We start from the raw sequence: 432500 nt of genomic DNA, 5'->3' as shown, positions 1-432500 counted from the left end.
GATAAATGTTGAATCTTTTTATTTACCACAAATCATACAACTACAATACAAAACAATAAAACTATTTATTTTGTCCTCAGTAAACATGAATTAATCCATTCAAATGAATTAGCTCGGTTAACAGACAGACAGGAATTAGCCAATCACAAAAAAGTAGCTTAGTTTCTGCCCAGCAACAGGTTGCTAGGGCAGCTATGGCCGTACGGTTGCTAAGGGGAAGCTAAGGCCCAACGGTTGCTACTGCTTGGAAATACTCAAAATCCCCCCAGAATTTGGCTTCTGACAAGGTCCCGAACAATTGCAAACTGTGAGAAAACCGTAAGTCCTGTCCAAAAACTGAAAACACCGTGAGAGACACAGAAGCCAGCAGATTCTGACAGTGTTTATTTTATTCAGATATTCCTTAAAATGAGCGAGTAAGCTCAGTGCGAACACAGAGTGAGATTCTTTTGAAAAAAAGGACGATTACATTAGGGTCAATGCGGAGTTAGACAGGTATGCTGCCGGTCTCAGCCCCCCGTTTAAATTTAGTGCAGACCCCGCCTGTCAAAGTCACATTTTATGAATCCCAACACCTATGTCTACATTTTGACAACACATTATTTGTCTCCTTTTTACGGTTTGGCCGTGAGCTCGAGTTAAAAATAAAAATTGAGATTATTTTTTACTGCTTCTCGCACTCAAGCTAACTGCCGCTTCTACTCTAACTTTGAAGAAAAAGTGATTTCCACTCCTCGTTTGACCGCTCATAGTTTGAAAAGTTTACATTTTATGGAAAAACAGTTGGTAGTTTACCAGAGAGCACACGTTTTCCTCCGTTTTAAAGTTTGAATCACGCAGTGGTGGACGAAGTACACAGACCACGTACTTGAGTAGAAGTTGAGATACCTAGTGTAAAATATTACTCCAGTAAAAGTGAAAGTGCTCCCTTTAAATGTCGACTTGAGTAAAAGTATAAAAGTACTTGGCTTCAAATGTACTTAAGTATCAAAAGTAAAAGTAATTTGGTGTAATGTAGTTCCAATGTCTTGGTATGTCCTTTATACACTCAATCAAGTCATTTAAGGTTAAAAAGCCCACTAACACCACCCTGAAAACAAAATGTTTTCCATTTGTGATATCTGGTATTGATATCTTTTGAAATTATCATAAGCACATCATACTAAATGGAAATCACCTGATTAGGAATTAATAGGGAGGGGGAAAACCACACTAGACACATATTTCTTTAACTTCCATGTGTTGGCAGGGCAGGCTACTGGACAGCGAAACTTTGTCAAATGAATGCTATGATATAGAGATATGATATAGAGATATGGATGGAGGAGAAGGCAAGTTGGGACAAGTAGCCAGGTAGGGGGCCGGGCCAAAACTGCTCGACACACGATGTGTTCTGATTGGTACACTTGCGGTGCACGTTCATTTGGACCTGTCACAGCAGCTGGTCATGCATGCATGTTGTGGAAAGGAACATTGAAAGGAACGACAGGTTTTTGGAAAGTAGTTGAGTAAAAAGTAAGATTTTCCTCTTCCAAATGTAGTTGAGTCAAAGTATAAAGTCTCACAAAACAATGATACTCAAGTAAAGTACAGATCCGCTAAAAAGTTACTTAAGTACAGTAACGAATTACTTGTACTTCGTTACTGTCCACCACTGGAATCACGTTTCTACATGCACATATGAGAGAGCTAGGTGACTCTGAAAAAGGTGAATTTTGGGGGGGTTTTCAAAAAATTCCCATTCATTTCCAATGGAGAAATCTCCCGGGTTTTTTTTGGGAATAACGTTGGGAAAAATTGGAATATCAACACCAAAAGTAAGAAGAATAATAAGTATGGAGAAGAATAATAGATGCCTCCCCTCCCAAGCTTGACTGCTGGAGGGGAGTGCCTCGGAGCTGCGCACCGTGCCCTAATAATAAAGCATATGTGTCGTTAGTAAATCTATGTGTTACTAAACAGCTGTGGATTGAAAACAGTCTGTCACATGAGCTGAAGGTTCTGACTTAATATAATCTTTGATCGAGAGAATAAATCCAGTGTTCTGGCCTGTTAGCAATTTAAAGACAGAAGAGAAACAATGAGCCATTTATATTATCTTTCTCTTTTTAAGTGTGGATGTAGTTCAGTGTCTAAAGAATAAAATAAAAGGTGATGGATGTGTGACAGTTGGTTTCATGCATCTTGAGCCACTGAACACACCACCATGAGTTCAAAGAGATGCACTGCATCAGTATGGGAAGTAAGAAGTCGCATACTGAAGCTCAGTACAAAACAGAATTTAAAAAATCAGTGATAAAAAAATCTATGTGTGAATCCGATCATTAAATGTATTACGTCTTCATTTTGACGTAATTCACAATCTAACATTCGGATTTACTGCAATCACAGTCACAATAAATGACTAATCACTACAATTACAATTGCGAACATTTTTATTTAATAAAAAATTAAAATGAATAAGGACAAATGTAATTACATGGTACTGAAATTGTGATATAGAACAAAAATGGACTGTAATATGTATAAAGAATGCAAAAAAAGAGACAATTGTAATGTTACAGTAGAAATAGTTAATGAGGTAAATGTTAGAATACTTGCAAAAGATACTAGACTGACAATACAACTGGTTGTGATAATGAACCTGGAAGATATACTGTAAATACATCAAATACACCTCCTGTCATCAATGAAATATAACTCTTTACTGACGTCTAGTGGCAGCAGTAGGAAATAATATCTTACAAAATACAAGCTTACCACGTGTTAGTGATACTCTATTTCTTTTATATGTCCAAAGCTGCAAGTAATAATAATCTTTAGTATATTTCTTCTAACCCAATGTTAGTAACAACTGCATGTATCGACAGTTCCTCCACTAAAGGACAGAGGTGAGGTGGTACCACATGTTAGCAGGTTTTACCATCAAGGTTTTGTGGAAGTCCCTAGGATCATCAGCTCGAGCAAAAAGTAGAAAAAACACTAAGAAATCAAGTGTATATACTGAGTTTATGTGAGTGAGAGTATATACATGACTAAAAATAAGGATAAACATAATAGGCCCCTTTTAATTAATATTCCACCAGTAAGTGAGACAGTGTGTGAGAGTATTTTCTCATTGTTTTCCAAAACAAAACCAAAAAAACATGAGACTGCTGATGTGTTCATGAAGTTTTGTTGACCGTGCTGTACAGTTCAGCCGGATCTTCCCCAGTTTTCCGACCTCTGGTTCTGAGAGGGGAAATTAAAAATAATTTTTAAAAAACGAATCAGGTGAATCTGAATAATAAAAATGTAACAAATAAAATAATAATATAAAACTGTTGCTATTGTGTCACTGAGTGTAGAGCTGCTCACCTCGGGGCATTACCAGGGCTCTTAAATTTGACAGCAGCGTACTCGATAACCTCTTGTCCCTCCATTTGACTGTGGAGCTGAGCTGATCTGGTGTTGGAGTAGAGAGACTCTGCCTGGATGTTTAAGAACTGCACGCTGGCGTACAGAATGTTATCTTGCTCTGCTGGCTGTGTCTGGAGGGTGATAGAAATGAGGAAAGTGTTGGTTTCTGTGAAGAATGATTGTTAAGAAACAACATGAGAGCTTCACAGTCAGATGAGTTTTCTGGTGTCACTTTAAGATAGTGAGTGTGGAAGTGTGAAACCAGGATAGAATAGTATAACTCTCACTCCTCACCCTCTCTCTGTCGTCTGGTCTCTCCTCAGCCTCAGACGGTTGATTGGAGACTCTCTTTTTCCTGGTGAGGAGAATTAATTAAAAACACAAATAACTGAATTTTGAACAATGATTCAATGAAACAGAACTACTTACCTCGTCCATAGGTAGACAGAGAGGATTATGATAAGCAGGAGAATAGCAGCTGTTATTCCAGCAGTGATTGTTATTCCTGTTCCTGTTGAATTGAGAGCTACAAGAAAACACTGACAGTTAATCAGGGTATTACAGTATGTTTATATCCAGTGTTTTGGTCACTATATGTTAATGTATATTCCACTGTTCACTTTAAACTCTTTTCAGTTTAAAATATTTTATATGTTTTACTGTATATTTCTATTTCATAAGGTTACTTGTGATACTTGAATTCTCTCTTAAGTGGATTAAGACTTCCTGACCGATCGCCCCCAGACAGTGAAACTTGGCCCTCACCTCTCTTCCTCCCGAACACTCAGCATCGGCTCTCCCGAGGGCTATGTGCTGAGCCCCCTGCTCTACTCCCTCGATACCTCTCTATACCCACGACTGTACCCCGCCCACCCTAGTATCATCACTCATCAGTTAAATTTGCTGATGACACCACAGTGGTCGGGCTGATTACAGGAGGAGATTAGTCCAGCTACAGGAACGAGGTCCTGGATTTGACAATAACAGTGAATTTGTGGAGAGGACCTACACCTTCTAATATCTTGGCACCCTCATCTCTGCTGATCTCTCCTGGTCTGCAAACACCTCGGCTAGAAGGCCACATATTGGGAACCTACGCAGTTACTTCAATAATATAAATCTTAATAAAGTGATTTAATTATTGATAGTCCTGCTGCGAACATTGCAATAGAGGCCAACCATGCAGCAGCGTACTTGGATGATGTTATATCTCTACATTGGAGCAAAATTTCAATTATGCTCTATCTTGATAAATCGACCACAGAATTTAAGTTAAAACTACTAACTTCTCATCTAAAAGCTTCTTAAAACTATAATTATTGCGTCTAATGTGTTTGTAAAATTAGTCTATGTCAAAACACTAGAGTAGAGAAGGATCAGCCAATGAGCGTGCAGGTCCAACCCACTGGCCAAAAGTCATTCTATTATGCAATGAACTACGTTAACGTGAAAATGAGGAAGATTAAATTATGATAAGATTTCATAATACTGAACTTATTTATTAAATTAAAATGTAGGGCAGTAAGTGTCTCCAAAGTTCATTGCTGTGAGCGCACACTAACAACTACAATAAAGTTAATCACATGAATTATGAATTCTGCAAGTAAATGTAAAAACATAGTGTAAGCAGCTGCAGTGAGCAAACTCTCCTCTCTTCCTGCAGCTTCCTCAGTACAGATGGTGGTGTGTGATGAACCATAAATGTCAGATAGCCCAGTAGAGGGTGCTGTTGTAAAATATATTAAATTCCTCACATCGCTCTTGAAATTTCCTTCATTTGAGACAAGAGTTATACCTTTCTAGATAAAAAATACATAGAAAAACAGTCTTTCAGCAGAAACTCCAACTTCTCCAACAACAACTGGAGGTTTAACTCATCCAGTGCGTCCACAGTTTTACTCACATGTGGGATAAGTCAGAGTCACTGAACTGCCCTCCCCTATCTCACCAGAGGGACTCACAGACACAGAGGGAAGCTTTGTAGCATCTGGAAGACATTCACTGATTGATTATTACAGGTTGTATATAAAACATTAATAATTATGTGCAGCAGCATCTGAAAATTGATTTGTCATAGTTATGATCTCTGACAGTGTCGAAAAATCTTATTTTCAATAAATAATTGAAAATGAATGAAACTGCCTCTCTAACATCTACATTAGCTGCTATTGATTTTTACAAGCTGAATAAATTCTGTATTTCAGTTTTTTTGCTTTACACAAAATACGTTTCTGGTCTTCTCTTCAGCTAAGATTGCAGCAGGCAAATATTGAAGTCTTTTACTTTTATTTTAGAACTGTGTTAGCCTGCTAATAACAATAATAATAATGACAATACATTTTATTTGAAGGCACCTCTGTGGGCACTCAAGGACACCGTACAATTAATAAACAAAACAGTAAATAATAAACAAAACAATAATAAAACAAAACAAATAAAAGACAGTATAGTACAGACAAGTTAATCGTATGGTTACAAAATTCTAGTGGTATTTACATCAAATTGTGTAAAAGATTGTTAGCAAAAACTTTTCTGTGGCTTCCATCGTTCAAAGAATTATTTATTACATTAAGAAAAGGCAATTTCACTTACTCTTTACATCAATAGAGATGTATTCAGATTTCCTCTTCCCCATCCTGGTCTCTTCTGTACAGTAATACTCTCCAGAGTCAGAGGACTGGATGGAGCTGAAGACAAGCTGTGGTTCTTTACTGAGAGGTTGAAGGTCTGGATTTCCATTCTTCTTGTACCAGGTGTATTTAACTGATGTGTTATCACTGCTACAGGTCAGAGTCACTGAACTGCCATTAATGATTTCACCAGAGGGACTCACTGACACTGAAGGCATCTTATGTGCATCTGAAGGAGAAAATATCACATTTAAACCTTACGATCCAATCATATTCATGCAGCTGTACAGTGCTGACATCATAACCTGACACTTATCACTGTTACTCTGCTGATTATGCTTGTGAAATAAACTCACACAGTGAAGGAGAGGAGAACATCTCATGTCCTTTCAAAGCACAGGAATATCTGTCTGCAGGATGAAAATAACCTAAATAAAAAGGAGATGGTTGATCCATTATCATCTGTCCATTCTTGTACCAGACGTAGGAGGGATGATCATCTAGATGACAACTGCTGTTACACTTCAGCCCACATGTACGGGCTTTACAGGCTGTTGCTCCGATCACCTGCACCTGGAGATCTGGATATGTGAATAAAAAATAGAAATGCTGTAAAATATAAACACGAACATTCACAATAGTGTTTCAAAGATATTTAAAGTTTGGAATTGAATAAGTCTTCTGATGAAAATGTTACCTGTGACAGTCAAAGTGACTCCAGGTGAAGCAGTATAACTCTCTCCTGGTTGGTTTGTTGTGAACCTGAACTTGTACTCAGCTGAGTCTCTTTCTCTCAGGTTTGTGATTCTCAGAGTGCAGTCGTTCTTATCACAGCGATTCTGCACACGACCTGCGTACTCTGAGTCTGTTCTCAGATCCACAGGTTCATTATTACTCAATTTAGTAAACCAGATTGTTTCCAGTACTGTGGTAGTAGTGGCCTTTGTCCAGGGTGGGTGTCTGTAGGTGCAGTTTATGTCCACTGTTGATCCCTTTAAGGCACAGATCTGAGTAGAAGTGTAAGTCACTCCCCAGTCATTCTGACCCTGTACCGCTGTAACACAGAGCACATCAGAAACCACAATCAGATTTATAACATCAGTTCATAATGAGTTAATCAGACAATAAGACAAAATGTATATCATAGTGCTAACATGCTTTTGGTGCCAAGATAACCTGGACCAGTTTCAACATACAATTATCTGCTGTAATGTGTCACAGAAGTTACGTATCATGCATCAGTCTAAGTATAACTGAGCTGAAGTAATAGTGCTTCATCAGGACTCATATTCTATCATTTTATGTTGGGACATTGAAATATTTGTTATTACATGTTTGATTTGGTTCATTAACTCTGGAGGTTTTTATTGTTGTTCTCTTTGACAATGGACTTTAACCCTCCTGTCGTCCTCCCGGGTCAAATTGACCCTCCTCTCTTTTGACTGTTCCTTCCTTCCTCCCTCCCTCTTTTTTTGCTCCCTCCTCCTTCCATATTTCTTTCCTCACTTCCTTCCATCCTTCATTGCTTCCTCCCTCCCACCTTACTCCTTTCCTTCCTTCCTCTTTTCCTCCTTACTCCTTTCCTTCCTTCCTCTCATCCTCCTTCCCTCCCTCCCTCCCTCCTTACTTCTTTCCTACTTTCCTTCCTTCCCTCCTTCCTCCCTTCTATTCTTCCTTCTTTTCTTAATTCCTTCCTCCTTTCCTTCCTCCCTTTTTTTCTTCCTTCTTTCCTTCCTTCCTTCCTTCCTCTTTTCCTCCTTGCTCCTTTCCTTCCTTTCTCCCGTCCTCCCTCCCTACTCCTTTCCTTTTTTCCTTCTTTCCTTCCTTCCTTCATGTCTTCCTTCCTTCCTTCCTTCCTTCCTCCTTTCCTTCCTCTCTCCCTCCTTTTCTTCCTTCTTTTCTTCGTTCCTTCCTCTTTTTTTCCTTGCGCCTTTCCTTCCTCCCTCCCACCTTACTCCTTTCCTTCTTTCTTTCCTTCCTTCCTTCCTCATCCCTTCCTCCTGTCCTTCCTTGACCTGAGCACAACAGGAGGGTTAAGAAAAATGGACGAAGCTGAAGTATAGTGCTTCATCAGGACTCATATTCTATCATTTTATGTTGGGACATTGGAATAGTACATGTTTGATTTGGTTCATTAACTCTGGAGGTATTTATTGTTGTTCTCTTTGACAAAGGACTTTAAGAAAAATGGACGAAGAGCATATTTACATTTTAAGAAGGAAACAGATTTGAGAGTCTGTTCATTTAAAATCAATGAAGAAAGATTATGCCAGCTAGACATCCTCATATCTATAATACAGGAGGACAAACAACACTGGGTGTGTAACGGCTTGCTAGTAGCAACTTCCATGTCTGTTGAGGTGAAGTTTTGACACTGATTTCACAAATACATTTCTAAATTTGTTCTCTCCTATTAATACATCTAAAACAATCTGTACAATAGCTGTAGTATCATAATGATTTATGCTTCCTTATATATTTTATGAAGTTTAAATTTCAGTCCATTTCTAATTTTATAGCTGAAGACGGGACTAATAAATTATAACAAACATGTTTACAATCTTACTGACTGTATGACTGTTAATGTGAAGGACTAAGAGAGCTCAGCATCAGCAAATCACCAAAACATTACTTAATGAAGCCTGAAAAAAGTTATTATCAGCAATGTGATACTTCTTTAACTGTGTTTCACTCACGTTTCACATTTATGGAGGTGTTTCCAGATGTCCTCTTCCCCAGCTGGTTCTCAGCTGTACAGTAATACCCTCCAGAGTCAGAGGACTGGATGGACTTGAAGACGAGCTGTCGACCTTCTGAGATAACTTTAGGATCTCCATTCTTGTACCAGGTGTAATTAGCTTCTGGGTTAGCATCACTGCTACAGGTCAGAGTCACTGAAGTGCCCTTAATGATTTCACTAGAGCTTTTCACTGACACAGAGGAGGATTTTGGTGCATCTGTAGGAGAAAACAACATTTCTCACATTTAATCTCCAGATGAAGTTAAGTTTTTGCAGTGAGACATATTTAAATTATTTATATTTCATCAAACACATTATAATCTACATTTCCTGTTATGTTATATGAGACTAATGTGTGTGTGTGTGTGTGTGTGTGTGCTTGTGCTTGTGCGTGTTTGTGACAGGGCAGCTGTGGCTCAGGAGGCAGAGTAGTGTCCACCAATTAAACGATTGGCGGTTTGATTCCTGGCTCCTCTAGTCCACATGTCGATGTGTCCTTAGGCAAGATACTTAATGTGTATGAATGTTAAATTTTCTCCTGATCAGCAGGTTGACAGCCTGTGTGGTAGCCCCTACCATTAGTGTGTGAATGGGTGAACGTAACATTTAGTGTTTAAGTGCTTTGAGAGTCTTAACCACTAGAAAAGTGCTATAGAAGTCCATTTAACATGGCTCTGGTTGACTGTTACGTCTGTCTCTGCAGTAACACAAAGCAGGTTGTATTGTATTGATACTGACAACAGTAGAGCTCAAAGAGAAAAACATGGAGCCAATAACAAGTGAGGCAGTGGGGTCACTCATACTAGAAATACATGAAGTCATTGTACAGTACTTTAGATAAAAGGCTCCACAAGATGCTGTTATGTTAGTGGAAGACTGTAAAGAAAACTCACAAACTGGAAGAGAGGGGAAATCCTCATATCCTGTAACAGCACAGGAATAGCTGTCTGCATGATTGACATTGGTTGAATAAGGTAAAGATTTCCCTTTATAAATCTCCTTTCCATTGTTGTACCAGACGAAGGAAGAATGATCAGATAGATTACAGCTGCTGTTACACTCCAGCCTTTCCCAGGCATTTGAGGAGTGTGTTGATTGGATCACCTGCACATGGAAATCTGTACATGTGAAGAAAGAACAGAAATATAATTTATGTTAATACACAAAGAAACGTTTATAGTGACAATTTATAGAAATCAACCATACATCAAGTCTTCCAGTGAAAATATTACCTGTGACAGTCAAAGTGACTCCAGGTGAACCAGTATATCTCTTTCCTGGTTGGTTTGTTGTGAACCTGAACTTGTACTCAGCTGAGTCTCTCTCTCTCAGGTCTGTGATATTCAGAATGCAGTCGTTCTCATCACAGTGATACTGCACACGACCTGAGTACTCTGAGTCTGTTTTCAGATCCACAGGTTCATTATTACTCTCTTTTGTAAACCAGAATGTTTTATCAACTGCAGTATCAACATCATTTATCCTGGGTGGGTATCTGTAGGTGCAGTGTATGACCACTGTTGATCCTTTTAAGGCACAGATGTGAGTAGAAGTGTAAGTCACTCCCCAGTCATTCTGACCCTGTACCACTGTAACACAGAGCACATCAGAAACCACAATCAGATTTATAACAAGTTAAGAATCAGTAAATAAGACAAAGTGGATCATGGCACCAATACGATCTTAAGTTGTTGTCATTCAAATCTCCTCATTGTGCATCAATCTAACTAGAACTGAGCTAGAGTACAGTATTTTATCATCTGAGTATTATATGTTAGCATTTGTTACTGCTAAGTGTTGCAGTTTACTCCATTCATTCTGCAAGTTTTTACTTTACAAACATAAAATTACATAAAAACACATTTAAATATGTTGGGGGGGGGGGGGGGGGTGAAGCAGTAGATCAGTGATACATTAGTGTTTTTTTCACCTCATTAAAACTCAGTAAGTAAAAAGGTAAATGAAAAAGGGGCAAAAGAATGATACAGAAAAAGTCTAACTATATTTCATGACTGTCATTATGTTACTTATGAATTATGCCTGGATGAACACAGGCATAGAAAAGTACAAAGATATATTTTTTACACACTTTGTATTTACAGTACAAAGAACTGTTTTAGATGCTGTTTACAGTGAATCTCTCTGCACTGAGACAGAACATCAGACAGACTGAAGGCGCAGTGACAGAACAAGAATGTATTGAAGTTGTGAACATTAATGTGGTTTTGCTGAACAGGATGAAAAGAAGACACTGAATCATCAGCGAGTCTGTGTTTGTCTCGTTTCCTCTTTGTTTGTTCTTTGGTCAAATTGCTGCTCAGCTAAGTGTGAAAACCAGCAAGAAATGCAACACTTGACGTGAAAAAAAAAACTGTAAGCTGCTAAAATAAAATAGGTGTCAATAAGTTTTCACATGGAGGGAAACCGTTATAGTTGTAACAGCTAAAACAGTTGTCCAACTCTACAGTGCAGAGTGCAGAAATAAACAGATTTAAAACATCAGGAGGGGATTAAAGTCTAAGTGCATTGCAGTACAATCACAGAACACAATAGAAGAAGAAGAATATGCATGCATGTATAAAATAGCCTACTGTATATAAATAGCCTAGATAACTGACGGAGGAAAAGGTCACAACAATATAAAGAGCTGTCACATGAAAACCACCGTGCATGCATGCACCATAATACATTCATTTGTTTGATGAAGTTACTAGAAATGTCCTGTGTTCCGTGCTACTTTGTTTTTCTGCGTCAGTTTTTATTTAATATGCGCATTGGTTTCTTTACAGCCGCTGCACGTCTCCTGGTCAAACGGATCAATTTGCCTCACAATGCTAAAATACAAAAAGCCAACTCTAAAATAAAACGTTTAACTTATCCCAGGCTACATTATATGTCCTATTTCAATAAGCACATTGCAGGATGAAAAGAGAAAAAGGAAATACTGTTTGATTGATGCTGCTCAAATCCGCCTGTGGTACGTGGAATGATGATAGCAATAATTAAAATGGTAATAATAATAACAACAACAATAATAATGTCCTAACAACAACACTTATAATAATAATAACCTCTTTAACAGATCAAGGTCACACATCAACATAAAATGGCATAATTTATTCGTCACAAAGCAACCGCCGTGCTAATAATATAGATAATTATTTTGTAGAGATATTTTGGGTCAACACATGTTTGTGTACTACTACTATTTGTATTTTTGTGTAGTTTGGCAGTGCTTTGCTATAATCAACCTGTCTGGTGAGGTGGTGAGGCTCTCTTAGGTCAGTAGCTGCCGGTGCTCGTACTGTTGGAAAGCAATTGACACGGAACAGAGGCCTCCATCCCCACATAATAATGTAGACCTAATGCCTCCGCCTCGTGCCAAATGAAAAACAAGAACAACACCAACAAACAAACAAAACTTTACTGGGTTACTGGGCTTACGTTGCGTGTGTCATGAACCAAACCAACCGAACAAGTGCCTCGAAACGTGACAAGTTTACCGAACGGGACGGATTTTCTCCACCCTACAGACAATTCACACTCATATTCATACCTACGGGCAATTTAGAGTCTCCAATTAACCTAACCTGTATATGTTTGGTCTTTGGGAGGAAGCCGCAGAGAACACACGCAAGCAGGAGGAGAACATGCAAACTCCACATAAAAGGCCCAAACCGTCTGAGACAAGGCCCAAACCGGCCGGAGGGTTCAAACCTAAATCCCTCTTGCTGTGAGGCCACAATGCTATAACCACTGCACAACTGTGACGCCCAGAAAAAAAGATAATCTAGGATATTTTTATTTACCTTTTTAAAAAATCCCTTCATCCTTTTTTGAATAAGTGTGCTAAATGTCCTACAGTGTAAATGTAAATATACAATAGCCTACCTGACACAGAGAGAAGGAAGACAATAAATCCACTCGCTGCTGCTGCTGCTGTCAAACTCATAGCTGCTCCTCTCATCTCTCTGTGAGGCTTCAGAGACAATAAAATACATCAAATAATGTAAACAACATGTAATAGTCATATCAGTAAACTGTTCTACTTACAACAGAGAAGGACGTTGTCTGTTAAGATGCTCGCTGTCTGTGATCTGTGAGCAGAAGTGAGATATCAGGATGTTAAATGACAGTTCCGCGTGTAAAGAAATGCGTGACATATGTCACAGATGTGTGACAGTTGGTTTGATGCAGCTCCTCACACTTCTAGTGTATGCTGAGACACTGAATACACCACTATGAGTTCAAAGAGATGTAGTGCATCAGTAGGCTATGGGAAGTAAGAAGTCACATGCTGAGCACAGTGTTTAAGTATTAAGAAACAAGTATGAGGCAAAGTATATCCGAAAAATTATACAGAGATCGATGTGTGAATCAGATCATAACATGTTTTACATCAATAGTTGTGAACTCACTCATTCACAATCATTCTGACTGTAACAGCGTACATCAGAAATCAGTTCTTCTGCTGTGTAAAGATGCACCGATGCAATCTACAGTTCATCTCTTTGACCTCTGAACCATGACACAGTTTAAATGAACAAGGAAAAAGGCTGAATACTAAGGACTCATAAGAGAAAAAAAAGCTTTAAAATGACATACCTAACTTTTGAGCTAAATGAATCCAAAACTATCTGCAGGCCGGGACACCACAGGACTAAAGTGAGAAAATATGTTTTGTTTTGTTTTTTATTCAGGTGAACTGAGCCTTTAAAGCAGACAGTGGAGGGAGACCTCAGTGATGAAGACTGAATCTGCAACACTGAAGCTTCACCACTAGAGGACAGTAAAACATCAGAGATACTGAATCACTCAATGAAATCTGAAACTTTCTGCACACTGTCGCCCTCTGCAGCAGTGAGAGGGAACTGAAATCATGTTTCCAACTACAGAGATGTTGTGGAAGCTGTATGGAGCAATTACTGTTGCAATATTATTTGCAAATGCGTATCTCAATCTGTGTGTGTGTAATATGATCTGTGTGTGTGTAATATGATCTGTGTGTGCGTATTCAGGTCTGTGTGTGTGTAATATGATCTGTGTGTGTGTAATATGATCTGTGTGTGTGTAATATGATCTGTGTGTGTGTAATATGATCTGTGTGTGTGTGTAAAAAAATTCTGTGTCTGTATTCAGATTTGCAAGTGAAGACAAATCTGCAAGTGCATGCAAAGATCTGTGAATGTGGACACAGATCTGTAAGTGTACATAGATCTGTAAATGTGTAAACCGATCTGTAAATGCGTACATAGATCTGTAAATGTCTGTCATCACTTACAACTCAGGCAGGAGCTCTCGATTGGCTGTGTTTTTACACGTGAATTTCGCAACACTTCTGCCGCGGCAGATCTGTGATCTGCAAATGTGTAGAAATGAGATTTGTCTGTAACCTCGGTGTTCCTTTGCCCTGAGTTCAGGCTCACAGGCTCACGCTGCCTGGCTGCAGTAGCAGTACTGCCTTACTGTTGAAACATGAACTTGTACTTACAGCGAACACTCTTGAATCCATGTGTATTGCCTCCCGACCATACACTCGACACAACGCCAACCGTGAGCGCAATGAAATGACCCCAAATGACACGCTTATCATCACTGGGTGCTACGCGCCGACTGGTGGTGTGTAGGCGGTACTGCTACTGCAGCCAGGCAGCGTGAGCCTGTGAGCCTGAACTCAGGGCAAAGGAACACTCAGGTCACAGACAAATCTCATTTCTACACATTTGCAGATCACAGATCTGCCGCGGCAGAAGTGTTGCAAAATTCACGTGTAAAAACACAGCCAATCGAGAGCTCCTGCCTGAGTTGTAAGTGATGACAGACATTTACAAATCTATGTACACTTACAGATCTGTGTCCACATTCACAGATCTTTGCATGCACTTGCAGATTTGTCTTTACTTGCAAATCTGAATACAGACACAGAATTTTTTTACACACACACACAGATCATATTACACACAAACAGATCATATTACACACACACAGATCTGAATACGCACACACAGATCATATTACACACACACAGATTGAGATACGCATTTGCAAATAATATTGCAACAGTAATAGCTCCATAATTTGGGGGCCCCAAGCAAAATGGACTTGGAGGCCCCCCCACCACCACCACCGCCCGCCGACGCCGACACCCCTGGACCACAGCAAAAAAACCTACGCCTCACCATCCCACCCTGCCCGCCGAAAGCCTACAGGAACCACAGCATAGACACACTGTTGAAGTTCAACCACACATTATATCAATAAAATATTTCTTAGCAGTGCAAATACTGCTTACAAATGTTGCATATAGGCTACTGCACACATAGTATGTTTACTTATTTTATTTGAACATTTGCAATCAACATATAAACAAAGTGCAAATTCGGAATTAAATATAAAATCCAACATAGATAAAAGTACACACACACATATAAGATTAACCTTTAAAAAATATGCAAAATATCTACATCTGCTGTTTGCGAGCCTTGGCTTCAGCAAAGGCAACCACAATGTCCTCCATGTCCAAAGACCGGCGAACATCACGCTCAATTGACATAACGGCCAGTCCTGTGAGCCTCTCTTGGCTCATGGTGGACCTCATATATGTCTTTATCAGCTTCAAAGCTGAAAAGCTCCTCTCACCTGAGGCCACAGTCACAGGGACAGTCAGTAGGTAGCTAACATAAACAGGGATCATCCCTATGTTCCCCCGGGTCCTATGTTCTCCGCTTTGTATGTGACCGGGGAACATAGGGATGATCCCGTCTACAGTTAGCCTGTTAGCTCAGTTAGCCGCCGAGCTAGCAGCCGAGTTAGCAGATGAGTTAGCCGCCGAGCTAGCAGCCAAGTTAGCCGCCGAGCTAACAGCGGAGTTAGCCGCTGAGCTAGCAACTAGGAACTAGGAACATAGGTACAGTGTGGGGGGCCCCCTTGAGGGGGATTCTGATAACAGTGTCGCTGCACTTTCCTGCATTGACCATCACAGCATTGACCATCACAGCATTAAAGGGACGCGCACACAGTTTGTCGTTGCATTCAATTCAAAACCAGTCGTTGTCTGGGGGCCCCCGACCAGCTCGGGGCCCCAGGCAATTGCTTGGTTTGCCTGTCCTGTTGCGACGGGCCTGGACACGTGGACATGATTCAGTTCAAGCTGCCATCAGCACATCTTCTCAAAGCTTCTGCTACATGCTGTTACTGACTGTCTGTGCTGCTCACTTCTACCTGCTGCTGCTGCTGCTGCTGAAAACTGAACATGAAAACGTCCACATGGTCCTCTACAGCCTATCTCTCTCTCTCTCTCCATTGTCATATTTCACTGTTGTACTACTTTCTGTTTCCATCAGGTGAGTCCAGCCTCTGGTTCAACTGCATCAGAACAAACTCACATGACTGGATTTTACTCCAGGTCTTCCTGCTCCTCTGTGTCTTCTGTCTGTGCTGCAGTGACGACTTACAAGTTTGAGATGTCCTCATATACAGGACAAGAGTCCAGCTGATGGGGAGAGATGTCAGTACGAGACTCAATTAGCCTCATTCATGCAATTTGCATACTGTTACAGTTTTTAAAAATATTTTAATTATAATGCTTAAAGTATTACTGGATTCTAATCGGAAAGCTTTTGTTGAAATTGAGTCGTCAGTTGAGTTTCATGTTGACATTATAAACGTGTTTGCTTGCATTCATGAGCCAAGTGATAATAACTGTATTTTAGGATAAGTTCTGTCAATAAGGTTTCTCTCTCTCACCTCTATAGTCTCTACAGGTTCATTCAGGTCAGTGGTGGAGCTCAGAGTTTTCTTCTTCCTGGATTGAATCAAACAAATTTAAGAAATATTTCACTAAAAGAAATTCATACTTTCAAAGCTATGCAAGTGTTTTCATGAGAAAAAACAAAAACAAATGTTTTCTTAATTGTTTTACCTCGTCCACAGAATCAAGAGAAGCAGAGGAATCAGCATCAGGACCGCCAGAATCAACCTGATGATGTTCATTATAAATACTGATTCCCCTAAAAATTGAGACCAACAAAAAGAAGATAAACCTCTTCAATTAGTTCTGACCTCGTGCAGTATACTGTCTTCGTAGTCATTGTCTGAGTGTGTGTGTGTGTGTGTGTGTGTGTCCGTGTGTCCGTGTGTGTGTGTGTGTGTGTGTGTGTGTGTGTGTGTGTGTCCGTGTGTCCGTGTGTGTGTGTGTGTGTTTGAAGTTCGATGAGTATAACTTACCTTTCACAACAATCAGATGTAAGGTGGAGTTATGACGTCCTTTTCTGTTCTGGGCTTCACAGGAATAATTCCCACTGTGTTCAGGTCTGACATCAGTGATGGTGAAGATCTGTCCTGATGCTTTTGGTGAGTCTTCATTCTCCTTGTACCAGGTGTAATTAGCTGCTGGGTTAGCATCACTGCTACAGGTCAGAGTCACTGAACTGCCCTCCACTATCTCAGCAGAGGGACTCACTGACACAGAGGGAAGCTTTGGAGCATCTGGAAGAGATTCACTGATTGATTATTACAGGTTGTATATAAAACATTAATAATTATGTGTAGTAGCATCTGAAAATTGATTTGTCATAGTTATGATCTTTGACAGTGGAGTAAAATCAGTTTTTTTTGCTTTACACAAAAAAACTTTTCTGCTCTTCTCTTCAGCTAAGATTGCAGCAAGCATATACTGAAGTCTTTTACTTTTATTGTTAGAACTGTGTTAGCCTGCTAATAAAAAATAAATAAATGAATAAATAAAAAATAAAATAAAAATAATAATAATACATTTTATTTGAAGGCACCTCTCTGGGCACTCAAGACAAAACAGTAAATAATAAACACAAACAATATGAAACAAAACAGATAAAAGACAGTATAGAACAGACTAAATAGAATAAAGTGAGGTAGTGGTTCAAGTTAAGTTAATCGTATGGGTAAAAGATTGTTAGCAAAAACTTTTCTGTGGCTTACATCGTTCAAAGAATTATTTATTACATTAAGACAAGGCAATTTCACTCACACTTTACATCAATAAAGATGTATTCAGATGTACTCTTCCCCATCCTGATCTCAGCTGTACAGTAATACTCTCCAGAGTCAGAGGACTGGATGGAGCTGAAGACAAGCTGTGGTTCTTTACTGAGAGGTTGAAGGTCTGGCTTTACATTCTTCTTGTACCAGGTGTATTTAGATGCTGGGTTAGCATCACTGCTACAGGTCAGAGTCACTGAACTGCCCTCAATGATTTCATCAGAGGGACTCACTGACACTGAAGGCATCTTATATGCATCTGAAGGAGAAAAAAATCATGTTTTAACCTCATGATCCAATCATATTCATGCAGCTGTACAGTACTGACATCATAACCTGACACTTATCACTGTTACTCTGCTGATTATGCTTGTAGAATAAACTCACACAGTGAAGGAGAGGAGAACATCTCATGTCCTTTCAAAGCACAGGAATAGCTGTCTGCAGGATAAAAATAGCCTGAATAAAAAGGAGATGTTTGTTCCATTATCATCTGTCCATTCTTGTACCAGACGTAGGAGGGACGATCATCTAGATGACAACTGCTGTTACACTTCAGCTCACATGTACCAGTTTTACAGGCTGTTGCTCCGATCACCTGCACCTGGAGATCTGGATATGTGAATAAAGAATAGAAATGCTGTAAAACATAAACACAAACATTCACAGTAGTGTTTCCAAGATATTTAAAGTTTGGAATTAAATGAGTCCTCCAAGGAAAATGTTACCTGTGACAGTCAAAGTGACTCCAGCTGAACCAGTATATCTCTCTCCTGGTTGGTTTGTTGTGAACATGAACTTGTACTCAGCTGAGTCTCTCTCTCTCAGGTTTGTGATTCTCAGAGTGCAGTCGTTCTTATCACAGTGATACTGCACACGACCTGCGTACTCTGAGTCTGTTTTCAGATCCACAGGTTCATTATTACTCAGTTTAGTAAACCAGATTGTTTGTAGTACTGTGGTAGTAGTGCCCTTTATCCAGGGTGGGTATCTGTAGGTGCAGTTTATGTCCACTGTTGATCCTTTTAAGGCACAGATCTTAGTAGAAGTGTAAGTCACTCCCCAGTCATTCTGACCCTGTACCACTGTAACACAGAGCACATCAGAAACCACAATCAGATTTATAACAAGTTAAGAATCAGTGAATAAGACAAAGTGGATCATGGCACCAATATGACTTTATCTTCAGTTGTTTTTATTCAAATCTCCTCATTATGCATCAATCTAACTAGAACTGAACTAGAATACAGTATTTTGTGTTGCAGTTTACTCCATTCACTCTCCGTTTTTACTTTACAAACATGAAATTACATAAAAGCACATTTAACTGATTTTGGGGGTGAAGCAGCAGATAAAACATCAGTGTTTTTTTCACCTCATTAAAACTCAGGAAGTAAAAAGGTAAATGGGGGGGGGGGGTGTGATACAGAAAAAGTCTAACTATATTTTATGACTGTCATTATGTCACTTCTGAATTATGCCTGGATTAAATATATGTTTTACATAATTTGTATTTACAGTACAAAAAACTGTTTTAGATGCTGTTTACAGTGAATCTCTCTGCACTGAGACAGAACATCAGACAGACTGAAGGTGCAGTGAAGGAACAAGAATGTATTGAAGCTGTGAACATTAATGTGGTTTTACTGAACAGGATGAGAAGAAGAAACTTAATCATCTCTTTGTTTGTTCTTTGGTCAAATTGCTGCTCAGCTAAGTGTGAAAACCAGCAAGAAATGCAACACTTGACGTGAAAGAAAAAACTGTAAGTTGCTAAAATAAAATAGGTGTCAATACGTTTTCACATGAAGGTGAAACTGTCATAGGTGTAACAGCTAAAACAGTTGTCCAGCTCTACAGTACAGAGTGCAGAAATTAACAAACAGATTAAAAACATCAGGACAAGATAAAATTATCAGTGCATTGCTGTACCATCATATAACTATGAATATATTCATATGCATGAATAAAAATATATGAATCTTACAGTCTATGGAGGGAGGGAGGACAAACCATATCAGCCAGGCCCCACCCCCACCACTCATGACACAGACACAGTTAAACATCTTAATATAATATTATTATAGTTTTCTGCAGTGAACACTGATATGTTTTGGGGCGATTTGCCTTCATTCAACAACTATAGTTTACACAAGAATAAACAGAAGTGAATATTTGATGTTTAAAAGTTATTCATCATACTCCATCACACACACACATCAAACCTAAATGTCCTACAATGTAAATGTAGATATACAGTACCTGACACAGAGAGAAGGAAGACAACAAATCCACTCGCTACTGCTGTTAAACTCATAGCTGCTCCTCTCATCTCTGTGAGACTTCAGAGACAATAAAATACATCAAATAATGTAAACAACATGTAATAATCATATCAGTAAACTGTTCTACTTACAACAGAGAAGGACGCTGTCTGTTAAGATGCTCGTCTTCTGTGATCTGTGAGCAGAAGTCAGATATCAGGATGTTAAATGACTTGATATCGTGGGAACAGTTCAGCGTCTATAGAAATGTGTGACATATGTGAAGGATGTGTGACATTTGGTTTGATGCAGCTCCTCACACTTCTAGTGCATGTTGAGACACTGAATACACCACCATGAGTTCAAAGAGATGTAGTGCATCAGTATGGAAAGCAAGAAGTCACATGCTGAGCACAGTGGTTATTGTAAGCATTAAGAAACAAATAAAAATTAAGGTACATCAAAAATAATAGAGAGATCGATGTGTAAATCTACAGATGTAAACTCACTCATTCACAATCACTCTGACTGTAACACAGAGCACATCAGAAATCACCTATGCTCTCTACGGTTCATCTGTTTGACCTGTGAAGCATGATACAGTTTAAATTAACAGGAAAAAAGGCTGAATCTTGAAGACAAAGAGAAAAAAATAGTTCCTTACTTCTGATAGATTGAGTACTAAAAAAAAAACTTTTGAGGAAAACACCCCAAAATTACAATTTAACAGCAAAATGAATCCAAGACTATCCCCAGGCCTAGACACCACAGGAGGTAAGTGAGAAAATATGTTTCTTCTTTTATTCAGGTGATCTGAGCCTTTAGAGCAGACAGTGGAGGGAGACCTCAGTGATGAAGCCTGAAGCTGCAACACTGAAGCTTCACCGCTAGAGGGCAGTGAAATATCAGAGATACTGAGTCCTTAAATTGAAGCTGACACTTTCTGCTCACTGTCGCCCTCTGCAGCAGTGAGAGAGGGAACTGAAATCATGTTTCCAACTACAGAGATGTTGTGGAAGCTGGCTGTTTATTGTATATCAGCCACCGCAATGACAGTGGGTGAAGCGTACTGATGTTTTAAAGAAGCGTTTATTATTTATGTTCACCGTAATCCTTTGATTTGAACACAAATTATTATCCTTTCCTTCCAACAACACCGTAAGAGCTAAAACAAATAGATAACAAATAAATTAGCGTATATAACACAAACTTCAATCAAACTCCATAAAAAAGTACAGATAGGTATCAATAAAAGGATTTACTGACATATTTACCGGGCCGTTGCCTTCAAACGTTACAAATTAGTCTAATAAAGAACAAATACGAGAACTTGATCACAGATGTAACACTCATTCATCATAAATAATAACTTAACCTTTCCTTAACACCGTTAAATGTCAAGGCAACGGCCAAGTCAACCGTTGCGCACACTTCCTGTTTTGCTCATGAAGCCTTCAAAATAAAATATCATAGTCAAATGGGCACAGGAAGTGGATGAGGGAAATCAAAGAATAATAAACCATGCATAAAATTACCCTCAACCGATCATTCACAGAGTCATTTACACTAAGGGCACAGAGGAAAAAAATATTTTCTTGGTTCTGTCAGATAGATAGTGAGTGTATTGACTGAGATGTCCTTTATTTATTAAAAGCTTAAAAAATGATACACCTAACTTTTGAGGAAAAACACCCAAATATCACGATTTGACAGCAAAACAAATCCAAAACTATCTGCAGGGCATCACGGGAGCCAAATGAGAACATATTTATTCAGCTGAACTGATTCTTTAAAGCAGACAGTGGAGGGAGACCTCAGTGATGAAGCCTGAATCTGCAACACTGAAGCTTCACCACTAGATGGCAGTGAAACATCAGAGATACTGAATCACAACCCTGAGACAACATTTTACCATCCATCACTGACTGGTAAGACACATTTAAAGTTACTTTTAGTACTTTTCACTTGTTAAGATTGAGTGGCTTTTTATTTTCACCCTTAACATTAAATTCATTCAGCATTACAGTTAGAGGTTCATTTTCAGAAGCATTGACTGTTCAAATTAGTGACCTTGTTGTACAGTAATTCAATAAACTCTCAAAATGGAGGTGTCCAAGAATGAAAATTATTCAGTCAGTGATCTACAGCTGTCACTAACAAATATGGACTGTTATACTTAAAAGGCGTCATACTCCGTAAACTGCCACATATTCTGCTTCACTGAGTGACCCCAAATAATTTAAATGCACTGAAAAGATAAACAGCTAACATAACAATTAAGGTTGTCTCATTGGAAACTGTGTCTGTGCATCTTCATTTTAACAGCATCCCAAATCATAATAAACTATTACACTGTGATAAGTTTCATACTAAAATACAGAGAATGCAAGAAATAAGTCTGCAGAAAAGGGCTAAGGTTAGATTTAAATTTTATTTGTCTTCATAGCTAGTAAATACATTCAGATCCTGAAAAATAAACATAAGAACTATTTCAAGCTGAAACTTTCTGCACACTGTCGCCCTCTGCAGCAGTGAGAGGGAACTACAATCATGTTTCCAACTACAGAGATGTTGTGGAAGCTGGCTGTTTTTTTTATTGTATATCAGCCACTGCAATACCTGGATAATGTGACATTCAGCAAAGTGTGATAGAACTGAGATTATGTTTGATGTGTGAAAATATACAGTAAACTGCACAAGAAGCCAATCAGGATTCCTCAAAAGCGATTAATTACAGTATGTACACATTTAAAATAACAGTTTGCATTGCAGCTCTAATCCTAAATATCTGTAATATAAATAAAAATAAGCTTGCATTAGTTTAGACAGAACACTCAGTAAATTATAAATCAGTTGAGTCACATACACCACCTGATATTCAACTGATCTAAACAATCAATCATGTTTGACACGTCGACATGATTCAGTTCAAGCTACCATCAGCACATTCTTCTCAAATCCAACACAGGCCGGAGGCTCCAACCTGTGTTGGATTTTACTCCAGGTCTTTCTGCTCCTCTGTGGCTTCTGTCTGTGCAGCAAGACGAGAGTCCAGCTGATTGGGACAGATGACTTAATGAGACTTAATGAGCCTCATTCATGTAATTTGCATACTGTTAGAATTTGTAAAAAAATATTTAATAATTATGCTTCAGACTAAAATATTACAAAATTCCGATCAAAAGGATGTGCTTTACTATTTCATTTGACAATATAAATGGGTTTCCTTTTATTCATGAGCCAAGTGATCATATCTGTATTTTAGGATAAGTTCTGTAAATGAGGTTTCTCTCTCTCACCTCTATAGTCTCTACAGGTTCATTCAGGTAGGTGGTGGAGCTCAGAGTTTTCTTCTTCCTGGATTGAATCAAACAAAATGAAGAAATATTTAACTAAAAGAAATTCATGGTTTAAAAGCTTTGCAAGTGTTTTCATGAATAAAAAAAAGAACAAATGTTTTCTTTTTACTTCGTCCACAGAATCAATAGAAGCAGAGCAATCAGCATCAGGACCGCCAGAATCAACCTGATGAGGTTGATTATAAATACTGATTTCCCTAAAAATTGAGACCAACAAAAAGAAGATAAACCTCTCCAGCAAGTTTGTGTGTTTGTGTGCTTGTGCGTGTGCGCCTGCGTGTGTAACTTACCTTTCAAAACAGTCAGATGTAAAGTGGAGCTATAAAGTTTTCTTCCGTTCTCGGCTTCACAGTAATAATTCCCACTGTGTTCAGGTCTGACATCAGTGATGGTGAAGATCTGTCCTGATGCTTTTGGTGAGTCTTCATTCTCCTTGTACCAGGTGTAATTAGCTGCTGGGTTAGCATCACTGCTACAGGTCAGAGTCACTGAACTGCCCTCCACTATCTCAGCAGAGGGACTCACTGACACAGAGGGAAGCTTTGGAGCATCTGGAGGAGATTAATTGACTGATTATCTAACGTTTTGTATAAAAAGTTAGCGGTTATGTGTGGCAGCATCTGAAAATGTTTGTTTCATGATTTGGAACCCAGACAACAAAATATTGTTTCCATTATGCAGGTGAAAGTAAACATCTACTGTTATTGCTGTACTACTGTATTTCATCTTCTCTTTGTTTTGATCAAAAACTCTTCTGCTCTTCTCTTCAGCTTAGATTGGAACAGGAATCACTACTATTGTTATAATGTATTATTATCATTGACAGATTGTTAGCCTGCTCCCAAATTTTACACAATTCAAGGAAAATCTACATCAAATTATGTTAAATAATATTCAGAAAAACCTTTCTGTGGCCAACCTTGTTCAAATAAGTTATTTATTGCTTTTAGAAAACACAGTTTCACTCACACTTTACATCAATAAAGATGTATTCAGATGTCCTCTTCCCCATCCTGCTCTCAGCTGTACAGTAATACTCTCCAGAGTCAGAGGACTGGATGGAGCTGAAGACAAGCTGTGGTTCTTTACTGAGAGGTTGAAGGTCTGGATTTACATTCTTCTTGTACCAGGTGTATTTAGCTGCTGGTTTATCATCACTGCTACAGGTCAGAGTCACTGAACTGCCCTCAATGATTTCACCAGAGGGACTCACTGACACTGAAGGAGTCAGACGTGCATCTGAAGGAGAAAATATCACGTTTAAACCTTACAATCCAATCATATTCATGCAGCTGTACAGTGCTGACATCATAACCTGACACTTATCACTGTTACTCTGCTGATTATGCTCATGATCGTGAAATAAACTCACACAGTGAAGGAGAAGAAAACATCTCATGTCCTTTCAAAGCACAGGAATAGCTGTCTGCAGGATGAAAATAACCTAAATAAAAAGGAGATGGTTGATCCATTATCATCTGTCCATTCTTGTACCAGACGTAGGAGGGAAGATCATCTAGATGACAACTGCTGTTACACTTTAGGCCACATGTACGGGATTTACAGGCTGTTGCTCCGATCACCTGCACCTGGAGATCTGGATATGTGAAGAAATAATAGAAATGCTGTAAAATATAAACACGAACATTCACAGTAGTGTTTTCAAGATATTTAAAGTTTGGAATTGAATAAGTCTTCTGATGAAAATATTACCCGTGACAATCAAAGTGACTCCGGGTGAACCAGTATATCTCCCTCCTGGATGGTTTGTTGTGAACCTGAACTTGTACTCAGCTGAGTCTCTCTCTCTCAGGTCTGTGATTCTCAGAATGCAGTCGTTCTTATCACAGCGATACTGCACACGACCTGCGTAATCTGAGACTGTTTTCAGATCCACATGTTCATTAATGCTCTCTTTAGTAAACCAGAATGTTTCCATAACTGTGGTAGTAGTGCTCTTTATCCAGGGTGGGTATCTGTAGGTGCAGTTTATGTCCACTGTTGATCCTTTTAAGGCACAGATGTGAGTAGAAGTGTAAGTCACTCCCCAGTCATTCTGACCCTGTACCGCTGTAACACAGAGCACATCAGAAACCACAATCAGATTTAAAATATCAGTTCATAATGAGTTAATCAGACAGTAAGACAAAATGTATATCATAGTGCTAACATGCTTTTGGTGGCAAGATAATCTGGACCAGTTTCAACATACAATTATCTGCTGCAATGTGTCACAGAAGTTACTTCTCATGCATTAGTCTAAGTATAACTGAGCTGAAGTATAGTGCTTCATCAGGACTCATATTCTATCATTTTATGTTGGGACATTGAAATATTTGTTATTACATGTTTGATGTGGTTCATTAACTCTGGAGGTTTTTATTGTTGTTCTCTTTGACAAAGGACTTTAACCCTCCTCTCTTTTGACTGTTCCTTCCTTCCTCCCTCCCTCTTTTTTTGCTCCCTCTTCCTTCCATATTTCTTTCCTCACTTCCTTCCATCCTTCATTGCTTCCTCCCTCCCTCCTTACTCCTTTCCTTCCTTCGTCTTTTCCTCCTTACTCCTTTCCTTCCTTCCTCCCATCCTCCCTCCCTCCTTACTCCTTTCCTTCTTTCCTTCCTTCCCTCCTTCCTCCCTTCTTTCCTTCATTCCTTCCTCCTTTCCTTCCTCCCTCCCTCCTCCCTCCCTTCTTTTCTTCCTTCCTTCCTTTCTTCCTCTTTTCCTCCTTACTCCTTTCCTTCCTTCCTCCCGTCCTCCCTCCCTACTCCTTTCGTTCTTTCCTTCCTTCCTTCCTTGCCTTCTTCCTTTCCTTCCTCCTTTCCTTCCTCCTTTCCTTCCTCCCTCCCTCCTTTTCTTCCTTCTTTTCTTCCTTCTTTCCTTACTTCCTCTTTTCCTCCTTACTCCTTTCCTTCCTTCCTCCCGTCCTCCCTCCCTCCCTCCCACCTTACTGCTTTTCTTCTTTCCTTCCTTCCTTCCTTCGTTCTTCCTTCATTCCTTCCTCCTGTCCTTCCTTGACCTGAGCACAACAGGAGGGTTAAGAAAAATGGACGAAGATCATATTTAAATTTTAAGAAGGAAACAGATTTGAGAGTCTGTTCATTTAAAATCAATGAAGAAAGATGATGCCAGCTAGACATCCTCATTTCTATAATACAGGAGGACAAACAACACTGGGTGTGTAACGACTTGCCAGTAGCAACTTCCATGTCTGTTGAGGTGAAGTTTTGACACTGATTTCACAAATATATCCTAAATTTGTTCTGTCCCATTAATAAATCTAAAACAATCTGTACAATAGCTGTAGTATCATAATAATTTATGCTTCCTTACACAAAAAGTGAAGTTTAAATTTCAGTCCATTTCTAATTTTGTAGCTGATGATGGGACTAATAAATTATAACAAACATGTTTACAATCTTACTGACTGTATGACTGTAAATGTGAAGGACTAAGACAGCTCAGCATCAGCAAAACATTACTTAATGAAGCCTGAAAAAAGTAATTATCAGCAATGTGATACTTTTTTAATTTAGACTGTGTTTCACTCACATTTCACAATTATGGAGGTGTTTCCAGATGTCCTCTTCCCCAGCTGGTTCTCAGCTGTACAGAAATACTCTCCAGAGTCAGAGGACTGGATGGAGCTGAAGACAAGCTGTGGTTCTTTACTGAGAGGTTGAAGGTCTGGATTTAAATTTTTCTTGTACCAGGTGTATTTAGCTTCTGGGTTAGCATCACTGCTACAGGTCAGAGTCACTGAACTGCCCTCCTTAATTTCACCAGAGGTACTCACTGACACAGAGGATGATTTTGGTGCATCTGTAGGAGAAAACAACATTTCTCACATTTAATCTCCAGATGAAGTTAAGTTTTTGCAGTGAAACATATTTAAATTATCTATATTATAACAAACACATTATAATCTACAATTCCTGTTCTGTTGTATGAGACAACTAATGTGTTTGTGTGTGTGTGTGTGTGTGTGTGTGTGTGTATGTGTGTGTGTGTGAGTGAATATGTGAGTGAGTGGGTGAGTGAGTGTGTGCATGTGTGTGTGTGTGTGTGTGTGTGTGAGTGAATATGTGAGTGAGCGAGTATGTTCATGCGTGTGTGTGACGGGCGGCTGTGGCTCAGGAGGTTGAGCGATCATCCACCAATTATATTTCATCAAACACATTATAATCTACATTTCCTGTTATGTTGTGTAACAGACTCGCACGTGCGTGTGTGTATGTTTGTGAGTGTGTGTGTCTGTGTGTGTGTGTGTGTGTGTGTGTGTGTGCTTGTGCATGTGTGTGAAGAAAAAAGATTGGCAATTACGTCTGTCTCTGCAGTAACACAGAGCAGGTTGTACTATATTGACAACAGTAGAGCTCAAAGAGAAAAACATGGTGCTAATAACAAGTGAGGCAGTGGAATCACTCATCCCAGAAATACATGAAGTCATTGTACAGTACTTTAGATAAAAGGCTCCACAAGATGCTGTTATGTTAGTGGAAGACTGTGAAGAAAACTCACAAACTGGAAAAGAGGGGAAATCCTCATATCCTGTAACAGCGCAGGAATAACTGTCTGCATGATTGACATTGGATGAATAAGAAGATGATTTTCCTCTATAAATCTCATGTCCATTCTTGTACCAGATGAAGGAAGAATGATCAGATAGACGACAGCTGCTGTGGCACTTCAGCTCTGCCTGGGTATAATGTGAGTAGTGTGTTGATTGGATCACCTGCACCTGGAAATCTGTACATGTGAAGAAAGAACAGAAATATATATATTCATACATGCACAAACATTCATGGTGACATTTTAAAGAAATGAACCATACATCAAGTCTTCCAGTGAAAACATTACCTGTGACAGTCAAAGTAACTCCAGGTGAACCAGTATATTTCCCTCCTGTTTGATTTGTTGTGAACATGAACTTGTACTCAGCTGAGTCTCTCTCTCTCAGGTCTGTGATTCTCAGAGTGCAGTCGTTCTTATCACAGTGATACTGCACACGACCTGCGTACTCTGAGTCTGTTCTCAGATCGACAGGTTCATTATTACTCCCTTTAGTAAACCAGAGTGTTTCATTAACTGCAATATCACTGTTGTTTACTCTGGATGGGTATCTGTAGGTGCATTTTATGTCCACTGTTGATCCTTTTAAGGCACAGATGTGAGTAGAAGTGTAAGTCACTCCCCAGTCATTCTGACCCTGTACCACTGTAACACAGAGCACATCAGAAACCACAATCAGATTTATAACAAGTTAAGAATCAGTGAATAAGACAAAGTGAATCATGTCACCAATATGATTTTATCTTTAGTTGTCATTTAAAGCTCCTCATTGTGCATCAATCTAACCAGAACTGAACTACAATACAGTATTTTATCATCTGAGTATTATATGTTATCATTTGTTACTGCTAAGTGTTGCAGTTTACTCCATTCATTCTGCAAGTTTTTACTTTACAAACATAAAATTACATAAAAACACATTTAACTAATTTTGGGGGGTGATGCAGCAGATAAGTGATACATCAGTTTTTTTCACCTCATTAAAACTCAGGAAGTAAAAAGGTAAATGAAAAAGGGGGAAAAGAATGATACAGAAAAAGTCTAACTATATTTCATGACTGTCATTATGTTACTTCTGAATTATGCCTGGATGAACACAGGCATAGAGAGGTACAAAGATATATTTTTACACACTTTATATTTTACAGTACAAAGAACTGTTTTAGATGCTGTTTACAGTGAATCTCTCTGCACTGAGACAGAACATCGGACAGATTGAAGGCGCAGTGACGGAACAAGAATGTATTGAAGTTGTGAACATTAATGTGGTTTTGCTGAACAGGATGAAAAGAAGACACTGAATCATCAGAGAGTCTGTGCTTGTCTAGTTTCCTCTTTGTTAGTTCTTTGGTCAAATTGCTGCTCAGCTAAGTGTGAAAACCAGTAAGAAATGCAACACTTGACGTGAAAAAAAAACTGTAAGCTGCTAAAATAAAATAGGTGTCAATAAGTTTTCTCATGGAGGGAAACCATTATAGTTGTATCAGTTAAAACAGTTGTCCAACTCTACAGTGCAGAGTGCAGAAATTAACAGATTTAAAACATCAGGAGGAGATTAAAGTCGAAGTGCATTGCAGTACAATCATAGAACAGAAGAATAGAAGAAGAGTATGCATGCATATATTAAATAGCCTATATATAAATAGATAACTGACGGAGGAAAAGGTCACAACAATATAAAGAGCTGTCACGTGAAGACCACCGTGCATGCATGGACCATAATACATTCATTTGTTTGATGAAGTTACTAGAAATGTCCTGTGTCCCGTGCTACTTTGTTTTTATGCGTCAGTTATTTGTTTTAATATGCGCATTAGTTTATTTACAGCCGCTGCACGTCTCCTGTTCAAACGGATCAATTTGCCTCACAATGCTAAAATACAAAAAGCCAACTCTAAAATAAAACTTTAACTTATCCCAGGCTACATCATATGGCCTATTTCAATAAACACATTGCAGGATGAGAAGAGAAAAAGGAAATATACTGTTTTATTGATGCTGCTCAAATCCGCCTGTGGTACGTGGAATGATGATGATAGCAAAAATTAAAATTGTAAAAATAATAATAATAACAACAACAACACTTATAATAATAATAACCTCTTTAAGAGATTAAGGTTACACGTCAACATAAAATGGCATAATTTAGCCTATTCGTCACAAAGCAACCGGCGTGCTAATAATATAGATAATTATTTTGTAGAGATATTTTGGGTCCACACATGTTTGTGTAGCCTACTATTTGTGTTTTTGTGTAGTTTGGCAGTGCTTTGCTATAATCAACCTGTCTGGAGATGGTAAGGCTCTCTTAGGTCAGTAGCTACCGGTGCTCGTACTGTTGGAAAGCAATTGACACGGAACAGAGGCCTCCATCCCCACATAATAATGTAGGCCTAATGCCTCCGCCTCGTGCCAAATGAAAAACAACAACAACACCAACAAACAAACAAAACTTTACTGGGTTATTGGCGGCTTACGTTGCGCGTATCATGAACCAAACCAACTGAACAATACACAAGTGCCTCGAAACGTGACAAGTTTACCGAACGGGACGGGTTTATCTCCACACTACAGACAATTCACACTCATATTTATACCTACGGGCAATTTAGAGTCTCCAATTAACCTAACCTGTATATGTTTGGTCTTTGGGAGGAAGCCGGAGAGAATCCACGCAAGCACGAGGAGAACATATAAACTCTGCACAAAAGGCCCAAACCGGCCGGAGGGTTCAAACCTAAATCCCTCTTGCTGCGAGGCCACAATGCTATAACCACTGCACAACTCTTTAACCCAGAACAAAGATAATCTGGGATATTTTTTATTTACCTTTTAAAAAGAAAATCCCTTCACCCTTTTTTGAATAAGTGTGCTAAATGTCCTACAGTGTAAATGTAAATATACAATAGCCTACCTGACACAGAGAGAAGGAAGACAACAAATCCACTCGCTGCTGCTGCTGTTGTTAAACTCATAGCTGCTCCTCTCATCTATCTGTGAGGCTTCAGAGACAATAAAATACATCAAATAATGTAAACAACATGTAATAGTCATATCAGTAAACTGTTCTACTTACAACAGAGAAGGATGATGTCTGTTAAGATGCTCGTCCTCTGTGATCTGTGAGCAGAAGTCAGATATCAGGATGTTAAATGACAGTTCCGCCTGTAAAAAAATGCGTGACATATGTCACAGATGTGTGACAGTTGGTTTGATGCAGCTCCTCACACTTCTAGTGTATGCTGAGACACTATCTACACCACTATGAGTTCAAAGGGATGTAGTGCATCAGTATGGGAAGTAAGAAGTCACATGTGCACAGTGTTTAATTTTAAGTATTAAGAAACAAATATGAAACAAAGTATATCCGAAAAATTATACAGAGATCGACGTGTGAATCAGATCATGACATGTTTTACATCAATAGTTGTGAACTCACGCATTCACAATCATTCTGACTGTAACACAGAGCTCATCAGAAATCAGTTCTTCTGCTGTGTAAAGATGCACCGATGCTATCTACAGTTAATCTCTTTGACCTATGAACCATGATACAGTATAAATAAACAAGGAAAAGGCTGAATACTGAGGACACAGAAGAGAAAAAAAAGCTTTAAAAATGACATACCTAACTTTTGAGCTAAATGAATCCAAACCTGTCTGTAGGCCGGGACACCACAGGATGAAAGTGAGAAAATATGTTTCTTTTTGTATTCAGGTGAACTGATCCTTTAAAGCAGCCAGTGGAGGGAGACCTCAGTGATGAAGCCTTAATCTGCAACACTGAAGCTTCACCACTAGAGATACTGGGTCAATGAATGAAAGCTGAAACTTTCTGCACACTGTCGCCCTCTGCAGCAGAGAGAGGGAACTGAAATCACGTGACCAACTACAGAGATGATGTGGAAGCTGGCTGTGTATTGTATATCAGCCACTGCAACACCTGGATAATGTGACATTCAGCAAAGTGTGATGGAAGAGATTATTTAAGGCCTTTGGTCACAAGGTTTGGGTAGTACAAGTTGTACTACCCAAACCTTGTGACCAAAGGTGAGGATTTGAACGTAGACTGGCAAACTAAGAGCTTCACCTTCAGGATCAGCTCTTTCTTCACCATTAATGTCTAATAGTAACACCCGCATTACTAAAAACTCAAAAAAATGAGAAAGTGTATATAATTAGTATTTTGAGTCATTCAATGTGCAATTCGTGTGGCTGATGTGTTTACTGTGTTTATTCTTGTGTTGTGTTTTGAAGCTTCTGTTCTGTTCACATACTTTGTTGACACTCTACCACTCACAGACTATAGATCATCCTGAGAGTGGACCTGTAGGATTTACTTCATCTCTGTCCTCTCCACCCTCGAAGAAAGAAAAGTGCCAGAAAAGAGAAAAGAGATGGACAAATTGCTGGAATAGATTTGCGATCAGTAAAACACAGCTCGTCACCACCATCTAGTGGCCGCACTCCCACACTACAACTAAATTTAGATTAGAAAATAGAAAACGTTTTCCAATGTCTTTTTTTAAAGCTCTATATTGATAATTCACTTTCACAAATTGCACCACCTGTTGGTAACTCACACAGTATTCCAAATAGTAAACATTTGGTGCCACATTTGATACCTGACCACAAATTAATGAATATTAAACTGACAAAAAAAAGACATATTGCTAGCAGGCTTTTGAAGTGCTGTCATACTGCTCCTCACAGACCAAACAGATGATTGCAATTAAATCTGAGAGTATGGATGATGGATGATAAGATTTGGCATTCTTCTTCTGTGTAGATTGTATGCAATGAAGTGCTTGTTGTATGAGTTGGCTACAGAGGTCTGGTAATGTGAAAAAGGCCCCCTGGTGGGCACATTCCCTCTCCTACTTCCCTCACCCGACACGGACTCAGAGCCAATCCACTTCTGCAGTATGCAGCAGTTGATCCACACACTCATAGTAAGACTACTGATAATAAGAAGATCATCTAAGACCATTGGACTCACCTTTCTCTTTCCATTGCAGTCATCTGATGTACAGTGCGTCTAACGCAAGTGAGTTCTTGGCGGATCATATTATATAGAAACTGTGTTACTATTATTATTATTATTGCGGTGTTAGCCGACTGAAAGTTGTATGTCCGGTGTATACATTGCTACATATCAGCATTCGTTCTGCCATAATTCATGAGCATCTTGTTAGTTTGGGAAGTGATGTTACATGTACTGATAATGTGTAGTAATGTATCCGCGGTGTGTTAACCCGCTTGTTAAAGCGCTCGTTGACGCGCTCGTTAAGTAGTAGCTCCCGTCAAGGCACGGAGCTAAGGGCTAACTTAGCTATGTGACTCTTAGCATGACATGCGTGTCTGCCACCTATAGATGGCACTGTTTGATCACATATTTCCTTTTGATGTACTGTTGTAGCAGCAGACATTACGGTTTGGATTGTTATATATTAATCACTGTTGCTATATTGCCTCCATATAAGTCTTTACTGCATTTTGTGATTATACGATATTACTAGAGAAGGGGGTAAATGCATACCTATTAATTCTCAATATTCTTATGTTCATTATGCAGAACCACTTAACCATCAGACTGTGGAGGATTGTGGATGTTTGCAAATAAACCTCTGAAACAAGACATCGTTGTGATTCTTATCGATCACCTGCAGCGGGTTCTTCAGCTATATCCATCCAGCCTATAGTTAAGCAGGGAACCTGCATCTCCCTCACAAAGTGGTCCTTCGAGCCGGATAACTTAGAGCCTACTGCAGTCCAGGATGTCCGATTCAGCAGAGAAGGAGTCTGGTAACCGTGTCAGGAGGCAGATATCCCTCCCCGGCTACCTCAAGGATTATGTCTTATCTGACGAGTCAAGACCAGTATCATCACATCCTGCCCCACATCATCCCCAACCTGAGGAAGAGGAGGAGGAGGAAGAAGAGGTTAGGAGTCTGACTGCAGTACGCACTGCATCACCAGTCAGTCAGGAGGGTTACCAGCCTGTACCATGGTTGCCACCTGATAACTGGAAGGAAGAGTGTGAGAGACTTCAACAAGCACAGGAGAGTTTACTTGCATCCATGCAGGAACTACAACTGCAGAATGCAGAGTTGAAAGCTCAAAAACAGCGCAGTGATGCCGATCAGGAGCAGTGTCAGCGAGCGAGTGCGGATGATGTAGAGAATCATCGGAGGGTCCAGCCCAGCGGAGGCAACATGCCCAGGTGCGAGCCATCCAACCCCGCTACAGTAGAGGCGGTGCAGCCACATCCGCATTCACTCTCCTCATCTGCCAGGTATCCCGGGCAAGAGCCAGTACCTCGCCTGGTGCACTACCATCATCGCCTTACAGACCGGGATGCCTACTCAGACCAATACACCCTTCAAGCAAGAAGGTACGAACCAACCCCTGATAGAGCACCCCATAGAGACACTTACCTTGAGCCAGCACGCAGCATGCCCCGTGCACAGCCCACTGCTCGTGAGTACACAGTTGAACCACGCTATGCACCCGAGTACAGATACACATCAGAGCATTGTCGCTCCAGAGGGCGCCATTATTCCCCAGAATGGAGCCAGAGCCGACCGACATCTCAACACCCTTACTACACCGCCGCGGGTGCCTATGCATCAGAGAGGGAGAGAGGCCCTCCTGCGTGGCACACCCCCAGCCATGACACTTGGACGCCTGCAGGTGGCCAGGAGAGGACATATCGGGGACCTGCTCCTACTATCCCAGAGTTCACCCATCCTAACCCCAGAGACTTTGCCCGACTGAGGGTTGCCCTCGATAATATACTGCCACAGGATGCCACCGAACGGTTTAAGTTTCAAATACTGACGGATCATCTGAAACTTGAAGAAGCTTTACTTATTGCTGACTCTTATAGCAACTCTCATTACCCCTTCACAGATACCATGGCAGCTTTGAACCAGCAGTATGGACAACCACATCAGCTGGCTCTTCAGCGCATCGCAGAGCTAATGGACGGCCCCAATATAAACAGTGGTGACATCAAAGCGTTCAGAATGTTTGCCCTGCGGGTCCGATCACTGGTTAGCATGCTGGATCAACTCGGGGATAAAGGAAGAGTGGAACTGGATTGTGGCTCTCATGTTTCCCGCCTGCTAGGTAAACTGCCTCACGATCTGCGATCCAGTTTCAGACGTTTCATCCACCCTCTACGAATCCCCATTCCCACCTTACTGGATTTGGCGGATTGGTTGGAATACGAACTCCAGGTTCAGGAAGACATGTCACAGTATAGCGGCTCCAGGAGAGACACCAACTCGAAAGGCAGAGACATGAGGAGGGGAGGTAAGACACCAGCTAAAACATCCATCCTCATGATTGGCGCAGCCCCCAAACCACAAGCTGAGAGATCACCAGAAGTAGCACCACAGCAAGCCCCCAAGAAGTTCTGCCCATTCTGTGAGAACAACAGGCACTCACTCAATAACTGTGCTAACTTCAAGCTTCTCAATACCACTCAGAAACGTACCTGGGTGCAAGATAACAACCGCTGTTGGCGCTGCGGCAGAAACCACCGTGCAGCGGAGTGTGATTTGAAGATGTGTTGCAAAACCTGTAATAATCGTCACCTCCTTGCCCTACATGAGCTCAACGAAAGACACCCAGGACCGGTGGATAGAGATAACAAGAAGGCTGAGCAAACAAAACCACAATCGAGCAAGCCAACAATCACGAGCGGAGCAGAAGAGGTGCTATACATAGGAAAACCACCCATGGGACCCCGTGTCCTGCTCAAGGTGTGCAAAGTAGTGCTCAGGAACGGAGATAAGAACCTAGAGACTTATGCCATATTAGACGACGGCTCCGAGCGCACCCTGCTTCTCCACTCAGCGGCCCAGCAGTTGGGTCTTGAAGGTCAAACAGAAGATCTACCTCTGCGTACAGTGAGGCAGGAGCTTCAAGTGCTTCACGGGGCGGCTGTCTCCTTCAGTGTCTCGCCATCCAGCTCTCCAAGACAGGTATTCAACATACATGGAGCCTTCACCGCACCAAGCCTAGGCCTGGGAGAACATGCCTACCCAATCAAAGCCCTGCGGCGGAAATTCAGTCATCTGAGAAATCTTCCCCTACAGCAGTTTGGGAGCACTCACCCTGTTCTGCTCATAGGCTCTGACCATCCCCACTTGATAACCCCTCTTGAACCTGTGCGCTCCGGTCCACCTGGAGCTCCAGTTGCTATCAGAACCCGCCTGGGATGGACCCTCCAGGGTCCGACCCGCGGACTTAAGCAGTACCTCTCGGAGCAATACTGTCTTCTCACAACTTATGGAGATCCACCAGCAGACCTCTATCAACAAGTTGAAAGGTTGTGGCAGATGGATGTGCTCCCCTGGCGGAGTGAGAAGGCCAGCATGAGATCACGACAGGATCAGGAGGCCATCAAATGCTTAGATGGCAAAACTCAGCGAATAGAAGTGGATGGCATCTACCGCTATGCCACCCCCCTCCTCCGCGTCCACAACTTCCCACGGCTAAGTGCACCAAAGGAAGCTGTTCTCCCCCTGCTTAGAAGCACAGAAAGGAGGCTCACCAAAGATCCAGAGCTAGCCGCAGCCTTCATAACAGAGATACAGAGGTTAGAGCAAGCAGGTTACGTTGTGAAGTTGGAGCCTGGGGCAGAGGACACACCCACCAGCTGGTACATCCCCCACCACATGGTGGTACATAATGGGAAGCCTCGTGTGGTCTTCAACTGCTCTTTTCAGTTCCAGGGGATGGACCTCAACAAACTCCTCCTCCCGGGACCAACACTGGGATCCCCTCTGCTTGCTGTTCTCCTACGCTTCAGGGAACATGCTGTGGCCTTCAGCAGTGACATACGTGGCATGTTCCATCAAGTCAGACTCCTTCCAGAAGACCAGCCTCTCCTCCGCTTTCTCTGGAGAGGGGTCAAACGGGAGGAACCCCCTGCCATATACGAATGGAGAGTACTCCCCTTCGGTACGACCTGCAGCCCCTGCTGCGCCACGTATGCCTTGCAGAAACACACCATTGATCACACCCTGCCCGGAGATGCTGTACGGGATTCAGTGTTGAAGTATTTCTATGTAGACAATTGTCTACAGAGCGTGGCTTCAGAAGCAGAGGCTAAAGCTCTGATAGACCAACTACAAGTGCTGCTGGCAGATGGAGGCTTCGAGCTAAGGCAATGGGCTACTAACCGCCCTGACATCATCCAGCATCTCCCCTCAGAGATAAGGTCAGTCAGCGCAGAAAAGTGGATTTCCCAGGGACAGCTGGACCAGCAGGAATCTGCTCTAGGTCTCCAATGGCACTGTCATTCAGATACACTCTCCTACAAGTCACGGGCCGTGAGAGCTGATAAAACCACCATGCGCTCTATCTACAAAATCCTAGCCAGTCAGTACGACCCCCTGGGCCTTCTGGTACCCTATACTACGAGAGCCAAGGTCCTTATCCAACATCTGTGGGACAAGAAAAGGGATTGGGATGACCCAGACTTACCAGAGCACCTCCTACACGCATGGAAGGAATGGGAAGCTGAGCTATCTCACTTGCAGGACATCACCCTGCCCAGGTGCTACACCACCCCTGCGTTGGACTCTGCCACCAGTCAGCGTGAAGTCCACGTTTTCTGTGATGCATCAGAGCAGGCATATGGCTCTGTAGCCTACATCAGGACGGAAGGCACAGGTGGGGAGGTCGAGGTGGCATTCCTCACTGCGCGGTCAAGGGTGGCTCCAAAGAAGCAGCAGTCTATCCCACGTCTGGAGTTGTGTGCTGCTCTGACAGGAGCTCAAGTCGCTAAACTCCTCAAAACAGAATCAACACTGCCCATACAACATGTTGTATTATGGACTGACTCCACCACCGTACTCACCTGGCTGACGTCCGACTCATGTCGCTATAAAGTGTTCGTGGGAACCAGGGTGGCGGAAATCCAGGACCTCACAGCTGGTGACACTTGGCGTTACGTGGAGTCAGCCATGAACCCTGCAGATGACATCACACGGGGAAAGCCCCTCTCTGCATTAACCACAAACAGCCGATGGAGGTGCGGACCCCCCTTTCTACTGCTAAGCCCATGTCAGTGGCCTGAAACCCCGCAGCTACAGACAACTTCAGACTACAGTGAGGAAATGAGGAAACCAGTCCTCTGTGGACTTACCTTTACACCACCGGTACCTGACGCCACTCAGTACACCACCTTTAGAGACCTCCTAACCGCCACCACACAATCCTTACACGGGGCGGCTCAAGACCCGCTAACAGCTGAGGAATACTGTAAGGCTGAGACCTCCCTCCTTCAAGAGGTGCAGAAAGACTGTTTCCCTACAGACCTAGTTCAGCTGAAGTCTAAAAAGCCAGTCCTAAGCAGCAGCCGTCTCCTCACTCTGGCCCCTGAACTCGATGCAGCTAATGGCCTTATCCGTGTAGGAGGCCGCCTACGTCACAGCGACCAGCTCGACCCAGAGGCTATCCATCCAGTTGTGCTTGACGCCAAACACCCAGTCACACAGCTGATCATAAAAGACTTTGATGAGAAGCTTAACCATCCCGGTGCAGAAAGAGTTTTCGCAGAGATCCGGCGGAAGTATTGGATTCCACGTGGCAGAGAGGCCGTTAGACGACTTCAGCGAGGCTGCATTGAGTGTCAGAGATGGCGCTGCAAACCTGTAATCCCCAAGATGGCCGACCTACCCCCAGGAAGGCTACGCCTGCATAAGCCTGCCTTCTATTCTACAGGAGTTGATTGTTTCGGCCCATACCCCATAAAAATAGGCAGAAGAAGTGAAAAACGATGGGGGATACTATTCAAGTGCCTGACCACTAGGGCGGTGCATATAGATGTCCTGGCCAGTCTGGACACAGACTCATTCCTTATGGCCCTGAGAAGGTTCATGGCACGAAGGGGCAAGCCATTCGAACTGCTCTCGGATCAGGGCACTAACTTTCGAGGAGGTGAGCGGGAAATGAGAGAGGCTTTCGGAGCCCTTCAACCAGAACTACAAGCGAAGCTTGCCCCCCAGCAGATCCAATGGAGGTTCAACCCACCAAACGCCCCACACTTTGGTGGCATATGGGAGCGAGAGATACGCTCAGTGAAACAAGCCCTGCAGGTCATCCTTGGAACACAGCCAGTGACAGAAGAAGTGCTGAGGACACTCTTCATTGAGGTCGAAGGAATCCTCAACTCGAAGCCCTTAGGCTACATATCCTCAGACATTGCTGACGCTGACCCAGTTACACCTAACTCCCTACTCATTGGGAGGCCAGATGCGTCGCTCCCACAGGTTGTGTATTCTGAATCGGAGCTTCTGGGCAGAAAACGCTGGCGACATAGCCAGCTCCTGGCAGACCATTTTTGGAAGAATTTCAAAAAATTCTACCTCCCCAGCCTTCAGGCGCGCCAAAAATGGCATACCGACAAGCCAGACCTGCACCTTGGCAAGGCAGTCATGATTATGGACCCTCAGTCACCTCGCTCACTGTGGCCGATTGGAACAGTTACCAGCCTCACCCCTGGACGTGACAACAAGGTGAGGTCGGCTGAGGTCAAGGTGGGCGATCGTATTTATACACGTCCAGTTGCAAGACTTATCCAACTCCCTTTATTGCCGGACTAACCATGACAATTGAATCAATCATAGCCCTGGACTTTTGATTTGAAGAACTGGGCCTTTTGTGATTGCTTCAGATCTCCGCTGGATATCTGGGGGCGGCTGTGAAAAAGGCCCCCTGGTGGGCACATTCCCTCTCCTACTTCCCTCACCCGACACGGACTCAGAGCCAATCCACTTCTGCAGTATGCAGCAGTTGATCCACACACTCATAGTAAGACTACTGATAATAAGAAGATCATCTAAGACCATTGGACTCACCTTTCTCTTTCCATTGCAGTCATCTGATGTACAGTGCGTCTAACGCAAGTGAGTTCTTGGCGGATCATATTATATAGAAACTGTGTTACTATTATTATTATTATTGCGGTGTTAGCCGACTGAAAGTTGTATGTCCGGTGTATACATTGCTACATATCAGCATTCGTTCTGCCATAATTCATGAGCATCTTGTTAGTTTGGGAAGTGATGTTACATGTACTGATAATGTGTAGTAATGTATCCGCGGTGTGTTAACCCGCTTGTTAAAGCGCTCGTTGACGCGCTCGTTAAGTAGTAGCTCCCGTCAAGGCACGGAGCTAAGGGCTAACTTAGCTATGTGACTCTTAGCATGACATGCGTGTCTGCCACCTATAGATGGCACTGTTTGATCACATATTTCCTTTTGATGTACTGTTGTAGCAGCAGACATTACGGTTTGGATTGTTATATATTAATCACTGTTGCTATATTGCCTCCATATAAGTCTTTACTGCATTTTGTGATTATACGATATTACTAGAGAAGGGGGTAAATGCATACCTATTAATTCTCAATATTCTTATGTTCATTATGCAGAACCACTTAACCATCAGACTGTGGAGGATTGTGGATGTTTGCAAATAAACCTCTGAAACAAGACATCGTTGTGATTCTTATCGATCACCTGCAGCGGGTTCTTCAGCTATATCCATCCAGCCTATAGTTAAGCAGGGAACCTGCATCTCCCTCACAGGTAATGTACTTTTTTTTAACTCTTCACTCACATAGCCCCCCCCCCCCCCCCCCATTTTTAACAAATAAAACGAAAATAAATGAAAAACAAACAACAAATATGTCACAATTTGACAGAAAAATTGGTCCAAAACTGTCTGTAGGGCTAGACACTACAGGAACTAAGTTAGAAAATGTGTTTTTTTTTTCTTTTGTTATCCAGGTGAACTGAGCCTTTATAGCAGACAGTGTAGGGAGACCTCAGTGATGAAGCCTGAATCTGTAACACTGAAGCTTCACCACTGGAGGGCAGTAAAACATCAGAGATACTGAATCACAACCCTGAGACAACATTTTACCATCCATCACTGATTGTTTACACACATTTAAATTTACTTTTAGTACTTTTCACTTTTTATGATTGAGTTGCATCTTAATATGTTTACACTTGACATTAAATTCATTAATCATTACAGTTAGAGGTTCAGTTTCAGAAGCATTGATTGTTCACATTGGTGACCTTGTTGTACAGTAGTTGAACAAACTCACACAGTCGAGGTGTCGAAGTATGAAAATGATTCAGTCAGTGATCTACAGCTGTCACTAACAAATATGGACTGTTATACTGAAAACGCTTCATACTCAGTAAACTGCCACATATTCTGCTTCACTGAGTGACCCCAAAGAGTTTAAATGCACTGAAAAGAAGATAAACAGCTGAAATGGCAATTGAGGTCTTCTTCAATACAAACTGTGTCTGTGCATCTTCATTTTAGCAACATCACAAAATCATAATAAAGTATGTTACTGTGACAAGTTTCCTCCTTAACTCGAGGGAAAGTAAGAAATAAATCAGCACAAAAGAACAGATTTAAATTTTATTTGTCTTAATAAGGGAAATACATTCGGATCCTGAAAAATAATTAAAAATATTCATTTAAAGCTGAGACTTTCTGTCAGCCACTGCAATACCTGGATAATGTGACATTCAGCAAAGTGTGATAGAACTGAGATTATGTTTGATGTGTGAAAAAACTGCACAGTGCAATGAGCTAATTGATATTCCTCAAAATGATATGTTACAGCATGTACACATTTAACAGTTTGCATTACAGCTCTAATCCTAAATATCTGTAATATAACTAAAAATAAGCTTGCATTAGTTCAGACAGAACACTCAGTAAATTATAAATCAGTTGAGTCACACACACCACCTGATATTCAACTGATTTAAACAATCAATCATGTTTGACACGTCGACATGATTCAGTTCAAGCTGCCATCAGCACATTCTTCTCAAAGCTTCTGCTACATGCTGTTACTGACTGTCTGTGCTGCTCACTTCTACCTGCTGCTGCTGCTGCTGAAAACTGAACATGAAAATGTCCACATGGTCCTCTACAGCCTCTCTCTCTCTCCACTCTCATATTTCACTGTTTTACTACTTTCTGTTTCCATCAGGTGAGTCCAGCCTCTGGTTCAACTGCATCAGAACAAAATCACATGACATTTAGATGAGGTACATCTCATAACTGTAACTATGAATCTGAGGTCAGCCTGTTTTTTACCTTTCATGAGGCTCCAACATGACTGGATTTTATTCCAGGTCTTCCTGCTCCTCTGTGTCTTCTGTCTGTGCTCCAGTGACGACCTACAAGTCTGAGACGTCCTCATACACAGGACAAGAGTCCAACTGATGGGGGGAGATGTCAGTACAATTAGCCTCATTCATGCAATTTGCATACTGTTACAGTTAAAATATTTTAATTATAATGCTTAAAGTATTACTGGATTCTAATCAGAAAGCTTTTGTTGAAATTGAGTCTCTTTAGAATTTCATGTTGACATTATAAACGTGTTTGCTTGCATTCATGAGCCAAATGATCATAACTGTATTTTAGGGTAAATTCTGTCAATAAGGTTTCTCTCTCTCACCTCTATAGTCTCTACAGGTTCATTCAGGTCAGTGGTGGAGCTCAGAGTTTTCTTCTTCCTGGATTGAATCCAACAAAATCAAGAAATATTTAACTAAAAGAAATTCATATTTTAAAAGCTTTGCAAGTGTTTTCATGAGAAAAAACAAAAACAAATGTTTTCTTAATTGTTTTACCTCGTCCACAGAATCAATAGAAGAAGAGGAATCAGCATCAGGACCACCAGAATCAACCTGATGATGTTCATTATAAATACTGAATTCCCTAAAAATTGAGACCAACAGAAAGAAGATAAACCTCTTCAATGAGTTTTGACCTCTTGTGCAGTATACGGTCTTCGTAGTCGTTGTCTGTCTGTGTGTGTGCCTGTGTGCGTGTGTGTGTGAAATTCAATGAGTATAACTTACATTTCACAGAGGGAAGGTTTGAACCATCTGGAGGACATACTAAAAAATGTAACAAAATTTCAATTAGGCTCTATCTTGATAAATCGACCACAGATTCTACGGTAAAAATTATCACCTAAAAACATCTTAAAACTATAATCCTTGACAGAACAACAGTATTTTGAAAGAGTTTTTCTCCTCTTCCATTGCGTCTAATGTGTTTGTAAAATTAGTCAATGTCAGAGCCCTACAGCAGAGAAGGATCAGCCAATGAGCATGCCGGTCCAACACACTGGCCAAAAGTCATTCTGCTGAAAAACACTATTATAAAATAAAAGTCAGTTCTGTAAAACACCATTATGAAAGAAACTATTATGCAATGAACTATGTTATCGTGAAAATAATGAAGATTAAATTATGATAAGATTTCATAATAATGAACTTATTTATTAATTAAAAATGTAGGATATTAATTGTCTCCAAAGTTCTGTTGTTCATTGCTGTGAGTGCACACTAACAACTACAATAAGGTTAATCATATGAATTCTGCAAGTAAAAGTAAAGACACGATGTAAGCAGCTGCAGTGAGCAAACTCTCCTCTCTTCCTGCAGCTTCCTGAGCACAGATGGTGGTGTGTGATGAACCATAAATGTCAAATAGGCCAGTAGAGGGCGCTGTTTTAAAATACATTAAATTCCTCACATCACTCTTGGAATTTACCTCATTTAAGACAAGAGTTATACCTTTCTAGATACAAAATACATAGAAAAACAGTCTCCAACAAGCTGGAGGTTTAACTCATCCAGTGTGTCCACAGTTTTACTCACATGTGCTATAAGTCAGAGTCACTGAACTGCCCTCCTCTATCTCACCAGAGGGACTCACAGACACAGAGGGAAGCTTTGGAGCATCTGGAAGACATTCACTGATTGATTATTACCAGTTGTATATAAAACATTAATAATTATGTGTAGTAGCATCTGAAAATTGATTTGTCATAGTAACGATCTCTGACAGTGTCGTAAATCTTGTTTTCAATAAATAATTGAAAATGAATGAAACTGCCTCTCTAACATTTAGATTAGCTGCTATTGATTTTTACAAGCTGAATAAATACTGCATTTCATCCGTTTTTTTGCTCGACACAAAAAACTTTTCTGCTCTTCTCTTCAGCTAAGATTGGAGCAGGCAAATATTGAAGTGAAAACAATAAGAAACAAAACAGATAAAAGACAAAACAGAGTAAAGTGAGGTAGTGGTTCAAGTTAAGTTAATCGTATGGTTACAAAATTCTGGTGGTATTTACATCAAATTATGTAAAAGATTGTTAGCAAAAACTTTTCTGTGGCTTACATCGTTCAAATAATTATTTATTATATTAAGAAAAGGCAATTTCACTCACTCTTTACATCAATAAAGATGTATTCAGATGGCCTCTTCCCCATCCTGCTCTCAGCTGTACAGTAATACTCTCCAGAGTCAGAGGACTGGATGGAGCTGAAGACAAGCTGTGGTTCTTTACTGAGAGGTTGAAGGTCTGGATTTACATTCTTCTTGTACCAGGTGTATTTAGCTGCTGGTTTATCAGTGCTACAGGTCAGAGTCACTGAACTGCCCTCAATGATTTCACCAGAGGGACTCACTGACACTGAAGGCATCTTATATGCATCTGAAGGAGAAAAAAAATCATGTTTAAACCTTACGATCGAATAATATTCATGCAGCTGTACAGTGCTGACATCATAACCTGACACTGATCACTGTTACTCTGCTGATTATGCTCATGTTTGTGGAATAAACTCACACAGTGACGGAGAGGAGAACATCTCATGTCCTTTCAAAGCACAGGAATAGCTGTCTGCAGGATAAAAATAGCCTGAATAAAAAGGAGATGGTTGTTCCTTTAGCATCTGTCCATTCTTGTACCAGACGTAGGAGGGACGATCATCTAGATGACAACTGCTGTTACACTTCAGCTCACATGTACCGGTTTTACAGGCTGTTGCTCCGATCACCTGCACCTGGAGATCTGGATATGTGAATAGAAATAGAAATGCTGTAAAACATAAACACAAACATTCACAGTAGTGTTTCCAAGGTATTTAAAGTTTGGAATTAAATGAGTCCTCCAAGGAAAATGTTACCTGTGACAGTCAAAGTGACTCCAGGTGAACCAGCATATTTCCCTTCTGGTTGGTTTGTTGTGAACATGAACTTGTACTCAGCTGAGTCTCTCTCTCTCAGGTCTGTGATTCTCAGAGTGCAGTCGTTCTTATCACAGTGATACTGCACACGACCTGCGTACTCTGAGTCTGTTCTCAGATCCACAGGTTCATAATTACTCAATTTAGTAAACCAGATTGTTTCCATAACTGTGGTAGTAGTGCTCTTTATCCAGCGTGGGTATCTGTATGTGCAGTGTATGTCCACTGTTGATCCTTTTAAGGCACAGATGTGAGTAGAAGTGTAAGTCACTCCCCAGTCATTCTGACCCTGAACCACTGTAACACAGAGCACATCAGAAACAACAATCAGACTTATAACGGATGGTTACGGATGTAACCGTGGTTCTATGAATAAAGGTCAACACGCCACCGTATGGGTCACTCTCTCCGAGGGTGAGCTGTTTTAGGAGACAATGTAGCAAATTAACACCTCCGCCCAGCGGGCGCAATCAGAGCCTATTAATACAGCTGTGCGATCACCTGCTCACTCTCTTTTTCTCGACTGAGGCCGAACTAGCCTTCTGAATGACAGAGCAAGCTGGCGTGTTGACCTTTATTCATAGAACCACGGTTACATCCGTAACCATCCGTTCTATTTCATATCCGGTCAACACGCCACCGTATGGGTCAACAGTATAGCAAATAAGGTCAGGCAGGAGGTGTAGTGAGGCAAAAACACTCAGGACAACCAGTTCACAGATCAGAACACATTTTTATTGAGAATGAATAATCTCCAGGTTTGTGGTTCCAGGTTTGTGGCACAATAGCCAAAGGCCGACGAAGGCCACCTGCTGTGAACGAAAACACTTTCCATTGAAAAGGAAAAAGGTCCCCAAACAGAACATCCTTAATAAATGAACACAACCACCGGGTGAATATCAACCCTGAAGCCATGGTCCAGCATGGCAGGGACCACAAATCTCACAGGCCTGCTTGCAGAACAGCAGAGGCCATGGATGAAGCAACATTTAGCCTGTAGAACCTTGCAAAGGTCCCAGAAGAGGCCCAACCAGCCGCTGCACAAATGTCTTCCAAGGGAGCCCCCTTGAAGAGCGCCCAAGAGGTAGCCATCCCTCTGGTGGAGTGGGCCACCACCCCTCTAGGTGGAGGGACCCCAGCACTATCATAGGCCAGAGCTACGGCCTGGACAACCCAGCGGGCCAAACGCTGCTTGGATAGAGCTTGGCCCACCTTAGCACCCCCATAACAGACAAAGAGCTGATCAGTCTGTCTAACGGGGCTTGTACGGGCGATGTACAGCCTCAGGGCCCGGACTGGACAGACCAAGTGTAACCAGGCCTCCTCCATAGATGCCTGGGGAGGAGGATGGAAGGGCTCCAGAACCAAGGGCCTTAAAACAAAAGACCGAGGGAGCACCTTAGGTAAGAAGGCTGGATTTGGCAGGAGAGAGATGGCAGAGCCCTCTTCTCCCAACCTCAAAGAAGACAGATGCACAGACAGGGCATGTAGTTCAGAGACCCGCTTTGCTGAGGCCAGGGCAAGAAGAGAAACCGTCTTGAGGGAAAGAAGCTCCAGCCCCAAACTGGTCAAAGGCTCAAAAGGAGACTCCGACAGAGCCTGCAACACCACCTGCAAATCCCATGATGGGACCATGTGGGACCGTGGTGGCCGGATACGCCTAGCCCCCCTCAAAACAGGCTAATAAGGGGCTGCGAGCCCATTGTCCTACCCTCAATAGGGATGTGACGGTCAGATACAGCCGCCACATAGCCCCGTAAGGTGGACTCTGTCAATCCTTTCTCCAACAGGGACTGCAAAAATAAGAGGACTGCCCATGTCCCACAAGAGACTGGGTCCCAGCCCTTCTCCGCACACCACTGGCAAAACCGTTTCCATTTGCCAGCATAAAGCACCCTGGTAGAGGGAGCTCTGGCTGCCTGCAGGGTAGCCATAACCGCAGGACTCAAACTGCTGAGCGGCTCCCCTCTAGAGGCCAGACATGCAGCCTGTAAATCCCCGGATTCTGGTGCCAGAGCTGTCCTTGAGCCTGTGACAGCATGTCCGGTCTGACTGGGAGGCACCATGGGGTTCCCGCCAGCAGCCTCTGCAAAGTTGCCATCCATGGTTGATGTGGCCAATCTGGGGCCACAAGCAGAACCCTGGCCTCCATCATCCCCACCCTAGCCAGAACGGCTGGTACGAGGGGAAAGGGAGGAAATGCATACAGCAGGCCCTGGGGCCACTGGCCCACAAGGGCGTCAACCCCCAATGTTCCCGGTGGACCTGCTATGGAGTACCATAGTGGGCAATGGGTGGTCTCCCGTGAGGCAAAGAGGTCCACCTGGGCCTCTCTGAAGCGAGACCAAATGGCTTCCACAATCTGCGGATGAAGCCGCCATTCCCCTGGCCTGGGGCCGCCCCTGGACAGGAGGTCTGCTGCCACGTTCACTGCCCCTGGCAAGTAGATGGCCTTCAGGGACACACCCTGTGCATGAGCCCAGAGGAGGAGCTTGTGTGCCAAGTCGTGCAGGGACCCCGACCGCAGTCCGTCCTGCCGGTTAATGTAAGCGACCACAGTTGAATTGTCGGTCCGAACCAACACATGCTTCCCCCGAATTGCAGGAAGGAAATACACCAAGGCTCGATACACTGCCTCCAGTTCGAGCAGGTTGATGTGAGCCCCTCTCCAAAAGGGACCCCACAGGCCCCGGACCGGGTGGGTCTCCCATAGGGCCCCCCAGCCTTCTTTTGAGGCGTCGGTAGTTATGGTCACCCTTGAGCGCACCGGCCCCAGCGGAACTCCCTCCCTGAGGCCTAGGGCTGTGGTCCACCATGCAAGTGCTGGAAGGCAAATTGCAGACACCAGGATAGCCCTCAGGCCATCCTCGTGGGGGCACACTCTGTGCCTGGCAAGCCAACGCTGCAGTGGCCGCATGTGAAGCAACCCCAGGGGCACCACCTGGGACGCCGCTGCCATGAGGCCCAACAGCCTCCGGCCACACTTTACTAAGATGTGCTTGCCCACAGTCAACTGTGACAAGCTGTCCATCAGCACCGCTGTCCTCTTCAAGGTGAGGACAGCTCTCATTAAGGTCGAATCCAGAACCAAACCCAGATACTCCACCCTCCTTGACGGAACAAGGCAACTCTTCTCCCTGTTCAAGGCCAGCCCCAGGTTCTTGAGGTGGTTCAACACTGTCAAGGTGTCGAGCCGGGCCTGACGCTCTGACGGGGAGCACACCAGCCAATCGTCCAGGTAATTCAAAATAGGAATGCCCTGGAGAGGTGCCAGCGCTGCCTCCATGCACTTTGTGAAGGTGCGAGGAGACAAGGACAGGCCGAACGGGAGGACGGCGTCCTCGTATGCGGTGCCTCGAAAGAAGAAACGGAGGTACTTCCTGTGACCTCTGTGAATAGGAATGTGGAAGTACGCATCGCGCAGATCCACCGCAGTGAACCAGTCTCCATGCCTTATAGCTGACAGAAGGCGTGACAGATGAAGCATATGGAAGGGCAGGCGTTTTTAGAAAACAATTGAACCCCTTCAGGTTCAAGATAGGACGGAGGCCACCGTCCTTTTTCTGAACCAAGAAGTAGGTTGAACAAAACCGTTGGTGCATCTCGCCACTGGGGACGGGTGTTATTGCCCCCTTCTTCAGAAGGGCCAAAACCTCTGTCACAAGGGACTGACAATCTGCCCTGTCGCTGAGGAGGGTAGGAACAATGCCGGGAACCGGCGGTGATCTGGTTCCGAACTGGAGTCTATATCCTGACTCCAGTGTATTCAGTACCCAAGGACACCGAGTACACTGGCGCCAGTGAGCAAGGTGCTGAGGAGTGAAGCGTAAAGCCGGAGGCTGACAACAGTCAGCGCCGGCCACCAGCTGACCCCGGTCTGGCACCCCTACAACCAGCGTTTCCACTGCGGTTATAGCGAAAGGAACGCTGGCGAGCCGGGCCGCCCCGGACTGGGAACCCCTGGGCAGCAGACTGCGGCGCCCTGGAGGCTGCAGAGCTGACTTGAAAGGATCCACGACCCCAACGCAAGCGTGAGGCCGGCACATCCCTCACAGAGCGCGTCAGCTCCCTCGCCCTACGAGACTGCTCCAAGGCCGTCTCACAGGGTGGACCAAAGACCTCTCCTGGCCCCACTGGAGCTGCCAGCACAGCAATACAATCCTGGTCGGACAGATTGGATTGTGACAGCCAGACTTGGCGGCGTGCCTGGACCATGGAGGCCATTGATTGGCCAAGGGCTTGGGCATACGCACTGGTGCCCCACAGCAACATGTCTGCCAGACGGAGCATCTCCGTCATCTCATCACTCAGGGCTGCTGAAGCCAAATCCTGCAGCAGACCCTCCAAATAAAGCAGCAACAAAGAATTGGTGCACGCCAGCCTGGCCGCCAACACTGAGGCATCATAAGCTCTGTGGAGCTGGTTATCAGTGGCCCTGCAGCGCCTGTTAGGGTGATTGGCATCCCGGCCAGCCCTTGCCATAGCTCCTGCCAACATAGCAAAGGTGGCCCCAACTCGGGGGGACGTGGCCACCCCATGTGTTTCAGCCCCTGCAATGTTAGCCAGCTGGGTCCTCGGAAGGGCTGCAGAACTAGGAGCCCCCCAAGAGGACCGAAGCTCAGACATAAAATCAGGAAGGACAGGGAGCCCGACTGACCTGCGTCGCCGTGAGCCCCTGTCAAACACTGAAGCAGCTGGAGGCGGAGCTTGGCAGACCAGCTGTGCATGTGCTGCAGCCCTTGTAATCACAGCCTTATCAGAAGGGTCCATCGGCTCAGGCTCCGAAGCCTGTGAAGAGCCATCCCCAAAATCTAAGAGCGACTGGACATCCTCCTCGAACTGGGGGTCGTGCAGACCCTCCAAACTGTCAGAGGCTGCGATAGAAAGCACATCTGGATCTTTATCCCAGACATCAGGAGGTGGCCTGCCCATGCCAGGCCGCCCTGCAGGACGCTGAGCATGAACAAGCCCCTGCAGGGTATTCTGCATAGCCTCCACCTGCAGCTGCAGCTGTTCAATCTCCGCCTCCGAACGCTTCCTCTTCCGCGTGCGCCGCTGACCGGCGAGCGGCCGATCACGCGCCTCTGTGTCCGGCTCATTCTCCGCCCGCAGACCAGCCTGGCCCAGGGCAATGGCTGGAGAGGGAAAAACCTCGCAGTCGCCTTCCTGTGACATGGTCTGGCAAGCCAAGACTGCCACTCGGACGTAGCGGAAAGACACAGGCGACAGGTGTGGATAAAAGCCTCAGGTAGCGTACAACCTCCCGGCCGCAGCGGCTCCTCCCAGCTCCAAAAACAATCAGTACTCAGTCAGTACAGGTAGTACTCACCTGGCCGAAGACCACAACAGTAACCCAGCCACGTGAGGTAGCGTTTTCCCTCACGGGAAAAGAGGCTCCCCGCAGCGCCACACTATTCCAGACAAAAACTCCAAAGATCCGCACACTCTTCCTTACTGCGAGCAACAAGCTGTTCCTGCAGGAAGAAGGCAGATAAGTACGGATATTGATAAGCCACATAAAATGTCTCAGTGTGAACAAATACTCACGCACTCCAGGAGGAGAAAAAGAGAGTGAGCAGGTGATCGCACAGCTGTATTAATAGGCTCTGATTGCGCCCGCTGGGCGGAGGTGTTAATTTGCTACATTGTCTCCTAAAACAGCTCACCCTCGGAGAGAGTGACCCATACGGTGGCGTGTTGACCGGATATGAAATAGAACATCAGTTCATAATGAGTTAATCAGACACTAAGATAAAATGTATATCATAGTGCTAACATGCTTTTGGTGGCAAGATAATCTGGACCAGTTTCAACATCTGCTGTAATGTGTCACAGAAGTTACTTATCATGCATCAGTCTAAGTATAACTGAGCTGAAGTGTAGTGCTTCATCAGGACTCATATTCTATCACTTTATGTTGGGACATTGAAATATTTGTTATTACATGTTTGATTTGGTTCATTAACTCTGGAGGATTTTATTGTTGTTCTCTTTGACAAAGGACTTCAAGAAAAATGGACGAAGAGCATATTTAAATTTTAAGAAGGAAACAGATTTGAGAGTCTTTTCATTTAAAATCAATAAAGAAAGATTATGCCAGCTAGACACCCTCATATCTATAATACAGGAGAACAAACAACACTGGGTGTGTAACGGCTTGCCAGTAGCAACTTCCATGTCTGTTGAGGTGAAGTTTTGACAATGATTTCACAAATATATCCTAAATTTGTTCTGTCCTATTAATAAATCAGAAACAATCTGTATAATAGCTGTAGTATCATGATGATTTATGCTTCCTTACACAAAAAGTTTATATTTCAGTCCATCTTTAATTTTGTAGCTGAAGACGGGATTAAGAAATTATATTAACATGTTTACAATCATGACCGTCATAATTACAGTCATACAGTCATACAGACTGTATGAGTGTAAATGTGAAGCAGGCAGGACTAAGAGAGCCTGATCAGCAAAACATTACACTGGTTAATGAAGCCTGAAAAAAGTTATCAGCTATGTGATATTTTTTTTACTTAGACTGTGTTTCACTCACATTTCACATTTATGGAGGTGTAATCAGATGTCCTCTTCCCCAGCCCGTTCTCAGCTATACAGTAATACCATCCAGAGTCAGAGGACTTTATGGACTTGAAGACAAGCTGTCGACCTCCTGAGATAAATTTAGGACCTCTACTCTTGTACCAGGTGTATTTAGCTGCTGGGTTAGCATCACTGCTACAGGTCAGAGTCACTGAACTGCCCTCCTTAATTTCACCAGAGGTACTCACTGACACAGAGGATGATTTTGGTGCATCTGTAGGAGAAAACAACATTTCTCACATTTAATCTCCAGATGAAGTTCAGTTTTTGCAGTGAAACATATTTAAATGGTTTATATTATTACAAACATATTATAATCTACATCTCCTGTTATGTTGTATGAGACTAACACGTGTGTGTGCATGTGTTTGTGTGTGTGTGTGTGTGAGAGAGAGAGAGAGAGAGAGAGAGAGAGAGAGAGAGAGAGAGAGAGAGAGTGAATATGTGAGTGTGCGAGAGGGTATGTGCATGCGTGTGTGTTACCGGGTGGCTGTGGCTCAGGAGGTGGAGCGATCGTCCACCAATTATATTTCATCAAACACATTATAATCTACATTTCCTGTTATGTTGTGTAACAGACTCGCACGTGTGTGTATGTTTGTCAGTGTGTGTGTGTGTGTGTGTGCGTGCTTGTGCATGTGTGTGACAGGGTGGCTGTGGGTCAGGAGGCACGAATTAAAAGATTGGCGGTTAACATTAAGTGTTAAAGTGCTTTGAGTGGTCATAACGAGTAGAAAAGCACTATATACTCATATTTACCATGGCTCTGATTGACAATTACGACTGTCTCTGCAGTAACACAGAGCAGGTTGTACTATATTGACAACAGTAGAGCTCAAAGAGAAAAACATGGTGCTAATAACAAGTGAGGCAGTGAGGTCACTCATACTAGAAATACATGAAGTCATTGTACAGTACTTTAGATAAAAGGCTTCACAAGATGCTGTTATGTTAGTGGAAGACTGTGAAGAAAACTCACAAACTGTAAGAGAGGGAAAATCCTCATATCCTGTAACAGCACATGAATAGCTGTCTCCATAATTGAAGTTCGATGAATAAGAATTAGAGTTTCCTCTATAAATCTCTTGTCCATTCTTGTACCAGATGAAGGAAGAACTATCAGATAGACGACAGCTGCTGTGACACTTCAGCTCTGCCTGGGTATAATATGAGGAGTGTGTTGATTGGATCACCTGCACCTGGATATCTGGATCTGTGAAGAAAGAACAGCAATATAACTTATGTTCATACACGCACAAACATTCATAATGACTTTTCAAAGAAATTAAACATACACTAAGTCTTCCAGTGAAAATGTTACCTGTGACAGTCAAAGTGACTCCAGGTGAACCAGTATATCTCTCTCCTGGTTGGTTTGTTGTGAACCTGAACTTGTACTCAGCTGAGTCTCTCTCTCTCAGGTTTGTGATTCTCAGAGTGCAGTCGTTCTTATCACAGTGATACTGCACACGACCTGCGTACTCTGAGTCTGTTCTCAGATCCACAGGTTTATTATTACTCCCTTTAAACCAGAATGTTTTACCAACTGCAGTATCAACATTATTTACTCTGGATGGGTATCTGTAGCTGCAGTTTATGTCCACTGTTGATCCTTTTAAGGCACAGATGTGAGTAGAAGTGTAAGTCACTCCCCAGTCATTCTGACCCTGTACCACTGTAACACAGAGCACATCAGAAACCACAATCAGATTTATAACAAGTTAAGAATCAGTGAATAAGACAAAGTGGATCATGGCACCAATATGATTTTATCTTCAGTTGTTATCATTCAAAGCTCCTCATTGTGCATCAATCTAACTAGAACTGAACTAGAATACAGTATTTTATCATTTGAGTATTATATGTTATCATTTGTTACTGCTAAGTGTTGCAGTTTACTCCATTCATTCTGCAAGTTTTTACTTTACAAACATAAAATTACATAAAAACACATTTAACTAATTTTGGGGGGTGATGCAGCAGATAAGTGATACATCAATGTTTTTTTCACCTCATTAAAACTCAGGAAGTAAAAAGGTAAATGAAAAAGGGGGAAAAGAATCATACAGAAAAAGTCTAACTATATTTCATGACTGTCATTATGTCAATTCTGAATTATGCCTGGATGAACACAGGCATAGAAAAGTACAAAGACATAGTTTTACACACTTTGTAGTTACAGTACAAAGAACTGTTTTAGATGCTGTTTACAGTGAATCTCTCTGCACTGAGACAGAACATCAGACAGACTGAAGGCGCAGTGACTGAACAAGAATGTATTGAAGCTGTGAACATTAATGTGGTTTTGCTGAACAGGATGAAAAGAAGACACTGAATCATCAGAGAGTCTGTGCTTGTCTAGTTTCCTCTTTGTTTGTTCTTTGGTCAAATTGCTGCTCAGCTAAGTGTGAAAACCAGTAAGAAATGCAACACTTGACGTGAAAAAAAAACTGTAAGCTGCTAAAATAAAATAGGTGTCAATAAGTTTTCTCATGGAGGGAAACCGTTATAGTTGTATCAGTTAAAACAGTTGTCCAACTCTACAGTGCAGAGTGCAGAAATTAACAGATTTAAAACATCAGGAGGAGATTAAAGTCGAAGTGCATTGCAGTACAATCATAGAACAGAAGAATAGAAGAAGAATATGCATGCATGTATAAAATAAAAGGTCACAACAATATAAAGAGCTGTCACGTGAAGACCACCGTGCATGCATGGACCATAATACATTCATTTGTTTGATGAAGTTACTAGAAATGTCCTGTGTCCCGTGCTACTTTGTTTTTATGCGTCAGTTATTTGTTTTAATATGCGCATTAGTTTATTTACAGCCGCTGCACGTCTCCTGTTCAAATGGATCAATTTGCCTCACTATGCTAAAATACAAAAAGCCAACTCTAAAATAAAACTTTAACTTATCCCAGGCTACATCATATGGCCTATTTCAATAAACACATTGCAGGATGAGAAGAGAAAAAGGAAATATACTGTTTTATTGATGCTGCTCAAATCCGCCTGTGGTACGTGGAATGATGATGATAGCAAAAATTAAAATTGTAAAAATAATAATAATAACAACAACAACACTTATAATAATAATAACCTCTTTAAGAGATTAAGGTTACACGTCAACATAAAATGGCATAATTTAGCCTATTCGTCACAAAGCAACCGGCGTGCTAATAATATAGATAATTATTTTGTAGAGATATTTTGGGTCCACACATGTTTGTGTAGCCTACTGTTTGTGTTTTTGTGTAGTTTGGCAGTGCTTTGCTATAATCAACCTGTCTGGAGATGGTGAGGCTCTCTTCGGTCAGTAGCTACCGGTGCTCGTACTGTTGGAAAGCAATTGACACGGAACAGAGGCCTCCATCCCCACATAATAATGTAGGCCTAATGCCTCCACCTCGTCCTAAATGAAAAACAACAACAACACCAACAAACAAACAAAACTTTACTGGGTTACTGGGCTTACGTTGCGCGTATCATGAACCAAACCAACCGAACAAGTGCCTCGAAACGTGACAAGCTTACCGAACGGGACGGATTTATCTCCACCCTACAGACAATTCACACTCATATTCATACCTACGGGCAATTTAGAGTCTCCAATTAACCTGACAAGTATATTTTTGGTCTTTGGGAGGAAGCCGGAGAGAACCCACGCAAGCAGGAGGAGAACATGCAAACTCCGCACAAAAGGCCCAAACCGGCAGGAGGGTTCAAACCTAAATCCCTCTTGCTGTGAGGCCACAATGCTATAACCACTGCACAACTGTGACGCCCAGAAAAAAAAGATAATCTAGGATATTTTTATTTACCTTTTTAAAAAAATCCCTTCATCCTTTTTTGAATATGTGTGCTAAATGTCCTACAGTGTAAATGTAAATATACAATAGCCTACCTGACACAGAGAGAAGGAAGACAACAAATCCACTCGCTGCTGCTGCTGCTGTCAAACTCATAGCTGCTCCTCTCATCGCTCTGTGAGGCTTCAGAGACAATAAAATACATCAAATAATGTAAACAACATGTAATAATCATATCAGTAAACTGTTCTACTTACAACAGAGAAGGATGTTGTCTGTTAAGATGCTAGTCCTCTGTGGTATGTGAGCAGAAGTCAGATATCAGGATGTTAAATGACAGTTCCGCGTGTAAAGAAATGCGTGACATATGTCACAGATGTGTGACAGTTGGTTTGATGCAGCTCCTCACACTTCTACTACATGCTGAGACACTGAATACACCACTATGAGTTCAAAGAGATGTAGTGCATCAGTATGGGAAGTAAGAAGTCACATGCTGAGCACAGTGTTTAATTTTAAGTATTAAGAAACAAGTATGAAGCAAAGTATATCCGAAAAATTATACAGAGATCGATGTGTGAATCAGATCATAACATGTTTTACATCAATAGTTGTGAACTCACGCATTCACAATCATTCTGACTGTAATACAGAGTACATCAGAAATCAGTTCTTCTGCTGTGTAAAGATGCACCGATGCAATCCACAGTTAATCTCTTTGACCTGTGAAACATGATACAGTTTAAATAAACAAGGAAAAGGCTGAATACTGAGGACACAAGAGAAAAAAAAGCTTTAAAAATGACATACCTAACTTTTGAGCTAAATGAATCCAAACCTGTCTGTAGGCCGGGACACCACAGGATGAAAGTGAGAAAATATGTTTCTTTTTGTATTCAGGTGAACTGATCCTTTAAAGCAGACAGTGGAGGAAGACCTCAGTGATGAAGCCTTAATCTGCAACACTGAAGCTTCACCACTAGAGATACTGGGTCAATGAATGAAAGCTGAAACTTTCTGCACACTGTCGCCCTCTGCAGCAGTGAGAGGGAACTGAAATCACGTGACCAACTACAGAGATGATGTGGAAGCTGGCTGTGTATTGTATATCAGCCACTGCAATACCTGGATAATGTGACATTCAGCAAAGTGTGATGGAAGAGATTATTTAAGGCCTTTGGTCACAAGGTTTGGGTAGTACAAGTTGTGCAGAAGATCACTCGGCCCGCTGGCGATCAGCATGTGGTGTTCACGTGATGCAGTGTTCTGCACCTATCAGGTCTCTGATCACCTGGCTGATCAATTGTTATTGCTGCTCACAGAGAGAGGACAGTGAGTATCGGAGCAGTGGAGCCGCCGCAGTTTGGAGTGCGCTATCGTAGTTGGGACTTTTTGTATTCACCTTGTTCATATTCCTTGTGTGCGTCCATGAGAGAGTAAGTAAACAGTTGTTTATTTGTTGTTGATGACGTGTGTTGATGTAGCGGTTTATTTATATCAATACTTTTAAGAGCACGTCTGGTTTATTAATGGTTGACAGCGGTGTCATAGTTAATTGTTTATTTCCTGTTGTCCAATCGGGATGATAAATAACTCACGGTGATTAAGGGACCGTCACTCAATTGTTTTCAGTGGTGTGCGTTTAATAATTGCATTATTTACTGTATCAATATTATCTTTATTGATATTATATATTGTGTGTTTTATGCCACATTTTATGTTTAATAATCATGCATATAATTCATTTCTGTTTATGTTTCTTTTAATTCTCTGTGTAGAAACCACGCAAAATACATCCAAGCACAAGATAAATAAATGAGTGGCATGGGCATAAGTGTGTGAGTCCTTGATTGACATTATCAGACAGCATCACAACTGTTCTGGCAGGACAGCCTGTGGAGATTGTGGACATAGAGAATCATTCCCTTCATTCAGATATCTTTATTCATCACCTCCTTTACATGGTCCTTCGAGCCGGATGTGCAGTTTCCACAGTTCAATCATGGCTTTTCCTGATAATGTCCGTGCACGCCGTGAAGTTCGTCAACCTCGTTATCTGGACGACTTCCTGGTGGATCTTCCAAGACGTCAATTACCTCAGTCACACACACTCCATGACCACTCCCACGAGGGAGAAATCAACCTTCACGAATCACCTAAGCTGCCTCATGATGGACTAACACCACGGAGCGCTGTTCCAGAGGTGGTTTTGTCAGCACTAAAAGAGATGAAAGAGGAGAATAACCAACTCAGGCAAGAGATGCAGAACCTCATCAGGGTCCTCACACCACGACCATCAGCTGCATCTCAGCCTCAAGCCTCAAGGTCCAATGCATTCACCTATAAGCACCGTCATCAGGCAGAGGACTATGGCTCCTTCTTAAAGGCTCCAGGTCTAGGTTGTACATCCACCTCCACTCTACCACATTATAGTGTCCAACCTATCAGCTATCCAGAGGATGACCTGCAGGATGTGCCCTGGCCAGAGCCATCTTCCTCAGCTCAATCCCATCCAAGCGATGATCCATTCCCTCCACCGCCACCGCCAGTGTCGTATCCTCCCGATGGCTGGGTGTCCACACCTGAGTATGTAGAGCCATATACCAGTCCTCGTAAACCACCTGCTCACCCTTATCATAAAACAGAGGATCAATATCAGTGGCCACCTGCAGACCAGAAGGAATGGAGGGGCTACAGTCAACCACGTTCTCCATCCCATCAGGAGACCATATATCGTGGACCAAAGCCTCAGATTCCATGCTTCACAGCAGAAGACCCTCGTCAGTTTGCACGCTTAAAGATATCGCTTGAGAATATCCTACCTGAAGATGCTACTGAGAGGTTCAAATATCAGATACTCGTTGATCACCTCAAGCTGGAAGACGCCCTCCTGATTGCGGACTCTTACAGCAATAGCAACCAACCTTATAGCAAGACCATGGCCTCTCTGACGGAGCTTTATGGCCAGCCTCACAAATTGGCTTTACAGCGCATCACTGAGGTCTTAGCTGAGCCTGCCATCAAGAGTGGTGACAGTAAAGGATTCCGTCTGTTTGCACTGAAGGTGAGGGCGCTAGTTGGGATGCTTGACCAGCTCGGTAGAGAGGGAAGAACAGAACTGGAGTGTGGGTCTCACATCTCCCGCTTGCTGTCCAAGCTGCCACACGACCTAAGAGCACAATTCAAGCGTTTCATTAACCCCCTTCGTACACCTATTCCTACATTGCTGGATTTCTCAGAGTGGTTAGAGTATGAAGTCCGTGTTCAAGATGATGACATACTGACTCATCAGCCCCAGTCGATGTCAGAGGGGCGGCCAGACCGGCCGAGAGGGTTTAAGCCCAAGCAGAAACCAGTAGCCAGCTCTACCACCGTTCTCTATGAACCTGCAAGAAAGGAACCAGAGCCTCCTTCACTGTTCAGAGCTCAAGTGAACAAACCAGATAAGCCCAAGAAGTATTGCCCCTTTTGTGATGATGTTCAGCACTATTTCAATCAGTGCACAGAATTCAAGAAACTCACGAAGGAGCAGAAAGTAACTTGGATCAAAACAGGCAAGCGGTGTTGGAGATGTGGAAGAGATCACCAAGCAGCACAGTGCTATCTCAAGGCCAAATGTCAACAATGTAACAAGACTCACCTGGAAGTATTACATGAGGTCAATTCATCTTCAACCGTCAGACCAGAGAGGCCAAGTCCAGAGTCGATTCAGCCAGTAACATACTACTTAGATCCAGCCTGGAGAAGTAGTTGCGTGCTGCTGAAGATGGTCAAAGTGTGCCTCTATAACGGCAAAAGGAGGATCGAAACATATGCTATCCTGGACGACGGGTCGGAAAGGACAATTCTCCTCCACAATGCTGCCAAAGAACTAGGACTCCAGGGACGGACTGAGAGTCTGGTACTGAGAACCATCCGTCAAGACACCAGAACTGTGCCAGGCAGGTCAGTGTCATTTTCAGTATCTGCTGCCTCTCATCCTCTGAAGCATTTCCGGATCCATAAAGCTTTCACAGCAACTGAGCTTGGCCTTTCAAGACATTCTCATCCCGTTGAAGCTCTCCAGAATACCTACCGTCACCTCAGAGGTCTCCCCCTCCACTCATTCAATCATGAACAGCCATTGTTGCTCATCGGATCAGACTATCCTCACCTTATCACCCCAGTTGAACCTGTGCATCTAGGACCACCAGGCGGACCAGCTGCACTGAAGACACGCCTTGGCTGGACACTTCAGGGGCCTGCTAAAGTTCTCATGCACCAGCCCTCCACTCCTCAGTGCCTGTTGACTAACATCTTATCTCCATCTGTAGAACTCCTGAGTCATGTGACTAAACTCTGGCAGATGGACGTTCTACCGTACCAGAACGATAAGCTCATCACACGATCAAAACAGGACACAGCAGCAATCAAAGCACTGGAAGATAAGATCACTAGAGTGGAGGTGGACGGTGTGCAAAGGTATGCAACCCCCCTGCTGTGGAAGGAAGATGCACCTCCTCTCCATTCACCTAAGGAGGCCGTGCTAGGTCATTTGCGCGGGACTGAGAAACGCCTTTCTCAGGATCCTGTCAAAGCAGATACCTACAACAGGGAGATTAAGAAGTTGCTGGATGCGGGTTACGTCGTCAAGCTAACCGCTGATGGAGCACAAGCCAAGGTCAACTCGTGGTACATTCCTCATCATATGGTCCATCATAATGGGAAGGATCGTATTGTGTTCAATTGTTCTTTCTCATATCAAGGTGCAAGCCTCAATGAACACCTACTTCCCGGTCCCATATTAGGATCCACTCTGCTGGGGGTGTTACTCCGGTTCAGGGAGTATCCGGTGGCAGTGTGTAGCGACATAAAAGGGATGTTCCATCAAGTGCGTCTCTTGCCTGAGGACAAGCCCTTCCTCCGGTTTCTCTGGAGAGAGATGGATCGCAGCGCAGCACCGGATGTCTACGAGTGGCAAGTATTGCCCTTCGGGACAACGTGCAGTCCATGCTGCGCCACTTTTGCGCTTCAGAGACATGTCCTAGATCACAGTAGTCCAAGTGAGGACATCCGTCACTCTGTTGAGAACTGCTTCTATGTAGACAATCTTCTCCAGAGCTTCATCTCTGAGCAAGAGGCTAAGCAGCTCATCACAAAGCTACACCCACTCCTCCTTTCAGGAGGGTTTGAACTACGCCAGTGGGCTACCAATGTTCCTGACATCATCAGTCACCTGCCATCAGAATCAAGAGCAGAGAGCAGTGAACTGTGGCTATCACTGGATGGAGCCGACCCACCAGAGCGAGCTTTGGGGCTGTTGTGGCACTGCACGTCTGATACCATCGCTTACCAGACTCGTCAAATGGAGCATCACCAACCAACAATGCGCAGCATCTATCGGGTCTTAGCCAGACAATATGACCCTCTTGGCCTGCTTATCCCTTTCACCACCCGAGCCAAGATATTGGTGCAGCGTCTCTGGAGTAAGAAAAGAGACTGGGACGATCCAAAGTTGCCAGATGATCTGCTCCAGCAATGGCATTCCTGGGAGAGTGAACTTCAGCAGCTCCCTACTATCTCTCTGCCTAGATGTTATGTTGACCTTGTGACAGACATCTCAGCTTGCACTCAGACCATTCACGTCTTCTCAGATGCATCGGAGAAAGCTTATGGGGCTGTAGCCTATCTTCGCACAGTGGATCATGCAGGTAATATTCAAGTGGCGTTCCTAGCTGCCAGATCCCGTGTTGCCCCAGTTCGTCAGCAGTCCATCCCAAGGTTGGAACTCTGCGGTGCTCACACTGGAGCACAGCTCGCTGCAGTCCTAAGGAAGGAGCTCAGCCTCCAGATCTCCAGCATCACCTATTGGACGGACTCCACCACAGTCCTGAAGTGGCTGCAGTCACAATCTTGCCGCTACAAGGTATTTGTTGGATCCAGAGTTGCTGACATTCAAGAGCTGACTGAGGATAGTCCTTGGAGATATGTCAGTTCTGGAGACAACCCTGCTGATGATATAACTAGAGGGCTGGCTTTGTCACAGCTCCTAGGTCACAACCGGTGGAGCCATGGACCTCTATTCTTAATGCAAGATGAATCATCCTGGCCAACCTCTCCAGACATCTCCCTGTCAGAGGACCCAGTTGAACTGCGTAAGGCTAACTTCTGTGGACATTTATCAGTGATTGCTGATAAACCTCTGCCTGATCCTAGCACCTTCAACAACTTCAAGGAGCTGCTTGAAGCCTCAGTCCAGGCAGGTGATGGGGCGGCCACCTCCTCAAGCCCGACCGCAGAGGACTACAGACAGGCTGAACTGGCACTCTTCAGGAAAGTGCAGGAAGACTGTTTTCCGGAAGAGTTCGCTCTCCTGGTCTCCCAGAAACCAGTCCCTAACAGCAGCCGATTGCTTACATTGGCACCTGAGTATGACAAGGAGGCTCAGTTGATCCGCGTCGGGGGTCGTCTTCGCAGATGCGATGAACTTAATCGAGACACTCGACATCCAGTCGTACTTGATCCCCATCATCACATCACCAAATTGGTCATTCAAGATTTCGATGGTCACCTCGCTCACCCAGGACCAGAAAGAGTCTTTGCTGAGCTGCGCAGACGGTTCTGGATCCTTCGCGGAAGAGAGGCTGTCAGGAAACATCAATACAACTGCCCTGAATGTCGGCGATGGCGCAGCAGTCCAATCATCCCCAAAATGGCTGACCTTCCACCATCCAACTTGCGACTCCACCGTCCAGCGTTCTACTCCACAGGTGTGGACTGCTTCGGACCATACCTTGTCAAGATGGGGCGACGCACAGAGAAGAGATGGGGGATAGTATTCAAGTGTCTAACAACTCATGCTGTGCATCTTGATCTACTAGCCAATATGGACACTGACTCATATCTGATGGCCCTTCGACGCTTCATTGCAAGGCGAGGGAAGCCCTTCGAGCTATTATCGGACCAGGGTACGAATTTCAAAGGAGGCAGCTCCGAGCTCAAAGATGCTTTCACCTCACTCTCACCAGCTCTGCAGGAACAGCTTGCTAGTCAGCAAATTCATTTTCGGTTCAACCCCCCATATGCACCACACTTCGGTGGTTCTTGGGAGCGAGAAATCCGCTCTATCAAGTCTGCTCTACACACCACACTGGGGTCTCAGAGTGTCACAGAAGAAGTCCTGAGGACAATACTGATTGAGGTGGAAAACATTGTTAACTCCAAACCTCTGGGTTACACCTCATCGGATGTTGCAGACTCAGATCCAATCACGCCCAATATGCTCCTTATGGGGCGGCCTGACCCTTCCACACCACAGGTCATCTACCCACACACAGAGCTCCTCAGCCGTCGAAGATGGAGGCATTGCCAAGCCTTGGCTGAGCAATTTTGGATCCACTTCATCAGGGACTATCTGCCTTCCCTCCAGACTCGTTCTAAGTGGCAACAAGACACGGATGACCTAACAGTTGGGACGATTGTTCTCATAGTGGACCAGCAACTACCACGTGCTCTGTGGCCAGTAGGGAAAGTTTCAGCAGTCATCTCTGGTTCTGATGGTAGGGTGCGAACCGCACAGGTCCAAGTTAAGGACAAAATGTACACACGTCCAGTTGCTCGGCTCATCAGACTCCCTGCACTTCCTCAAGATGTTCCTGGCTGACTTTGGACTGGTTCAATTTTGCTTTGCAAAATTGGGGGCGGCTGTGCAGAAGATCACTCGGCCCGCTGGCGATCAGCATGTGGTGTTCACGTGATGCAGTGTTCTGCACCTATCAGGTCTCTGATCACCTGGCTGATCAATTGTTATTGCTGCTCACAGAGAGAGGACAGTGAGTATCGGAGCAGTGGAGCCGCCGCAGTTTGGAGTGCGCTATCGTAGTTGGGACTTTTTGTATTCACCTTGTTCATATTCCTTGTGTGCGTCCATGAGAGAGTAAGTAAACAGTTGTTTATTTGTTGTTGATGACGTGTGTTGATGTAGCGGTTTATTTATATCAATACTTTTAAGAGCACGTCTGGTTTATTAATGGTTGACAGCGGTGTCATAGTTAATTGTTTATTTCCTGTTGTCCAATCGGGATGATAAATAACTCACGGTGATTAAGGGACCGTCACTCAATTGTTTTCAGTGGTGTGCGTTTAATAATTGCATTATTTACTGTATCAATATTATCTTTATTGATATTATATATTGTGTGTTTTATGCCACATTTTATGTTTAATAATCATGCATATAATTCATTTCTGTTTATGTTTCTTTTAATTCTCTGTGTAGAAACCACGCAAAATACATCCAAGCACAAGATAAATAAATGAGTGGCATGGGCATAAGTGTGTGAGTCCTTGATTGACATTATCAGACAGCATCACAACTGTTCTGGCAGGACAGCCTGTGGAGATTGTGGACATAGAGAATCATTCCCTTCATTCAGATATCTTTATTCATCACCTCCTTTACACAAGTTGTACTACCCTAACCTTGTGACCAAAGGTGAGGATTTGAACATAGACTGGAAAACTAAGAGCTTCACCTTCAGGATCAGCTCTTTCTTCACCATTAATGTCTAATAGTAACACCTGCATTACTAAAAACTCAAAAAAATGAGAAAGTGTATATAATTAGTATTTTGAGTCATTCAATGTGCAATTTGTGTGGCTGATGTGTTTACTGTGTTTATTCTTGTGTTGTGTTTTGACGCTGCTGTTCTGTTGCATGCTTTATTGACATCCTACCAGAGTGGGCCTGTAGGATTTACTTCATCCCGGAGTCTCTGTCCTCTCCACCCTCGAAGAAAGAAAAATGCCACACAAAAAAAGAGAAGAGATGGACACATTGCTGGAATAGACTTGCTATCAGTAAAACACAGCTCGTCACCACCATCTAGTGGCAGCACTCCCACACTACAACCAAATTTAGATTAGAAAATAGAAAACGTTTTCCAATGTCTTTTTTCTAAAGCTCTATATTGATAATTCACTTTCACAAATTGCACCACCTGTTGGTAACTCATACAGTATTCCAAATAGTAAACATTTGGTACCACATTTGGTACCTGACCACAAATTAATGAATATTAAACTGACAAAAAAAAGACCAATTTAGACCAATATTGCTAGCAGGCTTGTGAAGTGCTGTCATACTGCTCCTCACAGACCAAAACAGATGATTGCAATTAAATCTGAGAGTATGGATTAGAGTCACGTGGGTTAGATGGTGTGAGAAAAATGGCTGGATAATGCATATGTTGTCATTGCCCCTGATTAAGATATCAGATATTTGGCATTCTTCTTCTGTGTAGATTGTATGCAATAAAGTGTTTGTTGTATGAGTTGGTAATGTATTTTTTTTCTAACTCTTCTAACTCACAGACCCCCCATTTTTAATAAAAAAAAGAAAATAAATGAAAAATAGAAAATCCATGTGTCACAATTTGACAGCAAAATGAGTCCAAAATTATCTGTAGGGCTAGACACTACAGGAACTAAGTTAGAAAATGTGTTGGTTTTTTTTGTTTTTCTTTTGTTATTCATGTGAACTGAGCCTTTAAAGCAGGCAGTGGAGGGAGACCTCAGTGATGAAGCCTGAATCTGCAACACTGAAGCTTCACCACTAGATGGCAGTGAAACATCAGAGATACTGAATCACAACCCTGAGACAACATTTTACCATCCATCACTGATTGTTTACACACATTCAAAGTTACTTTAAGTATTTTTTACTTTTTATGATTGAGTTGCATCTTAATATGTTTAAACTTGTAGTTAGAGATTCAGTGTCAGAAGCATTGATTGTTCACATTGGTGACCTTGTTGTACAGTAGTTGAACAAACTCTCACAGTCGAGGTGTCTAAGTATGAAAATGATTCAGTCAGTGATCTACAGCTGTCACTAACAAATATGGACTGTTATACTGAAAATGCTTCATACTCAGTAAACTGCCACATATTCTGCTTCTCTGAGTGACCTCAAAGAGTTTAAATGCACTGAAAAGAAGATAAACAACTAACAGGACAATTAAGGTCTTCTTCAATACAGACTGTGTCTGTGCATCTTCATTTTAGCAACATCCCAAAATCATAATAAAGTATGTTACTGTGACAAGTTTCCTCCTTAACTCGAGGGAAAGTAAGAAATAAATCAGCACAAAAGAACAGATTTAAATTTTATTTGTCTTAATGAGGGAAATACATTCAGATCTTGAAAAATAATTAAAAATATTAATTTAAAGCTCAACCTTTTCCGCGCACTGTTGCCCTCTGCAGCAGTGAGAGGGAACTGAAATCATATTTACAACAACAGAGATGTTGTGGAAGCTGGCTGTTTATTGTATATCAGCCACTACAATACCTGGATAATGTGACATTCAGCAAAGTGTGATAGAACTGAGATTTGTCTGAAAATATATAGTAAACTGCACAATGAGCCAATTGATATTCCTCAAAATGATGTAATCCAGTATGTACACATTTAAAATAACAGTTTGCATTGCAGCTCTAATCCTAAATATCTGTAATATAACTAAAAATAAGCTTGCATTAGTTCAGACAGAACACTCAGTAAATTATAAATCAGTTGAGTCACACACACCACCTGATATTCAACTGATCTAAACAATCAATCATGTTTGACACGTGCAGGGCTGTTTCAAGGAATTTGGGGGCCCCAAGCAAAATGGACTTGGAGGCCCCCCCACCACCACCGCCCGCCGACGCCGACACCCCTGGACCACAGCAAAAAAACCTACGCCTCACCATCCCACCCCGCCCGCCCAAAGCCTACAGGAACCACAGCATAGACACACTGTTGAAGTTCAACCACACATTATATCAATAAAATATTTCTTAGCAGTGCAAATACTGCTTACAAATGTTGCATATAGGCTACTGCACACATAGTATGTTTACTTATTTTATTTGAACATTTGCAATCAACATATAAACAAAGTGCAAATTCGGTATTAAATATAAAATCCAACATAGATAAAAGTACACACGCACATATAAGATTAACCTTTAAAAAATATGCAAAATATCTACATCTGCTGTTTGCGAGCCTTGGCTTCAGCAAAGGCAACCACAATGTCCTCCATGTCCAAAGACCGGCGAACATCACGCTCAATTGACATAACGGTCAGTCCTGTGAGCCTCTCTTGGCTCATGGTGGACCTCATATATGTCTTTATCAGCTTCAAATCTGAAAAGCTCCTCTCACCTGAGGCCACAGTCACAGGGAGAGTCAGTAGGTAGCTAACATAAACAGGGATCATCCCTATGTTCCCCCGGGTCCTATGTTCTCCGCTTTGTATGTGACCGGGGAACATAGGGATGATCCCGTCTACAGTTAGCCTGTTAGCTCAGTTAGCCGCCGAGCTAGCAGCCGAGTTAGCAGATGAGCTAGCCGCCGAGCTAGCAGCCAAGTTAGCCGCCGAGCTAACAGCGGAGTTAGCCGCTGAGCTAGCAACTAGGAACTAGGAACATAGGTACAGTGTGGGGGGCCCCCTTGAGGGGGATTCCGATAACAGTGTCGCTGCACTTTCCTGCATTGACCATCACAGCATTAAAGGGACGCGCACACAGTTTGTCGTTGCATTCAATTCAAAACCAGTCGTTGTCTGGGGGTCCCCGACCAGCTCGGGGCCCCAGGCAATTGCTTGGTTTGCCTGTCCTGTTGCGACGGGCCTGGACACGTGGACATGATTCAGTTCAAGCTGCCATCAGCACATCTTCTCAAAGCTTCTGCTACATGCTGTTACTGACTGTCTGTGCTGCTCACTTCTACCTGCTGCTGCTGCTGCCGAAAACTGAACATGAAAACGTCCACATGGTCCTCTACAGCCTCTCTCTCTCTCCACTCTCATATTTCACTGTTGTACTACTTTCTGTTTCCATCAGGTGAGTCCAGCCTCTGGTTCAACTGCATCAGAACAAACTCACATGACTGGATTTTACTCCAGGTCTTCCTGCTCCTCTGTGTCTTCTGTCTGTGCTGCAGTGACGACTTACAAGTCAGAGACGTCCTCATATACAGGACAAGAGTCCAGCTGATGGGGAGAGATGTCAGTACGAGACTCAATTAGCCTCATTCATGCAATTTGCATACTGTTACAGTTTTTAAAAATATTTTAATTATAATGCTTAAAGTATTACTGGATTCTAATCGGAAAGCTTTTGTTGAAATTGAGTCGTCAGTTGAGTTTCATGTTGACATTATAAACGTGTTTGCTTGCATTTATGAGCCAAGTGACCATAACTGTATTTTAGGATAAGTTCTGTCAATAAGGTTTCTCTCTCTCACCTCGAACCTGTAGAGACTATATCTCTACAGGTTCGTTCAGGTCAGTGGTGGAGCTCAGAGTTTTCTTCTTCCTGGATTGAATCCAACAAATTTAAGAAATATTTCACTAAAAGAAATTCATACTTTCAAAGCTATGCAAGTGTTTTCATGAGAAAAAACAAAAACAAATGTTTTCTTAATCGTTTTACCTCGTCCACAGAATCAATAGAAGCAGAGGAATCAGCATCAGGACCACCAGAATCAACCTGATGATGTTGATTATAAATACTGATTCCCCTAAAAATTGAGACCAACAAAAAGAAGATAAACCTCTTCAATTAGTTCTGACCTCGTGTAGTATACTGTCTTCGTAGTCATTGTCTGAGTGTGTGTGTGTGTGTGTGTGTGTGTGTGTGTGTGCACGTACGTGTGTGTGTGTGTGTGTGCACGTACGTGTGTGTGTGTGTGTGTGTGTGTGTGTGTGTGTGTTTGAAGTTCGATGAGTATAACTTACCTTTCACAACAATCAGATGTAAGGTGGAGTTATGACGTCCTCTTCTGTTCTGGGCTTCACAGTAATAATTCCCACTGTGTTCAGGTCTGACATCAGTGATGGTGAAGATCTGTCCTGATGCTTTTGGTGAGTCTTCATTCTCCTTGTACCAGGTGTAATTAGCTGCTGGGTTAGCATCACTACTACAGGTCAGATTCACTGAAGTGCCCTCCACTATCTCAACAGAGGGACTCACTGACATAGAGGGAAGCTTTGGGGCATCTGGAAGAGATTCACTGATTGATTATTACAAGTTGTATATAAAACATTAATAATTATGTGTAGTAGCATCTGAAAATTGATTTGTCATAGTTATGATCTTTGACAGTGGAGTAAAATCAGTTTTTTTTGCTTTACACAAAAAAACTTTTCTGCTCTTCTCTTCAGCTAAGATTGCAGCAAGCATATACTGAAGTCTTTTACTTTTATTGTTAGAACTGTGTTAGCCTGCTAATAAAAAATAAATAAATAAAAAAAAAATAAAATAAAAATAATAATAATACATTTTATTTGAAGGCACCTCTCTGGGCACTCAAGACAAAACAGTAAATAATAAACAAAAACAATATGAAACAAAACAGATAAAAGACAGTATAGAACAGACTAAATAGAATAAAGTGAGGTAGTGGTTCAAGTGAAGTTAATCGTATGGGTAAAAGATTGTTAGCAAAAACTTTTCTGTGGCTTACATCGCTCAAAGAATTATTTATTACATTAAGACAAGGCAGTTTCACTCACACTTTACATCAATAAAGATGTATTCAGATGGCCTCTTCCCCATCCTGTTCTCAGCTGTACAGTAATACTCTCCAGAGTCAGAGGACTGGATGGAGCTGAAGACAAGCTGTGGTTCTTTACTGAGAGGTTGAAGGTCTGGATTTACATTCTTCTTGTACCAGGTGTAATTAGCTGCTGGTTTATCATCACTGCTACAGGTCAGAGTCACTGAACTGCCCTCAATGATTTCACCAGAGGGACTCACTGACACTGAAGGCATCTTACGTGCATCTAAAGGAGAAAATATTGAGATGTTTTAACCTTACAATCCAATCATATTCATGCAGCTGTACAGTGCTGACATCATAACCTGACACTTATCACTGTTACTCTGCTGATTATGCTCATGCTTGTGAAATAAACTCACACAGTGAAGGAGAGGAAAACATCTCATGTCCTTTCAAAGCACAGGAATAGCTGTCTGCAGGATGAAAATAACCTAAATAAAAAGGAGATGATTGTTCCATTATCATCTGTCCATTCTTGTACCAGATGTAGGAGGGACGATCATCTAGATGACAACTGCTGTGACACTTCAGCCCAAATGTACAGGCTCTGCAGGCTCTTGTTCCAATCACCTGCACCTGGAGATCTGGATATGTGAATAAAAAATAGAAGTGCCATAAAATATAAACACGAACACTCACAGTAATCTTTCCAAGATATTTAAAGTTTGGAATTGAATAAGTCTTCTGATGAAAATGTTACCTGTGACTGTCAGAGTGACTCCAGCTGAACCAGTATATCTCTCTCCTGGTTGGTTTGTTGTGAACATGAACTTGTACTCAGCTGAGTCTCTCTCTCTCAGGTCTGTGATTCTCAGAGTACAGTCGTTCTTACCACAGTGATACTGCACACGACCTGAGTACTCTGAGTCTGTTCTCAGATCCACAGGTTCATTACTACTCAGTTTAATATACCATAATGTTTCATTAACTGCAGTATCAACATTATTTACTCTGGATGGGTATCTATAGGTGCAGTTTATGTCCACTGTTGATCCTTTTAAGGCACAGATGTGAGTAGAAGTGTAAGTCACTCCCCAGTCATTCTGACCCTGTACCGCTGTAACACAGAGCACATCAGAAACCACAATCAGATTTATAACATCAGTTCATAATGAGTTAATCAGACACTAAGATAAAATGTATATCATAGTGCTAACATGCTTTTGGTGGCAAGATAATCTGGACCAGTTTCAACATACAATTATCTGCTGCAATGTGTCACAGAAGTTACTTATCATGCATCAGTCTAAGTATAACTGAGCTGAAGTATAGTGCTTCATCAGGACTCATATTCTATCATTTTATGTTGGGACATTGAAATATTTGTTATTACATGTTTGATTTGGTTCATTAACTCTGGAGGTTTTTATTGTTGTTCTCTTTGACAAAGGACTTTAACCCTCCTGTCGTCCTCCCGGGTCAAATTGACCCTCCTCTCTTTTGACTGTTCCTTCCTTCCTCCCTCCCTCTTTTTTTGCTCCCTCCTCCTTCCATATTTCTTTCCTCACTTCCTTCCATCCTTCATTGCTTCCTCCCTCCCTCCTTACTCCTTTCCTTCCCTTCTTTCCTTCCTTCCCTCCTTCCTCCCTTCTTTTCTTCCTTCTTTCCTTCATTCCTTCCTCCTTTCCTTCCTCCCTCCCTCCTTCCTCCCTTCTTTTCTTCTTTCTTTCCTTCCTTCCTTCCTCTTTTCCTCCTTACTCCTTTCCACCCTTTCTCCCTTCCTCCCTCCCTACTCCTTTCCTTCTTTCCTTCATGCCTTCATTCCTTCCTCCTTTCCTTCCTTCTTATCTTCCTTCTTTCCTTCCTTCCTCTTTTCCTCCTTACTCCTTTCCTTCCTTCCTCCCGTCCTCCCTCCCTCCCTCCCACCTTACTCCTTTCCTTCTTTCCTTCCTTCCTTCCTCATCCCTTCCTCCTGTCCTACCTTGACCTGAGCACAACAGGAGGGTTAAGAAAAATGACGAAGAGCATATTTAAATTTTAAGAAGGAAACAGATTTGAGAGTCTTTTCATTTAAAATCAATAAAGAAAGATTATACCAGCTAGACACCCTCATTTCTATAATACAGGAGGAGAAACAACACTGGGTGTGTAACGGCTTGCCAGTAGCAACTTCCATGTCTGTTGAGGTGAAGTTTTGACACTGATTTCACCAATATATCCTAAATTTGTTCTCTCCTATTAATACATCTAAAATAATCTGTACAATAGCTGTAGTATCATAATAATTTATGCTTCCTTACACAAAAAGTGAAGTTTAAATTTCAGTCCATCTCTAATTTTGTAGCTGATGACGGGACTAATAAATTATAACAAACATGTTTACAGTCTTACTGACTGTATGACTGTAAATGTGAAGGACTAAGATCAGCATCAGCAAATCAGCAAAACATTACTTAATGAAGCCTGAAAAAAAGTTATTATCAGCAATGTGATACTTTTTTAACTTCGACTGTGTTTCACTCACGTTTCACATTTATGGAGGTGTTTCCAGATGTCTTCTTCCCCAGTCCATTCTCAGCTGTACAGTAATACTCTCCAGAGTCAGAGGACTGGATGGAGCTGAAGACGAGCTGTCGAACTCCTGAGATAAATTTAGGACCTCCACTCTTGTACCAGGTGTATTTAGCTTCTGGGTTAGCATCACTGCTACAGGTCAGAGTCACTGAACTGCCCTGCTTAATTTCACCAGAGGTACTCACTGACACAGAGGATGATTTTGGTGCATCTGTAGGAAAACAACATTTCTCACATTTAATCTCCAGATGAAGTTAAGTTTTTGCAGTGAAACATATTTAAATGGTTTATATTATAACAAACACATTATAATCTACATTTCCTGTTATGTTGTATGAGACTAAACGTATGTGTGTGCATGTGTTTGTGTGAGAGTGAGTGAGTGAGTGTGTGCATGTGCGTGTGTGTGTGTGCATGTGTGTGTGTGTGCATGCGTGTGTGTGATGGGGCGGCTGTGGCTGAGGATGTTGAGCGATCGTCCACCAATTATATTTCATCAAACACATTATAATCTACATTTCCTGTTATGTTGTGTAACAGACTCGCACGTGTGTGTGTGTGGGTGGGTGTGTGTGTGCGTGCATGCGTGCGTGTGCTTGTGCATGTGTGTGACAGGGCAGCTGTGGCTCAGGAGGCAGAGCAGTTGTTCACCAATTAAAGGATTGGCGGTTTGATTTCCAGCTCCTCTAGTCCACATGTCGATGTGTCCTTAGGCAAGATACTTAATGTGTATGAATGTTAAGTTTCCTCCTGATCAGCAGGTTGACAGCTTGTGTGGTAGCCCCTACCATCAGTGCGTGAAAGGGTGAATGTGACATGTAGTGTAAAAGTGCTTTGAGAGTCTTAACCACTAGAAAAGTGTCATATAAGTCCTTTTGCCATGGCTTTTTATTGACTATTACATCCGTCTCTGCAGTAACACACAGCAGGTTGTATTGTATTGATACTGACAACAGTAGAGCTCAAAGAGAAAAACATGTCATACTAGTAATACATGAAGTAATTGTACATAACTTTAGATAAAAGACTTCACAAGATGCTGTTATGTTAGTGGAAGACTGTGAAGAAAACTCACAAACTGGAAGAGAGGGGAAATCCTCATATCCTGTAACAGCACAGGAATAGCGGTCTGCATGGTTGATATTGGCTGAATTAGTAGAAGATTTTCCTCCATAAATATATCCATTTTTGTACCAGATGAAGGAAGAATGATCAGATAGATTACAGCTGCTGTGACACTTCAGCTCTGCCTGGGTATAATGTGAGGAGTGTGTTGATTGGTTCACCATCACCTGGATATCTGTATGAAGAAAGAACAGAAATATAATTTATGTTAATACACACAGAAACATTTATAGTGACAATTTATAGAAATCAACCATACATCAAGTCTTCCAGTGAAAATGTTACCTATGACATTCAAAGTGACTCCAGGTGAACCAGTATATCTCCCTCCTGGTTGGTTTGTTGTGAACATGAACTTGTACTCAGCTGAGTCTCTCTCTCTCAGGTCTGTGATGTTCAGAGTGCAGTCGTTCTTATCACAGTGATACTGCACACGACCTGCGTACTCTGAGTCTGTTCTCAGATCCACAGGTTCATCATTACTCAGTTTAGTAAACCACAGTGTTTCATCAACTGCAGTATCAACATTATTTACTCTGGATGGGTATCTGTAGGTGCAGTTTATCTCCACTGTTGATCCTTTTAAGGCACAGATGTGAGTAGAAGTGTAAGTCACTCCCCAGTCATTCTGACCCTGTACCACTGTAACACAGAGCACATCAGAAACCACAATCAGAAGTTAAGAAAAAGTGAATAAGACAAAGTGGATCATGGCACCAATATGATTGTATCTTCAGTTGTTGTCATTCAAATCTCCTCATTATGCATCAATCTAACTTGAACTGAACTAGAATTTAGTGCTAAGTATGGCAGTTTACTCCATTCATTCTGCACGTTTTTACTTTACAAACATAAAATTACATAAAAACACATTTAAATATGTTGGGGGGGGGGGTGGGGGGGGGAAGCAGCAGATCAGTGATACATCAGTGTATTTTTCACCTCATTAAAACTCAGGAAGTAAAAAGGTAAATGAAAAAGGGGGAAAAGAATGATACAGAAAAAGTCTAACTATATTTCATGACTGTCATTATGTTACTTCTGAATTATGCCTGGATGAACACAGGCATAGAAAAGTACAAAGACATAGTTTTACACACTTTATATTTTAGAGTACAAAGAACAGTTTTAGATGCTGTTTACAGTTAATCTCTCTGCACTGAGACAGAACATCGGACAGATTGAAGGCGCAGTGACAGAACAAGAATGTATTGAAGTTGTGAACATTAATGTGGTTTTGCTGAACAGGATGAAAAGAAGACACTGAATCATCAGAGAGTCTGTGCTTGTCTAGTTTCCTCTTTGTTTGTTCTTTGGTCAAATTGCTGCTCAGCTAAGTGTGAAAACCAGCAAGAAATGCAACACTTGACGTGAAAAAAAACTGTAAGCTGCTAAAATAAAATAGGTGTCAATAAGTTTTCACATGGAGGGGAAACCGTTATAGTTGTAACAGCTAAAACAGTTGTCCAACTCTACAGTGCAGAGTGCAGAAATTAACAGATTTAAAACATCAGGAGGGGATTAAAGTCTGAGTGCATTGCAGTACAATCACAGAACAGAAGAATAGAAGAAGAAGAATATGCATGCATGTATAAAATAGCCTATATATAAATAGATAACTGACGGAGGAAAAGGTCACAACAATATAAAAAGCTGTTACATGAAGACCACCGTGCATGCATGCACCATAATACATTAATTTGTTTGATGAAGTTACTAGAAATGTCCTGTGCCTCGTGCTACTTTGTTTTTTCATTTTAACATGTGCATTAGTTTATTTACAGCCGCTGCACGTCTCTTGTTGAAACGGATCAATTTGCCTCACAATGCTAAAAACAAAGCCATTTAGACAAGGCAATTTAGAGTCTCCAATTAACCTGACCAGTATATTTTTAGTCTTTGGGAGGAAGCTGGAGAGAACCCACACAAGCACGAGGAGAACATATAAACTCTGCACAAAAGGCCCAAACCGGCCGGAGGGTTCAAACCTAAATCCCTCTTGCTTTGAGGCCACAGTGCTATAACCACTGCACAACTGTGACGCCCCACACATAGTCCTACATTTAACCCAGAACAAAGATAATCTGGGATATTTTTAATTTACCTTTTTAAAAAATCCCTTCATCCTTTTTTGAATAAGTGTGCTAAATGTCCTACAGTGTAAATGTAAATATACAATAGCCTACCTGACACAGAGAGAAGGAAGACAATAAATCCACTCGCTGCTGCTGCTGCTGTTAAACTCATAGCTGCTCCTCTCATCTCTCTGTGAGGCTTCAGAGACAATAAAATACATCAAATAATGTAAACAACATGTAATAATCACATCAGTAAACTGTTCTACTTACAGCAGAGAAGGATGTTGTCTGTTAAGATGCTCGTCTTGTGTGATCTGTGAGCAGAAGTCAGATATCAGGGTGTTAAATGACTTGATATCGTGGGAACAGTTCAGTGTCTATAGAAATGTGTGACATATGTGAAGGATGTGTGACAGTCGATTTGATGCATCTCCTCACACTTCTAGTGCATGTTGAGACACTGAATACACCACCATGAGTTCAAAGAGATGTAGTGCATCAGTATGGAAAGTAAGAAGTCACATGCTGAGCACAGTGGTTATTGTAAGCATTAAGAAACAAATAAAAATTAAGGTACATCAAAAATGATAGAGAGATCGATGTGTAAATCTACAGATGTAAACTCACTCATTCACAATCACTCTGATTGTAACACAGACCACATCAGAAATCACCTATGCTCTCTACAGTTCATCTGTTTGACCTGTGAAGCATGATACAGTTTAAATTAACAGGAAAAAAGGCTGAATCTTGAAGACAAAGAAAAAAATAGTTCCTTACTTCTGATAGATTGTGTACTAAAAAAAAAAAACTTTTGAGGAAAACACCCCAAAATTACAATTTAACAGCAAAATGAATCCAAGACTATCCCCAGGCCTAGACACCACAGGAGGTAAGTGAGAAAATATGTTTCTTCTTTTATTCAGGTGATCTGAGCCTTTAAAACAGACAGTGGAGGGAGACCTCAGTGATGAAGCCTGAATCTGCAACACTGAAGCTTCACCGCTAGAGGGCAGTGAAACATCAGATATACTGAATCACACTTTCTGCTCACTGTCGCCCTCTGCAGCAGTGAGAGGGAACTGAAATCATGTTTCCAACTACAGAGATGTTGTGGAAGCTGGCTGTTTATTGTATATCAGCCACCGCAATGATAGTGGGTGAAGCGTACTGATGTTTTAAAGAAGCTTTTATTATTTATGTTCACCGTAATCTTTTGATTTGAACACAAATTATTATCCTTTCCTTCCAACAACACCGTAAAAGCTAAAACAAATAGATAACAAATAAATTAGCGTATATAACACAAACGTCAATCAAACTCCATAAAAAAGTACAGATAGGTATCAATAAAAGGATTTACTGACACATTTACCGGGCCGTTGCCTTCAACCGTTACAAATTAGTCTAATAAAGAACAAATACGAAAACTTGATCACAGATGTAACACTCATTAATCATAAATAATAACTTAACCTTTCCTTAACACCGTTAAATGTCAAGGCACCCGTCTCCAAGTCAACCGTTGCGCACACTTCCTGTTTTGCTCATGAAGCCTTCAAAATAAAAGATCCAAGCCAAACGGGCACAGGAAGTGGATAAGGGAAATCAATGAATAATAAGCCATGCATAAAATTACCCTCAACCGATCATTCTCAGTCATTTAGAGGAAAAAAAATATTTTCTTGGTTCTGTCAGATAGATAGTGAGTGTATTGACTGAGATGTCATTTATTTATTAAAAGCTTTAAAAAATGATGTACCTAACTTTTGAGGAAAAACACCCAAATATCACGTTTTGACAGCAAAACAAATCCAAAACTATCTGCAGGGCATCACAGAAGGCAAGTGGGAACATATTTATTCAGCTGAACTGAAGCACTGAAGCTTCACCACTAGATGGCAGTGAAACATCAGAGATACTGAATCACACCCCTGAGACAACATTTTACCGTCCATCACTGACTGGTTACACACATTTAAAGTTACTTTTAGTACTTTTCACTTCTTAAGATTGAGTGTTTCACCCTTAACATTAAATTAATTAATCATTACAGTTAGAGGTTCAGTTTCAGAAGCATTGATTGTTCACATTGGTGACCTTGTTGTACAGTAGTTGAACAAACTCTCACAGTCGAGGTGTCTAAGTATGAAAATGATTCAGTCAGTGATCTACAACTGTCACTAACAAATATGGACTGTTATACTGAAAAGGCTTCATACTCAGTTAACTGCCACATATTCTGCTTCACTGAGTGACCCCAAAGAGTTTATATGCACTGAAAAGAGGATAAACAGCTAACACGACAATTAAGGTCGTCTTCATTGCAAACTGTGTCTGTGCATCTTCATTTTAACAGCATCCCAAATCATAATGAACTATTACATTGTGATAAGTTTCATACTAAAATATAGAGAATATGAGAAATAAATCAGCAGAAAAGGGCTAAGGTTAGATTTAAATTTTATTTGACTTCAAAGCTGGTAAATACATTCAGATCCTGAAAAATAATAAAGAAAACTCTATTTATTTAAAGCTGAAACTTTCTGCACACTGTCGCCCTCTGCAGCAGTGAGAGGGAACTGCAATCATGTTTCCAACTACAGAGATGTTGTGGAAGCTGGCTGTTTATTGTATATCAGCCACTGCAATACCTGGATAATGTGACATTCAGCAAAGTGTGATAGACCTGAGATTATGTTTGATGTGTGAAAATATACAGTAAACTGTACAAGAAGCCAATCAGGGTTCCTCAAAAGTGATTAATTACAGTATGTACACATTTAAAATAAAAGTTTGCATTGCAGCTCTAATCCTAAATATCTGTAATATAAATAAAAATAAGCTTGCATTAGTTTAGACAGAACACTCAGTAAATTATAAATCAGTTGAGTCACACACACCACCTGATATTCAACTGATCTAAACAATCAATCATGTTTGACACGTCGACATGATTCAGTTCAAGCTGCCATCAGCACATTCTTCTCAAATCCAACACAGGCCGGAGGCTCCAACCTGTGTTGGATTTTACTCCAGGTCTTTCTGCTCCTCTGTGGCTTCTGTCTGTGCAGCAAGACGAGAGTCCAGCTGATTGGGACAGATGACTTAATGAGACTTAATGAGCCTCATTCATGTAATTTGCATACTGTTAGAATTTGTAAAAAAATATTTAATAATTATGCTTCAGACTAAAATATTACAACATTCCGATCAAAAGGATGTGCTTTACTATTTCATTTGACAATATAAATGTGTTTCCTTTTATTCATGAGCCAAGTGATCATATCTGTATTTTTGGATAAGTTCTGTAAATGAGGTTTCTCTCTCTCACCTCTATAGTCTCTACAGGTTCATTCATGTAGGTGGTGGAGCTCAGAGTTTTCTTCTTCCTGGATTGAATCAAACAAAATGAAGAAATATTTAACTAAAAGAAATTCATGGTTTAAAAGCTTTGCAAGTGTTTTCATGAATAAAAAAAAGAACAAATGTTTTCTTTTTACTTCGTCCACAGAATCAATAGAAGCAGAGCAATCAGCATCAGGACCGCCAGAATCAACCTGATGAGGTTGATTATAAATACTGATTTCCCTAAAAATTGAGACCAACAAAAAGAAGATAAACCTCTCCAGCAAGTTTGTGTGTTTGTGTGCTTGTGCGTGTGCGCCTGCGTGTGTAACTTACCTTTCAAAACAGTCAGATGTAAGGTGGAGCTATAAAGTTTTCTTCCGTTCTGGGCTTCACAGTAATAATTCCCACTGTGTTCAGGTCTGACATCAGTGATGGTGAAGATCTGTCCTGATGCTTTTGGTGAGTCTTCATTCTCCTTGTACCAGGTGTAATTAGCTGCTGGGTTAGCATCACTGCTACAGGTCAGATTCACTGAACTGCCCTCAATGATTTCACCAGAGGGACTCACTGACACAGAGGGAAGCTTTGGAGCATCTGGAGGAGATTAATTGACTGATTATCTAACGTTTTGTATAAAAAGTTAGCGGTTATGTGTGGCAGCATCTGAAAATGTTTGTTTCATGATTTGGAACCCAGACAACAAAATATTGTTTCCATTATGCAGGTGAAAGTAAACATCTACTGTTATTGCTGTAATACTGTATTTCATCTTCTCTTTGTTTTGATCAAAAATTCTTCTGCTCTTCTCTTCAGCTTAGATTGGAACAGGAATCACTACCATTGTTATAATGTATTATTATCATTGACAGATTGTTAGCCTGCTCCCAAATTTTACACAATTCAAGGAAAATCTACATCAAATTATGTTAAATAATATTCAGAAAAACCTTTCTGTGGCCAACCTTGTTCAAATAAGTTATTTATTGCTTTTAGAAAACACAGTTTCACTCACACTTTACATCAATAAAGATGTATTCAGATGTCCTCTTCCCCATCCTGCTCTCAGCTGTACAGTAATACTCTCCAGAGTCAGAGGACTGGATGGAGCTGAAGACAAACTGTGGTTCTTTACTGAGAGGTTGAAGGTCTGGATTTACATTCTCCTTGTACCAGGTGTATTTAGCTGCTGGTTTATCATCACTGCTACAGGTCAGAGTCACTGAACTGCCCTCAATGATTTCACCAGAGGGACTCACTGACACTGAAGGAGTCAGACGTGCATCTGAAGGAGAAAATATCACGTTTAAACCTTACAATCCAATCATATTCATGCAGCTGTACAGTACTGACATCATAACCTGACACTTATCACTGTTACTCTGCAGATTATGCTCATGATCGTGAAATAAACTCACACAGTGAAGGAGAAGAAAACATCTCATGTCCTTTCAAAGCACAGGAATAGCTGTCTGCAGGATGAAAATAGCCTAAATAAAAAGGAGATGGTTGTTCCATTATCATCTGTCCATTCTTATACCAGACGTAGGAGGGACGATCATCTAGATGACAACTGCTGTTACACTTTAGGCCACATGTACGGGATTTACAGGCTGTTGCTCCGATCACCTGCACCTGGAGATCTGGATATGTGAAGAAATAATAGAAATGCTGTAAAATATAAACACGAACATTCACAGTAGTGTTTTCAAGATATTTAAAGTTTGGAATTGAATAAGTCTTCTGATGAAAATATTACCCGTGACAATCAAAGTGACTCCAGGTGAACCAGTATATCTCCCTCCTGGATGGTTTGTTATGAACCTGAACTTGTACTCAGCTGAGTCTCTCTCTCTCAGGTCTGTGATTCTCAGAGTGCAGTCGTTCTTATCACAGTGATACTGCACACGACCTGCGTAATCTGAGACTGTTTTCAGATCCACATGTTCATTAATGCTCTCTTTAGTAAACCAGAATGTTTCCATAACTGTGGTAGTAGTGCTCTTTATCCAGGATGGGTATCTGTAGGTGCAGTGTATCTCCACTGTTGATCCTTTTAAGGCACAGATGTGAGTAGAAGTGTAAGTCACTCCCCAGTCATTCTGACCCTGTACCGCTGTAACACAGAGCACATCAGAAACCACAATCAGATTTAAAATATCAGTTCATAATGAGTTAATCACACACTAAGACAAAATGTATATCATAGTGCTAACATGCTTTTGGTGGCAAGATAATCTGGACCAGTTTCAACATACAATTATCTGCTGTAATGTGTCATAGAAGTTACTTATCATGCATCAGTCTAAGTATAACTGAGCTGAAGTGTAGTGCTTCATCAGGACTCATATTCTATCATTTTATGTTGGACATTGAAATATTTGTTATTACATGTTTGATGTGGTTCATTAACTCTGGAGGTTTTTATTGTTGTTCTCTTTGACAAAGGACTTTAACCCTCCTCTCTTTTGACTGTTCCTTCCTTCCTCCCTCCCTCTTTTTTTGCTCCCTCTTCCTTCCATATTTCTTTCCTCACTTCCTTCCATCCTTCATTGCTTCCTCCCTCCCTCCTTACTCCTTTCCTTCCTTCGTCTTTTCCTCCTTACTCCTTTCCTTCCTTCCTCCCATCCTCCCTCCCTCCTTACTCCTTTCCTTCTTTCCTTCCTTCCCTCCTTCCTCCCTTCTTTCCTTCATTCCTTCCTCCTTTCCTTCCTCCCTCCCTCCTCCTCTTCCTTCTTTCCTTCCTTCCTTCCTTTCTTCCTCTTTTCCTCCTTACTCATTTCCTTCCTTCCTCCCGTCCTCCCTCCCTACTCCTTTCGTTCTTTCCTTCCTTCCTTCCTTGCCTTCTTCCTTTCCTTCCTCCTTTCCTTCCTCCCTCCCTCCTTTTCTTCCTTCTTTTCTTCCTTCTTTCCTTCCTTCCTCTTTTCCTCCTTACTCCTTTCCTTCCTTCCTCCCGTCCTCCCTCCCTCCCTCCCACCTTACTGCTTTTCTTCTTTCCTTCCTTCCTTCCTTCGTTCTTCCTTCATTCCTTCCTCCTGTCCTTCCTTGACCTGAGCACAACAGGAGGGCTAAGAAAAATGGACAAAGAGCATATTTAAATTTTAAGAAGGAAACAGATTTGAGAGTCTTTTCATTTAAAATCAATAAAGAAAGATTATACCAGCTTGATACCCTCATTTCTATAATACAGGAGGAGAAACAACACTGGGTGTGTAACGGCTTGCCAGTAGCAACTTCCATGTCTGTCGAGGTGAAGTTTTGACACTGATTTCACAAATATATCCTAAATTTGTTCTCTCCTATTAATAAATCTAAAACAATCTGTACAATAGCTGTAGTATCATAATAATTTATGCTTCCTTAAACAAAAAGTGAAGTTTAAATTTCAGTCCATTTCTAATTTTGTAGCTGAAGACGGGACTAATAAATTATAACAAACATGTTTACAATCTTACTGACTGGATGACTGTAAATGTGAAGGACTAAGAGAACTCAGCATCAGCAAAATATTACTTAATGAAGCCTGAAAAAAGTTATTATCAGCAATGTGATACTTTTTTAATTTAGACTGTGTTTCACTCACATTTCACAATTATGGAGGTGTTTCCAGATGTCTTCTTCCCTTGTCCATTCTCAGCTGTACAGAAATACTCTCCAGAGTCAGAGGACTGGATGGAGCTGAAGACAAGCTGTGGTTCTTTACTGAGAGGTTGAAGGTCTGGATTTACATTTTTCTTGTACCAGGTGTATTTAGCTGCTGGGTTAGCATCACTGCTACAGGTCAGAGTCACTGAACTGCCCTCCTTAATTTCACCAGAGGTACTCACTGACACAGAGGATGATTTTGGTGCATCTGTAGGAGAAAACAACATTTCTCACATTTAATCTCCAGATGAAGTTAAGTTTTTGCCGTGAAACATATTTAAATTATTTATATTATAACAAACACATTATAATCTACATTTCCTGTTATGTTGTGTAACAGACTCGCACGTGCGTGTGTGTATGTTTGTGAGTGTGAGTGTGTGTGTGTGTGTGTGTGTGTGTGTGTGCTTGTGCATGTGTGTGAAGAAAAAAGATTGGCAGTTAACATTAAGTGTTAAAGTGCTTTGAGTGGTCATAACGATCTCTCTGATTGACAATTACGTCTGTCTCTGCAGTAACACAGAGCAGGTTGTATTATATTGACAACAGTAGAGCTCAATGAGAAAAACATGGAGCTAATAACAAGTGAGGCAGTGGAATCACTCATCCCAGAAATACATGAAGTCATTGTACAGTACTTTAGATAAAAGGCTTCACAAGATGCTGTTATGTTAGTGGAAGACTGAGAAGAAAACTCACAAACTGGAAAAGAGGGGAAATCCTCATATCCTGTAACAGCACAGGAATAGCTGTCTGCATGATTGACATTGGATGAATAAGAAGATGATTTTCCTCTATAAATCTCATGTCCATTCTTGTACCAGATGAAGGAAGAATGATCAGATAGACGACAGCTGCTGTGACACTTCAGCTCTGCCTGGGTATAATGTGAGTAGTGTGTTGATTGGATCACCTGCACCTGGAAATCTGTATATGTGAAGAAAGAACAAAAATATATATATTCATACATGCACAAACATTCATGGTGACATTTTAAAGAAATGAACCATACATCAAGTCTTCCAGTGAAAACATTACCTGTGACAGTCAAAGTGACTCCAGGTGAACCAGTATATTTCCCTCCTGGTTGGTTTGTTATGAAGATGAACTTGTACTCAGCTGAGTCTCTCTCTCTCAGGTCTGTGATCTTCAGAGTGCAGTCGTTCTTATCACAGTGATACTGCACACGACCTGCGTAATCTGAGTCTGTTCTCAGATCCACAGGTTCATTATTACTCCCTTTAGTAAACCAGAGTGTTTCATTAACTGCAATATCACTGTTGTTTACTCTGGATGGGTATCTGTAGGTGCATTTTATGTCCACTGTTGATCCTTTTAAGGCACAGATGTGAGTAGAAGTGTAAGTCACTCCCCAGTCATTCTGACCCTGTACCACTGTAACACAGAGCACATCAGAAACCACAATCAGATTTATAACAAGTTAAGAATCAGTGAATAAGACAAAGTGAATCATGGCACCAATATGATTTTATCTTTAGTTGTAATTTAAAGCTCCTCATTGTGCATCAATCTAACCAGAACTGAACTACAATACAGTATTTTATCATCTGAGTATTATATGTTATCATTTGTTACTGCTAAGTGTTGTGGTTTACTCCATTCATTCTGCAAGTTTTTACTTTACAAACATAAAATTACATAAAAACACATTTAACTAATTTTGGGGGGTGATGCAGCAGATAAGTGATACATCAGTTTTTTTTCACCTCATTAAAACTCAGGAAGTAAAAAGGTAAATGAAAAAGGGGGAAAAGAATGATACAGAAAAAGTCTAACTATATTTCATGACTGTCATTATGTTACTTCTGAATTAAGCCTGGATGAACACAGGCATAGAGAGGTACAAAGATATATTTTTACACATTTTGTATTTATAGTACAAAGAACTGTTTTAGATGTTTACAGTGAGTCTCTCTGCACTGAGACAGAACATCGGACAGATTGAAGGCGCAGTGACGGAACAAGAATGTATTGAAGTTGTGAACATTAATGTGGTTTTGCTGAACAGGATGAAAAGAAGACACTGAATCATCAGAGAGTCTGTGCTTGTCTAGTTTCCTCTTTGTTTGTTCTTTGGTCAAATTGCTGCTCAGCTAAGTGTGAAAACCAGTAAGAAATGCAACACTTCAGTGAAAGAAAAAACTGTAAGCTGCTAAAATAAAATAGGTGTCAATAAGTTTTCACATGGAGGGAAACCATTATAGTTGTAACAGTTAAAACAGTTGTCCAACTCTACAGTGCAGAGTGCAGAAATAAACAGATTTAAAACATCAGGAGGGGATTAAAGTCTAAGTGCATTGCAATACAATCATAGAACAGAAGAATAGAAGAAGAGTATGCATGCATATATAAAATAGCCTATATATAAATAGATAACTGACGGAGGAAAAGGTCACAACAATATAAAGAGCTGTCACGTGAAGACCACCGTGCATGCATGGACCATAATACATTCATTTGTTTGATGAAGTTACTAGAAATGTCCTGTGTCCCGTGCTACTTTGTTTTTATGCGTCAGTTATTTGTTTTAATATGCGCATTAGTTTATTTACAGCCGCTGCACGTCTCCTGTTCAAACGGATCAATTTGCCTCACAATGCTAAAATACAAAAAGCCAACTCTAAAATAAAACTTTAACTTATCCCAGGCTACATCATATGGCCTATTTCAATAAACACATTGCAGGGAGAAGAGAAAAAGGAAATATACTGTTTTATTGATGCTGCTCAAATCCGCCTGTGGTACGTGGAATGATGATGATAGCAAAAATTAAAATTGTAAAAATAATAATAATAACAACAACAACACTTATAATAATAATAACCTCTTTAAGAGATTAAGGTTACACGTCAACATAAAATGGCATAATTTAGCCTATTCGTCACAAAGCAACCGGCGTGCTAATAATATAGATAATTATTTTGTAGAGATATTTTGGGTCCACACATGTTTGTGTAGCCTACTATTTGTGTTTTTGTGTAGTTTGGCAGTGCTTTGCTATAATCAACCTGTCTGGAGATGGTGAGGCTCTCTTCGGTCAGTAGCTACCGGTGCTCGTACTGTTGGAAAGCAATTGACACGGAACAGAGGCCTCCATCCCCACATAATAATGTAGGCCTAATGCCTCCGCCTCGTGCCAAATGAAAAACAACAACACCAACAAACAAACAAAACTTTACTGGGTTACTGGCAAGGCTTACGTTGCGCGTATCATGAACCAAACCAACCGAACAAGTGCCTCGAAACGTGACAAGCTTACCGAACGGGACGGATTTATCTCCACCCTACAGACAATTCACACTCATATTCATACCTACGGGCAATTTAGAGTCTCCAATTAACCTGACAAGTATATTTTTGGTCTTTGGGAGGAAGCCGGAGAGAACCCACGCAAGCAGGAGGAGAACATGCAAAGTCCACACAAAAGGCCCAAACCGGCCGGAGGGTTCAAACCTAAATCCCTCTTGCTGTGAGGCCACAATGCTATAACCACTGCACAACTGTGACGCCCAGAAAAAAAGATAATCTAGGATATTTTTATTTACCTTTTTAAAAAATCCCTTCATCCTTTTTTGGATAAGTGTGCTAAATGTCCTACAGTGTAAATGTAAATATACAATAGCCTACCTGACACAGAGAGAAGGAAGACAATAAATCCACTCGCTGCTGCTGCTGTTAAACTCATAGCTGCTCCTCTCATCTCTCTGTGAGGCTTCAGAGACAATAAAATACATCAAATAATGTAAACAACATGTAATAGTCATATCAGTAAACTGTTCTACTTACAACAGAGAAGGACGTTGTCTGTTAAGATGCTCGTCCTCTGTGATCTGTGAGCAGAAGTCAGATATCAGGATGTTAAATGACAGTTCCGCGTGTAAAGAAATGCGTGACATATGTCACAGATGTGTGACAGTTGGTTTGATGCAGCTCCTCACACTTCTAGTACATGCTGAGACACTGAATACACCACTATGAGTTCAAAGAGATGTAGTGCATCAGTATGGGAAGTAAGAAGTCACATGCTGAGCACAGTGTTTATTGTGAGTATTAAGAAACAAATATGAAGCAAAGTATATCCGAAAAATTATACAGAGATCGATGTGTGAATCAGATCATAACATGTTTTACAACAATAGTTGTGAACTCACTCATTCACAATCGTTCTGACTGTAATACAGAGTAAATCAGAAATCTTCTATTCTGCTGTGTAAAGATGCACCGATGCTCTCTACAGTTCATCTCTTTGACCTCTGAACCACGATGACACAGTTTAAATGAACAAGGAAAAAGGCTGAATACTGAGGACACAGAAGGAAAAAAAAAGCTTTAAAAATGACATACCTAACTTTTGAGCTAAATGAATCCAAACCTGTATGTAGGCCGGGACACCACAGGATGAAAGTGAGAAAATATGTTTCTTTTTGTATTCAGGTGAACTGATCCTTTAAAGCAGGCAGTGGAGGGAGACCTCAGTGATGAAGCCTGAATCTGCAACACTGAAGCTTCACCACTAGAGGGCAGTGAAACATCAGAGATACTGAATCACAACCCTGAGACAACATTTTACCATCCATCACTGACTGTTTACACATTTAAAGTTACTTTTAGTACTTTTCACTTGTTAAGATTGAGTGGCTTTTTATTTTCACCCTTAACATTAAATTCATTCAGCATTACAGTTAGAGGTTCAGTTTCAAAAGCATTGAATGTTCAAATTGGTGACCTTGTTGTACAGTAATTCAATAAACTCTCAAAATGGAGGGAGTATGAAAATGATTCAGTCAGTGATCTACAGCCGTCACTAACAAATATGGACTGTTATACTGAAAAAGCTTCATACTCAGTAAACTGCCACATATTCTGCTTCACTGAGTGACCCCAAATAATTTAAATGCACTGAAAAGAGGATAAACAGCTAACACAACAATTAAGGTCGTCTTCATTGCAAACTGTGTCTGTGCATCTTCATTTTAACAACATCCCAAATCATAATAAACTATTACACTGTGACAAGTTTCATACTAAAATATAGAGAATGTGAGAAATAAGTCAGCAGAAAAGGGCTAAGGTTAGATTTAAATTTTATTTGACTTCATAGCTGGTAAATACATTCAGACCCTGAAAAATAATAAAGAAAACTCTATTTATTTAAAGCTGAAACGTTCTGCTCACTGTCGCCCTCTGCAGCAGTGAAAGGGAACTGAAATCATGTTTCCAACTACAGAGATGTTGCGGAAGCTGGCTGTTTATTGTATATCAGCCACTGCAACACCTGGATAATGTGACATTCAGCAAAGTGATAAAACTGAGATTATGTTTGATGTGTGAAAATATACAATAAACTGCACAAGAAGCCAATCAGGATTCCTCAAAAGTGATTAATTACAGTATATACACATTTAAAATAACAGTTTGCATTGCAGCTCTAATCCTAAATATCTGTAATATAACTAAAAATAAGCTTGCATTAGTTCAGACAGAACACTCAGTAAATTATAAATCAGTTGAGTCACACACACCACCTGATATTCAACTGATCGAAACAATCAATCATGTTTGACACGTCGACATGATTCAGTTCAAGCTGCCATCAGCACATTCTTCTCAAATCCAACACAGGCCGGAGGCTCCAACCTGTGTTGGATTTTACTCCAGGTCTTCCTGCTCCTCTGTGTCTTCTGTCTGTGCCGCAAGACGAGAGTCCAGCTGATTGGGACAGATGACTTAATGAGACTTAATGAGCCTCATTCATGTAATTTGCATACTGTTAGAATTTGTAAAAAAATATTTAATAATTATGCTTCAGACTAAAATATTACAAGATTCCAATCAAAAAGATGTCCTTTACTATTTCATTTGACAATATAAATGTGTTTCCTTTTATTCATGAGCCAAGTGATCATAACTGTATTGTAGGGTAAGTTCTGTCAATAAGGTTTTTCTCTCTCACCTCTATAGTCTCTACAGGTTCATTCAGGTCAGTGGTGGAGCTCAGAGTTTTCTTCTTCCTGGATTGAATCAAACAAAAACAAGAAATATTTAACTAAAAGAAATTCATGGTTTAAAAACTATGCAAGTGTGTAATGAGAAAAAAAAAGAACAAATGTTTTCTTAATTGTTTTACCTCATCCACAGAATCAAGAGAAACAGAGGAATCAGCATCAGGACCGCCAGAATAAACCTCATGATGTTGATTATAAATACTGATTTCCCTGAAAAATGAGACCAACAGAAAGAAGACAAACCTCTCCAATCACTGCTGAGCTCTTAGAATAGAATAAAATATACTTTGTCCCCTAGGGGAAATTTGTCATGGACTCAAAGTGCGTAGTGCATAGTAGTAGCTGCCCTTACAGACAATAATACACATAAAATACATATGACAGCTAAAGACGTACACGTAGGCTACATAAACACTCATGACACATCCAATGAAAGATTAAAGCAAAATTTAAAAAAACCCAAAAACAAACAGTGTTAAACAGAGTTATTGCACACTTCCCAGGCCTCAGTCTACAGATCTCTTGTGCTCTATACAGGTGTGTGTGTGTGTGTGTGTGTGTGTGTGTGTGTGTGTGTGTGTGTGTGTGTGTTACTTACCTTTCACAACAATCAGATGTAAGGTGGAGTCATGACGTCCTCTTCTGTTCTGGGCTTCACAGTAATAATTCCCACTGTGTTCAGGTCTGACATCAGTGATGGTGAAGATCTGTCCTGATGCTTTTGGTGAGTCTTCATTCTCCTTGTACCAGGTGTAATTAGCTGCTGGGTTAGCATCACTGCTACAGGTCAGATTCACTGAACTGCCCTCCACTATCTCAGCAGAGGGACTCACTGACACAGAGGGAAGCTTTGGAGCATCTGGAAGAGATTAATTGATTGATTATTACAAGTTGTACATAAAACATTAAAAAATAATGTTTGGCAGCATCTGATTGAGCAATTTTTACTTTTTGCCTTTAATGGACAGGTAATTGGAGAGAGAAAGCAAATTGGAGGCAGAGAGGGGGGAATGACATGCAGAATAGGACTGCTCAGGGATTTGAACCAGGGTCGCCTGCAGCGAGGCCTCAACACATGGGGCGGGTGCTCTACCCACTGAGCTATGCTCAACCCCATCTGATTGAGCAATTGATTTTTCATACTTACCATCTCTGACAGTGGCGTAAATCTTGTTCTCAATAAATAAATTCAAATGAATGAAACTACCACTTTAACATCCACTGTAGCTGCTATTGATTGTACAAGCTGAATTAACTGGTAACAAAATTCTGGGGTGTTTACATCAAATTATGTAAAAGATTGTTAGCAAAAACTTTTCTGTGGCTGACATCGTTCAAATAATTATTTATTACATTAAGAAAAGGCAGTTTCACTCACACTTCACATCAATAAAGATGTATTCAGATGTCTTCTTCCCCAGCTGGTTCTCAGCTGCACAGTAATACTCTCCAGAGTCAGAGGACTGGATGGAGCTGAAGACAAGCTGTGGTTCTTTACTGAGAGGTTGAAGGTCTGGATTTCCATTCTTCTTGTACCAGGTGTATTTAGCTGCTGGGTTAGCATCATTACAGGTCAGATTCACTGAACTGCCTTCAATGATTTCACCAAAGGGACTCACTGACACAGAGAGAAGCTTTGGAGCATCTGGAAGAGATGTGGTAATGTAAATTAAGCATAAAACAAGGATGTATGGCTTTATGCCACATATTATTTTGAATATATGACACCAGTTAATATTAATGACTGTGTGACAGCAGTGAGCATCAGGGAAAATGTGAATGCCAACTGCAAATAAAATTCCCTTCTCAAAAATAATGGTGCCTTTCGGTGACCTGCCATATAAACAGTAACAAGTATGTCCTTGTTCAATGTTTCACGCACATTTTACATCAATTAAGATGTATTCAGATGTCCTCTTCCCCATCCTGGTCTCAGCTGTACAGTAATACTCTCCAGAGTCAGAGGACTGGATGGAGCTGAAGATAAGCTGTGGTTCTTTACTGAGAGGTTGAAGATCTGGATTTACATTCTTCTTGTACCAGGTGTATTTAGCTGCTGGGTTAGCATCACTGCTACAGGTCAGAGTCACTGAACTGCCATTAATGATTTCACCAGAGGGAATCACTGACACTGAAGGAGTCAGACGTGCATCTGAAGGAGAAAATATCACGTTTAAACCTTACAATCCAATCATATTCATGCAGCTGTACAGTGCTGACATCATAACCTGACACTTATCACTGTTACTCTGCTGATTATGCTTGTGGAATAAACTCACACAGTGAAGGAGAGGAGAACATCTCATGTCCTTTCAAAGCACAGGAATAGCTGTCTGCAGGATAAAAATAGCCTAAATAAAAAGGAGATGGTTGTTCCATTATCATCTGTCCATTCTTGTACCAGACGTAGGAGGGACGATCATCTAGATGACAACTGCTGTGACACTTCAGCCCACATGTACGGGTTTTACAGGCTGTTGCTCCGATCACCTGCACCTGGAGATCTGGATATGTGAAGAAATAATAGAAATGCTGTAAAATATAAACACGAACATTCACAGTAGTGTTTTCAAGATATTTAAAGTTTGGAATTGAATAAGTCTTCTGATGAAAATATTACCTGTGACAGTCAAAGTGACTCCTGCTGAACCAGTATATCTCCCTCCTGGTTGGTTTGTTGTGAACATGAACTTATACTCAGCTGAGTCTCTCTCTCTCAGGTCTGTGATTCTCAGAGTGCAGTCGTTCTTATCACAGTGATACTGCACACGACCTGCGTACTCTGAGTCTGTTCTCAGATCCACAGGTTCATTATTACTCTCTTTAATATACCAGAGTGTTTCATCAACTGCAGTATCAACATTATTTATCCTGGCTGGGTATCTGTAGCTGCAGTGTATGTCCACTGTTGATCCTTTTAAAGCACAGATGTAAGTAGAAGTGTAAGTCACTCCCCAGTCATCCTGACCCTGTGCTGTTGTAAGATCATCAGATCGTAATGAGTTAGTCAGCTACTAAGACAGTATGTGTATCATGGTGCTTACATGTTTTTGGGATAAAAATCATCTGGACTATTTTCAAAATATGGTATGTCTGCAGTCACGTGTCACAGAAGTTACTTATCATGGATCAGTCTAAATATAATTGAGATGAAGTATAGGCAAGGCAAGGCAAGGCAAGTTTGTTTGTATAGCACATTTCAACACCAAGGCAATTCAAAGTGCTTTACATAAAACATAAAATACATCAAGATAAGATATAACACAAGGCAATACAAAACTATCATTTAAATACAATTAAGTGTTAAATTAGAAATAAAATGAAGCCAAAATAGAATAGGACAGATAAAACAGAAGAATAAAAAGTTGGAAAAAGAAAAAGCAACAGTAACATCCACATATGTTGAGGAAAAGTGCTAAGGTAAGCAGAACTGCTCAATAGTCAAAAACACAAAATGTGCACATGCTGATTGCTGGAAAAGGGAAACTCAGACTGACTTGCTAAGAGTGAAATGAATCAATATATTATTATAACACACATGTTTACAATCTTACTGACTGTATGACTGTAAATGTGAAGCAGGCAGGACTAAGAGCCTGATAAGCAAAACATTACATTTCATTGGTTAATGAAGCCTGAAAAAAGTTGTTATTACTATGTGATTTTTTTTACTTAGAATGTGTTTCACTCACATTTCACATTTATGGAGGTGTTTCCAGATTTCTTCTTCCCCAGCTGGTTCTCTGCTGTACAGTAATACTCTCCAGAGTCAGAGGACTGGATGGAGCTGAAGACAAGCTGTCGACCTCCTGAGATAACGTCAGTACCATTATACCAGGTGTATTTAGCTTCCGGGTTAGCATCACTGCTACAGGTCAGGGTCACTGAACTGCCCTCCTTAATTTCACCAAAGGTACTCACTGACACAGAGGAGGATTTTGGTGCATCTGTTAAAGAAAAAAAAACATGTTTAACATTTAATATCCCATTGAAAGCATTTTGCACAGCACTTTGAAAAAGCTTCAACAGCAACAACCCCTCCTCCCTCCTATGTCCCACCCCCCACACTCCCTTCCCCTCCGCGAACGTGCACTACAATAGTTTTCTGATAGTTTTCTTTTTCCCTGTGGGAGCGGCTGGAGGTGGAAGCCATGACCTGCTTTTGTTGGTCGTTGTCAGTCACTACTGTCTGTTTACTGCCATCACCGTGTATCCACAACAGACTCTCTTCCGGGTGGGGGTGTGCGCACGATTATGTAATGCGGAAAGGGAAAACAGGCAGGTCACTCAACCAATCATATTATTCGGACCGAATGATATGATTGGTCAGAGTTTTCACAGAATATTATGAGAATGGAATAATGATGAGTTTCTATGCCTGGTGGATCTCTAACATTTTAGAGTGCCATCACCTTATTAATAGCAACCTAAACAAGTGTGTGTAAAAATGTAACAAAGGTAAGGGTAGCTTGAAGTTAAATTGCAGTGAAACATATTTAAATGGTTTATATTATAACAAACATATTATACTACATTTCCTGTTGCCTTGTACGCTATATGAGTTTAAAATCTCTTCAAATGACACAGTAAACACACAAGGAGAGCATTAATCCTCATCGACTTTCCTTCATAACTGCTGTTGCTGTGTGTGTGTGTGTGTGTGTGTTGTAATCACTAACATTTGTCAAATACGTAGGGAGGACTCAATTATAGGCTAGAAGTAAGACTATTGTAAAGCCATAGACCGTATAAAAGAAATGGACGTAACATCCGTCACGTCACCCATTGGTTTGTGGACTGCTGCTCGGAAGCCAATAGTTTCTGATCTGGGCAGCGCCATCTTGAAAATTTCAGGTGCATGCTGTGAAAAATAAAAACACGGAGTCTACTTATATGGGCATGAGGTCAATCAACCTGTCAATCAGGACGTAGCCACGCCCTAATGCATACCCTGCTTTATCGTCACATATAAAATCAGGGAGGCCAAAATTTCACAAATGAACATCATACTGCATTGAAGAAGGCTTTAAACTAGCGATTGAGACCATAAACACATTTTGAAAATGTTTACTGAGGTTAGAAATCAAGTGAGAAGTTGGTGAATTCTCCATTGACTTGTATAGAGACGGTCGCCCCCTGGTGGCCTTTTGATAGAATGCAGTTCTAAGGCGGATGGAATGAAGATATGAATAAAGATGAATGAAGATAAGATAAATGTATGAAATGTATTTCAAAGACTGGAGTGGCTCTGATTAACGATTGATGGCAGAAGTGGGTCAATATAGATGTCAAAACCTTCAATCAAGGCATTTTGTCAGTTACCCAGGATAAAATGTTATAATAGATAAACTGTTAAAACTACATATTTCTCTGTAGTAACACAGAGCTGGTTGTATTATATTGATACTGACAACAGTAGAGCTCAATGAGAAAAACATGGTGCCAATAACAAGTGAGGCAGTGGGGTCACTCATACTAGAAATACATGAAGTCATTGTTAAGTACTTTAGATAAAAGGCTTCACAAGATGCTGTTATGTTAGTGGAAGACTGTGAAGAAAACTCACAAACTGGAAGAGAGGGGAAATCCTCATATCCTGTAACAGCACAGGAATAGCTGTCTGCATGATTGAAGTTCGATGAATAAGAAGAAGATTTTCCTGTATAAATCTCATGTCCATTCTTGTACCAGATGAAGGAAGAATGATCAGGTAGACGACAGCTGCTGTGACACTTCAGCTCTGCCCGGGTATAATATGAGTAGTGTGTTGATTGGATCACCTGCACCTGGAAATCTGTACATGTGAAGAATGAACAGAACAAATTATGGTCTTACACACAGAAACATTCACTGTGACTTTTCAAAGAAATTAAACATACATTGAGTCTTTCAGTGAAAATGTTACCTGTGACAGTCAAAGTGACTCCAGGTAAAGCAGTATATCTCCCTCCTGGTTGGTTTGTTGTGAACCTGAACTTGTACTCAGCTGAGTCTCTCTCTCTCAGGTCTGTGATGTTCAGAGTGCAGTCGTTCTTATCACAGTGATACTGCACACGACCTGCGTACTCTGAGTCTGTTCTCAGATCCACAGGTGCATCATTACTCAATTTAGTGAACCATAGTGTTTCATCAACTGCAGTATCAACATTATTTTCTCTGGATGGGTATCTGTAGGTGCAGTTTATGTCCACTGTTGATCCTTTTAAGGCACAGATCTTAGTAGAAGTGTAAGTCACTCCCCAGTCATTCTGACCCTGTACCACTGTAACACAGAGCACATCAGAAACCACAATCAGATTTATAACAAGTTAAGAATCAGTGAATAAGACAAAGTGGATCATGGCACCAATATGATTTTATCTTCAGTCACTGTCATTCACAGCCCCTCATTGTAGATCAATCTAACTAGAACTGAACTGGAATACAGTATTTTATCAGTTGATTATACTTTACAAACATAAAATGAGTAAAACTTTTGTCGTGGCAGATCAGTGATAATTAGGGCCCGAGCGCTGACCAGCGCGAAGCCCTATTGTATCTGTCCGGATTATTCTTCTACCTTTTTCTCCCACAACAACGGGCTTTTTGCCCCCCTGAACGTGCATGAAAAGTCACCAAAGTTTGCACGCAAGCCAGACCTGGCGAAAAATTTTATATTTTATGGTTTGCATAAATGGGCGTGCCAAAATGGCTCTCTAGCGCCACCTGCAAAATCAAGAACATCGATCCCCTCGCCCCAGATTGACATAGAGAAACGAAACTTGGTACACATGTTCATCATGTCAAGACGCACAAAAAAGTCTGTGGGTACCATGACGTCACTCCAACAGGAAGTCGGCCATTTTGAATCAAAGTATTGATTTTAATGCCGATTTTGGCATCATATTTGAGCGAACTAGTCCTACAGTTTTCTTCCCATCCACTTCAAATTCACACAGAGTCATTTTGAGACATTGGAGATGAAAAGTTATCAAAAGCTTTTTCGTCCGTCATTCCTGGTTGCCGTGGTGACGCGGCGAATTTCGATGCTTCGCCATGAAATTTCAAACCCTCATAACTTGACTCCACATGGTCTCAGCTTTTCCAAATTTAATATGCTTGTTCAGCGTCCTGGTCTGAACACATGTACAGTCTCATATTTACTGACAGTCATAGCGCCACCTACTGGCAACAGGAAGTCACTTGCGTCATTTGTTCATTAATTACTCCCATAATCTTAAGTATTTCCACCTGAAATTAACTCAGCTGAGACATAAGACCTTGGTGATGCTACATTCTGCAACTCATGACCCATCATCAAATACCGTTGCCATGACAACACATTCAACGCCATGAAAATACGATTACAGTTTTCAGGGGCAAAGGATGCCTCCACGGTAACGAAACTCAACACACACGTCTGGAGTGGGTTCATTAAACATCCTATATACTTCAAAGGGATGGGCTAGGCTAAATCGCTCAATAGCGCCCCCTTGAATATTTCAAAATTGAACCTCAGCCTTCCTGATTGACATAGAAGAATGAAACTCGGTGGGTTTATGTATCATCTCCAGACGCACAAAAACGCCATTTGGACCCATACCCAAAGTCCAACAGGAAGTCAGCCATCTTGGGAAAAATGCTCAATTTTGGTGCATTTTTTGGTCATTTCCAGGCATCATATTTGAACAAACTAGTCCTAGGGATTTCATCCCATCCTCTTCAAATTCACACACAATCATCTTGAGACATTGCAGATGAAAAGTTATCAAAATCTTTTTCTTCCGTCATTCCTGGTTGCCATGGTGACGCGGCGAATTTCGATGCTTCGCCATGAAATTTCAAACCCTCATAACTTGACTCCACATGGTCTGAGCTTTTCCAAATTTAATATGCTTGTTCAGGGTCCTGCTCTGAACACATGTACAGTGTCATATTTAGTGACAGTCATAGCGCCACCTACTGGCAACAGGAAGTCACTTGCTTCATTCTTTCACTAATTACTCCCATAATCTTAAGTATTTACACCTGAAATTGAATCAGCTAAGACATAACGCCAGTTATCAAAATCTTTTTTATGACTTCTTCCTGTTGGGCGTGGCTGTGCGGACAATTTCGATGCTTCGCCATGAGGCAGGAAGTCCTTATAACTCCTACAGACATTGTCCTGTCTACACCAAATTCATCATGCATGGAGAGGGTCCCGCCCTGAACACATCTATGCATCAATACTGTGTCAAATACACAGCGCCACCTACTGGACACAGGAAGTAAGCCTCATATGACAAACATTATCCGATTTACATGAAATTTACAGGATGTGTTCTCCACATCATACACTGCAACATGACATATAATTGGTGGGCGATCTCTAGCGCCACCTAGTGGACACATGCAATGTGACTTAGCCCCATCACGCAACATTCATTACGAGACCAGGTGCCAAGACGTCTACGTGCCCGCTGTGTCTGCCGTGTGACTGCAGCACGCACCGACATGCGAGTCAGGGCGGTGCATGGGGGCGCGAGGGCCCGTTCATCACTGCTTGCAGTTTTAATTAATATTGTTATCATCTCATTCAATCTTAAACTTTTTCTATATCATTATTTTCCCCCATTTACTTTTTACAGACTTTATAACTATTGTATGAATTTCATGACTTTTTTTTTTTTTTTAATTATGCCTCCATGAAGACAGGCATAGAAAAGGCCATTGCTATTTTTACACACTTTGAATTCACAGTACAAAAAACTGTTTTTGATGTTTAAAGTTAATCTCTTTGTACTGAGACAGAACATTGTACAGTCTGAAGATGCAGTGAAGGAACAAGAATGTATTGAAGCTGTGAACATTAATGTGGTTTTACTGAACAGGATGAGAAGAAGAAATAGAATCATTAGAGAGTGTGCTTGTCTTGTCACGTTTCCTCTCGGTTAATTCTTTGGTCAAGTTGCTGCTCAGCTAAGTGTGAAAACCACAAAGAAATGCAGAGCATGACGTGTGGGAAACTACTGAGAGCTGTAAATAAGGTGTCAAGTTTTCACAGGGAGGAGCAACTGTTGTGGTTTTTTACCAGCTAAAACAGTTGTCCAGCTCTACAGTACAGAGTGCAGAAATTAACAAACAGATTAAAAACATCAGGACAAGATCAAATTCTCAGTGCATTGGTGTACCATCACATAACTATGAATATATTCATATGCATGAATAAAAATATATGATTCTTACAATCTATGGAGGGAGGGAGGACAAACCATATCAGCCAGGCCCCACCCCCACCACTCATGACGCAGACACAATGGAGCATCTTAATATAGTAAAAAGTGTTCAGCAGTGAATACTGATATTATTTTTTACCATTTTTAAAAGTTATTCATCATACTGCATCAAACATACATCAAACCTAAATGTGCTACAATGTAAATGTAGATATACAGTACCTGACACAGAAAGAAGGAAGACAACAAATCCACTCGTTGCTGCTGTTAAACTCATAGCCGCTCCTCTCATCTCTCTGTGAGGCTTCAGAGACAATAAAATACATCAAATAATGTAAACAACATGTAATAGTCATATCAGTAAACTGTTCTACTCACAGCAGAGAAGGACGTTGTCTGTTAAGACGCTCGTTGTCTGATCTGTGAGCAGACGTCAGATATCAGGATGTTAAATGAGTACATTTACTTCCTCTTTCTTATCATTATGAATATGCATGAGGGGCCAAGTGGCAGTATAGGCGTATGTGACAACCAAGTGTTCCTGTTCCGTAGAGACTTAATGTGATCTTTGAGACCAGTGTTTGTGTCACATCCTGTTGTTGTTGCGTTTCATTTTGAAAGTTATTCTCTCTTTGTTAGTTTTCCTTCCTGTGTTTCATCTGTCTTGTTATACTCACCTGTGTCCTGTTGTATATCACCCCTTGTCTATATAGGTTTGGTTTTCAGTTTAGTCTTTGTCCGAATGTCTGTGAGTTAGTTCCTGTTTTCCCTGTGTCAGTGTCTGTGAGTTAGTTCCTACTGTGTGTTCTTTGCTGCCCATGTGGTTATTTTGTTGGTTTCTCCTGAGTTGGCCAATAAAGTGCCCTTTTTCCAAGACTGTCTGCTTTTTGGGTCCACCTGCTACACCGTGACAGACGATTCTGACCAATATGGACCCAGTGTACAGGAGCCCATTCTGGGGAACCCGGCTGGCTCTGGGGGGACCTCGGAGCTTTATGAGGGGGACCAGAGTCAGGCCCCAGACGCCTCGCTGCCTGTATGGGCAGCCAGTGCCGCAAGCCCAGCCACCTCTTTTCCCAACAGATGTGCAACCATCTCCAGTTCCTGCAGCCGTGTGGCAACTTCCAGTCACTGCTGGCGTGCGGCTACCCCCCTGTTCCTGCTGGCGAGCAGCAATCCCCTGTTCGTGCTGGCGAGCAGCAATCCCCTGTTCCTGCTGGCGAGCAGCCTTGCTGGTCTAAGCTGGTTTGGTTAGCTGGTCTAGAGGGGTTTTGGACACTTTGGCTGGTCAGACCAGCCTGGCCAGCCTTGTTGACCAGTCTGTTCAAGCTGGTTTGGTTAGCTGGTCTAGAGGGGTTTTGGACACTTTGGCTGGTCAGACCAGCAAGCCAGCTGGCTATTCAGCTTGACCAGCTGGGCTTTGCTGGTCAGACCAGCTACACCAAGCTGGCCAACTATACTGACAAACCAGCAAGACCAGCTTGACCAGCCTAAGACCAGCTACGACCATCTTAAGCTGGTTTAAGCTGTTTTTTTCACCAGGGAGACAGACAGACACGTTTTTAACAAATCAAACCGTTTGGAACTTTGAAGCTTTGAAACTGTGGAGTACCTCTTACCTCTGTAGATATACATGCACACTGCCTCTGCTAGCCCTGTACCAAGATGGCGGCGCTTTAGGCACGCCTCTCCACAGTCAATGCGGCGTCTATGTATAGGCATACACCCTGAAAAAGGGGAAATATCAATTAACCACTCGGACACAAGGCTTCCTCTCTTGCAGCTCCATCAGGAGTGTATTCATCCAAAAAAGTACATACACATCATCCACAGAGATTTTTGTTAATTCAGTCAATTTTCCACTCTAATTTTTCCCTCCTTTTACAACATTCAGCAGGTAAGTACAATGTATAATATTTCTATTTTAGCAATTTTATTTTCACAGGTACACTCAAAAATAACATAAGGTAAGTTAAATCAATCTTTAAATTAATAAAAATTAAATGCATTTTTAATTAAAATTTAAATGATTTTCCCATTGAATTTGTCCTGCTTTAAGTGTCTTTCTACTACTACATATCAACATACATGCTGAACATGGGTTTTAATAAACAAACTAATATTTAATTAATATGCACGCTATCATTATGCACATGCTTATGAAATAATTGCTTCGTGCCGCCCGCCATGAGGACGGAGGTAAGCTGCTCCAATAGTATCACATTGAGGGATTTTAACATAACGTTAGCTGCTCAGAAACATACAAAATACAGTTAATGTGTACATAAAACATGTACAACTATTTTCTTGAGTTTAAGAACAAAACATGTTCATAACATACCTGAAAAAGGGGAATCAATTAACTACTCGGATACAAGGCTTCATCTCTGGCAGCTTCATCAGGCGTGAAGCATAATGGCCGAGAGCTCGCCCTTCCGACCTCGGCAGGCAAAACTAATCAACCTTGATTAAGAGTTCAACAGGTCGATCACAGATCAACTCATCTGGTATATTCATAACCCTTTAACCCTCTTTCACATAACTTAAGAAATATGAAAAGTTGCCTATATTTACATTTATAGCTTATCTGTTTATAAATGGATTCTCTTTTAACTTTTTCTGATGACTGATTTTTACTGTTTTTAATGACTGTTTTCACTGAATGTGTTACAAACACTTTTTTATAAAATCAACCTATCACGCAGCCACCCCTGGCACCTGAGCTCCCGTGACAGTTTGGACCTTTTAGCGACCTTAAAGAGAGATAATGACACTTTCAAAAAAAAAAAAAAGCATCTTCATGTTTTTAAGTGTGTGGACGGTTCAGTGTCTACAGAAAAACATGACATGTCTGACATTTGATGCATCTCCTCACACTTCTAGTGCATGTTGAGACACTGAATACACCACCATGAGTTCAAAGAGATTTAGTGCAAACTCACTCATTCACAATCACTCTGGACTGTAACACAGGGCATATCAGAAATCAGTTCTTCTGCTTTGTAAAGATGCACCGATGCTCTCTACAGTTCATCTCTTTGACCTCTGAACCATGATACAGTTTAAATGAACAGGAAAAAAGGCTGAATCTTGAAGACAAAGAGAAAAAAATATTTCCTTACACCCCAAAATTACGATTTGACAGCAAAATGAATCCAACCCTATCTGCAGGCCTAGACACCCAGGATGAAAGTGAGAAAATATGTTTCTTCTTTTATTCAGGTGAACTGAGCCTTTAAAGCAGACAGTGGAGTGAGACCTCAGGGATGAAGCCTGAATCTGCAACACTGAAGCTTCACCACTAGAGGACAGTGAAATATCAGAGATACTGAATCACTTAATGAAGTCTGAAACTTTTTCTGCACACTGTCGCCCTCTGCAGCAGTGAGAAGGAACTGAAATCATGTTTCCAGCTACAGAGATGTGGAAGCTGGTTGTTTATTGTATATCAGCCACTGCAACACCTGGATAATGTGACATTCAGCAAAGTGTGATAGAACTGAGATTATCTTCGATTTATGAAAATACATGTATAATATATATATAATATAAACCCCTATGGTGGCCGAGAAGTGCAAAACAATACACAATGTGCTAAGTTTGAGACACATTTACATTAACAAGATGCAAAACACTGAAAAAAACAGGTTAAATAAAGGTAGAAAACAGAAGAGGTATAAGGGAGAGGAAGAGCTGTGACAAAGAAAGCTTATTTGGCTGTGATAGTTATGTTTGATTTCAATAATTTAAAAAAAATGTTACATGTATTTTTTTTTAGAATTATAGTATATTAAAATCTGTGACTTTTTAAATGTCACAGAACAATCATCTAAGTTTGTATTTTTGAGTGAGTAATATTGTTAATTTAATGGATACATTTGCATTTCAGTTGGTTCATTCATGAGTTAGGCGTTGAGTTAATTCCGCCACCAGGTGGTGCTGTAGAGTCAGTAGGGCACGAGTTGTGAGAACGTCTTCTCTCATTCAGTGTTGTATACAGCATGATAGCATGAGTTAGTTTATATATGTATATATGACATAGCCTATATGTATATACGTCTATGGTTTATTTAACAACTGAGTAAACCTACTGGTAGACTGGTAGAGACTGTTGCCGCTCACCCCACACTTCCATGTCCTGTCGGATATTTGGTACTTTCCCTTTCCGGAGGATTGCTATTTGTAAAAGTGTTTCGCGTATTGTTAATTTGTTTTCTGTAATGTACATTTGTTTTGGGACTGGTAAAAGTGTTTTTGTAATGTAATTTAGTTTTATGAATTTTAAAATTGTTTTCCAAAATGTAAATTTGTCTCAAACTTTGCAAAAGTACAGTTTGCAAATAAAGCACCAATCCTTAATATATGTAATATGTATATATACTCATCATCAATTTATCTGCAAATTATTTTATTGATTAATGATTTCATTGTATTATTTCTAAGAGTCAAGGTTTTGTGCAATAAACAGTCCAAAAGCAAAGATTATAATAATAATAATAATAATAATAATAATAATAATAATAATAATAATAATAATAATAATAATGATAATAATAATACATTTTATTTATAGCATAATTCAAATGCATAAATGCAACACAGTGCTTAACATTATAATCATAGCATATATGATAAAACAATAAAAACAAGGTAAATAAAAACAGATATAATTAAATTGCAATTACAAGATAAAACCACCATCAGGTAAAATAAAAACATTTCAGAAGAAAGATGATGAGGGGAAAAAAAGCATTTTAAGATTACATTTCAAAGTGTCATCAGATTCAGAGCATAATAAATCTCGATGCTTTTCTTTTTATGATAAAAAGAGCATTAAATTGAAACTGAAAGCATTACATTTTGAGCAGGTCTATTATTTATCTGTCAATTAACTAATAAATTCATCTAATAATCATTGCAGCTAAGACATGATGACTGAACAGACAGGAAAACTGAACACTTCTAAATCTAAATGTACTATTCACATACAGCGTCTATCTTGGACAAGTCTGCTCTGAGACACAAAAACTGGTTTAATGAAAATAAAGGAAAAAACTCTCCATGTTATTTGGGCGTTTTGTTGACTGTGCTATACAATGCAGCTGGATCCTCCTCAGGTTCCTGACTTCCATTTCTGTGGGGGGGGGGGGGGGGGGGGGGGGGGTTAGGGACAAATGAGATAATTCCAAAGATATGTTACTAAAATGAAAAAATTGATGCAGTGGTGAATATAAAACTCAACTCATACCCTTCAACCAAACATGCAATTGGAAATTTAAATAGACCAAAAAAATGTAACTTCTCTTATTACAACCCTCTCTAATGTTCATACAGGGAGTTAGTGATCACTATGGTCATTCCTCTTCTACACATTGGCTGTGAAATGATACTTCCTTAAAACAACTTCAACGTAAAAGATGGGAAACAAAACCAACAGTTTACCATGTGAATATAGAGTTACAAGAAAAAATGTATGTACGGCTTGATTTGACTTATTTCCTCTGTGTGGAAAAAAAAACATTCACTGTCGCTCAGCAAATACACACTGCCTGACTAAACAGTGTCTTAAGACAGATGTTAGATCAGGGATGTCAAACATGCGGCCCGTGGGCCAGAACCGGCCCGCTGGGGGGTCCATTCCGGCCCACCTTTCTTCCTTCCCTCCTTTTATCCCTCCTTCCTTCCTTCCTTTCATCCCTCCTTCCTTCCTTCCTTCCTTCTGTCCTTCCTTCCATCTGTCCTTCCTTCCTTCTGTCTGTCCGTCCTTCACTATCTCTCTTTCCTACCTTTCTTTCCTCCTTCCTTTTGCCTGTCTCTCCTTCATTCCCTTCTTATTTCCTTCCTTCCTTCCTTATTTCCTTCCATCTTTTCAATTGTCCGGCCCACATGAGATCAAATTGGTCTGTGTGTTGAATGAAAATGACTTTGACACCCCTGTTCTAGATGATACCCCCTTCATTCGGTATACTCTGACTGATATTAGCTTCAGCTGAAGTTTGAAATGTATTTTTTTTATCCACAAGGAATGTAGGTTTTCAGTCCATGGCCATTGCAGGATTGGTGGATTTCTCATTATCCAATCACCTTATATCCATTTTATCTATAATCCAGATAGTCAGTAACCTTAACTGATAACGTGAAGATGTTTTGCTGGCAAAAATGGGTGAATTTGAAATAGTTGCCAAACCAACACATTCAACATTTTATGTAATAATGTAAGAGGCAGCACAGCCCATCTATTGAATTTAACAGATATGATAAATTGAGCAAGACTACACCTTTAATCTCAGGTGTGATACTGTATGTGCATATAAAGGCTTCTGTTAAAGTGTGGCCATTAGTTGCAGAAATTTAAAAAAAAGTTTAAGTATATACTAAAATATCATCAACATATAAGGGAGTGTTAATATTGCTATGTACTAACTATGTATTTGATGGTTATATCATCATGTTTCACTTGTGGCAGTCATTTGATGATTAACATTAAGTTGATACAAAACACAGGTTTCTTTTGAAAGGGCAAAAAAAAAGACATACAAAAGAAACAGTTAACCCAAATCATCCTCTGTGGCACACAATACAGCAACTGAATCCATCTGACAAAATTCTAGCCAATTATTTAATCACAGTTTTAAACAGAAAAGGTCAAGACAGTTAATCAAAGACCACCAATTGTGGATACTGTTCCTGTGTAAAAAGAAACTCACCTTGGGGCTTCACTGCCACTGTTTATTTTGACAGTAGCATACACGACACTATTCGTCTCTTCCTCCTCCTTGTGTTTTTGGGGCTGAGCTGGTGTGATATTGGAGTAGAGAGGGTCCGCCTCTTTCTTGGCGAAGTGAAGAGTGGCATAGTTGAGGCCATCCTGCTGCTCTTTTGGTTGTGTCTATAGACATTGGACAAATAAGATTACCTGTTGTGAGTGCCAGTTACTAGTTTTTAATTTTCACTATAAGCAACATTGAATTTTGGGTTATTTAGCATCTTGATATTAGTCCAATTATTGTCAGTCATCTGTCTTAGTTGCATCTGTGCCAAGTGCTTTTTTCCCTGTATTGACTCTCACTTCAAGAGAAAACAAAATTAAAGTTTTTAGCTCTCAAAAGAACCGTATGAATCAGATTCTGGTCACCTATTAAAAAACAAATACTTACTTTGAATTGTTCACTTCTGAACTGAATACTATACTGTGTACAGTTTAATACTATACTGTAAGTCAAACTCCAAAATTAGCTCTCCTAGTGCTGAGACAGGCTTTACAGTAAGAACTGAATTGTGGAGCCATATTTTCTACTGGGACTGATCTTCCTCACCGGCGCACTGTTGTCCATCGTCTCTACAGTTTTAGGTTTCCTAGAGGCTCTGGATTGGAAAAAATAAATACATGGGCAAATAAATCTGTTGTTAAATTGACTGCTTGATATGACTTGAAATGCTTTTCAAAGATTATTCAATCAAGAATGATGCACTGCTCACCTAATCCATACTGCAACTGAGATGAATATGACAACAAGTAAAATAGCAGTGATTGCTCCAGCAACTATTAATTTCCATGATCCTGGGAAATGAGAATGAAATGATGACACTGACATTTAATGTGGGTGTTACAGGATATTTGGACCCACTGGCCCCATAGATTGACAAAAAGTATTTTACTGGAAGTCATAAGAGAGAACTCCAAGCTTCAAGGTTACTAAAATCTAACATCAGTGAAATGGGGAAGTAGAGATTAGTATGCAAATGGGGCAGTTAGAGCAGTGTAAAAGCCTGGCCTTTGACCTAAATTTGAACAATTCTTAACATAGACATCTGGCATTATAAAAGTATATCACCAAAAGCATGTTATAGCCCCTTATTTAAGAGAAACACAAGTTGATGAAGGGGGTGTAGCTGAGAACATTTGATGAATAAAGCATGGAAAAGAATTGAGCAATGTATGTTCATTTTAGAATATCACAACAACAGTGTGTATGCAAAACCACGGGTCAACGTGAAGCCCCCAAACAATTCAGATGCAGAGGAAAAACACACCTGCTACTGTCAGATGTATGGTGATACGATTACATCCTATTCTGTTCTGTGTGTGTGTGTGTGTGTGTGTGTGTGTGTGTGTGTGTAACTTACCTTTCACAACAGTCAGATGTAAGGTGGAGTTATGACGTCCTCTTCTGTTCTGGGCTTCACAGGAATAATTCCCACTGTGTTCAGGTCTGACATCAGTGATGGTGAAGATCTGTCCTGATGCTTTTGGTGAGTCTTCATTCTCCTTGTACCAGGTGTAATTAGCTGCTGGGTTAGCATCACTGCTACAGGTCAGATTCACTGAACTGCCCTCAATGATTTCACCAGAGGGACTCACTGACACAGAGGGAAGCTTTGGAGCATCTGGTGAATAAGACGAATAATAAAATGTTTTAAAAAGATCATCAATATCAAGATGCAGGATAGGATCATGTATTATACATTGAGTCAATGTATTTGCTCTTAGCTTGGCTTTTTGTGTTTTCACTGTAAAAGCTCTCACTGACTGTTGTGTCACCAAAGAAATCTGCAGCCAAAAGAAAGTCCACACTGTGTGTCTGAGAACTAAAATATCTTGAACACCACTTATTTAAAAAAAGTCTAAGTAAGCATATTGAACTGCATATAGTTTCTTATGACTTAGCTCAGTCAGAGCTCAGGAAAGTGTCTAGGAGATTTTGGATTGGGGAGCCCTAAAGTGTTGGATTTACACTTTACTACTTACACAGCACATCTATGAAGAGAGATGATGAGTTGATCTGTCCATATTGATTCTCAGATATGCAGTAGTACATCGCTCTGTCCTCAGAGCTAATGGAGGTGAAATTATATATTCCTTCTGATCCGTGAAACAGTGTTTGGTTGTCCTTGTACCAGGTGTAATTAGCTGCTGGGTTAGCATCACTGCTACAGTTCAGAGTCACTGAAGTGCCCTCCACTATCTCAGCAGAGGGATTCACTGACACAGAGGAAAGCTTTGGAGCATCTGGTGAACAAGATGTATCAAAAAATTATATTTAATTTGAATTACATTAACATTAGCATGCAGGATAGGATGATGCATTGTCCTTAATCAGTGTATTGGCGTAAAGCATGGCTTTGTATGAAGTTATTATAAAAAGGCATGTTAGAGTATGTATGTCTGTATTGGTGGTGCCCTCCTCTATCTGAGCAGAGGCACTCACTGACACAGAGGGAAGCATTGGAGCATCAAGAGGGGATGTGGTCATATAAATTAACTATAAAATAAGGATGTGTTGCTCGAGTGTCACATATTACATTACGATATCAGTTAATATTAATGACTGTGTGACAGCAGTGGACATCAGAAAGGTTTGGATGCTAACTTCGAACAAAACTCCCAAAAAATAATGGAGTATATCCTTGTTTAATTTGAAATATTTTTTTTACTCACATTTCACATCAATAAAGATGTATTCAGATGTGCTCTTCCCAAGCTGGTTCTCAGCTGTACAGTAATACTCTCCAGAGTCATTGGACTGCAAGGAGCTGAGGACAAGCTGTGGTTCTTTACTGAGAGGTTGAAGGTTTGGATTTACATTCTTCTTGTACCAGGTGTAATTAGCTGATATGTTAGCATTACCACTACAGGTCAGATTCACTGAACTGCCCTCCATGATGTCACCAGGCGGAGTCACCAACACTGAAGGAACTATTGGAGCATCTGGTGGAAAAACATTGATTTTGAAAAAAATTAGAACAAGTTTTCAAACTGGAAATGGATTGGAATACACAGATAAAAAAAATGTAGAAACCAATACATCTGTGAAAAACAACATGGTATCTTGTTATTTTTGATTCAAATTTGGCATTTTTTAGAGACAGTGAGTTAAACTTACACAATGTAGGAGAGGGGTAATCCTCATGTCCTTTCAAAGCACAAGATACGTTGTCACCAGGATTAAACTGCCCTGAATAAACAGAAGTTTCCTCCTCCATGATTTTCTCTCCATTCTTGAACCAGACGTAAGAAATATCATCTGAACTGCAGCTGCTGAGACATTTCAGCTCTGCCTCTGAATGAGACTGATTGACTGTTATTCTGGTCACCTGCACCTGAAGAGCTGCAAATGTGAGGAAGAATACAAAATGTCATTGCTTCTAGAAACAGTCACAACCTAAATAACTGATCATCATCAGTCATGATCATATAATGACAATAATGTGTTTTCCTACTATAATGTGTTAATTACCATCAGTAAGAGTTTTAGCCATGCTACATTTGCAAGACAGATCAATTTTGGTTAGTCCACCATTTTGATAAAGAAAGTATGGATTGTCGTGAAATTTTCAACAAAGATTGGACAACCTGCTCTTTCTAGGATGAAGCCTACTGATTTATGTTCAGACATGTTATCTGCCATCATGAGATTAGAATTTGTGGTTTTAAGTGAAGTGTCTCAAATGTATTCCTATCAGCTTTAGCTGAGTAATTGCTAGCATGGTAACATACTAGTTAACATGATAAAAATTATACATGTTAAAACATATGGCTGATGATTTTCTATATATTTTTCTTACTGTGAACAGATCTCATGTGCATAGTCAAACCAACAATTAACTGATCAGGTATTTTGAGTGTATCCAAAACTTGATATATCTTAATCTTCTTTGCTGTAGACGTCAGTTGGTTTCAAAAACATATTAAAAACACCTAAGAGAGCCACACTGCTACAGTAGGCGACATGTTCCTTTGCCCTAAAATTGTTTTGGCATGGTTTGTTTAGAAATAGCTCCAAAGACAAATAACAGTAGTGATGCTGTCTGAGGAGAGAAGTTCTCTGTACGGAAGATGCCACTGAGCATGTGCAGAAACACAATTACATCAACAGGGGAATTTCTTACGCTTTGAACACTTAAAAACAGTATAAAACAATATTAAATTGTCATACGAAAAAGTTACCTGTGACAGTCAAAGGGACTCCACCTGGACCATTAAATTTTCCTTTTGGGTGGTTTGTTATGAACCTGAACAAGTACACAGTTGAGTCACTGAGTCTCAGGTCTGTTACTGTCAGAGTACATTCATCATTGCTATCACAGTCATACCGCACACGATCTGTGTAATCTGAGTCTTTTTTCAGATCCACCTCTATTCCATTTCTCAGCTTAGTATACCAGAATGTTTTCTCAACTTTAAGAACTACGCCACGCCACTGTTCTGGGTATCTGTAGGTGCAGTGCATGTCCACTGTTGATCCTTTTGTGGCACAGATCTTAGTAGAATTGTAAGTCACTCCCCAGCCTTTCTGACCCTGTACCACTGTAACACAGAGCACATCAGAAACCACAATCAGATTCATAACAACAAAGGACAGAGCTGAACATTTGTGAAAGAGCATCATTAAGTAAACCTGCTCAAGAACTGATCTACATTTCTCAAAAAAGCATGTTTCATCCCATTTTCACAATTCAAGACACATTTTAACACAAAAGTCACATGTTGAAACAATTATGTTTATATTACATCTTTTAGTACAAACCCACAGCTGTATGTTTGTATCTGAAAATAGAACCACTTTTTAGTTATCTGCGCATGTCCAGTATAGTAGGTTTAACGTCTGGTTGCTTGTTTAGAGTATATACTGGATATGAGTTGGTTTACTAGAAAAGGTAAGACATAATTAACAAACCACTTTGGGACATCTACAGAAATATGGATGTCCAGACAGTTGGACATTTTTCTGGATTTAGTTTTAAACATGCCCAAAATAATGTTTAGATGTAAGGATAGGAATCAAATGAATTCATATCTCAGTCTTCTGAGGTGCAAGTCAGGTTCATCTTTTGATAGTTTCAGTTTCTAGACATCTGAATTAGACGATTATATGTAAATGTATACATTAAGCTGCTGCAAGATTTTCTGTTTCTATTGCTGCTTTAAATAAAGAGGGGCTTCCTTTCTTTAGACAGCTTTGATATATAGAGTGTTTTACATTTGCAGACTTGGAACCATTGAGTAATTCATTCACTGTATTAATATGAGGAAGTGACAAGTAGTCGCTGTTTTTTGTGTTTGTAATTGATAAAGCATTTTTTCAAATGATAAAAATGCCATTCTTGTTCCTCAGTTGGTGTCTGCTAAAGAAAGACATTAAATCAACATATTTTGGCTGCAGTTTTTGAGTAGGACAGGCCGTCAATATTCATGCCATAAAGACAGGTTTGTTCTCCATCATGTTTGTTTTGTGGGTTTTTTTTTTGGATGTCTACTTCCTTTTTCAAGTGTGAACATGACTAGTGTTTTCGATGATTAATGTCTCTCTGCTTTGAGGAATGATGTTATACAATCTGAAGATGTGATGAAAGAACAGAAATGTATTGCTCCTGTGAATCTCTATGAAACGTTACTCAACAGTTTGTTTGAGAGTTTGTTCCTTTACACAGTTTATTTCCTCTGTGCTCACTCTGTGGTCATGTTACTGCCAAGTATAAGAGGAAACTGCAGAGAAATGCAGAACACTGAGGTGTGTGAACAAAATGCTAATTACTGTTGAAATATCACACTGACACACTGAACTTTGGCTATTGTAGGTGTATGATAATGAGATAAAAACTGAGAAACACTCACCTTTAAAAAGGAAAGTCCTGAAAATCATTCTCTCATACTTTTTGTATTTTTTTCTGCAGGGCAATCATTTGTTTTTGGAAAACCACATTAGATGCATATTAAACAAAATGTCTTTCTTTTTTGAGGAAAATCAGGGTTTTTTTGTCTTTATATAACATATCCTGTGAGCCTCTCAGTTAAATAACAAGAGATGGTGATCCAAGACTGTGATACATACAGTAGTTTGACAGTCAAGGCTGGTTGACTGCAGAATTATGATGATACTATCTGAAGTCAGACACATCTACACAGAAACAAACTCTACAGGCTTTCAAATGGAAACTGAAATGTGTACACCAGTATACTCTTTATCAACAAAATGTACTGCCTGTTTAATAAAAAATATCTGTGTGAAATGAAGTAAACAGGTGTGATGAAATTTACATTTTCAATACTCAGGTAAAATAATACAATGAATATTGGGTGCAAGGTTTTTAAAAGTAAATGATGATACAGGATTTGTTCTTTGTTAAACCCACTTTATGCTTCTCTTAATACATTTGATAAACACTGTACATGTATGTAAAAGGTAGATACATTACCTGGCAAAGTGAGAAGGAAGACAACAAATCCACCAGCTGCTGCTGATAAACTCATAGCTGCTCTTCTTGTCTCTCTATCTTGCTTCAGAGATGATAACAACAGCAGGGAATATTGAGCACAAGAAACAGCCCACTCCTAGCAATAAACTATTGTGCATAAACTATAGAAAGAGAAGTCTTGTAAGGTAGCTTTCTTCATGTGGTGAGTAAGCAGATGACAGAGATAAAACTGGTAACATCCAGCACGCATGTCCAACTTTGTTCCTCTTTACATCATTAATATTTATGATGCCTGCAAGTTAGATTAAGGAAATGATGAGTTTGTTGTTTTGCAAATTATATATGGACTTCATACTATAATCTATTAGTTAAGGAGTCAGACTAGTTATATGAGGGGCCCTTAGGGACATAATTCAGAATTACCATTTGCATACACATACTTTTCCTCTCACATATGAAACAAAAAATACTCACGTACTATACTGAAATTCAATTGCAATTTCCTTCCAACTTGTGGTGTCAGTGTGAAACACAACAGTGTGTGTTGTCTTTGTACCTTCTCTTATGATTGCAATGCCGGTGCCTGCCGACCTGCATGTCATTGGGTGTAGAGCATCTATTTAGAAGGCATTCTTACTTTATGACTACTCCCTCTGAGTTGGTGTTTAAAGTGGCTGGTTTCTCCTCCATACAGTTAGAAAAACAGTACAGTACAGATAAAATTATTACAACACAAACACTAAAACATACTGTGGAGCAGGATTCAACACATAGTTTTTTCAGTTTAAAATGCTGATTGCACCTTTAATAAATTAAAGGAGGGAAGCTGCAGTCTTCATCTTCAATCTATCAGTGGAGATTTTCACCCTTTGGTTGGCAAAAAGCTGCAGTTCTTTTTTGATTTGATAGACAAAATACTATGTGATGCATCATACTCGGGCAAACATTTACATAAAGAATATTTATAATTCATTCATGAGAAGTGTGTTAAGAAAACAAAAGAACACAGATATGCTTCATTGTTCATTTTGAATGGTGCACATCCATTTTGTTCCTTCTTAACTTTATGGACAATAAGAGGAAGTCATTATAACTTGTTCAGTGGACCATAATGACGTTTAGTGTGGGCATGACCAGCACTGACATTATACAATGAACTGGTGTCCTGAACTTTAGGCAGGAATTCACCACTTTAATTGCACCACTGCAATTATCATGTTTTGTTACTTCTCCCTGTTGTTTTTGTGTGTAACAGAAAATAAACTGTTAGAAAGAGAAACGTGTCATCCAGTATTTCTTCTTAACTTTGTGGTGAAGTAAAAATCAGTCAGAGAATTTCAGTGCAAAGTCAAGAGGTTGTGATATGCATCATAGAAAGCTAGTAAAGCTCTGTCAAGACAAACACATTGCTATGTCTTCAGAGGCTGCCAGTTCAATGGCGTGGCTCATTGAAATATAGAAAATCACCATCTCTATCCTTTATAGCAGACAGTGGAGGGAGACCTCAGTGATGTTGTACAGTAGTTGAACAAACTCTCACAGTTGAAGTGTCTAAGTATGAAAATGATTCAGTCAGTGATCTACAGCTGTCACTAACAAATATGGACTGATACTGAAAAGGCTTCATACTCAGTAAACTGCAACATATTCTGCTTCACTGAGTGACCCCAAAGAGTTTAAATGCACTGAAAAGAAGATAAACATATTTAAATGTTATTTGTTTTCATAGCCATTAAATGCATTGATATTTTGAAAGATACACATCAGAACTGTTTCTGCTCACTGTCGCCCTCTGCAGCAGTGAGAGGGAACTGAAATCATGTTTCCAACTACAGAGATGTTGTGGAAGCTGGCTGTTTATTGTATATCAGCCACTGCAATACCTGGATAATGTGACATTCAGGAAAGTTTGATAGAACTGAGATTATGTTTGATGTGTGAAAATATACAGTAAACTGCACAAGAAGCCAATCAGGATTCCTCAAAAGTGATTAATTACAGTATGTACACATTTAAAATAAGAGTTTGCATTGCAGCTCTAATCCTAAATATCTGTATTATAACTAAAAATAAGCTTGCATTAGTTCAGACAGAACAGTAAATTATAAATCAGTTGAGTCACACACACCACCTGATATTCAACTGATCTAAACAATCAATCATGTTTGACACGTGGACATGATTCAGTTCAAGCTGCCATCAGCACATTCTTCTCAAAGCTTCTGCTACATGCTGTTACTGACTGTCTGTGCTGCTCACTTCTACCTGCTGCTGCTGCTGCTGAAAACTGAACATGAAAACGTCCACATGGTCCTCTACAGCCTCTCTCTCTCTCTCTCCACTCTCATATTTCACTGTTGGACTACTTTCTGTTTCCATCAGGTGAGTCCAGCCTCTGGTTCAACTGCATCAGAACAAAATCACATGACTGGATTTTACTCCAGGTCTTCCTGCTCCTGTGTCTTCTGTCTGTACTGCAGTGACGACCTGCAAGATGTATTAAATCATGTTTAAGGCATAAGGCTAGATTATTTGCTCAGATTACATTCAGGTAAAATACATTACAAGATTTTACTCTACAAGTCATATTTTAAAGTCGGTGTAAAGTAAGAATAAATATTTGTTCTGAGTTTGACATACCACAGAAAAGTGTGCCAAATTTGAATGATTAAAAAAATCGGCGGCTAACTCAGCTGCTAGCTCGGCGGCTAGCTCATAGCTACTGCATTGAAGAAGTCTTTAAACTAGCGATTGTGACCATAACCACATTTTGAAAACGTTTACTGAGGTTAGAAATCAAGTGAGAAGTTGGTGAATTCTCCATTGACTTGTATTGAGACGGAAGTCCTTTTGACACCAAAACGGTCGCCCCCTGGTGGCTTTTTGATGCAGTTCTAAGTTACTTCCACGTTGGCCTCATATCAGAGGACCTGAACTCCCCACCTGGTGAAGCCTAGCTCTACAATTCAAATCTAAATGGTTGAAAATGCTTTTTACACATTTTTTAGAAATACATTTATGACCTATTTAATGTGTAGGCCATAGAAGAAAATGTCTGAATTCACTTTACACAGTCTTTAAATATAACCTTATGGATTCATGTTGACAATATAAACGTATTTGCTTGCATTCATGAGCCAAGTTATAATAACTGTATTTTAGGATAAATTCTGTCAATAAGGTTTCTCTCTCTCACCTCTATAGTCTCTACAGGTTCATTCAGGTCAGTGGTGGAGCTCAGAGTTTTCTTCTTCCTGGATTGAATCCAACAAAATCAAGAAATATTTCATGAAAAGAAATTCAGAATTTAAAATCTATGAAAGTGTTTTGATGAGGAAAAAAAGAGTTATTGTCTCTAATATTGTTTTACCTCATCCACAGAATCATGAGAAGCAGAGGAATCGGCATCAGGACCACCAGAATCAACCTGATGACGTACATAAACACTGATTTCCCTAAAAGTTGAGACCAACAGAAATTAGTTCCACTTCAATTAGTTCTGACCTCTTGTGCTGTGCTGTGCTGTGCTGTGCTGTGCTGTGCTGTGTGTGTGTGTGTGTGTGTGTGTGTGTGTGTGTGTGTGTGTGTGTGTGTGTGTGTGTGTGTGTGTGTGTGTGTGTGTGTGTGTGTGTGTGTGTGTGTGTGTGTGTGTAACTTACCTTTCCCAACAGTCAGATGTAAGGTGGAGTTATGATGTCCTCTTCTGTTCTGGGCTTCACAGTAATAATTCCCACTGTGTTCAGGTCTGACATCAGTGATGGTGAAGATCTGTCCTGATGCTTTTGGTGAGTCTTCATTCTCCTTGTACCAGGTGTATTTAGCTGTTGGGTTAGCATCACTGCTACAGGTCAGAGTCACTGAACTGCCCTCAATGATTTCACCAGAGGGACTCACTGACACAGTGGGAAGCTTTGGAGCATCTGGAAGAGATGTGGTAATGTAAATTAAGCATAAAATAAGGATGTATGGCTTTATGCCACATATTATTTTGAATATATGACACCAGTTAATATTAATGACTGTGTGACAGCAGTGGACATCAGGGAAAATGTGAATGCCAACTGCAAATAAAATTCCCTTCTCAAATATAATGGTGCCTTTCAGTAACCTGTCATATAAACAGTAACAAGAATGTCCTTGTTCAATGTTTCACGTACATTTCACATCAATAAAGATGTGTTTAGATGTCCTCTTCCCCAGCTGGTTCTCAGCTGTACAGTAATACTCTCCAGAGTCAGAGGACTGGATGGAGCTGAAGACAAGCTGTGGTTCTTTACTGAGAGGTTGAAGGTCTGGATTTACATTCTTCTTGTACCAGGTGTATTTAGCTGCTGGGTTAGCATCACTGCTACAGGTCAGAGTCACTGAACTGCCCTCAATGATTTCACCAGAGGGACTCACTGACACAGAGGGAAGCTTTGGAGCATCTGGAGGAGAAAACATAGTTGGTCAACAGTGGAATAACTGACACAATGTAAGAAGCAAATGTTTGACACAAAATGTCAAACATGACACTGTCATCAATCAACTCACACACTGAAGGAGAGCGGTAATCCTCATGTCCTTTCAAAGCACAGGAGATATTGTCACCAGGATTAAACTGCCCTGAATAAGTTTCCTCCTCCATTATTTTCTGTCCGTTCTTGAACCAGACGTAAGAAATATTGTCGTCTGAACTGCAGCTGCTGAGACATTTCAGCTCTGCCTCGATGTGAGACTGATGGACTGTTATTCTGGTCACATGCACCTGGAGAGCTGCACATGTGAACAAGTACACAAAATGTCATAGCTTGTATAAACATAAACATGTATCATATTGTGATAATCATTTCATGGGTGGAAACACAATTACATCAACAGGAGTTTCTTACACTTTGAACACTTGGGGGAAAAATATTAAATCGTTATACTAAAATAGTCATACTAACCTGTGACAGTCAAAGTGACTCCAGGTGAACCAGTATATATTGTAATGAACTTGAACTTGTACTCAGCTGAGTCAATGAGTCTCAGGTCTGTTACTGTCAGAGTACATTCATTGCTATCACAGTCATACTGAACACGACCTGTGTAATCAGAGTCTTTTTCCAGATCCACAGGTTCTTTATTACTCAGTTTAGCAAACCAGAATGTTTTCTCAACTGAATTTACTGAGGATGGGTATCTGTAGCTGCAGTGTATGTCCACTGTTGATCCTTTTAAGGCACAGATGTGAGTAGAAGTGTAAGTCACTCCCCAGCCATTCTGACCCTGTACCACTGTAACACAGAGCACATCAGAAACCACAATCAGATTCATAACAGCAAAGGATAGAGTTGAATATTTTGTGAAAGAGCATCATTATGTAAACCTGCTCAAGAACTGATCTACGTTTCACCCCATTTTCACAAATTCAAGACATATATTAACACAAAACTCACATGTTGGTACATTATGTTTATATTACATCTTTTAGTACAAACCCACAGCTGTATGTTTGTATCTGCAAGTAGAACCACTTTTTAGTTATCTGCGCATGTCCAGTATAGTAGGTTCAACATCTGGTTGCTTGTTTAGAGTATATACTGGATATAAGTTGGTTTACTAGAAAATATTTTGTATTTTTGTATGTGATGTTTTGTGTGGGAGCTTTTTCATATATGAAAAAGTTAAGTGAAATGCAATTCTTGTTCCTCAGATGCTGTCTGCTGTTGTTATTTTGGAACAGTAGAGTATAAAAAACGTTTCTATAATTAATGTCTCTCTGCATTGAGGAAGGATGTTAAACAGTCTGGAGATGCAATCAAAGAACAGAAATGTATTGCTCCTCTGACTCTTTTAAAATGTTACTCAACAGATAACAGTTTGTTTGAGAATTTGCATTTTTTTTTCAAAGTATATTTCCTCTCTTCTCACTCTGTGGTCAGTTTACTGCTGAGTAAAAGAGGAAACTGCAGAGAAATGAATACCACTGAGTTGTTTGAAAAAAATGCAAATTACTATTGATCCTGCACAACTGACACACTGAACTTTGCTATTGCAGCTGTATAATAATGGGAGAAAAACTGAGAAACACTCACTTTTGAATATTAATGAAGGAAAGTCATTGAAAAACATTCTTTCAAATACTTTTTGTACTTTTTTCCCTTTTTTTCTTCATATAACAAATTCTGAGTCCCTCAGTTAAATTAAGATGGTGATCCAGGACTATGAAACATATAGTAGTTTGACAGTCCTGGGTCATGGCTGGTTGGCTGCAGTATTGTGATGATACTATCTGGAGTCAGACACATCTACACAGAAACAAACTCTACATGCTTCCAAACACCAGCATACACTTGATCAACAAAATGCATTGTCTGTTTAATAAAAAATATCCTTGTGAAATTAAGTAAACATGTGTAATTACAGCCCTGATCCAGTGCTATCATATCATCATCCAGGATAGACCATTAAGACAATAACATGCTGTTTTATACACTTTACAAGATTGATTACTTCTGGACATTCAACTTAAGATGCTTCAGAATTGATTGTCTTTCACCTCCACTACACTTACTGTCTTAAACTGTACAAAGATTACATTCCCAATACTCAGGTAAGAGAATACAGAGTGATGCATGTGTGGATTAAAACACTGTTAAACATATAACACAGAAAACTAAGATTCAAATACAAGATGTCTGCGAATGAATATTTGGTGCAATGTTTTAAAAAGTCAATGATGGTATGGGATTTGGTTATTGTTAAAAATCACTTTAGGCTTCTCTGAATATGTTTAATAAATGTAGATATATACAGTACCTGGCAAAGTGAGAAGGAAGACAACAAATCCACCGGCTGCTGCTGTTAAACTCATGGCTGCTCCTCTTGTCTCTCTCTCTGGCTTCAGAGATGATAACAACAACAGGTGGACATCCGGCACAAGAAACAGACCACTCCTATCAATAAAATGTACACAGAACATAAAAAGAGAGTACAGACATGTCCAACTTACTTCCTCTTTGCATCAATACTACTTATGATGCCTCTAAATACACAAGTTAGATAAAGAACAGCATCAGTGTGTTGTTTTGCAAATTATGAACTAATCTATAAATTCAAGACTCAAACTAGTTATGTGGTCTGTCTGGCCAAAAGAAATACCCACTCACATAAGAGATCAAATTTTAAAGAAACAAGGGAAAATTTAACATTTTTAATCTCTCCCTTTTTCACAAGTGTCTCAACCGTCTGTCCAGGTCTGTTAGAAGTGCACAAGTTAACAAAACTTCAACATGCTACAGATATCTCCTAGTGTCTGTGGTGGCAATGAAAATTACTTTGATTATGATTTTGAAATGATGCACTGCATTTGTAAGATGTGGAAAAAGTCACATACTGTATTTTGTTGATCTTGTTCTTTTACCTCCACTTCTGACTTCTGGCCTGCTTGTCGTTGGGTGTAGGGGATCTGTTAGGGAAAGTATTCTTAGTACATGGCTGCTCCTTCTGAATTGGTGTTTAGCATGGCTGGTTTCTGCTCCATACAGTAGAGTCGGAAAAACAATACAGTACAGATAAAATAATTACAACATCAACACTAAAGCATGCTGTCAAGAAAAAACATTTCAGTTAGTTAGTTTTTGTAGCTATGATACATTTTGATGTGAGGCTGGGTTGGTGATGGATTTTGGTTTGATGCATCTCCTCACACTTAGACACTAAATACACCACCATGAGTTCAAATAAATGTACTGCATCAGTATGTGAAGTAAGACGTCACATGCTGAACAGTGTTTATTGAAAATATTGAGAAAGTAAAAAGTGCAGTACAAAAATAAAATAATATAAGATAGCAAAGATCCAAGTGTAAATCAGATCATAAAATGTATTATCTCTGCAGTTGGACGTTGTTCACAATCTAAACTTCTGATTTACTCCAATTAGAAGTGAGAACATTTTTATTGAATACAAAACAACAATGAGCAAAGACAAATGTAATTCCATGGTACTTAAATCTTGATATAGAACAAAAAATAGCTCCAATAATACGTATAAAGAAGGTATAAAAATAGACAATTGTAATGTTACAGTAAGACAGTATAAATAATTAGCAAGATAAATGTTAGAATACTGACAACAGACACTTGACTGACAACATAATTGGTTGTGATAATGAAACTGGGAGATACACTGGAAATACAGAGAAAAAATACAGAGTGGAGATGGTCTGTCTGCAATGAAATATAACTTACTGCTGACATCTAGTGCCACCAGTAGGAAATTACAGGTTGATCAATAAAATCTCTCTAATGCTCCAGTGTGTTTTTTAAACATGTAATTCCTTACAAGCTTACTATTTTGTTAGTTAAGTGAGAAAAAGGAAGTATTGAGTGACAGAGCTCAGTTTATTTTTATAGGTTGCTACCACGAAGGTTTTACCTGTTTAGGGTGAAACTTATAATACCATATTAATAAACAAAGAAACTGTCAAACATGGCAGTAGATATATGAAATGTAATCATGCTGATGACACTTTAGAAGGACTGACTGCTTTTTGAACGTACAACCATTTTGAACGTACAACCACTATTAACTATTTTAGGTTAAATTAAACAAAACACAAATATATACAAATATCATAATATTAAACATTACCTTAACCAAAATTAGCAAATCAATTAATTACCTCAGAAAATATGCAACACTTAATTGGTTTATAACAAAATATTTTACAAAAAACAACACAAAGCTTAAATCCTCTCATATTCCTAAGTCAAAATCTCTATTTCTCACCCCATTTCCACTATTTCACTTAAGTAGGCAGGGTTTTTGGTCTAACCCTGACTTCCATTCTCTTCCTTACCTTTTTACATCGATTAACACAGGTTGCACTGACTCATATCAGGCAGGTAGTTCCAGTTCCTAAAACCTGCAATCTCTACAATGGCCAGCAGAGGGCGACTCCATTCCAAAAACATTTTCACAGTGAGTTTATGGTCTGAATCGCTACCTTCAAGCCTTCCTCAATATAGGATAATGATAATTTTGTAAATTATGGTCCCATTAAATCTTAATTTGGCAACAAAGACCATTCATCAGCTCTGGCTAAAAGTAGAAAAAAATGTTTAGGAACTGAAGCTAGTGGTTTTTTCTAGCAGGGATGACTTCTACATACGTTTGGCTCATTATATGTCAGACACTTTAAACCTGAACAGCCGACATTGTGACATTATGTACTTGCCTGAAAATAAGGAAAAGCATAATAACTCTTTAATCATTATTCCAAGTAAGCAGGGGAGCTTTTCTTATAGTTTTCAATTGCTGATGTGATCATGAGGTTTTGTTGACTGTGCTGTACAGTGCAGCTGGATCTTCACAGGTTTGCTGACCTCTGGTTCTGAGAGGGGAAATAACACAATAAATTAGGTCAATCTGAAGGTATTGATGTAACAGGCGGATGTAACAACTGAAAAAGACTGTTGCTACTGTGTTCTTGTGTAAAGAGCTGCTCACCTCGGGGGACTACCAGCTCCGTTAAATTTGACAGCAGCGTACTCTGTAACCTCTTGTTCCTCCATGTGTCTGTGGAGCTGATCTGATCTGATGTTGGAGTTGAGAGGATCTGCCTGGTTGTTGGAGAACTGCACGCTGGCATACAGAGGCTTATCATGCGCATCCTGTTGTGGATTATTGAGAAACAATAAGAGTCACAGTCAGATGAGTTTTCTAGTGTCACTTTAAGATAGTGAGTGTGGAAGTGTGAAACCAGGATAGAATAGTATAACTCCCCCTTCTCACCCTCTCTCTGTCGTCTGGTCTCTCCTCAGCCTCAGACGATTGATTGGAGGCTCTCTTTTTCCTGGTGAGGAGAATTAATTAAAACACAAATGACTGAATTTTGAACAATGACTTAGTGAAACAGAACTGCTTACCTCATCCATAGAAAGACAGAGAGGATTATGATAAGCAGAAGAACAGCAGTTATTATTCCAGCAGCGACTGATTTTCCTGTTCCTGGGGAAAGCACTGACAGTTAATCAGGGTGTTACAGCATGTTTGTGTCCAATGTTTCAGTTAATGTATGCATATTCAGTTCTCTTCATTTTAAACTCTAACACCTCTTTTCAGTTTAGTATATACAGTATATATATACATTTTCATTGTAAATTTGTATTTTATATGGGTTAGGGTCAGGGTTAGGTTATGTGCAAATACATTTGGAAATAATAATAAGCAAAAAACACATCCAGGCCTGCAGCTCATGTGTAAAGAAATTATCCATCTAGCTCTATTGTGAGACCTGAGAGACAAAATTTAGGGCATTAGGTGTCCCCAAAGCTCTGTTGTTCTGCTCTCATCATTATTTTCATGATTTAAGGTACTTGAAATGATTTAATGAACGTACACGAAGTACATAACACGCAGGGAGAACAGTACATCTGTTGTTCATTGCTGTCAGTGTACTCTAATAAGTACAATAAGTGTAATCATCTGGATTATGAATTCTGCAAGTAAAGCACAGCTGATAGTGTGTGATGCATTGCTGAGTGAGCAGCAGACAATTAATGTCAGTTGGCCCAGTAGAGGGTGCTGTTGTAAAATATATTACATTCCTCTATCATTCTTACAAGTTCCTGCATCTGGGACAATAATTATAGCTCTCTAAAGGAGACAAAATACACTGAAAAACAGTCATTCAGCAGAAACACTAACTTCTTCCACACCGTCTGGAGATTTAACTCCTTCAGTGTGTCCAAGAAGAAAATTCAGAATTGAGCCATTTTCTGCAGTCACCGGTGAATCAAACAAACATGTTTTACTGTCTCATGAATACTATCCTTAGGTTTGAAGTAATCCACTTGGGGCTGCAGACACTGGCAACTGGAGGTTAATGAAATCTCCCCTGCATCACATCACATGGTGTATAATGAGTCTGAGTGCAGTGTGTGTGTAGATGGAAACTTACCTTTCACAACAATTAGATGTAAGGTGGAGTTATGACTTCCTATTCTGTTCTGGGCTTCACAGTAATAATTCCCACTGTGTTCAGGTCTGACATCAGTGATGGTGAAGATCTGTCCTGATGCTTTTGGTGAGTCTTCATTCTTCTTGTACCAGGTGTAATTAGCTGCTGGGTTAGCATCACTGCTACAGTTCAGAGTCACTGAATTGCCCTCCACTATCTCAGCAGAGGGACTCACTGACACAGAGGGAAGCCTTGGAGCGTCTGGAGGAGAAAACATTGTTGGTCAACAGTGGAATAACAGACACAATGTAAGAAGCAAATGTTTGACTCAAAGTGAGGAGTGAAAGTTTATTCCTTCATTGCTGCTCATATTAAAATCAACTGTCTGTTACATTGGAAACATTTTGACATTGTGTTAGTGACATAGTTAGGTAAACTCACACACTGAAGGAGAGTGGTAATCCTCATGTCCTTTCAAAGCACAGGAGATGTTGTCACCAGGATTAAACTGCCCTGAATAAACAGAAGTTTCCTCTTTCATCATTTTCTGTCCGTTCTTGAACCAGACGTAAGAAATACGACCTGCTGGACTGCAGCTGCTGAGACATTTCAGCTCTGGCTCCATATGAGACTGATGGACTGTTATTGTGGTCACCTGCACCTGGAGAGCTGCATATATGAGGAAAGACTCAAAATATTTTTTGTGACCAGTAAAATACACAAACATACAATAGAGTGCAATAATTTGGGACAGTCCAATCAAAAATGTAAATGAGAGAAAAGTACAATCAAATTTATTCCATGTGAAAGTCTTCAAAAATAATAGTTTGTGTTCATCAGTACCTGTGACAGTCAGAGTTGTTCCAGGTAAACTACTCCCCCATTCAAAGCTTCTTGTTTTGAATGTGAAGTGATACTGGGCTGAATCGCTCTCTCTCAGGTCAGAGATTCTCAGAGTGGAGCGTCCCCTCTCTGTTTCAAGGAGCTGAACACGACCTGCATACTGGGAGTCTTTACTAAGGTCCTCAGGCTGTGAGGGATTCTGCCACTGATGACTACGATCAGGACTGAACCAGAATGATGATGTGATATATCCATAACTGCTGTATGTGCAGGAAATGTCCACTGATGAGCCTCTGGAGACACAGATGCTTCTGTCAGTGTAAATCACTCTGTTGCAGGATTGACCATGGATACCTGAAAGATAACATGAATTTTAAACTAGACAGTTATGATGATGATAATAATCATAATCATAACTTTTATTTACAAATAATCCTTTTCAGTATACATTGATTCTGAACAGAAGTTAAAGGATCTTAAGAAACAAGACATTAAAAGCACAAGTTAACACATGACATTCATTTCACATTAAAAGCAGGTCTGAAAAGGTGAATTTTGATCAGTGATTTGAACAGACAGGTCAGTGCAGTCAGAGTTCAGAGGGAGGGGGCAGCTATGAAGAAGGCTCTGTTACCACAGGTCTGGTGTGTGACCTGAATCTTTAATAGCTTTTCTAATACTTAATGCTGGTTCACCTAAATCACATAAAACACATTGTCTCTCTTATTTGTTTTATCTATCAATGTGTGGTTAATTCGTTAGGTCAGTTTCAGTGTAGGTGAACAAAATGTAGTTTATGAATAAAAATCATGTTTGAAAATTGTTTCAGTTACTCTGAATAATTTACAGACATATATTTTCCATTGGATCAACTTTCTACTCAACATTTATTCCCTGTAAAAACTATCCACAACATCTGTGGTTTAACAAGTAACAGAGACACTGTTTTCCTGTGGGACACAGAGATCAATAGTTTTTTTCAAATGTAAGGTTGAAATGATTTAAGTAGAATAAACAATATTCCATTCACTTTCATTGTATTGAAATAACAGCACACAACGTTCAAAATCAGGGCATATGAAACTGTAACTATTGTATTATTAACAAAAGAGAAAGTCACAAAATGTTTTTTGTATTTTGAGAAGAAAATACTTTTTAATGTATGGTCTTATTTTACATTAATTTTGCAATCAGCACAGACAGTTGTAAGATATCAGAATGCAACATGTAAAGTTTTTATGGGGCTGTGGTTTGGTTCTGATCCACTTTTATTTCTGAATTAAATGTACATACAATATATAGTACAATAGGTTAAAGGTTGTGTTAGTGGGAGACTGTGATTCATACTCACACACTGAAGGAGCAGGACAATGCTCAAATCCTTGTACAGCACAGGAAGAGCTGTCTGCAGGTTGAAAGTAATCTCCATAAGTAGAAGATGTTTTATCCTGAATTTTCTGTCCATTCTTGTACCAGATGAAGGAAGAATGATCAGGTAGACGACAGCTGCTGTGACACTTCAGCTCTGCCCAGGAAGAGAATAATGATGTGCTGCTTACCTGCACTTGTAGATTTGGCTCTGTGAGGAAAAAAAGAGACATCATTTGTACATCACAAATAACGAAAACAAAGCGAGACAGTTCAAATGACAATTCATATGAGTGACCAACTAAACTGGTGGATCATTTAACAACAAATTAAATTAATCTCCATTAGTTCAGCCAATCACTCCATTCATTTGTAATCGACTTGTTTAAATGTACTGTGTCAGTGTTTGTGTTCATCAGTACCTGTGACAGTCAGAGTTGTTCCAGGTAAACTACTCCTCCATTCAAAGCTTCTTGTTTTGAATGTGAAGTGATACTGGGCTGAATCGCTCTCTCTCAGGTCAGAGATTCTCAGAGTGGAGCGTCCACTCTCTGTTTCAAGGAGCTGAACACGACCTGCATACTGGGAGTCTTTACTAAGGTCCTCAGGCTGTAAGGGATTCTGCCACTGATGACTACGATCAGGACTGAACCAGAATGATGATGTGATAGATTCAGAACTGCTGTATGTGCAGGAAATGTCTACTGATGAGCCTCTGAAGGCACAGATGCTTCCGTCAGTGTAAATCACTCTGTTGCAGGATTGACCACGGACACCTGAAAGATAAAATTAATTTAAAATAAGACAGTTATGATGATGATAATCATGATCATAATTTTTATTTACAAATAATCCTTTTCAGAATACATTGATTCTGAACAGAAGTTAAAGGATCTTAAGAAACAACACATTAAAAGCACAAGTTAACACATGACATTCATTTCACATTAAAAGCAGGTCTGAAAAGGTGAATTTTGATCAGTGATTTGAACAGACAGGTTAGTACAGGGGCAGCTATGAAGAAGGCTCTGTTACCACAGGTCTGGTGCGTGACCTGAATCTTTAATAGCTTTTCTAATACTTAATGCTGGTTCACCTAAATCAAAAAAACACATTGTCTCTCTTATTTGTTTTATCTATCAATGTGTGGTTAATTCGTTAGGTCAGTTTCAGTGTAGGTGAACAAAATGTAGTTTATGAATAAAAATCATGTTTGAAAATTGTTTCAGTTACTCTGAATAATTTACAGACATATATTTTCCATTGGATCAACTTTCTACTCAACATTTATTCGCTGTAAAAACTATCCACAACATCTGTGGATTAACAAGTAACAGAGACACTGTCTTCCTGTGGGACACAGAGATCAATAGTTTTTTTCAAATGTAAACTTGAAATAATTTAAGTAGAATAAACAATATTCCATTCACGTTCATTGTATTGAAATAGCAGCACACAAGGTTCAAAATCAGGGCTTATGAAACTGTAACTATTGTATTATTAACAAAAGAGAAAGTCACAAAATGTTTTTTGTATTTTGAGTAAACAGACTTTTTAAATGTACATACAATATATAGTACAATAGGTTAAAGGTTATGTTAGTGGGAGACTGTGATTTATACTCACACACTGAAGGAGAAGGATGATGCTCAAATCCTTCTACAGCACAGGAAGAGCTGTCTGCAGGTTGAAAGTACCCTTCATAAGTATAAGATGTTTGATCCTGAATTTTCTGTCCATTCTTGTACCAGATGAAGGAAGAACGATCAGGTAGACGACAGCTGCTGTGACACTTCAGCTCTGCCCAGGAAGGATAGAAAAATGATCCGCCGCTCACCTGCACTTGTAAATTTGGCTCTGTGAGGAAAAAAAGAGACACATCATTTGTACATCACAAATAACGAAAACAAAGCGAGACAGTTCAAATGACAATTCATATGAGTGAACAACTAAACTGGATCATTTAACAGAATAAATTAGTACACAAAATGATGAAAATCATTAATTTGCCATAATTTCTAATCAGCTTGTTTAAATGTACTGTGTCAGTGTTTGTGTTCATCAGTACCTGTGACAGTCAGAGTTGTTCCAGGTAAACTACTCCCCCATTCAAAGCTTCTTGTTTTGAATGTGAAGTGATACTGGGCTGAATCGCTCTCTCTCAGGTCAGAGATTCTCAGAGTGGAGCGTCCGCTCTCTGTTTTAAGGAGCTGAACACGACCTGCATACTGGGAGTCTTTACTAAGGTCCTCAGGCTGTGAGGGATCCTGCCACTGATGACTACGATCAGGACTGAACCAGAATGATGATGTGATAGATTCATAACTGCTGTATGTGCAGGAAATGTCCACTGATGAGCCTCTGGAGGCACAGATGCTTCTGTCAGTGTAAATCACTCTGTTGCAGGATTGACCATGGACACCTGAAAGATAAAATTTATTTAAAGACAGCAAAGTTTTAATTACTTGTACTGTGTGTGAGTGTGTGTTTCACATGAGTTTCTCTAATAGGCAGGATAAAATATTACTAAACTTTTAAAACTACATATTTCTGTTTAGTAACACGGAGCAGGTTGTATTGTATTGATACTGATAACAGTAGAGCTCAATGAGAAAAACATGGTGTCAATAACAAGTGAGGCAGTGGGGTCACTCATACTAGAAATACAAGAAGTCATTGTACAGTACTTTAGATTAAAGGCTTCATAAGATGCTGTTATGTTAGTGAAAGACTGTAAAGAAAACTCACAAACTGAAGGAGAGGGGAAATCCTCATATCCTGTAACAGCACAGGAATAGCTGTCTGCATTATTGAACTTGGCTGAATAAGTAGAAGATGTTTCTCCACTAATATTCTGTCCATTCTTGTACCAGATGAAGGACGAACCGTCAGGTAGACGACAACTGCTGTGACACTTCAGCTCTGCTGAGGAAGAATTGATTGTTGATGGGATCACCTTCACCTGGAGATCTGGATATGTGAAGAAAGAACGGACGATTCATATTCATACCCAATGAAACATTCAAAGTGACATTTCAAATATAGTAACCATTTGAAACAAAGATCTTCCAAATGTTACCTGTGACAGTCAAAGTGACTCCAGGTACACCAGTATATTTCCCTCCTGGTTGGTTTGTTATGAACCTGAACTTGTACACAGCTGAGTCTGTCTCTCTCAGGTCTGTGATTCTCAGAGTGCAGTCATTCTTATCACAGTGATACTGCACACGACCTGCGTACTCTGAGTCTGTTCTCAGATCCACAGGTTCATTATTACTCCCTTTAAACCAGAATGTTTCATCAACTGCAGTATCACGGTTATTTATCCTGGATGGGTATCTGTAGGTGCAGTTTATGTCCACTGTTGATCCTTTTAAGGCACAGATGTGAGTAGAAGTGTAAGTCACTCCCCAGTCATCCTGACCCTGTACCACTGTAACACAGAGCACATCAGAAACCACAATCAGATTTATAACAAGTTAAGAATCAGTGAATAAGACAAAGTGGATCATGGCACCAATATGATCTTCAGTTGTTGTCATTCAGAGCTTCTCATCGTGCATCAATCTAACTAGAACTGAACTAGAATAAAGTATTTTATCTGTTGATTATTATATTTTATCATTTGTTACTGCTGAGTGTTTCAGCTTTAGACCATTCATTCTGAAAGCTTTTACTTTACAAACATAAAATGAGTAAAAATGTCACTTTTGGGCGGTTAAAGCAGCAGATCAGTAATGCATCAGTGTTATTTTCACCTTATTAACAACGAGACCTTTTCTGTGTCATTGTTTTTTTCATGTTAATTTAATTTGTCCACACTTTGTAACTGTTGTATGACTTTCATTATGTTATTTTTGTATTATGCCTCCATGCACAGGCATAGAAATGTCCAAAGATATTTTTAACATACAAACAAACTGGTTATATGCTGTTTACAGTTAATCTCTCTGCACTGAGACAGAACATCAGACAGTCTGAAGGTGCAGTGAAGGAACAAGAATATATTGAAGCTGTGAACATTAATGTTGTTTTACTGAACAGGATGAGAAGAAGAAACTGAATCATTAGAGAGTCTGTACTTGTCTTGTTTAGCTTCCTCTTTGTAAGTTCTTTGGTCAAGTTGCTGCTCAATTAAGTGTGAAAACCACAAAGAACATGACGTGTTGGAAACTACTGATAGCAACTAAAATAAAATAGGTGTCAAGACGTTTTCACAGAAAGGGGAAACTGTTGTGGTTGTAACAGCTACAACAGTTGTCCAGCTCTACAGTACAGAGTGCAGAAATTAACAAACATCATTAAAAACATCAGGACAAGATACAATTCTCAGTGCATTGCTGTACCGTCACATAACTATGAATATATTCATATGCATGAATAAAAATATATGATTCTTACAATCTATGGAAAGAGGGAGGACAGACCATATTAGCCAGGCCCCACCCCCACCACTCATGACACAGACACAGCTCAACATCTTAATATATTATTAAAGTGTTCAGCAGTGAATAGCAATATTATATTATATATACTGACACTTTTAAAAGTTACTCTCATCATACTGCATCAAACTTACATCAAACCTAAACGTCCTACAATGTAAATGTAGATATACAGTACCTGACACAGAGAGAAGGAAGACAACAAATCCACTCGCTGCTGCTGTTAAACTCATAGCTGCTCCTCTCATCTCTCTGTGAGGCTTCAGAGACAATAAAATACATCAAATAATGTAAACAACATGTAATAATCATATCAGTAAACTTTTCTACTTACAACAGAGAAGGACGCTGTCTGTTAAGATGCTCGTCGTCTGTGATCTGTGAGCAGAAGTCAGATATCAGGATGTTAAATTACTTGATATCGTGGGAACAGTTCAGCGTGTAAAGAAATACGTGACATATGTGACCGATGTGTGACATTTGGTTTGATGCATCTACTCACACTTCTAGTGCATGTTGAGACACTGAATACACCACCATGAGTTCAAAGAGATGTAGTGCATCAGTATGGGAAGTAAGATGTCAAATGCTGAGCACAGTATTTAATGTATGTATAAAGAAACAAACACAAATTAAAGTTCATCAAAAAGTGATACAGAGATTAAAAACTATTCTACTTACAACAGAGAAGGACGTTGTCTGTTAAGATGCTCATCCTCTGTGATCTGTGAACAGAAGTCAGATATCAGGATGTTAAATGAGTACATTTCCTTCCTCTTTCTTATTATTATGAATATGTATGAGGGGCCAAGTGACACTATAGGCGTATGTGACACCCAAGTGTTCCTGTTTTCTAGAGACCTAATGTGATCTTTGTAGAGATTAAAAAAAAGACACCAGTGTTCTGGCCTTTTAGCAATTTAAAGAGATAAGAGAAATAATAACACTTTTTTAACATCTTCATGTTTTTAAGTGTGTGGACAGTTCACTGTCTAAAGAAAACACCTTACATATGTGTGACATTTGGTTTGATGCATCTACTCACATTTCTGGTGCATGTTGAGACACTGAATACACCACCATGAGTTCAAAGAGATGTAGTGCATCAGTATGGGAAGTAAGAAGTAACATGCTGAGCACAGTGTTTATTGTATGTATAGAACAAATACAAATATGAGATATGTGTTCAAATTAGATCATAACATGTTTTATATCTACAGATGTAAACTCACTCATTCACAATCACTCTGACTGTAACACAGAGCTCATCAGAAATCAGTCCTTCTGCTGTGTAAAGATGCACAGATGCTCTCTACAGTTCATTTGTTTGACCTGTGAACCATGACACAGTTTAAATGAACAATACAATAAAAATTGTTTTATCTGGTAGATTGTGTATTTAGGAGGAAAGTGAGAAAATATGTTTGTTATTCAGGTGAACTGAGCCTTTAAAGCAGACAGTGGAGGGAGACCTCAGTGATAAAGCCTGAATCTGCAACACTGAAGTTTCACCACTAGAGGACAGTGAAACATCAGAGATACTGGATAATTTAATAAAATCTGAAACTTTCTGCACACTGTCGCCCTCTGCAGCAGTGAGAAGGAACTGAAATCATGTTGACAACTACAGAGACGTTGTGGAAGCTGGCTGTTTATTGTATATCAGCCACTGCAATACATGGATAATGTGACATTCAGCAAAGTGTGATAGAACTGAGATTCTTTAAGGCTGAACTTGCACACTCTTTGGAGAAAACTCATTTTGTCTGCTTGTATCCGTGATCAAATTTTTTCGGTCACTACCCAAACCTTGTGACCATAGTTGAGGGTTTGAATGTAGACTGGCAAACAGAGCTTCACCTTCAGGATCAGCTCTTTCTTCACCATTAATGTCTAACAGGAACACCTGCGTTACCGGTCATGCTGCAACAATCCACCCGTCATTCTCACATAGAAAAATGAGAAAGTGTATAGAATTGGCATTTGAGTCATTCAGTCTGCAGTTCGTATGGATCTACAAGATGGCTGATGTGTTTACTATATTTATAATAAGAGTTCTGTTTACATGCTTTTTGGACACTTTACCATTCACAGACTATAGATCATCCTGAGAGTGGGCCTGTAGGATTTACTTCATGTAGGAGTCTCCGCCCTCTCCACCCTTCTGGAAAGAAAAGTGCTAAAGAGGAAAAGAGCTGTACAAAATGCTAGAATAGATTTGCTGTCAGTAAAACACAACTCGTTCCCACCATCTAGTGGTAGACCTATCAAACTACGACTGGATTAGAAAATATGTTTTCCAATGTCTTATTTATTTTAATTTTAGGCTCTATATTGATATTTAAATTTTCACAAACTGCACCACCTGTTTGATAACGCATACCAGAAATAATAAGCCCGAGGCTATAAATTGTTTCAAACTTTCGTATGTTTCACCTGACCACAATTTAATAGATATTAAACTGTCAAAAGTCCACACCTCAATCTAGTGCGAACTGTGTCTAGTGAAGTGCTGGTGTCACGAGTGTGTGTGAGGACTGATTAGCTGCAGACCAAACAATAGGCAGTAGAGGTTTTTACACTATTTATTAACTAAAAACAGAGTCAGCTAAAGTTGATAAAACAATGGCAATTAAATGCTTTAAAAAAGGATGATTATAAAAAGTGTCAATAAATAAAAGTTCACTAATTTGCATGGAGTAGGCTGAAGCTGGTGCGGGAGATGCAGGTCAGTCGCAATGCAGCTCCTTCCGTCCAACAACAGTCTTCTGGGTTAGCTCTCCTTCTTAGCTCTCTTAGCCACGCCATTGCTCCCAGACACCTCTGACTAACACATAAAAAGGATAAAATCAATACACGTGTTCTAGACTAAGAGACCCCTCGGAACACAATACAACTTAAACCAAGGGAAACACACACATGCAATTAAACCACAGCAACAAACCAAGTAAAAACAATATATAAAAAGCAAAGCATGCAAATAAAATCCAAACAAATAAACAAAACTAAGGGGCGTCTCTTGTCCTTCCTCTATATTGGTACGTTTGGGATAAATGAGAAGGGAGTGAATAAAAAGCGGTACTTAGCTCGGAGGAGGGGTGAAGCCTGCCTCAACCCCTCCACACTTCCCGCGATACGTCTCCCTTTCTTTTCCTCTGGTCAGCTAGTGGACTCTTGCTGTTACTTCCGGTCGGCGCAGAGGAGCCAGATCGATGCGGTGATTGTTGTCATGCCGTAGGCTGAACTTCTCTTCCTTTGCGTCCTCTTCGCACCCGTACCGTGGCGTCTCTTCCTCCTCTTTACCTGTTGAAAACCCCGCCTTGCCAGTTGCCACCCCAACCACATGGTTACTACCCTGTCTCCTGTGTAGGCAATTAAGAAAACAGTGTCACCACTAATCCCACCACCAGAATTATTGTTACCCCGTGACACTGGCATACTGCCCTTCACATACCTAACAGATTATTACATATTTGGGATAAATCTGAGGTTATGGATTAGAGTCATCTGGGTTACATGGTGTGACCAAAATGCCATTGCCATAAGGATTAGCTCATGCATCAAAACCAAAAAGATGGATATTGCATATATTGTCATTGCCCCTGATAAATATATCAGATATTTAGCATTTTTCTTCTGTGTAGAATGTATTTAATTAAGTGTGTGTTGTATTATACAAGTGCCTACATTACCCACAAAGCAACTACATCATCAACACTTCAGTTGGAGATTTTGGTCTGTTATGTTAGTAGCAGCTAATGAAATGCTGGACTCTAGCAGAGATGAGGAGTTGGCTACAGAGGTCTGGTAATTAACTTCTTCCTAACTCTTCACTCTCAGATTTTGTTTTTTTAATAAAAAAAGAGAAAAAATTAAATGAAAAATAGAACCACACCCATATCTCACAGTTTGACAGCAAAATGAATCCAAAACTACTTGCAGGGCTAGACACTGCAGGAACTAAGGGAAAAAATATGTTTGTTGTTTGTTGTTAGTCAGGTGAACTGAGACTTTAAAGCAGACAGTGGAGGAAGACCTCAGTGATGAAGCCTGAATCTGCAACACCGAAGCTTCACCACTAGATGGCAGTGAAACATCAGAGATACTGAATCACAACCCTGAGACAACAATTTACCATCCATCACTGATTGTTTACACACATTTAGATTTAATTTTAGTACTTTTCATTTTATATGATTGAGTGGCATTTCATTTTTACCCTTAACATTAAATTCATTAATCATTACAGTTAGAGGTTCAGTTTCAGAAGCATTGATTGTTCACATTGGTGACCTTAATGTACAGTAGTTGAACAAACTCTCACAGTCGAGGTGTCTAAGTATGAAAATGATTCAGTCAGTGATCTAAAGCTGTCACCAAGAAATATGGACTGTTATACTGAAAAGGCTTCATACTCAGTAAACTTCCACACATTCTGCTTCACTGAGTGACCCCAAAGAGTTTAAATGCACTGAAAAGAGGATAAACAGCTAACACGACAATTAATGTCTTGTGTTAAATACAAACTCTTTCTATGCATCTTCATTTTACCAACATCCCAAATTATATTAAACAATTACAATGCAGGAAAGTGAGAATTAAATCAGCACAAAAGAAACAGATTTAAAGATAGGGTTTACATTTTATTTGCCTTCATAGCTGGTAAATACATTCAGATCCTTGAAAATACACAAAAACTATATTTAAAGCAGAAACTTTCTGCACGCTGTCGCCCTCTGCAGCAGTGAGAAATAAATCAGCACAAAAGAACAGATATAAGATATTATTACAATATTAACTAAAACCAAAATCAATTAATTACCAGAGAAAATATACAACACTTAATTCGTTATACCAAAATATTTCACAAAATAAAACAGCACAAAACTTAACTAACTCAGATTAATTCATCAATATCAATTCTTTCTCACCCATTTCCACTATAACGATTGTAACTTCAGTAGACAGGTTTTCTGGTCCAATCCCGATTTCCATTCTCTTCCTAATTTACAGTCATTTAACACAGGTGACACTGATTAACATGAAGTGGGTAGTTCCAGGTAAAAAAAAACTGCAATCTCTGCAATGGCCAGCAGGGGGCGACTCCACTGGCTCCAAAAAAGCATTGACAATGAGTTTATGGTCTCAATTGCTCCCTTCAAGTCTTCTTCAATACAGCGTGATGTTCATTTGGTAAATTATGGTCTCAGTAAATATAATTTTGACACTAAAGCCATTTGTCAGCTTGGGCTGAAAGATATTTATAAACTCACAGGGATTACTTCTATATATGTTTGACTCATTATTTGACATGTCAGCCACTTTTAACATGAACATCTGACACTGTGACATTAGATACATGACTGAGAGTAAGCAAAAGCACAATTGTTCCCTTTAAATGAATATTAAAACAGTAAATTACAAATGTATTGGAGCTTTTCTTTTTTCCTTACTTCAGATTGCTGAGGTAATAAAAAATAAAAAACAAACAAAGGTGAGATTGCTGATATGTTCATATTTTGTTGACTGTGCTGTACAGTGCAGCTGGATCTTCCCCAGTTTGCTGACCTCTGGTTCTGAGAGGGGAAATTAAAACAATAAATCAGGTCAATCTGAAGATAATACATTAAATTATACATTTGTAATAATAAAGACGTAACAGGCAGATGTAACAACTGAAAACGACTGTTGCTACTGTGTTCTTGTGTGAAGAGCTGCTCACCTTGGAGCATTACCAGCTCTGTTAAAGTTAACAGCAGCGTACTCGGGAACTTCTTGTTCCTCCATGTGTCTGTGGAGCTGATCTGATCTGAGGTCGGAGTAGAGAGAATCTTCCTGGTTGTTGGACAAGTCCAGGCTAGCGTACAGAGTGTTATCTTGCTCCGGCTGTGGATTATTAAATAACAACATGAAGAGCTTCACAGTCAGATGAGTTTTCTAGTGTCACTTTAAGATAGTGAGTGTGGAAGTGTGAAACCAGGATAGAATAGTATAACTCTCCCTCCTCACCCTCTCTCTGTCGTCTGGTTTCTCCTCAGCTTCAGATGATTGATTGGAGGCTCTCTTTTTCCTGGTGAGGAGAATTAATTAAACACACAAATGACTGAATTTTGAACAATGATTCAATGAAACAGAACTGCTTACCTCATCCATAGGAAGACAGAGAGGATTATGATAAGCAGGAGAACAGCAGCTGTTCCTCCAGCAATGATTGGTTTTCCTGTTCCTGGGGAATTGAGAGCTATAAGAAAACACTGACAGTTAATCATGGTGTTACAGCATGTTTAGCATGTTATATTCAGTTGTATTATTTTTTTTAACTCTAACAGCTCTTTTCAGTTTAGAATATATTTTAACAGTTTTATTGTAACTTTCTATTTTATATTATTTATCATTATGTTACATGTGGTACTTTCTCTTAACTTGCATATTTTGATTGTTACACACTACAACACCAAGGCAAATAAGTTGTATGTGCAAATAAATTTGGAAATAATAATAATAATAATAAACAGAAAACACATCCAGGCCTGCAGCTCATGTGTGTATACTGTATTATGACCTTTTTGTTTTTTTTTACAGCTCAATACAGCTGGATTATCTAGCAGCCTGTCGGCCTGCAGTATGTTTAATAGTTCAGCTGAAACTCTTTAGACTGACACTGACGTCATTCTGATGTATCAGTATGGATATATTTGCAATGAGCTATTATAAACCAGAAATCAGACTTGCAGATTTATCCATCTAGCTCGACTGTGATGCCTGAGATAAATTAGGGCATTAACTAGAATAAGTGTAAAAATCTGGATTTACGAATCCTGCAAGTAAAAGTAAAAACACAGTGTAAGCAGCTACAGTGAGCTCTCCTCTCTTCCTGCAGCTTCCTCACTCAGCACAGCTGGTGGTGTGTGATGCATTGCTGAGTGACAGATAACAAATGTCAATTGTCCCAGTAGAGGGTGCTGTTGTGAAATATGTTAAATTCCTGACATCATTCTTACAAGTTCCTGCATTTGAGACAAGAATTATAAATTATAAAAGAGACAAATTACATTGAAAAACAGTCTTTCAGCAGAAACTCCAATTTCTCCACCACCAGCTGGAGATTTAACTCCTCCAGTGTGTCCAAAGTTTGTCCCAAAACCTTTTCTTGATCTGATGTGTCTGAATACTCAACTTCCTCCACCAAATGAAACAATGCAGCAGCTCAATATTTGTACTATTTAGCTCATAGAGTGAAGCAAAGCAGTGAAGGAATCTCACCTTGGCTGCTTATATTCATGAGCACATTCCTCTCTCCAATAGTTAAATATTACAAGTCTGCATCACTTCAGCCTAATCAGAGGTCACATAATCCTTTGAAATATAACTTGTGAATAAGAAACACACTAAAAGTAAATTCAGTTTTTTCTTGCTCAGATATTTCTTCACCAGGATTTGCAATCAGCTGATTTCTTCTGTCAGCACTGAATCACACAAACACAAACTCCCCCTGCATCACATCACATGGTGTGTAATGAGTCTGAGTGCAGTGTGCATGTAGCTGAATGGAAAAACTTACCTTTCAGAACCATTAGATGTAAGGTGGAGTTATGATGTCCTCTTCTGTTCTGGGCTTCACAGGAATAATTCCCACTGTGTTCAGGTCTGACATCAGTGATGGTGAAGATCTGTCCTGATGCTTGTGGTGAGTCTTCATTCTCCTTGTACCAGGTGTAATTAGCTGCTGGGTTAGCATCACTGCTACAGGTCAGATTCACTGAACTGCCCTCCACTATTTCACCAGAAGGACTCACTGACACAGAGGGAAGCTTTGGAGCATCTGGAGGAGATATATTAATATGAATTAACAATAAAATGAGGAAGGGCTGTATTAGTAAGGAAGCAGAAACAGTCAGACAAATCTCTCCCAGTTTTCTTTTAACAAGGCTGATAATTTGTTGAACTCACATTTCACATCAATAATGATGTATTCAGATGTCCTCTTCTCCAGCTGGTTCTCAGCTGTACAGTAATACTCTCCAGAGTCAGAAGACTGGATGGAGCTGAAGACAAGCTGTGGTTCTTTACTGAGAGGTTGAAGGTCTGGATTTACATTCTTCTTGTACCAGGTGTAATTAGCTGCTGGGTTAGCATCACTGCTACAGGTCAGAGTCACTGAACTGCCCTCATTGATTTCATCAGAGGGACTCACTGACACAGAGAGAAGCTTTGGACCACCTGGAGGAGATGTGTTAACAGAGTTTACTCTAGGTCAAGTATGTGTTACTGCAGTTACACATATAGTGCATAGGGTATTTAAATCATAAGCAATTAATAGCTGTGTGTAGCAGCTTCGAAGGGGGTCTGGCAGACAGGTGGTGATAGTTTGAATCTGGGTGCCAAAATTCAAAATCTGGTGCTGCTCAGTGAACTACAGCTACAGACTGTGAAGCAGGTATGACCAGAAACTCTCACTGTGGTTAATACCATTTTGGACAAATTTAGTCTGTTTGTTTAATTGAATCTGTTTTACTCACATTTCACATCAACTAAAATGTATTCAGACGTCCTCTTCCCGAGCAGGTTCTCAGCTGTACAGTAATACTCTCCAGAGTCAGAGGACTGGATGGAGCTGAAGACAAGCTGTGGTTCTTTACTGAGAGGTTGAAGGTCTGGATTTACATTCTTCTTGTACCAGGTGTAATTAGCTGCTGGATTAGCATCAATGCTACAGGTCAGAGTCACTGAACTGCCCTCATTGATTTCACCAGAGGGACTCACTGACACAGAGGGAAGCTTTAGAGCATCTGGAGGACAAACATTGTTGGTCAACAGTGGAATAACTGAGACAATCTAAGAAGCAAATGTTTGACTCAAAGTGAGGAGTGAAAGTTTATTCCCTCGTTGCTGTTCATATTAAAATCAACTGCCTGTTACCTTGGAAACATCTTTACATTGTGTTAGTGACATAGTTAGGTAAACTCACACACTGAAGGAGAACGGTAATCCTCATGTCCTTTCAAAGCACAGGAGATGTTGTCAACAGGATTAAACTGCCCTGAATAAACAGAAGTTTCCTCCTTCATCATTTTCTGTCCGTTCTTGAACCAGACGTAAGAAATACGACCTTCTGGACTGCAGCTGCTGAGACATTTCAGCTCTGCCTCCATATGAGACTGATGGACTGTTATTGTGACCACCTGCACCTGGAGAGCTGCATATGTGAAGAAAGACCCAATCAAAAATGTAAATGAGAGAAAGTACTCAGTATAATAAAATTAATTTTATGTGAAAGTCTTCAAAAATAATAGTTTGTGTTCATCAGTACCTGTGACAGTCAGAGTTGTTCCAGGTAAACTACTCCTCCATTCAAAGCTTGTTGTTTTGAATGTGAAGTGATACTGGGCTGAATCGCTCTCTCTCAGGTCAGAGATTCTCAGAGTGGAGCGTCCGCTCTCTGTTTCAAGGACCTGAACACGACCTGCATACTGGGAGTCTTTACTAAGGTCCTCAGGCTGTGAGGGATTCTGCCACTGATGACTACGATCAGGACTGAACCAGAATGATGATGTGATAGATTCAGAACTGCTGTATGTGCAGGAAATGTCCACTGATGAGCCTCTGAAGGCACAGATGCTTCCGTCAGTGTAAATCACTGTGTTGCAGGATTGACCAAGGACACCTGAAAGATGAAATTAATTTTAAACTAGACAGTTATATGATGATAATAATAATATTAATACATTTTATTTACAAATAATCCTTTTCAGAATACATTGATTGTGAACAGAAGTTGAAGGATCTTAAGAAACAACACATTAAAAGCACAAGTCAACACATGACATTCATTTCACATTAAAAGCAGGTGTGAAAAGGTGAATTTTGATCAGTGATTTGAACAGACAGGTCAGTGCAGTCAGAGTTCAGAGGGAGGGGGCAGCTATGAAGAGGGCTCTGTTACCACAGGTCTGGTGCATGACCTGAATCTTTAATAGCTTTTCTAATACTTAATGCTGGTTTACCTAAATCACATGAAACACATTGTCTCTCTTATTTGTTTTATCCATCAATGTGTGGTTAATTCTTTCGGTCAGTTTCAGTGTAGGTGAACAGAATGTAGTTTATGAATAAAAATCATGTTTGAAAATTGTTTCAGTTACTCTGAATAATTTACAGACATATCTGTTAATAATTTCCATTGGATCAACTTTCTACTCAACATTTATTCGCTGTAAAAACTATCCACAACATCTGTGGATTAACAAGTAACAGAGACACTGTCTTCCTGTAGGACACAGAGATCAATAGTTTTTTCAAATGTAAACTTGAAATAATTTAAGTAGAATAAACAATATTCCATTCACGTTCATTGTATTGAAATAACAGCACACAAGGTTCAAAATCAGTGCTTATGAAACTGTAACTATTGTATTATTACAAAAAGAGAAAGTCAGAAAATGTTTTTTGTATTTTGAGTAAACAGACTTTTTAAATGTACAAACAATCTATAGTACAATAGGTTAAAGGTTATGTTAGTGGGAGACTGTGATTGATACTCACACACTGAAGGAGCAGGATGACGCTCTAATCCTTGTACAGCACAGGAAGAGCTGTCTGCAGGTTGAAAGTAATCTCCATAAGTAGAAGATGTTTTATCCTGAATTTTCTGTCCATTCTTGTACCAGATGAAGGAAGAACGATCAGGACTACAGCTGCTGTGACACTTCAGCTCTGCCCAGGTAGGATAGAAAAATGATCCGCTGCTCACCTGCACTTGTAAATTTGGCTCTGCGAGGAAAAAAAGAGATCTGTCATTTGTATATCACATATAACGAAAACAAAGTGAGATAGTTCAAATGACAATTCATATGAGTGAACAACTAAACTGGTGGATCATTTAACAAAAACCTAGAATTAATTAGTACACAAAATGCTGAAAATCATTAATTCGCCATAATTTGTAATCGACTTGTTTAAATGTACTGTGTCAGTGTTTGTGTTCATCAGTACCCGTTACAGTCAAAGTGACTCCAGGTGAACCAGTATATTTCCCTCCTGGTTGGTTTGTTGTGAACCTGAACTTGTACTCAGCTGAGTCTCTCTCCCTCAGGTCTGTGATTCTCAGAGTGCAGTCGTTCTTATCACAGTGATACTGCACACGACCTGAGTACTCTGAGTCCGTTCTCAGATCCACATGTTCATTAATGCTCTCTTTAGTAAACCAGAATGTTTCATCAACTGTAGTATAAGTACTCTTTATCCAGGGTGGGTATCTGTAGATGCAGTTTATGACCACTGTTGATCCTTTTAAGGCACAGATGTGAGTAGAAGTGTAAGTCACTCCCCAGTCATTCTGACCCTGTACCACTGTAACACAGAGCACATCAGAAACCACAATCAGATTTATAACAAGTTAAGAATCAGTGAATAAGACAAAGTGGATCATGGCACATATATGATCTTCAGTTGTTGTCATTCAAAGCTCCTCATTGTGGATCAATCTAACTTGAACTGAACTACAAGAAAATATTTTGTCTGTTGATTATCATATTTTATCATTTGTTACTGCTGAGTGTTTCAGCTTTAGTCCATTCATTCTGCGAGCTTTTACTTTACAAACATAAAATTAGTAAAATTTTCACTTTTGGGCGGTTAAAGCAGCAGATCAGTGATGCATCAGTGTTGTTTTCACCTTATTAACACTGAGACTTTTTCTGTGTCATTGTTTTTGCTCATGTTAATTTAATTTGTCCACACTTTATAACTGTTGTACTCAACTCAACTCAACTCAACTTTATTTGTATAGCACTTTAAAACCACAACCACAGCTGAAACAGAGTGCTGTACATAATAGATAAAACAGCACAGGAACGTAATACAATTAACAGGAAATAAATACTAAAATAATTGTTTATTGTTTTTAAAACAAATTAAAAACAATAAAACAATAATTAAGACAAACAAACAAACAAACCATAAAAGACTAAAACAGGAGCAGAGTCTCATGCTGGGTTGAAAGCCAAGGAATAAAAATGGGTTTTAAGACGAGTTTTAAAAATGGACAGTGAGGAGGCTTGTCTAATAGTTAAAAGGAAGCTCGTTCCATAATTTAGGAGCAGCTACAGAAAAGGCTCTATCCCCTCTAAGCTTCCGCTTTGACCTCGGTACCTCTAGGAGCAGCAGATCAGCTGACCTGAGGCACCGAGCAGGAGCGTAGGGGTGAAGGAGCTCAGAGAGGTAGAGCGGGGCCAGACCATTAAAAGATTTAAAAACAAATAAAAGAATCTTAAAATAGACTCTAAAGTGCACAGGTAGCCAGTGGAGGGATGTCAGGATGGGCGTTATGTGCTTCCTCTCACGTACTCCAGTTAAGAGGCGAGCGGCTGCATTTTGCACCAACTGGAGACGTGCAAGGGAGGACTGACTGACTCCAAAATAAAGTGCATTGCAGTAATCCAGCCGGGATGTGATGAAGGCATGGATTACTGTTTCAAAGTAATGTAGTGTGAGGAAGGGCTTTACTTTTGCCAGCTGTCTAAAGTGAAAAAAGCTGGACTTCACCACAGCACTAATTTGCCGATCCAATTTAAAATCACTGTCCATCTTAAAACCCAAGTTTGAGACTGTTGGCTTAAAATAATCTGCCAAAGGACCCAAGTCAAATGGAGGGGGTTCACAAGGGCCACTGGGACCAAACACCATCAATTCTGTTTTTTTCTCGTTGAAGTTAAGGAAGTTCAAGGCCATCCAGGCTTTGATGTCTTCAAGACATGCCAGAAGTGGTGTTAGGGAGAAAGCGTTTTTTTTTTTCAGCGGCACATATATCTGACTGTTGTCAGCATAAAAGTGAAAAGAGATGCCATGCTTTCTGTACGACTTTCATTATGTTATTTCTGTATTATGTCTCCATGCACAGGCAAAGATATTTTTAACATACAAACAAACTGGTTAGATGCTGTTTACAGTTAATCTCTCTGCACTGAGACAGAACATCAGATAGTCTGAAGGTGGAGTGAAGAAACAAGAATATATTGAAGCTGTGAACATTAAAGTTGTTTTACTGAACAGGATGAGAAGAAGAAACTGAATCATTAGAGAGTCTGTGCTTGTCTTGTTTAGTTTCCTCTTTGTAAGTTCTTTGGTCAAGTTGCTGCTCAATTAGGTGTGAAAACCACAAAGAAATGCAGAACATGACGTGTTGGAAACTACTGATAACGGCTAAAGTGAAATAGGTGTCAAGAAGTTTTCACAGAAAGGGGAAACTTATAGTTGGAACAGCTAAAACAGTTGTCCAGCTCTGCAGTGCAGAGTGCAGAAATTAACAAACAGATTAAAAACATCAGGACAAGATAAAATTCTCAGTGCATTGCTGTACCATCACATAACTATGAATACATTCATATGCATGAATAAAAATATATGATTCTTACAATCTATGGAGGGAGGGAGGACAAACCATATCAGCCAGGCCCCACCCCCATTACTCATGACGCAGACACAGCTGAACATCTTAATATATTATTATTACAGCGTTCAGCAGTGACTACTGATATTATTTTTACCATTTCTAAAAGTTATTCATCATACTGCATCAAACATACATGAAACCTAAATGTCCTACAATGTAAATGTAGATATACAGTACCTGACACAGAGAGAAGGAAGACAACAAATCCACTCGCTGCTGCTGTTAAACTCATAGCTGCTCCTCTCATCTCTCTGTGAGGCTTCAGAGACAATAAAGTACATCAAATAATGTACAAAACATGTAATAGTCATATCAGTAAACTGTTCTACTTACAACAGAGAAGGGCGTTGTCTGTTAAGATGCTCGTCTTCTGTGATCTGTGAGCAGAAGTCAGATATCAGGGTGTTAACTTAAATGGGTACATTTCCTTCCTCTTTCTTATCATTATGAATATGCATGAGGGGCCAAGTGGCAGTATAGGCGCATGTGACACCCAAGTGTTCCTGTTTTCTAGAGACCTAATGTGATCTTTATTATAGAGGATAACAGATGAGTGTTTTGGCCTTTTAGCAATTTAAAGAAAGAAGAGTAATAATGACACATTTTTATCATGTTCATCTTTTTAAGTTTATGCACAGTTCTAAAGAAAACGCATATTTGTGACATTTGGTTTGATGCATCTCCTCACACTTCTGGTGCATGTTGAGACACTGGATACACCACCATGAGTTCAAAGAGATATAGTGCATCAGTATGGGAAGTAAGAAGTCCCATGTTCAGCACAGTGTTTATTGTAAATATCAAGAAAGTAAAAATTGCAGTACAGAAATAAAGTTAAAAAACCCCCAATATCAGTCATACAGAAATCTATTTGTAATTGAGATCATATGATAAAAAGCTGGTTTTATTTTACCCAATGAACAAGGACAAATTGCCATACCATAATTGTATGGCACTGAACTTGTGATACCTGAAAAAAATTTGCTGTAATATGTATAAAGAAGGTATAAAACAGACAATTGTAATGTTAGAGTAAGGAAGTAAAAACAATTTACAAGATAAATGTTAGAATACTGACAACAGATACGTGACTGAACTCACTACTGACATCTCGTGGCAGCAGTGGGAAATTACAAGTAATTCAATAAAAGCTCTTTAATACTCCATTGTGTTTTCAAAATATCTTACACATTATAAGCTTACTACTTGTTATCTAAGTGATAGACTCCTCCTCAGATATCTCCAAAGCTACGATTACAGAAAAATATTTGTATATTTCTTCTAACCCAGCATTAACAAATATGACACTATATCCACAGCTCCTCCACAAAATGATCCTGGTGAGGAGGTACCACATGTTCACAGGTTTTACTATCAAGGTTTTATGATGTACCCAGGATCATCTTCACTACTTGCATCTTTATAGGTCCTGTAAGTTTAGCAAAAATCAAAATAAAGAAAATATGGTGAGAAGGATGTCGAGCACTGGTGACATCCCACTGGTGAATCAATTATGTGGTAAATGCAATTTACTGCTTTCTTCCAATGTTATGAAGGATCCTGAATGAAATTAATAAGTACAGGAGATAGATCTGAATGGGATTTTCCTTCAGAGGTAAAATAACAGTCTCAGCTGCTAAATTGCTCTAAAATACATACTCTTTTTTTATGATGCATTCTTGGAAAGTTTGCTCAGATAAAATCCAATGGTTACCTGCTTGGATAATTAGAAACATAAAATCAAAAGAACATTGGAAAAAGATTTCTGCACACCTGAATATGAGGAATGTGAAAACTGAAAACAATGACTCGCACTGTCTCGCTTATTGCTTAAATATTTTTTACTTTTTAACATTTCAGCAGATGTAGCACCCCAACACTATATTATATCCAAGATAGTGTGAGTGACTTTAGACTGTAATGATGGGTGTCTGGGTTTTTAAAAAAAAATCTAGTTACCACGAAGGTTTACCTGTTTAGGGTGAAACTTATAATACCATACTAACAAAGAAACTGTCAAACGTGGAAGTGCTGCGCCCTTAAAATAGGCAGAATAGTTATAAAAGAGGAATGAAAATACAGCACACTGCTCCTGTCTTCACTCGTGTGTATTAAGTCTTAAATGACATACAGTACAACATCTCAGTGATAGTCTCAAATACAAACAAAGGCGTAACAACAGTCTGATGCTCCAGCGGGAAGATAACAGTAGGTCAAGTACACAGTGATGAAGTTAGCTTGAAACTCTTTAGCAACATAAACGTATAAAACTCACCGTCTTTCTCTCATAATGACAACCAATGACAGAAAAACAATTATCTACAACACCTCGCTATGTTTATAATGATTTCTGTATGGTAATTACTGTAAAATAGGTAGAATAGCGAGGGAAGAGGGATGAAAATAAAGTATCGTCTTCCCTTATGTGTATTAAGCATATTAAGTGAAGTAGAGAAGCGCGACTCCCCCTACTGGAGCCTTGGGGCATTACTATCAAATCGACACAATCAACCTGGAATCTGTCAACAATCTGTCACTTACTTATATAACCTGAGCTAATAACTTCATCAGCATAACAAAGCTGAAAATGAAATTAGATGCTATGAAAATGCAAAACACAATGTATATCTTCTGTCACTGTCAACTGAATTAAATCGTTTCTAGAAAATCAAATAGTTTTTAAGTACCACAGAAGTAGATATACATTTTTACCATGCTGTATTTTAAATAGCTGATGGCAGACAAGACTTTACTTTTTGCTTTTTGTAAAACAATATTTACCCTTTTAAGTGAAATTAAGCAAAAATACAAATATATACAAGTATCATAATATAAAACAATATTACCTTAACCAAAATTATAGCAAATCAATGAATTACCTCAGAAAATATAACACTTAGTTGGTTTATAACAAAATATTTCACACAGTGTAACAACACAAAACTTAAATCTACTCAGATTTCTTACTCAAAATCCCTATTTCTCACCCCTTTTCCACTATTTAACTTAAATAAGCAGGTTTTTTAGTCTAATCCTGACATCCACTCTCTTCCTAACCTACAGCCAATTACTACAGGTTGCACTGACTGATATGCAGGTAGTTCCATTTCCTAAAACCTGCAATCTCTGCAATGGCCAGCAGAAGGCGACTCCACTAGCTCCCAAAACACTTTCACAGTGAGTTGATGGTTTCACTTGCTACCTTCAAGTATTTCTCAAGTCAGCCTTCAGACACTTTTAACATGAACAGCCAACATTGTGACATACATGACTGAAAATAAAGAAAAGCATAATAGTTCCCCTTAAATCAATATTCCAGCAGTAAGCAAGACAGTGCACGGGAACTTTTCTCATAGTTGCTGATGTGATCATGAGGTTTTCTTGACTGTGCTGTACAGTGCAGCTGGATCTTCCCAGGTGTGCTGACCTCTGGTTCTGAGAGGGGAAATTAAAACAATAAATCAGGTGAATCTAATGGTATTACATTTAATTATACAGTCATAACAATAAAGATGTAACAGGCAGATGTAACAAATAAAAAACTGAAATAAAACTGTTACTGTGTTTCTGTGTGAAGAGCTGCTCACCTCGGGGCATTACCAGGTCTGTTAAAGTTAACAGCAGCGTACTCGATAACCTCTTGTTCCTCCATGTGTCTGTGGAGCCGATCTGATCTGATGTTGGAGTTGAGAGGATCTGCCTGGTTGTTGGAGAACTGCACGCTGGCATAATGAACGTTATCTTGCTCTGGCTGTGTCTGGAGGGAGATAGAAATGAGGAAAGTGTTGGTTTCTGTGAAGAATTATTGTTAAGAAACAACATGAAGAGTTTCACAGTCAGATGAGTTTTCTAGTGTCACTTTAAGATAGTGAGTGTGGAAGTGTGAAACCAGGATAGAATAGTATAACTCTCCCTCCTCACCCTCTCTCTGTCGTCTGGTCTCTCCTCAGTTTCAGACGATTGATTGGAGGCTCTCTTTTTCCTGATGAGGAGAATTAATTAAAACACAAATGGCTGAATTTTGAAAAATGATACAGTGAAACAGAACTGCTTACCTCATCCATAGGAAGACAGAGAGGATCATGATAGGCAGAAGAACAGCAGCTGTTACTCCAGCAGCGACTGATTTTCCTGTTCCTAGGGAAAACACTGACAGTTAATCATCAAATTTTCAGTTTAGTATATATTGCATACATTTTTATTGTAAATTTCTATTTTATATTATTTATGATTAGGTTACTTGTAGTACTTATGGGTAAGGGTTAGGTTATGTGCCTTTGAGGTATCTTTTAATTGGTTGACTCTTGATGTGTTGATGAAGAAAGAAACCACCGCTGACACATCTCACTTTTTTATTACAAAAGAAAACAGTGTCAAACATCCAATCTTGAGAGAGCTCCTGGTGCCGATCTGAGTCTATCTTCCTGCTCCAGGTTCGGCACCACCATATAGTATCCTATCTCTAAAAAACCCACCTTCTGAACTTTTGGTCAGTCAGGAAACGCAGACCCTGACCCTTCATCCATGGCTAGCTTTAATCTTTAACCTAAGTAAAACCCTCTGTTCCATGACCTATAACTTTTAACCTTTAACTGAAGTAAACATCTAAAAGGTAATATAGACACTACACCTTTGTATTTTTCCACCTCAATACAGTTGGATTATCTGTCAGCCTGTAGGCCTGCTTTATGTATACTATTTAATTGACACTGACATAATTATGATGTATCAGCTGTGCACATTTAAAGTAGCCATGAGCTAATATCAACCACAAATTATCCATCTAGCTCTATTGTGAGACCTGAGAGACAAAAGGGCATTAGGTCATTAAGTGTCCCCAAAGCTCTGTTGTTCATTGCTGTCAGCGTACTCTAATAACTACAATAAGTGTAATCATCTGGATTATGAATTCAGCTGAATAGCTGATAGCGTGTGATGCATTGCTGAGTGAGCAGCAGACAATAAATGTCAATTGGCCCAGTAGAGGGTGCTGTTGTAAAATATATTACATTCCTCATATCATTCTTACAAGTTCCTGCATTTGGGACAATAATTATAGCTCTCTAAAGGAGTCAACATACGTTGGAAAATAGTCATTCAGTAGAAACACCAACTTCTTCCACACCAGCTGGAGATTTAACTCCTCCAGTGTGTCCAAGAAGAAAATTCAGAATTTTCCATGCCATACCATGCTCAGATCTATCTTTACTATTATTTGAATTGAGCTGATTTCTGCAGTCACTGCCTCAGTTTACTGTGTCTTATGAATACTATCCTTAGGTCTGAAATAATCCACTTGGGGCTGCAGATACTGGCAACTGGAGGTTAATGAAACCCCCTGCATCACATCACATGGTGTGTAATGAGTCTGAGTGCAGTGTGTGTGTGTGTGTAGCTGGAAAAACTTACCTTTCACAACCATCAGATGTAAGTTGGAGTTATGATTTCCTCTTCTGTTCTGGGCTTCACAGGAATAATTCCCACTGTATTCAGGTCTGACATAGGTGATGGTGAAGATCTGTCCTGATGCTTTTGGTGAGTCTTCATTGTCCTTGTACCAGGTGTAATTAGCTGCTGGGTTAGCATCACTGCTACAGTTCAGAGTCACTGAACTGCCCTCAATGATTTCACCAGAGGGACTCACTGACACAGAGGGAAGCTTTGGAGCATCTGGTGTGCAAAAAAACATTCATTGATATTAACATGCAGGATACAATGATGTATTATACGTTGAGTCAATTAATTTGCTTTTAGCAATGCTTTGTATTGTCTCTGTAATATACTAAAACAAGGCAGTCAAACTCATTTTCAATCAAGGGCCACATACAGCCCAATTTGATCTCATGTGGGCCAGACCATTAAAAGATGGAAGGAAGGAGGAAAGAAAAAAAAGTAAGGACGGACGGATAAAAGGAAGGGGTTACAGGTACTGTGTCGACTTAAAGTTTTGGACTTACACTTTACTACTTACACAGGACATCTATGAAGAGAGACAATGAGTTGATCCATCCATGCTGATTCTCAGACTTGCAGTAGTACATCCCTCTGTCCTCAGAGCTGATGGAAGTGAATTTATAATTTCCTTCTTTTGCAGGAAACAGTGGTTGGTTCTTCTTGTACCAGGTGTAATTAGCTGCTGGGTTAGCATCACTGTTACAGGTCAGAGTCACTGAACTGCCCTCAATGATTTCACCAGAGGGACTCACTGACACAGAGGGAAGCTTTGGACCATCTGGGTGTCAATATGTATAGGGATGAAAATAAATAAATAATAAGGAAGTAGAAATGATCATACAAATCTCTCCCAGTGTTTTTTAACAAGGTTGAGGAGATTAACAGCTGCATGCTGCATTATAAATAAACTGTTTCACTCACATTTCACATCAATAAAGATATATTCAGATGTCCTCTTCCCCTGCTGGTTTTCAGCTCTACAGTAATACTTTCCAGAGTCAGAGGACTGGATGGAGCTGAAGACAAACTGTGGTTCTTTACTGAGAGGTTGAAGGTCTCGATTTCCATTCTTCTTGTACCAGGTGTAATTAGCTGCTGGGTTAGCATCACTGCTACAGTTCAGGGTCACTGAACTGCCCTCAATGATTTCACCAGAGGAACTCACTGACACAGAGGGAAGCTTTGGACCATCTGGAGGAGATATACCAATATGAATTAATGTTAAAATGAGGAAGGGATGCATTAGTTCAACATGTTGTATCAAAGCTGCTCAGTGAACTACATCAGGAGACTGAATGTGAAACAAGAAGAACTGAAAAAAGCAGACACGATCATGTTCGTGTTTTTTAAAAAGATTGAAAATATTGCTTTGTAAATAAACTGTTTCACTCACATTTCACATTCATGAAGATGTATTCAGATGTCTTCTTCCCCAGCTGGTTCTCAGCTGTACAGTAATACTCTCCAGAGTCAGAGGACTGGATGGAGCTGAAGACAAGCTGTGGTTCTTTACTGAGAGGTTGAAGGTCTGGATTTACATTCTTCTTGTACCAGGTGTATTTAGGTGCTGGGTTAGCATCACTGCTACAGGTCAGAGTCACTGAACTGCCCTCAATGATTTCACCAGAGGGACTCACTGACACAGTGGGAAGCTTTGGACCATCTAGAGGAGAAAACATAGTTGGTCAACAGTGGAATAACTGAGACAATCTAAGAAGCAAATGTTTGACACAAAGTGAGGAGTGAAAGTTTATTCCCTTGTTGCTGCTCATATTAAAATCAACTGTCTATTACCTTCGATACATTTTGACATTGTGTTAGTGACATAGTTAGGTAAACTCACACACTGAAGGAGAAGGATGATGCTCAAATCCTTGTACAGCACAGTAATAGCTCTGTGTTGAATAAAAGTACCCTTTGAAAGTACAAGATGTTTTATCCTGAATTTCCCCTCCATTATCGTACCAGATGAAGGAAGAATTATCAGGTAGACGACAGCTGCTATGACACTTCAGCTCTGCGCGGGTAAAATCCTGAAAGATGGTCGATGTGCCCACCTGCACTTGTAGATCTGTGAGAAAAAAAAGAGACATCATTTGTACACAAACTACAAAAACAAAGGCAGGCAGTTAAATTGACATTTCATATGTGACCAACTAAACTAGTGGATCATTTAACAAAAACCTTGAATACATTAGTAGACAAAATGCTGAAAATCATTCATTCGCCATCATTTCTAATCAGCTTGTTTAAATGTACTGTGTCAGTGTTTGTGTTCATCAGTACCTGTGACAGTCAAAGTGACTCCAGGTGAACCAGTATATTTCTCTCCTGGTTGGTTTGTTGTGAACTTGAACTTGTATTCAGCTGAGTCTCTCTCTCTCAGGTCTGTGATTCTCAGAGTGCAGTTGTTCTCATCAAAGTGATACTGCACACGACCTGCATAATCTGAGTCTGTTCTCAGATCCACAGGTTCCTCATTACTCCCTTTAGTAAACCACAGTGTTTCATTAACTGCAGTATCAACATTATTTATCCTGGATGGGTATCTATAGGTGCAGTTTATGTCCACTGTTGATCCTTTTAAGGCACAGATGTGAGTAGAAGTGTAAGTCACTCCCCAGTCATTCTGACCCTGTACCACTGTAACACAGAGCACATCAGAAACCACAATCAGATTTATAACAAGTTAAAAATAAGACAAAGTGGATCATGGCACCAATATGATTTTATCTGCAGTTGTCATTCAGAGCTCCTCATTGTGGAAAAAGGGAACTAGAATACAGTATTTTACCAGTTAATTATTCATATTTTATCATTTGTTACTGATGAGTGTTTCAGTTTTAGTAAATTCATTCTACAAGTTTCCACAAAGTTTATACTTTTCAAACATAAAATGAGTAAAACTTTTGTCGTGGCAGATCAGTGATAATTAATATTGTTATCATCTCATTAAATCTTAAACTTTTTCTATATCATTCTTTTCCCCCATGTTCATTTACTTTTTACAGACTTTATAACTATTGTATGAATTTCATGATGTTTTTTTCTGAATTATGCCTCCATGAAGACAGGCATAGAAAAGGCCAATGATATTTTTACATACTTTGAATTCACAGTACAAAAAACTATTTTTTTATGTTGTTTAAAGTTAATCTCTCTGTACTGAGACAGAACATTGTGCAGTCTGAAGGTGCAATAAAGGAACAAGAATGTATTGAAGCTGTGAACATTAATGTGGTTTTACTGAACAGGATGAAAAGAAGATACTGAATCATCAGAGAGTCTGTGCTTATCTTGTTTAGTTTCCTCCTTTTAGTTATTTGGTCAAGTTGCTGCTCAGCTAAGTGTGACAACCAGAAAGAAATGCAGAACATGAAGTGTGGGAAACTACTGAGAGACGCTAAAATAAAATAGGTGTCAAGAAGTTTTCACAGGGAGGAGCAACTGTTAAAGTTGTAGCATCTAAAACAGTTGTCCAGCTCAACAGTGCAGAGTGCAGCAATTAACAAAATAGATTTTAAATATGCTGACGAGATGAAATTCTCTGTGCATTGCTGTACCATCACATAACTATGAATATATTCATATGCATGAATAAAAATATATGATTCTTACAATCTATGGAGGGAGGGAGGACACCATATCTGCCAGGCCCCACCCCCACCACTCATGACGCAGACACAGCTCTACATCTTCATATAATATTATTACAGGGTTAATCAGTGAATACTGTTATTATTTTTACCATCTTTAAAAATTATTCATCAAACTGCATCAAACATACATCAAACCTAAATGTCCTACAATGTAAATGTAGATATGCAGTACCTGACACAGAGAGAAGGAAGACAACAAATCCACTCGCTGCTGCTGTTAAACTCATAGCTGCTCCTCTCATCTCTCTGTGAGACTTCAGAGACAATAAAATACATCAAATAATGTAAACAACATGTAATAATCATATCAGTAAACTGTTCTACTTACAGCAGAGAAGGGCATTGTCTGTTAAGATGCTCGTCTTCTGTGATCTGTGAGCAGAAGTCAGATATCAGGATATTAAATTAGTACATTTACTTCCTCTTTCTTATTATTATGAATATGCATGAGGACCCAAGTGACACTATAGGCGTATGTGACACCCATGTGTTCCTGTTTTGTAGAGACCTAATGTGATCTTTGTAGAGATAATAAGACACCAGTGTTCTGGCCTTTTAGCAATGAAAAGAAAGAAGAGAAATAATGACACTTTTTTAACCATCTTTATCTTTTAAAGTGTGTGGACAGTTCAGTGTCTGAAGAAAACATGTGACATATGTCTGACATTAAATTTGATGCATCTCCGCACACTTCTGGTCAATGTAGAAACACTGAATACACCTCCATGAGTTCAAAGATATGTAGTGCATCAGAATGGGAAGTAAGATGTGTTTATTGTATGTATAAAGAAACAAATAAAAATTAAAGTACTCAGACTTGTGTAACACAGAGCTCATCAGAAATCAATTATTCTGCTGTGTAAAGATGCACCGATGCTTTCTACAGTTCATCTCTTTGACCTCTGAACAACAACGTAGTTTAAATGAACAGGAAAAAAACACTGATTATTGAGAGCATATTTTCCTGATTCTATCAGGTAGATTGTGTACTGAGATGTCTTTTATATAAACAGGGGGAAATATTAAAAACAACATACCTACCTTTGGAAATAAACACCCAAAATCTCACAATTTAGGAGGAAAGTGAGAACATATTGTTTTTTCTTGATCAGGTGAACTGAGCCTTTAAAGCAGACAGTGGAGGGAGACCTCAGTGATGAGGCCTGAATCTGCAACACTGAAGCTTCACCACTAGAGGAAAGTGATATCAGAGATATTGAATCACTTAATGACATCTGAAACTTTCTGCACACTGTCGCCCTCTACAGCAGTGAGAGGGAACTGAAATCATGTTTCCAACTACAGAGATGTTGTGGAAGCTGGCTGTTTATTGTATATCAGCCACTGCAACACCTGGATAATGTGACATTCAGCAAATTGTGATGGAACTGAGATTCTATAAGGCTGAACTTGCACACTCTTTGGAGAAAACTCATTTCATCTGCTTGTATCTGTGATCAAATTTCCCTTTCACCCTTCTAGAAAGAAAAGTGCCAAAAAAAAAGCTGGTAAAAAATGCTGGAATAGATTTCCTATAAAACACAACTCCTTACCACCATCTAGTGGTAGACCTATCGAACTACGACTGGATTAGAAAAATATGTTTTCAATGTTTTATTTTAATTTTAGGCTCTATATTGGCATTTTACTTTTCACAAACTGCACCACCTGTTTGATAACTCATACAGTATTCCAGAGACAAGTCCAAGGCTGTAAATTGTTTCAAACTTTCGTATGTTTCACCTGACCACAATTTAATAGATATTAAACTGTCAGTAGTGTGAACTGTGTCTAGTGAAGTGCTGGTGTCACGGGTGTGTGTGACGACTGATTAGCTGCTGACCAACAGGCAGTAGAGGTTTTTACACTATTTATTAACTAAAAAACAGAGTCAGCTAAAGTTGATCAAACAATGGTAATTAAATGCTTTAAAAGGGATGATTATAAAAATAAATAAATAAAAGTTCACTAAGTGGCATGGAGTAGGCTGAAGCTGGTGGGGGAGATGCAGGTCAGTCGCAATGCAGCTCGTTCCGTCCAACAACAGTCTTTTGGGTTAGCTCTCCTTCTTGTCCACTGTCTTTGTTTCGTCTCCGTCGAACATGAGTCGAGGCTGCTTCCTTGTAGATCCATGATGCTATCTGTTAGCCGTTAGCACGCTTTCCGTTGCCACCTTCTACCGGCGATAAAACATCGAAAATATACTTCTTCCTGAGTTGCTCCTGGGCCCATAACCTGTTGAGTTTTGCAGCTTCACCAGCGCTGAACTCTGGGAATAATTCTCCGGAGACAATGTACACTTTTAGCCTTTAGGCATATTTATTGTGGACTGGCTAAACCACACATCCTCCTCCCGTCATGGAGTTAACTTGACTTCTAACTCACAGAGCGTGACTTACAGCAAACGTGATGACGCAGCACGAATCTTGGTCCATACATTTATGCCCCCTCGTGGCAGAAACAGAACATTGCATGTCATAAAACTAGAACAATCACACATCACATCACATCACAACCGAGTACACATAAAATAATGTCTCTTAACAGTCTGTCTATCTGTACAATAAATAACACCAACCATTTTCACTCTGCTGGCATACTTTGACCTCAGCTACATATGTGTAAAGTTATTTGTAACTAGTGGTAACAGAGAGGGAAAAAGGAGGGGAGTCTGATTTGTTCAGGTTATATTTCACATCTGTCACAATCTGACTCTCCTCTTATATTAAAAATGCAAGATGTAACACCAACCATTTTCACTCTGCTGTAAATACAGGGGAACCTACCTTTGGAAATAAACACACACATCTCCCAATTTAGGAGGAAAGTGAGAAAATATGTTTGTTGTTAGTCAGGTGAACTGAGCCTTTAAAGCAGACAATGGAGGGAAACCTCAGTGATGAAGCCTGAATCTGCAACACTGAAGGTTCACCACAAGAGGACAGTGACACATCAGAGACACTGAATCACAACATTTTACGATCCATCACTGATTGTTCAGATACTTTTACATTTACTTTTAGTACTTTTCACTTTATATGATTGAGTGGCATTTCATTTTCACCCTTTTCACCCTTAACATTAAATTCATTAATCATTACAGTTAGAGATTCAGTTTCAGAAGCATTGATTGTTCACATTGGTGACCTTGTTGTACAGTAGTTGAACAAACTCTCACAGTCGAGGTGTCTAAGTATGAAAATGATTCAGTCAGTGATCTACAGCTGTCACTAACAAATATGGACTAATACTGAAAATGCTTCATACTCAGTAAATTGCCACATATTCTGCTTCTCTGAGTGACCCCAAAGAAACTGAAAAGAGGATAAACGGATTTAGATTTTATTTGTCTTCATAGCCAGTAAATGCATTCATATTTAGAAAATACACATAAGAACTGTTTATTTAAAGCTGACACTTTCTGCACACTGTCGCCCTCTGCAGCAGTGAGAGGGAACTAAAATCATGTTTCCAACTACAGAGATGTTGTGGAAGCTGGCTGTTTATTGTATATCAGCCACTGCAACACCTGGATAATGTGACATTCAGCAAAGTGTGATAGACCTGAGATTATGTTTGATGTGTGAAAATATACAGTAGACTGCACAAGAAGCCAATCAGGATTCCTCAAAAGTGATTAATTACAGTATGTACACATTTAAAATAGCACTTTGCATTGCAGCTCTAATCCTAAATATCTGTTATATGAATTAATCTGATATCAGCCTGTTTTTCTTTTCATGAGGCTCCAACCTGACTGGATTTTACTCCAGGTCTTCCTGCTCCTCTGTGTCTTCTGTCTGTGCTGCAGTGACGACCTGCAAGTCTGAGACGTTCTCATATTCAAGACGAGAGTCCAACTGATGGGGAGAGATGTCAAAATGAGGATTGATTTACCTACTTCATGACAATTGCATGTAATCAGATTTTATTAGAAATGTATTAAATCAGTTTATTCAGGTGAAATACATTACAAGATTTTACTGTACAAGTCATATTTTAAATATAAATTAACTTCACAGCTTCATGTTGACAATATAAATGTGTTGGCATGCATTCATGAGCCAAGTGATCATAACTGTATTTTAGGATAAGTTCTGTCAATAAGGTTTCTCTCTCTCACCTCTATAGTCTCTACAGGTTCGTTCAGGTCAGTGGTGGAGCTCAGAGTTTTCTTCTTCCTGGATTGAAACAATAAAAGAAAAAGAAAAATGATTAACTAATAGAAAATCATGATGTAAAAAACTTTCAAAATATTTGAAGAAAATAAATGGAGGGATGTTTTCTTAATCGTTTTACCTCATCCACAGAATCAAGAGAAGAGGAATCAGCATCAGGACCACCAGAATAAACCTGATGATGTTCATTATAAACACTGATTTACCTAAAAAATGACACCAACAGAAAGCAGATAAACCTCGTGTTGTATACAGATGTGTTTGTGTGAGTGTGTGTGTGTGTGTGTGTGTGTGTGTGTGTGTGTGTGTGTGTGTGTGTGTTACCTTTCCCAACAGTCAGATGTAAGGTGGAGCTATGACGTCCTATTTTGTTCTGGGCTTCACAGTAATAATTCTCACTGTGTTCAGGTCTGACATAGGTGATGGTGAAGATCTGTCCTGATGCTTTTGGTGAGTCTTCATTCTCCTTGTACCAGGTGTAATTAGCTGCTGGGTTAGCATCACTGCTACAGGTCAGATTCACTGAACTGCCCTCCACTATCTCAGCAGAGGGACTCACTGACACTGAGGGAAGCTTTGGAGCATCTAGTGTGCAAAAAAACATTAATTATTAATATGATCATGCAGGATACAATGATGTATTACACTTTGTCTCTGTAATATACTAAAAAAAGGGGGTCAAACTCATTTTCAGTCAAGGGCCACATACAGCCCAATTTGATCTCATGTGGGCCAGACCATTAAAAAGATGGAAGGAAGGAGGGAAGAAAAAAAGGACGGACGGATAAAAGGAAGGGGTTACAGGTACTGTGTCGACTTAAAGTTTTGGACTTAAACTTTACTACTTACACAGGACATCTATGAAGAGAGACGACGAGTTGATCCATCCATACTGATTCTCAGACTTGCAGTAGTACATCCCTTTGTCCTCAGAGCTGATGGAAGTGAATTTATAATTTCCTTCTTGTGCAGGAAACAGTGGTTGGTTCTTCTTGTACCAGGTGTATTTAGCTGCTGGGTTAGCATCACTGCTACAGTTTAGGGTCACTGAACTGCCCTCAATGATTTCACCAGAGGGACTCACTGACACAGAGGGAAGCTTTGGAGCATCTGGAGGAGATACATCAATAGGAATTAACGTTAAAATGAGGAAGAGATGTATTAGTTCAGCATGTTTTATTGAAGCTGATTAGATAACTACAGCAGCAGACTGAATATAAAGCAGGCAGAACTGAAGAAAGCAGATATGATCAGACAAATCTTTCAAATATTTTTTAACAAGACTGAGGAGATTAACAGGTGTATGTTGATTTTTTAATAAATGGTTTCACTCACATTTCACATCAATAAAAATGTACTCAGATATCCTCCTCCACGACTGGTTGTCAACTGTACAGAAATATTCTCCAGAGTCAGAGGACTGGATGGAGCTGAAGACAAGCTGTGGTTCTTTACTGAGAGGTTGAAGGTCTGGATTTACATTTTTCTTGTACCAGGTGTATTTAGCTGCTGGGTTAGCATCACTGCTACAGGTCAGAGTCACTGAACTGCCCTCAATGATTTCATCAGAGGGACTCACTGACACAGAGGGAGGCTTTGGAGCATCTGGAGGAGAAAACATAGTTGGTCAACAGTGGAGTAACAGACACAATGTAAGACGCAAATGTGTGACACAAAGTGAGGAGTGGTAGTTGATTCCTTCGTTACTTCTCATATTAAAATCAACTGTCTGTTACCTTGGAAACATTTTGACATTGTGTTAGTGACATAGTTAGGTAAACTCACACACTGAAGGAGAACGGTAATCCTCATGTCCTTTCAAAGCACAGGAGATGTTGTCACCAGGATTAAACTGCCCTGAATAAACAGAAGTTTCCTCCTTCATCATTTTCTGTCCGTTCTTGAACCAGACGTAAGAAATACGACCTGCTGGACTGCAGCTGCTGAGACATTTCAGCTCTGGCTCGATATGAGACTGCTGGATTGTTATTGTGGTCACCTGCACCTGGAGAGCTGCATATGTGAGGAAAGACCCAAAATATTTTTTGTTACCAGTAAAATACACAAACATACAGCAGAGTGCAGAGTGAAATAATTTGGGATCATCCAATCAAAAATGTAAATAGGAGAAAGTACTCAATATAATCAAATTTGTTTCATTTGAAAGTCTTCACCGATAATAATTTGTGTTCATCAGTACCTGTGACAGTCAGAGTTGTTCCAGGTAAACTACTCCTCCATTCAAAGCTTTGTGTTTTGAATGTGAAGTGATACTGGGCTGAATCGCTCTCTCTCAGGTCAGAGATTCTCAGAGTGGAGCGTCCTCTCTCTGTTTCAAGGACCTGAACACGACCTGCATACAGGGAGTCTTTACTAAGGTCCTCAGGCTGTGAGGGATTCTGCCACTGATGACTACGATCAGGACTGAACCAGAATGATGATCTTATAGATTCATAACTGCTGTATGTGCAGGAAATAACCACTGATGAGCCTCTGAAGGCACAGATGCTTCCGTCAGTGTAAATCACTCTGTTGCAGGATTGACCATGGACACCTGAAAGATAAAATTAATTTTAAACTAGACAGTTATGATGATGATAATAATATTAATACATTTTATTTACAAATAATCATTTTCAGAATACATTGATTGTGAACAGAAGTTATAGGATCTTAAGAAACAACACACAAGCACAAGTTAACACATGACATTCATTTCACATTAAAAGCAGGTCTGAAAAGGTGAATTTTGATCAGTGATTTGAACAGACAGGTCAGTGCAGTCAGAGTTCAGAGGGAGGGGGCAGCTATGAAGAAGGCTCTGTTACCTCAGGTCTGGTGTGTGACCTGAATCTTTAATAGCTTTTCTAATACTTAATGCTGGTTCAACTAAATCACATGAAACACATTGTCTCTTTTATTTGTTTTATCTATCAATGTGTGGTAAATGTGTTAGGTCAGTTTCAGTGTAGGTGAACAGAATGTAGTTTATGAATAAAAATCATGTTTCAGTTACTCTGAATAATTTACAGACATATATGTTAATAATTTCCATTGGCTCTACTTTCTACTCAACATTTATGTGCTGTAAAAACTATCCACAACATCTGTGGATTTTACAAGTAACAGAGACACTGTTTTCCTGTGGGACACAGAGATCAATAGTTTTTTCAAATGTAAGCTTGAAATAATTTAAGTAGAATAAACAATATTCCATTCACTTTCATTGTATTGAAATAACAGCACACAAGGTTCAAAATCAGGGCATATGAAACTGTAACTATTGTATTATTACAAAAAGTGAAAGTCAGAAAATATGTTTTTTGTATTTTGAGTAAAAAGACTTTTTAATGTAAGGTCTTATTTTACATTAATTTTGCAATCAGCACAGACAGTTGTAAGATATCAGAATGCAACATGTAAAGTTTTAATGGGGCTGTGGTTTGGTTCTGATCCACTTTTATTTCTGAATTAAATGTACATACAATATATAGTACAATAGGTTAAAGGTTATGTTAGTGGGAGACTGTGATTTATACTCACACACTGAAGGAGCAGGATGACGCTCAAATCCTTGTACAGCACAGGAAGAGCTGTCTGCAGGTTGAAAGTAATCTCCATAAGTAGAAGATGTTTTATCCTGAATTTTGTGTCCATTCTTGTACCAGATGAAGGAAGAATGATCAGGTAGACGACAGCTGCTGTGACACTTCAGCTTTGCCCAGGAAGGATAGAGAGCTGTTCTGCCGCTCACCAGCACTTGTAGATTTGGCTCTGTGAGGAAAAAAAGAGACACATCAATTGTACATGAAAAAAACAAAGCGAGACAGTTCAAATGACAATTCATATGAGTGAACAACTAAACTGGTGGATCATTTAACAGAATAAATTTGTACACAAAATGATGAAAATCATATTGGCCATCTTCTAATCCGCTTGTTTAAATGTACTGTGTCAGTGTTTGTGTTCATCAGTACCTGTGACAGTCAGAGTTGTTCCAGGTGAACCAGCATATTTCCCTCCTAGTTGGTTTGTTGTGAACATGAACTTGTACTCAGCTGAGTCTCTCTCTCTCAGGTCTGTGATTCTCAGAGTGCAGTCGTTCTTATCACAGTGATACTGCACACGACCTGCGTACTCTGAGTCTGTTCTCAGATCCACAGGTTCATAATTACTCAGTTTAGTAAACCAGAATCTTTCATCAACAGCAGTATCACGGTTATTTATTCTGGATGGGTAACTGTAGGTGCAGTTTATGTCCACTGTTGATCCTTTTAAGGCACAGATGTAAGTAGAAGTGTAAGTCACTCCCCAGTCATTCTGACCCTGTACCACTGTAACACAGAGCACATCAGAAACCACAATCAGATTTATAACAAGTTAAGAATCAGTGAATAAGACAAAGTGGATCATGGCACCAATATGATCTTCAGTTGTTGTCATTTAAAGCTCCTCATTATGCATCAATCTAACTAGAACTGAACTAGAATAAAGTATTTTATCTGTTGATTATTATATTTTATCATTTGTTACTGCTGAGTGTTTCAGCTTTAGTCCATTCATTCTGCAAGCTTTTACTTTACAAACATAAAATGAGTAAAAATTTCACTTTTGGACGGTTAAAGCAGCAGATCAGTAATGCATCAGTGTTGTTTTCACCTTATTAACACTGAGACCTTTTCTGTGTCATTGTTTTTGCTCATGTTAATTTAATTTGTCCACACTTTATAACTGTTGTATGGCTTTCATTATGTTATTTCTGTATTATGCCTCCATGCACAGGCATAGAAATGTCCAAAGATATTTTTAATATACAAACAAACTGGTTAGATGCTGTTTACAGTGAATCTCTGCACTGAGACAGGACATCAGACAGTCTAAACGTGCAGTGAAGAAACAAGAATATATTGAAGCTGTGAACATTAAAGTTGTTTTACTGAACAGGATGAGAAGAAGAAACTGAATCATCAGAGAGTCAGTGCTTGTCTTGTTTAGCTTCCTCTTTGTAAGTTCTTTGCTCAAGTTGCTGCTCAATTAAGTGTGAAAACCACAAAGAAATGTAGAGCATGACGTATTGGAAACTTCTGAGAGCCACTAAAATAAAATAGGTGTCAACAAGTTTTCACAGAAAGAGGAAACTGTCATAGGTGTAACAGCTGAAACAGTCCAGCTCATCAGTACAGAGTGCAGAAATTAACAAACAGATTAAAAACATCAGGACAAGATGAAATTATCTGTGCATTGGTGTACCATCGTATAACTATGAATATATTCATATGCATGAAAAAAATATATGATTCTTACAATCTATGGAGGGAGGGAGGACAAACCATATCAGTCAGGCCCCACCCCCACCACTCAGGACGCAGACACATCTAAAAATCTTATAATATTATTATTACAGGGTTAATCAGTGAATACTAATATTATTTTTACCATTTCTAAAAGTTATTCATCATACTGCATCAAACATACATCAAACCTAAATGTCCTACAATGTGAATGTAGATATACAGTACCTGACACAGAGAGAAGGAAGACAACAAATCCACTCGCTGCTGCTGTTAAACTCATAGCTGCTCCTCTCATCTCTCTGTGAGGCTTCAGAGACATTAAAATACATCAAATAATGTAAACAACATGTAATAGTCATATCAGTAAACTGTTCTACTCACAGCAGAGAAGGACGTTGTCTGTTAAGGTGCTCGACCGCTGTGGTCTGTGAGCAGAAGTCAGATATCAGGCTTAACTTAAATGAGTACATTTCCTTCCTCTTTCTTATTATTATGAATATGCATGAGTGACAGTATAGGCGCATGTGACACCCAAGTGTTCCTGTTTTCTAAGACTTAATATAATCTATGGGAGAATTCAGAAACAGTTGAGTGTTTGGGCTTTAAGCAAGTTATAGAGAGAAGAGAAATAATGAAACTTTTTTTCATCTAAAGAAAACACATGTTTGATGCATCTCTTCACACTTCTGGTACATGTTGAGACTCTGAATACACCACCATGAGTTCAAAGAGATGTAGTGCATCAGTATGGGAAGTAAGAAGTTACATACTGAGCACAGTGTTCATTGCAAGTATTAAGAAATAAAAAAAATAAAGTACATCAGAAAAGTGATAGAGATCCATGTGTAAATCAGATTACACAATGTTTTACAACTACTGTCTGTAACACAGAGCACATCAGAAATCAGTTCTTCTGCTGTGTACCTGCTTTTGAAATAAACACCCAGATCTCACAATTTAGGAAGAAAGTGGACAGACAGCGGAGGGAGACCTCAGTGATGAAGCCTGAATCTGCAACACTGAAGCTTCACCACTAGAGGGCAGTGAAACATCAGAGATACTGAATCACAACCCTGAGACAACATTTTCTTATCAATCTCTAATTGTTTACACACACACACACACACACACACACACACACACACACACACACACACACACACACACACACACACACACACACACACACACACACACACACACACACACACACACACACACACACAGATTTATTTCAGGACTTTTCACTTTTTATGATTGAATTAAGTCATTAAGAATTAAAAGATAGAGGTATATGTACAATAGGAGATCTATACAAAAATGGACAATTCATGTCTTATGGTGAATTAATTAATCATTTTAAACTTGAAGGGAAACAACATTTTTGGAAATATTTACAAATCAGGGATTGTGTAAAACCTAAAATTAGTAACTCCTTAGAGAATCCTATTATGGACTATATGAATATGCCACTTGAACGCTGTACAGCTTCACAATTTTATAAATTAACAAATTTGTCAGTAAGTGAGGAGTGCACTAATGTGAAATTATTATGGCAGAGGGACCTGGAACCAAATATTGCTCAGGAGAAATGGCTGGAAATGTTAGCAGGCTCTGGGAAATATGTAAAAGAGGCGCGAGGAAAGTTCACACAATACAAGATTATACACAGATATTACCATACCCCTGTGAGATTGCATAGAATGAAACTATTGAATGACAACAAGTGTTGGAAATGTAAAACAGGACTGGGAACTTTTTTGCACTGTATATGGGAGTGTACATTAGTGGCTCCATTCTGGGTAGAGGTTGTGGACTTCCTAAGTGAATGGTGTGGTTCAGCAGTCCCCCTGACTCCTGTCATGTGTCTTTTAGGGGACAGGTCTCAGTTACCAAATATACCTAAAGGAACATTTTCTGTTATCATGGTGGGCCTGATTACAGCTTCCAGAGTGATTCTAAGACATTGGAAAACGGCTGTGTCTCCAAATATGAGGGAGTGGTTGGGTGCAATGGTGGAGACAGCATCCTATGAAGCTATGCTCAGTCGATTGAAAGGCAAAGAGGAAGACGGGATGAGCTCTTGGGAACTCTTTTGGAGCTACACAAAGCAGACCAGAGACTAAACACCTTATATCATCTATCTGGAGTACTCCGTTTCCTTCGATGTGGATTTCCTATGGGCCATGTTTGTCTGGATTTGATAATATTTCCTTTCTGTATGTGAAAAGATGTCAACACCAAAACGCACAAAAGAAAACATGTGTATCTTGAACCTGTACCTATTTGTGTATTCCTTAAAAGTTCAATAAAAATTTGAATGACAAAGAATTAAAAGATAAGCACTTAATTTATCCCTTTGAGGAGAAATTGGATGTCACCTTATCACAAAGACAGCCAACATACAGCAAGGAAACATACAGACTCAGGCAGTACAAGATAAATGCAAGGCACCACATCAACATCAATCAAACAATCCACAACATTCAGCAGTCAAGAACAATGTTCATTAAAAAATCTCACTTCACCAGGTATAAAGGCCTTCTAAATCGTTCTGAAGAGCACCTTTGTGTCACTAGTCTGGCACTAAAGGAGCTCTTCAGTTCACTAAAAACACCAAACAATGGGTGATCCTTATACTGCAGGGGGTGCTCCAGAGTTTCCTGCCTACTCTCTTCTGCATGACCACCTCTAAAGAGTCAGGAGGAAACCAATGATGGATCCTGCCTTTTTTATTAGCTTGTTGATCCTATTTCCGTCCTCTGACTTCGACCCCCACCCGCAACAGACAACAGCATAAAAATGCACAATAGCTAAAATGCTTTGGCAAAACACATGCAAGAGTGACCTGCTGACATCAAACGGCCCTAGCACCCTGAGGGAAAACAGTCTGAACTGGACCTTTGTAAAAATATCTCTTTCCAATCCAGTCGTTATCCACAAGGACACCAAGGTACCTGTAGAAGGGGATCACCTCAATAGCCACATTTTCGATGAGAACAGGAGTCAAAAGTTGCAGTCCAAATTATATTAAACAATTACAATGCGGGAAAGTGGGAATTAAATCAGCACAAAAGAAACAGATTCAAAGATAGGGTTTACATTTTATTTGCCTTCATAGCTGGTAAATACATTCAGATCCTTGAAAATACACATAAAAACTGTATTTAAAGCAGAAACTTTCTGCCCGCTGCTGCCCTCTGCAGCAGTGAGAAATAAATTAGCACAAAAGAACAGATATGAAACAATATTAACTAAAACCAAAATTAGCAAATCAATTAATTAACAGAGAAAATATAAAACACTTAATTTGTTATACCAAAATACTTCAAAAAATAAAACAGCACAAAACTTAACTAACTCAGATTAATTCATCAATATCAATTCTCTCTCACCCATTTCCACTATAACTACTGTAACTTGAGTAGACAGGTTTTCTGGTCCAATCCCGATTTCCATTCGTTTCCTAATTTACAGTCATTTAACACAGGTGACACTGATTAACATCAAGTGGGTAGTTCCAGGTCAAAAACCCCTGCAATCTCTGCAATGGCCAGCAGAGGGCAACTCCCCATGCTCCAAAAAAGCATTGACAATGAGTTTATGGTCTCAATTGCTCCCTTCAAGTCTTCTTCAATACAGCGTGATGTTCATTTGGTAAATTATGGTCTCATTAAATATAATTTTGACACTAAAGCCATTTGTCAGCTTGGGCTGAAAGATATTTATAAACTCACAGGGATTACTTCTATATATGTTTGACTCATTATTTGACATGTCAGACATTTTTAACATGAATATTAAAGCAGTAAATTACAAAATGTATTGGAGCTTTTCTTTTTTCCTAACTTCAGATTGCTGAGGTAATAAAAAATAAAAAACAAAAAAAGGCGAGATTGCTGATATGTTCATATTTTGTTGACTGTGCTGTACAGTGCAGCTGGATCTTCCCCAGTTTGCTGACCTCTGGTTCTGAGAGGGGAAATTAAAACAATAAATCAGGTCAATCTGAAGATATTACATTAAATTATATATTCATAATAATAAAGATGTAACAGGCAGATGTAACAACTGAAAAAGACTCTTGCTACTGTGTTCTTGTGTGAAGAGCTGCTCACCTCGGAGCATTACCAGCTCTGTTAAAGTTAACAGCAGCGTACTCTGGAACCTCTTGTTCCTCCATGTGTCTGTGGAGCTGATCTGATCTGATGTCGGAGTAGAGAGGATCTGCCTGGTTGTTGGAGAAGTCCACGCTGTCATACAGAGGGTTATCTTGCACCTCCTGCAGTGGATTATTGAGAAACAACATGAAGAGCTTCACAGTCAGATGAGTTTTCTAGTGTCACTTTAAGATAGTGAGTGTAGAAGTGTGAAACCAGGATAGAATAGTATAACTCCCCCTCCTCACCCTCTCTCTGTCGTCTGGTCTCTCCTCAGCCTCAGACGATTGATTGGAGACTCTCTTTTTCCTGGTGAGGAGAATTAATTAAAAACACAAATGACTGAATTTTGAACAATGATGCAGTGAAACAGAACTGCTTACCTCATCCATAGGAAGACAGAGAGGATTATGATAAGCAGGAGAACAGCAGCTGTTACTCCAGCAGTGATTGGTTTTCCTGTTCCTGGGGAATTGAGAGCTATAAGAAAACACTGACAGTTAATCTGGGTGTTATAGCATGTTTGTGTCCAGTATTTCAGTCAATATATGTATATTCAGTTGTATTAATTTTTAACTCTAACAGCTCTTTTCAGTTTAGAATATATTTTAAACAGTTTTATTGTAACTTTATATTTTATATTATTTATCATTATGTTACATGTGGTTCTTGTATTTTCTCTTAATTTGCATATTTTGATTGTTACACACTACAACACCAAGGCAAATAAGTTTTATGTGCAAATAAATTTGGAAATAATAATGATAATGATTAACAGAAAACACATCCTGGCCTGCATGACCTTTTTGTTTTTTTACAGCTCAACACAGCTGGATTATCTAGCAGCCTGTCGGCCTGCAGTATGTTTAATAGTTCAGCTGAAACTCTTTAGACTGACACTGACGTCATTCTGATGTATCAGCATGGATATATTTGCAATGAGCTATTATAAACCTCAAACTTGCAGATTTATCCATCTAGCTTGACTGTGATGCCTGAGATAAATTAGGGCATTAACTAGAATAAGTGTAAACATCTGGATTACGAATTCTGCAAGTAAAAATAAAAACACAGTGTAAGCAGCTACAGTGAGCAAACTCTCCTCTCTTCCTGCAGCTTCCTCACTCAGCACAGCTGGTGGTGTGAGATGAGTGAGTGATGGACCAACATGTCAATTGTCCCAGTAGAGGGTGCTGTTGTGAAATATGTTAAATTCCTGACATCATTCTTACAAGTTCCTGCATTTGAGACAAGAATTATAGCTCCCTAAAAGAGACAAATTACATTGAAATTCAGTAGAAACTCCAACTTCTCCAACACCAGCTGGAGATTTAACTCCTCCAGTGTGTCCACAGTCTGTCCCAAAACCTTTTCTTGGTCTGTTGTGTCTGAATACTCGTTGTCACATCTCAACTTCCTCCACTAAATGAAAAAAGGCAGCAGTTCAATATTTAGACCCTTGATCTAACTTTGACTCACCTTGGCTGCCTATATTCATGAGCACAACTCTCTCTCTTCTTGTTAAATATAAAACGTCTGCATCATTTCAGCCTAATCAGAGGTCACATAATCCTTTGAAAATAGGGCTGTCAAACGATTAATTTTTTAATCGCGATTAATCGCTGAATTTCCATAGTTAATCGTGATTAATCGCGTTTTGAATTGCATGTTTAAAATCCTGTTATTTTACATTTCAAGGCAGTTTTAAGCCCATAATGGAAAGCATTTCTTACCAGTGTGTCTTAACTGGGAATCAATCACGGCTCTGCTGCGACTCCCACACTCCAAAATGGTCCTTTGGTGGAGCTGAGGCTCGCTTGGCTGCACCTGGGTGTTTAGCGTAGAGGTGCTAACTCAAACTCGACGTACTCCTGTGGTAGTTAAACTCCGTTTGACACAGGTTGCATTTTACTTTTGACTTGTCAACTGAACTGTCTGGAAGTGTTTTAAAGTTAAACAAGCCGTTCAAAAGTCCAGTAGCTCTCTTACTTTCCATCAGCGCGGTAGGTTTACTGCAGGAGGCCACTTCAAAGCATAGCATACAGCTAGAGGAGCCGTCTACGGGTGAGTAGGAGGGACAAAAAGGCTTGCAAAATTAAAATGCGATTTTTTTAAAATAACGCGTTATGGATTGCATTAATTTAATCGCGATTGACGCGTTAACGCTGACAGCCCTATTTGAAATGTAACTTGTGAATAAGAAACACATTGCCAAGTAAATTCTGAGTTTTCTCTTGCAGTAAATCATACAAACCTGTTTTACTGTCTCTTATGAATGTGATCCTTAAGTCTGAAGTAATCGACTTGGGGCTGTAGACACTGGAGTTTTACCAGAAAGATTTCGTACAGATAGGGGTTAATCAAATACCACCTGCATGACATCACATGGTACTGAATGGAAAAACTTACCTTTCACAACAGTCAGATGTAAGGTGGAGTTATGACATCCTCTTCTGTTCTGGGCTTCACAGGAATAATTCCCACTGTGTTCAGGTCTGACATCAGTGATGGTGAAGATCTGTCCTGATGCTTTTGGTGAGTCTTCATTCTCCTTGTACCAGGTGTAATTAGCTGCTGGGTTAGCATCACTGCTACAGTTCAGAGTCACTGAACTGCCCTCAATGATTTCACCAGAGGGACTCACTGACACAGAGGGAAGCTTTGGAGCATCTGGAAGAGACACATCAATATGAATTAACAATAAAATGAGGAAGGGTTGCATAAGTTCAACATGTTGTATTGCAGCTGCTCAGTGAACAACAGCAGCAGACTGAATATAAAACAGGCAGAGCTGAAGAAAGCAAACATGATCAGACAAATCATGTTTTTTAAAAAGGTTGCCATGTCCAAGAGCTATATGTTGTTTTTTTAATTAACTGTTTCACTCACATGTCACATCAATAAAGATGTATTCAGATGTCCTCTTCTCCAGCTGGTTCTCAGCTGTACAGTAATACTCTCCAGAGTCAGAGGACTGGATGGAGCTGAAGACAAGCTGTGGTTCTTTACTGAGAGGTTGAAGGTCTGGATTTACATTCTCCTTGTACCAGGTGTATTTAGCTGCTGGGTTAGCATCACTGCTACAGGTCAGAGTCACTGAACTGCCCTCAATGATTTCACTAGAGGGACTCACTGACACAGAGGGAAGCTTTGGAGCATCTGGTGTGGAAAAAAACAGTCATTATGATAGATGGATACAATGATGTATTATACGTTGAGTCAATTAACTTGTTTTTAGCATTGCTTTGTATTGTCTGTGTAATATACTAAAACAGGAGGGTCAAACTCATTTTCAGTCAAGGGCCACATACAGCCCAATTTGGTCTCATGTGGACCGGACCATTAAAAAGATGGAAGGAAAGAAAAAGTAAGGACGGATAAAAGGATGGGGTTACAGGTACTGTGTTGACTTAAAGTTTTGGATTTAAACTTTATTACTTACACAGGACATCTATGAAGAGAGACGATGAGTTGATCCAACCATGCTGATTCTCAGACTTGCAGTAGTACATCCCTCTGTCCTCAGAGCTGATGGAAGTGAATTTATAATTTCCTTCTTGTGCAGGAAACAGTGGTTGGTTCTTCTTGTACCAGGTGTATTTAGCTGCTGGGTTAGCATCACTGCTACAGTTCAGGGTCACTGAACTGCCCTCAATGATTTCACCAGAGGGACTCACTGACACAGAGGGAAGCTTTGGAGCATCTGGAGGAGATACATCAATAGGAATTAACGTTAAAATGAGGAAGAGATGTATTAGTTCAGCATGTTTTATTGATGTTGATTAGATAACTACAGCAGCACACTGTATATAAAGCAGGCAGAACTGAAGAAAGCAAACATGATCAGACAAATCTTTTGAATATTTTTTAACAAGGTTGAGGAGATTAACAGGTGTATGTTGATTTTTTAATGAATGGTTTCACTCACATTTGACATTTATAAAGATGCATTCAGATGTCCTCTTCCCCAGCTGGTTCTCAGCTGTACAGAAATACTCTCCAGAGTCAGAGGACTGGATGGAGCTGAAGACAAGCTGTGGTTCTTCACTGAGAGGTTGAAGGTCTGGATTTACATTCTTCTTGTACCAGGTGTAATTAGCTGCTGGGTTAGCATCACTGTTACAGTTCAGAGTCACTGAACTGCCCTCAATGATTTCACCAGAGGGACTCGCTGATGTAGAGGGAAGCTTTGGAGCATCTGGAGGAGAAAACATAGTTGGTCAACAGTGGAATAACTGAGACAATCTAAGAAGCAAATGTTTGACACAAAATGAGGAGTGAAAGTTGATTAATTTGTTGATGCTCATATTAAATTGAACCGTCTGTCACTTTTGACTTTTGACATTGTGTTAGTGACATAGTTAGGTAAACTCACACACTGAAGGAGAGCGGTAATCCTCATGTCCTTTCAAAGCACAGGAGATATTGTCACTAGGATTAAACTGCCCTGAATAAATAGAAGTTTCCTCCTTCATCATTTTCTGTCCGTTCTTGAACCAGGCGTAAGAAATACGACCTGCTGGACTGCAGCTGCTGAGACATTTCAGCTCTGCCTCCATATGAGACTGATGGACTGTTATTGTGGTCACCTGCACCTGGAGAGCTGCATATGTGAGGAAAGACCCAAAATATTATTTGTTAACAGTAAAATACACAAACATACAGCAGAGTGCAGAGTGCAATCATTTGGGATCATCCAATCAAAAATGTAAATGGGAGAAAGTACTCAGTATAATGAAATTAATTTTATGAACAATAATAGTTTGTGTTCATCAGTACCTGAGACAGTCAGAGTTGTTCCAGGTAAACTACTCCTCCATTCAAAGCTTTGTGTTTTGAATGTGAAGTGATACTGGGCTGAATCGCTCTCTCTCAGGTCAGAGATTCTCAGAGTGGAGCGTCCTCTCTCTGTTTTAAGGACCTGAACACGACCTGCATACTGGGAGTCTTTACTAAGGTCCTCAGGCTGTGAGGGATTCTGCCACTGATGACTACGATCAGGACTGAACCAGAATGATGATGTGATAGATTCAGAACTGCTGTATGTGCAGGAAATGTCCACTGATGAGCCTCTGGAGGCACAGATGCTTCTGTCAGTGTAAATCACTCTGTTGCAGGATTGACCATGGACACCTGAAAGATAAAATTAATTTAAAACAAGACAGTTAAGATAATATAATAATAGTAATAATAATATTTTATTTACAAATAATCCTTTTCAGAATACATTGATTGTGAACAGAAGTTAAAGGATCTTAAGAAACAACACATTAAAAGCACAAGTTAACACATGACATTCATTTCACATTAAAAGCAGGTCTGAAAAGGTGAGTTTTGATCAGTGATTTGAACAGACAGGTTAGTGCAGTCAGAGTTCAGAGGGAGGGGGCAGCTATGAAAAAGGCTCTGTTACCACAGGTCTGGTGCGTGACCTGAATCTTTAATAGCTTTTCTAATACTTAATGCTGGTTCACCTAAATCACAAAAAACACATTGTCTCTCTTATTTGTTTTATCTATCAATGTGTGGTTAATTCTTTAGGTCAATTTCAGTGTAGGTGAGGAGAATGTAGTTTATCAATAAAAATCATGTTTGTCTGAATAATTTACAGACATATCTGTTAATAATTTCCATTGGATCAACTTTCTACTCAACATTTATTCAGTGTAAAAACTATTCACAACATCTGTGGATTAAACAAGTAACAGAGACACTGTTTTCCTGTAGGACACAGAGATCAATAGTTTTTTCAAATGTAAGCTTGAAATAATTTAAGTAGAATAAACAATATTCCATTCACGTTCATTGTATTGAAATAGCAGCACACAAGGTTCAAAATCAGGGCTTATGAAACTGTAACTATTGTATTATTAACAAAAGAGAAAGTCACAAAATGTTTTTTGTATTTTGAGTAAACAGACTTTTTAAATGTACATACAATATATAGTACAATAGGTTAAAGGTTATGTTAGTGGGAGACTGTGATTTATACTCACACACTGAAGGAGCAGGATGATGCTCAAATCCTTGTACAGCACAGGAAGAGCTGTCTGCAGGTTGAAAGTAATCTCCATAAGTAGAAGATGTTTTACCCTGGATTTTCTGTCCATTCTTGTACCAGATGAAGGAAGAACGATCAGGACTACAGCTGCTGTGACACTTCAGCTCTGCCCAGGAAGGATATAAAAATGATCCGCCGCTCACCTGCACTTGTAGATTTGGCTCTGTGAGGAAAAAAAGAGATCCGTCATTTGTACATCACAAATAATGAAAACAAAGCGAGACAGTTCAAATGACAATTCATATGAGTGAACAACTAAACTGGTGGATCATTTAACAGAATAAATTAGTACACAAAATGATGAAAATCATTAATTTGCCATAATTTCTAATCAACTTGTTTAAATGCACTGTGTCAGTGTTTGTGTTCATCAGTACCTGTGACAGTCAGAGTTGTTCCAGGTAAACTACTCCCCCATTCAAAGCTTCTTGTTTTGAATGTGAAGTGATACTGGGCTGAATCGCTCTCTCTCAGGTCAGAGATTCTCAGAGTGGAGCGTCCTCTCTCTGTTTCAAGGAGCTGAACACGACCTGCATACTGGGAGTCTTTACTAAGGTCCTCAGGCTGTGAGGGATTCTGCCACTGATGACTACGATCAGGACTGAACCAGAATGATGATGTGATAGATTCAGAACTGCTGTATGTGCAGGAAATGTCCACTGATGAGCCTCGAGAGGCACAGATGCTTCTGTCAGTGTAAATCACTCTGTTGCAGGATTGACCATGGACACCTGAAAGATAAAATTTATTTAAAGTTAAGTTTTAATTACTTTACTGTGTGTGAGTGTGTGCGTGTGTGAGTGTGTGTGTTTCACATGAGTTTCTCTAATAGTCAGGATAAAATATTACTAAACTTTTAAAACTACATATTTCTCTGCAGTAACACAGAGCAGGTTGTATTGTATTGATACTGACAACAGTAGAGCTCAATGAGAAAAACATGGAGCCAATAACAAGTGAGCAGTGGGGTCACTCATACTAGAAATACATGAAGTCATTGTACAGTACTTTAGATAAAAGGCTTCACAAGATGCTGTTATGTTAGTGGAAGACTGTGAAGAAAACTCACAAACTGAAGGAGAGGGGAAATCCTCATATCCTGTAACAGCACAGGAATAGCTGTCTGCATGATTGAAGTTGGTTGAATGAGTAGAAAATGTTTCTCCACTAATTTTCTGTCCATTCTTGTACCAGATGGAGGAAGAACGATCAGGTAGACGACAGCTGCTGTGACACTTCAGCTCAGCTGAGGAAGAATTGATTGTTGATGGGATCACCTTCACCTGGAGATCTGGATAGGTGAAGAAAGAACAGACGATTCATATTCATACACATAGAAACATTCACAGTGACATTTCAAATATAGTAACCATTTGAAACAAAAATGTTACCTGTGACAGTCAAAGCGACTCCAGGTGAAGCAGTATATTTCCCTCCTGGTTGGTTTGTTGTGAACCTGAACTTGTACTCAGCTGAGTCGCTCTCTCTCAGGTCTGTGATTCTCAGAGTGCAGTTCTTCTTATCACAGTGATACTGCACACGACCTGCGTACTCTGAGTCTGTTTTCAGATCCACAGGTTCTTTATTACTCCCTTTGGTAAACCACAGTGTTTCATAAACTATTACTCTGGATGGGTATCTGTACGTGCAGTTTATGACCACTGTTGATCCTTTTAAGGCACAAATGTGAGTAGAAGTGTAAGTCACTCCCCAGTCATCCTGACCCTGTACCACTGTAACACAGAGCACATCAGAAACCACAATCAGATTTATAACAAGTTCAGAATCAGTGAATAAGACAAAGTGGATTATGGCACCAATATGATTTTATCTGCAGTTGTTGTCATTCACAGCCCCTCATTGTGGATCAATCTAACTATAACTGAACTGGAATACAGTATTTTATCAGTTGATTATACTTTACAAACATAAAATGAGTAAAACTTTAACTTTTTGGGTGTTGTTGTATTTTTTTTTTAGTATATTTTTTGGGGGGGGGGGGGGTTGCCTTTAATGTACAGGTTAGTAGAGAGAGACAGGAAACTGGAGGCAGAGATTTTCCCCCATGTTAATTTACTTTTCACAGACGTTATAACTATTGTATGAATTTCATGATGTTTTTTCTGAATTATGCCTCCATGAAGACAGGCATAGAACAGCCAATGATATTTTACATACTTTGTATTAACAGTACAAAAAACTGTTTTTGATGTTTACAGTGAATCTATCTGCACTGAGACAGACTGAAGGTGCAGTGACGGAACAAGAATGTATTGAAGCTGTGAACATAAATGTTGTTTTACTGAACAGGATGAGAAGAAGACACTGAATCATTAGAGTCTGTGCTTATCTTGTTTAGTTTCCTCTCTGTAACTTCTTTGGTCAAGTTGCTGCTCAGCTAAGTGTGAAAACCACAAAGAAATGCAGAGCATGACGTATTGGAAACTACTGAGAGCCGCTAAAATAATATAGGTGTCAAGAAGTTTTCACAGAAAGAGGAAACTGTTGTGGTTGTAGCAGCTAAAACAGTTGTACAGCTCTACAGTGCAGAGTGCAGAAATTAACAAAATAGATTTTAAATATGCTGATGAGATGAAATTCTCAGTGCATTGCTGTACCATCATAGAACTATGAATATATTCATATGCATAAATAACAATATATGATTCTTACAATCTATGGAGGGAGGGAGGACAAACCATATCAGCCAGGCCCCACCCCCACCACTCATGACGCAGACACATCTAAACATCTTATAATATTATTATTACAGGGTTAATCAGTGAATACTGATATTATTTTTTACTATTTTTAAAAGTTATTCATCATACTGCATCAAACATACATCAAACCTAAATGTCCTACAATGTGAATGTAGATATACAGTACCTGACACAGAGAGAAGGAAGACAACAAATCCACTCGCTGCTGCTGTTAAACTCATAGCTGCTCCTCTCATCTCTCTGTGAGGCTTCAGAGACAATAAAATACATCAAATAATGTAAACAACATGTAATAGTCATATCAGTAAACTGTTCTACTTACAGCAGAGAAGGACGTTGTCTGTTAAGGTGCTCGACCGCTGTGGTCTGTGAGCAGAAGTCAGATATCAGGCTTAACTTAAATGAGTACATTTCCTTCCTCTTTCTTATTATTATGAATATGCATGAGTGACAGTATAGGCGCATGTGACACCCAAGTGTTCCTGTTTTCTAAGACTTAATATAATCTATGGGAGAATTCAGAAACAGTTGAGTGTTTGGGCTTTAAGCAAGTTATAGAGAGAAGAGAAATAATGAGACTTTTTTTCCATCTAAAGAAAACACGTTTGATGCATCTCTTCACACTTCTAGTGCATGCTGAGACACTGAATACACCACCATGAGTTCAAAGAGATGTAGTGCATCAGTATGGGAAGTAAGAAGTTACATACTGAGCACAGTGTTTATTGTATGTATTAAGAAATAAAAAAATAAAGTAGCCTACATCAGAAAAGTAATAGAGATCTATGTGTAAATCAGATTACACAATGTTTTACAACTACTGTCTGTAACACAGAGCACATCAAAAATCAGTTCTTCTGCTGTGTACCTGCTTTTGAAATAAACACCCAGATCTCACAATTTAGGAAGAAAGTGGACAGACAGCGGAGGGAGACCTCAGTGATGAAGCCTGAATCTGCAACACTGAAGCTTCACCACTAGAGGGCAGTGAAACATCAGAGATACTGAATCACAACTCTGAGACAATATTTTCTTATCAATCTCTAATTGTTTATACACACACACAATTTCAGGACTTTTCACTTTTTATGATTGAATTAATTCATTAAGAATTAAAAGATAAGCACTTAATTTATCCCTTAGAGGAGAAATTGAATGTCACCTTATCACAAAGACAGCCAACATACAGCAAGGACACATACAGACTCAGGCAGTACAAGATAAATGCAAGGCACCACATCAACATCAATCAAACAATCCACAATATTCAGCAGTCAACAACAATGTTCATTAAAAAATCTCACTTCACCAGGTATAAAGGCCTTCTAAATCGTTCTGAAGAGCACCTTTGCGTCACTAGTCTGGCACTAAAGGAGCTCTTCAGTGGGTGATCCTTATAATTCAGGGGGTGCTCCAGAGTTTCCTGCCTATTCTCTTCTCCATGATCACCTCTAAAGAGTCAGGAGGAAACCAATGATGGATCCTGCCTTTTTTATTAGCTTGTTGATCCTATTTCCGTCCACTGACTTCGACCCCCACCCGCAACAGACAACAGCATAAAAAAGCACAATAGCTAAAATACTTTGGTAAAACACATGCAAGAGTGACCTGCTGACAGCAAACGGTCGTAGCACCCTGAGGGAAAACAGTCTGAACTGGGCCTTTGTAAAAATGTCTCTTTCCAATCCAGCCATTATCCACAAGGACACCAAGGTACCTGTAGTAGGGTACCACCTCAATAGCCACATTTTTGATGAGAACAGGAGTCCAAATGCAGTCCAAATTATATTAAACAATTACAATGCGGGAAAGTGAGAATTAAATCAGCACAAAAGAAACAGATTTAAAGATAGGGTTTACATTTTATTTGCCTTCATAGCTGGTAAATACATTCAGATCCTTGAAAATACACATAAAAACTATATTTAAAGCAGAAACTTTCTGCACGCTGTCGCCCTCTGCAGCAGTGAGAAATAAATCAGCACAAAAGAACAGATATGAAACAGTATTAACTAAAACCAAAATTAGCAAATCAATTAACTACCAGAGAAAATATACAACACTTAATTTGTTATACCAAAATATTTCACAAAATAAAACAGCACAAAACTTAACTAACTCAGATTAATTCATCAATATCAATTCTTTCTCACCCATTTCCACTATAACTACTGTAACTTCAGTAGACAGGTTTTCTGGTCCAATCCCGATTTCCATTCTCTTCCTAATTTACAGTCATTTAACACAGGTGACACTGATTAACATGAAGTGGGTAGTTCCAGGTAAAAAAAACTGCAATCTCTGAAATGGCCAGCAGGGGGCGACTCCACTGGCTCCAAAAAAGCTTTGACAGTGAGATTATGGTCTCAATTGCTCCCTTACTTTTGGTAAATTATGGTCTCAGTAAATATAATTTTGACACTAAAGCCATTTGTCAGCTTGGGCTGAAAGATATTTATAAACTCACAGGGATTACTTCTATATATGTCTGACTCATTATTTGACATGTCAACCACTTTTAACATGAACATCTGACACTGTGACATTAGGTACATGACTGAGAGTAAGCAAAAGCACAATTGTTCCCTTTAAATGAATATTAAAGCAGTAAATTACAAAATGTATTGGAGCTTTTCTTGTTTCCTAACTTCAGATTGCTGAAGTAATAAAAAATAAAAAACAAACAAAGGTGAGATTGCTGATATGTTCATATTTTGTTGACTGTGCTGTACAGTGCAGCTGGATCTTCCCCAGTTTGCTGAACTCTGGTTCTGAGAGGGGAAATTAAAACAATAAATCAGGTCAATCTGAAGATATTACATTAAATTATACAGTCATAATAATAAAGACGTAACAGGCAGATGTAACAACTGAGAAAGACTGTTGCTACTGTGTTCTTATGTGAAGAGCTGCTCACCTCGGGGCATTACCAGCTCTGTTAAAGTTAACAGCAGCGTACTCGGTAACCTCTTGTTCCTCCATGTGTCTGCGGAGCTGATCTGATCTGATGTCGGAGTAGAGAGAATCTGCCTGGTTGTTGGATAAGTCCAGGCTGGTGTACAGAGTGTTATCTTGCTCCGGCTGTGGATTATTAAATAACAACATGAAGAGCTTCACAGTCAGATAAGTTTTCTAGTGTCACTTTAAGATAGCGAGTGTGGAAGTGTGAAACCAGGATAGAATAGTATAACTCTCCCTCCTCACCCTCTCTCTGTCGTCTGGTCTCTCCTCAGCCTCAGACGATTGATTGGAGGCTCTCTTTTTCCTGGTGAGGAGAATTAATTAAAAACACAAATGACTGAATTTTGAACAATGATTCAGTGAAACAGAACTGCTTACCTCATCCATAGGAAGACAGAGAGGATTATGATAAGCAGGAGAACAGCAGCTGTTATTCCAGCAGTGATTGTTATTCCTGTTCCTGGGGAATTGAGAGCTATAAGAAAACACTGATAGTTAATCATGGTGTTACAGCATGTTTAGCATGTTATATTCAGTTGTATTAATTTTTTAACTCTAACAGCTCTTTTCAGTTTAGAATATATTTTAAACAGTTTTATTGTAACTTTATATTTTATATTATTTATCATTATCACTTGTGGTTCTTGTATTTTCTCTTAACTTGCATATTTTGATTGTTACACACTACACCAAGGCAAATAAGTTGTATGTGCATATAAATTTGGAAGTAATAATAATAATGATTAACAGAAAACACATCCTGGCCTGCAGCTCATGTGTGCATACTATATGATGGAATTTTTCAAGCTCAATACAGCTGGATTATCTAGCAGCCTGTCGACCTGCAGTATGTTTAATAGTTCAGCTGAAACTCTTTAGACTGACACTGAAGTCATTCTGATGTATCATAATTGATATATTTGCAATGAGCTATTATGAACCAGAAATCAGACTTGCAGATTTATCCATCTAGCTCTGTGAAGGCTGAGAGATAAATTAGGGCATTAACTATAATAATTCTGCAAGTAAAAGTAAAAACACAGTGTAAGCAGCTACAGTGAGCTCTCCTCTCTTCCTGCAGCTTCCTCACTCAGCACAGCTGGTGTTGTGTGATGCATTGCTGAGTGACAGATAACAAATGTCAATTGTCCCAGTAGAGGGTGCTGTTGTAAAATACATTAAATTCCTGACATCATTCTTACAAGTTCATGCATTTGAGACAAGAATTATAAATCTCTAAAAGAGACAAATTACACTGAAAAACAGTCTTTCAGCAGAAACTCCAAATTCTCCACCACCAGCTAGAGATTTAACTCCCAGTGTGTCCAAAGTTTGTCCCGAAACCTTTTCTTGATCTGTTGTGTCTGAATATTCCTTGTCACATCTCAACTTCCTCCTCTAAATGAAAAAATGCAGCAGCTTAATATTTGTAGTATTAAGCTCATAGGGTGAAGCAAAGCAGTGAAGGAATCTCAACTTGGCTGCTTATATTCATGAGCACAGTTCTCTCTCCAATAGTTCTTCACCTTCTTTCTTCACCAGGACTTGAAGTCAGCTGATTTCTTCTGTCAGCAGTGAATCACACAAACACCCCCCCCCCCCCCCCCCCCCCTGCGCATCACATCACATGGTGTGTAATGAGTCTGAGTGCAGTGTGTGTGTAGCTGAATGGAAAAACTTACCTTTCACAACAGTCAGATGTAAGGTGGAGTTATGACGTCCTCTACTGTTCTGGGCTTCACAGTAATAATTCCCACTGTGTTCAGGTCTGACATCAGTGATGGTGAAGATCTGTCCTGATGCTTTTGGTGAGTCTTCAGTCTCCTTGTACCAGGTGTAATTAGCTGCTGGGTTAGCATCACTGCTACAGGTCAGAGTCACTGAACTGCCCTCCTCTATCTCAGCAGAGGGACTCACTGACACAGAGGGAAGCTTTGGAGCATCTGGAATATGAATTAACAATAAAATGAAGAAGGGCTGTATTAGTAAGGAAGCAGAAACAGTCAGACAAATCTCTCCCAGTTTTCTTTTAACAAGGCTGATAATCTGTTGAACTCACATTTCACATCAATAAAGATGTATTCAGATGTCCTCTTCCCCAGCTGGTTCTCAGCTGTACAGTAATACTCTCCAGAGTCAGAGGACTGGATGGAGCTGAAGACAAGCTGCGGTTCTTTACTGAGAGGTTGAAGGCCTGGATTTACATTCTTCTTGTACCAGGTGTAATTAGCTGCTGGGTTAGCATCACTGCTACAGGTCAGAGTCACTGAACTGCCCTCAATGATTTCACCAGAGGGACTCACTGACACTGAGGGACGCTTTGGAGCATCTGGAGGAGATGTGTTAACAGAGTTTACTCTAGGTCAATGGTGTGTTACTGCAGTTGCACATACAGTGCATAGGTTATTTAAATCATAAGCAATTAATAGCTGTGTGTAGCAACTTCAAAGGGGGTCTGGCAGACAGGTGGTGATAGTTTGAATCTGGGTGCCAAAATTCAAAATCTGGTGCTGCTCAGTGAACTACAGCTACAGACTGTGAAGCAGGTATGACCAGAAACTCTCATTGTGGTTAATACCATTTTGGACAAATTTAGTCTGTTTGTTTAATTGAATCTGTTTTACTCACATTTCACATCAATAAAGATGTATTCAGATGTCTTCTTCCCCAGCTGGTTCTCAGCTGTACAGTAATACTCTCCAGAGTCAGAGGACTGGATGGAGCTGAAGACAAGCTGTGGTTCTTTACTGAGAGGTTGAAGGTCTGGATTTACATTCTTCTTGTACCAGGTGTATTTAGCTGCTGGGTTAGCATCACTGCTACAGGTCAGAGTCACTGAACTGCCCTCATTGATTTCACCAGAGGGACTCACTGACACAGAGGGAAGCTTTAGAGCATCTGGAGGAAAAACATAGTTGGTCAACTGTCTGTTACCTTTGATACATTTTGACATTGTGTTAGTGACATACTTAGGTAAACTCACACACTGAAGGAGAGGGGTAATCCTCATGTCCTTTCAAAGCACAGGAGATGTTGTCACCAGGATTATACTGCCCTGAATAAACAGAAGTTTCCTCCTTCATCATTTTCTGTCCGTTCTTGAACCAGACGTAAGAAATATGACCTGCTGGACTGCAGCTGCTGAGACATTTCAGCTCTGCCTCCATATGAGACTGATGGACTGTTATTGTGATCACCTGCACCTGGAGAGCTGCATATGTGAGGAAAGACCCAAAATATTATTTGTTACCAGTAAAATACACAAATATACATATTTGGGACCATCCAATCAAAAATGTAAATGAGAGAAAGTACTCAATATAATCAAATTAATTTTATGTGAAAGTCTTAGAATAATAGTTTGTGTTCATCAGTACCTGTGACAGTCAGAGTTGTTCCAGGTAAACTACTCCTCCATTCAAAGCTTTGTGTTTTGAATGTGAAGTGATACTGGGCTGAATCGCTCTCTCTCAGGTCAGAGATTCTCAGAGTGGAGCGTCCTCTCTCTGTTTCAAGGAGCTGAACACGACCTGCATGCTGGGAGTCTTTACTAAGGTCCTCAGGCTGTGAGGGATTCTGCCACTGACGACTACGATCAGGACTGAACCAGAATGATGATGTGATAGATTCATAACTGTTGTATGTGCAGGAAATGTCCACTGATGAGCCTCTGGAGGCACAGATGCTTCTGTCAGTGTAAATCACTCTGTTGCAGGATTGACCATGGACACCTGAAAGATAAAATTAATTTAAATCCTTTTCAGAATACACTGATTGTGAACAGAAGTTAAAGGATCTTAAGAAACAACACATTAAAAGCACAAGTTAACACATGACATTCATTTCACATTAAAAGCAGGTCTGAAAAGTTGAATTTTGAATCAGTGATTTGAACAGACAGGTCAGTGCAGTCAGAGTCCAGAGGGAGGGGGCAGCTATGAAGAAGGCTCTGTTACCACAGGTCTGGTGCATGACCTGAATCTTTAATAGCAGACATATATGTTAATAATTTCCATTGGATCTACTTTCTACTCAACATTTATTCACTGTAAAAGCTATCCACAACATCTGTGGATTATACAAATAACAGAGACACTGTTATCCTGTGGGACACAGAGATCAATAGTTTTTTCAAATGTAAACTTGAAATGATTTAAGTAGAATAAACAATATTCCATTCACGTTCATTGTATTGAAATAGCAGCACACAACATTCAAACTCAGGGCATATGAAACTGTAACTATTGTATTATTACAAAAAGAGAAAGTCAGAAAATATGTTTTTTGTATTTTGAGTAAACAGACTTTTTAAATGTACATACAATATATAGTACAATAGGTTAAAGGTTATGTTAGTGGGAGACTGTTATTTATACTCACACACTGGAGGAGCAGGATGATGCTCAAATCCTTGTACAGCACAGGAAGAGCTGTCTGCAGGTTGAAAGTAATCTCCATAAGAAGAAGATGTTTTATCCTGAATTTTCTGTCCATTCTTGTACCAGATGAAGGAAGAACGACCAGGGCTACAACTGCTGTGACACTTCAGCTCTGCCCAGGAAGGATAGAGAGCTGTTCTGCCGCTCACCTGCACTTGTAAATTTGGCTCTGCGAGGAAAAAAAGAGACACATCATTTGTACATCACATATAACGAAAACAAAGTGAGACAGTTCAAATGACAATTCATATGAGTGAACAACTAAACTGGTGGATCATTTAACAGAATAAATTAGTACAGAAAATGATGAAAATCATTAATTCGCCATCATTTCTAATTAACTGGTTTAAATGTACTGTGTCAGTGTTTGTGTTCATCAGTACCTGTGACAGTCAAAGTGACTCCAGGTGAACCAGTATATTTCCCTCCTGGTTGGTTTGTTGTGAACCTGAACTTGTACTCAGCTGAGTCTCTCTCTCTCAGGTCTGTGATTCGCAGAGTGCAGTCGTTCTCATCACGGTGATACTGCACACGACCTGCGTACTCTGAGTCTGTTCTCAGATCCACAGGTTCATTATTACTCAATTTAGTGAACCAGAGTGTTTCTAGTACTGTGGTAGCAGTGCCCTTTATCCAGGGTGGGTATCTGTAGGTGCAGTGTATGTCCACTGTTGATCCTTTTAAGGCACAGATCTTAGTAGAAGTGTAAGTCACTCCCCAGTCATCCTGACCCTGTACCACTGTAACACAGAGCACATCAGAAACTACAATCAGATTTATAACAAGTTCAGAATCAGTGAATAAGACAAAGTGGATCATGGCACCAATATGATTTTATCTGCAGTTGTTGTAATTCAAATCTCCTCATTGTGCATCAATCTAACTAGAACTGAGCTAGAATACAGTATTTTATCTGTTGATTATCATATTTCATCATTTGTTACTGATGAGTGTTTCAGTTTTAGTAAATTAATTCTACAAGTTTATACTTTACAAACATAAAATTAGTAAAACTTTAACTTTTTGGGAGTTGCAGCGGCAGATCAGTTATAATTAATATTGTTGTCATCTCATTAAATCTTAAACCTATTCTATATCATTATTTTCCCCCATGTTAGACAGGCATAGAAAAGGCCTATAATAATTTTACATACTTTGAATTCACAGTACAAAAAACTGTTTTTTATGTTGTTTAAAGTTAATCTCTCTGTACTGAGACAGATCATTGTACAGTCTGAAGGTGCAATAAAGGAACAAGAATGTATTGAAGCTCGAACATTAATGTGGTTTTACTGAACAGGATGAGAAAAAGATACTGAATCATTAGAGAGTCTGTGCTTATCTTGTTTAGTTTCCTCCTTTTAGTTCTTTGGTCAAGTTGCTGCTCAGCTAAGTGTGAAAACCAGAAAGAAATGCAGAACATGACGTGTGGGAAACTACTGAGAGCCGCTAAAATAAAATAGGTGTCAAGAAGTTTTCACAGGGAGGAGCAACTGTTAAAGTTGTAGCAGCTAAAACAGTTGTCCAGCTCAACAGTGCAGAGTGCAGAAATTAACAAAATAGATTTTAAATATGTTGACGAGATGAAATTATCTGTGCATTGCTGTACCGTCACATAACTATGAATATATTCATATGCATGAATAAAAATATATGATTCTTACAATCTATGAAGGGAGGGAAGAAAAATCATATCAGCCAGGCCCCACCCCCACCACTCATGACGCAGACACAGCTGAACATCTTAATATATTATTATTATTACAGGGTTAATCAGTGAATACTGATATTATTTTACCATTTTTAAAAGTTATTCATCATACTGCATCAAACATACATCAAACCTAAATGTCCTACAATGTAAATGTAGATATACAGTACCTGACACAGAGAGAAGGAAGACAACAAATCCACTCGCTGCTGCTGTTAAACTCATAGCTGCTCCTCTCATCTCTCTGTGAGGCTTCAGAGACAATAAAATACATCAAATAATGTAAACAACATGTAATAATCATATCAGTAAACTGTTCTACTTACAGCAGAGAAGGGCGTTGTCTGTTAAGATGCTCGACTGCTGTGGTCTGTGAGCAGAAGTCAGATATCAGGCTTAACTTAAATGAGTACATTTCCTTCCTCTTTCTTATCATTATGAGTATGCATGAGGGGCTAAGTGGCAGTATAGGCGTATGTGACACCCAAGTGTTCCTGTTTTCTAAGACTTAATATAATCTATGGGAGAATTCAGAAACAGTTGAGTGTTTGGGCTTTAAGCAATTTAAAGAGAGAAGAGAAATAATGAGACTTTTTTTCATCTAAAGGAAACACATGTTTGATGCATCTCCTCATACTTCTATTGCATGTTGAGACTCTGAATACACCACCATGAGTTCAAAGAGATGTAGTGCATCAGTATGGGAAGTAAAAAGTTACATACTGAGCACAGTGTTTATTGCAAGTATTAAGAAATAAAAAAATAAAGTACATCAGAAAAGTGATAGAGATCTATGTGTAAATCAGATTACACAATGTTTTACAACTACAGTCATTAACAATCATTATGTCTGTAACACAGAGCACATCAGAAATCAGTTCTTCTGCTGTGTACCTGCTTTTGAAATAAACACCCAGATCTCACAATTTAGGAAGAAAGTGGACAGACAGTGGAGGACCTCAGTGATAAAGCCTGAATCTGCACCATTGAAGCTTCACCACTAGAGGACAGTGAAACATCAGAGATACTGAATCACAACCCATCAATCTCTAATAGTTTACACACACACACACACACACACACACACACACACACACACACACACACACACACACACACACACACACACACACACACACACACACACACACACACACACACACACACACACACACACACACAATTTCAGGACTTTTCACTTTTTATGATTGAATTAATTCATCAAGAATTAAAAGATAAGATAAGATGCACTTCATTTATCCCTTTGAGGAGAAATTGAATGTCACCTTATCACAAAGACAGCCAACATACAGCAAGGACACATACAGACTCAGGCAGTACAAGATAAGTGCAAGGCACCACATCAACATCAATCAAACAATCCACAACATTCAGCAGTCAACAACAATGTTCATTAAAAAATCTCACTTCACCAGGTATAAAGGCCTTTTAAATCGTTCTGAAGAGCACCTTTGCGTCACTAGTCTGGCACTAAAGGAGCTCTTCAGTGGGTGATCCTTATACTTCAGGGGGTGCTCCAGAGTCTCCTGCCTATTCTCTTCTCCATGACCACCTCTAAAGAGTCAGGAGGAAACCAATGATGGATCCTGCCTTTTTTATTAGCTTGTTGATCCTATTTCCGTCCTCTGACTTCGACCCCCACCCGCAACAGACAACAGCATAAAAAAGCACAATAGCTAAAATGCTTTGGTAAAACTCATGTAAGAGTGACCTGCTGACAGCAAACGGTCGTAGCACCCTGAGGGAAAACAGTCTGAACTGGGCCTTTGTAAAAATGTCTCTTTCCAATCCAGCCATTATCCACAAGGACACCAAGGTACCTGTAGTAGGGTACCACCTCAATAGCCACATTTTTGATGAGAACAGGAGTCAAAAATTGCAGTCCAAATTATATTAAACAATTACAATGCGGGAAAGTGAGAATTAAATCAGCGCAAAAGAAACAGATTTAAAGATAGGGTTTACATTTTATTTGCCTTCATAGCTGGTAAATACATTCAGATCCTTGAAAATACACATTAAAACTATATTTAAAGCAGAAACTTTCTGCCCGCTGTCGCCCTCTGCAGCAGTGAGAAATAAATCAGCACAAAAGAACAGATATGAAACAATATTAACTAAAACCAAAATTAGCAAATCAATTAATTAACAGAGAAAATATACAACACTTAATTTGTTATACCAAAATATTTCACAAAATAAAACAGCACAAAACTTAACTAACTCAGATTAATTCATCAATATCAATTCTTTCTCACCCATTTCCACTATAACTACTGTAACTTCAGTAGACAGGTTTTCTGGTCCAATCCCAACTTCCATTCTTTTCCTAATTTACAGTCATTTAACACAGGTGACACTGATTAACATGAAGTGGGTAGTTCCAGGTCAAAAAAGCTGCAATCTCTGTAATGGCCAGCAGGGGGCGACTCCACTGGCTCCAAAAAAGCTTAGGTACATGACTGAGAGTAAGCAAAAGCACAATTGTTCCCTTTAAATGATTGTTAAAGCATTAAATTACAAAATGTATTAGAACTTTTCTTGTTTCCTTACTTCAGATTGCTGAAGTAATAAAAAATAAAAAACAAACAAAGGTGAGATTGCTGATATGTTCATATTTTGTTGACTGTGCTGTACAGTGCAGCTGGATCTTCCCAGGTTTGCTGACCTCTGGTTCTGAGAGGGGAAATTAAAACAATAAATCAGGTCAATCTGAAGATATTACATTAAATTATATACATTCGTAATAATAAAGACGTAACAGGCAGATGTAACAACTGAAAAAGACTGTTGCTAGTGTGTTCTTATGTAAAGAGCTGCTCACCTCGGGGCATTACCAGCTCTGTTAAAGTTAACAGCAGCGTACTCTGGAACCTCTTGTTCCTCCATGTGTCTGTGGAGTTGAGTTGATCTGAGGTCGGAGTAGATATGATCTGCCTGGTTGTTGGACAAGTCCAGGCTGGCGTACAGAGGGTTATCTTGCACCTGCTGCAGTGGATTATTAAATAACAACATGAAGAGCTTCACAGTCAGATGAGTTTTCTAGTGTCACTTTAAGATAGTGTGGAAGTGTGAAACCAGGATAGAATAGTATAACTCTCCCTCCTCACCCTCTCTCTGTCGTCTGGTTTCTCCTCAGCCTCAGACGATTGATTGGAGGTCTTCTTTTTCCTGGTGAGGAGAATTAATTAAAACACAAATGACTGAATTTTGAACAATGATGCAGTGAAACATAACTGCTTACCTCATCCAAAGGAAGACAGAGAGGATTATGATAAGCAGGAGAACAGCAGCTGTTACTCCAACAATGATTAGTTTTCCTGTTCCTGGGAAACAGCAATGAAAAGAAAACACTGACAGTTAATCAGAGTGTTACCAGCATGTTTGTGTCCAGTATTTCAGTCAATATATGTATATTCAGTTCTCCTTCGTCGTCTTCTTCCGCTTTATTCAGGGTTGGGTCGCGGGAGCAGCAGCCTAACTAGAAAAACCCTGACTTCCCTCTCCCCAGCCACTTCGTCCAGCTCTTCCCGGGGGAACCCGAGGCGTTCCCAGGCCAGCCGAGAGACATAGTCTCTCCAGCGTGTCATGGGTCTTCCTGTGGGTCTCCTACCGGTGGGACGTGCCCTGAACACCTCACCAAGGAGGCGTCCGGGAGACATCCTGACTAGATGCCCGAGCCACCTCATCTGGCTCCTCTCAACGCAGAGGAGCAGCAGGTCTACTCCGAGCTCCCTCCAGATAACTGAGCTTCTCACCCTAAGGGAGAGCCCAGCCACCCTACGGAGGAAGCTCATTTCGGCCGCTTGCTTCAGTTCTATAAATTTTTAACTCTAACAGCTCTGTTCAGTTTAGAATATATTTTAAACATTTTTATTGTAACTTTCCATTTTATATTATTTATCATTATGTTACATGTGGTACTTGTATTTTCTCTTAACTTGCATATTTTGATTGTTACACACTACAACACCAAGGCAAATAAGTTGTATGTGCAAATATATTTGGAAATAACAATAATAATAATAATAAACATCAAACACATCAGGCTCCATGCAGCTCATGTGTGTATACTATATTGTGACCTTTTTGTTTTTTTACAGCTCAATACAGCTGGATTATCTAGCAGTTTGTCGGCCTGCAGTATGTTTAATAGTTCAGCTGAAACTCTTAAGACTGACACTGAAGTCATTCTGATGTATCAGAATGGATATATTTGCAACAAGCTATTATAAACCGGAAATCAAACTTGCAGATTTATCCATCTAGCTCTGTGAAGGCTGAGAGATAAATTAGGGCATTAACTATAATAAGTGTAAACATCTGGATTATGAATTCTGCAAGTAAAAATAAAAACACAGTGTAAGCAGCTACAGTGAGCTCTCATCTCTTCCTGCAGCTTCCTCAGCACAGCTGTTGGTGTGTGACGCATTGCTGAGTGACAGATAACAAATGTCAATTGTCCCAGTAGAGGGTGCTGTTCTAAAATATATTAAATTCCTGACATCATTCTTACAAGTTCCTGCATTTGAGACAAGAAGTATAAATTATAAAAGAGACAAATTACTTTGAAAAACAGCAGAAACTCCAATTTCTCCAACACCAGCTCGAGATTTAACTCCTCCAGTGTCCACAGTTTGTCCCATAAAAACCTTTTCTTGATCTATTGTGTCTGAATACTCCTGGTCACATCTCAACTTCCTCCTCTAAATGAAAAAATGCAGCTGCTCAATATTTGTAGTATTTAGCTCATAGAGTGAAGCAAAGCAGTGAAGGAATCTCACCTTGGCTGCTTATATTCATGAGCACAGTTCTCTCTCCAATAGTTAAATATAACAAGTCTGTATCACTTCAGCCTAAACTGAGGTCACATAATCCTTTGAAATATAACTTGTGAATAAGAAACACACTGACAAGTAAATTACGTTTTTTTCTTGCTCAGATCTTTCTTCACCAGGATTTGAAATCAGCTTATTCCTTATGTCAGCAGTGAATCACACAAACAGACACTGTGGAGTGTAACAACAAAGGTTTGGTACAGATGGAGGTTAATGAAATCCCTCCCTGCATGACATCATATGTAATGAGTCTGAGTGCAGCGTAGCTGAATGGGAAAACTTACCTTTCACAACAGTCAGATGTAAGGTGGAGTTATGACTTCCTCTTCTGTTCTGGGCTTCACAGGAATAATTCCCACTGTGTTCAGGTCTGACATCAGTGATGGTGAAGATCTGTCCTGATGCTTTTGGTGAGTCTTCATTCTCCTTGTACCAGGTGTATTTAGCTGCTGGGTTAGCATCACTGCTACAGGTCAGAGTCACTGAACTGCCCTCCACTATCTCAGCAGAGGGACTCACTGACACAGAGGGAAGCTTTGGAGCATCTGGAAGGTGAATAAACAATAAAATGAGAAAGGGCTGTATTAGTAAGGAAGCAGAAACAGTCAGACAAATCTCTCCCAGTTTTCTTTTAACAAGGCTGATAATCTGTTGAACTCACATTTCACATCAATAAAGATGTATTCAGATGTCCTCTTCCCCAGCTGGTTCTCAGCTGTACAGTAATACTCTCCAGAGTCAGAGGACTGGATGGAGCTGAAGACAAGCTGTGGTTCTTCACTGAGAGGTTGAAGGTCTGGATTTACATTCTCCTTGTACCAGGTGTATTTAGCTGCTGGGTTAGCATCACTGCTACAGGTCAGATTCACTGAACTACCCTCAATGATTTCACCAGAGGGACTCGCTGATGTAGAGGGAAGCTTTGGAGCATCTGGAGAGCAAGATGTGTAACAAGTGAGGCAGTGGGGTCACTCATACTAGAAATACTTGAAGTCATTGTACAGTATTTTATATAAAAGGCTTCACAAGATGATGTTATGTTAGTAGAAGACTGAAGAAAACTCACAAACTGGAAGAGAGGGGAAATCCTCATATCCTGTAACAGCACAGGTATAGTTGTCTGCATCATTGATCTTGGTTGAATAAGTAGAAGATGTTTTTCCCTTAATTTTCTTTCCATTCTTGTACCAGATGAAGGAAGAACGATCAGGTAGACAACTGCTGTTACACTTCAGCTCTTTTGAGGGAGAACTGGTTGTTGATTGGATCACCTGCACCTGGAGATCTGGAAGAGTGAAGAAAGGACAGAAATGTAATTTATGTTCATACACAAACATATTCACTGAACTACTTCCAAGATATTAACCATTTGAAACTAAATTAAAACTTTCCAGTGAAAACGTTACCTGTGACATTCAAAGTGACTCCAGGTGAACCAGTATATTTCCCTTCTGGATGGTTTGTTGTGAACCTGAACTTGTACTCAGCTGAGTCTCTCTCTCTCAGGTCTGTGATTCTCAGAGTGCAGTCGTTCTTATCACAGCGATACTGCACACGACCTGAGTACTCGGATTCTGTTCTCAGATCCACATGTTCATTAATGCTCTCTTTAGTAAACCAGAATGTTTTATTAACTGCAGTATCACGGTTATTTATCTTGGATGGGTATCTGTAGGTGCAGTTTATGTCCACTGTTGATCCTTTTAAGGCACAAATGTGAGTAGAAGTGTAAGTCACTCCCCAGTCATCCTGACCCTGTACCACTGTAACACAGAGCACATCAGAAACCGCAATCAGATTTATAACAAGCTAAGAATCAGTATATAAGACAAAGTGGATCATGGCACCAATATGATTTTATCTGCAGTTTCTGTGATTTAGAGGTCCTCATTGTGGAAAAAAGGGAACTAGAATACAGTATTTTACCAGTTATTATTCATATTTTATCATTTGTTACTGATGAGTGTTTCAGTTTTAGTAAATTCATTCTACAAGTTTCCACAAAGTTTATACTTTTCAAACATAAAATGAGTCAAACTTTAACTTTTTTGGAGTTGTAGCGGCAGATCAGTGATAATTCATATTGTTATCTTCTCATTAAATCTTAAACCTATTCTATATCATTATTTTCCCCCATGTTAATTTACTTTTTACAGACTTTATAACTATTGTTTGAATTTCATGATGGTTTTTCGGAATTATGCCTCCATGAAGACAGGCATAGAAAAGGCCAATGATATTTTTTACATACTTTGTATTTACAGTACAAAAAACTGTTTTTGATGTTGTTTAAAGTTAATCTCTCTATACTGAGACAGAACATTGTACAGTCTGAAGGTGCAGTGAAGGAACAAGAATGTATTGAAGCTGTGAACATTAAAGTTGTTTTACTGAACAGGATGAGAAGAAGACACTGAATCATTAGAGAGTCTGTGCTTATCTTGTTTAGTTTCCTCTTTGTAAGTTCTTTGGTCAAGTTGCTGCTCAGCTAAGTGTGAAAACCACAAAGAAATGCAGAACATGACGTGTGGGAAACTACTGAGAGCCGCTAAAATAAAATAGGTGTCAAGAAGTTTTCACAGGTTGTAGCAGCTAAAACAGTTGTCCAGCTCTGCAGTACAGAGTGCAGAAATTAACAAAATAGATTTTAAATATGCTGACGACATGGAATTATCTGTGCATTGGTGTACCATCATAGAAGTATGAATATATTCATATGCATGAATAAAAATATATGATTCTTACAATCTATGGAGGACAAACCATATCAGCTAGGCCCCACCCCCACCACTCTGACGCAGACACAGCTGAACATCTTAATATATTATTATTACAGGGTTGATCAGTGAATACTGATATTTTTTTTACCATTTCTAAAAGTTATTCATCATACTGCATCAAACATACATCAAACCTAAATGTCCTACAATGTAAATGTAGATATACAGTACCTGACACAGAGAGAAGGAAGACAACAAATCCACTCGCTGCTGCTGTTAAACTCATAGCTGCTCCTCTCATCTCTCTGTGAGGCTTCAGAGACAATAAAATACATCAAATAATGTAAACAACATGTAATAGTTATATCAGTAAACTGTTCTACTTACAGCAGAGAAGGACGTTGTCTGTTAAGGTGCTCGACCCCTGTGATCTGTGAGCAGAAGTCAGATATCAGGATGTTAAATGAGTACATTTACTTCCTCTTTCTTATCACTATGAATATGCATGAGGGGCCAAGTGACAATATAGGCGTATGTGACACCCAAGGGTTCCTGTTTTGTAGAGACGTAATGTGATCTTTGTTATAGAGAATAAGACACCAGTGTTCTGGCCTTTCAGCAATGTAACGAAAGAAGAGAAATAATGACACTTTAAAAAAATCATCTTCATGTTTTTAAGTGTATGCATAGTTCAGTGTCTAAAGAAAAGACGTGACATATGTGTGACATTTGGTTTGATGCATCTACTCACACTTCCAGTGCATGTTGAGACACTCAATACACCACCATGAGTTCAAAGAAATGTAGTGCATCAGTACGGGAAGTAAGATATCAAATGCTGAGCACAGTGTTTATTGTATGTATTAAGAAACAAATAAAAATTACAGTACATCAAAAACGATAGAGATCTATGTGTAAATCAGATCATAAAATGTTTTACATCGACAGTTGTAAACTCATTCATTCACAATCACTCTGACTGTAACACAGAGCTCATCAGAAATCAGTTCTTCTGCTGTGTAAATATGCACCGATGCTCTCTATAGTTAATCTCTTTGACCTGTGAACAACAACGTAGTTTAGATGAACAGGAAAAAAGATTGATTATTGAGAGCACTGAGAATTTTTTTTTCCTGGTTCTATCAGGTAGATTGTGTACTGAGATGTCTTTTATAATAAACAGGGGGAAATATCAAAAACAACATACCTACCTCTGAAAATAAACACCCAAAATCTCACAATTTAGGAGGAAAGTGAGAACATATTTTGTTTTTTCTTGATCAGGTGAATTGAGTCTTTAAAGCAGACAGTGGAGGGAGACCTCAGTGATGAAGCCTGAATCTGCAACACAGAAGCTTCACCACTAGAGGACAGTGAAACATCAGAGATACTGAATCACTTAATGACATCTGAAACTTTCTGCACACTGTCGCCCTCTGCAGCAGTGAGAGGAAACTGAAATCATATTTCCAACTAGAGATGTTGTGGAAGCTGGCTGTTTATTGTATGTCAGACACTGCAATACCTGGATAATGTGACATTCAGCGAAGTGTGATAGAACTGAGATTCTTTAAGGCTGAACTTGCACACTCTTTGGAGGAAACTCATTTCATCTGCTTGTATCTGTGATCAAATTTTCCTTTCACCCTTCTAGAAAGAAAAGTGCTGGTAAAAAATGCTGGAATAGATTTCCTATTAAACACAACTCCTTACCACCATCTAATGGTAGACCTATCGAACTACGACTGGATTAGAAAAATATGTTTTCTTATTTTAATTTTAGGCTCTATATTGGCATTTTACTTTTCACAAACTGCACCACTTGTTTGATAACTCATACCGTATTCCAGAGACAAGTCCAAGGCTGTAAATTGTTTCAAACTTTCGTATGTTTCACCTGACCACAATTTAATAGATATTAAACTGTCAGTAGTGTGAACTGTGTCTAGTGAAGTGCTGGTGTCACGGGTGTGTGTGACGACTGATTAGCTGCAGACCAAAGAACAGACAGTAGAGGTTTTTACACTATTTATTAACTAAAAAACAGAGTCAGCTAAAGTTGATAAAACAATGGTAATTAAATGCTTTAAAAGCGATGATTATAAAAAGTGTCAATAAATAAAAGTTCATTAAGTGGCATGGAGTAGGCTGAAGCTGGTGGGGGAGATGCAGGTCAGTCGCAATGCAGCTTGTTCCGTCCAACAACAGTCTTTTGGGTTAGCTCTCCTTCTTGTCCACTCTCTTTGTTTCGTCTCCCTCGAGCATGAGTCGAGGCTGCTTCCTCGTAAATCCATGATGCTATCTGTTAGCCGTTAGCACGCTTTCCGTCGCGATCTTCTACCGGCGATAAAACATCGAAAATATACTTCTTCCTGAGTTGCTCCTGGGCCAATAACCTGTTGAGTTTTGCAGCTTCACCAGCGCTGAACTCGGGGAATAATTCTCCGGAGACAATGTACACTTTTAGCCTTTAGGCGTATTTATTGTGGACTGACTAAACCACACATCCTTCTCCCGTCATGGAGGTAACTTGCGTGATTTACAGCAAACGTGATGACGCAGCAGGAATCTTGGTCCATACATGTACGCCCCCTCGTGGCAGAAACAGAACATTGCATGTCATAAAACTAGAACAATCACACATCACATCACATCACAACCGAGTACACATAAAATAATGTCTCTTAACAGTCTGTCTATCTGTACAATAAATAACACCAACCATTTTCACTCTGCTGGCATACTTTGACCTCAGCTACATATGTGTTAAGTTATTTGTAACTAGTGGTAACAGAGAGGGAAAAAGGAGGGGAGTGTGATTTTTTCAGGTCATATTTCACATCTGTCACAATCTGACTCCCCTCTTATATAAAAAATGCAAGATGTAACGCCAACCATTTTCACTCTGCTGTAAATACATGGGAACTTACCTTTGGAAACAAACACACACATCTCACAATTTAGGAGGAAAGTGAGAAAATGTGTGTGTTGTTAGTCAGGTGAACTGAGCCTTTAAAGCAGACAATGGAGGGAGACCTCAGTGATGAAGCCTGAATCTGCAACACTGAAGGTTCACCACAAGAGGACAGTGACACATCAGAGACACTGAATCACAACATTTTACGATCCATCACTGATTGTTCAGATACTTTTACATTTACTTTTAGTACTTTTCACTTTATATGATTGAGTGGCATTTCATTTTCACCCTTAACATTAAATTCATTAATCATTACAGTTAGAGATTCAGTTTCAGAAGCATTGTTCACATTGGTGACCTTGTTGTACAGTAGTTGAACAAACTCTCACAGTCGAGGTGTCTGAGTATGAAAATGATTCAGTCAGTGATCTACAGCTGTCACTAACAAATATGGACTAATACTGAAAATGCTTCATACTCAGTAAATTGACACATATTCTGCTTCACTGAGTGACCCCAAAGAGTTTATATGAACTGAAATGAGGATAAACAGATTTAAATTGTATTTGTCTTCATAGCCAGCATTCATATTTTGAAAATACACATAAGAACTGTTTATTTAAAGCTGACACTTTCTGCACACTGTCGCCCTCTGCAGCAGTGAGAGGGAACTAAAATCATGTTTCCAACTACAGAGATGTTGTGGAAGCTGGCTGTTTATTGTATATCAGCCACTGCAATACCTGGATAATGTGACAGTCAGCAAATTGTGATAGACCTGAGATTATGTTTGATGTGTGAAAATATACAGTAGACTGCACAAGAAGCCAATCAGGATTCCTCAAAAGTGATTAATTACAGTATGTACACATTTAAAATAGCACTTTGCATTGCAGCTCTAATCCTAAATATCTGTTATATGAGTTAATCTGATATCAGCCTGTTTTTCTTTTCATGAGGCTCCAACCTGACTGGATTTTACTCCAGGTCTTCCTGCTCCTCTGTGTCTTCTGTCTGTGCTGCAGTGACGACCTGCAAGTCTGAGATGTTCTCATATTCAAGACGAGAGTCCAACTGATGGGGAGAAATGTCAAAATGAGGATTAATGGACCTACTTCATGACAATTGCATGTAATCAGATTTTATTAGAAATGTATTAAATCAGTTTATTCAGGTGAAATACATTACAGGATTTTACTATACAAGTCATATTTTAAATATAAATTAACTTTACAGCTTCATGTTGACAATATAAATGTGTTGGCATGCATTCATGAGCCAAGTGATCATAACTGTATTTTAGGGTAAGTTCTGTCAATAAGGTTTCTCTCTCTCTCACCTCTATAGTCTCTACAGGTTCGTTCAGGTCAGTGGTGGAGCTCAGAGTTTTCTTCTTCCTGGATTGAAACAACAAAAGAAAAAGAAAAATGATTAACTAATAGAAAATCATGATGTAAAAAACTTTCAAAATATTTGAAGAAAATAAATGGAGGGATGTTTTCTTAATCGTTTTACCTCGTCCACAGAATCAAGAGAAGCAGAGGAATCAGCATCAGGACCACCAGAATAAACCTGATGATGTTCATTATAAACACTGATTTACCTAAAAAATGACACCAACAGAAAGCAGATAAACCTCGTGTTGTATACAGATGTGTTTGTGTGAGTATGTGTGTGTGTGTGTGTGTGTGTGTGTGTGTGTGTGTGTGTGTGTGTGTTACCTTTCCCAACAGTCAGATGTAAGGTGGAGCTATGACGTCCTATTTTGTTCTGGGCTTCACAGTAATAATTCTCACTGTGTTCAGGTCTGACATAGGTGATGGTGAAGATCTGTCCTGATGCTTTTGGTGAGTCTTCATTCTTCTTGTACCAGGTGTAATTAGCTGCTGGGTTAGCATCACTGCTACAGGTCAGATTCACTGAACTGCCCTCCACCATCTCAGCAGAGGGACTCACTGACACAGAGGGAAGCTTTGGAGCATCTAGTGTGCAAAAAAACATTAATTATTAATATTATCATGCAGGATACAATGATGTATTATACTTTGTCTCTGTAATATACTAAAAAAGGGGGTCAAACTCATTTTCAGTCAAGGGCCACATACAGCCCAATTTGATCTCATGTGGGCCAGACCATTAAAAAGATGGACGGAAGGAGGGAAGAAAAAAAGGAAGGACGGATAAAAGGAAGGGGTTACAGGTACTGTGTCGACTTAAAGTTTTGGACTTAAACTTTACTACTTACACAGGACATCTATGAAGAGAGACGACGAGTTGATCCATCCATACTGATTCTCAGACTTGCAGTAGTACATCCCTTTGTCCTCAGAGCTGATGGAAGTGAATTTATAATTTCCTTCTTGTGCAGGAAACAGTGGTTGGTTCTTCTTGTACCAGGTGTATTTAGCTGCTGGGTTAGCATCACTGCTACAGTTTAGGGTCACTGAACTGCCCTCAATGATTTCATCAGAGGGACTCACTGACACAGAGGGAAGCTTTGGAGCATCTGGAGGAGATACATCAATAGGAATTAACGTTAAAATGAGGAAGAGATGTATTAGTTCAGCATGTTTTATTGAAGTTGATTAGATAATTTTGAGTGCCACGGGGCTACTGCCGGGACGAGTACATGATTTATATTTTCTTTATGAATGTACTTTATTCTCAACTTAACATCCCTGAAAATATTAAGTTAATGTTATTATCATATTTAAGCATAAATAATTGAATATTTAAACGTATTAATTTAAGTGAACTTCATTTTTTTCCACAGACAGGAACATCACTGTTTATGAAATTATTAAGTAAATCTTCAAATAATTTAGAGATTAGATTTTATTATACTTCAAAAAAAACTATTTATTTTGTCCACAGTAAACATGAATTAATCCATTCAAAAGCTCAGTTAACTGGCAAAACAGACAGACAGGAAGAATTAGCCAATCACAAAAAGGTAGGTCAGTTCAGCCAATCACAAAAAGGTAGGTCAGATTCTGCCCAGCGACAGGTTGCCAAGGTCAGCTAAGGCCCTGCGGTTGCTACGGCGATTTCAGGATTTGCCTTGAAAAATGTCTCAAAATTCTAAAGGATTTGGCTTCTGACAAGGTCCCGAACAATTGCAAACTGTGAGAAAACCGTAACTCCTGTCCAAAAACCGAAAACACCGTGAGAGACACAGAAGCCGGCAGATTCTGACAGTGTTTATTTTATTCAGATATTCCTTAAAATGAGCGAGTAAACTCAGTGTGAACACAGAGTGAGATTATTTTGAAAAAAGGACACAATCACATTAGGGTTAGTGGGGAGCGAGACAGGGATTGCCGCCAGTCTCGACCCCCCCCCCCCGTTTAAATTTTGTGCAGACCCCGCCTGTCAAAGTCACATTTTATGAATCCCAACACCTATGTCTACATTTTGACAAAAAATGATTTGTCTCCTTTTTACGGTTTGGCCGTGAGCTCGAGTTAAAAATAAAAATTAAGGTTATGTTTTACTGCTTCTCACACTCTAGCTAACTGCCGCTTCCACTCTAACTTTGACAAAAAAGTGATTTCCACTCCTCGTTTGACTGCTCATAGTTTGAAAAGTTTACATGTTATGTAAAACAGTTTGGTATTTTTCCAGAGAGGACAAATTTTCCTCCGTTTTAAAGTTTGAATGACGTTTCTACGTGCACGTATGAGAGAGCTAGGTGACACTGAAAAAAGGTGACATTTTTGGTGGTTTTCAAAAAATTCCCATTCATTTCTCCCGGTTTTTTGGGAATAACTTTGGGAAACTTTGGAATTTCAACACCAAAAGTCATAGCACCCATCCCCCGATCGAGCCGCACGTTTTGATGTATATATTGTCGGGGTTTTCTCAATTCTCAAAGCCGCGGGAGGAGTTACGCGCCGAAAAACGGCGGAAGAAGATGTAAGAAGAAGAATAAGTATGGAGAAGATTAATAGTTGCCTCGGAGCTAGAACCCCGTGGCACTAACTACAGCAGCAGACTGAATATAAAGCAGGCAGAACTGAAGAAAGCAGGCATGATCAGACAAATCTTTCAAATATTTTTTAACAAGACTGAGGAGATTAACAGGTGTATGTTGATTTTTTAATAAATGGTTTCACTCACATTTCACATCAATAAAAATGTACTCAGATATCCTCCTCCACGACTGGTTGTCAACTGTACAGAAATACTCTCCAGAGTCAGAGGACTGGATGGAGCTGAAGACAAGCTGTGGTTCTTTACTGAGAGGTTGAAGGTCTGGATTTACATTTTTCTTGTACCAGGTGTATTTAGCTGCTGGGTTAGCATCACTGCTACAGGTCAGAGTCACTGAACTGCCCTCAGTGATTTCATCAGAGGGACTCACTGACACAGAGGGAGGCTTTGGAGCATCTGAAGGAGAAAACATAGTTGGTCAACAGTGGAGTAACAGACACAATGTAAGAAGCAAATGTGTGACACAAAGTGAGGAGTGGTAGTTGATTCCTTCGTTGCTTCTCATATTAAAATCAACTGTCTGTTACCTTGGAAACATTTTGACATTGTGTTAGTGACATAGTTAGGTAAACTCACACACTGAAGGAGAACGGTAATCCTCATGTCCTTTCAAAGCACAGGAGATGTTGTCACCAGGATTAAACTGCCCTGAATAAACAGAAGTTTCCTCCTTCATCATTTTCTGTCCGTTCTTGAACCAGACGTAATAAATACGACCTGCTGGACTGCAGCTGCTGAGACATTTCAGCTCTGGCTCGATATGAGACTGCTGGATTGTTATTGTGGTCACCTGCACCTGGAGAGCTGCATATATGAGGAAAGACCCAAAATATTTTTTGTTACCAGTAAAATACACAAACATACAGCAGAGTGCAGAGTGAAATAATTTGGGATCATCCAATCAAAAATGTAAATAGGAGAAAGTACTCAATATAATCAAATTCGTTTCATTTGAAAGTCTTCAACGATAATAATTTGTGTTCATCAGTACCTGTGACAGTCAGAGTTGTTCCAGGTAAACTACTCCTCCATTCAAAGCTTCTTGTTTTGAATATGAAGTGATACTGGGCTGAATCGCTCTCTCTCAGGTCAGAGATTCTCAGAGTGGAGCGTCCTCTCTCTGTTTCAAGGACCTGAACACGACCTGCATACTGGGAGTCTTTACTAAGGTCCTCAGGCTGTGAGGGATTCTGCCACTGATGACTACGATCAGGACTGAACCAGAATGATGATGTGATATTTTCATAACTGCTGTATGTGCAGGAAATAACCACTGATGAGCCTCTGAAGGCACAGATGCTTCCGTCAGTGTAAATCACTCTGTTGCAGGATTGACCACGGACACCTGAAAGATAAAATGAATTTTAAACTAGACAGTTATGATGATGATAATAATATTAATACATTTTATTTACAAATCATCCTTTTCAGTATACATTGATTGTGAACAGAAGTTAAAGGATCTTAAGAAACAACACACAAGCACAAGTTAACACATGACATTCATTTCACATTAAAAGCAGGTCTGAAAAGGTGAATTTTGATCAGTGATTTGAACAGACAGGTTAGTGCAGTCAGAGTTCAGAGGGACGGGGCAGCTATGAAGAAGGCTCTGTTACCTCAGGTCTGGTGTGTGACCTGAATCTTTAATAGCTTTTCTCATACTTAATGCTGGTTCACCAGAATCACAGAAAATATGTTTTTTGTATTTTGAGTAAAAAGACTTTTTAATGTAAGGTCTTATTTTACATTAATTTTGCAATCAGCACAGACAGTTGTAAGATATCAGAATGCAACATGTAAAGTTTTAATGGGGCTGTGGTTTGGTTCTGATCCACTTTTATTTCTGAATTAAATGTACATACAATATATAGTACAATAGGTTAAAGGTTATGTTAGTGGGAGACTGTTATTCATACTCACACACTGAAGGAGCAGGATGATGCTCAAATCCTTGTACAGCACAGGAAGAGCTGTCTGCAGGTTGAAAGTAATCTCCATAAGTAGAAGATGTTTTACCCTGAATTTTCTGTCCATTCTTGTACCAGATGAAGGAAGAACGATCAGGTAGACGACAGCTGCTGTGACACTTCAGCTCTGCCCAGGAAGGATAGAGTAATGTTCTGCCGCTCACCTGCACTTGTAGATTTGGCTCTGTGAGGAAAAAAAGAGACACATCATTGGTACATCAAAAAACAAAGCAAGACAGTTCAAATGACAATTCATATGAGTGAACAACTAAACTGGTGGATCATTTAACAGAATAAATTTGTACACAAAATGATGAAAATCATATTGGCCATCTTCTAATCCGCTTGTTTAAATGTACTGTGTCAGTGTTTGTGTTCATCAGTACCTGTGACAGTCAGAGTTGTTCCAGGTGAACCAGCATATTTCCCTCCTAGTTGGTTTGTTGTGAACATGAACTTGTACTCAGCTGAGTCTCTCTCTCTCAGGTCTGTGATTCTCAGAGTGCAGTTCTTCTTATCACAGTGATACTGCACACGACCTGCGTACTCTGAGTCTGTTCTCAGATCCACAGGTTCATAATTACTCAGTTTAGTAAACCAGAATCTTTCATCAACAGCAGTATCATCATTATTTATCCTGGATGGGTAACTGTAGGTGCAGTTTATGTCCACTGTTGATCCTTTTAAGACACAGATGTGAGTAGAAGTGTAAGTCACTCCCCAGTCATTCTGACCCTGTACCACTGTAACACAGAGCACATCAGAAACCACAATCAGATTTATAAAAAAGTTAAGAATCAGTGAATAAGACAAAGTGGATCATGGCACCAATATGATCTTCAGTTGTTGTCATTTAAAGCTCCTCATTGTGCATCAATCTAACTAGAACTGAAATAGAATAAATATTTTATCTGTTGATTATGATATTTATCATTTGTTACTGCTCAGTGTTTCAGCTTTAGTTCATTCATTCTGCAAGCTTTTACTTTACAAACATAAAATGAGTAAAAATTTCACTTTTGGGCGGTTAAAGCAGCAGATCAGTGATGCATCAGTGTTATTTTCACCTTATTAACACAGACCTTTTCTGTGTCATTGTTTTTGCTCATGTTAATTTAATTTGTCCACACTTTATAACTGTTGTATGACTTTCATTATGTTATTTCTGTATTATGTCTCCATGCACAGGCATGGAAATGTTCAAAGATATTTTTAATATACAAACAAACTGGTTAGATGCTGTTTACAGTGAATCTCTGCACTGAGAGAGAACATCAGACAGGCTGAAGGTGCAGTGAAGAAACAAGAATATATTGAAGTTGTGAACATTAAAGTTGTTTTACTGAACAGGATGAGAAGAAGAAACTGAATCATCAGAGAGTCTGTGCTTGTCTTATTTAGCTTCCTCTTTGTAAGTTCTTTGCTCAAGTTGCTGCTCAATTAAGTGTGAAAACCACAAAGAAATGTAGAGCATGACGTATTGGAAACTACTGAGAGCCGCTAAAATAAAATAGGTGTCAACAAGTTTTCACAGAAAGAGGAAACTGTCACAGGTGTAACAGCTGAAACAGTCCAGCTCATCAGTACAGAGTGCAGAAATTAACAAACAGATTAAAAACATCAGGACAAGATAAAATTATCTGTGCATTGGTGTACCATCACATAACTATGAATATATTCATATGCATGAAAAAAAAATATGATTCTTACAATCTATGGAGGACAAACCATATCAGCCAGGCCCCACCCCCACCACTCATGACGCAGACACATCTAAACATCTTATAATATTATTATTACAGGGTTAATCAGTGAATACTGTTATTATTTTTTACTATTTTTAAAAGTTATTCATCATACTGCATCAAACATACATCAAACCTAAATGTCCTACAATGTGAATGTAGATATACAGTACCTGACACAGAGAGAAGGAAGACAACAAATCCACTCGCTGCTGCTGTTAAACTCATAGCTGCTCCTCTCATCTCTCTGTGAGGCTTCAGAGACAATAAAATACATCAAATAATGTAAACAACATGTAATAGTCATATCAGTAAACTGTTCTACTTACAGCAGAGAAGGACGTTGTCTGTTAAGGTGCTCGACCGCTGTGGTCTGTGAGCAGAAGTCAGATATCAGGCTTAACTTAAATGAGTACATTTCCTTCCTCTTTCTTATTATTATGAATATGCATGAGTGACAGTATAGGCGCATGTGACACCCAAGTGTTCCTGTTTTCTAAGACTTAATATAATCTATGGGAGAATTCAGAAACAGTTGAGTGTTTGGGCTTTAAGCAAGTTATAGAGAGAAGAGAAATAATGAGACTTTTTTTCCATCTAAAGAAAACACGTTTGATGCATCTCCTCACACTTCTAGTGTATGCTGAGACACTGAATACACCACCATGAGTTCAAAGAGATGTAGTGCATCAGTATGGGAAGTAAGAAGTTACATACCGAGCACAGTGTTCATTGCAAGTATTAAGAAATAAAAAAATAAAGTAGCCTACATCAGAAAAGTAATAGAGATCTATGTGTAAATCAGATTACACAATGTTTTACAACTACTGTCTGTAACACAGAGCACATCAAAAATCAGTTCTTCTGCTGTGTACCTGCTTTTGAAATAAACACCCAGATCTCACAATTTAGGAAGAAAGTGGACAGACAGCGGAGGGAGACCTCAGTGATGAAGCCTGAATCTGCAACACTGAAACTTCACCACTAGAGGGCAGTGAAACATCAGAGATACTGAGACAACATTTTCTTATCAATCTCTAATTGTTTACACACACACACACACACACACACACACACACACACACACACACACACACACACACACACACACACACACACACACACAATTTCAGGACTTTTCACTTTTTATGATTTAATTAATTAATTCAGAATTAAAAGATAAAATGCACCTCATTTATCCCTTAGAGGAGAAATTGAATGTCACCTTATCACTAATACAGCCAACATACAGCAAGGAAACATACAGACTCAGGCAGTACAAGATAAGTGCAAGGCACCACATCAACATCAATCAAACAATCCACAACATTCAGCAGTCAACAACAATGTTAATTAAAAAATCTCACTTCACCATGTATAAAGGCCTTCTAAATCGTTCTGAAGAGCACCTTTGCGTCACTAGTCTGGCACTAAAGGAGCTCTTCAGTTCACTAAAAACACCAAACAATGGGTGATCCTTATACTGCAGGGGGTGCTCCAGAGTTTCCTGCCTATTCTCTTCTCCATGACCACCTCTAAAGAGTCAGGAGGAAACCAATGATGGATCCTGCCTGTTTTATTAGCTTGTTGATCCTATTTCCGTCCTCTGACTTCGACCCCCACCCGCAACAGACAACAGCATATAAAAGCACAATAGCTAAAATACTTTGGTAAAACACATGCAAGAGTGACCTGCTGACATCAAACGGCTGCAACGTCCTGAGGGAAAACAGTCTGAACTGGGCCTTTGTAAAAATATCTCTTTCCAATCCAGCCATTATCCACAAGGACACCAAGGCACCTGTAGTAGGGTACCACCTCAATAGCCACATTTTTGATGAGAACAGGAGTCAAAAATTGCAGTCCAAATTATATTAAACAATTACAATGCGGGAAAGTGAGAATTAAATCAGCACAAAAGAAACAGATTCAAAGATAGGGTTTACATTTTATTTGCCTTCATAGCTGGTAAATAAATTCAGATCCTTGAAAATACACATAAAAAACTATATTCAAAGCAGAAACTTTCTGCCCGCTGTCGCCCTCTGCAGCAGTGAGAAATAAATCAGCACAACAGAACAGATATGAAACAATATTAACTAAAACCAAAATTAGCAAATCAATTAATTGCCAGAGAAAATATACAACACTTAATTCGTTATACCAAAATATTTCACAAAATAAAACAGCATAAAACTTAACTAACTCAGATTAATTCATCAAAATCCCTTCTTTCTCACCCATTTCCACTATAACGATTGTAACTTCAGTAGACAGGTTTTCTGGTCCAATCCCAACTTCCATTCTTTTCCTAATTTACAGTCATTTAACACAGGTGACACTGATTAACATCAAGTGGGTAGTTCCAGGTCAAAGAAAACCTGCAATTTCTGCAATGGCCAGCAGGGGGAGACTCCACATGCTCCAAAAAAGCTTTGACAGTGAGTTTATGGTCTCAATTGCTCCCTTCAAGTCTTCTTCAAGACAGTGTGATGTTCATTTGGTAAATTATGGTCTCATTAAATATAATTTTGACAATAAAGCCATTTGTCAGCTTGGGCTGAAAGATATTTATAAAACTCACAGGGATTACTTCTATATGTTTGACTCATTATTTGACATGTCAGCCACTTTTAACATGAACATCTGACACTGTGACATTAGATACATGACTGAGAGTAAGCAAAAGCACAATTGTTCCCTTTAAATGAATATTAAAACAGTAAATTACAAATGTATTGGAGCTTTTCTTTTTTCCTTACTTCAGATTGCTGAGGTAATAAAAAATAAAAAACAAACAAAGGTGAGATTGCTGATATGTTCATATTTTGTTGACTGTGCTGTACAGTGCAGCTGGATCTTCCCCAGTTTGCTGACCTCTGGTTCTGAGAGGGGAAATTAAAACAATAAATCAGGTGAATCTGAAGATATTACATTAAATTATACATTCGTAATAATAAAGACGTAACAGGCAGATGTAACAACTGAAAAAGACTGTTGCTACTGTGTTCTTATGTGAAGAGCTGCTCACCTCGGAGCATTACCAGCTCTGTTAAAGTTAACAGCAGCGTACTCAATAACCTCTTGTTCCTCCATGTGTCTGCGGAGCTGATCTGATCTGATGTCGGAGTAGAGAGGTTCTGCCTGATTGTTGGAGAAGTCCACACTGTCATACAGAGGGTTATCTTGCACCTCCTGCAGTAGATTGTTAAGAAACAACATGAAGAGCTTCACAGTCAGATGAGTTTTCTAGTCTCACTTTAAGATAGTGAGTGTGGAAGTGTGAAACCAGGATAGAATAGTATAACTCTCCCTCCTCACCCTGTCTCTGTCGTCTGGTCTCTCCTCAGCCTCAGACGGTTGATTGGAGGCTTTCTTTTTCCTGGTGAGGAGAATTAATTAAAACACAAATGACTGAATTTTGAACAATGATTCAGTGAAACAGAACTGCTTACCTTGTCCATAGGAAGACAGAGAGGATTATGATAAGCAGGAGAACAGCAGTTGTTACTCCAGCAATGATTAGTTTTCCTGTTCCTGGGAAACGGCAATGAAAAGAAAACACTGACAGTTAATCAGGGTGTTACAGCATGCTTGTGTCCAGTATTTCAGTCAATATATGTATATTCAGTTCTCCTTCGTCGTCTTCTTCCGTTTATCCGGGGTCGGGTCACGGGGGCAGCAGCCTAAGTAGAAAAACCCAGACTTCCCTCTCCCCAGCCACTTCGTCCATCTCTTCCTGGGGGATCCCGAGGCGTTCCCAGGCCAGCCGAGAGACATAGTCCCTCCAGCGTGTCCTGGGTCTTCCTCGGGGTCTCCTACCGGTGGGACATGCCCTGAACACCTCACCAGGGAGGCATCCGGGAGGCATCCTGACTAGATGCCCGAGCCACCTCATTTGGCTCCTCTCGACGCGGAGGAGCAGCGGGTCTACTCCAAGCTACCTCAGGATAACTGAGTCCTGGTCACATCTCAACTTCCTACACTAAATGAAAAAATGCAGCAGCTCAATATTTGTACTATTTAGCTCATAGAGTGAAGCAAAGCAGTGAAGGAATCTCACCATGGCTGCTTATATTCATGAGCGCAGTTCTCTCTCCAGTAGTTAAATATAACAAGTCTGCATCACTTCAGCCTAATCAGAGGTCACATAATCCTTTGAAATATAACTTGTGAAAAACAAACAAGTAAACAAATAAATTCAGTTTTTTCTTGCTCAGATCTTTCTTCACCAGTATTTGAAATCAGCTTATTCCTTATGTCAGCAGTGAATCACACAAACACAACCCAACCACATCACATGGTGTGTAATGAGTCTGAGTGCAGTGTGCATGTAGCTGAATGGAAAAACTTACCTTTCACAACCATCAGATGTAAGGTGGAGTTATAACTTCCTCTTCTGTTCTGGGCTTCACAGGAATAATTCCCACTGTGTTCAGGTCTGACATCAGTGATGGTGAAGATCTGTCCTGATGCTTTTAGTGAGTCTTCATTCTCCTTGTACCAGGTGTAATTAGCTGCTGGGTTAGCATCACTGCTACAGGTCAGAGTCACTGAACTGCCCTCCACTATCTCAGCAGAGGGACTCACTGACACAGAGGGAAGCTTTGGAGCATCTGGAATATGAATTAACAATAAAATGAGGAAGGGCTGTATTAGTAAGGAAGCAGAAACAGTCAGACAAATCTCTCCCAGTTTTCTCTTAACAAGGCTGATAATCTGTTGAACTCACATTTCACATCAATAAAGATGTATTCAGATGTCCTCTTCCCCAGCTGGTTCTCAGCTGTACAGTAATACTCTCCAGAGTCAGAGGACTGGATGGAGCTGAAGACAAGCTGTGGTTCTTTACCGAGAGGTTGAAGGTCTGGATTTACATTCTTCTTGTACCAGGTGTAATTAGCTGCTGGGTTAGCATCACTGCTACAGGTCAGATTCACTGAACTGTCCTCCACTATCTCACCAGAGGGACTCACTGACATTGAGGGAAGCTTTGGAGCATCTAGTGTGCAAAAAAACATTAATTATTAATATGATCATGCAGGATACAATGATGTATTACACTTTGTCTCTGTAATATACTAAAAAAGGGGGTCAAACTCATTTTCAGTCAAGGGCCACATACAGCCCAATTTGATCTCATGTGGGCCAGACCATTAAAAAGATGGAAAGAAGGAGGGAAGAAAAAAAGTGAGGATGGACGGATAAAAGGAAGGGGTTACAGGTACTGTGTCGACTTAAAGTTTTGGACTTAAACTTTACTACTTACACAGGACATCTATGAAGAGAGACGATGAGTTGATCCATCCATACTGATTCTCAGACTTGCAGTAGTACATCCCTTTGTCGTCAGAGCTGATGGAAGTGAATTTATAATTTCCTTCTTGTGCAGGAAACAGTGGTTGGTTCTTCTTGTACCAGGTGTATTTAGCTGCTGGGTTAGCATCACTGCTACAGTTTAGGGTCACTGAACTGCCCTCAATGATTTCACCAGAGGGACTCGCTGATGTAGAGGGAAGCTTTGGACCATCTGGAGGAGATACATCAATAGGAATTAACAATAAAATGAGGAAGGGTTGCATTAGTATGAAAAAGAAACAATCAGACAAATCTCTCCCAGGTTTCTTTTAACAAGTGTGATGATCTGTTGAACTCACATTTCACATCAATAAAGATGTATTCAGATGTCCTCTTCTCCAGCTGGTTCTCAGCTGTACAGTAATACTCTCCAGAGTCAGAAGACTGGATGGAGCTGAAGACAAGCTGTGGTTCTTTACTGAGAGGTTGAAGGTCTGGATTTACATTCTCCTTGTACCAGGTGTATTTAGCTGCTGGGTTAGCAACACTGCTACAGGTCAGATTCACTGAACTACCCTCAATGATTTCACCAGAGGGACTCGCTGATGTAGAGGGAAGCTTTGGAGCATCTGGAGAGCAAGATGTGTAACAAGTGAGGCAGTGGGGTCACTCATACTAGAAATACTTGAAGTCATTGTACAGTATTTTATATAAAAGGCTTCACAAGATGATGTTATGTTAGTAGAAGACTGAAGAAAACTCACAAACTGGAAGAGAGGGGAAATCCTCATATCCTGTAACAGCACAGGTATAGTTGTCTGCATCATTGATCTTGGTTGAATAAGTAGAAGATGTTTTTCCCTTAATTTTCTTTCCATTCTTGTACCAGATGAAGGAAGAACGATCAGGTAGACAACTGCTGTTACACTTCAGCTCTTTTGAGGGAGAACTGGTTGTTGATTGGATCACCTTCACCTGGAGATCTGGAAGAGTGAAGAAAGGACAGAAATGTAATTTATGTTCATACACAAACATATTCACTGAACTACTTCCAAGATATTAACCATTTGAAACTAAATTAAAACTTTCCAGTGAAAACGTTACCTGTGACATTCAAAGTGACTCCAGGTGAACCGGAATATTTCCCTCCTGGTTGGTTTGTTATGAACCTGAACTTGTACTCAGCTGAGTCTCTCTCTCTCAGGTCTGTGATTCTCAGAGTGCAGTCGTTCTTATCACAGCGATACTGCACACGACCTGCGTACTCTGAGTCTGTTCTCAGATCCACATGTTCATTAATGCTCTCTTTAGTAAACCAGAGTGTTTCATCAACTACAGTAGTAACATTATTTATCCTGGATGGGTATCTGTAGGTGCAGTTTATGTCCACTGTTGATCCTTTTAAGGCACAAATGTGAGTAGAAGTGTAAGTCACTCCCCAGCCATCCTGACCCTGTACCACTGTAACACAGAGCACATCAGAAACCGCAATCAGATTTATAACAAGCTAAGAATCAGTATATAAGACAAAGTGGATCATGGCACCAATATGATTTTATCTGCAGTTGCTGTGATTTAGAGCTCCTCATTGTGGAAAAAAGGGAACTAGAATACAGTATTTTACCAGTTATTATTCATATTTTATCATTTGTTACTGATGAGTGTTTCAGTTTTAGTAAATTCATTCTACAAGTTTCCACAAAGTTTATACTTTTCAAACATAAAATGAGTCAAACTTTAACTTTTTTGGAGTTGTAGCGGCAGATCAGTGATAATTCATATTGTTATCTTCTCATTAAATCTTAAACCTATTCTATATCATTATTTTCCCCCATGTTAATTTACTTTTTACAGACTTTATAACTATTGTTTGAATTTCATGATGGTTTTTCGGAATTATGCCTCCATGAAGACAGGCATAGAAAAGGCCAATGATATTTTTTACATACTTTGTATTTACAGTACAAAAAACTGTTTTTGATGTTGTTTAAAGTTAATCTCTCTATACTGAGACAGAACATTGTACAGTCTGAAGATGCAGTGAAGGAACAAGAATGTATTGAAGCTGTGAACATTAATGTGGTTTTACTGAACAGGATGAGAAGAAGACACTGAATCATTAGAGAGTCTGTGCTTATCTTGTTTAGTTTCCTCTTTGTAAGTTCTTTGGTCAAGTTGCTGCTCAATTAAGTGTGAAAACCACAAAGAAATGCAGAACATGACGTGTGGGAAACTACTGAGAGCCGCTAAAATAAAATAGGTGTCAAGAAGTTTTCACAGGTTGTAGCAGCTAAAACAGTTGTCCAGCTCTGCAGTACAGAGTGCAGAAATTAACAAAATAGATTTTAAATATGCTGACGACATGGAATTATCTGTGCATTGGTGTACCATCATAGAACTATGAATATATTCATATGCATGAATAAAAATATATGATTCTTACAATCTATGGAGGACAAACCATATCAGCTAGGCCCCACCCCCACCACTCTGACGCAGACACAGCTGAACATCTGAATATATTATTATTACAGGGTTGATCAGTGAATACTGATATTATTTTTACCATTTCTAAAAGTTATTCATCATACTGCATCAAACATACATCAAACCTAAATGTCCTACAATGTAAATGTAGATATACAGTACCTGACACAGAGAGAAGGAAGACAACAAATCCACTCGCTGCTGCTGTTAAACTCATAGCTGCTCCTCTCATCTCTCTGTGAGGCTTCAGAGACAATAAAATACATCAAATAATGTAAACAACATGTAATAATCATATCAGTAAACTGTTCTACTTACAGCAGAGAAGGACGTTGTCTGTTAAGATGCTCGTCGTCTGTGATCTGTGAGCAGAAGTCAGATATCAGGATGTTAAATGAGTACATTTACTTCCTCTTTCTTATCATTATGAATATGCATGAGGGGCCAAGTGACAATATAGGCGTATGTGACACCCAAGGGTTCCTGTTTTGTAGAGACGTAATGTGATCTTTGTTATAGAGAATAAGACACCAGTGTTCTGGCCTTTCAGCAATGTAACGAAAGAAGAGAAATAATGACACTTTAAAAAAATCATCTTCATGTTTTTAAGTGTATGCATAGTTCAGTGTCTAAAGAAAAGACGTGACATATGTGTGACATTTGGTTTGATGCATCTCCTCACACTTCCAGTGCATGTTGAGACACTCAATACACCACCATGAGTTCAAAGAAATGTAGTGCATCAGTATGGGAAGTAAGATATCAAATGCTGAGCACAGTGTTTATTGTATGTATTAAGAAACAAATAAAAATTACAGTACATCAAAAACGATAGAGATCTATGTGTAAATCAGATCATAAAATGTTTTACATCGACATTTGTAAACTCATTCATTCACAATCACTCTGACTGTAACACAGAGCTCATCAGAAATCAGTTCTTCTGCTGTGTAAATATGCACCGATGCTCTCTATAGTTAATCTCTTTGACCTGTGAACAACAACGTAGTTTAGATGAACAGGAAAAAAGATTGATTATTGAGAGCACTGAGAATTTTTTTATCAGGTATCTATCAGGTAGATTGTGTACTGAGATGTCTTTTATAATAAACAGGGGGAAATATCAAAAACAACATACCTACCTCTGAAAATAAACACCCAAAATCTCACAATTTAGGAGGAAAGTGAGAACATATTTTGTTTTTTCTTGATCAGGTGAATTGAGTCTTTAAAGCAGACAGTGGAGGGAGACCTCAGTGATGAAGCCTGAATCTGCAACACTGAAGCTTCACCACTAGAGGACAGTGAAACATCAGAGATACTGAATCACTTAATGAAATCTGAAACTTTCTGCACACTGTCGCCCTCTGCAGCAGTGAGAGGAAACTGAAATCATATTTCCAACTACAGAGATGTTGTGGAAGCTGGCTGTTTATTGTATATCAGACAATGCAATACCTGGATAATGTGACATTCAGCGAAGTGTGATAGAACTGAGATTCTTTAAGGCTGAACTTGCACACTCTTTGGAGGAAACTCATTTCATCTGCTTGTATCTGTGATCAAATTTTCCTTTCACCCTTCTAGAAAGAAAAGTGCTGGTAAAAAATGCTGGAATAGATTTCCTATTAAACACAACTCCTTACCACCATCTAGTGGTGGACCTATCGAACTACGACTGGATTAGAAAAATATGTTTTCTTATTTTAATTTTAGGCTCTATATTGGCATTTTACTTTTCACAAACTGCACCACCTGTTTGATAACTCATACAGTATTCCAGAGACAAGTCCAAGGCTGTAAATTGTTTCAAACTTTCGTATGTTTCACCTGACCACAATTTAATAGATATTAAACTGTCAGTAGTGTGAACTGTGTCTAGTGAAGTGCTGGTCACGGGTGTGTGTGACGACTGATTAGCTGCTGACCAACAGGCAGTAGAGGTTTTTACACTATTTATTAACTAAAAAACAGAGTCAGCTAAAGTTGATCAAACAATGGTAATTAAATGCTTTAAAAGGGATGATTATAAAAATAAATAAATAAAAGTTCACTAAGTGGCATGGAGTAGGCTGAAGCTGGTGGGGGAGATGCAGGTCAGTCGCAATGCAGCTCGTTCCGTCCAACAACAGTCTTTTGGGTTAGCTCTCCTTCTTGTCCACTGTCTTTGTTTCGTCTCCGTCGAACATGAGTCGAGGCTGCTTCCTTGTAGATCCATGATGCTATCTGTTAGCCGTTAGCACGCTTTCCGTTGCCACCTTCTACCGGCGATAAAACATCGAAAATATACTTCTTCCTGAGTTGCTCCTGGGCCAATAACCTGTTGAGTTTTGCAGCTTCACCAGCGCTGAACTCTGGGAATAATTCTCCGGAGACAATGTACACTTTTAGCCTTTAGGCATATTTATTGTGGACTGGCTAAACCACACATCCTCCTCCCGTCATGGAGTTAACTTGACTTCTAACTCACAGAGCGTGACCAGTGTTGCCAACTCCTCAGTAAGGAAAGTAGCTATTGGCTGTCCTAAAAGTCGCTAGAAGTCGCTAAATGACGTCATCGTCTAATTTGCATAATTATCATGTGCATGTTATTGTAATGGACGATGTAGGAGAGAGGCATAACGTCTTGAGTTAAAAAACCCTAAATATGTTAAAAACTACAATTGAGCTTTCTTATTTTGATTCTTGGTTTGTTTGTTTTTTAAAATGTAAATACATTTTGATATTTATTGTTAAATGTTAGAATATCAAATTGAATCAAAAGACTGTTATGCAGGGTGGATGCGGAGGGGTTTGGGGTGTGGGTCTCCTCTCTGCTCTGACTGCAGCTGTGTGAGGCTACTGTGAACCTGACCGCCTGTGAGTGCTTTGGGACAGGGGAGGGGCTCAGGGCAGCACCCACTACTCGTTGAGGACAGTAACGATACGTGCTTTCACTTCAAAGTCTCCAATAACACCAGAAAAAGTCGCTAGATTTGTCGCTAGTCGCTTTTGAGGAAAAAAGTCGCTATGAGGGTTTGGAAAGTCGCCAGATTTAGCGAGAAAGTCGCCAAGTTGGCAACACTGAGCGTGACTTACAGCAAACGTGATGACGCAGCACGAATCTTGGTCCATACATTTATGCCCCCTCGTGGCAGAAACAGAACATTGCATGTCATAAAACTAGAACAATCACACATCACATCACATCACAACCGAGTACACATAAAATAATGTCTCTTAACAGTCTGTCTATCTGTACAATAAATAACACCAACCATTTTCACTCTGCTGGCATACTTTGACCTCAGCTACATATGTGTAAAGTTATTTGTAACTAGTGGTAACAGAGAGGGAAAAGGGAGGGGAGTCTGATTTGTTCAGGTTATATTTCACATCTGTCACAATCTGACTCTCCTCTTATATTAACAATGCAAGATGTAACACCAACCATTTTCACTCTGCTGTAAATACAGGGGAACCTACCTTTGGAAATAAACACACACATCTCCCAATTTAGGAGGAAAGTGAGAAAATATGTTTGTTGTTAGTCAGGTGAACTGAGCCTTTAAAGCAGACAATGGAGGGAAACCTCAGTGATGAAGCCTGAATCTGCAACACTGAAGGTTCACCACAAGAGGACAGTGACACATCAGAGACACTGAATCACAACATTTTACGATCCATCACTGATTGTTCAGATACTTTTACATTTACTTTTAGTACTTTTCACTTTATATGATTGAGTGGCATTTCATTTTCACCCTTTTCACCCTTAACATTAAATTCATTAATCATTACAGTTAGAGATTCAGTTTCAGAAGCATTGATTGTTCACATTGGTGACCTTGTTGTACAGTAGTTGAACAAACTCTCACAGTCGAGGTGTCTAAGTATGAAAATGATTCAGTCAGTGATCTACAGCTGTCACTAACAAATATGGACTAATACTGAAAATGCTTCATACTCAGTAAATTGCCACATATTCTGCTTCACTGAGTGACCCCAAAGAGTTTATATGAACTGAAAAGAGGATAAACAGATTTAAATTGTATTTGTCTTCATAGCCAGCATTCATATTTTGAAAATACACATAAGAACTGTTTATTTAAAGCTGACACTTTCTGCACACTGTCGCCCTCTGCAGCAGTGAGAGGGAACTAAAATCATGTTTCCAACTACAGAGATGTTGTGGAAGCTGGCTGTTTATTGTATATCAGCCACTGCAATACCTGGATAATGTGACATTCAGCAAAGTGTGATAGACCTGAGATTATGTTTGATGTGTGAAAATATACAGTAGACTGCACAAGAAGCCAATCAGGATTCCTCAAAAGTGATTAATTACACTATGTACACATTTAAAATAGCACTTTGCATTGCAGCTCTAATCCTAAATATCTGTTATATGAATTAATCTGATATCAGCCTGTTTTTCTTTTCATGAGGCTCCAACCTGACTGGATATTACTCCAGGTCTTCCTGCTCCTCTGTGTCTTCTGTCTGTGCTGCAGTGACGACCTGCAAGTCTGAGACGTTCTCATATTCAAGACGAGAGTCCAACTGATGGGGAGAAATGTCAAAATGAGGATTAATGGACCTACTTCATGACAATTGCATGTAATCAGATTTTATTAGAAATGTATTAAATCAGTTTATTCAGGTGAAATACATTACAGGATTTTACTGTACAAGTCATATTTTAAATATAAATTAACTTCACAGCTTCATGTTGACAATATAAATGTGTTGGCATGCATTCATGAGCCAAGTGATCATAACTGTATTTTAGGGTAAGTTCTGTCAATAAGGTTTCTCTCTCTCACCTCTATAGTCTCTACAGGTTCGTTCAGGTCAGTGGTGGAGCTCAGAGTTTTCTTCTTCCTGGATTGAAACAATAAAAGAAAAAGAAAAATGATTAACTAATAGAAAATCATGATGTAAAAAACTTTCAAAATATTTGAAGAAAATAAATGGAGGGATGTTTTCTTAATCGTTTTACCTCGTCCACAGAATCAAGAGAAGCAGAGGAATCAGCATCAGGACCACCAGAATAAACCTGATGATGTTCATTATAAACACTGATTTACCTAAAAAATGACACCAACAGAAAGCAGATAAACCTCGTGTTGTATACAGATGTGTTTGTGTGAGTGTGTGTGTGTGTGTGTGTGTGTGTGTGTGTGTGTGTGTGTGTGTGTGTTACCTTTCCCAACAGTCAGATGTAAGGTGGAGCTATGACGTCCTATTTTGTTCTGGGCTTCACAGTAATAATTCTTACTGTGTTCAGGTCTGACATAGGTGATGGTGAAGATCTGTCCTGATGCTTTTGGTGAGTCTTCATTCTTCTTGTACCAGGTGTAATTAGCTGCTGGGTTAGCATCACTGCTACAGGTCAGATTCACTGAACTGCCCTCAGTGATTTCACCAGAGGGACTCACTGACACAGAGGGAAGCTTTGGAGCATCTAGTGTGCAAAAAAACATAAATTATTAATATTATCATGCAGGATACAATGATGTATTATACTTTGTCTCTGTAATATACTAAAAAAAGGGGGTCAAACTCATTTTCAGTCAAGGGCCACATACAGCCCAATTTGATCTCATGTGGGCCAGACCATTAAAAAGATGGACGGAAGGAGGGAAGAAAAAAAGGAAGGACGGATAAAAGGAAGGGGTTACAGGTACTGTGTCGACTTAAAGTTTTGGACTTAAACTTTACTACTTACACAGGACATCTATGAAGAGAGACGACGAGTTGATCCATCCATACTGATTCTCAGACTTGCAGTAGTACATCCCTTTGTCCTCAGAGCTGATGGAAGTGAATTTATAATTTCCTTCTTGTGCAGGAAACAGTGGTTGGTTCTTCTTGTACCAGGTGTATTTAGCTGCTGGGTTAGCATCACTGCTACAGTTTAGGGTCACTGAACTGCCCTCAATGATTTCACCAGAGGGACTCACTGACACAGAGGGAAGCTTTGGAGCATCTGGAGGAGATACATCAATAGGAATTAACGTTAAAATGAGGAAGAGATGTATTAGTTCAGCATGTTTTATTGAAGTTGATTAGATAACTAGAAAATTCCAGGGAAATTTTGAGTGCCACGGGGCTACTGCCGGGACGAGTACATGATTTATATTTTCTTTATGAATGTACTTTATTCTCAACTTAACATCCCTGAAAATATTAAGTTATTGTTATTATCATATTTAAGCATAAATAATTGAATATTTAAACGTATTAATTAAAGTGAACTTCATTTTTTTCCACAGACAGGAACATCACTGTTTATGAAATTATTAAGTAAATCTTCAAATAATTTAGAGATTAGATTTTATTATACTTCAAAAAAACTATTTATTTTGTCCACAGTAAACATGAATTAATCCATTCAAAAGCTCAGTTAACTGGCAAAACAGACAGACAGGAAGAATTAGCCAATCACAAAAAGGTAGGTCAGTTCAGCCAATCACAAAAAGGTAGGTCAGATTCTGCCCAGCGACAGGTTGCCAAGGTCAGCTAAGGCCCTGCGGTTGCTACGGCGATTTCAGGATTTGCCTTGAAAAATGTCTCAAAATTCTAAAGGATTTGGCTTCTGACAAGGTCCCGAACAATTGCAAACTGTGAGAAAACCGTAACTCCTGTCCAAAAACCGAAAACACCGTGAGAGACACAGAAGCCGGCAGATTCTGACAGTGTTTATTTTATTCAGATATTCCTTAAAATGAGCGAGTAAACTCAGTGTGAACACAGAGTGAGATTATTTTGAAAAAAGGACACAATCACATTAGGGTTAGTGGGGAGCGAGACAGGGATTGCCGCCAGTCTCGACCCCCCCCCCCGTTTAAATTTTGTGCAGACCCCGCCTGTCAAAGTCACATTTTATGAATCCCAACACCTATGTCTACATTTTGACAAAAAATTATTTGTCTCCTTTTTACGGTTTGGCCGTGAGCTCGAGTTAAAAATAAAAATTAAGGTTATGTTTTACTGCTTCTCACACTCTAGCTAACTGCCGCTTCCACTCTAACTTTGACAAAAAAGTGATTTCCACTCCTCGTTTGACTGCTCATAGTTTGAAAAGTTTACATGTTATGTAAAACAGTTTGGTATTTTTCCAGAGAGGACAAATTTTCCTCCGTTTTAAAGTTTGAATGACGTTTCTACGTGCACGTATGAGAGAGCTAGGTGACACTGAAAAAAGGTGAAATTTTTGGTGGTTTTCAAAAAATTCCCATTCATTTCCAATGGAGAAATCTCCCGGTTTTTTGGGAATAACTTTGGGAAACTTTGGAATTTCAACACCAAAAGTCATAGCACCCATCCCCCGATCGAGCCGCACGTTTTGATGTATATATTGTCGGGGTTTTCTCAAAGCTGCGGGAGGAGTTACGCGCCGAAAAACGGCGGAAGAAGATGTAAGAAGAAGAATAAGTATGGAGAAGATTAATAGTTGCCTCGGAGCTAGAACCCCGTGGCACTAACTACAGCAGCAGACTGAATATAAAGCAGGCAGAACTGAAGAAAGCAGGCATGATCAGACAAATCTTTCAAATATTTTTTAACAAGACTGAGGAGATTAACAGGTGTATGTTGATTTTTTAATAAATGGTTTCACTCACATTTCACACCAATAAAAATGTACTCAGATATCCTCCTCCACGACTGGTTGTCAACTGTACAGAAATACTCTCCAGAGTCAGAGGACTGGATGGAGCTGAAGACAAGTTGTGGTTCTTTACTGAGAGGTTGAAGGTCTGGATTTACATTTTTCTTGTACCAGGTGTATTTAGCTGCTGGGTTAGCGTCACTGCTACAGGTCAGAGTCACTGAACTGCCCTCAATGATTTCAGCAGAGGGACTCACTGACACAGAGGGAGGCTTTGGAGCATCTGGAGGAGAAAACATAGTTGGTCAACAGTGGAGTAACAGACACAATGTAAGAAGCAAATGTGTGACACAAAGTGAGGAGTGGTAGTTGATTCCTTCGTTGCTTCTCATATTAAAATCAACTGTCTGTTACCTTGGAAACATTTTGACATTGTGTTAGTGACATAGTTAGGTAAACTCACACACTGAAGGAGAACGGTAATCCTCATGTCCTTTCAAAGCACAGGAGATGTTGTCACCAGGATTAAACTGCCCTGAATAAACAGAAGTTTCCTCCTTCATCATTTTCTGTCCGTTCTTGAACCAGACGTAATAAATACGACCTGCTGGACTGCAGCTGCTGAGACATTTCAGCTCTGGCTCGATATGAGACTGCTGGATTGTTATTGTGGTCACCTGCACCTGGAGAGCTGCATATATGAGGAAAGACCCAAAATATTTTTTGTTACCAGTAAAATACACAAACATAGAGCAGAGTGCAGAGTGAAATAATTTGGGATCATCCAATCAAAAATGTAAATAGGAGAAAGTACTCAATATAATCAAATTTGTTTCATTTGAAAGTCTTCAACGATAATAATTTGTGTTCATCAGTACCTGTGACAGTCAGAGTTGTTCCAGGTAAACTACTCCTCCATTCAAAGCTTCTTGTTTTGAATGTGAAGTGATACTGGGCTGAATCGCTCTCTCTCAGGTCAGAGATTCTCAGAGTGGAGCGTCCGCTCTCTGTTTCAAGGACCTGAACACGACCTGCATACTGGGAGTCTTTACTAAGGTCCTCAGGCTGTGAGGGATTCTGCCACTGATGACTACGATCAGGACTGAACCAGAATGATGATGTGATATTTTCATAACTGCTGTATGTGCAGGAAATAACCACTGATGAGCCTCTGAAGGCACAGATGCTTCCGTCAGTGTAAATCACTCTGTTGCAGGATTGACCATGGACACCTGAAAGATAAAATGAATTTTAAACTAGACAGTTATGATGATTATAATAATATTAATACATTTTATTTACAAATAATCCTTTTCAGAATACATTGATTGTGAACAGAAGTTAAAGGATCTTAAGAAACAACACACAAGCACAAGTTAACACATGACATTCATTTCACATTAAAAGCAGGTCTGAAAAGGTGAATTTTGATCAGTGATTTGAACAGACAGGTCAGTGCAGTCAGAGTTCAGAGGGACGGGGCAGCTATGAAGAAGGCTCTGTTACCTCAGGTCTGGTGTGTGACCTGAATCTTTAATAGCTTTTCTCATACTTAATGCTGGTTCACCTAAATCACATGAAACATATTGTCTCTCTTATTTGTTCCATCTATCAATGTGTGGTAAATGTGTTAGGTCAGTTTCAGTGTAGGTGAACAGAATGTAGTTTATGAATAAAAATCATGTTTCAGTTACTCTGAATAATTTACAGACATATATGTTAATAATTTCCATTGGATCAACTTTCTACTCAACATTTATTCGCTGTAAAAACTATCCACAACATCTGTGGATTATACAAGTAACAGAGACACTGTCTTCCTGTGGGACACAGAGATCAATCGTTTTTTTCAAATGTAAACTTGAAATAATTTAAGTAGAATTAACAATATTCCATTCACGTTCATTGTATTGAAATAGCAGCACACAAGGTTCAAAATCAGGGCACTTGAAACTGTAACTATTGTATTATCACAAAAAGAGAAAGTCAGAAAATATGTTTTTTGTATTTTGAGTAAAAAGACTTTTTAATGTAAAGTCTTATTTTACATTAATTTTGCAATCAGCACAGACAGTTGTAAGATATCAGAATGCAACATGTAAAGTTTTAATGGGGCTGTGGTTTGGTTCTGATCCACTTTTATTTCGGAATTAAATGTACATACAATATATAGTACAATAGGTTAAAGGTTATGTTAGTGGGAGACTGTTATTCATACTCACACACTGAAGGAGCAGGACAATGCTCAAATCCTTGTACAGCACAGGAAGAGCTGTCTGCAGGTTGAAAGTAATCTCCATAAGTAGAAGATGTTTTATCCTGAATTTTCTGTCCATTCTTGTACCAGATGAAGGAAGAACGATCAGGTAGACGACAACTGCTGTGACACTTCAGCTCTGCCCAGGAAGGATAGAGTAATGTTCTGCCGCTCACCAGCACTTGTAGATTTGGCTCTGTGAGGAAAAAAAGAGACACATCATTGGTACATCAAAAAACAAAGCAAGACAGTTCAAATGACAATTCATATGAGTGAACAACTAAACTGGTGGATCATTTAACAGAATAAATTTGTACACAAAATGATGAAAATCATATTGGCCATCTTCTAATCCGCTTGTTTAAATGTACTGTGTCAGTGTTTGTGTTCATCAGTACCTGTGACAGTCAGAGTTGTTCCAGGTGAACCAGCATATTTCCCTCCTAGTTGGTTTGTTGTGAACATGAACTTGTACTCAGCTGAGTCTCTCTCCCTCAGGTCTGTGATTCTCAGAGTGCAGTTCTTCTTATCACAGTGATACTGCACACGACCTGCGTACTCTGAGTCTGTTCTCAGATCCACAGGTTCATAATTACTCAGTTTAGTAAACCAGAATCTTTCATCAACAGCAGTATCATCATTATTTATCCTGGATGGGTAACTGTAGGTGCAGTTTATGTCCACTGTTGATCCTTTTAAGACACAGATGTGAGTAGAAGTGTAAGTCACTCCCCAGTCATTCTGACCCTGTACCACTGTAACACAGAGCACATCAGAAACCACAATCAGATTTATAAAAAGTTAAGAATCAGTGAATAAGACAAAGGGGATCATGGCACCAATATGATCTTCAGTTGTTGTCATTTAAAGCTCCTCATTGTGCATCAATCTAACTAGAACTGAAATAGAATAAATATTTTATCTGTTGATTATTATATTTTATCATTTGTTACTGCTGAGTGTTTCAGCTTTAGTCCATTCATTCTGCAAGCTTTTACTTTACAAACATAAAATGAGTAAAAATTTCACTTTTGGGCGGTTAAAGCAGCAGATCAGTGATGCATCAGAGTTGTTTTCACCTTATTAACACTGAGACTTTTTCTGTATCATTGTTTTTAGCTCATGTTAATTTAATTTGTCCACACTTTATAACTGTTGTATTACTTTCATTATGTTGTTTCTGTATTATGTCTCCATGCACAGGCATGGAAATGTTCAAAGATATTTTTAATATACAAACAAACTGGTTAGATGCTGTTTACAGTGAATCTCTGCACTGAGAGAGAACATCAGACAGTCTAAAGGTGCAGTGAAGAAACAAGAATATATTGAAGTTGTGAACATTAAAGTTGTTTTACTGAATTGGATGAGAAGAAGAAACTGAATCATCAGAGAGTCTGTGCTTGTCTTATTTAGCTTCCTCTTTGTAAGTTCTTTGCTCAAGTTGCTGCTCAATTAAGTGTGAAAACCACAAAGAAATGTAGAGCATGACGTATTGGAAACTACTGAGAGCCGCTAAAATAAAATAGGTGTCAACAAGTTTTCACAGAAAGAGGAAACTGTCACAGGTGTAACAGCTGAAACAGTCCAGCTCATCAGTACAGAGTGCAGAAATTAACAAACAGATTAAAAACATCAGGACAAGATGAAATTATCTGTGCATTGGTGTACCATCACATAACTATGAATATATTCATATGCATGAAAAAAAATATATGATTCTTACAATCTATGGAGGGAGGGAGGACAAACCATATCAGCCAGGCCCCACCCCCACCACTCATGACGCAGACACATCTAAAAATCTTATAATATTATTATTACAGGGTTAATCAGTGAATACTGATATTATTTTTTACTATTTTTAAAAGTTATTCATCATACTGCATCAAACATACATCAAACCTAAATGTCCTACAATGTGAATGTAGATATACAGTACCTGACACAGAGAGAACGAAGACAACAAATCCACTCGCTGCTGCTGTTAAACTCATAGCTGCTCCTCTCATCTCTCTGTGAGGCTTCAGAGACAATAAAATACATCAAATAATGTAAACAACATGTAATAATCATATCAGTAAACTGTTCTACTTACAGCAGAGAAGGACGTTGTCTGTTAAGGTGCTCGACCGCTGTGGTCTGTGAGCAGAAGTCAGATATCAGGCTTAACTTAAATGAGTACATTTCCTTCCTCTTTCTTATTATTATGAATATGCATGAGTGACAGTATAGGCGCATGTGACACCCAAGTGTTCCTGTTTTCTAAGACTTAATATAATCTATGGGAGAATTCAGAAACAGTTGAGTGTTTGGGCTTTAAGCAAGTTATAGAGAGAAGAGAAATAATGAGACTTTTTTTCCATCTAAAGAGAACACGTTTGATGCATCTCTTCACACTTCTGGTACATGCTGAGACACTGAATACACCACCATGAGTTCAAAGAGATGTAGTGCATCAGTATGGGAAGTAAGAAGTTACATACCGAGCACAGTGTTCATTGCAAGTATTAAGAAATAAAAAAATAAAGTAGCCTACATCAGAAAAGTAATAGAGATCTATGTGTAAATCAGATTACACAATGTTTTACAACTACTGTCTGTAACACAGAGCACATCAAAAATCAGTTCTTCTGCTGTGTACCTGCTTTTGAAATAAACACCCAGATCTCACAATTTAGGAAGAAAGTGGACAGACAGCGGAGGGAGACCTCAGTGATGAAGCCTGAATCTGCAACACTGAAGCTTCACCACTAGAGGGCAGTGAAACATCAGAGATACTGAGACAACATTTTCTTATCAATCTCTAATTGTTTACACACACACACACACACACACACACACACACACACACACACACACACACACACACACACACACACACACAATTTCAGGACTTTTCACTTTTTATGATTGAATTAATTCATCAAGAATTAAAAGATAAGATAAGATGCACTTCATTTATCCCTTTGAGGAGAAATTGAATGTCACCTTATCACAAAGACAGCCAACATACAGCAAGGACACATACAGACTCAGGCAGTACAAGATAAGTGCAAGGCACCACATCAACATCAATCAAACAATCCACAACATTCAGCAGTCAACAACAATGTTCATTAAAAAATCTCACTTCACCAGATATAAAGGCCTTCTAAATCGTTCTGAAGAGCACCTTTGTGTCACTAGTCTGGCACTAAAGGAGCTTTTCAGTTCACTAAAAACACCAAACAATGGACGTTCCTTATACTGCAGGGGGTGCTCCAGAGTTTCCTGCCTATTCCCTTCTCCATGACCACCTCTAAAGAGTCAGGAGGAAACCAATGATGGATCCTGCCTGTTTTATTAGCTTGTTGATCCTATTTCCGTCCTCTGACTTCGACCCCCACCCGCAACAGACAGCAGCATAAAAAAGCACAATGGCTAAAATACTTTGGTAAAACACATGCAAGAGTGACCTGCTGACAGCAAACGGCCGTAGCACCCTGAGGGAAAACAGTCTGAACTGGGCCTTTGTAAAAATGTCTCTTTCCAATCCAGCCATTATCCACAAGGACACCAAGGTACCTGTAGTAGGGTACCACCTCAATAGCCACATTTTGATGAGAACGGGAGTCAAAAATTGCAGTCCAAATTATATTAAACAATTACAATGCGGGAAAGTGAGAATTAAATCAGCACAAAAGAAACAGATTTAAAGATAGGGTTTACATTTTATTTGCCTTCATAGCTGGTAAATACATTCAGATCCTTGAAAATACACATAAAAAACTATATTCAAAGCAGAAACTTTCTGTCCACTGTCGCCCTCTGCAGCAGTGAGAAATAAATCAGCACAAAAGAACAGATATGAAACAATATTAACTAAAACCAAAATTAGCAAATCAATTAATTGCCAGAGAAAATATACAACACTTAATTCGTTATACCAAAATATTTCACAAAATAAAACAGCATAAAACTTAACTAACTCAGATTAATTCATCAAAATCAATTCTTTCTCACCCATTTCCACTATAACGATTGTAACTTCAGTAGACAGGTTTTCTGGTCCAATCCCAACTTCCATTCTTTTCCTAATTTACAGTCATTTAACACAGGTGACACTGATTAACATCAAGTGGGTAGTTCCAGGTCACAAAAGCTGCAATCTCTGTAATGGCCAGCAGGGGGAGACTCCACTGGCTCCAAAAAAGCTTTGACAGTGAGTTTATGGTCTCAATTGCTCCCTTCAAGTCTTATCCAAGACAGTGTGATGTTCATTTGGTAAATTATGGTCTCAGTAAATATAATTTTGACAATAAAGCCATTTGTCAGCTTGGGCTGAAAGATATTTATAAAACTCACAGGGATTACTTCTATATGTTTGACTCATTATTTGACATGTCAGCCACTTTTAACATGAACATCTGACACTGTGACATTAGGTACATGACTGAGAGTAAGCAAAAGCACAATTGTTCCCTTTAAATGATTGTTAAAGCATTAAATTACAAAATGTATTAGAACTTTTCTTGTTTCCTTACTTCAGATTGCTGAAGTAATAAAAAATAAAAAACAAACAAAGGTGAGATTGCTGATATGTTCATATTTTGTTGACTGTGCTGTACAGTGCAGCTGGATCTTCCCAGGTTTGCTGACCTCTGGTTCTGAGAGGGGAACTTAAAACAATAAATCAGGTCAATCTGAAGATATTACATTAAATTATACATTCGTAATAATAAAGACGTAACAGGCAGATGTAACAACTGAGAAAGACTGTTGCTACTGTGTTCTTGTGTGAAGAGCTGCTCACCTCGGGGCATTACCAGCTCTGTTAAAGTTAACAGCAGCGTACTCTGGAACCTCTTGTTCCTCCATGTGTCTGTGGAGTTGAGTTGATCTGAGGTCGGAGTAGAGATGATCTGCCTGGTTGTTGGACAAGTCCAGGCTGGCGTACAGAGGGTTATCTTGCACCTCCTGCTGTGGATTATTAAATCACAACATGACGAGCTTCACAGTCAGATGAGTTTTCTAGTGTCACTTTAAGATAGTGAGTGTGGAAGTGTGAAACCAGGATAGAATAGTATAACTCTCCCCCCTCACCCTCTCTCTGTCATCTGGTCTCTCCTCAGCCTCAGACGATTGATTGGAGGTCTTCTTTTTCCTGATGAGGAGAATTAATTAAAACACAAATGACTGAATTTTGAACAATGATTCAGTGAAACAGAACTGCTTACCTCATCCATAGGAAGACAGAAAGGATTATGATAAGCAGGAGAACAGCAGCTGTTACTCCAGCAATGATTAGTTTTCCTGTTCCTGGGAAACAGCAATGAAAAGAAAACACTGACAGTTAATCAGAGTGTTACCAGCATGTTTGTGTCCAGCATTTCAGTCAATATACTGTATGTATATTCAGTTCTCCTTCGTCGTCTTCTTCCGCTTTATTCAGGGTTGGGTCGCGGGAGCAGCAGCCTAACTAGAAAAACCCAGACTTCCCTCTCCCCAGCCACTTCGTCCAGCTCTTCCTGGGGGAACCCAAGGCGTTCCCAGGCCAGCCGAGAGACATTGTCTCTCCAGCGTGTCATGGGTCTTCCTCGGGGTCTCCTACCGGTGGGACGTGCCCTGAACACCTCACCAAGGAGGCGTCCGGGAGACATCCTGACTAGATGCCCGAGCCACGTCATCTGGCTCCTCTCAACGCAGAGGAGCAGCAGGTCTACTCCGAGCTCCCTCCAGATAACTGAGCTTCTCACCCTAAGGGAGAGCCCAGCCACCCTACGGAGGAAGCTCATTTCGGCCGCTTGCTTCAGTTCTATAAATTTTTAACTCTAACAGCTCTTTTCAGTTTAGAATATATTTTAAACATTTTTATTGTAACTTTCTATTTTATATTATTTATCATTATTTTACATGTGGTACTTGTATTTTCTCTTAACTTGCATATTTTGATTGTTACACACTACAACACCAAGGCAAATAAGTTGTATGTGCAAATATATTTGGAAATAACAATAATAATAATAATAAACATCAAACACATCAGGCTCCATGCAGCTCATGTGTGTATACTATATTGTGACCTTTTTGTTTTTTTACAGCTCAATACAGCTGGATTATCTAGCAGTTTGTCGGCCTGCAGTATGTTTAATGGTTCAGCTGAAACTCTTTAGACTGACACTGAAGTCATTCTGATGTATCAGCATGGATATATTTGCAACAAGCTATTATAAACCAGAAATCAGACTTTCAGATTTATCCATCTAGCTCTGTGAAGGCTGAGAGATAAATTAGGGCATTAACTATAATAAGTGTAAACATCTGGATTATGAATTCTGCAAGTAAAAATAAAAACACAGTGTAAGCAGCTACAGTGAGCTCTCATCTCTTCCTGCAGCTTCCTCAGCACAGCTGGTGGTGTGTGATGCATTGCTGAGTGACAGATAACAAATGTCGATTGTCCCAGTAGAGGGTGCTGTTCTAAAATATATTAAATTCCTGACATCATTCTTACAAGTTCCTGCATTTGAGACAAGAAGTATAAATTATAAAAGAGACAAATTACTTTGAAAAACAGCAGAAACTCCAATTTCTCCAACACCAGCTGGAGATTGAACTCCTCCAGTGTGTCCACAGTTTGTCCCAAAACCTTTTCTTGATCTGATGTGTCTGAATACTCCTGGTCACATCTCAACTTCCTCCTCTAAATGAAAAAATGCAGCTGCTCAATATTTGTAGTATTAAGCTCATAGAGTGAAGTAAAGCAGTGAAGGAATCTCACCTTGGCTGCTTATATTCATGAGGATAGTTCTCTCTCCAATAGTTAAATATAACAAGTCTGCATCACTTCAGCCTAATCAGAGGTCACATAATCCTTTGAAATATAACTTGTGAATAAGAAACACACTGACAAGTAAATTACGTTTTTTCTTGCTCAGATCTTTCTTCACCAGGATTTGAAATCAGCTTATTCCTTATGTCAGCAGTGAATCACACAAACAGACACTGTGGAGTGTCACAACAAAGGTTTGGTACAGATGGAGGTTAATGAAATCCCTCCCTGCATGACATCATATGTAATGAGTCTGAGTGCGGCGTAGCTGAATGGGAAAACTTACCTTTCACAACAGTCAGATATAAGGTGGAGTTATGACTTCCTCTTCTGTTCTGGGCTTCACAGGAATAATTCCCACTGTGTTCAGGTCTGACATCAGTGATGGTGAAGATCTGTCCTGATGCTTTTGGTGAGTCTTCATTCTCTTTGTACCAGGTGTATTTAGCTGCTGGGTTAGCATCACTGCTACAGTTTAGAGTCACTGAACTGCCCTCCACTATCTCATCAGAGGGACTCACTGACACAGAGGGAAGCTTTGGAGCATCTGGAAGGTGAATAAACAATAAAATCAGAAAGGGCTGTATTAGTAAGGAAGCAGAAACAGTCAGACAAATCTCTCCCAGTTTTCTTTTAACAAGGCTGATAATCTGTTGAACTCACATTTCACATCAAGAAAGATGTATTCAGATGTCCTCTTCCCCAGCTGGTTCTCAGCTGTACAGTAATACTCTGCAGAGTCAGAGGACTGGATGGAGCTGAAGACAAGCTGTGGTTCTTTGCCGAGAGGTTGAAGGTCTGGATTTACATTCTTCTTGTACCAGGTGTAATTAGCTGCTGGGTTAGCATCACTGCTACAGGTCAGAGTCACTGAACTGCCCTCAATGATTTCACTAGAGGGACTCACTGACACAGAGGGAAGCTTTGGAGCATCTGGAGAGCAAGATGTGTAACAAGTGAGGCAGTGGGGTCACTCATACTCGAAATACATGAAGTCATTGTACAGTATTTCTCTGCAGTAACACAGAGCTGGTTGTATTGTATTGATATTGACAAGATTAGAGCTCAATGAGAAAAACATGGTGCCAATAACAAGTGAGGCAGTGGGGTCACTCATACTAGAAATACATGAAGTCATTGTACAATACTTTAGATAAAAGGCTCTACAAGATGCTGTATATGTATATGTTAGTGAAAGATTGTGAAGAAAACTCACAAACTGGAAGAGAGGGGAAATCCTCATATCCTGTAACAGCACAGGAATAGTTGTCTGTATGATAGTAGTTGGATAAATAAGTAGAAGATGTTTCTCCACTAATTGTCTGTCCATTCTTGTACCAGATGAAGGAAGAACGATCAGGTAGACAACTGCTGTTACACTTCAGCTCTTTTGAGGGAGAACTGGTTGTTGATTGGATCACCTGCACCTGGAGATCTGGAAGAGTGAAGAAAGGACAGAAATGTAATTTATGTTCATACACAAACATATTCACTGAACTATTTCCAAAATATTAACCATTTGAAACTAAATTAAAACTTTCCAGTGAAAACGTTACCTGTGACATTCAAAGTGACTCCAGGTGAACCAGTATATTTCCCTTCTGGATGGTTTGTTGTGAACCTGAACTTGTACTCAGCTGAGTCTCTCTCTCTCAGGTCTGTGATTCTCAGAGTGCAGTCGTTCTCATCACAGTGATACTGCACACGACCTGAGTACTTGGATTCTGTTCTCAGATCCACATGTTCATTAATGCTCTCTTTAGTAAACCAGAATGTTTTATTAACTGCAGTATCAACATTATTTATCATGGATGGGTATCTGTAGGTGCAGTTTATGTCCACTGTTGATCCTTTTAAGGCACAGATGTGAGTAGAAGTGTAAGTCACTCCCCAGTCATTCTGACCCTGTACCACTGTAACACAGAGCACATCAGAAACCGCAATCAGATTTATAACAAGCTAAGAATAGTATATAAGACAAAGTGGATCATGGTACCAATATGATTTTATCTGCAGTTGCTGTGATTTAGAGCTCCTCATTGTGGAAAAAAGGGAACTAGAATACAGTATTTTACCAGTTATTATTCATATTTTATCATTTGTTACTGATGAGTGTTTCAGTTTTAGTAAATTCATTCTACAAGTTTCCACAAAGTTTATACTTTTCAAACATAAAATGAGTCAAACTTTAACTTTTTTGGAGTTGTAGCAGCAGATCAGTGATAATTCATATTGTTATCTTCTCATTAAATCTTAAACCTATTCTATATCATTATTTTCCCCCATGTTAATTTACTTTTTACAGACTTTATAACTATTGTTTGAATTTCATGATGGTTTTTCGGAATTATGCCTCCATGAAGACAGGCATAGAAAAGGCCAATGATATTTTTTACATACTTTGTATTTACAGTACAAAAAACTGTTTTTGATGTTGTTTAAAGTTAATCTCTCTATACTGAGACAGAACATTGTACAGTCTGAAGGTGCAGTGAAGGAACAAGAATGTATTGAAGCTGTGAACATTAATGTGGTTTTACTGAACAGGATGAGAAGAAGACACTGAATCATTAGAGAGTCTGTGCTTATCTTGTTTAGTTTCCTCTTTGTAAGTTCTTTGGTCAAGTTGCTGCTCAGCTAAGTGTGAAAACCAGAAAGAAATGCAGAACATGACGTGTGGGAAACTACTGAGAGCCGCTAAAATAAAATAGGTGTCAAGAAGTTTTCACAGGTTGTAGCAGCTAAAACAGTTGTCCAGCTCTGCAGTACAGAGTGCAGAAATTAACAAAATAGATTTTAAATATGCTGACGACATGGAATTATCTGTGCATTGGTGTACCATCATAGAACTATGAATATATTCATATGCATGAATAAAAATATATGATTCTATGGAGGACAAACCATATCAGCCAGGCCCCACCCCCACCACTCTGACGCAGACACAGCTGAACATCTTAATATATTATTATTACAGGGTTGATCAGTGAATACTGATATTATTTTTTACTATTTTTAAAAGTTATTTATCAAACTGCATCAAACATACATCAAACCTAAATGCCCTACAATGTAAATGTGGATTTACAGTACCTGACACAGAGAGAAGGAAGACAACAAATCCACTCGCTGCTGCTGTTAAACTCATAGCTGCTCCTCTCATCTCTCTGTGAGGCTTCAGAGACAATAAAATACATCAAATAATGTAAACAACATGTAATATTCACATCAGTAAACTGTTCTACTTACAGCAGAGAAGGACGTTGTCTGTTAAGGTGCTCGACCCCTGTGATCTGTGAGCAGAAGTCAGATATCAGGATGTTAAATGAGTACATTTCCTTCCTCTTTCTTATCACTATGAATATGCATGAGGGGCCAAGTGACAATATAGGCGTATGTGACACCCAAGGGTTCCTGTTTTGTAGAGACGTAATGTGATCTTTGTTATAGAGAATAAGACACCAGTGTTCTGGCCTTTCAGCAATGTAACGAAAGAAGAGAAATAATGACACTTTAAAAAAATCATCTTCATGTTTTTAAGTGTATGCATAGTTCAGTGTCTAAAGAAAAGACGTGACATATGTGTGACATTTGGTTTGATGCATCTACTCACACTTCCAGTGCATGTTGAGACACTCAATACACCACCATGAGTTCAAAGAGATGTAGTGCATCAGTACGGGAAGTAAGATATCAAATGCTGAGCACAGTGTTTATTGTATGTATTAAGAAACAAATAAAAATTACAGTACATCACAAACGATAGAGATCTATGTGTAAATCAGATCATAAAATGTTTTACATCGACAGTTGTAAACTCATTCATTCACAATCACTCTGACTGTAACACAGAGCTCATCAGAAATCAGTTCTTCTGCTGTGTAAATATGCACCGATGCTCTCTATAGTTAATCTCTTTGACCTGTGAACAACAACGTAGTTTAGATGAACAGGAAAAAAGATTGATTATTGACAGCACTGAGAATTTTTTTTTTCCTGGTTCTATCAGGTAGATTGTGTACTGAGATGTCTTTTATAATAAACAGGGGGAAATATCAAAAACAACATACCTACCTCTGAAAATAAACACCCAAAATCTCACAATTTAGGAGGAAAGTGAGAACATATTTTGTTTTTTCTTGATCAGGTGAATTGAGTCTTTAAAGCAGACAGTGGAGGGAGACCTCAGTGATGAAGCCTGAATCTGCAACACTGAAGCTTCACCACTAGAGGACAGTGAAACATCAGAGATACTGAATCACTTAATGAAATCTGAAACTTTCTGCACACTGTCGCCCTCTGCAGCAGTGACAGGAAACTGAAATCATATTTCCAACTACAGAGATGTTGTGGAAGCTGGCTGTTTATTGTATATCAGACACTGCAATACCTGGATAATGTGACATTCAGCGAAGTGTGATAGAACTGAGATTCTTTAAGGCTGAACTTGCACACTCTTTGGAGGAAACTCATTTCATCTGCTTGTATCTGTGATCAAATTTTCCTTTCACCCTTCTAGAAAGAAAAGTGCTGGTAAAAAATGCTGGAATAGATTTCCTATTAAACACAACTCCTTACCACCATCTAGTGGTAGACCTATCGAACTACGACTGGATTAGAAAAATATGTTTTCTTATTTTAATTTTAGGCTCTATATTGGCATTTTACTTTTCACAAACTGCACCACCTGTTTGATAACTCATACCGTATTCCAGAGACAAGTCCAAGGCTATAAATTGTTTCAAACTTTCGTATGTTTCACCTGACCACAGTTTAATAGATATTAAACTGTCAGTAGTGTGAACTGTGTCTAGTGAAGTGCTGGTGTCACGGGTGTGTGTGACGACTGATTAGCTGCAGACCAAAGAACAGACAGTAGAGGTTTTACACTATTTATTAACTAAAAAACAGAGTCAGCTAAAGTTGATCAAACAATGGTAATTAAATGCTTTAAAAGGGATGATTATAAAAATAAATAAATAAAAGTTCATTAATTTGCATGGAGTAGGCTGAAGATGGTGGGGGAGATGCAGGTCAGTCGCAATGCAGCTCGTTCCGTCCAACAACAGTCTTTTGGGTTAGCTCTCCTTCTTGTCCACTGTCTTTGTTTCGTCTCCGTCGAACATGAGTCGAGGCTGCTTCCTCGTAGATCCATGATGCTATCTGTTAGCCGTTAGCACGCTTTCCGTTGCCACCTTCTACCGGCGATAAAACATCGAAAATATACTTCTTCCTGAGTTGCTCCTGGGCCAATAACCTGTTGAGTTTTGCAGCTTCGCCAGCGCTGAACTCGGGGAATAATTCTCCGGAGACAATGTACACTTTTAGCCTTTAGGCGTATTTATTGTGGACTGACTAAACCACACATCCTTCTCCCGTCATGGAGGTAACTTGCGTGATTTACAGCAAACGTGATGACGCAGCAGGAATCTTGGTCCATACATGTACGCCCCCTCGTGGCAGAAACAGAACATTGCATGTCATAAAACTAGAACAATCACACATCACATCACATCACAACCGAGTACACATAAAATAATGTCTCTTAACAGTCTGTCTATCTGTACAATAAATAACACCAACCATTTTCACTCTGCTGGCATACTTTGACCTCAGCTACATATGTGTTAAGTTATTTGTAACTAGTGGTAACAGAGAGGGAAAAAGGAGGGGAGTGTGATTTTTTCAGGTCATATTTCACATCTGTCACAATCTGACTCCCCTCTTATATAAAAAATGCAAGATGTAACGCCAACCATTTTCACTCTGCTGTAAATACATGGGAACTTACCTTTGGAAACAAACACACACATCTCACAATTTAGGAGGAAAGTGAGAAAATGTGTGTGTTGTTAGTCAGGTGAACTGAGCCTTTAAAGCAGACAATGGAGGGAGACCTCAGTGATGAAGCCTGAATCTGCAACACTGAAGGTTCACCACAAGAGGACAGTGACACATCAGAGACACTGAATCACAACATTTTACGATCCATCACTGATTGTTCAGATACTTTTACATTTACTTTTAGTACTTTTCACTTTATATGATTGAGTGGCATTTCATTTTCACCCTTAACATTAAATTCATTAATCATTACAGTTAGAGATTCAGTTTCAGAAGCATTGTTCACATTGGTGACCTTGTTGTACAGTAGTTGAACAAACTCTCACAGTCGAGGTGTCTGAGTATGAAAATGATTCAGTCAGTGATCTACAGCTGTCACTAACAAATATGGACTAATACTGAAAATGCTTCATACTCAGTAAATTGCCACATATTCTGCTTCACTGAGTGACCCCAAAGAGTTTATATGAACTGAAATGAGGATAAACAGATTTAAATTGTATTTGTCTTCATAGCCAGCATTCATATTTTGAAAATACACATAAGAACTGTTTATTTAAAGCTGACACTTTCTGCACACTGTCGCCCTCTGCAGCAGTGAGAGGGAACTAAAATCATGTTTCCAACTACAGAGATGTTGTGGAAGCTGGCTGTTTATTGTATATCAGCCACTGCAATACCTGGATAATGTGACAGTCAGCAAATTGTGATAGACCTGAGATTATGTTTGATGTGTGAAAATATACAGTAGACTGCACAAGAAGCCAATCAGGATTCCTCAAAAGTGATTAATTACAGTATGTACACATTTAAAATAACAGTTTGCATTGCAGCTCTAATCCTAAATATCTGTAATATGAATTAATCTGATATCAGCCTGTTTTTCTTTTCATGAGGCTCCAACCTGACTGGATTTTACTCCAGGTCTTCCTGCTCCTCTGTGTCTTCTGTCTGTGCTGCAGTGACGACCTGCAAGTCTGAGATGTTCTCATATTCAAGACGAGAGTCCAACTGATGGGGAGAAATGTCAAAATGAGGATTAATGGACCTACTTCATGACAATTGCATGTAATCAGATTTTATTAGAAATGTATTAAATCAGTTTATTCAGGTGAAATACATTACAGGATTTTACTATACAAGTCATATTTTAAATATAAATTAACTTTACAGCTTCATGTTGACAATATAAATGTGTTGGCATGCATTCATGAGCCAAGTGATCATAACTGTATTTTAGGATAAGTTCTGTCAATGAGGTTTCTCTCTCTCACCTCTATAGTCTCTACAGGTTCATTCAGGTCAGTGGTGGAGCTCAGAGTTTTCTTCTTCCTGGATTGAAACAATAAAAGAAAAAGAAAAATGATTAACTAATAGAAAATCATGATGTAAAAAACTTTCAAAATATTTGAAGAAAATAAATGGAGGGATGTTTTCTTAATCGTTTTACCTCGTCCACAGAATCAAGAGAAGCAGAGGAATCAGCATCAGGACCACCAGAATAAACCTGATGATGTTCATTATAAACACTGATTTACCTAAAAAATGACACCAACAGAAAGCAGATAAACCTCGTGTTGTATACAGATGTGTTTGTGTGAGTGTGTGTGTGTGTGTGTGTGTGTGTGTGTGTGTGTGTGTGTGTGTGTGTGTGTGTGTGTGTGTGTGTGTGTGTGTTACCTTTCCCAACAGTCAGATGTAAGGTGGAGCTATGACGTCCTAGTTTGTTCTGGGCTTCACAGTAATAATTCTTACTGTGTTCAGGTCTGACATAGGTGATGGTGAAGATCTGTCCTGATGCTTTTGGTGAGTCTTCATTCTTCTTGTACCAGGTGTAATTAGCTGCTGGGTTAGCATCACTGCTACAGGTCAGATTCACTGAACTGCCCTCAGTGATTTCACCAGAGGGACTCACTGACACAGAGGGAAGCTTTGGAGCATCTAGTGTGCAAAAAAACATTAATTATTAATATTATCATGCAGGATACAATGATGTATTATACTTTGTCTCTGTAATATACTAAAAAAAGGGGGTCAAACTCATTTTCAGTCAAGGGCCACATACAGCCCAATTTGATCTCATGTGGGCCAGACCATTAAAAAGATGGACGGAAGGAGGGAAGAAAAAAAGGAAGGACGGATAAAAGGAAGGGGTTACAGGTACTGTGTCGACTTAAAGTTTTGGACTTAAACTTTACTACTTACACAGGACATCTATGAAGAGAGACGACGAGTTGATCCATCCATATTGATTCTCAGACTTGCAGTAGTACATCCCTTTGTCCTCAGAGCTGATGGAAGTGAATTTATAATTTCCTTCTTGTGCAGGAAACAGTGGTTGGTTCTCCTTGTACCAGGTGTAATTAGCTGCTGGGTTAGCATCACTGCTACAGGTCAGAGTCACTGAACTGCCCTCAATGATTTCACCAGAGGGACTCACTGACACAGAGGGGAGCTTTGGAGCATCTGGACGAAAAACATAGTTGGTTATTGTATTGATACTGACAACAGTAGAGCTCAATGAGAAAAACATGGTGCTAATAACAAGTGAGGCAGTGGGATCACTCATACTAGAAATACATGAAGTCATTGTACAGTACTTTAGATAAAAGGCTTCACAAGATGCTGTTATGTTAGTGGAAGACTGAAGAAAACTCACAAACTGAAGGAGAGGGGAAATCCTCATATCCTGTAACAGCACAGGAATAGCTGTCTGCATGATTGAGGTTGGTTGAATAAGTAGATGATGTTTCTCCACTAATTATCTGTCCATTCTTGTACCAGATGAAGGAAGAACGATGAGGTAGACAACAGCTGCTGTGACACTTCATCTCTGCTGAGGAAGGATTGATAGTTGATGGGATCACCTTCACCTGGAGATCTGGAACTGTGAAGAAAAAACAGAAATGTAATTTATGTTCATACACACACATTCACAGAACTATTTCCAAGATATTAACCATTTCAAACTAAATTAAAAATTTCCAGTGAAAACGTTACCTGTGACAGTCAAAGTGACTCCAGGTACAGCAGAATATCTCCCTCTTGGTTGGTTTGTTATGAGCCTGAACTTGTACTCAGCTGAGTCTCTCTCTCTCAGGTCTGTGATTCTCAGAGTGCAGTTCTTCTTATCACAGTGATACTGCACACGACCTGCGTACTCTGAGTCTGTTCTCAGATCCACATGTTCATTAATGCTCTCTTTAGTAAACCAGAATGTTTCATTAACTGCAGTATCAACATTATTTATCATGGATGGGTAACTGTAGGTGCAGTTTATGTCCACTGTTGATCCTTTTAAGGCACAGATCTTAGTAGGAGTGTAAGTCACTCCCCAGTCATCCTGACCCTGTACCACTGTAACACAGAGCACATCAGAAACCACAATCAGATTTATAACAAGTTAAGAATCAGTAAATAAGACAAAGTGGATCATGGCACCAATATGATTTTATCTGCAGTTGCTGTCATTTAGAGGTCCTCATTGTGGAAAAAAGGGAACTAGAATGCAGTATTTTACCAGTTATTATTCATATTTTATCATTTGTTACTGATGAGTGTTTCAGTTTTAGTAAATTCATTCTACAAGTTTCCACAAAGTTTATACTTTTCAAACATAAAATGAGTCAAACTTTAACTTTTTTGGAGTTGTAGCAGCAGATCAGTGATAATTCATATTGTTATCTTCTCATTAAATCTTAACCCTATTCTATATCATTATTTTCCCCCATGTTAATTTACTTTTTACAGACTTTATAACTATTGTTTGAATTTCATGATGTTTTTTCGGAATTATGCCTCCATGAAGACAGGCATAGAAAAGGCCAATGATATTTTTTACATACTTTGTATTTACAGTACAAAAAACTGTTTTTGATGTTGTTTAAAGTTAATCTCTCTATACTGAGACAGAACATTGTACAGTCTGAAGGTGCAGTGAAGGAACAAGAATGTATTGAAGCTGTGAACATTAATGTGGTTTTACTGAACAGGATGAGAAGAAGACACTGAATCATTAGAGTCTGTGCTTATCTTGTTTAGTTTCCTCTTTGTAAGTTCTTTGGTCAAGTTGCTGCTCAGCTAAGTGTGAAAACCAGAAAGAAATGCAGAACATGACGTGTGGGAAACTACTGAGAGCCGCTAAAATAAAATAGGTGTCAAGAAGTTTTCACAGGTTGTAGCAGCTAAAACAGTTGTCCAGCTCTGCAGTACAGAGTGCAGAAATTAACAAAATAGATTTTAAATATGCTGACGACATGGAATTATCTGTGCATTGGTGTACCATCATAGAACTATGAATATATTCATATGCATGAATAAAAATATATGATTCTTACAATCTATGGAGGACAAACCATATCAGCTAGGCCCCACCCCCACCACACTGACGCAGACACAGCTGAACATCTTAATATATTATTATTACAGGGTTGATCAGTGAATACTGATATTATTTTTTACTATTTTTAAAAGTTATTCATCAAACTGCATCAAACATACATCAAACCTAAATGTCCTACAATGTAAATGTAGATTTACAGTACCTGACACAGAGAGAAGGAAGACAACAAATCCACTCGCTGCTGCTGTTAAACTCATAGCTGCTCCTCTCATCTCTCTGTGAGGCTTCAGAGACAATAAAATACATCAAATAATGTAAACAACATGTAATATTCACATCAGTAAACTGTTCTACTTACAGCAGAGAAGGACGTTGTCTGTTAAGGTGCTCGACCCCTGTGATCTGTGAGCAGAAGTCAGATATCAGGATGTTAAATGAGTACATTTCCTTCCTCTTTCTTATCACTATGAATATGCATGAGGGGCCAAGTGACAATATAGGCGTATGTGACACCCAAGGGTTCCTGTTTTGTAGAGACGTAATGTGATCTTTGTTATAGAGAATAAGACACCAGTGTTCTGGCCTTTCAGCAATGTAATGAAAGAAGAGAAATAATGACACTTTAAAAAAATCATCTTCATGTTTTTAAGTGTATGCATAGTTCAGTGTCTAAAGAAAAGACGTGACATATGTGTGACATTTGGTTTGATGCATCTCCTCACACTTCCAGTGCATGTTGAGACATTCAATACACCACCATGAGTTCAAAGAAATGTAGTGCATCAGTACGGGAAGTAAGATATCAAATGCTGAGCACAGTGTTTATTGTATGTATTAAGAAACAAATAAAAATTACAGTACATCAAAAACGATAGAGACCTATGTGTAAATCAGATCATAAAATGTTTTACATCGACAGTTGTAAACTCATTCATTCACAATCACTCTGACTGTAACACAGAGCTCATCAGAAATCAGTTCTTCTGCTGTGTAAATATGCACCGATGCTCTCTATAGTTAATCTCTTTGACCTGTGAACAACAACGTAGTTTAGATGAACAAAGATTGATTATTGAGAGCACTGAGAATTTTTTTTTTCCTGGTTCTATCAGGTAGATTGTGTACTGAGATGTCTTTTATAATAAACAGGGGGAAATATCAAAAACAACATACCTACCTCTGAAAATAAACACCCAAAATCTCACAATTTAGGAGGAAAGTGAGAACATATTTTGTTTTTTCTTGATCAGGTGAATTGAGTCTTTAAAGCAGACAGTGGAGGGAGACCTCAGTGATGAAGCCTGAATCTGCAACACTGAAGCTTCACCACTAGAGGACAGTGAAACATCAGAGATACTGAATCACTTAATGAAATCTGAAACTTTCTGCTCACTGTCGCCCTCTGCAGCAGTGAGAGGAAACTGAAATCATATTTCCAACTACAGAGATGTTGTGGAAGCTGGCTGTTTATTGTATATCAGACACTGCAATACCTGGATAATGTGACATTCAGCGAAGTGTGATAGAACTGAGATTCTTTAAGGCTGAACTTGCACACTCTTTGGAGGAAACTCATTTCATCTGCTTGTATCTGTGATCAAATTTACCTTTCACCCTTCTAGAAAGAAAAGTGCTGGTAAAAAATGCTGGAATAGATTTCCTATTAAACACAACTCCTTACCACCATCTAGTGGTAGACCTATCGAACTACGACTGGATTAGAAAAATATGTTTTCTTATTTTAATTTTAGGCTCTATATATTGGCATTTTACTTTTCACAAACTGCACCACCTGTTTGATAACTCATACAGTATTCCAGAGACAAGTCCAAGGCTGTAAATTGTTTCAAACTTTCGTATGTTTCACCTGACCACAATTTAATAGATATTAAACTGTCAGTAGTGTGAACTGTGTCTAGTGAAGTGCTGGTGTCACGGGTGTGTGTGACGACTGATTAGCTGCTGACCAACAGGCAGTAGAGGTTTTTACACTATTTATTAACTAAAAAACAGAGTCAGCTAAAGTTGATCAAACAATGGTAATTAAATGCTTTAAAAGGGATGATTATAAAAATAAATAAATAAAAGTTCACTAATTTGCATGGAGTAGGCTGAAGCTGGTGGGGGAGATGCAGGTCAGTCGCAATGCAGCTCGTTCCGTCCAACAACAGTCTTTTGGGTTAGCTCTCCTTCTTGTCCACTGTCTTTGTTTCGTCTCCGTCGAACATGAGTCGAGGCTGCTTCCTTGTAGATCCATGATGCTATCTGTTAGCCGTTAGCACGCTTTCCGTTGCCACCTTCTACCGGCGATAAAACATCGAAAATATACTTCTTCCTGAGTTGCTCCTGGGCCAATAACCTGTTGAGTTTTGCAGCTTCACCAGCGCTGAACTCTGGGAATAATTCTCCGGAGACAATGTACACTTTTAGCCTTTAGGCATATTTATTGTGGACTGGCTAAACCACACATCCTCCTCCCGTCATGGAGTTAACTTGACTTCTAACTCACAGAGCGTGACTTACAGCAAACGTGATGACGCAGCACGAATCTTGGTCCATACATTTACGCCCCCTCGTGGCAGAAACAGAACATTGCATGTCATAAAACTAGAACAATCACACATCACATCACATCACAACCGAGTACACATAAAATAATGTCTCTTAACAGTCTGTCTATCTGTACAATAAATAACACCAACCATTTTCACTCTGCTGGCATACTTTGACCTCAGCTACATATGTGTAAAGTTATTTGTAACTAGTGGTAACAGAGAGGGAAAAGGGAGGGGAGTCTGATTTGTTCAGGTTATATTTCACATCTGTCACAATCTGACTCTCCTCTTATATTAAAAATGCAAGATGTAACACCAACCATTTTCACTCTGCTGTAAATACAGGGGAACCTACCTTTGGAAATAAACACACACGTCTCACAATTTAGGAGGAAAGTGAGAAAATATGTTTGTTGTTAGTCAGGTGAACTGAGCCTTTAAAGCAGACAATGGAGGGAAACCTCAGTGATGAAGCCTGAATCTGCAACACTGAAGGTTCACCACAAGAGGACAGTGACACATCAGAGACACTGAATCACAACATTTTACGATCCATCACTGATTGTTCAGATACTTTTACATTTACTTTTAGTACTTTTCACTTTATATGATTGAGTGGCATTTCATTTTCACCCTTAACATTAAATTCATTAATCATTACAGTTAGAGATTCAGTTTCAGAAGCATTGATTGTTCACATTGGTGACCTTGTTGTACAGTAGTTGAACAAACTCTCACAGTCGAGGTGTCTAAGTATGAAAATGATTCAGTCAGTGATCTACAGCTGTCACTAACAAATATGGACTGATACTGAAAAGGCTTCATACTCAGTAAACTGCCACATATTCTGCTTCACTGAGTGACCCCAAAGAGTTTATCTGAACCGAAAAGAGGATAAACAGATTTAAATTTTATTTGTCTCATAGCCATTAAATGCATTCATATTTAGAAAATACACATAAGAACTGTTTATTTAAAGCTGAAACTTTCTGCACACTGTCGCCCTCTGCAGCAGTGAGAGGGAACTGAAATCATCTTTCCAACTACAGAGATGTTGTGGAAGCTGGCTGTTTATTGTATATCAGCCACTGCAACACCTGGATAATGTGACATTCAGCAAAGTGTGATAGAACTGAGATTATGTTTGATGTGTGAAAATATACAGAAAACTGCACAAGAAGCCAATCAGGATTCCTCAAAAGTGATTAATTACAGTATGTACACATTTAAAATAACAGTTTGCATTGCAGCTCTAATCCTAAATATCTGTAATATGAATTAATCTGATATCAGCCTGTTTTTCTTTTCAGGAGGCTCCAACCTGACTGAATTTTACTCCAGGTCTTCCCGCTCCTCTGTGTCTTCTGTCTGTGCTGCAGTGACGACCTGCAAGTCTGAGACATCCTGATATACAGGACAAGTGTCCAACTGATGGGGAGAGATGTCAAAATGAGGATTAATGGACCTCCTTCATGAAAATTGCATGTAATCAGATTTTATTAGAAATGTATTAAATCATGTTTGAAACAGAATTATTTGCTAAAATCTTATTCAGTTGAAATACATTACAGGATTTCACTCTACAAGTCATATGTTAAATATAAATGAACTTTACAGCTTCATGTTGACAATATAAATGTGTTTGCTTGCATTCATGAGCCAAGTGATGATAACTGTATTTTAGGATGAATTCTGTCAATAAGGTTTCTCTCTCTCACCTCTATAGTCTCTTCAGGTTCATTCAGGTCAGTGGTGGAGCTCAGAGTTTTCTTCTTCCTGGATTGAAACAATAAAAGAAAAAGAAAAATGATTAACTAATAGAAAATCATGATGTAAAAAACTTTCAAAATATTTGAAGAAAATAAATGGAGGGATGTTTTCTTAATCGTTTTACCTCGTCCACAGAATCAAGAGAAGCAGAGGAATCAGCATCAGGGCCACCAGAATGAACCTGATGATGTTGATTATAAACACTGATTTCCCTAAAAAATGAGACCAACAGAAAGCAGATTAAACCTCTTGTGTTGTATACAGGTGTGTGTGTGTGTGTGTGTGTGTGTGTGTGTGTGTGTGTGTGTGTGTGTGTGTGTGTGTGTGTGTGTGTGTGTGTGTGTGTGTGTGTGTGTGTGTGTGTGTGTATAACTTACCTTTCACAACAGTCAGATGTAAGGTGGAGTTATGACGTCCTCTTCTGTTCTGGGCTTCACAGTAATAATTCCCACTGTGTTCAGGTCTGGCATCAGTGATGGTGAAGATCTGTCCTGATGCTTTTGGTGAGTTTTCATTCTCCTTGTACCAGGTGTAATTAGCTATTGGGTTAGCATCACTGCTACAGTTCAGAGTCACTGAACTTCCCTCCACTATCTCAGCAGAGGGACTCACTGACACAGAGGGAAGCTTTGGACCATCTGGAGGAGATATATCAATATGAATTAACAATAAAATGAGGAAGGGTTGTATTAGTTCAACATGTTGTATTGAAGCTGCTCAATGACCTATGGCAACAGACTAAATGTGAAGCAGGCAGAACTGAAGAAAGAAGATATGATCAGACAAATGTTTCCAGTTTTTTTGTAACAAGGTTGAGGAGATTAACAGCTGTATGTTGCTTTTTGACTGTTTTACTCACATTTCACATCAATAAAGATGTATTCAGATGTCCTCTTCCCCAGCCGGTTCTCAGCTGTACAGTAATACTCTCCAGAGTCAGAGGACTGGATGGAGCTGAAGACAAGCTGTGGTTCTTTACTGAGAGGTTGAAGGTCTGGATTTACATTCTCCTTGTACCAGGTGTATTTAGCTGCTGGGTTAGCATCACTGCTACAGGTCAGAGTCACTGAACTGCCCTCATTGATTTCACCAGAGGGACTCACTGACACTGAGGGAAGCTTTGGACCATCTGGAAATGTACATACACAGAACAAATTGGGGTGATTTACAAAAATAACACATCTTGTATTGTAGTTAAATATGTTGTCAATTAGTGGGTTGCATTTCTGTTATAGTTAAGGCTCCTAGTTTATGCTGCTATAGGCTTAGACTATGGGGGACTCCCATGATGCACTAAGCTCCTCTCTCCTCCTCCCTCTCTTGATCCATCTATATCCATTTACATTTATGTGCTATTAATTAATTCACTAACTTCAACTTCTTCTCCAGAGTTCTCTGTGCTCACTCATCTCACAGGTGGATGTGGGGTCGTCAGGATGACCAGTTCATGTCCTTGACCTACTAATTCCTTCCACCACACCCCTCCCCTCTCTCTCTCCTCTCTATACTAACCAGTCAAGGCAGATGACCGCCCACTTTGAGCCTGGTTCTGCCTGAGGTTTCCTGCCGTTAAAAGGGAGTTTTTCTTTGCCACTGTCGCCAAGTGCCTGCTCATGTGGGAATGTTGGGTCTCGTTAATTTAAATTTAAGTACGGTGTAGACCTGCTCTATGTGTAAAGTGTATGTAGATAAATAAAGATTGATTGATTGAAGATTGATGTCTGACCGTTATCTTCCGAAAACCAAATGTTTACATTAAACAAAGCACTGCAATAGTGGCTCTTCGGCAAAAGAGTCGGGAAAAGGGAAATACTTGAATTACAATCCAAAATTACTGGTAGAGCCACTGAACCTTTTGAAAAGAGAGAGTGAGATTCACTGGACTTGATCTGCTATACTCCATTTTGAAATCAAAACACTTTTACGGATAATATCCTCTAATTACCTACTTCACTCAATTATTGTGCATTACACAGAAACAAAGGTTTTATAGCAGAGCTGTTACATTGGATTGAATTAGATTGTACAGGTGTTCCTAATGAAGTGGCTGGTGACTGTAGTTCAGAGAATAAAACTACATGTGAAATGTTGTATAAGGAAGTCCACTGCTTCATATTACTCAAGTACATCAGGGTGTTTTTAAAAAATTAAGCATCATGGACAGTAGCTGAGGGCGTGGTTTGGAAAGTGGTGTGCAATAATATTCCAGTTTTAATCTGTTTACAACAAATTATATATGAGCCTCAGGTATAATCCTTTAAAAAGAATAGTTCACTCACATTTCACATCAATGAAGATGTATTCAGATGTCTTGACATCACTAATGGTGTAATCCGTTATCGCTATCCACTTCTCAGCTGTACAGTAATACTCTCCAGAGTCAGAGGACTGGATGGAGCTGAAGAAAAGCAGTGGTTCTTTACTGAGAGGTTGAAGGTCTGGATTTTCATTCTTCTTGTACCAGGTGTATATAGCTGCTGGGTTAGCATCACTGTTACAGTTCAGAGTCACTGAACTGTCCTCAGTGATTTCACCAGAGGGACTCACTGACACAGAGGGAAGCTTTGGAGCATCTGTGGCATCTGGAGGAGAAAACATAGTTGGTCGTCAGTTGAATAACTGACACAATGTAAGAAGTAGACTTTCTGCATCATTATTTTTCCCCATGGTCATTGACTTTTTTACTTTATGACTGAATATTTTACGACTTTTATGTTATTTCTGAATTATGCCTGCATGAATACAGGTATAGAAAAGTCCAAATATATTTATACAAACTTTGAATTTACAGTACAAAAAACTGTGGAGGGAGAGTGAATAAACCATGTCAGTCAGGCCCCAGTGGATTGTTTGATTGATGTTGTGGTCGTGCCTTGCACTTATATCTTGTACTGCCTGAGTCTGTATGTTTCCTTGCTGGATGTTATCTATCTATCTTATCTTATAATTCTTAATGAATTTCATGTCAATGTTTAATAGATTAAAATGCAACTCAATCATCAAAAGTGAAAAGTCCTGAAATGAATTTAAATGTGTGTAAAAAATCAGTGATGGATGGTAAAATGTTGTCTCAGGGTTGTTTTGCAGTATCTCTGATGTTTCACTGCCCTCTAGTGGTGAAGCTTCAGTGTTGCAGATTCAGCAGAAGAACTGATTTCTGATGAGCTCTGTGTTACAGTCAGAATGATTGTGAATGAGTGAGTTTACATCTGTAGTTGTTAAATATTTTCTGATCTGATTTACACGTAGATCATTTTTCTTTTCTGTACTTTAATTTTTTATTTGTTAATGCTTACAAGAAACACTGTACTCAGCATGTAACTTCTTACTTCCCATACTGATGTACTACATCTCTCTGAACTCATGGTGGTGTATTCAGAGTGTCAACATGCACTAGAGGTGTGAGGAGATGCATCAAACATGTGTTTTCTTTAGATGAAAAAAAGTCTCATTATTTCTCTTCTCTCTTTAAATTGCTTAAAGCCCAAACACTCAACTGTTTCTGAATTCTCCCAAAGATTTGCAGTGTATCAGGAGAGAATACCCAAATTATTATTATTATTATTATTATTATTATTTGTTTGTTGTTTAACCATTTTAACTTCATTTAGCAGTTATAGTTCATGCAGGAAAAAACAGAAGTGAATGTTTGGTATCGTAGAGTTTAAACGTTATTCATCGTACTGCACTGAAACAGAACATTGTACAATCTGAAGGTACAATAAAGGAAGGAAGAAAAATGTATTGAAGCTGTGAACATTAATGTTGAGAAGGAGAAAAAAAAGAATCATTAGAGAATCTGGCTCTTGACTTGGTTAGTTTCCTCTCTGTTAGTTCTTTGGTCAAGTTGCTGCTCAGCCAAGTGTGAAAACCAGAAATAAATGCAGAACATGAAGTGTTGGAAACTACTGAGAGTGGCTAAAATAAAATAGGTGTCAATAAGTTTTCACAGAAAGGGGAAACTGTTATAGTTGTAACAGCTAAAACAGTTGTCGAGCTCTCAATACAGAGTGCAGAAATCACCAAACTGATTAAAAACATCATGATACGATGAATTTCTCAGTGCATTTGATTCTTACAATCTATGGAGGGAGGATGGACAAACCATATCAGCCAGGCCCCACCTCCACCACTCATGACACAGACACATCTAAACATCTTAATATGATATTATTACAGGGTTCAGCAGTGAATACTGATATATTTTTTAAAACTTTTGTAAAAGTTACTCATCATACTGCATCAAACATACATGAAACCTAAATGTCCAACAATGTAAATGTAGATATACAGTACCTGACACAGAGAGAAGGAAGACAACAAATCCACTCGCTGCTGCTGTTAATCTCATAGCTGCTCCTCTCATCTCTCTGTGAGGCTTCAGAGACAATAAAATACATCAAATAATGTAAACAACATGTAATAGTCACATCAGTAAACTGTTCTACTTACAGCAGAGAAGGACGTCTGTTGAGATGCTCGTCGTCTGTGATCTGTGAGCAGAAGTCAGATATCAGGCTTAACTTAAATGAGTACATTTCCTTCCTCTTTCATATCACTATGAATATGCATGAGGGGCTAAGTGGCAGTATAGGCGCATGTGACACCCAAGTGTTCCTGTTTTCTAAGACTTAATATAATCTATGGGAGAATTCAGAAACAGTTGAGTGTTTGGGCTTTAAGCAAGTTAAAGAGAGAAGAGAAATAATGAGACTTTTTTTCATCTAAAGGAAACACACGTTTGATGCATCTCCTCACACTTCTAGTGCATGTTGAGACACTGAATACACCACCATGAGTTCAGAGAGATGTTGTGCATCAGTATGGGAAGTAAGAAGTTACATGCTGAGCACAGTGTTTCTTGTAAGCATTAACAAATAAAGTACATCAGAAAAGTGATAGAGATCTATGTGTAAATCAGATTACACAATGTTTTACAACTACTGTCTGTAACACAGAGCACATCAAAAATCAGTTCTTCTGCTGTGTACCTGCTTTTGAAATAAACACCCAGATCTCACAATTTAGGAAGAAAGTGGACAGACAGCGGAGGGAGACCTCAGTGATGAAGCCTGAATCTGCAACACTGAAGCTTCACCACTAGAGGGCAGTGAAACATCAGAGATACTGAATCACAACTCTGAGACAATATTTTCTTATCAATCTCTAATTGTTTACACACACACACACACACACACACACACACACACACACACACACACACACACACACACACACACACACACACACACAGATTTATTTCAGGACTTTTCACTTTTTATGATTGAATTAATTCATTAAGAATTAAAAGATAAGATAAGATGCACTTCACTTATCCCTTAGAGGAGAAATTGAATGTCACCTTATCACAAAGACAGCCAACATACAGCAAGGAAACCTACAGACTCAGGCAGTACAAGATAAGTGCAAGGCACCACATCAACATCAATCAAACAATCCACAACATTCAGCAGTCAACAACAATGTTCATTAAAAAATCTCACTTCACCAGGTATAAAGGCCTTCTAAATCGTTCTGAAGAGCACCTTTGCATCACTAGTCTGGCACTAAAGGAGCTCTTCAGTGGGTGATCCTTATACTTCAGGGGGTGCTCCAGAGTCTCCTGCCTATTCTCTTCTCCATGACCACCTCTAAAGTGTCAGGAGGAAACCAATGATGGATCCTGCCTTTTTTATTAGCTTGTTGATCCTATTTCCGTCCTCTGACTTCGACCCCCACCCGCAACAGACAGCAGCATAAAAAAGCACAATGGCTAAAATACTTTGGTAAAACACATGCAAGAGTGACCTGCTGACAGCAAACGGCCGTAGCACCCTGAGGGAAAACAGTCTGAACTGGACCTTTGTAAAAATGTCTCTTTCCAATCCAGCCATTATCCACAAGGACACCAAGGTACCTGTAGTAGGGTACCACCTCAATAGCCACATTTTCGATGAGAACGGGAGTCAAAAATTGCAGTCCAAATTATATTAAACAATTACAATGCGGGAAAGTGAGAATTAAATCAGCACAAAAGAAACAGATTTAAAGATAGGGTTTACATTTTATTTGCCTTCATAGCTGGTAAATACATTCAGATCCTTGAAAATACACATAAAAACTATATTTAAAGCAGAAACTTTCTGCACGCTGTCGCCCTCTGCAGCAGTGAGAAATAAATCAGCACAACAGAACAGATATGAAACAATATTAACTAAAACCAAAATTAGCAAATCAATTAATTAACAGAGAAAATATACGACACTTAATTTGTTATACCAAAATACTTCACAAAATAAAACAGCACAAAACTTAACTAACTCAGATTAATTCATCAATATCAATTCTTTCTCACCCATTTCCACTATAACTACTGTAACTTGAGCAGACAGGTTTTCTGGTCCAATCCCAACTTCCATTCTTTTCCTAATTTACAGTCATTTAACACAGGTGACACTGATTAACATGAAGTGGGTAGTTCCAGGTAAAAAAAAACTGCAATCTCTGCAATGGCCAGCAGGGGGCGACTCCACTGGCTCCAGAAAAGCATTGACAATGAGTTTATGGTCTCAATTGCTCCCTTCAAGTCTTCTTCAATACAGCGTGATGTTCATTTGGTAAATTATGGTCTCAGTAAATATAATTTTGACAATAAAGCCATTTGTCAGCTTGGGCTGAAAGATATTTATAAACTCACAGGGATTACTTCTATATATGTTTGACTCATTATTTGACATGTCAACCACTTTTAACATGAACATCTGACACTGTGACATTAGATACATGACTGAGAGTAAGCAAAAGCACAATTGTTCCCTTTAAATGAATATTAAAGCAGTAAATTACAAAATATATTGGAGCTTTTCTTTTTTCCTTACTTCAGATTGCTGAAGTAATAAAAAATAAAAAAACAAACAAAGGTGAGATTGCTGATATGTTCATATTTTGTTGACTGTGCTGTACAGTGCAGCTGGATCTTCCCAGGATTGCTGACTTCTGGTTCTGAGAGGGGAAATTAAAACAATAAATCAGGTCAATCTGAAGATATTACATTAAATTATACATTTGTAATAATAAAGACGTAACAGGCAGATGTAACAACTGAGAAAGACTGTTGCTACTGTGTTCTTGTGTGAAGAGCTGCTCACCTTGGAGCATTACCAGCTCTGTTAAAGTTAACAGCAGCGTACTCGGGAACTTCTTGTTCCTCCATGTGTCTGTGGAGCTGATCTGATCTGAGGTCGGAGTAGAGAGAATCTTCCTGGTTGTTGGACAAGTCCAGGCTAGCGTACAGAGTGTTATCTTGCTCCGGCTGTGGATTATTAAATAACAACATGAAGAGCTTCACAGTCAGATGAGTTTTCTAGTGTCACTTTAAGATAGTGAGTGTGGAAGTGTGAAACCAGGATAGAGTAGTATAACTCTCCCTCCTCACCCTCTCTCTGTCGTCTGGTCTCTCCTCAGCTTCAGATGATTGATTGGAGGCTCTCTTTTTCCTGGTGAGGAGAATTAATTAAACACACAAATGACTGAATTTTGAACAATGATTCAATGAAACAGAACTGCTTACCTTATCCATAGGAAGACAGAGAGGATTATGATAAGCAGGACAACAGCAGCTGTTACTCCAGCAATGATTGGTTTTCCTGTTCCTGGGGAATTGAGAGCTATAAGAAAACACTGACAGTTAATCATGGTGTTACAGCAGGTTTAGCATGTTATATTCAGTTGTATTATTTTTTTTAACTCTAACAGCTCTTTTCAGTTTAGAATATATTTTAACAGTTTTATTGTAACTTTCTATTTTATATTATTTATCATTATGTTACATGTGGTACTTTCTCTTAACTTGCATATTTTGATTGTTACACACTACAACACCAAGGCAAATAAGTTGTATGTGCAAATAAATTTGGAAATAATAATAATAATAATAAACAGAAAACACATCCAGGCCTGCAGCTCATGTGTGTATACTGTATTATGACCTTTTTTTTTTTTTTTTCAAGCTCAATACAGCTGGATTATCTAGCAGCCTGTCGGCCTGCAGTATGTTTAATAGTTCAGCTGAAACTCTTTAGACTGACACTGACGTCATTCTGATGTATCAGCATGGATATATTTGCAATGAGCTATTATAAACCAGAAATCAGACTTGCAGATTTATCCATCTAGCTCGACTGTGATGCCTGAGATAAATTAGGGCATTAACTAGAATAAGTGTAAAAATCTGGATTTACGAATCCTGCAAGTAAAAGTAAAAACACAGTGTAAGCAGCTACAGTGAGCTCTCCTCTCTTCCTGCAGCTTCCTCACTCAGCACAGCTGGTGGTGTGTGATGCATTGCTGAGTGACAGATAACAAATGTCAATTGTCCCAGTAGAGGGTGCTGTTGTGAAATATGTTAAATTCCTGACATCATTCTTACAAGTTCCTGCATTTGAGACAAGAATTATAGCTCCCTAAAAGAGACAAATTACATTGAAAAACAGTCTTTCAGCAGAAACTCCAACTTCTCCACCACCAGCTGGAGATTTAACTCCTCCAGTGTGTCCAAAGTTTGTCCCAAAACCTTTTCTTGATCTGATGTGTCTGAATACTCAACTTCCTCCACCAAATGAAAAAATGCAGCAGCTTAATATTTGTACTATTTAGCTCATAGAGTGAAGCAAAGCAGTGAAGGAATCTCACCTTGGCTGCTTATATTCATGAGCACATTCCTCTCTCCAATAGTTAAATATTACAAGTCTGCATCACTTCAGCCTAATCAGAGGTCACATAATCCTTTGAAATATAACTTGTGAATAAGAAACACACTGAAAGTAAATTCAGTTTTTTCTTGCTCAGATATTTCTTCACCAGGATTTGCAATCAGCTGATTTCTTCTGTCAGCACTGAATCACACAAACACAAACTCCCCCTGCATCACATCACATGGTGTGTAATGAGTCTGAGTGCAGTGTGCATGTAGCTGAATGGAAAAACTTACCTTTCAGAACCATTAGATGTAAGGTGGAGTTATGATGTCCTCTTCTGTTCTGGGCTTCACAGGAATAATTCCCACTGTGTTCAGGTCTGACATCAGTGATGGTGAAGATCTGTCCTGATGCTTTTGGTGAGTCTTCATTCTCCTTGTACCAGGTGTAATTAGCTGCTGGGTTAGCATCACTGCTACAGGTCAGATTCACTGAACTGCCCTCCACTATCTCAGCAGAGGGACTCACTGACACAGAGGGAAGCTTTGGAGCATCTGGAGGAGATATATTAATATGAATTAACAATAAAATGAGGAAGGGCTGTATTAGTAAGGAAGCAGAAACAGTCAGACAAATCTCTCCCAGTTTTCTTTTAACAAGGCTGATAATTTGTTGAACTCACATTTCACATCAATAAAGATGTATTCAGATGTCCTCTTCCCCAGCTGCTTCTCAGCTGTACAGTAATACTCTCCAGAGTCAGAAGACTGGATGGAGCTGAAGACAAGCTGTGGTTCTTTACTGAGAGGTTGAAGGTCTGGATTTACATTCTTCTTGTACCAGGTGTAATTAGCTGCTGGGTTAGCATCACTGCTACAGGTCAGAGTCACTGAACTGCCCTCATTGATTTCATCAGAGGGACTCACTGACACAGAGAGAAGCTTTGGACCACCTGGAGGAGATGTGTTAACAGAGTTTACTCTAGGTCAAGTATGTGTTACTGAAGTTACACATATAGTGCATAGGGTATTTAAATCATAAGCAATTAATAGCTGTGTGTAGCAGCTTCGAAGGGGGTCTGGCAGACAGGTGGTGATAGTTTGAATCTGGGTGCCAAAATTCAAAATCTGGTGCTGCTCAGTGAACTACAGCTACAGATTGTGAAGCAGGTATGACCAGAAACTCTCACTGTGGTTAATACCATTTTGGACAAATTTAGTCTGTTTGTTTAATTGAATCTGTTTTACTCACATTTCACATCAACTAAAATGTATTCAGACGTCCTCTTCCCCAGCTGGTTCTCAGCTGTACAGTAATACTCTCCAGAGTCAGAGGACTGGATGGAGCTGAAGACAAGCTGTGGTTCTTTACTGAGAGGTTGAAGGTCTGGATTTACATTCTTCTTGTACCAGGTGTAATTAGCTGCTGGATTAGCATCAATGCTACAGGTCAGAGTCACTGAACTGCCCTCATTGATTTCACCAGAGGGACTCACTGACACAGAGGGAAGCTTTAGAGCATCTGGAGGAAAAACATTGTTGGTCAACAATGGAATAACTGACACAATGTAAGAAGCAAATGTTTGACTCAAAGTGAGGAGTGAAAGTTTATTCCCTCGTTGCTGCTCATATTAAAATCAACTGTCTGTTACCTTGGAAACATCTTTACATTGTGTTAGTGACATAGTTAGGTAAACTCACACACTGAAGGAGAGAGGTAATCCTCATGTCCTTTCAAAGCACAGGAGATGTTGTCAACAGGATTAAACTGCCCTGAATAAACAGAAGTTTCCTCCTTCATCATTTTCTGTCCGTTCTTGAACCAGATGTAAGAAATAAGACCTGCTGGACTGCAGCTGCTGAGACATTTCAGCTCTGCCTCCATATGAGACTGATGGACTGTTATTGTGACCACCTGCACCTGGAGAGCTGCATATGTGAAGAAAGACCCAATCAAAAATGTAAATGAGAGAAAGTACTCAGTATAATAAAATTAATTTTATGTGAAAGTCTTCAAAAATAATAGTTTGTGTTCATCAGTACCTGTGACAGTCAGAGTTGTTCCAGGTAAACTACTCCTCCATTCAAAGCTTGTTGTTTTGAATGTGAAGTGATACTGGGCTGAATCGCTCTCTCTCAGGTCAGAGATTCTCAGAGTGGAGCGTCCGCTCTCTGTTTCAAGGACCTGAACACGACCTGCATACTGGGAGTCTTTACTAAGGTCCTCAGGCTGTGAGGGATTCTGCCACTGATGACTACGATCAGGACTGAACCAGAATGATGATGTGATAGATTCAGAACTGCTGTATGTGCAGGAAATGTCCACTGATGAGCCTCTGGAGGCACAGATGCTTCCGTCAGTGTAAATCACTCTGTTGCAGGATTGACCAAGGACACCTGAAAGATGAAATTAATTTTAAACTAGACAGTTATATGATGATAATAATAATATTAATACATTTTATTTACAAATCATCCTTTTCAGAATACATTGATTGTGAACAGAGGTTATAGGATCTTAAGAAACAACACATTAAAAGCACAAGTCAACACATGACATTCATTTCACATTAAAAGCAGGTGTGAAAGGTGAATTTTGATCAGTGATTTGAACAGACAGGTCAGTGCAGTCAGAGTTCAGAGGGAGGGGGCAGCTATGAAGACGGCTCTGTTACCACAGGTCTGGTGTGTGACCTGAATCTTTAATAGCTTTTCTAATACTTAATGCTGGTTTACCTAAATCACATGAAACACATTGTCTCTCTTATTTGTTTTATCCATCAATGTGTGGTTAATTCTTTCGGTCAGTTTCAGTGTAGGTGAACAGAATGTAGTTTATGAATAAAAATCATGTTTGAAAATTGTTTCAGTTACTCTGAATAATTTACAGACATATCTGTTAATAATTTCCATTGGATCAACTTTCTACTCAACATTTATTCGCTGTAAAAACTATCCACAACATCTGTGGTTTAACAAGTAACAGAGACACTGTTTTCCTGTAGGACACAGAGATCAATAGTTTTTTCAAATGTAAGCTTGAAACAATTTAAGTAGAATAAACAATATTCCATTCACGTTCATTGTATTGAAATAGCAGCACACAAGGTTCAAAATCAGTGCTTATGAAACTGTAACTATTGTATTATTACAAAAAGAGAAAGTCAGAAAATGTTTTTTGTATTTTGAGTAAACAGACTTTTTAAATGTACAAACAATATATAGTACAATAGGTTAAAGGTTATGTTAGTGGGAGACTGTGATTGATACTCACACACTGAAGGAGCAGGATGATGCTCTAATCCTTGTACAGCACAGGAAGAGCTGTCTGCAGGTTGAAAGTAATCTCCATAAGTAGAAGATGTTTTACCCTGAATTTTCTGTCCATTCTTGTACCAGATGAAGGAAGAACGATCAGGACTACAGCTGCTGTGACACTTCAGCTCTGCCCAGGTAGGATATAAAAATGATCCGCCGCTCACCTGCACTTGTAGATTTGGCTCTGTGAGGAAAAAAAGAGATCTGTCATTTGTATATCACATATAACGAAAACAAAGTGAGATAGTTCAAATGACAATTCATATGAGTGAACAACTAAACTGATGGATCATTTAACAAAAACCTAGAATTAATTAGTACACAAAATGCTGAAAATCATTAATTCGCCATAATTTGTAATCGACTTGTTTAAATGCACTGTGTCAGTGTTTGTGTTCATCAGTACCTGTGACAGTCAAAGTGACTCCAGGTGAACCAGTATATTTCCCTCCTGGTTGGTTTGTTGTGAACCTGAACTTGTACTGAGCTGAGTCTCTCTCTCTCAGGTCTGTGATTCTCAGAGTGCAGTCGTTCTTATCACAGTGATACTGCACACGACCTGAGTACTCTGAGTCCGTTCTCAGATCCACATGTTCATTAATGCTCTCTTTAGTAAACCAGAATGTTTCATCAACTGTAGTATAAGTACTCTTTATCCTGGGTGGGTATCTGTAGATGCAGTTTATGACCACTGTTGATCCTTTTAAGGCACAGATGTGAGTAGAAGTGTAAGTCACTCCCCAGTCATTCTGACCCTGTACCACTGTAACACAGAGCACATCAGAAACCACAATCAGATTTATAAAAAGTTAATCAGTGAATCAGTGAATAAGACAAAGTGGATCATGGCACATATATGATCTTCAGTTGTTGTCATTCAAAGCTCCTCATTGTGGATCAATCTAACTTGAACTGAACTACAAGAAAATATTTTGTCTGTTGATTATCATATTTTATCATTTGTTACTGCTGAGTGTTTCAGCTTTAGTCCATTCATTCTGCGAGCTTTTACTTTACAAACATAAAATTAGTAAAATTTTCACTTTTGGGCGGTTAAAGCAGCAGATCAGTGATGCATCAGTGTTGTTTTCACCTTATTAACACTGAGACTTTTTCTGTGTCATTGTTTTTGCTCATGTTAATTTAATTTGTCCACACTTTATAACTGTTGTACTCAACTCAACTCAACTCAACTTTATTTGTATAGCACTTTAAAACCACAACCACAGCTGAAACAGAGTGCTGTACATAATAGATAAAACAGCACAGGAACGTAATACAATTAACAGGAAATAAATACTAAAATAATTGTTTATTGTTTTTAAAACAAATTAAAAACAATAAAACAATAATTAAGACAAACAAACAAACAAACCATAAAAGACTAAAACAGGAGCAGAGTCTCATGCTGGGTTGAAAGCCAAGGAATAAAAATGGGTTTTAAGACGAGTTTTAAAAATGGACAGTGAGGAGGCTTGTCTAATATTTAAAAGGAAGCTCGTTCCATAATTTAGGAGCAGCTACAGAAAAGGCTCTATCCCCTCTAAGCTTCCGCTTTGACCTCGGTACCTCTAGGAGCAGCAGATCAGCTGACCTGAGGCACCGAGCAGGAGCGTAGGGTTGAAGGAGCTCAGAGAGGTAGAGCGGGGCCAGACCATTAAAAGATTTTAAAACAAATAAAAGAATCTTAAAATAGACTCTAAAGTGCACAGGTAGCCAGTGGAGGGATGTCAGGATGGGCGTTATGTGCTTCCTCTCACGTACTCCAGTTAAGAGGCGAGCGGCTGCATTTTGCACCAACTGGAGACGTGCAAGGGAGGACTGACTGACTCCAAAATAAAGTGCATTGCAGCAATCCAGCCGGGATGTGATGAAGGCATGGATTACTGTTTCAAAGTAATGTAGTGTGAGGAAGGGCTTTACTTTTGCCAGCTGTCTAAAGTGAAAAAAGCTGGACTTCATCACAGCACTAATTTGCCGATCCAATTTAAAATCACTGTCCATCTTAAAACCCAAGTTTGAGACTGTTGGCTTAAAATAATCTGCCAAAGGACCCAAGTCAAATGGAGGGGGTTCACAAGGGCCACTGGGACCAAACACCATCAATTCTGTTTTTTTCTCGTTGAAGTTAAGGAAGTTCAAGGCCATCCAGGCTTTGATGTCTTCAAGACATGCCAGAAGTGGTGTTAGGGAGAAAGCGTTTTTTTTTTTCAGCGGCACATATATCTGACTGTTGTCAGCATAAAAGTGAAAAGAGATGCCATGCTTTCTGTACGACTTTCATTATGTTATTTCTGTATTATGCCTCCATGCACAGGCAAAGATATTTTTAACATACAAACAAACTGGTTAGATGCTGTTTACAGTTAATCTCTCTGCACTGAGACAGAACATCAGATAGTCTGAAGGTGGAGTGAAGAAACAAGAATATATTGAAGCTGTGAACATTAAAGTTGTTTTACTGAACAGGATGAGAAGAAGAAACTGAATCATTAGAGAGTCTGTGCTTGTCTTGTTTAGTTTCCTCTTTGTAAGTTCTTTGGTCAAGTTGCTGCTCAATTAGGTGTGAAAACCACAAAGAAATGCAGAACATGACGTGTTGGAAACTACTGATAACGGCTAAAGTGAAATAGGTGTCAAGAAGTTTTCACAGAAAGGGGAAACTTATAGTTGGAACAGCTAAAACAGTTGTCCAGCTCTGCAGTGCAGAGTGCAGAAATTAACAAACAGATTAAAAACATCAGGACAAGATAAAATTCTCAGTGCATTGCTGTACCATCACATAACTATGAATATATTCATATGCATGAATAAAAATATATGATTCTTACAATCTATGGAGGGAGGGAGGACAAACCATATCAGCCAGGCCCCACCCCCATTACTCATGACGCAGACACAGCTGAACATCTTAATATATTATTATTACAGCGTTCAGCAGTGACTACTGATATTATTTTTACCATTTCTAAAAGTTATTCATCATACTGCATCAAACATACATGAAACCTAAATGTCCTACAATGTAAATGTAGATATACAGTACCTGACACAGAGAGAAGGAAGACAACAAATCCACTCGCTGCTGCTGTTAAACTCATAGCTGCTCCTCTCATCTCTCTGTGAGGCTTCAGAGACAATAAAGTACATCAAATAATGTACAAAACATGTAATAGTCATATCAGTAAACTGTTCTACTTACAACAGAGAAGGGCGTTGTCTGTTAAGATGCTCGTCTTCTGTGATCTGTGAGCAGAAGTCAGATATCAGGGTGTTAACTTAAATGGGTACATTTCCTTCCTCTTTCTTATCATTATGAATATGCATGAGGGGCCAAGTGGCAGTATAGGCGCATGTGACACCCAAGTGTTCCTGTTTTCTAGAGACCTAATGTGATCTTTATTATAGAGGATAACAGATGAGTGTTTTGGCCTTTTAGCAATTTAAAGAAAGAAGAGTAATAATGACACATTTTTATCATGTTCATCTTTTTAAGTTTATGCACAGTTCTAAAGAAAACGCATATTTGTGACATTTGGTTTGATGCATCTCCTCACACTTCTGGTGCATGTTGAGACACTGGATACACCACCATGAGTTCAAAGAGATGTAGTGCATCAGTATGGGAAGTAAGAAGTCCCATGTTCAGCACAGTGTTTATTGTAAATATCAAGAAAGTAAAAATTGCAGTACAGAAATAAAGTTAAAAAACCCCCAATATCAGTCATACAGAAATCTATTTGTAATTGAGATCATATGATAAAAAGCTGGTTTTATTTTACCCAATGAACAAGGACAAATTGCCATACCATAATTGTATGGCACTGAACTTGTGATACCTGAAAAAAATTTGCTGTAATATGTATAAAGAAGGTATAAAACAGACAATTGTAATGTTAGAGTAAGGAAGTAAAAACAATTTACAAGATAAATGTTAGAATACTGACAACAGATACGTGACTGAACTCACTACTGACATCTCGTGGCAGCAGTGGGAAATTACAAGTCATTCAATAAAAGCTCTTTAATACTCCATTGTGTTTTCAAAATATCTTACACATTATAAGCTTACTACTTGTTATCTAAGTGATAGACTCCTCCTCAGATATCTCCAAAGCTACGATTACAGAAAAATATTTGTATATTTCTTCTAACCCAGCATTAACAAATATGACACTATATCCACAGCTCCTCCACAAAATGATCCTGGTGAGGAGGTACCACATGTTCACAGGTTTTACTATCAAGGTTTTATGATGTACCCAGGATCATCTTCACTACTTGCATCTTTATAGGTCCTGTAAGTTTAGCAAAAATCAAAATAAAGAAAATATGGTGAGAAGGATGTCGAGCACTGGTGACATCCCACTGGTGAATCAATTATGTGGTAAATGCAATTTACTGCTTTCTTCCAATGTTATGAAGGATCCTGAATGAAATTAATAAGTACAGGAGATAGATCTGAATGGGATTTTCCTTCAGAGGTAAAATAACAGTCTCAGCTGCTAAATTGCTCTAAAATACATACTCTTTTTTTATGATGCATTCTTGGAAAGTTTGCTCAGATAAAATCCAATGGTTACCTGCTTGGATAATTAGAAACATAAAATCAAAAGAACATTGGAAAAAGATTTCTGCACACCTGAATATGAGGAATGTGAAAACTGAAAACAATGACTCGCACTGTCTCGCTTATTGCTTAAATATTTTTTACTTTTTAACATTTCAGCAGATGTAGCACCCCAACACTATATTATATCCAAGATAGTGTGAGTGACTTTAGACTGTAATGATGGGTGTCTGGGTTTTTTAAAAAAAATCTAGTTACCACGAAGGTTTACCTGTTTAGGGTGAAACTTATAATACCATACTAACAAAGAAACTGTCAAACGTGGAAGTGCTGCGCCCTTAAAATAGGCAGAATAGTTATAAAAGAGGAATGAAAATACAGCACACTGCTCTTGTCTTCACTCGTGTGTATTAAGTCTTAAATGACATACAGTACAACATCTCAGTGATAGTCTCAAATACAAACAAAGGCATAACAACAGTCTGATGCTCCAGCGGGAAGATAACAGTAGGTCAAGTACACAGTGATGAAGCTAGCTTGAAACTCTTTAGCAACATAAACGTATAAAACTCACCGTCTTTCTCTCATAATGACAACCAATGACAGAAAAACAATTATCTACAACACCTCGCTATGTTTATAATGATTTCTGTATGGTAATTACTGTAAAATAGGTAGAATAGCGAGGGAAGAGGGATGAAAATAAAGTATCGTCTTCCCTTATGTGTATTAAGTGAAGTAGAGAAGCGCGACTCCCCCTACTGGAGCCTTGGGGCATTACTATCAAATCGACACAATCAACCTGGAATCTGTCAACAATCTGTCACTTACTTATATAACCTGAGCTAATAACTTAATCAGCATAACAAAGCTGAAAATGAAATTAGATGCTATAAAAATGCAAAACACAATGTATATCTTCTGTCACTGTCAACTGAATTAAATCGTTTCTAGAAAATCAAATAGTTTTTAAGTACCACAGAAGTAGATATACATTTTTACCATGCTGTATTTTAAATAGCTGATGGCAGACAATACTTTACTTTTTGCTTTTTGTAAAACAATATTTACCCTTTTAAGTGAAATTAAGCAAAAATACAAATATATACAAGTATCATAATATAAAACAATATTACCTTAACCAAAATTATAGCAAATCAATGAATTACCTCAGAAAATATAACACTTAGTTGGTTTATAACAAAATATTTCACACAGTGTAACAACACAAAACTTAAATCTACTCAGATTTCTTACTCAAAATCCCTATTTCTCACCCCTTTTCCACTATTTAACTTAAATAAGCAGGTTTTTTAGTCTAATCCTGACATCCACTCTCTTCCTAACCTACAGCCAATTACTACAGGTTGCACTGACTGATATGCAGGTAGTTCCATTTCCTAAAACCTGCAATCTCTGCAATGGCCAGCAGAGGGCGACTCCACTAGCTCCCAAAACACTTTCACAGTGAGTTGATGGTTTCACTTGCTACCTTCAAGTATTTCTCAAGTCAGCCTTCAGACACTTTTAACATGAACAGCCAACATTGTGACATACATGACTGAAAATAAAGAAAAGCATAATAGTTCCCCTTAAATCAATATTCCAGCAGTAAGCAAGACAGTGCACGGGAGCTTTTCTCATAGTTGCTGATGTGATCATGAGGTTTTCTTGACTGTGCTGTACAGTGCAGCTGGATCTTCCCAGGTGTGCTGACCTCTGGTTCTGAGAGGGGAAATTAAAACAATAAATCAGGTGAATCTAATGGTATTACATTTAATTATACAGTCATAACAATAAAGATGTAACAGGCAGATGTAACAAATAAAAAACTGAAATAAAACTGTTACTGTGTTTCTGTGTGAAGAGCTGCTCACCTCGGGGCATTACCAGGTCTGTTAAAGTTAACAGCAGCGTACTCGATAACCTCTTGTTCCTCCATGTGTCTGTGGAGCTGATCTGATCTGATGTTGGAGTTGAGAGGATCTGCCTGGTTGTTGGAGAACCGCACGCTGGCATAATGAACGTTATCTTGCTCTGGCTGTGTCTGGAGGGAGATAGAAATGAGGAAAGTGTTGGTTTCTGTGAAGAAAGATTGTTAAGAAACAACATGAAGAGTTTCACAGTCAGATGAGTTTTCTAGTGTCACTTTAAGATAGTGAGTGTGGAAGTGTGAAACCAGGATAGAATAGTATAACTCTCCCCCCTCACCCTCTCTCTGTTGTCTGGTCTCTCCTCAGCTTCAGACGATTGATTGGAGGCTCTCTTTTTCCTGGTGAGGAGAATTAATTAAAACACAAATGGCTGAATTTTGAAAAATGATACAGTGAAACAGAACTGCTTACCTCATCCATAGGAAGACAGAGAGGATTATGATAAGCAGAAGAACAGCAGCTGTTACTCCAGCAGCGACTGATTTTCCTGTTCCTAGGGAAAACACTGACAGTTAATCATCAAATTTTCAGTTTAGTATATATTGCATACATTTTTATTGTAAATTTCTATTTTATATTATTTATGATTAGGTTACTTGTAGTACTTATGGGTAAGGGTTAGGTTATGTGCCTTTGAGGTATCTTTTAATTGGTTGACTCTTGATGTGTTGATGAAGAAAGAAACCACCGCTGACACGTCTCACTTTTTTATTACAAAAGAAAACAGTGTCAAACATCCAATCTTGAGAGAGCTCCTGGTGCCGATCTGAGTCTATCTTCCTGCTCCAGGTTCGGCACCACCATATAGTATCCTATCTCTAAAAAACCCACCTTCTGAACTTTTGGTCAGTCAGGAAACGCAGACCCTGACCCTTCATCCATGGCTAGCTTTAATCTTTAACCTAAGTAAAACCCTCTGTTCCATGACCTATAACTTTTAACCTTTAACTGAAGTAAACATCTAAAAGGTAATATAGACACTACACCTTTGTATTTTTCCACCTCAATACAGTTGGATTATCTGTCAGCCTGTAGGCCTGCTTTATGTATACTATTTAATTGACACTGACATAATTATGATGTATCAGCTGTGCACATTTAAAGTAGCCATGAGCTGATATCAACCACAAATTATCCATCTAGCTCTATTGTGAGACCTGAGAGACAAAAGGGCATTAGGTCATTAAGTGTCCCCAAAGCTCTGTTGTTCATTGCTGTCAGCGTACTCTAATAACTACAATAAGTGTAATCATCTGGATTATGAATTCAGCTGAATAGCTGATAGCGTGTGATGCATTGCTGAGTGAGCAGCAGACAATAAATGTCAATTGGCCCAGTAGAGGGTGCTGTTGTAAAATATATTACATTCCTCATATCATTCTTACAAGTTCCTGCATTTGGGACAATAATTATAGCTCTCTAAAGGAGACAACATACGTTGGAAAATAGTCATTCAGTAGAAACACCAACTTCTTCCACACCAGCTGGAGATTTAACTCCTCCAGTGTGTCCAAGAAGAAAATTCAGAATTTTCCATGCCATACCATGCTCAGATCTATCTTTACTATTATTTGAATTGAGCTGATTTCTGCAGTCACTGCCTCAGTTTACTGTCTCTTATGAATACTATCCTTAGGTCTGAAATAATCCACTTGGGGCTGCAGATACTGGCAACTGGAGGTTAATGAAACCCCCTGCATCACATCACATGGTGTGTAATGAGTCTGAGTGCAGTGTGTGTGTGTGTAGCTGGAAAAACTTACCTTTCACAACCATCAGATGTAAGTTGGAGTTATGATTTCCTCTTCTGTTCTGGGCTTCACAGGAATAATTCCCACTGTATTCAGGTCTGACATAGGTGATGGTGAAGATCTGTCCTGATGCTTTTGGTGAGTCTTCATTCTCCTTGTACCAGGTGTAATTAGCTGCTGGGTTAGCATCACTGCTACAGTTCAGAGTCACTGAACTGCCCTCAATGATTTCACCAGAGGGACTCACTGACACAGAGGGAAGCTTTGGTGCATCTGGTGTGCAAAAAAACATTCATTGATATTAACATGCAGGATACAATGATGTATTATACGTTGAGTCAATTAATGTGCTTTTCGCAATGCTTTGTATTGTCTCTGTAATATACTAAAACAAGGCAGTCAAACTCATTTTCAATCAAGGGCCACATACAGCCCAATTTGATCTCATGTGGGCCGGACCATTAAAAGATGGAAGGAAGGAGGAAAGAAAAAAAAGTAAGGACGGACGGATAAAAGGAAGGGGTTACAGGTACTGTGTCGACTTAAAGTTTTGGACTTACACTTTACTACTTACACAGGACATCTATGAAGAGAGACAATGAGTTGATCCATCCATGCTGATTCTCAGACTTGCAGTAGTACATCCCTCTGTCCTCAGAGCTGATGGAAGTGAATTTATAATTTCCTTCTTTTGCAGGAAACAGTGGTTGGTTCTTCTTGTACCAGGTGTAATTAGCTGCTGGGTTAGCATCACTGTTACAGGTCAGAGTCACTGAACTGCCCTCAATGATTTCACCAGAGGGACTCACTGACACAGAGGGAAGCTTTGGACCATCTGGGTGTCAATATGTATAGGGATGAAAATAAATAAATAATAAGGAAGTAGAAATGATCAGACAAATCTCTCCCAGTGTTTTTTAACAAGGTTGAGGAGATTAACAACTGCATGCTGCATTATAAATAAACTGTTTCACTCACATTTCACATCAATAAAGATATATTCAGATGTCCTCTTCCCCAGCTGGTTCTCAGCTGTACAGTAATACTTTCCAGAGTCAGAGGACTGGATGGAGCTGAAGACAAACTGTGGTTCTTTACTGAGAGGTTGAAGGTCTGGATTTACATTCTTCTTGTACCAGGTGTATTTAGCTGCTGGGTTAGCATCACTGCTACAGTTCAGGGTCACTGAACTACCCTCAATGATTTCACCAGAGGAACTCACTGACACAGAGGGAAGCTTTGGACCATCTGGAGGAGATATACCAATATGAATTAATGTTAAAATGAGGAAGGGATGCATTAGTTCAACATGTTGTATCAAAACTGCTCAGTGAACTACATCAGGAGACTGAATGTGAAACAAGAAGAACTGAAAAAAGCAGACATGATCATGTTCATGTTTTTTAAAAAGATTGAAATTATTGCTTTGTAAATAAACTGTTTCACTCACATTTCACATTCATGAAGATGTATTCAGATGTCTTCTTCCCCAGCTGGTTCTCAGCTGTACAGTAATACTCTCCAGAGTCAGAGGACTGGATGGAGCTGAAGACAAGCTGTGGTTCTTTACTGAGAGGTTGAAGGTCTGGATTTACATTCTTCTTGTACCAGGTGTATTTAGCTGCTGGGTTAGCATCACTGCTACAGGTCAGAGTCACTGAACTGCCCTCAATGATTTCACCAGAGGGACTCACTGACATAGAGGGAAGCTTTGGACCATCTGGAGGAGAAAACATAGTTGGTCAACAGTGGAATAACTGAGACAATCTAAGAAGCAAATGTTTGACACAAAGTGAGGAGTGAAAGTTTATTCCCTTGTTGCTGCTCATATTAAAATCAACTGTCTATTACCTTCGATACATTTTGACATTGTGTTAGTGACATAGTTAGGTAAACTCACACACTGAAGGAGAAGGATGACGCTCAAATCCTTGTACAGCACAGTAATAGCTCTGTGTTGAAGTACCCTTTGAAAGTACAAGATGTTTTATCCTGAATTTCCCCTCCATTATCGTACCAGATGAAGGAAGAATTATCAGGTAGACGACAGCTGCTATGACACTTCAGCTCTGCGCGGGTAAAATCCTGAAAGATGGTCGATGTGCCCACCTGCACTTGTAGATCTGTGAGAAAAAAAGAGACATCATTTGTACACAAACTACAAAAACAAAGGCAGGCAGTTAAATTGACATTTCATATGTGACCAACTAAACTAGTGGATCATTTAACAAAAACCTTGAATAAATTAGTAGACAAAATGCTGAAAATCATTCATTCACCATCATTTCTAATCAGCTTGTTTAAATGTACTGTGTCAGTGTTTGTGTTCATCAGTACCTGTGACAGTCAAAGTGACTCCAGGTGAACCAGTATATTTCTCTCCTGGTTGGTTTGTTGTGAACTTGAACTTGTACTCAGCTGAGTCTCTCTCTCTCAGGTCTGTGATTCTCAGAGTGCAGTCGTTCTTACCACAGTGATACTGCACACGACCTGAGTACTCTGAGTCCGTTCTCAGATCCACAGGTTCCTCATTACTCCCTTTAGTAAACCACAGTGTTTCATTAACTGCAGTATCAACATTATTTACTCTGGATGGGTATCTATAGGTGCAGTTTATGTCCACTGTTGATCCTTTTAAGGCACAGATGTGAGTAGAAGTGTAAGTCACTCCCCAGTCATTCTGACCCTGTACCACTGTAACACAGAGCACATCAGAAACCACAATCAGATTTATAACAAGTTAAGAATCAGTGAATAAGACAAAGTGGATCATGGCACCAATATGATCTTCAGTTGTTGTCATTCAAAGCTCCTCATTGTGCATCAATCTAACTAGAACTGAACTAGAATACAGTATTTTATCTGTTGATTATCATATTTCATCATTTGTTACTGATGAGTGTTTCAGTTTTAGTAAATTAATTCTACAAGTTTATACTTTACAAACATAAAATTAGTCAAACTTTAACTTTTTTGGAGTTGTAGCAGCAGATCAGTTATAATTAATATTGTTATCATTCATTAAATCTTAAACCTATTCTATATCATTATTTTCCCGCATGTTAGACAGGCATTGAAAAGGCCTATAATAATTTTACATATTTTGAATTCACAGTACAAAAAACTGTTTTTTATGTTGTTTAAAGTTAATCTCTCTGTACTGAGACAGATCATTGTACAGTCTGAAGGTCCAATAAAGGAACAAGAATATATTGAAGCTCGAACATTAATGTGGTTTTACTGAACAGGATGAGAAAAAGATACTGAATCATTAGAGAGTCTGTGCTTATCTTGTTTAGTTTCCTCCTTTTAGTTCTTTGGTCAAGTTGCTGCTCAGCTAAGTGTGACAACCAGAAAGAAATGCAGAGCATGACGTGTGGGAAACTACTGAGAGCCGCTAAAATAAAATAGGTGTCAATAAGTTTTCACAGGGAGGAGCAACTGTTAAAGTTGTAGCAGCTAAAACAGTTGTCCAGCTCAACAGTGCAGAGTGCAGCAATTAACAAAATAGATTTTAAATATGTTGACGAGATGAAATTCTCTGTGCATTGCTGTACCGTCACATAACTATGAATATATTCATATGCATGAATAAAAATATATGATTCTTACAATCTATGGAGGGAGGGAGGACAAACCATATCAGCCAGGCCCCACCCCCACCACTCATGACGCAGACACAGCTGAACATCTTGATATAATATTATTATTACAGGGTTAATCAGTGAATACCATTTTTAAAAGTTACTCATCATACTGCATCAAACATACATCAAACCTAAATATCCTACAATGTAAATGTAGATATACAGTACCTGACACAGAGAGAAGGAAGACAACAAATCCACTCGCTGCTGCTGTTAAACTCATAGCTGCTCCTCTCATCTCTCTGTGAGGCTTCAGAGACAATAAAATACATCAAATAATGTAAACAACATGTAATAGTCATATCAGTAAACTGTTCTACTTACAGCAGAGAAGGGCGTTGCCTGTTAAGGTGCTCGACCGCTGTGGTCTGTGAGCAGAAGTCAGATATCAGGCTTAACTTAAATGAGTACATTTCCTTCCTCTTTCATATCACTATGAATATGCATGAGGGGCTAAGTGGCAGTATAGGCGTATGTGACACCCAAGTGTTCCTGTTTTCTAAGACTTAATATAATCTATGGGAGAATTCAGAAACAGTTGAGTGTTTGGGCTTTAAGCAATTTAAAGAGAGAAGAGAAATAATGAGACTTTTTTTCATCTAAAGGAAACACATGTTTGATGCATCTCCTCATACTTCTATTGCATGTTGAGACTCTGAATACACCACCATGAGTTCAAAGAGATGTAGTGCATCAGTATGGGAAGTAAAAAGTTACATACTGAGCACAGTGTTTATTGCAAGTATTAAGAAATAAAAAAATAAAGTACATCAGAAAAGTGATAGAGATCTATGTGTAAATCAGATTACACAATGTTTTACAACTACAGTCATTAACAATCATTATGTCTGTAACACAGAGCACATCAGAAATCAGTTCTTCTGCTGTGTACCTGCTTTTGAAATAAACACCCAGATCTCACAATTTAGGAAGAAAGTGGACAGACAGTGGAGGACCTCAGTGATAAAGCCTGAATCTGCACCATTGAAGCTTCAACACTAGAGGGCAGTGAAACATCAGAGATACTGAATCACAACCCATCAATCTCTAATAGTTTACATACACACACACACACACACACACACACACACACACACACGCACACACACACTATTTCAGGACTTTTCACTTTTTATGATTGAATTAATTCATCAAGAATTAAAAGATAAGATAAGATGCACTTCATTTATCCCTTTGAGGAGAAATTGAATGTCACCTTATCACAAAGACAGCCAACATACAGCAAGGACACATACAGACTCAGGCAGTACAAGATAAGTGCAAGGCACCACATCAACATCAATCAAACAATCCACAACATTCAGCAGTCAACAACAATGTTCATTAAAAAATCTCACTTCACCAGGTATAAAGGCCTTTTAAATCGTTCTGAAGAGCACCTTTGCGTCACTAGTCTGGCACTAAAGGAGCTCTTCAGTGGGTGATCCTTATACTTCAGGGGGTGCTCCAGAGTCTCCTGCCTATTCTCTTCTCCATGACCACCTCTAAAGAGTCAGGAGGAAACCAATGATGGATCCTGCCTTTTTTATTAGCTTGTTGATCCTATTTCCGTCCACTGACTTCGACCCCCACCCGCAACAGACAACAGCATAAAAAAGCACAATAGCTAAAATACTTTGGTAAAACACATGCAAGAGTGACCTGCTGACAGCAAACGGCCGTAGCACCCTGAGGGAAAACAGTCTGAACTGGGCCTTTGTAAAAATGTCTCTTTCCAATCCAGCCATTATCCACAAGGACACCAAGGTACCTGTAGTAGGGTACCACCTCAATAGCCACATTTTTGATGAGAACAGGAGTCCAAATGCAGTCCAAATTATATTAAACAATTACAATGCGGGAAAGTGAGAATTAAATCAGCACAAAAGAAACAGATTTAAAGATAGGGTTTACATTTTATTTGCCTTCATAGCTGGTAAATACATTCAGATCCTTGAAAATACACATAAAAACTATATTTAAAGCAGACACTTTCTGCACGCTGTCGCCCTCTGCAGCAGTGAGAAATAAATCAGCACAAAAGAACAGATATGAAACAATATTAACTAAAACCAAAATTAGCAAATCAATTAATTAACAGAGAAAATATAAAACACTTAATTTGTTATACCAAAATACTTCAAAAAATAAAACAGCACAAAACTTAACTAACTCAGATTAATTCATCAATATCAATTCTTTCTCACCTATTTCCACTATAACTACTGTAACTTCAGTAGACAGGTTTTCTGGTCCAATCCCGATTTCCATTCTCTTCCTAATTTACAGTCATTTAACACAGGTGACACTGATTAACATGAAGTGGGTAGTTCCAGGTAAAAAAAACTGCAATCTCTGAAATGGCCAGCAGGGGGCGACTCCACTGGCTCCAAAAAAGCGTTGACAGTGAGATTATGGTCTCAATTGCTCCCTTACTTTTGGTAAATTATGGTCTCAGTAAATATAATTTTGACACTAAAGCCATTTGTCAGCTTGGGCTGAAATATATTTATAAACTCACAGGGATTACTTCTATATATGTTTGACTCATTATTTGACATGTCAACCACTTTTAACATGAACATCTGACACTGTGACATTAGATACATGACTGAGAGTAAGCAAAAGCACAATTGTTCCCTTTAAATGAATATTAAAGCAGTAAATTACAAAATGTATTGGAGCTTTTCTTGTTTCCTAACTTCAGATTGCTGAAGTAATAAAAAATAAAAAACAAACAAAGGTGAGATTGCTGATATGTTCATATTTTGTTGACTGTGCTGTACAGTGCAGCTGGATCTTCCCAGGTTTGCTGACCTCTGGTTCTGAGAGGGGAAATTAAAACAATAAATCAGATCAATCTGAAGATATTACATTAAATTATATATTCATAATAATAAAGACGTAACAGGCAGATATAACAACTGAAAAAGACTGTTGCTACTGTGCTCTTGTGTGAAGAGCTGCTCACCTCGGGGGACGACCAGCTCTGTTAAAGTTAACAGCAGCGTACTCTGGAACCTCTTGTTCCTCCATGTGTCTGTGGAGCTGATCTGATCTGATGTCGGAGTAGAGAGGATCTGCGTGGTTGTTGGAGAAGTCCACGCTATCATACAGAGGGTTATCTTGCACCTCCTGCAGTAGATTGTTAAGAAACAACATAAAGAGCTTCACAGTCAGATGAGTTTTCTAGTGTCACTTTAAGATAGTGAGTGTGGAAGTGTGAAACCAGGATAGGATAGTATAACTCTCCCTCCTCACCCTCTCTCTGTCGTCTGGTCTCTCCTCAGCCTCAGACGATTGATTGGAGGCTCTCTTTTTCCTGATGAGGAGAATTAATTAAAACACAAATGACTGAATTTTGAACAATGATTCAGTAAACATAACTGCTTACCTCGTCCATAGGAAGACAGAGAGGATTATGACAAGCAGGAGAACAGCAGCTGTTATTCCAACAATGATTAGTTTTCCTGTTCCTGGGGAATTGAGAGCTATAAGAAAACACTGACAGTTAATCAGGGTGTTACAGCATGCTTGTGTCCAGTATTTCAGTCAATATATGTATATTCAGTTCTCCTTCGTCGTCTTCTTCCATTTGTCCGGGGTCGGGTCACGGGGGCAGCAGCCGAAGTAGAAAAACCCAGACTTCCCTCTCCCCAGCCACTTCGTCCAGCTCTTCCTGGGGGATCCCGAGGCGTTCCCAGGCCAGCCGAGAGACAGTCTCTCCAGCGTGTCCTGGGTCTTCCCTGGGGTCTCCTATCGGTGGGACGTGCCCTGAACGCTTAACCTGGGAGGCGTCCGGGAGACATCCTGACTGGATGCCCGAGCCACCTCATCTGGCTCCTCTCAACGCAGAGGAGCAGCGGGTCTACTCCGAGCTCCCTCCGGATAACTCGGCTTCTCACCCTATCGCTAAAGGAGAGCCCAGCCACCCTATGGAGGAAGCTCATTTCGGCCGCTTGTTTCAGTTCTATTAATTTTTAACTCTAACAGCTCTGTTCAGTTTAGAATATATTTTAAACATTTTATTGTAACTTTCTATTTTATATTATTTATCATTATATTACATGTGGTACTTGTATTTTCTCTTAACTTGCATATTTTGATTCTTACAAAACACCAAGGCATATAAGTTGTATGTGCAAATACATTTGGAAATAATAATAATAATAATAAACAGAAAACACTTCCAGGCCTGCAGCTCATGTGTGTATACTATATTGTGACCTTTTTGTTTTTATACTATATGATGGAATTTTTCAAGCTCAATACAGCTGGATTATCTAGCAGCCTGTCAGCCTGCAGTATCTTTAATAGTTCAGCTGAAACTCTTTAGACTGACACTGACATCATTCTGATGTATCAGCATGGATATATTTGCAATGAGCTATTATAAACCAGAAATCAGACTTGCAGATTTATCCATCTAGCTCGATTGTGATGCCTGAGATAAATTAGGGCATTAACTAGAATAAGTGTAAACATCTGGATTTATGAATTCTGCAAGTGAAAGTAAAAACACAGTGTAAGCAGCTACAGTGAGCTCTCCTCTCTTCCTGCAGCTTCCTCACTCAGCACAGCTGGTGGTGTGTGATGCATTGCTGAGTGACAGATAACAAATGTCAATTGCCCCAGTAGAGGGTGCTGTTGTGACATATGTTAAATTCCTGACATCATTCTTTAAAGCTCCTGCATTTGAGACAAGAATTATAAATCTCTAAAAGAGACAAATTACATTGAAAAACAGTCGTTCAGCAGAAACTCCAATTTCTCCACCACCAGCTAGAGATTTAACTCCCAGTGTGTCCAAAGTTTGTCCCAAAACCTTTTCTTGATCTGATGTGTCTGAATACTCCTGGTCACATCTCAACTTTCTCCACTAAATGAAAAAATGCAGCAGCTTAATATTTGTAGTATTTAGCTCATAGAGTGAAGCAAAGCAGTGAAGGAATCTCACCTTGGCTGCTTATATTCATGAGCGCAGTTCTCTCTCCAGTAGTTAAATATAACAAGTCTGCATCACTTCAGCCTAATCAGAGGTCACATAATCCTTTGAAATATAACTTGTGAATAAGAAACAAGTAAACAAGTAAATTCAGTTTTTTCTTGCTCAGATCTTTCTTCACCAGGATTTGAAGTCAGCAGATTCCTCCAGTCAGCAGTGAATCACACAAACACAACCCCCCACCCCCCCCTGCATCACATCACATGATGTGTAATGAGTCTGAGTGCAGTGTGTGTGTAGCTGAATGGAAAAACGTACCTTTCACAACAGTCAGATGTAAGGTGGAGTTATGACGTCCTCTTCTGTTCTGGGCTTCACAGTAATAATTCCCACTGTGTTCAGGTCTGACATCAGTGATGGTGAAGATCTGTCCTGATGCTTTTGGTGAGTCTTCATTCTCCTTGTACCAGGTGTAATTAGCTGCTGGGTTAGCATCACTGCTACAGGTCAGATTCACTGAACTGCCCTCAACTATCTCAGCAGACGGACTCACTGACACAGAGGGAAGCTTTGGACCATCTGGTGAGCAAAATGTATCAAAAATGAATTTGCTTTTAGCATAGCTTTGTATTAATTTTGAATCTGACAATTTGTGTTTTATTTCACTGTAAAAGCTTTCACTGTTGTTTCACTACTGGTTTTTCAAACAAACAAACAGACAAACAAAATAAAAACAAAACGAACCAAAAGAAAGTCCACACAGTGTCTGAGAACTGCAATGTCCTTAAAGGTCTTGAAAACCACATACTTACTTTTAAAAAGTCAAAGTAAGAAAGCTATTATTAGCTCAGACTGAGCTCAGGAAAGTGTCTACAAGATTTTGGATTAGGAGGCTTTATAGATTATAGGTTGACTTAAAGTTTTGGATTTACACTTTACTACTTACATAGCACATCTATTAAGAGAGATGATGAGTTGATCCATCCGTATTGATTCTCAGATATGCAGTAGTACATCCCGCTGTCCTCAGAGTTGATGGAGGTGAAATTATATATTCCTCCTGGTCCATGAAACAGTGTTTGGTTCTCCTTGTACCAGGTGTAATTAGCTGCTGGGTAAGCATCACTGCTACAGGTCAGAGTCACTGAACTGCCCTCAATGATTTCACCAGAGGGACTCACTGACACAGAGGGAAGCTTTGGAGCATCTGGAGGAAAAACATAGTTGGTTATTGTATTGATACTGACAACAGTAGAGCTCAATGAGAAAAACATGGTGCTAATAACAAGTGAGGCAGTGGGGTCACTCATACTAGAAATACATGAAGTCATTGTACAGTACTTTAGATAAAAGGCTCCACAAGATGCTGTTATGTTAGTGGAAGACTGAAGAAAACTCACAAACTGAAGGAGAGGGGAAATCCTCATATCCTGTAACAGCACAGGAATAGCTGTCTGCATGATTGAGGTTGGTTGAATAAGTAGAAGATGTTTTTCCCTTAATTTTCTTTCCATTCTTGGACCAGATGAAGGAAGAACGATGAGGTAGACAACAGCTGCTGTGACACTTCATCTCTGCTGAGGAAGGATTGATAGTTGATGGGATCACCTTCACCTGGAGATCTGGAACTGTGAAGAAAAAACAGAAATGTAATTTATGTTCATACACAAACACATTCACAGAACTATTTCCAAGATATTAACCATTTCAAACTAAATTAAAAATTTCCAGTGAAAACGTTACCTGTGACAGTCAAAGTGACTCCAGGTGAACCAGAATATTTCCCTCCTGGTTGGTTTGTTATGAGCCTGAACTTGTACTCAGCTGAGTCTCTCTCTCTCAGGTCTGTGATTCTCAGAGTGCAGTTCTTCTTATCACAGTGATACTGCACACGACCTGCGTACTCTGAGTCTGTTCTCAGATCCACATGTTCATTAATGCTCTCTTTAGTAAACCAGAATGTTTCATTAACTGCAGTATCAACATTATTTATCATGGATGGGTAACTGTAGGTGCAGTTTATGTCCACTGTTGATCCTTTTAAGGCACAGATGTGAGTAGAAGTGTAAGTCACTCCCCAGTCATCCTGACCCTGTACCACTGTAACACAGAGCACATCAGAAACCACAATCAGATTTATAACAAGTTAAGAATCAGTAAATAAGACAAAGTGGATCATGGCACCAATACGATTTTATCTGCAGTTGCTGTCATTTAGAGGTCCTCATTGTGGAAAAAAGGGAACTAGAATACAGTATTTTACCAGTTATTAGTCATATTTTATCATTTGTTACTGATGAGTGTTTCAGTTTTAGTAAATTCATTCTACAAGTTTCCACAAAGTTTATACTTTTCAAACATAAAATGAGTCAAACTTTAACTTTTTTGGAGTTGTAGCAGCAGATCAGTGATAATTCATATTGTTATCTTCTCATTAAATCTTAAACCTATTCTATATCATTATTTTCCCCCATGTTAATTTACTTTTTACAGACTTTATAACTATTGTTTGAATTTCATGATGGTTTTTCGGAATTATGCCTCCATGAAGACAGGCATAGAAAAGGCCAATGATATTTTTTACATACTTTGTATTTACAGTACAAAAAACTGTTTTTGATGTTGTTTAAAGTTAATCTCTCTGTACTGAGACAGAACATTGTACAGTCTGAAGGTGCAGTGAAGGAACAAGAATGTATTGAAGCTGTGAACATTAATGTGGTTTTACTGAACAGGATGAGAAGAAGACACTGAATCATTAGAGAGTCTGTGCTTATCTTGTTTAGTTTCCTCTTTGTAAGTTCTTTGGTCAAGTTGCTGCTCAGCTAAGTGTGAAAACCAGAAAGAAATGCAGAACATGACGTGTGGGAAACTACTGAGAGCCGCTAAAATAAAATAGGTGTCAAGAAGTTTTCACAGGTTGTAGCAGCTAAAACAGTTGTCCAGCTCTGCAGTACAGAGTGCAGAAATTAACAAAATAGATTTTAAATATGCTGACGACATGGAATTATCTGTGCATTGCTGTACCATCATAGAACTATGAATATATTCATATGCATAAATAACAATATATGATTCTTACAATCTATGGAGGACAAACCATATCAGCTAGGCCCCACCCCCACCACTCTGACGCAGACACAGCTGAACATCTTAATATATTATTATTACAGGGTTGATCAGTGAATACTGATATTATTTTTTACTATTTTTAAAAGTTATTCATCATACTGCATCAAACATACATCAAACCTAAATGTCCTACAATGTAAATGTAGATTTACAGTACCTGACACAGAGAGAAGGAAGACAACAAATCCACTCGCTGCTGCTGTTAAACTCATAGCTGCTCCTCTCATCTCTCTGTGAGGCTTCAGAGACAATAAAATACATCAAATAATGTAAACAACATGTAATATTCACATCAGTAAACTGTTCTACTTACAGCAGAGAAGGACGTTGTCTGTTAAGGTGCTCGACCCCTGTGATCTGTGAGCAGAAGTCAGATATCAGGATGTTAAATGAGTACATTTCCTTCCTCTTTCTTATCACTATGAATATGCATGAGGGGCCAAGTGACAATATAGGCGTATGTGACACCCAAGGGTTCCTGTTTTGTAGAGACGTAATGTGATCTTTGTTATAGAGAATAAGACACCAGTGTTCTGGCCTTTCAGCAATGTAATGAAAGAAGAGAAATAATGACACTTTAAAAAAATCATCTTCATGTTTTTAAGTGTGTGGACAGTTCAGTGTCTAAAGAAAAGACGTGACATATGTGTGACATTTGGTTTGATGCATCTACTCACACTTCCAGTGCATGTTGAGACATTCAATACACCACCATGAGTTCAAAGAAATGTAGTGCATCAGTACGGGAAGTAAGATATCAAATGCTGAGCACAGTGTTTATTGTATGTATTAAGAAACAAATAAAAATTACAGTACATCAAAAACGATAGAGATCTATGTGTAAATCAGATCATAAAATGTTTTACATCGACAGTTGTAAACTCATTCATTCACAATCACTCTGACTGTAACACAGAGCTCATCAGAAATCAGTTCTTCTGCTGTGTAAATATGCACCGATGCTCTCTATAGTTAATCTCTTTGACCTGTGAACAACAACGTAGTTTAGGTGAACAGGAAAAAAGATTGATTATTGACAGCACTGAGAATTTTTTTTTTCCTGGTTCTATCAGGTAGATTGTGTACTGAGATGTCTTTTATAATAAACAGGGGGAAATATCAAAAACAACATACCTACCTCTGAAAATAAACACCCAAAATCTCACAATTTAGGAGGAAAGTGAGAACATATTTTGTTTTTTCTTGATCAGGTGAACTGAGCCTAAAAAGCAGACAGTGGAGGGAGACCTCAGTGATGAAGCCTGAATCTGCAACACTGAAGCTTCACCACTAGAGGACAGTGAAACATCAGAGATACTGAATCACTTAATGAAATCTGAAACTTTCTGCACACTGTCGCCCTCTGCAGCAGTGAGAGGAAACTGAAATCATATTTCCAACTACAGAGATGTTGTGGAAGCTGGCTGTTTATTGTATATCAGACACTGCAATACCTGGATAATGTGACATTCAGCGAAGTGTGATAGAACTGAGATTCTTTAAGGCTGAACTTGCACACTCTTTGGAGGAAACTCATTTCATCTGCTTGTATCTGTGATCAAATTTTCCTTTCACCCTTCTAGAAAGAAAAGTGCTGGTAAAAAATGCTGGAATAGATTTCCTATTAAACACAACTCCTTACCACCATCTAGTGGTAGACCTATCGAACTACGACTGGATTAGAAAAATATGTTTTCTTATTTTAATTTTAGGCTCTATATTGGCATTTTACTTTTCACAAACTGCACCACCTGTTTGATAACTCATACCGTATTCCAGAGACAAGTCCAAGGCTGTAAATTGTTTCAAACTTTCGTATGTTTCACCTGACCACAATTTAATAGATATTAAACTGTCAGTAATGTGAACTGTGTCTAGTGAAGTGCTGGTGTCACGGGTGTGTGTGACGACTGATTAGCTGCTGACCAACAGGCAGTAGAGGTTTTTACACTATTTATTAACTAAAAAACAGAGTCAGCTAAAGTTGATCAAACAATGGTAATTAAATGCTTTAAATGGGATGATTATAAAAATAAATAAATAAAAGTTCACTAATTTGCATGGAGTAGGCTGAAGCTGGTGGGGGAGATGCAGGTCAGTCGCAATGCAGCTAGTTCCGTCCAACAACAGTCTTTTGGGTTAGCTCTCCTTCTTGTCCACTGTCTTTGTTTCGTCTCCCTCGAACATGAGTCGAGGCTGCTTCCTTGTAGATCCATGATGCTATCTGTTAGCCGTTAGCACGCTTTCCGTTGCCACCTTCTACCGGCGATAAAACATCGAAAATATACTTCTTCCTGAGTTGCTCCTGGGCCAATAACCTGTTGAGTTTTGCAGCTTCACCAGCGCTGAACTCGGGGAATAATTCTCCGGAGACAATGTACACTTTTAGCCTTTAGGCATATTTATTGTGGACTGGCTAAACCACACATCCTTCTCCCGTCATGGAGGTAACTTGACTTCTAACTCACAGAGCGTGACTTACAGCAAACGTGATGACGCAGCACGAATCTTGGTCCATACATTTACGCCCCCTCGTGGCAGAAACAGAACATTGCATGTCATAAAACTAGAACAATCACACATCACATCACATCACAACCGAGTACACATAAAATAATGTCTCTTAACAGTCTGTCTATCTGTACAATAAATAACACCAACCATTTTCACTCTGCTGGCATACTTTGACCTCAGCTACATATGTGTAAAGTTATTTGTAACTAGTGGTAACAGAGAGGGAAAAAGGAGGGGAGTCTGATTTTTTCAGGTCATATTTCACATCTGTCACAATCTGACTCCCCTCTTATATAAAAAATGCAAGATGTAAAGCCAACCATTTTCACTCTGCTGTAAATACATGGGAACTTACCTTTGGAAACAAACACACACATCTCACAATTTAGGAGGAAAGTGAGAAAATATGTGTCTTCTTTCTTCTTCTCAAAGCTTCTGCTACATGCTGTTACTGACTGTCTGTGCTGCTCACTTCTACCTGCTGCTGCTGCTGCTGAAAACATGAGCCTCTCTCTCTCTCCACTCTCATATTTCACTGCTGTACTACTTTCTGTTTCCATCAGGTGAGTCCAGCCTCTGGTTCAACTGCATCAGAACAAAATCACATGACATTTAGATGAGGCACATCTCATAAATTTAACTATGAATCTGATGTCTGGTGCATGATGGTTATGGCACAGTAAACTGCCATATCTGTATTTGCTTAATCGTGACTTAACATTGACTTAGGCATGAGGTCCATCCGGTGCAATGCTGCCAGCTCACGGGGGTCAGATGAAACTGTCAAACTAGGCAGATCTAGTCAAATATGAATCATATAAATCATATATATATATATATATATATATAATCTTGTTAGGCTTCAAGTTATGTGCTGATATCATTGGTCAGATTCAGCATCCTATGGGGATTCTCATGCGATCTCACAAATCCAGCTGCCTAATAAGGTCAGGCGTTGAAGGACAGTGATAGACAGATGGTTCATCCAATCACCTGTATTTTTTAAAGCCTGTCTGACTTTTCCCAAACTGTTACCAAGGAAAACTTCTCAGATGGTTCTGTGTAACAAACTATCCAGCACATCAGGTTATGGTCCCAAACTATACACATTCATTACCAAACTAAGACTCTGTCTTAATGTCACCCTTTGTATAAACTACACTGGTGTAGTGTAGTTCAGTGTCTTACCAAAAATTATTGTGTGTTTATTGTGCATTTTCAGCCTTACTCTGTGTATTTTTCATCCCAGATGCTACAAATTTTATGATGAACTTTATTTTGACTGAGTTATTCAGGGGAACCTTGGAGATTTGAGTATCCCAGAATATGCAAATAAGTAAATAAAGTTAGAAAAATGTTACAAAAGAAAAGTGTTTTTTATTAAATATTTTGTATTTTTCCCTTTCAAAATACATAAATCATGCAGGATAGCATGCAGATACACAGTATTTACAATCTATTGAGTTTTCCTACCTTCAGTTCACAGTTCACCCAAATCACAAAAAAAGAAAAAAGCTTACTTTTACAATGTGGTATTTGGCTCTAAAAAATTACATTAAAATCATAACAATCTGCATGGCTGCATATCAGTAAAAGTTCTTTCTTTGAGAAAGGCGATGAAAGGTCAAGAAACAATGCAAGTCTTTACATACCTTATGAACTCACTCAAAAAATCATGTATAAATAACAGACAGCTAAATCATGTAGTGTTCACATGATTTTCGTTGACTGTGCTATATAGTGCAAATAATTCATCCCCAGCTTCTTGTTGTGTTGTTCTATAAAAGAAATAATAAAGCATTATCAATGACAGTTTATCAATCTCTCTCTCTATATATATTAAATCACATAGCAGTAAAAATGTTGGCACTGGCACTGTCACATTTGACAGAAGAGTACTCAACAGCTTCCTCCTCTTCTTCCCTTGTTGTTCTGGGCGGTTTAGCTGCTGTGATGTTGGAGTAGAGAGCATCTGGCTGCTTCTGAGAAAAGCAGACGCTGGCGTAGTGAAGGTCATCCTGCTCTCCTGCCGTTTCTCTTTGTGTTGCAGCTGATGAGCTGTCATTAACTGGACACATTCCCAGCTGATGGGAATACAACACACATACAAGAGGTTGATGTCCAATTTTAGGGATTTTACACATTACTTTACCAGTTGGCTACTAAGGGTTTCTTGGCACAGTGCTTCATATTGTTTATTAGGAACTGAGCAGATTGAGGTGGGAACGTGAACTGACCATGATCTGGCCACAATCATCCATTGTTCACAGCTAGCCAGAAAATGAATCGCAGTCCAACCTCGACTATTACAACAAACTCTGTTGCATTTTTTAAATATTTGGCAGTGAAGGGAGCTTCTTGAGGACCTTCTGAAAATTACATGTGGTGACCTGCTTGCAAGTGTGAGAATAAAGCTCAGAAAGACCTTTTCTCTCTTCTGAGTTTTCATTACAGAAATTGCCAGCACAACACATCTGACAAATGAGTGGAACGAATGTCCTCGTCTAGCATTTTGGTTCTCTCTCATTTTTCTGAGTGAAAAGAAACTGAACAAAAGGGAGTATACACCTAGTTAACCAATTCATCCATTGATTATAGGAGCAAACTAAACAAAAAGCACAGGTTTTCATCTTGTGAAAATTTTACCAAATGTCTATCACCTTAAGTGAGATGCTTATTTGACTTAATGGTCATTTTACTAGGCCATACTTTGTGGTTCTATCAGTTAGTCTAGTATAAATTTGGATGAAGAAAGGTGACTAAAATGTGACAAAAAGTACTCTTCAAAGTTCTCTTTTACACCAGAAAACTTGAACTCACCTGTGGTCTGTTGTCCGTACTTCCTCCAAGCTCATACTGTTGTGTCCTTTTTCTTCTGAATGGGAAAGTTACCAATGAGATGAATTGACTTATAAAATAAGGACACAAATTACAAAATTTTAGATGTATCAGTGAACACAATTCTAGTGACAGTAATGCTCACCTAATCCAGAGGAAGGCTACGGCGATGATGATAGCCAGGAGAAGAACAGCAATTGTTCCAATAGCTGCTGATATATTTGCACCTGATGAAATTTAAGTAATTCCACTTTAATATATTGCTGTAAAATTTCCCACAGAACATCTGGCTTTGATGGCTATAGCATATGATTCACATAATTTAAGGAACCTTTCAATGACCCATAGTGCTCTGTCTGGAAGCTTCTGCATTTGCTATGTTTATCCAATCACTTTTTTTTGTCGCCCATCTATATCAGCACTGAAGCTATTAAGTTGGTGTTACTGTATGATAGGGAACAGTTTTCCTTTGGTTAATACTGGGACACAAGTGCTTGTCTATCTACTGTGAATGCATGTAACTTACCTCCCACCAAAGTCAGGTATATGGTGGAGTTATGACGTCCTCTTCTGTTCTGGGCTTCACAGTAATAATTCCCACTGTGCTCAGATCTAAAGTGAATGATGGTGAAGATCTGTCCTGATGCTATCGGTGAGTCTTCATTCTCCTTGTACCAGGTGTAATTAGCTGCTGGGTTAGCATCACTGCTACAGGTCAGATTCACTGAATTGCCCTCCACTATCTCAGCAGAGGGACTCAGTGACACAGAGGGAAGCCTTGGAGCATCTGGTGATCAATTTGTATAAAAACACAACTCATAAATATCTGTCTACAGATCTAATGGGTAAACATAGGCAAACTAGGCAGTTTTTGAGAGCAGTGCAAGCTGGGAAGAGCAGATATGATGGTAACATTAAAGTCCGTGTAAAGTAAGAATAAATATGTGTTCTGAGTTTGACATACCACAGAAAAGTGTGTTCTTAACCACCCTGCCAAATTTGAATGATTAAAAAAATGAAATTAGGTTTCAAAGTTCTGTAAAAATCTGCCCTTTTCTCTGCTCCCCTGTGGGAGTGCCCTCCGAGTTCGCTCAAACCCCGCCCCCTATCAAGTGTCACCTGTCAATCAAAGTCACCACCTCCACCAGAAACATGGAGGCTACGTCTGAGAGCTTTCTGCTGCTAACTCAGCGGCTAACTCAGCTAACTGGCTAACTGCGGACTGTAGTAGTAGTAGTGTGCGCTGAATGTATTTATACCTACAGCAGCAGGGGCAGGTTTATGCTAATCACCACTGCAGACCCACCCACTAAATCCTGAACACAGAAATCATGACACACAGTTTGTGAAGCCTAGCTCCACAATTCAAATCTAAATGGTTGAAATGTTTTTTTACGCCTTTTTTAGAAATATATACACATTAAATAGGTCATATAATTTATGACCTATTTAATGGGTTTGGAAGAAAAAGTCTGAATTCACTTTACACAGTGTTTAATGTATTGAGGCCCTGCAAAGCAGAACATTTCTATCTGTTTACAGTAAATCATTTTATACAGCAAAAATACCTTTTATACAATTTTGGCATAAATTCAAGTCAAATTATTCCTATTTTGAAGCTCAGCACACCAAGGCATCATATCAGTTTAAGAAAAAACAGACATCAGAAAACAGAACAGTCAAACCCAAAACATCCACCACTTCACATTATTCTGATGAGTCAATGTAATGTGTCAAAAAACACCCTGGGCACTTTGACATTAAAGTCATGGAGAGCAGGGTAAACGTTAAGTGAGATGCAGAAAGAAAAAAAGTGGCTTGGTTCACCCTCAAACATCTCAGTCGTCATGTCTTATTTACAAAGTTGGTTTGTGTCATTGATTAAAGATTCAAAAGCAAAATCCATTTTAAAATCCTCTCTCTCTCGGGTACCAGCTGCCAAATATCACACAAGTATCTATTTCCATAAATGTCCTGTTGTTCCTGACTGAGGCTGTAAGAAGCATTACTGTAAATGACACCAGCCATCAATATCAGATGAAACCAGCAATGTTACATCTGAAAAATGCTTTACTGTACGTCTGTGACAACACACTCGTTGTTCCCATTAGACCATAAAGCTGCTGCAACTAACTGAGATTGAGCTACACTAACAGTGCTATTGTCAGTTGGGAGGTTTAACACAGCTCCAGCTGGGAGTAAAGAAAAACACAGCCTGCAGTGGCATCCGGCAGGAAACTCTGACTGTTGCTTCTGTAGCAGATGTTTATGAACCCAAATTCAAATTGTAAGATCACTGTGCTATACTATAGTAACATATATTGTGTTTTGTTTCGTACTTACACTGGACATCCAAGACAAGAGACGAAGAATTGATCTGTCCATACTGATTTTCAGACTTGCAGTGGTAGGACCCGCTGTCCTCAGAGCTGATGGAGATGAAATTATAAATGTATTCTGGTCCTTGAAGCAGTGTTTGGTTCTCCTTGTACCAGGTGTATTTAGCTGCTGAGTTAGCATCACTGCTACAGGTCAGATTCACTGAACTGCCCTCCACTATCTCAGCAGAGGGACTCACTGATACAGAGGAAAGCTTTGGAGCATCTGGAAGAAATGTATTAACATAGATAATCAATATATTGATGATGTGTTACTACAGTGAAGAATATTCTATTTAAATAATTAGTAATTTAAGTGTGTAATAACTGAAACTTTGGAGGAATGATGAATTTGATGGTATGAGTATACTGAAACGCAGCGTAACTATGACAGCACTGATTAAAACAGCCTCTGTAGCATATACTGGAGCTGCTCAGTGAACTAGCAACAGACTTTGTTATCCCGATGCAATAAATCTAACAGTTTCTGTGGCATTTAAAAAGCAGTTTCACTCACATCTCACATCAATAAAGATTTATTCAGATGTCCTCTTCTCCAGCTCGTTCTCAGCTGTACAGTAATACTCTACAGAGACAGAGGACTGGATGGAGCTGAAAATGAACTGTAGCTAACTTAGAGTTGCCAATACAACTCTGTCCCCTTCTGACCAGAGGAGATGAGTTTAACATCAAAAACTGGGGAGACTGAATATCACTCTCAACATCCCCAACTTTAATCATAATATATTCAATATGTTTTTGCTCCTCTAAGTTAAACTTAGCCTCAACTGTGTGCTTTTCATTTGATTGCTCTGTCTGAAAGCTTCTGCGTTTGCTATGTTTATCCAATCACTTATTGGGTTTTTTGTCGCCCATCTATATCAGCACTGAAGCTATTAAGTTGGTGTTGCTGTATGATAAGGAACAGTTTTCCTTTGGTTAAGGTGGAGACACAAGTGCTTGTCTATGTAGTGTGAATGCATGTAACTTACCTCCCACCAAAGTCAGATATATGGTGGAGCTATGACGTCCTCTTCTGTTCTGGGCTTCACAGTAATAATTCCCACTGTGCTCAGATCTAAAGTGAATGATGGTGAAGATCTGTCCTGATGCTATCGGTAAGTCTTCATTCTCCTTGTACCAGGTGTAATTAGCTGCTGGGTTAGCATCACTGCTACAGGTCAGATTCACTGAACTGCCCTCCACTATCTCAGCAGAGGGACTCAGTGACACAGAGGGAAGCCTTGGAGCATCTGGTGATCAATTTGTATAAAAACACAACTCATAAATATCTGTCTGCAGATCTAATGGGTAAACATAGGCAAACTAGGCAGTTTTTGAGAGCAGTGCAAGCTGGGAAGAGCAGATATGATGGTAACATTAAAGTCCGTGTAAAGTAAGAATAAATATGTGTTCTGAGTTTGACATACCACAGAAAATTGTGTTGTTAACCACCCTGCCAAATTTGAATGATTAAAAAAACGAAATTCTGCTCCCCTGTGGGAGTGCCCTCCGAGTTCGCTCAAACCTTGCCCCCTATCCAGTGTCACCTGTCAATCAAAGTCACCACCTCCACCAAAAACATGGAGGCTACGTCTGAGAGCTTTCTGCTGCTAACTCAGCGGCTAGCTCGACGGCTAACTCAGCTAACTGGCTAACTGTGGACTGTAGTAGTAGTAGTGTGCGCTGAATGTATTTATACCTACAGCAGCAGGGGCAGGTTTATGCTAATCACCACCGCAGACCCACCCACTAAATCCTGAACACAGAAATCTTGAAACACAGTTTGTGAAGCCTAGCTCCACAATTCAAATCTAAATGGTTGAAATGATTTTTAGAAATATATACACATTAAATAGGTCATATAATTTATGACCTATTTAATGTGTTTGGAAGAAAAAGTCTGAATTCACTTTACACAGTGTTTAATGTATTGAGGCCCTGCAAAGCAGAACATTTCTATCTGTTTACAGTAGATCATTTTATACAACAAAAATACCTTTTATACAATTTTGGCATAAATTCAAGTCAAATTATTCCTATTTTGAAGCTCAGCACACCAAGGCATCATATCAGTTTAAGAAAAGACAGACATCAGAAAACAGAACAGTCAAACCCAAAACATCCACCACTTCACATTATTCTGATGAGTCAATGTAATGTGACAAAAAACACCCTGGGCACTTTGACATTAAAGTCACGGAGAGCAAGGTAAAAGTTAAGAGAGATGCAGAAAGAAAAAAAGTGGCTTGGTTCACCCTCAAACATCTCAGTCATCATGTCTTATTTACAAAGTTGGTTTGTGTCATTGATTAAAGATTCAAAAAGTAAAATCCATTTTAAAATCCTCTCTCTCTCTCGGGTACCAGCTGCCAAATATCACACAAGTATCTATTTTCATAAATGTCCTGTTGTTCCTGACTGACGCTGTAAGAAGCATTACTGTAAAAGACACCAGTCACCAATATCAGATGAAACCAGCAATGTTACATCTGAAAAATGCTTTACTGTACGTCTGTGACAACACACTTGTTGTTCCCATTAGACCATAAAGCTGCTGCAACTAACTGAGATTGAGCTAAACGAACAGTGCTATTGTCAGTTGGGAGGTTTAACACAGCCTGCAGTGACATCTGGCAGGAAACTCTGACTGTTGTTTCTGTAGCAGATGTTTTATGAACCCAAATTCAAATTGTAAGCTCACCGTCACAATAGTTACATATATTGTGTTTTGTTTCGTACTTACACTGGACATCCAAGACAAGAGACGAAGAATTGATCTGTCCATATTGATTTTCAGACTTGCAGTGGTAGGACCCGCTGTCCTCAGAGCTGATGGAGATGAAATTATAAATGTATTCTGGTCCTTGAAGCAGTGTTTGGTTCTCCTTGTACCAGGTGTAATTAGCTGCTGGGTTAGCATCAATGCTACAGGTCAGATTCACTGAACTGCCCTCCACTATCTCGGCAGAGGGACTCACTGACACAGAGGGAAGCTTTGGAGCATCTGGAAGAAATGTATTAGCATAAATAATCAATATATTGATGATGTGTTACTACAGTGGAGAATATTCTATTTAAATAATTAGTAATTTAAGTGTGTAATAACTGAAACTTTGGAGGAATGATGAATTTGATGGTATGAGTATACTGAAACGCAGCGTAACTATGACAGCACTGATTAAAACAGCCTCTGTAGCATATACTGGAGCTGCTCAGTGAACTAGCAACAGACTTTGTTATCCCGATGCAATAAATCGAACAGTTTCTGTGGCATTTAAAAAGCAGTTTCACTCACATCTCACATCAATAAAGATTTATTCAGATGTCCTCTTCTCCAGCTCGTTCTCAGCTGTACAGTAATACTCTACAGAGACAGAGGACTGGATGGAGCTGAAAATGAACTGTAGCTAACTTAGAGTTGCCAGTACAACTCTGTCCCCTTTTGACCAGAGGAGATGAGTTTAACATCAAAAACTGGGGAGACTGAATATCACTCTCAACATCCTCAACCTTAATCATAATATATTCAATATGTTTTTGCTCCTCTAAGATAAACTTAGCCTCAACTGTGTGCTTTTCATTTGATTGCTCTGTCTGGAAGCTTCTGCGTTTGCTATGTTTATCCAATCACTTATTGGGTTTTTTGTCGCCCATCTATATCAGCACTGAAGCTATTAAGTTGGTGTTGCTGTATGATAAGGAACAGTTTTCCTTTGGTTAAGGTGGAGACACAAGTGCTTGTCTATCTAGTGTGAATGCATGTAACTTACCTCCCACCAAAGTCAGATATATGGTGGAGTTATGACGTCCTCTTCTGTTCTGGGCTTCACAGTAATAATTCCCACTGTGCTCAGATCTAAAGTGAATGATGGTGAAGATCTGTCCTGATGCTATCGGTAAGTCTTCATTCTCCTTGTACCAGGTGTAATTAGCTGCTGGGTTAGCATCACTGCTACAGGTCAGATTCACTGAACTGCCCTCCACTACCTCAGCAGAGGGACTCAGTGACACAGAGGGAAGCCTTGGAGCATCTGGTGATCAATTTGTATAAAAACACAACTCATAAATATCTGTCTGCAGATCTAATGGGTAAACATAGGCAAACTAGGCAGTTTTTGAGAGCAGTGCAAGCTGGGAAGAGCAGATATGATGGTAACATTAAAGTCCGTGTAAAGTAAGAATAAATATGTGTTCTGAGTTTGACATACCACAGAAAATTGTGTTGTTAACCACCCTGCCAAATTTGAATGATTAAAAAAAACGAAATTCTGCTCCCCTGTGGGAGTGCCCTCCGAGTTCGCTCAAACCACGCCCCCTATCAAGTGTCACCTGTCAATCAAAGTCACCATCTCCACCAGAAACATGGAGGCTACGTCTGAGAGCTTTCTGCTGCTAACTCAGCGGCTAGCTCGACGGCTAACTCAGCTAACTGGCTAACTGCGGACTGTAGTAGTGGTAGTAGTGTGCGCTGAATGTATTTATACCTACAGCAGCAGGGGCAGGTTTATGCTAATCACCACCGCAGACCCACCCACTAAATCCTGAACACAGAAATCTTGAAACACAGTTTGTGAAGCCTAGCTCCACAATTCAAATCTAAATGGTTGAAATGATTTTTAGAAATATATACACATTAAATAGGTCATATAATTTATGACCTATTTAATGTGTTTGGAAGAAAAAGTTTGAATTCACTTTACACAGTGTTTAATGTATTGAGGCCCTGCAAAGCAGAACATTTCTATCTGTTTACAGTAGATCATTTTATACAACAAAAATACCTTTTATACAATTTTGGCATAAATTCAAGTCAAATTATTCCTATTTTGAAGCTCAGCACACCAAGGCATCATATCAGTTTAAGAAAAAACAGACATCAGAAAACAGAACAGTCAAACCCAAAACATCCACCACTTCACATTATTCTGATGAGTCAATGTAATGTGTCAAAAAACACCCTGGGCACTTTGACATTAAAGTCATGGAGAGCAGGGTAAACGTTAAGTGAGATGCAGAAAGAAAAAAAGTGGCTTGGTTCACCCTCAAACATCTCAGTCATCATGTCTTATTTACAAAGTTGGTTTGTGTCATTGATTAAAGATTCAAAAGCAAAATCCATTTTAAAATCCTCTCTCTCTCGGGTACCAGCTGCCAAATATCACACAAGTATCTATTTCCATAAATGTCCTGTTGTTCCTGACTGAGGCTGTAAGAAGCATTACTGTAAATGACACCAGCCATCAATATCAGATGAAACCAGCAATGTTACATCTGAAAAATGCTTTACTGTACATCTGTGACAACACACTCGTTGTTCCCATTAGACCATAAAGCTGCTGCAACTAACTGAGATTGAGCTACACTAACAGTGCTATTGTCAGTTGGGAGGTTTAACACAGCCTGCAGTGGCATCTGGCAGGAAACTCTGACTGTTGCTTCTGTAGCAGATGTTTTATGAACCCAAATTCAAATTGTAAGCTCACCGTACTATACTATAGTAACATATATTGTGTTTTGTTTCGTACTTACACTGGACATCCAAGACAAGAGACGAAGAATTGATCTGTCCATACTGATTTTCAGACTTGCAGTGGTAGGACCCGCTGTCCTCAGAGCTGATGGAGATGAAATTATAAATGTATTCTGGTCCTTGAAGCAGTGTTTGGTTCTCCTTGTACCAGGTGTATTTAGCTGCTGGGTTAGCATCACTGCTACAGGTCAGATTCACTGAACTGCCCTCCACTATCTCAGCAGAGGGACTCACTGACACAGAGGGAAGCTTTGGAGCATCTGGAAGAAATGTATTAACATAGATAATCAATATATTGATGATGTGTTACTACAGTGAAGAATATTCTATTTAAATAATTAGTAATTTAAGTGTGTAATAACTGAAACTTTGGAGGAATGATGAATTTGATGGTATGAGTATACTGAAACACAGCGTAACTATGACAGCACTGATTAAAACAGCCTCTGTAGCATATACTGGAGCTGCTCAGTGAACTAGCAACAGACTTTGTTATCCCGATGCAATAAATCGAACAGTTTCTGTGGCATTTAAAAAGCAGTTTCACTCACATCTCACATCAATAAAGATTTATTCAGATGTCCTCTTCTCCAGCTCGTTCTCAGCTGTACAGTAATACTCTACAGAGACAGAGGACTGGATGGAGCTGAAAATGAACTGTAGCTAACTTAGAGTTGCCAGTACAACTCTGTGCCCTTTTGACCAGAGGAGATGAGTTTAACATCAAAAACTGGGGAGACTGAATATCACTCTCAACATCCTCAACCTTAATCATAATATATTCAATATGTTTTTGCTCCTCTAAGATAAACTTAGCCTCAACTGTGTGCTTTTCATTTGATTGCTCTGTCTGGAAGCTTCTGCGTTTGCTATGTTTATCCAATCACTTATTGGGTTTTTTGTCGCCCATCTATATCAGCACTGAAGCTATTAAGTTGGTGTTGCTGTATGATAAGGAACAGTTTTCCTTTGGTTAAGGTGGAGACACAAGTGCTTGTCTATCTAGTGTGAATGCATGTAACTTACCTCCCACCAAAGTCAGATATATGGTGGAGTTATGACGTCCTCTTCTGTTCTGGGCTTCACAGTAATAATTCCCACTGTGCTCAGATCTAAAGTGAATGATGGTGAAGATCTGTCCTGATGCTATCGGTAAGTCTTCATTCTCCTTGTACCAGGTGTAATTAGCTGCTGGGTTAGCATCACTGCTACAGGTCAGATTCACTGAACTGCCCTCCACTACCTCAGCAGAGGGACTCAGTGACACAGAGGGAAGCCTTGGAGCATCTGGTGATCAATTTGTATAAAAACACAACTCATAAATATCTGTCTGCAGATCTAATGGGTAAACATAGGCAAACTAGGCAGTTTTTGAGAGCAGTGCAAGCTGGGAAGAGCAGATATGATGGTAACATTAAAGTCCGTGTAAAGTAAGAATAAATATGTGTTCTGAGTTTGACATACCACAGAAAATTGTGTTGTTAACCACCCTGCCAAATTTGAATGATTAAAAAAAACGAAATTCTGCTCCCCTGTGGGAGTGCCCTCCGAGTTCGCTCAAACCACACCCCCTATCAAGTGTCACCTGTCAATCAAAGTCACCATCTCCACCAGAAACATGGAGGCTACGTCTGAGAGCTTTCTGCTGCTAACTCAGCGGCTAGCTCGACGGCTAACTCAGCTAACTGGCTAACTGCGGACTGTAGTAGTGGTAGTAGTGTGCGCTGAATGTATTTATACCTACAGCAGCAGGGGCAGGTTTATGCTAATCACCACCGCAGACCCACCCACTAAATCCTGAACACAGAAATCTTGAAACACAGTTTGTGAAGCCTAGCTCCACAATTCAAATCTAAATGGTTGAAATGATTTTTAGAAATATATACACATTAAATAGGTCATATAATTTATGACCTATTTAATGTGTTTGGAAGAAAAAGTTTGAATTCACTTTACACAGTGTTTAATGTATTGAGGCCCTGCAAAGCAGAACATTTCTATCTGTTTACAGTAGATCATTTTATACAACAAAAATACCTTTTATACAATTTTGGCATAAATTCAAGTCGATTTATTCCTATTTTGAAGCTCAGCACACCAAGACATCATATCAGTTTAAGAAAAAACAGACATCAGAAAACAGAACAGTCAAACCCAAAACATCCACCACTTCACATTATTCTGATGAGTCAATGTAATGTGTCAAAAAACACCCTGGGCACTTTGACATTAAAGTCATGGAGAGCAAGGTAAAAGTTAAGAGAGATGCAGAAAGAAAAAAAGTGGCTTGGTTCACCCTCAAACATCTCAGTCATCATGTCTTATTTACAAAGTTGGTTTGTGTCATTGATTAAAGATTCAAAAAGTAAAATCCATTTTAAAATCCTCTCTCTCTCTCGTGTACCAGCTGCCAAATATCACACAAGCATCTATTTCCATAAATGTCCTGTTGTTCCTGACTGAGGCTGTAAGAAGCATTACTGTAAAAGACACCAGTCACCAATATCAGATGAAACCAGCAATGTTACATCTGAAAAATGCTTTACTGTACGTCTGTGACAACACACTCTTTGTTCCCATTAGACCATAAAGCTGCTGCAACTAACTGAGATTGAGCTAAACGAACAGTGCTATTGTCAGTTGGGAGGTTTAACACAGCCTGCAGTGGCATCTGGCAGGAAACTCTGACTGTTGTTTCTTAGCAGATGTTTTATGAACCCAAATTCAAATTGTAAGCTCACCGTACTATACTATAGTTACATATATTGTGTTATGTTTCGTACTTACACTGAACATCCAAGACAAGAGACGAAGAATTGATCTGTCCATACTGATTTTCAGACTTGCAGTGGTAGGACCCGCTGTCCTCAGAGCTGATAGAGATGAAATTATAAATGTATTCTGGTCCTTGAAGCAGTGTTTGGTTCTCCTTGTACCAGGTGTATTTAGCTGCTGGGTTAGCATCACTGCTACAGGTCAGATTCACTGAACTGCCCTCCACTATCTCGGCAGAGGGACTCACTGACACAGAGGGAAGCTTTGGAGAATCTGGAAGAAATGTATTAGCATAAATAATCAATATATTGATGATGTGTTACTACAGTGGAGAATATTCTATTTAAATAATTAGTAATTTAAGTGTGTAATAACTGAAACTTTGGAGGAATGATGAATTTGATGGTATGAATATACTGAAACGCAGCGTAACTATGACTGCACTGATTAAAACAGCCTCTGTAGCATATACTGGAGCTGCTCAGTGAACTAGCAGCAGACTTTGTTATCCCGATGCAATAAATCTAACAGTTTCTGTGGCATTTAAAAAGCAGTTTCACTCACATCTTACATCAATAAAGATGTATTCAGATGTCCTCTTCTCCAGCTCGTTCTCAGCTGTACAGTAATACTCTACAGAGTCAGAGGACTGGATGGAGCTGAAAATGAACTGTAGCTAACTTAGAGTTGCCAGTACAACTCTGTCCCCTTTTGACCAGAGGAGATGAGTTTAACATCAAAAACTGGGGAGACTGAATATCACTCTCAACATCCTCAACCTTAATCATAATATATTCAATATGTTTTTGCTCCTCTAAGATAAACTTAACCTCAACTGTGTGCTTTTCATTTGATTGCTCTGTCTGGAAGCTTCTGCGTTTGCTATGTTTATCCAATCACTTATTGGGTTTTTTGTCGCCCATCTATATCAGCACTGAAGCTATAAAGTTGGTGTTGCTGTATGATAAGGAACAGTTTTCCTTTGGTTAAGGTTGAGACACAAGTGCTTGTCTATCTAGTGTGAATGCATGTAACTTACCTCCCACCAAAGTCAGATATATGGTGGAGTTATGACGTCCTCTTCTGTTCTGGGCTTCACAGTAATAATTCCCACTGTGCTCAGATCTAAAGTGAATGATGGTGAAGATCTGTCCTGATGCTATCGGTAAGTCTTCATTCTCCTTGTACCAGGTGTAATTAGCTGCTGGGTTAGCATCACTGCTACAGGTCAGATTCACTGAACTGCCCTCCACTATCTCAGCAGAGGGACTCAGTGACACAGAGGGAAGCCTTGGAGCATCTGGTGATCAATTTGTATAAAAACACAACTCATAAATATCTGTCTGCAGATCTAATGAGTAAACATAGGCAAACTAGGCAGTTTTTGAGAGCAGTGCAAGCTGGGAAGAGCAGATATGATGGTAACATTAAAGTCCGTGTAAAGTAAGAATAAATATGTGTTCTGAGTTTGACATACCACAGAAAAGTGTGTTGTTAACCACCCTGCCAAATTTGAATGATTAAAAAAATGAAATTAGGTTTCAAAGTTCTGTAAAAATCTGCCCTTTTCTCTGCTCCCCTGTGGGAGTGCCCTCCGAGTTAGCTCAAACCTCGGCCCCTATCAAGTGTCACCTGTCAATCAAAGTCACCACCTCCACCAGAAACATGGAGGCTATGTCTGAGAGCTTTCTGCTGCTAACTCAGCGGCTAGCTCGGCGGCTAACTCAGCTAACTGGCTAACTGTGGACTGTAGTAGTAGTAGTATGTGCTGAATGTATTTATACCTACAGCAGCAGGGGTAGGTTTATGCTAAACACCACTGCAGACCCACCCACTAAATCCTGAACACAGAAATCTTGACACACATTTTGTGAAGCCTAGCTCCACAATTCAAATCTAAATGGTTGAAATGTTTTTTTACGCCTTTTTTAGAAATATATACACATTAAATAGGTCATATAATTTATGACCTATTTAATGTGTTTGGAAGAAAAAGTTTGAATTCACTTTACACAGTGTTTAATGTATTGAGGCCCTGCAAAGCAGAACATTTCTATCTGTTTACAGTAGATCATTTTATACAACAAAAATACCTTTTATACAATTTTGGCATAAATTCAAGTCAAATTATTCCTATTTTGAAGCTCAGCACACCAAGGCATCATATCAGTTTAAGAAAAAACAGACATCAGAAAACAGAACAGTCAAACCCAAAACATCCACCACTTCACATTATTCTGATGAGTCAATGTAATGTGTCAAAAAAGACCCTGGGCACTTTGACATTAAAGTCACGGAGAGCAAGGTAAAAGTTAAGAGAGATGCAGAAAGAAAAAAAGTGGCTTGGTTCACCCTCAAACATCTCAGTCATCATGTCTTATTTACAAAGTTGGTTTGTGTCATTGATTAAAGATTCAAAAGAAAAATCCATTTTAAAATCCTCTCTCTCTCGTGTACCAGCTGCCAAATATCACACAAGTATCTATTTTCATAAATGTCCTGTTGTTCCTGACTGAGGCTGTAAGAAGCATTACTGTTAAAGACACCAGTCACCAATATCAGATGAAACCAGCAATGTTACATCTGAAAAATGCTTTACTGTACGTCTGTGACAACACACTTGTTGTTCCCATTAGACCATAAAGCTGCTGCAACTAACTGAGATTGAGCTACACTAACAGTGCTATTGTCAGTTGGGAGGTTTAACACAGCCTGCAGTGACATCTGGCAGGAAACTCTGACTGTGGTTTCTGTAGCAGATGTTTTATGAACCCAAATTCAAATTGTAAGCTCACCGTCACTATAGTTACATATATTGTGTTATGTTTCGTACTTACACTGGACATCCAAGACAAGAGACGAAGAGTTGATCTGTCCATATTGATTTTCAGACTTGCAGTGGTAGGACCCGCTGTCCTCAGAGCTGATGGAGATGAAATTATAAATGTATTCTGGTCCTTGAAGCAGTGTTTGGTTCTCCTTGTACCAGGTGTAATTAGCTGCTGGGTTAGCATCACTGCTACAGGTCAGATTCACTGAACTGCCCTCCACTATCTCAGCAGAGGGACTCAGTGACACAGAGGGAAGCCTTAGAGCATCTGGTGATCAATATGTAAAAAAAACACAACTCATAAATATCTGTCTGCAGATCTAATGGGTAAACATAGGCCAACTAGGCAGTTCTAGAGAGCAGTGCAAGCTGAGAAGAGCAGATATGATGGTAACATCTGGAAGAAATGTATTAACATAGATAATCAATATATTGATGATGTGTTACTACAGTGGAGAATATTCTATTTAAATAATTAGTAATTAAAGTGTGTAATAACAACTGAAACTTTGGAGGAATGATGAATTTGATGGTATGAATATATTGAAACGCAGCATAACTATGGCAGCACTGATTAAAACAGCCTCTGTAGCATATACTGGAGCCGATCAGTGAACTAGCAGCAGACTTTGTTATCCCAATGCAATACATCTAACAGTTTCTGTGGCATTTAAAAAGCAGTTTCACTCACATCTCACATCAATAAAGATGCATTCAGATGTCTTCTTCTCCAGCTCGTTCTCAGCTGTACAGTAATACTCTCCAGAGTCAGAGGACTGGATGTTGTTGAAAATTAGCTGTGGTTCATTATCGAGCAGCATTTGGTTCTTCTTGTACCAGGTGAATTTAGCTGCTGGGTTAGCATCACTGCTGCAAGTCAGAGACACTGAGCTGCCCTCCATGATGTTACCAGAGAAACTCTTCAATGCAAAAGGAACTTTTGGAGCATCTGGAAGAGATTGTACAAACAAGTATTAACAAGAGAGTGTGCTATTATAGAATGTAAACTTTCCGATTTGCTCATGAAATTAATTAATACAGTAAAGAAAATGAAAAGAGAGCAGCTGTTCCAAGTAATTGTATCTGCTGAGTGCTGATTCCAGTGTGTTCAGGCCAACTATGACTAAATAAAGGGTTTCATATACATTTACATATACATTTCAATCTTCAGAATTGTATGGCGGCCTGGCAAACACAGATCTAGTTAGCTGAGGGGGAAATTAGCAGCAGATTGGCCCCCGCAGCTTTGATGGATGCTGGACATTCAGGTAATTATTCTGCTATATGTCTGCAGCTGTGCCAAACTGTTTAGCAGAGCTGTATAAGCTGTAATTGGTTTTATACTTTATCCGAACCTTTTGTTTTTAATACACTGGATTTATGTGTATCGAATACTTACAAATGTCAAGTCCCCTAAAAGCATGGGACCATCCATCATGAGTTGTCATTTGTGGCAAAGTTTCCACCAGATGACATTTTGTTAGTGAAACAGTGGAGTACACTTACACACTGGAAGAGAGCGATATCCGTTAATGGCACAGGAATAGTTGTGTGAAGGATCAACAACTCCTCTATAAGAAGGAAACGTTTCTTCCTCAATTTTCTCCTCATTTCTGTACCAGGCATAGGAAGAACGACGAGGAGGAAGACAGCTGCTAAAACAAATCAGCTTTGGACTGCTCGAAGATCTAAACACCTGCATCTTTACATCTGGATCTGTGAACAAATGTCAGAAAATGAACTGTAACTAACTTAAAGTTGCCAGTACAACTCTGTCCCCTTCTGACCAGAAGAGATGAGTTTAACATCAAAAACTGGGGAGACAGAATATCACTTTCAACATCCTCAACCTTTTCCATAATATATTCAATATGTTTTTGCTCCTCTAAGTTAAACTTAACCTCAATTTTGTGCTTTTCATTTGATTGATCATTTATTGACTGAGAAATATTTAAATTAAATCTTTTGGACCGGACAAGTTTTACTTTATGAAAATGAAATTCTCCATAAGCAACATGTTTAATTCTGATACACTGATTTCATCATCAGTTTGTGTTCATCAGTACCTGAGACAGTCAGAGTTGTTCCAGGTAAACTACTCCTCCATTCAAAGCTTTGTGTTTTGAATGTGAAGTGATACTGGGCTGAATCGCTCTCTCTCAGGTCAGAGATTCTCAGAGTGGAGCGTCCGCTCTCTGTTTCAAGGACCTGAACACGACCTGCATACTGGGAGTCTTTACTAAGGTCCTCAGGCTGTGAGGGATTCTGCCACTGATGACTACGATCAGGACTGAACCAGAATGATGATGTGATAGATTCATGACTGTTGTATGTGGAGGAAATGTCCACTGATGAGCCTCTGAAGGCACAGATGCTTCTGTCAGTGTAAATCACTCTGTTGCAGTATTGACCATGGGCACCTGAAAGATGAATTTGTTTTTATTATCACTCTTAAATTAACAGCCTTTATTACATTTATTCAGTGCTAGTTGTATTGCTACGGATGGGGCTGTTCCTATTTAACATATATGAAGTAATTGTACAGTTCCTAAACTAAAACTCTCCACTAGATGGTGTAATGTTAGTGGAAATGGAGAGTACTCACACACTGAAGGGGCAGGGTGATGCTCATATCCTCTCACAGCACAGGAAACGCTGTCTTCACCATAAAAGTGGTCCAAAAAAGAAGATGTATATTTCTGAACTGTCTGTCCATTCTTGTACCAGATGTAGGAGTGGTGATCAGGTAGACGACACATACTGTGACAGCTCAGCTCAGCTCTGATACAGGAATGTATTCTGCAGCGTGACGGGTTAATCACCGTCACCTGGATATCTGGATTTGTGAAGAGAACAGAAATACAATTTTAGTGTAAACTGTCAACATATACTCAGACACATATAGATTCACGGTGGTGTTTCCTAAATGTTAAACATATGTAGTTATGCAAAACAAAAGTCTTGTAAACACATGTAGACAAACAGGTGCAAAGGAGATAAAATAGTGGTTCTAAATAAATAAATTGAATCCTGCACACTGTCAAGACTTATGTTTAGATTTATCAAATTTCACATAGCAAATGAAAACAGGCCTACATGTATATATTTAACCAATATCATGACTGGCTGTGGTATAGTGTGATTATATAAATGTGGGAAACATTTAAAGAGTAACTATGTGTGAGTGATGATTAAACATTGAACTGTAAAAGGACATTAAACATCATAGCTGTGGTAAATGCTCCTTATAACATAACTGTCAACCAATCAGACTGAAATTTTCAACCCGTTTTATAATGGAAGTGAGCTCCAAATGTTAAAAGAAAATCCTGCATATTATCAGCTCTTTGTCATATATTTCTCACTCCAACAGAAATGTTACCTGTGACAGTCAAAGTTACTCCAAGTGAACCAGTAAAGTGTCCTCCTGGTTGGTTTGTTGTGAACATGAACTTGTACTCAGCTGAGTCTCTCTCTCTCAGGTCTGTGATTCTCAGAGTGCAGTCGTTCTTATCACAGTGATACTGCACACGACCTGCGTACTCTGAGTCTGTTCTCAGATCCACAGGTTCACTGTTATTCAATTTAGTAAACCAGAATGTTTCATCAACTGCAGTATCAACATTATTTACTCTGGATGGGTATCTGTAGGTGCAGTTTATGTCCACTGTTGATCCTTTTACGGCACAGATGTGAGTAGAAGTGTAAGTCACTCCCCAGCCATTATGACCCTGTACCACTGTAACACAGAGCACATCAGAAACCACAATCAGATTTATAACAACTTCAGGGGAAACACTTAAATGTTGAGTGGAGAAATAGGGTGTATGTATGGATATCACTTTTTTGTACAAAACCTGTTAAGCTCTTATCTGGCCTCTAAGTCAAGAAGACATAGAGTATTACCACCATATCTGTTGGGAGACAGTCCCCTGCTAATATAGCATGTGCTTTGTCTGTTTCCTGTTTGTGGTCAGGTCAGGAGTCTCTCTCTCTCTCTCTCTCTCTCTCTCTCTCTCTCTCTCTCTCTCTCTCTCTCTCTCTCGGCATGGCAGCCAATTATTAAAAGGCTTGTTGAGTCTAAGTGTAAATTTCCTGGGAAGGAACAAAAGGTGAGTGTTGTAGCCCTCTTCTTCGGCTGACAGATCTATTTGGCGTCTCTATTTGATGTAAATGGACTTCTTCACTCCTCTGTCAAACTTACTGTTCTCCCTGTCCAAAATACCCTGTCCCTTATCTTTCAGGTATAGGTAAACTGCTGTGTCTTGACCTGAGGATTTGGCCCTCCTTTGCTGAACCATGCATTTGTTGATTGTTAAGTTTAGCTTATCCGATATATAAGTCTGTATATTCCTCACTGCATTTGGCTGCATACAATAGACTGCTTCTCTTGTGTTTGGGTGTGCGGCCTTTCGTGTGGACCAGTTTCTGTGTCGGTGTGTTGCTGGGTTGGAAAACAGAGGGATGTAGTGTTTGTTGAAAATCTTCTTGAGTTTCTCAGATGCTCCAGACACGTACAGTATAGAACAACAATGTTTTTGCATGTATTCTTCTTTTCTTCATCACCTCCAGTTATGGTATTTTCCAGGATCTTGTGGCTGTTTTGACAAAGGTCCATTTAGGGTATGAGTGAAGTGCATCTTTCGGGTGTTTGTGCTCCTTTTCTTGGGCCTGAGCACTCATCGGTACATTATCAGCTCGGTGGTGCAGGGCTCTGATGACTCCAAGCTTATGCTCCAGTAAGAGGGATTCCTGCATGTGGAGGCTCCTGCCCTCTTCAGCGTGTATGGCATAGTCCAAGAAGGTTAGGCTGTTGTTCCTTTCGTGAGAACTTTATGTTATTGTCCACGGGGCTTTTTGCATAATGTTTGATCTGGCATCACTGTTAATCTAGCTGTGTTCGTCATTCATGTTTTCACGGTAACCAACTAAACAGAATGGAGATCTCGTGCCAAAACCTGCCCCAATTAAACAGTCAAAGTTTCCGTAAGAGCATACCTATCATTACTACACACATCAGATTATGAGTATGAGTATATTTTAAATTACCATAATAGACATCAGACATCATGTATTTATTTATGGATGCATTTATTTATATGCTAGAATACACACCAAAATGGTTTGAAAAATAACTACGGGTACTTAAATGTAAATGTTTCATACTTCCAATTTTGTATTTAATATTAGTGATCTAAGGGTAAATTACTACATAATGCATTCAGCTAAAACCCTGTAAATACCCTAAAATGTGAATGCAGATGTACAGTACCTGGTACAGTGAGAAGGAAGACCAAAAATCCACTTGTTGCTGCTGTTAAACCCATAGCTGTTCCCCTCATCTGTCGAAACATGTCAGATGTTAGATCAAATGAGAATGAGAAACACGGCATATCAGGTATTGACATCAAATTAGCAAAGCTGCTTACAACACACAGGATGCATTAATGATATATCCGTTGAAATCTGGCCTGGCTTCCTTCCTCTTTGTATCATTAACATGCATGAACGGTTGAATGCCTGTACATCCCCAACTTCAAATGAAGGAATGAAATGGGTTTTTCTGTTGTTTCACAAACAATGCATGAACTTTCCAATATGCACTTGAATAGAAAGACAGAAAACGTGTGTAATAGCCACATTACAATGTTCTGCCGTTTGCAAGACTTCTAGAAAGCAAAGATTTTACAACAGAAGTGAAAATGAAGGAATGTATCTCATGTCTCACTTCAGGTCAGCTTCCTCATCAGTGGTTTCAGGTGCACTTTAAAGCTGCAGTTGGTAAGTCTTATAAAAGTAACTTTTTTGTCACATTTGCTAAGACTGTCACTATGTAAAGACAGTATTACATGAAACTAGTAATCAAAATGCTCATCAGCCTCCTCTGGGGGATGGACTTTGGAGGCAGGGCAGGAGTGCAGCGGAGAGGAAGGGGGAGGGATGTGAAAGTTGTACTTCTTCAAATTTGATGCTAAGTCCTCTCTCTCCTCAAAGTTACCAACTGCAGCTTTAAAGGTTGAGTCAACATTTCTAATCCAAAACACTTTTTGGGTTCAGCTAATATCTTCTAGTGTCCATAAAGAGGCCTGGCCCTGCAAATAGACATGAACAAAATGGCTCAGAGCGAGGCATATAACCCTATTCCAGCCGATCAGCTCTGGTTCATGCTTATGCGCAGGACAAGGGGGAAGTCATCAGAGCAGCTGTCTGTGAGGATCAATAGTGAGAACATAACAGTCTCATATCTCCAGCACCTGTTGAATGGCGGGTTCACAGTTTGTGTGGGGTTTTTTTTGCTCCAAGTCTGTTTCTGTCATGTTTAGTGAAGCGTAATCTAAGGAGGCAGCTGTTTAAATTCACACAAATATCTAGCTGTGTATGTGTTTGAATTTATTCACCAAACCAATGAATCAAAAATACAAATACTGTAGACCCCTGGAGCTGCCTGAATAAATTATTTTATCCCCATTTAAGTCAGCAGAGAGCTAACCGGAGCCAGAGTGGGAATGTCAAACCTGGCACCAGATTTAAAACTCTATATTCTGTTAAATACAGATGGTGATAGGTTTAATTAGCATTGTGTGAGCTCATTTGGCAAATGCAGTTCATTTATATGTAAAGATTCTTCACTACAGGTTTAATGTTGTGTACAGCAATCCACAAGGTTAGTGTGGAGGGATAGCTTTGGTCACTGTTGGTTTACAGAATCCACAATTTATGCCACCTCTAATTCAATGGAGACATATTTCAGTTGAATTTGTAAATGTATACCTTTACCTTTAATTAAAACAGTTAGATGTATGGGCCATCATGATCATGTCTTTTTGAACTACAAATTGTGATAGAACTGAGATTTGTCTGCTTGTAAACGTGATCAAATTTTTTCGGTCATTACCCAAACCTTGTTATCATAGGTGACGGTTTGAACGTAGACTGGCAAACCGAGAGCTTCACCTTCAGGATCAGCTCTTTCTTCACCATAAATGTCTAATACCAACACCTGCATTACTGCTTATGCTGTAACAATCCACCTGTCATTCTCACATCAAAAAATGAGAAAGCGTAGGAATTGGCATTTGAGTCATTCAGTCGGCAGTTCGTATGGATGTACAAGATGGCTGATGTGTTTACTATGTTTATTATAGTGTTGTGTTTTGACGCTTCTGTTCTGTTTACATGCTTTGTTGACACTCTACCACTCACAGGCTATGGATCATCCTGAGAGTGGGCCTGTAGGATTTACTTCATGCAGGAGTCTCCGTCCCTTTCACTCTTCTAGAAAGAAAAGTGCACAGTGAGCTGTACAAATAGCTGGAATAGACTTGCTATCAGTAAAACACAACTCGTTACCACCATCTAGTGGCAGACTTATCGTAACAACCAGACTCTAGCTGAGCTATTACTGCAATACGGAATAGCGCCACAAGGTGGTGGCGCCTCCTTTTTGTTTCATTGTATACACACAGCAGCCTTGTTGTTCGTCATGTCTTATGCTCTCCGGACATCCACAAGGAGGGACTCTCACTAAGACTCTCAGTAACGAGTTGGTGGTGGTTGAGCTGTCTACATCTTACTGCTCATGTATGAGTAGTGAATGTAGCGCCGTGGAGACCTGGCTTTGTATGGTCGATGTTGAATACTGTAGAATAAAGCGACCGTGGGGAAATCCCCACTTCTCTGTCTGTCGACTCACTGAGCTAACTGCTAACCCTGCTAGCCTCTCCGCCTACACCATCTCACTATCAAACCACGACTGGATTAGAAAATAGATGTTTTCCAATGTCTTATTTATTTATTTGTTAATTTAAATTTTAGGCTATATAGTGTAGGGTATTTTACTTTTATCAAATTGCACCACGTGTTTGATAACTCATACAGTATTCCAGAGGAAAAATATATGTTTGTTGTTTGTTGTTATTCAGATGAACTGAACCTTTAAAGCAGACAGTGGAGGGAGACCTCAGTGATGAAGCCTGAATCTGCAACATTGAAGCTTCACCACTAGAGGGCAGTGAAACATCAGAGCTATTGAATCACAACCCTGAGACAACATTTTACCATCATCACTGATTGTTTACACACATTTAGATTTACTTTTAGTACTTTTCACTTTATGATTGAGTGGCATTTCATTTTTATCCTTAACATTAAATTAATTAATCATTACAGTTAGAGGTTCAGTTTCAGAAGCATTGATTGTTCACATTGGTGACCTTGTTGTACAGTAGTTGAACAAACTCTCACAGTCGAGGTGTCTAAGTATGAAAATGATTCAGTCAGTGATCTACAGCTGTCACTAACAAATATGGACTGTTATACTGAAAATGCTTCATACTCAGTAAACTGCCACATATTCTGCTTCACTGTGTGAAGTTTAAATGCACTTACAGGAAGATAAACAACTCAAATGACATTTAATGTCTTCTTCAATACAAACTGTGTATGTGCATCTTCATTTTAGCAACATCCCAAAATCATAATAAAGTATGTTACGAACAGATTTAAAGAAAAAAAAATTTTTTTTATTGTCTTCTTAGCTGTTTAATACATTCAGATCCTGAAAAATAACCATAAAAACGATTTAAAACTGAAACTTTCTGCACACTGTCGACCTCTGCAGCAGTGAGAGGGAACTACAATCATGTTTCCAACTACAGAGATGTTGTGTAAGCTAGGCTGTTTATTGTATATCAGCCACTGCAATACCTGGATAATGTGATAGAACTGAGATTATGTTTGATGTGTGAAAATATACAGTAAACTATACAAGAAGCCAATCAGGATTCTGCAATAGTGATTAATTACAGCATGCTTGCTTTTAATACAGTTAATATAGTGACTCTCTGCAACCAATTCCTGGACTTACAGGTCAGCACATCACTTATTTTATGGATAGAAGACTTCCTGCAGGACCGACCTCAGCATGTGGTGGTTAATGGTTTTACATCCAGGAACACAATTTTAAACACTGGAGTCCCCCAGGGTTGTGTATTATCACAAGTTATATTTTATGTTTACACCAACAACATAACCACAAATGGCATTGACGTGACTCTTTTTAAATATGCGGACGATATGGCCCTGGTCACCTCGAAAACCAAGGAGCTATGTTGTGGGGGGAGACGAACATCTGATTCCCCCCATCCTCTCTTTGAACCCCCAAGGGTGAGGAGGCAGACAGTGGAGCAGGTAGAGGCCTTCAGACACCTGGGAATGGAGATCGATACTCACCTGTCCTTTTCCCACCACACAGAGTCTGTGTATAAGAAGGCACACCAGCGCCTGTTCAAGCTGAGGAAAATCGGGAGCTTTGATGTCAGTCAGGACATTTTAACAACTGTCTGCAAGTCAATCATAGAATCTGTTCTCACTTTTAACATAACATCCTGGTTCAAATTCATCTTGGTCAAAGATAAAACAAAGCTTTCTGAGATCATTAACCAAGCATCCAAAATAACTGGCAAAACCCAAAACAGACTACCAGCACTTTACACCCAAGCAATTGAAGGGAAAGCTCACTTCATCACTGAGGATCCCGTCCAGCCCCTGCAAAAGTCCTTCCAAATCCTTTCATCAGGTTGCCGCTATAAAGAGAAAGACTTACAAGAACTCATTCATCCCCACTGCCATAAACATTCTAAACACACTATAAATCAACTCAACTTTAGCCCACCCAATCTTTTTATCCCTCCTAACTTTATTTTTTATTGCTTCTAGGAATACAGGAACTATGTTTTTTTTTTCTCAGGAAACTGTCTTACAATATAACTAAAAATAAGCTTGCATTAGTTCAGACTGAACACTCAGTAAATTATAATCAGTTGAGTCACACACCACCTGATATTCAACTGATCTAAACAATCAATCATGTTTGACACGTCGACATGATTCAGTTCAAGCTGCCATCAGCACATTCTTCTCAAAGCTTCTGCTACATGCTGTTACTGACTGTCTGTGCTGCTCACTTCTACCTGCTGCTGCTGCTGAAAACTGAACATGAAAACGTCCACATGGTCCTCTACAGCCTCTCTCTCTCTCCACTCTCATATTTCACTGTTGTACTACTTTCTGTTTAAATCAGGTGAGCCCAGCCTCTGGTTCAACTGCATCAGAGCAAAATCACATGACATTTAGATGAGGTACATCTCATAACTGTAACTATGAATCTGATGTCAGCCTGTTTTTCCATTCATGAGGCTCCAACTTGATTGCACTTTTAAATAGATCCCATTCATTTTTATTTATGGGGAGCAGGAGATCTGGTGGTGCATGATGGTTATGGCACAGTAAACTGCCTTATCTGTATTTGCTTAATCATGACTTAACATTGACTTAGGCATGAGGTCCATCCGGTGCAATGCTGCCAGGTCATGGGGGTCAGATGAAACTGTCAAACTAGGCAGTTCTAGTCAAATATGAATCAAATTTTAGGAAACAAAAAACTTTACATTACATGGTCACATCTACCTTGCCAGGTAGCTGGACTCGCAGGATCATGATGTCATGAGATCATGCAAGAAACCATCTTGTCAGGCTTCAAGTTATGTGCTGATATCATTGGTCAGATTCAGCATCCTATGGGGATTCTCATGCGATCTCACAAATCAAGCTGCCTAATAAGGTCAGGCGTTGATGGCCAGTGATAGACAGATGGTTCATCCAATCACCTGTATTTTTAAAGCCTGCCTGACTTATTACAAACTGTTTCCAAGGATAACTTCTCAGTTCAGTTCAGTTACCAAAAATCATTGTGTCTTTATCGTGCATTTTCTGCCTTTATCTGTGTATTTTTCATCCCAGATGCAACAAATTTTATTGTATTATTATTATTATTGTATTATTCAGGGGAACCTTGGAGATTTGAGTATCCCAGAATATGTAAATATACAAATAAGTTAGGTAAAATACACCTCTGACAAATGTTACAAAAGTGTTTTTTATTAAATATTTTGTATTTTTCCCTTTCGAAATACATAAATCATGGAGGATAGCATGCAGATACACAGTATTTACAATCTATTGAGTTTTCCTACCTGTATTAAATGGACAGTTCACCCAAATCACAAAAAAAGAAAAAAGCTTACTTTTACAATGTGGAATTTGGCTCTAAAAAATTACATTAAAACCATAACTATCTGCATGGCTGCATATCAGTAAAAGTTCTTTCTTTGAGAAAGGTGAGACCTTCAAGAAACAAAGCAAGTCTTTACATACCTTATGAACTGCTTTTGTATGTTTTGATTGTTATTCAGCGCTCCTTAAATAATGTTCCAAAAAAATCCATGTATAAATAACAGACAGCTAAATCATGTAGTGTTCACACGATTTTCGTTGACTGTGCTATATAGTGCAAATAATTCATCCCCAGCCTCTTGTTGTGTTGTTCTATAAAAGGAAAAATAAAGCATTATCAATGACAGTTTATCAATCTCTCTCTATATATATGTATAAATATATATATATTTAAATCAAATAGCAGTAAAAATGTTGGCACTGGCACTGTCAAATTTGACAGAAGAGTACTCAACAGCATCCTCTTCTTCCCTTGCTGTTCTGGGAGATTTAGCTGCTGTGATGTTGGAGTAGAGACTGTCTGGCTGGTTCTGAGAAAAGCAGATGCTGCCGTAGTGAAGGTCATCCTGCTCTCCTGCCGTTTCTCTTTGTGTTGCAGCTGATGAGCTGTCATTAACTGGACACATTCCCAGCTAATGGGAATACAACACACATACAAGAGGTTGATCTTCAATTTTAGGGACTTTACGATTACTTTACCAGTTGGCTACTGAGGGTTTCTTGGCACAGTGCTTCATATTGTTTATTAGGAACTGATCATTACTTTGCTGATCTAAACACCTGCAATCCTGAGTCAGTTATCTGACTGTAAATTGCTTCAATGCAGTCACCTATCCTTGGGTCAGACAGCCATATTCTCTACTGCTTCACCATTATCAGAACAGCTCATGTGTTCCCCCAAACACCACAGACAGCTGCTCCACATCTCAAGGAGAGAAGGCAGTGTCTCTCTCTGTCCTCACCGTGACCTCAGGTCCCATGTTTGACCCTATATATCCCAACATGTGGCATCTAAGAATGGAAAATCCCCTAACATGGAGCAGATTGTGGTGGGAATGTGAACTGACCATGATCTGGCCACAATCATCCATTGTTCACAGCTAGCCAGAAAATGAATCGCAGTCCAACCTCGACTATTACAACAAACTCTGTTGCATTTTTTAAATATTTGGCAGTGAAGAGAGCTTCTTGAGGACCTTCTGAAAATGACATGTGGTGACCTGCTTGCAAGTGTGAGAATAAAACTCAGATAGACCTCTTCTCTCTTCTGAGTTTTCATTACAGAAATTGCCAGCACAACACATCTGACAAATGAGTAGAATGAATGTCCTCATCTAGCATTTTGGTTCTCTCTCATTTTTCTGAGTGAAAAGAAACTCAACAAAAGGGAGTATACACCTAGTTAACCAATTCATCCATTGATTATAAGAGCAAACTAAACAAAAAGCACAGATTTTCATTTTGTGAAAATGTTACCAAATGTCTATCACCTTAAGTGAGATGCTTATTTGACTTAATGGTCATTTTAATAGGCCATACTTTGTGGTTCTATCAGTTAGTCTAGTATAAATTTGGATGAAGAAAGGTGACTAAAATGTGACAAAAAGTACTCTTCAAAGTTCTGTTTTACACCAGAAAACTTGAACTCACCTTTGGTCTGTTGTCCGTACTTCCTCCAAGCTCATACTGTTGTGTCCTTTTTCTTCTGAATGGGAAAGTTACCAATGAGATGAATTGACTTATAAAATAAGGACACAAATTACAAAATTTCAGATGTATCAGTGAACACAATTTTAGTGACAGTAATGCTCACCTAATCCAGAGGAAGGCTACGACGATGATGATAGCCAGGAGAAAAACAGCAATTGTTCCAATAGCTGCTGATATATTTGCACCTGATGAAATTTAAGTAATTCCACTTTAATATATTGCTGTAAAATTTCCCACAGAACATCTAGCTTTGATGGCTATAGCATATGATTCACATAATTTAAGGAACCTTTCAATGACCCATAGTGGTCTGTCTGGAAGCTTCTGCATTTGCTATGTTTATCCAATCACTTATTGGGTTTTTTGTCGCCCATCTATATCAGCACTGAAGCTATTAAGTTGGTGTTGCTGTATGATAAGGAACAGTGTTCCTTTGGTTAAGGGACACAAGTGCTTGTCTATCTACTGTGAATGCATGTAACTTACCTCCCACCAAAGTCAGATATATGGTGGAGCTATGACTTCCTCTTCTGTTCTGGGCTTCACAGTAATAACTCCCACTGTGCTCAGATCTAAAGTGAATGATGGTGAAGATCTGTCCTGATGCTATCGGTAAGTCTTCATTCTCCTTGTACCAGGTGTAATTAGCTGCTGGGTTAGCATCACTGCTACAGGTCAGATTCACTGAACTGCCCTCCACTATCTCAGCAGAGGGACTCAGTGACACAGAGGGAAGCCTTGGAGCATCTGGTGATCAATTTGTATAAAAACACAACTCATAAATATCTGTCTGCAGATCTAATGGGTAAACATAGGCAAACTAGGCAGTTTTTGAGAGCAGTGCAAGCTGGGAAGAGTAGATATGATGGTAACATTAAAGTCTGTGTAAAGTAAGAATAAATATGTGTTATGAGTTTGACATACCACAGAAAAGTGTGTTCTTAACCACCCTGCCAAATTTGAATGATTAAAAAAATGAAATTCTGCTCCCCTGTGGGAGTGCCCTCCGAGTTCGCTCAAACCACGCCCCCTATCAAGTGTCACCTGTCAATCAAAGTCACCACCTCCACCAGAAACATGGAGGCTACGTCTGAGAGCTTTCTGCTGCTAACTCAGCGGCTAGCTCGACGGCTAACTCAGCTAACTGGCTAACTGTGGACTGTAGTAGTGGTAGTAGTGTGCGCTGAATGTATTTATACCTACAGCAGCAGGGGCAGGTTTATGCTAATCACCACTGCAGACCCACCCACTAAATCCTGAACACAGAAATCTTGAAACACAGTTTGTGAAGCCTAGCTCCACAATTCAAATCTAAATGGTTGAAATGTTTTTTTACGCCTTTTTTAGAAATATATACACATTAAATAGGTCATATAATTTATGACCTATTTAATGGGTTTGGAAGAAAAAGTCTGAATTAACTTTACACAGTGTTTAATGTATTGAGGCCCTGCAAAGCAGAACATTTCTATCTGTTTACAGTAGATGATTTTATACAACAAAAATACCTTTTATACAATTTTGGCATAAATTCAAGTCGATTTATTCCTATTTTGAAGCTCAGCACACCAAGACATCATATCAGTTTAAGAAAAAACAGACATCAGAAAACAGAACAGTCAAACCCAAAACATCCACCACTTCACATTATTCTGATGAGTCGATGTAATGTGTCAAAAAACACCCTGGGCACTTTGACATTAAAGTCACGGAGAGCAAGGTAAAAGTTAAGAGAGATGCAGAAAGAAAAAAAGTGGCTTGGTTCACCCTCAAACATCTCAGTCATCATGTCTTATTTACAAAGTTGGTTTGTGTCATTGATCAAAGATTCAAAAAGCAAAATCCATTTTAAAATCCTCTCTCTCTCTCGTGTACCAGCTGCCAAATATCACACAAGTATCTATTTCCATAAATGTCCTGTTGTTCCTGACTGAGGCTGTAAGAAGCATTACTGTAAAAGACACCAGCCATCAATATCAGATGAAACCAGCAATGTTACATCTGAAAAATGCTTTACTGTACGTCTGTGACAACACACTCCTTGTTCCCATTAGACCATAAAGCTGCTGCAACTAACTGAGATTGAGCTAAACGAACAGTGCTATTGTCAGTTGGGAGGTTTAACACAGCCTGCAGTGGCATCTGTAAGGAAACTCTGACTGTTGTTTCTTAGCAGATGTTTCATGAACCCAAATTCAAATTGTAAGCTCACCGTACTATACTATAGTTACATATATTGTGTTATGTTTCGTACTTACACTGGACATCCAAGACAAGAGACGAAGAATTGATCTGTCCATACTGATTTTCAGACTTGCAGTGGTAGGACCCGCTGTCCTCAGAGCTGATGGAGATGAAATTATAAATGTATTCTGGTCCTTGAAGCAGTGTTTGGTTCTCCTTGTACCAGGTGTATTTAGCTGCTGGGTTAGCATCACTGCTACAGGTCAGATTCACTGAACTGCCCTCCACTATCTCAGCAGAGGGACTCACTGACACAGAGGGAAGCTTTGGAGCATCTGGAAGAAATGTATTAACATAGATAATCAATATATTGATGATGTGTTACTACAGTGGAGAATATTCTATTTAAATAATTAGTAATTTAAGTGTGTAATAACTGAAACTTTGGAGGAATGATGAATTTGATGGTATGAGTATACTGAAACGCAGCGTAACTATGACTGCACTGATTAAAACAGCCTCTGTAGCATATACTGGAGCCGATCAGTGAACTAGCAGCAGACTTTGTTATCCCGATGCAATAAATCGAACAGTTTCTGTGGCATTTAAAAAGCAGTTTCACTCACATCTTACATCAATAAAGATGTATTCAGATGTCCTCTTCTCCAGCTCGTTCTCAGCTGTACAGTAATACTCTACAGAGTCAGAGGACTGGATGGAGCTGAAAATGAACTGTAGCTAACTTAGAGTTGCCAGTACAACTATGTCCCCTTCTGACCAGAGGAGATGAGTTTAACATCAAAAACTGGGGAGACTGAATATCACTCAACATCCTCAACCTTAATCATAATATATTCAATATGTTTTTGCTCCTCTAAGATAAACTTAGCCTCAACTGTGTGCTTTTCATTTGATTGCTCTGTCTGGAAGCTTCTGCGTTTGCTATGTTTATCCAATCACTTATTGGGTTTTTTGTCGGCCATCTATATCAGCACTGAAGCTATTAAGTTGGTGTTGCTGTATGATAAGGAACAGTTTTCCTTTGGTTAAGGTTGAGACACAAGTGCTTGTCTATCTAGTGTGAATGCATGTAACTTACCTCCCACCAAAGTCAGATATATGGTGGAGCTATGACGTCCTCGTCTGTTCTGGGCTTCACAGTAATAACTCCCACTGTGCTCAGATCTAAAGTGAATGATGGCGAAGATCTGTCCTGATGCTATCGATGAGTCTTCATTCTCCTTGTACCAGGTGTAATTAGCTGCTGGGTTAGCATCACTGCTACAGGTCAGATTCACTGAATTGCCCTCCACTATCTCAGCAGAGGGACTCAGTGACACAGAGGGAAGCCTTGGAGCATCTGGTGATCAATTTGTATAAAAACACAACTCATAAATATCTGTCTACAGATCTAATGGGTAAACATAGGCAAACTAGGCAGTTTTTGAGAGTAGTGCAAGCTGGGAAGAGCAGATATGATGGTAACATTAAAGTCCGTGTAAAGTAAGAATAAATATGTGTTCTGAGTTTGACATACCACAGAAAAGTGTGTTGTTAACCACCCTGCCAAATTTGAATGATTAAAAAAATGAAATTAGGCTTCAAAGTTCTGTAAAAATCTGCCTTTTTCTCTGCTCCCCTGTGGGAGTGCCCTCCGAGTTAGCTCAAACCCCGCCCCCTATCAAGTGTCACCTGTCAATCAAAGTCACCACCTCCACCAGAAACATGGAGGCTACGTCTGAGAGCTTTCTGCTGCTAACTCAGCGGCTAGCTCAGCGGCTAACTCAGCTAACTGGCTAACTGTGGACTGTAGTAGTAGTAGTGTGCGCTGAATGTATTTATACCTACAGCAGCAGGGGCAGGTTTATGCTAATCACCACTGCAGACCCACCCACTAAATCCTGAACACAGAAATCTTGACACACAGTTTGTGAAGCCTAGCTCCACAATTCAAATCTAAATGGTTGAAATGTTTTTTTACGCCTTTTATAGAAATATATACACATTAAATAGGTCATATAATTTATGACCTATTTAATGTGTTTGGAAGAAAAGGTCTGAATTCACTTTACACAGTGTTTAATGTGTTGAGGCCCTGCAAAGCAGAACATTTCTATCTGTTTACAGTAGATCATTTTATACACAACAAAAATACCTTTTATACAATTTTGGCATAAATTCAAGTCGATTTATTCCTATTTTGAAGCTCAGCACACCAAGACATCATATCAGTTTAAGAAAAAACAGACATCAGAAAACAGAACAGTCAAACCCAAAACATCCACCACTTCACATTATTCTGATGAGTCAATGTAATGTGTCAAAAAACACCCTGGGCACTTTGACATTAAAGTCACGGAGAGCAAGGTAAAAGTTAAGTGAGATGCAGAAAGAAAAAAAGTGGCTTTGTTCACCCTCAAACATCTCAGTCATCATGTCTTATTTACAAAGTTGGTTTGTGTCATTGATTAAATATTCAAAAAGCAAAATCCATTTTAAAATCCTCTCTCTCTCTCTCTCTCGTTTACCAGCTGCCAAATATCACACAAGTATCTATTTCCATAAATGTCCTGTTGTTCCTGACTGAGGCTGTAAGAAGCATTACTGTAAAAGACACCAGTCACCAATATCAGATGAAACCAGCAATGTTACATCTGAAAAATGCTTTACTGTACGTCTGTGACAACACACTCTTTGTTCCCATTAGACCATAAAGCTGCTGCAACTAACTGAGATTGAGCTACACTAACAGTGCTATTGTCAGTTGGGAGGTTTAACACAGCCTGCAGTGGCATCTGTAAGGAAACTCTGACTGTTGTTTCTGTAGCAGATGTTTATGAACCCAAATTCAAATTGTAAGCTCACCGTACTATACTATAGTTACATATATTGTGTTATGTTTCGTACTTACACTGGACATCCAAGACAAGAGATGAAGAGTTGATCTGTCCATACAGATTTTCAGACTTGCAGTGGTAGGACCCGCTGTCCTCAGAGCTGATAGAGATGAAATTATAAATGTATTCTGGTCCTTGAAGCAGTGTTTGGTTCTCCTTGTACCAGGTGTAATTAGCTGCTGGGTTAGCATCACTGCTACAGGTCAGATTCACTGAACTGCCCTCCACTATCTCAGCAGAGGGACTCACTGACACAGAGGGAAGCTTTGGAGCATCTGGAAGAAATGTATTAACATAGATAATCAATATATTGATGATGTGTTACTACAGTGGAGAATATTCTATTTAAATAATTAGTAATTTAAGTGTGTCATAACTGAAACTTTGGAGGAATGATGAATTTGATGGTATGAGTATATTGAAACGCAGCGTTACATGTATTGTGTTTTGTTTCGTACTTACACTGGACATCCAAGACAAGAGACGAAGAGTTGATCTGTCCATACTGATTTTCAGACTTGCAGTGGTAGGACCCGCTGTCCTCAGAGCTGATGGAGATGAAATTATAAATGTATTCTGGTCCTTGAAGCAGTGTTTGGTTCTCCTTGTACCAGGTGTAATTAGCTGCTGGGTTAGCATCACTGCTACAGGTCAGATTCACTGAACTGCCCTCCACTACACACTCAGCAGAGGGACTCACTGACACAGAGGGAAGCTTTGGAGCATCTGGAAGAAATGTATTAACATAGATAATCAATATATTGATGATGTGTTACTACAGTGGAGAATATTCTATTTAAATAATTAGTAATTTAAGTGTGTAATATCTGAAACTTTGGAGGAATGATGAATTTGATGGTATGAGTATATTGAAACGCAGCGTAACTATGACAGCACTGATTAAAACAGCCTCTGTAGCATATACTGGAGCTGCTCAGTGAACTAGCAGCAGACTTTGTTATCCCAATGCAATAAATCTAACAGTTTCTGTGGCATTTAAAAAGCAGTTTTACTCACATCTCACATCAATAAAGATGTATTCAGATGTCCTCTTCTCCAGCTCGTTCTCAGTTGTACAGTAATACTCTCCAGAGTCAGAGGACTGGATGTTGTTGAAAATCAGCTGTGGTTCATTATTGAGCAGCATTTGGTTCTTCTTGTACCAGGTGTAATTAGCTGCTTGGTTAGCATCACTGCTGCAGGTCAGAGACACTGAGCTGCCCTCCATGATGTTACCAGAGAAATTCTTCAACGCAAAAGGAACTTTCGGAGCACCTGGAAGAGATTGTACAAACAAGCATTAACATGAGAGTGTGCTTTTATAGAATGTAAACTTTTCGATTTGCTCATGAAATTTATTAATACAGTAAAGGAAATTTCGCCGCCGGCCTCCAAAAGGGTTCGGCCTCCGTCTCTGCCTCCGCCGATGGCCTCCAGAGGGGTCCGACCTCAGGTTCTGCCTCCGTCGCTGACCATCGGAGGGGTCCGGCCTCCGGTTATGCTTCCGTCGCCAGTCACCAGGGGTTCCCACTCAGATTCCTGTGTCTGCCGTTCGGCCTCCTGCCCAGCCTCCAGAGGGGTCCCTTCTTCAAAGAGGTTCCGCCATGCTCCACCTTTGCAACCAGCCTCCTGATTGATTATGGGGAGGGGGAGTATTATCCTCCAGACCCCCTCCACCCGCCCGGCTTGGTTTTTGTTTGTTTGGTTTTTTGGGACGTCAGGAGCCATCCCTTGAGGGGGGGGGGTACTGTCAGACTGTCAGACTCTGTATTTTATGTTGTGTTGTACACTTCCTGTTTATTTTGAAAGTCTAATCTTCCTCTGTGCTGTCAGTTTACTTGCCCTCTTTGTTCTTTTTCCCGCCTTATTTGATTACCTATTTGTTTCACCTGTGTCTTGCCTCCCTGTGTGTATATAACCCTGCCCAACCATGTCTTCCTGGCCAGATTGTCTTTGTTACCCTGTGTACTTGCTTTCCCGCCTTGTTCATGTCTGTTTCCTTGTGTAAGACCGGTTTGTTTTTTCAACCTCAGATTTTCTGCCTGCTCCTTGCCTGTTTTGTTTGCCTGATTCCTGCTAGCCTTTTCGTGTATGACTACCTGCCTGCTCTTTGGATTAAAGAGCTTGCCTTACTGGACTTTGTACCTCTGCCTTGCTTCCCCTTCTTGCAACTGGGTCCACACTCTCCAGCCGGTACAGTTCCAAGTAATTGTATCTGCTGAGTGCTGATTCCAGTGTGTTCAGGCCAACTGTGACTAAATAAAGGGTTTCATATACATTTACATATACATTTCAATCTTCAGAATTGTATGGCGGCCTGGCAAACACAGATCTATTTAGCTGAGGGGGGAAATTAGCAGCAGATTGGCCCCCGCAGCTTTGATGGATGCTGGACATTCAGGTAATTATTCTGCTATATGTCTGCAGCTGTGCCAAACTGTTTAGCAGAGCTGTTAGTTTTGACAGAGGTAATGTGACTAGATCTAAAGATAATATTTGATTACCATATAAGCTGTAATTGGTTTTATACTTTATCTGAACCTTTTGTTTTTAATGCATTGGATTTATGTGTATCAAATACTTACAAATGTCAAGGCCCCTAAAAGCATGGGACCATCCATCATGGTTTGTCATTTGGAGCAAAGTTTCCACCAGATTACATTTTGTTAGTGAAACAGTGGAGTACACTTACACACGGGAAGAGAGCGATATCCGTTAATGGCACAGGAATAGTTGTGTGCAGGATCAAAAACTCCTCTATAAGAAGGAAACGTTTCTTCCTCAATTTTCTCCTCATTTCTGTACCAGGCATAGGAAGAACGACGAGGAGGAAGACAGCTGCTAAAACAAATCAGGTTTGGACCGCTCGAAGATCGAAACACCTGCATCTTTACATCTGGATCTGTGAACAAGAAACAGAAATGTCAGAAAATGAACTGTAACTAACTTAGAGTTAGCAGTACAACTCTGTCCCCTTCTGACCAGAGGAGATGAGTTTAACATCAAAAACTGGGGAGACTGAATATCACTCTCAACATCCTCAACCTTTTCCATAATATATTCAATATGTTTTTGCTCCTCTAAGTTAAACTTAACCTCAATTTTGTGCTTTCCATTTGATTGATCATTTATTGACTGAGGAATATTTATATTAAATCTTTTGGACTGGCAAAGTTTTACTTCATGAAAATGAAATTCTCCATAAGCACTAACACAATCACATGATGACTGCAAAAATGTCAACATGTTAACTTCTGATACACTGACTTCATCATCAGTTTGTGTTCATCAGTACCTGAGACAGTCAGAGTTGTTCCAGGTAAACTACCCCTCCATTCAAAGCTTTGTGTTTTGAATGTGAAGTGATACTGGGCTGAATCGCTCTCTCTCAGGTCAGAGATTCTCAGAGTGGAGCGTCCTCTCTCTGTTTTAAGGAGCTGAACACGACCTGCATAACGGGAGTCTTTACTAAGGTCCTCAGGCTGTGAGGGATTCTGCCACTGATGACTATGATCAGGACTGAACCAGAATGATGATGTGATAGATTCATGACTGTTGTATGTGGAGGAAATGTCCACTGATGAGCCTCTGAAGGCACAGATGCTTCTGTCAGTGTAAATCACTCTGTTGCAGGATTGACCATGGGCACCTGAAAGATGAATTTGTTTTTATCATCACTCTTAAATTAACAGCCTTTATTACATTTATTCAGTGCTAGTTGTATTGCTATGGATGGGGCTGTTCCTATTTAACATATATGAAGTACTTGTACAGTTCCTAAACTAAAACTCTCCACTAGATGGTGTAATGTTAGTGGAAATGGAGAGTACTCACACACTGAAGGGGCAGGGTGATGCTCATATCCTCTCACAGCACAGGAAACGCTGTCTTCACCATAAAAGTAGTCCAAAAAAGAAGATGTATATTTCTGAACTGTCTGTCCATTCTTGTACCAGATGTAGGAGTGGTGATCAGGTAGACGACACATACTGTGACAGCTCAGCTCAGCTTTGATACAGGGATGTAATCTGCAGCGTGACGGGTTAATCACCTTCACCTGGAAATCTGGATTTGTGAAGAGAACAGAAATACAATTTTAGTCTAAACTGTCAACATATACTCTATAACAAACACATATAGATTCACGGTGGTGAAACAACAGTCCTGTAAACACATGTAGACAAACAGGTGCAAAGGAGATAAAATAGTGGTTCAAAAAAAATAATCCTGCACACTGTGAAGACTTATGTTTAGATTTATCAAATTTCACATAGCAAATGAAAACAGGCCTACATGTATATATTTAACCAATATCATGACTGGCTGTGGTATAGTGTGATTATATAAATGTGGGAAACATTTAAAGAGTAACTATGTGTGAGTGATGATTAAAAATTGAACTGTAAAAGGACATAAAACATCATAGCTGTAGTAAATGCTCCTTATAACATAACTGTCAACCCAGTGGCGGTTTTTGCTATGGGCAAAGTGGGCAATCGCCCAAGGCGCAATCTACTTGGGGGTGCACGACGCCAGTTTTCTAGACTAATACCGCTCATTTCCACATCAAGTTGGTGCAGTGGGCGATGAGGCGCCCCTACTATCACGTCAACTTGCTGCTGTGAGTCATGTATACAGGTTGTGTGTGTCAGAAGATAAGGCAAAGGGGAGGGGCAGGGGATCAACTTGCGACTGCAGAGGCTGTGAGCGGGTTGTGAGTGAGTCTCACTTTCAGAGGAAAAGCGGGGGGGGGGGGGGGGGGGGGGTAGACTGACCTGTGATGATTATGATCCCAGGCCACACAACACAAACTGCTGCTTCCAAATAAATAGTAATACATAAATTAAAAATAAACAAATTAATACAGACCCGTTATAGCTACTATGTAAGTTATTGGATTATGTGAAAATGCAATAAATAAATAAATTACATACTATATTTCATTTATTCACCTTATTTTTGTGTGCTGAAGGATTTGTGCAATTTACATTGGTATTATGGATTGGTATTATTTATCTTGTTATTTACCTGTGACAGTCAAAGTGACTCCAAGTGAACCAGTAAAGTGTCCTCCTTGGTGGTTTGTTATGAAACTGAACTTGTACTCAGCTGAGTCTCTCTCTCTCAGGTCTGTGATTCTCAGAGTGCAGTTCTTCTTATCACAGTGATACTGCACACGACCTGCGTACTCTGAGTCTGTTCTCAGATCCACAGGTTCATTATTCCTCTCTTTAGTGAACCAGAATGTTTCATTAACTGCAGTATCAACATTATTTATCCTGGATGGGTATCTGTAGGTGGAGCGTATGTCCACTGTTGATCCTTTTACAGCACAGATGTGAGTAGAAGTGTAAGTCACTCCCCAGTCATTCTGACCCTGTACCACTGTAACACAGAGCACATCAGAAACCACAATCAGATTTATAACAAGTTAAGAATCAGTAAATAAGACAAAGTGGATCATGGCACCAATATGATCTTCAGTTGTTGTCATTCAAAGCTCTTCATTGTGCATCAATCTAACTAGAACTGAACTAGAATACAGTATTTTATCTGTTGATTATTATATTTTATCATTTGTTACTGCTGAGTGTTTCAGCTTCAGTCCATTCACTCTGCAAGCTTTTACTTTACAAACATAAAATGAGTAAAAATTTCACTTTTGGGCGGTTAAAGCAGCAGATCAGTGATGCATCAGTGTTGTTTTCAGTGTGTTTTTCGGTGTGATTGATTTTTCTTATGTTAATTTAATTTGTCCACACTTTATAAACTGTTGTATGACTTTCATTATGTTATTTCTGTATTATGCCTCCATGCACAGGCATAGAAATGTCCAAAGATATTTTAACATACAAATAAACTGGTTAGATGTTGTTTACAGTTAATCTCTCTGCACTGAGACAGAACATCAGATAGTCTGAAGGTGCAGTGAAGAAACAAGAATATATTGAAGCTGTGAACATTAAAGTTGTTTTACTGAACAGGATGAGAAGAAGAAACTGAATCATTAGAGAGTCTGTGCTTGTCTTGTTTAGTCTCCTCTTTGTAAGTTATTTGGTCAAGTTGCTGCTCAATTAAGTGTGAAAACCACAAAGAAATGCAGAACATGACGTGTGGGAAACTACTGATAACGGCTAAAATAAAAATATGTGTCAAGAAGTTTTCACAGAAAGGGGAAACTGTTGTGGTTGGAACAGCTAAAACAGTTGTCCAGCTCTACAGTACAGAGTGCAGAAATTAACAAACTGATTAAAAACATCAGGACAAGATACAATTCTCAGTGCATTGCTGTACCATCACATAACTATGAATATATTCATATGCATGAATAAAAATATATGATTCTTACAATCTATGGAGGGAGGGAGGACAAACCATATCAGCCAGGCCCCACACCCACCACTCATGACGCAGACACAACTAAACATCTTAATATATCATTATTACAGGGTCAATCAGTGAATACTGATATTATTTTTACCATTTTTAAAAGTTATTCATCATACTGCATCAAACAAACATCAAACCTAAATGTCCTACAATGTAAATGTAGATATACAGTACCTGACACAGAGAGAAGGAAGACAACAAATCCACTCGCTGCTGTTGTTAAACTCATAGCTGCTCCTCTCATCTCTCTGTGAGGCTTCAGAGACAATAAAATACATCAAATAATGTTCACAACATGTAATAATCATATCAGTAAACTGTTCTACTTACAGCAGAGAAGGGCGTTGTCTGTTGAGATGCTCGTCCTCTGTGGTCTGTGAGCAGAAGTCAGATATCAGGATGTTAAATGAAGTTATTTCCCTCCTCTTATCACTATGAATATGTGTTCCTTTTTTGTAGAGACTTAATGTGATCTTTGTTATAGAGAGACCGGTGTTCTGGCCTTTCAGCAATGTAATGAAAGAAGAGAAATAATGACACTTTAAAAAAAAATCATCTTCATGTGTGTGCATAGTTCAATGTCGAAAGAAAACACGTGACATATGTGTGACATTTGGTTTGATGTACCTCCTCACACTTCTAGTGCATGTTGAGACACTGAATACACCACCATGAGTTCAAAGAGATGTAGTGCATCAGTATGGGAAGTAAGATGTGAAATGTGGGCACAGTGTTTATTGTATGTATAAAGAAACAATAAAAAATTAAAGAACATCAAAAATGATAGAGTTCGATGTGTAAATCAGATCCTAATATGTTTTATATCTACAGTTGTAAACTCACTCATTCACAATCACTCTGACTGTAACACAGAGCTCATCAGAAATCAGTTCTTCTGCTGTGTAAATATGCACCGATGCTCTCCACAGTTCATCTCTTTGACCTGTGAACAACAACATAATATTTTCATGGTTCTATCAGGTAGATTGTGTACTGAGATGTATTTTATATAAACAGGGGGAAACATTAAAAACGACATGCCTACCTTTAGAAATAAACACCCAAAATCTCACAATTTAGGAGGAAAGTGAGAATATGTTTTGTCTTTTCTTGATCAGGTGAAAAAAATGAGACAGTGTAGGGAAAGGGCATTTGAGTCATTCAGTCGGCAGTTCGTATGGATGTACAAGATGGCTGATGTTTACTATGTTTATTATTGTGTTGTGTTTTGACGTTTCTGTTCTGTTTACATGCTTTGTTGACATCCTACCACTCACAGGCTATAGATCATCCTGAGAGAGGGCCTGTAGGATTTACTTCATGCAGTCTCCGTCCCTTTCACCCTTCTAGAAAGAAAAGTGCACAGTGAGCTGTACAAATTGCTGGAATAGACTTGCTATCAGTAAAACACAACTCGTTACCACCATCTAGTGGCAGACCTATTGTAACAGTCAGAGTCTAGTTGTGCTATTACCGCTATACTGATTAGCGCCACAAGGTGGTGGCGCCACCTTTTTGTTTTATTGTATACACACAGCAGCCTTGTTGTTCGTCATGTCTTATGCTCTCCGGATATCCACAAGGAGGGACTCTCACTAAGAATCTCAGTAACGAGTTGGTGGTGGTTGAGCTGTCTACATCTCACTGCTCATGTATGAGTAGTGAATGTAGCGCCGTGGAGACCTGGCTTTGTATGGTCGATGTTGAATACTGTAGAATAAAGCGACCGTGTGGAAATCCCCACTTCTCTGTCTGTCGACTCTCTGAGCTAACTGCTAACCCTGCTAGCCTCTCCGCCTACACCATCCCACGTTACACTATCAAACCACGACTGGATTAGAAAATAGATGTTTTCCAATGTCTTATTTATTTATTTGTTAATTTGAATTTTAGGCTATAGTGTAGGGTATTTTACTTTTATCAAATTGCACCACGTGTTTGATAACTCATACAGTAGGCTACATCTCATAAATTTAACTATGAATCTGATGTTGGCCTGTTTTTCCTTTCATGAGGCTCCAACTTGACTGCACTTTTAAATAGATCCCATTCATTTTCTATGGGGAGCAGGAGATCTGGTGGTGCATGATGGTTATGGCACAGTAAACTGCCATATCTGTATTTGCTTAATCATGACTTAACATTGACTTAGGCATGAGGTCCATCCAGTGAAATGCTGCCAGCTCACAGGGGTCAGATATATATCATATATATATCATCTTGTTAGGCTTCAAGTTATGTGCTGATATCATTGGTCAGATTCAGCATCCTATGGGGATTCTCATGCGATCTCACACATCCAGCTGCCTAATAAGGTCAGGCGTTGATGGACAGTGATAGACAGACGGTTCATCCAATCACCTGTATTTTTGAAAGCCTGCCTGACTTTTCCCAAACTGTTTCCAAGGACAACTTCTCAGATGGCTCTGTGTAACAAACTATCCAGCACATCAGGTTATGATCCCAAACTATACACATTCATTACCAAACTAAGACTCTGTCTTAATGTCACCCTTTGTATAAACTACACTGGTGTAGTGTAGTTCAGTGTCTTACCAAAAATTATTGTGTGTTTATTGTGCATTTTCAACCTTAATCCGTGTATTTTTCATCCCAGATGCTACAAATTTTATGATGAACTTTATTGTGATTGAGTTATTCAGGGGAACCTTGGAGATTTGAGTATCCCAGAATATGCAAATAAACAAAGTTAGAAAAATGTTACAAAAATGTTTTTTTATTAAATATTTTGTATTTTTCCCTTTCGAAATACATAAATCATGCAGGATAGCATGCAGATACACAGTATTTACAATCTATTGAGTTTTCCTACCTGTTTTAAAGGGACAGTTCACCCAAATCACAAAAAAAGAAAAAGCTTACTTTTACAATGTGGTATTTGGCTCTAAAAAATTACATTAAAATCATAAAAATCTGCATGGCTGCATATCAGTAAAAGTTCTTTCATTGAGAAAGGTCAAGAAAGGTCAAGTAACAATGTAAGTCTTCACATACCTTATGAACTGCTTGTATGTTTTAATTGTTATTCAGTGCTCCTCAAACAATGTTCCAAAAAAATCCATGTATAAATAACAGACAGCTAAATCATGTAGTGTTCACACGGTTTTTGTTGACTGTGCTATATAGTGCAAATAATTCATCCCCAGCTTCTTGTTGTGTTGTTCTATAAAAGGAAAAATAAAGCATTATCATTGACAGTTTGTCAATCTCTCTCACTATATATATATATATATATATATATATATATAAATATATATATATATTTAAATCACATAGTAGTAAAAATGTTCATGAGAGAGGAACTGCTTACCCCGATGCACTACTGGCACTGTCAAATTTGACAGAAGAGTACTCAACAGCATCCTCCTCTTCTTCCCTTGTTGTTCTGGGAGATTTAGCTGCTGTGATGTTGGAGTAGAGAGCATCTGGCTGCTTCTGAGAAAAGCAGACGCTGGCGTAGTGAAGGTCATCCTGCTCTCCTGCCACTTCTCTTTGTGTTGCAGCTGATGAGCTGTCATTAACTGGACACATTCCTAGCTGATGGGAATACAACACGCATACAAGAGGTTGATCTTCAATTTTAGGGACTTTACAATTACTTTAGCAGTTGGCTACTGAGGATTTCTTGGCACAGTGCTTCATATTGTTTATTAGGAACTGATCATTACTTTGCTGATCTAAACACCTGCAATCCTGAGTCAGTTATCTGACTGTAAATTGCTTCAATGCAGTCACCTATCCTTGGGTCAGACAGCCATATTCTCTACTGCTTCACCATTATCAGAACAGCTCATGTGTTCCCCCAAACACCACAGACAGCTGCTCCACATCTCAAGGAGAGAAGGCAGTGTCTCTCTCTGTCCTCACCGTGACCTCAGGTCCCATGTTTGACCCTATATATCCCAACATGTGGCATCTAAGAATGGAAAATCCCCTAACATGGAGCAGATTGTGGTGGGAATGTGAACTGACCATGATCTGGCCACAATCATCCATTGTTCACAGCTAGCCAGAAAATGAATCGCAGTCCAACCTTGACTATTACAACAAACTCTGTTGCATTTTTTAAATATTCCGCAGTGAAGGGACCTTCTTGAGGACCTTCTGAAAATTACATGTGGTGACCTGCTTGCAAGTGTGAGAATAAAACTCAGAAAGACCTCTTCTCTCTTCTGAGTTTTCATTACAGAAATTGCCAGAACAACACATCTGACAAATGAGTGGAATGAATGTCCTCATCTAGCATTTTGGTTCTCTCTCATTTTTCTGAGTGAAAAGAAACTGAACAAAAGGGAGTATACACCTAGTTAACCAATTCAACCATTGATTATAGGAGCAAACTAAACAAAAAGCACAGGTTTTCATCTTGTGAAAATTTTACCAAATGTCTATCACCTTAAGTGAGATGCTTATTTGACTTAATGGTCATTTTAATAGGCCATACTTTGTGGTTCTATCAGTTAGTCTAGTATAAATTTGGATGAAGAAAGGTGACTAAAATGTGACAACAAGTACTCTTCAAAGTTCTCTTTTACACCAGAAAACTTGAACTCACCTGTGGTCTGTTGTCCGTACTTCCTCCAAGCTCAGACTGTTGTGTCCTTTTTCTTCTGAATGGGAAAGTTACCAATGAGATGAATTGACTTATAAAATAAGGACACAAATTACAAAATTTTAGATGTATCAGTGAACACAATTCTAGTGATAGTAATACTCACCTAATCCAGAGGAAGGCTACGACGATGATGATAGCCAGGAGAAGAACAGCAATTGTTCCAATAGCTGCTGATATATGTGCACCTAAAGGAAATTTAAGTAATTCCACTTTAATATGTTGCTGTAAAATTTCCCACAGAACATCTGGCTTTGATGGCTATAGCATATGATTCACATAATTTAAGGAACCTTTCAATGACCCATAGTACTCTGTCTGGAAGCTTCTGCATTTGCTATGTTTATCCAATCAATTATTGGGTTTTTTGTCGCCCATCTATATCAGCTCTGAAGCTATTAAGTTGTTGTTGCTGTATGATAAGGAACAGTTTTCCTTTGGTTAAGGTTGGGACACAAGTGCTTGTCTATCTACTGTGAATGCATGTAACTTACCTCCCACCAAAGTCAGATAGGAGCTATGACGTCCTCTTCTGTTCTGGGCTTCACAGTAATAATTCCCACTGTGCTCAGATCGAAAGTGAATGATGGTGAAGATCTGTCCTGATGCTATCGGTAAGTCTTCATTCTCCTTGTACCAGGTGTAATTAGCTGCTGGGTTAGCATCACTGCTACAGGTCAGATTCACTGAACTGCCCTCCACTATCTCAGCAGAGGGACTCAGTGACACAGATGGAAGCCTTGGAGCATCTGGTGATCAATATGTATAAAAACACAACTTATAAATATCTGTCTGCAGATCTAATGGGTAAACATAGGCAAACTAGGCAGTTTTTGAGAGCAGTGCAAGCTGGGAAGAGCAGATATGATGGTAACATTAAAGTCTGTGTAAAGTAAGAATAAATATGTGTTCTGAGTTTGACATACCACAGAAAAGTGTGTTGTTAACCACCCTGCCAAATTTGAATGATTAAAAAAATGAAATTAGGCTTCAAAGTTCTGTAAAAATCTGCCTTTTTCTCTGCTCCCCTGTGGGAGTGCCCTCCGAGTTCGCTCAAACCCCGCCCCCTATCAAGTGTCACCTGTCAATCAAAGTCACCACCTCCACCAGAAACATGGAGGCTAGGGTGCGCAGGTGGTCGAGTGGTTAGAGTGCATGCCATATACGCAGCCGACCCCGGTTCGAATCCCGATCGGAGGTCCTTTGCTGCATGTCACATCCCCTCTCTCTCCCATGTTTCCTGTCAGTCTACTGATGAATAAAGGCGTCTATGCCAACAAAATCTTAAAAATAAAAGAAACATCGAGGCTATGTCTGAGAGCTTTCTGCAGCTAACTCAGCTAACTGGCAACTATACTGTAGTAGTAGTAGTGTGCGCTGAATGTATTCATACATTGTACATTGTATATTCTGCTCCCCTGTGGGAGTGCCCTCCGAGTTCGCTCAAACCCCGCCCCCTATAACAAGTCACCACCTCCACCAGAAACCAGGCGGGGAGTTCCTGTCTTTTGAAAAGAAGCCAATGCGGAAGTAACTTAGAGCTGCATTCTATCAAAACAAGTCAATGGAGAATTCACCAACTTCTCACTTGATTTCTAACCTCAGTAAACTTTTTCAAAATGTGTTTATGGTCTCAATCGCTAGTTTAAAGCCTTCTTCAATGCATTCTGATGTTCATTTGTGACATTTTGGCCTCCCTGATTTTATATTTGACGATAAAGCAAGCTACGTGGCTACGTTGTGATTGACAGGTTGATTGACCAATGTCCTTGAGATCCAGCCCTCGCAACCAATCGCAGCGTCCCCGCTCCGCCGTTGGTCCCGACAATACGTTCGTCCATGACTCCGCCTCATGCCCATATAAGTAGAATCCGTGTTCATTTTTTCCCGGCATGCACCTGAAATTTTCAAGATGGCGCTGCCTAGATTCGATACTATTGGCTTCCGAGCAGCAGTCCACAAACCAATAGGTGACGTCACGGATGTGACGTCCATTTCTTATATACAGTCTATGCCAGAAACATGGAGGCTACGTCTGAGAGCTTTCTGCTGCTAACTCAGCGGCTAGCTCGGCGGCTAACTCAGCTAACTGGCTAACTGTGGACTGTAGTAGTGGTAGTAGTGTGCGCTGAATGTATTTATACCTACAGCAGCAGGGGCGGCTTTATGCTAATCACCACCGCAGACCCACCCACTAAATCCTGAACACAGAAATCTTGAAACACAGTTTGTGAAGCCTAGCTCCACAATTCAAATCTAAATGGTTGAAATGTTTTTTAGAAATATATACACATTAAATAGGTCATATAATTTATGACCTATTTAATGTGTTTGGAAGAAAAAGTCTGAATTCACTTTACACAGTGTTTAATGTATTGAGGCCCTGCAAAGCAGAACATTTCTATCTGTTTACAGTAGATCATTTTATACAACAAAAATACCTTTTATACAATTTTGGCATAAATTCAAGTCAAATTATTCCTATTTTGAAGCTCAGCACACCAAGACATCATATCAGTTTAAGAAAAAACAGACATCAGAAAACAGAACAGTCAAACCCAAAACATCCACCACTTTACATTATTCTGATGAGTCAATGTAATGTGTCAAAAAACACCCTGGGCACTTTGACATTAAAGTCACGGAGAGCAAGGTAAAAGTTAAGAGAGATGCAGAAAGAAAAAAAGTGGCTTGGTTCACCCTCAAACATCTCAGTCATCATGTCTTATTTACAAAGTTGGTTTGTGTCATTGATTAAAGATTAAAAAGCAAAATCCATTTTAAAATCCTCTCTCTCTCTCTCTCTCGTGTACCAGCTGCCAAATATCACACAAGTATCTATTTCCATAAATGTCTTGTTGTTCCTGACTGAGGCTGTAAGAAACATTACTGTAAAAGACATCAGTCACCAATATCAGATGAAACCAGCAATGTTACATCTGAAAAATGCTTTACTGTACATCTGTGACAACACACTCTTTGTTCCCATTAGACCATAAAGCTGCTGCAACTAACTGAGATTGAGCTACACGAACAGTGCTATTGTCAGTTGGGAGGTTTAACACAGCCTGCAGTGGCATCTGGCAGGAAACTCTGACTGTTGTTTCTGTAGCAGATGTTTTATGAACCCAAATTCAAATTGTAAGCTCACCGTACTATACTATAGTTACATATATTGTGTTATGTTTCGTACTTACACTGGACATCCAAGACAAGAGACGAAGAGTTGATCTGTCCATACTGATTTTCAGACTTGCAGTGGTATGACCCGCTGTCCTCAGAGCTGATGGAGATGAAATTATAAATGTATTCTGGTCCTTGAAGCAGTGTTTGGTTCTCCTTGTACCAGGTGTAATTAGCTGCTGGGTTAGCATCACTGCTACAGGTCAGATTCACTGAACTGCCCTCCACTATCTCAGCAGAGGGACTCACTGACACAGAGGGAAGCTTTGGAGCATCTGGAAGAAATGTATTAACATAGATAATCAATATATTGATGATGTGTTACTACAGTGGAGAATATTCTATTTAAATAATTAGTAATTTAAGTGTGTAATAAAAACGGAAACTTTGGAGGAATGATGCATTTGATAGTATGAATATACTGAAACGCAGCATAACTATGGCAGCACTGATTAAAACAGCCTCTGTAGCATATACTGGAGCTGCTCAGTGAACTAGCAGCAGACTTTGTTATCCCGATGCAATAAATCTAACAGTTTCTGTGGCATTTAAAAAGCAGTTTCACTTACATCTCACATCAATAAAGATGCATTCAGATGTCCTCTTCTCCAGCTCGTTCTCAGTTGTACAGTAATACTCTCCAGAGTCAGAGGACTGGATGGAGCTGAAATCAGCTGTGGTTCATTATTGAGCAGCATTTGGTTCTTCTTGTACCAGGTGTACTTAGCTGCTGGGTTAGCATCATTGCTGCAGGTCAGAGACACTGAGCTGCCCTCCATGATGTTACCAGAGAAACTCTTCAATGCAAAAGGAACTTTCGGAGCATCTGGAAGAGATTGTACAAACAAGCATTAACATGAGAGTGTGCTATTATAGAATGTAAACTTTCCGATTTGCTCATGAAATTAATTAATACAGTAAAGAAAATGAAAAGAGAGCAGCTGTTCCAAGTAATTGTATCTGCTGAGTGCTGATTCCAGTGTGTTCAGGCCAACTATGACTAAATAAATAAATATATACATTTACATATACATTTCAATCTTCAGAATTGTATGGCTGCCTGGCAAACACAGATCTAGTTAGCTGAGGGGGAAATTAGCAGCAGATTGGCCCCGCAGCTTTGATGGATGCTGGACATTCAGGTAATTATTCAGCTATATGTCTGCAGCTGTGCCAAACTGTTTAGCAGAGCTGTTAGTTTTGACAGAGGTAATGTGACTAGATCTAAAGATAATATTTGATTACCATATAAGCTGTAATTGGTTTTATACTTTATCTGAACCTTTTGTTTTTAATGCATTGGATTTATGTGTATCGAATACTTACAAATGTCATGGCCCCTAAAAGCATGGGACCATCCATCATGGTTTGTCATTTGGAGCAAAGTTTCCACCAGATTACATTTTGTTAGTGAAACAGTGGAGTACACTTACACACTTGTAGAGAGCGATATCCGTTAATGGCACAGGAATAGCTGTGTGCAGGATCAACAACTCCTCTATAAGAAGGAAACGTTTCTTCCTCAATTTTCTCCTCATTTCTGTACCAGGCATAGGAAGAACGACGAGGAGGAAGACAGCTGCTAAAACAAATCAGGTTTGGACCGCTGGAAGATTGAAACACCTGCATCTTTACATCTGGATCTGTGAACAAGAAACAGAAATGTCAGAAAATGAACTGTAACTAACTTAAAGTTGCCAGTACAACTCTGTTCCCTTCTGACCAGAGGAGATGAGTTTAATATCAAAAACTGGGGAGACTGAATATCACTCTCAACATCCTCAACCTTAATCATAATATATTCAATATGTTTTTGCTCCTCTAAGTTAAACTTAACCTCAATTTTGTGCTTTTCATTTGATTGATCATTTATTGACTGAGAAATATTTAAATTAAATCTTTTGGACCGGACAAGTTTTACTTTATGAAAATGAAATTCTCCATAAGCAACATGTTTAATTCTGATACACTGACTTCATCATCAGTTTGTGTTCATCAGTACCTGAGACAGTCAGAGTTGTTCCAGGTAAACTACTCCTCCATTCAAAGCTTTGTGTTTTGAATGTGAAGTGATACTGGGCTGAATCGCTCTCTCTCAGGTCAGAGATTCTCAGAGTGAGCGTCCGCTCTCTGTTTCAAGGACCTGAACACGACCTGCATACTGGGAGTCTTTACTAAGGTCCTCAGGCTGTGAGGGAATTCCTGCCACTGATGACTACGATCAGGACTGAACCAGAATGATGATGTGATAGATTCATGACTGTTGTATGTGGAGGAAATGTCCACTGATGAGCCTCTGAAGGCACAGATGCTTCTGTCAGTGTAAATCACTCTGTTGCAGGATTGACCATGGGCACCTGAAAGATGAATTTGTTTTTATTATCACTCTTAAATTAACAGCCTTCATTACATTTATTCAGTGCTAGTTGTATTGCTATGGATGGGGCAGTCCCTATTTAACATATATGAAGTAATTGTACAGTTCCTAACTAAAACTCTCCACTAGATGGTGTAATGTTAGTGGAAATGGAGAGTACTCACACACTGAAGGGGCAGGGTGATGCTCATATCCTCTCACAGCACAGGAAACGCTGTCTTCACCATAAAAGTAGTCCAAAAAAGAAGATGTATATTTCTGAACTGTCTGTCCATTCTTGTACCAGATGTAGGGGTAGTGATCAGGTAGACGACACATACTGTGACAGCTCAGCTCAGCTCTGATACAGGGATGTAATCTGCAGCGTGACGGGTTAATCACCTTCACCTGGAAATCTGATTGTGAAGAGAATAGAAATACAATTATACATATACTCTATAACAGACACATATAGATTCACGGTGGTGTTTCCTAAATGTTAAACATATGTAGTTATGCAAAACAACAGTCCCCTGTAAACACATGTAGACAAACAGGTGCAAAGGAGATAAAATAGTGGTTAAAAAAAAAAAGAATCCTGCACACTGTCAAGACTTATGTTTAGATTTATCAAATTTCACATAGCAAATGAAAACAAGCCTGCATGTATATATTTAACCAATATCATGACTGGTATAGTGTGATTATATAAATGTGGGAAACATTTAAACAGTAGCTATGTGTGAGTGATGATTAAAAATTGAACTGTAAAAGGACATAAAACATCATAGCTGTGGTAAATGTTCTTTATACCACAACTGTCAACCAATCAGACTGAAATCCTGCATATTATCACCTCTTTGTCATATATTTCTCACTCCAACAGAAATGTTACCTGTGACAGTCAAAGTGACTCAAGTGAACCAGTAAAGTGTCCTCCTGGTTGGTTTGTTATGAAACTGAACTTGTACTCAGCTGAGTCTCTCTCTCTCAGGTCTGTGATTCTCAGAGTGCAGTCGTTCTTATCACAGCGATACTGCACACGACCTGAGTACTCTGAGTCTGTTATCAGATCCACAGGTTCATTATTACTCAATTTAGTAAACCAGAATGTTTCATCAACTGCAGTATCAGCATTATTACTCTGGATGGGTATCTGTAGGTGCAGTTTATGTCCACTGTTGATCCTTTTACGGCACAGATGTGAGTAGAAGTGTAAGTCACTCCCCAGCCATTATGACCCTGTACCACTGTAACACAGAGCACATCAGAAACCACAATCAGGTTTATAACAACATTAGAGGAAACGCTTCTCTCTCTCTCTCTCTCTCTCTCTCTCTCTCTCTCTCTCTCTCTCTCTCTCTCTCTCTCTCTCTCTCTCTCTCTCTCTCTCTCTCTCTCTCTCTCTCTCTCTCTCTCTCTCTCTCTCTCTCTCTCTCTCTCTCTCTCTCTCTCTCTCTCACTCTCTCTCTCTCTCTCTCTCTCTCTCTCTCTCTCCCTCCCTCCCTCGGCATGGCAGCCAGTTATTAAAAGGCTTCTTGGTTGTGGCTTCTTCAGTTCTATCTGACTGGCAGGATGTCCCAGTTATTTATCCTCTATGTGGTCGTCATCCCTGAGCGTCCCCGGAGTCTAAGTCTAAATTACAGCATTGAAGTTGTCACATGAGGCCAAATGTGCATGGTTGTTAAATTTCCTGGGAAGGAACGAAAGGTGAGTGTTGTAGCCCTCTTCTTCGGCTGAGGATACCGTCCTCTATTTGATGTAAATGGATTTCTTCACTCCTCTGTCAAACTATCTGTTATACTATACTGCCTGTATAGGTAAACTGCTGTGTCTGATTGATTGATTGTTTAGGTCCTCCGATATACTGTATAAGTCTGTACATTCCTCACTGCATTTGGCTGCATACAATAGACTGCTTCTCTTGTGTTTGGGTGTGCGGCCTTTCGTGTGGACCAGTTTCTGTGTCGGTGTGTTGCTGGGTTGGAAAACAGAGGGATGTAGTGTTTGTTGAAAATCTTCTTGAGTTTCTCAGATGCTCCAGACACGTACAGTATAGAACAACAATGTTTTTGCATGAATTCTTCTTTTCTTCATCACCTCCAGTTATGGTATTTTCCAGGATCTTGTGGCTGTTTTGACAAAGGTCCATTTAGGGTATGAGTGAAGTGCATCTTTCGGGTGTTTGTGCTCCTTTTCTTGGGCCTGGGCACTCATCGGTACATTATCAGCTCGGTGGTGCAGGGCTCTGATGACTCCAAGCTTATGCTCCAGTAAGAGGGATTCCTGCATGTGGAGGCTCCTGCCCTCTTCAGCGTGTATGGCATAGTCCAAGAAGGTTAGGCTGTTGTTCCTTTCGTGAGAACTTTATGTTATTGTCTACGGGGCTTTTTGCATAATGTTTGATCTGGCATCACTGTTAATCTAGCTGTGTTCGTCATTCATGTTTTCACGGTAACCAACTAAACAGAATGGAGATCTCGTGCCAAAACCTGCCCCAATTAAACAGTCAAAGTTTCCCTAAGAGCATACCTATCATTACTACATACATCAGATTATGAGTATGAGTATATTTTAAATTACCATAATAGACATCAGACATCATGTATTTATTTATATGCTAGAATACAGACCAAAATGGTTTGAAAAATAACTACTTAAATGTAAATGTTTCATACTTCCAATTTTGTATTTAATATTAGTGATCTAAGAGTAAATTACTACATAATGCATTCAGCTAAAACCCTGTAAATACCCTAAAATGTGAATGAAGATGTACAGTACCTGATACAGTGAGAAGGAAGACCAAAAATCCACTGTTAAACCCATAGCTGTTCCCCTCATCTGTCTGTTGAAACATGTCAGATGTTAGATCAAATGAGAATGAGAAACACCGCATATCAGGTATTCACATCAAATTAGCGAGGCAGTAATGATATATCTGTTGAAATCTGGCCTGGCTTTCTTCCTCTTTGTATCATTAACATGCATGAACGGTTGAATGCCTGTACATCCCCAACCTCAAATGAAGAAATGAAATGGGTTTTTCTGTTGTTTCGCAAACAATGCATGAACTTTGAACTTGAATAGAAAGACAGAAAACGTGTGTAATAGTCACATTACAACATCCTGCCGTTTGCAAGACTTCTAGAAAGCAAAGATTTTACAACAGAAGTGAAAATAAAGGAATGTATCTCATGTCTCACTTCAGGTCAGCTTCCTCATCAGTGGTTTCAGGTGCACTTTAAAGCTGCAGTTGGTAAGTCTTATAAAAGTAACTTTTTGTCACATTTGCTAAGACTGTCACTATGTAAAAACAGTATTTCATGAAACTAGTAATCAAAATGCTCATCAGCCTCCTCTGGGGGAGGGACTTTGGAGGCAGGGCAGGAGTGCAGCGGAGAGGAAGGGGGAGGGATGTGAAAGTTGTACTTCTTCAAATTTGATGCTAAGTCCTCTCTCTCCTCAAAGTTACCAACTGCAGCTTTAAAGGTTGAGTCAACATTTCTAATCCAAAACACTCTTTTGGTTCAGCTAATATCTTCTAGTGTCCATAAAGAGGCCTGGCTCTGCAAATAGACATGAACAAAATGGCTCAGAGCGAGGCATATAACCCTATTCCAGTCAATCAGCTCTGGTTCACGCTTATGCGCAGGACAAGGGGGAAGTCATCAGAGCAGCTGTCTGTGAGAATCAATAGTGAGAACATAACAGTCTCATATCTCCAGCACCTGTTGAATGGCGGGTTCACAGTTTGTGTGGGTTTTTTTTTGCTCCAAGTCTGTTTCTGTCATGTTTAGTGAAGCGTAATCTAAGGAGGCAGCTGTTTAAATTCACACAAATATCTAGCTGTGTATGTGTTTGAACTTATTCACCAAACCAATGAATCAAAAATACAAATACTGTAGACCCCTGGAGCTGCTTGAATAAATTATTTTATCCCCATTTAAGTCAGCAGAGAGCTAACCGGAGCCAGAGTGGGAATGTCAAACCTGGCACCAGATTTAAAACTCTATATTCTGTTAAATACAGATGGTGATAGGTTTAATTAGCATTGTGTGAGCTCATTTGGCAAATGCAGTCATTTATATGTAAAGATTCTTCACTACAGGTTTAATGTTGTGTACAGCAATCCACAAGGTTAGTGTGGAGGGATAGCTTTGGTCACTGTTGAGAGCAGATGTGAAGGCGATATTTCCTTCTAACACACTTCCTGTTTAGCCCTCTGGAGGAGCTGTGGCCCCGACTTCAAAGCAACATCTTCCCACTTACCAATCATTTACCTGCTTCCATACTGAAAGTCAAAACATTTTATTCTTGACGTGATAAAGATTAAATTTGGCTTTTTGGTCACCCCAGACAGAGAAGAAACTCTTGTGGTCAAACTTCACAGAATAAAGTAAAAATAAATATTAAATAATAATAAATGTATTCTCTGTGGGGTTTTTTGACACCTGCAGTTTACCACAGCCTTCTGTAACATTTCTAGAATCGACTTTCAGTTTCACAAATAATGTAACTGTTATTATAACTTTTGCTTGACTTGCTCTCTCATTTGCTCTACAGTGCATTCAGAAAAAAAGTTTTTGTGCATACACCGAGTTATCTGTTAACTGGGCACACCTGTACTTTCTCACGCAGCTCAATACAACAGCTTTGTAATAAATTCAATCGTAATATTTTCTATACTAACAATTTATCAACTATCAGTTTGTAACGTGTTGGTTGTGGCTTGTGGTGATGAAGCTACAGAGAATAAACAGCGACTCTGCAGCTCCCCTCTACATTACTGAGCTTTATAGCAAGTTTTAGCTTATTGTTTAACTGTCTGGCTGCACCTCTGTGCTTTCAAAGCATAATTTTCATCCACAGAAAGCTGTTTACAGAGAAAGAAGAAAAGAGAAAAAGAGAAAAAGCTCTAACAACCGAGTTGATGTTATCTGCTCAGCACCAAACAGCAAAAACTTGTCTGATAACACCTTCACTATTATTTAACATAACTTTTTTTAGGTGATTCAAACACTGAACACCTTGCAGAAATAAGTTGTGGGACAGCCTGGGGGAATAATTAATTAACAAAATATCTTTATTTAATAAAATATATTATTTACACAGCATACATCTGTAAAGTCAAGCCACTTCAATAAAATCTTGTGAAAACAGTGTGAAACAGGCTTAAAAATACACAAATATAAAAATCCATGTTACAAAATCCATAAAAGTTGTAAACTGACTCATTGGCGCCTTCTGCTGTTGTCATGGCAATGCACAAGAATCAATGAATGAGAAAATGAGCACTATGGACAATAAAAACAGATGTGATGACTAAACCTTTAAAAAAGCAGAGAACAAAAATGATTGTGGTAAAAATACTTAGAGAAATTAACTTAAGAAAATGTTGCAAAAGCTTTGCTGTAATTGCAGTAAAAAAAAGCCCAAAAATAAGTAGCATTTTAATCAAATTCTGTATTGGCTTTCCACATCATAACAACATCTACTATATCCACCACAACATAACCCTTCATTTTATCATAAATGTATTGTACAATTGTGCCACACTGCCCTGACAATAAGGAAGCTAAGTCTACCACAGGAGGATAAAAAAATATATACATTTTTTCAAAGTATGTTCATTGACAGTTCAACTATGTTTAAGTCAGTTTCACCAAACAGCGGTTACACTGTTGTAGATTGAGGCATCCAGTCCAGTATAAACATATAAAGTGTTGGATTTACTGGTTTGCTGAAGCTTCTTTTCCACTAAAGGACCTGTAACCTGGAGCTTCCTCTGACCCGCACTTGTGAAAACCTTTGACGTCTAGGTTCAAGGTTCTGCCTTGTGTTTCCAGTATGTTTTTCAAAGCAAAATGTTTCCAATAGGGATGTCCGATATTATCGGCCGATATTCACTTAAAAATGAAATATCGCAAAGTATCTGTATCAGGTTTTTATAACCGATGTTTATTCTGTAGGCTTCAGGATTTCCGAGTCTGTATGAACGCAGCATGGGACGTTTACCTGCGCAAACAAAAACACCACCAACATGCTACTCGTGGGTCGCTAACCATTGCTAACCGTGGCTAACAAGTTCATAGCTTCCACCGCCATGTAAACGGACACACAAACCAAAAACGAGGTTTACCTCCTCGTTATCACTTGTAATTTGCAATGACTGCAAAGCAGCATAATAAGTATGGCAGTGCCATATTGGTACTTTTTTCCATACCTTAAGTTGTTCTCACAGTGTTTACATGTGGAAAGCCAGTTGGGCATCTCAATAAAATTAGGCATAATGTGTAAATTCAACAATAGGAGATATGTTATGTTGTGACCTAACAATTTTGGTGTAAAAAGCCTGCATATATCGGTATCGGAAATTAAGATTTGGGGAATATCGGAATATCGTCCGTATCAAGCATCCTTAGTTTCCAATGAAAAGGTGCCCTATGTCCACACAGGAGTAAAAGGTCATCTTTGTGCTGTTTGTTAGGCGAGTGTTAGGTTCAGTTGTCAAAAATGAAATAAAAGGCACTAATTTATATTTTTCTTTAACATTTAGGTGTGATAACTTTTAAGGGTCAGTATTGTTTAATTATTAGATGAGTTTGACCCGAAGAAGGACGCTGATAGAACGAAACAGAGAAAACACAAGACTGGCTCTAGACCAGCCCTCTGTCACACTGACCAGCTTTTCCTCCACCAGAAGCAGCCGATCAGGCCTTCTCTCTACTCCGTACCATGATGAAATCAACTTCATTCTTTCCTGAATCATGTTGCATGATCTTAAAAATACAGAAACTACTGGAAAGTTCCTGGAAAACTGGACTAGGGAAGTAAATTTAATCCCAAACACTGCACATAATCTAAAGTTTACATTATGCAGTAAAACACATTCTGAATTAGAATATATCTTGTATAATGAGACAAACTTTCCCATTTTAACATATATCTTACATTATTAATCTCAGTGTTTGTATGCATATTGTAGACCAGCTCTTGCATTCCTCCCCCTGAGAGTACCTGGAATGAGGATTTAGCAACACCTCCTGGGAAAAGCTGAAATTTAGGTTCAGCGACTCAACCCCAAAGTGGGAGGAGAATACTGGAAACAGAAGCAGAACCCCTGACAATGGCAGCACCTTAAATTACAGGTCGTCTGTAGTGGAAATGGTCTGTATTTTGAATTTGTAAGAAACTGTTTTGTAATGATGTGACAAAGTGGGTGAGAGCACACCATTTGTCCCCATCGACTACATTTGTACCATAACTTATTAATTTAATTATACTTGATGTTTGTTGTTTGGACCGTAAGTTAGTCAGTAATCATACTTTGCAGATACTATCCCGGGTTTGGTTGTGTTTTGCAGTATGTTTGGTTATAAGTTATATCTCAGCAGACTTTTGGTTAAAATAAAACACACGTATTGAAGTTAGAGTTTATTGGTTTAGTTTGAGGACATAAGTTTTGTATCATCATTGTTTGTTACTCACCATACTCACATGTGCTCAGGAAACAAAGGGAGGAGGTGGCCTATGTCTCCTGAATTTATAGACTGGTGACATCATTAGTGATGTCACTAGGGAAGAACCATGTGGGGGGGTGGTTGGTGAATTGTTGCGGGTGTATATGTTAAGATTGTTTATGATTTGATTAAGTTTTTGGTTGCAGATGTATGGCGGTAGGCCGGATAAAAGTGATGTCATGTGAATGTTGTTTAACTGCTAATCTTGTTGTTACTTGTTTCAGGAAAGGCTCAGGACTTACCTGGGGAGTGGTATAGTCCACTTTCAGTCAGAGGGAAGGCCAATAGAGGGCTCTATATAAGGAGGAGGAAGGAGCTGTGAGACTGCTCAGTAGTGATGGGAACGGCAGTTCTTTTTACTGTACTGAATCTTTAGAATCCGTTCATTAAAATGATTCGTTCACCGAATCGTTCAGTGCTCTCCAACTCCCTGAACTGATAAACAGCCAAATAATCCGTCATTCAGTTCATGATTCAGCCCTGAGGTTCACGTTCACTTACTGAGGGACGGTGCGTTCAAGGACTATATTATACAATCATTCGCGGGAGACGTAGCGCTGCTTATACATGCACTAAAATATTACACAGTGAAAGTGTCCTCTGTGCACAGTAAAATAACATAACATGATGCTACACTGATGTTAGCAACACAGCGCTAATGTTAGCAGTACATGTACTGAACGTGAATCAACTCCTCAGCCCTCAGTGCCCTGAGTCAGTGAGTGACTGACACAGCGCCACTTTCAGCAGTTCGCGAACGATTCATTGAACGACATGCTGAGGACGTGAATCTCATTCACATACTGTGCTGAAAGTGGGCTGAATCATGAATTGAATGACGGCGAATCACGTTCGCGAACGAATCATTGAACGACATGCTGAGGACGTGAATCTCGTTCACGTACTGTGCTGAAAGTGGCGCTGTGTCAGACTCACTCAGAGTCAGTCAAAGTGTTGTCGTTCACTGAGTGATTCGTTCGCAGTGAACGAGTGAGTGAGTCGCGGCAGTTCCACTCCCGACCGGCAGCCATGCTTGCGGCTGAGCTCAACTGGACTGAACTGAGAAAGGAACGAACCAGTTCATGAAGTGATTCAGTTCACTTCGTTCACTCAAAAGATTCGTTCGTTCGAACGACACGTTCGCGAACGACACAACACTACTGCTCAGGGGTTTTTGTTCTGCGAGAGTGTAGCTGTGTACATGTTATTTTAATTTTATTTCAGTTATGCTTATGAGTTAAATTGTTTGTTTTGTTCTTTTGTTTGTACAACTTTTTGTTACATTATATAATTTATAAGAATAAAAATACTGTTGGACAATTGATTCAGCCTTCTGTGTCTGCCTCCTACTAAAGATTAGACCACTTTAGTCGACCTGTACCACAAATGAATGCCTGAAATGATAATACAGTAAATAATAAAAACAGATTCATCTGGGCATACTCTTTTTCATGACTGTGCTGTACAGTGTAGATGAATTCTCCACAGTATTTTGACATCTTAATCTGTGAATGAAAAAACATACATAGAGAAATATAAAGATGTTATAATAATTAATGAAACAGGCAGACGCAACAATAATAAAAACAGTGCTGGACTCACCCAGTGGTATTACTGGCACCACACCTGACAATAGTGTAATCGACACTGTCATCCTCCTCCTCGTCTTCCTTTGTTTGTCTGGGCCGATGAGCTGGCCTGATGTTGGAGTAGAGAGCTTCATCCCAGTTTTTGGAGAAGCTTATGCTGGCATAGTTAAGGTCATCCTCCCCTTCTTCAGGTTTTGAAGCGTTGCCTGGACCCACATTTAGCTGAGGGGTAAACATTGCATAGATAAGACTACTTAAAGGGGATTTTCAAGCTTTTTATGATTTTCTGTTATTTTTTCCACTGTTATAATGTTGGATGGCTATATAAAACATGGTTAAAGTTAAAATGCAACCTGCAAGACAAAACCCAGTGCTTCAGTGTGCTGAGAGTGCTTCATTTGCAATATTACGAAGCATGGGGGACTTAAAGAAACAGCCTGTTTCAGACAGAGGCTGAAAATGAGTGGCTGGAAGGACCAGTATAAGAAAACAATTCTGAACCATAAATGACTTGAAGATATTCCACCAGATGTCCAGATTATGAATGTAAACCTGTCCACCATGTTATGTCCCCTTTCAGCACTTGGTTATGTAGGAAAAATGAAACACTGACATCAAGTGTTTAAAATGGGTATTGCAGTCCAAATACAAAATATTGGAGAGCGTTGTCTCCCCCCATGCCTTCCTCCCCTGTGTTTGCATGCCTTGTTTCATATCTGGCAACCTGGGAAGTCGAAATGGGCGTCAACTTGATCTCACAGAAATGCATGAAATGACCACAACCTCTTGACTGTAGTATTACAGTTGTAGAAGAAAGCATTTCAATGTTGCATGTTTCCTTAATCTCTGATCAAATATGATGGTAATTTTAAGTTAGTGTAGTAAATAAATCACATATTGATCCTTTAAGTATGATTTATATTGCCCTTTAACACAAAATGCACATACAGCAAACAGAGTTGCAGCAAGGTTAAAGGTGAGGATGATTTTTAAAGTTTCTGTGCTCAACATTTACTTCATATTCTCTGTTGTGAAACAGAAAAAATCCTCACCTGTACTTTGTTGTCTGGTCTGGGTTCAGAGGGTTGATTTGAAGACCTTTTTCTTCTGGATAAGAGTTTGAATGAACAAACAAATTAAACATCAACAACTGAGCACATGTAAAATGTATTATGTAATATAATCAATTCAACTGCTCACCTAATGTAAAGGAAGGCAGAGACAATTATGATTGCCAGAAAAATGACAGTGATTGATCCAACTGCTGCTACTTTCGTTGAACCTGGTAAACAGTGATAAAATAGAAACAAAGATAATTATGTATAGAAATACAATAATATGTAAAATATTTGGTATGAAGATGAGCACATCCATATCTGGAGCCATGGTGCTCTGCTGTAGAATGGTACGTTATTCCCGTTGGAATAGTGGTTCATCTCCAAAGAATAAGTTGTTGTCAAAGAGTGGGGGGCAAGATGGAGGATGCGACCGATATGCAGATTGGTGATATGGGTACAAACAGTTTCAGGGAAGGTTCAGTGAATGGAGGAGAAAAAATATTACGTTTGTTATAACAGTAGTTATCAAAAGGAGATCACAGAGAATAGCTTAAATGTGTGTGATTTTGTTAAAGAGGTTGTTCGAACTTCAGACATTTCGTTACAATAGTTTTGGGGAAATTTACAGTTTTTCCCAGTGTCAGAAACTAATAAATGCCTTGAAACAGACCTTTTTATTTAGTGTAGTCTAAAGTTATGTCAAAACAGTTATATTACGCTATCGTGGCTCCATTGTTGACTGTCTATGAGGAGGCTCACAGTCAAGCCTGGAGTGGGACAAAAATTCAGCCTTGGACTTTTTGGTCCAGACCGGCCCACTACAATCCACGCGCAGATACTGTGCCAACTCGCATTGATGTACATTTAAACACACAAACCCTTAATAACAGTACTATACTGAACAATATCCCTTATATTCTGGAGACTTGAATAGGCTTGAATTAGTTTTAACTGTATAATGTGAAACTGTTGAACGGGCAATAAACCATAAACACTGACTGAAAAAAATATGTAAAGTATCATAGGCTACATATGTGTTATGTTGTTAGATCAATGTCCTTCATGAACAAATTGGACTGTGGGCACAAAGAAAGGTGCATATTGACTTCAAACACTTTAACTCTGGTGACCTGATTTGGGAGAAGTCATTATAGGTAGAAATGATCAAAAATTGTGAAAATAGCAGATCTATTTTTCGTGTGCTGGTGTGTTGTTGTTTCTCTCACTCACTCTCTCATCATGACTGCTTGTCATTAAAGGTGATTGGAGGGGGGGGGCTAGAACATGCATGGGAGGAACTCCTGGGTCTCTGTAGCTTATCATAGGGCCATTGGGCCAGGTATTCTTTAAACAGACAAGCCAATGGGCCTCTGCTATGTCTGCAGGCTGCAGCGGAGCTCTGTGGGCCGGTGCATGTCTCTGCTCTGGGCCGGGAGAGTTACCATGGCAAGGCGCAGCAAAAACTAAATGAACAAATAAAAAATAAAAAACGGGCAGCCATCGGCCCATTATTGATCGGCCCACCAGGAAAAATCCCAGTACTCCCAATGGCCAATCCACCCCTGCCCACAGTGTCTGCTGTAATTATAGCAGGCTGGTAGCTTCGTGTCATGAATAACCTTTTGTGAATGGATCGGCTTGTTTAAATGGACAGTTGAGATCATGTATATGTGATTAAATGTGTTTGTACATTAATGAGCATGACGTACCAGCAAAAACATTCAGATGTAAGGTGTAGTTATGACGTCCTATTCTGTTCTGGGCTTCACAGTAATAATTCCCACTGTGTTCAGGTCTGACATCAGTGATGGTGAAGATCTGTCCTGATGCTTTTGGTGAGTCTTCATTCTCCTTGTACCAGGTGTATTTAGCTGCTGGGTTAGCATCACTGCTACAGGTCAGATTCACTGAACTGCCCTCCACTATCTCAGCAGAGGGACTCACTGACACAAAGGGAAGCTTTGGAGCATCTGGAAAAAATGTATTAACATATATTATCAATAAGTTGAGGATGTGTTACTATAGTGGAGAATATTCTATATAAATAATTAATACATCTGAAACTTTAGAGGAATGATGAATTTGATGGTTTGGATATCCTGAAACGACGAGTAAATATGAGTAAGCATTTTGATACAACTTTATAATATGAAATCATACAATATGAAATTAACCTGTTTTGTATTCTCTACACTTTTCTAGCCATGCAACAGAAAGAAAAAGAGAAACTGCAATATTCTGTTTCATAAGTAGAAAATCTCAATCATAATCTCATTGAGATTTGTAGTAATGTAAAATCAAAAATCCAACCTTGGAACATAGTACCAACCACCAGCCACACAGCTTAATTATTATCAAATATTTGCATTAATGTAATTTCGTCTTTGCTTTTTATGCAACCCCTACTAAAACTGCTTTTTAAAAATTATTGCACAAAAGCAAAGAAAATACAACAAATGTACATGCATACAGAACATCTAACAAAAGAGAGCCAATTAAACCCTTAAGGGCTTGTCGGGTGGTCCTCCTATTGTGAGACATACAACATAAACACTTAAGAGTAAAGAAATACAGACAAATACATACAAAGGCTAAATAAAAAACATAAAAATAACTAAGGTGTTACAAGTGTACCAAGAAAGGTGACAATTTACAGATGCATGGAATATGATAGTCAGAGCGGTTATGATATTGCATTACTTCATTGGTCCATAAAGAAGAGTATGGTTAATTTCTTATATGATTTTAGACTGGTGGAATTTCAAATGTGATCTGGTAAACCGTTCCAACCGAGAGAACCTCAGAATATAATTGAAAATGTGGAAAAAGTTATTCTGAAGAAGATGGGATTGACATTATTGGCTCACTTTACATTGTAATGATGGATTTGGAAGTTGAAGTGAAATAAACTTTTACCTGCTAGGCGTTTTTACTTGAATTTAAACTTGCGCCCTCTTGTGCTTCAGGGAAAAAGTGCATTTATATAGTAGTGTTATCCAAAGTGCTTTACAAGGTTTGTGCTGGTCATTCACCAATTCACACTTACATTCAAGCGTAAACTCCCACACCAATGGATAGCTACTATCCAGAGGTCAAGCACAACCATAGGGAGCAATTTATGGTTTGGTGTCTTGCTCAAGGACAATTCAACATACCAGGAGGAGTTGGGGATCGAGGGTTAGGGTTTGTAAGTTAGTCAGTAAGTTGTTAGTGCTCATTTTTTAATGTTTTGTACCCACAGGACATTTATGTTTAGTAGGCTTTATGCCGATCTGATCGGCTATATCGGATGGGCCGATATTTAGCATTTTATACAATTTGTGAGATCGGCTGTAATGTCTTAATTCGCCGATCCAATCAATGTCGTCATGTTGAAACTTTTTGCAGATGCTCCCGTTGCATAGATTGCAGATGGCTTGTGTTTTATCTGTCTCATTTACTACGAAGAAGTTTCACACCCCCGACATGTTTGTTTGAATCCGACAGTTAGTTTTGGGCCCTGTCACAATGTGACAGACAATAAAGTTTTTTGAATCTTGAATATTAGCTGTCGGATTCAAACATGTGGGTGGTGTGGGCAGACAGATAAAACACAAGCTATTTGCAATCTGTGCAACACTAAAGAACCTCGTGGGGAAGCATCTGCAAAATGTTTCAACACCACAAATGTACCTGGATAGGGAACACGAGGAGGAGCATGCCGAGTTTAAGAAACAGAGCATGGACAAAGATGTGATCGGATCGGTGATCGGTTTATTTAAACCCACTGATCGTTGATCGGCCCCAAAAATTCTGATCGTGTAAAGCCTAGTGTTTAGAGATGAAGAGTTGATCTGTTCATATTGATTATCAGACATGCAGTAGCATATCCCACTGTCCTCAGAGCTAATGGAGGTGAAACTATAATTTCCTTGTTGTCCTTGAGTCACTACTTTGTTCTGCTTGTACCAGGTGTAATTAGGTGCTGGGTTAGCATCACTGCTACAGGTCAGAGTCACTGAACTGCCCTCCACTATCTCAGCAGAAGGACTGACAGACACTGAGGGAAGCTTTGGAGGACCCAGAAGAGATGTGGTAACAGAGTTTACTCTAGGTCAATGGTGTGTTACTGCAGTTGCACATACAGTGCATAGGGTATTTAAATCATAAGCAATTAATAGCTGTGTGTAGCAGCTTCAAAGGGGGTCTGGCAGACAGGTGGTGATAGTTTGAATCTGGGTCCCAAAATCTGGCACTGTCCAGTGAACTACAGCTACAGACTGTCAATGTGAAGCAGGTATGATCAGTAACATCTCACTTTGGTTAATAAGATTTTGGACAGATTTAGTCTGTTTTTTTCATTTAATCTGTTTTACTCACATTTCACATCAATAAAGATGTATTCAGATGTCCTCTTCCCCAGCTGGTTCTCAACTGTACAGTAATACTCTCCAGAGTCAGAGGACTGGATGGAGCTGAAGAAAAGCGGTGGTTCTTTACTGAGAGGTTGAAGGTCTGGATTTACATTCTTCTTGTACCAGGTGTAATTAGGTGCTGGGTTAGCATCACTGCTACAGGTCAGAGTCACTGAACTGCCCTCACTGATTTCATCAGAGGGACTCACTGACACAGAGAGAAGCTTTGGACCATCTGGAGGAGATGTGTTAACAGAGTTTACTCTAGGTCAAGTATGTGTTACTGCAGTTGCACATACAGTGCATAGGGTATTTAAATCATACGCAATTAATAGTTATGTGTAGCAGCTTCAAAGGGGGTCTGGCAGACAGGTGGTGATAGTTTGAATCTGGGTCCCACAACCTGGTGCTGCTCAGTGAACTACAGCTACAGACTGCCAATGTGAAGCAGGTATGATCAGTAACATCTCACTTTGGTTAATAAGATTTTGAACAAATTTTGTCTGTTTGTTTAATTTAATCTGTTTTACTCACATTTCACATCAATAATGTACTCAGATGTCCTCTTCCCCAGCCGGTTCTCAGCTGTACAGTAATACTCTCCAGAGTCAGAGGACTGGATGGAGCTGAAGACAAGCTGTGGTTCTTTACTGAGAGGTTGAAGGTCTGGATTTACATTCTTCTTGTACCAGGTGTATTTAGCTGCTGGGTTAGCATCACTGCTACAGGTCAGAGTCACTGAACTGCCCTCAATGATTTTACCAGAGGGACTCACTGACACTGAGGGAAGCTTTGGAGCATCTGGGAGGAGATTAAACATGCATTGAATATTAGAATATATTGGCATATATTTTAATTCAGATCTATTGTTTCAAGTAGTTTCTCATTGATCATCGGGAGTAGTTGTCACAATGGACTTCCACAATGATCCTTCTTGTGGAAACTAACCACCAATGACAAACCTTTAATCATTTTACACAGTAGGCAGATCACTTTCTTATTATGTTTTTTAAATAATTATCATGAATCTACATAAAGAACCAAATTAAAATGGTTCAGAATATGACAGGTATATGTTTAATTTGGAGAGAAACACAGACTGACACAGTGAACTAAACTCACACACTGAAGGAGAGCGGTAATCCTCATGTCCTTTCAAAGCACAGGAGATGTTGTCACCAGGATTAAACTGCCCTGAATAAAGAGAAGTTTCCTCCTTCATCATTTTCTGTCCGTTCTTCAACCAGACGTAATAAATGCGACCTGCTGGACTGCAGCTGCTGAGACATTTCAGCTCTGCCTCCATATGAGACTGATGGACTGTTATTGTGTTCACCTGCACCTGGAGAGCTGCATATGTGAGGAAGGACAATATTGTTATGACTACTTCTAAATAATCACAGATGAACATGCACATCAAGACATCAGTTACAATTTCTAGAAGTATTCGAGGGCAGTAACTGTATTCAGTATGTATGTTTGTAATGTGATGACAATTGATCATTAACATCATATTTAGTGTGTGTTCATGGCTGTTTGTGTTTATCAGTACCTGTGACAGTCAGAGTTGTTCCAGGTAAATTACTCCTCCATTCAAAGCTTAGTGTCTTGAATGTGAAGTGATACTGGACTGAATCGCTCCCTCTCAGGTCAGAGATTCTCAGAGTGGAGCGTCCTCTCTCTGTTTCAAGGAGCTGAACACGACCTGCATACTGGGAGTCTTTACTAAGGTCCTCAGGCTGTGAGGGATTCTGCCACTGATGACTACGATCAGGACTGAACCAGAATGATGATGTGATAGATTCATAATTGCTGTATGTGCAGGAAATGTCCACTGATGAGCCTCTAGAGGCACAGATGCTTCTGTCAGTGTAAATCACTCTGTTGCAGGATTCACCATGGACACCTGAAAGATACAATTATTGAAAAAAACAACAACAACAACAACAATAATAATAATAATAATGATAATAATATAAAATGAAATAAGTGCTATATCGCCAAGAGAGTGAACGTAACCAATTTTATTATTATTGTTTTTTTGTTTTAATTCTATGTATTTATGCTTCCAATTCTTACTGTTAAATGTTTGGTTTTATGAAAAGCACATTGAGTTGCCCTGGGTATGAAACGGCTATATAAATAAAGCTGCCTTGACTTGCCTTTAGAGGACTTACTCTGAACATAAGTTAAAAGGATCTTAAGGAACTACACTAAAAGCACAAGGTCACAATTACACTAATCATGATTTTGATCCACTTCTCTTTATGAATTACATGTACATACAATGTATAGTACAATAGTTTAAAGGCTCCACTACATGTGGTTATGTTAGTGGGAGACTGTGATGTAAACTCACACACTGAAGGAGCAGGATGATGCTCAAATCCTTGTACAGCACAGGAAGTGCTGTCTGCAGGTTGAAAGTAATCTCTATAAGTAGAAGATGATTGATCCTGAATTTTCTGTCCATTCTTGTACCAGATGAAGGAAGAACGATCAGGTAGACGACAGCTGCTATGACACTTCAGCTCTGCCCAGATAAAAGACGGATATTCTCTTGATTTAATCACCTGCACTTGTAGATTTGGCTCTGCAAGAAAAAAAAGACACATCATTATAATAAAAAAAAGATAGACAGTTCAAATGACAATTCATATGAGTGACCAACTAAACTGGTGGATCACTTACCAAAAACCCAGAATTAATTAGTACAAAAAATAATAAAAATCATTCAATCACAATTAATCAATTAAATTAATCTCCATTAGTTCAGCCAATCGCCCCATTCATTTGTAATCAGCTTGTTTAAATGTACTGTGTCAGAGTTTGTGTTCATCAGTACCTGTGACAGTCAGAGTTGTTCCAGGTAAACTACTCCTCCATTCAAAGCTTCTTGTTTTGAATGTGAATTGATACTGGGCTGAATCGCTCTCTCTCAGGTCAGAGATTTTCAGAGTGGAGCGTCCTCTCTCTGTTTTAAGGAGCTGAACACGACCTGCATACTGGGAGTCTTTCCTAAGGTCCTCAGGCTGTGAGGGATTCTGCCACTGACGACTACGATCAGGACTGAACCAGAATGATGATGTGATAGATCCATAACTGCTGTATGTGCAGGAAATGTCCACTGATGAGCCTCTGGAGGCACAGATGCTTCTGTCAGTGTAAATCACCCTTTTGCAGGATTGACCACGGACACCTGAGAGATACAATTATTGAAATTTTCTATTATTAGTTTCTATTATAAGTCAATCTATCACTCTGTTGTGCACGAGTCCCTGCCATCGTGCCGCGTGCATAAAAGCTGTGAGAGAAGGGGGGTCAGTTCACCTCTGCGTCTCCCCAATGGAAGGGGCAGGAGGGAACGGGGGATCCACTTAATGGAGCAATACTCTAATGGAATTAGTGGGCTAAAGTCATAATCAGTCACACTGCAACTTTCTTGCAAATAACGCACATTTCATTCATAATATTATAAATACAGGCCTATAGTTCATGCACATTTTTATTTTTCTGGTTTGTGTGAAATGGCTAAAAAAAACCTGTGCACCTCCAAAGTGAATTGGCTTAGTCTTAGTATCAATCACGAAATAGGGGAGCGGATTTCATATGATGACATCATTGATGATTTTGCATCATGGAAGGCCAGAAGGGTCAGGCTTTAGTTGGCCTTGTGCCATTTAAACAGTGTGTTTGCTGTTCTAAGTGCAATAGTGTAATAATTAGATTCTCTTCAGATGTTTTTCTCATTTGAGTAAGAAGGATTTGTGCTGCTAAGAGTTTCTTCGTAGTTCTTTGTATTTGAAGACTATGTAAAGTAAGCTCTTATTTTACATAAGTCACTCAGTCACAGGATTGACCAATAACACCTGAAGCATAAAATTATTTTAGAAGGTAGACTCTGGAGTCTGTATATGAAATTCCATGTTGTTGTGAAGCTGCACGAGAAGGTGTTGTATTAGGCGAATGCTGTTTTAAACTCACACACTGAAGGAGATGGGTGACGCTCATGTCCTCTTACAGCACAGGAATAGCTGTCAGCCCAATTCATGTTTGGATGAATAGAAGATGTGTCATCCTGAAGTTTTTGTCCATTTTTGTACCAGATGTATGAAGTATCATCAGGTAGACTACAACTGCTGTGACAGTTCAGCTCTGCTGAGGATGTTGATGTCTTCACCTTGAGATCTGGATTCATGAGGAATCAATAGAAATGTTATTTTACAGAACTGTCCACATAAGCATGCAAGCACACACGGATAAATTCATATTATTGTTTTGTAGATAATGAACATTTGGAAATTAAAGTGAATTAAAATGTTACCTGTGACAGTCAAATTGACTCCAGGTGAACCAGTATATCTCCATCCTGGTTGGTTTGTTATAAACCTGAACTTGTACTCAGCTGAGTCTCTCTCTCTCAGGTCTGTGATTCTCAGAGTGCAGTCGTTCTTATCACAGTGATACTGCACACGACCTGCGTACTCTGAGTCTGTTCTCAGATCCACAGGTTCTTTATTACTCAGTTTAGTGAACCAGAATGTTTCTATAACTGCTGTATCACGGTTATTTACTCTGGGTGGGTATCTGTAGGTGCAGCGTATGTCCACTGTTGATCCTTTTAAGGCACAGATCTTAGTAGAAGTGTAAGACACTCCCCAGTGATTCTGACCCTGTACCACTGTAACACAGAGCACATCAGAAACCACAATCAGATTTATAACAACAACAGTGTTTCATCTGTAGTTAAGGTATCAACACAATGTGGGCAGGGCCAGCCTGTGTCATAAGCCACACAGGCGAGGTAGGGGGCACATGGAAGGTATGCTTGCTTATTTTGTTGTATATTTTTCTTATTTAACTTGAATGGGTTTTCATTTGGTATTATGATTTTCAAAGCTTTACTGGTCACCAAACTTCAGGTCGTACCTCAGGCAATGACGCCAAAACTCTCACTGAATGGTGCCTTTATCCCACTTGACTTTTTGTTGTGAGGACTGGGAGGACTTTTTCTGTGTTGTAAGTAATACAATTGTTACAGTTATATACTTCAGAGGTGGCAAAAGTACTCACATTCTGTACTTAAGTAGAAGTACTGTACATTTACTTAAACTACTAAAAATAGAAGTATTGATTCAATTCCTTAACTCAAGTAAAAGTAAGAAAGTACAGGCTCTGAAACAAACAAAATGAAAAAAGTTCTGGGCACACAAAATAGGATAGTTTTCCACACACATTACTGGACTTTCCGTCCAGTAGCGCATTTTAATATGAGCATTCAGCTAGAGCAGCATTTTTCTGGGGGCAACACAGAGCGGTGCACAAACCAAAAGTTGGTTTTCTGTTGCATTTGCACGTTGTGTCTTCTTTTTATAAAGTCACTGACGTTGAAACAAGCAAGGAGCCTGTTTTGACGATGTAAGGACTAGAAAGTACAGATATTTGTGTTCAAATGTAGGCAGTAAAAGTAAAAAGTCGTCGGAAAAATAAATACTCAAGTAAAGTACAGATACCTGGAAAATCTACTATAGTACAGTAACAAAGTACAAATACTTTGTTACTTTCCACCTTTGATATACTTGGACTGGAGGTGCTACTGTTGCACTTTCTGAATTGGCAGAATAATTGGGATTAACATTTTGGATATTAGCATATATGCAGCCATACTAGCCCCATGCACCTTTATTTACACTCCCTTGTAGGGAGAGTGTGTGGGGCTCCAATCTTAAATCTCACCAAGGGCATCAACATAGTCAGAGCCGGCCCTGAATGTAGGAGACAACCTCAGCAATCTTTAAACTCCCTTAGATAAACAGCTGCTGACTTGTTGCATACATTGTCCTTTAAGTTCTTCATTGTGCATCTTCTTAACCAGAACTGAACTCAGGTATTTCTTTAGTAGGGCTACTTTTCTTCTATAGCGCTCATTGTTGTGATGTTAAAAGTATCAACTAAATGTCTGACTTGGTTTCTGTCTTAGAAAATACTTTTCTCTGAGAATAGAGCGGAGCAGAGCAAAGGTTTTTTTTTGTGTGTTTTTTTTTAACTTTTTTACTCTCATTAGACATATTTGTACATCTGCTACATACTGTGAATGACATTTCAGTGTATTTTGTTTTTTACGGTGGTCAGTTTACTATACAGTCAGTTTATACTGCTACAGAGCAGCTTTAGATGTGCTCAACTGCTCATGCTCTGTACAGCTCCTCTCTCTGTGCGCTAATGCAGAACTGAAGGTGCAGCAACAAAACATAACATGAATGCTTTGAATATATCTACTTTACCACAGAAATGACCAAATGGGATTTTTCAAAACTGTAATAAATATTTGTCACAGGAAAACATACTTTGCTTGTTTGCTCTTCTGTCTGTGATCTGTGATCAGTGTGCAGCGGCGTGTGAATGGAAACTGTAGAGTGATGAAGAACACTTAGGCGTGGGCAACAGCTATGATTTACAGATAACAGCAAGTCTCTCACTTTTACAATGAAATAGCAGAGGTCAGAACACAGATTCACACTCTGGGTGAAGGATTATATTGTTCTCTAACTGGTGGATGTGTAAACAAGCAGCTGTATGCTAACAAGTTCAACATAACAGCTTAAAAGGTGATGATTATCAGTTTTGTGTTCATTGAGTACTATAAAGTCTTTCAAGATCCTAAAATGTTGTGAATAAACTGGCTGGCAGAAACATTGCTGTTAGATTAAAAAGGCATCACACAAGGAGCACTAGTGTAGCTCGTTTACAGTTTTACAGTCATCTCTTTTGTCTACGCAGTACCACAAGTAGCCACTGGGGCAAAACTAAAACACGGAAATATACAGACCTCGTATAGACAGTTTAGACAAGGTAGCACACCTACATGGGAACTATTTGGCTGCTAAAGGCTGCCCACATGCAGGTTTTCATTCCAACTAAGCAGTGGCATACCACCGTGTTAATGTATAAATGTAAAGCTGCTGACAGAAATAGCTTCCTGTTGTCCTGTTCATTTAAAAGAAAGATAAGTGAACCTCTGTTGTTGCAGAAAACGGTTCAAAATGTGTGCATCAAATGATCACACATTGAATCTACAAAAAGCGGTGATCTGGTGAACCATTTAATACTCAAAAACAATCCTGAATTTCTAAGGTGTGCCCACTGCTTCAAAATGCAAATTTAGATGTACAGTACCTTGCACAGAGAGAAGGAAGACGACTAATCCACTTGCTGCTGCTGTTAAAGTCATAGCTGCTCCTCACATCTGTATGTCAAATGACATCAATGAGTAGATCTTGCACATAAGAAATACTGTCTGTCAGTAAGTCACAGGGAGCATTTCTACTGCAGAAGAAAGAAGATGGTGACGCCTTGAAAGACAGTTCACGTGGTCTGTGGTTGCTACAGTTGAATTTAAAAAAGTGAGTTATTAATATCAACTCTATCTGAATATGCATGAACAGACTAATACCTGTAATTTCCCCACCTAAAAAGAAGAAATGATACTGATACTGAAGCAATGATCTATGCATTAACTTCTTTAAAAAATAGATTAAGGAAATGAGAGTGAGAAAAGAAAAGCTTGATAGTATCAGTAACAAACATCAAACATGTTTCATCAGTGGTACTACTTCCCTTTTCTCTTCACGCTCAAGTTGTTTACAGTCACAGCTCATGTGAAACTGTGCAATAATCAAAGAAATAATGTATTTGAAGCACTGTGGTCTGGGTGTACTATGCAATCTTAAAACGTGAAAGGGAAAGTCGTCAGATTTGTTCCCATTTGTTTAACCATTTCTTTTCTATACTGTGGAGATTTGATGTCAGTGTCTACATTACCTGCAAGGTTGGTGCAGTGGAAAATGTTTTTTTTAAAAAAAGGGAAATTAAGGGCTGACGTGAAGACGTGGTTGGCGTCTCGTACATAAGAACTTCCTGTTTCCTGTTCAAAGGAACATTTGAGCTGAGAAGTGAAGTGCCCTGAATGTACCATTTACAAATGATACAATGATTCAGATTTTTAAAAAGATTGGTTTCACATAAACACCAACACAAAGAGGCTGGCATCAACAGACACAGATGGTACTAATGATCAGAGGTCTGTACAGCGGATGTGAAAGAATCTGATATCAAATTTTTTTCATGTGATCAAACATTTCAAGAAATCATTAGTGGAAACACATCAGGGAGGGAATTTCCTACCAAGAGCACTTTAACCATTTTACAATAAACATGATGAAAATAACGTGGACTTGTCCTTAAAGATGACAGAACACTGTTTGCTAAAACACAATTAAAATAAATCCACACATAAATGTCACACATACAGTTGCAGAGTGAAATAATATTTTAGGCAGGAATCCTACCAGAAAAATCAATACTAAATGTAACATCAGGCCCAGCCAGCATGTCCATGTGGGCCCCATGTGGATTAAATGCAGATTACATGGGTACTGCGTGGGCATGTGCATCAACAGGGCAAATTATATTGGCCCCATAACTTTTCAGTGACATGCCACATGCCTATGTGGGCTGGCTAACTGGGCCCCATCTAAGGTCCATTCTGATCCCACTTAGACCGCATATGGGCCAAAATATGGGGCCTTCATGGTCTCACCCATCCATAATATTGATATAATATGAATAGAGAATGCAGAAAAATAGACAATCAATGTTCATGAGATAAATGTTAGAATACTGACAACAAATACTTGACTGACAATATAACTGGTTGTGATACAGAAACTGGAAGATATACTGTATACACGTTCTGTCATCAATGAAATATAACTCATTACTGATATCTAGTGGCAGCAGTAGGACATTACAAGTAAAGCTTTTTAATACTCCAGTGTGTCTGTTCTTTTAATATCTTACACATCACAAGCTTAGCACTTGTTGGTGATATTCTAATCCTGATATATGTCCAGAGCTGCAAGTTATAATAATCTTTAGTATATTTCTACTAACCCAGTATTAAAACACCTGCATGTATCGACAGTTCCTCCACTGAAAGACAGAGGTGAGGTGGTACGACATGTTAGCAAGTTTACTATCAAGTTCAAGCTCAAGAAAAAATTGGATGGAAAGATTTGAAACCGGGGGTTCAGAGTGGTCTGAAGCCGGTGTGTTTTTCTCACTGGGATTACTTCTACATACTTTTACCTCATTATTTGACACATCAGACACTTTTAAAATGAACATATGACATGTTGACATCATACACATGACTGAAAATGAGGAAAAGCATAATAGGTCCTCTTTAATTAATATTCCAGCAATAAGTGAGACAGTGTGCAGGAGTATTTTCTTATTGCTTTCAAAAACAAACAAAAAAACATGAGACTGCTGATACAGAGCAATTCTCACTTTCAGCCACTAGGGGGATGTCTAAGTTTTGTAAACCGCCTCCATCTTATTTTGAAGTGGAGTCTTACACCGAGTGGATTTTTACTGCTGCCCTCAGCCACTTTGACTCGGTAGTAAGTTAGCTTGCTTGTTAGCTAAGTGGAGGGAACATGATGCAGACGGGTTAGGAACCGAATAATTGTTCGCGGGGGACCTTTGTTTATTTATTTTATTAGTTTATTTGTCAGGGACAGTGCATATTAATAAACATATCTGTAAATATTTAGTTTTCATCTGGCCAGGTGTGAGTTGGCAGCCTAAAAACAAGAAGCAAATTTAAAACAGATGTGCTGTGCGAGTTTGGGTTTTTTTTTCATTGAAAAACTTTAATCAGTTGATCTATGAAGTCTCCTACTATAGAGCAATTCTCACTTTCAGCCACTAGGGGGATGTCTAAGTTTTTTGTAAACCGCCTCCTCCATCATATTTTGAAGTGGACACCGAGTGAATGTTTACTGCTGCCCTCAGCCACTTTGACTCGGTAGTAAGTTAGCTTGCTAGTTAGCTGAGTGGAGGGAACATGATGCAGACGAAGCCACACAAAAGTCCAGCGTGGAAAAACGGCTGACTCTGAGGGAGACGGACATGACGCTAATCATCAAACTAGTCTGTCAACATTTGTAACACACAGACATTTAGGGGGGCAGGTACTCAATGAAAAATAAGGGCACTTTGTGCGGCATGTGGAACTGCCGGCTGTCTTATTATAGCAGTGCACACTTCCTGTTTAGCCTTCTGGAGGAGCTGTGGCCTCGACTTCAAAGCAACATCTTCCCACTTACCAAACATTTATCTACTTCCATACTGTGGTCAAACTTCACAGAATAAAAGTAACAATACATGCTTTTTTTTATTCTCTGTGGGGGTTTTTTGACACTTGCAGTTTACCACAGCCTTCTGTAACATTTCTAAAATCAACTTTCAGTTTCACAAATAATGTAACTGTTACTATAACTTTTGCTTGACTTCATTTGCTCTACAGTGCATTCAGAAAAAATTAGATAATAAACAGTGACTCTGCAGCTCCCCTCTACATTACTGAGCTTTATAGCAAGTTTTATCTTATTGTTTAATTGTCTGGCTGCACCTTTACTCTCTGTGCTCTCAAAGCATCATTTTCAGCCACAGAAAGCTGTTTACAGAGAAAGAAGAAAAGAGAAAAAACTCTAACAACCGAGTTGATGTTATCTGCTCAGCACCAAACAGCAAGAACTTGTCTGATAACACCTTTACTATTACTTAACATAACTTTTTTTTTTTTTTTTTTTTTAGGTGATTTAAACACTGGACATCTTGCAGAAATAAGTTGTGGAACAGCCTTGGGAAATAATTAATTAACAAAATATCTTTATTTAATAAAATATCAGATTATTTAGCATATATCTGTAAAGTCAAGCCACTCCAATACAATCTTGTGAAAACAGTGTGAAACAGGCTTAAAAACACACAAATATAAAAATCCATGATACAAAATCCACAAAAGTTGTAAACTGACTCATTGGCGCCCTCTGCTGTTGTCATGGCAATGCACAAGAATCAATGAATGAGAAAATAGGCAGGGGACTACTGACAATAAAAACAGATGTAATGACTAAACTTTAAAAAAAGCAGAGAACAAAAATGATAAATGGTAATATATGGTAAAAATACTTAGAGAAATTAACTTTACAAAATGTTGCAAAAGCTTTGCTGTAATTGCAGTAAAAAAAGAAAAGCTCAAAAATAAGTAGCATTTTAATCAAATTCTGTATTGGCTTTCCGTATCATAACAACATCTACTATATCCACCACAACATAACCCTTAATTTTATCATAAATGTATTGTACAATTGTGCCACACTGCTCTGACAATAAGGAAGCTAAGTCTACCACAGGAGGATAAAAAAATATATACATTTTTTCAAAGTATGTTCATTGACAGTTCAACTATGTTTGAGTCAGTTTCACCAAACAGCGGTTACGCTGTTGACAAAGTTTGAGGCATCCAGTCCAGTATAAACATATAAAAAGTGTTGGATTTACTGGTTTGCTGAAGCTTCTTTTCCACTAAAGGACCTGTAACCTGGAGCTTCCTCTAACCCGCACTTGTGAAAACCTTTGACGTCTAGGTTCAAGGTTCTGCCTCGTGTTTCCAGTATGTTTTTCGAATCAAAATGTTCCAATGAAAAGGCGCCCTATGTCTACACAGGAGTAAACGGTCATCTTTATCTGCTGTTTGTTAGGTGAGTGTGGTGAGCGCAGTTCAGTTGAGCGACTGACAACAATGAAATAAGAGGCACTTACTTATATTTTTCTTTAACATTTAGGTGTGATGACTTTTAAGGGTCAGTATTGTTTAATTATTAGATGAGTTTGACCCCAAGAAGGACGTTGAGAGAACGAAACAGTGAGAAAACACATGACTGACTCAAGACCGGCCCTCCATCACACTGATCGCTTTCAGGCCGCTCCACCAGAAGCTGCCGATCAGGGCTTCTCTCTACTCCGTACCATCATCAAATTAGCTTAATTCTTTCCTGAATCATGTTGCATGATCTTGAAAATACAGAAACTACTGGAAAGTTCCTGGAAACTGCTTTAGGAAATTCAGTTTAATCCCCAACACTGCATTGGATTAGAATACGTCTTGTATAATGAGACAAACTTTCCCATCTTAACATGTGTCCTACATTATTAATCTCAGTGTTTGTATGCATGTTGTAGACCAGCTCTTGCATTCATCCCCCTGAGAGTACCTGGAATGAGGATTTAGCACCACCTCCTGGGCAAAGCTGAAATTTAGGTTCAGCAACTCAACCCCAAAGTGGGAGGAGAATACTGGAAACAGAAGCAGAACCCCTGACAATTACAGGTCGTCTGTAGTGGAAAGGGTCCGAATTTTGAATTTGTAAGAAACTGTTTTGTAATGAATGCCTGAAATGATCAATTCAGATCTTTTATGCATGGAAGCACATCATCCACATAAAGATTGGATGTGAGGATGTCTTTAATGTTTTCTTTCTTCAAACTGCACTGCAAGAAAATGTCAAATATGGTGAAGGGGGGGAAACAACATCCAAGCCTCGTCCTTCCGCAACAAATTTTGTTGGTTGTAACTTTACTTGTTGTTTATTTGTTTACCTTGCCACATTATTGAACCAGTTTTGCCCTACAAATTGTATTTTAATATAGCCTACGTGTGAAAACCTGCTTCAATACAGTAAATAATAAAAACAGATTCATCTGGGCATACTCTTTTTCATGACTGTGCTGTACAGTGTAGATGAATCCTCCATAGTATTTTGACATCTTAATCTGTGAATGAAAAAACATACATAGAGAAATATAAAGATGTTATAATAATGAATGAAACAGGCAGACGCAACAATAATAAAAACAGTGCTGGACTCACCCAGTGGTATTACTGGCACCACACCTGACGATAGTGTAGTCGACACTCTCATCCTCCTCCTCGTCTTCCTTTGTTTGTCTGCGCCGGTGAGCTGGCCTGATGTTGGAGTAGAGAGCTTCATGCCAGTTTTTGGAGAAGTTTATGCTGGCATAGTTAAGGTCATCCTCCTCTTCTTCAGGTTTTGAAGCGTTGTCTGGACCCACATTTAGCTGAGGGGTAAACATTGCATAGATAAGACTACTTAAAGGGGATTTTCAAGCTTTTTGTGATTTTCTGTTATTTTTTCCATTGTTATAATGTTGGACAAAAATGCACATACAGCAAACAGAGTTGCAGCAAAGTTAAAGGTGAGGATGATTTTTAAAAGTTTCTGTGCTCAACATATACTTCATATTCTCTGTTGTTAAACAGAAAAAATCCTCACCTGTACCTTGTTGTCTGGTCTGGGTTCAGAGGGTTGATTTAAAGACCTTTTTCTTCTGGATAAGAGTTTGAATGAACAAACAAATTAAACATCAACAACTGAGCACATGTAAAATGTATTGTGTAACATAATCAACTCAACTGCTCACCTAATGTAAAGGAAGGCAGAGACAATTATGATTGCCAGAAAAATGACAGTGATTGATCCAACAGCTGCTAATTTCATTGAACCTGGTAAACAGTGATAAAATAGAAACAAAGATAAATTATGTATAGAAATACAATAATATGTAAAATATTTGGTATGAAGGTGAGCACATCCATATCTGGAGCTATGGTGCTCTGCTGTAAAATGGTAGATTATTCCCATTGGAATAGTGGTTCATCTCCAAAGAATAGGTTAAGTTGTTGTCAAAGAGTGGGGGGCATGATGGAGGATGCAACCGATATGCAGATTGGTGGTATGGGTACAAACAGTTTCAGGGAAGGTTCAGTGAATGGAGTAGAACAAATATTACGTTTGTTATCACAGTAGTTATCGAAAGGAGATCACATAGAATAGCTTAAATGTGTGTGATTTTGTTAAAGAGGTCGTTCGAACTTCAGACATTTCGTTACAATAGTTTTGGGGAAATTTACAGTTTTTCCCAGTGTGAGAAACTAATAAATGCCCTGAAACAGACCTTTTTATTTAGTGTAGTCTAAAGTTATGTCAAAACAGTTATATTAGGCTATCGTGGCTCCATTGTTGACTGTCTATGAGGACACCCACAGTGTCAGTCTTTGAACTCCTGCTGTAATTATAGCAGGCTGGTAGCTTCATGTCATGAATAACCTTTTGTGAATGGATCGGCTTGTTTAAATGGACAGTTGAGATCATGTATATGTGATTAAATGTGTTTGTGCATTACTGAGCATGACGTACCAGCAACAACAATGAGCTGTAAGGTGGAGTCATGACGTCCTCTTCCGTTCTGGGCTTCACAGTAATAATTCCCACTGTGTTCAGGTCTGACATCAATGATGGTGAAGATCTGTCCTGATGCTTTTGGTGAGTCTTCATTCTCCTTGTACCAGGTGTATTTAGCTGCTGGGTTAGCATCACTGCTACAGTTCAGAGTCACTGAACTGCCTTCCACTATCTCAGCAGAGGGACTCAGTGACACAGAGGGAAGCTTTGGAGCATCTGGAAAAAATAAGTTGAGGATGTGTTACTATAGTGGAGAATATTCTATATAAATAATTAATACATCTAAAACTTTAGAGGAATGATGAATTTGATGGTTTGAATATCCTGAAACGACAAGTAAATATGAGTAAGCATTTTGATACAACTTTATAATATGAAATCATACAATATGAAACTAACATGAAAATTAACCTGACAAGAGAAACTGCAATATTCTGTTTCATAAGTAGAAAACCTCAATCATAATCTCATTGAGATTTTTTGTAGTAATGTAAAATCAAAAATCCAACCTTGGAACATAGTACCAACCACCAGCCACACAGCTTAATTATTATTAAATATTTGCATTAATGTAATTTCGTCTTTGCTTTTTATGCAACCCTACTTAAACTGTTTTTTTTAATTATTGCACAAAAGCAAAGAAAACACAAAATACAACAAATATACATGCATACAGAACATTTAACAAAAGAGAGCCAATTAAACCCTTAAGGGCTTGTTGGGTGGTCCTCCTATTGTGAGACATACAACATAAACACTTAAGAGTAAAGAAATACAGACAAATACATACAAAGGCTAAATAAAAAACATAAAAATAACTAAGGTGTTACAAGTGTACCAAGAAAGGTGACGATTTACAGATGCATGGAATATGATAGTCAGAGCGGTTATGATGCTGCATTACTTTATTGGTCCATAAAGAAGAGTATGGTTAATTTCTTATATGATTTTAGAGTGGTGGAATTTCAAATGTGATCTGGTAAACTGTTCCAACAGAGAGGAGCTCTGAATCTAATTAAAAATATGGAAAAAGTTATCCTGAAGAAGATGGGATTGACATTATTGGCTCACTTTAAATTGTAATGATGGATTTGGAAGAAGCGCCCTCTTGTGTTTCAGGAAAAAGGTGCATTAATCTAGTGTTGTTGTCCAAAGTGCTTTACAAGGTTTGTGCTGGTCAATCACCCATTCACACTTACATTCAAGCGTAAACTCACACACCAATGGATAGCTACTATCCAGAGTTCAGGCACAACCATAGGGAGCAATTTAGGGTTTGGTGTCTTGCTCAAGGACAATTCAACATACCAGGAGGAGTTGGGGATCAAACTACTACATTCAGATTTGCTGCATGAACCGTTCTACCTCCTGAGCCACAGCTGCTTTGCTGACTTGTCTAGTAGTACTAGAAATAGTAGGAATTGCAGTAAGTTGTTAGTGCTCATTTTCTAATGTTTTGTACCCACAGGACATTTATGTGTAGTAGGCTTTACACCGATCTGATCGGCTATATCGGATCGGATATTTAGCATTTCATGCAATTTGTGAGATTGGCTGTAATGTCTTAATTCACCGATCCGATCAATGTCATCATGTTGAAACTTTTTGCAGATGCTCCCGTTGCATAGATTGCAGATGGCTTGTGTTTTATCTCATTTACTACGAAGAAGTTCCACACCACCGACATGTTTGTTTGAATCCGACAGTTAGTTTTGAGCCCTGTCAGGATGTGACGGACAATAAAGTTTTTTTAATCTTGAATCATAAACTGACGGATTCAAACAAACGTGGGTGTTGTGGGCAGACAGATGAAGCACAAGCTATTTGCAATCTGTGCAACACTAAAGAACCTCGTGGGGAAGCATCTGCAAAATGTTTCAACACCACAAATTTACCTGGATAGGGAACACTAGGAGGAGCATGCCGAGTTTAAGAGACGGAGCGTGGACAAAGAAGATGTGATCGGACCGGTGATCGGTTTATTTAAACTCGCTGATCGGTGATCGGCCCCAAAAATCCTGATCGTGTAAAGCCTAGTGTTTAGAGATGAAGAGTTGATCTGTTCATATTGATTATCAGACATGCAGTAGTAGATCCCACTGTCCTCAGAGCTAATGGAGGTGAAACTATAATTTCCTTGTTGTCCTTAAGGCAAGGCAAGGCAGTTTTATTTATATAGCGCATTTCATACACAATGGCAATTCAATGTGCTTTACATAAAACAGAAAAACATGTAAAAACATACAATTAACCCCCACCCCCACCCCCCCCATAATAAAAACAAAGTACAGAAAAATAGAAAGACATACATAAAATGATTGCAGCATAAAATAATAAATTAGCTTTAAAATCATTAAAAGGACAAAGAGTGCAAATGAAAGAAATTAGCTTTAAAATCATTAAAAGGACATAGAGTGCAAAAGAAAGATTAAAATGTAAAGTGCTTTAAAAGAGCTCAATCATAAGCACAGGAGAAGAGAAATGTTTTTAACCTGGATTTAAAAGTGTTCACTGTTGGGGCTGATTTCAGTTCTGCTGGTAGTTTGTTCCAGTTGTGTGCAGCATAACAGCTAAAAGCTGCTTCACCATGTTTAGTTTGAACTCTGGGCTCAACTATCTGACCTGAGTCAGTAGATCTCAGAGCTCTACTGGGTTTATATTCAACTATGTGATTTCTAGACCAGTAGCAGAACTTTAAAATCTATTCTATAGCTGACTGGGAGCCAGTGTAAAGACTTTAAAACTTAAGTCACTACTTTGTTCTGCTTGTACCAGGTGTAATTAGCTGCTGGGTTAGCATTACTGCTACAGGTCAGAGTCACTGAACTGTCCTCCACTATCTCAGCAGAAGGACTGACAGACACTGAGGGAAGCTTTGGAGGATCCGGAAGAGATGTGTTAACAGAGTTTACTCTAGGTCAAGTACGTGTTACTGCAGGTGCACATATAGTGCATAGGGTATTTAAATCATAAGCAATTAATAGCTGTGTGTAGCAGCTTCGAAGGGGGTCTGGCAGACAGGTGGTGATAGTTTGAATCTGGGTCCTAAAATCTGGCACTGCTCAGTGAACTACAGCTACAGACTGTCAATGCGAAGCAGGTATGATCAGTAACATCTCACTGTGGTTAATACAATTTTGGACAGATTTAGTCTGTTTGTTTAATTGAATCTGTTTTACTCACATTTCACATCAATAAAGATGTAGTCAGATGTCATCTTCTCCATCCCGCTCTCAGCTGTACAGTGATACTCTCCAGAGTCAGAGGACTGGATGGAGCTGAAGATAAGCTGTGGTTCTTTACTGAGAGGTTGAAGGTCTGGATTTACATTCTTCTTGTACCAGGTGTATTTAGTTGCTGGGTTAGCATCACTGCTACAGGTCAGAGTCACTGAACTGCCCTCAGTGATTTCACCAGAGGGACTCACTGACACTGAGAGAAGCTTTGGAGCATCTGGAGGAGATGTGTTAACAGAGGTCATTCTAGGTTAATGGTGTGTTACTGCAGTTGCACATATAGTGCATAGGTTATTTAAATAATAAACAATTAATAGCTGTGTGTAGCAACTTCAAATGGGGTCTGGCAGACAGGTGGTGATAGTTTGAATCTGGGTCCCAAAATTCAAAATCTGGCACTGCTCAGTGAACTACAGCTACAGACTGCCTATGTGAAGCAGGTATGATCAGTAACATCTCCCTGTAGTTAATACCATTTTGGACAGATTTAGTCTGTTTGTTTAATTGAATCTGTTTTACTCACATTTCACATCAATAAAGATGTATTCAGATGTCCTCTTCCCCAGCTGGTTCTCAGCTGTACAGTAATACTCTCTAGAGTCAGAGGACTGGATGGAGCTGAAGACAAGCTGTGGTTCTTTACTGAGAGGTTGAAGGTCTGGATTTACATTCTTCTTGTACCAGGTGTATTTAGCTGCTGGGCCAGCATCACTGCTACAGGTCAGAGTCACTGAACTGCCCTCAATGATTTCACCAGAGGGACTCACTGACACAGAGGGAAGCTTTGGAGCATCTGGAGGAGATTAAACATGCATTTAAGATTAGAATATGTTGGCATATATTTTAATTCAGATCTTTTTTTTTAGTAGTTTCTCATTGATCATCAGGAGTAGTTGTCACAATGGATTTCTACAATGATCCTGCTTGTGGAAACTAACCACCAATGATAAACCTTTAATCATTTTACACAGTAGGCAGATCACTTTCCTATTATGTTTTTTAAATAATTATCATGAATCTACATAAAAAAACCAAATTGAAATGATTCAGGTATGACAGGTATATGTTTAATTTGGGGAGAAACACAGACACAGACTGACACAGTGAACTCAACTCACACACTGAAGGAGAACGGCAATCCTCATGTCCTTTCAAAGCACAGGAGATGTTGTCACCAGGATTAAACTGCCCTGAATAAACAGAAGTTTCCTCCTTCATCATTTTCTGTCCGTTCTTGAACCAGATGTAAGAAATACGACCCGCTGGACTGCAGCTGCTGAGACATTTCAGCTCTGGCTCCATATGAGACTGATGGACTGTGGTCACCTGCACTTGGAGAGCTGCACATGGGAGGAAGGACTCAAAATGTCATTTGTTAGCAGTAAAATACACAAACATACAGTCAAAATAACCTTTGTAGTTCTGCTGGGTGAAATAATTCATGATCATCCAATCAAAAGTGTAAATGTAGAAAAAGTACTCAATATAATCAAATCAATAATAGTTTGTGTTCATCAGTACCTGTGACAGTCAGAGTTGTTCCATGTAAACTACCCCTCCATTCAAAGCTTTGTGTTTTGAATGTGAAGTGATACTGGGCTGAATCGCTCTCTCTCAGGTCAGAGATTCTCAGAGTGGAGCGTCCGCTCTCTGTTTTAAGGACCTGAACACGACCTGCATACTGGGAGTCTTTCCTAAGGTCCTCAGGCTGTGAGGGATTCTGCCACTGACGACTACGATCAGGACTGAACCAGAATGATGATCTGATATATTCAGAACTGCTGTATGTGCAGGAAATGTCCACTGATGAGCCTCTGGAGGCACAGATGCTTCCGTCAGTGTAAATCACTCTGTTACAGGATTGACCACGGACACCTGAAAGATAAAATTAATTTAAAACAAGACAGTTATGATAATAATAATGATAATAATAATAAAAACATTTTGTTTATAGAGGGCTTTTTTCAGGGTAAGTTAAAATTATTATTTTTTTTAAAACAAGCACAAGGTAAAACATAAGAATTAATGGATCAATAGTTTTTCAAACATAAACTGAACATGATTCAAGCAGAATTAACAATATTCCATTCACTTCCATTATATTCAAATGGCAGAAGACTTTTTAACCTTGAAAAGTTTTTTGCCATGAAGCCACACTATTCACACATTGTTAGAAAAGTCAGAAAGTATGTTTTTTGTATTTTGGGTGGACTAACTTCTAATGTACAGTAAGCTCTTAGCTTACATTAATTTTGCAGTCAGTACAGTCAGTAAGATATGAGAATGCAACAAGTTTAAAATTTCATGAGACTGTGGTTTGATTTTGATCCACTTCTATTTATGAATTACATGTACATACAATGTATAGTACAATAGTTTAAAGGCTCCACTTGATGTGGTTATGTTAGTGGGAGACTGTGATGTAAACTCACACACTGAAGGAGCAGGATGATGCTCAAATCCTTTTAATGCACAGGAAGAGCTGTCTGCAGGATCAAAGAACCCTTCATAAGTAGAAGATGTTTGATCCTGTATGTTTTGCCCATTCTTGTACCAGATGAAGGAAGAACGATCAGGTAGACGACAACTGCTATGACACTTCAGCTCTGCCCAGACAGAAGGCTGATACACTCTTGATTTAATCACCTGCACTTGTAGATTTGGCTCTGCAAGAAAAAAAGACACATCATTATAATAAAAAAAAAGATAGACAGTTCAAATGACAATTCATATGAGTGACCAACGAAACTGGTGGATCACTTACCAAAAACCCAGAATTAATTAGTACACAAAATGATAAAAATCATTCAATCACAATTGATCAATTAAATTCATTGCCACTAGTTCAGCCAATATCCCCATTCATTTCTAATCAACTTGTTTAAATGTACTGTGTCAGTGTTTGTGTTCATCAGTACCTGTGACAGTCAGAGTTGTTCCAGGTAAACTACTCCTCCATTCAAAGCTTTGTGTTTTGAATGTGAAGTGATACTGGGCTGAATCGCTCTCTCTCAGGTCAGAGATTCTCAGAGTGGAGTGTCCGCTCTCTGCTTCAAAGAGCTGAACACGACCTGCATACTGGGAGTCTTTACTAAGGTCCTCAGGCTGTGAGGGATTCTGCCACTGATGACTACGATCAGGACTGAACCAGAATGATGATGTGATAGATTCAGAACTGCTGTATGTGCAGGAAATGTCTACTGATGAGCCTCTGAAGGCACAGATGCTTCTGTCAGTGTAAATCACTCTGTTGCAGGATTGACCATCAACACCTGAAAGATAAAATTATTGAAATTTCAACCTGCGCAGTAATACTACTACAGTACTACTAATAAAATAATAATAACAATAATACATTTTGTTTATAAAGCACAAGGCACATGACATTAATCACTCTGTAGATTATCTATCACTGTTTTCCTGTAAGACACCTACATCAATAGTTTAGCTTTTTAAACAGAAGTTTTAGTCCTCAACATCAACACATGGCCCTTTGCCTCCTGTAAGGCCTGCGTGGAATCAGGGAAGCCTGATTTCAGTTTTCCTGTGGCCCTACAACAAAAGAAAAGGTGCCTTAGGGGCTCCCTCAGCCCCTCCCGCCAGGCCTGGGGGCAAATCACCCTGAACTCAAATTCCTGTGAACCCCTTTGACGTTATCGAAGCTTCAAAGAGGAGAGGTGTGTGTTGCCTCTCTCTTTCTCTTTTTGTCATTTTACAGTCTACGTGCAGGCCGGCAGTGTCCTTCCCTAACACCAATGGCTGAGACAAGACAACGACACACGTGTGTTACCTTTCCCCTTTCTTTTCTGAAGCTTCCTGACCTTGCTGGACGAGAAATTTAACGTTCACCTGAATGCAAATTGAACGAATCTGCGAGAGCCTGCTGACTACAGACACCACTTTCAAATTGTGCCTGCATAAAGGAGAAATCTCCAGTGGATGTCTCCGCCACCGGGCTGAAACCAGCACCCGCTAACCGAAGATCAAGACTGCACTCGCAAAATCCTTGTTTGAGGACCCCATCAGACCAGCACAACATCTACATCAGTAGATCAATGAATAGTAAAAAGTCTGTCATGAAGTACACATACACATGCGGCTTCATTTAACCGTTTATTCAATACAGGTCTTCATGAACAATACACTAGCACATGTTTTACTGCTGCTGTGTAACTTAGCTCTCAACTAGTCTTCTTCTCTAAGACACTGCGTAATAATGAGAACAACAATGTTGCAGTGCCCTCTATTGGTGACCCCAACTAAACACATCACAATTCACAATTCATGAGGAATCAATAGAAATGTTATTTTACAAAACTGTCCAAATAAACATGCAAGCACACACATATAAATTCATATTATTGTTTTGTAGATACTGAACATTTGGAAATTAACGTGAATGAAAATATTACCTGTGACAGTCAAAGTGACTCCAGGGAAACCAGTATATTTCCCTCTTGCTTGGTTTGTTGTGAACAAGAACTTGTACACAGCTGAGTCTCTCTCTCTCAGGTCTGTGATTCTCAAAGTGCAGTCGTTCTTATCACAGTTATACTGTACACGACCTGCGTACTCTGAGTCTGTTCTCAGATCCACAGGTTCATTATTACTCCTCTTAGTAAACCAGAATGTTTTACCAACTGCAGTATCAACATTATTTTCTCTGGATGGGTATCTGTAGGTGCACTTTATGTCCACTGTTGATCCTTTTAAGGCACAGATCTTAGTAGAAGTGTAAGTCACTCCCCAGCGATTCTGACCCTGTACCACTGTAACACAGAGCACATCAGAAACCACAATCAGATTTATAACACAACAACAGTGTTTCATCTGTAGTTAAGGTATAAAGACAATGTGGGCAGGGCCAGCCTGTGTCATAAGCCACACAGGCGAGGTAGGGGGCACATGGAAGGTATGCTTCCTTATTTTGTTGTTTATTTTTCTTATTTAACTTGAATGGGTTTTCATCTGATATTATGATTTTCAAAGCTTTACTGGTCACCAAACTTCAGGTTGCACCTCAGGCAATGATGCCAAACCACTCACTGAATGATGACTTTATCACACTTGACTTTTTGTTGTGAGGACTGGGAGGACTTTTTCTGTGTTGTAACTGATACAATTGTGACAACACTTTATATACTTCAGAGGTGGCAAAAGTACTCACATTCTACTGTACATTTACTTAAATTACTAAACTACTAAAAATAGAAGTACCGATTCAACTCCTTTACTTAAGTAAAAGTAAGAAAGTAGGACTGGAGGTGCTATTGTTGCACTTTCTGAATTGGCAGAATAATTGGGATTAACATTTTGGATATTAGCATATATGCAGCCATACTAGCCCCATGCACCTTTATTTACACTCCCTTGTAGGGAGAGTGTGTGGGGCTCCAACATAGTCAGAGCCGGCCCTGAATGTAGGAGACAACCTCAGCAATCTTTAAACTTCCTTAGAAAAACAGCTGCTGACTTGTTGCAAACATTGTCCTGTAAGTTCTTCATTGTGCATCTTCTTAAACAGAACTGAACTCAGGTATTTCTTTAGTAGGGCTACTTTTCTTCTATAGCGCTCATTGTTGTGATGTTGAAAGTGTCAACTAAATGTCTGACTTGGTTTCTGTCTTAGAAAATACTTTTCTCTGAGAATAGAGCAGAGCAGATCATGTTTGTTTTTTTTAAAAACTTTTTTTACTCTCATTAAGCACATTTGTACATCTGCTACATACTGTGAATGACGTTTCAGTGTAGTTTGATTTTTACAGTGGTCAGTTTACTATACAGTCAGTTTATACTGCCACAGAGCAGCTTTAGATGTGCTCAACTGCTCATGCTCTGTACAGCTCCTCTCTCTGTGCGCTGTTGCAGAACTGAAGGTGCAGCAACAAAACAAAACAAAACATGAATGGTTTGAATATATCTACTTTACCGCAGAAATGACCAAACGGGACTTTTCAAAACTGTAATAAATGTTTGTCACATGAAAACATACTTTGCTTGGTTGCTCTTCTGTCTGTGATCTGTGATCAGTGTGCAGCGGCGTGTGAATGGAAACTGTAGAGTAATGAAGAACACTTAGGCGTGGGCAACAGCTATGATTTACAGATAACAGCAAGTCTCTCACTTTTACAATGAAATAGCAGAGGTCAGAACACAGTTTCACACTCTGGGTGAATGATTATGTTGTTTTGTAACTGGTGGATGTGTAAACAAGCAGCTGTATGCTAACAAGTTCAACATAACAGCTTAAAAGGTGATGATTATCAGTTTTGTGTTCATTGAGTGCTATAAAGTCTTTCAAGATCCTAAAATGTTGTGGATAAACTGGCTGGCAGAAACATTGCTGATCTTCCTACTCGGCCCACAAACAATGGGATGACCTTTGCAGGTTAAAAATGCATCACACAAGGAGCACTAGTTTAGCTTGTTTACAGTTTTACATTCATCTCTTTTGTCTACGCAGTACCACAAGTAGCCACTGGGGCAAAACTAAAACACGGAAATATCCAGACCTCGTACAGACAGTTTAGACAAGGTGGCACACCTACATGGGAACTATTTGGCTGCTAAAGGCTGCCCACATGCAGGTTTTCATTCCAACTAAGCAGTGGCATACCAGGCTTGACTCATTTGATCAACTGATTTGAATCTTTCTTGTGAGAAAGACATACAAGCTCGTGTTATTTTCACTTTGTTTCTTGTAATAATTGTGCTATCAGGCAGCAAGTCATCTTCAAAGTCACTGTGATGCTTACATGGTGTGTTGCATGGTTTAAACTGAGTTTGGAGGACTGCCGCAAAGTAATGGATTTAAGAGATTATTTAACTCATTATTTCCATCCATTCCACTTGACACGAACACACATTTACAGTCTTAAATAAAGTGTAAATTGTTAATGTATAAGTGTAAAGCTGCTGACAGAAATAGCTTCCTGTTGTCTTCCGGGAAAGGCTTCATTTTAAAAGAAAGATAAGTGAACCTCTGGTGTTGCAGAAAATGGTTTAAAATGTGTGCATCAAATGATCACACATTGAATCTACAAAAAGCGGTGATCTGGTGAACCATTTAATACTCAAAAACAACCCTGAATTTCTAAGGTGTGCTCACTGCTTCAAAATGCAAATTTGAATATACAGTACCTTGCACAGAGAGAAGCAAGACGACTAATCCACTTGCTGCTGCTGTTAAAGTCATAGCTGCTCCTCACATCTGTATGTCAAATGACATCGATGAGTAGATCTTGCACATAAGAAATACTGTCTGTCAGTAAGTCACAGGGAGCATTTCTACTGCAGAAGAAAGAGGACGGTGACGCCTTGAAAGACAGTTCACGTGGTCTGTGGTTGCTACAGTTGAATTTAAAAAAGTGAGTTATTAATATCAACTCTAGCTTCCTTCCTCTATCTGAATATGCATGAACAGACTAATACCTGTAATTTCCCCACCTAAAAAGAAGAAATGATACTGATAATGCATAGATCATTGCTTCAGTAACTTCTTTAAAAAATAGATTAAAGAAATGAGAGTGAGAAAAGAAAAGCTTGATAGTATCAGTAACAAACATCAAACATGTTTCATCAGTGGTACTACTTCCCTTTTCTCTTCAAGCTCAAGTTGTTTACAGTCACAGCTCATGTGAAACTGTGCAATAATCAAAGAAATAATGTATTTGAAGCACTGTGGTCTGGGTGTACTATGCAAACTTAAAACGTGAAAGGGAAAGTCATCAGATTTGTTCCCATTTGTTTAACCATTTCTTTTCTATAGTGTTGAGATTTGATGTCAGTGTCTACATTACATGCAAGGTTGGTGCAGTGGAAAATGTTTTTTTAAAAGGGTAATTAGGGGCTGACGTGAAGATGTGGTTGGCGTCTCGTACATAAGAACTTCCTGTTTCCTGTTCAAAGGAACATTTGAGCTGAGAAGTGCCCACCTGAATGTACCATTTACAAACCATCATTAGTGCAGAAGGTTGCTACAATGATTCAGATTTAAAAAAAAAAATAGGTTTCACATAAACACCAACACAAAGAGGCTGGCATCAACAGACACAGATGGTACTAATGATAAGAGGTCTGTACAGCGGATGTGAAAGAATCTGATATCAATTTTTTTTCATGTGATCAAACATTTCAAGAAATCATTAGTGGAAACACATTAGGGGGGGGAATTTCCTACCAAGAACACTTTAACCATTTTACAATAAACATGATGACAATAACGTGGACTTGTCCTTTAAGATGACAGAACACTGTTTGCTAAAACACAATTAAAATAAATCCACACATAAATGTCACACATACAGTTGCAGAGTGAAATAATATTTTAGACAGGAATCCTACCAGAAAAATCAATACTAAATGTAACATCAGGCCCAGCCAGCATGTCCATGTGGGCCCCGTGTGGATTAAATGCAGACTACATGGGTACTGCGTGGGCACATGCATCAACAGGGCAAATTATATTGGCCCCATATCCTTTCAGTAACATGGGCTATGCCACATGCCTATGTGGGCTGGCTAAATGGGCCCCATTTAAGGTCCATTCTGATCCCACTTAGACCGCATATGGGCAAAAATATGGGGCCTTCATGGTTTCACCCATCCATAATATTATCAGTGCATCATGTAAATGCTGATAATTATTTGGTTACCCATCATTATGGTGTTGATCAGTTAACTGCTGGTAGGTGCCAGGTGACAGATCTACTGTATAAAGGGGCAATGCAAAAGAAGTTGTGAATTAAAAAAGTAATAGTCTTTTTAACATTCTCATTTACTGCAGTCACAGTCACAATAAGTGACTCATCTCTACAATTACAATTGAGAACAGTTTTATTTAATACAAAACTACAATGAATAAGGACAAATGTAATTACATGGTACTGAAATTGTGATATAGAATATATATTAAAACATATTTTATATGAGCGATGAGATGACCAGCGGATCACATGTCCGAACTAGGGATATGCCATTAAAACCGAATAATTGTTCGCGGGGGACCTTTGTTTATTTATTTTATTAGTTTATTTGTCAGGGACAGTGCATATTAATAAACATATCTGTAAATATCTAGTTTTCATCTGGCCAGGTGTGAGTTGGCAGCCTAAAAACAAGAAGCAGATTTAAAACAGATGTGCTGTGGTAGTTTGTTTTTTTTTCATTGAAAAACGTTAATCAGTTGAGCTATGCAGTCTACTACTACAGAGCAATTCTCACTTTCAGCCACTAGGGGGATGTCTAAGTTTTTGTAAACCGCCTCCATCTTATTTTGAAGTGGACTCTGACACCGAGTGAATTTTTACTGCTGCCCTCAGCCGCTTTGACTCGGTAGTAAGTTAGCTTGCTAGTTAGCTTAGTGGAGGGAACATGATGCAGACGAAGCCACACAATAGTCCAGCGTGAAAAAACGGCTGACTCTGAGGGAGACGGACATGACGCTAATCACCAAACTAGTCTGTCAACATTTGTAACAGCTCCTCGAAAGAGTGACAAAAGTTTCAGAGAGAAAACAAACATTACGTCTCTCATTGCTAACATGTTTGTAAAGAATATGCTCAGCGTTGTTTATGACGGAGAGAAGAACAATCTGCGCTGCTATACTTTTAGGGGACAGAGAATAAACAGTGACTCTGCAGCTCCCCTCTACATTACTGAGTTTTATAGCAAGTTTTAGATTATTGTTTAATTGTCTGGCTGCACCTGCACTCTCAAAGCATCATTTTCAGCCACAGAAAGCAGTTTACAGAGAAAGAAGAAAAGAGAAAAAGCTCTAACAACCGAGTTGATGTTATCTGCTCAGCACCAAACAGCAAAAACTTGTCTGATAACACCTTTACTATTACTTACATCTTGCAGAAATAAGTTGTGGGACAGCCTTGGGAAATAATTAATTAACAAAATATCTTTATTTAATAAAATATCAGATTATTTAGCATATATCTGTAAAGTCAAGCCACTCCAATACAATCTTGTGAAAACAGTGTGAAACAGGCTTAAAACACACAAATATAAAAATCCATAAAAGTTGTAAACTGACTCATTGGCGCCCTCTGCTGTTGTCATGGCAATGCACAAGAATCAATGAATGAGAAAATGAGCAGAGGATTATGGACAATAAAAATTGATTTGATGACTAAACTTTTAAAAAAGCAGAGCACAAAAATGATAAATGGTAAAAATACTTAGAGAAATTAACTTAACAAAATGTTGCAAAAGCTTTGCTGTAATTGCAGTAAAAAAGAAAAGCTCAAAAATAAGAAGTAGCATTTTAATCAAATTCTGTATTGACTTTCCACATCATAACAACATCTACTATATCCACCACAACATAACCATTAATTGTATCATAAATGTATTGTACAATTGTGCCACACTGCTCTGACAATAAGGAAGCTAAGTCTACCACAGGAGGATAAAAATATACATTTTTTCAAAGTATGTTCATTGATAGTTCAACTATGTTTAAGGCAGTTTCACCAAACAACGGTTACGCTGTTGTAGATTGAGGCATCCAGTCCAGTATAAACATATAAAAAGTGTTGGATTTACTGGTTTGCTGAAGCTTCTTTTCCACTAAAGGACCTGTAACCTGGAGCTTCCTCTAACCCGCACTTGTGAAAACCTTTGACGCCTAGGTTCAAGGTTCTGCCTCGTGTTTCCAGTATGTTTTTTGAATCAAAATGTTCCAATGAAAAGGCGCCCTATGTCTACACAGGAGTAAAAGGTCATCTTTATGTGCTGTTTGTTAGGCGAGTGTGGTGAGCGCAGTTCAGTTGAGTGACTGACAACAATGAAATAAGAGGCACTCACTTATATTTTTCTTTTACATTTAGGTGTGATAACTTTTAAGGGTCAGTATTGTTTAGTTATTAGATTAGTTTGACCCCAAGAATGACGTTGATAGAACGAAACAGAGAGAAAACACAAGACTGGCTCTATACCAGCCCTCCGTCACACTGACCAGCTTTTCCTCCATCAGAAGCAGCCGATCAGGCCTTCTCTCTACTCCGCACCATCATGAAATCAACTTCATTGTTTCCTGAATCATGTTGCATGATCTTGAAAATACAGAAACTACTGGAAAGTTCCTGGAAAACTGGTTTAGGAAATTAAATTTAATCCCAAACACTGCATTGGATTAGAATACTTACTTTGTCTTGTATAATGAGACAAAGTTTCCCATCTTAACATATGTCCTACAACATCAACATCCTAGCCTCGTCCTTCCGCAACAAATTTTGTTGGTTGTAACTTTAGTTGTTGTTTATTTGTTTACCGTACAGCATTATTGAACCAGTTTTGCCCTGCAAATTGTATTTTGATATAGCCTACATGTGAAAACCTGCTTTAATACAGTAAATAATAAAAACAGATTCATCTGGGCATACTCTTTTTCATGACTGTGCTGTACAGTGCAGATGAATCCTCCACAGTATTTTGACATCTTAATCTGTGAATGAAAAAACATACATAGAGAAATATAAAGATGTTATAATAATGAATGAAACAGGCAGACGCAACAATAATAAAAACAGCGCTGGACTCACCCAGTGGTATTACTGGCACTACACCTGACAATAGTGTAGTCGACACTGTCATCCTCCTCCTCGTCTTCCTTTGTTTGTCTGCGCCGGTGAGCTGGCCTGACTTTGGAGTAGAGAGCTTCATCCCGGTTTTTGGAGAAGTTTATGCTGGCATAGTTAAGGTCATCCTCCCCTTCTTCAGGTTTTGAAGCGTTGCCTGGACCCACATTTAGCTGAAGGGTAAACATTGCATAGATAAGATGGATTGGATGTCTATATTAAACATGGTTAAAGTTAAAATGCTCCCTGCAAGACAAAACCCAGTGCTTCAGTGTGCTGCGAACGCTTCATTTGCAATATTACTAAGCATGGGGGACTTAAAGAAACTGCCTGTTTCAGACAGAGGCTGAAAATGAGTGGCTGCAAGGACCAGTATAAGAAAACAATTCTGAACCATAATCGATTTAAAGTGTTTAAAATGGGTATTGCAGTCCAAATACAAAATATTGGAGAGCGTTGTCTCCCCCCAATCCCTTCCCCCCTGTGTTTGCATGCCTTGTTTCATATCTGGCAACCTGGGAAGTCGAAATAGGCGTCAACTTGATCTCACAGAAATGCATTAAATGGCCACAACCTCTTGACTGTAGTATTATAGTTGTAGAAGAAAGCATTTGAATGTCGCATGTTTCCTTAATCTCTGATCAAATAACATGGTAATTTTATAAGTTAGTGTAGTAAATAAATCACATATTGATCCTTTAAGTATAATTTATATTGCCCTTTAACACAAAATGCACATACAGCAAACAGAGTTGCGGCAAGGTTAAAGGTGAGGATGATTTTTAAAGTTTCTGTGCTCAACATTTACTTCATATTCTCTGTTGTGAAACAGAAAAAAATCCTCACCTGTACTTTGTTGTCTGGTCTGGGTTCAGACGGTTGATTTAAAAACCTTTTTCTTCTGGATAAGAGTTTGAATGAACAAACAAATTAAACATCAACAGATGAGCACATGTAAAATGTATTGTGTAATGCAATCAATTCAACTGCTCACCTAATGTGAAAGAAGGCAGAGACAATACTTAGAGAAATATAAAGATTATATAATAATGAATGAAACAGGCAGACGCAACAATAACAAAAACAGTGCTGGACTCACCCAGTGGTATTACTGGCACTACACCTGACAATAGTGTAGTCGACACTGTCATCCTCCTCCTCGTCTTCCTTTGTTTGTCTGCGCCGGTGAACTGGCCTGACTTTGGAGTAGAGAGCTTCATCCCAGTTTTTGGAGAAGTTTATGCTGGCATAGTTGAGGTCATCCTCCTCTTCATCAGGTTTTGAAGCGTTGCCTGGACCCACATTTAGCTGAAGGGTAAACATTGCATAGACAAGATGGATTGGATGTCTATATTAAACATGGTTAAAGTTAAAATGCTCCCTGCAAGACAAAACCCAGTGCTTCAATGTACTGTGAGTGCTTCATTTGCAATATTACGAAGCATGGGGGACTTAAAGAAACAGCCTGTTTCAGACAGAGGCTGAAAATGAGTGGCTGCAAGGACCAGTATAAGAAAACAATTCTGAACCATAAATGACTTAAAGATATTCCACTAGATGTCCAGATTATGAATGTAAACCTGAAAGAATGGATGTTATGTCCCCTTTCAGCACTTGGTTATGTAGGAAAGTGGTTAAAGAAAAAAAATGAAACATTGACATCAAGTGTTTAAAATGGGTATTGCAGTCCAAATACAAAATATTGGAGAGAGTTGTCTCCCCCCAATCCCCTCCCCCCTGTGTTTGCATGCCTTGTTTCATATCTGGCAACCTGGGAAGTCGAAATAGGCGTCAACTTGATCTCACAGAAATGCAATAAATGGCCACAACTTCTTGACTAAAGTATTATAGTTGTAGAAGAAAGCATTTCAATGTTGCATGTTTCCTTAATCTCTGATCAAATAAGATGGTAATTTTAAGTTAGTGTAGTAAATAAATCACATATTGATCCTTTAAGTATAATTTATATTGCCCTTTAACACAAAATGCACATACAGCAAACAGAGTTGCAGCAAAGGTAAAGGTGAGGATGATTTTTAAAGTTTCTGTGCTCAACATATACTTCATATTCTCTGTTGTGAAACAGAAAAAAATCCTCACCTGTACTTTGTTGTCTGGTCTGGGTTCAGAGGGTTGATTTAAAGACCTTGTTCTTCTGGATAAGAGTTTGAATGAACAAACAAATTAAACATCAACAGATGAGCACATGTAAAATATATTGTGTAATGCAATCAATTCAACTGCTCACCTAATGTAAAGGAAGGCAGAGACAATACTTAGAGAAATATAAAGATGTTATAATAATGAATGAAACAGGCAGACGCAACAATAATGAAAACAGTGCTGGACTCACCCAGTGGTATTACTGGCACTACACCTGACAATAGTGTAGTCGACACTGTCATCCTCCTCCTCGTCTTCCTTTGTTTGTCTGCGCCGGTGAGCTGGCCTGACTTTGGAGGAGAGAGCTTCATCCAAGTTTTTGGAGAAGCTTATGCTGGCATAGTTAAGGTCATCCTCCTCTTCTTCAGGTTTTGAAGCGTTGCCTGGACCCACATTTAGCTGAAGGGTAAACATTGCATAGATAAGACTACTTAAAGGGGATTTTCAAGCTTTTTGTGATTTTCTGTCATTTTTTCCATTGTTATAATGTTGGATGTCTATATTAAACATGGTTAAAGTTAAAATGCTCCCTGCAAGAAAAAACCCAGCGCTTCAGTGTGCTGCGAACGCTTCATTTGCAATATTACGAAGCATGGGGGACTTAAAGAAACAGCCTGTTTCAGACAGAGGCTGAAAATGAGTGGCTGCAAGGACCAGTATAAGAAAAAAATTTCTGAACCATAAATGACTTGAAGATATTCCACCAGATGTCCAGATTATGAATGTAAACCTGAAAGAATGGATGTTATGTCCCCTTTCAGCACTTGGTTATGTAGGAAAGTGGTTAAAGAAGAAAAATGAAACATTGACATCAAGTGTTTAAAATGGGTATTGCAGTCCAAATACAAAATATTGGAGAGAGTTGTCTCCCCCCAATCCCCTCCCCCCCTGTGTTTGCATGCCTTGTTTCATATCTGGCAACCTGGGAAGTCGAAATAGGCGTCAACTTGATCTCACAGAAATGCAATAAATGGCCACAACCTCTTGACTGTAGTATTATAGTTGTAGAAGAAAGCATTTCAATGTTGCATGTTTCCTTAATCTCTGATCAAATAAAATGGTAATTTTAAATTAGTGTAGTAAATAAATCACATATTGATCCTTTAAGTATGATTTATATTGCCCTTTAACACAAAATGCACATACAGCAAACAGAGTTGCAGCAAAGTTAAAGGTGAGGATGATTTTAAAAGTTTCTGTGCTCAACATATACTTCATATTCTCTGTTGTGAAACAGAAAAAATCCTCACCTGTACTTTGTTGTCTGGTCTGGGTTCAGAGGGTTGATTTAAAAACCTTTTTCTTCTGGATAAGAGTTTGAATGAACAAACAAATTAAACATCAACAACTGAGCACATGTAAAATATATTGTGTAATGCAATCAATTCAACTGCTCACCTAATGTAAAGGAAGGCAGAGACAATACTTAGAGAAATATAAAGATGTTATAATAATGAATGAAACAGGCAGACGCAACAATAACAAAAACAGTGCTGGACTCACCCAGTGGTATTACTGGCACTACACCTGACAATAGTGTAGTCGACACTGTCATCCTCCTCCTCGTCTTCCTTTGTTTGTCTGCGCCGGTGAGCTGGCCTGACTTTGGAGGAGAGAGCTTCATCCAAGTTTTTGGAGAAGCTTATGCTGGCATAGTTAAGGTCATCCTCCTCTTCTTCAGGTTTTGAAGCGATGCCTGGACCCACATTTAGCTGAAGGGTAAACATTGCATGGATAAGACTACTTAAAGGGGATTTTCAAGCTTTTTGTGATTTTCTGTCATTTTTTCCATTGTTATAATGTTGGATGTCTATATTAAACATGGTTAAAGTTAAAATGCTCCCTGCAAGACAAAACCCAGTGCTTCAGTGTGCTGCGAACGCTTCATTTGCAATATTACGAAGCATGGGGGACTTAAAGAAACAGCCAGTTTCAGACAGAGGCTGAAAATGAGTGGCTGCAAGGACTTGATCTCACAGAAATGCATTAAATGACCACAACCTCTTGACTGTAGTATTACAGTTGTAGAAGAAAGCATTTCAATGTTGCAGGTTTCCTTAATCTCTGGTAATATGATGGTAATTTTATAAGTTAGTTCAGTAAATCACATATTGATCCTTTAAGTATGATTTATATTGCCCTTTAACACAAAATGCACATACAGCAAACAGAGTTGCAGCAAGGTTAAAGGTGAGGATGATTTTTAAAGTTTCTGTGCTCAACATATACTTCATATTCTCCGTTGTGAAACAGAAACAATCCTCACCTGTACCTTGTTGTCTGGTCTGGGTTCAGAGGGTTGATTTATAGACCTTTTTCTTCTGGATAAGAGTTTGAATGAACAAATAAATTAAACATCAACAACTGAGCACATGTAAAATGTATTGTGTAATGTAATCAACTCAACTGCTCACCTAATGTAAAGGAAGGCAGAGACAATTATGATTGCCAGAAAAATGAAAGTGATTGATCCAACAGCTGCTACTTTCGTTGAACCTGGTAAACAGTGATAAAATAGAAACAAAGATAATTATGTATAGAAATACAATAATATGTCAAATATTTGGTGTGAAGGCGAGCACATCCATATCTGGAGCCATGGTGCTCTGCTGTACAATGTTTCCCGTTGGAATAGTGGTTCATCTCCAAAGAATAGGTTAAGTTGTTGTCAAAGAGTGGGGGGCAAGATGGAGGATGCCACCGATATGTAGATTGGTGATATGGGTAAAAACTGTTTTAGGGAAGGTTCAGTGAATGGAGGAGAAAAAAATATTACATTTGTTATCACAGTAGTTACCCTAACCCTAACCCTAACCCAGAAACCCCTCAGGTGGTGCAGGTGCAACTGCAGCGTAGAGTATCACGACCCCTCACACTGTCATTACAGTGTATATTCAAGTTAAATGAACATGTCTGTCTTTATTTTTCTTCCTTTTAGGAACATTTTAGAGCTGTAATCGCAATACCGCCATACCGTGAAACCGTGATATTTTTGCTTATGGTTATCATACCACCAGAATCTCATACCGGCCCATGCCTAATTTAGTGCAGTCTAAAGTTATGACAGTTATATTAGGCTATTGTGGCTCCATTGTTGACTGTCTATGAGGAGGCCCACAGTTTAAGTCTTTGAAAACTCCTGCTGTAATTATAGCAGGCTGGTAGCTTCATGTCGTGAATGGATCGGCTTGTTTAAATGGACAGTTGAGATCATGTATAAGTGATTAAATATGTTTGTGCATTACTGAGCATGACGTACCAGCAAAAACAGTCAGATGTAAGGTGGAGTTATGACGTCCTCTTCTGTTCTGGGCTACACAGTAATAATTCCCACTGTGTTCAGGTCTGACATCAGTGATGGTGAAGATCTGTCCTGATGCTTTTGGTGAGTCTTCATTCTCCTTGTACCAGGTGTAATTAGCTGCTGGGTTAGCATCACTGCTACAGGTCAGATTCACTGAACTGCCCTCCACTATCTCAGCAGAGGGACTCACTGACACAGAGGGAAGCTTTGGAGCATCTGGAAAAAATGTATTAACATATATTATCAATAAGTTGAGGATGTGTTACTATAGTGGAGAATATTCTATATAAATAATTAATACATCTGAAACTTTAGAGGAATGATGAATTTGATGGTTTGGATATCCTGAAACAACAAGTAAATATGAGTAAGCATTTTGATACAACTTTATAATATGAAATCATACAATATGAAATGAACCTGTTTTGTATTCTCTACACTTTTCTAGCCATGTAACAGAAAGAAAAAGAGAAACTGCAATATTCTGTTTCATAAGTAGAAAACCTCAATCATAATCTCATTGAGATTTGTAGTAATGTAAAATCAAAAATCCAACCTTGGAACATAGTACCAACCACCAGCCACACAGCTTAATTATTATTAAATATTTGCGTTAATGTAATTTCGTCTTTGCTTTTTATGCAACCCTACTAAAACTGCTTTTGGTGTCTTTCTCAAGGACAATTCAACATACCAGGAGGAGTTGGGGATCGAACAACTACATTCAGATTGCTGCATGAACCGCTCTACCTCTTGAGCCACAGCTGTTTTGCTGCCTTGTCTAGTAGTACTAGAAATAGTAGGAATTGCAGTAAGTTGTTAGTGCTCATTTTCTAATGTTTTGTACCCACAGGACATTTATGTTTAGTAGGCTTTACGCCGATCTGATCGGCTATATCGGATCGGCCGATATTTAGCATTTTATGCAATTAGTGAGATCGGCTGTAATGTCTTAATTCGCAGATCCGATCAATGTCGTCATGTTGAAACTTTTTGCAGATGCTCCCGTTGCATAGATTACAGATGGCTTGTATTTTATCTGTCTCGTTTACTCCGAAGAAGTTCCACACCACCGACATGTTTGTTTGAATCTGACAGTTAGTTTTGAGCCCTGTCACGATGTGACGGACAATTGTTTTTTGAATCTTGAATATTAGCTGTCAGATTCAAACAACCATGTCGGTGTTGTGGGCAGACAGATAAAACACAAGCTATTTGCAATCTGTGCAACACTAAAGAACCTCGTAGGGAAGCATCTGCAAAATGTTTCAACACCACAAATTTACCTGGATAGGGAACACAAGGAGGAGCATGCCGAGTTTAAGAAACGGTGCGTGGACAAAGATGTGATCGGATCGGTGATCGGTTTATTTAAACTCACTGATCAGTGATTGGCCCCAAAAATCCTGATCGTATAAAGCTAGAGATGAAGGGTTGATCTGTTCATATTGATTATCAGACATGCAGTAGCATATCCCACTGTCCTCAGAGTTAATGGAGGTGAACCTATCATTTCCTTGTTGTCCTTCAGTCACTACTTTGTTTTGCTTGTACCAGGTGTAATTAGCTGCTGGGTTAGCATCACTGCTACAGGTCAGAGTCACTGAACTGCCCTCCACTATCTCAGCAGAAGGACTGACAGACACTGAGGGAAGCTTTGGAGGATCCGGAAGAGATGTGTTAACAGAGTTTACTATAGGTCAAGTACGTGTTACTGCAGTTGCACATATAGTGCATAGGGTATTTAAATCATAAGCAATTAATAGCTGTGTGTAGCAGCTTCGAAGGGGGTCTGGCAGACAGGTGGTGATAGTTTGAATCTGGGTCCCAAAACCTGGTGCTGCTCAGTGAACTACAGCTACAGACTGTCAATGTGAAGCAGGTATGATCAGTAACATCTCACTTTGGTTAATAAGATTTTGGACAGATTTAGTCTGTTTGTTTAATTTAATCTGTTTCACTCACATTTCACATCAATAAAGATGTATTCAGATGTCCTCTTCCCCATCCTGCTCTCGGCTGTACAGTAATACTCTCCAGAGTCAGAGGACTGGATGGAGCTGAAGACAAGCTGTGGTTCTTTACTGAGAGGTTGATGGTCTGGATTTACATTCTCCTTGTACCAGGTGTATTTAGCTGCTGGGTTAGCATCACTGCTACAGGTCAGAGTCACTGAACTGCCCTCAATGATTTCACCAGAGGGACTCACTGACACTGAGAGAAGCTTTGGAGCATCTGGAGGAGATGTGTTAACAGAGTTTATTCTAGGTTAATGGTGTGTTACTGTAGTTGCACATATAGTGCATAGGTTATTTAAATCATAAGCAATTAATAGCTGTGTGTAGCAACTTCAAATGAGGTCTAGCAGACAGGTGGTGATAGTTTGAATCTGGGTCCCAAAATTCAAAATCTGGTGCTGCCCAATGAACTACAGCTAGACTGTGAAGCAGGTATGATCAGTAACATCTCACTGTGGTTAATAGATTTTGGACAAATTTAGTCTGTTTGTTTAATTTAATCTGTATTACTCACATTTCACATCAATAAAGATGTATTCAGATGTCCTCTTCCCCAGCTGGTTCTCAGCTGTACAGTAATACTCTCCAGAGTCAGAGGACTGGATGGAACTGAAGACAAGCTGTGGTTCTTTACTGGGAGATCGAAGGTCTGGATTTACATTCTTCTTGTACCAGGTGTATTTAGCTGCTGGGTTAGCATCACTGCTACAGGTCAGAGTCACTGAACTGCCCTCAATGATTTCATCAGAGGGACTCACTGACACAGAGAGAAGCTTTGGACCATCTGGAGGAGATGTGTTAACAGAGTTTATTCTAGGTCAATTGTGTGTTACTGCAGTTGCACATATAGTGCATAGGTTATTTAAATCATAAGCAATTAATAGCTGTGTGTAGCAACTTCAAAGGGGGTCTGGCAGACAGGTGGTAATAGTTTGAATCTGGGTCCCAAAACCTGGTGCTGTTCAGTGAACTACAGCTACAGACTGTCAATGTGAAGCAGGTATGATCAGTAACATCTCACTTTGGTTAATAAGATTTTGGACAGATTTAGTCTGTTTGTTTAATTTAATCTGTTTTACTCACATTTCAAATCAATAAAGATGTATTCAGATGTCCTCTTCCCCAGCTGGTTCTCAGCTGTACAGTAATACTCTCCAGAGTCAGAGGACTGGACGGAGCTGAAGACAAGCTGTGGTTCTTTACTGAGAGGTTGATGGTCTGGATTTACATTCTCCTTGTACCAGGTGTATTTAGCTGCTGGGTTAGCATCACTGCTACAGGTCAGAGTCACTGAACTGCCCTCATTGATTTCATCAGAGGGACTCACTGACACTGAGAGAAGCTTTGGACCATCTGGAGGAGATGTGTTAACAGAGTTTATTCTAGGTCAATGGTGTGTTACTGCAGTTGCACATATAGTGCATAGGTTATTTAAATCATAAGCAATTAATAGCTGTGTGTAGCAACTTTGAAGGGGGTCTGGCAGACAGGTGATGATAGTTTGAATCTGGGTCCCAAAATTCAAAATCTGGCACTGCTCAGTGAACTACAGCTACAGACTGTGAAGCAGGTATGATCAGTAACATCTCACTGTGGTTAATACGATTTTGGACAGATTTAGTCTGTTTGTTTAATTTAATCTGTTTTACTCACATTTCACACCAATAAAGATGTATTCAGATGTACTCTTCCCCAGCTGATTCTCAGCTGTACAGTAATACTCTCCAGAGTCAGAGGACTGGATGGAGCTGAAGACAAGCTGTGGTTCTTTACTGAGAGGTTGCAGGTCTGGATTTACATTCTCCTTGTACCAGGTGTAATTAGCTGCTGGGTTAGCATCACTGCTACAGGTCAGAGTCACTGAACTGCCCTCATTGATTTCATCAGAGGGACTCACTGTCACTGAGAGAAGCTTTGGAGCATCTGGAGGAGATTAAACATACATTGAAGATTCGAATATATTGGCATATATTTTAATTCAAACCTTTTTTTCCTAGTACAGTAGTTTCTCATTGATGATCCAGAGCAGTTATGACGACGGATTTCCACAATGATCTTGGAGCTGTCCCAGGTTAGACTCCTACTTGTGGAATCTAACCACCAATGACACACCTTTAATAATTCTGCACAGTAGGTAGATCACTTTCTTAATATGTTTTTTAAAATCCTCATGAATTCAGATAATGAACCACATGAAAATTATGTGATACTTATATGTTTCGCTTTGGGAGAAACACAGACTGACACAGTGAACTAAACTCACACACGGAAGGAGAGCGGTAATCCTCATGTCCTTTCAAAGCACAGGAGATGTTGTCACCAGGATTAAACTGTCCTGAATAAACAGAAGTTTCCTCCTTCATCATTTTCTGTCCGTTCTTGAACCAGACGTAAGAAATACGACCTTCTGGACTGCAGCTGCTGAGACATTTCAGCTTTGCCTCCATATGAGACTGATGGACTGGTATTGTGATCACCTGCACCTGGAGAGCTGCATATGTGAGGAAGGACAATATTGTTATGACTACTTCTAAATAATCACAGATGAACATGCACATCAAGACATCAGTTACAATTTCTAGAAGTATTGGAGGGCAGTAACTGTATTCAGTATGTATGTTTGTAATGTGATGACAATTGTTCATTAGCATCATATTTAGTATTATTAAAAGTACTAATGTTTGTGTTCATCAGTACCTGTGACAGTCAGAGTTGTTCCAGGTAAACTACTCCTCCATTCATACCAATGTGTTTTGAATGTGAAGTGATACTGGGCTGAATCGCTCTCTCTCAGGTCAGAGATTCTCAGAGTGGAGCGTCCTCTCTCTGTTTTAAGGACCTGAACACGACCTGCATACTGGGAGTCTTTACTATGGTCCTCAGGCTGTGAGGGATTCTGCCACTGATGACTACGATCAGGACTGAACCAGAATGATGATGTGATAGATTCAGAACTGCTGTATGTGCAGGAAATGTCCACTGATGAGCCTCTGAAGGCACAGATGCTTCTGTCAGTGTAAATCACTCTGTTGCAGGATTGACCATGGACACCTGAAAGATAAAATTATTAAAATAAAATAAAACAACAACAACAATAATAATAGTGATAATAATGAATGAAATAACTTGTCAAGGTTGAACAGTCCACTGCCATGAAATTGTTAATATTTGCATGTTCAGAAAAATCATAAAATGTGTTTTCTTTGTCTTTTGAGTGGACTAACTTTATATTGCACAGGAAGTTCTTATTTTACATTTATTTTGTAGTAAGCACAGTCAGTAAGACATAAGAATGCAGCATGTGTGAAATTTAATGGGGCTGTGTTTCGCTTTTGATCCACTTCTCTTTATGGATTACATGTACATACAATGTATAGTACAATAGTTTAAAGGCTCCACTAGATGTGGTTATGTTAGTGGGAGACTGTGATGTAAACTCACACACTGAAGGAGCAGGATGATGCTCAAATCCCTGTACAGCACAGGAAGAGCTGTCTGCAGGAGAAAATAACCCTTTGTAAGTAGAAGATGTTTTTTTTGTCCAAATGTTTTGTCCATTCTTGTACCAGATGAAGGAAGAACGATCAGTTAGACGACAGCTGCTATGACACTTCAGCTCTGCCCAGATAGAAGACTGATGGACTTTTGATCTAATCACCTGCACTTGTAGATTTGGCTCTGCAAGAAAAAAGTTCAAATGACAATTCATATGAGTGACCAACTAAACTGGTGGATCACTTACCAAAAACCCAGAATTAATTAGTACACAAAATGATAAAAATCATTCAATCACAATTGATCAATTAAATTAATCTCCATTAGTTCAGCCAATCACTCCATTCATTTCTAATCAGCTTGTTTAAATGCACTGTGTCAGTGTTTGTGTTCATCAGTACCTGTGACAGTCAGAGTTGTTCCAGGTAAACTACTCCTCCATTCAAAGCTTCTTGTGTTGAATGTGAAGTGATACTGGGCTGAATCGCTCTCTCTCAGGTCAGAGATTCTCAGAGTGGAGCGTCCTCTCTCTGTTTTAAGGAGCTGAACACGACCTGCATACTGGGAGTCTTTACTAAGGTCCTCAGGCTGTGAGGGATTCTGCCACTGATGACTACGATCAGGACTGAACCAGAATGATGATGCGATACATTCAGAACTGTTGTATGTGCAGGAAATGTCCACTGATGAGCCTCTGAAGGCACAGATGCTTCTGTCAGTGTAAATCACTCTGTTGCAGGATTGACCACGGACACCTGAAAGATAAAAATTCAATAAAATTATTGAAATTTATTTATAATTTGCACGTCAAGCCAATCTATCACTCTGTTGTGCACGCGTCCCTGCTTGCTGACATGGTGCCGCGTGCATAACAGCTGTGAAAGGAGGGGGGGCAGTTCACCTCTGTGTCTCCCTACTGGAACGGGCAGGAGGGAACGGGGGATCCACTTAATAGAGCAATACTCTAATGGAATTAGTGGGCTAAAGTCATAATCAGTCACACTGCGACTTTCTTCCAAATAACGCACATTTCATTCATAACATTATAAATACAGGCCTATAGTTCATGCACATTTTTATTTTTCTGGTTTGTGTGAAATGGCTAAAAAAAAAGGTAATACAAAAGTAATCTGTGCACCTCCAAGGTGAATTGATTTAGTCTTAGTATCAATCACGAAATAGGGGAGCAGATTTCATATGATGACATCATTGACGATTTTGCATCAAGGAAGGCCAGAAGGGTCAGGCTTTAGTTGGCTTTGTGCCATTTAAACAGTGTGTTTGCTGTTCTAAGTGCAATAGTGTAATAATTAGATTCTCTTCAGATGGTTTTCTCATTTGTGTAAGAAGGATTTGTGCTGCTAAGAATTTTATTCTCTATTTTATTTGTATTATATTATCATTGTTGCTTTCTGCTCTTCTTACATTTCTGATTGTATATATTTTTGGCATATATGTATATAGTATATATCTATGAATGTATTTATTTTATTTATAGGTTTAATGATCAGGGACAATGCACATTAATAAAACACTAACAAATATAAACATGCCAGAATTAGCCAAGGGGCGCTCGAGGGGGTCGCCCAGGGCGTCATTCAAGCTAGAACTGCCATTGGCCATTTGTCTCCTGTAAGGCCTGCGTGGAATCTGGGAAGCCTGATTTGAGTTTTCCTGTGGCCCTACAACAAAAGAAAGGTGCCTTAGGGGCTCCCTCAGCCTCTTCCGCCAGGCCTGGGGGCAAATCACCTTGAACACAAATTCCTGTGAACCCCATTGATTCTCGTCCCTCATTGGCTGAGAGACATCCGATGTCACTTCCAGTCCCGGTGACGTCACCCTCCTTGTGCAGGCGGGGCACAAGGTGTCCTTCCTTAATGCCGATGCCTGAGAGAAGACACGTGTTACCTTTCCCCTTTGCTTTCTGAAGCTTCCTGACCTCGCTGGATGAGAAATCTGGATTTTCTCCAGTGGATGGCTGCAATGCCACACCATCCACATATTCGTCGAAAGCTTAGCCCCCGCCACCTGGCTGAAACCATCATGATCAAGTTCACGCTTGCGAAATCATCGCATCAGATTTTTTTGCCTATCCCATCACGACATATATCTACATTGGTAGATCAACAGATAGTAAATAGTGCCTTCCTGTATTCATTAAGCTGCTTGTGGGTTAACACCATCGTGAGCGAGAGGAAGCTGCTTGCTTAGCCAGCATCAGATAACATGCGTCACAGCCTCCATGCTGTGCGAACATTTATTTGTGTACAAAGCTCGCCATTTTCTCTCTCTCTCGATCGCACAAATACTTTGTTACTTCTCACCTTTGATATACTTGGACTGGAGGTGCTACTGTTGCATTTTCTGAATTGGCAGAATAAGTGTGATTAACATTTTGGATATTAGCATATATGCAGCCATACTAGCCCCATGCACCTTTATTTACACTCCCTTGTAGGGAGAGTGTGTGGGGCTCCAATCTTAAATCTCACCAAGGACATCAACATAGTCAGAGCCGGCCCTGAATGTAGGAGACAACCTCAGCAATCTTTAAACTCCCTTAGATAAACAGCTGCTGACTTGTTGCATACATTGTCCTTTAAGTTCTTCATTGTGCAACAGAACTGAACTCAGGTATTTCTTTAGTAGGGCTACTTTTCTTCTGTAGCGCTCATTGTTGTGGTGTTAAAAGTGTCAACTAAATGTCTGACTTGGTTTCTGTCTTAGAAAATACTTTTCTCTGAGAATAGAGTGGAGCAGAGCAGATCAAAGGTTTTTTTTTTCTTTCTTTCTTTACTCTCATTAGACATATTTGTACATCTGCTACATACTGTGAATGACGTTTTACAGTGGTCAGTTTACTATACAGTCTGTTTATACTGCTACAGAGCAGCTTTAGATGTGCTCAACTGCTCATGCTCTGTACAGCTCCTCTCTCTGTGCGCTGTTGCAGAACTGAAGGTGCAGCAACAAAACAAAACAAAACAAAACAAGAATGCTTTGAATATATCTACTTTACCGCAGAAATGACCAAACGGGACTTTTCAAAACTGTAATAAATGTTTGTCACATGAAAACATACTTTGCTTGGTTGCTCTCCTGTCTGTGATCTGTGATCAGTGTGCAGCGGCGTGTGAATGGAAACTGTAGAGTAATGAAGAACACTTAGGCGTGGGCAACAGCTATGATTTACAGATAACAGCAAGTCTCTCACTTTTACAATGAAATATCAGAGGTCAGAACACAGTTTCACACTCTGGCAGCTGTATGCTAACAAGTTCAACATAACAGCTTAAAAGGTGATTATCAGTTTTGTGTTCATTGAGTGCTATAAAGTCTTTCAAGATCCTAAAATGTTGTGGATAAACTGGCTGGCAGAAACATTGCTGTCCTTCCTACTCGGCCCACAAACAATGGGATGACCTTTGCAGATTAAAAATGCATCACACAAGGAGCACTAGTTTAGCTTGTTTACAGTTTTACAGACTTTTGTCTACGCAGTACCACAAGTGGCCACTAGGCAAAACTAAAACACGGAAATATCCAGACCTCGTATAGACAGTTTAGACAAGGTGGCACACCTACATGGGAACTATTTGGCTGCTAAAGGCTGCCCACATGCATGTTTTCATTCCAACTAAGCAGTGGCATACCAGGCTTGAGAAAGACATACAAGCTTCAAAGTCACTGTGACGCTTACATGGCGTGTTGCATGGTTTAAACTGAGTTTGGAGGACTGCCGCAAAGTAATGGATTTAAGAGATTATTTAACTGATTTTTTCTTTGTTAGTCATTATTTCCATCCATTCCACTTGACATGAACACAGATTTACAGTCTTAAATAAAGTGTAACTTGTTAATGTATAAGTGAAAAGCTGCTGACAGAAATAGCTTCCTGTTGTCTTCCGGGAAAGGCTTCATTTAAAAGAAAGATAAGTGAACCTCTGGTGTTGCAGAAAATGGTTTAAAATGTGTGCATCAAATGATCACACATTGCATCTAGAAAAGCAGTGATCTGGTGAACCATTTAATACTCAAAAACAATCCTGAATTTCTAAGGTGTGCTCACTGCTTCAAAATGCAAATTTAGATATACAGTACCTTGCACAGAGAGAAGGAAGACGACTAATCCACTTGCTGCTGCTGTTAAAGTCATAGCTGCTCCTCACATCTGTATGTCAAATGACATCGATGAGTAGATCATGCACATAAGAAATACTGTCTGTCAGTAAGTCACAGGGAGCATTTCTACTGCAGAAGAAAGAGGACGGTGACGCCTTGAAAGACAGTTCACGTGGTCTGTGGTTCCTACAGTTGAATTTAAAAAAGTGAGTTATTAATATCAACTCTGCTTCAGTATCAGTATAATTTCTTATTTTTAGGTGGGGAAATGACAGGTATTAGTCTATTCATGCATATTCAGATAGAGGAAGGAAGCTAATGATCTATGCATTAACTTCTTTAAAAAATAGATTAAAGAAATGAGAGTGAGAAAAGAAAAGCTTGATAGTATCAGTAACAAACATCAAACATGTTTCATCAGTGGTACTACTTCCCTTTTCTCTTCAAGCTCAAGTTGTTTACAGTCACAGCTCATGTGAAACTGTGCAATAATCAAAGATAGTCTGGATGTACTATGCAAACTTAAAACATGAAGGGAAACTCATCAGATTTGTTCAACCATTTCTTTTCTATAGTGGTGAGAAGTGATGTCGGTGTCTACATTACCTGCAAGGTTGGTGCAGTAGAAAATGTTTTTTTAAAAACGGTAATTAGGGGCTGATGTGAAGATGTGGTTGGCGTCTCGTACATAAGACTTCCTGTTTCCTGTTCAAAGGAACATTTGAGCTGAGAAGTGAAGTGCCCTGAATGTACCATTTATAAACCAGTCTCCATCATTAGTGCAGATGGTTGCTACAATGATTCAGATTTTAAAAAAAAGATAGGTTTCACATAAACACCAACAAAAAGAGGCTGGAATCAACAGACACAGATGGTACTAATGATCACAGGTCTGTACAGCGGATGTGAAAGAATCTGATGTCACATTTTTTTCATGTGATCAAACATTTCAAGAAATCATTAGTGGAAACACATTAGGGAGGGAACTTCCTACCAAGAACACTTTAACCATTTTACAATAAACATGATGAAAATAACGTGGACTTGAGATGACAGAACACTGTTTGCTAAAACACAATTCAAATAAATCCACACATAAATGTCACACATACAGTTGCAGAGTGAAATAATATTTTAGGCAGGAATCCTACCAGAAAAATCAATACTAAATGTAACATCAGGCCCAGCCAGCATGTCCATGTGGGCCCCACGTGGATTAAATGCAGACTACATGGGTACTGCGTCATGTGCATCATGTAAATGCTGATAATTATTTGGTTACTCACCATTATGGTGTTGATCAGTGCCGGTAGGTGCCAGGTGACAGATCTATAAAGGGGCAATGCAAAACAAATTGTGAATTAAAAAAAACTGTAGTACATAATTGTAAACACAGCTTTCTATCAACCTAAAGGCACAATTTGCCACCATAAAATGTTTAATTGTGATGTCCCGTTCTTTGTATGTTTTGAGGGCCCTCTAGTGTTTTGCTGGCCTGCAATGGATCTTGCTGGTACATCTGAAATGCATACACATTTTAATTCAATTGGATAGCATGTCCTCTGTTGCAAGCATGAACTTCAACTCCTCAGAAGAACATACAATGAAACATTCACAGATTCACTGCTACTACCTCGGTCATAGTCATCAAGATATCAGCCATCCAATGAGACTCACAGGAAAAATTAAGATGCTGCAATTAAAAAAAGTTTATCAAGCAACAATATATATTTGTAGTATCAGGCCATAATAGAGGAAGTCCAAGAAACAGGCATGCATTTAGAGTAGACACAATATCCTGCACAGTCTAATGTAACCCAATACAACAGCCCTGCAACACATTAACACTGTGCAACTCAGGACTAGAGTGATGGAGTGATGTACAGCTAAATCCATATAAGCTTATGGCAGCTATAGCTGCATCACAGTAAATGTCAGCTGATATGTAACAAGACACTAGCTTTGCAGTAATTTAGAAACAGCATCAATATTACAAAACTGGTCTACAAGAAGGCACTGACACCTGACTCAAAAACATATCCTGTTCAGTAGGTGTTAGCCAGCAGCTGCTCTCATGTCCTCGGCTCTTGTTGTTTGTTTTCAGCAGAAACTCTTTCACTGTCTCTCTCTTTCTGTCTGCTCTCAGATGTTTGGGTACTTGTATGTTTTAGTTTAAAAAACACATGGCTTGCAATACACAGTACGAGACCATCAGCCCAGTCACAAACAAAAACAATGAAAGTGGACTTAGACTAATGATAATCACAATGCTGGTGTAACATAGATATTTGTTGATGTTCTTGTGTCTACAACTGTATGAGAAGAGACTGAGAGCACAATATGCATGTATGAGATCTGTGACAGAGAGCACACACAAGCAGCATTAAAGTTATGTTAACTCTGTTTGGTGGCGGCTTAATTACTTTATGGCTATAACTCTCAATATTTAACTGAGCATTTTCTCTCTACCTTTCTTTTCTCTGACCTCCTTGCTTTAACTGTTGTTAAGACATTATAACATTAGCTTCAGTAGTTCTGAGCATGTTTCTACAAATCATTGGTTTATTTTACAGTCCATCAAAACACTGATTCACAGATTAACATACTTATAATGCTATGCTAATACTAATAATGCACAGCTAACAGCATCAACAAGGTTTCGTAACTTCCTGAAGTCACCAGTTGGGGGAAAATATGTGTCACCATGATCAAACAAATGTTATCTTATCTCCACATTAAATCAGCACGGTTAACATCAGCTGCTGCTAGTGTTAAAACGTTGAAGCTTCAAACACTTGATATGAGACACTGTGAAATGTTTGTCTTCACCTTATTAACAAAATTAGTACATAACACTGTGTTCATTTATCACAAAACTAAAATATAGTAATAAAAACTCTCATCTTGCCTTCTTTCTTTTATGATTGAATCTTCCTGCAGGGGGCGCTCGTCTCTCCTCCTCCATCAATCTCTGTTTAACAGCGACTTGTCGATGTTTTTTGTCATTACACATAACTTTATAAGATCTATACATATTTAAAAAATAAATAAATAAAATCACAATAGTTTTTGTTCACAGTAGGCTATATGGTGATTAATTTAGGTTATATTAGACTGCCCCCTTCCTCATGTAAAATGGTCTCAACCACTCCTCTACTTTAAAAACTAGCACATTGAAACAACATTGATTTAATGTTGGCATTTCAACCAGGTAGAATTTACACCTTAATTCAATGTTGACGACAGAAAAACTCTACGGAAAATCTACGGTTGATCCACCATTAATTATTGGTTGATTTTTGTTTTACCTTAACCACAATGCATTGTTGAATTAACATCTTTTACTATCTGGGACCTTCTATCATCAGTTCATTTCTCATAAATGTGAAGGAGTCGAGCAGAAGAGTGTATGTGGATTGTTGTTTGTTTAAATATAAAAGGCATGACAGCGCATACCACAGCACAATCATAAAAAATAAATGCCGACCTTACCTTTATGCAGGTAATGACAAGGGAAAGCAAGAAAGTATCGCTTCTCTATATTAAATAAAACATTCAATTGTTTTTACCTTAGTGCATACTTTAGGTGCAAATACCGAAGTGCTAGTGCTAGCTGTTACTAGCAGGTGCTAGATCTAAGACCGTTTTTTGGTGGACAATCTACAGCTAAAGTCGATAGAAATAAAGTAGCCTATGTTTTGTGGATGGTGGGAAAGTACTAATCACTTGGTTCCAATCCCTCAGTTTAAAAAAGCGTTGATGTCTGCCGTTTAGACACATGCCCCGCTCGAAAACCTTAATATCAATAATATTTACTCACAGCGCCACACAGTGGCGTAATGAGGAAGTGCAGCCATTGTCACTGTCGTTCACGAGAGTTATGATGCGTAGTTCTGCTGGAAAACTATTTAATTTGTTGCCTATTTGTCTCGTTCATGTAAATAACAGTCGTACTGAAAACTCTATTATTTCTGATTAAATTAATGTTTGATGATAATGTTTTAGTGACGCTTTCAGGGGAGCTCGGTCCTCCCTGTATGGAGTTTGTCTCCCACGTATCGCGACACCTGGTGGTTGTACACTGTATGTGCCTTGAATTGGTAGGACTGGATTAATATAATTGAAGCTTGTGGTAGGTCTATACTTTGATAGAAATGATAAAAAAAATTAGTTTAGAAACTAGTAGGTGCGATATTAATGACAAGGGAAAGTAAGAATGTCTCTATGTAAAATAAAACTTTCATTTTTTTTAAACCATTACGACCATTTTATACCTCAATAGGGGGCAGGGTATCCATTCCTGGTGGAGACATAACTCATAAAATCCACAATATATTAAAAATATTTGTGGAAATGTTTTACTTTAAGTGCAAATGAGATAACTAGTAACTTAAAATTATGTTTTTTACATCTCATTTTCCACTCCTGTTTTGTTAAGAGTTAAAAGGCGTCAGGTTGCACGTATTTCAGATACTTTTGTATATAATCTTAAATACTGTCTAAGTTACAAATGCGTATATACTGTAGATGTTTCAATGTACACTTCATTCTTACAACTATGAGCTATCATGCACCTTACTACTATAGCAATATCCACCTGACTTGCACTAACATACATTAACATCATTCAAACAGTAAAAGCAGTTACTACAAAAGCACAAATCCTTTTAACAATAACAGTGACCTTTTGTAATTGTGGAAGATATTTAGAGTTGTATTAACAGAAGTTATAACTTTCAAGGAGCAACCTCATGGATCATTGAGTGTTCTTAATGCATGTGATCACATAATGCAAATTTTGCACTTGGCTTCATGTTCCTTAATATGTGTATGTTTGGGAATATGTTTGTCATCCACTGCAGCAAAGATAACAAAGAAATTGCAAAATCTTACTGTTTTTGTGAAGTGTAAGTCAGTATTTGTAACGCTGTGGGCTTGAGCTGTGTTTGTTAAATAAAAAAGATTTCCATATGTTTGAAACCAAAAACATTTTTAATGTTGTTTCCATTGATTTTTTTGTGCAAATACTTAATGCAAAAATGTTTCATCTCATTTTAAATATATATCAAAAGAACATTCCACACCTAAATCAATCTGACAGTGGAGCCGAGGAGACAAAGGTTTCCTGAACGACTCAACCAAACATATTTTCCAAGTCAATCCTTTTGATGATGGATAACATCCTTCCAACAAAGCGGGGATCAGAAACCAGGAGGTCATCGGAGTTTTTCTGGGATCCAAACGGATGTCAGACTCCACAGTGACGCTTACTATAAATTAAATTCATTGGACCTCCTTACAGTAGATGTTTTTTCAGTATCACACAGATTTATTCTTAATGCAGCCTCCTGACGTTGGACTCTGAACGTTTCCTCAACATGTCAGAGGCACAACCCCTGACCTTATCACATACATCACATTCACATTACACCTGACTCTCTCACACACACAGATTCAGCTGTCAGCGTTCATCCTCCACTCTTCCTTTTGTCCTTTTTCTCTTTGTAAATCCTCACTTAAAGCGCCTTGGTGCTGCGGTTGGGAAGGCAGTGGACATGATTGTCACGGTTTCTTGTCTCGACCTTGCTGGTTAGGTATGTGTTTGAAGCGGCACTTGTCGCCATAGTCACAGCCCGTGGTCCGCCAGTAGAAGCACTCATCTCCATTTGTGGGCAACCTCCGCCTGGACCTGCACGGATGGAATCAGAGCAGACAATTCGTCACAAATCATCCACACAAAAAACACACATGTAGGTAAATAATGGGACACAGGGTGCATGGAAAGTGACACAGGAGGCGATAAAGCACATAAGATTATTTTCTGTAACTGCTGGAAAAGTCACTCGGCTGGGCTAAACACACAGATATACAGATAATGTGTTGTTCAGTACCCTATGGCTGCTGCTGAGCTCTGCTGTGTCCCTGCAGCACTGGAACTCAGGCCAGCAGTGGTCCTTTGTACCAAGGGCGTGGTCCGCTGGATCCACCGGTCAGGGTACCTCATCACCAGCCTATTGCCCCCCAGCTCCACCCCCTGGACAGGAGGACACAGTACATCACGTCATGTCAGGATGAAGGCTCATTACTGCGACTCAAAGCTGTGCACTTCTAAAATACTGCAACGTTTTACATGATGAAAAGATTCGAAATGAGCCTTCCTCTCACCCACCTGTAGCCTCTCCAGGGCCTTGGCAGCCATGTTGGCATTCTTGAAGTTGATGAAGGCACAGAAGCGCTCGTGAAGAACTCTGATGCTCTCGATCTCACCGTACCTGTAACCACGGAAACACAGAGCGGCTAATCTACAGCGAAAACAGTGAGGACAGATCTGCACCTGAAATGACACTGTGCTTCACATCCAGCTATGACAATTAATGTAATACAATGATCCTTGATAGTTTTACTACTAGTAGTCTTAGTGCTAGTCCTAATACTACTTTAACTACTATATCAAAGCTTCTTTCTACAGGTGCTACCTACTGTACTCTTACTGCTGTGACGACGACGACTTCTAACACTTTTTCTACCTAAAAGTGGACAGTTTTTTTTTATTTCTGGAAGGGAGTGATGATATATATTGGTGAGGACCTTTGGGACAGTTGTGGGGATTGTTAATTGTTTTTTAATGTTTTTTGGCTGCAGACTGTATCAACACATGTATTCTATCATATGTAAATTTTACTTTATTGACTATATGATTTATGCTTGTTGTAAATGTACTGTCTGCTTGCATGTGTAGACTACGCTTGGAAAATGAAAAAATGCATATTAGTGGAGCCATTGAAGCTTAAGGTTTAAGATGCCGACCATGAACTGTGACATTGCAGCTCTTTCTCTCTTTTCTTGTCATCTCTCCACTGGCACTATATAATAAAGGCATTCAATGCACAATAATAAAAAACTAAACACACTATACTCACATCTTTGCAGATATAAAACAACTGTATGGATTTAACAGTGGTTTTGACTGATAGCAACATTTCCTTTTACACTGTAAGACCACCCATCACTAACGTTTACCTACCTGTGAAGCTTCATGCAGATGTCTTGCTGCTTTATTAGGGCCTGTTCTGATGTATTGCTTCAATCTTTGTTAAAACAGCCTACAGCACTCCAGGCTCTAACTGACTGACTTCATTTCTTATTAACCACCCTTAATGACTGAACTCATCAACCTCGTCTAAAAAGGCTCTTTACAGCTCAATTTGTCCTCACACAAACACACACAGACACAGACACACAGACACACACACACACACACAGACAGACACAGACACACAGACACACACACACACACACTGTGTTTTTACATTTTGAAAAGATCCAAGAGGTTTTTCTCTGACACTTCCAGTGTAATGTTTCCAACCCACAGAGAACGACAGCTCCTAGAAGACAGAGACAGAGGTGGATCGAAGGAGGAAGATAGGAAGGAGATAGAAAAAGGAAGACAGACAGCAGGAGTAAGAGAACAGAAAACAAGTGAAAGACGGGAACAGGGTGGGCAGATGAGATGAAAAACAGATGGCACATAAACAAGGGCAAAGATCACATATTGTATAGTATAAAATGTCATTTTATACTGAAACATAGCAGGTACTGTATTCCTATACATAACAGAAGATTTGTTTCATGTTTGACATGATAAGAGTATTGTAGTTTATACATTACATTCAAACATTGTCAAGTGATAAAACTTACCCACTCAGGTCCTGCTCAGGTGTTTGCTTCAGTGCTTCAGGTTGGAGGAGACAGAAAGTAGAGTCACATTATAACAATAACATCAGAGTAATACAATATTTTACCACTGTGGCTGCTGTGGTATTCTCTGGCTTTCTACAACAATAATCTTTTATTTTATTTCTCTCAGGACTTTCAAAACAGTATTGTGAGTAGTTTACTGTTGGATTGATATTAAGTTTTAGGAATTTACAGTCTTACGCTGAACTCTTGTTTTCAGTGCTGCCAGTAATATCAGTGTGTGTCTGATAATACTGTAACTGAGGCAGTGCTGCCCCAGTGGACAGAGGAGGTACTGCAGCTGGCTCTCACCTTTGGCATCGGGTGAGGTGAGGATCGCCTGAACAGTTGTGAACTTCTCTAATAGCAGTTTACTCTGCTCTTCTTCAAAACCCAACTCCTGAAATAAAAAGAGAGATGAACATCAAGACGAACATTTAAAGAGTCGCTAAAGTACATTGTAGTTGCCTTGTGTGTCTCACTATTTCAAAATATCCTGAACTTAAACAACGATTACACATTTAAATCTAACCAGCTGGTTAAAAGTGTGCATACAGCAGTTTCTAAGATGTGCAAAGACACTAATTCCCCTCCCACACTGTCAAACTTTGGCTGCTACTACTTGTGGTTGCTGAAACGCCTGACAGTGGGGCGTCATGGTGGTTATGACACATAACATGCAAGTTACTGAGGTTGAAACACATACCCACACATACTGGTTTGATTACACACAGTCAACCTTTGTTACATATTTCCTGTTTGTATATTCACTGTCATCAATCTAATAATAGCATTTCCTTCCTCCAACATCTTTGATTAATCTACGAAGCTATGTTTGGTGCAACGCCCCGCACACAAAACAGCAACAAATATGAAAAAAGTAGTTCTGCAGTGTTGAATTTAACAGATTTCTGCTCTTGTTTTTCTCTGCAGGAATCCCGGCTCACCATAAGCTGCAGGATCCGGCACTCTGAGAGTATGTTGGACGCTTCTTTACAGTGCTGATCCAACTTCAACACCTCCTCCATGACCTTCTCTACCTCCATGTACCGCTGAAATACACACACACACACACACACACACACACACACACACACACACACACACACACACACACACACACACACACACACACACACACACACACACACACACACACACACAGAAACATCACATGAAATTGAAAAGTTAAAGATCATCCTGTCACTTTTTACACTAAGCGCCTGATTTACTAAGATCTCAAATAGTGGGTACTAAATTGCATGCACGGTGCAATAGACAGCGTGTTTTATTTGCGAGCATTTTGCAGGTGATCTACTAAGAATAACTGCGTAAATGAAAACAGGTGCAGACAGCAGTATTTAAATGAGGGTTTTGTGTCTTAATGGAGAGTTTGGACGAGCAGAAAGCTGCAAGCGCAAAATGAAATGTGATCAGGTTCTAGTGGAAGAGAAAAACCCACATATGGGCGATTTTTAGTGACAAAGCCAATGCTGTTAGTAAAACCAAAAATATTAAACACGGGTGGAAAAAATCTGTCCTGTGTGTATTCTGTCATTGTGCATCCGTCTCTTCATCTCCATAGTAACAGCCGGTTAATACCTGGCCTTCAAACTTATTATTTATAGACGCAGTTTCTATCCGAAAAAATTACCTTCAGGTTTGGTAAATCACAATGCATGTACTAAATAACATATTTGCATTTTCTCCTCCCTGTATTTTGCACACTGGGGTTAAAACGCCCCATATTATATTCATTACGGTAAACTACTAATATTACATTCATTATGGTAAACATACTAAATGGACAGCGCGTATAATCTTGCACAGTTGAAAGATGCAAACTTCAGTGCGCTGCGTTAGTAGATCAGCTTTCACATTTTTTGCAGGTGATGTCAAGTTTGCACACGTTTCTACACATGCAAACCTTTAGTAAATCAGCCCCTATGTGTCTTTAACCATTAAAAGCACATATATATCATTCAGCACCACTAGATGTCCCCCTGGCACCATAATCCCAAAATAAATGTGTGTTCTTTTACTCAATAAAGTTGGAAAAAAAGAGAGTCAGATTACAACACACACAGAGGGAGTGTGACTTCGTCCTCTTGCTCAGGTCGCCCTTATTTCATTAAACCTCTACATAGCGAGTAGTAGTGGGGCTGAATGTCACATATTAGAGCTCTAAATATTAAAGCAGGCAGGAGACACTGAGTCCAAGTATAAAACTACAAAATGGAAATAATTACTTTTTGGTTTAAATGTGTCAGTTTGCTGAGCAGTGGGTGCTGACCTTTAACCACATCAGAGCAGAAGCCTTATAGCAATATCCCATCGGCCAATCGGGAGCCAGCTGAATGGCCTTCTGAGCGTCCGATAGTGCGGAAGAGTACTGCTCCATTTGGCAATAACAGCTGGAGCGATTGCCGTAAAACCTGAGAGAGGAGAGGAGAGAGAGACACACAGACACACAGAGGTATTTATTTTTAATTGAATTTATGGACGCAGAGGGAGAAGTAAATGAGGTGGTATGGAAGGAAGGAAGGAAGGAGGGAAGGAAGGAAGGAAGGAAGGAAGGGAGGAAAGAAAGGAGTAAAGAGGGAGGGAGGAAAAGAGGAAGGAAAGGAGGAAGGAAGGAAGGAAGGAAGGAAGGAGGGAAGGAAGGAAGGAAGTGAGGAAAGAAGGAAGGGGTGAAGGAAAGGTGGAAGGAGGGAGGGAGGAAAAGAGAAAGGAAGGAAGGAGAGAAGCAAGGGAGGAAGGAAAGGAGGAAGGAAGGTAGGAACGAAGGAAGGAAGAAAGGAAGGAAGGAAGGAAGGAAGGAAGGAAGGGAGGAAGGAAGGAAGGTAGAAAGGAAGGAAAAAAGGAAGGGAGGAAGGAAAGGAGTAAAGAGGGAGGGAGGAAAGAGGAAGGAAGGAAGGAAGGAAGGAAGGAAGGAAGGAAGTGAGAAAAGAAGTATGGAAGGAGGAGGGAGCAAAGAAAGAGGGAAGCGGGGGAAGAACAAAGAAAAAAGAAAGAGGGATGAATGAAGGAAGGAAAGAAGGAACAGAGATGGGGTCAATTTGACCCGGGAGGACAACAGGAGGGTTAAGGAGGAAGAGGAGGTTCAAAACTCACCTGTGATTTTTTGGGTCACAGTAGATGGCTTCTGTAAACACGTCCACTGCCTGGCTGTACCTGCCTTGCTGAAACAGTTGAATGCCCTGCACTGGAGAAGGTACACTGACATTAACCTGAGTCCTGGCTGATCGGAGCACAGGTGGACAGCTCTGTGTGCGGCAGTGGAAGGAAGGAAGGAAGGAAGGAAGGAAGAAAGGAAGAAAGAAAGGAAGGAAGGAAGGAAGAAAAGAGGAAGGAATGAAGGAAGGAAGGAAAGGAAGAGGGAAAGAAGGAAGGAAGGAAGGAAGGAAGGAAAGGAAGAGGGAAAGAAGGAAGGAAGGAAGGAAGGAAGGGAGGGAGGGAGAGAGGAAGGAAGGAAGGAAGGAAGGAAGGAAGGAAGGAAGAAAGAAAGGAAGGAAGGAAGGAAGAAAAGAGGAAGGAAGGAAGGAAGGAAGGAAGGAAGGAAGGAAGGAAGGAAGGAAGGGAGGGAGGGAGGGAGGGAGGGAGGAAGGGAGGAAGATGGAAGGAACGGAGGAAGGGAAAGAGGAAAGAAAATAAGGAAGAGAGGAAGGTAGGAGGAAGGAAGCAAGGGAAGAAGGACAGAGGAAGGAAGGAAGGAAGGGAAGGATGGAAGGAAGGAAGGGAAGAAGGACAGAGGAAGGAAGGAAAGGAAGGATGGAAGGAAGGAAGAAAGGAAGGCAGTGTGTCTCCATGTATCTGATCGGATCCTCACTTCGCCCCCTCTATATGCTAATAAACACATATACCATTTCCACTTGCCAAAAGACCAAATGTGTTGTTTTTAACCAGCGGAAATTAAAAGAAGAAGGAGAAGAAGTTGTTTACAAAGACATCGGCATGTGGGGAAAATTAAAAGTCTAAATAGAAATCAGATAGCGTGTTAAGTTAATATGGCTTTTTCCTCAGGGAGCTTTTTTATTGCACTTACAGTAATTTAACTAATGCAGTTGTTACTGTCTGTTTCTCTGCTCTGCTCCGTGTGTGTGTGTGTGTGTGTGTGTGTGTGTGTGTGTGTGTGTGTGTGTGTGTGTGTGTGTGTGTGTGTGTGTGTGTGTGTGTGTGTGTGTGTGTGTGTGAGAATGAAGGTACAGCACTCCGCCCTTCGGTGCAAAGAGACCTCAAACAAACAAAACGCAGTAGAGACTCTCACACTGAGCTGAAACAACTTTCCTTGCCCCTGGTGCACCAACGAGTACGTACTTCCACTTGAACAGAGGAAGTCAGCTGAGTGAGCGGTCAGTCAATGTGACCCAAGACACATTTTGTGTGCCGAGTGCCTCCAAATGCGGTCGGAGCAACCTGTACTTAGAGCTGTCCGCTTGTGATCGATGAGCCAACATGCATTTTAATGTCAGGGCTGAACAAGGCCACACTACAGACACACATTTGCACTTCCGATACTTCTGAGGACTTCTGCTTGATGTTTTTCTTTTCTTTTGTTTTTCCTATTTTATTTCTTTTCCTCCTTGCATTGCTTTTATTGATTGTGTTTTCGTTTATTCTACATGGTTTTATTGTTTTAATTTGTCTTTGAGTTTGTAAAGTGTCTTTGAGTATTGTTTAAAGTGCTCTATAAATAAAATGTAGTATTATTATTATTAAATAATCCATATGAAATCTGTAGAGTGTATAATTTGAAGTAACCAAAAACAAGTTTGCTGCACATTTTTACCACTTAGAGCAGCACAGATGTGTATGAAGTGATTCACGGTTGGATTATACTTGAGAAATGTGAGGAATAATGGGGGTTTTTTTTTAGGAATTTGGGTTAACTGAGCTTTTTACACTTTGCATTTGCAGTGATATCAGTGGTTTTTCATCCAGGCTAACTTGACTCAACATGACAATAAAATGTTACGTTACTGTATTAATAGAAAGGATGAAACTGGACTGAAAGGGAAAGGATGAATGAAATGTGTAAAAATGTCGGAACCTGAGGGACACAATTCACTAAAAGTAGGTAATGATGTAAATTTTGATAAAAGGAGCTTCTGATCAACCGCAAATAGATTCACCTGCCAGAGACTCCCCCCTCCTCTTCATCTCGTCATTGTTCTCCACCTGTAATCAAAACCACGCTGTCTTATTACTGCAGTAGAAATGGTAAATGGACTGTACTTACTGTATATAGCGCCTTTCTAGTCTTTGCGACCACTGAAAGCGCTTTACATTACTTGTCATTCACCCATTCACACACATTCATACACTGATGGCAGGAGCTACCACGAAGGGTGCCAACCTGCTCATCAGGAATTTAACCATTCATTCTCATTCATACACTGTTGGTACAGCAACGGGAGCAATTTGGGGTTAAGTGTCTTGTCCAAGGACACATCTATATGTGGACTGGAATCGAACCGCCAATCTTCCAACTGAAGGACGACCACTCTACCTCCTGAGCCACAGCCGCCCAACATACAACAAAATAAAATCATGCTGGAGAATCAATCAATCATTTCCATTGTTTAAAAACCTTTGGGAAGCTGTAATCGTGGCTACAAACTGGATGCCTGGATTTAACAGCAGTGAGTGTGTGTGTGTGTGTGTGTGTGTGTGTGTGTGTGTGTGTGTGTGTGTGTGTGTGTGTGTGTGTGTGTGTGTGTGTGTGTGTGTGTGTGTGTGTGTGTGAGCATGTGTACCTGGCTGCTCCTGGCCTCGTTCTCCTTGTTCTCTCTGGAGATCAGCAGCGCTCGGGTCTTCAGGCCTTTCAGTTTGATGTGACTGGCAGCGTTGGCCACAAATGCACTGCTGACGTCCCACTCCGGCTCCTAGAGACGTCACGAAACGTCACAAAAATGTAAAAACAACAAGCTCGCCTATCTCTGCAAATCAACACTGTGTCTGATTAGCTTGTTATTATGTTTATTTTAAGCCCTGTTTGGTTCAGGTATGTTACTGTATAACCTTAAATAACCCAGATAGATATCTTACAACAGCAAAGACTGAAGACAGTATGTGAAAAATGTGACACTTAATGATACTGAGACTTATTCAGAGCATGTTGGTACATTTTATCTATTAATGCTGAGCAGAAATGAAAAGTACAACAGGTTACTTTCCTGATGAATACCAGCTTTAACTTATTCTACTATAAAATAAAGTTAATGAAAACAAGCACACACACACACTTTTTTTCTTGTGGCTAAAATCTCAATAAATTAGCTTTAACCCTTTACACACTGTTCATATTCTGACCTATAATTAGTCTCTACACCGATTCACATTCATAAACTCCCCATCAGTCATTAATTCATGTTTGATTAAAAGGCATTCACAATGACCTACGAGAACATTTTATAGAATATGATGATATGATGTGTTCAGGTTCAAGTTCAAATTTGTACATTTGCATATATAACAATGTGTAACAGCTGCACACACTTTTTTTTTTTTTTTAAATGATGCATTTTAGGGCACTTTCACACCGACAGCAGTTAGTGCGCACTAAACAGTCCATTCAGACCAAAAGCTCTTAGTTCGGTTTGTTTTCGTTGGTGTGAAAGCATCAATCGAGACCTCCAAAAAGAGATGGTCTCGGCCCGCTTGACTCCGCACCAAATGCCGACCTACCGGAAGATGAGGGGAACAACAATCGGACCAATCTTGATTCGTTTGCAGGTGTGAACGCGGACCACACCGCAGCCTGTATGCTACATAGTAACAATTTTACTGCCTGGTGCGGACCAAATAATCGAACTCGTGGTGTGAAAGCGCCCTTATTTCCATTTTTGTATACTGTGGGTGACATGAGGAAAAGTCCAGCTAAAGAGAAATGTGTAAATGGTGTTTTTACAGCTCTCAAACGTAAACAATGGGTTAAACTTCAAATTATGAAGAAAAATCTAAATATTGATGTTAATTATTGTGCATTGCTTCTGATAAATACACTAATAAATAATAAAGAAAGCAAGGTAAGATGTTTCGTCTGATTTGGATCCAAGCATGATCAGATCCAGACTGAAATACAACTATTCTGTTTATTCTTTATCGTTTCTTCTTCATAACCGACCTATTAATGTCTGTTTTACTTCTTTACTTTTACTCTTTTACTCCTCACATCTCCAGTTTTACTCACTTTATTCTACAGTGACTTCATTCTTCGTTTTGTTTATTTAACTTTTAATCCTACCTCTGGTGTTTCCTCATTGCAGATTATGGAGAGTTATGATAGCGTTTCCTAATTCCTAGTTCCTTTGTTTGTTTTGAATATGTAAAGCGCTTTGTGTCACACTGTGATGTATGAAAAGTACTATACAAATGAAGTGGGATTGATTGATTGATTGATATAAATGAATTTTGTTTCCACATTCCTGTTCCCCAGAGGAGGAACCCTGCAGCTCTCTATTACCAGCAGCAGGTTGATATTCACTATTTTTTCCATTACCTCTGTTTGTGAGCAGACACCAACAAACCTCAGCTGTAGTCTTCCTGGTCTGTTTATAACTTGGCAGCACAAACATACACAAACCTTCAAAAAAAAAAAGGGTTAACACGTGTTTGTGCATTTCTGGAGTTGGGCCGTCATCCCACTTTGCACACTGACTTGATTTTCTCCAGTCTTGGATCACGACGGCCTTTTAGAGTCTGAGTCTGCACTAAAAAATATCCTTGTAAATAATTTAGCACCTAATTCCCCAAGTGCTAAAGTGTTTCCTACTTTAAGTACTTGAGAGGCAAACGTAAAATAAATATACAATAAAATACTACTTAATAAGAACTAATGAAATTTAATAAGCACTTACTTCCTTTTAAGACCCTTTTTTAGACCATTGGGGTGATTTTGTGTTTGAGTGTACTCCAAATATAAGCACATGTGGCATGCTGTTACACGGCAAACGGGTAGGTGGACTCTCTTGGGATCTATTTGTGTGTCAACATCTGCAGAACTTTATTTACTCGAGTCAATTTCAAAGCATTTTACTAAAAGTACACATGCAACTTTACAGTGAGTTAGCAGAGAAGTCAGCCTTCACACCAGATCTCTAGATATCTTACTTTGAAGGGGAAAGGATGTACTCGATTCTGCAGGCGTGTCCTCCACTCACCTCCTCTGTGGTCCTGATGGGCGGCTGGTGGTTGCTCTTGTTCTCCGTAGCGATGAAGGCAGGGACTGACTCAGGGCTGCATTTGTTTTTGGGGCGAACCGCAGTCCATTCCTCCTCCACTTTCATTTCCTCCTCGCTGTCGCTGTCCGTCACGGCTCCAGGCACTTCCTCTCCCTGTTACAAAAAAATCACTTTTTAACCTTGAATTGAAAGAACAAGAAGTCACAACTACCTCTTTGTTATTAAGTTGAATATGTCGTATCTTATAACACGACAAAAGAATGTGCAGATAAAGTTAAAGGAAGTTGCTTAAAGTGGACTGAACAGAATTATATGCTTTATTCCAACTAATCAACAGAGATGAGGGTTTATATGTAGTTCGTAGTGTCATAAAACTCACACAGATATTGTGTATAAATCAATCCACCTGGTATTTAATACATTTTCAGTTTGTGGACAAGACCTGAGTGCAATGGCAGAAATATGCAGAAGTACAAAATATAACAAAATGCATTTATGTTCAGATGAAACGGAAAGGTTGGCATGTCATAAGAGAAAAGCTGCAATAAAGGCTGATGGAGAAATACTTTTTGTCAGGTTCCTGCTTTAACGTTTCTACTGTAAAAGGAAGTTAGTGAGAACAAGCTCTGCCTCACTTTTGATTTATTTATATTTTATATCATGTTTTGGGCATTTTTGCCTTATTTTGAAAGTAGATGGCGTAGAGGCTGACAGGAAACAGGGGGAGAGAGAGAGAGAGAACAGACACAGCTAACAGCCATCACATACATCTTCTACTCAATCAGACAACCACTTTAAACACACACAGAAAGAGAAAGAGAGATAGAGCATGAGAGAGAGAGGTAGAGAAAGATAGATAAATAGAGAACATGAGATAGAGGGAGAAAAAGAGAAAGAGAAATAAATATAGACAGAGGGAGATAGGGAAAGAGAGAGAGAATGAGAGAGAAAGAGAGATACATAGAGAAAATGAGATAAAGGAAGAGAAAGAGAGATAAATAGAGAGACAGAGAGAGACATAAAGATAAATAGAGAGAGAGAGAGACAGAGAGAGACAGAGAGAGAGATAGAGGGGAATGCCAGAGTTGTATCACGGCTCCCAAAGCTCTCCTCACATTTTATTGTGCTTCAGGGAAACTTTAAACTTGCTACAATTTATTGAAAACATCACTCCTGAATTTACAGTATGAGTGAGCCTGCACATCTAAGTGTATGTATAAATATCCACATGAATGCACATAAAGATTATATATATATACATATATATATATATATATATACATATACATATATATATATACATATATATATATACATATATATATATATATACATATATATATATATATATATATATATATATATATATATATATATATATATATATATATATATATATATATATATATATATATATATATATATATATATAAATATATATATATATATATATATATATATATATATATATATATATATATATATATATAAATATATATATATATATATATATATATATATATATACATATATATATATACATATATATATATATATACATATATACATATATATATATATATACATATATACATATATATATATATATACATATATATATATATATATATATATATATATATATATATATATATATATATATATATATATATATATATAAATATATATATATATATATATATATATATATATATATATAAATATATATATATATATATATATATATATATATATATATATATAAATATATATATATATATATATATATATATATATATATATATATATATATATATATATATATATATATATATACACACACAATTAGAAACATATAAACCATAAAGAAATGGAGAAATAAATACTGAGTAGAGAACACGATGTCTCACCTGCTCTGATAAATCCTCCATCCTCTCCTCTTTCTCCAGTTTCTTGCGTTCTTTCTGTCTCTGGAAGGAGAGCATGGACACGGTGGATGTGGGATGGCACACATATATGAATGAATGAATGTATGTATGGAAACAAACAACTGATATATGATTTGATTTGTCATGTCTAAATGGGCTTACATGACACCAAAAACAAAAGAAGAAAGGAACAAATAATAACAAATGAAAACCAGATAACGGACATTAGAGCAATTAAACATAAAGACCGTCCTGACGCTTTTTCCAGGCTTCGGATACATTACAGTTAAACAGCCAGTCCATTCTGTCATCATCAGAGCACCAGAACATTTCTGGGTTTTTAACATAGACTGTATCAAAGAAATGGACGTAACATCCGTGACGTCACCCATTGGTTTGTGGACTGCTGCTCAGAAGCCAATAGTTTCGAATCTAGGCAGCGCCATCTTGAAAATTTCAGGTGCATGCTGGGAAAAATAACAACACAGATTCTACTTATATGGGCATGAGGCGGAGCCATGGGCAGAGCGGGGAGGTTGCCATGGTTGCGAGGGCTGGATCTCGAGGACATTGGTCAATCAACCTGTCAATCAGGACGTAGCCACGCCCTAATGCATACCCTGCTTTATCGTCAAATATAAAATCAGGGAGGCCAAAATGTCCCAAATGAACATCATACTGCATTGAAGAAGGCTTTAAACTAGCGATTGAGACCATAAACACATTTTGAAAACGTTTACTGACGTTAGAAATCAAGTGAGAAGTTGGTGAATTCTCCATTGACTTGTATAGAGACGGTCGCCCCCTGGTGGCCTTTTGATAGAATGCAATTCTAAGTTACTTCCACGTTGGCCTCATTTCAGATGACCAGAACTCCCCGCCTGGTTTTTAACATTTCAGTAAATATGGGAGTTCTCAGTTCATCATACAAGGGACAGTATCAAAGAAAATGTGATTCATTTTCAACATCATTGAGTCACATAACCTTTCATCTTCAAGAATGTTTTTAAATCTACCGACTTCAAGGTTCAAGGGAAGGCTTCCTGTTCTCAGCTGAGCCACTAAGGACCTTTGATTTCTTGTTAGGTTTGCTTTAACATAAGGTTCAGGGCCATAATTATGCTTAATTTGGATATATGTTCATAATTTGGGCTTTAATAAAATATCATTTAACCATTTTGTCTCAAATAAAGAAAATGGTTTTAAAGAAATTGAGGCTATTGAACAAGTTAAATTATTACGATACACATAAACTGTAATCCAACCTATATAAGTGCAGTCAGGTGTGGAGAGGTGAAGAACCAGTTATGAAGCGAGGGTGCGGTTGCAAAGGGAGTATAATACAGTAACAGCTGTGAGACAGTGTGATGATGACAGACGGTGTAACAGGTGACATGAATAATAAACACGGGCGTGGTAACAAATGTGGTGTGTTGTTGTGTGAGATGTAGATGACGTGTTTGGGGTTTTGTTTTTTTTAATTAGTGGAGGAATCATAACAAGAAAGACACGAGCAACATGGGTTAGTTTACAGAAGATGAAATGCAGATTATATGATATTCTACTGAAGTGTTGCACATATTATATTATATTATATTTTAACTAGACTAACTAGCAGATAAATCATAACTTATAACAACATACTGCACACTTCAGCTAGGAATTAACTTAACCCTCCTGTTGTCCTAAAGTCAAGGAAGGAAGGGAGGAAAAAGGAAGGAAAGGAGGGAGGGAGGAAAGAAAGGGGGAAGGAACGAAGAAGGAAGGAAAGGAGGACGGAAGGAAGGGAGGGAAGGAAGAAGGGAGGAAGGGAGGGAGGGAGGAAAGGAAAGAAGGGAGGAAGGAAGGTAATGGGGAAGAAAGAAAGAGACAAGGAGGGAGGGAGGAAAGGAAAGAAAGAAGGAAGGAAAGGAGGGAGGAAGGAAAGAAAGGGGGAAGGAAGGAAGAAGGAAGGAAAGGAGGACGGAAGGAAGGGAGGGAAGGAAGGAAGAAGGAAGGAAAGGAGGACGGAAGGAAGGGAGGGAAGGAAGAAGGGAGGAAGGAAGGGAGGGAGGAAAGGAAAGAAGGGAGGAAGGAAGGTAATGGGGAAGAAAGAAAGAGACAAGGAGGGAGGGAGGAAAGGAAAGAAGGAGGGAAGGAAGGAAGGAAGGAAAGAAAGAAGGAAGGAAAGGAGGGAGGAAGGAAGGTGGGAAGGAAAGAAGGAGGGAGGGAAGGAAAGAAGGAGTGAGGGGGAAGGAAGGACTCATGTTAGTCGAGTTTTTTTTTTACTCACTTTCCTTTTGGCTCTCCTCCTCTCTGCTCTCCGTTTCGTCTTCTTCTCGTCATCCAAACCATCCTCACCACTCAGCATGGCCTGCTCCACACACACACACACACACACACACACACACACACACACACACACACACACACACACACACACACACACACACACACAGGTAACTAACAGAATGCATATTTATTTCAGTAGAGCTCGGAGTCACTGCTTCTTCTTCTTCTTCTTCTTCTTCTTCTTCTTCACTCTGACTTGAACATTTTCACTAATGAAGCTGAAGACTTTGCATCTCGAGGTCATTCGTGATATTTTAAGCACTTTGTCTTTGCTAGATGTCATAAATCATAAATCTACCTGAGTATGTGTAACTGAAGAAAGAAAACACTGCATCCCATGAGTTTACTTTGCTTATTTTCACACACACACACTTACAATAATAAGGAGTAGAGTTAATGCAAACTTCTCCAGTTTATATATATCTGTGATTTACCTGTGATAAATCTTGGTCTTTTCTCCTGTCTGAAGGTTCAGGGTCTCCGTTCTGAATGTCCATATCCTCCTCTCCCGCTCCATCTACAGAGACACCAAAACATGCACATTTATTGTTATTACACTTTACTTTAAAGTCGGTGTAAAGCAAGAATAAATATGTGTTCTGAGTTTGACATACCACAGAAAAGTGTGTTGTTAACCACCCTGACAAATTTCAATGATTAAAAAAAAAAAATCGCCAAAATATATGAAATTAGGCTTCAAAGTTGTGTAAAAATCAGCCTCTTTCTCTGCTCCTAAACGCTGTGGGCGTGGCCGTCGAGTTCGCTGAAACCCCGCCCCCTACCAAGTGTCACCTGTCAATCAAAGTCACCACCTCTACCAGAAACATGGACGCTAGGTCTGAGAGCTTTCTGCTGCTAACTCAGCTGCTAGCTCGGCGGCTAACTCAGCTGCTAGTTTAACGGCTAGCTCGGCTACTACCTTGGCTGCTAGCTTGGCGGCTAACTCAGCTAACTGGCTAACTGTAGACTGTAGTAGTAGTAGTGTGTGCTGAATGTATTTATACCTCTACAGCAGCAGGGGCGGGTTTATGCTAATCACTAAATCCTGAACACAGAAATCTTGAAACACAGTTTGTGAAGCCTAGCTCCACAATTCAAATCTAAATGGTTGAAATGCTTTTTACACCTTTTTTAGCAATACATTTATGACCTATTTAATGTTTTTAGAAGAAAATGTCTGAATTCACTTTACACGGTCTTTAAGAGATGAGTCCCAGTGTGTGATATGGAAAGACAGATGGTATATGTCATACATTTATCTGGTCTGAATGTGTGTGTGTGTGTGTGTGTGTGTGTGTGTGTGTGTGTGTGTGTGTGTGTGTGTGTGTGTGTGTTTGTGCACTGACACATTTCCTATGCAAAACAAACACAGCACAAATGATCCTGTGGCAGCTCGTGATTGGATGAACCGAGCTCAGAGAGGGAGAGACGGTGAGTGAGTGAGGGATTTTATTTACTTTAGTGGTTTTACTGTCAGTTTAATTGGAAGCTGGCACAGATGTTTCAGCCAGGTGGTTGTTGTCTGTTCAAACTGTATCAAACTCTTTCTCAAATAACTAAAATAATGACTGCACAGTGAACCCAGCACACACAGCACTCAGATTCAGACAGATAATATCTATGAAAGTGATATTTTAAAGGAATTTATTTCTCCTACTGCCAAATAATCACTATCAGCAAATCTCATCCAAAGACCTGATTGTGTTTTTTTCTAGAGAGAGAGAGAAAGATGAGTAATGTGGCATCAATTATCCAGCTAATCAGCACTAAAACTGTCAGTTTGAAGGAGGGAAACACGCCGTCCGATAATTTACGAGGACAGTAAACACTTCCATCAAACTTCTGGTTCACCCTTTATTAAGTTTAAACAGAAATCTATTATAATAAGTGTCAAAAATCAGCAACAGCATCTATTTAATTGTGTTTGAGTTCACAGTTTGGAGGTTGTAGTTACATCATCTTACTTCATACATATTATAATTATAAAGGAGACTCTAAAGTTGTAATTTATGAGGGCCGTTTCCACTGCAGGAACTTTGTGGTAATTTTACGGGGGTGTGACCGTTGGTGTGTGTCTCCAGAGCAGGAACCGACCCTGAAGGACAGACTCCCAGAACTTTTTACGAGGGCTAAACGAGTCCCAGTGCTGATTGGGTAAACTCAAAGCGGGATGTAAGCTGCATTTTTAAAAACCCAGCAGAAGAAGAGTAGTAGTAGAAGATGGAGATGGAGATGGACAAGAAGACGTATGTTGACCTACTTCCTGTTGTTGTTGTTTTCTTTGTTTAGTTGTTATGCTTTTGGTGCGTTGCCACGGTGACGTCACGGTCAAAACTGTTGCTGTCTGTTACTAGTGTTGTAGTCAAGACTGCACCAACCGAGACCAAGACATTACCAAGACCAGAGCTGAGACCAAGACCATATATATCAAAAGAAAATCATAACAAAATATCAAAATGGGAGTTTTCTTTTTAGCAAATCTTGGCAAACTTGTTATGTTTCACTTCTTGAAAAAGTTATTAGCTGTTTATGAGAGGGTCCTTTTTCACTCTTATCAGTAAGGCATGGACAAAAAGCCTATCAGTGGTGGTCTTGACCGGTCTCGTTAAAAAACACGAGGCCGCCCAGTCCGAGACCGAGACAAGACCGAGGAAAAATGCCCTCGATTCTGAGACAAGACCAAGAACCTCAAAAAATGGTCTTGAGAGCAAGTCCGATCTCGATTCCTACAACACTATCTGTTACACCATCATCATCTCCAGAGTCCGGTGGGTCCTATCAGGGTCCAACTCTGCAATGGAAACACAACGGCTGAGACGACGTTCCTGTAAAGTTCCCACTTCCTACATTCTACCCGGAACTTCCTTAAAGGAAACGGGGACCATAACATGTACGTGAATTACACCGCATGACGTGGTTGTATTTGTTCAACATGCTGTGTTTAAGTCTTTTTATCTTTTGTATCTTTTTATCTGCCATCACTTCGCAACAAGATGTGACGCAAATAAAATGAATTTGATTTAAATGTCACGTACTCATAGTTTAACCCTCCAATCTAATCCTTCCTGGTTGTGAGAGGGAAGTCAAAGTGTCCTTTAACACTCACACACTGTTCTTTTTTTTTATTTTTGATAAGATTAATCAAACATTTATTGATGACTGACGGGGAATTTAGGAAATATGAGTCAGAATATGAACAATATGTAAAGGTTAACAGCAAAATAATCATAAAACAAAATAAATTATATTGTTTAATATCCAGGAAATAGTTTGGTATCATTACAAACTGTTTGTTCATTTATACTTTGCTCTCTCTGCCTTTTAAACATATTTTATCCCATTCTTTTTATGTAAAAGGAAAATAAAAGTATACCTTGAATTATTTGTTTTAAAAACTGTTTTGGCTGCAATGACATGACAGACTTTTTTAATTAAAATGTCAGTCAATATCAGTCTCATGTGTTGCCAGTGATGACTTAATAACACAAATATCAAGTTATAAGTTCAACTCTGAAGTGTCGACACGTCTGATTGTTCAGTGATCCAACACATCACGTGCTGCACGCCGGTGATGTAAACTGAGAAATGTTTCTGTGGTGCGTTAACGTGGCTCCAAATGAGCGTATGTGGTGGAAAGAAGGGAATCCTCCTCCCTTCTTCTCATATCACATGAAGAGGACACCGTGCCGGAAATATCTGAAGGCCTCCGGACAGAAATAGTGACTCAGGTACCAGCGAGAGCTTTGGAAATATCCCACAACTCTCATGTTTCCCTCTCAGCTGATTCAACTCGCTGACATGACATTTATTTATTAAGATATGACAACATTTAACTAGCCCAATTAAACCAGCCTTGGGTTAAGTGTGACTCTGTTATCATCGTTTGGCTGCTTGGTAGTAAAGTTTTAACGCGGCTGAGGAGCGCGCGTGCTCCCTTTTCTCTCTCTCTCTGCTGAGGCGGATCACTTTACCGCGCGCGCTCACAGCAGCAGCAGCAGCAGCAACGAGAGACACAAAAACAGGCAGCAGCAGTTTTTCATTTCAGCTGGTCGTTAAATGACAAGAAGCGACAGAGAGCAGAGCAACAGCCGGTGTGAGGATCTCAGAGACCGGAGAAAATGAAGCGTTGACTTCAGCGTGCAATCTTTATTCTTAATCTAGAGAGCTCCAATTAGTCTGATTTTATTAATTAAAAACTGAGTGTAGCATTAAAAGTGTCTCTATCTATTTACTTAGACACCACTGAACAAGAATAAAGCCAAAAAGCTTAACCAATTCATGCTCATTGTCTGTATAACCTTTAGAGTAACGCACGAGGCTTCTCCATCAAAGGTCTGATACAAACCTTTATTTAAACAACAAGGCTGAGTAATCCTGACAGTTTACTTTAAAAAGCTCGTAAAGTGCGCGTGAGTCAAACACGCACCAGAGTGGAATAAACTGAGGCGTGCATGGTGGTTTTCTCTGACACACGCTAGTATGTAAACTCCTTAAAGTGATTTAAACGACACGAACTCTCAATGAGAAGTCTTCCTGCTGCTGACAAATGAGCACTTATTAACCCTTTACATAGCCTACTGTTCATATTCTGCACCTTCACAGTTTGTTCCCCTCATTAAAAGTGTCTAAACCAAATTTTGAACCACAGATTTGTTTAGAAAGCATCAATAGTCAATAATCTGACTGATCCAATAAATGTGATTAAACCTTGATTCATGTCTCAGAGAGCAGAGAGAGTGTTTTTTTTAGCTTTTACATCACTAAACATCTCCTATCACACAATATCATGTCCTATTTTACCTCAGACATGAAAATATAACATAGCAATAATGATTTAAATGTCCTTTTTGGTAGTTTTGAGTCTCTTTAATCACTCCATCTCTAAGTTGCCATGGTAACTAGATGGCAGCTGTCACTCAGACTAACTGTTGGTTGGTTTTAGTCACTTTTGCATCTTTTTTTGGTATTTTTTTAGGTTTATTTAGTCAATTTAAGTCTCTTATTAGTCATTTTTATGTCTCTATTTGGTGGTTAAATGTTATTTTCTATGTAAAGGTAAAATGAGCAGAGCTTTATGGAGCTGTGGAGTTTATTGTATAACCATTAGAGCCATCAGTCTTCACTGCTACATCATAAAAAGAAATCCTCATAACTACTATCTTATTAAAACTATTAACTATTCATTTCACTAAAACACATGGCAATAGATACAGAGATAATTTGACCGAGAACAGCCTCAATGGACTTAAATCTGTAGCAACTTTTTTTAATTTGGTCATTTTGGGCCACTTTAAGAAAAGTCGTCAAATTTCAGAATAAAAGACATTTGGGGAGTTTTTACAGATGTCAAAATGGTATGTAAGGGTTAATAGAAGTGCTATCAAAGGAAAACTAAATCTGGCATCGGTTGAGAATATAAAAGTTACATTTGTGCCGACGCAGAGACTGGATGTTTTGTTTTAGCCTCTAACTAATCAGGAATGTGCAGCCCGGAGAACAAAGGAGCGATTCCTCAGTAAGAATGACATTTTTTAAGTCAATGAAGTGAAACTGGATCGTTGCCCCGTTAAAGCTTCTGGCGAGGTCGGGACAGTCTGGAAACAAACGTGTGCGTCTGTAAAAAAGTGAATCCATCAGGAATCAGAGAACCTGGTTTTCTCAGGTCAGGAGTTTAGACGCGGGGTGCGGGGGGGGGGGGGGGGGGGGTTGGACTGCACTTCATGAAAACTCTTATCTTATCAGCCAGGCTGCACAAAACTATGAAACTCGCTGTTCTCACGAGGTGGAAAATGTTCAGCCTTGAGGCCAAAGATGCCTCTGCCAGCCGAGTCATCCCCGGCATGCAGCCACATAATTACCTTAACTATTTGATCCTGGTGTTTGTGCAAACCTTTTGAATTATGTGTGACACGCTGACAGAGACTCCGCGAGCCAAAAAGGACCCAAAATATTTTAATTCCAGCTGCCGGCAGGTTTGCGTTTTTTTTGGACTCGCTGCTGGGAGAAAAGTAGGAAAGTAATAACTGCGGCTGCTGAGATGAGCATCTGTGTAAACGCTCCGTCTTCTGTGGTGCTTGAACGCTCACTGCTGTGTTTCTGTGTTTCTGGACTGTAATTATCATTAAAACATTATGGCTTTCCAATATGGGATCTCTCATTCATTGGGTTTTTTTCTCTCAGCTTGTTTCAGTCATGGTGGTCGTCACCGCTCATCCAACGCTACTCAACCCTCCTGTCCTCTGCTTTTACTTCTTTCTCTATTTCTCTGCTCTGACTGTTTATAAAGTAGAAAGTAGAAATGATCAACCAATTTTCAATCTTTTAAGCCAACGTCATTCCAATTTATTATAAGCCCAGATTTTACAGTTATTTTTGGTCATTTAACCCTTTAAGTACTGTTCATATTCTGACCTATAATTAGTCTCTACACCAATTCACATTTATAAATTCCTCCATCAGTCAATAATAAATGCTGTCATAAACCCAGTAGAGCTTTTACACAACTGGAGAAATTATCAACCAATTCTGTGTTAGACCTTTTTTAGCCGACTTCATTCTTATTAACTTATTAGCCCAGATTTTACACTTATTTTTGGGAAATAATAATAATAATTAAACCCCTTACATACTGTTCATATCCTGACCTATAATTAGTCTCTGCACCAATTCACATTTATAAATTCCTCCATCAGTCATTAATCAATGCTGTCAGAGAGAAAACTGTGTTTAAACCCAGTAGAGCTCTGAGATCTACTTACTCAGGTCAGATAGTCGAGCCCAGAGTTCAAACTAAACATGATGAAGCAGCTTTTACACAACTGGAACAAACTACCAGCAGAACTGTGAACATTTTTAAATCAAGGTTAAAATCACTTCTCTTCTCCTGTGCTGCTTATGATTGAGCTCTTTTAAAGCACTTTACATTTTAATCTTTCATTTGCACTCTGTGTCCTTTTAATGATTTTAAAGCTAATTTATTATTTTATGCTGCAATCTTATATTTAATGCTCTATTCTAGTATTTTATCCCTCTCTTTTATTAGTGTGGGGGGTTAATTGTATGTTTTAATGTTTCTCAAATTATATGTTTTTCTGTTTTATGTAAAGCACATTGAGTTGCCATTGTGTATGAAATGCACTATATAAATAAAACTGCCTTGCCTTGCCTTGCCTATCTATGGAAGAAAAAAAAGACATTTAAAATCATTATTTTATCGTCCAAGGAGAACATCTTATAGACTATGAAGAATACAACAACATGTTTTAATGGTGTGTTTTCAATTTTGTACTTCTGCATGTAGAAAAATGCGAATCAGCTGCACAAAAACTCTACAAAAAGATGTCTGTGTGTCACATGAGGGAAAGTGTAGCTAAAAGAAACAAGAAACATGTACAGGGTTTTTTTTTTTTACAGCTCTCAAAAGGGACAAATCTGCCCCTGAACAGTATGTAAGGGGTCAATTTTTGGGTTAATGCCTGTTGTTCCAGGAGGGTTAAGTTTGTCTGCTGATCATCCTAAAGGTGCTATACAGTCAAGCCCGAAATTATTCATACCCCTGGCCTGAATAAACCTACTTAAAGTTACTTTTATTCAACCAGCAAGTTGTTTTTTGACCGGAAGTGACACAGGCGTCTCCAAGAAGATAAAAAGACGATGTACAAAAGGCATCATTGTGGTAAAAAAAATATTTCAGTCAGCTTTTATTTACATTTGAACAAAAAGTGGCATGTCCAAAAGGGGTATGAATAATTTCGGGCTTGACTGTAGATGCACAACTTAACACGTATTGAGGTGATACTCACAATCTGCATATAAAAAAATCAGGCTCTCATGTGACTAAGTCGAATATTAAACAGACATCACGAAGACCAGATGAGCACCACGTTGACAGTAAGTCTCCTCTAGAGTCAGATGTTCATGATTCAGATTAAATGTGACTAAAATCCAAATATAAATAAAAATAAGTACAGTAAATTCTGTGTTACTTCTTCCATCTTGCAGCTTTTGTGCCAACATGGGTTATAACTTAGTGAATGAGAACAGTAGCTGTCGTGACTCTGACATCAACCTTCAAAGGCATGTGCCGAAGCCAAAGAATTAAGTGAATGATCGTCGTGGTCGTATTTGGCAAAGCCGCGGCGGCCTGTGGTTGTTATTTTTGTCGTAACCACACAGCCTCGCCACTCGCCGGGGGGAACGAGTACAAAGGGCTTTTATTAGGCACGCTGAAGAGTTTTATGAGTGTTACTTTATGAAATTAAACTGCTGATAGAGTGACGGTTGCACGAGGAATGACGAGTGAGGGAAGGAAGGAAGGAAGGAAGGAGGGAGGGAGGGAGGATGTTTGAGAGGGAATAACACATCTTCCAACATTTAGACAGAGCCACATTACAGGCTGTTGGTTTTACATGTTGGGCTCTTTCAGCATTTAATAGTAAAAGATCACAGACAGGAAGTTGAGTGACTGCAGACGATATTCTGCCTAAAATCTTGAGTATGAAATCGATTACGACCAATCATCAGGTAGTTCAGTGAGTAAATGTACTTTAAAGGTTTTCCCGCCATTTTTAAAGAGGAGCGTTTCCCGGGAGTTTTAGTCACGAAATAAGTTTGATTTAAAAACACGCAACTGCAGATAATGAATCATAACATTTAAACATTGTGTACGACGCAACGGATATAAATAAGAACAGGTATGAATAAATCATTTCTGCTTTTCTTCACTGGTCGAAGCAGACGGACACATTTGGAGTTATTATGACGAGCCGATCAGTTAAAAATAAAGCTGGGAGGAATAACAGCCACAGTGATGATGATGATGATGTGATGAAGATCTGTAGATGATGAGCACACCTCCAACAGGTGTTGGACAACAGACTACGCCCCAAAACGATGGAAAACGTCGTAATGTTAGCGAAGCAGAGCAGTGAACTCGCTCACTGTGTGTGGAGCAGATGTCCGTATAAGGAAATCCGTCACCAGATGACATCACCTTGTGCTGATAGTAGAAAAAAACATTGGTAACGTAGCGTTCAGAGTCTGAAGCCGGTGGTTTTTGATCGTTAATTGATATGTCGGCTAATTTTAACATCAACATCCGACACTGTGACACTTTACAGATGGGTCAGTGACAAATAAGGTTTGGCAAGATCAGCAATTCAAAAATATGTTAAAAAGTAGTTTTAAAAGCAGCATCAGGTTTGTTAAAATGTACATTTAGTATTTTTGTTGGTTTTATATCATTTGAAATGACATTTGCACCATTTTTAACCAAAAGTAAGACTGAATGCTGCTGAAAATGTCAAATGGTGTAACCACAAAAGGATGATATATATTAAATATTGTATCACCTACAGTGTATTTAAGTGGACTTATACTGATAATTACTTCATTTAAAAACATCAAATGAAAAGAAAAGGTTTTGGAGAATTTCTACATTTACATTTTAAAGCATTTTGTCGATATTGAGCAGAACACATCCTAAAAACATCAATTTTTTCTAAATAAGTTGTGACAAATTATGTAAATTTGTTGAAAAAAATATAGTGTTGCATTGCAAAAGTAAATTATATATTTATTCCACATTTTAGGTCACATGTATTTTCTTGTATATAAATCAGATTTTTATGAAGAAAAAAAAAAACTGGTTACACCAATTGACACTCAGTTGCATCACGTCATTGACCCTTATATACTGTATGTCTAAAAAAATAAGGAAGAGCATAATAAGCGTCGTCATGGAGATCTTTGCTTTTAGAATGTGATGACATCATCGCCGGATTCATACCTTCTAATTATTTTGGGTCTTTTTAACCCTTTATTGGGCAAATAATTATATTTGGTAACTTCTGTAAATTTCCCAAAATATCTTTCCTTCCTTCCTTCCTTTCCTTCCTCCCTGCCTCCTTTCTTCCCTTCCTCTTTTCCTTTCTCCCTCCCTCGTTCCTTATTTCCTCCGTCCTTCCTTCCTTTCCTTCCTTCCATCTGTCCTTCCTCCCTCCCTCCTTCTCTCCTCCCTTCCTTCTTTCCTTCCTCCGTCCCCCTTTCTTCTTCCTCCCTTCCTTCTTTCTTCCCTTCCTCCCTCCCTCCTTCTCTCTTTCTTTCCTCCCCCTACCTTCCTTCCTTCCTTCCTTCCTTCTTTCCTCCGTCCTTCCTTCCTTTCCTTCCTCCCTCCCTTCCTCCCTTCCTTTCAATGAGTGTCCTATAAAGGGTTAAAGTCACTCCTACATTTGTTCTGCGTCTGGTTTGGTCGGGTGGGCCGGTGACTTCTGAAGTTGTGCAGTGTTTGTACTCTGTGGGAACTTTCTTGTGAATGAGCAGAACACGGAGAGAATTACACGGCAATTTTCAAGAAGGGGAGGGGAGGGAGGGGTGTGTGTGTGTGTGTGTGGGGGGGGGGGGTAATGACCACGTCTGCTGGTCTCGCTCCTCCTGGTGAACAGGTGTTATTCATCAGGGCCCGAAACAAACAAATCCACAACGAGTTCAGGCAGTGTCGTGGTAGTGGAAGAGTTTGTTGAATCTTACGTCGGATGTTCTTCATTTCCCTCTGATTGCTTTGTGTGCGAGAACAAAATACGACATAAATAAATAGATGTGAAGAGCTGAAATGAAACGTGGCCCGGTGTTAGTCGTTATCTTAAACGGCTGAAAGAAGTGCTCCATTGTTGTGGAGGGAAAACAAACTTCTTTATCTTTCAGCATATCCTGTTAGCAGACACTTTCTTCACCTCTCTGATGATGAAAGAGCGTTTCAACATGAGTCACTGACTTTGCTTATATGGGTTTTTTTTTATTTTTTTATTTGACTTGACTTCACAATATTTACTCAAATGATTAACCCTTTATAGGGCACTCATTGAAATACTTAAGGAAGGAAGGAATGATGGAAGGGAGGAAGGAAGGAGGGAGGAATGCTGGAAGGGAGGGAAGAAAGGAAGGAAGGAAGGTAGGAAGGACGGACGGAGAGAAAGAAGGTAGGAGGGAGGAAGGAAGGAAGGACAGAGGAAAGAAAGAAGGGAGGAAGGAAAGAGAGAAGGAGGGAGGAAGGGAAGAAAGAAAGAAGGGAGGAAGGAAAGGATGGAAGGATGGATGGAAGGGAGGAAGGAAGGATGAAAGAAAGTAGGTAGGAAGGAAGGAAGGAAAGAAGGAAGGATATTTTGGGATATTTACAGAAGTTACCAAATATAATTATTTGCCCAATAAAGGGTTAAATACCATGGAGACGTTCACATCGACTGTGACAGATAACAAGAAAAAAAGAAAAAAAGAAAAAAAAAGGGCATGACTGGTTTCCACATGCAGAGGTTTTCTTCAGTTGCATTTGACTTTATAGTAAAAAAGAAAAATTCAAAAGTCTGCTGTGATACTTAAAAACTGCAAAAAAAAAAAAAAATGTCGAAGGTGGAAAAAAATGTTCAGTGTTAACAAAACCATGTGTTTCTGTTCGATATGAAAACCACCTGTGCTGATATCTGGTTCTCAGGGTTGCTGCCGGACGGACGGGGCGGCCTTGGCAGTTTCCTCCCCTCTGTAAAACACACACACACACCCATATTGACACATACACACACACACACACACACACACACACACACACACACACACACACACACACACACACACACACACACATATACACATACACACACCTTCCTAACTACAGCCTGACCGATATATCACTCCAGCCGATCACAGATATATGAGTATTGCCATATATCATAAAACCTGTTATATAAGACGTAGTTTATTTTGGAGGGGTGTCACACAGGAAAGAAATGCTTTAACACACCCTTTAACCCTCCTGTTGTCCTCGAGTTAAGGAAGGAAGGAAAGGAGGGAGGGAGGAATAGAAGGAAGGAGGGAAGGAGAAGGAAGGGAGGAAAGAAAGAAAGAGGGACAGGAAAGAAAGAAGGAGGGAAGGAGAAGGAAGGGAGGAAATAAAGAAAGGAAGGAAGGTAGAAGAGTGGGAGGGAGGGAGGAAAAGAGGAAGGAATGAAAGAAGGACAGAGGAAAGAAGGAGAGAGGAACGAAAGGAAGGAAGGAAGGAAGGGGGATGGAGGAAGGAAAGAAGGACAGAAGGAAGGGAGGAAAGCGAGAGGAAGGAAAGAAAGAGAGAAGGAGGGAGGAAAGAAGGAACAGTCAAAACAGACGGGATGCTTTCAGAGAGCACAAAGGAGTAAAATAAAAATAAAAATAAATAAAATAAGTGTTTTTTTTATCTTCTATCAAATGTAGAGGTTAAATTATAAACCCTGAACAGTGTGTAAAGGGTTAAAGATCATTAAATAACAAGAAGAAGAGAAAGTGTTTATAGTGTTTAATATTCAGGATTTAACTTGTAAGTATCATAAATGTAGTGTTTCCTTAGTGGAGCGAAACAGGAAGTGTTAGAGGAAGCGAAAGAGGAGCGGTTGAGCGTCTACGCTGTTTACATTTAAACCAATAAAACCATCAAAGTGTTTAAAAGCTGATTAACCCTCCTGTTGTGCTCCCGGGTCAAATTGACCCCATCTCTTTTGACTGTTCCTCACTTCCTTCCTTCTCTCCTTACTTCCTTCCTCTTTTCCTCTTTCCTTCCTTCCCACATTACTTCCTTCCTCCCTTCCTTCCTCCCTCTTTTCCTCCCTTCCTTCCTTCCTTCTTACCTCCTTTACTTCCTTCCTCATTTCCTTCTTTCCCCACTTCCTTCCTTCCTCTTTCCTCCCTTCCTCCCTTTTTTCCTCCCTTCCTACCTTTCTTCCTTCTTTCCTCCCTTCCTTCGTTCCTTCCTCATTTCCTTTTTCCCCCAAATTCCTTCCTTCCTCTTTTCTCCCTTCCTTCGTTCCTTCCTCATTTCCTTCCTTCCTTCCTTCCTTCCTTCCTTGACCTGAGCACAACAGGAGGGTTAATGTCTAATAAAAGTTAACTTGTTAGTATTAGTTAGTATTATAGTAGTGTTGTAGTGTTTCCTTAGTGGAGCGATACAGGAAGTGTTTGAGTGAGAGGAGCGGTTACAGGCTGTTGACATTTAACCCTCCTGTTGTGCTCCCGGGTCAAATTGACCCCATCTCTTTTGACTGTTCCTTCCTTCCTTCCTTCCTTCCTTCTTTCCCTCTTTCTTTAATTTTTCCTTCCTTCTTCCCCTCCTCCCCTCTTTCTTTGTTCCCTCCTCCTTCCATCCTTCCTTGATTGCTTGCTTCCTTCCTTCCTTCCTTCCTCCCTAACCTCCCTTCATCCCTCCCTCCTTACTCCTTTCTTTCCTTCCTTCCTTCCTTCCTCTTTTCGTCCTCACTCCTTTTCTTCCTTCCTTCCTTCTCTCCTAAATTCCTTCCTCTTTTCGTCCTTACTCCTTTCCTTCCTTCCTTCCTTCCTTCTCTCCTAAATTCCTTCCTCTTTTCGTCCTCACTCCTTTTCTTCCTTCCTTCCTTCTCTCCTAAATTCCTTCCTCTTTTCGTCCTTACTCCTTTCTTTCCTTCCTTCCTTCTCTCCTAAATTCCTTCCTCTTTTCGTCCTTACTCCTTTCCTTCCTTCCTTCCTTCCTTCCTTCTCTCCTAAATTCCTTCCTCTTTTCGTCCTTACTCCTTTCTTTCCTTCCTTCCTTCCTTCTCTCCTAAATTCCTTCCTCTTTTCGTCCTTACTCCTTTCCTTCCTTCCTTCCTTCCTTCCTTCTCTCCTAAATTCCTTCCTCTTTTCGTCCTTACTCCCTTCCTTCCTTCCTTCCTTCCTTCCTTCCTTCCTTCTCTCCTAAATTCCTTCCTCTTTTCGTCCTTACTCCTTTCCTTCCTTCCTTCCTTCCTTCTCTCCTAAATTCCTTCCTCTTTTCGTCCTTACTCCTTTCCATCCTTCCTTCCTTCTCCTAAATTCCTTCCTCTTTTCGTCCTTACTCCTTTCCTTCCTTCCTTCCTTCCTTCTCTCCTAAATTCCTTCCTCTTTTCGTCCTTACTCCTTTCCTTCCTTCCTTCCTTCTCTCCTAAATTCCTTCCTCTTTTCGTCCTTACTCCTTTCCTTCCTTCTTTCCTCCTTTCCTCCCTTCCTTCCTTCCTTCCTTCTCTGCTTACTTCCTTCCTCTTTTCCTCCTTACTCCTTTTCTTCCCTCCTTCTGTTCTTCCTTGACCTGAGGACAACAGGAGGGTTTAAACCAATAAAACCATCAAAGTGTTTAAAAGATAATTAATCTCTAATAAAAGTTACGTGTTCAAACAGAAGCAGGTCAGAGTGAACTCATACAGGAAGTCAGAGAGGTCCTCCGGCTCCGTCAGCAGTCTGAGGTTATCTCTTTAACAGCCGCTCCGTTTCTCACACACTGTTTAAACTGATAGTTACAATAAATACGTCCAACAGGGAAAATAGACCTTTAACCCAGGGGTGTCCAACATGAGGCCCGTGGGCCAGAACCGGCCCGCAGAGGGGTGCGATCCGGCCCACTTTCCTTTCTGTGTTCTTTTCCTTCCTTCCTTTCTTCCTTCTGTCCTTCCTTCCTTCTGTTCTTCCTTCCTACCTTCCTTTTATCCTTTTTTTCATTCCTTCCATCTGTCCTTCCTTCCTACCTTCCTTTTTTCCTTTCTTCCTTCCATCTGTCCTTCCTTCCTTCCTTTTTTCCTTTCTTCCTTCCATCTGTCCTTCCTTCCTTCCTTCTGTCTTTCCTCCGTTTTTTCCTTCTTCCGTTTCTTCCATCTGTCCTTCCTTCCTTTTGTCCTTCCTTCCCTCTTTCCTTCCTCCCTACCTTCATTTTATCCTTTTTTTCATTCCTTCCATCTGTCCTTCCTACCTTCCTTTTTTCCTTTCTTCCTTCCATCTGTCCTTCCTTCCATCTGTTCTTCCTTCCTACCTTCCTTTTTTCCTTTCTTCGTTCCTTTCTTCCTTCCATCTGTCCTTCCTTCCTTCTGTCCGTCCCTCCCTTTCTTCCTTCCTCCGTTTCTTCCATCTGTCCTTCCTTCCTTTTGTCCTTCCTTCCATCTGTCCTTCCTCCCTACCTTCCTTTTATCCTTTTTTCCCATTCCTTCCATCTGTCCTTCCTGCCTTCCTTTTTCCTTTCTTCGTTCCTTTCTTCCTTCCATCTGTCCTTCCTCCCTTTCTTCCTTCCTCCGTTTCTTCCATCTGTCCTTCCTTCCATCTGTCCTTCCTACCTTCCTGTTTTCCTTTCTTCGTTCGTTTGTTCTTTCCTTCCTTCCTTCCTTCCTTCCTTCCTCTATTTCTTCCATCTGTCCTTCCTTCTTTCCTTCCTTCGTTCTGTCTGTCCTTCCTACCTTTCTTCTCTCTTTCCTTCCTTCCCTTCTTATTTCCATCCTTTCTTCCCTCCATCTTTTTAATGATCGGGCCGACACAATAAATGTTTGATTCATCATTCAGAATCAGTATTTTAACATTTGAACACATCTAAATGTGAGTGTCAATTGGTGTAACCGGTATTTTTGAATAAAAATCTGATTATATACAAGAAAATAAAAGTGTATTAAAATGTGGAATAAATATATAATCTACTTTTAGCAACACAACACATCATTTACATCATTAGACAAAACTTATTTAGAAGAAATTAGAAGTTTTTAGGATATTTCTGCTCAATATTAATAAAATGCTTTAAAATTGAAATATAGAAATACTCCAAAAACTTTTTCTTTTCATTTGATGTTTTAAAAATGAAGTAATTATTAGTATAAGTCCACTTAAATACACTGTAGGTGGATAAAATAGTTAATATTTCTCATTCTTTTGTGGTTACACCATTTGACATTTTCAGCATTCAGTCTTACTTCACATATATTTGATTTTGTCCATATCGCTCTAATGCTAGTTCAAGTCATGTATTGGGGGGGGGGGGGGGGGGGGGGGGCCTGCAGCGTATTTAACCTCTGACCTCTGACTTTCATCGTTACGTCGAAACTTTAACGTCCTTTATTTAAAAACTAATTTACCAATAAAAAAAAATCTGTTACTCTAATCCACAAACTGTCCAATAAACCTTCCAGAAATTAAAGTTTTAATACGTGAAATTCAGCAACTTTTTGGCAGTGGAAGAGAAATGCTGCGTTGATGTCATTTCCTCCCTCCTGTTAGATACAAATCTGTTAACTCTGTCAAAAATAGAAATGGACACCACAGTGATAACGAAGCGACGCTGAAAGTTAAAAACGATGATTCAGAAATTATATAAACGTCAAGTCGACCGTTCTGACGTCACTGCAGAGGAAGATTTCAGGGTGTTTAATACAGAGCAGCTTCTGTCCATGAGTCAGAGGGAAGGTGACTGTAGTGTGTGTGTGTGTGTGTGTGTGTGTGTGTGTGTGTGTGTGTGTGTGTGTGTGTGTGTGTGTGAGTGTGTGAGAGAGAGAGAGAGAGAGAGAGAGAGAGTGTGTGTGTGTGTGTGTGTGTCTGTGTGTGTGTGTGAGAGAGAGAGTGTGTGTGTGTGGGAGAGGATGAGTTCACCACATCAGGCAGCTATTAGTCTTCATATTGCTCTTCCTTGAAATGATTTAGCTAATGAGAGACACACACACACACACACACACACACACGCGCACACACACACACACACACACACACACACACACACACACACACACGCACACTCTTTTGAATATGAATGCTTTCCTTTGTTGCTGTCTATATTCATAAAAATCTAATTATTACCTTTAAATGCTCAATAATCAGCATTTAATTAGCAGGACAGGAAGTGATTCATGGTTTTTTTTAAATGTGTAAATTCATTCAGAGTTTAAATGTTTCAGAGACGCAGCGAGTTATCGATTAAATGACAGATATATATATATGTATACTTATATTTTATGTATTTGGAACATTTTGACTCATAAAAATCATCTTAAAGGGTGTGTGTGTGTATGTGGTGTGTGTGTAGTTTTATATCACAGCTCGAATTATCTGGAAAAGGAATAAATGAAGAAAGCGTAAAAAAGAATAATGTAAGATTTTTCCATAAAGCCGCCCCGCTAATCGATTTACGTCCTCACACTGATTCTAACAAAGGAAACTTACAGAAATGACAGGAAGTGTGACGGTGTGAGCGAGGTCTGAGCTTTACTTTGAAATGAATCCTAATAGTTTGTGTTGAGGCCAGCTGCTGTCGTTGGAGTCTCTGATGTTTCTGAGTCTTTATTGGGGCAAATAATTATATTTGGTAACTTCTGTAAATATCCCAAAATATCCTTCCTTCCTTCTTTCCTTCCTTCCTGTCCTTCCTCCCTGCCCTCTTTCTTCCCTTCCTCTTTTCCTTTTCTCCTTCCCTCGTTCCTTATTTTCCTCCATCCTTCCTTTTCCTTCCTTCCATTTGTCCTTCTCCCTCCCTTCCTTCTTTCCTTCCTTCCTTTCCTTCTTCCTTCCTTCCTTTCCTTCCTTCCATCTGTTCTTCCTCCCTCCCTCCTTCTTTCCTCCCTTCCTTCTTTCCTTCTTCCTTCTTTCCTTCCTCCGTCCGTCCTTCCTCCCTCCCTCCTTCTCTCCTCCCTTCCTTCTTTCCTTCCTCCGTCCTTCCTTCCTTCCTTCCTCCGTCCTTCCTTCCTTCCTTCCTTTCCTTCCTTCCTTCCATCTGTTCTTCCTCCCTCCCTCCTTCTCTCCTCCTTCCTTCTTTCCTTCCTCCGTCCTTCCTTCCTTTCCTTCCTTCCATCTGTTCTTCCTCCTCCCTCATTCTCTCCTCCCTTCTTTCTTCCCTTCCTCCCTCCCTCCTTCTCTCTTTCTTTCCTCCCTCCGTCCTTCCTTCCTTTCCTTCCTCCTTCCTTCCTTCCTTCCTTCCTTCAGTGTCGTCATAAATATATTTATTATTGATCATATTTATCTAACTTGTCCCTCAGTGTATAGTTTAGATGGAGAGGAGATACCTATGAATATATTTTATTTATTAATTATTTTATTTTTTATTTACAATTTTATATCTTCATGTTTTATATTATTTAATTTAATGTATTATTTTATTTTATATTTATTATTTTATACCTTCATATTTTATATTATTTAATTTAATGTATTATTTTTATTTTATATTTATTATTTTATACCTTCATATTTTATATTATATTTATTATTTCATACCTTCATATTTTATATTACTTTATTTAATGTATTATTTAATTTAATGTATTATTATTTTATACCTTCATATTTTATATTATTTGATTTATTTGATTTACACTTATTATTTATACCTTCATATTTTATATATTATTTTATATTATTTTATTTTATATTTATTATTTCATTTTATTTTATATTTATTATTTTATATTATTTTATTATTATTTTATTTTATATTTATTATTTTATACCTTCATATTTTATTTTTAGAGCCTATCACAGATATATATGTATCAGTGTTTATACTGTCTGATGTGCTGGTAATTTATTTTTATATTTAAGATATATAGTCCTCATTTTATATATATATCTACCTACCCATCTATCTATCTACCCATCTATCTATCTATCCATCTATCCATCTACCCATCTATCTATCCATCTATCTACCTACCCATCTATCTATCTATCTATCTATCTATCTACCTACCCATCTATCTATCTATCCATCTATCTATCTACCTATCTACCCATCTATCTACCCATCTATCTATCCATCTACCCATCTATCGATCTACCCATGCTATCCATCGATCTATCCATCCATCCATCCACCTACCTACCTACCTACCTACCTACCTACCTACCTACCTACCTACCTACCTACCTACCTACCTACCTACCTACCTACCTACCTACCTACCTACCTACCTACCTACCTACCGACCCATCTATCTATCTACCTATCCATCATCCATCCACCTACCTACCTACCTACCTACCTACCTACCTACCTACCTACCTACCTACCTACCTACCTACCTACCCATCTATCTATCTACCTATCCATCCATCCATCCACCTACCTACCTACCTACCTACCTACCTACCTACCTACCTACCTACCTACCTACCTACCTACCTACCTACCTACCTACCTACCCATCTATCTATCTACCCATCTATCTATCTACCTATCCATCCATCCATCCATCCATCCATCCATCCATCAGATGATTGCGTGCAGTGGAAGGACTGATTGTTGTTTTAATTCAACGTGTCTGTGAATAATTTGAATAGAAAAACATTCACGCAGACTGAAAGGTGTCACGGAGGGAGGAAAAAAAATAAAATTTGAATTGTGTGCAACGCAACTGAATCATTTGTGGCCTCTGATTAATAATAACCCATGTTGAAGAGTTACTATGGATACGAATCATGTAAAAATGAAGCTTATTAACAGGAAAGAGGAGTTTAGACGAGGTTTACCGTTCCCTTCCGTTCTTTCCTTCCTCCATCCTTCCTTCCTTCCTTTCCTTACTTCCATCTGTTCATCCTCCCTCCCTCCTTCTCTCCTCCCGTCCCTTCCTTCTTCCTTCCTTCCTTCTTTCTTCCCTTCCTCCCTCCCTCCTCTCGTTCTTTCCTCCCCCCTACCTTCCTTCCTTCCTTCTTTCCTCCATCGTCCCTCCCTCCTTCTCTCCTCCCTTCCTTCCTTCTTTCCTTCCTCCATCCTTCCTTCCTTTCCTTACTTCCATCTGTTCTTCCTCCCTCCCTCCTTCTCTCCTCCCTCCCTTCCTTCTTTCCTCCCTCCATCCTTCCTTCCTTCCTTTCCTTACTTCCATCTGTTCTTCCTCCCTCCCTCCTTCTCTCCTCCCTCCATCCTTTCCTTACTTGGATCTGTTCTTCCCTCCCTCCATCCTTCTTTCCTTCCTCCATCCCCCTTTCTTCTTCCTTCCTTCCTTCCTCTTTCTTCCCTTCCTCCCTCCCTCCTCTCTTTCTTTCCTCCCCCCTACCTTCCTTCCTCCTTCCTTCTTTCCTCCGTCCTTCCTTCCTTCCTTCCTTTCCTTACTTCCATCTGTTCTTCCTCCCTCCCTCCTTCTCTCCTCCCTCCCTTCCTTCTTTCCTTCCTCCATCCTTTCCTTACTTGGATCTGTTCTTCCTCCCTCCATCCTTCTTTCCATCCTCCATCCCCCTTTCTTCTTCCTTCCTTCCTTCTTTCTTCCCTTCCTCCCTCCCTCCTCTCTTTCTTTCCTCCCCCCTACCTTCCTTCCTTCCTTCCTTCCTTCCATCTGTTCTTCCTCCCTCCCTCCTTCTCTTCTCCCTCCCTTCCTTCTTTCCTTCCTCCATCCTTCCTTCCTTCCTTTCCTTACTTCCATCTGTTCTTCCTCCCTCCATCCTTCTTTCCTTCCTCCATCCCCCTTTCTTCTTCCTTCCTTCCTTCCTTCTTTCTTCCCTTCCTCCCTCCCTCCTCTCTTTCTTTCCTCCCCCCTTCCTTCCTTCCTTCCTTCTTTCCTCCGTCCTTCCTTCCTTCCTTCCTTTCCTTACTTCCCATCTGTTCTTCCTCCCTCCCTCCTTCTCTCCTCCCTCCCTCCTTCTTTCCTTCCTCCATCCCCCTTTCTTCTTCCTTCCTTCCTTCCTTCCTTCTTCCCTTCCTCCCTCCCTCCTCTCTTTCCTTTCCTCCCCCTACCTTCCTTCCTTCCTTCTTTCCTCCGTCCTTCCTTCCTTCCTTCCTTCCTTTCCTTACTTCCAATCTGTTCTTCCTCCCTCCCTCCTTCCTCCCTTCCTTCTTTCCTTCCTTCCTTTCCTTACTTCCATCTGTTCTTCCTCCTCCATCCTTCTTTCCTTCCTCCATCCCCCTTTCTTCTTCCTTCCTTCCTTCCTTCCTTCTTTCTTCCCCTTCCTCCCTCCCTCCTCTCTTTCTTTCCTCCCCCCTACCTTCCTTCCTTCCTTCTTTCCTCCGTCCTTCCTTCCTTCCTTTCCTTACTTCCATCTGTTCTTCCTCCCTCCCTTCCTTCTTTCCTTCCTCCATCCTTTCCTTACTTCCATCTGTTCTTCCTCCCTCCCTCCTTCTCTCCTCCCGCCTTCCTTCTTTCCTTCCTCCATCCTTCCTTCCTTCCTTTCCTTACTTCCATCTGTTCTTCCTCCCTCCCTCCCTCCTTCTCTCCTTCCTCCATCTCCTTACTTCCATCTGTTCTTCCTCCCTCCCTCCTTCTCTCCTCCCTCCCTTCCTTCCTTTCCTTACTTCCATCTGTTCTTCCTCCCTCCCCCCTTCTCTTCTCCCTCCCTTCCTTCTTTCCTTCCTCCATCCTTCCTTCCTTCCTTTCCTTACTTCCATCCGTTCTTACTCCCTCCCTCCTTCTCTCCTCCCTCCCTTCCTTCTTTCCTTCCTCCATCCTTTCCTTACTTCCATCTGTTCTTCCTCCCTCCCTCCCTCCTTCTCTCCTCCCTCCCTTCCTTCTTTCCTTCCTCCATCCTTCCTTCCTTCCTTTCCTTACTTCCATCTGTTCTTCCTCCCTCCCTCCTTCTCTCCTCCCTCCCTCCCTTCTTTCCTTCCTCCATCCTTTCCTTACTTGGATCTGTCTTCCTCCCTCCCTCCTCTCTTTCTTTCCTCCCCCCTAACTTCCTTCCTTCCTTCCTTCTTTCCTCCGTCCTTCCTTCTTTCCTTCCTCCATCCTTCCTTACTTCCATCTGTTCTTCCTCCCTCCCTCCTTCTCTCCTCCCTCCCTTCCTTCTTTCCTTCCTTCCTTTCCTTACTTCCATCTGTTCTTCCTCCCTCCCTCCTTCTCTCCTCCCTCCCTTCTTCTTTCCTTCCTCCATCCTTCCTCCTCCTTTCCTTACTTCCATCTGTTCTTCCTCCCTCCTCCTTCTTTCCTTCCTCCATCCCCCTTTCTTCTTCCTTCCTTCCTTCCTTCTTTCTTCCCATCCTCCCTCCCTCCTCTCTTTCTTTCCTCCCCCTACCTTCCTTCCTTCCTTCTTTCCTCCGTCCTTCCTTCCTTCCCTTCCTTTCCTTACTTCCATCTGTTCTTCCTCCTCCCTCCTCTTCTCTCCTCCCTCCCTTCCTTCTTTCCTTCCTTCCATCTATTCTTCCTCCCTCCCTCCTCCTTCTCTCCTCCCTCCCTTCCTCTTTCCTTCCTCCATCCTTCCTTCCTTCCTTTCCTTACTTCCATCTGTTCTTCCTCCATCCTTCCTTCCTTCTTTCCTTCCTTCCATCTGTTCTTCCTCCCTCCCTCCGTCTCCTCCTCCCTCCCTTCCTTCTTTCCTTCCTCTATCCTTCCTTCCTTCCTTTCCTTACTTCCATCTGTTCTTCCTCCCTCCCTCCTTCTCTCCTCCCTCCCTTCCTTCTTTCCTTCCTTCCTTTCCTTACTTCCATCTGTTCTTCCTCCTCCCTCCTTTCCTTCCTCCATCCTTCCTTCCTTCCTTTCCTTACTTCCATCTGTTCTTCCTCCCTCCCTCCTTCTTTCCTTCCTCCATCCCCCTTTCTTCTTCCTTCCTTCTTTCTTCCCTTCCTCCCTCCCTCCTCTCTTTCTTTCCTCCCCCCTACCTTCCTTCCTTCCTTCCTTTCAATGAGTGCCCCCCCCCCCCCCCCCCTGCTCCCCTTTTTGCTCCTAAATGTTCAACGTCGTATCTATAAACAGTGGAAGCGACGTAATGGTTATTAATGAAGGTTAGCGTGAGGACCTCCTAGGAAAACCTAAAGTAACCGATGACGTCGCTGCTGTGAGATAAAGCAGCTATTTAAAGCTCGGAGGCGTCTTTCCAAAAATATTTAGCCCCTAAGTGTCTCTCTGCTTCCACACATTCATCAGTTCTTACATTCACAAAAACAGCTTTAACCCTTAAACAGGCAGGAGTGGAAAATTAGATGTAAAAAATCCTTACTAGTTATGTCATTTGCACCTAAAGTAAGGAAGGAAGGAAGGAAGGAAAGGAGGGGAAGAAGGAAGGAAAAAAGGGAGGAAGGAAGGGAAGGAAGGGACGAAGAAGGAAGGAAAGAAGGAGGGAGGAAAGGGAAGGAAGGGAGGAAGAAGGAAGGAAAGGAAGGAGGAGAAGAAGGAAGGTAGGAAGGAAAGGAGGGAAGAAGGAAGGAAAGGAGGGAGGAAGGGAAGGAAGGGAGGAAGAAGGAAGGAAAGGAAGAAGGGAGGAAGAAGGAAGGAAAGGAGGGAGGAAGGAAGGGAGGGAGGGAGGAAAGGAGGGAGGAAGGGAAGGAAGGGAGGAAGAAGGAAGGAAAGGAAGAAGGAGGAAGAAGGAAGGAAAGGAGGGGAGGAAGGAAGGGAGGGAGGGAGGAAGGAAGGAAGGGTTGGAAAAAAGGAAGGAAGTAAGGGAGGAAAGAAGGAACAGTCAAAACAGAAGGGGTCAATTTGACCCGGGAGGACGACAGGAAGTTTAAAGAGTCTGTATCTCCTGGTGCACGTTGCCTGTTTAAGGGTTAACGGATTCTTTCTAGAGCGTTAAAAACAGAAGCTACTGCTGCTCATCGGGGTTTGACCATTGTGTGTGAGAGTATTAAACATAATCTACAGTACAGTGGTCAAACCAGTTCATGTACATTCTTGTGTGGTTAGTGCGCGAGACTCGTTTGCCATTCAAATATTTTTTGGTTGGGGTTGACGAGCTGCCAACAAAACCAGCTTGAGTTCGCTCCGATCAGTTTAATCACAGATTAAGTGTTGGCTGCGATGACATCACACACACACACACACTGTCACAACACACACACACACACACACACACACACTTTTTTTTATGTTTTATATCCTTCCTTTTTTCACTTTCCTTTCCTTCCTCCCTCCCTCCCTCCTTCTCTCTTTCTTTCCTTCCTCTCTCTTTCCTCCCTCTTTCTTTCCTTCCTCTCTCTTTCCTCCCTTCCTGCTTTCCTTCTTTCCTTCCGTCTGTCCTTCCTCCCTCCCTCCTTCTCTCTTTCTTTCCTTCCTCTCTCTTTCCTCCCTTCCTTCTTTCCTTCCTCTTTCTTTCCTTCCTCTCTCTTTTCTTCCTCCCTTCCTCCTTCTCTCTTTCTTTCCTCCCTCCTACCTTCCTTCCTTCCTTCTTTCCTCCGTCCTTCTCTTTTTTCCTTCCTCTCTCTTTCCTCCCTTCCTGCTTTCCTTCCTCCATCCCCCTTTCTTCCTTCCTTCTGTCCTTCTTTCCTTCCGTCTGTCCTTCCTCCCTCCCTCCTTCTCTCTTTCTTTCCTTCCTCTCTCTTTTCTTCCTCCCTTCCTCCTTCTCTCTTTCTTTCCTCCCTCCTACCTTCCTTCCTTCCTTCTTTCCTCCGTCCTTCTCTTTTTTCCTTCCTCTCTCTTTCCTCCCTTCCTGCTTTCCTTCCTCCATCCCCCTTTCTTCCTTCCTTCTGTCCTTCTTTCCTTCCGTCTGTCCTTCCTCCCTCCCTCCTTCTCTCTTTCTTTCCTTCCTCTCTCTTTCCTCCCTTCCTTCTTTCCTTCCTCTTTCTTTCCTTCCTCTCTCTTTTCTTCCTCCCTTCCTCCTTCTCTCTTTCTTTCCTCCCTCCTACCTTCCTACCTTCCTTCCTTCCTTCTTTCCTCCGTCCTTCTCTTTTTTCCTTCCTCTCTCTTTCCTCCCTTCCTGCTTTCCTTCCTCCATCCCCCTTTCTTCCTTCCTTCTGTCCTTCTTTCCTTCCGTCTGTCCTTCCTCCCTCCCTCCTTCTCTCTTTCTTTCCTTCCTCTCTCTTTCCTCCCTTCCTTCTTTCCTTCCTCTTTCTTTCCTCCCTCCCTCCTTCTCTCTTTCTTTCCTTCCTCTCTCTTTCCTCCCTCTTTCTTTCCTTCCTCTCTCTTTCCTCCCTCTTTCTTTCCTTCCTCTCTCTTTCCTCCCTTCCTGCTTTCCTTCCTCCATCCCCCTTTCTTCCTTCCTTCTGTCCTTCTTTCCTTCCGTCTGTCCTTCCTCCCTCCCTCCTTCTCTCTTTCTTTCCTTCCTCTCTCTTTCCTCCCTTCCTTCTTTCCTTCCTCTTTCTTTCCTTCCTCTCTCTTTTCTTCCTCCCTTCCTCCTTCTCTCTTTCTTTCCTCCCTCCTACCTTCCTTCCTTCCTTCTTTCTTTCCTCCGTCCTTCTCTTTTTTCCTTCCTCTCTCTTTCCTCCCTTCCTTCTTTCCTTCCTCCATCCCCCTTTCTTCCTTCCTTCAGTCTGTCCTTCCTCCCTCCGTCCTTCTCTCTCTTTCCTCCCTTCCTGCTTTCCTTCCTCCATCCACCTTTCTTCCTTCCTTCTGTCTGTTTCTGTGCTGGTTTAATAAAGTGAGCAGATAATACAGGCCTTGTGCCAAAGTCAGTTTCCTCTTTTATTAGTATGTCCTGTAATGGTTTCAGTTCGGGGGGTTAATTCAGGTCAATATTACACTGTTACCCCAGCCAGTGTGTCCATGTGGGCCCCATGTGGGTTAGATGCGGGCCACATGGGCACGGGCTTGAACTGGGTAGATTTTTAAGCATCCCACATGGTTTCAGTAACATGTGAACCCATTTAATGTCCATTTTGATCCCACTTAGACCCCATATGGGTAAACATAGGGGGTCCACGTGGGTCTCATCCATATGGGCCGCACCTGAAACCCTGTTAGAACCCACTTGAAGCCCATATGGGCAAACACAGGAGGGGTAAGGCTGGGGGCAATATGGGCAGAATCCAATATCACAATATTTTTGACCAAATACCTCGATGAGGACGACTATCGGTGCTTTCAAAAAATATTCACGCAATGAGATTTGTGATAAATAATCATCAGTAATGTGGGTATAATGAGTAAATGGGTAAAAGGCGGATAATAGAACAGTCTGTTGAGCTCAGAAATGAACAGACAGCCTTTAAAAGCAGGAAAACACACTTATTCCATATCACCATAACACAATATTCAAAACCTGAGACCACATCTATAAAATATCACAATATCAATATCATCGATTTATTGCCGAGCCCTAATGTGAAACCCATGTGGGCCCGACTGTATGAGCCCAATAAGGGATGTAAGGGGGCTAAGTGGGCTTGGGCACAAACAGGGCAAATTGTATGGACCCCATGTTGTTTCAGAAACATGGGCCCAACATAAGGTCCATTCTGATCCCACTTACATGTGTAGCTCACCCAGATGGGCTCCACCTGAAACCCAGTCAGAACGCACTTGAAGCCCATTTTGGCAAACACAGGTGGAGTCGCCATGGAAACTGCAGACGAACCCAGCTGGGGGCCATGTTTACAGCCCATATTTAACCCTTATGGGGCCCACATGGGCATGCTGGCTGGGAGACGACCAGTTGGAGCTCGAGTACGACTGAAGGGAAGAAGTCTGCTTTATGGTTCTGCTCGTGCTGTTCTCACATCACGTCAGATTGAAGGTAAAAACCCTCTCAGGCACACGTCCATAGCCGAATACGTCAGAGCTTTCAACTAAAATATGAGGTTTCCACTCATAATTACGACCTAGATGTTGATACTGTTAATTACAGTAAGGTTGGGTTCAAGTTAAGCTCGATGGAAGTACAAATCAAATAAGAAACATGCTTACAGGAACAAAACACCTGTAATAATGGGTGTTTTTCTAATGTGGCATATACTTGGAGTCCAAACACAGCATCAGTAATAGTAACTTATGATGTCAGCCTTTTTTTTTTTTTTTTTTTTGTTCCATTTTGTGTAATTTCTCACTCTTCCTCTTTTTGGTTTTCTGGGTAAAAACCACTGATGAAAGTTTTCAGAAAGCCCCAAAATGCTGCTTTACTGAACTGAAACCCAAGCCGGCTATAAATAGCATCTTCTACAGTCTGACATTGTAAAAATAATGTATGTTGGTTTTAACACCAACCACGTCATGTTAAAATAAAAAATAAAGTACTTTTCTTCTCTTATCCGATACATAGGGTGGATTAGGGTAATGTGGGACACTTTAGCAATTCTGACTTTACCTTATTTACATATGAATAAAACAAATTATATCAACACCTAATATCATTATGAAAGCCCTGAGATGTTTCCTTGTTTAATCAGAAGATTAATTTTTTTTAGATATTGTACTAAAAAAAGGAAAATGGCACATATATTAATGCTCCTTGTGTCAAATGGTTTCAGAATTTGTAGGTTTTGTAATGTGGGACGCTAAACTAGCCAAAACTTTCTAAAAAAAAAATGCACATACCCATATTTGGTCTTTTAATTGTGTTGGCCTTCATGTTTTAACACAACTGAATAGAAAAAGAGATAAATGCACTGGAGCCAAGTTGTCCCACATTAGTCAATGTCCCACATTACCCTAATAATCCATTTTACAAAACCACAACTACTGCAGGAAACTATGAAAAACTAAACATTTAAGCCAATAAACACACTGCCAGTTATATTTAGGATTAGTTGTCATAATAAATGATTAAATAACTTAGCTATAGACTGTATTTACTTGCTAACAAATGGCATTTTTTATTCCTAACAATACAAACTATTAAAGTTAAGTTAAAGCTCCGTATTTTAAAAAGTTTTTTTTAAATTTTTGGCATTTTTTAAATATTTCTTGTCTGACGTTATTTATTATTTGCAGGTTTTTTTAGTTATATCACAGCTCCTGTTATGAAAGACTGTGAGGAAAATTAGGAGGCTTAATTATTATTATTTTTTAAATCACAGCAAGTTGAACTCCCAAAAAAAGAAAGAAACTTTTTTTTTTTTTTTAATCTGAAAGAGGAAAAAGGAGAAAAGTTATGTTGGACTCACCGCCTCCCAAACCCAGCAGCCTGCAGATATCTCTGGTGAACTTCATCAGGTTTTAATATCCAGCATTATCCACAAACACACACTCATGAACTGTAACGTTTATGAATCTCCGGTTAACGCTGTCGGCTCTCCGGTGAAGCTCCCGGTTCATGAGGAAGGAGAAGTGTCGCTGATCCTCCGCCTGTCTGTCTGTCTAGTCACCGTCACCGTGAAGCTGCCCGCTGTTATACTAATGCTACATCCGGTGCTTCACAATAAAACGACGTTCTGATTTAAAAAAAAAAACTACTTCCGGTAACTGTCTTCTTCAGAATAAAAAGCACGAGAGGCTTGAGATTAAAGACGTGTTTTAAAATTTAAATAAAATACTCAGATTTGAATGATGTTTTATATCTGATGGGTTTTATATATGATTATGATTTCATTTCTTTAAATATTACACATTTTTACTTTATTTAATTTTACAATTTTGTATATTTTCTAACTCTAAATCAGGGGTGTCAAACATGCGGCCCGTGGGCCAGAACCGGCCCGCCAAGGGGTCCGCCCTGGCCCACTTCCTGTCTTCTTTTCCTTCCTTCTTTTCATTCTTTGTTACTTAATTCCTTCCTCCCATCTTTCCTTCCTGTCTTCTTTCCCTCCTTCCTTCCTCCTTTTCTTTCTTTGTTCCTTACTTCCTTCCATCTTTCCTTTGTCTTCTTTTCCTTCCCTCCTTCTTTTCATTCTTTGTTACTTAATTCCTTCCTCCCATCTTTCCTTCCTGTCTTCTTTCCCTCCTTCCTTCCTCCTTTTCTTTCTTTGTTCCTTCCTTCCTTCCTTCCAACTTTCCTTTGTCTTTTTTTCCTTCCTTCCTTCCACCTGTCCTGTCTTCCCTCCATCTTTTCTTCCTTCTTCTCTTTTCTTCCTTCCATCTTTCCTTTCTGTCTTCTTTTCCTTCCTTCATTCCTTCCTTCCTCCTGTCCTGTCTTCCCTCCATCTTTCCTTTCTTTCTTTCTTCTCTTTTCTTCCTTTCTTCCTTCCATCTTTCCTTCCTTTCTTTCTTCCTTCCATCTTTCCTTTCTGTCTTCTTTTCCTTCCTTCCTTCCTTCCTTCCTCCTGTCCTGTCTTCCCTCCATCTTTCCTTTCTTTCTTTCTTCTCTCTTCTCTTCTTCCTTTCTTCCTTCCATCTTTCCTTCCTTTCTTTCTTCCTTCCATCTTTCCTTCCTTCCTTCCACCTGTCCTGCCTTCCCTCCATCTTTTCTTCCTTCCTTTCTTCCTTCCATCTTTCCTTTCTGTCTTCTTTTCCTTCCTTCCTTCCTTCCTTCCTTCCTTCCTTCCTTCCTTCCACCTGTCCTGTCTTCCCTCCATCTTTTCTTCCTTCTTCTCTTTTCTTCCTTTCTTCCTTCCATCTTTCCTTTCTGTCTTCTTTTCCTTCCTTCCTTCCTTCCACCTGTCCTGTCTTCCTTCCATCTTTCCTTCTCCTCCTCCTTTTCCTTCCATCCTTCCTTCCTTTTGTCCTTTCTTCCTTCCTTCCTTCTTTCCTCACTCCTTCCTTCCATCCTTCCTTCCTTTTGTCCTTTCTTCCTTCCTTCCTTCCATCTTTTTAATGATCCGGCCCACATCAGATCAAATTGGACTGTTTGTGGCCCTTGAATGAAAATGAGTTTGACACCTCTGCTCTAAATGATGAAAATTAAAATCACTGACTCTAGAGATGGACTTTCACATTTCACAGTCGCTGTAGGTGTGGATCGGCCAAAGGGATAAAAATCTTGCACCTGTGTTTAGCGTTGGGCTTAAGGGTTTAGCTTTAAGGATAAGCTGAGCAAACACATCTTGAAAAGGGGCA

General features: G+C 39.5%; 5 protein-coding genes and 3 long non-coding RNA genes across 8 annotated transcripts; all 8 read right to left on the bottom strand.

The window, feature by feature from the left end:
• Positions 1–3164: 3164 nt before the first annotated feature.
• On the bottom strand, positions 3165–129697 carry LOC128365001 (B-cell receptor CD22-like). Its single transcript, XM_053325619.1, has 15 exons — positions 129620–129697; positions 123557–123576; positions 119987–120047; positions 119702–119865; positions 119578–119585; positions 115153–115419; positions 114758–114979; positions 114382–114651; positions 105777–106037; positions 51642–51902; positions 16996–17256; positions 3829–3910; positions 3694–3754; positions 3358–3530; positions 3165–3231 (listed from the first exon to the last, which is right to left on the bottom strand). Exons 1-15 carry the CDS (start codon positions 129695–129697, stop codon positions 3165–3167), a joined length of 2256 nt encoding a protein of 751 aa, XP_053181594.1.
• On the bottom strand, positions 42533–42937 carry LOC128372944 (uncharacterized). The gene is made up of 3 exons (XR_008322924.1): positions 42908–42937; positions 42677–42764; positions 42533–42559 (listed from the first exon to the last, which is right to left on the bottom strand). It is a non-coding gene; the product is annotated as an uncharacterized LOC128372944 (long non-coding RNA).
• A 14931-nt stretch (positions 129698–144628) lies between the features above and the next one.
• Positions 144629–155638, bottom strand: LOC128364990 (B-cell receptor CD22-like; the record flags this gene model as incomplete). The annotated part of the gene is made up of 7 exons (XM_053325611.1): positions 144629–144695; positions 144848–145017; positions 145182–145242; positions 145316–145397; positions 146670–146930; positions 148108–148377; positions 155401–155638. Coding segments are annotated over 7 exons (1149 nt in total), but the record flags the coding sequence as incomplete, so codon positions are not given.
• An 8115-nt stretch (positions 155639–163753) lies between these two features.
• On the bottom strand, positions 163754–178833 carry LOC128364980 (B-cell receptor CD22-like). The gene is made up of 9 exons (XM_053325601.1): positions 178734–178833; positions 177810–178079; positions 167448–167708; positions 166895–167164; positions 166415–166675; positions 164389–164470; positions 164254–164314; positions 163964–164127; positions 163754–163817 (listed from the first exon to the last, which is right to left on the bottom strand). Exons 1-9 carry the CDS (start codon positions 178831–178833, stop codon positions 163754–163756), a joined length of 1533 nt encoding a protein of 510 aa, XP_053181576.1.
• A 5700-nt stretch (positions 178834–184533) lies between these two features.
• Positions 184534–248070, bottom strand: LOC128364970 (B-cell receptor CD22-like). Its single transcript, XM_053325591.1, has 23 exons — positions 248058–248070; positions 246639–246720; positions 246504–246564; positions 246217–246380; positions 222829–222889; positions 222552–222705; positions 222307–222392; positions 212343–212434; positions 211464–211491; positions 206510–206852; positions 206282–206388; positions 205765–206023; positions 205377–205637; positions 204840–205109; positions 204463–204723; positions 203563–203644; positions 203429–203489; positions 203152–203302; positions 202954–202992; positions 187948–188044; positions 185032–185092; positions 184746–184909; positions 184534–184597 (listed from the first exon to the last, which is right to left on the bottom strand). The coding sequence occupies exons 1-23, from the start codon at positions 248068–248070 to the stop codon at positions 184534–184536; spliced, it is 2961 nt and encodes a 986-aa protein (XP_053181566.1).
• Positions 248071–301539: 53469 nt separating this feature from the next.
• On the bottom strand, positions 301540–302838 carry LOC128374641 (uncharacterized). The gene is made up of 3 exons (XR_008323006.1): positions 302815–302838; positions 302652–302706; positions 301540–301633 (listed from the first exon to the last, which is right to left on the bottom strand). It is a non-coding gene; the product is annotated as an uncharacterized LOC128374641 (long non-coding RNA).
• Positions 302839–317708: 14870 nt separating this feature from the next.
• Positions 317709–319005, bottom strand: LOC128374646 (uncharacterized). The gene is made up of 3 exons (XR_008323007.1): positions 318922–319005; positions 318759–318813; positions 317709–317740 (listed from the first exon to the last, which is right to left on the bottom strand). It is a non-coding gene; the product is annotated as an uncharacterized LOC128374646 (long non-coding RNA).
• A 69951-nt stretch (positions 319006–388956) lies between these two features.
• On the bottom strand, positions 388957–430819 carry LOC128364959 (hsp70-Hsp90 organising protein-like; the record flags this gene model as incomplete). The annotated part of the gene is made up of 15 exons (XM_053325580.1): positions 430673–430819; positions 403632–403714; positions 403139–403219; positions 400849–400908; positions 398918–399091; positions 396512–396640; positions 395888–395933; positions 393870–393960; positions 393049–393190; positions 391703–391807; positions 391068–391155; positions 390717–390750; positions 390329–390403; positions 389188–389290; positions 388957–389052 (listed from the first exon to the last, which is right to left on the bottom strand). Coding segments are annotated over exons 1-15 (1353 nt in total), but the record flags the coding sequence as incomplete, so codon positions are not given.
• Positions 430820–432500: the final 1681 nt, after the last annotated feature.

Source organism: Scomber japonicus, chromosome 2 (assembly GCF_027409825.1).
Source record: "Scomber japonicus isolate fScoJap1 chromosome 2, fScoJap1.pri, whole genome shotgun sequence".
Taxonomy (NCBI): Eukaryota; Metazoa; Chordata; class Actinopteri; order Scombriformes; family Scombridae; genus Scomber; species Scomber japonicus.
This window is presented reverse-complemented; position numbering and strand designations above follow the sequence as displayed.

Coding starts and splice junctions, on each gene's coding strand:
- LOC128365001 (XM_053325619.1), bottom strand. CDS start 129,697: ATGGTGAAGAAAGAGCTGATCCTGAAGGTGAAGCTCTGTTTGCCAGTC. Junction 119,866..119,986: donor GACCAGACGACAGAGAGAGG/GTGAGAAGGGGG, acceptor AATCCACAACAG/GATGCGCATGATAAGCCTCT. Junction 3,232..3,357: donor AGCCCTGGTAATGCCCCGAG/GTGAGCAGCTCT, acceptor TTCCCCTCTCAG/AACCAGAGGTCGGAAAACTG.
- LOC128364970 (XM_053325591.1), bottom strand. Junction 222,393..222,551: donor TGTTAACTTTAACAGAGCTG/GTAATGCCCCGA, acceptor TTCCCCTCTCAG/AACCAGAGGTCAGCAAACCT. Junction 204,724..204,839: donor CATCTTTATTGATGTGAAAT/GTGAGTTCAACA, acceptor TTCATATTCCAG/ATGCTCCAAAGCTTCCCTCT.
- LOC128364980 (XM_053325601.1), bottom strand. CDS start 178,833: ATGAAGGAGGAAACTTCTGTTTATTCAGGGCAGTATAATCCTGGTGAC. Junction 166,676..166,894: donor CATCTTTATTGATGTGACAT/GTGAGTGAAACA, acceptor TGTCTCTTCCAG/ATGCTCCAAAGCTTCCCTCT. Junction 164,315..164,388: donor TCTGTCTTCCTATGGATGAG/GTAAGCAGTTCT, acceptor TCTCCTCACCAG/GAAAAAGAGAGTCTCCAATC.